The sequence below is a fragment of the Ornithorhynchus anatinus genome, chromosome 15, assembly GCF_004115215.2.
Source record: "Ornithorhynchus anatinus isolate Pmale09 chromosome 15, mOrnAna1.pri.v4, whole genome shotgun sequence".
Taxonomy (NCBI): Eukaryota; Metazoa; Chordata; class Mammalia; order Monotremata; family Ornithorhynchidae; genus Ornithorhynchus; species Ornithorhynchus anatinus.
In genome coordinates, this window is record NC_041742.1 from 23,934,084 (window position 1) to 24,508,531 (window position 574,448).

The 574,448-nt window shown below is 50.4% G+C and overlaps 6 protein-coding genes and 2 non-coding genes across 15 annotated transcripts; 4 read left to right on the top strand and 4 right to left on the bottom strand.

Annotated features, from left to right (window-relative positions):
* Positions 1-93,632: 93,632 nt before the first annotated feature.
* Positions 93,633-179,472, bottom strand: CTPS2 (CTP synthase 2). 5 transcript variants are annotated; one of them, XM_007670434.4, is made up of 20 exons: positions 179,418-179,472; positions 177,016-177,153; positions 170,238-170,441; positions 169,203-169,373; positions 168,234-168,334; positions 165,156-165,272; positions 163,869-163,952; positions 159,552-159,632; positions 157,196-157,347; positions 155,101-155,233; positions 153,340-153,428; positions 151,788-151,882; positions 149,706-149,768; positions 149,506-149,549; positions 124,087-124,183; positions 119,918-119,973; positions 117,314-117,410; positions 112,530-112,674; positions 95,793-95,903; positions 93,633-94,273 (listed from the first exon to the last, which is right to left on the bottom strand). In XM_007670434.4, the coding sequence occupies exons 3-19, from the start codon at positions 170,401-170,403 to the stop codon at positions 95,834-95,836; spliced, it is 1,761 nt and encodes a 586-aa protein (XP_007668624.1). In that variant the 5' UTR covers positions 170,404-170,441; positions 177,016-177,153; positions 179,418-179,472; the 3' UTR covers positions 93,633-94,273; positions 95,793-95,833. The 5 variants fall into 5 exon arrangements, with proteins under 5 accessions (XP_007668624.1, XP_007668623.1, XP_007668626.1 ...); XM_007670433.3 differs by lacking the exon at positions 179,418-179,472 and having other exon boundaries at positions 177,016-177,285; XM_007670436.4 differs by lacking the exons at positions 177,016-177,153; positions 179,418-179,472 and adding an exon at positions 171,413-171,478.
* On the top strand, positions 135,855-139,962 carry S100G (S100 calcium binding protein G). The gene is made up of 3 exons (XM_007670432.2): positions 135,855-135,957; positions 136,426-136,573; positions 139,658-139,962. The coding sequence occupies exons 2-3, from the start codon at positions 136,436-136,438 to the stop codon at positions 139,760-139,762; spliced, it is 243 nt and encodes an 80-aa protein (XP_007668622.2). The 5' UTR covers positions 135,855-135,957; positions 136,426-136,435; the 3' UTR covers positions 139,763-139,962.
* Positions 179,473-179,621: 149 nt separating the features above from the next.
* On the top strand, positions 179,622-201,541 carry SYAP1 (synapse associated protein 1). The gene is made up of 9 exons (XM_029079919.2): positions 179,622-179,857; positions 186,404-186,522; positions 187,888-187,954; positions 190,051-190,124; positions 192,302-192,441; positions 196,125-196,273; positions 197,279-197,337; positions 199,338-199,485; positions 201,070-201,541. Exons 1-9 carry the CDS (start codon positions 179,668-179,670, stop codon positions 201,195-201,197), a joined length of 1,074 nt encoding a protein of 357 aa, XP_028935752.1. The 5' UTR covers positions 179,622-179,667; the 3' UTR covers positions 201,198-201,541.
* Positions 201,542-220,133: 18,592 nt separating this feature from the next.
* Positions 220,134-263,087, top strand: TXLNG (taxilin gamma; the record flags this gene model as incomplete). Its single annotated transcript, XM_029079584.2, has 10 exons — positions 220,134-220,276; positions 248,620-248,923; positions 250,864-250,955; positions 253,119-253,289; positions 256,043-256,237; positions 257,575-257,694; positions 258,784-258,858; positions 260,500-260,592; positions 261,547-261,642; positions 262,893-263,087. Coding segments are annotated over exons 1-10 (1,455 nt in total), but the record flags the coding sequence as incomplete, so codon positions are not given.
* TRNAG-UCC lies at positions 226,518-226,590 on the bottom strand. Its single transcript has one exon. It is a non-coding gene; the product is annotated as a tRNA-Gly (tRNA).
* Positions 263,088-267,988: 4,901 nt separating the features above from the next.
* Positions 267,989-282,003, bottom strand: RBBP7 (RB binding protein 7, chromatin remodeling factor). The gene is made up of 12 exons (XM_029080067.1): positions 281,854-282,003; positions 278,746-278,890; positions 276,521-276,666; positions 274,030-274,203; positions 273,553-273,668; positions 272,582-272,742; positions 271,812-271,938; positions 271,545-271,622; positions 270,788-270,864; positions 269,386-269,443; positions 268,796-268,906; positions 267,989-268,508 (listed from the first exon to the last, which is right to left on the bottom strand). The coding sequence occupies exons 1-12, from the start codon at positions 281,867-281,869 to the stop codon at positions 268,440-268,442; spliced, it is 1,278 nt and encodes a 425-aa protein (XP_028935900.1). The 5' UTR covers positions 281,870-282,003; the 3' UTR covers positions 267,989-268,439.
* Positions 282,004-284,888: 2,885 nt separating this feature from the next.
* On the top strand, positions 284,889-392,010 carry REPS2 (RALBP1 associated Eps domain containing 2). Of its 4 annotated transcripts, XM_029080066.1 has the most exons (19): positions 284,889-284,918; positions 285,431-285,606; positions 321,404-321,527; positions 327,345-327,493; positions 330,351-330,471; positions 332,312-332,409; positions 340,943-341,081; positions 342,833-342,896; positions 349,462-349,604; positions 351,899-351,993; positions 356,629-356,695; positions 358,084-358,140; positions 358,670-358,715; positions 359,700-359,836; positions 369,886-369,947; positions 381,746-381,829; positions 384,214-384,362; positions 389,163-389,268; positions 391,574-391,725. In XM_029080066.1, exons 1-19 carry the CDS (start codon positions 284,909-284,911, stop codon positions 391,640-391,642), a joined length of 1,896 nt encoding a protein of 631 aa, XP_028935899.1. In that variant the 5' UTR covers positions 284,889-284,908; the 3' UTR covers positions 391,643-391,725. The 4 variants fall into 4 exon arrangements, with proteins under 4 accessions (XP_028935899.1, XP_028935897.1, XP_007668654.2 ...); XM_029080064.1 differs by lacking the exon at positions 384,214-384,362 and having other exon boundaries at positions 391,574-392,010; XM_007670464.4 differs by lacking the exons at positions 284,889-284,918; positions 285,431-285,606 and adding an exon at positions 290,866-291,084.
* Positions 366,572-366,643, bottom strand: LOC114817124. Its single transcript, XR_003764974.1, has one exon. It is a non-coding gene; the product is annotated as a small nucleolar SNORD12/SNORD106 (small nucleolar RNA).
* Positions 392,011-574,448: the final 182,438 nt, after the last annotated feature.

Genomic DNA, 574,448 nt, shown 5'->3' on the forward strand with positions numbered 1-574,448 from the left:
CCGTGAGAAGGTACAACCGCAGACAAAAAAAGTCCACGGATGCCAAAGGACCACTACGTTATTGTTACTCTTGTTATATTAGGCGCTTACTTTGTGCCAAGCCCTATGGTAGATACAAATGATCCTGCTCCTCCTCTCCACCCACTAGAACCCCTTCCCAAATCCCCCCCCACCAACCCAGTTTCTGAAATGCTCTTCTATCCCCCTAGTCAGGGGTACCTTTTTTAAGAAACGGTTAGGATGCCCACCCCCAGACGATTACCTGTGGCCTAGCCCCGTATGGCAATGCCGACAAGCACCCGGAAATAACACCCGTGCATTTCATTTCCCAAACTTAAGCTACCTTCAATCGCCAGGAGGATGTGGACAGAGCCAACGCAGAGGTTTTTTCCACCAAGTCCCACGACGGCAGGGTGACGGGGAATGGGCTTTATTGTACTTGGAATGTTAGGGCTACGGAAGGGCAGGCTTAAGATGGTTAGCTGGTCCAAACCCTAGGCATTACGCTGATGTCGACCCCTTTGGGGACGAACCTATTTGTGTCTCACAAAGGCAAGAGGGGAGAGAAATATAGGCTGCGTGGATCTGGCCCGATCTGAGGAACCCTCCAGGCCCACGGACCTGGAGATAAAGCGTGGCCTTGTGGATAAAGCCTGGTCCCGGAAGTCCGAAGAACCCGGGTTCTAATCCCGGCTCCACCACATGCCTGCTGTGTGACCTTGGGCAAGTCATTTCACTTCTCTGGGCCTCATTGACCTCATTTGCAAATATGGAGATTTAGAGTGGGAGCCCCATGTGGGACAGGGACCGTGTCCAACCTGACTGACTTGTATCTACTTTAGTGCTTAGAGCAGTGCTTGGCACAGAGCGAGAATTTGACAAGTACCATAATTATTATCGCTTTATTATGGACCACGTCTGTCTTCCTCCTGAACAAGTCCCTGCCTCTCCACCCAGACCAATATGAAGTGGCCCCGAATCTCGGGGGACTCGCTCCAAGAGGAAGGAACAGCCAGCTAGAAATAGCCTCCCCTTCCTCTGAGCTTGTCTTGTTTTATGCCGTCGAGTCGTCTCTGACTCATAACGACGCCAAGGACGCGTCTCTTCCAGAATGTCCCACCTGCCTCTGCAGTGGTTCTGGTTATGTCTCCATAGAGTTTTCTTGGTCAAAATGCGGAAGTGGTTTACCATCGCCTCCTTCGGTGCAGTAAACTCGAGCCTCCGTCGTCGACTCTCTCCCCTGCTGCTGCCCAGCACGGGGGAGTTTCGACTTGCGACAGCCGGCCTTCCACTCGCTAGCCACTGCCCAAGCTAGGAATGGAATGGATATGCCTCGGCTTGACTGTCCCTCCCGTAGTCGAGACTTGTAGAGTACTGGAAACTCTCCGGGTGTGACCCCGAGAGGGTCCTCTGAGCTAGTAGAGTTCAAGGGAGAAACACATTACCAGTGACGAGTTGCACCTCAGCAGTTTGGCTGTGAACTCTAGACGACGGTAAGCTCGTTGTGGGCAGCAACGTATCTACCACCTCGGCAGAGCACTGGACTACGCGCCTGGGAGAGTACGACAGAGTTGACCCACACCTTCCTCGTCCACGACAAGCGCGCAATCTAGGTGGGATTCCTCCTCTGGATTCAGTTCTCCGAAAAGCATTTAGATTGACCTGAAAAGGCACCTAGCGGAAGAGCACGCAGCCAAGCGTGGTTATTTCTTTGGCTTCCGAGCTGGCCGAGAAAATATCAACCAGTGTGCGATGAGTGTGAGAAAACGTGACCCGCTCTACGGTAGGCGAGAAGCCGCTCTCGGAACCTGCCTCATCCACGGTCTGAGCCTTGATGACCGGTGTCTGGAGCTTTCCTGTGCCAGGTAGAGAACCGAAGAGCCAGAGTCGACCGCCGCTCCGATCCAATCCCTTCCTTCCGGGGAGGGGAGGTGTGCTTGTTCGGCCTTCGCCCGAAATGGCTTTATTTGCCTTCTGCGTTTCACTGGAAATCACTAGACAGAAGCCTCGGTAAATTCTTTCCCCGGCTCCGCAGGGTTGTCTCTGAGGCGGGTTTCATAGATCGTCCCAACAGCGCTAACGTGAACAGGGTCACACGCTGTACTACACGCCGGGGTAGATACAAGCTAATCAGGTTGGACCCAGCCCTCATCCTCTTTGGGGCTCACAGTCTCAGTCCCCATTTGCAGATGAGGCAACTGAGGCACAGAGAAGCAAAGTAACTTATCCAAGGTCACGGAGCAGACAAGCGGTGGAGCCAGGATTAGAAGGCAAGTCCTTCTGACTCCCAGACCTGTGCCGTTTCCACTAGGTCACGCTACACCTCTATTCTAGTCTTTTCCGACGTGGTACTTAGAGGATGCTGACGAAATCAAGCCGAAGCCTACCGGCCTTCAGGAAAAAAGCAGAACATCACACGGATCCGGTTTTATTACTCCTCTGTCAACGGCATCTTTTTATTCATTCCAGTCATGCTCTTCTGCTCTTTCCTTCTATCCTTCTGGTGAATTCTGACCGCTTTATCTCCCTCTAATCACTGAATTATAGTCCTCCCCACAACAGTTACGTCCTTATCCTTATATTCCACTGCTTCCCCTACCCGTAATTTATCTTAATATCTGTCTCCCAGGCTAGACTGTACGTTCCTTGTGGACTAGGATGGTGGCCACCTCCTCTGATCTTTTGCCGGGCACAGCGATGGCAGCTCGCTGCCGGTGACCGTGCCCGGAACACGGCCTAGCCGATAAAGCACGGACCAGGGAGTCAGAAGGACCGGAGTTCCGATCCCGGCTCTGCCACTCGTCTGCCGTGTGACCTCGGGCAAGCCGCTTTACTTCCCTGAGCCTCGGTAACCTCATCTGTGAAATGGGGATTAAGTCTATGAGCCCCAAGGGGGACAGAGACTGCGTCCAACCTGATTAGCTTGTATCTACCCTAGCGCTTAGAACGGTACTCGACACACAGTAAGCGCCGAATGAATGCCGTCGTCGTCATCATCGTTATCACCTCGACATGTTGCCACTCCAGTCTTCGCCACCCCAGGCTGGCCAGCAGGTTTTCGAGATTCCTGACGGACCCGTCCCCCTCAACGCCACACCCGAGGTGACTCTCGGCACCGAAACCTCTCTCTCGGCACGAGCGTCCATCGTCGTTCCTGGCGGGAGACGCCAGCGCCAGAGCGGTTGTCTTTCCCTCTTGATAAACTTCAACTCGATCGTTCAAATGACCAGGGAACAACTTCGCCCCGCAAGACCGCTAACGCAGAGGCCCCGGATCGGAGCAGAACAGATTTCTAATTGGCCCTAAGACTGATTGCCTCCACACAGTAATTATTTCCTAACATATTTTTCTTCCCTTCCGACGCCTCTTAATGAGTGATTGGAATGCACTGGCACGCTCTCCTTCCTACGGAGCCTTACGTTAGTCATCTGAAAAGCGCTCAAAGAGAAGTGGCATTAAATACCGGCCCGCAGATTAAACCGTGTAGGTGGATTCCGAACTCCCTTGTCGACAGGAAGCTCTCTCCTCTGCTCAAGATGAGTGAACAAGTGGGACCAGATAGAAGCTCTATCTACCTACAATCTTGGTGACAGATAGGAACTGGTATTTCATTCTAGAATTTCCGTCTCTTTTCCATCTCAGGCAATCGATGGATCAGTGGTGTTTACTGAGCATTTGCTGCATGAGGAGCACAGCATTAAACCCTTGGGAGAGTACAATACAACGATAAAACAGACGCCTTCCCCGCCCACGACAAGCTCACAGTCTAGAGGGGGAGACAGAAATATAATAAATTACGGATGTGCACGTAGGCGCTGTGGAGCTGTTGGGAGGCGTGGGGGGGGGGGGTGAATAACGCCAGCGAGTCGGCTAAATCAACCTAACACCATCGGCTTTAATCTGTAACGTATCAGTTCCTATGGCTTTCGAACTAAGTAAACCCACTTGCTTTTATTAAGAATCGTAGTGAAGGAGCGCCAGGTCTGCAAACACATAACCAGGGAAATGCGGCACTGAAAGGATTTATGAGTCAATAAAGAGATGCAAATGGAATGTAGGATGTCTGGCAGAAGAAACTTTTGCAGTCTACTTAAGAACGTTGAAAAATTTGAATCAGAGGCACAGTTTCGGAATGGGAGTGGATTTCTTCATTAGGGTGATGAGAGTAAGAAACATGAATCTCTAGAAAATAATTGTTGGGAGAGGATGAATCGGAGGTACAGAGAGCCATTAAAATATCCCTAGCTACCGAAGGTCAACTGTAAGAGCCTCACGGGTGGGGAGGGTGTCTTTTATTTTCCAAACTTCTAGCACAGTGCTCTGCACACAGTTAGTGCTCAATAGATGCCGGGTTGGTAATGAAAAATCTAATTCATTTCAGATGCACATCTTTGCATTTGTGCAGGAGCGGATAAGAAGTGGGTTGGGGAAGAAATGAGAAAGTGCAGTAATGGGATGAGAATGCCTTAAATGGCAAAAATTGAGGCAGGAGTCTCCGAAAGACGAGTGAAAGGAGCAAAATGGTGGGGTGGGAAGGGTTTTTTATGTGCGGGACTCATTTATACTTAAAATATCCACAGCATAATGCCAACGTTGTGCCATAGCTCCTTGTGGTCAAGGAATGTGACTACCAACTCTGTCGTATTACGCTCTGCCATGCGCTTAGTACAGTGCTCTGCACACAGTAAGTGCTCAATAAATAACACTGATTGATTGATTGATTGATTGCTTGGCCCAGTGGGTAGTTGCCTCTGGTCTTTCCCTCCTACTTTAGCCACTTGTTCAGGATTCTAGCTGGGGCCTATCCACCTCTGCGCTCTTCCCATTGGACCCACAGCAGGGCTATGCACTCATTTATTATTATTAATCGTAATAATAGACGAGAGACAGCAAGCATCAGGCAGTCTTCCCCAAACCGGGAGGTCAGATATTAGCCACCGGCAGCCTGGGCTAGGGGATGGATCTAATGGTCACGGGGTCCCCATCTTCTAAATTCCGACGTTTCGGATCTGAAACGTCACCAAGTAGAAGCCCGGAATTTGGGCCTTTCGACTCCTAATTCGGAAAGGCGAAGGCAAGGTGAACTAGTGATCTCTGGCGGAAGTGCATCATTTCTAACCAGAAATGAAAAGCCTTGGAGAACAAACGAACCTAGAGAGACTTTGTTCTATGCAAGATAGAAAAAGAGGGATCTCTCTTTGAGGGATTCAAGGGCAGGCTGAATCATTTGTCTCCCATGGACCATTCCGTTGCCCGACCTGGTTTAGGTAGGTGACTCAACACAAAAGGGGTTGTTTTAAGGAAAAATCAATCAAAAATGTCACAAGAAGACTGTTATTTCAGACTCTTGCCTGGGAGAATGCAAAAGAACTGCTTCACTGATAAAGATTTTGAAATGCTGGGAAATGGATGACTATTTCACTCTTTTGGAAATTCCTTTCAAGTTGAATAATGCAACTGACAACTACTAAAACTTCTCAAAAGCCTGTTAAACAATGCTCTGAATAAAATGTTCCATCTGTTTATTCTCTATGTAGGCATAATGTTTGTCTGACAAACACTGAGATGACAGAAATAAATACAAGTAGATGTAGATCGTGTGGATGATTTTCCTAAGCAGATAAAATTTTTTCTACAGTCAAATCCTATCTGGTTTTCCATTCAACACGTGGTGAACGCTCATAAAGCTAAAAAGATAACCCTTTTTTCCCTAAAACCGTTTACCTTTTAAGAAAATGGTACTTGCTATACAGATTCAACTCTGCCGCTTGTCTGCTGTGTGACTTTGGGCAAGTCACTTCACTCCTCTGTGTCTCAGTTACCTCATCTGTAAAACGTCGGAATTTAGAAGATGGGGACCCCAAGACTATCAGATCCATCCCCTAGCCCAGGCTGCTGGTGGCTAATATCTGACCTCCCGGTTTGGGGAAGACTGCCTGATGCTCTATTATTATGATTAGTAATAATAAATGAGTGCATAGCCCTGCTGTGGGTCCAATGGGAAGAGCACAGAGGTGGATAGGCCCCAGTTAGAATCCAACCCAGTGTTTAGGACAGTGCCTGGCACATAGTAAGCGCGCAACCAATATCGTAAAAAAAATACCCAACTGTTAAGAAACCCTTCTAGACTCTGAGGACGATGAAGGAGTCTCCCTTCGGACGTGATGGACGAGTCACCGGATTTCAGGTCTGAGAATCCGTATGGAGGGGGAGAGTCCAGCACTAGGGGTTCACGGGGTGCCCCTCGCACTCGGTCGTCTCTGCCTGACGTGTTTCCGCCGGGGCCTGGAATGCAGGGGATGCACCGGTGCTTGACGGCTCTGCTTTTCACCCAGCAGCTGCTCAATGAATGCCACTGACTGATGTGTGGCTTAGAGGAAAAAGCCCGGGCTTGGGAGTCAGAGGTTGTGGGTTCTAATCGTGGGTCTGCCACTTGTCAGCTGCCTGACTTCAGGCAAATCACTTTCTCTGTGCCTCAGTTACCTTATTTGTAAAATGGGGAGTAAGAGTGTGAGCCCCGCGTGGGACAATCTGCTTACCTTGTATCTATCCAAGTGCTTAGAACCGTGCTGGGCACATAATAAGCATTTGACAAATACGATCGTTATTATTATTATTACTATCCCCTAAAAGAGGGGTGGCCACGTTGGGTTTATTTTCCCAACTGTAGGCCAGACATCCACGTGCATGGGGGCCATAGGAATCTTTCATCGATGACGGTGGCATTCAAGTCTGCCTGTTAGCTGACTTTAGCTGGTCGCACCACAGAGGGAGGCAGTCGGCTTCCGAACGGTGGCATCGGGGAGCCGGTTAGCCCCCGCTGACTGAACAGTTCACACGCGCTGGCTAATTGAGTAAAAAAAGACTGTGCTCCTCATCTCACTCCACAGTCAAGTGGGCCGAATCCTCCAGCCCACGGGCTAGATGTCGGATGCCCCTACATAGAGGATTGGACCATAAGATCCTGCACTCAAATAGGATCACTAGATAAAGACCACCCCAGGGGTTAGATACAAAAAAGGAGAGTTGTTGTGCATCTTCCCTTGCTGCCAATCAGTCAATGGTATTTACTAAGCACTTCCTGGGTGCAGAGTATGGTACTAAATGCTTGAGAGAGTACAATACAACAGAAATGGTAGATACATTCTCTGCCCACGAGGGGTTGAGGATCTAGAGGGGAGACAGACATTAATATACATAAATAAATCACAGACGTGTACGAAAGTGCTGTGAGGTGGAGAGTGGGGTGGATATCAAGTGCTTGGGCGACGCAGAAGGGAGAGGGAGTCGGGGAAAAGAGGGTTTAATCGGGGAAGGCCTCTTGGAGGAGATGTGATCTTAATAAGGCTTTGAAGGAGGAGGGAGCGGCGGTCTGGCGTACACGGCGTACAGCTCTGTTGTACAGTATTCTCCCAAGTACTTAGTACAGTGCTCTGCACATAGTAAGCGCTCAATAAATATCACAGATTGATTCTACGAAGGGGAAGCCAAACCCACCACTTCATGGTCTATTACACAACAAATGACTTTTTTCTCTATATGAGTCCCCTAAATACAGATGAACACTCCCCCGCCTTCTACTGGCTCCCTGAGGATTTCCTGCATTCTTACTATTTCATTTTCTGGTTCTAATACCCGCCCTGTAGCCTCCGGGCCATTGCCCCCTCACACTCAAAAGTTCCCAAGTTGCAACCTGCGGATCTGTGAATTCTACCGCTGCTCAAGTCACAGACACCTTGGAGGCATTTCATAGACTCCTTGTCTAACTCACTAAAGAGCCGCTGTAAATTAAACCTAGTGGCCTCCATTTAAGAACCCAGTTAAGAACAGCAGCCATCTGAAGGCTTGAGATTTGATCGCACCAGTTTTGCAGATGCTATAGATAATAATAATGTTGGTATTTGTTAAGCCCTTACTATGTGCAGAGCACTATTCTAAGCCCTGGGGGAGATACAGGGTAATCAGGTTGTCCCACGTGAGCCTCACAGTTAATCCCCATTTTACAGATGAGGTAACTGAGGCCCAGAGAAGTTAAGTGACTTGTCCACAGTCACAAGCCGGACAATAGGCAGAGCCGGGAGTCGAACCCATGACCTCTGACTCCGAAGCCCAGGCTCTTTCCACTGAGTCCCAGCCAAAAATTCCACATCTCTCCCCCCGCCCCGCCCCCCAAACTATCTGAGCCTGAGGCGGGACTCATTATTTTCAGGGCAATAAAATTAAAATATGCATCATTTATGTTGCAGTGATTATGATTATTACTACTACTACTAATATTAATAATAATCGGAATATTTGTTAAGCATTAACTCTGTGCCAAGTACTGTACTAAGTTCTGGGGTAGATACAAGTTAATCAGGTTAGACACAGTCCCTGACCCACATGGGGCTTACAGTCCAAGTAAAGAGGGAGAACAAGTTTCGAATTCTACAAAGCAGGTTAAATAGCTCGTTATGGAGTAAGGCTTAGAACGGCCTACCAGTTGCTTTCCAAGAGCCTCTAAACTTCTAAAACTAAATTTCTAAAACCAGTGGGAGAATGAGAAGAAAATCTCAAAAACAAAAAAAAATGCAAGCAGTGGAATGGGGCCCCTTAAATACTTGTTCATCAGAGTAATTTAGCAACAGGATTTTGAGATTTCCTAAATAGCCGAATTGAGATGTTTGAGGCGCCAGCCATTTGAAAGTGCAGACCCCTCTGAGACAGACTTTATCTTTTACATTCATATAGAGATGGTTTTCCCATTGGAGTTATTCTGTGGAGTTTTTTCTTCTTCATGGGCAACATGCATTCATCCCCAGATAGAAAATCAGCACTAAAAAAGATTGAGCCTCATTCTTCTTGGTACCTCCTCTCTGAGGACCCTAAAAGATCATTTATTAATACAACTGGTAGCTAGTCCTGAGCAAGCGAGAGAAGCTTTATCAAGAGAAAGCAGCATCTTACCGCAGGACCAGGGATACTAAGTGGGTTTTTCAGAATCCTTTTGAGGTTCAACAAAAACAAAAACGCAAAACTTTCCATTTCAACAATCATGACAGAGTTAGAACTGGGAACAAGTCATGAGGCCGAAAAAATGGAGCAGGTGCATTGAGATCACTTCCTTCATATCAATAAGGATCCCATCTTACTATTTTTTCTGGGATTTGATAAGCACTCACAGGCCCTATACTAAGCGATGGGTAGATACAAGCTAATTAGGTTGGACGCAGTCCATGTCCCACATGGGGCTCACAGTCTTAATCCCCATTTTTCTGAGGAACTGAGGCCCAGAGCAGTGAGGTGACTTCCCCGAGGTCACACAGCAGGGGAGTGGCAGAGCCAGGAATTAGAACCCATGTCCCTCTGCCTCCCAGGCCCGTGGCTCTATCTACGAGGCCACGCTGTTGTTCTCAGCTTTCCCTTGTAATCATAGACACCGATGACTGTAAGTTCATCCTATAAACCCTAAGCTGGTCGTGGGCAGGGAATTTGTCTATTTTTCTACTGTAACTCTCCCAGGTGCTTAGTGAAGTGCTGTGCACACAGTGAGCGCTCAATAAATATTACTGGACGAATGAATGAATGCAGGAATGATGGTTCAGAACTAACCCCAGCCATCCGAATGTAACCAATGCTGCTAGTTGAAAACACTTCATCTACGTGGGTCTACTCTCCGTTTGGAAGTCGGTTTCCTTCTTCCTTCTCTGTCAGCTCCAAGGAGACACCAAAGCCACAAACTAAGAAGGCATCTGCTCTGAAGAATCTTAATAATCAAGTATATTGACCTTCTTTCCGATCTACAGTTTCCTTTCTTTGGGCCTGAGACTTGATTCTCAAACTTCAAAAGGTTACCACCCAGCGGCTCTCTGGATCCTGCAAAATACCTACATTCTCTTTCAATGGGTAGGCGCTTACAACGTGGTACTGTTCTAAACGCTGGTGCGGATAGGAGATAATTGGGTTGGACGCAGTCCCCGCCCACATGGGGTTCACAATCTTAGGAGGAGGGAGAACAGGAGGACTGGAGCACCGAGAAGTTAAGCGATTCACCCAATGTCACACAGAAAGCATCTGACGGAGCCGGGATTAGAATTTAGGTCCTCTGCCTCCCAGGCCCGGGCTCTTTCCACTAGGTCACGCTGGTTCTCGACGTCAGCGGAGCAAAACAGATGCCTCAATTCTTTGGCTGAGGAACAGCATCCCCAAGGAGCAGCTGTCAAGTAGACAGACTTCTAATCTATTGATCAGCAGTACCGACTGAGAGCCGAACAGGCCAAGCAGGAGAGCAATTACCTAGGACACGATCCCCCTGGAATAAGAGGAGCCTGGATGGATTCAAACAACAGTTTCAGGAAGAAGCAGATAAACATAAAAATAATAATAATTGTCACATTTCTTAAGCGCTGCTTGACTCTAGAGAAGGAGCGTGGCTTAGTGGAAAGAGCCCGGGCTTGGGAGTCACAGGTCGTGGGTTCTCATCCCGGCTCCGCCACTTGTCTGCTGTGTGACCTTGGGCAAGTCACTTCACTTCTCTGTGCTTCAGTCACCTCATCTGTAAAATGGGGATTAAGACTGGGAGCCCCACGTGGGACAACCTGATGACCTTACAGCTACCCCAGCGCTTAGAACAGCGCTTTGCACATAGTAAGCACTTAACAAAAACCATTATTACTATTATCATTTAAGCACTGGGGAAGATCAATGATAATCAGGTCCGACACAGGCCCGGTCCCATATAGGGCTCCCAGTCTACATCAGGAGAACAAGTACTGAATCCCCATTTTACAGATGAGGTAATTGGAGAAGTGAAGTGACTCGCCCAGGGTCACTCAGCAGGTCTGTTGTGATGGAGCCGGAATTAGAACCAGGGTCCTCCCGGGCCCAGCTTCTTTCCACTAGGCCACACTGCTCTTCTGCTTAAACTGGGACCAAAAAGAACCGTAGTAAGGATTTGACAGAAGCAAGTCTGAAGAGATGGAGAAAGGGACTGCGATCTGAGGAAAGGAAGGTCCCAGGCAGTTGTGGGTCCTCAAGTGCCTCCGTGGGGGGAGGAGGGGTAAGCCACATTTTGCTGGCAACCGCAGACAGTGCCCTGGCTACAAACTTTGGGGGGAACCTGCCATCCCTCCGTCTCTAGCTGGGCTCTTGGAGTTTCTAAGAAAATGAAAAACGACTGTGGTGTCGAGTCCTGAGTCCCCGGAGACTTAACGGTACAAGCTAAAATCTCACTGAATTACATTTCTCAAAGCTCATGGCCTGCGTTAAATAAAAATTCATTTCCGGTTACTTCACTCAGACTTCCAGAACCCAAGGTAGACTGTTAGTGGGAAATTGGTGCTGAATCTTATTACCCAGATAATGTATGAAATACGATAGGGCAAAATGCCACCTGGGTTTTGATCCTTCTTGTAGAATAACATGAGATTCGGAAACCCAATTCTGACTCCGACCCTTATTTTGCAGATGGAACCATTTAAACTCTTTGAGGAAAAGCAGTGCCGCCTCATTATCTAACAGATTGGGAGGGAGACGAGTTAAGACGGGAGACATTTGAGGATTAAGGTTACTCAACATTGTTCTTTTCCTCATGGACTAATAATAATAATAATAATAACGTTGGTATTTGTTAAGCGCTTACTACGTGCAGAGCACTGTTCTAAGCGCTGGGGTAGGTCCAGGGTAATCAGGTTGTCCCACGTGAGGCTCACAGTTAATCCCCATTTTACAGATGAGGTAACCGAGGCACAGAGAAGTTGTGACTCACCCACAGTCACACAGCTGACAAGTGGCAGAGCCGGGAGTCGAACTCATGACCTCTGACTCCGAAGCCCAGGCTCCTTCCACTGAGCCACGCTGCTTCGCTATGCAGGGCCCGGGAAAAGCTAGGTCCTTGTAATGCAAAGAGATTGGAGAATCCCACTGTGACAGAATCTGAAATTCAAAGGAAGTCCTCTACAGGGCATAGTCATGGTAAAAAAAAATTAATTTTTAATTATGCTATCAATCAATCTATCAAATGTACCGAGCACCTACTGGGTATAGAAAGCACTCGGGAGAGTGCACTAGAAATAATGTACATGATTTCTGCCCTCAAGAAATTTGGATTCTTGCAGGAAAGACCCTAAAATGAATTTTGAGACAATAATAACAATAACAATAATAATTGTACTAAGAATCCCCATTTTGCATGAGGGACCTGAGGCACAGAGAAGTGAAGTGATTTGTCCGAGGTCATACAGCAGTAAGGGGCAGAGTCAGAATTAGAACCCAGGTGCGATGACTCCCAGGGCCATGCTCTTTCTGCTAAGCCGCGTTGCTCTCCTGGGTAGAAGGAAAAGGGTATATGTACGTGAAGTATAGGTGATGCAAGATATGTGAGAAAATTAAGTGACAGAAGGGCTGAGGATGAAGTAGGAAAGGACAGAAATGGGAAAAACTAGAAATTGATGGGGGGAGAAGATCTCCACTGGGAGGATGTGATTTCAGAAGGGTTTTGAGAATGAGAGACCTGGGGTCTGTCCAATTTAAAGGGGAAGGGAGTTCGAAGCAGGGGAGGGAATGTGAGCAAGAGAGGTGAATATGAGGCAAAGAAGGGTAGGTTAGCTTAAGAAGAATGAAGAATAGAAGAAGAGAGTGGGTATGCAGGGGACTTTCTGCTTGATACTGAGATGAATGGGTAATAATAATAATAACAATAATAACGTTGGTATTTGTTAAGCGCTTATAGGTGCACAGCACTGTTCTAAGCGCTGGGGTAGATACAGGGTCATCGGGTTGTCCCACGTGAGGCTCACAGTTAATCCCCATTTTACAGATGAGGTAACTGAGGCACAGAGAAGTTAAATGACTTGTCCACAGTCACACAGCTGACAAATGGCAGTGCCGGGATTCAAACCCATGACCTCTGACTCCCAAGCCTGGGCCCTTTCCGCTGAGCCACGAGCCACTGGAGACCTCAGAGGTGAAGAACGATGCAGCGGAATGAAGCGTGGCCTGGAAGGGGGGGGCGGTGGTGCGGGCCAAGAGCAAGGTGGAATAAGATAAGCACCCGGACAAGTAGGGAGTTCATCTGGGGCTGTTCCCGGACATGTTGTGGAGGGAAAAGAGAGAGGGTTTGGCCACAGACCTAACATGGGGGTTGAGATGGGGAAGTCAAGGATAAGGCCTAGATCGTGAGTCTCGGTGATGGAGGGGTGGGGCTGGAGATGAATTCAGCTACGATAAGACGTTAAGAAGCATCAGACACTGGGGAGGGACGGTGAGTAGTTGGGTTTGGGATGTACTGAGGTGCCGGCGGGACATCCCTGTAGAGGTGTCCTAGAGATAAGACAATATGCAAGACTGTGGAGAAGGAGAGAGGTCGGGTTTAAGGAGATAGAGGTGGCAGTTGAAGCCAAGGGAGTGTGTGTAAAGTAAGCAGAGAAGATGACCCAGAACCGAACCTCGAGGGACACCCATAGTTACGGGGTGGGAGGCAGGGGAAGAGTTGGAAAATGAAACTGAGAAGGCCGTCCAGAGAGACCGTCCAGCCTCTGCACTGTAAGCTCCTTGTGGGCAGGCATCGGGCTTACCAGCTCCTCGTGGATGCAGGCTGTCGTAAAAGCATTCTCCTGATTCCCCAACAGCATTTTAATCCAAAACACGCACTAGAACTCACCTGGAAGAACTGAATGTATGCAATGAATTGAGCTGAATCTGATTTATTCATTTATTACGGTATCGGTGAAGCGCTCACTCTGTGTCAAGCACTGTTCTAAATGCTGGGGTCCATATGAGTTCTTCAGGTTGGACACAGTCCCTGTCAAAAATGGGACTCATGGCCTAAGTAGGAGGGAAAACGAGCAGCGAATCCCCATTTTACAGTTGAGAAAACTGAGGCACAGAGAAGCTAGGTGACAGTACAACTCTGGTGTGGGTGACAATCATTTCCACTTAAGGCACTGGTACAGTGGCTCAAGGATTCCTTAACCTGGGATTCATAAGGAATCGCAAGAGGATGAACATGTACCGCTATCGCTACGTCTTGCGGTCTTCCCTCCTTCCAAGCTGACCTTCTAAATGTACCCTACTCATGACTCTCCCGTCTCTGGTACTAAGCTCCCAACCGCTTCCTATGTAGCACTCCCTCTCCCTTCAAATCCTCCAGCAATCTTTTCCCTTTTTAATGCCTAGTTGAATTCTACCGCACACGGAGGATAAAAGTCACATTTTGAAATGAAAGTAGATAGGATAATAGAGTGAAAATGTTTCCCCTCATAAACGTCAAAGCACAAAACCTCGGGTTCTGGCTATCCTATCTCATATCAACTCAGGGACCGGACCCTCTCGTCGGTGATTTCTGACAACCAACGGGCCATTCTCGTCCTGGATTTTTCGACGACCGCACCACACCTCCCACGGCACCGTTCGCCGGTACGGAAAAACTCAATACGGTCTCTCCCTTTACTTCTTAACTGAGAGAGCGTGACCCGATTTGAATCCCCATCCTCCCTTTCAGCTAGATGAAAGTCAGAAAATTTGGACCCAATTCAGCAGATCCTCCCTCTAGACCGAAAGCTTTTGGACGGGGAATGGGTCTGTTATATTGTTATATCTTGTACTCGCCGCACACAATAAGCGCTCGATAAATATGACTGACTGACCCAGGAGTAATAATTCGCTCTTGCCACTGTTAATTTGAACTGAATAAGGTCGGCAGAATTAGAGGTCTCATTTCATCTCTCGCTGAGATGGAGAGCAAGAAGACTGAGAAGAGCAAGAGCAAAATGAAGAGCAAGTTGAAGAACATGGCCTAGTGGAAGGAGCCTGGGTGTGAGAATCAGAAGGACCTGGATTCTAGTCCTGGCTCCAACATTTGGCTGCTGGGTGACCTTGGACAAGTCATTTTCTTTTTCTACATGGTATGTGTTAAGCACTATAAATGCTTGTACTAAGTGCTGGAGTACATACAACCTAATCACGTTGAACGCAGTCCATGTCCCACATGGGGCTCACGGTCTTAATCCTCATTTTACAGATGAGATAACCGAGGCACAGAAAAGCTAAGCGACTTGCACAGGGTCACACAGCAGACAAGTAATGGAGCCGGCATTAGAACCCAAATCCCCTGACTCCCTGGTCCAAGCTCTTTCCACTAGGCCGCTCTGCTTCTCTGGGCCTCAGTTACCTCATCTATAAAATGGAGATTAAGAATGTGAGCCTTATGTGGGACATGGACTGTGTCCAACCTGATTTGCTCGTACCTACCCCATGACATAATATGGTGCCGGGTACATAGTAGATGCTTAATAAATACAATATATTTTAAAGAAGGTAGTCAATCCCCAGACATAGGCCATACCCTCGGTGCTCTTCAAATGCAGGGTGTTTTTTTTTATATTTCCAGCCCTTAAATGATTCCCCCCCAGTTGAACTCCCAGTACTTTAGGAAATCAATTTTTCTAGAAAAAACAGTTACTTCCCTACTGTAGCCTGTTCCAAGACGCATCAATCACCTCGTGCAATTCATCTCTCAATTTCAAAGGTAAAGAAATCCACCCCTGCCCCGCTGGATCACAGTCTAGTGTAATTCCAGGTGTTCCCTAGTGAACTCCAAGGGGAGGCTCATCACCATTAACGAGCCATTTGCAGAATCTGCATTTTTATCATTGAAATTCAAAAAGAGATTGGCAGCTCAAGCTTCACATCTGTTCTCACAAAAACAGCCGACCCAGATAATGAACAGATGTGGCCGGAAGACAATGGAAGCGATAGCACAATAATGTGGCTCTTTAGGCCTCTCCCAGGCGAGCTGAGCGAATTCATTTGCCTGGTGGAACAGGGCGTTCCTTCTTCTTCTGGCAATAGAGTTACCCATTTGGGAGGAAACACACCCCTCAGTGCCTAGACTTTATGATCGGCAATAAAGACACAAATATTCGGTGGAGATGTCAGGTAATCCCTGAGCGCAGGCACCCATCACCCATTAGACTGCAATGGATGCATCAAGGTCACCCATGGTTGGTCTGCTGGGCAGCCATTAGACGAAGGCGCTTTTACTCTGTAAATGAAACGGCCTTACGCGACTCTCACCTTCTCCTCAACACTACCACTTGAACGGGGCCGATTAAACCCCAACACGGAGCAAATCGTGGGCTGTGCGAAACGTCACACGAGGAATGCAAAACTGAATCAGGATCCGTGGAAAAATTCACGTCTCCTTGATGAGAAGAGTGAGTTCTCCCAAACGTAAGGAGTCCACTTACGTGACGGGACTGGTCCGCCGGGAAGCGACAGGTGAATCTGGTCTGGCGCCCGGAGAGGCCCGATTGATTCCGGCATTCGAGAAGGACGCTCCTTCATGGCTCGGAAAGCTTCTCCAGAACTCTGCACTTGGCTCTGAAGTTCGGGCCTCTCCAAGTTGGAATCTGAAAGGGAATGGTCGCGTAGTTAAATGAGTGGGTCCGTTCCTCCATTTTTCAGTGATCCTGAGTGAGTTAATACTAATAATTATGGTACTTTTCATTCATTCATTCAATAGTATTTATTGAGCGCTTACTATGTGCAGAGCACTGTACTAAGCGCTTGGGATGAACAAGTCGGCAACAGATAGAGACAGTCCCTGCCGTTTGACGGGCTTATGGTCTAATCGGGGGAGACGGACAGACAAGAACGATGGCACTAAACAGCGTCAAGGGGAAGAACATCTCGTAAAAACCGATGGCAACTAAATAGAATCGAGGCGATGTACAATTCATTAACAAAATAAATAGGGTAACGAAAATATATACAGTCGAGCGGACGAGTACGGTGCTGTGGGGATGGGAAGGGAGAGGTGGAGGAGCAGAGGGAAAAGGGGAAAATGAGGCTTTAGCTGCGGAGAGGTAAAGGGGGGATGGCAGAGGGAGTAGAGGGGGAAGAGGAGCTCAGTCTGGGAAGGCCTCTTGGAGGAGGTGATTTTTAAGTAAGGTTTTGAAGAGGGAAAGAGAATCAGTTTGGCGGAGGTGAGGAGGGAGGGCGTTTCGGGACCGCGGGAGGACGCGACCCGGGGGTCGACGGCGGGATAGGCGAGACCGAGGGACGGCGAGGAGGTGGGCGGCAGAGGAGCGGAGCGTGCGGGGTGGGCGGTAGAAAGAGAGAAGGGAGGAGAGGTAGGAAGGGGCAAGGTGACGGAGAGCCTCGAAGCCTAGAGTGAGGAGTTTTTGTTTGGAGCGGAGGTCGATAGGCAACCACTGGAGTTGTTTAAGAAGGGGAGTGACAGGCGCAGATCGTTTCTGCGGGAAGATGAGCCAGGCAGCGGAGTGAAGAATAGACCGGAGCGGGGCGAGAGAGGAGGAAGGGAGGTCGGAGAGAAGGCCGACACAGTAGTCTAGCCGGGATATAACGAGAGCCCGTAATAGTAAGGTAGCCGTTTGGGTGGAGAGGAAAGGGCGGATCTTGGCGATATTGTAGAGGTGAAACCGGCAGGTCTCGGTAACGGATAGGATGTGTGGGGTGAACGAGAGGGACGAGTCAAGGATGACACCGAGATTGCGGGCCCGCGGGACGGGAAGGATGGTCGTGCCATCCACGGTGATGGAGAAGTCTGGGAGCGGACCGGGTTTGGGAGGGAAGATGAGGAGCTCAGTCTCGCTCATGTTGAGTTTTAGGTGGCGGGCCGACATCCAGGTGGAGACGTCCCGGAGGTGGGAGGAGATGCGAGCCCGAAGGGAGGGGGAGAGGACGGGGGCGGAGATGTAGATCTGCGTGTCATCTGCGTAGAGATGGTAGTCGAAGCCGTGAGAGCGGATGAGTTCACCGAGGGAGTGAGTGTAAATGGAGAACAGAAGAGGGCCAAGAACTGACCCTTGAGGAACTCCAACAGTTAAAGGATGGGAGGGGGAGGAGGCTCCAGCGTAGGAGACCGAGAATGATCGGCCAGAGAGGTAAGAGGAGAACCGGGAGAGGACAGAGTCCGTGAAGCCAAGGTGAGATAAGGTACGGAGGAGGAGGGGATGGTCGACAGTGTCAAAGGCAGCAGAGAGGTCAAGGAGGATCAGAATGGAGTAGAAGCCATTGGATTTGGCAAGAAGGAGGTCACGGGTGACCTTAGAGAGAGCAGTCTCGGTAGAGTGGAGGGGACGGAAGCCAGATTGGAGGGGGTCTAGGAGAGAATGGGAGTTAAGGAATTCTAGGCATCGATTGTAGACGACTCGTTCTAGGATTTTGGAAAGGAAGGGTAGTAGGGAGATAGGACGATAACTGGAGGGGGAAGTGGGGTCAAGAGCGGGTTTTTTTAGGATGGGGGAGACGTGGGCGTGTTTGAAGGCAGAGGGGAAGGAGCCCTTGGAGATTGAGTGGTTAAAAATAGAAGTTAAGGAAGGGAGGAGGGCAGGGGCGATGGTTTTAAGAAGGTGAGAGGGAATGGGGTCCGAGGCGCAGGTGGAGGGGGTGGCACTTGCGAGGAGGGAAGAGATCTCCTCTGAGGATACTGCAGGGAAGGTATACTTGTTAAGCACTTACCTTGTGCCAGTGTTCTAAGCACTGGGGTGGATGCAAGTTAATCACGTTGGACACAGTCCCTGTACCACATGGGGCTCACAGTCTTAGTCCCCATTTTACAGAGGAGGGAACCAAAGCCCAGAGAAGTTAAGTGATTTGCCCAAGGTCACACAGCAGGCATGTGGCGGAGCCAGGATTAGAACCCAGGCCCTTCTGGCTCCCAGGCCCGCGCTCTATCCACTAAACTACGCTGTTTCTGGGATTCTTGCCACGACTCTGCCATTACTTCATTATGTAGCAATTTGGATTTTCGATGGATGCAGATGTAGGTGGGGAAGGAAGATAAACATGCCAGATTTATAGCCACGCCACCAAAGAAACCAGTGGAATCTGACTGCTACCGGCCTGATTATTACCAAGGAAAGAGGTCTGATGAATAAATCAGCAGTTAGTGAACGCGGCATATGCATAATAAGGTACGGGTGTAATAACAGCGAGAGTGTTTTTATTTCCCATCATGCCAGGTGAGTCCCGCTGATGCCCCTTTTCCCACCTCAAAGTAATCAGAGTTTGCCATCCCACAAATCTCGCCATTAAAACACAATTATGACTTCTCCTCTCTCACGTTCATCTTCTGGGGAAAAGGGAAATGAAAATAAAACGAAAAACACCGAGAAGAAAATTTCATACTACTGCATATGCTACTGGGAGGTTTCAAGAGGTAATTTCGAGAAAGGAGACATTTAGAAAATCGGATAAGACCCAGAAGTAAACTTCGAGAAATCTCAAAGCTTGAAGGGGCTCTGTGTTTTGGGGTTTCTTCATCTCTAGTTATGTGGCATTATTCTTTGGAATGACTTCTCACTGAAACATCCGCTCTCTCAAGATTCCTCCAACTCTAGTGCGGTCCTGGGAGTGAGAGGACCTGGGTTCTAATCTCCGCTCCGCCTCTTGTCTGCTGTGTGACTTTGGGCCAGTCACTTAATTTTTAAGTGAACTAAACTAAATTAAAACTAAAACTAAACTTAAGTTTAAACTTTGATGTGCCTCAGTTTCCATAAAGATAAAATGGGGATTCAATAGCTGTTCTCTCTCCTACTTAGACTTTGAGCCTCAAGTGGGACAGGGATTGTGTCCTAGACGATTAACTTGTATCTACCCCTGTGTTTAGAACACGGCTTGACATATAGTCAGCACCTAACAAATACTCTAAAGAACAAAAACAAACCTCTTAAGAGCCCTCTCAGGGGCAAGGACCTAGTCTAGACCTTGTCTTCCGGGAAGCACCACGATAGGCCCCTGAATCGTGCTACCATGGAAATATCAGTCAATCAATCAATGGTATTTATTGAACACTTACTATGTTCAGAGCACTGTTCTAAGCACTTGGGAGCATACAATTTGTGCATCACTGACTGATTTACTTATCTGTTTACTGGATTTTTATAGAAATGCAGTAGAGCCAAAATGGGTTTTCTGCAATTCAGAGCTGAACTCCCCTGGTGATCTCGTTATAACACCACATCCCATGGTTTCAGAGCTTTCAAAGGAAAAAGGATTCTTACACATGCTTTTGATGCATTAAAGTAAATGTGTAAGTAAATAGGCTGTACGTCAAACTTTTCCAGAAGAGAAGTCGGGGCAGACATAGGGCAGGGCTTGCCAAACTCAAAACGATCAAGACGTTCTTCCGTATTCAGCTCAGGGACACGATCATCGTGCTAAGCATTTTCTACTTCTAATTTTGCTACTGAAACACTGTGATGGGGGAGAAATCTCCCTTCCTTTATTAACAAAAGTCCCGGTAGCTAATATCACAATTATTATTAGCTGTACTAAGGCGAGTAGAATGTCATCTAGAGCTGCATTTTCCATCAAAAGGACTTTGATGCTGTCACATAGGCAATGAGTTTTTATACCTCAGTGCTAGGCTGCTCAACTGAAAAAAATAATCTGAAAATGGCAGACGGGACCTTGGATTGCAACTAGCCAGTTTACCTAAGAGAAACAAGAGCAAAAAAGAAAATCTAAGAACAATTCTTGACCACAACCGGCATTAGGATACATTTAAAAACATACACTAGGGCCCATCCAATGAAACCCATTGCCCTGTACAAATCTGCTTTTGCTTTTCCCTTGTATGTTCTCATGTGTAGTATGGGGAAACGGTCTAGAAGTACGAAAAAGATAGGCTCAAACAAATGGTGATTTTATCTTCCCCATAGACTAGTGTAATCCATTCAAATGAATTGTCACTATAAGCCAAAGAAAGCTACACAGATCGTGTCTGAGCTCAACTCCATGTCTAGAAGACTTTAGCCAGAAACCAGATTTTTCAGGATGGCAGATCTTTACCAAATTTAAATAGTAGAAACTTTAAGCTGGAACGAGTATTCATTTTAGATGTATGATTCTGAGATTTCAGGACCAAAGTTCATATCATCGCTTCTGGCGGGACACTCCGCACCAAGGCATAATAACTGTGGAATCTGTTTAGCTCTTACTATGCGCCAAGCACTGTTTTAAGCACTGGGGTACATTCAACATAGGTGGGGCACAGTCCCCATACCCCATGGGGCGTCACGATCTAAGGCAGCGAGATAATGCCTTTTTTTGAAAAAGCACAGCAGCGCTGTGGTCATTATGGTTTCTTTTCCATAAGAAATAATAAAGGTGATATAATGTGAGACAAACTAACTGGTGAGTGGGCCAAACTAAAGGTTTTTTAGGAGGGATTTGAGAGTACAGACATTTTCCGGATTAAGCAATTTGCCTCTGAGGGAAAAGAAAAGGATCATATGGGATGGTTAAAGTAGTCTGTAAAGTTGACCTGGCTCTTAGTCTGTCATCTGAAGTTCAACACAGAATTCAATCAGCAAAATCAAAGAATTCTGGCACTGATGCCAAAATGAGTATGTGGAAAGGGTGTTGAGTGTGTGCTGCAGTGAGAAAGTGATGTCCATTCTGATCAGAGTCCCTTACCATCTCCCTAGGGGCTTGGTGGGAAGGGTGGGTGCTCATAAAGTTCTCTTTCCTTAAGAAAAGACTCTCAGTAAAAGGCAGACTAACAAACAGAAGAGGGGGGCTGCAGGCAAGATCCATGAATGTAAACCACGTTAGAAATATGAAATCCTCATGGAAAGTCATTCATTGTAGCTTTAACTTTGGACAGCTGAGGGGCGGCAGCAGGAATAGGCCAGCCCGGTGGACGGAAATCAGAAGTGGTAGTGTCTTTTCAAAAAGAGGCTTCTAGAGGAGTGCCACCCAAACACGGAGAAAGAGAATGGTGTCAGGCCTGAGGGTACAAGTTAGTTCCCTACTTCCCTACATCTCATTTCCACGAGAAGCAGCTTGGTGTAGTGGATAGAGCAAGGGCCTGGGACTCAGGAGGTCATAGGTTCTACTCTCAGCTCTTCCACTTCTCTCCTGTGTGACTTTGGGCAAGTCACTTCACTTCTCTGGGTCTCAGTCTCCTCATTTGTCAAATGGGGATGGAGACTATAAGTCCTAAAGGGACAGGGACCGTGTCCAACCGATTTGCTTGTATCCCCCCCCAGCGATTAGTACGGTGACTGGCACATAGTAAGTGCTTAACAAATGCCATCATTATTATTATTAGAAGGGGCAATAACAATCCCAATAACAGTAACAATCGGGGAAGCAGCGTGGCTCAGTGGAAAGAGCTTGGGCTTCGGAGTCAGAGGTCATGAGTTCGACTCCCGGCTCTGCCACTTGTGAGCTGTGTGACTGTGGGCAAGTCACTTCACTTCTCTGCGCCTCAGTTACCTCATCTGGAAAATGGGGATTAACTGTGAGCCTTACGTGGGACCACCTGATTACCCTGTATCTACCCCAGCGCTTAGAACAGGGCTCTGCACAGAGTAAGTGCTTAACAAATACCAACGTTATTATTATTATTAATCCCAGACTGAACTTCCCCTTTCCCTCTGCTCCCTTTGCTCCCTCTCTACTCCCCCTTCACCTCCCCTCAGCTAAGCCCCCTTTCCTCCCTTTCCCTCTGCTCCTCCCCTGCTCCCTTCCCCTCCCTTCAGCACTGTGCTCATTTGTATATATTTTTATTACCCTATTTATTTTGTTAATGAGGTGTACATCCCCTCGATTCTATTTATTGTGGTTATGTAGTCTTGTTTTTGTCCGTCTGTCTCCCCCGATTAGACTGTAAGCCCGTCGATGGGCAGGGATTGTCTCTGTTGCCAAATTGTTCATCCCAAGCACTTAGTACAGTGCTGTGCACATAGTAAGCGCTCAATAAATACCATTGAATGAATGACTGAATATTTACTTGAGGAGAGGTGGAGGGAAGGGAGTGTTAATTGCGTGTCAGTCTAATACACTGACACACTAACAGGATCCTGACACACATAGGTAGCTAGCGCATCATCTTCAAACCCAAAGACTCTTAACAATAGCCACTTCCCACAAGTAGAATGACTCAGGTAATCCCGTGCATCTTCGGTCACTGAAGGAAAATACTGTTTTTACTCTCCTCAAGCTTGGAAAAAACAAGCCTTAATGTTCCCCAAGCAGTAACTGGGCCCAGAGAAAAATAGATATTTGTTACAAATGATATTTGTTACCACTTACTACGTGCCAGGGGATGTACTGAGTACGGGGGTAGATGCTCGTGAATCAGGTTGGAGAGAGTCCACGTCCCACGTATGGGACTCACGGTCTTAATCCCCATTTAAAAACGAGGTAACTGCGGCACAACCAAGTGTCACTGACTGATTCTCTCAGATTTACATGCACTGATGACATAGGCCTTTCTCTCATCACCAAAAATACCCATCTGAATTAAGTGCTAAGAGGTGAACTCTTAAGCGGGTAAAAAGACCGTTGGAGGACAGAATCAGAAACCATCAAGCCGCACATCTGGCCTCTCCACAGGAAATCATGGGATTCAGTCTTTCGAGTGCTCCCTCTATTTCTCTATCGGTGCCCATATTTTCAGTATAATTAGCATTTATTATGCACTCAAATTGGGGTAAGAACAAAAAAAGGAATAACAATTTGGAAACGGTCCCTGTCTCCCATGGGGCTCCCATCTAATCTCTTATTTTTTAAGGCATTTTTCAAAACAGACCAGAATAAATCGCCCCTGAACCAAAGTCATACAAACAGAAATACTACACGTCTCCTAGGACTGGGCCAGATCTTTTTAATAGGGCTTCTAACGTTTACTCTGCTCCTCTCGGGGATTTGCAGAGGGACTCCTGAAGAACCTTGCCTCCTGATTTACCGATCGAGTTAATGCTTGCCGAAGCTTAGTAAAATAGATTAATAATATGGATTTTCAACTTATTACAGGGTTGGCTGAACAGAGACCACAGGAGCATCAGTGTTTAGTTGAGATTTAGGGTTAATGATTGCTCGCTGATCTATTAGCAGCTTTCTTTTCCCGTACGCGGGGTGGGAAGTCGGGGAGGGGGGGAGTTACCTATGAAGCTTTCCGGCCCCATGAACAAGCTCTAGCCGTAACCAGAATCATCTCTGAAAATTAGCCGTGTTGCGAAGGTGTTTATGTGGCTAAGTGGGTGTGTGCTGTGGTTGTGTGAGGGCTTGTGCTTGTCTGAACGAGAAGTTAAGTGCTTAGTACGGTAAACACTCAGTAAGTACTGAATGAATGACGTGTGTGCCTCTGTTTCCCTTGGTCTCTAACCCTGTCCCTCTAGACTGTAAGCTTGTTGTGGGCAGGGAACGTGTCTACCAACTCCATTGTACTGTACTCGCCCAAACACTCAGTACAGCGCTCTGTGCGTAGTAAGCGTTCAATAAATACCAGTGACGGTGATGATGACCCCAGGTTAAGTAGAGGTAATTCTGCTAATCGACTAGAAGCCAAAGATGATTACCAATAAGACAGAACCAAAGATAGATAAGAAAATGTAAGCTCACCGGACAGGATAGCGCCTAATTTGAATTAGGACCGGTTCCGGCAGCATGATCAATCAGTGTTTATTATTCACATTAAATTGCCTCAGGGCCATAAATACTCTCTGGCAACAAATTTTCCAGAGCATGAACTGTTTCAGACCGGAAGGGGACAGCTTGCTATCTGCAGTGATTTTCCACTACTGCATTTCACTAGCAGAGACCTTTTCCAACATGTGTACTGCAAAGTGGTCAGCTGAGATTTTGACATTTTTTGCTGCCAGAATGATCATAAAATGGATTTGAGCAACCCTGGGTGCTAACTCGGTCTCCTGGTCTAAAAGTCTATTCTTCCCTGTTCTCCAGGTTCTGGATAATTTAGGGAGCCTGTGGGTCAGAAGGAGCTGGGTGCTACTCCCGGCTCCGCCACTCGTCTGCCGTGTGACGTTGGGCCAGTCGCTTCACTTCTCTGTGCCTCAGTTACCTCATCTGTAAAATGGGGATTGAGACTGTGAACTCCATGTGGGAGAGGGACTGGGTCCAACCTGATTAACTGGTATCTACCCCAGTGCTTAGTTCAGTGCCTGGCCCGTAGCCCTTAATAGCACAATTATTATTATTAAGCCCACTTCTATTTATGGTTACTACAATATTTATTGGGTTTATTTATCATTGGAAGTTGTGCTGCCCTTTACTCTGCGTGGCATTTGTTAACGATGCTGTCCGGTCTATAAATAGCCCAACAAGAGGCATTTTTACCCAGTGTTTTTGGATCCTAGGAAGTCCTTTCCCTTGGTCATATTTAACAGGAACACTTCAGCTTCCAGGCCCAAGTTTTCCTTCTGCTCCCAACGTAACAATAAGATACCATAAGCTTCGTGTACAAGCACACAAGTACCACAAAGCTACGTCCACGTATGAGAATCTGTGGGAGTTAATACCACGGCATGATCACCTCCACAGGCCCTGGGAGTGAGAACATTCGCTTTCTTCAGCCCAATCCCTTTAGGGACAGTCACAGATTCCTGGAGCATTAAGGCACTGGCCTAATATTTCACCGCATTGTTGCACAGAGTTGTTTGGGAGTAGTAGCTCCTTCGTCCCATCCTGAATCGCCATTCCCCGACTCTTCACCTAGATCATCATTAATACACAGAACACTTGGGCCGTCAAGGTCCACCAGGAATGCTGGCATTATGGGAGTTTGCCTAGTCTGTTTGGCAGAGGTGTCGGGACCCTGTCCTGTACCTATCAGTTAATTGCATTCAGAGGTGAAGCTCCTGAGTAAAATGGATTTTATCTAAGTGCGGGAACATTAAAAAGCCAAAGAGTCAACTGCTAGGCTTAACACGAGCTAAGGATTTCCTTTGGTTTTAGGGTTGCCTCACACTCTCTGCCTGTTCTAAACCTCAGTTATAAAAGAGCCATTTCATTTCGGATTGCCTGAGGTCAAGCTCATCCCTCTGCTCCTGTTGGGTTCCAGCACTGCGAGACTCATTTGATGTTGTGCTTCACTGTGCATTGAATCGTTTCTTCTGGCAATTGTCTGGCTGTCCCTCAAAGGTAGCTGCTTGGATACTCAGTTGTCACCTATTTTGCCCAGCGACTTGTGTGATCAAAATCCTCACTTCAGTATTCATCGCCTAGGTGTCGACCATTCATTCAATCGCACTTACTGAGCGCTTACTGGGTAAAGAACACTGTACTAAACACTTGAGAGAATACAACGTAACAATAAACGGACACATTCCCTGCCCACAGTGAGCTTAGTCTAGAAATCCTGTGCTAGTTTGCAAGTTTTCAGATGAAAAACTCATTCCCCACAGTTAAAAGTACATTTCAGAGCCAGGAAGAGGTACTACGAGACGGCAACTGAGCACACGGTCATGCATTTCCGTTCTGCTGGCCGTGTGCTCCATCAGTACAGCAACCGTTTTGGGCATTGCGGTGTCTCCTTCTACGGTTAGTGCAGCCAGCAGGGGAATGGGCTTGCTGGATAATGTGAAAGGCCCCAAATATAGGGGTCTGGGCTGGTAGGGCCAGTGCTCCCCGCAAATAGTGACTTGGGGGGTCCCTAACCCCGTTCAACCTGGCCTACACTAAGCCCTGAACAACATCCTGTTGCTGAAGGCACTTGGTTTCTGAGTCTCCCCAGTATCTGAGGCGAGGAAATGATTTTCCAGGAGTATGTACTCCTCTCCATTTTGTATTCAAGTTGTAAATTTATCCATCGATCGTTAACGAAGATTTTTATTGACCAAGATCGCTCTAAGCACATCGCTGCGGGTCAAAGCCTCTCCTCACTTTCAGAGCTTTAATGGAATTGCACCCAAGAGGCCTACTCTAATTAAGCCATCTTATCCCTCCTCCCTCCCCTTCCTCTATCACCTATGCACTTGATATTCACCCCTCTCTCAGCCCCAGAGCACTTATGTACCTATCTGTAATTTATTGATATTAACGTCTGTTTTCCCCTCGAGACCCTAAGCTCCTTGTGAGCATGGAACGTGTCCCAACTCTGTTGTGATGTACTCTCCAGCCATTTAGTATGGGACTCGGCCCATAATCAGCACTCGATAAATACTGCACTGATAAATTCGACTGATTAAATAATTAGGTCAGCCTGGTGCCAACACCATGGTCACTTAGACACTATCAAAATTAAATACTGAGTGGTTATTCATCAATTCTGAAGTCTTTTCACTTTCGACAATCCTTAGAGGCAAATATATTTTATTGTTAACTCGTCGTATTTCCTGAGCACATTTTTGGTGCAGTGAACTATATAAAGCCTTGGGAAACACAAAATATGGAAGTGGCATATTAGAGCTCCATTATGATGGGGGAGGAAAGCTTAAAAGAATCAACAACTAGAGTCAAAACCAATTACTGAATATACAACTGAAATCGCATGCTTCTATCAGTGCCGGAGATGGGTACCAATACCTTCCTAAGCACTTGAGCTGGGTGATACGTTTAGGTGGCTTGGGGATTTCTGAAATTAATTAGAAAAAGCTTGTTGGAGCAGGTGGGATTTTAAGAGGGCGCCGAATGAGGGACGAGCTGTCGCCTGTCGGATACCGGGAGGAAAGGCGTTCAGAGATGGAGAACAGAACGAGTGAGGGGATGGAGACTGCAGAGTCAAGAAGGCGGGACAGCTAGGAGGCTGGCACGGGACTGGGTGGGGAATAATGAGTAAACAGAGCAGATGGTGAAGATGGAGTGAGTTGGTAGAGTGCCTTGAAGTCGAACTGTGAGCTGTTCTTATTTGATGCGGGAAGACGGGAGAGACAGCGGAGGGTTTTGAGGAGAGGGGAGCCGTGGGCCGAGAGAAACTTCCAAAAGATGATCATCTTTTGATGCTGCACATAGTATAAAGTGGGAAGAGGCTGGACGCGGGGAGACCAGAGAGGGGACTCATACAGTAGCCTAACCTTGTTATGCCCCAAACTCGTCCCGGGTTGGTAACTGTTTGGGTTTAGGGGAAAAAGATGAAGTGTTTCGTTTTAGACAACAAGTTTGAGGTACCGGCAGGACATCCCGTGGAGATGTCTGGATGTTAACTGAAATCTAGAACATGTTCTCTTGCCTGGACCTGACTCAGGCACAATTTCAAGCCATTTTTCCTTACTTCCCACTCTCCTCCCTCCCACACTTCCCGTTTTGCCCTAACTTACCCGTGTAGTCTGGAGGACGGTTATGAGAGACTTGTTTTTCAAGGGAGAGAGAGAGAAGATGAGAAAGACTCCACAGAATAGCTAAAACTTCCAAACTAAATAGTCATTTCTTTTCCAGACTCTTGGGGATTTCTCATTATGGGGGAAGGGGAGAGTGAAGAAATGAATGCTCACTTTTAAAACACTTGAAAAATCTTATCGGTGTAATAAATATGGTTTTGATGTGTGCTCTTTTCCCAACAGGAGCCATCTGTAGCAGGCAATTCCCTACCAATCCATAGTAATGATGAATTAACAGTGCTATATAAAACAGTGCCAAATGGAAATGGTAGCATGGGAACTTGGCTTGCACCGAAACAAGAAGAAAACAATTAAAAACACTTTCAATTCCCTTTTGCTCTTTTCCTCAGACTTTTCTGGATAGTTTATTTTCTTCTTTCTTGAATGGTTCCCATTTCACTGCAGAAGGAGAGTGGATAGAGGAAAATATACCGTGCAATGATTACTTCCACCCTGTCCTTGTGGATGACACACTGAGCTTTTCATTCAGGAATTACAAAGACTTGGAAGGCCACTGTATTTGTTAGAGTTTTCCTCCCTCTCTCAACTTAAATTGAACTACAGCTGGTGCCTGGGAGGATGTATCGAGAGTGAAGAGGAGAAGGAAAGAAGGGTGCAGAGACATACACAGTGAAAACAAGTAAACCGTGGTGAATTTGCTGGTGATCTTCCAGAATGGGGAGTTTCTTCATTTTCAACTGCAATTCACTGTGCAAGTTGTACAGGGCTAAGCGCTTAGTAGTGCCATGCTCTGCCCAATAGATACAGTTGATTGACTATCCAATTATTAACTCTAAAACCCTCACAGAAACTTGCAGTCTAACTTAAGACTTAAATATCATTATAATAAAGTTATGTTAATTACTAGTCTGGACCGTCTCCAAAAGAAGTCCCCAAACTGCCGGAAAGAAAAGGCTGGTTATCTTCAAAATAGAGCACTGAAGGCATTGTCTAATGTTTTCATTAGATTGCTTTCCTTTCAAATTCTAGAACGGGCCTAAGGGTGTGTCTGTAAAGCTGCGTTATAAATGGCCTATCCTCCTGACACAGATAGTTATCAATGTGAAGATCCAGGGGGTAGATAATGAGAACTGCAGTCAATTTGAAAATAAGCTATTTCACAGGCCCTGGAGATAGCAGAAGCCTTCCTCTTCTCTGAGGGGGGAAAAAAAAGAATGAATTTCTAATTTTTGACCTTCAAGCCATTTTCCATTTGATTATCCCAGTTTTCAACTAGTGGGCTTCGTTTTGGCTATTTGGATCCATCTGAATGGATTTCCAGGGGGACCATCCTGGATCATTTTTGTTGAGGTATCCAAGTTGTGCAGAAGGGACTTGTGTTAATAATAATAATAATTATGGTATTTATTAGGCGCTCACTAGGCACTATACTGAGCACTGGGATGGATACCAGCAAATCGGGTTGGATGCGGTCCCTGTCCCACATGGGGCTCGCAGTCTCAATCCCCATTTTACAGAGGAGGGAACTGAGGCCCAGAGAAGTAAAGTGACTTGCCCGAGGTCATAGAGCAGACAAGTGGCAAAATCTGGGATTAGCCCCCATGATCTCATGATTCCCAGGCCTTCGCTCTATCCACTAGCCCAGGCTGCTTCTCCCGTGGCCAGCTTCTGTGGGCACTAGCTGGTTTCCTACCTTCCGGCCGCCTACCCCCCAGTGAGCGCTAAGACGCTACTATTTTTCACACAGGACGCTCAGTAAGCGCTCAAAAAAACACGACCGAATGAATGCCTGAGTCATCGAACCACGTGGGGCCAATCAATGAACTTCGCTTTCCTCCCACGCTTACAAATAGTCCGTCCGCAAGCCCCGGCTCTCTGTCCGGACATTTCCTCTCAGAAACCAAAGGTTCCACTCGGGTCCATTTGGAATCTGACCGCACCATCTTTATGCAGACAAATAAAGTTTGGGGAGTTATCTCTGTGGGAGAACCGGGGAATTGGGCCGTACATAGGTTGAAGTACAATCCGCTTAATTTTAGACTTTTTCATAAATAACCCGTCGAGGGAGAAAGTCGGCACCTGTTCGAATATCCTAACCGTAAATTACACGGGAACTTTTGCAAGCGTACCTCTAGAAGTTAGCTAAAGAATCTAAAATTTTAAGATTCAATTTGCCAGGGTTAAAACGCGATCAATAAACAAGACCACGCCATAAACGAACCGTATTTCTAGAACAGATCTCTGAAGTCTATTCCGGCTGTGTGGGGTTTAACAACTTCTGACGGATATCTCCAATTCACAGTTCACATTTTCACAGTTCCCAGGCCTCTCCAGTAATTAGTATTCACTGATTGCTCTGAGGCTTCCCTGTAGAACAGAAAGGAGCTCACGTTGGTGGATTAATGGATGGCTGTGCCCATTAATCAACGTACTAGCCGATAACAGAGGCAAACACAAAAAATGTGCAGGAGCTCTGAATAAGCAACACACCAGCACAGCACAAAGCAGTCTTTGTGTATAAAGTGTTATAAAGACTGAATTCTGCATTGGCCTTTTAATCACCAACTACAAATTTCCAACTTCAAATGCATCATCATCATAATAATAATGGTGGTATTTGTTAAGCGCTTACTATGTGCCAAGCACTGTTCCAAGATACAAGGTAATCAGGTTGCCCCACACGGGGCTCACAGTCTTCATCCCCAATTTACAGATGAGGGAACTGAGGCACAGAGAAGTTAAGTGATTTGCCCAAGGTCACACAGCAGACCAGTGGTGGAGTCGGAATTAGAACCACGACCTCGGACTCCCAAGCCCACGTGCTCTTTCCACTAAACCACACTGCCTCTCTATACATTCTCTAAACAAATGCATCCATATGTAAAATCGACCAGTGGTTTTTTCAAGCACAAAGGACTAAGATATATATCTCCGAGGGGACAGTGTCTTAATATTGGTGCTTTTCCATCTCTTATTCATATAGGAATATGAGTTGGAAAATAAAAAAGATATTAGTTATATTTAATCTCTGCGTGTAAATCCTTTCATGTTAGGACATGACTTGTTGACTCTGAATTTTGTTTTTCATAATACCTAAGTGACAGAGGTTATTGGCTTTGTCTTATTGAAATACACTGAGTATCCTGCCACTTGAGAAGAGAGCTCTGTTCACCTGTTCTACAGCTAATGCCCCTTGATAATTTCCTCAGAAAATAATTTCTCTGGGATGCAGAAGAGTCCACTGAGGCCTTTCTCACTGTGGGACTCGAATTCTGGAACGTTTGTCCTTCCTTAATGTTTGTGTCAGTTTCCCAGGTGCAAAATATTTTCCTCAAGGTGGAAAAAGTCCTGTTGAACATAAATCAAGGAACCGTAACTCTGACTTTTTTGGGTTTCCTACACACGTGTCTTCTGGGTTGGAAGAGGAGATGATGAAACCATAGACGTAAAGAGCTGGAAAGGTCACCGAGGAGTCATCAAATCCAGCCCTCTGCCTCTGGGCGAGCAAATTGCTTGCAGGCAGCGGTAGTCATTCATTCTAATCGTATTTATTGAACGCTTACTTTGTGCAAAGCTCTGTACTAAACCCTTGGGAAAATAAAATACAACAATAAACAGACACATCCCCTGCCCACACTCAGTTTACAGTCGGGGGCGAGGGGAGGAAGACAGACTTTAAGAGAAATAAATTATAGATAAGTGCTGTGGGGCTGGGAGGGGGGAAGACCAAAGGGAGCAAGTCAGGGCGACGCAGATGGGAGTGGGAGAAGGAGAAAGGGGGTGTGCCTAATCTGGGAAGGCCTCTTGGAGGAGATGTGCCTTTAAATAAGGCTTTGAAGCGGGGGAGAGTATCCCATTCTTTTCTTGAAGACCTTCCAGAATGGAGACACCTCGTTCTTCGGTGGCCTGTTCGTGTGTTTTGTCACCTGACAGTCAAAAGGGTCATCCCTGGTTGGTTTCGGATGGATCCGCATTCAAACCTATTTTATGCTCAACAGGGTACAGTCTAAGAAAAGGAGTCACTGATACGTCTATGTACCTAACTGGAGACTCAGCTGACGACTGCAGTACTTCAAACATTTTATTAAAATTGGCTGGTTTTATTTCATTTTCATTTTCCTCTTAGAGGGTGCTACTCTACGGCACCAAGCTTTTGCTAACCGTCGTTTAAGAAGTCAAAGGAACGGGGACAGTTCTGCAAATTCTGTCCGAAGTGAAATGCTCTACAGAACAAGGTACAACATGTCTGTTTCTAGCCGAGGTAATCAGACTGCAAAATAATAATAATCATTGTGGTATTTGTTGAGTGCCTACCATGTGCCAGGCACAAGACTAAGCACAGGGGTGGACATAAGCACGTTGGGTGGATCACAGTCCCTGTCCCAGGTGGAGCTCCCAGTCTCAACCCCCATTTTACGGATGAGGTGACTGAGGCCCAGAGAAGTGAAGTGACTCGCCCACGGTCACACAGCAGACAAGTAGCGGAGCTGGGATGAGAATCGAGAACAGAGTATTACTGATGCCTTGCATCAAAGTGATATCTTTGCCGCCAAACGTAAACCCTCGCTCTTCGCCCACTGGGGTGCTCAGACAAAGTGAACTACGTTGCCTCCCGTCCCCGGACATCACGACAGGTAACGCGTTCACTTGCAAGCTCTGGGGCCCACCGGCGACAGCCGCCTACTCCACTCCTTCCCTCCTGATGCCTGAGTAGAGTCAGTGAGGGCTTCCGCCCATCACCACCTGGAGAAGCAAGGACGGGACAAGCCCCGCTAAGCTACTCGGTTGGAAATGGCCTTCGCGAGTCCTGAGCTTCTCCAGAAAACGCGCTCCTCCACCTATCCCGACTGCCAAGGTCAGGGCTGCAACTTTCCCGGCTTCTGCGACTCGGCTCTCTGCCGGTCTGAAGTTGCTCCTCGGAGTCTGGGCCCACCAGGCAGGGGCCAGACTCCAGGGCACCGATGTAGAAGACGGCTCCTCCGCCAGCAGGGCAGCGGAGGGTGCGGCCACTGGCTTCGCACCTCAAGGGCACCTCCCCCTGTGGATGTGGGGCCAGCAAAATGGCAGCTCATCTTCAGACTCGTTCCCCTCCACGATCCGCTGGCCGGGGCAGGTCTGGGCACCCCGTCCCACCAGCCACGGTAGGCATGGACAACCTCTCCTTCCCCATCCTACCCCGGCAGTGGGACGGCCCTCCGTCGTTGGACCCCCGCTCGGGGAGGCAGGGCATGGCTCTGAGGTGGCAGCAGGCCGCGACCTGGACCCAGCCCTGGGCCTTCGAGAGTAGGTCACTGGTTCACGCCACGGAGACCAATTCGCCCCAACTCTAGGCCTATGGCTGTGTCTGGCCAATCTTATCTCATCCCAGGAGGGTTGGGCTGGAGCCTTGCTGGAGGCGGGAGGCTAAAAGCCCTCCTACCACACCTAGCCTTCTGACGACAAGCAATCCTAAGCTCCTGCTGTCCCACGGCACCGGGCGTAAGGAAAGAGTCTGGCCCCGGGCCTCTCTGTTTCCCCTCCCGTCATTCCCACGATTCCTTTGTCTCTCTCTTTTCCATCACCCCTACCCTTAAAAGTCGTTACCTCTCCCGCCAGGAGAGAACCCAGGAAATTCTACCCTGAAACTTCATCTCTGTGTAGGGAAAGAAGATCCTAAATCCCCATTTTACACAGGAGGCAACTGAGGTACCGAGTAGTGAAATGACTTGCCCCAGGTCACGCACAGGCGGCAAGTGGAGGAGCGGGGATTAGAACCAAGTCCTCTGACCCAGAGGCCTGGGCACATCCTAGCAAGGAGGTCCTTTGCTTAAATAAACAAGAATTCTTCCATCGCTCTGAATTCTCCTTCGCTGCCTTCGAAACCTCATAAGACCAGTCATCCTTCACCATCACCAGCTAGACGGGCTCTCCGGGGGATTCAGCCCGCCTGCCGTCAGTCAATTATCTGCTGCTTCACTTGTTATTTGGGGGCCGTGGTTCACAGCAGGCTGATTCCTTAAAGGTCTTTGCTTCCGGAAAAAAGAACTTAGCTGGCTTCTCTCCCGTTGTTTTCAGTGAAAAATGTAGTTAATAAAAAGTTTTGAAAATGAAGGGAGTACGCGGGCACTGCCGAGGACGAGTCGGTGATCTTGTTACCGAAGGGGCAGAGCTGTTGATTCTCCATTCATTCGATCGTATTTATTGAGCGCTTACTGTGTGCCGAGCACTGTACTATGCGCTTGGGAGAGCACGGGATAAAAATAAACAGACTCATCCCCCAGCCACAATAAGTTTACAGTCTAGAGTCTTGTAGCTTCCTCCTAAACCTGTTCTCCACATTTCTGCCTCGGAAGCATCTGTAGTGTGAAAAGAACAGGCCTTTAATGCCGGGGAGGGCAGTCAGTATTGTATTGTTTCCACTGGCCCCAAACCACTTATTTGTCAATAATAATAACAATGATCACAGTAATGAAATACGTTACACGCTTACTCTGGGCCGAGCACCGCACTAAGCGACACGAGATGATTTGGTCAGGCACAATCCCCGTCGCACATGGGGCTCACTGTCTAACTAGGAGGGAGAACTGGCACTGAACCCCCGTTTTAAAGTTGAGGAAACTGAGGCCCAGAGAGGTGACTTACCCAAGGTCACCCAGCAGGCCCAGGGCAGAACCCAGGTCCCCTCACTCGCAAGCCCTTGCTCTTTCCAGTAGGCCGTGAGGTTTTTTCTCTGACACTGCCTCAAGGTGATGACCAAGGATGCCGGTCCTGTTCTCATCTCCGGATTCAGACACGTCCTCCCGGAAATTGGCCACGATGCCAGCCCCCAGTTTGGGCCGCAGCGGGGGCGGACATCGGGAAGAGTCATTCACAAAGGCCCTGGTGACGAAGATCCTCGTTGCGGGCAGGGCTGGGAAAGCGCTCCACGGAAACGAAGCAAGGAGTGATGGTGGGCTTCCTCAAGCCGGATCTCGTCTTTTGCTTTTCTTCTACTCACCCAAGTTCTTGGTATGACTCTCCATCTCCCCATTTAATGTACCTGCCTTTCTTTCTTTTATGGTATTTGCTAAGCCCTTACTATGTGCCAGGCGCTGCACTAAGCGCTGGGGTAATTACAAGGTTGGGCACAGTCCATGTCCCGCACGGGGCTCACGATCTTAAACTCCAGTTTACAGCCGAGGTAAAATGAGGCACAGAGAAGTGAAGGTCACACAGCAGACAAGTGGCAGAGCCAGGATTCGAACCCAGGTCCTTCTGACTCCCAGGCCCTTGATCTATCACTAGGCCAGGCTGCTTCTCCTGCGGCCAGCCTCTGGGGCCACTAACTGGTTTCATACCTCCTGGTCGCCTACTACAGTGCAACCAGTGGGCACTAGGACACTACTATTTTCCACACGGGACGCATTCCATAAACGCCGCTGACTGAATTTTCCCTGGGGTTTGATCTGGGCCTCTTTTTTTGGCTGAGAGGGAGAGGAGGGGGTGAGGAAAGGGACACGAGGATAGGTAAATATTGCAACGGCGGCTGTGGAGTTTAAAAAACACCACTCTTTCTAATCATTCCTCCTTATAGACCCGGGTCTTCCTGCAGGGTCTTACTGCAGGGAAGGATTGCTGGTTCTCCGTGCCATCCAAAATTTTCAGCAGATACAATCTGTAAAACCAGGTGCCCTACGGACAGGAGAGGTCATGGATTTTAATGAAGAGAAATGCAGACCTTGTTAAAATAGCATTAGTCAGACTAAAAGTCAAGCCTCGCTTCGATAACGTTTATGTTATACAATAATGAAAAATTTATACAAGCCGGTATGCCATCCGAGGGCTCGTAAGACCTGTTTTATTCAACGTAGTTTAGTCCGGATTTTTTATAGATGAGTTTACCGTCTGAGCTAGATCTCTAGTGGAAGACCTAGTACAAATGCCATCAACTGGCTATTTTCAAATGACATTTCTGAATACTTGTCAAAGGTAGGATATTGGTAACATATCTGTGGGGGCAGTAAAAATGTATATACAAATCCCATCTCTTTTCACTGCCACACTAGAAAGCTAACGGTCCAATTCATTCTTCCAGTTCCTATAAGTATTCTCCAGGAAAAGCTCAGAAGGAAAAATTTTTGATCATTCTGGCAGCTGAAATAAAAATACAGTCTTGCCAAACCTGTAAGTCAGTAGCTTCCCGAGAACATGAACTCTTAATTCAGTGATGGCGAAGGAAAAGAAAATGGACGGAAGGTCAAGGAGCTTTGCTTTACTGCCAATGTGAATTTAGGAAATGTTTTAAAGCCTTCAGCCCAGAGAAACAGAACTCTTTTTTTTCTTTCAACCTTGGGCTGGGCCTTACTTAAAGAGTTGAACCAACTTCTGTAATTTTGCATCAGAGAAGAGTGGCGGTGGGTATAACCTAACTGGAGAGGGATATACTGGGAATATCCATAATCCTCTACTTCCAACATCACAAAAATTCATCCTTTGCTCTCCACTCAAACGGCTACTATGCTGATCCAAGCCCTTGTCATACCCTGCCTCCTTGCTGACCTCCTTGCTTCCCGTCTCTCCCCACTCCAGTCCTTACTTCACTCTGCTGTACACGTCAGACAAAAAAATATTCAGGCCATGTTTCCCCAATCTTGGAGACCTTCCTATGGTTATCCACCCCCCTTTGCATCAGATGGAAATTCCTTGCCTCTAAGTACTCAATTTTTCTCTCCCGGGAGCGACAGGAGAGTATCGATAATCAATAATAAAGGAAATAGTAGCCAAGAAATACGCCGAAGATTAACGTTAGGAAGACAAGTTATGAAGAGCCTGGAAAAAGTCATGAAATGTGCTGATGTCACGATTGCCACAAAAATACGGATTGTCAACTCTGTGGTATTTCCAGTGACAACGGAAAATTGGACGGTGAAAGGACAGGATAGAAAGAACATCGATTCTTCTGAAATGTGGTGTTGATGAAGGCTTTTGCGAATACCATGGACTGCCCGAAAGACAAACAAATGGATTTTAGTGCAAAGTAAACCAAGGTGATCTTTGGAAGGCCAAATGACTCCACTTAGATTAGCATATTTTGGACACATAATCAGGAGGACTAATTCTCTGGAGAAGACACTAATGCTAGGAAAAGTCCAGGGAAAACGTGGAAGAGGCAGACCGGCAGCTACACGGATAGAGACCATAACGACGATAATGGAAGAACCATTAGAAAAGTTGCGGATAATGGCAGAGGGCAGGACGTTCTGGAGAAAGTATATTCATTCAATCATTCAATCGTATTTATTGAGCACTTACTATGTGCAACTCTACTAAGCACTTGGAACGTACAATTCGGTGTATCCATGGAGTCGCTATGAATCGGAAACGTCTCTACAGCACGTAATAAAAAAATTACTCAATCAGCTCATCTCCTCTTATCTTCCTTGGCTGATTTCCTTCTGCAACCCAGCCTGCGACGCTTCACTCCTCTAACACCCCTGAACCTTGATTTGGTCTGTCTCGCCACCGACCCCTCGCCCCACATTTTCCCTTTGACTTGGAACTCCCTCTCCCTTCCCATACGACAGATCACCATGCTCCCGCCTTTAAAGTCTTATTAAAGTCACACCTCCTCCAAGGGGTCTTCCGTGACTAAGCCCTAATTTTCTCCACTCCCTCTCCCTACTGGATTTGCCCCTGCACTTGATATCCACCCCACCCTCAGTCCCACAGCACTTAAGAACATAACCATAATTTATTTTAATGTCTGTCTCCTCCTCTACCCTGTCAGATTCTCCATTATGGAGTTTAATTTTGGCATTAATTAAGCTCCTACTTCATGCCAAGGACTATACTAAGAACCGGGATATATACAAGTTAACCCGATCAGACACACAGTCCCTGTCCCACATGGGGCTCACAACCTAAGTTTACATTACTGTACTCTTCCAATCAATCAATCATATTAATAATAATAATAATAATAATGTTGGTACTTGCTAAGTGTTTACTATGTGCAGAGCACTGTTCTAAGCGCTGGGGTAGATACAGGGTGATTAGGTTGTCCCACTTGGGGCTCACAGTCTTCATCCCCATTTTACAGACGAGGGAACTGAGGCACAGAGAAGTGAAGTGACTTGCCCACAGTCACACAGCTGACAGGTGGCAGAGCGGGGATTCGAACCCATGACCTCTGGCTCCTAAGCCCCTGCTCTTTCCACTGAGCCACTGAGCGCTTACTGTGCGCAGCGCACTGTACGATGCGCCTATCACCTTGGGTAAGTCAATTCACTTCTCTGGGCCGCAGTTTCCTCATCTGTAAAATGGGGATTGAGACTGTGCGTCCGGATTGGGCCCGCAGTCTGTTCTAAACATTGTCCTAAGACCTGGGGTAGATACAAGGTAATCATGTTGGACGCAGTCCCCGTGCCACATGGAGCTCACAATCTTAATCCCCATTTTCCAGATGAGGTAACTGAGGCCCAGAGAAGCGAAGTGACTTGCCCGACGTCACGCGGCAGACGAGTGGCGGAGCCAGGAGTAGAACCCGTGACCTTCTGATTCCCAGGCCTTGCTCCATTCACTCCGCCTTGCTGCTTCTCAGGTAAGCACTTCGAGCTACCGAAGCAAGCACTTAAATATCGCTACTCACATTATCATCACTATCGGGGGCCCCCCCAATGATACTGATGAAGGGGCCTAGCAATCCAATTATCCAGTAAATAATTTAGACAGACGGAGCCCCCCATTTTCCTTTCCATACGGATGGGCCATCTCCTCGGGCTTCTCTAGCTCCCACTGCGAAGACACAAAATGGAGGTCGAATGAAGAAAGGAAGATAAAATGTGTAGCGCCAATCATCTGCTGGAAAATGAAATATATTTCCCTTTGATGTTTCCCTCCCCACCTCTGCTGTAGGCTTGGAGGAGGCAGACTCTCCTTTACGTGACATTATGCGGAAAAAAACAAAGATGTTGAATAGGTAAGATGTCGAATAGGTCACTCACTCCATCTGATCTATAAAGATACAAAAATAAGGCTTAAATGTATGTTATGCTGGATAATTCATAAAGATCAAAGCACAATCAAATTACAGTAAGCACTCAAATTTATTCCCACATTGGAGAAAGCCATTCAAACTTAAAAAAAATGACGACAATTTCTACTCAGTAAATGCCCAGATGGGGAGAGAACATTATCCTTTGATTCTATGCTGTCATAATCTAAATGTTCCTTCCTCTAGGGAATATGGAACTGTAGGACATACCAAAATGTACAGTATGTTCTCCACTACTATGTTCTTCAGCCTTTTCTCAGGGGTTTGAATAACAGAATATTTTTCTTTTCCACAGAGATTGTAATTTCAAGGAATTTGCTACCTGAATTTTATCACTTCTGCTGCTCACCTTTGGACAAATTTAACCAACTCAAACAAGTCGGTCCCAAAGGAAAAATCTCAAGGATATATATGTTCAAAGTTTGTATCAAGTTAATTACTGGAGGTAAACCCCCTCCACGCCCCCCCCCCCCCAACATTCCCAACGCATCAAAAGCAGCATAGTCTACTTAGAAGACCTGGATTCTAATGCCAGCTCTGCCACTCGTCTGATCTGGGACCTCGGGCAAATCATTTAACGTCTCTATGCCTCAGTTCCCTCATCAGCTAAATGGGATTCAATACCTGTTATCCCTTCTACTCGGTGAACTAAATGTGGGACCTGATTATTTTGCATCTACCCCAGTGCTTAGTACATAGTAAGCTCTTTGAAAATACCACGGTTATTATTATTATGATTAGGGAAATATATACTGATAAATATTTTAATATCTCTGAAGATAGTCATTATAGGCATCTCATCTGATTGTGTGATTTTAGCACTTGGAATATCTTTAACTTTTGGACATTTGGTCCTCGACCAACAGGATCCCAATTCCCCAAGGGGCTTTTTCAAACCTCCCATTTTTCAACTGAACCCTTTCGCCGCAAATGTTGATTGGTTTGCGATTTCTTCAGAGGACGCCCGACAGTGAGGCCCAGGACAGCGAGTGACCCTTCCGAGATTTGGCCGGCAACAGCGGAGTCAAAGAGACGGGCCGAGCGAGCGAGCCGGACAGACCGACCGAGGGAGGCAGACACTTTCTCATCTGCCGATTCAGGGTAAGACGGAAACGGACGGCTCTGGTCCTCTGAATTAGTGGGAAGTCACCAGGTGTGCCAGATACGGGTGGTCAAACCGACCAGGTGCTCCTGCCCCGAATGAGGAATTACCCACACGCCTACATAGCCACGCATCCATCCCTGCCTCGATAATCTACCCAACAGCTGCTTGGGTGTCCTGACGTCATCTATTTTCGTCACGCCGGCTGAGCTTCCTCGCCACACTGCCGGTGTTCTGGCTGTGTTGAAGGACTCCACAGTTGGAAATACCGTCTAGCCAGGTCATACGGAGCCAAGGGGGCAGAAAACCCAACGAAAGGGAGGGTGAAGCTCGGTATGAAACATCATGATGTAGCAGTGGGTTCCCGGGGGACCCCTGCAGCAGATCGAACAGGCTGGCAGACGGTAATCGGCGAAGGAACAGCTCTCGTGGAGCTCTGACAGATATCAGGGTACCCCAGGGAGCTCAAAACCAGAGACGGGCCCGGTATGGGACAAACCCGCCAATGCAGTTAGAATCTAACTTGAAATGCGGAAAATGCAGCAACGCGAGATGACCCCCCAAATCTTTTTCAGCCACACTTTCAAACGAGAATGAACTCTTAACGTCATTCATTCCTTCATTCAGTCGTACTTACCGAGTGCAAAGCGCTGTACTAAGGGCTTGGGAGAGTACAATATGACAACAGACACGTTCCTGTCCACAACAAGCTCACAGACTATCAACAGTGATGGGATTTATTATGCACTTACTTTGTGCCAAGCTACATCTTTTATACGTGGTCGTTCCTGGTGTCTTTGTAGGATTACCACCCTCACCACTGGAATTCTGTGGAAAAATCTAGAGCTGGGGTCTCCAACTTCAAGGAAACCACATCCCTACTGGGTCGAGATTTCACCCAACGTATCCCCTCTCCCCACCTCCACTTCATTCAGTTGTATTTACTGAGCGCTTGCTGTGTACAGAGTACGATAAAACAGTCAACAGCCATATTCCCTGCCCACGATGAGCTTTCGGTCCAGAGGGGGAGACTGACATTAATAAAAATAGATTACAGGTAAGTACGGAAGCTCTATAAGGTCCTCGAGGGCTGGTCTTATGTCTTTCCCTTTATCATATTCCCCCGAACACCTCATACAGTGTCCCGTGCTCGCGGCCACTCTCTAGCAGCCATTAAATTGTATTTAAGGTAAGAAAGAGAGAATTGGAAACACGGGACAGTCAAGTGCTTCGCTTAGCTTAAGCGAATGAAAATAAAGAGCTGAGGGGCTTAGCCACTGCAAGCCAGAGAAGCTGGAGAGTAGACGGGAAGCTCGTTGTTCGCGGGGAATCTGTCTACCGACTCTGTTGTATTCTACCCTCCCAACTCTTAGTACAGCGCTCTATACACGGTAAGCACTTAATAAATGAAGTGAGAAGCAGAGTGGCTCAGCGGAAAGAGCCCGGGCTTGGGAGTCAGAGGTCATGGGTTCGAATCCCGGCTCTGCCACTTGTCGGCTGTGTGACTGTGGGCCAGTCACTTCACTTCTCTGGGCCTCAGTTCCCTCATCTGCAAAATGGGGATGAAGACTGTGAGCCCCACGGGGGACAACCTGATTACTCTTTATCTACCCCAGCGCTTAGAACAGTGCACTGCACATAGCGCTTAATACCAACATTATTATTATTAAATTGATGAATACTACCGATGAAAATACGGATTGGGCAAACAAGTAGACTTAATTTCGTTGTGTGTGTGTGTGTGTGTGTATGTTCTTGTATCTATATCATTATTATCTATATCTATTTATCTATCTATATAACACTAATAATAATGATGATGAGGGTATTTGTTAAGCACTTACTATGTGCCAAACACTGTTCTAAGCGCTGGGCTAATCGGGTTGTCCCATGTGGGGCTCACAGTCTTCATCCCCATTGTACAGACGAGGGAACTGAGGCACAGAGAAGCGATGTGACTTGCCCAAAGTCACCCAGCTGACAAGTGGCGGAGCCGGGATTGGAACCCAAACCTCTGACTCCCAAGCCGGCGCTCTTCCCGCTAAGCCGCGCTGCTTCTATCCTATATAACTAGGACATATATCCCAGATTGTAAGCTCGTTGTGGGCAGGGAATGTATCTCTGTTATACTGTACTCTCCCAAGTGCTTAGCAGAGCACCCAGTAGACGCTCAGGAAATACGATCGATTCCTAAACTGTGGGGCGGGGCTTATGCCAGACCTGCCTGACACATCAGATATATCACGTGCAACCAAACAAGCCTACTACCTTAGAAAAATCCTCCTCTCACCTAACCAAAGTTGAGGTCAAGCTCAAACTAGGGTTAGAACAGTGTGTTCCCCTAGTTTCCCTCCAATGATACCGCAAGCAGCCGTTTTCTCTTCCAAGAATGGCTGTCAAAGGAAGGGGAGGTGAACCGCTATTCTTCTTCCCATGTTCTAATTAAACAAACACGACACAGAACAAGAAAATCTGCATCAAGGAATTATTTCATAAAGATGCCAAGGCGGTGGCTGAAACGATGAAGGCAAAATAAATTTATTCAGAGTGAGACACACCCTAACACCTTTGCAGGTAATAAGTCTTCTATCCACACATCAGACTTCTTAGGTGAACTTTTATTACTTATTTTTTCCCGGGGATTGTGTGTTTTTTGCAAACTAAATTTTGCTCTGGAGTAACACTGATCTCAGGCTCACGGATTTTTTTTTTCCCCTTGTGGTATTCGAAAGTAAGAAATTCAAACTGTTTATTTCACCTTAAATTAGAAACCACAGCTTTTATTTTTTTTTTGTCAGCTGCCCTCTGAAAACCTTGAGACATGAAGAGAAAGAGAAATAGAAACACAGGTTCATAAACATAGTGAGAGGAGGAACCCTTCTGCCCTTGCTTGAAACTACCTTGCAGGTCAATACTAACTAGCTACCCAAGTGTTATCACCACCTACTCCGGATATAATGGCCCATTTCACGGGTGATAAAACTGATGTAGTGAGGGGAGATGCTGGGTCACCTCGGGCCATCGTCAAACTCAGCCGCTTCAACACCAGAATTGGCAAATACCTTAACCCAGTTTAAATCTAGATGGCTTCTCAGTCCCTTTATTCTGGGAACGAATGAACCTGTCTGAAGCAAGGGTGGAGGAAGGAGTTTATGAACTCAGAATAAGCGCTTCAGGACCTAAGCGTAAATTAGAATGACGGCACTCCTTAAGGTCTTCCTATGTACCGAGCACTGATGCTAAGCGTGCTAAGTGCGGGATGAAAACCAGATAATGGAGCACTGCCCCTCATGGGGCTCACGGTCTAAGAGGAAAGCAGAGCAGGGATCGGATCCCCATTTTACAGATGAGGGAACTGAGGGACGGATAAGTGACTCGCCCAAGATCACACAGCAGGCAAGTGGCGGAACCGGAACTAGAAACCCAGGCCTCGTGACTTCTGGTCTGGTGCCCTTTCTAGTAAGACTGGAGCTTGGTGGAGTTTTTATGACCCTAAATTGGCTGGGTAGGGGAAACTGATAAATTTGCCACCAAATCCTAATGTATCCGTAATGGCAATCGGGCTTAATGTGGCTTGGATGGCCTTGTGTGTCTAAAGATCCGTTCAGTGAGCGACTACAAAAAGGCACAGATCAAAATTGATATTCCATTAAAAGGCAATGAACTGGCTTTTCGTACCGTTAATTGGCTTTAGATTTGCTCTGATTTATGGGAAAAGCAATATTATCAGAAAGATTATTTTTAACGTGAACCTTCTGCATGTTCATTAATACACTCCACAAAAGCATCCAAGCACCTCCAAATACTCATAAATACCGCTTTGCCCTTGTATAGCCTTTTCACGATCAGCACCTCTTATTTACGTATGAGAAGATGAGGATCCAAGAATTGTGGCCTAGTGGAACGAGCCCAGGACTCAATCACTCATTTATTCATATTCATTTAGCACTTACTGTGCCCTCCTTCCTCTCAACTGCCAAACTAACTCTCTTTCCCTCTTCAAAGCTCTACTTGAGGGCTCGCCTTCTCTGGGAGGCCTTCCCAAATTGAAGCCTCCCTTTCCCTCTGCTCCTCTCCTCCCCTCTGCTCTATCCCTTTCCCTTCCCCACGGCACTTGTGTATATTTGTACATATTTATGACTCAATTTCTTTTATTAATGATAGATAAATATATATCTATCTATCTATGATTCTATTTATCTATTTCAATGGTATTAATGCCTGTCTACTGGTTTTGTTTTGTTGTCCATCTCCCCCCTTCTAGACTGTGGGTAGGGATTGTCTCTATCTGTGGCCGAATTGTGCTTTCCAAGCGCATAATGCACAGTAAGCGCTCAGTAAATACGACTGAATGAATAAACAAAGCACTGCAGCGTGGCTCAGGGGAAAGAGCCCGGGCTTGGAAGTCAGAGGTCATGAGTTCGAATCCCGGCTCTGCCACTTGGCAGCTGTGTGACTGTGGGGCAAGTCACTTCACTTCTCTGTGCCTCAGTTACCTCATCTGTAAAATGAGGAATGAGACTGTGAGCCTCACGTGGGACAATCCGATTACCCTGTATCTACCCCAGCGCTTAGAACGGTGCTCTGCACATAGTAAGCGCTTAACAAATACCAACATTATTATTAAGCGCTAGGGAGAGTACGATATAACAACAGACCCATTCCTGCCCACAGTGAGCTCACAGTCTAGAGGGGGAGACAGACATCAATATCACTAAATAAATCGAGAAATAAATTCATTACAGACAGATGCAGATATATACATATGTGTTGTGGAGATGGAAGGAAGGATGAATGAAGGAGCAAATAAAAGCGGCGCAGAAGGGTGTGGGAGAAGAGGAGAGGCAGGCTTAGGGAGGGAAGGCTTCTTGGAGGGGATAGCAGCAGACCTCGGTCCAATCGATGGTATTTATTGAGTGCTTACTGTGTGCACAACACTGCACACTAGCACAGTGCTCTGTGCCAACAACTCCTGACATCAGAAGTGAGGGTCATCACCCTTTTCCTCCTCCACCAGTTGAGAGGCAGGGAGACCAACTTAGAGTGCAAACGAGCTGAGCAAAATCCCTTCTCGAGAGAATGAAACAACCCCGATGAATCTGGGTCGTAAGGAAATGTCAAAAGTAATCCTGGGAAACAGAATTAGGCTGAGCCCAAACCATAAAAGAGCCAAATGGGATTCTCAAAAATATACCCTGAGAATAAACTTTTTACTGCTGCGACGAGGGAAGCCGGCACGTTCTCATATCGGTCTCTGATTCTATACTATATCACGATGATGTTTATTAAGTGCTTGCTGTGTGCTAGGCAATTAGATCGGACACAGTCCGTCCCCCGTAAGCCTAACGATCTGCAAGGGAGGGGGAACGGGTATTTTATATGCTATGCCCTTCCTAAAAATCCCTTGGGAAATACACTGGTCCAGGCAAGTCTGAGAGCACGCCGCAGATTCATCATTCGATCGTATTTATTGAGCGCTTACTGTGTGCAGAGCACTGTACTAAGCATATGGAAAGTACAATTCAGCAATAAGGAGAGACGAGCCCGGCCGGCCCGGGCTTACATTCTAGATTACTAGCAGCTGCCGCGGTGGAAATGAAGACAGAAGAGAAGGCCAAGCAGGGGCGTCATAAATGACCTATGTTCCTCCCAGTTCATTTGAATCCGAATCTGCAAAATTGCAAATACACAGTTGGCACACGGTGGTCATCTTAACCCACAAAAATGTTCGAGTAATTGCCGATCTCGGCCTCTCTCCACATGAGCCCATCATCTGGGGCTGTAAAGGAATCGGACCGTGCCGACTCCTGGAAGAAACGGGAAGGACAGTCGCCGCAGTCCTGGCCAAAAGAATAACGTTTACTGAGCACTCACTGAGTGCAGTAGGCGATACTAATAATGATGATGGTATTTGTTAAGCGCTTACTATGTGCAGAGCACTGTTCTAAGCGCTGGGGGAGACACAGGGGAATCAGGTTGTCCCACGTGGGGCTCACAGTCTTAATCCCCATTTTACAGATGGGGTAACTGAGGCCCAGAGAAGTGAAGTGACTTGCCCCACAGTCACACAGCTGACAAGTGGCAGAGCTGGGATTTGAACTCATGACCTCTGACTCCAAAGCCTCTTTCCACTGAACCACGCTTAACCAAAGGAGTGACGCCTTCCCTGCCCAGAAAAAGTTAACACTCTAATGGGGCATGGGGAGCTTCTCTCCAGAAATTACAAACCATTAGACTGTAAGCTCCTTACGGGCAGAGATCTCTACTTACTCTATTATGTATGGTACTCTCCCAAACGCCTAGAACAGTTAGGTCACGGCTTCTAATCCCGACTCTGCCACTTGTCGGCCGTGCGGCCTTGGACAAGTCACTTCACCTCTCTGGGCCTCAGTTACCTCATCTGTGAAATGGGGATTGAGACTGTGAGCCCCACGTGGGCTGTTCTGCTTGCATCTATCCCGGTGCTTAGTACAGGGCCCGGCACACGGTGAGTGCTTAACAAATACCATTATTATTATCTGCAAACGGCAAGCACTCAATCAACGTCACCGATCGAATGAAACCCTACAGCCCCCGATGATCGCGACCGGGCCACTGGAAGTACTTTGAACACTTACTGCTGTCATCACACTGAAGAATATCCACAGTGGGGGCCCGACAGGGTCTCACGAGTTGGATTCTCTGAGGTTTTAACCGGAATAACGGCCACAGGTGAGGTGAGTTACGCCCAAACCCAGAGCCGGGGCGGGACCCACGAGGCATGAGAACGGGTAGTCCAGGGAACACCCAAGACATCAGCCCTGTCCGGGTCAAGCAAAAGTACGGCTTCGCTCAGGGAGCTGAGGCCAACCGGGTTAGATCAGGCTGAGGAGCTCTGCCAGGAAGCTGCGCTCCTTTCGGGCAGGGATTGTATCAACCGACTTGGATATAATGCAATCGATCAATGGCGTTTACTGCGTGCCGACTACGGGCGGGGCCTCCGCTTCAGCAGAACTCTCCTTTCCCGTCTGAAATGCATCCTACCGGCTTGGCTCTACTCGAGCTAATGTAGTCATCGGGTCTCGTTCTCTTCTCTCCGGCCACTGATTCGTGCTCACGCCGCCGGGAACTCCTCCCGCCCCCGGCTCAAATCCACCAGATCGCAGCTGTTCCCGGCGTCAGAGCCCTTCCAAAATGGCACGTCCTCCGGGCCTTCCTCAATTAGTTTCTGTTCTCCCGCGGTTACACCTCCCAACTGCCACTTCAGCACCTCTAGGTCAACTGCCCAGTGCTGGACTAACAACCGGATACGGCATTTCTATATATCTTAGATCTCCGATTATTTCGGAGCATACGCACTGGTCCTTCTTCCACCCGTACCTAAACCGAACTCGCGTATCGGATTTCTCCTGATTCCCTGTCGACATTATAGCCGAACTGCATCGTGAAAACGCAGGCTACGACAGACCCTGGGGTACAAACGCAGGTAACTTCTTCCTACCTAGAACCAATTCGGAGACCGTTTCTCTCCAGGCACATTAATGTTAACCTTCAACACAAACGGAGCTCAGAAGGAATCACTGCTCATTAGCCTTTACCAGAAATAAGAGGCGCAACCTAAATGTCAGAGCCTGCCAGGTTTCAAACCTAGAAGAGGGATCATGCTCTGCGTTAAAAGAAAAATAACCGAGGTAACGGCTGCCAGGTTTCAAACCTAGAAGAGCGATCATGCTCCGCGTTAAAAGAAAAATAACCGAGGTAACGGCTGGAGTGTCCAATCTCCGCCGCGCTCACAGTTTCGGGAAAAAATTCCGGGGTCCGGACATTTCCGCAGCTCCCACCGTCTTTGACGAAACGGTAATGACAGTCGATTCCTTCTGAGCTCCGTTTGTGTTGAAGGTTAACATTAATGTGCCTGGAGAGAAACGCACTATCAAGGGGTGAGTCACTGCAACAAGAACTTACTGTTCCTAGACATTTGTGCACTTTTTCCCCAAAGCCTGAGTAAGCCATCTACCTCCGCCCCGCCAAACAAAAATCAACAACAAAAAACACACGGCATCTCAGACGCTGAAATCTTCAGTGGGATCCTCTAGACTCTAAGGTCGGTGTGGGCAGGGAATGTGTCTGTTTTATTGTTACTCTCCCAAGCAGTTAGTACAGTGGTCTGCAGGGAATAAGCGCTCAATAAATACAACTACAACTACTGCTAAATCATCAACGTAGCAAGGGAGCAGCGTAGCCTAGAGAGAAGAGCACGGGCCTGGAAGTCAGAGGACCTGGGTGATAATCCCGGCTCTGCCGCTTGCTTGCTGTGTGACCTTAACTTTCCCGGGCCTCGGTTTCCTCGACTAAAAAATGGGGATTCGCTACCCGTTCTCCCTCCTATTTGGACTGTGAGCCCCATGGGGGGCAGGAACTGTATCCAACCTGATGATCTAGTATCTGATCATCTAACGGCTCAATTACCTCTTCTGGAAAATGGGGATTAAGACTGCGAGCCCTGTGGCTCGCATCTCCCCCGATAATCTTGTATCTACCCCCGAGGTTAGTTCAGTGGCCAGAACATACTAAGAGGTTCCCCAATATTACAATTACTATCACCCCAGTTTTTAGAACAGAGCTTGAGCACATCATATGGGCATAAATACAATGATAACCGCCAGTAGGCCTGAGCGCCGCATGCCTACTTCTTGGGCAAGATCCTCAGGTCATGGCCCCTAGGTTAGGCAGACAGTGGTATTATTTTAGCTCTCTCGCCCTGGTCCTCAGAGACGGCCCCACACCCAATTTGCCAGAGTGGAACCTGCCATCTTGTATCAGGTCTATTCTGGCATCTTTTGGCTTGGACACACTTCGCTCCCCTAATGCAACCTAATCTCCGTTCCTCGATCTCGTCCACCTCGCCGCCAACCTCTCACGTCCTGCCTCTGGCTTGGAACACCCTCTCTGCTCAAATCCAACTGACAATTACTCTCCCCTCCTTCAATAACCTAGAAGAGCAACAACGCTTTGCGTTCTTTATGTTAATGTCTGTCTCCCCCTGTAGACTATAAGCTTCTCGTGGGCAGGGAACGTGTCTCCCAACTTTGTTACGCTGTACTCTCCCAAGCACTTAGCACGGTGCTCTGGACACACACACAGTAAGCACTCGATAAATACGATTGGTCATTTTCCCACATCCACAAAATTTAGAGGCTATAACTCCGCAAATGGGGTCATCCTCCCGCAGCCGTCCAAGGAAACCATTCTCCCCAGCTTCTCTTACTGCTGTTACCTCCATAAATAAACCCCAACTCTGACCTTTGCTTGTGTTCGCATATACCCACATACAATATCACACAATCCTTTTCGACCGTTGACAGTTTCTTTACCACTTGTATGCTGAACTTGCCTTTTTTTCTTCCGGGGACATTCGTTTAGTGCTTACCGGGTAGCAGGCGCTGTATTAAGTGCTCAGCAATACGAGCTAATCAAATGGGACCCAATCCACGTCCCCCACTGGGCCTCACGGAATGAATCCCTGTTTTACAGAGGAGGTAGAGGAGGCGCAGAGAAGTGAAGTGATTTGCCCAAGGTCGCACAGGAGAAAAACGGAGGAGGCAGGATTAGAACCCAGGTCCTTCCGACTCCCAGGCCGTGCTCTATCCACTAGGCCACGCTGTTTCTTATCTCATACAAACATGTCCTACTACTAGAACTAATTCAACCGCCAAGGAAATGGCAATAATAACCGGTATTTGTTAGGCACTTAATATCTGCCAAGCTCTGTGCTAATAATAGCCTATAGCTACTACTAACAATGTTGGTATTTGCTCAGCGCAGCACTGTTCTAAGCGCCGGGGTAGATACAGGGTAATCAGGTTGTCCCACGTGAGGCTCACAGTTAATCCCCATTTTACAGATGAGGGAACTGAGGCACAGAGAAGTCAAGCGACTCGCCCACAGTCACCCAGCTGACAAGTGGCGGAGCCGGGAGTCGAACCCATGACCTCTGACTCCGAAGCCCAGGCTCTTCCCACTGAGCCACGCTGCTTCGGGTAGCTACAGTACAATCAGATCAGTCTCTGTCCCCCAGACGGCCTAAGAGACTGATATTTCATTGGCGGGGCGTGTAAAATGTGCCGCACGGAACGGCAGTCGGAATACCGGAAGACGGCAAACGAAGACTGGGGGAGGAGGAAATCTTGGTAGAAATCTGTTTTTCTGCCTTAAATCCCATCAGGTGACAGGGCAGCGGGAGCCCTCGCCGGGGGGCTGATGTGTTATGGCTAAATTCCACTGGGAGCGGTACAAGCCGATATCTCTGTAAACCGCCTGAAGTTCCCAGTTCGGAAATCAAGAACAAAGTTCGGGCCAAACCCCCGTCGTTTCAATAGTCTGCCTGCTAATTTTTCAAAGAATATCGACTGTGTTCTCTGCAGAAATTGCCAAGGTACGGAGCAGACAACATGCCCTCTAAATGAGGAAGATTCAGTCACGAGGCGAATGGCTGATGCTACTTTAAAATCTATTATCCGACTCTGGTTTACCTCTTCTAAATGTGCAGTTGTCTTCTCCAGTCGTTACTTCTGAATTTCAACTGGGTTTGCGTCGCTTTGGTCCTAATCCATTCGATGCCTCTTGCCCAGGAGCGTGGAGAGCTTATTCGTTCCAAGGGCGCGATCTTGCAGTTCTTCTGTGTTTCGAAGATGAGGCTTAAGGCCGGACGATAACGGGAGCGCTCTTCCGCGGACCCGCCCTCCGGGGCAGAGTTTGGGGGGCAAAGAGCAGAGGGGCCAAGACAGCGAAGCCCACCACGTCCTGGGTCCACGGTGCCGGCCCCCCTGCCAGAACCTGGGACTCCAGGAGCAGCAGGATCCCCGAACGGGTCAACCTACCTACTAAACTCTCCCCAGCGCTTAATACGCTGCTCCACACAGAGTGAGCACTTGACTCAACTAGCGGGTAGCAGCGTGGCTCAGTGGAAAGAGCCTGGGCTCCCGAGTCGGGGGTCATGGGTTCGACTCCCGGCTCTGCCACTTGTCAGCTGTGTGACTGTGGGCGAGTCACGACTTCTCTGTGCCTCAGTTACCCCATCTGGAAAATGGGGATTAGCTGTGAGCCTCACGTGGGACAACCTGATGATCCTGTATCTACCCCAGCGCTTAGAACAGTGCTCTGCACATAGTAAGCACCAACATTTATTATTTTATTTTAACGAACCTGATTGATCACCCCTCCTTCAGCCAGCTGGCAAAATTGCCAGCGGACTGTAGGTGTGGTCTCTCTCTCTTCCCGATACAGGGGCGGGCTGCTCTTGTCTAGATTGTCGGAGGGGAAAATCATTCCAGTTGTGCATAATAACAATAGTGATATTAGTATAGTAATCGTAATAATAGTAATAGAGAAGCAGCGTGGCTCAGTGGAAAGAGCACAGGCTTGGGAGTCAGAGGTCATGGGTTCGATTCCCGGCTCGGCCACTTGTCAGCTGTGTCACTGTGGGCAAGTCACTTCACTTCTCGGTGCCTCAGTTACCTCAACTGTAAAATGGGGATTAAGAGTGTGAACCTCACGTGGGACAACGTGATCACCCTGTATCTCCCCCAGCGCTCAGAACAGTGCTCTGCACACAGTAGGCGCTTAACAAATACCGACACTATTAATAATTGTGGTATTTAAGTGCTTACTATATGCCAGACACTGTACTAAGCGCTGGGTTGATACAAGCTAAACAGTTGGTCACTGTCCCCGTCCCACACGGGCCTTCTAGTTTTAATCCCCATTTTACAGATGAGGTAACTGAGGCCCAGAGAAGGGACTTGCTCAAGGCCACACAGCAGACAAGCGGCGAAGCCAGGATTAGAACCCAGGTCCTTCTGACTCCCGGGGCCACGCTCCATAAGCGCTGAGTTGACACAAGCTCAACAGTCGGACACTGTCCCCGTCCCACGTGGGGCTTCTAGTTTTAATCCCCATTTTACAGACGAGGTAACTGAGGCCCAGGGAAGGGACTCGCTCAAGGCCACACAGCGGACAGGTGGCGAGGCCAGGATTAGAACCCAGGTCCTTCTGACTCCCAGGGCCACGCTCCGTCCATTAGACCACGCTGCTTCTTCGGTGTGGAGGTGACAGGGTGTGAAAGGACTTTTCCAAGAGCGCGCATGTCTGGGACAGAGAACGAGAGAGAGAAAGAGATACAACCACACGCAAGTGTGGACGCGCAAGCGGGAGCGAGCAGTGGGTGTCACTGATTGCGGCTACTTTGGTCCCTCTCCTCTCCCTGACTCCTTCCCCACGGGGAGCTGGGCGGCTGATCCAGACACCAAATTGCCCTTCCACCAAGAGCTGCTCAAGCCTCATTCCCTCAGCTCCTCCTCCTTTCGAATCAACTCCGTGGGGGCTACGGTGCTCCGAAATCCCACCTCATTTCGGCTCGCGCCGGCACTTCAACATCCCAAGACACATTTGCAAAGGACAACGCACGAGTCGCTGTTTTTAGTATAATAATAACGTTGGCGTTTGTTAAGCGCTTACTACGTGCCGAGCACTGTTCTGAGCGCTGGGGTAGACACAGGGGCATCAGGTTGTCCACGTGGGGCTCACGGTCTCCATCCCCATTTTACAGATGAGGGAACCGAGGCACCGAGAAGCGAAGCGACTTGCCCAAAGTCACCCGGCTGACGGGTGGCCGAGCCGGGATTTGAACCCGTGACCTCGGACTCCAAAGCCCGTGCTCTTTCCACTGAGCCACGCTGCTTCTCTAATATAAGTATTTTCAATTATAGTCGTCTAGTACTTATTTCACCTCCACTTATCATACTGTCTGAATTGGTTACCTCGTATCTAGGGAAGCAGCGTGGCTCAGTGGAAAGAGCCCGGGCTTCGGAGTCAGAGGTCATGGGTTCGACTCCCGGCTCTGCCACTTGTCAGCCGTGTGACTGTGGGCGAGTCGCTTGGCTTCTCTGTGCCTCAGTTCCCTCATCTGTAAAACGGGGATTAACCGCGAGCCTCATGTTCATTCATTCATTCAATAGTATTTATTCAGCGCTTACTATGTGCAGAGCACCGTACTAAGCGCTTGGAATGAACAAGTCGGCAACAGATATGTGGGACCGCCTGATTCCCCTGTATCTCCCCCAGCGCTTAGAACAGCGCTCTGCACATAGCAAGCGCTTAACAAACACCAATATTATTATTATTACCCCAGTGTTGTGGACAGTGATTGGAACACAGTAAGCACTTAAGATACAACTTGAGTTAAAATAACTGTAGAAAAAGCACTGTTTTGGTATAAAACCAAAACAAACAGATTGAAATGGAACGATTCAACTCAAAAGCAGCAGGGCTTGCACCGTAAACATGGGCTGGGAATCAGAAGTTTCTGACTCATGTCTGACTCCACCACCGTCCGGCTCTGAGGTCTTCAGTCATTTCCACAGGCAAGTCATTGAACTTCTCTGTGCCTCAGTTACCTCATCTGTAAAATGGGGTTTAAGACTGTGAGCCTCACGTGGGGCAACCTGATGACCCTCTATCTACCCCAGTGCTTAGGACAGTGCTCTGCACCGAGTAAGCGCTTAACGGATACCAACGTTATTATCATCTTGCACGGGAAACAGCATGGCCCGGGGGATAGAACGTGGGCCTCAGAGGCAGAAGGACCTGGGCTCATTCAGTCCCAGATTCACCACTCGTCTGCCGTGTGATCTTGGGCAAGTCACTTCACTCGTTTACCTCATCTGTAAGACCTATCTAAGGATCCCGATCTAAGGAGGAGGGAGCGCAGGTATTTAAACCCCATTTTACGGCCGACGAAACGGAGGCACAGAGAAGTGACTTGCCCGAGATTCCACCAGGCAAGGGGCAATAGAACCCAGTTTTCGACTACTAGAACCGTGCCCTTTTCGTGCATCTCCAGGGTCCCGGTTGGGCTAGTGATAGTGATCGGATTTAACACTCATTATGTGCCAAAACGCTTAATCCTCGTATTTATTAAATGCTTACGATTCCAGAACACCGGGATTGATTCGGGGTAATCACATTGGACAGAGACCCTGTGCCATAGTAGGGTCACAGTCCGAGAGGTAAGCAGAGCGGGAGGCTTATCCAATTTCACCAAGGTGAAGACACTGAGGACTGGAAAGGTTAAGTGACTTGCCCAAGGTCACCCAGCAGGCCAGAGGCGGAGCTGGGGGTAGAACCCAGGCCTCCTGAATCCCAGTCTCGTACTTTCCACGTAGAACATTCAGTAACTTTCCGGAGAGAATTTATTATTGATATCGTCCCAACTTCCTCCCTCATGAAGAATTCCACTCGTAGCTTGCTCCAATTTATTTAGGACATCGTGTCTTCTCAGGAAAGGTACTTAGGAATCGACAGACTAATGCGATACATTATTATTACATCCACACCCGTCCTTCTCATTACCTTCATGAGGCCTCGCGAGCTGTGAGATACTCCTACACGATACTTACAGCATTAATATCCCTCGGGTCCGATCGCCTCCTGAAAATCGGTTTTCCTTCAGTACCGCCAACGTGCAGCCTTTTGGGATTTGTTCAGAGAGCCGGTGTGGCCAGAGAAACTTGAGTCGCCCTCGATTCCCAACCCGGCATCCTGTCGAATACCCGGTGGGTTTCGCCCGGGGGGATCGGGCACCCCGGCCCACCTTCTGCCGTGCCCACGTAAACCATCCTGAGGCGCTGCACCAGTGTCCTCCGCCGCAACAGCCGTCCCTCCTCCGTGCCGCGGCACAAGTCCTGCCCTTTCTAAACTTTACTCAAAGTGCACCTCCATCTCGGGGCCAACGAAACGGCAGGGATTCTCAGGAAGCCCAAGGGGCAGCCCTACCACTGCATAAAAATGGGGTCTGTCCACGTCGGCTAGTAGTACTCGTCACGGCATTGATTACTATCACTGTGTAATACCATATATAACTATCACCGTGTACTCACCGAACGTAGTTTCCGGTGGCTTTGTCTTTGGAAAGGCACCGTGGAGGCGGACCAGGCCCGGGGAAGGGTAGACGAGGGTGGGGAGGCTTCCAACCTGAAAAGATGAGGACTCTTCAGTTTGGAAAGATAAAAGCACAACTCCTTCAAGAGGCCTTCCCAGACTAAGCTCTCTCCTCTTCTCCCACTCCCTTCTGCTTCACCCCGACTTGCTCCCTTTGTTCTTCCCCTTTACCGGTCCCCCAGCACTTATGTAGGTATCTGTACTTTATCTGTATCGACGTCTGTCTCTCCCCCGCCAGCCTGTAAGCTTATTGTGGGCGGGGAATGTGTCCGTTGACCGATGTATTCCCCTCTCCCAAGCGCTTAGTACAGTGCCCTGCACACAGTAAGGACTAAATAAATACAACGGAATGAACTGAATGAAGAAAAGGTGGACAAGGAGCATGACTGCATTTTAAACATTCATGAGGGGCTTGGGGAGGACAAACAAGGAATGACTCTTCCTCAATCCCCGCATTCCAGCCCAAGCGGGGCCCGCGGAAGCTCTGAATGGAATATAAAACCATTCTCCGGCTGCACTTCAGTCTTGTCTTATGAAGGAGAGTCATCTCCGACCTCGAGCAACGCCACGGACGCATCTCGCCCGGAACGCTCCACCTCCATCCGCAGTGGTTCTGGTTATGTCTCCATAGAGCTTTCTTGGTAAAAATCCGGAAGTGGTTTACCATGGCCTCCTTCCACACGGTCAACCTGAGTCTCCGCCCTCGACTCTCTCCCCTGCCGCTGCTGCCCAGCACTGGTGAGTTTTGACTTGTAGCGGATCGTCTTCCACTCACTGGCCGCTGCCCAAGCTAGGAATGGAATGGACGGGCCTCTGTCTGACCCTCCCTCCCGCGGCCGCGGCCGGCGGAGTGGTGGAAACTTTCCGGGTGTGACCCTGAGAGAGGGAACTTCTGTCTCGGAACATATGAAATACAGTTTTAACATTGAAAAATGGCCATTTTACCTTGGATCCCCTAATCACAGATCCAAGGTCCAGTTCAGATGGTCCAGTTTGCAGGCCCTTTCCTCGGCCAGCCGGGACCTCGTTGTGGGGAGGGAACGTGACTACAGACTCTGTAATATTTTACTCTCCCAAGTGTTTTAGTACAGTGCGCTGCACTCAGTAAGCCCTCGATAATTTTTTTAATGGTATTTGTTAAGCACTTACTATGTGCCAGGCACTGTCCTAAGCACGGGGATAACTTGTTAAGCACTTACTATGTGCCGGGCACTGTCCTAAGCACGGGGATAACTACTGATCAGGCTGGACACAGTTTCTGTCCCACATGGGGCTCACGGTCTTAATCCCCATTTTACAGATCACTGAGGCACACAGCAGTGAAGTGACTCGCCCAAGGTCATACGGCAGACAAATGGCGGACGGAATCACAACCCAGGACCTTCTGATTCCCCTTGCTCTAACCATTAGGACTGAAGCTGTAGGGGCTTTCCTCTCCATCAGAAAGTGGTGGAGCTGCCCCGAGAGTGAGAACCTCAGTCCAGTCATTTCCTCTCCTGTCTCCGCATCCCACCTCCAGCTGGGTTCTCGGAGGGCCAAGCGAGTAGCAGCACCCTCAGATGCGTCACATTCTCGGTATTTCCGGAGCGTTTAACGTAGTGCCCTGCACACATTTAGTGCTCGATCAATACCGCCGGCCTGTTGAGGTTGAGCCAGCAGTGTGACTCTGTGACTAAACTCCACCTGGCCCGAGCGGTGTCGGACTCCTCTCCGGCGGAGACCGGGATCCCGGAGTAGAGTGAGATGGGGGAGAACCGTGTCGGGAAGCAGCTTGTCGGGATTCGACGGGTGATGGGAAGACAGACAAACAAAGGAAAACTGCAGCCCGCTGTTGGCATTGTGAGTTAACTGATCCCAAGCCCAAGTCGTGCCGCTGCTTGTACCGACCGAGCTCTTTCTGTGTGCAGAGCACTGTACTGAGCACTTGGGAGAGTACAGTTCAGTGGAATACAACCTACCAAATGAATGTTCGATCCAGGTCAGGAGGGAAAGTAGACGGCAGGCTGGATGATAAGCATCCCTTGCTCCGGTGAGAGCTCCTTGAGGGCAGAGATAGGGTCTTTCAGCCCCACCGAACACTGCCAAGTATTTAGCCCAGTGCTCTAAGTAATAATAATAATAATGTTGGTATTTGTTAAGCGCTTACTATGTGCCAAGCACTGCTCTAAGTGCTGGGGGAGATACAAGGTAATCAGGTGGTCCCACTTGGGGCTCACAGTCTTCATCCCCATTGTACAGATGAGGGAACTGGGGCACAGAGAAGTGAAGCAATAATAATAATAGTGTTGGCATTTGTTAAGCACTTACTATGGGCCGAGCACTGTTCTAAACGCTGGGGTGGATAGAGGGTCATCAGGTTGTCCCACGTGAGGCTCACGGTCGTCACCCCCATTTTACAGCTGAGGGAACTGAGGCCCAGTGAAGCGACTTGCCCAAGGTCACACAGCTGACAAGCGGCGGAGTGGGGATTAGAACCCACAGCCTCTGACTCCCAAGCCCGGGCTCTTGCCACCGGGCCACGCAGCTCTCGATAAATACTTCTGATATAGGGGTTGGCACATGGAGACATCAACAATTCCTCCCTCTCGACGGATGTGATTTTTCTGTTGATCCCAGACAGATGAAAAGAACAAACCTTTGGAGGTGCTTTAGAAAAGAGATTTTCCTCTGAGCTCTTCTGCCTTCTCTGCCTGATGTTTTCCAGCCTGGGTAAGAGATCACCAAACCCTGCTGGCCAGGCACAGCCCGAGTCTCAACACGCCTGTCCTCCTTTGAGATGCTTTTTTGTGTTTCTGGAACGGAAGACGACAATTTGGTCCCCCCAAAGATACATTAGTTCATTCCTGTTAACCCCAAGCAGCGTGGCTCGGTGGAAAGAGCACGGGCTTGGGAGTCAGAGATCACGGGTTCGAATCCCGGCTCTGCCACCTGTCAGCTGTGTGACTGTAGGCAAGTCACTTACCTTCTCTGGGCCTCAGTTACCTCACCTGTAAAATGGGGATTAAGACCGTGAGCCCCACGTGGGGCAATCTGATTACCCCGTAGCTACCCCGGAGCTTAGAACAGTGCTCTGCACATAGTAAGCGCTTAACGAATACCAACATGATTATGATGAGTGAAGTCTGAATTTCTACAGCAGGCGGGTCCCGCGACTTCTAACGAAAGAGGTGCCACTGGTTGGAAAGGGAGCATCGAAAATCGAAAAAAGTGAATTCCAACCCAAAGCTCGGTCTATCAGATGCTGATTCCAGTAGCTGGGAAAAGAGGCAATTTTCTGGGCCCCCCCAACTCCGTCCTGTGCAACGGAAAAAAAGGGCGACGCTCTGCGGCTTCAGAAATGCAATGCGATCCTTGGTCCTACGGATTGCTGAAGAATATGCTCTTTAATTTCACTCCACGTATTGCTGAAGAGAGCGGGCACGATTCAAAACGCTCTCCAATTTCGAAGGCATTTTCTAAACATTTTTATGGCTTGCCTGTATTCTTCTCTGGAGGCGCGTTGAATGGTGGGTTAAGTACGGCGCTCGGTAAAATGCTAGTCATTCCCTAGATGACCTCTCTTAGTCTTTTTCACGGCCACGAAGAGTGATTTTTCTGTCGTTGGACCTATTTTTCCTCCCGAGAGGGGAAAGTTAAAGAGGGTTCCCCCCCCACTTGGAGGGGCAACGAGATATCAACTGGACAGAGCTCACGGACAAGGAGCAAAAGTATTCATTTCACGCTAGTGCGGCAGAGTTGCCCTTTTCATAAAATACAAACCTGTCGAACTGATGGAGTTAAAGAAAAAGTGTAAACCCGCTTTTTAATTTTTCCCTTCCTTCTCGCTCTCTGCCCCCGACCCTGATACTGACTGGGAGAAATGGCTGAACTACCCTTCTTGTCGGGGAAAATGAGTGGGGGAGGCTGCCTTTAGTAAAACATTTTAATCAGACTTTAGGGGTGTCAAAATGAAAAAGCAAACAGCAGTGAGGAAACTCAACTCTAGGCAACTAGTTTCCCTAGGACCTTTTCACAGTCTAATCTCCACACACTTTTTTTTTCCAGTGGTATTTAAGGGTTTACTAGAATAAGAATAATTCCCCCGATTAGACTAAGCCCGTCGAAGGACAGGGACTGTCTCTGTTACCGATTTGTACATTTCAAGCGCTTAGTACAGTGCTCTGCACCTAGTAGGCGTGGCTCAGTGGAAAGAGCACGGGCTTGGGAGTCAGAGGGCGTGGGTTCAAATCCTGACTCTGCCACTTTCCAGCTGTGTGACCTCGGGCAAGTCACTTCACTTCTCTGTATCTCAATTACCTCATCTGTAAAATGGAGATTAAGAATGTGAGCCTCACGTGGGACAACCTGATGACCCCCTAAATCTAGCCCAGCGCTTAGAACAGTGCCCTGCACATAGTAAGCGCTTAACAAATACCAATATTATTATTGAGAAGCAGCGTGGCTCAGTGGAAAGAGCCCGCGCTTGGGAGTCAGAGGTCGTGAGTTCTAATCCCGGCTCTGCCACTTGTCTGCTGTGTGACCTTGGGCAAGTCACTTCACTTCTCGGTGCCTCAGTTACCCCATCTGTAAAATGGGGATTGTAAGATGTCCGCGTGGGACAACCTGATTCCCCTGTGTCTACCCCAGCGCTTAGAACAGCGCTCGGCACATAGTAAGCACTTAACAAATGCCAACATTATTATTAAAAATGGGGATTTAAAAATGTGAGCCCCACGTGGGACAATCTGATTACCCTGTCTCTACCCCAGCGCTTAGAACAGCGCTCGACACATAGTAAGCGCTTAACAAATACCACCATTATAGTAAGCGCTCAATAAATACCACTGAATGAATGAATGCATAATGATAATAACAACAATAATGGTACTTGTTAAGTGCTTATAATAATAATGATGACATTTGTTAAGTGCTTACTAGGTGCCAAGCATTCTTCTAAGCACTGGGGTAGATACAAGGTAATCAGGTTATCCCCCTTGGGGCTCCCAGTCTTAATCCCTGTTTTATAGATGAGGTAACTGAGGCACAGAGAAGTCAAGTTTCAAACAAGATGGAGGGGCCCATGCAGGGCTGTACCATAGGCTCTTAGAACAGTGCTTGGCACATTGTAAGCGCCTGACAAATACCATCATTAAGTGCTTGGGAGATTACAACAATCAACAGACACATTCCCTGTCAAAGGGGCCTCCAAAGGACCACTAAAGCGGTAGCCCCAGGACCTGTGGACTGATTCCTTGTGTGACTGTGGGCAAATCACTTCACTTCTCTGTGCCTCAGTTCCTTCATCTGTAAAATGGGGATTTTCTGTGAGCCTCACGTGGGACGACCTGATGACCCTGTATCTACCCTAGCGCTTAGAACAATGCTCTGCACATAGTAAGCGCTTAACAAATCGTGGCGCAGCGGAAAGAGCACGGGCTTTGGAGTCAGGGCTCATGAGTTCCAATCCCGGCTCTGCCACTTGTCAGCTGTGTGACTGTGGGCAAGTCACTTCACTTCTCTGTGCCTCAGTTCCCTCATCTGTAAAATGGAGATTAAGACCGCGAGCCCCACGTGGGACAACCTGATTCCCGTGTCTACCCCAGCGCTTAGAACAGTGCTCTGCACATAGTAAGCGCTTAACAAATACCAAAAAAACCCCAAAACCCAGCATTATTATTATTCTTCACCTCAGGCCAGGAGGGCTGAGTTTTGGCTCCAGCTTGCTGTGAGGCCTGAGGGGTTTGGGGGACAAGACCCTGGCTTTGCTACATTTCCAAGTCACTTCCTCTCCTCAACGTTTAGCATTCATAGAAACCTGACCTGTGTCATCGACCCTCTTCTTAACCACCGAGCTCAGCTCTTGGGCGGCCTCGGGCCGGCAGCACGGTGCCTTCCTGGCCAGGCCTGGCCCCTGGAGCATCAAGGGAAATTCAGAGTTTTGGGGGACCCCCCCACCCAGCCCCATTTCCCTGGCTCTAATGCGTTGCCTGAGGGTCGACAAATAAACCCACCAGCCTCCCCTAAATGCCAAGCGGGGATTTCCCTCTATCCGCATATTCGTTTCATTCACTCCATGGTATTTATTGAGCGCTTCCTGCGTGCAGAGCACTGTACTAAGCGCTTGGGAAAGTACAGTATAACAGTCTCTGCCCACAGCCAGCTTCCAGGCTAGGAAGTGGAATGTATTTTATTCTATTCATGATGTGCATGTATCTATAATTCCATTTATTTATTTTGGTGCTATTGATGCCCGTCTACTTGTTCTGTTTTGTTGTCTGTCTCCCCCCTTCTAGGCTGTGAGCCCGTTGTTGGGTAGGGATTGTCTCTATCTGTTTTCGAATTGTATTTTCCAAGCGCTTAGTACGGTGCTCTGCCCACAGTAGGTGCTCGATAAATACGATCGAATGAATCAATCGATTTAATAGATCCAGTTGCCCTTCATGTTTAAATTGAGCGTATTGGCTTTGTGTCCAAAATAGGAGCACAGGTTGGACTTTTGATTTTTTTTCAGGTGTTTGATGATATTAATAATGATGATGATATTTGTTAAACAGTTACTGTGGGTCAAGCACTGTATTAAGCACTGGGACAGTTACAAGATAATAATGACAATAAAATTTGTTAAGCACTTACTGTGGGCCAATCACTGTACTAAGCAATAGGGCAGATTAAAGTTAATAATTAAAACAATAAGTATAATAATATGTTAAACACTTACCGTGTGCCAAGCACAATACTAAGCACTGGGGTAGACGCAAGATAATAATGATAACAGTAACCACAATAAAATCTGTTAAGCACTTAAGGTGGGCACTGGGGTAGATACGAGATAATACTGATAATCATAACAATAAAATTTGTTAAGCACTTAACGTGGGCCAATCACTGTACTAACCACTGGGATAGATACAAGATAACAACGATAAAAATAACCGACAATAAAATCTGTTAAGCACTTACCGCGGGCCAATCACTGTAGTAATCACTGGGGAAGATACAAGATGATAATGATAATTATAACCGCAATAAAATCTGTTAAGCACTTACCGTGGGCCAATCACTGTACTAAGCACTGGGGCAGGTGAAAGATAATTAACACTAATTATAATAATATGTTAAGCACTTACTGGGTGTCAAGCACTATACTAAGCACTGGGATAGATACAAGATAAAAATGACAATAAAATTTGTTAAGCACTTCCTTTGAGCCAAGCACTGTACTAACCACTGGGGTAGGTACAAGATTAATCATTCACATTTATTGAGCACTTACTGTTTGGAGAGCACTGTACTAAGTACTTGGGAGAGTACAATATAGCAGAGGCAGAAGACAGGTCCCCTGCCTCCAAGGAGCTTAGAGTCAAAAGGGGGAGACTGACATCAATAGAAATAAATTCCGGATATAATAATAATGTTGGTATTTGTTAAGCGCTTACTATGTGCCGAGCACTGTTCTAAGGTATGGGGTAGGCACAGGGGAATCAGGTTGTCCCACGTGGGGCTCACAGTCTTAATCCCCATTTTACAGATGAGGTGACTGAGGCCCAGAGAGGTTAAGTGACTTGCCCAAAGTCACACAGCTGACAAGTGGCCGAGCCGGGATTCGAACCCGTGAACTCTGACTCCAAAGCCCGTGCTCGTTCCACTGAGCCAGGCTGCTTCTCTATATGGGATATGGACATAAGTGCTGAGGCCGGAGGGAGGGCTGGATAAAGCTGCAAATAAAAGTGCAAGGTCGAAGCAGAAGGGAGAGGGAGAAAGTCCTATATGAGGCTCACAGTCTAAGCGGGAGGGAAAAACAGGCATGGAATTCCCATTTTGCAGATGAGGGAACTGAGGCTCAGAGAACTGGAGTAACTTTCATTCATTCAATAGTATTTACTGAGCGCTTACTATGTGCAGAGCACCGTACTAAGCGCTTGTACTGTACAATTCGGCAGCAGATAGAGACAGTCCCTGCCCATCGACGGGCTTACAGTCTAATCGGGGGATTCGAACCCATGACCTCTGACTCCCAAGCCCGGGCTCTTTCCACTGAGCCACGCTGCTTCCCTATCCATGCTTATTATCCATGTCACACAGTCTATGTCACACGAGAGAGTCAAAGTCTTAATTTCCATTTTACAAATGAGGTAACCGAGACCCGGAGAAGACAAGTGAGTTGCTTAAAGTCACACAGCAGATAAGTGGCGGAGTGGGGATTAGAACCCAGATCCCGGATTCCCGGGCCCTTGCTCTTTCCACTAGGCCACGCTGCTTCTCTGCTCCTTGTGAGCAGGGAACATGTCTACCCCCTCTGGCATACTGTACTCTCCCAAGTGCTCAGTACAGTGCTCCGCATCAAGTAAACGCTCAAAAAGCATGATCGTCAGCTGTGGAGAGCGGTGAAATCCCATGGCAGTTGACAATCAGTTCTCACTCCTTGCCTTTGAAAATGGTGATAATGGAGACACCTTTGAAATTCTGTGCCATTTCCTCAGCATCCCCCTGTGATGAAGAAGTGTTCTTGCGGTCGATTGAGCGACCATACCTTTCCTGCTTGTGGAGCTTGAATACCCCCAGTATCAATCAATCGACGGCTGGTATATTTATTCTGCTGCTTGTATATCACTAGTATACCACTAGTATCAATCAATACTATTTATTGAGTGTTTACTGTGTGCTTGGGAGAACACAACAGCATTAGTAGACACTTTCTCTGCCCACAAGGAGCTGATAGGATGGGGAGACGGATATGAACATCAATTAAAGAGCTTTGGCACTTCTCATGTTTCTAAATTTGGTGATGACTTCATGAAGTACCAAAATGCTTCTCCGAAACCAGGTCTGTCTCTCCTCTCACTACGTCTCGCAGTAATAGTAGGTGGAGACTGTCCCAGGGTAGGAGAGAAGGGAAAGCACATTAACTGACCTAGGTAGAGCTCATTACGGAGTTGGGGGGAGGAGTCCGCAGGATCTGAAAAGGGGGACCCTGAGCAGAAGACGTGGGATACAACCTGAACGTCGACAGGAAAGAGGAAGGGATCCAATGGGTGGATAAACAGGTCAGGAAATTCTGAGTTCCAGTTAGCTAAAACTAAAATTCCTATTTTAACACGTATCGCATCTCTAATCTGAGGATCTCAAAGCTCTTAGATCTAGTGGTATTCATTTTGACGTAACCTGATGGAGAAAGAAGGTAGATGACAGAAATTATTTCCATTTTCCAACCAGGAAAAATATGACAATTCTTTCTAGGCAAATGGGCCTGCAAAAATATTTTTTATGGTCTAATAGATCATTTATAAAATCAACATCACCTCCTACGCATCAAAGGAAATGCCTTTTCTTTCCTTATAGATGATGGACAGAAAAAAAATGGGTAACACTTCTCCAATGCATTTTTTTTTTAAAATCGGGCCATTTGGGCCCCAAGAGCGTCTTTTAAAATTAATCTCCCAAAGCTAAGGATCACTCCACCCATCTGGTGAACTGGCATCGAGTTTGCCAACCAGTTGCTTTTTTAACAGCAGTGTGAAATGTCAGATATTGTTTGAGCTAATCAGTCCTTATCTGTGCTGGATCTGGGCTTGGTAAAGACTGTGGGCTACTAGAGAATGCTCATTGCGAAGTAAGTTTTATGGGCTACGATTTGCACAGTTATTGGTTTTACCCTGCTTGAAGGAGACTGAGATCATTCATTCTGCTGAGGCAGTAATGCTGGCCGGCCATAGGGAAAGATATTCTCATGCGTTTCCAATACTGATATGCCTTTGACCTTTGTCTTCTTGAATTGGAGGCACACGACATCCCAGTCGTATTTTCCAACTCACCTGAGGTTGCTCTTGACAACTGCTCTCCCCTTTACTTCCAATTTCTCCGCTTTCTCACCGCTTTTGCCTCATCGGATTTCGTCATTTCCTTCTGACTCCGTCAGGGCCATGTTAACGGTTGACGGGCAGATGCCCTGGGCCCAGTGGCCTTATGGAATTCACTGGGACCGCCCCAGAAGCACCACCTTTCCTCTGCCCTGGCCCTTATCTGTGCCACAGCACGGGAGCACCCTGAAGATGAGTGGCAGGGGATAAAACTCTGACCTGAGGTTATGTGGCCCAGCCCTTAGTGCGGTGCCCGGCGCATCGTGAGCGCTTAACACATACCATCATTATGTGGCCGCTGTTGGTCTTCAGGCACATCCTACCCAGCGAAACAGTGCGGCCTAGCGGAAAGAGCGCGGGCCTGGGAGTCAGAGGACCTGGGTTCTAATCTCGGCTCTGCCACTTGGCTGCTGGGTGACCTTGGGCCGGTCACGTAACTTCTCTGTGCCTCATTCTTTCAACGGTATTTATCGAGCGCTTACCGTCTGCAGAGCACTGTACGAAGCACCTGGAAAGTACAATTCAGCGCTAAAGAGAGACAATCCCTGCCCACCCCGGGCCTCAGTTTCCTTATCTGTAAAATGGGGATGAGGAATGTGACTCTCACATGGGACAGGCACAGTGTCCAACCCGATTAACTTCTATCAACCCCAGCGCTCAGCACAGTGCCTGGCACATAGTAAGCATTCAACAAACTCTACTTAAATTTTCTGCGTCTCAGTTACTTCACCTGTAAAATGGAGATGAAATCCTCCTCCCTCCTACAGACGGGGGATTGTGTCCAAACTGATCTATTATCTACCCCACTGCTTAGAACAGTTCCTGACACATAGTAAGTACGTGGCTCAGCGGAAAGAGCACGGGCTTTGGAGTCAGAGGTCACGGGTTCAAATCCCGGCTCTGCCGCTTGTCAGCTGTGTGCCTGTGGGCAAGTCACTTCACTTCTCTGGGCCTCAGTTACCTCATCTGTAAAATGGGGATGAAGACCGGGAGCCCCACGTGGGACAACCTGATTCCCCTGTGTCTACCCCAGCGCTTAGAACAGTGCTCGGCACATAGTAAGCGTTTAACAAATACCAACATTATTATTACTTAACACCCACTATTTCAAAAAAAGCCCCAAAACATGGATCATTACCTGAGTGACGCCAGGCACGCACACGTGCGCTATTTTACTGAAGTCCATCCGAAGCTACCCGATCCTAGAGCGTTAGGGTGTTTCTCTGGAAGGGATCTCCGACTCCACCCCTTACTCCAGGGCCAGCAGTTCCGTTCCCGGGTCCCCGTGAACTTGGGCACCCCCTCCGAGCCTTGGGACTTGGAAGCAGCAGCCAAGGTGGAAGGAGGCTGTGAGCTGAAAAAAAGCCTCCTCAGAAACACCCAGCGCCGTATCTACCGGGACAGGGAACGTGTCCCCCAGCCCTACTGTACCCTACAGTGCACACTATTCTGTACTCTCAGCGCTTACTGCACACGTGCTCTGTACCCAGTAAGTGCTCATTAAATACCACCGATCGATTTAGTGATTCTCATTCATCCTCTACATAGGCTTCATTTCTTTCTTGAGTTTCTGGCCTTTAGGTTGAGACAACCGAAAGGCCTCGATATCAGAGACCCTGCTTGATATAATAATAATAATAATAATAATAATAACGTTGGTATCTGTTAAGCGCTTACTATGTGCCGAGCACTGTTCTAAGCGCTGGGGCAGCACACAAGGGAATCAGGGTGTCCCACGTGGGGCTCCCAGTCTTAATCCCCATTTTACAGATGAGGTAACTGAGGCACCGAGAAGATATCTGAACAGATCTGATGGGACGGATGCAAGCTGAACTCCTCTTCCATGACGAACATGGGTAGTTTGCGATCCACCCTGTTGGAATGCCTACAAAGAAGTGCAGGCAGTAAGTAAAACAGCCTGCTTGAAAGGAGGAGACCTACGTAATAATGATGATGGTATTTGTTAAGCGCTTACTATGGGCCAAGCACTGGTTCTGATGAATTTAAGATATTATCACTGTACAGAGTCCATAATTCATTTTATGCCGGTTGGAAAAAATTAGTCGTGGAGATAAAGAAAGCACGATAAAAGAAAATTGCCCAGGGCAACTGCATTTGGCTTCCTTTATTTATTTATTTATTTATTTATTTATTTATTTATTTATTTATTTATTTTAAGATACTACAAAGAAGGCAAATATCGACAATTCTAACCTGGTCACCCGAATGTGTCCGCAGCGTGCCACTGCCTGGATCTCAGGCTCACTTCTAATCTGAGAGTCGTGTCCACCTTTCCGACAGCTAACCGATCCTCCGAATGTTCCCGATTGTTTGGCCGCAGGCCAGGAACTAATGGAAAGATGAGTTTGGCCGTAGATCAGTACCTCCCCAAGGTTTTCTCCTTGGTCAAGGCAATCACCACCTTCCCCTCCAAATGACGGAAGAGTTAACCTATAAATCGAGTGGAAAATCCGGCCAAGATTCAGATTCCTCCCTTTATCGGGGGCCTGGCCTCTGAAGGGTTACCACCTCTTTTTTAATGGTACCCGTTAAGCATTTTCTATGTGCCAGACACTGCACTAAGAGCTGGGGTAGATGCAAGATAATCAAGTTGGACCCAATCCATGTCCCACATGGAGCTCCCAGTCTTAATCCCCATTTTGCAGATAAGGTAACTGGGCCACAGAGAAGTTAAGTGACTTGCCCAAGGTCACACAGTAGCCGAGTGGCAGACCCGGGATTAGAACCCAGTCCTTCTGACTTCGCGGCCCAGGCTCTATCCATTAAGCCACGCTGCTACAATGAGGATTTCTCGTGCGTGAGCTAAATCGGTCAATCGGTCAGTGATATTTATCGAACACTTTCGGTGCGCAGAGCATTGAGAGCACAATATAACAGAGTTGGTAGTCATGGTCCCTGCCCAGAATGAGCTTAGAGTCTACAGGGATTGTAAACAAACAGGAACTAGAGAGGTTGGTGGAAGTAAAAAAACCCCCAAAAATCCAAACTATCAATTTGTTTTGAGTGAAAACAGTGAGCCTGGAGCATGCCCTTGGCAACGGAACTCAATTTTACTCATCAATTTCTTGGCTTTTTTCAGGGTGAAATGTGTATGAGATCATTCATATCTACTGTTCATATTTTCACATGCTGGGTATCTGCTTTCTGTCCTTGGTCTATGACCCACAGGACTCATATTTGCTCTTCTAAAGGTTATTTAATCAGAGATGGGCCAGGCCATCCACTTTTTGATTTGTAATTTAATAAATTAAGGTATTTGTTAAGCGCTTACTATGTACTTAACAGTGAGGTCGATACAGGTTGATCAGGTAGGACACAGTCCTTGTCCCAGAAGGAACTCACAGTCTAAGTAAGAGGGAGAGCAGGAATTGAATCCCCATTTTGCAAATGAGGGAACAGAGGCACAGACAAGTTGAGTGACTTGCCCGAGAGCTCACTGCAGACAGGTGGTGGAGCAAGAATTAAAACCCAGACCCAGGCTCTTTCCACTAGGCCACGTTGCTTCCATAGATATAGATATAAATATATGACTATTGTAAGCACATTGTGGGCAAGGAATGTGTCTGTTTATTATTACACTGTACTCTCCCAAGAGCTTAGTACACTGCTCTGCACACATTAAGTGCTCAATAAATACGACTGAATGAACCGAATGAATACTGTCATTTCCATTAAATTATAAATTTCCTGAGAGCGGGGAATGCACCTTTTTCTTTTTCTGTTGGTTTCCCAAATGTCTAGAAGAATATTCTGCACCCTGAAGTCCAATAAATGCTGGTGCTGATACTTTCTATGCAAACTCAGATATGCCCATGGGGCGGTTTGTGAGGAAGAACCCAAGAGGAAAACATCGATCTGGTCCAGGAGGGTCCTTGGGGAATGAGTTTAAATTGCCTTAATGAGTAATGATCAGCACGTAAACAATTCACTTTGCAAGGTCAATAATGCTTTCTAATAAAGGTGCCAAGATAATGAGCGATATCTCCTCCTGGAAGCACGGCTAGGATGGGGGCACTTGTATCTACCTCAGTGCTAAGCACATAGTAAGCGCTTAAATAGCCTAATTTATTTATTTTCATTTCCAAACCCGGCTCTCCCCCCAAGTCTGGATTCCCTCTTTAATTATGGCCAGATAACAAGCAGTGTGGCCTAGTGGGAAAAGCCCAGCCCTGTGAGTCGTGAAACCTGGGGTCTAATGCCAGCTCTGCCATCTCTTTGCTCAGCGACCTTGTGAAAGTCACCACTTCGCTGGGCCTCAGTTTCCTCACCTCTAAAAATGGGGTCGAGATACCAGTTCTCCCTCCCTCTGTGACCAGTAGTGCCCTGTGGGAGAGGGCAATCCTGTATCTCGTGTCCGATCTTTTCACATTTCATCTACCCCAGCGCTTAGCACAGCCTTTGGAACATACTTGACATTCAACAAATACCAACCCCCCAAAACCCCCTACCATCACAGGTTTTTCTGAAGCCTCTGAAAGCTCTGGAAAGTCTGCTGACCCTTAGCACAATCTTGGAGCTTAACCAACACCACAAAAAATAACCTCCCAAATCCCAGATTTTTCCAAACTCTCCAAAAGCTCTGGAAAGTTGTTGCCTTGAGGTCGGAAAACTCCAAACTGATCCCGGTTTTTCAGGACCTGGGACCGATGTAATGGACCTTCAGGTGGGGAGGGAGGAGTTCAGGATGGCAGTTCCAAGCAGGGAATCCCCGATAGCTTCCTGACATTCCCCAAACCTGTGCTTTTTAAAACAGAAGGATCTGGCCAGAGCTCCGTTCCAAAAGAGTCCAGTAAGCACCACGGGTGACCTGGATTCGCTTGGGGAAGGGGCCGGGGGGTCAGCGTCGTCGAGAGAGGAGAATGACGGCTCCCAAAATGAGGGAAGCAGAGTCACCGAACCTGTTCCTTTTCAGAAGTGAATGTTTTGTCGAGCCGGAGTCATCCACGAGCTGGGAAAGTCTTCCAGGGGTGCAGCTTTGGGGAGCACTGAGAAAGTTTTAAGGAGCAGTGACGGTGGGGCTTGGGGGGTCTCTCAGACTCCTGCTAGGTCCTGGGGAAGCAGCCTGCTCGCTTTGCTAGGCTGTGTATTAAAATCCACGCTCTCGTTTCACTGGATTCCTGTTCACTCTCTCCCTAGAAGCACAGGGCAAAAGACACCTTCCAAGCATGCCAACTCTATCTCTAATTTATTTATTTATATTAATGTCGGTCTCCCTCTCTAGACTGCAAGCTCGTTGTGGCCAGGGAATGTATCTGTTTATTCTTATACCGTACTCTCCGAAGTGTTCAGTACAGTGCTCTGCACACAGTAAGAGCTCTGTAAATATGATTAAATGAATGAATAAATAAATAATAATAATAATGAATAAATGACTGAAGGGAGCATGAGCCATGTGAACAAAGTTTAAACCTGGAGTTATTTGATGCTCCATAAGGCAGGCAGTGCCCATTTCCATTATCAGGCAAGATGACGCCACAGTTCTTGAAATGCGCCATAATCAGAGTCCCTATTGGTAAGCAGGGAAATCGAGTTTTTTAGATACGAAATGGCGAAAAGCGCCAAGCAATTTAAACCCGACAGCAACTGCTCCTTATTACCTTCCACAATTTACACCCAAGAATTAGGCTTATTTCTCAAAGGGACCAAGGAAAGTCCAAAAGAAGATCCTCAGAAGTTACACCACCTCTATCTTTAGTTGAGTAAGAAGCGCGTCTTGCTTGCCATAAACTCCTTCTGGGCAGGGGAACTTTTTGTTAATTCTGTCGTATCGTATTCCCCCAAGTGCTTAGTAGAGTGCGGCGCACATAATGAGCACTCAATAAATACCCTTGATGGACTCATTTGGTATCTTAAACCTGTCACAGTACCTCAGACAGCATACGCTGGACTCATTCATTCATTCAATCATATTTGTTGAGCGCCTACTGTGTGCAGAGCGCTGTGCTAAGCGCTTACTAAAGGCTACAGAGTGCTGTGCTAAGCGCTTACTAAAGCCCACTGAAACAGTGAAAAGATTGAAACTGCATGTGAGTCCAAGCAGAATGGAGACCATGAGGATGAAGATGAAGGAATTCTGGAAGCCTTTTCAACGATACTGAAGAACAGTCTCTAGGCTGTGAGCTCGCTGTGGGCGGGGAATGTGTCTGTTTCATGTTATATCGTACTCGCCCAAGCGCTTGATAAAGTGTTTTGCACACGGCAAGCTCTCAATAAATACGAATGAATAAATTCAATGAAAGAACTTGAGTCAAAGTGGACAATTTGGAACTCTAGTATGGTACAAATATGACTGAATGAATGAATCTGGTTGAAATGTTTCTTCGAATTGAAATTCGGGGGGGGGGGGGGGGGTGGATATAGCCTCTTCGTTCTCTTCCCCTACTCACCTACGCATCTTAGGAAAAATGCTCCAGTAACTCGGCTCTTTAAATAGATGACACTTGCTTTCTCTTGTCCAAGAACAAAGTAAGAAGCGCCGTCATGCTTCCATCCACACGTATACTGTCATAGCAACGGCGAGGCGTGCAGTCGTACTGAATCTAACTGAAAGCAGAGAGAAACCACCTTCTACTATCTAGATATAAGAGGTTTTCTCCCTTTTTTTTTTAATTTAGTGATTTAATTCAAATCGCTGAATCCCAGTGGAAGTGGTTGACCTCTAATGATCCCTTCCTTCGTAGCTGACGTTGATCATGCACATCGAATTATAGTGAAGCTGATGATGGCCTATTTGCTTGCCTTCAATTTATTTGCTTCCATTTCTGGGAACGCCAATGGGAACAACCGCCTGAAAGGCGACTCTCGGCAGTTCTCCCCTCAAACGCTGCAAGGGGTCGTCGAAGCCTGAAATAAACTTCCGCATAAACATTATGACTACACAGTTGTCTTTTTATGGTCCCACAGCTTGGCAATTAACGGCCAGGTGAAATGAAATCGTTATTAAGAAAATCATCCCTATTCCCTCGATAACTATACCTCATTAGTTTCTGGCTTGCCTTGTTGATTTCATCCTTTTAAACACACTCTTTCTCTGTCTCTTTCTTTCTTTCCAGTCCCACAGCTAATTGGGATCATTCATTGAGAGACGGTCCGGTCCTTCCTTCCTCCACTCCCCCTCCCCATGACCTGGATAATGAAGTTAGAATAATATCAGTAATGCTATCATTAGGTCAGACCAATGATGCACCCGGCCTAGGATTCCAACTCCACCGGGGAGAACAGATACTTGGAGAAACCTTGCGACGGTTGCCCTTTTTGACATCCACATCCTAAAGGCTTTGGACAGGTCATTAAGCACTCCTACCTTTCCCTCTAGTGCCCGTTAGGAACTGCACAACCGTGAATTTACCCATCCATTCTTGAACTTGAGCAGCATTCCTGGCCTGCACAACTTCTTCAGGTGACAAATTCCATTGGCTTATCCCCTGCTGAGTTTCTTTTTATGCTGAATCTTGCCAGGCCCCTGACTTCACTACCAAAAACGGAGCAGGGAACCGCGCAGACGGATCAGCTCACCATAAGAGACCGATGCCATTTCCCCAAATGAAAGCTGGTGCTTTCTGCTGGGTTTTGGAGGAGCAGCCCGTTGGTTTACGTCAGGTCGGCCAGCAGACCGGCCCTTAGCAGGGTGTAGTCTAGCCCTGCTACAAGATTGACTGACCGACTGCCTGTTGTTATGGGAGTGCTCGTACTGAACTGGGCAACTGAGCGAGGGGATGGTGGTCAGGGGTCAGTCAGTCAGTCAATTTCATTTATTGTGCACTTACCAGGTGCAGAGCGCTCTACTAAGCACTTGGAAGAGTTCAGTAGAACACTACAACAGACACATTCCCTGCCCACAATGAGCTTACAGTCTAGAGGGGGAGACAGACACGAATATAAATAAATACTACAGATATGTACTTAGGTGCTGTGGGGCGGGGAGATGAATAAAAGGAGCAAGTCAGGGCAACGCAGAAGGGAGCTGAAGGAAAGGACAAGAGGGCTTAGTCGGGGAAGGCATGTGGGAGGTGATGTGCCTTCAATAAAGCTTTGAAGTGGGTGAGAATAATGATCTGTCAGTTAGGAGGAGGGAAGGCATCCCCGGCCAGAGGCAGGACGCGGGCGGGGAGAGATAGACGAGATCGAGGCACAGTGAGAAGGTTGGCATTAGAGGAGTGAAGTGTGAGGGCTGAATTGTAGTAGGAGAGTAGCGAGGTGAGGTAGGAGGGGGCAAGGTGATTGAGGGCTTTAAAGTCACTGGTGAGGAGTTTTTGTTTGATGGGTCATCGTAGGCATCCCTATGCCACCTACTGCCTCGGTCTGATGGCATTCTCCTCCCCAACACTCAGCTAACCAGAGAGAGGGGCGTGGCACGAGCAGGAACGAGAAACGGCGTCCCCTATTTTAACTCTTGCGGAAGACAACTCAGTATACTGAAGACAGTGTAGTCAAACACGAATCAAGCATTTGATGCCTCCATCATTCAGTGGCATTCGAAATATTCATTCCAACTACGTGCACCATGCTAAAATACCTGCAGGACTGTAAAATCCACCCAGGAAGAACGGTGAATGAGAGTCCCCAGAGTAGAACGAAGAGCAAAGGAATGAATTTGTACTAATACTTTCTGGGGAGACTTACTGAAGGAGGAATTTGCAGGTCTGTTCTGGAAGAGCCTGAGAAAAACAGTGCATCACTTAATATCACCCTGACAAGACCTACGTCAAGCTACTAAGACAGTCGCCTTCACTCTCCATATCTCATTTCTGGCCTCTGGGTTTTTTTGTGCAATGTTTTTCAGGACTTAATTGGAGTAGTAAAGCTCAGAGCTTATCAGAAAGATTTTCTGTTACTTGAGTCTAGGCAATTACCTTCCCGTCAGCATCAATCTATCATGCAGTTATCGCTGGACTTTTGCTAATTTTATGGGTAAAATTCACAGTCGAGGATCGCTGTTATGAGTTACCTAAGCTGGAGAACCCATTATATCCCATCTGCTTTAATGAATATACAACACAGGTTTATAACTCCCGAACACACATGTAAAGCACGTTAGGCTATCACCAAGAAATTCTTATGCTCAGTTATGTATCTAATCTCCCATGTCCGGCACCCTAGTATCAGTAGGGTTGGAAAAATACGCCCATTTCTCCTGTGAGGTGGATTGCGCTCTTGATAACCCTGCTCGACCTAAAATTCATGGCCCCATTCTCACTGTGTCTGATACTGAATCTGATAAGGACTCACGTTGTTCCCAAAACAGTCCCCGATCCTGCTGTAGTAATCTAATCAAAAGATTTAGTGGAAGAAAAAAACCATTTTGGTGAAAATGAGCATACTGCTAAAGATGTTTCTATATCAACTACTCCAGTACATGCATGGGGGAAGTCTTCCTTCTTTTCCCTAGGATCCACTGGCAATAAATAATCTGTGCCCTGGAGGGGGCAATTTGGTTATTGTTATAGGGAGAGGAGCTGTTAGCTCATCTGCAATTATAAAGTCATTTGTCATGAATAAATTCCCATTCTGCTTTACACAAGTCTAGGCTAGGAGCAGAAAATCTCAACTAGCTTCTTTTTGTTTTTGTTTCTTCTTTATGGCATTTGCTGAGCTCTTCCTAGGCGCCTCACACTGGATTAAGTGCCAAGTTAGATACAAGCTAATCTGGTTGGACACAGTCCACGTTCCACATGAGACTCACAGTCTTAATCCCCATTTTACAGATACGGTAACTGAGGCCCAGAGAAGTGAAGTGACTTGCCCAAAGTCACACAGCTGACAAATGGCAGAGCCGATATTAGAACCCAGATCCTCTGACTCCCAGGGCTGTGCTCTATCCACTAGACCATGCTGCTTCTCCCAAGTTAATGAGAGGATGGTCAGTGATCGATTTTGAATTTTCGAAACGGAGACGTGTTTAAGTCATCTCCAAATTGCAGCGCCAACTCTATTAGTAGCTCCTTTGAAATGGCCAGTGTTAGATGCCAGAGTAGGACCTGGATACATAAAAGATAAATAAAAGATGTGAAGGAAATGCTCCTCAAGTACCCACTAGAACATGGCCCTCAATTAAAATAAAACTTGTACACAAGAGACCTGAGAATTCCTTCTCAGAAACTGTTGGCGGGGACGGATGGACAGTGAGCCCACTTTGCATTCAAGACTGGACCGAAATAGACGCCGAGATGATTTCCCTCATCTTCTGTGTCACCGCTACACAAGCTTCCCTTCCAAGTGCCGTCTCCAATTCCACCCAAAACCTAGAAGTCGGAGCAGTGTCATTTCAATCAATCCATGATGCATTTATTGAGCGCTTACTGTGTGCACAGCACTGTATTCAACGCTTGGGAGAGTACAACGCAACAATAAACACACATTCCCTGCCCACAACGAGCTTCCTCTAAACTGGAATTACGACTGAAGTCCGGGACCGAGGCCAAAGGCTCTCTTTCCTTCTTTTTCCCATCTCGCCCTTCTCCCGTCCCTGTCCTCTCTCTTCTTCCCCACATTTTTGCACCCCCTCCAGCTCAGAAAATACTTTCTTTTTACTGCACAGTCCCCAAATCCTGATGCAGCTGCCCTCTGTCCAGCCGGCGATGCGGTGGTGAAGTTCCTGCCGGGTTTTTTTCTCCCTGTCACCGCATCGCCGGCTGGAGAGAGGGCAGCTGCATCAGGATTTGGGGACCGTGCAGGAAAAAGGAAGTATTTGTTGTTCTTTCAATCCGCCTCAAAGCGTCAGCTATCTGACACTTGGGTTTTCCCCACGTTTCCTCATCAACCTACTCTCTGTCCAGTGCTATAAGACCATTCAGATATTCGACATATATCTGCAACCCAGAAGACCATTCCACACCCACTGTCCTGGTTAGACTGATTCACTGGGTGACTTGCCCAAGGCCAAGTCACTTAACCAGCCTGGGCCTCAGATTTCCCATCCGTAAAATGGGAATAATCACCCCTCTCCATCTCACAGGGATGGCCTAAGGATAAAAAGAAATCACAGGTGTGAAAGTGCTTTGAGGGAAAGGTGCTATGGAAATTCAAGGAATTACTGTCCATCAAGGAGTGTATTTCAAGTGTGACTTGAAATTTCAGCTATAAACCTGTGGTTCTATTCATCTGAAAAATATTCCGAGACTCTGAAGGAGCCGGGTTCTCAGAAGAGAAGCAGAGAGTCTAGTGGTTAGAACGCGGGCCTAGGAGTCAGAAGGACCCGAGTTCTAATCCCGGCCCTGCCACTTCTCCGCTACGTGACCTTCTCTGGGCCCGAGTTCCCTCATCTGTAAAATGGGGATTAAGGCTGTGAGCCCCAGGTGGGACATGGACCGCGTCCAACCTGATTAACTTGTATCTACCCCAGCACTCCGTAAAGCGCCGGGCACATAGTAGATGCTTAACAAATACCATAAAAAAATGCAGATACGATTGAAGGAGGAAGTAAGACAGGGAGAAGCAGAGGGTGGAAATAGATTCAGTAGTGACCTGGCTGAAGCTGGCTTGAGGCTCCCCTAAACCGCTTTGATCTTCTCAACCTAAATGGTCTTGTTTGGCCTTTCTGCACAATAGGTGTTAAAATGAAACTCACTTTTAATAGCTCTCAATCAAATGAACACCGAGATCTTTAAAAGGGCTCGTACGGTCTGGGAATCCAAACCCAACAGCCACCGTGTTAGCGGGCAACCCCAAATAACTGACATCTTTGAAAGACAAATTCAATACAGAGAATTTCAAAATGCGTATTTGATCAGTGGGACATTCGCCACAGCAGCATGAACAAGATTCAATTTGTCCGAGGTGTTGAGGCTGCTGAATCTATTTCTTTGGACCAATGGGAAACTGCTCAGTCTCGCGTGAAATCAGGGCTGCACAAAGTGAGTCTCAAGTCAATTCGTCTCTTTCTTCCCCTTAATCACACAATGTGAACTGGGAAACTCAGGTTTGCTGAATGTCAACTATCAGAATTCTGTGACCCTTGAAATACAACCCATTTTCCGATGAGATTGTAAGCTCCCTGCGGGCACGAAACCTGTCTTGTGATTCTGCTGTACTTACCTAAGTGCTTAGAACAGTGCATTGCACTCTGGTACTCAGTAAATGCCCTGAGTATGACTTTGCTAAGCTACACCAGGCTCAGAAAGGGAATTTCTACCCCGAGGAAATGGAGTGAGCGACGGAAGATAAATCTCAGTCTCTTGAAAGAGCAAACTTTTCTGGTTTTACAATTCAAAATGAGATGATTAACAATGGTGATATCTGTTCAGTCCTTGCCATCTGCCAGGCACTGGGTTAGTTACAAGATAATTAGGTTGGACACAGCCCCTGCCCCACATGGGGCTCACAGTCTAAGTAGCAAGGAGAACTGGTATTGAATCCCCATTTTGAAAAAACACAGACACAGAGAACTAAGTGTCTTACCCAAGGTCACACAGCAGATAAGGAGCAGAATCGCAATTAGAACCCAGGTCCTCTGACCACATTTTATCTGCCTAGGTAAGAAAACCTAAATTTTCATCCTATTAAGGTTGCATTTCAATTTTCCTCCATAACTAATCTCCAATTAAAGTCTTTTTAAAAACTCTTTCCTCCTTAATAGCTTTGATTTGATCAGTTTATACATTTGAAGATTTCTACCACCACCATTCCTTTTATTGGGCGTCTTCTTATTACCTTTTCTCAGAGTAATATTCTTTTGAATATTTTTTTAATGTGAAATCCTGCCCAGTTCCTATAGTCTGTATAATGTAGCTCCACGGCCCGAAATGTAACCAGTGAGAACAGGATTCAGATTGAATCGCTACTTTACTTGGAATTAAGAATACTAGGGGATACTCCCTAGAGATATAAGCTAAAGCAATCTGTGCAACTTTCAAACCAGAACTTCTATCTACTCTGGAAATATTGCTGGGGGCAATAAAGCAAAAAGAAGACTATAGAGAAAGAGTTAAAAATCAGATATCTAGTCAAGAAGGAGGGTTTAAGATCATTTCCTTACACTTGTCAAAGAAACTGCTTGAATGGAAGTCCTGGCATTTGCTGAATGCCCCAGCGGATCGTGCCCTGAACTAAGCGCTTAAATTCTGTGCAGAGATAAACAATTGTATAGATAAACAGTAAACGTCTATATTTATGGTATTAACAAATACCACACAGAAAAAAAAATCGGGGTGAAATCCAGGTGACAGTAAACAACCCCAAAATGTTTACTTTTCCCGATTTTCCTCATGAGATAAGAAAGGAACCCATCCTGGAGTCTGGTTTTCAGTAGGACAATGAGCCTGATTGAGTATAGTAATGAAGGAAGACAAGACTCCATAATAATCGCGGTGTTTGTTAAGCCGTTATTATGTGACAAGCACTGTTCTAAGTGCTGGAAAAGATAGACGATAATCAGATCAGACAGCTCATTCATTTCTACAAGCAAGCTGATTTTTTTTTTTTTAAAAAAAGCATGGTTTTTGTCACAGGACTGTGGCACCCCAGTGGATCTTTAAGGCAGGGATTTGTTATTCAGCTAGCTCCTAGGGAGGGTTACATGAAGGATAAGGCTTCATTACTGCTGCATTTAAAATCTCTTATTTGGCTCTTCAGGGATTATAGACCAATCTTGAACCGAACTATTTGCGGTGAATCCTTAAAACAACTCTCCCGGGGCCACTCTTGAAGCCACACAGAACGTTTTCGGTCACAGACTGGTTTTTGAGGCAATAATAATTATAGTATTGGTTAAGCCCTTACTATATTCCAACTGCTGTATTCATTCATTCGATAGTATTTATTGAGCGCTTACTATGTGCAGAGCACTGTACTAAGCGCTTGGGATGAACAAGTCGGCAACAGATAGAGACAGTCCCTGCCGTTTGACGGGCTTACAGTCTAATCGGGGGAGACGGACAGACGAGAACAATGGCACTAAACAGCGTCAAGGGGAAGAACATCTCGTAAAAACAATGGCAACTAAATAGAATCAAGGCGATGTACTACTAAGCGCGGGGGTAGATACAAGCTAACTACGTCCCGCATGGGGCTCACAGTCCAAGCGGAAGGGTTAGTAGAAGGTGATGAACCCCTATTTTGAGGATGAGGGAACTGAGTTGTGAAAAGAAAGTGCTTAGTAAAGTGCTCCCCGCACAGTTATCACTCAATAAATGTCAACTGATGGTTTGTAAAATGCCATTTGATTCAGATTTTTCTCCTCCCAAACCTGTGTTAACTTTCAAGTGGTTCAGCCTGATTTTGATAATAATAATAATAATGTTGGTATTTGTTAAGCGCTTACTATGTGCGGAGCACTGTTCTAAGCGCTGCGGTAGACACAGGGGAATCAGGTTGTCCCACGTGGAGTCACAGTCTTCATCCCCATTTTACAGACGAGGTTACTGAGGCCCAGCAAAGTTAAATGACTTGCCCAAAGTCACACAGCTGACAGGTGGCGGAGCCGGGATTACAACCCATGACCTCCGACTCCTAAACCCGTGCTCTTTCCACTGAGCCGCGCTACTGATAGTAATGATGGTAGTTGTTAAGCGCTTACTACGTGCCAGGCACTCTACTAAGCGCTGGGGTGGATACAAGCAAATCGAGCTGGACGCAGTCCCCGACCCACGCGGGGCCCACGGTCTCAATCCCCATTTTACAGAGGAGGTAACTGAGGCAAGGAGAAGTGATTTGTCCCAGGTACAAGGCAGATAAGTGGTGGAGCCGGGATTGGAACCCACAACCTCCGACTCCCAAGTCTACGCTCTTGCCACTAGGCCATTAAAGGACCCCCTGCATCCAGGTGCCCGTTTCCCCCAGGCCGGCCTGACAGAGACCCCGCCCGGAACTTCCACCTCTGAACCTAGCTAACCCTCAAACCGAGGAACCGGTATTTCTTGAGCCCCACAAGGGGACGAGTGGTAAAACCAGACAGAGGTCTTGAGCCAGACGCGCTTTAGAGAAGAACGCGGGAGTTCCGCTCCTGACTTCTACAACCTTAAATGGCTTTCTTGGCTCAGTCACCGTAAATTTTAAAGAAGAGCCCCACTTACCTCGAGAGAATGATAGGAAAAGGAATTGACTCCTCGGGTGACGTCAACGAGGAAGGCGCCTTCCTCCCCGTCCTCTGTCGAACTGGCATTTCCACAAATTTTTCAAACCTGAAATTAAATCCATCATCTCTAATGCACGCCGCTGGCATATTGCTTCTGAAGCACGAGTTTTATGCCTTTATTTGGCTACGAAACCCAGTACAGACTAAGGACGTTGGAACAGATGGTGTACATTTTTCAGTTTAAACTAATTTAACTCCTCTGAGTTACAGAGAAGAGTAAAAATAGCCTCTTCTCACTCTGAAAATTCTAATGACATTGATTTGTAGTCGGAACCTAAAAACTCCTTCAATTTTAACTTTAAAACTGGAGAGAGTCTCACCCTCGTGATTTAGACTGGGAAGAGTTCTTTCTTGGAAACAAGGATCTGGATTTGGAGGAATCTAGTGGATGGTCTGGGGAGTCCCAGTGTGATTCATTTGTATTTTAGGAAGGAAAGTGGACTGAGAAAATGGTAATGATGAAGCATTAAATTTCCCTGGGTTTCTCATGATTTAACTTGCCTACTGTGCGACCTGGGGCAAGTGACTTCTCAGTTTTCTCATCCGTAAAATGGGGATTAGACACCTGTTCTTCCTCCCCAGTCTGACTGTGGGACAGGGTCTGTGCCTGACCTAACTTGCATCTCCCTCAAACCATAGTACAGGGTTGGGCAAATATACCACTATTTTTATTTTTCCTTACCGCCGTTGTAGAGAATATTGGCCAAACCTTCCGGCATCTCCCTTCCGAACTCTTAGGATCGTGTCTCCCCAGGCCACTAACCAGATTTCCCCCAGATTGTCCCTCAACAATAGTCTCACCCAATATACACCACCATGATCTCCGTTACTTTTTAGGTCCGCTGTGCAAATCACTGATAAAATGTCCAGCAGACAGGAAGAAATAGGTAGGTAGAGAAGGTGGGACTGGATGAATTCGATTTGAGAGTCAACTACACACCATATATTTGGGAATCGATCTACGGAAAGGTTGATAGCTGAAGCGATGGAGCAATAAAGAAAGAGGGGAAGGAGCTCAGAACGGAGCCGTGAAAGACTCCCACAGTCAGGAAGTGGGAGATGGAAGAGGAGTCAGCTACGAGACTGAGAAAGAGTAACCAGAGGGAAGGAGGAAAAACAGGACAAAACTGTGTACGTGAAACCAGGATTGGAGAGTGTTTCCAGGAGGAGGGAATGGGTCATAATGTCAGAGGCAATTCGGAAATCAAGGAACACTATTAGGACACAACAGAGACGATTAGATTTGGCACCTATCGGAGAGTGGGGTCTCAGTGGAGCGAAGGGGATGGAAACCAGATTAGGAGCTGGACAACGATACTCTTCAATAAGGACTGGACTGTACGATTAGATAAAAATACAATGCCTAATTTGATCCTCTAACCTCACGGGAGTCTTAGAGAAGCAAGGGCCCAAAAGTTAGAAGCCATAAACTTAGAAAATCAAATCTATTACCACTGAAATGAGCTTTCCTCCATAAGGCCTAGAGTTCTCAACTACCAAAATAATACACCCTCACCTCCAAAGAGAGAAAGAAGATAAGTTCTCTACATTGATATGGAGTTTTTATATTACTTTCAGTGCAGAATAACAGCACCTCCTGAGGCTCAAGAAAAACTAAGAAGGAGGAAAGAGCACGATCGAAGAAGTGAGAAGAGAGAAGCGGCAAAGGCAGCCCTTGAAGAAAGCAATAGAAGAGATTAAAAAAGGGGGAAAATATTAAGCTCCCTGAGGGCAGGGAATCTGTCTACCAACTCTGTTGTTTTGTACTCTCCCGAGTGCTCAGTACAGTGCTCTGCACCCAGAAAGTGCTCAATAAATACCAATGATGACGATGATGTCGACTGATTGATTCAATCATATTTATTGAGCGCTTACTGTGGGCAGAGGGCTGTGCTGAGCGCTTGGAAAGTACAATTTGGCAACAGATAGAGAAAATCCCTACCCAACAACGGGTTCACAGTCTAGAACGGGGGATGATGTTGATGATGATGAAGAAAAGGATAAGCCACACCACAGCACTCACGGAAGGAAAGGGAGGAATGGAGAGGCAGTTTGGGTGTGGGGAGAAACAGAGCAGGGAGTGTGTGCGTGTTGGGGGGGTGACGGGGAACGGGAAGAGGTGTCGAATCTGGGTCATGGAACTCTTTAAGGGAGAATTGATTAGTGTTCCTCTGTTCCCAAAGGCAGGTGTATGGCCCAGCGTGCCCAGTCCATCGTTCTCCCTGAACGGAACCTGCTCTTCCGATATTCCAACTGACGCTAGCTGGGGGAATTTTCAACTGAGCCAGTCTGATCACGTGAAACTCAACGGGTTGCACTAGGCGGCAAGCAGGACTTACAAATGATCGTTTCCTTCCGAAAGAACTTAAAGTTGACAGGATAATGGCCTATCGATCCAAAAAACCGGGCCAGAAAAAAAGGCCTGAAATGCCAGGTGAACCATTTGGTCTCCACATACCAAAACTGCAAGATGAGAGTGAGAAAGAGCTGAGCGGGAATTTTCTAATGCACTGTACACACACCTTGGTTCTTGACTGAGGAAATGAACCATGCTCCACAAAATGCTGTACCCACCTAGTGCAAGGGTGATAGGAATAAACTAGGTGGGGCAATCTCTGGGAGAGGGGCAATAACCTCTTCAGAACCCAAAACTATCCACCACTCACTCACAGGTACAGAAGAGTATCAGAAACTGAAAGGAAGCAGCATCATCTACTGGAAAGAGCAAAGACTTGGGAGTCAGAGGGCCTGGGTTCTAATCCTGTCTGTGCCGATTACTTGCCTTGGGCAGGTCGCTTAATTTTTCTGTGCCTCAGCTTCCTCTGCTGTAAAAAATAAGGATTCAATAAGTGTTGATTCAAGATGAGGAGCAGGATGGCCTAGTGGATAGAGCACGGGCCTGAGAGTCAGAAGGACTTGGATTCTGATCCCAGCGTTGTCACTTGCCTGCTGTGTGACCTTGAGCAAATCATTTCACTTTTCTCTGCCTCGGTATCTCATCAGTAAAATGGGGATTAAGACTGTGAAGCCCAGATGGGATGGGGACAGTGACTGACCTGATTAACTGAAATCTACCCCAGTGCTTAGAACAGAGCTTGACCCACAGCTAAGGCTTAATATGATGATAACCACAGCAACAAGAACAATAATAACAAGCATCTCAATATATTCTATCAAAAATTTAACATGAACTCTCATCTCACACAAGGTGCCTAATGGAACTCTCTTTTGACTCTCCCAAAGTTGGAGGCCGCTCTGTCTCACCAAGGACCAGGAAGAAAACAGACAAGAACACGACAAAGTACGGAAACAAATCACGTTTTAAAGTACCACATTCCACTCCATTTCGGTATTCAGTCATGAGGTGAAAATTCCCAGATATTCTTTGAACGGCATTCATTTATTCATTTAAATCGTATTTATTGAGGGCTTACTATGTGCAAAGCACGGTACTGAGTAGGAATTTTAATCTTTCCCAGTAGGAATGGGAATCCTCCGTGCTTAAAAAATGGCACTTGTATCACCAGCGTATTCCGAGCAGACACACACATTCGTATTCAGCAAAGACAAAACTGCTTTTTCCTAGAATCTTGATTTTTTGACTACAATAAATACAATATTGATACAGTTTGGATTCAAATGATGAACTGTTTTCCTGTTAGGTATAAACCTATTTGACACGGGTCACTGAACCAATTTATTCCTTAAGGGGCATTAGGAAATCCTTAGAATAAACTCATCAATCCACTAAATAACTTGGATGCTCTCCTTGCGTTCCCTGCTAACAAGGAAAAGTTGCTTCCAGGGGTTTAGTTTTCCTCTTACTACGGTGTGAATGAGAAGTAGGTAAAGAAGTCAGAGAGCTGCCAATAAGAGACCCTGGTGGCATTTTTCTTCATGTGTTCCTCTGATGATAGAATACACTGAAGAGTTGCCTTGCTGAATCACTGTGTTTGTTTTTCTTTTCTTAACTGTAAAGTCCTTGAGAACAGGACTGCAGCTAATTCATTTTGAGGGAGCTTCCCAAGTGCCTTCTTCAGTGACATTCACTAAGAGGACACTCAGTAAATAAATGCAATGCCAGAAGAAATAGCTCCCTCTCCCATGGACACTAGTAAGTGGATTTTTTAATCCTTAAAAACTTAAATCAACCACAAAACCTTCTTTTCGATTAAGCTAAAAGTCATTTAAAAAGGGAGCCTCACTTTCAGCTTGCATTTGAAAACTGAGACAATATCCTTTGGTTTGGTTATTAACCTTTAAAGCTGACGAGAGAACCATTATAGATTAGAGATGAACATTCGTTCATTCATATTTATTGAGCGCTTACCGTATGCAGAGCACTGTACAAACGGCTTAGTGAAATTTGGGACACGCTAATTAAGCTAAATTATTATCCAGTTAGTATGGTCAAAACCCAGGAGAGTGTTTTAAAGATTGTGAGATTGTGATATTACCTTTGTTTCATGGTTCTGTAGGTAGTTTTAATACCCCATTTTAATTACTCCTTGATTAATGGGATCTGCAATACTTAGAAAAAATACTGAATTCCCTGTACATTACCATAGCCTCACGTGGGACAACCTGATTACCCTGTATCTACCCCAGCGCTTAGAACAGTGCTCTGCACATAGGAAGCGCTTAACAAATACCAACATTATTATTGTTATTATTACCATACCAGGCACAAGTACTTTAAATGGTTCGCGAAAGAACGCGGTTGTCTCGCAGGCCTATTTTCTGCCGATAAAATAGACGTCTCAGTTTAATGTGCTAAGCACGAGAGAAAGTGTTCATCCTTACTTTTAATTATTTTCAACCATAATAAAAAATTCATCTGTGCAAGCTTCTCGAAAACTTGGGATATCACAGATTGTGTTTTGTTCAGCCTAAATGAACAAAACCAACAGCCTGGACAAACAACTGTCGTGTTGATTGGGGTGGGATGGCTATCAATTAGTGGCACTTATTGAGCGCTTACTGTGTGCGGAGCACCGTACTAAAGGGCATGCTACTATGGCATTTATCGGTTCAAATCCTGGGATCTGGATTAGTAAAAGTCCAAGGAAGTCAGATCGATCATATTTATCAAATCTAGTCTCCTCTCCCAAGTGCTTAATACAATGCTATGCACAAGGAAAGTGCTCAATCAATAACTGGGTTACTTGTTAAGCGCTTACAGTGCCAAGGACTGTACTAAGGTCTGGGGGTGGATATAAGCTAATCAGGTATAGCTTATATATATATATAGCTTAGATATAAGCTAATAATTCCCCCCTTCCCTCTCCTCCTCCCCCTCTCCCATCCCACCCCCTCAGCACTGTACTCGTCCGCTCGACTGTATATATCTTTACCACCCTATTTGTTTATTTTGTTTAATGAGATGTACATCACCCTGATTCTATTTAGTCGCCATCGTTTTTACGAGATGTTCTTCCCCTCGACTCTGTTTATCGCCACTGTTCTCGTCTGCCCGTCTCCCCCGATTAGACCGTGAGCCCGTCAGACGGCAGGGACCGTCTCTATCTGTTGCCGACTTGTTCATTCCAAGCGCTTAGTACAGTGCTCTGCGCATAGTAAGCGCTCGACAAATACTATTGAATGAATGAAAGGTTGGACACAGTCCCTGTCCCACATGGGGCTCATAGTCTCAATCCCCATTGTACAGATAAAGTAACTGAAGCACAGAGGAGTTCAGTGACTTGCCCAAGGTCACATCACAGGCAGGAAGCAGAGGCGGGATTCGAACCCAGGTCCTCTGGCTCCCAGGCCTGTGCTCATTCCAATAGGCCACTTTGCTCCACATTGAATGATTGGCTGATTGATCCATAACCAGGCTGGGTCCTTGGGTAGGCAGGCCTGGCTTCTCTCACAGGTAGGGTTGAGGCTGGGCATGAGCTGTTGTCAGTCTGTCAATCGTATTTAGTGAGCGCTTACTGTGCGCAGAGCATTGTACTAAGCACTGGGGAGAGTACAGTACAACAACAAAACAGACACATTCCCGGCCATGTCATTCGTCTAGTCATTCAATCGTAGAAGCAGCTTGGTGGATAGAGCACGGGCCCGGGAGTCAGAAGAACCTGGGTTCTAATTCCAACTCCATCATCGTCTGTTGTGAGGCCTTGGGTGAGTCACTTCACTCCTCTGTGCCTCAGTTACCTCCTCTGTAGAACGGGGAATAAGACTGTGAGCCTCAGGTGGAACGGGGACTGCGTCCAACCTGATTAACTCATAGCTACCCCCGTGCTCAGTACAGTGCCTGGTACATAGTGAGCTCTTGACAAATGGCACAATTATTTGCCGAGGGCTTACCGTGTGCCAGTCGCTGTACGAACAGCCTGGGAGAGTACAAGATAACAATAAACAGACATTCCCTGTCCTTGTGGCGTTCAGGATTTTCAGTCCCAGTGAAAAGCCAGAGACGGACAATCCCTTTGTCCATATTTTCCGGACCAGAGCCACCAAGGGACGCCAACCCGAGCCCAGGCCCCTCCATTCCATGACCCGGCCCAACCTCGTCCGTGGATCAAGCTCAGCTGGCTCGGACTGGCCTCTTGTGAGTCCCCGGAGAAAGACGCGAGGCAAGGACGATTCCTAATCCCTGGCCGGGAGAAGCTTCAAATCGAGAGCGGACAATACGAGCGATAATAACTGCACGGAAACTAAGCCCTTAGGTACTTATTTCCCCTCCTCCTCACCCACTTCAGCACTTAAAATTCCGTTGCTTATCCTTGTTATTCATTTCAGTGTCCCTTGAGAGATTACAAACTCCCTGAGGGCAGGGGTGACGCCTTTCACTCTATTATACTCCCCCAAGCGCTTAGTACAGTGGTCTGTACACAGTAGGAGCTCCATAAACCGACTGACTCTCTAGCAATCCATAAATACTAACTCAGGTGGATTCTCGGCGTGATTGGAGTTAATCAGAGAATATTTCGTCAAAGAGGTTGGTTTTTACTTGCCTTGGAGAAAAGGGAGAGAAGACAGAGGACTAAAAATAAGGAAAGCAGCATGGCTTAGTGGACAGAGCCCGGGCCCGGGAGTCAGAAGGTCGAGGGTTCTAATCCCGACTCCACCACTTGTCTGCTCTGTGACATGGGGCGAGTCACTTCACTTCTGTAGGCCTCGGTTCCCTCATCTGTAAAATGGGGAATGAGACTGTGAGCCCCACGTGAGATAGGGACTGTGTCCAACCCAATTTGCTTGGACCCAACCCAGTGCTTAGTACGGTGCCCAGCACATAGTAAGCGCTGAACAGATATTATTGTTACTATTATTATTATTAATTATTAACTGGCAATGCGGAGTCACTGTCTCAATGGCGATGAAAAGATAAACACATCTGGAAATGAAACTGAAGTTTTTGAACTTCAATGTCAGGAAACTGGACATCACCACAAACTGAAGGCGCAAACGGTCTCACTTCCTTTACTGTCACCTCTATAGTATAATTTCTGAAATATGGTTAAGCAATGTCATTGCTACCGATATTAAAAAACGGACACTTATGCGGCCGAACAGTTTTTTGGTTTGAAAATTTCCTCGGTGAAAAGGATTGAGGCAATACATGTTATCAACCTGCGAAGACAGTACAGTACCAAGATTTCAACACCTCTTCAGACCAGAGATAAAGTCGACTCACTTCACTTCCATATGTCAAGCCACTGAAGTTGCTTTTCCCACAGCCGAACTCTGTGAGAAGCAGAACTTTTTTTTTTTTTTTAACACGCAAAACCCTACTTAAAAATCACCTCCTCCAAGAGGCCTTCCCAGACTGAGCTCCTCTTCCCCCTCTACTCCCTCTGCCATCCCCCCTTTACCTCTCCGCAGCTAAAGCCTCATTTTCCCCTTTTCCCTCCGCTCCTCCACCTCTCCCTTCCCATCCCCACAGCACCGTACTCGTCCGCTCGACTGTATATATTTTCGTTACCCTATTTATTTTGTTAATGAATTGTACATCGCCTCGATTCTATTTAGTCGCCATTGTTTTTACGAGACGTTCTTCCCCTCGACGCTGTTTATTGCCATTGTTCTCGTCTGTCCGTCTCCCCCGATTAGACCGTAAGCCCGTCAAACGGCAGGGACCGTCTCTATCTGTTGCCGACTTGTTCATCCCAAGCGCTTAGTACAGTGCTCTGCACATAGTAAGCGCTGAATAAATACTATTGAATGAATGAACACGCTGGCCTTGATTGCCGCTTCCTTTCTGGATGAGTTACCATTTCCTACCACGACGCCAATAACAGCAAATATCAAATACACTAGGTTGCTGTCATGTCCTAATGGTGCCATAAAGTCCAATATGTTTCAAAAATTAGCTTCCTCAAGCAAACCCACTTACACACCGATAGCTGCTCTACAAATCTAGATGGGGTAAACTGTGACACTGCCTATTACTTGATAATATCACAATAATGAGCACGAGTCGGGTGAAGGTTATCTGTACAGATTCAGCTACATCAAGAGGGTAAGGATGAAATAAATCCTCCAGGTCAGACAGAGAGATAAGAAGTTTGATGGCCACTGGGGCAGAGGATTCGATTCATCGCTGTCGTCTCACGCCACCCAACTGGGGGTTGCCTACCAACCTCTGTATGAAGCAAAAACTCCTCACTCTTGACTTGAAAGCTGTCCATCCCCTTGCCCCCTCTTACCTCATCTCTCTTCTCTCCTTCTCCATCCCAGCCCGCACCCCCCGCTCCTCTGGTGCCGCTAACCTTCTCACTGGGCCTCGTTCTCGCCTGTCCCGCCGTCTACCCCCGGCCCACGTCCTACCTCTGGCCTGGAAGGCCCTCCCTCCTCACATCGGCCAAACTAGCACACTTTCCCCCTTCAAATCCCTACTGAAAGTTCACCTCCTCCAAGAGGCCTTCCCCGAATAAGCCCCCCTTTTCCTCAGCTCCCCCCGTCGCCCCAACTCACTCCCTTTCCTCTACTCCCTCACCCCACAGCACTTGTGTATATAGGTACGTATCTATAATTCTATTTATTGCCTGTTTACTTGCTCTGATGTGTACCTATCTATAATTCTATTTATATTAATGCCTCTTTACTTGTTTTGATGTCTGTCTCCCCCTTCTAATAATGCCGGTATTCGTTAAGCGCTTCCTATGTGCCGAGCACTGTTCTAAGCTCTGGGGTAGACACAGGGGAATCAGGTTGTCCCACGTGGGGCTCACAGTCTTCATCCCCATTTTACAGTTGAGGGAACTGAGGCACAGAGAAGTGAAGTGACTTGCCCACAGTCACACAGCTGACAAGTGGCGAGCCGGGCTTCGAACTCACGACCCCTGACTCCCAAGCCCGTCTCTTTCCACTGAGCCACGCTGCTTCTCTATCTAGACTGTCAGTCCGGCGTGGGCATGGATGGTCTCTCTTTATTGCTGAATTGTACTTTCCAAGCGCTTAATACAGTGCTTTGCACACAGTAAGCACTCAATGAATACGATTGAATGAATTGAACGAATGAACGATTACTCAGATCATGAATTTCTCCCAAAGAAAATGACCACTGGCTCAAGCCAAAACAAGTCTTTAGCTCTTACAGAGGGAAAGGTAAATGCTGAAAAGAGAAAAAAGCAGCCTGGTCTAATGGATAGAGCACGGGCCTGGGAGTCAGAAGGTCATGGGTTCTAATTCTGGCTCCTCCACTTGTCTGCTGTGTGAATTTAGGCAAGTCACTTAACTTCTCGGTGCCTCAGTGACCTCCTCTGTAAAATGGGGATGAAGACTGTGAGCCCCACGTGAGACAACCTGATTCCCCTGTGTCTACCCCAGCGCTTAGAACAGTGCTCGGCACATAGGAAGCGCTTAACAAATAGCAACATTATTACTCACCTTCTCTGTGCCTCAGTTCCTTCATCTCTAAAATGGGGATTAAGATTGTTAGCCCTGAATGGGACAGGAACTGTGTTCAACCCGATTATCTTGTATCTACCGCAGTGCTCAGAACGGTGCCTGGCACGTAGTAAGTGCTTAATACCATAATTATTATTATTATCTTTTATACAGACATTAATCAAAACATCCTCTTGGGATGCATTCTCTCCCTACACAGTGAGTACACTCAGTCTCGCCAGAACGTGGGATTTCACAACATGCTTTGGCTAGAACACAACAGCAGAATTGGACTGTGCTTCTGACACTATGGGAAACCCAATCCAAGATTATAGGTGTAGGTGATCGCGGACACCCGACTAACTGGGGCGGAAGGAGAACCTGCCCTCACGAAGACATCGGAAACCAGAGAGCGCCGCCGCCAGCGTATCAAAATTCCCATTTTGGAATCGACATCGACACGCTATTCTTTACTATGCATAGATCACGTCCTGGGGTCCTCTAGTGAGCGTTTTTTTTTTTTTTTCCGCAAGAATCCGTCTCGAAGAGGAGTTTCTAATTTCAGAACCGTATACGGCCGGCCCCACTGGGCTGAATATAAATAACTATGAAATGTTAGTTGTGAGCCAGGACCACAGGAATTGGAATGTTGCGGTGATTGAAAGGTTTTCCAACATAGTAATGACATTAATCGAGCTATTATGGTGTAGCGGTTGTTTTTTTTTTTAAATCCAAGAACTGACTGGCCTACTGGGACGTCAGAGGTAAAAACACTCAAATAAAAATCTATTTGAAGAAGCGGCAGCAGGGAGGGCACGACCCACGGATCGAAGCTTTCCCCGCCGGGCCAGAAACGACCCCCGGGGCAGGACGGAGCGACGGCGAGAGGCGGGCCCCGTTTGGGCAGAAACATGGGGCTCCAACTGGCCCACCCTGGCCACCCCCGTGAGGTGGGGGACGAGCCTATTACCATTTCAGGCTTCCTCCTTTGCCCTCCTAGCCTGGTCCCAGCCCTTGATCCCTGAGGAGGAGGCAGAAGCAGCTGATGCTGAACCCAAAAGAGGATACTAACAATAATAACAATAACAGTGATAATGGTATTGAGCATTTACTACATGCCGAGCCCCGGACTAAGCGCCGGGGTAGACACAAGATAGTCAGGATCCATACGGGGCTCACAGCCTAAATGGGACGGAGAACTGAATCCCCATTTTGCAGATGAGGCACAGAGAAGTGAAGTGAGTTGTCCAAGGTCATACCTGGGTTAGAACCCAGGTCCTCTGACTCTCAGGCCTCAGCTCATTTCACTAGGTTACGCTGCTTCCTTGATGAAGGAGAAAGAGTCAAACACGGGCTTTCCCTGGGCTTTCAGAACCCACCCTCTATCAGCTTCTGTTCTCCTTTGAGACTTCATATTTCCCTCTTCCCTGATACGCCTCATCCTGATACGTCCATCCATGTCTCTTTCTCTCTCTCTCTCTCATCCCCTCCTCTCTGTCCCGCAACAAGAGCGTGGGACTGTGAACTAAGAAACCCAGCTAATCTCAGCTCTGCCACCGGCCTGGGTCATTTGGGGCAAAATCGCCTAACCTCTCTGGACCTCAGTTTCCTCATCTCATGAGATGCTTCCTCTCCCTACATCTTTAATAATAATAATAATGTTGGTATTTGTTAAGCGCTTACTATGTGCAGAGCCCTGTTCTAAGCGCTGGGGTAGATACAGGGTCATCCGGTTGTCCACGTGAGGCTCACAGTCTTAATCCCCATTTTACAGATGAGGAACCGAGGCCCAGAGAAGTGAAGGGACTCGCCTACAGTCACACAGCTGACGGGTGGCACAGCCGGGATTCGAACCCATGACCTCTGACTCCCAAGCCCGGGCTCTTTCCACTCAGCCACGCTGCTTCTCTTTAGGGTGTCAGCCCCTGGTAGGTCAAGGGCAGAGTCTGATCAGGTTATTTTCTATCTCACTCAGCGCTTGGCCTGATGTGCAGCACACAGTCAGCACTTCATAAATACCATGAAAAAAGGCAAAACTACAGAAGAAAGTTTCTGGCTAGAACCTTCTAAAATTGGTGTGTTAGTAATCAGAGCGTGGTTCGGGGGGTCTGCCTTGTTTTTCTTTGGGCGCACATATTACCCAACACACTGTGAGCACAAATAGTCTGGTTATTACTTTTACTGTTACTATCACTGCCTTACCAAGGGCAGAACCAGCAGACGACAGCAATAAAAAGAATGAAGACAGAGCAGCAAGAGGATCCAGTTGCCAGGCCGCAAGATCGCAGCGCTCTGCCCTTCGCCCACCGGCTAAAGAACCAGGCGAAGCGGCACGGCGTAGCGGATAGAACACGGGCCCGCAAGTCAGAAGGTCGTGGGTTCTAATCCCGGCTAGGCCACTGATCTGCTGTGTGACCGGAGGCAAGTCACTTCACTTCTCAGCGCCTCAGTGGCCTCCTCTGCAAAATGGGGATTGAGACTGTGAGCCCCACGTGGGACAGGGACTGTGTCCAACCAGTTTTGCTTGGATCCACCCCAGCGCTTAGCAGAGCGTCCGGCACGTAGTAAGCGCTTAACAGACACCATCGGTATTATTAGGACGATGTCCGACTGGCCTGTAACAGTCTCCGAGACCTGGCTCGTGCCTTGCCCAGGCGACAGCATATGGAAGACGTGGGTCCGGCTTGGATCCGCATCAATGTCAAGCCCAACTATCTCATCCTCTCCCAAGAGCAGCTATCGCCCCTGATTCAGGGCCTTCTTAGCAACCCGCGTTTTCCAAAAAGGATTTGGGGAACGAGGGAAATGCTGGATGGAGGACTGGAAGAGAATCATCATCGTCAACGGCGTTTACGGAATGCTCACTGTGTGCAGAGCGCTCCTCAGAGCACTGAGAAGCAGCGTGGCTTAGGGGAAAGAGCGTGGGCTTAGGAGGCGGAGGAGGTGGGTCTAATCCCAGCCCCGTCACTTGTCTGCCATGTGACCGGTCACTTCACTTCTCTGGGCCTCAGTTACCTCAGCTGTAAAATGGGGTTAATCCCATGAGCTCCAGGTGGGATGGGGACTGTGTCCAACCTGATGAGCTTGTATATACCCCAGCCCTTAGCAAAATGCCTGGCACAGAGTAAGCGCTCAACAAATTCTACTATTATTATTACTATTAATAAGCTCTGGGATGAGCACCGAGGGCAGGAGGACCTGAGCTGGGCCTGGCAACAGACCTATCAAACCAGGCAGTGTGACGCCCGCGACGGGCCGGCTGACACGCTTAGTAGCCCACCCGTTAAGCCCAGAGTCACGCTGAGATGACTCCCATGTTTCCAGTTAGGTTGGGTTTTCCTGAAAGAGAACACGTCTGCCTTCCGTTTCAAATATCTCTCTGGGAGTAACCCTTAGTTTAACGGATCACTGTATAGCCCATCGCTAGCCCAACCGACAAATCTCATTTGTCCAACGAACCGGTTTTTGCCATTTCCAATTATCTCCCTTGTTTTTCTGCTCTCCTCCACTCCCTCATCTGATGTCTTTTTTACAGCTTTTAACTTACCTGCTATTTCTTCCAGGGGGAAGGCTCCGCTCTCCATGCTGTCATTTTTAGTGTTTTGTTCCTTCTTTGGGCTCTTTCTGCTCGAATGTGGTGGATGTATTTTCCGCAGTGCCTCCCAAACTGACACTAAATTTACCCTGTGCTGGTGCCTGACACTTCTCTAAAAATGTCTGCGCGGGAAACAGCAAACAAAACAGAGCGTTTGAATAATCCACTGATACTTTCCCAAGTAAAAGAACACATCTTTTCCGCAACATCCAGAGCAATTTTTACAAGTAGGAACCTTTATACATCGTTTAAAACATTTCCTATGCTAAAAACAAAGGTGGAAATGTAAGCAGCCAGCCCAGACAAACTTCTAAATGCATGTGTGGGGGGGGAATGTTCAACATACAGGAATAACCTCATTCGATTAGTCTCCTTTTAATGCGTTATTACCGGCAGTGAGGGCTCATCACGGATTGGTGTTTACATCAGAAAAGAAGGACATGTAGGAGTTTTCGCTCCCTCGGGAACGACTGGGAGAGAAAACGGATTGACGGACGAAGTCTCCGTCAAGGGTGATGGATGGACCTGGGTTCTGAGGCGTCAAGAATAACCACCTGTGTGAAGAAATGGAGAGAAAATACTCCACAGGTCAAGGGACATATGAAAACTGATGGCAAACTGAGGGGAAGAGGGAATAGGGCGTCGGGAAGGGAGTTCAGATTTTTAATTACGATGCCCAAGTGGCCTATATTCCCAATCCCTGTTTGTTTTGAGGAAGTAAAGATGAGAGATCCGTGTGCTGCAATCAGTCCATTTGAGCAGTTCCTCTGGTTTGACGTCATTAGATGGGTTCGCTGGAAAAAAGGAAGGGGGAAAGGTGAGCGTTACAGGTCTGAAATGTTTCTCGCTGATCTACGGTCATCAGTTTTACGGTTTGCCTGTCCTTCGGGATCTGTGATGGACCTTGAATAAAGAAGAACACCCCTTCCCATTCACTGTAGACTGGTGGTGATACTTAGGCTTTACTCAGAATAGACGGTGGATGTGTAGGATTGCAATTCCTCTATACTGCGGCGGCAGGGGCTCCTATGGAATTTCACATTCCAACAAGCGAAGAAAAAAAGTAAAGACTTCTTTTGTTTATTATTTTTTAATGGCTACTGTTAAGCCCTTATTGTGTGCCCATCACTGGGGTAGATATAAGTTTATCGGGTGGGACCCAGTCCCTGTCCCACATGGGGTTGGCAGTCTCAATCCCCATTTTATAGATGGGGTTACTGAAGCACAGAGCAGTTAAATGTTGGTATTTGTTAAGCCCGATCCGATCAGCTCGTAATAATAATAATGTTGGTATTTAAGCGCTTACTATGTGCAGAGCACCGTTCTAAGCGCTGGGGTAGATACAGGGTAATCAGGTCGTCCCACGTGAGGCTCACAGTTAATCCCCATTTTACAGATGAGGTAACTGAGGTACAGAGAAGTGAAGCGACTTGCCCACAGTCACCCAGCTGCCAAGTGGCAGAGCCGGGAGTCGAACCCATTCTCCCTGACTCTGAAGCCCAGGCTCTTTCCACTGTGCCACACTGCTCTGAGTTGCCCCAAATCACTCAGCAGACAAGTGGCAGAGCTGGGATTAGAACCCAGGGCCTTTTAACTCCCAGGCTTGTGTTCCATCCCCTAGATCACACTACTTTTCATCTTGGCATGTGATGAAACGCCTGGCTTAGTTAGTGCTGCGTCTACAGGAGACCCCAGCTAGTGCCCTATCGGTAGCTTAGATAAAGTAAACAATACACTCAACTTTCCCTCTCTGTGCCCGCCAAGTCCTCTGCGACAGAGACCGTAAGCTCGTCGCGGGCAAGGTACGTGTCTGTTTATTATTCTATTCTCTATTCTATTCTCTCGCACACAGGAAGCCCTCAATAAATACAATTGAATGGATGAATGAACGGATGAAGAAGAGGAGGAGAAGAGCCTCAAACGGCCCCCGTTCAGACTTTTCAGTGCCTCCTCTAGATCGTGAGTCCTCTGCGGGACAGGACACAGGCCCGAAGCGTTCAATTTGAATTCAACCTAATGTTTAGCCCAGTGTTCGGTACCTAATAAGCCCTTTAATGAGTAACTGGCTAACCTCAAGCCTGGTTTTATCAGAGGACGTCCTGGCTAGGCTGCCGGTAAGGAGCCGGGAGCGACTCCAGCCAGGCCCAGACCTTCTGGGCGTAAATATTCATTCATTCGATAGCATTTATTGAGCGCTATGTGCAGAGCACTGTACTAAGCACTGGGAACGTACAAATCGGTAAATAGCAGGGCGTGCGTGGGGGAGTGAGCCAGTGAGAATGACTTAAAGAATCCCATAAGGGCCTCGCTTACCTTCCAAGGCCCCTCCGGCTGCAGGACGTCACGGAGACGACTCAGCTCAGTTCCGCATGGGGACCCTTCCTCTCTGGAAAGCCGTCATCGCTGAGGTCGCTACAGCTGTCACTGGAGAGGAAGAGGAAACAACGCAGGACGGTTCCGATACGAATCCGGTTGAGCTTCGACTTCAAAGGCTCGGTCAGAGCCGATGAGCTATTTTGCGTCAACTGTTTTCATTAATACCACCCCAAGAAGACAACCCCAAATGGCTTGGGTTTTGCCAAAAGAAAATGGATTCTCCTTAGGTTCCAAGCTCCCAGTTCAGGACATTCACACAACATTTCTGTTGGATTCCACGGTAAATGGAATCAACGAACGGGGATCATTTCCACCCGACTACTTCCAGCTCGGAAAGCCGGGCCCGTTTTATCTATTTTAGTCCTCCGTCTGCTGTTCACTAGGTAGGCTGCTTCCCAGTGTACAACCAGTGAGATGTGTGGAGATCACTATTTGGGTCCGTAAAGTCACACAGATCCAGGAGCTCGAATGCCTACTTGTCAACCCAACCGAAAGGAAGTGGGGTTGGTATCTGGGGACGGGGATTTCATCTCTCGACTCGATAAAACCCACAGTCCGGTTCTTGCTGAGGTGGAGCAGTAACTCATCATTAAGTTCAAATCCCCGACCTACTCAAACGGGGAAACTCTACTGTAGTCTTCTCTCCCAAGTGCTTAGTGCAGCTCTCCGCCTACAGTACGCGCTCAACAAAGAGACTGATCGATAAGTCCCCTTCTTCACGCAACTTTCCCGCTCACGCGGACTTATTCGGTATTGAGATTCCTGAAACCAAAGCTGCTCAGCTTTCCCACTTTTCCTTACCCGAAGGACGAGGGATACGATAATAATAATGACGACGGTATTTATGAAGTGCTTCCTATGTGCCAAACGCTGTTCTAAGCCCTGGGGTAGATACAAAGTAATCAGGTCGTCCCACGTGGGGCTCACACACTTAATCCCCATTTTACAGATGAGGTAACTGAAGCACAGAGAGGTGAAGTGACTTGTCCAAAGTCATGCAGCTGATAAGTGGCGGAGCCGGGATTAGAACCCACGACCTCTGACTCCCCAGCCCGGGCTCTTTCCACCAAGCCACATTGCTTCTCAGCGATCATTCTCAGCAGACGCTATCTGAAGGTTTTATTAATGCGCTTCTTTGTCACACTGAGAGGACAAAAGCTGCTGTGGGCAGGGAACCTGTCTACCATCCCTACCGTACGGTACTTTCCTAAGCGCCGACGAGTACAGTGCTCTGAACACAGTCAGCATTCAGCAAGGTTTGATAAATGTGTATTCTTCTGATTTCTAAACACCTCTTCGTTAGAGCCACACCTCCCTACTCCTCCAAAACCTCCAGCTGTTGCCTGTCCACCTCCACATCCAACAGAAACGCCTTACCATCAGTTCTAAAACACCGGGTCGCCTTGACCTCTCTTATCTCACCTCACTAATTTCCTATTACAACCCCACCTGTCCACTTCACTCCTCCAATGCCAACCTCTCAGTGTACTTGGATCTCATCCGCCTCACGGCCGACCTCCCGCCCACGTCCTCCTTCTGGCCTGGAATTCCCTCCCTCTTCATAGACAGCAGTCCACAATCTCCCCACCTACAAGCCTTATTAAAATCACATCTCCCACAAGAGGCCTTCCCCGACTAAGCCCTCATTGGCCCTCTTCCCTCTCCCTTCCGTGTCGCACTTGATATTCACCCCAGATGCAGCCACAGCACGTACGTAGATATCCGTAATTTATCTTAACGTCTGTCTCCCCCTCTAGACCGTAAGGGCCCCGGGGGTACGGAACACGTCTACCAACTCCGTAGTATCATACTCAGCACGGGCCTGAGGGGCAGAAGGTCATGGATTCTAATCCCGGCTCCGCCACTTGTCTGCCGCGTGGCCTTGGGCAAGTAACTTCACTTCTCCGTGCCTCAGTTCCTTGATTCTATTTATTGCTATTGTTCTTGTCTGTCCGTCTCTCCCGATTAGACCGTGAGCCCGTCAAAGGGCAGGGACTGTCTCTGTTACCGATTTGTCCATTCCAAGCGCTTAGTACGGTGCTCTGCACGTAGTAAGCGCTCAATAAATACTATTGAATGAACGAGTGAATGACAATGGGGATTACGACTGTGAGCCACATGCGGGGCAGGGATTGTGTCTGAGCTGATTTGCCTGTATCCACCCCAGCGCTTAGTACAGTGCCTGGCACCTAGTAAGCCCTTAACATATACCACAGTTATTATCATTATTCTCCCAAGTGCTCAGTACAGTGCTCTGCACACGGTATGCACTCGATCGATTGATTGTTACCCTCCTTTTTCCCCCAAGTGTCACCGAGAAACCCTTCAAGCGAGCTGTTGATGGTACAGGGAGACCGGGATTTCACCTCCTTTCCAACCTGCTGTGTCCAGAAGGAGGTCAATAGCAACCGGGATATGTGACCAACCCCGGGATGTCCAAAGGTCTGAGGAAATATTTCTGCTGAGTTCAGCTGTCCCCCGACCTTTCCCCAATCCCATCCCCAGCTCCTGTCCCTGAACTGGAACTCCCCAGGGACGTGAGGGAGGGGGCCGAGAAGCGGGCCCGTGCCTTATACCGGGACCGTTAGGCTTTTCCTTCCTCCAGTGGCTTGGAGACTTGGCTCCATCTCTGCCCAGCCCAGGGAGATCGCAGCTCAGACACGTGTTCAGGGCCCAGCAGCTGTGGGAGAGTGACCAAGCCTCTACATCTTCCTTACTCTTTCCTTTTCATTAGGTTTCCCTGAGAATTGGCAAGAAAATTCTGCATGGGCCGGCTGCAGGCAGGTTCCTGCTAGACTCAAAGTACGCAAGCCAGCCTTGCGTAGAGCAGAAGACTAGAAATACACAAGAGAAGCCGCCCGGCCTAGTGGTAAAAGCCCGGCCCTGGAAGTCGGAGGACCTGGGGTATAATCCCGGCTCCGCCTGGTACCTGCTGTGTGATCTTGGGCAACTCGTGTAATTTCTCTGTGCCTCAGTTCCATCTGCAAGATGGGCATGAGACACCTCTTCTCCCTCCTACTTAAACTGTGAGCTCCGATTACGGAGCTTACACGTGGGGCCCGATTATCTCGTATCTACCCCAGGGCTCTGAAGAGTGCTGGGCATAGTAAGCGCTTTCCAAATATCACAATTATTATTATTACTGGTCGGGGGGGGACGGGGGGAGGTGGAAGGGTCAACAGGGAAAGGTGTCTGGATAAACCTGGCTGGAGTTACTGCAAATTCTGTGGGTTACTGAAGGTTCCCGGTGCCTATCTGCAAGGCTACCTTAGCCCTCCCAGTAGAATCATAGAAAAATAGGTCTAGAGGAGCCGGGGTTGCCCTTAAGTCACCCAGTGGGACTCAGAACGGGTCTCACCTAGGTTGACATCATTCCCGTACGCTGGTCCAATTGCGATGACTAAGCTTGGCTTGCATCTTTAAATAGCTGCCCGGGCGATGTACTGACTAGATGACTTGAAACGACTGTTTACTGTTATACTGTACTCTCCCCCAAGTGCTCTGCACACAGTAAGCGCTCCATAGATACGACTGAATGAATGAACGCAAATGAGTCTCGCCTACATCCGGCCTCTGGCCTGGAACGCCTTCCCTCCTCATATCCGACAGGCGATTACCGTCCCCTCCTTCGCAGCTACAGGGTAGCACGTGGGCTCATCTTTAAGAAGTCGTCATCAAAGCCCCATCCTCTCCCTTCAGTCAGTTTAAAAGAAACACAGGCAATCATTTCTCCTTCCTCTGATGGTCCATTAAAAACACACAAATCCGTGCCCTCTTCCCAGCAAAACACAAAGTCCAGAGCACGCGACCCCAGTCCGTGCACACGCTGGAAATATAATAGTGTCCACGGAAGTAACAGGCACCGCTTCTCAACGAGTGCCGTTTATTGAGCCCCTGCGGCGCGCAGAGCACTGTACTAAGCACTTGGGAGAGTAGACTACGATGGAGTCGACAGACACGGTTCTCCTTAGAAGGCCAAGTCCAAATCAGCTGCAACGACGAGTGACAAGTCCCAAGGTGGGTCCCAAGGTGGGACGTGCGATATTAACATCAGTTTCTGCGCGATTGCATTTATACAAATGAAGAAACAGATGCCGTTTAGGGACGCCAAACTGCTTACACGTAAAACGGCACGATGCTCCGGCAGTGTTACAGACGTTTTATCTGTAGGGTGAGGCGGGGGGAGAATGCACACGTTTCTAAAACGGGAGCCGGAACGTTTCCTCTGTGCTGCCTCGGCGAGGGGCCAAAAGACCACTACCCTCGGGTGCAGAAGTTGGATGGGCCTAAAGAGAGGTCCACGTCAGGGGCGATGGTTGATTTCCCAGCCCGCAGCGACCCTCTACCAAACCTAGCGCCGTTGGCAGTGACACCAAGCCGGGTTTGGGCTGGCTTCACGTGCACATCCGTAAGGCTTTATCAAAAACCACTATGGCCGCAATCCTTACTTCTTTCTGAACGTGTCCCTGGAAGCCATAAAATATAAAAGCAACGGGAACACTCAGTACGCTTAAAAGAGTCGGGCATTTATCTGAACGCTAAAGGGGACCGTCAAAAGCAAACCATTCCACAATGAACCCCTTTCAGCCGCTGGTAACCCGACGCAAACAACACCCGGTAATCTACTCCTCACCAAGGTGAGAAAAAAGTTTTTTCTTCTTTACACGACGGGCATTTAAACTAACCTTGCTATCATCTGATTACTTTTAGCTGTCCAGCGATATAAGCCAGGTCATACCATCCACGTCACATACGTAGTTGAATTATTTGGGTAAAAGACTTTTACATTCCTTACCCATAATAATATAAGGCCCAATAGCAAGGTATTAGGCTCCTCGTTTCTGATTCTGATGAATTTCAACACCTCGTCGGAACATATTGACCTCCGTGCGGGGTACTCAACTAGGCGCTTAGGGACACGGAATGCAAAGAAAAAGTAAAGCTTAAGCCCGAAGAGAGACTACATGCAGATGTAAATTGCCCAAAAGAGAATAGGTTAAAAAAGAGTAGGAGCATAGATATCATTGAGAAAGACAAAAGTAGGCAATAAATAATATACATACACACATATATACGTATCACAGATGCACACGGGTGTTAAGGGGACGGAAGGAATGGCACACCGTCGATTCTCACCCAAAAAAAGATCTCTCTTTCCCGGGCCTGAGTCCTACGTCAGGTAACGTCGGTTCCTCGACTCTAACAGGGAAGCTACTGGAAGTGCTCCGCTTTGACCAAGTCTCTGCCAAACTTCGTTAGGATTTGTTGGCATTTGAGAGTCGTTGGGGTTTTTTTGTTTTTTGGGTTTTTTCTGCATTTCGGACAGCGTTAACCGTAGAGCCAACTCTACCCACCGAACTGCCTGGAACATTCATCTGGCCCAACCCTACCTCCCAGACTGGCAGCCCCGTGAATGAGGAGAGGAAGTTTTGGGGGGTGAGGTGGGGGCTTCTGAAACCAGGGGCTGAAACTCTGGGAAGGAAAACCCCACCCCTTTATGTCTTTTGCCCAAGCCATCCCGAGAAAGGAAAGATTTATACCAATCTTCAGCTCTGGGTTCTGGGCCTCCACAGTCCCAATGAGAGAGACCGACAGGCCGATAGATAGACAGACACACAAATAATGTTGGTATTTGTTAAGCGCTTACTATGTGCACAGCACTGTTCTAAGCTCTGGGGGAGATACAGGGTCATCAGGTCGTCCCACGTGAGGCTCACAGTTAATTCCCATTTTCCAGATGAGGTAACTGAGGTACAGAGAAGTGAAGTGACTCGCCCACGGTCACACAGCTGACAAGCGGAAGAGCCGGGAGTCGAACCCGTGACCTCTGACTCCGAAGCCCAGGCTCTTTCCCACTGAGCCACGCTGCTTCATGCCCCGGGACTAAGTCACAGCAAAGCAAAAAAGTTGGTATTTGCTAAGCGCTTACTATGTGCCGAGCACTGTTCTAAGCGCTGGGGTAGACACGGGAATCAGGATGTCCCACGTGGGGCTCACGGTCTGAATCCCCATTTTACAGATGAGGTAACTGAGGCACGGAGAAGTGAAGTGACTGGCCCAAAGTCACACAGCTGACAAGTGGCAGAGCCGGGATTCGAACTCATGACCTCTGACTCCAAAGCCCGTGCTCTTTCAACCGAGCCACGCTGCTTCTCCGTGGGTGAAGCAGCGGGAAGCAACGTGGCCTGGTGGAGAGGGCACAGGCCTGGGAGTCAGAGGACCTGAGTTCTAAACCCACCTCTACCAAATGCTCGCTGTGTGACCGTGGGCAAGTCACTTCACTTCTACGTGCCTCAGTTCTCCTCTCCTCCTACTTTAACTGGGAGCCCCGTGCGGGACAGGGACTGTGTCCAACCTCATTAACTTGTATCTACCTCAGCGCTTAAAACAGTGTTTGACACATTATAAGCACTTTGGCATCATAAAGAGCGGGAGTCATGACCAGTCAAAAGGATTTAGTGAGTACCTACTCTGTACACTGAGTACAACGGTATTAATACACGTGATCTTTGTCCTCCCTCCACATCTGCTGCCTCAGCGCTTTGCCAACACCTATGTACTTGGGGCCCCCACAAAATATTTATCTTTACTAGATATTGCTTCCTCCTACCTGTAGTTCATTTTAGTGGCCATCTCCCCCGCTAGATGTTAAGTTTCTTGCAGGTAGGAATCATATCTATAAACTCTTCCGTCCTCTCCCTCTTGCTCTTGGTGGCAAGAGCCACCAAGCCCTTGCTCTTCTGTACTGAGCACTCATCACAGTGCTCTACACAGAGCAAGCACTCAGTAAATACTACTGACTGGGTCCAATCTAGGAAAGCTAAGAAATTAAGGGAAGCGGAGCCCGTGAGCACCCAAGGGCTTGAGAGTCGCAGAGAGACCAGTGGAATGAGCGTGGGCCCGGGAGTCCGAGGATCTGAATTCGAATCCCTGATCCGCCACTTGTCCGCTGTGTGACCTTGGACGAGTCACTTGACTTCTCCGTGCCTCATCTGTAAAATGGGGATTGAGACCGTGAGCTCCACATGGGACGGAAACTGCGACCAATCCAATTATCTCGCACCTACTCCAGTGCTTAGTACAGTTCCTGGCACGTAAAAGCACTTCACAAATATAACAACAGCAATAGTAACGACGATAATAATAATTATTATTATTTCTGTCATTATTATTATTACTAAGTGTTGAAGTGGCACTCTAGAAAGCCATTTGCTGGAAAGTTGCATCATCTCAGTAGTTACTGGCAATATCTGCACAGAGTAAAGTTTGGTTTTTTTTGACAGTAATAATGATAATACTTGTTAAGCACCGGGATGTGCCGTGTGAACCTAATTTACGATACGTAGCTATCCATAACAGGGATGGCCCGTGCGGACATCTCTAGAGTCATAAACCACCCAGCCTGCCCCCAAGTCTACCCAGGAACTCCGGCTTCGTCCCATCCGTCTCATCGAGCATTATTATTACGGTGTTTGTTAAACGCTCACTATAAGTCAAGCACTGTTCTAAGGACTGAGGTAGACAGAGTCCCTGACCCACAGGGGGCTCACGGTCTAAGTAGGAGGGAGAAGAAACACTGAATCCCCATTTTACAGTTGAGAACACCGAGGCCCAGAGAAGTGAAATGACACGTCCGAGGTCCAACAGCGGGCAAGTGGCAGAGCCAGGGTTAGAACCCGGGTCCTGTGACTCCCCGACCTGGGATCTTTCCGCTAGGCCTCGCTGCTTTCACTGACGAACTGGATCTTGAGCTTTCCCAAGCCCCATCCTTGTTCCACAACCTCCCGGCTTCCCCCGGGCCCGCTAAGCAGGCAGGCAAGCAGGCAGGCAGGCTGACAGGGGAGGCTGGAAGCCAAGAGCTGCCAGAACCCTGAGCGGCAGCTATCCAGAAGCAGTACGGTGTAGTGGGTAGAGCATGGGCTGCGTGACTCCGAACCTCAGTTATCTCATCTGTAAAATGGGGTTTAATACTGTGAGCCCCAGGTGGGACATGGGCTGTGTCCAATCTGATTAGTTTGTATAATAATAATAATAATGTTGGTATCTGTCAAGCGCTTACTACCTGCAGAGCACCGTTCTAAGCGCTGGGGGAGATACGGGGTCATCAGGTCGTCCCACGTGAGGCTCACAGTTGATCCCCATTTTACAGATGAGGGAACTGAGGCACGGAGAAGTGAAGTGACTTGCCCACAGTCACGCAGCTGGCAAGTGGCAGGGCGGGGAGTCGAACCCGTGACCTCTGACTCCGAAGCCCAGGCTCTTTCCACTGAGCCACGCTTGTATCTACCCCAGGGCTTAGTATGGTGCCTGGTGCATAGTAAAAGCTTAACAAATCCTTGCTTGTTTTTTTTTTTAAAAAAAGATTGATCTTCATGACAAACCAACAGACCAGGGCACCAAATCATCTTACAGTGGGGAATCCGGTCCACACAAGGTCACTACATTCGATCCTTCGATGCTGACGCCTGACAAAAAGCTCCAGTATCACAATCCTCCACTTTCAGCCGATTGGAGAGTCAGCGTTCCTTAAGAAATGGCTGGTTTGCAAAGTCCTTTTTTCAAGCTGATAAGATGGGCCCCACGCGGATGTGGCCACACCGAGCTACTATTAAGAAGATTATTACTAAGATAAGGCCAGAGGGGACAGCGATGAAGCTATTGCTCTGGTAATTCATTCATTCATTAAATAGAATTTACTGAGCGCTTACTATGGGCAGAGCACTGTACTAAGCGCTTGGAATGAACAAATCGGCAACAGATAGAGACAGTCCCTGCCCACTGACGGGCTTACAGTCTAATCGGGGGAGACAGACAGAAACAATAGCAATAAATAGAATCAAGGAGATGTACATCTCATTAAAACAATAGCAATAAATAGAATCAAGGTGATGGACATCTCATTAACAAAATAAATAGGGTAATAAAAAATATATACCTGTTCAGTGTTCTAATCCCACAAAGCTGTTCTTGCTAAAAGAACCATCGAACTCCCTCAATTCCCTTGGATTTTGCCAGACTAACGGTGTAACGCCCAAACCCCACATTAAGGAACACTTGCAGTCAAACGCTCATCCCTCCCGAAGCCGTGGGACTGCGCACGAGTCATTTTTTCCGATCACCGCGGTACGCTGTGACCGGTCACGTGGCTAGCACCGCTGGACAGAAGTTCCCGAATTCCTTAACATCCTTCTAGCTAAATCACGCTCTGCGCCGGGGTAGATAGAAGCTAATCAGGTTGGACGCAGTCCCCGTCGCACGTGGGGCTCACAGTCTTCATCCCCGTGTGACAGAGGAGGGAACTGAGGCACAGAGAAGCGAAGATCACACAGCAGACAGGTGGCGGAGCCGGGATTAGAACCCGGGTCCTCTGACTCTCAGGCCCGTGCTCTTTCCATTATGCCAAGCTACTTCCACACTTACCTATGTATTCATCTATTTCATCTTCCCTATCCATCTTTTTCCTCCTACTCCCACTATTTGTAAGGAATCTGTGTCTGCCTGTTGCCTCAGAGAGGGCAGGGACCATTCTTTCCCTTCTATTATACTGTCCCAAGAGTTTAGTACACAGGAGCCGCTCAATAAATATCACTGATTGATGATGGCCTTTAAGTTGCGACGCAGTTTTAGGGGCTAAGCTTCCCCAAGTGTTTTGGGTGTGTATCTGTGGTGTGTGGAGAGGAGAAAATGGAAAAGGCGAGCTGAAGGAAGTCACCTTTCCCTTCTTTAATAATAACGACGACGACGATATGTGTTAAGCGCTTACTGCGTGCCGGGCCTTGTTATAAATGCTGAGGTAGATATAAGATAATCAGTTTGGACGCAAATCTTGTCCCGTATGGGGCTCACGGTCTAAGTCCCCGTTTTACAGATGAGATAACTGAGGCCCAGAGGAGTGACTTGTCCAAGGTCGCGCAGCCGATAAGTGGCGGAGGCGCGATTAGAACCCACGACCTTCTGACACCCAGGCCTGTGCTCTATCCACTGTGCAATGCTTCTTGGGTGGATAATAATAATAATAACGTTGGTATTTGTTAAGCGCTTACTATGTGCAGAGCACTGTTCTAAGCGCTGGGGTAGATACAGGGTAATCGGGTTGTCCCACGTGAGGCTCACAGTTAGTCCTCATTTTACAGATGAGGTAACTGAGGCCCAGAGAAGTGAAGTGACTCGCCCACAGTCACCCAGCTGACAAGTGGCAGAGCCGCGATTCGAACCCATGATCTCTGACTCCCAAGCCCGGGCTCTTTTTGGGTTGGGGGGAAAAAAAAAGGCTCATCCCATTTCCAGGCCATGCCCGCAAAACTAAAATAATTGAAGTTTCTACAGAAACACGAGAGCTACTTGATGAGAAATTAAAATATCAGTCCAACGCCAGGCAGAAAACCCTGGAGCTCGCCCGCAGGGGAGGGATTTGCATTTCTCGAAGCCTACGATACTCAACATTTGCAGCTGGGGCAGAGGCAGATCCCAAACCTCATAAACCCAGGCAACTGACTCCAACCTCGTCAAACCTTCCTTTTTACACTGCCGGAGGGGGACTCCTAAATCACTACAACTCCCGCATTAACCGAAATCTGAGCCCAATTTGGGAAGAGACCGCAGCCGAGGGCTCCGTTTTACGATCTTATTCCAGATCTATCTGTGACGTGGGCTGAGAATTGGAAATTATGTGAGCAATATCACCGTAGAGTCACTAGTGATAATCAATTCCCGAGCTATCACACTGGGAGGACGGGGGTCATTCTCGATTTCACAAAGCTCCAGGGGTTGTTTTCCGGTTATTAGTACGGAAATGTGAAAAGCAAGGTAATGAAGTGGAAGAATAGAAGCAAGCCAATCTATGTCACGGTAATGGCATCTGAAAAGCTTTTCATTCTCCACTTAAAGTGCATTTAAAAAAATATAATTAGCCTCTGTTGCTGCTTTCTGCCATTTTCATGACATAGAAGTCTTTAAAAGAATGAAACTGGCGATTGGAAGGACTGCATTTATGAACAACAACAGGAAATGGAAGAGTTCATCAAGTTACTATTTTCATTCTAAAAAATCGCTGCTTCATTAAAAAGCAGCCTTCTCTAGACGCTGCTGATGGGGGAAACCGGCTTAAATGTCCTTTTTAAATAATTCTGCAGCTTTGGCGCTGCTTTGTGAAGCGCTTATTATGTAGCAAGCACTGTTCTAAGCCCTGGGCCTGATTCTCTCTTCCGCTGCCTTGGGCCACGTCCTCGTGGCAGGGATGTTTTACTCTCTTTAGGGCCTGTCCGTTTTCCGTCACCCGCCACCCGGATCGCAACCAGGCCTGGGCTCAAGGAGAGCAGCCTCTCCCTCGATTGCCGCCTGCTTGGTTCGTGACTTCTCTTCAGCATCCTCGGAGGGCTTCACCCTCCACGTGCACTTCACCCGAGAGGAGGAATACGTCTCTCTCGATTTACAGGAGGCCTGGGGGGCAGAGGGCCTGGGTTCCAATTCCAGCTTCATCACAGGCCCGCCGTGCGGCCTGGCAGCGCGGCTCAGTGGAAAGAGCCCGGGCTTGGGAGTCAGAGGTCGTGGGTTCTAATCCCGGCTCCGCCGCTTGTCAGCTGTGTGACTTTGGGCAAGTCACTTCACTTCTCTGCGCCTCAGTTCCCTCATCTGTAAAATGGGGATGAAGACCGTGAGCCTCGCGTGGGACAACCTGATTACCTTAGAACAGTGCTTGGCACATAGTGTGCGCTTAACAGATGCTATCATTATTATTCTTCTTAATTCCAGCTTCATCACATGTCTGCTGTGTGACCTTGGGCAAGCCACTTCTCTGGGACTCAGCTCCCTCATCTGTAAAATGGGGATTAAGACTAGCCCCATGTCTGCATCCGAACTGATTAACTTTTATCTCCCCCAGTGTTTAGAACAGTGCTTGGCACATAGCAAGAATTTAACAAGAACCATAATAATGATTATTATTCTCTAGGCTTCAGCTGCCTCATCTGTAAAACGGGGATTAAGACTGTGAGCTTTATTCATTCATTCAATAGTATTTATTGAGCGCTTACTATGTGCAGAGCACTGTACTAAGCGCTTGGAATGGACAAATCGGCAACAGATAGAGACAGTCCCTGCCCACTGACGGGCTTACAGTCTAATCGGGGAAGACGGACAGACAAAATCAATAGGGACTGAGTCCACCTATCTCAAATATCTAGTATTTATCCCAGTGCTAGTACAGTGCCTGGCACATAATAAGTGTTTACCAAATACCATTTAAAAAAATCGACACCGTGTGAAGCTGAGGAGACTTAAAAAGTCACAGTGGAGTAGAGGTGCTTGGGATGATATTATTTGTATCTGATTTTGTATCTGATTTGTATTTGATTTTATTTATAGGAAAGACTGTACTGAAACGCATTAATGCTTTATAAACCCAAGAGATATGAAAGCAACTTACCCGGGTGCTGACATTTTTTGCCTGGATTAAAACATGGGCCCTAAAAATGATTTCTCTGGTTAAAGCAAGATTATACATGTCCTTTGAAAACCTAAAAAAATATCATTGCGGAGACTGGACGCCATTTAATGTTCCGGCTCTGCACGATAAACCACTTCCCTTCAACGGGCAGGAATTAGATCTGGGGACCCTGGAGAAACAACGGGCAACCGTGAGAAGATCCAAAGAACTGGAGGCATTTCGATTCCTTGATGACTATTTCTCACCACCATCATTTTTGTGATTTAGTGTGGATTACCCATTCTTTTCCTTTTCGTAAAATATAGATGGTGGTCAAATGGTGAGAAAGGGATCGTAAAACCATCACCCTTATTTTATCGTGTCTCGGATACGGCCCGCGTGATGAAATAGTAAACAGCTGGAATCACTCTTCGCGAAGGAGTCGCGGGGAATTCCACATTCCAGCTTCCCGGCTCGCTAAAGCCCAGCTCCCTGCACGGGATTCCGCGGGCAGCCGGCTTCGGAAGCGCGGGCCCGGGGTACCCCGAAGCACACTGGTTTTCTCCGGGAAGAAATCCAGGGCCGCAAACTCCGACGTGCATTCTGTCAGGGTCGGGAATGCACATCCCCCTAGTCTGACATCTACTGCTGCTGCCACTTGTCAGCTGTGTGACTGTGGGCAAGTCACTTAACTTCTCTGTGCCTCAGTGACCTCATCTGTAAAATGGGGATTAACTGTGAGCCTCACGTGGGACAACCTGATTACCCTCAATGTCCCCCAGTGCTTAGAACAGTGCTCTGCACATAGTAAGTGCTCAACAAATACCAACATTATTATTATTTAGAGTCAGCACCGGCCCGACGCTCTCCTTCTCGAGTTTGAATCCTTTCATACCCCTTGGGCCCTCACTTTCCCCAAGGTGCGGAGCACTGAACGCTTCCTGTGATTCCCTCTGCCACTCATGGTGTTCTTGTTTTGCTTTGAATCCTGGCGACCCCCTGCATTTGCTCTACTGCAGCGGCGTGTGATGATAATAATAATAATAATAATAATAATAATGACGGTATTTGTTAAGAGCTTACTCTGTGCCAAGCACTGTTCTAAGCACTGGGGTGGATACAAGGTAATCCGGTTGTTCCACGTGGGGCTCACAGTCTTAATCCCTATTTTCCAGATGAAGTAACTGAGGCACAGAGAAGTAAAGTGACCTGCCCAAAGTCACACAGCTGATGAGTGGCGGAGGCGGGATTAGAACCCACGACCTCTGACGCCCAAGCCCGGGTTCTTTCCACGAAGCCACGCTGCTTCGCCGCCCTCCAGGCAGGAGCCGGATGGGGTCCGACAGCCCCGGGCCCCGAACACCAGACGGCTTCCACCGAACGTGAATTCTGGGGGGATCCGGGAGCGGGGATTCAACTCGGGGAGGGGGCAGAGAGGCAGTTGCCCAGAGCTCCCGAAGAGTGAGGGACACGGTGCGTGGGATCGGTCCCTGTGCTAAGTGATCTGGTGCAGAGCACTGTACTAAGCGCTTGGGAGAGTGCGATAGAACAACAAACAGGCACATTCCCTGCCCACAACGAGTTTGCAGTCTAGAGGGGGAGACGGACATTAATGTGAATAAATACAGATATGAATAAATTACAGATCGGTTGGGGGGGAGACTGACGGGGGAACAGGTAGCAAAGGGATGGAAGGAGGGCTTGGGGAGGCATGGTAGGACTCTGCCTTTCCTGACCCCACCCATCCTCAGGATAAAAGGGCCTCATTCCCACTTCGCCCATGGTCTGCCTTGAGGGTCACCCTGTCATCAAACCACGTGCACCAGGAACAAGCCCAAAGCAGGAAGGATCCAGCCACGTTTTAGGCCTAACCACCACCTGGCCCTCGTCCCCGAAATCCACGTTTCTCTCGGGCAGTGGTCCCCCCGCCTCGGCACCGAGATAGGGCACGGGAGGGAGACTCACACGCTGGCGAGGTGGGTGAATAGCGAGATCAGGCCCCAAGTGAACAGCTACTCATCCCTGACCTCAACCACGAGGAGAAAACTCGTGACCCCAGAAATCGGGACAGAGGAAGAGACCGGATGGCTGACAGAAGTCACCAGGAGGGATTTCCCAAGCTGCTGGTTGGCCCATAATTATTCCCGGTTGGGTCACGATCATTAATCTGGGATATAAAAGGAATCAGCCACCCTCTCGGACTTAGACTTCCTCCCCATCTTAAAATTGGATGAATTTATCTGGGATTGGACCCTGAAGCTTTTCACCGTGGAAACAATAAGCGATGCGATTCCTGATTGGAGAGACAACTGGCCACCGGGGAGAGGAGATTGCTTCGATGGGGGTTGATTCTAGCAGGCAGTGCAAATTAATACATTTTTACACTAAAACTCTGTTTGCTCTCCTACTAGTGTGTCTCCGGCCAACTGCTGTGTCCCATAGCCATATCTGAAAAGAGCCCAAGAACATCATATCCTCTGTCATGCAGGTGACGGTAGTAGTAAGAATACTTCTTAAGTGCTCACTTTGTGCACAGCACTGTATTGAGCACTGGGAGAAAACACCCAGGTGGGAATTAGAGCAGGCACCGGAGGCACGCAATGCCTCTGACTCCAAAGTCTGCCCACGTGGAAACTGCCGAATCACAGGGCCTGCTGTGAACTTTCGATCGCTCAGAAGTGAAGTGTGAATATTTCTCTTAAAACAATTCTAGTCCCCAAACACCCACCACCATTATCCAGAAAATCAACAACTGTTTTAAATTCCCTTACTTGCTCTTCCACACTGAGAATATGGTGGCAGAGAAGTGACCCAGACCAGCCAAATCTAACCATAATTGATTATAAATGATGCTGGTGAAAGTGTAAGTCAGGACCCTCTCTCTTTCCCTTACGCAAAATCAGTGCACAGTCAGACTATCTTTTGGGGGGCGTATCTATTAAGCGCTTACTACGTGCCAGGTACCGTACTAAGCAGTGGGGTAGATACAAGCTAATCAGGCTGGACACTGTCCCCTGTCCCACATGGGGCTCACAGTCTTAATCCCCATCTTACAGATGAGGACACTGAGGCCCAGAGAAGTGATTTCCCCAAGGTCACAAAGCAGGCAAGTGGAGGAGGTGGGATTAGAACCAGGTCCTCCTGACTCCCAGGCCTGTGCTCCATCCATTAGCTTCCCACTTTTTCTTCAAAGTGAACAAGTTGGCGGCCCAGAGAAATTTGGTTGGGTCACTCTTGTTAATGCTGTCCTGGAGCAACATCTCCACCCTCTTCAGAGTCTCCCTGCCTGGAAGGTTCTTCCCCTCCCCTTCTCGTTCCATCATGAAGCAGCGACACGGCACCGCCCGGAGCCCCGACCCCCTCGGCGACTCCACGCAGGATTAAGAGAAAACCTATAACACAGAGAGACCCCATTCCCTCCAGGCGGGACCAAACCACTCCGGACTTCTTTGTGTCTCCACTACGGAGAAGGTGACTATTCCGGGCGGTTTCCAAGAGTAAGAGGGAAGGCGGGGGAGGGAATGTGCCTGTTTGCTGTTGGACTCTTCCAAGAATTTAACACAGTCCTCTGCACACAGTACGCGCTCAATAAATATGATTGACTGAAGCGCTGCCATTTCCGAGCGACTGACGAAGCCTGTGTCACTCTGTGGCTGGGAAAGTCAGCGCTGCCAGATCAGCTGAGCCTGGAGCATCCTGAAAAATGACGAAACGCCCCTCCCAACTCCTCAGTGGACACGTCCCTCGATACCCAAAGTGCGAGCTGACCAGAAGGGAAGTCATTTCTATTTTCAGCCGAGGTGGCTGAAATTTAGCCTGGGACAAAAGAGCTTTGACGGGGGAGAGACCTATTTTGAAGTTTCAGTGTAGGAGGTGAACTTCCTCATTACTCCTCCCAGGGGCAAAGACTATACGGATTGCATTGAATCATTATAAATAATGAGAATAACTATCCAAGAGCCAGCTAAATCTACATCATCCATGCCAACGAGGGAGAGGAGCAGGATGGAATCAGAGATGATCCCTGCTGAAACGCACGTTTTCCCAGGGCTGCTAACTGGATAGCACGGCTGCTAACTGGATAGCACGGTTGGACTGTTTCAAATGCCCTTTCCCTTCCCCACCCACCTTTTCCGGGTGCTTGCGATCACCCAGATATTCCAACAAGGGCCAACGGCAGGCTGCTAAAAGGATTACTCTGGTTCAGAAGCTAAAAAAAAAAATAAAAAATCGGTGAACTGGTCGGTTACCTTGGTGACAGTTTACATCCCCTCTGCAGATAGGCATTGAGTGTTGCAGTTGCCGTAAGCAGGAGTCCAAGGTACGGAGGGGAGGGCTTCATTGGTCTAGAAGAAAACTCAGGGTGGAACTGGACACCCACAAAATAGGGATGGTCTGAAATGAGATCGTTTGGAACACGCAAGTCAGAATGAAGCACAATTCCTAGCAGGAATACTAAGGAAACAAATCAACTTACATCGTAGCAACCCAGTTACACAAAAGTTATCAAATCCATTTTTCTGGGCAGTGCTTTGTGAGTTTGTTTGTTTTTTTAATCCTAATGCCTTGGAGAATGAATGAAGAGGAACTAAATTCACAAACCTGAGGTCCGAGCCCTCTCTTCCTCAAACACCCCAGTTTCGCTCCAGCGTTTACCCTGACAGCTATTTAGAACTTCTCAATGTGTGAGGACACTCGTAAGCTTCCTAGCTGCCTGCGGGAGAATCTCTGGCTTTTTTTTGGCAAATGATATATATTAAGTGACTTTTAGATGCCAGGCACTGTACTAAGCATTGGGGTGGGCACAAAACGATCAGGTTGGACAGAGTCCCTGCCCCACATAAGGACCACAGTCAGTCCCCGTAGTACAGATGAGGTAACTGAGGCACAGAGAAGTCAAGTGTTTGCCCGGGTTCACGAAGCAGACAAGTGGAGCCGGGGTTCAAACTAGGTTCTCCGACTCCCAGGCCCGTGCTCTAACCACTAGACCGTGCTGCTTCTCTAAACTTACTTTAGCAACCAAAACTCAGGAAAATAGTTCTCTTAGGATGTCAAGTTTCTCCTGTGATTTTGGAAGCTAAGCAGTGGGGCACAGGGGCTGAAATCATTATGTCCCGTCCCGCTCTCTAGACTGTAAGCTCATTAGGGTCAGGGAACACGTCTGCTAATTCTGTGGTAGTGTCCTCTCCCAAGTGCTTACTGCAGTGCTCTGCACATAGTAAGCGCTCAATAAATATGATTTACTGACTAGATAGATGCTTGTGGGCAGGGATTTTGCCATCCTTCAGCTGTCCTTTCCCAAGTGCTTACTGCAGGGCCCGCCACTCAGCAACTGTGCAATAATTACTATTACTAATTAATTCATGTTAGTATTTGTTAAGCGCTTACTATGTGCCAAGCACTGTTCTAAGCGCTGGGGGAGATATAAGGTAATCAGGTCGTCCCACGAAAGGGCTCACATTCTTCATTCCCATTTTACAGATGAGCTGAGGCCCAGGGAAGTGAAGTGACTTGCCCAAGGTCACACAGCTGACAGGCAGGATCCGAACCCATGACCACCGACTCCCAAGCCCGTGCTCTTTCCACTACGCCACGCTGCTTCTCTCAAGTGACTACAACTATACTCTCTGCACACCTCCTGAGCTTAAATTTCCTCCGCACGTCAATCGCGGAACTTCTACTTTTTTCCAGGTTAGGAAGTAGCATGATTAAGTTAGTAGCATGATTAAGTTACACTTCTCTCTCTCCTGTCTCCACCTGCACTGCACAGGTAATCAATCCATGAATCAATCCATCATATTTATCGAGCGCTTACTGGTGCAGAACACTTGGGAGAGTACGACGTAACAGTCGGTAGACACATTCTCTGCCCACAGGGCGCTTACAAGGGTAAGGGTAATAACAGAAGGAGGATCTAGGAGATTGGCTGGGAGTAGATTTTAAGATCTCTTTTTTTTCTTCACTTTCTCCCTTTTATCCTTCCCTCCCACACCTCCGTTTCTCCACTGGAAAAACAAGGGTTCAACATTAAGCACTGACTGACTTTTCTTACTTGGGCGGTGGGTTTTTAAGAGATCTGGGGACACCCAAGTTCAAATCAAGCATGTAATCCAAAACCACAGATATTACCACCCTTTCCACCGAGCGGGGTTCCGGAACTACGGGGTGTCCCGCGTGAAATACAGAATGAGTGCAAGTGTCTGACTCTTGAAGTGTTAGGGGAATTGTTGAGGAAAATACACATGAAAAAGAATCACCTACCCCTAAGTCCACCGAGCGGGAAAATCCATCAGGGATCTGTGCAGTGAAGTGCACCAGAGACCAGCACTTTTTACAACTATCCAGGGTGACTCCCGGGATTCCTGATGTCTCAGAAAGCTAAGAAAATTTCCAAATCTCCACTTTGAACGGGGAAAGAAACTGCATGCCAGTAGATGGAGCAGCAGGTCAGCCCACAGAGGGCTAAATCAGCACCGATTGCCTTCTATTTCCTCAATCAAATTGGAGCCGGGGAAGGAGGAGAGAGCGAGAGGGCAAGACCGGGAGGTGCTGGAGAATGGACTCCATGGCATGACCGACCAACATTTTAACTTTTTCAAAATGCCACTGTTCACCCCCATAACAGCCATTTCCCAGAATTCCACCACAAATATGCCATTTGCTGACACAAATGAAAGGCCTTACTTCTTTTCTTCTGACTCAGTCGGTGGTATTTATTGAGCGCTTACGGTGAACCGAGCACCGCAGTGAGCGCTTGGGAGAGAACGACACCACCGAGTTGGGCGGACGCGTTCCCAGAGCCGAGCGCAGAACGAACACGGTTGCCGACCTTCCAAGGAAAACTGGTTCCTGACCCCAGAATGGTAATGCTGTCGGTGAGTCCCCGAGGCCAGACAAATATAACTTCGCCAGCTGGACCTCAGACGGGCCAGAACTCTTAGCAGAGGTCTCCAGCCGCTAATCTCATCTGGAAAAAGGCGCCGCTCTGCACTGCACTTGGGCATCTCCCTTGTGCCTCCGTAAGGCCAAGGCTAATCGTATCAGATTCTATGAGTCATTCTCCTTCTGCCCGAAAAACAGTCACCTCTATTTTTCTCCGGGAATTATCTGTATCCCGCCCAGATACCCTCTGATTGGCTAGAAAACGGATGGGCTCGCTAGGATTTTAGAACAAAGGACTGCACAGTGAGTGGAAAGAGCGGGCTCCCAATTACGACCCCCGGTACGAGAGAGGTCAGCAGACAGGTGGCTTCCTCGAGCTGGAATTAGAATCGAAAGCTCCGATGGAGGCAGGGTGAAGGGTGACTTTTTTGATACTCAAATGGTATCTCAGCATTGTGTTCCAGCAATTAAGAGCTGATCTCTAGCCAGACCGCCAACGGATATCTCAGGAGCTCTTGACTAAGCCGAGAAAATCCAAGGCCATTAGAGCCAATTTTTCATAGGAAACTTTTCTTGAATTCATTCCATAATTTTACAAGTAGAAACAGGGGTATGTGGCTGTTGGGGGATTATCTGGTGATTCTGTTCTTGTCCTAGGCAATGATTCTTACTACAAAACAGCTAGATTTTAGCTGAACAGAGGAAGAAGTTAGGTAAATTAGCAAAATTCTACAGGGACACGTAATCATCATTATTACTATTACAATTTTATTTGTTAAGCACTCTCTATGTGCCAAGTACCACTGTTCTAAGCCCCGGGGTAGCTACAAGTGAATCGGGTTGTACACGGTCCCCGTCCCAGCTGAGGCTCACAGTCTTCAAGCTCTTTCGCTCGGTACCTTTCCAGATTAGGGCCAGGGGAAGAATATCACAACCTCTCCCATTCAATTCTCTCCTTCCGGCTTCCCAGAAAATCCTTGGAAAGCAGATCCCCTTCTGGCTCTGAGATTGAAGTCCAAATGGGGCGCAGAGAGTTCCCATTTTATGACCCGCGGGCGGGGGGGGGGGGTGGGGCGGGAACGACAACGACGACTTAATCATGGATTTTTTTCCACACTGAAGGGAAATCTATTTAAGTGACTCGAGGCAATAGGGGCGATTATAGTATTTGTCAGAAATGCCACTCTGTGCTTAGCACTGGGGTAGATACAAGACAGTGAGATCAGGCAGAGTCCCTGTGTCACACGGGACTCGCCATCTGGGAGGGAGAGAGGGAGAGCAGGTATCTTATCCCCATTAGACAAAGGAAAAAACCGAGTCACAGAGAGATTAAATGAGTTGCCCCCAATCCCACAGCAGACCAGTGGCAGAGATGGGGCTGGAACCTAGATTTCTAGTCGCCTGTCTGTCCATTAGGCCGTGCTGACTCTTTAGAAGAAAAGCTTACAAAAGTAAAAGTTTCGGACACCACCGAAACTGGCTTCCCAGAAAATCCTTGGAAAGCAGATCCCCTTCTGGCTCTGAGACTGAAGTCCAAATGGGGCGCAGAGAGTTCCCATTTTATGACCCACTGTGTGAGTCTATTTTCACCATTACACTCTCAATTCCGTACGGGCGGGGGGACTTAATCATGGATTTTTTAATGATTGAAAAAGTAATCATTAATTATTTTTTAATCTTAATTAATTAAGAATATCACAACCTCTCCCTTTCAATTCTCTCCTTCTGGCTTCTGATTCTGTTGAAGTGTACTCTCCCAAGGGCTTAGAATAGTGCTCTGCACGTAGTAAGCGCTCAATAAATGCCACTGATTGATTGATTGAGGCCGGAGTTGATGACCGCCCTTGAATATTTTCTGTGTCTGAGAGAGAAGAGACCCTTGGTTTCTCCCGCAGGACAGAACTGGAGTATAAGCTATATTTTTTAGATGTCCCAGCAGGGAAAAACAGTACCAGTGAGTAGGCTAGCTGTTGTCCTCTCACCAAAGTGGAGGTCTCTGGGGCATTCTGGGGGGTCTATTGCTGCTCACGAGATACTCCGTACTAGGCATTGGGAGGATACAACAGAGTAAGCACACACGAACAGGAGTTCTAAGCCCCTAGAGAAAGAGAAGCCACTCACGTGGAATCGGTTACACCTTCACTTTACTCACTTGCCAGTTCAATGATCTCCATTCTCTCCCCTCCGACATCATGGCCGACGAACTTCAAGCCTTTCTCCTCGAAGTGATGAATCAACTTGGGGTTCACCTGGGAAAAATGAAACACGAAGATGGCTCGGGCCTCACGACAAGACTGGGGAGGCCAATGCCGGGAAACTCCGGTAGCCGGTTCTTCCCAGGACACCCGGGCCAGTCCCGGAATCTGGGCCTGTACCCACTCTAAATTTAGATCAATCCTGTCGTTAAAGAGCACGGAAGCCTTAGCTACTCTCCGCGATGACTAACGTCGTGATGAAAATGAGAACGTGAGATGAGGCGGAGGAAGGGGGCTCTACAGTAGAGCTCGGTGACATCCAGCCTTGGGGTCCATCAAATGATGAGGGAAGGGGAAATGGGGAGGAATCAGGGACAAATCTTGGCTGAGTAGTAATAATGATAATAATAATAATTATCATGGTATTTGTTAAGTGCCACTTGTCAGCTATGTGACTGTGGGCAAGTCACTTCACTTCTCTGTGCCTCAGTTCCCTCATCTGTAAAATGGGGATTAAATGTGAGCCTCACATGGGACGACCTGATTACCCTGAATCTACCCCAGCGCTTAGAAGAGTGCTCGGCACATAGTAAGCGCTTAACAAATACCAACATTATTATTATTATTATTAAGCTCTTACTGTGTGTCAAGCATTATTCTAAGTGCTGGGAAAGATACGAGATAATCGGGTCCCACACAGGACTGACCACCCAAGTAGGAGGGGGAACAGGTAATGAATCCCTGGTTTTACAAAGGAGATAACCAAGGCGCAGAAGAGTTAAGTGACATACCCAAGGTCAAACAGCAGGCAGATGGCGGAGATGGGATAAAAACTCGGGTTCTCTGACTCCCAGATCTGTGTTCTTTCCACTAGGCTAAGCTGCTCTTTCTTCAGAATGGACCTACTCTATTCTTATTATTTTTATAATGGTATTTGTTAAGCACTTGCTGGGTGCCAAGCACTGCTCTAAGCGCTGGGGAGATGCAAGACTATGAGGTTGTCCCAGGTGGGCCTCACGGCCTTAATCCCCATTTTACAGATAAGGCGACCGAGGCACAGAGAAGTTAAGTGACTGGCCCAAAGTCACCAGCTGCGCTCCATACTCAGTGAGAGCTCGATAAATACGGCTGATGATGATGAGAATGATGACAAGGGGAAGCACGGGGTGTGGGGAGAGGGATGGCAACTGAAGCCGTCAGAGATGGGCGACGTGGTGGGGTAAAATGTGGGGAGGGGAAAAGGAGGGAGAGAGGCGGGGGAGAAGATGACCACCTCATCAGTGGGGCTCAAAGAAGAGATATAAAATCTCTTCAGGACAGTGTGTACAACTCAACTTCCACACAGAGGAAATAGCAGTCGTAGTAATAAATAGTACTTCTTAAGTGTTTACTGTGTACACAGCACTGTCCAAAGTGCCGGGAGAGGATACACAGATGGGAATTAAACACACTGTCTGTTCTTTGTGGGGCTCTCAAGGAAGTGTGAAAGCAACCACAGAGCTCCCTGGCAGCTTCCAAGCCTTTGAATCTGAATTACATCTTCTTACTTACCAGGCTTAAAATGTGTCAAATCCTACTTTAATAAAAAATAGAAAAATGAAATAATAGATCACGTCCACGTAGCTCGATCGACCTCACTCCTGAGCATTTTGAATAACTTTTTCAACTACCGTTAACAAGTAAAATGATATAAAATAAACAGAAGCAGGGTGACATCGTAGACAGGGATAGGCCCGGGAGTCAGAGGACTTGGATTCGAATCCCGGCTCTGCCATTCACCTGCTATATGTCCTCGGGCAACACGGTCTAGTGGAAAGACCACGGGACTGGGAGCCAGAAGGACCCGGGTTTACCACTCGGCTGCCGTGTGACCTTGGGTAAGTCGCTTCACTTCTCTGGGCCTCTATTATCTCATCTATAAAGTGGGGATTGAGACTGTGAGCCCCATGTGGGACAGGGACTGCGTCTGACCTGATTAGCTTGTAGCTTAGAACAGCGCTCGACACACAATAAGCGCTTAACAGATACCATCATGATTATCATTATTATTATTGTTCTGGGGGCTTCAGTTTCCTTGTCAGTCAAATGAAGATTAAATACCCGTTCCTCCCTCTCTCTCAGATTGGGAGCCCCATGAGGGAAAGGGACTGTGTCTGACCTGATTATCCCGAATCTACGCCAGGGCTTAGTAGATTTCTTGCCACAGAGTAAGCATCTAAATATTACAACCCCTGACAACGTCATTCACCAGAGGAACTCAAATGCTAGCAACCCTGGCCATAAAACAGCCGGCATCTGCACATGCTGGAGTCTGCTCTTTCCCAATCTGACAGGAAACCTAAAATGTCACCCGACTCCCAGAAATGGCCAATCACAACAGACCCCTCCCGGGCCTCGGAGCAAAATCTTGAAGAAAATCTGTCTGGCTCCGAGAGTTTCCCGAAACGGGGAACATCGGTGCCCCGGCCCGTAGTCGCTTGAGGGGTCCCCTCTGGGAGATGCCCAGGCCACTCGGCACGGCGGAGGGTGCCCCCGTTTCCAGACTGTCGGCCACGCCTCACCTCATACCGATGTCTGTGTCGTTCCTCTACACCAGCAACGTCGCCGTACAGCTTCCCTAAACGGAAAGAGGGAAATCAATGTTGGAAGACTCACGGGACGGGGGAAACTTGGTTCTGATGGCCCGCCACCTCCGGGGACTGTTCAGAGGAAGTGGCGGGAGCATCAGTTGGCAACAACTTTGGCTGCGCCTCGGCACCGGAGCCCAGGGAATTTGGTACGTAGTAAATGAGAGCGAGCTTCAGCACGCTGTGAAACCATCACCTGTTGGAACCCCTTGAGATATCGTTTATAAATCTAGACACGCACACAAAAACACCGGTGGGGCCTGCGCTTCTGGAGTCTCAGGTTGCTAAAACTCTGTCTCTGGATACTCACTGGGGGGTTTTGCTGGGGCTACAGCAATCTAGATTCCAGAGACCAGGGGACTGCACAGGGTGGAAACTGGGGAGGTGATGGAAAGGGGAGAAGGGGGCCAGTCCTCTCGGGTCGGGGCCCAGAGCCTCCTGACGTCGCCGGAGGGTGCGGCTCGGTGTGAGAGCCTGTCGTAGCTGGGGTGGAAGGTGCCGGCCCATCCCTGGGTCGAGAATGAGAGGGGCCCGCGGAAGTGGGTGGCGAGTGAACCGAGAGGGGGGTGGGGAAGGGAGAGGGAACGGATGGGAGGGACGGGGAAGGGAGAGAGGAGATAACCAGAGGAAGAGGAGGGCAGGCAGAGGTAGGCAGAGGGGTCTTGAGACAAAGGACGGGTTTTGAAGGACAAAGGGAGTAAAGGAGGAACCTTCAAGGAAATGAATGAAGGGAAAATGAGAGGACTACGGGAAGGAGTGGCCTATTTTTCATTCATTCATTCAATCGATTACTGAGTGCTTACTGTGTGCAGAGTTCTGTACTACGCGCTTGGGAAAGCATAACACCACAATAAACAGTGATGTTCCCTGCCCACAACGAGCTTCCCGTCTAGAGGGTGACGAGGATAGCGACTTGGAAATCCTCCCGAGACACTCTCCTTTCCAAATTCTGGAGGGACCCCTCCGAATAAGATGCAGCATGGCCTGGGAGTCGGGGGATCTGGGTTCTAGTTCCTCCACTTGTCTGTTTGGTGACCTTGGGTAAGTCACTTCTATGGGCCTTAGTGAACTCTTCTGTGAAATGGGGATTAAATCCTCCTCCCTTTGACCTAGGCTGTAAGCCCCACGGGGGACAGGGTCTCTGTCCAACCTGGTGATCTTCTATCTACCTCAGCATTTAGCACCGTGGATGGTACATAGTAAGCGCTTAACAAACACCGTTTTAAAAAAAAGCAAAGAAGAACAGCTCACCCCTCAACCTTCTTGGTCCCCTCCCTGGTGGCCAGTACCACTAATCCACTTGGTCCCCTCCCCTCCCTTCACCTCTTCCCCTGTTCCTCTCACAGACTACTCTGGACTTTCCTACTCAGAAACCTACGCCGCCAATGCACATCAGGCCTTCCCCTCTCTCTGGGCGTTTCATCCCCCCCCGGCCCCACGGTGAGGTGTGGGTCACGTCTTGTGGGTGGACCGACTCGGCGAGAATCCTGAAAACGACTGACCGGTGGGGGTGACTACTACTAAAGCGGTTCCCTTGGCAAATGCCACTGGGTCTACGGCGCTACGGTACGTCGGCAAGAGTCCGTGGTCGCTTGGATTGTTTTGGGTATTTTAGTCCCGCTCTTTACAACGTGACGCATCCCTGCCTGCCTACTTGCTTGTTGCATCCAATACCTCGGTGGGGCTGTGACTGACACCATGCAAACCACCAGCACTATCATCGATTCCTCTGCGCGGATTCTCGGGCCTCAAGTCACTGGACCGAGGCGCACCTGACGTTCTAGATGAGAGACGCTATCAGACACGCTCTTATACCTGCCTCGTGTTCACTTTCTATCTGACGGTCACTCTCCGCCCCGTCGTGAGGTCTTGCCTGGACCGATCTCTGCTTCCTTTGGGCACACGAGAAAATCCTGAGCTTCCAGAAATGATCTTCAGCCAGTTTTGATTGCTCTGTCTGCCTCTGTCACCTGCCCTTTTCTGAAACAACTGCCCCAGCCCTTCGACGCCACGAATCCTCCGTAGCAGCCCCGTGTTAATCACGATTACTTCTACACATAAAACATGACCGGATTCTGATCTCATTCCGTGGTAATCAAGATTGGGGCGCTAACCAGTTCAAGAAGTAAACCTTTCCCGATTTATCGATGTTCATAGTTCAGAAAAAGACTTTTCACTGAATATAGCCAGAGCCAATAATAACTCGATGCGGAAAAAAGTGAGAACCTGGGTTAAATATTAATTAAACTGAATCCTTTGCTACCATCTTTCTAATCTTTTCACCTGTAATCGCAACGTCTACCACAGGTCTCTCCAACCAAGAGGTGTTTTGCCTTATTTTTAGGCAGCGTTCGCTCCGCAAAAACAATGTGAAGCTCAAGACTAAAATGCCCAATCATTAATGGGAATGGGACTCTTTCTCAAAGCCATTTTTTTCTCTTTGACTTTTCATACCAACTTGACTCATTCCCACCGTACCATATGAGCTCTGGGAGCTTTCTATTTGGCATTTCCAGAACGCCGCTGTTTCCTCCAAATTTTTCATATTTTTTATGGTATTTGTAAAAGTGCTTTACTCTGTGCCAGGCACTGCTCTGAGCGCTGGGGTAGCTACAAGCTAATCACCTTGGACACGGGCCGTGTCCCACGTGGGGCTCACAAACTTAATGCCCGTTTTACAAATGAGGCGACTGAGACACGGAGAAGCAAAATGACTCACCTAAGATCAGGCAGCAGACAAGTGGCTGAGCCAGGATTAGAACCCAGGTCCTTCTAACTTCCGGGCCTGTGCTCCATCCACTAGGCCAGGCTGCTTCTCTACAACGTAAGACTCGATGATCATCCCATGCTCTTCTCCCCTGCTCCTGTCTACTTCTTACAAAACTGCGGGTGATGTGCACACATGCAGGAGGACAGGTTTGACCTTTCAAGGGAACATTGGTTTTACTGACCCACTTGCCTAGTTAATGCATTTCATGAGTTTGCTGATTGCTTATTGCTTTTGAGTCAAACTCACCATAAAATGCCCTGCCCAGTTCCTTATATATCACTGTATTTGGAGCTCAGACCCGGGTCATAAATGGTTCCGCACAGACGAAATTCTGAAATATCACTCGGGAGGTCAGCAAGGACGCAAAGTGAAATAAATGGTTCGGGTACAAGCTGTGTCCCGAGAATATAAGCAGCATCTTATAAAATGATTTCAATATGGACAATTTACCTTGGAAATCTTCTTCCATGACGGTGTCTGGATGGCTTGAGGCCATTCCAGGTTTTTTGAAGCTTCTCCTCTTTCCCTCGCTGGTCCCCTGCTGAGACCACCAACCCCTACCACTTGATTCTCTCCCCCTCAACCTCTCCTCTGCCTAGATTACCCGGATTCTTCTTCTGAGAAGCTATTTCCACGCTCTCCTCTGCCTTCTTCCTTTTCTCTCCATTTCTGTTCCGGGTCAATATCTATTTTCAGCCACTTGAGGAGAAACTGAAGGCTTCCTCCGGTTGAAATGATAAAGGGCCCAAGGGGAGACGGGGAATCTGGATGGCCTAACGCAAAGAGCAAAAGACTGCCAATCAGGAGACATGGGTTCCCCCACTTGCCTGCTTTGTGACCTTGAGCAAGTCACTTCACCTTTCTGGGTCTCGGTTTTCTCGTCTGTAAACCGGGGGTTCAAAATCTGCTCTCTCTCTCTCCCCATTACATCGTGAGCCCCACGAGGAGCCGCTTCTGACCTGATTAACTTGTATCTACCCCACAGAGTACAATGCGAATAAGAATTTATAATTCTCTCTTTCAAACTCTCTCTCGCCTTCCATTATGCTCAGAAGTAAAACTTTCCTCACACGAACCTCGAAATCTATCAGGCCACTTTTCTACTACCATTCACTACACAGTCTTCCACTGAGTCGGCCCTGATCCTTCTCCAGCCGATCTATGACAGCTAGAAGAAAAGCATTTAAGAATTCTGTCGACTCAGAGAGGGAGATGAAAATATTTCAGCATTCCAGGATACAAAATTAAAACTCACATTTGTCCCTCACGTAAACAAAAGCGGGGCCTCATCAAGAATTATACACTGCTAAACACGCTTAGTAAAATCACTTACTTAAAATCGAATCTTCCGTTTTGAAAAGAGTTCTTCTTTTTCCCAGCCTCATTGTTCCTCCCATATCACCGGGATTGTGTTCGGGCATATCGATCACCTGACAAAAGAAAATATTTAATTATGGCATCATTATGAAACATAACCAAACTGCCATACAGCGTCCCCCTCATAAAGGGTGGTGGTTCTTATTTCAAAATCCCCTTCCCGACTCAACTTACGACCATCTTCTTCTACTTCTTCAGGGCACAGAATACAAGCTTCGTGCCTTCCTCCTGTTCCTATTTGTATCACTTTTATCGCATCTTCCCAGATCCACTCCAGACATTATACACATTTTTCTCTAAAGCTGAACATGCTGCTTAAATGCAAAGTCCCTAAGAAAAGACCAAATCCTTAGAAGGAAGACTCTGCACCCTCCAGCCGGAATGGAAAGATAACAGTAACTCTTTACCAAAAAAACAAAATCAACTGAGTTGTCTTCAGAGATGCAAACCCAAAGTGAGAAACCCTCCTGAAATAACGACACTGTATATTTAGGAGAGTTATAGGAGTTGGGATTTGCAGGAAAGTTATCGTTTATGCCGGAACTAACAACCCACTTAGATTTCTCCTTTCACTTGTCTACCTAAAGTTTGATTATAAAGGAATAAACAAAAAGCATATCAAGAAAGGGTTATTCAAAGGGTCTTTACCCAAGATATTTATGCTGCCTAAGTAGCCAACACCACAGATGTAATGAGGCTGCACTACCTGTTTTTCAGAGGATAACGCTCTAGCGGAAGAGCACTGGCCTGGGAGTCAGGAGATCCAGGCTCTTATCCCAGCTCTGCCGCTTGCTTGCTGTGTGATCACGGGCAGGGTCACTTTACCTCTCTGTGCCTCGGGTTCCTCATCTGGAAAATGAGGAGCTATTTTCCCTACCTCTTAGATTGTGAGTCCAGGATAGAACTGGGACTGTCATAGCTGGTTAAGTGTGTACGCGCCTCAGGGCTGAGAGCAGTGCATTCAACGCAGTAAGTTCTTAAAAAATGCCACGGCTGGTCTTAACGGTTAACAGTTGCCTCTGTTAAGAACAGTGTTCTGAGTCAATTCACAGGAGCAAAAGACAAATGCTTGTCTTGCGGGGTTTATGATTTAGTTAGAACAGGGATGGAATCGCTTAACTATTTTAATCGGGAGGCAGCGTGGCGCGGGGGAAGAGCCGCGGGCCTGAAGGCCGGCGATCCCGGCTCTGACACCCGTTTGCTGTGCGGCTTTGGGCAAGTCACTTAATCTTCCCAAGGCTCAGTCTCCCCCGCTTTAAGTGAGGGGTAATAATACCTGAACCCTACCTCACAGGGGTGAGGAGTAAATAGCTAAATAATGTAGGGCACTTTGGAAATAACAGCACTACTTAGAAACACAGGTATTATCATAAGCGGTTAGTACAGCGCTCTGCACACAGTAAGCACTCATAAATACCACTCGATGAATATAACAAGCACGGCACTAATTGCTGGGTTAGATACAAAAGTATCAGATCAAACGGGCCCCAGTCTAACAATCTAAGAGCTTGCCGTGGGCCGCGAAGGGACCTCCCAACTCTCCCAATACTGTACTCTCCCAAACGATTAGTACAGCACTCTGCAAACATTAAGCGCTCAATAAATACTATCGATTGAAGTAGGAAGAACAGGTATTTCACCCCCTTTTACAGAGTTGTTCAATCTAGCGTTCGAGGACTCCTTCCACCTTAGAATTTTGCTTCCCCTGCTTTTACGATCCTTCGTAACCTTGGGAAAAGCTTTGTCGCCGGTGTACACCTAGGGGAGCAGTTTGGAGAAGGTCCATTTTCCCAATTAATTGTTAACGCTCCTCTCTGCTCAAAACTCACGTTCCCTTCAACTTTCACTCAATCTTCCGGAGAGATCCTTGAACCCTATAATTCCCTGGGTCACAGAGTTCTCTCTCTGTCTCTAAGGCTCCCCTAACTGCTATTTTATGGCTTGGCAAAGGGTATACTTTATCCTTCCAAAGTGGGCACGCTTTAGGAGGATTTGAGAGAGTTCACGGAATACCATTATATCCACTTATTTCTCCACGGGCTCCTTCTTGAGTATTTATTCACCCCACCCTCAGCCCTATAGCACTTAGGTAGATATCTGTTACTTATTTCTATTAACGTCGGTCTCCCCCACTAGACTGCAATCTCTTTGTGGGCAGGGAACGTGTCTACCGACTCCCCTACACTTTACTCCGCCGGGGCACTTAGTACAGTGCTCTGCACAAAGTAAGCGCTCAATAAATACGACTGACGGATTAACTGAAACGGGGCCACCCAAGACCACGACAGCAGGGCCAAGTCCAGCGAGCGCCACCCGCCGAGAACTGGGGATGGATGGGATACGTGATCAGTCTTGCGCGTGAGATGAAGTGAGCGCTGCAGAAGGCCAGCACTATTATTCATATAAAGATAGGACACAAATTTTCCAGGATTAAATGTCTAAGATCAGAGGCCACCTGAGTTATTATTACCCATAATACAGATGTAGGCCGCCTCAGTTGATTGATATATGAGCCTCCTTTTTTTTTTTTTTTGGTCCCTATCCTTGGCCCTCTAGGATTTTCAAGGGTTTTGAACCCCGTGATCCCCAGTATACTGATTGAGACTTCAAATGAAGCCCTTTTATCTGAAAAGGAAGTCATTCAGTTTTTAATCCAGTTGATTCTTTTGGGGCTCTGAACCTTGACCTTTTCTACCGATCTTTTTCTTCCACACTTAAAAGGAAGCTCAATCTTGGCCCAGAGTAACCTCTCTCAGCCCAATAATTAGAGTCGAACTGGGATTTATTATAATCTAGACGTCTTTACGAGTTTCTCATAAAACCTATGAGTTGAGGTAACGTCGACCATTATTCTCATAAAGCAAGAAAATAAAAACCCCTCCTAAACTCCCAGAAAGTTCTCTTGCTTTCCCGAAGCCATTTTCAAAACCCAAAGACAAGCAAAGACAAACCTATATATGTTTCTTAAACTTTTTAAGGGCATTTATTAAGTGCTATGTTCCCAGACACTGTGCTAAGTGCCAGAGTCCAAGAGGGAGGGCGAGAACAGCAGGGATTTCATCCCCATTTTACAGATGGGGAAACGAAGGCGCAGGAAGGCTAGGTGACTTGCCCAAGGTCACACAACCCGGGGGAGAGCCTGAATTCGAATGCAAATCTGCTGTTTCCGCCAAGCCAAGCTCCTTGTGCTTCTTCTGGAACATGCTGCACCTTTCTCCGATTCAGTGCTCAGCCCATCAGCCGGTGGTATTTATCGAGCAGTGCAGAGCACGCAACTATGAGGTTGGGAGGGTATCACAGAGTTTGCAGGAAGCATGATCCCTGCCTTCACTAGGGGCTGCCAATCCAGAGGGGGAAAAGAGATAGGAAAATAAATTTCAGGGAGGAGGATGTGATGAGTTGGCTTGTCCATGCTCATCCGGAGGGGAAGCAGCCTTTGGAAAGAGCCTGGGCATCGGAGGAGCTGGGTTCTAATCCTGACTCGACCACTGGCCTGCCGTGTGGCCTTGGGGACCTCATTTCAACTTTTCTGGGCCTGAGCTTCCTCCTCTGCAAAATGGAGATTAAACACTTCCCACTTTATACTGTGAGCCCCACGCGGGACGGCGACTGTCTCAACTAATTATTTTGCACCTACAAATTTGTACAGGGCTTGGCAGAGAGTTAAGCCCTTAACAAATCCTACCACTCTTATTATGAGAAAGCATCTTTCTGTGGTTTGATCAGAACTTACAAGTCTGGTGGAATTCCAAAAGCATTCATTATGCTACAGTAAGGACAGCCTACGGACATTCCTTGCTCCTACTTTCTGTAACGGTCAGGGACGAGAGTGTGTGACGCTCTAAAGCCACTATCTCTAATTTCCCCTGCCCAGGTTCTCGTTCCTGACTCTCGGGATCAAAACGCACCCATCGTCGCTGAGGAGAGGCTCCCATCGATGCTGAGGAGGAAGAGGGAGAGTTCCGGCCAAACCCGGTCTTAAGGAAAAGTGTGCGGAGCGCTCTACCCGACCCTGAGATTGTGCTCAAGTCTGTTGTTAATTACGGTACATTTAATCGTATTTATTGAGCGCTTTACCGTGTGCAGAGCACTGTACTAAGCACTTGGAGAGTACAATTCAGCATGATAGAGACAATCCCTACCCAACCACGGGCTCACTGTCTGGAAGGGGGGAGACAGGCATCAATAACATACATCTCGTGGCAGCCAAACAGGGTCATGTGGTTTCCCTAACAACGTTCAAACCGGAGAGGGTACTGAGAACATTTGCTATGACAGGAGTATAAAAATAAATATAAACCAAAACGTCTCCGTCTGAGCAAGTGGAAAATCCCTGAGGATTGGGCTGGACCGAAGGGAGGAGGAGAAGAGAGAGTCAAGTGCCCCCTGAACTGAAAACACTTAAAGAGAGATGGTGAGTGCAAGGAATGGGCGGTGAGGGATGAAAGGGCAGAGGAGAAAAATCAATTTCTAAGCCTGTCTCGTACAAGACCGGGCCTTGTTTGTGGCACATTAAAAGTTAGGGGAAAAAAAATCCAAAAAGACCCACTTCCTCGTCTAGGCAAGACTGACTTTAGTAGGATCACCGGCGTATAGCGAGAGCCCTCTCGGCCCAGCGCACCGCACTATGTGCTGAGGAAGAACGGACTAACAGGGTGACGCAATCCCCGCTCACGAGAAGCACACGTTCTAATCGGGGAGGCGAACACAAATGTCTACAACGAGAGCGGTCACGTGTTACTACCTTGAATTAGGGGTGTCCAGGAGTCTGCTGAGCTCTGACGGTCAGCTCGCGACAGTTCGGCGCACATCTACCTAAGCAAGCACGTGGAAAGGTATTGGGCTTTTTCACCAGAAGATCAGTTTGCTTCCCGGCATCTTTTTTTTTCCCCACGGTATCCGTTAAGTGCTTACTATGTGCCAGGCACCGTACTAAGCGCTGGGGTGAGTGCAATATAACGGTATAACGGGCACACATTCCACGCCACAGTCTTAATCCCCACTTGATAGATGAGGTAACTGAGGCACAGACAAGTGAAATGACTTAGCCAAGGTCACGCGGCAGATAAGCGGCAGAGCCGGGAGTAGAACCCAGGTCCTTTAACCTTCAATGTCTCCCAGCATCAATGTGGCCTCGCTCCTGGGAGGGCGTAATTCACGAGGCCTCATCTTCCATTGGCAGTGAGGAGAGATAGCTCCGTTTTCCTTGGTCGTTATCCCCTAGGCTTCTGTGAAGGGAAGGATCCCTCCCTTCCCATGGGACCACGGTGGATTCCCGGAAAACGCACGGGCTTGGGAGTCAGAGGACCTGGGTTCTAATCCCGACTCTGCTACTTGTCTGCTGTGTGACCTTGGGCAGGCCATTTAACTTCTCCGGGCCTCAGCGACCTCATCTTTAAAATGGGGATTAAGACTGTAAGCCCCATGGGGGACGACCTGATTACCTTTTATCTACCCCAGCGCTTACAACAGTGTTTGGCACATAGTAAGCGCTTAAAAAAATACCGTAATTATTCTTATTATTCACTGCTCTGGGCTTCAGTTCCCTCATCTCAGAATGGGGATTCAATAGCTGGTCTCCCTCCTACTTAGACTGTGAGCTCCATGTGGAACCTGATTATCTTCTACCTTCCCCAGTGCCAAGAACGGTGCTCGACACATAGTAAAGCGCTTAAACACCACAATTATTCTAATTGTAGTAATTGTAATTATTAGTATTATTCCTTTTGGGGGGCAGCACTGACTCTGGGGCAGGTCCAGGGGTGTTGACCCCTGGGGGGGGCACCATTGTGGGCAGTGGACTGCATCCATCCCAGCCTCAAGGTCAAGTCCAGCGGTCTTGACCGAAACGGTCAAAAACAAACGAGACCAATGTCACAGGGAGGATTAGCAATCGCCTGAGGGGGAAGATCAAAGAGGAGCGTGGGAAAGGGGGAGAAGAAGGAGGCATTAAGGGCTGAGGGCCGGGGATGGAAGGAGGGGCGACTTAGATCTCAAAGGGCCCGAATCCTGGAAATCGCTAGGGTTGCTTACTTAACTTTTCTTCCTTTTTTTTTGTTTTTGCAAAACCTCCTTCAGTCTCACCCACTAGCCAGACTTCTTGAAATCCCCCGTCTGGCTAAATATTGACTTGGGTTTGCTCTCGATGGCAGTCTCGGCCTCCTTTGGAACCGAGCCACGTATCAGAGGGAAAAGAGCAAGGGTCGGTTCGTCACTAATATCTGCAAAGGTTAAACACGACTCATTAACCTTCTAGCCCTACTTTCCACAGGCGGCCTTATCTATCACCCGTGTTGAAAATTGAGCGGGGTCCAAGGTAGATACTGCTATCGTGCCTAAGGTTTTCAGCAAAGTAAGAAAAACAAAGGTCCCTTATCAAGACTTACCACACACTCTGAACAACTGTTTGGGAATGGGGTGAGGGGATTCAAGGGAGCGGTCCAGGGAAACTTTTTATATTGTCTTCAACTACTGTCATTTGTTGGCAGCCGACCTGGCTTCTTGCCCCTCCCTTGTCGGGCCGTCTCCCGGCCGGGCTGCCGATCCTCCGCTACGAGCTCGGGGGAGAAAAATGGAGTCGGCTATCGTTTGGCCCCTCGGCTTCTGCGACTTCTTCTCCTGCTCCCTAGCTTTCTGACGCAGCTCCCTCAGCTGTCCCCGCGGGCGCCGTTATTTCAACGCGGTCTTTCTCCAGACTCCCCCCTTGAACCTCTCCATCTCCCACCCTCGTTCCTTTTCAGATCGTTTCTTCGGCCGGTACCATCCCACAGAGGTGAGGCTACGCTCAGTGATCCTTCCCACCCGTCAGATTTGCACAAGCAGCAGGGTGGGATACGACGCTACGCCGAACGAACAAAAGCACCGAACAATCGTTGTATCTCCCAAAAAATGGACCGGGCACCGGATTGAGCGAGAGACTGGCTCTGCCACTGGGCGACTCTATGACGATGGAAAATGGCGACGAGGTTGAAGGAACCGTTTAGGGAAAAACAAATTTCAAAAATACACAGCGTGGCTCAGTGGAAAGAGCACGGGCTTTAGAGTCAGAGGTCTTGAGTTTGAATCCCAGCTCTGCCACTTGTCAGCTGTGTGACTGTGGGCAAGTCACTTCACTTCTCTGTGCCTCAGTTCCCTCATCTGTAAAATGGGGATTAAGACTGTGAGCCCCACGTGGGACATCCTGATTCCCCTATGTCTACCCCAGCGCTTAGAACAGTGCTCGGCACATAGTAAGCGCTTAACAAATACCAACATTATTATTATTATTACGATAATACTACCAGATCCGCATTTCTGATCCTGTTACTACTGTGGGTTTTTGGGGAAAAGGAACACTACTTACATTTACACGTCCAAAGTTTTTCTTCCATTCTACTATGTTCGACTCACTCATGTGGGTCAAATTTTACGCTGTTCCTTAAATTTTCATTGACAATAACAAATGCAGTCTCTTCTTTCGGGCTGCCATCATCACAGATGATATAATTGTGCAATTATTTTGTTCCCCGTCAGTATGCCTACACACATGCACTTGTGGTGATCCAAAAACGTGGGCCCACACAAATGCTCATACTCCCCTAGACATGTTCTGTCTCTCACACACACACACATAAATCAGTGGTGTTTACTAAGCGCTTACTACATACAGAGCCCTGTACTAATTGTCTGGGAGAGTTTCCACAATTAGTACATTCAAGCTCTGCCTTCAAAGAACTTATAGCCTCACAGATGTACACACAAGCGTACAAAGGCATATTAACCCGCAGAGGCTTCTATTCTTGCTGGGTTTGAGCTCTCTCCTCAGAGCAACTAAATGAGAAACTACCCTCTCTCCTCTCACAGGATCCTCCTGAACCTGACCCACCGAATCTAGGTTACAAGAGGTAAATTCGTCCTCTAGACTGTAAGCTTGTTGTGGGCAGGGTATGTGTCTGTTTAAAGTTATCTCGTTCTCTCCCAAGAGCTTAGTACAGTGCTCTTCACACAGTAAGCGCTCGATAAATACGAATGAATGAAAGAAGTGAAACCAGGTTGTCCCTGGAGCTTAGTTGCTCCGCAGGGACAGAAGAGAAGAGATAATTATTTAGATTAATGCCTGCCTCCCCCTCTATGAGCTCATTAAGGGCAGGGAACGTGTCTGCTTATTCTCTTGCACCGTACTCTCCCAAGCGCTTGTAAGCACACAATAAATACTTTTGATCCAAGAGGGGACTGGGCAACCTTCTCCTACTGCTGCTCTGCTTAAGCTCCCGCTCTCCCGGTCTCCCCGGGAACATGAGGGGCAAACAGGAGCCCGAGTCTGAAGCGGGAGGAAGGGGAAAGGAGGCGGATGAGAAGTTGCTGTTGCTCCCACCACAGGGAATGAAGGGTTGGAGAGGGAAAGGGGGGTTCGGGCCCGGGAACCATCGGGACACCTGGGGATGAGGAGAAGATCAGCAAGGGGAGAGGCTGGCTCTGGGGAGGAGCGGCGCTTAGTACTGTGCTCGGCACAAAGTGCTTAACAAATATCATTTAGAAAAACCCCAGACAAACCGGGGGCAGGGGCAGCTGCTGGAATGAAAGCACAGACGGGCATACCTCCCTCTCTCCCTCTGACACCTCTCTTTTCTCACTCACGCTGTGAGCTCGACTTGGAACTCCCTGCCTCATCCAATCCAACGGCCCACAGCCCTCCCCATAGTCTCGGCTCTCGCATAGTAAGCGCTTAACAAGTACCAACATTATTATTCTTATCATTTTCCCTAACATGGCTTCCCTGATTAATTCCAGTGTCTCCAGTTGGACAAACTCAGCAGCCATCTCCAGCGTTTACATTTATTGCCACCTGAATTCAAAGTTTCGGGTCATCTTTGCTGAAAAGCTGAGAAGAGGAGACACAGAGCACGAGGGAGAGGTGAAAAACAGAAGATGGAGACGGAAATTTCCTCTCTTCCCTACTTTCTCATGTTTGCCTTGCATCACTCTACATCTGCCTTTCTGAACTCCATGCCTGGCTCTTCCTTCTTGTCTTTGGCTCTAGCTGGCTCTGGCCACCCACCTCTCTTTTTCCAGTTTGTTTTTTTTTGCCCTCCTCCCATTCCCTGGAGTCACTGTCCCCTGCTCAAAATTAAAAAGTTGGTCCCCTGTCCCTTTAGATCCCTCGAGAGCAAGCATCATGTTTATTCACTCTATTGTACTCCCCCAAATTCTCAGTGTGGTGCCTCGCATGCATTTAGTGCTCAATAAATATTATCGTACCAGAGTTGTAGCACACTCAAAAAAAAAAAATCAGCTACCCATTTCTGCCTAAGTAATCTAACGACAGTTGCAAACTGAGATTTCTTGCACCTGTGAACAAACATTCAGCCCACTGTGTCTAGAGTTACTTGACAGTAACATTCCCAGTGGCCAGTAACTAATAAGGAAGTCACTGTTTTACGGTACTCTCGCAAGTGTTCAGTACAGTGCTCAGCATGCAGTAAGTGGTCAATAAATACGACCGACCGAATGTTGATTTTCTAACTGAATCGGTACGACCATAAACGATGCCCGCCGGCCGTCTCTTTCTAAATGCAGAAAAAAGAGAACACATATCAGAATTCGAAGGGAAGGTACGATACTCTTGCAGAGAGGGTTTTTTTTTTTTTATGGTACTTGTTAAGCGTCAGGCACGTAGTACAGGGCTGGGGTAGATACAAGCTAATCACGCTGGACACAGACCACATCCCACGTGGAGCTCACAGCCGTAATCCCCATTTTATACAGGAGGTAACTGAGGCCCAGAGAAGCAAAGTGACTTGCCCGAGGTCACCAATCAGACAAGTGGTGGAGCCGGAATTAGAACCTAGATCCTTCTGACTCCCAGGCCCACGCTCTATCTACTAGGCCGCGCCGAGTTAAATCCTTTCAGTAGATAAGCTGCTTCACGAAACGTTTGGGCAGACGCTCCGGAGTTTCCAGCAGAGAACCGCAGCCCGGCGCCAAGAGGGACCTGAACATTAGACGGTCGATTGACGGATGAAGGAAAGTGGCTAGTTACCATAGTAGAGCTACCGGCATCTCATAATTAAAACCGACAGGAATGGGGCAGAGGATTAGAAGAGATCAATACGGTGATCCGACTTGATCCTGAGAGCAGAGGGCGGTTTCTGTTTCTTATACCACCCCCCGCCCCGAATTGAGTTCAGGGGACCAGACATCTCCCCGATTGATCCAGGGAGAAGGTGTTCAAGGAGCAGAGCTATCAGAGGGGCAGATGGCTTCACGCTTTCACCTCGACTCCTACCACCAGCTCCCCCTTCCCACCTGCCTTGCCTGGAGCCAACCAACAGCCAACACCGGCCCCGTTTGCCACGAAATAACTACTCCTTCTAAAGAAATCGTTTGCTGTACACCTCCTCCTGGCTTTTCGGGGAAGACCCAAACCTCCCATCACAACGCCCACCTCGGTCACAATCGTATTTATTGTCCGCTCACGGGGTGCCGACCACCGTGCCGAGCGCTAAGCCACCTCGATGGCTCTGAGGCTGGCCTCCGTCCCCTGAGCGGGAATGGGAGGAAGACAGAACCGCCAAAATTTCCGTTTAGAGGCTGTGGGAGACAAGCTGCAGTGTCTCTTGCTCTCCTTTCCCGGCAAAAAGGTCCCTCCCCTACCAGGTCTTTCCAGGGAAACGGCCCCGGCGGTGGAACGATGATTCCTTAGCTACGGGACATCGGGCGCCGGTGCCCGGCCCGGGCCACCGGACACCCTGGAAGAGAAGACTGAATTCATCATTATAGCATTTATTACAAACTAGCTTACTGTGTGCTAAATGCAAGATTAGGAGATGGGGCAACCTCCCTGCCCCACCCTGATACTCACCATCTATCTTATCCTTATTTTACAGAGGAGGAAAAAGAGGCCCAGAGAGGTTAAGTGATTTACTCAAGGTCACACAGTAGGCCAGTGACAGAACTGGGATTTTAACCAGGGACTCCTGGTTTTCAGTCCCCTGCTCTTTTCCCTAAGGCCTTCTCACCAGAGAATCGGACATCAAATTCGCCCCTCCAAGACAGCACAGAAAAAGTTGCCCTTGACTTCTGGTCCCCGAAATCCAAGTGCTAGAACTTACAATGTTCTTCTACAGGCCCGATACCCTTCAAGGCTCAGATGATTCTTGATTCTATTTATTGCTATTGCTTCTGTCTGTCTCCCCCAATTAGACCGTAAACCCGGCGATGGGCAGGGACTCTTTCTATCTGTTGCCGATTTGTACATTCCAAGTGCTTAGTACAGTGCTCTGCACATAGTAAGCGCTCAATAAATACTATTGAATGAATGAATACTCTAGCCTAATTCCCTTCAGTCCCACTTCCCGGAGTTTTCCCCCCAACTTCATCCCTGCCCCTAAATCTGTGCACAATAAAACGTTTTGGTGTCTAATATCCCACGTCTTATCACTGCCTTGGCTCATTAAGTCATGGGAAAAGGATGGAACAGCCCCCATCGAATGCCTAATTTGGGTGAAATGCAAAGCCCAAATTTCCATACTATTGTTGTGTGAAAAGTGCCTGATTTCAGCAGAAAGAAAACGTAGTCTTAAGACTTTGAATCATTAAGCAATAAACTGGGGCCGGACCAGATTGTATATTGCCCTTGAATAGAAACTACCTCCTTAGGCTCACAGAGATCTTGGGTTTGTATTTCCAAAAAAATCATTAATTATTTACCTTTAAATGACAGGGAAAAGGAAAATTTCATAATCAGGGCGGTGCGTCTTTCTGTAAATACTATAAAAGTCACCTGATCCTCCTCGGGGCTCACCACTCCGTTGTCTCTCATCTAACATTTATTCCGCCGGACAACCAGGTAAGTCCGATTTCGGTCCGTTACTATCTAAAACTCTTCATTTCTCATAGCGGTGCCGGCTCTTCTCTTAACAGTGGAATCACCTGTGCTATCTAGTCAAGATTTGTTTGTCTTTCCTAAGCTTTGTGAGTAAGTATGACCGATTTCTTATTTTCACCACTGACCTGGAAATGCTGTCCTCAGGGACTCGATCCAACACACATCTTGGGCACTTTTAAAAGCGCTGTCCCAGAAGGTGAGTGATATTTTCCGCCGCTGGTCACGGCGGGTAACTCGTTTCCGACGGCGCCGTGACGGACACCGTCAAGCCGGCGGTCCGGAGCAAAAGCGATCACCGACTCCTCTTTCCCAGCTGCAGAATCCCCACTCCTCCGGGGCCGGGCATCGAAAAGGGAACTTCGGGAATGCCATCCCTGGGGGAGGGTTTAGGGTGCTTTTTAAAGTGATGACCCTGCCTTCGATTTTCAGGAGCCTAAACATGAGTGGAATAAAAAAATCCCCCGAGGAACTCAAGCAGATCTTTGAAAAATACGCGGCCAAGGAGGGGGATCCTGACCAGCTGTGCAAAGAGGAGTTGAAACTGTTGATACAGGCTGAATTTCCCCAATTATTAAAGGTGAGCTTCGCCTCCGCCCTCAACCCCATCCTGCCTTTCCCCGTGAGGGTCAGTAGGAGAGTCGGAGAGGCGGGATAGAGGGAAAAGGGGTGAGATGGAGGACCGTGTCCACGCCAGTTTAGCTCGAGTGCCCTTATTTTCAGGAGGTTTTGCTCCTCAGTGGGCAGGGACTTTTGATGAGACCAAGCACAGGAGCTCAGTGGTCGCCCAGTTGGCTGACTCTGTTAGCCGGCTCCGGCTCGCTAAACGCTACTCCGGGAGAGACGCGCCACTATTCGGGGCTGCTTTTCTCCCAGTGTGTTCTCCTGGAGGGAAACTGTTTGTGGTCGGGGCTAGGTGACCTTCTGGTTCTGACCGCTACACACCGGGCCGCTGACTTTTCAGAAGGGCCTGTTGTAAAGGAGACAGTTTCCGGCAATGGCTTGGAAATGGCTAATTTTCTCCTGCCTTAAAGTATCATTGTGGGAATCTGTACAGGTAATTGCCCGAAGTGCGTGAAAATGCGCAAGATGGGTTTTCCTATTTTCATTTTCCGTTTATTTTATTTTAAAATCTTCCCCTCGCAAAGGAATAGTCACCTCAGCCCCTCCCTTCCATGATATCTGCCAAAGAAGTTCCTATTATGTGGGGTTTGCTCTCCTTTTAATGATACTACTATTAAAAATAATATCTGTTAAGCGCTTGCTATGTGCCAAGCACTGTACTAAACTCTGGCGTAGATGAGAGATCCCACATCAGGTCCCACATGGGGCTCACAGTCTAAGTAGGAAGGAGAACAGGTATTGAATCCCCATTTTGCAGATGAGGGAACTGAGGGACAGAGAAGTGAATCGACTTGCCCAAGCAGGCAAGTGGCAGATCCGGGACTAGAACCCAGGTCCTCTGACTCCCGGGCCTATGCTCTTTCCACTGAGCCACACGGCTTCTCTTAACGTTTCATCCAGACGCCTTCCTGGATAGAATGGGGAGGAGGGGGCGAGGCGCTCGTCCTTTCTCCCATTAACTTCCCTCCCGTGAATTAGGCGGACTATGTTTTTTTTTCTTTAAACTCCCAGAACTATCTCTGCCACTGCCTCAGGGTTAAAGTGCTAGCCGGAGAGACCCAGTTTTCACAGACTGATTTGGCCAGGAAACAAGTTCTTGAAAGTAGACGGACAAAAGACACTTTTTTTTTTTTTAAGGGTAAAGAGTTCATTGCAAGCATTAATGCCGAAAGCAACCGGCACAGTCCACAGAGACATATTGCTAATTTTGCTCAGGAATGAAGGAAAGTCTCCGAGTACTAATGCAGTTAGTCTTTTGGAAACCTAATTTTCAAACGAGCCATCCCCACCTGCCCCACAGTACACCTGCCCAGAATGATGATGCTATCTGTTAAGTGCTTACTGCCTGCCAAGCGTCGTACTAAATGCTGGGGTAGGTACGGTATGACCAGGATGGACACAGCCCCTGGGCTCACAGTCTAAGCGGGAGGAAGAACGGGTATTGGATCTTCGTTGCGGAGTTGAGGAAACTGAGGCACAGGGAAATTACGTGACTTGTCCAAGATCTGCCCATTGCTTTTAACATCATCCAAATGGGTCGGAATCAGGGTGGAGACCATTCGGGCCTCTTTCAGTCTCCCCGCTCGTCCACTAACTCCTACGCCGCCGGGGGGCGGGGCCCTGGCTTCCGCCACGGCCTCAAACCCGTGGAGACGTGGGGAAATCTTCGCACGTCCTCGGGTGCGGAGGACCTGTCACCCGTCATTCCCTCTCCACTCCCAGCTCCCAATGACTCTGACCACACGCGGACGATGGGCCTAGTTCAGATTTCCATCTAAATCTGGGACTGAGCCGGTTCCACTTTCCACCACCTTCAGCCCGGGGGTAAGGGTTTTCTGCCGACATAGAACCATGATCCTAATAATATCAAGCACACGGCCCGGGACTAAATGTTCTCATACTGGAATCACGCCCGGTACTTGACATTTCTTTCTCCATTTCCCTAATCGAATTTGTATTTGACTTACAAGCTAATAGTCTTATTCCAAAGGAAAAGGCCATTAGGGCAGGGATTTCTCAATTTTTCTTGAATCCTAGGTGAGAGCAGTTACTCTCATACTCTCCTACCGGGTTGGTGTACACGACTTTCTCTTACACTGCTGACACTCACTCTTCGATTCTGAGGCTAGGCCTAAATCCACTCTAAATAGCCGTGGGATTCGGCTCCCGGTCTTTATCCCCATCATTATTATTATTATTATTACCCAAGACTCAGCAGGTACTCAATAAATACCATGGATCGATAAACCAGCACTGGACACTCTGACGATATCGGGACAATTCCAATTTTAGGAACACAACCACGCCGGCAATTGTTCCTCACCTACGTGTCGGTGAAAAGAGCACGGGCCTGGGAGTCGGAGGACCTGGGTTCCAATCTCGGCCCCACCCCTTGCCCGCTGTGTGACCTTGGGCCATCACTTATCTGTTCTGTGCTTCGGTTTCCTCATCTGTAAAATGAGGACTGAGTACCTGTTAGCCCTCCCTCTTAAAACGCGAGGCCCACGTTGGACAGAAACCGTGTCCGACTCGACTACCTTGTAACGACCCCAGTGTTTAGCATAGCGTTCGCCTCACAGTACGTGCTTAACAAATACCACGGTCATCACAGCCCATCAGCTCCCTATTGACTGTAAGCTCGCTGTGGGCAGGGAATGTGTCTGCTAAACTGTGCTCTCCCGAGCGCTCGGTACAGTGCTCTGCACACATTAAGCACTCAGTAAATATGACTGACTATCAAGCAGCACCTAAACCTGCACATTCAGGCCGAAAGACGCCCGCGACATCCCAGCTGTCGTGGGGCGTCACCCTGAGCAAAGTCTTGAGGTCAATGGGAGGACTCTCCCGCAGTTCTTAGTTTCCTACCAACTCGGATGGATTTTTGCATCTCAAAGTGATGAGGCAAACAGGGCTTTCTGGGAAAAGGGTGGGGAGGCCCTCCCTGGTGTGCTACCGGGAAGACAACGGAGCAGCAACTGACTTTCCTCCTCTATCTTGTTTTCCCTAAAAACGACAACAACCATAAAAAAAAAAATAACAGGGCTCGACCACTCTCGATGCCTTATTCCAAGAACTGGACAAAAACGGAGACGGAGAAGTCAGTTTTGAGGAATTCCAGGCGCTCGTCAAAAAGATAGCCCAGTGAGGTTGCCTCACCACCAAGAGAAGGAAGGGATTTCACATCGGCCCCAGAGAGGACTTTCGAGACCTTGACTCTCAGGGAAAAACGTAATGATACCCAACGCCACCGGATTCTATCGACGCGCGAGGCGACGTTCCGGCTGTGAGATCAATAAATGTTCTCTTCGTTAACAATAAAGCCTCTTCCTTCTCGTGGTAAAACAATCTACGGCCGTAACCCTCGTCTCCCTCCGGCCTCTCACCTCTCTCCAGATATTTCAGAGCTTTCTTTTCACGCCGTTCAGAAACATATCAAAAGCCAGGCTTTTCCTATAGAGTGCTTCTCCTCTCCAGACCCTTCAGAGTAACTTTTTCAGAAACCCGCAAGTTGTTGAGACACGGGCGGGGGTTCGTGTCACTAAAAGGGAAAGTCCCGAGGGCTAAGGACAGTATTGAATAGTACGGTCTGCTCAGCCCCCGGTCCGCCCCCATCAGAATATTTTCAGTTCTGCCCAAACGTGAGTTTTTACGAGTTTTGGTGGTGACCCGATGGCTGAGCAGCCTGATGTGGTGCTGGAGAAAACAGCTGCGTGCGTGGGAGCAACGACAAAACGTGTGGAGAATTAAGTGAGGTCTTCTGAACGGGGGATTCTGCAAAGATTCCGGGAGAACTGGGTGTACGCTTTGCTAGCAGAACGTACGGAGAGTCTGTCCGCACTCATCCAAACGACTTTCGGGGATCTTCAGGCAATGGGTGGGGAACGTTAAAGTCCGTTAAACTGTTCTCGCCCGGGTACTTAGTACAATACTGTGCACACAGTAAGTAGTCAACCAATCAGTAGTACTGATTGAGAGCTTCCCGTGCGCAAAGCGCTGTACTAAGTGCTTCGGAGAGCACCACAGAGTGGGTCAACGTGTTCCCTGCCCACAGGGAGGTTACGGTCTGGGGACTATAAAGCTCAATACTGATGGAAGGAAGAAAAGGGCTACTTTATGGGAGGGCTAACGTAGTACGATACGCTCAGCAGCGTCATAGGCTCGTTGTCGGTACTTAAGCGCATGATTAGAGTACAGGGTCGGGATGGGAGCCGGGGGGATAGAATAATAATCATGATGGCATTTGTTAAGCTCTTACTTATGTGCAAAGCACTGTTCTAAGCGCTGGAGAGTCCGTCACTGGGCCGGGATTGTCTCTATCCGTTGCCAAACTGTGCATTCCAAGCTCTTAGTACACTGCTCTGCACATAGTAAGCGCTCAATAAGTACCACTGAATGAATGAATGAGAGGATACAAGGTGATCAGGTTGTCCCACGTGTGGCTCCCAGTCTTTATCTCCATTTTACAGATGAGGGAACTGAGGCACAGAGAAGTGAAGTGACTTGCCCAGGGTCACACAGCTGACAAGCGGCTGAGCCGGGATTTGAAGCCATGACCTCTGACTCCCGAGCCCGTGCTCTTTCCACACTGAGCCACGCCGCTTCTCTATACAACCGGAGGAGAGAAAAATTAATTGGGCAAAGTCTCCTGGGGGCGGTAAGATATCAGAAGGGTTTCGAAGATGGTGTGGGACGCCTCATTTACAAGCCTGTGAAGGTGAGAGATCCGAGAGCAGAGCGGGTGCCAGCAACATGGTTTGAGAAGCAGCTGAGAAGCAGCATGACCTAGGGGATAATAATAATAATGATGCTATTTGTTAAGCGCTTACTATGTTCTAAGCACTGTTCTAAGCGCTGGGGTAGATACGGGGTAATCAGGTTGTCCCACATGAGGCTCACAGTCTTCATCCCCATTTTACAGATGAGGGAACTGAGGCCCAGAGAAGTGAAGTGACTTGCCCACAGTCACACAGCTGACAAGCGGCAGAGCCCGGATTCGAACCCATGACCTCTGACTCCCAAACCCATGCTCTTTCCACTGAGCCACGCTGCTTCTCAGATAGACAGAGCCCGGGCCTGGGAGTCAGAAGGAGCTGGGTTCTAATCCCCGCTCTTCCACATTTCTGCCGTGAGACCTTGGAGAAGTCACTTAACTTCTCTGGGCCTCTGTTACCTCACCCGTAAAATGGGGATTACGACTGGGAGCCCCTTGGAGGACAGGGACGATATCCAACACAGCTGGTACTGGTATCCTCCCCGGCGTTTAGTATAGTGCCCGGCCACATAATAAGCGCTTAATACTACTATGATTAGTAAGGTTTTCAGTTGGTTTTTCAAGGCCGGCACATAAACAATATGATAGTGCACTGTTTTGTGATTTTATGGTCTTCGCTTTGGAGCGCTCGACCGTTTTTCCATCAGCCTCTAGTGACAAGGTGCATCTTCCCCATATTTTAAGGGACGAGTGCAGGCACTAAAATGAAGTGCTTGCGGAGGCTCGTACGATGACACGGCAGAATGAAGGGCTCGTTGAAAATTAAGTCATAGAGTGAAGCAGAACGCCAACTGTACAAAGTGCCTCTCATTCCAGCTCCGTAGCTACAAGTTTACGAAGTTTTATAAAAGAGAATTGCTTCAGGTTATTGGAAACTTATTAGGGGAAAATAATGAGCCCTCAGAAATGAGAGCGGGAGACAGGAAACAGAGAATTTAGACAGATAATAGAAGTTGGCCAACAAGAGGGCCCGAAGAGATAAACTCTGATGGATTTTCCAATAAATGGCAAAACTATTTCTTCCAATTACAGGTAGAGCCATGCAAAGGGCTATTAAACACAGCTCACTGAGCATAAATGCCCAAATCAATAGATATCCAGTAGTCCCAAGATACTTCTAAAGCAGACCTCATTTTCCCCAACCACAACCAGAAAAACGCCTAAAACTCACTAAACCAACAGAGAGAAAACGGATGGCCGGAAACAAGGACCTTTCGTTCTGGAGAGGAAAAGAGAGGAGCAACTTCCCGGGAATGGGGAAAAAAGCTTCGAAAGCGAGGAAGAAAATACACGCTGTGGCACAACCGAGTGGGACAGGCATTTTACCCCAACCTAACGTCCAGCCCTCCCGGAGATTTGTAGTCTAACCTTGGACAGATCTACCGATCTCTGCTATTTAAAGTCTCCCCTTATTAAAATGGGGGTGTTTCAGGATGAGGCCCCAGAAGGCCGTATAGGGTCATGATGGCTAAGGGGCACTGATGTACCAGACGGATTGGCGTTTTGCATCGCCGGGGTAACACAAGTGCCAGGAGACTATTTCCCGGCAGCACTAGCTTGCCCGCCTCCTTCTGACCTGTGCAGACTCTAACACCAACACCCATTTCTCTCTTTCCCCTCAGCGTCAAGGCAGCCATTTCCCGCAGGGCAGAACTTCATCCCTGGGCCTGAGGCGGAACTTTTTCAAATCTAGCCTCTCCTTAACTCCTCGACGGAGAACTACAAAAGGGGGGCTTTTTATGGTGTTAATTCACCGCTATGTGCTAGGCACTGTACTGAGCACTGGGGTGGGTACCACTTCATCGGGTTGGTCACCATCCCTGTCCCGCACTGGGCTCACAGTCACCATTCCCATTTTACAGATGAGGCCACTGAGGCCCAGAGAAGTGACGGGACTTGCCCGAGGTCACACAGCAGACAAGTGGTAAACCCAGGTCCTTCTGACTTCTAGGCCCATGCTCTATCCACTAGGTCACGCTGACTGTTTTGAAGGCCTAATAAGAAACGAGCTCTATAAGGTCAGACATAAATATTCCACTCGTAAATCTGAAGATGATAAATTTGAAGATGAAGATGATAAAATTGAAATGTTCAATTTTAAAGCTCGTTTAAAGTTTTTACAGGTGACTTAGCTGAAAAAAACAAGGGGCACTTGCTGTTAAAATTTCTACATGTGCTTTAGGGGCCGTGGTACAGTAAAATTCTTTTTTTTAAAACCAAGAAGTTATGCTTTGACTTCTGGATGAGCCAACAGTCCTGTTTAGCGACGCTCCGCTTACCCAGATGGGTAAAAGCATCCAGGAAATGGGCCCCTAAAAGTTGACCCTCTCATTTCACGCTTGGATCTCTCCCATCCTCAGAGAATCTGAATGAGTGTCCCAGTTTCTCTACTGACGGAAAATGGCAACAATGATTACCTCTCCTGTAACCATCCTTTTAAAGATTCATAAGAGCAAGTGAAATAAGTCCAAAGAAGCCCTTATAATCAATCGATTGATGGTATTTATTAAGCGTTTATGATGTGTAGAGCACTACCCGGATGGAGGATGCTACGTAAGAGCCGGAGAATTTTGGCCTTCGGGCAAAATGAATTCTTCCTTCTTTCAGAAAAGGGCAAGACTGAGCTATTTGTTTGAAACTGCCTGAACATAAGCATAACAGACCACGTCATTATTATGTCGTCTTTCACACTATCGCTATGAAAGCACGCTACATGTCCCCCCGCTCCCTACAAAAAATTAATAGGCATATGCTCTTACGGACAGGAAACCATGCTTTAAAATACTTCAATGTCAATTAGTTGTCATTTACTCTCTCTCTGTAGGTGCAGGTTTTCACAAAAACAGTGTGTCGAAAGCAGGCTTACGGTCAGGTTAAACAGTAAAAGAATAAACACTAGCTCCGGTTATTTCACAGTGGCCTCTGCTGGTGGGATCTCTTTCTATACCAATAAGTTAAATGCTGCCCCGACCGAAACTGTACTTGGAAATGATCCGCAAATCCAAGAGGTACAAGTTGGCTCAGTTCTGCAATTTCAAAATCCACAGCCAAGAACCATTCCTCAATTCTAATGTGTCGCGGAGTTCAATCTTTTACTCAGGACCGATGACTTCCAAATCTACAGTGTGTTCCTTCAGAAAGCTGAGAGACCCCAGGAGACTGATAAAGGCAAGATAAGTAACTCCATCTTCTATCGCTTCGGGTTCCTAAGTCATTTATTGTTTTGTGCCGATAGGAATGTCTCCAACTGATGCAATCTGTACAATGACATTAAGGATTAAATATAATGGACCGTGTCAGTACTACCATCGCAGTAAGGCTAGTGGAAAGGACAGTAGAAGAGGGATTTCTCACGCTAAAAGGATTTTTCCCCACCCCCACCCCAAGGGACTTTATAAACTGATAGGCCGGACAATCCCCCCCCATAAACCATACCCACAGCAGTCCGAAGAAAGCAAAAAGCAAGGCTGCTTCTAATGTCTTTCCGCTTGCCCTTCACTTCCCCCACTCCTATTTTCACGTTTGCAGAACCGTGTCATTTTGATACCTTCTTCCCCGATCCCACAATTCAGTCCCTCCACCCAAGAGTGCAATAATGTTCTGAAAAATATTAAAAGTGGTTTAAAATGGGATTTTCTTTTTCCGTCGTGCGTTCAAACCTTCTTTAATCTGATGGCACCACTTGGGTGAGACACTAGTTATAAATCAGCGCGGTACTGGAGGAGGTAGCCGGGCGGAGGCTGGGAGAGCCAGCTTTGCCACAGACCTGCCCTGGGCCTCAGTCTCCTCATCTGGGCCTCAGTCTCCTCATCTGTAAAATGAGGATAAAATAGATGGGTGAGTCTCTTGGGACGGACACTCTCTGATCTGATGACTTGGAACCGCCCCCCAGCACGTGGCACATAATAATAATAATCATAATGGCATTTGTGAAGCGCTTACTATGTGCCAAGCACTGCTCTAAGCACTGGGGTAGATACAAGCTAATCGAGTTGTCCCCTGTGGGGCTCACAGTTATTAATCCCCATTTTACAGAGGAGGGACCTGAGGCCCAGAGAAGTGAAATGACTTGCCCAAACTCACACAGCTGACCAGGGCGGAGCTGGGATTAGCACCCACGACCTCTGACTCCCAAGCCCGGGCTCTTTCCGCTAAGCCACGCTGCTTCTCATACTCGGCACTCGGTAAATGCCGTATCTAATTTATACAGAACAAAAGCGGGTCCGTTTGAACATTACAGCTCACATTTCCCCCGTCTTCGTTTTCCCCACGCTAGATAACATTACTTTAGTATAACTCTACACTTAACCTCAGAAATTAAGTTAAGAAATGCTTCTTATCTGGAGCTCTGATCATGATGCATAAAATGTTTATATTTTCATTACAATCTGCTATTAATTCGATTTGCATTAAACTAGATTAACCACACTTCCTGAAGACTGTATAGATAGGTAGTGTGGACCAGTGATGCCTGAGAAATAAATTAAGCTCCGTAGAATCAGAGGCAGCATGGCTCAGTGGATAGAGAGTCTGGGAGTCTGAAGGATCTGGGTTCTAATCCCGGCTCCGCCACCTGTCTTCTGCGTGACCTGGAGCAAGTCACTTAACTGCTCTTTGCCTCCGTCATCTCATCTGTAAAATGGAGATTAAGACTTTGAGTCCCATGTGGGACACGGACTGTGTCCAATCTGAGTGGCTCGTATCTATCCCAGCGCTTACTACAGTTCCTGGCACATAGTAAGTGCTTAACAAATACCGACAAGTGCTTAAAAAGATGAATTCTTACTCTTTAAAAGATAACTCTTGCAAATAATATCATCTCTCCACTTTATATCTAAGTGCTGGAGTAGATGCAAGATAATAGGGTTGGACCCAATCCATGTTCCACGTAACTGAGGCCCAGAGAAGGTAAGTGACTTGCTCACTTGTTCAGAGAAGCAGCGCGGCTCAGTGGAAAGAGCACGGGCTTAGGAGTCGGAGGTCAAGGGTTTTCATCCTGGCTCCGCCGCTTGTCAGCTGTGTGACTTTGGGCAAGTTACTTAACTTCTCTGTGCCTCAGTTCTCTCATCTGGAAAATGGGGATTAAGACTGTGAGCCCCGCATGGGACCTGATTACCCTGTATCTACCCCAGTGCTTAGACAGTGCTCAGCACATAGTAAGCGCTTAACAAATACCAACATTATTATTATTATTGTTATTCAAGGTCACACAGCAGACAAGTAGCACTACTGGGATTAGAACCCTGGCCCTGTTGACGCCCAGGCCCATGCTCCATCTACTATTAAGTCCCGCTGCTTCCGACTCCACAGAGCTTAATTAATTTCTCGGGTATCAAAGTATTTACTGAGCACGTACGGAGGCCCCAGTACTAAACACTTAGGAAGAGTATAAGAGATGCAGAATTAATCATTTAACTAATAATATGTACCGAGTACTAACTGCGGAGGGCACGACACTAAGCATTTTGAAGAGAACAATGGAGTTAAAAGACACGATTCCTGCCACGAAAGATCTCACTAACTAGCAGGGGAGGCATTCTAGGTAGAGGGGGAGAAAGAGAATATAAAGAGAAAGGCCCAAGTCCTGCCCCACCAATGCCCTGTGCCTGGCTCGAGGACAAAGAGTTACCGCGCTAGGATCGGGGAAGGTTTGGTTGCCAGGACCCCTAGCCTCCCTCAAAAAATTCACCTCTTCGTGTCCCTCTTGTCCCAAGAGCTGTCCCTGCCTCCTGCTTGTTAAATTCTGAGAAAGAGGCTACAGTGAGCAGGATAGGACATGTCTCTAACTAAATAGATACTATGTATTATTATAAATGCAATAAGTAAATATCACTGATTGATATCACTGCAGATTCGTTTCTTTGGAAGCCAGCACCGGGTCCAGCAAATCATTATTTCTTTCCCCCCATTGAGGAGAAAACTTCAGTGTGAGAGACTTTGCCAAGTCTTCTCCTGCCCTTACATTGCTGCACTGGCTTCACTTTCTTTTCTTTCCCTCCTCTCCCTCCACGGATGCATGGCTGCTCCTTTCCTTTGGAGTTGATACGAATGAAATCAAAAGCCCCTGAAATGGTAATCTGCTTTTCTTCCTAAATAAAAAAGTTCACATTAACGTTCATATGTGTTTTCACTACTCTCTCCCCCTTCAAAGCCTTACTGAAGGCACATCTGCTCCAAGAGGCCTTCCCTAAACCCACTTTTCCTCTTCCCCCTCTCCCTTCTGTGTCGCCCTGACTCTTTCCCTATTTTCATCCCTCCCTCCCACCCTCCACAAAGCTCTTATGTACACAGTTGTAATTTATGTATTTATATGAACGTCTGTCTCCCTCTCTAGACTGTAAGCTCGTTGAGGGCAGGGAATGTGTCTCTCTACTGTCATACTGTACTCTCCCGAGCCTTTATTACAGTGCTCTGCGCATGGTAAGCGCTCAAAAAATATGATCAGATGGATGAGTGAATGAACACCTCGGGGACAGTCAACAGAAGAAAGGCTTTTTAACCGGGCACCGAATTCGAAGTCGATCCCGAGTTCCTTCTTTTTAATTTCCTGAGAAGCGCCTTATAATCTTCCATAAAATGCTGAGGCCGTTCCCTCTCGGGAAGGCGATGCGTCACAAATGTCAAAGAGCACCCTGAGCCTCACCTTTCATGAATTCAAATAATTCTATTTCTAGTCCCGTTTGTATTGTTGAATCCATTCATTAAATATTCCTCTCCTACCAAAGAAAGACTCCAAACCATCAGCTTTAAGGCGCCGAGCCTGCCGACTCCTCCTGTCCTCCTTTCTCTACAGCTCCGCAACGTGGGCTTTTCGCTCCACCCAGGCAAACCCCAGTCCCCCCCTCTGCCTCCCCACTGCACATACCCTCTTTGAAGCACAGCATCTGAGCGCCTACTGAGTGCCAAACACCGTGCTAGACGCCGGGGCAGATGCAAGATAATCAACGGTCTTTATTGAGTGCTTACGGTGCGCAGAGCACCGTATTAAGGACTTTGCAAAAAGTGGACCTACGGTAAAGACTTAATCACCAAACAATGGGAATGTAAAAATCAAGCGAAACGAGTTCCAGTGGATGTAAAAAATTACAAATATGATACTGAGTTGACCCGGGCAGGGGCTGCTTCGGGCAATAGGAGGTGTTAGGTCCGACCTGTGTTGGAGTGTCCGACCTATCTTCTATCTACCCCAGCGCTTAAAACGGTGCCTGGCACAAAGTAAGCACTTAACAAATACCACTGATATTATGATTAGCATTATTAGGAGCTCTCTGTGGGACAGGGACTGTATCTACCCCAACCCTCAGCAAAGTGCTTGGCTCAGAGTAAGCGCTTAGCCAATACCATTTTCAGGAGGGTGACGGGAATTGAAAATGTAAGGCCGCTCAGACCCTAACTGACCAGATTATTAGCAGCGCTCGGCCTAAACGGGCACGTGGGAGGGCAACACAACTATTCTTGAGCGAGAGGGGAGAGGAGAGTCAGGTGGCCCTTCTCAGAGACCTCGTGTAGGTCCAGGGTTCAAGCAGACTTCTTTGTGACATTAGAGGTTACACCCCTGGCCACAGGGCACAGTATGGTAAGGTGTGATGACGCCAAATGTAACTTTAAGTGCCAAGCAGCACGGCACAGTGGATAGAGCACGGGCCCGGGAGTCAGAAGGTCATAGGTTTTAATCCCAGCTCCGCCACTTGTCTGCTGGGTGACCTTGAGCAAGTCACTTCACTTCTCTGTGCCTCAGTTACCTCATCTGGAAAATGGGGAGTGAGACTGGGAGGCCAAAGTGGGACAGGGACTGTGTCCGACCCAACTTGCTTGTATCCACCGTATCCAACGCAGCGCGTCGTACAGGGCCGGCACAAAGTAAGTCCTTAAAAAAGACCGTGATTATTGTTACTATTTAATGGGAGGCCAATTTTTCCCTACCGGAGGATGGCCAAATACCCGGACAAGGACACAGACAAGGTGAGAGCACAGGTAAAGTCTGGAATTTGAGAAAAAACTGACAACTGAGAAATGGCCCTATTGCCGGAAGACAGGCGTGACTTTTGATGCGCGTGGCACCACGTCAAGGAGACGAACTGACGGCCAACAAGTAAAAGATAGAAATCATTACTCACAACAGGATGTTTAGTTTGGGGCTCAAATTCTGTCGAGTCTGCATCTGGAAGATTGAAAAGAAAAACGAAATTGCGTTCCGAGTTCTCCTAGGCTCATGAGAAACCAGTTCCGTCCATTTCTCCTAAAATTTCTACTTCAAAATTTGGGGGGCCCCTTGGTTTTTCTAATAACCTGGGTTCTCTCGGTGAGACCAACTTACCTTTCCAGCCTAGGCAATTCCTTGCAAACTCCACCACAGCCAGCTGCATCCCTAGGCAAATTCCTGCAGGAAAGAGCAAGCGCACACCAGTACAAAAGTCAGGCTCCCAACCAAAGACCTTACTAATGAACTTTTAACTCTGGCTACCGGTAGACTGCGAAGCAAACGAAATCAACATGAACATTAATGTGACATTAGAGAGTCAGCTCCTCTTGGGCAGAGAGCGTCCATGCCGTGGCGGGCTTCCGTTATTTTAGTGTGATTTCCCACACGTCTGTTACAGCGCGTTGCAATCGGGAGGCATTCATTACACGTCACTGCTATTACTACCTGCGGATTCATAAATTCATTCGATCGTATTTACTGAGCGCTTACTGGCTCACCGTACTAATAAACAGACACATTCCCTGCCCACAGACGAGGCAGGGGAGTGATTATCTGGAGAGAAGCAGCGTGGCTCGATGGAAAGAGCGCGGGCTGGGGACTCAGAGGTCTTGGATTCAAATCCCAGCTCCGCCGCTTGTCAGCTGTGTGACTTCAGGCCGGTCACTTCACTTCTCTTTGTCTCAGTTCCCTCAACTGTAAAATGGGGGTGAAGACTGTGAACCCCACGTGGGACCATCTGATGACCCTGGATCCTCCCCAGCGCTTCGAACAGTGCTTGCACATAGTAGGCACTTAACAAATGCCGTCGTTACTATTATTATAAAAGACGACAGCACGTCAGAAGAAACGACGTCAAACGCGTGGCGAGTATTACAAAAGTTTTCCTTTACTTGGGCTCTGCCAGAACACAATCCCTGCCCTATAGGACAATTTGGCCTACTTAATCAAATACTCCAATTACTATTAATTGCAAGTCTTTCCTCTAACAGTATGAGCATAATGACTTTCCAAACATTAACGGGGCCCCTTTTAAATAGCCATCCGCTAAGTGCTCATTGGTTGACAGTCGACTAAATGTTCCATCTCACAAGTTCTGCATTTCCCCCAAACCAACAACTGGTCCAGTTACCCCTTCGTTACAGGGGTTCTGGAGAAGGCCTGTGGTGGAAATATTGAGGTACAGAAAGCCTCATCTGTCATTAGTGAATTACCCTTTCGTTCCTACAGTGTCTAACTTGGTTCCGTAAGTGCGAGAATCCTTCCGTTATTCAGTCCCGTCTGGGAAGACGTGGATTCTGGCAGGTGGCGGCCCAGTTGGAGGGATGACGTGACAAGGACAGTAAGGATGAGAACTTTTTAAAAACCGGCAGAAACCAATTACTTCTTCCCACCCCTAAATTTTCACTCATTCTCTTTTTCTCCCTTTTTCATTTCCGTATTCTCTTTCCCCTCATATATCACTACCTTTAAATGAGTTTCGGTCAATGAAAACTGGCAATTACTACGTCTTTAGTGCAACTGGGGAGTTATTACTTTTGCAAAAGTAATTCGGGATTAGCAGCGAGAGGGCAACGGGAGGGCAACAGAAGTAACTTTGTTAACTAAAAAACGGTCAATTTCACCTCCGGGAGGAGCCGCTTCTTCCTTGGCATTTAATGATTTTGGGAAATTCACGTGTCTTAGAGAAAGAATCTACAGATGCCTTTATTAAAATGATTTCTAACGGTAACTGATTTTACTTTATAATGTAGGACAAAACCCAACTCTAATCATCTCAAGATTACAAAAACAGGCTTAAGGTATGGAATTTGATCTGTATAAATGTTTGATGCCACAGGCGGCGTGGCCTAGAGGAAGGAGTCCGGAACTGGGAAGTAGGAGATCCAGGTTCAAGCTCAGGCATCGGCCACCTGTGTGACCTCATGCAAGCTGCTTAACCTCTCTGGCCTCAGTTTCCTTCTCTGTAAAATGGGGAAGGGATGAACTGTGACCTCCACATGGGAGAGGGGCTGTTTCTGATCTTAAAACCTCGTGCCTTCCCGGGTGCTTTCATGATGTATTTGTTAAGGCTTTACTATGTGCCTGAGGTAGACAGAATGCCATCAGATCGGACAGACTCGGCTCATACTGAGCTCTTAATACCGTAATTATTCTTAAGAAGAGAGGGTTCATAACACTTGAGTTTCTGAGTCTTACCTAAGAAAGGCTTCTTCTTTGTCCGGGCCCAAGAGATGGCTTGGAGTTTTCCCTCTGTTCCCCTGAATCCAAACCCTCCTGGTACCAGAATGCCACTGAAACAACCAAAACAAGAAGTCCATTTTTTGAAGTCACACATCCATCCTCGCTTGTTTCTTTTCACTTTTTGGGCAGAAACTACAGCTCCAAAGAACTACTGCTAGAGTTTGCTTCTCTCATCAGTCAATCAGTGGTATTTATTGAGCGTCTACTACGTGCCGAGCACCCTACGAAGCACTGTTCTTTTGACAGCCGTGTTCGGTACTGACAAATTCCAGTTCAAGACAATTCATCACAATACAGGCGTATCTACAGTCCTCTGTAGCAGTCAACTTCCGGGATGTGACGTAAGGTCTTTTGCCGTGCTCTTTGATTCGGGAATTGTTTTTACATTTTGCCAAGCAATATATATTTATTTTCCCCTTCCTGAAATTCCTCCAGAGTTACGGGTATGGGCATATAACTGAGCTCTATAAAAAAGCTTCTGTGTAAAATAATAATAAAACTAATAATAACTGTGGTATTTTTTAAGCGCTTACTAATTGCCAGGCACTGTACTGAGCGCTAGGGTAGATACCAGCAAATGGGGTTGGACACCGTCCCTCTTCCACATGGGGCTCATAGTCTTAAATCCCATTCTACAGATGAGGTAACTGAGGGACAGAGAAGTGACTTGCCTGTGGCCTCACAGCAGACAAGTGGTGGAGCCGAGATTAGAACTCAGGGCCTTCTGACTCCCGGACCGTACTTAAGGTTGTTGTGGGCAGGGAACGTGTCTGTTTATTGTTGAACTCTCCCAAGCACACTGCTCTGCACACAGTAAGTGCTCAATAAATACGACTGAATGGATGAATGAATGAATATGGTGCTGGAATATAATGCAGAGAGACTGAGGAATTCAATCTGAGAAAGGTTAAGAAATCTGGGAGGGACGATGAAAAAGCTCTATTTGAACAAGGTGGCAGAGTCCTCTTAAAAATTAAAAATGTCCTATCACCACCTATCTATTAATAGGCACCATCGGGGCTCTTGAAATTGCCTACAGCACCTAATGAAAAGAATGACGATCAAAGACCTGAAGTACTTAGAGAGTGCCGAGGGCTAGCCAACGAAAGTCATATTTCGGTGCTTACATTTAGATTTCATACTGTCAGGATTACGGCCAGAGGATAAGCGAGGCTCTTACGAGACGAGCCGGTAATAACAGGATACCTGCAGCTCCGTGGGTCTTATATTCTAACTATTACCACACAAAATGGAATTGTTTCACCAAAAAGCCAACCGTCACTCAAGCAGAGAAGGTCAAACGTTCCGTTTCTTTCGATACGACCTGGGTTTTACATCAGCTCATTTCTCTCCCTCAGCCCAATTTCGGTAGTCTAACAGACAACACACCCTCAGTGCTCCTAAACTACTGAAATAAATGGAAACCTGAAAGAATAAGTCGGACAGTCGGACAGCAGACGCTAGTAAATCCTCCCCTCCCCGGCTGAAGACCGCCCTCCTCACTCACTCGGCTTTACATAATTTTTGCCAGGCCTCGTGGAATTTCACAGGGTTCTGAATTTCCGTCGACTGCTCCAGATCGATTGAGTCGATGTACTAAGAGGGAAATGGAAAGCAGGCAAGGGTCACTTCTGGTACAGAAAGGAACACTGACGTATTTCGGACACTCCAGAGACGTTTTGCTCTCCTGTAATGTGGTGGGACACTCCTGACCCACCCCTCATGTGAAGGAAGACCCACGTTACAATACCCACATCTTGCCCGATGCCAAGTGCACACACGCAACCGTTTCTTCTGCCATCATGTTGGATTCTGCCCACACGGAGGCACCTTGTTGGAATGAACATTCCCCGATTATCTAAAAGTTCTCTCCAAAATGCGGAGTGAAAGCCCCCGCTGTCAGAGAACTGAGCCAGGTCACGAGTCTAGCTGGGAAAAATAAAAAGGCACGGAGAAAATGAAATCTAGGTCTTTGGATGCCTCTGCTGGCAAAATACCACATGATCACCCGTCACTCCAAGCCCACAGATGAAAGGGATCTTCTATTTTTCTGGAATGCAAGGAGTTGGTGTCTGAAAAATTCTATGACGTCGTACACTTCTAATAATAATGATAATTATGGTGTTCGTTAATCGCTTACTACGTGCGGAGCACTGTTTTCTAAGTACTGGGGTAGATACGAGGTGATCGGGTTGTCCCACGTGGGGCTTAGAGTCTTAATCCCCAATTTACAGATGAGGGAACTGAGGCCCAGAGAACTGAAGTGGCTTGCCCAAGGTCACACGGCAGACAAGTGGCGGAGCCAGGATTAGAACCCACCTCCTCTGACTCTCAAGCCCGTGCTCTTTCCACTAAGCCATGTTGCTCTTTTAAAAAAAAAAAATGCTCTGCTAACTTTCTCCACCAATGTCCAATGTAAAACACTGAATTTCTCCTGAAAGAAGAGATGTAAAGAATGCATCCAGATTTCTGATTATGCTATGAAGATGATTCAAATCACCTAAACTGTTGGAAATGATTTAGTTGAAGTTACTCTTATCTGTAATTTACTGATTTATTTATGTAAGTATGCATGTATATTAACGTCTGTCTCCCCCTCTGGACTGTGAAGTCATTGTGCGTAGGTAATGTGTCGGTTTGTTGTTATACTGTCCTCTCCCAAGAGCTTAGTACAGTGCTTTGCACACAGTGAGCACTCGATAAATACAAATGAATGAATATTGAAAACTCCACTTCCTTGTCCTTGAAATAACTATGCGTGCAATACTTCATCTTTTCTTCTGGCGATGTTCTCAAATATTCAGCCCTGATATTTTACCAATGGGCAGAGAAACTAAAATAGTTAATAACTTCATGTACAACTGGAAATTTTAACTTCCATGACACTTATTTGCTCTTAGGTAATCAGTACTCGATAATGATCCATTTTAAACGATGGAACAGAAGGTTCATCACGATCCTTCATTACAACGCCCAATATTTACATAAATTAAACCAACACATATTATTCCCAGGGTTCAACTATTAAAAATTTATGTTAATGCCGCAATCCTGAAAATTTCAGTGGACGTTTTTCCCCAGATACTCACCCACATCCCCCCCATACACAAACACACACACTCTCTCTCTCATACCTTTCTACAGAACGTTCAAACGACCCACTGTCTAAACTCACGTGCACAAGCAAAGCCTGGATGTAGACATTACGTGCTTTAAAGAACACCAGAACATTAAATAACGGAATTTTCACCAACGAGTTAGAGCTCACCATTAATTCTAGTTTGTGATTAATCGCCAAAGCAGAGTGTTCTAAGGCCTTGAACACTGACGCGTAGCAATCGCTGAGTTTGGTGTATTTGCCCACCAGTGCAATGGAGCATGACTTCTGTAACCTTTCATATCTGGAAAGAAAAATTTACTCAAATTACTGACAGCTCATCCAGTTTGGAAGGGATCCAAATAAAAATGCACATTAAAGGTTCCTGAAGCCCCGAAGAAACTAACTCGAGACACAATCTAGTCGCAAAATCGGGTGGGTCATCAATGACTGCAGATGACTCTATTGCTTACAACGCTAAAATTGCGCATCTCAGCCTATCATGTCTCCCAAATCTGATATAATCTACTCTCATAAGCATCTGGTAAGGTGCTCGGCAACTCCCACTACGTGCTCAAGCAATATAACTCATCAGTCAAATCAATCAGACGGCTTTCAAAATGATTTGGCGGCTGGTTCGGAAGCGTTCAAACCCATAAACAAATTCACTAGCCGAGTTAGTGTATATTAGCTCAATTAAATTCAGGAGGCGATGAGATGGAAGGGCTTACAAAAGATAAAGGGGTAGGAATATGCGAAGAGAAAATCAGATACTTATTTCTGCTTTCTAAGTTTTCCGGAAAAAAGAGAGCCAGGTTTGCCAAGCTTCGGATTGTGTTTTCATAGGACTTGAAACTCGGGGTGCAACTGCTTCCCCCAAAACCTAGCATTTAATTAGGAAACTCTGAAGCGGCTTGGGTCCTTGTGGGCAGGGAATGCTGGTAATCTCCCGTGCGCTTAGTACAGTGTTCATTCATTCATTCATTCAGCAGTACTTATTGAGCACTTACTATGTGCAGAGCACTGTACCAAGTGCTTGGAATGGACAAATCGGTAACAGATAGAGACGGTCCCTGCCCTTCGACGGGCTCACGGTCTAATCGGGGGAGACGGACAGACGAGAACAGCAGCAACAAATAGAATCAAGGGGATGAACATCTCATTAAAACAACAGCACATAGATAGAATCGAGGTGATGTACCTCTCATTAACAAAATAAATAGGGTAATGAAAATATATACAGTTGCGCGGACGGGTACAAGCCCTCGGTAAATACGATTAATGCTTGACTGGTAAAAAGTCAAAAAGCTCAAACACAAGGTGCACAGCAACCGTGCTGACTTAACCAAAGGTCTTTTCCCATCTTCGGGGTGGGATTATTTAGAGATCGCTTAATCAACCGATCGTACTTGTTGAGCAGTTACTACTGTACTAAGTGTTTGGGAGAGTACAGTATAACAGAGTTGGCGGACACATTCCCTGCCCACAATTAGCAAATATTCTCCTCCAAGAGGCCCTCTCCGATTACGCCCGAATTTTCCCGGCTCCCTCTCTTTTCTGCGTTATCTATAGCCTTGGACTGTGACCTCTGGACATCTGCCGTTCGCCCCGACTCCACGGCACTTACGGACGTATCTCGAAGTTACATATCTTAAACGATTTATTTCTATTAATCTCCGTCTTCCCGTCTAAACTCTAAGTTCACTGTGGGCAGGGCACATTCCCCCCAACTCCGTGGTACCGTACTCTCCCAAGTGCTCAGTACAGAGCCCCGCACCTAGTGAGCGCTCTCAAATACGATCCACTGAGACCCGAACCCGTTTTGAAAATAGCATTCGTCGTGGAGGGGAAAGCAGTACCTTTAAAACACCTCCGAGTGGACTGCTTTCCACGACATCCGTCCAATCCGAAGTAGGGTATCGCCCAATGTCCTCGTCGCGATGAGCGTTTTAGTATTTATTAATCGTATTTATTGAGCGCTTATTGTGTGCAAAGCACTATTTTAAGCGCGTGGGAGAGAACCGTATAATATCAAACACAGTCCCCGCCCACAGTAGCTCGGAGGGGGAGGCAGACGTTGAGAGAAATAAGTAGCTAAATAAATTAGAGATATATACATCTGGGAGAGAGAACGAATGCAGGAGCAAATCAGAGCGGCGCAGAAGGGAGTGGAAGAAGGGGAGAGGAGGGCTCAGTCAGGGAAGGCTTCCTGGAAGAGATGTGCCTTACTGGGGGGAGAGCAATTATCCGTCTGAGTTGACTGTACCTGTCGGCCATAGCCTTCCACTGGAAAAGAAGATCGCTGGCGTGGTCGTCGATAGGTAGGTCCAACCTCTCTTTAAAATACTTCACGATGCCTTGCTCCTCCAGGAGGACAGGCACCCGATAGGTGCAAGAAACGTCGTGGATAAATATCACCTGGCCAACGTGAGAAGAAGGGGTCACCGACTGAACCTGGGCGCGCACAGAGCCCGGCCCGGCCGTGCACCGGCGTGGCTCAGTGGAGAGAGCCCGGGTTTGGGAGTCAGGGGTCATGGGTTCGAATCCCCGCTCTGCCACTTGTCAGCTGTGTGACGGTGGGCGAGTCACTTCACTTCTCTGTGCCTCAGTTACCTCATCTGTAAAATGGGGATTAACTGTGAGCCTCACGTGGGACAATGGGATCACCCTGTGTCTACCCCAGCGCTTAGAACAGTGCTCGGCACACAGTAAGCGCTTAACAGATACCAACATTAAGTCACTTCACTTCTCTGGGCCTCAGTGACCTCATCTGTAAAATGGAGATGAACAGTAATAATAATGTTGGTATCTGTTAAGCGCTTACTCTGTGCAGTGCACTGTTCTAAGCGCTAGGGTAGATACAGGGACATCAGGTTGCCCCACGTGAGGCTCGCAGTTAATCCCCATTTTCCAGATGAGGGAACTGAGGCACAGAGAAGTGAAGTGACTCGCCCACAGTCACAAAGCTGACAGGTGGCAGAGCGGGGAGTCGAACCCAAGACCTCTGACTCCCAAGCCCGGGCTCTTTCCACCGAGCCACGCTGCTTCTCAAATGTGGTACTTGTTAAGCGCTTACTATGTGCCAGGCACTGACCTAAGCGCTGGGGTGGATACAGGCGAATCTGGTTGGACACAGTCCCTGTCCCATGTGGGGTTCACAGACTCAATCCCATTTTACAGATGAGGTAACTGAGGCATGGAGAATAATAATGTTGGTATTTGTTAAGCGCTTACTATGTGCACAGCACTGTTCTAAGCGCTGGGGTAGACACAGGGGAATCAGGTTGTCCCACGTGGGGCTCACAGTCTTAATCCCCATTTTACAGATGAGGTGCCTGAGGCACAGAGAAGTTAAGTGACTTGCCCACAGTCACACAGCTGACAAGCGGCAAGTGAAGTGACTTGCCCAAGCTCACACAGCAGACAAGTGGCGGAGCCGGGATGAAGACAGTGAGCCTCAGGTGGGACAACCGGATGACCCTGTATCTCCCCCAGCGCTTAGAACAGTGCTCTGCACGTAGTAAGCGCTTAACAAATACCAACATTATTATTATTATTACCAAGCGGCGCGGAGTGACACACGGAAGCCGGCAACTCATCCGAATAAACAACACGGGTGAGACTGAAACCTGAAGACCTCTTGGTTTTTCAACAACAACCCGAAGGCCTAACGTCATGATCCCAGAGAAAGGGCACTTTTAACAGTAACTGTGGTATTTCTCAAGCGCTCACTACATACCAAGCACTGAACTAAACGCTGAGGTAGGCTCAAGTTAATGAGGTTCCCCATGGGGCTCACGGTGGCAGCGCTCGATCGATACGACGGAAACCGAGAAGGTAGAGAACGTGTACGGAGAAGCAACGTGGCCTAGTGGATAGAGCACGGGCCTGGGAGTCAGAAGGACCTGAGTTCCAATCTTGGCTCTGCCACTGTGTGACCTAGGGCGAGTCACTTCACTTCTCTGTGCCTTGGTTACTTCAATCGCAAAACGGGGATTAACAGTGGGACAGGGACCGAGTCCAACCTGATTATTTTATATCTACTCCTCTGCTTAGTAGGGTGTTCAGTGCTTAATAACAATAATAATAATAATGTTGGTATTTGTTAAGCGCTTACCATGTGCAGAGCACTGTTCTAAGCGCTGGGGGTAGACACAGGGGAATCAGGTTGTCCCACGTGGGGCTCACGGTCTCAATCCCCATTTTACAGATGAGTAACTGAGGCACAGAGAAGTTAAGTGACTTGCCCACCGTCACACAGCTGACAAGTGGCAGAGCCGGGATTCGAACCTTAACAGATACCAGCTTAAAAAAACAAAACCCTGCTCAGAATTCGGTGGTTTAAAACCCCCACACGCCATCAGAATCACTCCCTTCACATCATAATGCTGCTCTCACTTTCTCACGGTGCTTGTTCTTAATGAAAACCCATCTGATAACTCTGGGTGGGCAGGGATGGCGTCCTATCTACTCTGGTGTACTGTACTCCCACGGGTGCTTAATACAGTGCTCTGTATCCGATAAGCACTCAATAAATAGCATTGATGGATTGAGTAAAACAGATTATGAGCATTAAAGAGTTCAAGACAAAGGGGGCATTAACTCAAGATGGTAGAACCAACCTGTTCGGGCTCCACGTGGCAAAACATAGAAATCTTTTCCTTGACCGCCATTTCTATGGGCTTGGAGCTCCTGCAGACGATCTGTCAGAGCCAAATATGCACAAATCAGCAACCACGAAACCCGCTCCCGCAACCAGAGCTGCTCTCGAGCTCTTGAAGAACATTCTCGCACAGTTCTTCCGGCACCCACCGTGCGCTTCCCTGACTCCCCTGCCTGTCTACTTGTTTTGTTTCGTTGTCTGTCTCCCCCTTCTAGACTGTGAGCCTGTTGTTGGGTAGGGATTGTCTCCATCTGTTGCCGAACTGTACTTTCCAAGTGTGTGGTACAGTGTTCTGCACACCGTGAGCGCTCAATAAATACGATCGAACGAATGAATGAATGACTCTAGACCAAATCTAGTCCTCCTGCTGGTCTGGTGGAAAGAACATGACTTTGGGAATCGGGAGGCCAGGTTTCTTGTCTCAGGCCAACCTGCTGAGCCTACGCTATCGGTGGTGAAGATTTCTGACGGAAAATAATAATTACTGTGATAGTCATGGTGTTGGCTAAGCGCTCACTGAGTACCGAGCGATGGGTAGACGCAAGATAATCGGGTCCCACAAGAAGCTTGCGGCCTAAACAGGAGGGAGAACGGGTATTGAATCCCCATTTCTGCAGATGAGGGAACTGAGGCACAGAGAGGTGAAGTGACTCGCCTAAGGTCACACGGTAGGCTCACGGCAGGGACAGGATTAGAACCCAGGTCCTCCGCCTCCTGGGCCCATACTCTTCCCACTGGGTCACGCTGCTGCTTCTCAGCCACCCAGGGCATTACACAAGGTGAACGAACCCAGCAGGAATCCTGAAAAGTAGCTGAGATACGTGGGCGGCGAGGACCCGATCGGCTAGCTAGATATCTTGAATCCTATTTATCTATTTGGATGCTGTCGATGCCTGTCTACTTGTTCTGTTTTGTTGACTGCCTCCCCCCCTTCTAATAATAATAATAATAATAATGTTGGTATTTGTGAAGTGCCTACTATGTGCAGAGCACCGTTCTAAGCGCTGGGGGAGATACAGGGTCATCAGGTCGTCCCACGTGAGGCTCACAGTTAATCCCCAGTTTACAGATGAGGTAACTGAGCCGCAGAGAAGTGAAGCGACTCGCCCACAGTCACACAGCTGACAGGTGGCAGAGCCGGGAGTCGAACCCATGACCTCTGATTCCGAAGCCCAGGCTCTTTCCACTGAGCCACGCTGCTTCTAGACTGAGCCCGCTGTGGGGTAGGGATGGTCTCTATCTGGGGCCGAACTGTACTTCCCAAGCGCTTAGTACAGCGCTCTGCACACGCTAAGCGCTCAATAGATACGACCGAATGAATGAATAAACGAATAGCAAGGCAAACGCCCGCTGGCTCACGGCACCGTAGGGGAGGATCGGCAATTTGCCGAGGTCACTCCGGCCACAGATGGTCTGACACAAGAAAAACCTCCAAAATACCCTCTGCACGCATTTCGTATTGTACGGCCACGCCCGCCTCCTCGTCGGACGCACGGAGCGTCCGTTACCGCTTCACAAACCTCTACCCTGAAAATCAATTCCTTCTCACGGGTTCTCGGGCCCGAGGTTTCAGGCCCGAGCCTTTTCCGTCGCCCTCGACGGGAAACTCCGACGACACTCCAGATCTGAAAGGAGACATCTGGAGGTCCGAACCTGAGCTCCGCCGCTGGAAAGCCAGCTCCGCGGTTGGGATTCTCACCCGGACCACGGCCGTCCGAATTCATCTCCAACGGGATGGGGATTCCTGCGTGCGGAAGCGGAGACCCTAAGGCTTCGGCACCGCTTCGGCCGCTGGGCGGGGAGCGATCGCGGAGAGCTTCAGGCGAGCTTCAGAGCCAGTTGGAACTCTATCTGCGACCCCGACAGAGGTGTCGGACCCCTCGCTGGCCTCCCCGCTTCCCGTCCCTCCCCGATCCGGGCCGTCCTTTACTCTGCTGCCCGGATCGTTTTCCTACGGCCGCGTTCGGTCCATATTTCCCCACTCCGCGAGAACCTCCAGCGGTCGGCGATCCAGTCAATCGCCTCGCCCCCGCCCACCTCACCTCACCGCTCTCCTTCTGCAGCCCAGCTCACACGACTCATTCCTCTGGTGCCAACCGGCTCTCGGTACCCCTCATCTCACCTATCCTGCCGCCGACCTCTCGCCCCCATCCTGCCTCTGGCCTGGGACGCCTTCCCTCTTCGTATCCGACAGACGACTACTCTCTCCACCTTCAAAGCCTCATCGAAGGCACATCTCCCACCCGCTTCTGCGTCACCCTTGCGCTCGGAGTTGCTTTTTTATTCACCCCCTCCCTCCTCCCCACAGTACTTACGTACATAGCCCCAATTTATTTTTCCTTATATTAATGTCTATCTCCCCTAGACTGCAAGCTCACTGTGGGCAGGGAGTGTATTTACCAATCCCGTTCCATTGCAATTCAAGTTCAATAGTATTTATTGAGCGCTTACTTTGTGCAGAGCACTGTACTAAGCGCTTGGGATGAACAAGTCGGCAACAGATAGAGACGGTCCCTGCCGTTTGACGGGCTTACGGTCTAATGGGGGGAGACGGACGGACGAGAACAGTGGCGATAAATAGAGTCATGGGAAAGAGCATCTCGTAAAAACAATGGCAACTAAATAGAATCGAGGCGATGTACAATTCATTAACAAAATAAATAGGGTATCGAAAATATATACAGTCGAGCGGACGAGTACGGTGCTGTGGGGATGGGAAGGGAGAGGTGGAGGAGCGGAGGGAAAAGGGGAAAATGAGGCTTTAGCTGCGGAGAGGTAAAGGGGGGATGGCAGAGGGAGTAGAGGGGGAAGAGGAGCTCAGTCTGGGAAGGCCTCTTGGAGGAGGTGATTTTTAAGTAGGGTTTTGAAGAGGGAAAGAGAATCAGTTTGGCGGAGGTGAGGAGGGAGGGCGTTCCGGGACCGCGGGAGGACGCGACCCGGGGGTCGACGGTGGGACGGGCGAGACCGAGGGACGGTGAGGAGGTGGGCGGCGGAGGAGCGGAGCGTGCGGGGTGGGCGGTAGAGAGAGAGAAGGGAGGAGAGGTAGGAAGGGGCAAGGTGATGGAGAGCCTCGAAGCCTAGAGTGAGGAGTTTTTGTTTGGAGCGGAGGTCGATAGGCAACCACTGGAGTTGTTTAAGAAGGGGAGAGACATGCCCAGATCGTTTCTGCGGGAAGATGAGCCGGGCGGCGGAGTGAAGAATAGACCAGAGCGGGGCGAGAGAGGAGGAAGGGAGGTCGGAGAGAAGGCCGACACGGTAGTCTAGCCGGGATATAACGAGAGCCCGTAATAGTAAGGTAGCCATCTGGGTGGAGAGGAAAGGGCGGATCTTGGCGATATTGTAGAGGTGAAACCGGCAGGTCTCGGTAACGGATAGGATGTGTGGGGTGAACGAGAGGGACGCGTCAAGGATGACACCGAGATCGCGGGCCCGAGAGACGGGAAGGACGGTCGTGCCATCCACGGTGATAGAGAAGTCTGGGAGAGGACCGGGTTTGGGAGGGAAGATGAGGAGCTCAGTCTCGCTCATGTTGAGTTTTAGGTGGCGGGCCGACATCCAGGTGGAGACGTCCCGGAGGCGGGAGGAGATGCGAGCCCGAAGGGAGGGGGAGAGGACAGGGGCGGAGATGTAGATCTGCGTGTCATCTGCGTAGAGATGGTAGTCAAAGCCGTGAGAGCGGATGAGTTCACCGAGGGAGTGAGTGTAAATGGAGAACAGAAGAGGGCCAAGAACTGACCCTCGAGGAACTCCAACAGTTAAAGGATGGGAGGGGGAGGAGGCTCCGGCGAAGGAGACCGAGAATGATCGGCCAGAGAGGTAAGAGGAGAACCGGGAGAGGACAGAGTCCGTGAAGCCAAGGTGAGATAAGGTATGGAGGAGGAGGGGATGGTCGACAGTGCTCGGTAGAGTGCTCTGCACACAGTAAGCGCTCCATGAACACTACTGATTGATCGACAAGGGTGAAGTTCTCCAGCAGCCTGGAGTTTCTGGCTCCCCTCCCGACCCAAGGGCTGACTGACACAGGGAGGGGAGATAGCGTAGGTGCCTCAGGACACGATATCCCTGCTCGGGGAGCAGGGTCCTGCCCGCTCAGACCTCGAGGGGGAAAACGCTAGGCCTCTATTTAAGGGGGCAATTTTTTCCTCTCCTCAATGACATTCGGTGACCCTTTAGGGCTTAGAACGGACCTCGTCCGTCACCTTGAGCCTTTTGGAAAGAAAACCCATCGGAAAGCAGACAAGCAGAGGCCTCCCCCTCTACGTGCTCAAAGACTTACCAGATCTGGAGACAACCCCAAGCCTCTCAAAGCCCGGACGCTGTTCTGCGTCGGCTTTGTTTTCTGTTCTCCGGTGGCACTGGGCTGGACAGAGAGAAGACGGTACAAGAGGAGAAGATGAAGAAGGGACAGTAAAAACACTACTGATGCTGAGAAAAAGAATCGAGGTGCAGATCCGGAATCCACGCCCACCCCAGTGATAACCGCCTGGCAGGTGAAGTGTACCGTGACCGTACGATTTGACGAATATGGACAGCCAACCTGAATTAAATCACCCCCCAAAGTCTCCATATTCTCTTCTCATCTGTAACCTTGAGGGTCCAGATGATAATCTTGCCTCTCTCGACTCGGCAAACCGCGTCACTGACTTCTGCAGTTGCAAGCTCGTTGCGGGCAGGGAATGTGTCTGGTTTATTATTATATTGGACTCTCCCAGGACAGCGCTCTGCACACAGGAAGTGCTCCAGAGATATGAGTAAGTGAATGAATTGCAACACGTTTGGCTCGTTTTGCACCGCAGACTTTCCTACAGAGGAGGGCTGCTTGTCAGCCTTCTAAAACTGCGCTCGGTGAAATCAAAACAAGAAAAATGTACACACGCAATGAAAAACTGAACTGCTTTGTGCGTCCTGCAGGTCCCTTTATATTGCCGATACGCACACGATGACCCTTATCTTTTTTTTAATGGAATTTGTTAAGCGCTTCTATGTGCCAGACAGTGTTCTAAGCACTGGGGTACGTACCAGACAGTGAAGTTGGACCCCATCCATGTCCTAACAAGGAGCTCACAGTCTTAATCCCCATTTTACAGATGAGGTAACCGGGGCACGGAGAACTTAAGTGGTTGCCCACGATCACAGAGCAAACAGGTGGCAGAGGTGGGATTAGAACCCAGATCCTTCTGACTCCCCGGCCCATCCTCTTTTCACTAGGCCACGCTGCTTCTCAGGGACAGTGAGCAGATCTTCCCACTCCGCTGGACTGTACCCTCCCAAGCGCTAAGCACTCAAAAAACTTTATTAGTTTTGTTCGGTTTTAATTTTTGATAACACTAACGGGGTTAATATATGTAACTCTTCACCTGAAACCGGTGGTGGCTTTAGGATCTCAAATGATGGAAAATATCCGAATAATAACACTAACTGCGATATCTGCTCGGTACTTTTACGTGCCGAGGTAATCACGTCGGACACGGTCCGGGTCACATTTAGGACTCCCGGTATAAGGGAGTCGTTGAAGTTGTTTCTGTTGTTGAGATTTGTTTTCAGCCAAAGTCAACCTGCTTACCTGAGGCACCAGGCTGACGTGGATGTTACAGAAGTTTTCTCTTTTCGCTTTAAACTGGAACTGTCGGAACGCTTCAACAAATGGCATTCCTTCGATATCGCCAATCGTGCCCCCCAGCTGGAAAATAAAAGAAAGACGGTCTAGAACCGGCCACCTCTGGGAGGAGGCGCAGCGTGGCACGCCTCGTCCGTTCGGTCGGATTTACTGGGCGCTTACCAAAGCCTTGTGCTAAGCGCTTGGGAGAAGACAGTATACCAATAAACAGACATTCCCTGCCCACGACGAGCTCACAGTCAAGAGAGAGACGAGCTAACCGTCTCGGCTCCGGTGAGGGGGATACTGGTCTCCGATCGCAGTCGGAGTCCTGAAGTTCTGGATCTTATTGGCAGCAATCACTTATTTGTGATAAATGGGGAAAATTATTCATCCGTTCTGCCCTTTTCAGGGATCCCTGGAAGTAAATAAGGATATTAACTACATAAATAGCAACTGCATTACCAGTTAAAGAGTGGTTGCTGTTTTTCCTCTCTCACACAAGTAACCCTGTCCGCATCCCAGATCCCAGGATCGGCTTTTTAATTATAATATCCTTTATTAGATCCACGGTGGCTTATCAAACTATTATCTCTATTATATCCCAGTTAACATTTTAAACCGGGTGCCTGCTATTTTTATTCTCTTTCAAATGTTAACTCGTTTCTAATGAGTTTATGTCTGTCTCCCCCGGCAGACCGGAAGAGCACTGTGGCGAGGGAACGTGCCTACCGACTCGGCTCTACCGTACTCTCCCAAGTGCTTAGGACAGTGCTCTGCACACAATAAGCGCTCAATAAATATCACTGATGGATTGACTTCTAAAGAAGCAGAATGGCCTATTGGAAAGAGAATGGGACTGGGAATTAGAGGACCTGGATTCTAACCCCAGCTCCACCACCTGCTCACTATGTGCCCTTGGACAAGCCACTTCTATTCTCTGTGCCTCAGTTTCCTCATCTGTAACACGGAGATTCGACACCTCTTCTCCCTCTCCCTTATACCGGGAGTCCTAAATGTGACACGGACCGTGCCCGACGTGATTACCTTGGCACGTAACAAGTACTGAACAGATATCACAATTAGTGTTATTATTCAGATATTTTTCCATCAGTTGAGATCCTAAAGCCACCAACGGTTTCGAGTGAAGAGTTACATACATTAACCCCATTAGTGGTATCGAAAATTAAAACCGAACCGAAACTAATAAAGCCCGGGAATAGCCCGATACGAAAGCGGAAGTTCTGATTAACTTTAACGTACGGGATAAAATTTAATGAACGACGGAGACATTCTGGCTCTTCGATTCATCACAGCCAAATGAAAAGTTGACTGTACCTTCCAACTCTAGCAAGAAAACTCTGGTCTCCGGAAGAATTTAAAACCAGTTAAGGGCAAAATCCATAAGTCACATCCCTAGTGAAAACCTGAAGCGATGATTGTGAAAAACAGACCTAGATTTAAATGTGCTCAGATAGGACAGAATTCTGACAGCAATGTTTTGACCTAGTCAACTTTAGGTTCCTGGCCCGGAACGGCCGATATTTTTAAACCTTAGCTGCCTCTGCGCTCACGTGGCATCTGAAAGTGCTGCACCTTCGATCTCTCTGAGTTTTCAACAGAGTAACCGGTTTTAAGTATTCTAAATATTTACTGAGCACTGCACTAAACAATGTCAAATGCAGCCACGTGGTCCATCCCCTGCCCAAAGGAACTAATGGAGGAAAGAGAAAATAATTTGGACGCTAATCAGAGTAGTTGACGGTACAATGAAGAAGCACATTAATAATAAAGATGGTTTTTGTTAAGTGCTTATTACGTGCCAAGCACTCCCCTAAGCGCTGGGGTAGATATAAGGTCATCAGCTTGTCCCACGTGGGGCTAATAGTATTAATCCCCATTTTCCCGATGAGGACACCGAGGCCCAGAGAAGTGAAGTGACTTGCCCACAGTCACACAGCTGACACGTGGCGGAGCCGGGATTAGAACCCACGACCTCTGACTCCCAAGCCCGGCCTCTTTCCCCTGAGCCGGGCTGCTTCTCTTTATCGCTATATTTGTACTCTCCCGAGCGTTTAGTACAGTGCACGCAGCAAATCACACAGCAAGCACTCAACAAATGAGACTGGATGAATGAAACTGCCCCATCACCTGGGGGACGCCGGATCTGAGGAAGAAGTGACAGCCAAAAGGGAGACCCATCCTGGAACACGTTATCTCAGTACCACCGTCCGGGCGGCGGGGCCCGCAGGTCCACCATCGCCGCCGGGACCCTGTCGGTTTCAGGGCAACGTCCGAGGGCCACGCTGTCGAACGTGCTGGCCCGTCACTTGGACTCTCCGGGCCTCAGTCCCCTCATCTGAAAAATGGGTATGAGGACTGGGAGCCCCCACGGGGGACAGGGACTGTGTCCAACCTGATTAGCGTCCACCTCCCTCTGCGCTCGGTACAATCTTGAAACCCATTTGACAGATGAGGGACAGAGAAATGACGCCATTGCCCGAGGTCACGCAGCAGACGAGTGGCGGAGCCCACGATTAGAACCCGCGTCCTCTGATTCCCGGGCCCGGGCTCTCTCCACGAGGCCGTGCCGCTTTTCTGTCCACACCTCCCTAATACGTACACACACAAGAACCCAGCTTTCAAACAGGCCCACGCATCCAGGGACACTGAGGCGGCAGCTGGCACGAGCAGAGGCACAGGAGGGAGCGAGGTGGGCCAGAACGGGCTCAGGTTTCCTAGACTACGGAATAATAATAATGTTGCTATTTGTTGAGCGCTTACAGTACGTCAGGCGCCGTACTAAGCACCGACGTGGATACAGGCAAATCGAGCCCCGTCCCACGTGGGGCTCGGTCTCACGGTCTCCATCTCCATTTGACAGAGGGGACAACTGAGGCGCAGAGAAGCCAAGCGACTCGCCCAAGGCGACACAGGAGACAGGTGGCGGGGTCGGGATCAGAACCCATGACCCTTCTGACCGCCAGGCCCTCGTTCCATCCACTACACCGTGCCGGGGGGATCAGCGGACTGCTCGGCCCTTACCTCGATGACGCAGATCTGCGGCTCCTCCTTGTTTCCATCCACAGGAACCGTGGCTTGATTCATCACCCATTCCTGCACCGCATCCGTAATGTGAGGGACAACTGGGGGAAACAAATTCCAATAAGTGAAGGACGCAAACTGGAGGGATTCTCCGGAGCAAAACCAACCTCGGGGAGCTCTTCGAGGAGAAGAAAAAGAAAAATGGTCTTGCAGGCCCAGTTGACCTTTTGACAGCTCCCTCACTAAACGGAGACCACTTGGGAATATTCTTCTTGGGCAATGGTACTTTCTTAAAGTAGGTAGGAATCGTCCTCCTCTCCGCAACGCCAAGGCAATTAGAGCCGTACCCCTTCAGCACTTGATATTCACCCCACCTGAGCACCGAGGGACCCATCCTTCCATTCTCCCATTTCTCCGACCTGTAAATTATTTCAAGGTCCGTCTCCCCTTGTGGGCAGCGATCGTGTGCCCCGACCCGACCGTACCGTCTTCTCCCCAGAGCCTGGTACGGGGCTCTGCCCCACGGCAAAAGCTCAGTAACTACCACCGACGGATCGACTTAATCCAAAGAGGGAAAAAGACACTCGGAATAAATTACTTGAAAATCGCTCTCTTGCCTAAGCGTGCAGATGAACTGTACCGACCGCCGTCTATCTCTTTAGGCCAGGCTCTTCCACGGATGTGATCAGGGCGGCCCGGCCATGCTTTTTTGGGCATCCGAATAATCGCCGAGGCGTTTCGAGATCAGGGACATTTACCATCGGTCCCCTCTAGTCTCTCAGTGCGGGGAAACCTCCGGAGGAGAGTCGGGGGGTGAGTTTCCCAAGAGAAAGAGGATCCCATTCTCTTTATGGAACGGGTCTAGTATTCGACACCAAATAGCGACCTAAATTCAACGGGCTAACGAAAGGCACTCAGATCATTCACGTCATTTTCAATTAAATAGACCCAGAAGACACAGTGACATACCTTGCACTGTTTTCCCCAAGTAATCACCGTGTCTCTCTTTATTGATTACATGCTGGTATATCTTCCCTGTGGTGATATTATTATCTTTATACAGGTTAATATCCAAGAACCTTTCATAGTTCCCCAGGTCCAAGTCCACTTCTCCGCCATCATTTAATACAAACACTTCACCTGAAGAAAGACGAAGGAAATGTTCTCTGGGGTTTGAACGATTTTCCTGCTTAACGGAATTAGAACGCAACAAACCCCATTTTCCCGTTTTAGCTCTGTTAAGGGGTTAACGCCCCTTTCGGGATCGCGCCCGGAGAGTTTGCGGCTCTCTGCCAGGCTCGGCTCCGGGAGGGAGGGTCAAGCAGCGGCCTACCCATTTCCATTCCTAACTTGGCCGGTGGCTAGCGAGTAGAAGGCCATCTCCAAGTCAAAACTCCCCCGTGCTGGCCAGCAGCGGCAGGGGAGAGAGTCGAGGGCGGAAATTCGAGTTTACCGCGTGGAAGACGGCGGTGGCAAACCACTTTTCTGACTTTCACGAAGAAAACTCTACGGATCCACTCTCGGAACCATCGCGGATGGAGAGCGGGGCGTTCTGCGAGAGAGGCGTCCGTGGCGTCGCTATGGGTTGGAAGCCACTCGGCGGCACGGGACAAGTGGAAAGGGCCCGGGCCTGGGAGTCAGAGGTCATGAGTTCGACTCCCGGCTCTGCCACTTGGCAGCTGGGTGACTGTGGGCAAGTCGCTTCACTTCTCTGTGCCTCAGTTACCTCACTTGTAAAATGGGGATTAACTGTGAGCCTCACGTGGGGCGACCTGATTCCCCTGTATCTACCCCAGCGCTTACAGCAGTGCTCTGCATATAGTAAGCGCTTAACAAATACCAACATTATTAATATTATTAAGTAGTTAACGGACACGATTATCAACTGCGTCTGCCTCTGAGGATGGAAGGCAAGAGGACTGTTGGCGGGGACACTGGCAACTTCTGGACACCCGACCGGCCCTCCCGGCTGTGAACGGCTTCGTTTTTCCACTCGCCACTCACCATGCTCATAAGGGGAGAAGGTCCCGGCATCGATGTTAATGTAGGGATCTATTTTGATGGCGGTGACTCTGAGGCCGCATGATTTTAAGATGGTCCCGATGCTGCTTGCGATGATTCCCTTGCCAATGCCCGAGATGACGCCCCCGGTGACTAGGATGTACTTCATCGGCCTCTGAAGGACTCGGCCACCCGCGGGCCGGAAATCTGAAAGAGGCAAGAGGAGGTCACGTAAAGGAGAAAACCTCTTTTTATTTTAAAAGAAAGCTGATCGAACCGGAGAGTTCAACGGAAGAGCCCAGATCGCTTAGGAATCCTACGTATCGAATGGGTTTTCCGTGGCCGTAGATGACTTTTCACCTCTGAAAACTCTAAAAAATGGCGGTGTGGTTTGAATTCCTAAATCCTCTATGTTCACCTCCCTGCTGAGGGGAATTCAAGAAACTCCTGCTAGCTCTGCAACTGGGGGCTCCCTTTTCTCCCCAGAGTCTTCCTTGACTTTCCGGCCACCTCTCGTCTCTCTCCTTCTGAAAGAAGACCGACGGCAGCCCGGCTCCGTGGGAAGAGCCCGGGCTTGGGAGTCAGAGGTCATGGGTTCGAATCCCTGCTCCGCCGCTTGTCAGCTGTGTGACTGTGGGCGAGTCACTTCACTTCTCTGCGCCTAGGTTCCCTCATCTGTAAAATGGGGATGACGACTGGGAGCCCCACGTGAGACAACCGATGACCCCGTATCTCCCCCAGCGCTTAGAACAGTGCTCTGCACATAGTAAGCGCTTAACAAATACCGACATTATTATCACTTCCTCATTTCTGAGTCAGGCTTCAGTTGGGCAACAAGCGCTTGAAACTTTTCCCGTAATGTTCGTGACCCGACGCCAGGTGAATGAGCACGTAGAAAGGGAAGTTGCATTCAAATGTGGCGCCTTCAGATTTCATCCTCCGGTACTCTCTGAGCCCACACAACACTGAAACATTTAATTATTTCTAAAAGGAGAGAAACAATCCGCCAAATGCTAAAAGAGCCCCAGCTTCCTTTTCTTCTAAAGTCTTCTCCTCACTCACCGCACAAGACTTCTTAATTGCCAATTTCTCACAAGAGTCCGTCCTGGCTGAGCAGAGGGGGAGGCTTGTGATCTTTAGAATATGTCCACAGAAAAGCAGCGAGAAAATCTACTTACCTTATCGTTTCTACGGTGTTCCGGCAACCCCTGGGTGAAACCAACAAAACTCTTTTTCCTCCAGCCCTGACCTCCACACCGAGTACATGTTTTCCAGCCCTGGCATGTTTACTTTTCTTGCCTCTCCTTTCAAATTAAGGTCACGGACAGCAAACACCGCACCTTCCCCTCCCAAAGTGCTTTCCGTAGTCCCCGACACAGAGCCACTCTCGAGAGAAGCAGCGTGGCTCGGGGGAAAGAGCCCGGGCGGGAGCCAGGGGTCACGGGTTCGAATCCCAGCTCTGCCACTTATCAGCTGTGTGACTGTGGGCAAGTCACTTCAATTCTCCGGGCCTCAGTGACCTCATCTGGAAAATGGGGATTAAGACTGTGAGCCCCACGTGGGACAACCTGATTCCCTTGCGTCTACCCCGGCGCTTAGAACGGTGCTCGGCACATAGTAAGCGCTTAACAGATACCAACATTATAATTATTCCAGCTCTGCCACTTGTCAGCTTTGTGACTGTGGGCAAGTCACTTCCCTTCTCTGGGCCTCAGTTCCCTCTTCTGTAAAATGCGGATGAAGACTGTGTGAGCCTCACGTGGGACAACCTGATTACCCTGTATTTACCCCAACGCTTAGAACAGTGCTCGGCACATAGTAAGCGCTTAACAAATGCCAACATCATTATTATTTATTAGTGAGGAGAATCAAATCGGAGTTCAGGATTTCCCCCTTGGTCCCAAGTGCCCCAGCAGTTTACAAATCTGTAATTTACAGAGGAGCAGCGTGGCTCAGTGGAAAGAGCCCGGGCTCGGGACCCAGAGGCCATGGGTTCGAATCCCAGCTCTGCCACCTGTCAGCTGTGTGACTGTGGGCAAGTCACTTCCCTTCTCTGGGCCTCAGTTCCCTCATCTGGAAAATGAGGATGAAGACTGTGTGAGCCTCACGTGGGACAACCTGATTACCTTGTACTTACCCCAGCGCTTAGAACAGTGCTCTGCAGATAGCGCTTAACAAATACCAACGTTATTATTATTTATTAGTGAGGAGAATCAAATTGGAGTTCAGGATCTCCCCCCCCGGTCCCAAGCGGCCCCCCAGCCGTTTACAAATCTAATTTACAGAGGGAGCGAGGCATCGTAATAAATTACGGAGAGCAGAAACGGAAGAGTGAAAGGGTACGTAGACAACCGCTGTCGGGCAGGGGATGGGGTAAATAGATAATAATAATGTTGGTATTTGTTAAGCGCTTACTAGGTGCCAAGCACTGTTCTAAGCGCTGCGGTAGACGCAGGGGAATCAGGTTGTCCCACGTGGGGCTCACAGTCTTAATCCCCATTTTACAGCTGAGGGAACTGAGGCACCGAGAAGTGAAGTGACTTGCCCAAAGTCACACAGATTTAGCCGGGATTCGAACCCATGACCTCGGACTCCAGAGCCCGTGCTCTTTCCACTGAGCCACGCCGCTTCTCTAGATGCTCGAGGGACACGCAGCCAAGCGCCCAGAAGAAGCGGAGGGGAGGGCAGGGAGGAAATGAGGACTTAATCGGGGAAGATCTCCTGGAAGAGGGGTGATTTCAGTGGGTTTTGAAGGTGGGGAGAATGATGAACTCTTTATCTACGAAAGGGACAGGAGTTCCAGGCCAGAAGAAGGACCAGGGCAAGTGGCCGGTGGGAGGAGAGAGGAGATCATCATACAAAGAGTCGGTTGGTATTAGTGGAGCGTGTAGGCTGGGTTGTGGCAGGAGATCGGTGCCGTAAGGTAGAAGGGGAGAACTGTGGTTTTTTAAAAATATTTATTAAGCACCGCGACGTGCCAGTCACATAAATGCGAGCTAGATTTAAGATTATCGGGATGGACGCCGTCCACGCATCACACGGGGCTCACTCTTAATCCCCTCTTTTCTCCCATTTCCCTCTGCTCCTCCTCCTCGCCCTTCCCCTCCCCTCAGCACCGTACTCGTCCGCTCGACTGTATATATTTTCATCACCCTATTTATTTCGTCAATGAGATGTACATCGCCTCGATTCTATTTAGTCGCCACTGTTTTTACGAGATGTTCTTCCCCTCGACTCTATTTATCGCCATCGTTCCCGTCCGTCCGTCTCCCCCGATTAGACCGTAAGCCCGTCAGAGGGCAGGGGCCGTCTCTATCTGTTGCCGACTTGTTCATTCCTAGCGCTTAGTACAGTGCTCTTGCACGTAGTAACCGCTCGATAAATACTATTGAATGAATGTTTTACAGATGAGGCCCAGAGAAGCCGAGTGACGTCTCCAGCGTCACGCGGCAGACGAGTATCAGAGACAGGATTATAACCCAGGCCCCCCGACGACCGGGCCCGTGGTTCTTCCACGCGGCCGCACGGCTTCTAATTTCTCACGGCAAATAATGGTAAAGGCTGTATCGCTTGAAGAGGCCTAGATAAATGAGAACGATGGTATTAAGCGCTTACTATGTGCCAAGCACTGTTCTAAACTGAGATAAATGTGAATTTAATACAATGCAGCTCCTGGAAGAGAGGGATCAAGTTTAATAGTTTTCCTGTACTCTGACAGGAGTTTAGTAAAGTGCTCTGCGCACTGTAGGAGCTCAATAAGTGCTTTCATTCATTCCCTCGTATTTAATAATAATAATATTGTTAAGCGCTTACCATGTGCCGAGCGCTGTTCTAAGCGGTGGGGGAGATACAGGGTCATCAGGTCGTCGCACGTGAGGCTCACAGTTAATCCCCATTTTACAGATGAGGTCACTGAGGCACAGAGAAGGTAAGTGACTTGCCCACAGTCACACAGCCGACAGGTGGCAGAGCCGGGAGTCATTCATTCAACAGTATTTACTGAGCGCTTACTATGTGCAGAGCACTGTACTAAGCACTTGGAAGGGACAAATCGGCAACAGATTTGAGTCGAACCCAAGACCTCTGACTCCAAAGCCCAAGCTCCTTCCACTGAGCCACGCTGTATTTATTGGGCGATTACTGTGTGTCGAGCACTGTACTAAGCGCTTGGGAAGTACCAGCCGGGAACAACTGCCGATGACATACCCCAACGCCACTCCATGTACCCTTTGGACAGCACTAAGGTACACATCTAGAAATTATTTTTTTATATTAATATCTGTCTCCCCTTCTAGACTGTAAACTCACTGCGGGCATTCATTCATTCATTCAATAGTATTTATTAATAATAATAATAATAATAATGTTGGTATTTGTTAAGCGCTTACTATGTGCAGAGCACTGTTCTAAGCGCCGGGGTAGACACAGGGGAATCAGGTTGTCCCACCTGGGGCTCACAGTCTTAATCCCCGTTTTCCAGATGAGGTCACTGAGGCACAGTGAAGTGACTTGCCCAAAGAGCGCTTACTATGTGCAGAGCACTGTACTGAGCGCTGGGAGTGTACAAATCGGCAACAGACGAGACAGTCCCTGCTCTTTGACGGGCTTACGGTCTAACCGGGGGAGACGGACGGACAAGAACAATAGCAACAAGTTGTCTACCGGTGATACTGTACGGCACTCCCCCAGACGCTTAGTACGGGCTGCGCGCGCCGGGAGCGCTCAATCAATACCAGCGATCGAGCGATCTGCGTCCCAGAGGAAAGAAATCCAAATGCCAAGTCCAATTAACTCCTAACTCCCCTTTAATCTGGGCTACCTTGCTACAAGGCCAGATAACCCGGGGCGATTTGTATTCAAGGAAGGGAGTAATCTGGCTCAGTGGAAAGGGCCCGGGCTTGGGAGTCAGAGGTCATGAGTTCGAATCCCGGCTCTGCCACTTGTCAGCTGTGTGACCGTGGGCAAGTCACTTCACTTCTCAGTTCCCTCATCTGTAAAATGGGGATGAAGACCGGGAGCCCCACGTGGGACAACCTGATTCCCCTGTGACTACCCCAGCGCTTAGAACAGTGCTCGGCACATAGGAAGCACTTAACAAATACCAACATTATTATTACTTGTCAGCTGTGTGACTGTGGGCAAGTCACTTAACTTTTCCATGCCTCAGTTACCTCATCTGTAAAATGGGGATTCGCTGGGAGCCTCACGTGGGACGACCTGATTCCCCTGTATCTCCCCCAGCGCTTAGAACAGTGCCCGGCACATAGTAAGCGCTTCACAAATACCAACATTATTATTACTTGTCAGCTGTGTGACTGTGGGCAAGTCACTTAACTTTTCTCTGCCTCAGTTACCTCATCTGTAAAATGGGGATTCAATGTGAGCCTCACGTGCGACGACCTGATTCCCCTGTATCTCCCCCAGCGCTTAGAACGGTGCTCGGCACATAGTAAGCGTTTCACAGATACCAACATTATTATTGTTATCTGTGAGCAGAAAACGAGCGGTTCATGGCACGGATGATAATAATGTTGGTATCTGTGAAGCGCTTACTATGTGCCGAGCACCTTTGTAAGCGCTGGGGTAGACACAGGGGAATCAGGTTGTCCCCCGTGGGGCTCACAGTCTTCATCCCCATTTTCCAGATGGGGTCACTGAGGCACAGAGAAGTGACTTGCCCACAGTCACACAGCTGACAAGGGGCGGAGCTGGGATTTGAACTCATGACCTCCGACTCCAAAGCCCGTGCTCTTCCCACTGAGCCACGCTGCTTATCCCCCACCGAGACGGGGCACTTCCCGGGCCGAGCTGGCCGGGACCGCCGCCCAAGGTGTTGTTGACGATTATTTGCCCCCTCATTTCTCGGGCCCTGGTCCTGGGACAACAGGTCGGAGGGAGGGAAGAGGGAAGCCAACTTGGAAGGTCCGCGTGGGGGTGGAAGAGGCAGGGGGTTAGGAAGGTGGGCGAGGGGTGCGAGGCTGGGCCTTCCTTCCTCCTTACGCCCCGTGCACCGTGCGAGGAGGCCGCAGGGCCAGACCGGCGACCAGTCTGGGGCCCGGTGACCTGTCCCTGGGGGCCAGGGCACTCGCCTCATTCATTCGGAAGCAGCGTGGCCCAGTGGAAAGAGCCCTGGGCTCGGGAGGCAGAGGTCAGGGGTTCGAATCCCAGCTCTGCCACTTGTCAGCTGTGTGCCCGTGGGCAGGTCACTTCACTTCGCTGGGCCTCGGCGACCTCATCTGGAAAATGGGGATGAAGACTGGGAGCCTCACGTGGGACAACCCGATCACCTCGTCTACCCCGGCGCTCAGAACGGTGCTCGGCCCATAGTAAGCGCCTGACAGATACCGACGTTATCATTATCGTCTATTAAGCGCCTACTACGTGCAGAGCCCCGTACTGGGCGCTTGGAACGGACAACCGGGCGGCGGACGCCTCCCTGCCCGGTGAGCCGGGGGGGGGGGGGACGGACGGCAGGGCCCGAGAGGATAAACCAAAAACAAGACATGAGTGAGAGAAACGGAATCCAGGGGCCGAACACCTCGGTGACAAAATAAATAGGGTGATATAAATGATATGTGGAAATGAGCCCAGGGCAGAGGAGCAGAGGGGAAGGGGGGGGGGCTCAGTCGAGGAAGGCCTCCTGGAGGAGGCCCCAGGAGGGTTTTGAAGGGGGGAAGAGTTAGTTGGGTGGATGGGAGGCTGCAAGAGGGGCACGCAAAGGTGGGCAGCGGGGGAGAGGAGGCTGCGGGAGGCTGGGAGGGGAGGAGAGGGGCAGGTTTACCTGGGCGGTGCGAGGTGCGGTGCAGGGGGTGGAGGCCCCAGCTGCAAAGGGGGCAAGGCTCAGCCTCCTTTTCTTCCTCTTTCTCCCCTTCTTCTTCCTCCTCCAGGCCCAAGGCGGCCTTGGAGCAGCAGCTGTTCACTGTTTACAGGAGGAAAACGGCTGCAACCCCCCACCTCGGGCACGAGAGGGAGCCCGCCTCCAGCCTCTCCCTGCCTTCCTAATAATAGCAATAATACTACTAATAACAGCGTTAATAATGTCGCTTTCGTCAAGCGCTTCCTCTCTGCTAAGCGTTGGGGGGGGATGCCAGGTCATCCGGTTGTCCCACGTGGGGCTCCCAGCCTCCCCAGAGGGGGTCACTGAGGCCCAGAGAAGAAGAATTGGCATTTAAGCGCTTACTACTACTAATAATAATGATGTTGGTATTTGTGAAGCGTTTACTCTGTGCAGAGCGCTGTTCTGAGCGCTGGGGGAGAGACAGGGTCATCAGGTGGTCCCACGTGAGGCTCCCGGTCCTCATCCCCATTTTACAGATGAGGGAACTGAGGCCCAGAGAACAATAATAATGGCATTTGTTAAGCGCTTACTACTACTACTAATAATGTTGGTATTTGTGAAGCGCTTACTATGTGCAGAGCGTTGTTCTAAGGGCTGGGGGAGAGACAGGGTCATCAGGTGGTCCCACGTGAGGCTCCCGGTCCTCATCCCCATTTTACAGATGAGGGAACTGAGGCCCAGAGAACAATAATAATAATACTGGCATTTGTTAAGCGCTTACTAATAATAATGTCAGCGCTTAACAAATACCAACTTTATTATTATTATTATTATTATTGCACTTAGAACAGTGCTCTGCACCTAGGAAGCGCTTAACAAATACCAACATTATTATTATTATTATTATTATTGCACTTAGAACAGTGCTCTGCACCTAGGAAGCGCTTAACAAATACCAACATTATTATTATTATTATTGCACTTAGAACAATGCTCTGCACCTAGGAAGCGCTTAACAAAAACCATTATTATTATTATTATTGCGCTTAGAACAGCGCTCTGCACATAGGAAGCACTTAACAAATACCATTATTATTATTATTATTGCACTTAGAACAGCGCTCTGAACATAGGAAGCGCTTAACAAATACCATTATTATTATTATTGCGCTTAAAACAGTGCTGTGCACATAGTAAACGCTTAAATACCAACATTACTATTATTATTATTATTGCACTTAGAACAGTGCTCTGCACATAGTAAACGCTTAAATACCAACATTACTATTATTATTATTGCACTTAGAACAGTGCTCTGCACATAGGAAGCACTTAACAAATACCATTATTAGTATTATTATTATTGCGCTTAGAACAGTGCTCTGCACCTAGTAAACGCTTAACAAATACCAACATTACTATTATTATTATTATTGCGCTTAGAACAGTGCTCTGCACCTAGTAAACGCTTAACAAATACCAACATAATTATTATTATTATTGCACTTAGAACAGTGCTCTGCACCTAGTAAACGCTTAACAAATACCAACATAATAATAATAATTATTATTATTGCACTTAGAACAGTGCTCTGCACCTAGTAAACGCTTAACAAAGACCAACATAATAATAATAATTATTATTATTATTATTGCACTTAGTGCTCTGCACATAGGAAGCGCTTAACAAATACCATTATTAGTATTATTATTGCGCTTAGAACAGTGCTCTGCACATAGTAAACGCTTAACAAAAACCAACATCATTATTATTATTATTGCCCTTAGAACAGTGCTGTGCACATAGTAAACGCTTAACAAAAACCATTATTATTATTATTATTATTATTATTATTACTGCCCTTAGAACAGTGCTGTGCACATAGTAAACGCTTAACAAAAAACATTATTATTATGATTGCCCTTAGAACAGTGCTCTGCACATAGGAAGCGCTTAACAAATACCATTATTATTATTATTACGCTTAGAACAGTGCTCTGCACATAGGAAGCGCTTAACAAATACCATTATTATTATTATTATTGCCCTTAGAACAGTGCTGTGCACATAGTAAACGCTTAACAAAAACCATTATTATTATTATTACTGCCCTTAGAACAGTGCTGTGCACATAGTAAACGCTTAACAAAAAGCATTATTATTATTATTACGCTTAGAACAGTGCTCTGCACATGGGAAGCGCTTAACAAATACCATTATTATTATTATTATTGCCCTTAGAACAGTGCTGTGCACATAGTAAACGCTTAACAAATACCATTATTATTATGATTGCCCTTAGAACAGTGCTCTGCACATAGGAAGCGCTTAACAAATACCATTATTATTATTATTACGCTTAGAACAGTGCTCTGCACATAGTGAGCGCTTGACAAATACCAACATTATTATTAGCTGCCTCGACGGAGAGCGGCCTCTAGGGGGCAGGCGGGAGCCCCCCCCTCCCTTGTCCACCCGCGCCGACCAATAAAGTTATTCAAACGTCGGCGGCAGAAGCGGCGCCGGGGGGGGGGCCGGAAGTGACGCAAAAGGATCATAGAGAGGGGGGCCAGAGCGGCCGCCGCGGAAGCGGCCGGCTTCCGGTGCGGGAGAGGGAGGACTTCCGGTGCGGCCCGGCCCGGAGGCCCGGCGGGATGTTCCGGGGCTTGGGCAGCTGGTTCGGGCTGGAACAGCCGCCGGCGGGCGGGGAACCCTGGAGGGAGCCTCCCCCGCAGCAAGGCGAGGAAGACGAGCGGGAGGAGGAGGAGGAGGAGGAGGAGGAGCGGGAGCGCCAGAGCCACGGGGACCAGGAGCCGCTCCTCCACCAGGCCAGGGGCCTCGGCAGTGAGTCCTCTGGCAGGCGGGAGCCTCAAAAACACCATAATGATAAGCATCCTAATGGGATCCGTTAAGCCCTCGCTGTGGGCCAAGCACTGGCCTAAGCGCTGGGGTGGATCCAGGGAGGTCGGGTTGGCCAAAGTGGCACTTCCGGTTGACGTCCCCATTTTACAGATGGGGTAGCTGAGGCCCAGACACTGATAATCACCATAATAATGGTATTGGTTAAGCCTTTGCTATGGGCCAAGCACTGGCCTAAGCGCTGGGGTGGATTCAGGGGGGGTCGGGTTGGCCAAAGTGGCACTTCCGGTTGACGTCCCCGTTTTACAGATGGGGTAGCTGAGGCCCAGACACTGGTAATCACCATAATAATGGTATTGGTTAAGGCTTTGCTATGGGCCAAGCACTGGCCTAAGCACTGGGGTGGATCCAGGGAGGTCAGGTTGGCCAAAGTGGCACTTCCGGTTGACGTCCCCGTTTTACAGATGGGGTAGCTGAGGCCCAGACACTGATAATCACCATAATAATGGTATTGGTTAAGCCTTTGCTATGGGCCAAGCACTGGCCTAAGCACTGGGGTGGATCCAGGGAGGTCAGGTTGGCCAAAGTGGCACTTCCGGTTGACGTCCCCGTTTTACAGATGGGGTAGCTGAGGCCCAGACACTGATAATCACCATAATAAGGGTATTGGTTAAGCCTTTGCTATGGGCCAAGCACTGGCCTAAGCGCTGGGGTGGATCCAGGGGGGTCAGGTTGGCCAAAGTGGCACTTCCGGTTGACATCCCCATTTTACAGATGGGGTAGCTGAGGCCCAGACACTGATAATAAGCATAATAAGGGGATCGGTTAAGTCCTTGCTATGGGCCAAGCACTGGCCTAAGCGCTGGGGTGGATCCAGGGGGGGTCGCGTTGGCCAAAGTGGCACTTCCGGTTGACGTCCCCGTTTTACAGATGGGGTAGCTGAGGCCCAGACACTGATAATCACCATAATAATGGTATTGGTTAAGCCTTTGCTATGGGCCAAGCACTGGCCTAAGCGCTGGGGTGGATCCGGGGAGGTCAGGTTGGCCAAAGTGGCACTTCCGGTTGACGTCCCCATTTTACAGATGGGGTAGTTGAGGCCCAGACACTAATAATAAGCGTAATAAGGGGATTGGTTAAGTCCTCGCTATGGGCCAAGCACTGGCCTAAGCGCTGGGGTGGATCCGGGGGGGGTCGCGTTGGCCAAAGTGGCACTTCCGGTTGACGTCCCCATTTTACAGATGGGGTAGCTGAGGCCCAGACACTAATAATAGGCATAATAACGGTATTGGTTAAGCCTTTGCTATGGGCCAAGCACTGGCCTAAGCGCTGGGGTGGATCCAGGGGGGTCAGGTTGGCCAAAGTGGCACTTCCGGTTGACATCCCCATTTTACAGATGGGGTAGCTGAGGCCCAGACACTGATAATAAGCATAATAAGGGGATCGGTTAAGTCCTTGCTATGGGCCAAGCACTGGCCTAAGCGCTGGGGTGGATCCAGGGGGGGTCGCGTTGGCCAAAGTGGCACTTCCGGTTGACGTCCCCGTTTTACAGATGGGGTAGCTGAGGCCCAGACACTGGTAATCACCATAATAATGGTATTGGTTAAGGCTTTGCTATGGGCCAAGCACTGGCCTAAGCACTGGGGTGGATCCAGGGAGGTCAGGTTGGCCAAAGTGGCACTTCCGGTTGACGTCCCCATTTTACAGATGGGGTAGCTGAGGCCCAGACACTGATAATCACCATAATAATGGTATTGGTTAAGCCTTTGCTATGGGCCAAGCACTCTCCTAAGCGCTGGGGTGGATCCATGGTGGTCAGGTTGGCCAAACTGGGACTTTCATTCATTCATTCAGTAGTATTTATTGAGCGCTTACTGTGTGCAGAGCACTGTACTGAGCGCTTGGAATGAACAAGTCGGCAACAGATAGACACAGTCCCTGCCCTTCGACGGGCTCACGGTCTAATCGGGGGAGACGGACAGACGAGAACGATGGCGATAAATAGAGTCGAGGGGAAGAACATCTCGTAGAAACAATGGCAACTAAATAGAATCAAGGGCAACTAAATAGGGACTTCCGGTTGTCATCCCCGTTTTACAGATGCGGTAACTGAGGCACAGAGCATAATAAGAACCATAATGATGGGATTGGTTAAGCCCTCGCTATGGGCCAAGCACTGGCCTAAGCACTGGGGTGGATCCAGGGAGGTCAGGTTGGCCAAAGTGGCACTTCCGGTTGACGTCCCCATTTTACAGATGGGGTAGTTGAGGCCCAGACACTAATAATAAGCGTAATAAGGGGATTGGTTAAGTCCTCGCTATGGGCCAAGCACTGGCCTAAGCGCTGGGGTGGATACGAGGTGGTCAGGTTGGCCAAAGTGGAACTTCTGATCATCCTCCCTGTTTTATAGATGGGGTAGCTGAGGCCCAGAGAATAATAATAATCATGATAACGCGATTGGTTAAACCCCTGCTCTGTGCCAAGCACTGTCCTAAGCGCTGGGGTGGCTTCGAAGTGGTCAGGTTGGCCAAAGTGGGCCTTCCGGTCGTCCTCCCCATTTTATAGATGAGGTAACTGAGGCCCAGAGAATAGTCATCACCATAATAATGGGATTGGTTAAGCCCTTACTACGTGCCAAGCACCGTGCACAGTGCTGGGGTAGATACAAGGTGTTCAGGTTGTCCCATGTGGGGCTCTCGGTCTTCATCCCCATTTTACATAGGTGGTAACTGAGGCTCAGAGAAGTGACTTGCCCAGAGTTACACAGCTGGCAAGTGGCCGAGCCGGGATTAGAACCCACGTCCTGTGACTCCCAAGCCCGTGCTCTTGCCACCAGGCCGTAATAATAATAATAATGGTATTTAAGTGCTTACTAGGAGCCAAGCGCTGGGGGAGGTACAAGGTCATCGGGTTGTCCCACGTGAGGCTCACAGTCTTCATCCCCATTTTACAGATGAAGGAACCAAGGACCAGTGAACTGACTTGCCCAAAGTCACCCAGTTGACGAGCGGCAGGGGGGGATTCGAACCCCTGACCTCCGACTCCCAGGCCCGGGCTCTTTCCGCGGAGCCACGCTGCTGCCCCAAAATATTGGTATTTGTTAAGCGCGTACGACGCGCAGAGCACTGTCCTAAGCGCTGGGGTAGCCACAGGGGACTGCGGTTGTCCCACAGGGGGTTCACAGTCTTCATCCCCATTTTACAGATGAGGGAACTGAGGCACAGAAAAGTGAAGTGACTGGCCCCCAGTCACCCAGCTGACGAGTGGCGGAGCGGGGATTCGAACCCATGACCTCTGACTCCCAAGCCCGGGCTCTTTCCACGGAGCCACGCCGCTTCTCTGGAGAGTACCGCACTCAGCGCTTGGGAGACGACGAAGAGAAGAATCAGTTGACGGGTTCCCGGCCTGCGTCGGGCTTCCGGTCCGGAGGGGGAGGCGGAAATCGCCGTATATCATTTATGGCGTGTGATTTAAAGATAAGTAGCCGGAGGCGTGGTGGCGTCGAGCAAATATCAACTGTCCGAAGGTCACAGGTGGACGTGCGCCGACGAGGGAGCGTGAGCCGGGGAAGGAAGGACCGGATCGGGGAAGGCCTCTTGGTTCATTCGCCCGTATTTATGGAGCGCCTCCTCTGCGCAGAGCGATGTACTAAGCGCTTGGAATGGAGCGGAGAAGCAGCGCGGCCCAGTGGAAAGAGCACGGGCTTGGGAGTCGGAGGTCATGGGTTCGAATCCCGGCCCCGGGCCCCCCCCCCCCGTCAGCTGGGTGACTGTGGTTGAGTCACTTCACCGTGCCTCGGTTCCCTCATCTGTAAAAACGGGGATGAAAACTGTGAGCCTCACGCGGGCCAACCGGATTCCCCCGTGTCTCCCCCAGCGATTAGAACAGTGCTCTGCACAGAGTAAGCGCTTAACAAATACCATTATTAAAACTGGGCCAGGGGGACACTCCCTGCACGACGACGGGCCCCCGTCTGACCGGGGGAGACGGACGGACAAAAACAAGTCACGTCTTGGAGGAGACGTGACCCCGGCGAGGCTTCGAAGGTGACGTGTGCGGAGGGGGAGGGAGTTCGAGGCCAAGGGGAGGGCGGGGGAGAGGGGTCCATGTCGAGGCAAATGAGACCGGGCCACCCTGAGGAAACGGCCGCTAGAAGAGCCGAGTATGTGGGCCGGGCTCTAGTAGGAAATCGTTAATAATAATAATAATAATATTACTTATTAAGCGCTTACCGTGTGCCAAGCACTTTTTCAAGCACTGGGGTAGCTACAAGTTAATCGGGTCGGACACGCTCCCCGTCCCCCCTGGGGGTCACCAGAGCCCGGGCTTGGGAGTCGGCGGTCGGGGGTTCGAATTCCAGCCCTGCCCCCTTGTCGGCCGTGTGACCGGGGGCCAGTCACTTCACTTCTCTGGGCCTCAGTGACCTCATCTGGAAAATGGGGGTGAAGACCGGGAGCCTCACGTGGGACGATCTGATGACCCTGTATCTTTAGAACAGTGCGCGGCACATAGTATGCGCTTCGCAAATACCAACGTTATTATTATCTATCTGTTACCGAATTGTCCATTCCAAGCGCTTAGTACAGTGCTCTGCACTTAGTAAGCGCTCAATAAATACTACTGAATGAATGATCCCCCCGCTTTAGAGATGAGGCACAGGGAAGCGACTTGCCGGGGGTCACGCCAGCAAGGGTGCGGCCGAGCTGGGATTAGAACTCGGGTCCTCACGGCTCCCAGGCCCCTGCTCGATCCACTAGGCCACCCTGCCTGGGGATGAGCGAGGTAGGATGGGGCAAGCCGAAGGAACGTTTTCAAGCCAGTGGAAAAGAGTTTGTTGAGGAGAGGGGAGTCGTGGACCGTCTCCCTGGCACTTGGATTTGAACCCTCTCCTCATCTCACCCTCAGCTCCGCAGCACTTGTGTTCCCCGCCTACGGGGAACTCACAGTCTAGGTAGGGAGGCACGTTAAAAATAAATTACGGACACGGACGTGTCCGCCAGATCCGCTGTCGTATTCTCCCCGGTCCGGTGCTCTGCGCACCGTAGACACTCAATAAACACGATTGATTGCTTGCGCTTAAATACCGTCCCTTCAATAGCGATCTCACCCGTTCAGGATGAGGCGGGGGACGACGACATCTTATTGTGGCTCATCACATTAAAAATGATAGAAAATGCACTCAGTTGCACAGCGGAGTGTGGAAACGACTCCCAAAGCTTTGGCAAATATGGGTAGCGCTAACTAACGTCTGTGCCCGGGAGAACTTAGTGATTTCTTTGCAACGATCGACGTAGCATTATCCAGGGTATCGTGTAGATCGTTTTATTTCTCCCGTCATTTTTTCATCCTTCGTCTTTTGCCATTCGGATTTTCCGAAGCCAAGGGAGAATAAAGATACAGTGCCTTATCTATAAGCCTCACTGACTTAGCAGAGGATTGACTCCCGGCAATCCTGTGACAGTTTTTGACCGGTGGACTTGGATGGTATTCATTGAACCTTGCTTATTAGTTCCACTGACGTGAACATAATGGTATTCGTTAAGCACTGACTATGTGTCAGTCGTTGTACTAAGTGCCAGGATGTTTCAGTCGGATCAAAATAGAAAATGAAGAGTTGAAATATTCAGTATAGTACTTTGTACCCCAAGTGGACTTGAGGAACTGCTACGGAATTAACCGAAACAATCATTTCCGGCCTTGAAGGCCATTTTTTACTAATGGTTTTGTGTAATTGGTTCACTGTCATCAAGGTTCAGATTGATACCAGAAATGCATTTGCTGGTGGGTCTAAAAGATCCCGAGGCCTGCTGGAAATTTTTCATTCTGAATACTAAAATTTCCGTTGGCCTTTCTCGAATGCAGCAGTGCCATCCTCCTTCCCTTCCTGCTGTTATCCGGGTCACTTCGTCGTATTTATTGAGTGCTTACGGTGTGCAGAGCACTCAACTAAGCACTTAGGAGCGTATCCTATAACAGAGTTGGTAGACAGAGCCCACAACTAGCTTCTATCCCAGATCACTGAATTTCAGAGAACACCTTCCTGCGAGATTATTGGGGTTTTCCCTAAATATAGTGTTTTCCCTCAAATACAGTTTCCCTCTTAAAAAACCTGATAGAAAGTAATAGACACTTATTAAATTTCTTCTTCCTCCTGGGATATAGGGGTACACCAAAATTTGCATGGTGGAGTACAGTGAGGTGAATTATGCGCCCTTGTCCGAGGCCCCTGATAGAGTTGCTCCTAAAGCCCGGTTATTTGTGCTCCCCCCTAAAGTGAAACCCCTCACAATTTTAGGGCCTCCCAGCGAGAAGACAGAGGATCGGATAAAAAATCCGGCGTCGGTCGATCAGTGGTATCGATCGGGGGCTTACTGTGAGCAGAACCCTGTACTAGGCGCTTGGGAGAGTACGTTATAAGGGAGTCGGTAGACACGTTCCCTGCCCACCACAAAATCCCTGGCGCGGAAGAGAGCTTGTCTTTAAAAAAAAATGCCTTAAAAATGTCTTTAAAACGCTCCACTTGCCTTGCAGATTACCTGTTTAACTTCGCCTCCGCTGCCACCAAGAAGATATCTGAATCCGTAGCCGAAACAGCCCAGACCATAAAGAAGACGGTAGAAGAAGGGAAAATAGACGGCATCATCGACAAGGTGCGCCTCGTTGCCCGGACCGCCCTTCTCGCCTCTGTTGCGCCTGGAACCGGGCCGCGGGTCGGACGGTTCTCGACTCGGCGGCTCAGGCCGGCCGGGAAACCGGAATCGGAAGCCCCGCGGAGCCCGACCGGCTGGGACGGCGGCCTCGCGGCCCCCGTTGGTCTGCGAGAGGCGTGGTGGGGAAGTTGGAGGAGTATTGGTGAGGCGCTCACTGTGCGCAGAGCACTGTACGAAGCGCTAGGCGAGAGCGTGCGGGTGGGACTCGGAGTCTTCAAGCAGGCCCGGACAACTCCAGCCCCGCTCACCGCCCCTCCCAGCAAAAATGTAGACTGTAAGCTCGCTGCGGGCGGGGAGCGTGTCTGTCCGTCGTCGTGCCGAGCTCTCCCCGGCACTCGCTCCAGTGCTCGGCGCGCGGTAAGCCCTCGGCGAACCCAACCGAGCGAACGGACGAAGGGAACGTCGGAAACTGAGCGCCTTAGAGCCGACGGGGAGGAGTTTCTGTTGGATGCGGAGGCGGGTGGGCGACCGCCGGAGGCTTCTGACGAGCGGGGGAAGACCGGACCGAAGCTACCCTTCTCCACAAAAGGCAGAGCCCCGATAATCTGCAATCGGCGAATTAGGATTTAACCATCCATAGCAAAGTTTAATACTCTGCACGTGTTCATTTTGAAGTACTTTAATTTTAATTTAACTTAAAACTTAAAAATGCTCTAAGTAGAGCATTTAACTTTAGAGTAGGAGAGCATTTAACTTAATTTAATTAAGTACTTTGAAGTATTTTAATGCGGACCATCTTAGTTTCTCGTCCCATGTTGCGCGGCTAGGCCAGATAGGGAATTTCTCTCCGTGTATAATCTGCATGCCCGCGATACTATATCTACATTGACTTCGGTTGGTTTTAATACGTGGTGCCCTTGGTTTCTTTCGGCCTCCCAAACCACCCTCTGGAATCCTTCCTCTAGATTTATGTTTTTATGCCCAAAAATGACCGTCGCCTTACTTGTCATAGGTGGGAGGGGGTAGGCAGAAAGAATATCCGGTGACGTTGGAATTCAGTTTCAATTTTATATTGATAGATTTTACAAGAGCGGCGAAATTTAAAGCTATTTTAATTGGGGAATTTTTGTGTGTGGAGGGGGAAATAAGGTTGTCATTCCCACCCTCATGTTCTGATAAAATAACTTAGGCATTCTTAGGAAGAAGGAAGCCGTATAAATACGAAGCGGTCTGTGTTTTATGAAAATGATCATTTGGTAGTTTTAAAGTTTGTGTTAGAGCTACACTGCACTTTTCAATGTAGACTAATTTATAAAGGTCCTCAGTTGAATTCTTTAAAACATGACTTTTTTTTTTTTTTTACAGACAATTATCGGAGACTTTCAGAAGGAACAAAAAAAATTTGTCCAAGAGCAACATACCAAAAAATCAGGTATAGCATATTTTTAATTATTCTCAGGTCACAAAATAAGCATTTCCTGTCTATAATAACGGGCAGATTGTCCAACCTCTCAGCCCCGCCTAGTTTAATTCCGTCCTGAACGGAGAAGCAGCGCGGCCTCGTGGATGGAGCACGGGCCCGGGAGTCGGAAGGACCTGGGTTCTAATCATGACTCTACCACGTGTCTGCTGTGTGACCTTGGGCGAGTCACTTCACTTCTATGTGTCCCAGTGACCTCATCTGTAATATGGGGATTAAGACTTGGAGCCCCACGTGGGACAGGGACTGTGTCCAACCCGATTTGCTTGTATCCATCCCAGCGCTTAGTTTAGTGCCTGGCACATAGTGAGCGCTTAACAAATGCCACAATTACTATTATTATGCTTTCCAGAAACGCACCTGGGCCAGGTATAGCCAACGGTTTATTTGGAACCAGGCATGTCAAACTGTCATTTTGAACATGGAATCAAATCTGGGAGGAGGGAGGTAAAGAAGGGGAGTTGGGAGGAAAGAAGGAAGGGGAAAGAGGAGAGAGGGAGAAAAAGAAGGCAAGTGGGGAAGAGGCCAAAAGAAAGCGGGTAGTTGGCATCCGTCCCCGCTGTTCATTCATTCATTCAGTAGTATTTACTGAGCGCTTACTATGTGCAGAGCACTGTACTAAGCGCTTAGAATGTTCAAATCGGTAACAGATAGAGACAGTCCCTGCCCTTTGACGAGCTCACAGTGTAATCGGGGGAGACGGCCAGACAAGAACAGTGGCAATAAATAGAATCAAGGGGAAGAACATCTCATTAAAACAATAGCAAATAAATAGAATCAGGGTGATGTACCTCTCATTCACAAAATCAATAGGGTAATGAAGATATGTACAGTTGAGTGAAGATATAGACATATATACGCTGTTGCCCGGGTAGAAGCAGAGGTGCAGACACGGAAAAGTAGCAGGAGAGATGAACCCTGCCTGCGGGGTCCACACGGCCGCAGCAGGGGCTCCCGAGCCCCGAAGCCCATCGAGTCCTCAGATCCCCCCGGGGCTGTCTGGGGGGCCGGCCTGGGGCTTCTTAGGAGCGGGCCGAGGGCAGGAGGAACGACCGGCCCGGGCCCAGAGCCCTGCGAGGTTGAGGGGAATCTGCAGGTGTGAGAGTCCCGGCCCACCGGCCAGGGGCAGAGGGGGCCCGTTGTGGGCAGGGATTGGCTCTCTCTATTGCTGAATTGTACTTTCCAAGGACGTAGTACAGTGCTCTGCGCACAGTAAGCGCTCAGTAGATACGATTTTTGGAATGGATGGATGAGCGCCCCGCTTCTTAGCTCCACTGGTGGCCGTTTTCAGGCTTTAAGGAGTGGGGCTACTGCCTGCCTTGCCGGAAATCCAGAGGCCCCCGCTGATCGCCGGACCTCCGCGGTGCGCATCCCGCGGGGTTCATGGCTTCCTCCGTCCCATGGAGCTGGTACCCCCGATGCTGCCGGCGGACAACCTCACCTTCCCTTTTAGGTTCTAGTTCCTAGCCTGTGAAAAGCGGTTTAAAGAACACAATTTTACCACTCCGTGGCGCTGAAACACAAAACGCACTGCAACGTTGTGGGAAAAGTCACTTTTTGTCAATACTGTACTGTATCAATACTGTGCTGAGTACTTACTGTGTACTGGGCACTGTACATTTGGGAGAGTACAAACAACGATATAACACACACGTTCCCCGTCCACAACGAGCTTACAGTCTGTCGTAAAAAAATAAGAGTGTAAACCCCGTAGTCTTTAAAGAGCATGGGTGAAAGTTTACCGGTACGTTAGAAGATTGAGGGCAATCTGTCTCCCCCGATTAGACCGTAAGCCCGTCAGAGGGCAGGGACTGTCTCTATCTGTTACCGATCTGTACATTCCAAGCGCTTAGTACAGTGCTCTGCACATAGTAAGCGCTCAATAAATACTACTGAATGAAGGAATGAACATTTGTACCGGAGAGGTGGCTAAAATACTAAGAATCTGGTGTCTTAGCTATTAATGCCCCACACTTTGCTCATCTCCCTACATAATCAGTGTCGCCCACTTCTCTCTTGCTTTTGCCTTTTCTGTTCTTCCAATTTAGAAGCAGCAGTGCCTCCTTGGGTCGACAGTAATGAAGAAGAAACGATCCAGCAGCAGATCCTGGCTCTATCCGCGGTAAGTTTCCTTTACTGGACCGTACCCAACGTGACACGCCGGGCCCGTGATGATAGGCAAGAGATTTTCTTTTGGCCGACATTTGCCTCCAGATCGAATGCCAGCTTACCAGTTCCAAAAATGTCCACATCAGAGTTCTCCGACTTCACTTAAAATATAGTTTCCGCTAAGTTGTTTTTTAAATGGCGCAACCCGTGTTTTCTTTAAATCCTTGAACGAAATTCGTGATTACGTACATTAAAGCAACAGACAATATACAGAATATAGTTAACGTGCATCACAGAGGGAGTGGTTGTGTATATTAAGCACTTGAGTGCCGAGCTCCGTTCTGAGAGGTGGAAAAGGGTACCCGGGTGGGGCTGAGACACGGTCCTTGGCCCTCAAGGGGCTCGCAATTTATAAATCTAAAGGAGGGGAAAGACTGGCGACATCCAAGGATTGTAGAAACGAAATATTAAGGACAACCCAGAGACGAAAAACAGATCTCTAGGTTACCACTGCATAGAGGAGCCAAATTTCTGGCTCCTGGAGGCTCAGAGTTGAGTCACGACCGTGGCCACAGTGTCTGCTATCGCAGCAGTTACTAATATGAAAGAACCAGAGTGTCTATTAACCCATCCGAATAGAGATGAAAGATGGAATTATCCCTCAAGCCGCAAAGGTGTTTGAAATAAATTTGTACTACAAGTTGTAAAAAGTGCAGGACCGTGCCCTGTTTTTTTAATTCCTAATCAATTCGGAGTTCACTTACACTAGGATTGTGTTTAGATTGAGCCCGTCGTTGGATAAGGATTTGTCTCTATCTGTTGCCGAATTGTAGTTTCCAAGCGCGCTGCTCACAGTGAGCGCTCAATAAATACGATCCAATGACCCAAATTCATTCAGTCATTTATTGAGCACGTACTGTGTGCAGAGCACTGTACTAAGCGCTTGGGAGAATACATAACAAGAATAAACAGGTTCCCTGCCCACAACGAGCTTCCAAATCCAAGGTATTTAGTAAATCTAGGCATAGATAGGAAAACTAAAATATTTCATTGTGTATTTTGAACTTATCATTTTGAGCCATGTTCATCAGAAACTTTGGAGAGATGGACCTCAACAACCAGATCACATTAGTCCATAGAACCTTTTTACCAGCCTTCTCTCTTCCTCAGGACCTTTGTAAATATGTTTTCAAAAACGCTTAAATTTCCCCGTATCTTCCAGGAATAGTGTAAATTATTATTTTCACGGAGGAAACGGGTATTTGCAAACTGCTTCAGATTCCTAAGCCAGGGACTCCCTGGTTGATTTGGTAGGCACTCACCTTAAGTCTTTTATACCTGGTCTTGAAGTGATCATAGTCAGGACCAAATCAGGGGAAGGTGAGCGGACCCCCTTCACGCCGAAGCTGATTTCCTCGCTCCTGAATGGTCCCAGAGTTTATCATCCCACAGCAACCACGTTGGAGATGAAGAGTGTAGAAAGGAGGGGATTCAGTAGGGGAGCCCACTGTGCAGGAAAGAATGATGGAGATGGCCACGGAGAGCTCCTCAACGGCCCCTCTCACCAACGTGAACCTCCTGAGGGAGATAAGTCTGGGACAAGTGCTTTGTTTTCCTAATGTTAAAAGCAGCTGGGGCCGAAGTCTGGACACTTTAGGGTTGGAGTCTTTGTAGGCGGTTAGGGAGTGGCTTGGTTTCCCTTGCTTTTCTGTGGACGAGAGGAATTTTGGAAGCCTTTCTCAGAGGGGAAGCAGCGGAAGAAGACTATTGTCTAGGAGGAGTAAGAGGTTTTTGTTGTTGTTTTTTTAAAAAAGGTGTGTGGAGGGAAGGTTTAATTTTCTTTTTGAGGGGAAATTCTCCCCCGGAACTTCTTGGACCATTATTCCAAATTATTACAGAGACTCCATTCAATACCTGCAGTCGGAAACGTAAAGGTCGGCCATGTGCATAGCTCGGCCGTAGACTCCACAGAGCGCAGTCGACCCCTCATCCTGTAACTGATCCTCGGTTAAAGAGTTAAGGCTATTTTACAAGTGCCGGACCGGTACTTTGTCCTCCCTTAAGCACTGGTTTGGTCATCAGGACACGTTGGAGAAATTCTCCTCTCCGTCCTGTCCAGCTGACTGTGTCCACTGAAAGTCGCGCTCTGCCTCTCCGGGTGCTTCATCGTGCGGTGTTTTCTTTTGAAAGGACAAGAGAAACTTCCTCCGCGACCCTCCTGCCGGCGTTCAGTTTCATTTCGACTTCGATCAGATGTATCCCGTCGCCATGGTAATGCTCCAAGAAGACGAGCTGCTGAACAGAATGAGATTCGATCTTGTCCCCAAACAGTAAGCCGTGTGTACTTCAACTAAAGTTGCCTCATCTACCTGTCCCTCCGCTTGGTTTGCCAGCTAGGGAAATGAAAAATAACTCAGTGATCCACGCCCACGAAACAGGGAAAAGGCTCAAACTGGCACTTATCAACCAGAAAGACCTAGAATAATGGCATTTCCGATGGTCGGTTGTATTTACTGTGCACTTAGCGTGTGCGGAGCACGGTACTAAGCGCTTGGGTGCGAGTCCCTCTCCTCATTCAAAAGAGAATGAATCTGAATCCTCACTGGAAATAGGGAGGAGGCCGATGAAGTCAAAAACTGAATGTTGCTCTCCTAGAGGGTTCTCTTGGGCCGTATGGAATAGACAAGCAGAAAAGGTTCTGCCCATCTGATTAGCAAAGAGTCGCTCCCTGGCCGTCTGGGGGTGGTTTGACGTTCAGTCCTGACATTTAGTTAAGTTGATTTTTAATTTTTTTTAACCCCAATTATTTCTACCTTGTCGTCTGCATTTCTCCATGGAAAAGCTATGCTACTGCAAACTGAATCCTCAGATTGCACGTAGATAAGCTGCTGGTATTTAACACTGTCTCATTTATGGAACTTTTGAAGTGGCTTTTGACCATTTTAGAGCATATAGAATTCAAGTACCTAAATAGCCTTGTATTAGTTACCCACTGGACAGCACGACAGCCTGAGAGATCCTCCACTTTTCTCTCTTGACACTTTCTCAGAGAAGCTCATCTGCTCACGCGGTTTCACTAGCCACCCCTATCCGAGATCTACAGTTCCATCTCCACAGGCTCCCGCGTCCTCCTGTCTGTAATTCAGATGGAGAGGTGCCAATCAATCGATCATTAATATATACTGTCTCTATCTGTTATCGATTTGTCCATTCCAAGTGCTTAGTACACTGCTCTGCAGATAGTAAGCGCTCAATAAAGACTATTGAATGAATGAATTTATTGAGCATCTACCGTCAGCAGAGTAGAGGACTTACTTGAGGCCTGCACGCATTTAAATAGACTTTTCTCTTACAGAAGAGGAAACTTTGGACCTGTCTGAAAAGTCATTTTAATGGTGATCTCAGAGCAGGGGGCATCCGCAGTGGAACTTAGATCTCCCGGCGGTATTGTTCTTGTCCAAACTCCCTCACGCCGTTGCTCTCTCTTGCCCTGTGCGTTAAGTTACAGCTAGTCTACCGTAGTAGGACGTCAGGAGTAAGCCGTTCCTGAATAAGTTAAGTATTTCCGTAAGCTTATTCGGGGCAAGAAACGTCTGCCAACCCTGTTGGACTGTGCTCTCCTAAGCGCTCAGTACAGTACTCTGCCCATAGCAAACACTCAGTAAATGCCATAGATTGATTTCACTTGGCCCTGCAGAATAAAAGATATTTTTAGAGCCAGATGGATAAGCCAGAAGAGGTAAGCTTACAGAAGGAGCATCGAAAATGGGAGGCCTGAGAACAATAATCACTGCAAAGAATTATAGGCTGGGCCGGGGGGCGTGGAGAATCTCGGAGCCTAGTGTTTGGCACTGATGGGCTGCAGAGACTTGGGGGAAACTGGAAAGGGCCAAGGTGACCCTCTCTTCCTCCCTACACACCCCCCCCCCCCGCCGCCGCACTGGAGGGGGACGGAGGAGATGTAGGGACCACGGGACGGGGTGAAGAGGAAACCTGGCTCCAGCTGCCGTGACCCGGTCCGGTTGAGATAGGAAGAGGGCCCGGGGATAACTGACGGTGATAAGATGATGGCCCAAGTGAAATGTCTTTAGAAAGGGAGATTTGGTGTAACCTCCTTGTGGGCTGGGAATGTGTCTGCCAATTCTGCTGTAACATACTCTCCCAAACACTGAATATAATGCTCTGCACACACTGATTGATTAATAATAATAATGTTGGTATTTGTTAAGCGCTTCGTATGCGCGGAGCACTATTCTCAACGCTGGGGGAGATACAGGGTCATGAGGTTGTCCCACGCGAGACGCGCAGTCTTCATCCCCATTTTACAGATGAGGGAACTGGGGCACAGAGGAGTGAAGTGACTAGCCCACAGTCACACAACTGGGATTCGAACCCACGCCCTCTGACTCTCAAGCCCGGGCTCTTTCCACTGAGCCACGCTGCAAGCTCCATTCGATAATAAATTCCTAATAAGTGGATCTCGTCCAGGCAAGCTCTGGAACCCCAGTCCAGATAGTTGGTACATTGAGATGTTCGTTTGGGGGAAATGATTTGAAAGCGTCCTACGTAGTTTTTTCATCGCGATTTTGACTTTTCCCTCTGAGAACAATAATCTGGGGTGACGGACGGATAGGCAGAGTTAACTAGGAAAGGAACGCTATACACCTGCTTTAGTTTTCAAGTGGGAAATCAAGAAGCTTTTCATCAGCCAAAGAAAGAATTCAGTTCTACTCTTGCCAATGTAATAACTGATGCTGACGCTAAAACACGACTGCCAAAAGTTACTGTTCTCATTTAGATGTTAGTGATGTTGTTTCGGCATTTTCCAAAAGGAATGCTCAGCCTGGAACTTTGATCTTCAGACATGCTCTTGTACAACTGTTAGCCCTGTTAAAAAAAAAACAAAATATAATTAAGCTGACCTCAAGGGGCTAAGGTTTTTCTGCTGACACGACAAGCGTCACACCCAACCTGGAAGAGTTAATTAGAAAATCCTGAACCCACATAGTGCCTTGTTAGAATATCAAAGATATCCTTATCCCCTGAGGTGTCATTCGTCCTGAATTCACCTTGTAAATGAGAAGAGAAGTAGAGCCCGGGCATGGGAGTTGGAAGGACCTGGGTTCAAATCCCGGCTCCGCCGCTTGTCTGCTCTGTCACCCCGGGCAAGTCGCTTCACTTCTCGGGGCCTCAGTTCCCTCATCTGTAAAATGGGGTTTAAGACCGTGGGACAGGGCCTGGGTGCACCCTGATCAGCTTGTGTCTACCCCAACGCTCAGTACAGTGCCTGGCACATAGTAAGCGCTTAACAGATACTGTTTAAAAGAAAAAAGTACCTCGTTCTCGGCTCTCCCACCTCCTTCCCCTCGTGTACCGTGTACTTCCAGGTTGGAACTCCCTCCCCGCAACTAAATCGAACAGACCGCAGCCCTCCCCAAAGCCCACCTCAAACATGCTTTCTCCATTTAATTCCCAGTATCCCAAGTCATAAACCCGTCACCCATCTCCCTAAAAGTGATCTATCCTCATAGGAATATAGCACTTAGGTGTATTCGAGTGCACGTTCAGTAATTTATTTTGTTTATTCTGCAACCCCTTTTATGCCTGTCTTATTAAAGAAGGGAGCAGAGCACGGGTCACTTGTTTTGTACTCCCTCAGCGTTGAGTATGATGGGCGCACAATAAATACCAAACTAGTATCTGGGAAGCAGGAAAGGCATTTTACAGACCAGGAAACCGAAGCATAGTGGATTTTTCCCCGGACACAGTTAGGAAATGACGGAGCCTCGTAGTGATTCGGATCTCCTGACTTTGAGTCGACACCCCGTCCGCCGTAGAGCCTCGCAATGCCTCCGTGCCAGAGGAAAGTAATAAAAACTATTCCGACGCTCGGGAGGCTAGGGGGCATTTGCGTTTTGCCTCGCCAAAAGATCGCTCTCCTTTTATCCTCCTTACCGTCTGAATCCTTACATGAGAGGACGTCCCTAATACCGGTATTGGATTTTGTCTTCAGCGTAAAGGAGGAGGTGTTCTGGAGGAATTACTTTTATCGAGTTTCCCTGATAAAACAATCCGCGCAGCTTACCGCACTGGCAGCTCAACAGCAGGCGGTAGGAAAAGAGGAGAAGAACAGTGGTAGAGAAGGTGATTTACAGTTGACAGGTAGGCAACGCACTTCCTTGTGTTTCACTGTGCTTTTCATTCTAAAACTTCAAGTCTTAGGCGTGGATTGAGGAGCTTGACCATTCCTCAAATAATAGGTAGCGTGGTTTCCCACAAACTGCATTTAGTTGTTCCCTGAGACCGTGTCTTTCTTCTTGCATCACTCTGCGTCCGCCTGACTCCTTCGTTCAGTAGTATTCACTGAGCGCTGACTGCGTGCAGAGCACTGTACTGAGCGCTTGGAAAGGAGAGTACAGCGATCAAGAGGGACAATCACCCGCCCAACCCATCTTAATTTTTCTTCTCTTTCATTCCCCCAAATGCTTCACACCCTCATTGTTCCTTCTTGCTTCCCCATTCCTCCTCCGCCAAGTCGTTCCCTTTCTAGGGGTCTCCTGTTAATTTTGAATGATTTTTCTCGTTTCTCCCCCTCCACTTGAGTCGTCCCATCTCCTCCCTTTTACTTTCCCTTTCTCACCCCCTGTTCCTCTCCACGGCCTGTTAATTGGAGGACTCGGGCCAAGCTTTCTGTCTGGGGGGAGCGGGAGGTGACTGGGTGATGAAAGGATGGCACCTTTGAATTCTTCCACGATAAATGGTTTGGAAAAGTGTAGTGGGCTGACTTTTTTGAATCGCTGCCCCAAGTCGGTATGTTTTGCTTTCAGAGTAATGTTTTAAGACCTAAGAGAACTTTTAATAGCTAAATATCATTTAATATTCTTATTCCAGATAAAAAGATCAGTGGGTTGAAAGAGGCAAGAGGCAAGGCCTTGATAGAGAGTTTGCATTTTTTGAATGAATTTTGCAGAGACATGTTATTGTGAATTTAGTGAATTTTTATGATTTTACTATTCACTCCTTACTCTTAGAAAGGTAAGCTCAGACTATTCACATCCTTGGCTATTTACCCCTTATGCTCTTTGATACTCCCTCCGGCCCCCCGTACTCATGTCAATATTCCTAAATCCAATTCATGTCTTCTTTGTTGTTGTTGTCCCTTCCTAGAGACAGTACGGCCCAAAACACCTCCTGTTGCAATCAAATCTCAGCTGAAACCCCAAGAGGTAAAAAAATGACTCTTTACCCGATCGTTCCAGCCGGAATTCAGATGCCCTGTGATACCCAATTCATAGCTCGGACAGTTACTTCTGAATTTTGGTGTCTCTGCTTGACGTGCCAGAATTTCATGTAGGAGAAATCCCGACTACCACCGAGCATGAGATCGTTTTCTTCCCTGACTAATTCTAGATTTCGTAGTTGTGAATTGCATGTGAATGTGTGGTGATGCGTGGAAGGGAGCTAAAGTTGAAGGGGGTAAGGAAGCGATGGGGGGCGGGGGAAGCTGTAGAAAGACAACAGAGAGTGGGTAGTCCCTTCTGTCAGTTTGTCACCTACCAACAAGGAAGTGGGAGGGCTAGAGGATCGGCCCAGACAGGCTTATAACAGTTATGAAGAATAAAGGAGGGTGCCAGTGTGCTAAAGGGTGAATTGATTACTAAAGAAGACCCAGAGAATATTTGCTGTCTCCTTTATTTTTCTTACAAAAGCATATTTTTTTTTTAATGGCATTGGTTATGCTCTTACTGTGTGTCAAACGCTATTCTAAGTGCTGGGGTAGGTACAAGTTCATTCAATCGTATCTATTGAGCGCTTACTGTGTGCAGAGCCCTGTACTGAGCGTTTGGGAGGTACAGTTCGGCAATAGAGAGAGAAAATCCCTGCCCACACCGGGCTTACAGTCCAGAAGTGGGGAAACAGACATCGAAACGAGTAGACAGACGTCAATATAAATTGTAAAGATGTACAAATATACATAAGCGCTTTGGGGCGGGGAGAAGGGGGTAGAGCGAGTCGGGGCGACGGGGAGGGGGAGCTGAGGAATAGCGGGGCTTAGTCTGGAAAGGCGTCTTGGAGGAGGTGACCCTTCGTTAGGGCTTTTAAAGGGGGGATTGGGATTGTTTGGCAGATTGGAGGAGGGAGGGCGTTCCAGGCCAGAGGTAGGACGTGGGCCGGGGGTCGACGGCGGGACAGGCGAGAACGAGGCCCAGTGAGAAGGTTAGCGGCACCAGAGGAGCAGAGTGTGCGGGCTGGGATGGAGAAGGAGAGAAAAGAGGTGAGGGGGCAAGGCGATGGAGAGCTTTGAAGCCAATAGTGAGGAGTTTTTGCTTGATATGGAGGTAGGTAGGCGACGACTGGAGATTTTTGAGGAGTCCAGACCTTTTCTCTAGAAAGGTAATCCGGGCAGCAGAGCGAAGTATAGACCGAAGTGGGGAGAGACAGATGGTTGGGAGATCAGGAGGGAGGCTGCTGCCGTCGTCCGGTCGGGATAGGATGAGGGATTGTATTTGGATGGAGAGCGAAGGGCAGATCCTGGCGACGTTGTGAAGGTGAAACCGGGCCGGCTTTAGTGATCCATTGGCCACTTGGGGTGAATGAGAGAGCGGAGTCAAGGATGACACCGAGGTTGCGGGCCTGTGAGACGGGAAGGGGAGGTGGCGGCGTCCACAGTGACGGGAAAGTCAGGGAAAGGACAGGGTCTGGGAGGGAAGATAAGGAGCTCGGTCTCGGACATGTTGAGTTTTAGGTGGCGGGAGGATATCCAAGTAGAGATGTCCTGAAGGCAGGAGGAGATGCGGGCCTGCAGAGAGGGAGAGAGAACAAGGGAGGAGGTGTAGATTTGGCTGACATCCGCATAGAGGTGATAGTTGAAGCCGTGGGAGGGAAGCGAGTGTAGGTGGAGAACAGAAGGGGACCAAGAACTGACCCTTGAGGGACCCCCACAGTGAGGGGACGGGAGGGGGGAGGAGCAGCCCGCGAAGGGGACTTGGAGTGAACGGCCAGAGAGATGAGAGGAGAACCAAGGAGAGGACGGACAGCGAAGCCGAGGTTGGAGAACGTGTCGAGGAGAAGGGGTTGGTCCATAGCGTCAGAGGCAGCCGAGAGGTGGAGGAGGATCAGGATGGAGTAGGAGCCGTTGGATTTGGCAGACAGGTTAATTAGGTGGGACACAGTCCCCGTCCCGCGAGGGGCTCCCAGTCTGATATACAGTTATTACGTATTTCAGGATGAGGAGGAGATATCTACGAGTCCAGGTGTATCTGAATTTGTGAGCGATGCTTTCGACGCGTGCGACTTGAACCGGGAAGATTTGAGGAAGGAAATGGAGCAACTGGTGCTTGACAAAAAGGAGGAGGAAATAACCGTATTGGAAGGTAAAAGAAAAATTCACCATTTATATGATACATTGCTGTTGCAACAGTTCTTGGCATTTTTACCCCACAGACTAAGTTATTATTAAAGAGGAACGTGATTCTGAAACCCCCCCCAAAAGAAGGGGGGCCCAGAAGGATTTGGGAGCTACTATACTAAACCTTCACGAAGTAACACTAACTAAAATCCGAATTAACACGTGCACTAATTGAAGCAGCCTTTAGTGTGACTCGACCTTTACAGATGACGGAATAGCAAAAGAAAACGAAGTTAAAGCCGTCAGGTGCCCTGGCCACACTTCAGACTGGACAGATGTTTTAGATTAAAAACTTCACCCTCCTGTTTGCAAAACCCAGTTTCAGTTTGCATTTTAAATTCTTCCAAAAGGCTGCTTCCTTTATGCCGAGGGAACCAAACCCAATTTATGCAACTAAAACGAGTGGAGCGTTTCAGGTAGGCGATTGGCACTACGAGATAGCAAGCCCTTCATCCTGATTGCCATTGATATATAATTACCAGAACCTTATCTCCGTGGCAGCTTTCTTGAACTGTGCCATGATTCATTCATTCAGTAGTACTTATTGAGCGCTTACTCTGTGCAGAGCACTGTACTGGAATATACAATTCGGCAACAGATCAGCTATGCCCTTGCACTTTGATACTCCCCTGCAGCCCCACGGTACATCTGTCAGTTGTCTTGTACTCTTCTCTTTCCCCTGTCCCTAGTCTATTTTAATGTCTGCCTCGCCCCGTAAGCCCCCTGTGGGCCGGGATCGGGGCTCCCAACTCTGCTGTAGTGCATTTCCCAAGTCCTTAGTAATAATAATAGTAATTATGGCATGGGCCAGGCACTGTACTAAGCAGTGGGGTGGATAGAAGCAAATCAGGTTGAACAGAGTCCATGTCCCAGGTGGGGCTCACAGACTTCATCCCCATTTTACAGATGGGGAAATGGAGGCCCAGGGAAGTTAAGTGACTTGCCCAAGGCCACGCAACAGACAGGTAACAGAGCCAGAATTAGAACCCTTGACCTGCTGACTCCCAGGCCTGGGCTCTGTGGTCTGCACTCAGCACTCAAACACCACCGATCGCTTGATTCTGAAGTGTGAAGTTTATTAACCTCATTGTTTATATTCAAGGGATTAAAAAAATTCCCCTCCGTACGGTCATCTGCATTGAGCGCTTACTGTGTGCAGGGCCCCCTGTACTAAGCGCTTGGGAGAGTACGGTACAGTCGATTCGGTAGAGACGTTCCCTGGCCACAGCGAGATGAAAGGGTTCCCCGGGCTTTGTCGCCGATTAGCCCCTTTTGTCACTGAGGGATTACGGTCGTTCACTGCTCCCTTGAATCACTCTGAGAGAGTTGTGTCGTGGGAGGATCGGACGAATTCTGAATTCTCCGGCCTGAGATTAAAACTCCTTATAAGTCGTAGAACGCCGTAGTCTAAAGGTGGAACGGTTGAGCCGAAGCGTTCCCTTCGCGGAGAAGTCATCTCAGCGAAAACTCCCATGAGGTACCGTACACTTCACCAGTGTCGCCTGTAGAACGTGTTCCCTCTCGTTTGTGTCCCCCCCCCCCCCCATAGAAGAACCGGCAGATTGGGAGAAGGAATTACAGCAGGAGCTTCAAGAATACGAAGTGGTGACGGAGTCAGAGAAACGAGACGAAAAGTGGGATAAGGAAATCGAGGAGATGCTTCAAGAAGGAAACTAATTGTTTCCTCGAAAAGCACCGTAATCCATAAACATTCTTAGCTAACTGACATGAAATTCTGCTTGGTCTCTCCACTCATCACCTCAGAAGGCACAGAAGATGATAACCCTCATTGAAATTCCACACGGGGATACAACCGGCGTCTAACGGACCAGCTCAGACTGGGTGGGAAAATCTTAAAGACTATAGATTATTTCTAATAATCAAAATGGGTATGTTTTCAAGTAATCCTTTATTTTGAAATAAGCTTGAGGGGGGATATTCTATTCAAATGTCGTATGGCTTACCTGTAAATGTAGCTGAAATGGAAGTAAAATTGCCGTCTTTTGAGGCTAAAAGCTGGATTTACTGTATCCTTGGTGCAGAATATTATCAGATTTCTCCCCGTCGGTACCGCCGTCCCCGCAAGCGTTCTTGTAAATACACAGTTATGGATTCAGAGCTCATTCACTTTTGTCACCGTGAAAGACCAAATTCTGCCAAAGAACACACGGAAAGCATTGTCAGAACTACTCTCTTCACGTCTCCTTTTGATAAATGCTTTCTTCAGACCCGTCCGGGAGCCAGAAACTTCCATAACTCACGTCCGTTGGAAATAGCGATAGAAAATCTTTGTTAGGGAGTCGACCTTCTTCATTTCGATTTAACTGTTTTAAATCTTTTAGATTTCATTGGTAGCTCTGTCATCACCACTACAAAGCGTTTTTACCTCGATGCTGCCGAGTGGCATTCAGAAAACTCAGCAGTGCAATCGAAATTCCGCCTCCTCGTTTTTAAATGAGAGCTGACGTAGAAAGACTTTGGCATTAATTGGATATCCTTATTACACGTGTCTGTATATATTTAAAAAAAAAATTTTTCACATCTTTTCGGGGGGCGGGGATGATTAATGAATGCCGGCTCTCCCACCTGTGCTTTTCATAAGCGAACGTGTCTTCATAAATTGTGAACATTTACTCGATCTAATTACGTGAAAGGGACACCGTCGGCTTGCACGGACGAGAGGTCCGTCAGTTCCCTAACCTGCCGAGAAGCCGTTAGACGTAGCTCCTCGAGGTTGGGTGGTTTCTTTTTCCTCTTAAGGGAAGCACAGGGCCGCACTGCTCCCTCAGACCATTGAGACGGAGGCTGCACCCCGCCTTTGTTGAAAGGGCAGGGGTCGGCGCGGGCGGGCGCCCACTCCGCCACCCGCCGCCCGCGGCCGCTCACACCACGCTCAGCGTCCTGCGGAACCACTGACGTCAGCCCGACGAGCCTGCGGCCTTGGAGGAAACTCTGGCTCGCTCGCTCTCCGCGAAGATGATTTTCCTTCGGAGAGGGGAGCCCTGATGGCTCAAGCCGAAGCAATTCCAAAGGATCAGAGCGGTAAAGACATTTTTCCTCAAAAAATGGCATTGGTTAAGCATTTACTTACAGCCAGGCACTGAATAAGGGTTGGGGTATTCAGTCAGTCAGTCGATAAGTATTATTGAGCGCTCACTGTGTGCAGAGCACTGTAATAATGATGATAATGTTGGTATTGGTTAAGCGCTTACTATGTGCAGAGAGAGCACTGTTCTAAGCGCTGGGGGAGATACAAGGGTAATGAGGTTGACCCATGTGAGGCTCACAGTCTTCATCCCCATTTTACAGATGAGGGAACCGAGGCCCAGAGAAGTGACTTGCCCTCGGTCACACAGCAGACGAGTGGCAGAGCCGGGATTAGAACCCATGACCTCTGACTCCCAAAGCCCAGGCTCTTTCCACTGAGCCACGCTGCTTCTCTGTACTAAGCGCTTGGGAGAATACAACACAACAGTAAAGAGTGACATTCCCTGCCGCCAAGGCTGAAGATCATCAGGCTGTAAAAGACTCGTAGACTGTGAGCCCGTCGTGGGCAGGGATTGTATCTATTAGTTGCTGAATTAATAATAATAATGTTGGTATTCGCTAAGCGCTTACCATGTGCCGAGCACTGTTCTAAGCGCTGGGGTACATATAGGGTAATCAGGTTGTCCCGCTTGGGGCTCACAGTCCTAATCCCCATTTTACAGACGAGGTCACTGAGGCACCGAGAAGCCAAGGGACTTGCCCAAAAGTCACACAGCTGACAGGCGGCGGAGCCGGGATTAGAACCCACGACCTCTGACTCCTAAGCCCGGGCTCCTTCCACTGAGCCACGCTGCTTCTCAAGCTCTTAGTCCAGTGTTGCGCACACAGTAAGAGCTCGATAAATATGAGCGAATGACTCTAAGCTCCCTGAAGGCAGGGCTCGTTGTCTTCTAAGTCTCGTTCTACCTGCCGTAGATCTACTTTCGATCTACTGGTTTGCGGGGAGCGGGCTGGATTTGAACGACGGACCAGAAGTCGGATTGGCCCCGGCATGGGCGAATTAGATCTGGGCGGCGGGGAAGAATCGTCAGGGGATGGCAGTGATCATTTTACGTGGCGATCGTATCGTTTCCTATCGTGACCTGATCAGCTTGTAGAAATCCGAAGAGCCGCTAGGGTATAAAAGAAATATATTCTCACTCTTTCAGGCAAGCTACAGATAACGGATGAGTCGGTGCTTGAGCTGTGGTTATTGGCGTCATCACTCCAAAACGAATTTTCACGCCGAGAAGCTGTGTGCCTGACAGAGTGAGTGGTTGAGGTGACATTTTACTGTAATTTAGAAAAGGGTTTTCCCCCCGAAAAGGGATGACGAGATCCTCAGGGTAGCGGTCAACACGTTTGCCACTGGTTTCCTGGATTTGAACAAAAAAACTGTTTTCCTTTCCCCCCAAGCCCCTTAAGCAGCACTAAGTCACCCGAGACCTCTCACTACGTGTTCTCTGCCTCTGCTGGATGTGTGTTTGAGCAGGGGAAAGCTACTTACCCTTTCTCAGGAGGTGAAACTGTTTCTGCTTTACCTTTACCTCCTCAAGCTGCCGCTCTGCTACTTAACCTGTCAGTAGTAGGGAGGAGTACAAGGGTCGTAAAAGGCGGACTGCTTTAGAAAAGCTACCACGGCATCAAAATAGTGGGTAGATGGTAGATACAAAAGGACTTTTTCCTGCTCTTCTTCAGTATTTGAAATCAGAACTTTTTAAGCGAATGTCTTTATTCTTTCCAAATTCCTGTCTCCGCAAACTCCTACGGTGATGGATTGTTTTGATGCTGGAATGAGTCGGGCAGGAGGACAAAAATGGAGAAAAGAGCCAGGGAAAGGCGGGTCTGCTTACTCTCTATCAACGGGAGGAACGGTACAGAGCAGAGAGCTTCTAAGAATGTGCAGTTGTGTGTGAGGATCTTTTGAATTAAAAAAAACATTCATTGGCTCAGGCCTTTTTTTGAAAAAGCAAACCATTTGCTACTTCTCTAAAAATGGTGCTAAATGTTTAATCGAAGGCAGCTCTTCCAAGGTCAACTCACACGTCGTTTAGACGCGGGATTCGGAGGACGAAGCCGTGAGAGTGCGTGCGCGTATGAAATGAAACATATTTCTTTCGGCAAGAGGCAGAGAGTTGCGGCAGGCGAACGTCCTGGCCGCCTGGACACAGCCCAGAATCTCCCCTGGAGCTGACCAGAAGCCAGTGTCATGGAGATGAGGAGTCTGAGAGATTTTGAAGTTCAAGGGAAAGAAAGGACAAAAACGCGTCAAGAAATGACATCGCTCACGGTACGCCGATCGGGCTCTCTCAGTTCGGGGCTTCTGAGATGGTCTGTTCGGACGAAAAAGGCCACATCCTTTGTAAACTGAATTTCATACGGGTGCTTCATTGCAAGAGTCAACAAGTTCAATTCGCCGCTTTACGGGATTAGCTTGCTTTTCATGCGGGAGCTTAATCACCTGCCTAGAAGGTGGGATTGTCCCGCCGTGGCCCGAACGGAGCTAGTATCGTATAGTACGTTTATTTGAGATATTTGGAAGAAGGCTCTGCTGTGGCAGAGCTTCCTTAGAAGACAGTTTAACAGTTTATTTACTTAATCGAAATCCCATGGAAACTGATGGGAAATCTTCCATGTAATGCTACCTTTTTAAGCTGGGAAGAGTGATTTACCTAAGCATTGTGAGGTTGTCAACTGGGGGTTAAACACAGTCATTCAAAGATGAATACCAGACGTTTCCCGAATGAAGAAATTTTGGATACAGGCAATTCATCAACGGTATTTATTGTGTTTTCCACTTGCGGGCACCCTTTGCTATTTAAACCGGATCTGTTTCTATTGGAAGCGAAGATCCCATCCCTAGCTGGAGAACCCTCCGTCCTGCAACGGCAGAGACCTCGAAAGGGGCCGAAGTGTGGGGTTAAAATCAATCGGCGGTGTCTGTTGAGCACCTACTTCATTCAATTGTATTTATTGAGTGCTCACTGTGTGTAGAGCACCGCATTACGCGCTTAACCTACTGTGTGTAGACCACCGAATCTAACCCTTTAAGCGCAAAAAAATGCAAAGACCTTGCAGTCCGGCTGGGGAGGCAGTCACGTGATGGTATTTGTTAAGCGTTTACTCTGTGCCAGGCACTGTTTTGTAAGCGCTGGGGTGGATACAAGCAAATGGGGTTGGACCCAGTCCCTGTCCCGCCTAGGACTCACAGTCTTAATCCCCATTTCACAGGCGAGGTGACTGAGGCGCAGAGATGTGAAGTGACTTGCCCAAGGCCGCGTGGCAGACAAGTGGCGGAGCCGGGATTAGAACCCATGACCTTCTGACGCCCAGGCCCGGGCTCTGTCCGCCACGCCATCGTATGAGTTACCTCACCTGCGAAATGGGGATTAAGATGGAGATCCACACAGGACGTGGACTGCGCACAAGCTGATTAGCTTGGATCTACCTCAGCGCTCAGTACAGTGCCTGGCACGTCGTAAGCGCTTAACAAATACCATTTAAAAATACCCTAAAAAGGCATGTCTTTTTTTATTATCATTATTTTATGGGTCTTAAGCACTTAACGCGTGCCAAGCACTGTACTGAGCACTGGAGTAGAAACAAGATAATCAGGTTGGACACAGTCCCTGTCTCACATGGGGCTTAAAGTCTAAGCAGGAGAGAGAACAGCTCTTAAATCCTTATTTTATTCGTTCATTCAGTCATATTTATCGTACTGTACTGAGCGCTGTACCGAGCGCTGGGAAGGTGCAGTTCGGCAGCAGGTAGAGACAATCTCTACCGAACAACGGGCTCACGGTCTAGAAGGGGGAGACAGACAACGAAACAAGTAGACGGCCATCGCTACCATCAAAACAGATAAATGGAATTATAGATGTATACACATCATTAATCAAATAAATAGAATAATCAATATGTGCAGATATACACAAGTGCTGTGGGGTGGGAAAGGGGGTAGAGCAGAGGGAGAGAATAGGGGCAATGGGAGGGAGAAGGGGGGGGCGCTCAGGCTGGGAAGGCCTCCTGGAGGAGGTGAGCTCTGGGTAGGATTTTGAAGAGGGGAAGAGAGTCAGTTTGGCGGAGGTGAGGAGGGAGGGCGTTCCGGGACCGCGGGAGGACGCGGGCCGGGAGTCGACGGCGGGACGGGCGAGAACGGGGGACGGTGAGGAGGTGGGCGGCGGAGGAGCGGAGCGTGCGGGGTGGGCGGCGGAAAGAGAGAAGGGAGGAGAGGTAGGAGGGGACTGTGTGCCGATCACTGTTCTAAGCGCTGGGGTAGATGGAGGGTCATTAGGTTGTCCCACGTGAGGCTCACACTCTTCATCCCCATTTTACAGAGGAGCGAACTGAGGCACCGAGAAGTGAAGGGACTTGCCCAGACTCTCCCAGCTGACAGGTGGCGGAGCCGGGATTAGAACCCATGACCTCTGACTCCTAAGCCCGGGCTCTTTCCACTGAGCCGCGCCGCTTCGAGCTCCCAGGCCCGTGTTGTTTCTACTAGGCAGGGCGCTGAGCTAAGGGGAAGGAATTTGCAGTCGATCGATCGGATTTATGGAGCGTTGACTGTGTGTTTGCCCCACCTTTTATTACCTGTATCTGCCCCTCACGGTCTCACCGACACCCAACCCCGTCAGCCAGATAGGGGGAAATGTCGGCCCCTCCCTCACCTGCCTGAGAAAATAAAACTCTCCAGCTGAGAGTCTCCTTGGTGACTCTCAGAACTGCCTGGAACTGCCAACGGTTGTGAGTAGCGCTCTGTGCTGGGAGCCCAATCCAAGCTTTTATTCTTCAGGGAACTCCTCGGGGTGAAAATAAAAGCAATGAGGGTTGTTCCTTAAAGCCGCGATATAAAAGGGAGCGATAAAATATGCGGACCTTTACCCTCCGGCCCCTCGGGGGAGAGTTTACTTGAAGCTCCGAGTACCTGGAGGCTTCTGCGACGAGCACATTGTCGCTTATTTAGAAATATATTTAATTTTAGTCACGCGTGTTAATCCGTCTGCATTTGGCAGGGACGGGAAATACGGTACTGAATGTGTCCTCTATCTCTGATGTCTATATTCTCCTGTTCCTCTTTCCTTTTTTTAAATTATCTGCTAAGCACGTACTGTGTGCGAGGCAGGGCACTAATCGCTGGGGTAGATGCAAGTTAATCACGTTGGACCCGATCCCGGTCCCATATGGAGCTCACCGTCTTAATCCTTATTTTACAGATGAGGTGACTGAGGCACAAAGAGGTTAAGTGACTTGCCCACCGTCACGCAGCCGAAAACTGGCGGAGCCGGGATCAGAACCCGGGTCCTCTGACTCCCAGGCCCCCTTTCATTCATTCATTCACTCAGTCGTATTTATTGAGTGCTTATTGTGTGCAGAGCACTGTACTAAGTGCCTGGGCTGGGGGGAGTCCAGTACAACTTAAACGGACACAGTCCCTGCCCACAAGGAGCTTCCAGTCTAGAGGGAGTTTAGCCGTGCTGCTTTTCCATTCCAGTCGGGCCCGGGCTAGCTTCCGGTCCTATTCGCGTCCAGACCGGACTCGATCGAGGAATTTTCCCCCGGCGCGGCCCTCTCACGCCTGCTAGTGGAAAGACCCCGGGCTTGGGAGTCAGAGGTCGTGGGTTCTAATCCCGACTCCGCCACTTGTCAGCTGGGTGACCTGGGGGAAGTCACTTGACTTCTCTGGGCCTCGGTGACCTCACCTGTAAAACGGGGATGGAGACTGGGAGCCCGACGTGGGACAACCTGATTATCTTGTATCTACCGCGGCGCTTAGAACAGCGCTTGGCACGTAGTAAGCGCTTAACAAATCCCAACATTATTATCATCAACCCCCGGTACAGCTTCAGAAAGCAGTGCCAACTCGTTCTCAGAGACACTTCGAAATTACGTATTGTCAAAGCTGCCGGAAGAGAGTGTTCGTGGCCCCTAAAACAAAGGATATTTTTAACAGAGCAATTCACTGGGTCGGTCCCGTGTCTCTTAATTCTCTTTTACTCTCCCGAGGGGTTGGGATAACACTCTGCGTTCAGTGGGCCTCTGAAGATCACGTCTCTTCCAAGAGGCTTTCCCCGATTCAACCTTCTTTTCCCCGGCTCCCTCTCCCTTCGGCGGCGCCTTCGCACTTGGATCTGTGACCTTCGGGCATTTGCTATTGACCCCACCCTCAACCGCACCGCGCTTAATGTACATAACCATAAATTATTGATTTATTTTAATGCCCGGCTCAGACTCTAAGCTCACGGTGGGCAGGGAAATACGTTATCCTCCCCCAAGCGCCTGGCCAAGTACCCAATAAGCCCTCAAATAGGGAAGCGGCGTGACTCAGTGGAAAGAGCCCGGGCTTGGGAGCCAGAGGTCAGGGGTTCGAATCCCGGCTCCGCCCCTTGTCAGCCGTGTGACCGGGGGGCAAGTCACTTCACTTCTCCGAGCCTCAGTGACCTCGTCTGTAAAATGGGGATGAAGACTGCGAGCCTCACGTGGGACAACCCGATCATCCTGTATCTCCCCCGGCGCTTAGAACCGTGCTGTGCACATAGTAAGCGCTTAACAAATACCCACGTTATTAAATACCATTGTTGACGATGATGATGATAGGTAGATAGTCAATAAATACTGATAATAGACTGATTAAAACCGCCCAGCCTAGCAGCGAGTTGGGGGATCGGGACGGCAGAGAGAAAAAGATTTAAAATGCGGTCTCTCTACGTGGCAGGTGTGCTGAGCCCGTGTTTCCCGCGATGGGCAGGAGGAGATATTTGTGACCGGGTTACTTTGGGTTTTGTCTGCGTTGCTCGATCAGCGACTGACGTTAGGTAAGCGCTTAGTGTGAGGTTTGCCCTGTACGTCCGTGCGACAGAACCAACTTCCTTCTGAAGAAAGATCTAAGAAAAGAAAACAACCACCCAAAAAACACTTGCCCCTTTCCCATTTAAAATCCTACTCCCAACCTATCCACGGAGCAGGATGGGGAAGCGGCGTGGCCCAGCGGAAACGACACGGGCGTGGGAGTCAGAGGTTCTGGGTTCTAATCCCGTGAGGTCGCGGGCAAGTCATTTGGCTTCTCTGTGCCTCCGTTACCTCATCTGCAAAGTGGGTATTAAGCCCCGTGTGGGACGTGGACTGTGTCCCACCTGATGATAATAATAAATTGTGGTGTTTAAGTGCTTACTCCGCGACAGGCACTATACTGAGCGCTGGGTGGATACAACCAAATGGGGTAAGATACAGTCCCTGCCCCCACTTTACAGATGAGGTAACTGAGGCCCAGAGAAGTGAAGTGACTTGCCCCAGGTCACCTAGACGAGTGGGGGAAAGGGGATTAGAGCCCATGACCTGGCTCTACCCACTGCCCCCTTCCTTGTAGCTGCCCCAGCGCTTAGCACGGTGCCCGGCACATCATAAGCGCTTAACGAATACCGTTAAAAAGAATCCGAAGCTGCCGCCGCGGAAGGGAAGGCGGCGGCGACCGAAAATTTCATCGCACGGTGTCAGGAGAAGGAAGCAGCAGGAACGGCAGCGTTCACCAAGCTGCCTCTGCTCGGTGGAGCGGACTCTTCCAGGGTCGCACGGAACAGAGGAGCCCCCGAGGAGCTTACGCGCCCGCGGGGGGAAGACAGACGTAAAGATGCGGCTGAAGGTGTGATTCTAGCCGCCAGGAAATAGTCTTCCCAATGTTGCATCCTGAGGTTCCCATCGCCAACTTGTCCTTCTCTAAACCACAGGCCTTCCTGGGCTGGAAATAATAATGATAATTGTGATATCTGCGAAGCGCTTACTACGTGCCGAGGATTTACCGAACGCTAGGAAAGACTCGAGATAATCAGGTCCCACGTTGGGCTCACCTTCCCTAGACTTTAGGGTGCTTGTGGCGGGGAATGTGTCTTTATTAATAATAATTGCGGTATTTGCTAAGCGCTTACTATGTGCCGAGGATTTACTGAGCGCTAGGATAGACACGAGATAATCAGGTCCCACATTGGGCGCACGTTCTTTAGACTTTAGGGTGGTCGTGGGTGGGGAATATGTCTATTAATAATAATAATTGCGGTATTTAAGCGCATACTATGTGCCGAGGATTTACTAAGCGCTAGGATAGACACGAGATAATCAGGTCCCACACCGGGCTCACGTTCTCTGACTTTAAGCTGGTTGTGGGCGGGGAACGTGTCTCGCCCAAGTGCTCAGTACAGTGCAGACGGTAGGTGCTCGATAAATAGGAGTGAATGGGTGAAGTAGGAGAACAGTTATCGAATCCTCATCTTGCCTTTGAGGGAACTGTGGCGCCGAGAAGTGCACTGACTTGCCCAAGTTCCCACAGAGCAGGTAAGTGGCGGAGCCGGGATTAGAACCCAGGTCCTCTGACGGCCGGGCGTCCTCCGACGTCTAGATCGTGCTGCTTCTCGGAGACGACTCGTAGATTTGACATTAGTTAGTCTCGAAGCTGAAGCCAAAGAAGAAAGTCACTGTTGAGGAAAATTGCGCTTTCTGCCAGGGAATATATTTAACATAATAGAATTCATTAATTTTCTAGCCTTGGACGTTACAATATATGGAAGAGATGGGCAGAACGGAGGAGCGACGGGGTTGAAGTGGTAACAGGCACGATAAATGCAAGCAGAAAAAAAATATAGATTTCCAGGAGACGGAAGTGTAAACCAAACGACTTTCTAGGAGTTGGTTTGTACCGGGCAACGGCCCCTCAAAGCACGGGGTTGTTGGAATAATCATAATTAATATAAACTGTGGTATTCGTCACGCATTTACTGTGTGCCGAGCCCTATACTAAGCACTAGGGCTGTCACAGGGTAATCGGGTCGGAAACATTCCCCGCCTCACACGATGCTCCCTAAGGGGAAAGGAAAACAGGCATTGAATCCCCATTTTCCAGATGAGGAGGTTGAGGCACGGTTAAGTTCATCCGGTCGTATTTATTGAGCGCTTGCTGTGTGCAGAGCACTGTCTCCCTCTCGATAGGTGTGGATCCCGGATCTGCCACTTGTCAGCTGTGTGACTTTGGGCGAGTCACTTCACTTCTCTGGGCCTCAGTGACGTCATCCGTAAAATGGGGATGAAGACTGCGAGCCCCACGTGGGACAACCTGATTCCCTTGTGTCTACCCCAGCGCTTAGAACAGTGCTCTGCACATAGTAAGCGCTTAACAAATACCAACATCATTATTATTATTACAGGAACAGATCCTTTCTCCTTTCCCGAAACGGTAATTCCAAAAAGGGCCCCACTCCCCAAGTCTTAAAACACGTGAACGTTGATGTCAATATAAATCGCTCTTCAGTGGCTTGAAAAGCTTCTCCACTCGGGACCAGAGCCGCCGATAAGTCTCGTTGCATCCTTTTTGGATGTTGACCACCCCCCTTCCTTCCTCATTCATTCAGTAGTATTTATTGAGGCGCTTACTATGTGCAGAGCACTGTACTAAGCGCTTGGAACGGACAAATCGGTAACAGAGACGGTCCCTGCCCTCTGACGGGCTTACGGTCTTATCGGGGGAGACGGACGAGAACGATGGCAATAAATAGAATCGAGGACTCAGGGACTGCAGATGTCTTCTTCCTCCAGTGCAAAGTGGGAGAGGAGGCCTTGGGGAAAGCCCAGGCGTTGGGAAGCGAGGGGAAATTCGATCTGTTGCCGACTTGTTCATTCCAAGCGCTTAGTACAGTGCTCTGCACATAGTAAGCGCTCAATAAATACTATTGAATGAATGAATGATCCCCCCGGGAGGACAGACCGTCTCCCCCACCGCCTTGGATCTCCCTTCCCCGCTTCAACCCGTCACCAGTCCCACTCCACGCTGCTTTTTCTTCTCCCCCGGATACCAAGGAAGGACCCCGGCAGCAACGGAGGGAGGGCGAGAGGAGGTAGGGAGTTCCGGTCCAGCGGAGAGCAAGAGGAGGAGACCGACAGAGGTGAGGTGGGTCCTTCATTAAGTCGCGGCGGGGGGGAAGGAAAGATGAGCTCCGAGCCCTTCCTGTTAGTGGGAGCCTGGGGTAGCTGCCTTGTGCTTCCATTATTTCTGGCACCGATCACGTCATCGGGCTCCTTAGGCGTGCAGAGGATAAATCCCTGCGGATGAACACAAGAAACGCTCCATGAGAACCAAAGTCCAGCCGCTGCAGGGTCCCGTCTCTGCCCAGGAGGACGGGCTGCTCGGAGAAACGATACGTGGTCGCGCTCCTTAACGTCCTGGGACGTACCGTTGGCGTTATTAATTGATCACCCACCGAGACATCACTGTTCCTTGCCCTCCCCCGCCCAGGAAAGGGGCCGGGGCGTCACCCGAGCCCACGAGCGAGGTTTATAACGAAATCCTAGCGGGCTCCCGCGTAAAATGATTCAGCTTCCTCCTTCGACATTCAAATTCAGACCTGGTCTCTTCTCCCCCGAGACGAGAAATAGAATTTGGAGGAACAAATCATGTCATCGATGGACTGCGGTTTGTTTAATCAGGAAATGAGTCAGAACATTCTTGAATAAAAAGGCCTGCAATAAATCGATAGCCAGTGTGCCGGTTTTCTTCTGCAGATACAGAACTTGATGCTTGGTGAACTGTCGATGCCGGTCAAGGCTATCGGAAGTATTTACTGAGTGCTTTAGTGGATTTGGAACACTGTCCTCAACACTTGGGAAAGTACAGTAAAATCATCAGACACGATCCCTTCCCTCGAGGAGCTTACACCTCTAGGGAGGGGAGAGACACTCGAAAATTAATTACAGGTAGAAGCAAGCAATAGAACGCGTAAGATGTGAACATTTAAGTGTAACGGTCAGCTCCTTGAGAGCGAAGCTCATGCCTACTAACTGTATTGTCCGCATCCAAGCGTGTAGTACAGTGTCCTGCACAAAGCGGTCGGGAAATAGCATCAATTGGGACTGCCCAAGAGATCGTGGGATATTTCAGCCCATCAAAGGGCAGGGACCGCCTCTATCCGTTGCCGATCTGTCCATTCCAAGCGCTTAGTACGGTGCTCTGCACACAGTAAGCGCTCGATAAATACTGTCGAACGAACGAATGAATTGAAGCGCCGAGGTGGAAGTCGGGGGAGGGAAGGGAGACGTCACTGGGGGGAAGGCCGTCAGGAAGAGATGTATCTTCACATCTTGAGGGTGGGGAGAGCAGAGGTCTGCAGGACCTGAAGGCGGAGAGGTTTCCAGGCAGACGAGAGGGTTTGCGCAAGAACGCGGGGCGAGGGAGGTGACGTCGAGGCACAGCGAGTAGGTTGGCCTGAGGTGAAAGAACAAGGGTGAGATGGGAGACGGGTGAGGACAACCAGAGTGGGTGGGGAATCCACGTTTATTATCAAAAGAAGAATTGTCCTAGATAGAAACCTAAGATGGGGTAAATTTTCTTCCCGCTAAGCCATTCGATAGTATTCATTGAGCGCTTACTATGTGCACAGCGTTGTACTAAGCGCTTGGAATGGACAAAGCGGCAACGGATAGAGACGGTCCCTGCCCTCCGACGGGCTCACGGTCTAACCGGGGGAGACGGACAAGAACATTAGCAATAAATAGAATCAAGGGGATGAACAGCTCGTTAAAACAATAGCAAATGCCGCGAGACTCGTGAGTTGAACGGCCGAAAATGTCAATTCTCACCAATCGCTTATTTCCGGGTTGGAGCTAAATAGATGAAACCGCGCGTATAAAATAATTGTCCGCGAGTATGTAGGCTTTGAGTCATCGGTTTCCCAGAAGCTTTAGTGGCGAATGACCACCAAACGTGGCTCAGTGGAAAGAGCCTGCATTTGGGAGTCGGCGGTCATGGGTTCGAATCCCCAGTCTGCCACTGGTCAGCTGGGTGACTGTGGGCAAGTCACTTCCCTTCTCTGTGCCTCAGTTCCCTCACCTGTCAAATGGGGATTAACTGTGAGCCTCACGTGGGACGACCCGATGACCCTGTATCTAGCCCGGCGCTTAGAACGGTGCTCTGCACAGAGTAAGCGCTTAACAGATACCAACGTCATTATTATTACACACGAAGGATTTATCGCCGGCACGCGTAGGTTCGCGCTCCCCGTCGGCCCCCCCGGCGACTCTGCCGGCCGGAAACCAGGGCCGTTGGCTCGACGCCGAAGAAGATGAAGGAGCCCGTAAGCCCGACCGCAGCGTGGCCGAAGGGCGCGGGGAGCTCCACCTTCATCCGAGACGAGGAGGACTCCTTCCCGGACGGCGGGACCCCTGCAGCGACCTCGGCGTGCCCAACTTCTTGAGCGCTTTGGTTGGCGGCACCCGTGAGTCTCATTTAATAATAATGTTGGTATTTGTTAAGCGCTCCCTACGTGCCGAGCACTGTTCTAAGCGCTGGAAGACACGGGGGAATCAGGTCGTCCCACGTGGGGCTCACAGTCTTCACCCCCATTTTACAGATGAGGGAACTGAGGCCCAGAGAAGGGAAGTGACTCGCCCGCAGTCACCCAGCTGACAAGTGACAGAGCTGGGATTCGAACTCATGAGCCGAGAGACCGGCCTGGTGGTGGTGGTGGTGGCGTTCGCACCCGAGAGCCTGCTGGATACAGTACACTGTACTAAACGCTTGCTAACTGGGGTGCCTGTTAAGTGCTTACCATGGGCCAAGCTCTGTATTAAGCTAGTATTTATTATTATTATTATTATTATTATCGTATTAAGCTAGCGTGGCTCAGTGGAAAGAGCCCGGGCTTGGGAGTCAGAGGTCATGGGTTCGAATCCCGGCTGTGCCACTTGTCAGCTGTGGGACTGTGGGCAAGTTCTCCGTGCCTCAGTGACCTCATCCGTAAAACGGGGATGAAGACTGTGAGCCTCCCGTGGGACAACCTGATTCCCCTGTATACCCCAGTGCTCGGCACATAATAAGCGCTTAACAAATACCAACGTGATTAAGCGCCAGCGTAGATAATCAGGTCCCACACGGGGCTCACAGTCTAAGTAGGGGGGGAGAGCGGGTATCTTCTCTCCATTTTGCAGATGAGGGAACTGAGGCCCGGTGAGGTTAAGCGTCTCGCCCGGGGCGGGAAGCAGAACCCGGCTCCTCCGACTCCCAGGCCTTTCCCCAAGACCGTGCTGCTACTCACGTGTCCTAAACAATAATAATAATAATAATGGTGGTATTTGTGAAGCGCTTACTATGTGCAAAGCACCGTTCTAAGCGCTGGGGGGGATACAAGGTGATCAGGTCGTCCCACGTGGGGCTCACGGTTTTAATCCCCATTTTACAGATGAGGTAACTGAGGCACAGAGAAGTGAAGTGACTTGCCCAAAGTCACCCAGCTGGCAAGCGGTGGAGCTGGGATTCGAACTCATGACCTCTGACTCCCAAGCCCGGGCTCTTTCCACTGAGCCACGCTGCTTCTCCGATGCCCCGGTGGGGAAATGAGGATGACGATGCTGGCATTTGTTAAGCGCTTACTCTGTGCAAAGCACCGTTCTAAGCGCCGGGGAGGATACAAGGTGATCAGGTTGGCCCCCGTGGGCTCACCGTCTTCATCCCCATTTTCCAGATGGGGTAACTGAGGCCCAGAGAAGGGAAGTGACTTCTAATGGTCTTTGAGAACGAGTTGGCACTGCTTTTTAAAGTGGGACCGGGTGTGAATATTAATAATAATAATAATGTCGGTACACTTAATCTCTCACACGTCCACCCCGCCTCCCACCCCACTATTTCAGCACGTGGGAGTTCCCCGAACACTCTGGAACTCAGCGCCCCCCCATCCAAAATTGCATTTTTGTGCGTTTCTTCGCCTCTCTCCCTTCCCCTACCCGGACGCATTTTAGCGTCTGCATCCCACCCCAGATTTTAAGCTCCCCGAGGAGAGGGATCACGTCTACCGACTCCGCCTCGCTTCGCGTGCTTAGCACAGCATCCTGCGCCGAGTGAGGGGCTCCGGAAATATCCCGGACCCATCCTCCCATTTGGCCGCAAATACCGAGCACCTCACGGGCAGAGCTGTCCTCTGTTTTTCAACATCACGGTGAGATCTGTTCATATTTTGGGGGGTGACTGTGCGATTTACAGTTCATCCCACACCAAATATATAGAGATCGTCACTGCCGTGTCTTTTGGGATCTACCTCACGTGGCCCCATCTTCCTCAAGCCTAGGGAGAGCAGCTGCTTAGAAGCAGCGTGGCTCCGTGGAAAGAGCCCGGGCCTGCGAGTCCGAGGTCATGGGTTCAAATCCCGGCTCAGCCGCCCGTCAGCTGTGTGACCGCGGGCAAGTCACTTCGCTTCTCGGTTGCCTCGGTTCCCTCCTCCGTAAAAGGGGGGTGAAGACTGCGAGCCTCACGGGGGACAACCCGATGACCCCCGTATCTACCCCGGCGCTGGCTCGGGGGAAGGAGCCCGAGCTCGGGAGTCAGAGGTCGTGGGTTCGAATCCCCGCCACTTGGCCGCTGGGTGACTGTGGGCAAGTCACTTCTCTGGGCCTCAGTTCCCTCATCTGTAAAAGGGGGATTGACCGTGAGCCTCACGCGGGACAACCTGATTACCCTGTATCTACCTCGGCGCTTAGAACGGTGCCCTGCACGGAGTGAGCGCTTACCGAATACCAGCACAGAACGGTGCCCTGCACATAGGAAGCGCTTAACCCGGACCGACATTATGATTATTAAATACGACCGGATGAATAAAACCCCAAAGGAGGCGTGAGTTCTCCTGCAGACGCTGGACTAGATTCCTCTACCCGCTGTGATGTTTGCCTGATTCAGTTGATCGGCGGGTACCGATAAGGCCGCAACCGACGCCGAGGGCTGTCGTTCGGACGCCCCGCCGGCCGCGCCCGGCCTGGACGCGGTACCTCTCCACGTCCGGGACGTCGAAATCCTCCCTCAGCGCCAACTGAGTCTCCGCATCCCGCCGGAGAGTTCCCGCTGGTAGGTCACCGGGGAGTTGAGCTACTTGTCGAGACAGGATGACTCCGTGAGCCAGCAGCAGATTGGGGCCAGAACGGGCGTCACCCGGGTCAAACCGGGTCGTCACCCGGCCCTTCAAGCGCTTACTACGGTGCCCTGCACCTAGTAAGCGCTCACCAGTCTTAATCCCCATTTTACAGATGAGGGGACTGAGGCCCCGAGAATAATAATAATAATGTTGGTATTGGTTAAGCGCTCACTGTGTGCCGGGCACTGTTCTGAGCGCTGGGGGAGATACAGGGTCATCAGCTCGTCCCACGTGAGGCTCACAGTTCATCCCCATCTGACAGATGAGGGAACTGAGGCCCAGTGAAGTGACTTGCCCACAGTCACACAGCTAAGTGGCGGAGCCGGGATTCGAACTCGTGACCTCTGACGCCCAGGCCCCGGGTTCTCTCCACAAAGCCACGCCGCGGAGGGGGCAAAGGAAGGGTAAATCACGTGGCTGTGCCTCAGTTCCCGCATCTGCAAAATGGAGATTCAATCGCCGTCTTCCCTCCTAGTTAGACCGCGAGTCCCACGTGGGACCTGCTGATCGTGTATCCACCCCAGTGCTTAGCAGAGTGCTCACCTCCTCCAAGAGGCCTTCCCAGATTGAGCCTCCCCTTTTCCCTTTACTCCCTCTGCTCCCGCCCCCCTTCCCCTCCACTCATTTCTGCTCATTTCTATATATTTTTATTACCCCATTTATTTTATCAACGAGGTGTCCATCCCCTTGATTCTTTTTATCGTGATTACGTTGTTTCTGTCCGTCTGCCTCCCCCGATTCGCCTGGGAGCCCGTCACTGGGCAGGGACGGTCTCTCCCTGTTGCCGACCTGTATATCCCACGGGCTTGGTACAGTGCTCTGCACATAGTAAGCGCTCAATAAATACGACTGAACGAATCAATACCGTGGAACGAAATAGCCTAGGGAGAGAGCTCGGCGTCGGGGGGAGGCCGCGGCCCTCGTGGACGTGTGTCCCGGCAGAGCGGACAGGACGCGGGCCTGGGACTCGGGAGGGCATGGCTTCATATATTCGGTCGTATCTATTGAGCGCTCCCTGGGTGCGGAGCACTGAACTGAGCGCCACTTATTTCTGCCAGCACTGGCTACAGTCGGATCGCGGGCACGTGCTCGGCCGCATTTCCCCTCCACGACTGGTTTGCCCCCAGACTTCCCCCGCCAAGGTGGAAGATATCAGCGCTTCGGACAGCGCTTGGCACCTGGTAAGTGCTAGCAGCGTGGCTCCGTGGAAAGGGCACGGGCTTGGGAGTCAGAGGTCCTGGGTTCGAATTCCCGGCTCTGCCACTTGTCAGCTGGGTGACTGTGGGCCAGTCACTTCGCTTCTCTGGGCCCCAGTTCCCTCATCTGTAAAATGGGGAGGAAGACCGTGAGCCCCCACGTGGGACAACCTCATGACCTTGTATTGATCCCAGCGCTTAGAACAGTGCTTGGCCCCTAGTAAGCGCTTAACAAACACCAACATTATTATTATTAACTTCTCTGGGCCTCAGTGACCTCATCTGTCTAATGGGGAGGAAGACTGGGAGCCTCACGTGGGACAACCCGATGACCTTGCATCGCCCCCAGCGCTTAGCACAGTGCTCGGCCCCTAATAAGCGCTTAACAGATACCCACATCATCATTATTATTATCATTCACTTGTGTGGGCCTCAGTGACCTCATCTGTCAAATGGGGAGGAAGACTGTGAACCTCACGTGGGACAACCCGATGACCTTGCATCGCCCCCAGCGCTTAGCACAGGGCTCGGCCCCTAATAAGCGCTTAACAGATACGCACATCATCATTATTATTATCATTCACTTCTGTGGGCCTCAGTGACCTCATCTGTCAAATGGGGAGGAAGACTGTGAACCTCACGTGGGACAACCCGATGACCTTGCATCGCCCCCAGCGCTTAGCACAGTGCTCGGCCCCTAATAAGCGCTTAAAAAATACCCACAACATTATTATTATTCACTTCTGTGGGCCTCAGTGACCTCATCTGTCAAATGGGGAGGAAGACTGGGAGCCTCAAGGAGGACAACCCGATGACCTTGCATCGCCCCCAGCGCTTAGCACAGTGCTCGGCCCCTAATAAGCACTTAAATACCCACATCGTTATCATTATTATTTACTTCTCTGGGCCTCAGTGACCTCATCTGTCAAATGGGGAGGAAGACTGGGAGCCTCACGTGGGACAACCCGATGACCTTGCATCGCCCCCAGCGCTTAGCACAGTGCTCGGCCCCTAATAAGCGCTTAAAAAATACCCACATCATCATTATTATTATCATTCACTTGTGTGGGCCTCAGTGACCTCATCTGTCAAATGGGGAGGAAGACTGTGACCCTCACATGGGACAACCCGATGACCTTGCATCTCCCCCAGCGCTTAGCACAGTGCTTAACTAATAAGCGCTTAACAAATAGCAAGATGCTGCTGCTGCTGCTGATTCAATGCGGCAGAGCAGCCTCCCCCCCCCAGGACTACAATTCCCAGCATGCCGTTGGGCGGCAGCCCGAGCGCGCCCCTTCCCCGCCCGGGCGCCGCGCTGCCTTCTGGGAGATGTAGTCCGGCGGGGGTGGGTCACGTGACGGGCCGCCGGGCCGCCCCATTGGCTGAAGGCGGGCGAGGGGGGCGGGGCCGGCGCGCGCGCGCGCGGGAGGGGGGAGGAGGGAGGGAGCCGGGCGCGCGGCCCCGCCGGTCTGGCCGCTGCCGTCACCTCATGGCGACGCGGGTGGAGGAGGCAGCGCGGGGGAGAGGACGGGGAGGCGGCGAGGCGGCGGAGCCCGGCCGGGCCGGACGCAGGCGCAGCCCCCGGCCGGGGGCCAACCCTGAGGTAAGCGCTGCGGCGGCGGCGGCGGCGGCGCGCGGGCGCCCATCCCCCTCCGCGCGCCTGAGGGGGGGGGCAGCGCGCGCGCCGGGGACCGCACATCCGGTTGGGGGGCGCGCACGCGCAGAAGGAGACCTTCCCCCCCCCCCCCCTCCGGCGCGCAGGTGCTGCTGGGAGCAGGTGGAGGCCGCCGCCTCCAGGGAGCCGCCCGGATGCCGCCCCGCCGAGGGTAACGGTCCCCTCCCGCCGAGCGGGTCGCGCAGGGACAGCAGCCCCCTCCCCCCGTTTCCTCCTCCCCCTCCCCCCCCTCGCACGCGGGCCGAGCGGCCTGCGCTAGCGTCGTCGATTCGATCGATCGGATCGATTCGATCGATCCGCAGCCGGAAGGCGGGGAGGATTCCGAGCCCCGAGGGGGGGACCCCCCCTCCTCTTGCTCCCCCCCGGAGACCGGTCGGGGGGGGGGGGGGAGATCGGTGATCTCCCCCGGTTTCGATGGTGATCGATCGGGGGGCCTAATCGATCCGTGATCACCGCGATCTCGATGGGCCTGCCTCGGGGGTCTCGCTGGGATTCTCGTTCTTTCGATGGCATCGATCATGACGTAGGTCAATCAGGGGTTCTCGTTCCTTTGATGGGATTGATCATGAGGGATACCCATCCAGGATTCTAGTCTGATGGGATTGATCGTGATGGGGGGGCCATCTGTGATTCTCTTTCTTTTGATGGTATTGATCATGATGTCCATCTGTGATTCTCTTGAATTTAAAGGCATTGATCACGATGGATGTCCATCTGTGATTCTCTTTCTTTTGATGGCATTGATCACGATGGATACCTCCCTGTGATTCTCTTTCTTTTGATGGTATTGATCATGATGTGTGGCCATCTATGATTCTCTTGAATTTAAAGGCATTGATCATGATGGATGTCCATCTATGATTCTCTTGAATTTAAAGGCATTGATCACGATGGATGTCCTTCTATGATTCTCCTGAATTTAAAGGCATTGATCATGATGGATGTCCATCTATGATTCTCTTGAATTTAAAGGCATTGATCACGATGGATGTCCTTCTATGATTCTCCTGAATTTAAAGGCATTGATCATGATGTGTGTCCATCTATGATTCTCTTTAATTTAAAGGCATTGATCATGATGGATATCTACCTATGATTCTCTTTATTTTGATGGCATTGATCATGATGTGTGTCCATCTATGATTCTCTTGAATTTAAAGGCATTGATCATGATGTGTGTCCATCTATGATTCTCTTTAATTTAAAGGCATTGATCACGATGGATATCTACCTATGATTCTCTTTATTTTGATGGCATTGATCATGATGTGTGTCCATCTATGATTCTCTTTAATTTAAAGGCATTGATCATGATGGATCTCTACCTATGATTCTCTTTATTTTGATGGCATTGATCATGATGTGTGTCCATCTGTGATTCTCTTTCTTTTGATGGCATTGATCATGATGGATATCTACCTATGATGCTCTTTATTTTGATGGCATTGATCATGATGTATATCTACCTATGATGCTCTTTCTTTTGATGGTATTGATCATGATGGATGTCCATCTATGATTCTCTTTATTTTGATGGTATTGATCATGAGGGATGTCCATCTGTGATTCTATGATTCTCTTTCTTTTGATGGCATTGATCATGATGGATATCTACCCATGATTCTCTTTCTTTTGATGGTATTGATCATGATGGATGTCCATCTATGATTCTCTTTATTTTGATGGTATTGATCATGAGGGATGTCCATCTGTGATTCTCTTTATTTTGATGGCATTGATCATGATGAATATCTACCTATGATTCTCTTTCTTTTGATGGTATTGATCATGATGGATGTCCATCTATGATTCTCTTTATTTTGATGGCATTGATCATGATGGATACCTGTGATTCTATTTTGATGGCATTGATCACGATATATATCTCTCTATGATTCTCTTTATTTTGATGGTATTTATCATGATGGATACCTATCGATGATTCTATTTTGATGGCATTGATCGTGACGTATATCTATGACTCTCTTTCTTTTGATGGTATCATGATGGATAGCTATCCATGATTCCATTTTGATGGCATTGATCATGATGTGTGTCTGTGATTCTCTTTCTTTTGATGGCACTGATCATGATGGATACCCATCTATGATTCTATTTTGATGGCAATGATCATGATGTATTTCTACCTATGATTCTCTTTCTTTTGATGGCATTTATCATGATGTATATCCATCTAAGATTCTCTTTCTTGTGATGGCAGTGATCATGATGTGTATCTCTTTATGATTCTCTTTATTTTGATGCCGTTGATCGTGGTGTGTATATCCATCTATGATTCTCTTTATTTTGATGGCCTTGATCGTGATGCGTATCTATGATTCTCTTTGTTTTGATGGCCTTGATCATGGTGTATATCTATGATTCTCTGTATTTTGATGGTATTTATCATGATGTATATCCATCTATGATTCTCTTTATTTTGATGGCATTGATCATGACGTCTTTCTGTCTGTTCTCTTTATTTTGATGGCATTGTTCGTGATGTATATCTCTCTATGATTCTCTTTATTTTGATGGCATTGATCATGGTGGATATGTGGCTCAGTGGAAAGAGCACGGGCTTTGGAGTCAGGGCTCATGAGTTCGAATCCCAGCTCTGCCACTTGTCGGCTGTGTGACCGTGGGCAAGTCACTTCACTTCCTCTGTGCCTCAGTTCCCTCATCTGTAAAATGGGGATGAAGACTGCGAGCCCCACGTGGGACAACCCGATTCCCCTATGTCTACCCCAGCGCTTAGAACAGTGCTCGGCACATAGTAAGCGCTTCACAAATACCAACATTATTATTATGATGATGATGATGATTCTCTGTATTTTGATGGTATTTATCATGATGCATATCCATCTATGATTCTCTTTATTTTGATGACCGTTGATCATGCTGGATATATACCTGTGATTCTCTTTATTTTGATGGTATCTATCATGATGTATATCTATCTAGGATTGTCTTTCTTTCGATGGCATTGATCGTGATGTGTGTCTATCTAGGATTCTCTTTCTTTGGATGGGGTTGGTCATGATGTGCGTCTCTCTAGGATTCTCTCTCTCTTGATGGTATTGACGCCTGACTCCTGGTTTGGCGGTCTGTCTCCCCCCTTTCCAGACTGTGAGCCCCTTGTCGGGCAGGGATGGTCTCGGTCTGTGGCCCAACTGCCCATTCCCAGCGCTTAGTCCAGTGCTCTGCACTTAGTAAGCGCTCCAGAAACACGATTGAGTGAATGAATGAATGTCCTTCCCCTTCCCCCCGCCATGGGTCCCGCGCAGGTGCAGTGGAAGGAGTGGGCGAGGGGGTGGGGAAATCGAGGCAGGGCTGGGGCGGGGGCAGTGCGACCCCCGCACCCCCGCCTTGCTCCCCTCCCCCCCCAAACGGTGGTAGCTCGGATGGTCATCCGCAAGCGCCCACTACGCGCCCGACACTGTACTGAGCGCCCCGGGGTCGAGGCGGGCCAAGCGGGGGAGACGCCGTCCCTGCCCCACCTGGGGCGCAAGGTCTTAACCGCCCCCCACGTGTTACAGAGGAGGGAACCGAGGCACGGAGAAGCCAGGCGACTTGGCCAGGGTCACCCGGCAGACCAGGGGCCGAGCTGGGATAATGATAATAGTCACGTTGGTGTTTGTTAAGCGCCTACTCCGTGCCAAGCGCTGGGCTAAGAATAATAATGATGGTATTTGGTAAGCGCTTACTATGTGCCAAGCACCGTTCTGAGCGCTGGGCTAATAATAATAATGATGGTATTTATTAAGCGCTTACTATGTGCCGAGCACCGTGCTCACCATTGGAGTAATCATAATAATAATAATGATATTGATGGTATTTGTTAAGCGCTTGCTATGTGCCAAGCACCGTTCTCACCGATGGGATAATAATAATGATGGCTCTTGTTGAGCGCTGACTGTGTGCCAAGCACCGTTGTCACCGCCGGGATAATAATAATAATAGCGATGGCGTTTGTTAAGCGCTTACTATGTGCCGAGCACCGTTCCAAGCGCTGGGGGAGATACAAGGTCATCGGGTTGTCCCACTTGGGGCTCACAGTCCTCAGCCCCGTTTTGCAGATGCGGTAACCGAGGCACAGAGAAGTGACGCGCCCAGAGTCTAGGCTGTCCCGCGTGGGGCTCACGGTCTTGATCCCCATTTTACAGAGGAGGGAACTGAGGCCCAGGGAAGCCAAGTGACCTGCCCGGGGTGGCACGGCAGACAAGTGTCGGAGCCGGGATTGGAACCCGTGACCTTCCGACTCCCAGGCCCGGGCTCCGTCCACCGCACCGTGAAGCTTACTGTGTGCCGAGCACTGTACCGAGCGCAGGAGAGAGTACGGCGCAAAAGACCAGCCGCCTAACCCAAGCAGCGTGGCCTAGAAGATAGGGCAGCGCTCAGTACGCTGCTCCGCGCCCAGGAAGCGCTCAATAAACACCCTTGAATGAATGGGAGTAGAGCACGGGCCCGGGAGTCGGTCACGGGTTCTAATTCCGGCTCGGCCGTCTGTCCGGGTGACCCCGGGCAGGTCACGGCACTCGTCGGTGCCTCGGCGACCTCAGCTGGAAAATGGGGATGGGGACCGCGAGCCCCACCTGGAACGGGGACTGTGTCCGGCGGGATTCGCCTGCGTCGACCCCGGCGCTTAGGACGGTGCCTGGCACAGTGTAAGCGCTGAACGCGTCCGGTAACGATCGCTCCGGTGTTCCAGACGTCCAAATAAATTAGAGATGGATGTGCACGCACGGGCCGGGGGTGGGGGCGAAGTGATTAAGGGGAACAGACCCAAGCGCCAAAGTCTTCCGAGACCGCGAGCCCGGTGTCGGGTGGGGATCGTCCCAGTATGTCGCCAGACGGTGACTTTTCAAGCGCTTAGGACAGTGCTCTGCGCGTAGTAAGCGCTCAATAAGTACCACTGAATGAATGGACGAAGGCTTAGATGAGGACTTGGGCAGGGGAGGCCTCTTGCGGGAGATGTGATGATAACGTCGGTATTTGTTAAGCGCCTACTATGTGCCGAGCACTTTTCTAAGCGCCGGGGTAGACACGGGGGAACCGGGTTGTCCCACGTGGGGCTCGCGGTCTTCATCCCCATTTTACAGCTGAGGGAACCGAGGCCCCGAGCAGTGAAGTGACTTGCCCAAAGCCCCACAGCTGACAAGAGGCAGGGGCGGGGTGCGAACCCACGACCTCCGACTCCACAGCCCGCGCTCCCTCCAGTGATTTGAGGAGGGCGGCGGAGGGGCGGAGAGCGATGGTAGGAAGGGGCGGGGAAGGTCGCGCTTCGCACAGAGCGAGCGCTTCACAGAGGCCGTCGTCATTCCGTGGAGGTTGGCGTGAGGGGAGGACGGCGTCTGTGGATTGTAGTAGGCGACCGAGGTGAGGTAGGAGGGCGGGAGCGGAGTGCGCGCTTTAAAGCCGACGGTAGGGAGTTCATAATAATGTTGATGTTTGCGAAGCGCTTACTGTGTGCAGAGCGCTGTTCTAAGCGCGGGGGAATCGGGTCGTCCCACGTGGGGCTCCCAGTCCTTCCTCCCCATTTTACAGATGAGGGAACCGAGGCCCAGAGAAGTGAAGTGACCTGCCCACGGTCACCCGGCTGACAAGTGGAGAGGGATGCCGAACCTTGGGAGGCTTTTGAGGAGAGACGGGGGCTCAGTATTTCATTTTCTTCTGTTGTTTTAAGTTGTGGTATTTGTCAAGCGCTTACTCTGTGCCAGGCACTGTTCCGAGCGCGGGGAGATACCGGGTGATCAGGTGGTCCCACGTGGGGCTCACAGTCTCAATCCCCCTTTGACGGATGAGGTAACCGAGGCACGGAGAAGTTAAGCGACTTGCCCAAGGTCACACGGCTGACCAGCGGCGGAGCCGGGATTAATAATAATAATAATAATAATAATGTTGGTATGTATTTGTTAAGCGCTTACTATGTGCCGAGCACTGTTCTAAGCGCTGGGGTAGACACAGGGGAATCGGGATGTCCCACGTGGGGCTCACAGTCTTAATCCCCATTTTACAGATGAGGGAACTGAGGCACAGAGAAGTGAAGTGACTCGCCCACAGTCACCCAGCCGACAAGTGGCGGAGCTGGGATTCGAACTCATGACCTCTGACTCCAAAGCCCGTGCTCTTTCCACTGAGCTACGCTGCTTCTCAAACGTTGGGTCGCTGCGTTGGCCGGGAATCGAACCCGGGTCAACTGCTTGGAAGGCAGCTATGCTCACCACTGTACCCACCAACGCTGCGGTGCGATCAGAACCCGGGACCTGCGACTCCCAAGCCCGCGCTCTTTCCACCGAGCCACGCCGCTTCTCTTTCTTAGCCAGACGACTGAGCGTGGACCGGAGAGGGGAGAGACAGGAGGCGGGGAGGTCAGGGAGAAGGTCAGTGGAGTCATCAAGAAGGGAAATCAGGGCTTGGATCAGCACAGTAGCGGTTGGGGTGGAAATGTTTAAGAAATGTTGAGAAGGTGGGATTGGGTACCAGGCCGAAGGAGAGAGACGGGGGGGGAGGATGACGCCCCGGTGACCGGCCAACTCCGCTTACCCCGGAGCCGTCGCCCAGGCGTCGCTACGGGACCGTGGAGCCGGCGCGGCGAACCGACGGGCCCCGTTTCATCTTCAGAGCCGGGAATAACCCCGATAAGACAGTGCTCACCAGGTGCCGAGCACCGCGCCAGACCCTGGGCCCGATCCAAGGCAGGGGCGGTCGCGGGAGCGGGGAGACGGACGAGGTATCCCATCCGCGTTTTCCAGAGGATCAGAGAGGCACGGAGAAATGGCGCCGGTGACCGGCACCACCTTCACGTGAATCTTCACGACCCCGGCCCTCCGGGACCCTCACCTTCCTGAAGCGCCTCGTGGTCGGCGCTGAACGCTTTGCCGGTGAACGGGCGGAGACGATCAATCTCCCGGTGATGAAAGCTGTCGCGTCGGCCAAGTGCTTCCTTTGCGCTAGACACTGCTGAGCGCCGGGGTGGGTCCGGGATAATCCGACCTGAACGCGGCGCTCGTATACTACGTATCCGTGCACGCTGGTATTTCGGTCAAGAGTATCTATTGAGCGCTTACTAGGTGCAGAGCACTGTACGAAGCGCTTGGAATGTACACATGGGCAACGGATAGAGACGGTCCCTGCCCTCTGACGGGCTTACGGTCTACTCGGGGGGGGGGGGGGGGACGGGCAGACGAGAACAGTGGCAATAAAGAAGCATTTCTTCTCTCTGTAGCTCGTTTTAAATGCCCGACTCCCCCCGGAGACCGTAAGCCCCCCGCGCCGACCGACGCTCAGTCTGATGCTCCGCCCGCGGTCGGGCGCCGGGTAAAGACCGTCGGTTCATCGGCACGGTCCCCGTTCCTCCGCGGAGTCGGAGGATGTGGGGAGGTGACGTAGTTCGTTTTACAGAACAGGAAATTGAGGCACAGAGAAGTTCAGTGGCTTGCTCAAGATCACACAGCAGTCAAGCGGCAGAGCCGGAATTGGAATCCCCGCCCCGTCGACTAGACCTGGCCGATTTGGGGTGGATTAAACTGATTTTTCTATTCGTTTCACTTAGGCGCTTGCGTAACCCATCCTCTTCGCAACCTCAGTTTAACGGTCTTTTTCCGCTCTACCGATTCTTAATAATAATAATGTTGGTATTTGTTAAGCGCTTACTATGTGCAGGGCACTGTCCTAAGCGCTGGGGAAGATACAGGGTAATCAGGTTGTCCCCCGTGAGGCTCACGGTGAATCCCCATTTTACAGAAGAGGGAACCGAGGCCCAGAGACGTGAAGTGACTGGCCCACAGTCACCCAGCTGACAAGGGGCAGAGCTGGGATTCGAACTCACGACCTCGGACTCCCAAGCCCGGGCTCTTTCCACTGTGCACACGCTAAGCGCTCAGTGAATAAAACCGGCCGTGGCTTCCCCCCTTCCCTCCCGAGAAGGAGCGTGGCCTAATGGAAAGAGCGGGAGTCAGAGGACCCGGGTTCTAGTCCTGACTCCGTCACCCGCCGGCTGTGCGACCTGGGGCGAGTGACGTCATTCATTCATTCATTCATTCATTCATTCAATAGTATTTATTGAGCGCTTACTATGTGCAGAGCACTGTACTAAGCGCTTGGGATGAACAAGTCGGCAACCGATAGAGACCGTCATTTCCCCGTCCCTCGGTTTTCTGTAAAATGGGGATTCGGGACCTGTCCTTCCTCCCCCTTGGACTCCGAGTCCCAGGTGGGACCCGATTGGCATCCACCCCCGCGCTCAGCCGAGGGCTGGGCACGTAGCGCTCGATAAATACCCCAGCTGTTGTTATTATGAGCAGAATTGCCATTAAAATTGGCCTTCGGGGCATAGGTTGAAAGGCGTCCGCTTACCTCCCGCTTCCTTAATGCCCGGTATAACTTGGTTTCGTTCGCCGTCGTGTGTCTTTTTGCACCTCCCCGCCCGTGATGTTTGAGCGCTTGCAGGGTTACTCAGTGGACGCGAGGACACGGCTCTACCAAGAAGTCCATCCTACCTTTATTTGCCGGGCCACCCGAGTGAATCACCTCCCATCTTGGCCTCCCTTCCTCACCGACGACGGAGTACTGACCTTGAACTCGGTCGGGTGTGGTCCGGAGAACTTTGATCTTGGCTGAAAGATGCTAAGGAAGCGACACTTGGTCTTGTGGGGGGTTTTCCCCTTGGGTCGGGTAACCGTGTTCAGTAGGAAAGAACGCGCCTGGCTGTGATGACTGAGGGTTCTGGGCCCCTGCGAGTCAGTAAAACCCTTCTAGGTGATGTCGTCGGCTCTCCGGCTGCGCGACTCCAGGGAAGTAGTAATAATAATGTTGGTATTTGTTAAGCGCTTACTAGGTGCCGAGCACCGTTCTAAGCGGCGGGGGAGACGCGGGGGAATCAGGTTGTCCCACGTGGGGCTCACAGTCTTCATCCCCCTTTTACGGAGGAGGTCACTGAGGCCACCGAGAAGTGACTTGCCCAGAGTCACACGGCTGACCGGTGGCCGCGTCGGGATTCGAACCCGTGACCTCTGACTCCAGAGCCCGTGACCTTTCCACTGAGCCACGCCGCTTCTGTGTGGCTGGCGTCTCTGCCGCCCGCCCGTTGACGTTGAAGAGGAAAATGCTACACTTTGGAAATGGGTGGAAGTTGTTTTTGACTCGGCCCGAGGGAGTGGGTCTGTATTTTCAATCAATCGACGGGTCGTATTTACTGAGCACTTACTGGGTGCAGGGTGCTTGGGAGAGTACTACTAGTAATAGTGTTGGTATTTCTTAAGCGCTTACTATGTGCAGAGCACCGTTCTAAGCGCCGGGGTAGACACAGGGGAATCAGGTGGTCCCACGTGGGGCTCACGGTCTTAATCCCCATTTTACAGAGGAGGTCACTGAGGCCCAGAGAAGTGAAGTGACTCGTCCACAGTCGCACAGCCGACAAGTGGCAGAGCCGGGATTCGAACTCATGACCTCTGGCTCCAAAGCCCGGGCTCTTTCCACTGAGCCACGGAGATGGTGGACATATATTTTCTTCCTTAAAACACAGCAGGCGGCCTCCGGTGTACTCTCGTCATTCTTATTTAGCCTTACGTGCTCAGCCCGGCAATTCAGAAAGAGGTGAAGAATAATAATAATAATAATAATACTAATGTTGGTATTTGTTAAGCGCTTACTATGTGCAGAGCACTGTTCTAAGCGCTGGGGTAGACACAGGGGAATCAAGTTGTCCCAAGCGGGGCTCACAGTCTTCATCCCCATTTTACAGATGAGGTAACTGAGGCGCAGAGAAGTGAAGCGACTTGCCCACAGTCCCACAGCCGGATGCTCCGCAAGGTTGGCTCTCTCTTTGGGAAGCAATCCACAACTGCAGTTGCCTCTGAGACGTTTCAAGAGAGCATAAAACCTGCTTTTTGTCGTGGTGATTTTTGGATAGTAAGAAAGAAATCCTCGAAGGTTGCCATGGGCTGCTTATCAGAGGAAGTGTGAGGCCACGTCATTCATTCGATCATTTAATAGTATCTGTTGAGCGCTTGCTATGTGCGGAGCACCGTACTGAGTGCTTGGATCGTATTGATAGGGGAGATAACCGACGGAGGTCGAGTTTATTTTAAAATGAGATCTATTCAGCCTTTGCGGAGCGTCTCTCTGACGGAGATCATGGAGAGGGAAGCGTGCCACGGGTGCGTGCGGCGAAGGGATGCCTCACGTCTAGACGGAGCAGGCCGTGGTACGTTGGGATATGTTCTCCGTCCCCCCTCCAGATCCCTATTTTATTCCCTGCCGGGCTTCCCGGAGTGACGGCACGAGAAGTGAATTTCAGTCTGCCGGAAGATTCTGTAACGAGATATCCGGGGCCGTCCACCAAGTGGGGCGGTCTCCAGCCTCCGCGGCGAGCGGCCCAACGCTGAGCGGGACTCACCGTCGGGGAGGGGGACGGTGCCCGGTGTGATTTTTCCGAGCCGGGCGGTTCTCGAAGCCGTCCTGGGAGGTCTTCGACTTCCCCGTCCCGACTCGAGTCTTCACAGCAAGGGGTGGTTGTCGTTCCTCCATCTGAGTCGTATTTATTGGGCACCCGCTGGTGTTAAAAGGCCTTCCGGTTGGCTCAAGAGGGACTGATAATCGTGGGAGTGGCGCCGTGTGCCAAGCACTTGGCTACACGCTGGGAAGAGTCGAAGATAATCGGGTGGGACACAGTCCCTGCCCTGCACGGGGATCACGGTCTCAAGCAGGAGGGGGAATGGGTGTTTAATCCCCATTTTACAGACGAGCGCTTGATATAATAGTTTTGATACTTATCGTCGAAGTCATTTGGGGTAAAGAGGACGGGGCCCACAAGCTAAGAAGCAGATCTGTTACTTCAAGGCTGTCCCATCACCTCGCCCCTTCCTACCTCTCCTCCCTTCTCTCTCTCCACCGCCCACCCCGCACGCCCCGCTCCTCCGCCGCCCGCCTCCTCGCCGTCCCCCGGTCTCGCCCGTCCCGCCGTCGACCCCCGGGGCCACGTCCTCCCGCGGTCCCGGAACGCCCTCCCTCCTCACCTCCGCCAAACTGATTCTCTTCCCCTCTTCAAAACCCTACTCAAAACTCACCTCCTCCGAGAGGCCTTCCCAGACTGAGCTCCCCTTCTCCCTCTACTCCCTCTGCCACCCCCCCTTTACCTCTCCGCAGCTAAAAACCCTCATTTTCCCCTTTTCCCTCCGCTCCTCCACCTCTCCCTTCCCATCCCCACGGCGCCGTACTCGTCCGCTCGACTGTATATATTTCCGTTACCCTATTTATTTTGTTAATGAATCGTACATCGCCTCGATTCTATTTAGTCGCCATCGGTTTTTACGAGACGTTCTTCCCCTCGGCTCTATCTATCGCCGTCGTTCCCGTCCGTCCGTCTCCCCCGATCAGACCGTGAGCCCGTCAAACGGCAGGGACCGTCTCTATCTGTTGCCGACTTGTTCATCCCAAGGGCTTAGTACAGTGCTCTGCACATAGTAAGCGCTCAATAAATACTATTGAATGAATGAATCTATTAGGCCCGTTTGAAAGACGTGGAAGCCGAGAAGCAGAGAGTTTAAGGGACCCGCCTGAAGTCAGCCCTGTGGGATTGGAGAGAACCCAGGTCGCCCGACTTCCAGTTACGCGCTCTTCCGACTAGGCCTCGCTGTTTCCGTACCTGTATTTAAGAGCTGCTTTGCCTTTCACACCGGCCACAGGGGAAAATGCTTGAACTGAAACCCGAAGAAACGAGGTCATTTAGAAGCGCGGTCCTTTCAGAAACCGGTAAAACGCTTCACGTTAAGGCGCCCTTTATTTTCCTCCTTCCGCGTTGCATTCATACCTTCCCCGTGCCCTTTTGAATTCGTCTCCGAAGAGTCGAAAGCACTCTCCGCGCTCACGGGATGGCCAACTCACAGTTAATAATAATAATGTGGATATTTGTTAAGGGCTTACCATGTGCAGAGCACTGTTCTAAGCGCTGGGGTAGATACTGGGGAATCAGGTTGTCGCACGTGAGGCTCACAGTCCGAATCCCCATTTTCCAGATGAAGTAACTGAGGCACCGAGAAGTGAAGTGACTCGCCCACGGTCACCCAGCGGACAAGTGGCAGAGCTGGGATTCGAACCCATGACCTCTGACTCCAAAGCCCGGGCTCTTTCCACTGAGCCACGCTGGGACAGGGGCCGCTCTTTTCATTCATTCATTCAGTAGTATTTATTGAGTGCTTACTATAATAATAGTAGTAACGTTGGTATTTGTTAAGTGCTTACTATGTGCCGAGCACTGTTCTAAGCGCTGGGGGAGATACAGGGTCATCAGGTTGTCCAGTTTACAGATGAGGTAACTGAGGCCCAGAGAAGTGAAGGACTTGCCCACAGTCACACAGCTGACAAGAGGCAGAGGCGGGATTCGAACCCGTGATCTCTGACTCCCAAGCCCGGGCTCTTTCCACTGAGCCGCTTTGCTTCTCTATGTGCAGAACACTGTACTAAGCGCTTGGAATGTACAGTTCGGCAACAGATAGGGACAATCCCTGCCCATCGACGGGCTTACAGGCTAATCGACGCTTAAGAGCAGCGTGGCTCAGTGGAAAGAGCCCGGGCTGGGGAGTCGGAGGTCGCGGGTTCTAATCCCGGCTCCGCCACTTGTCAGCCGTGTGACCTTGGGCGAGTCACTTAACTTCTCTGTGCCTCGGTTGCCTCACCTGTAAAATGGGGATAAAGACTGTGAGCCCCACGTGGGACAACCTGATTGCCTTGTGTCTACCCAGCGCTTAGAACAGTGCTTGGCACATAGTAAGCGCTTAACAAATACCAACATTATTAATCGGAGGGAGACAGATGGAAAAACCAGACCACTTAATCGCAATAAATAGAATCAAGGGGATGGATGCCTTATTAACAAAATAAACAGGGTAATAAGAATATATACAAATGAGCACAGTGCTGAGGGGAGGGGAAGGGAGAGGAGGAGGAGCAGAGGGACCCTAACCCTCTGCCCCACGGCGCTTATCAACCTATCAATTATCGCTCATCACTCACTAAGCCCTATTTATTTTCTTAATGAGATGTACATCCCCACGATTCTATTTATTGCTAATGTTTTTGTCCTTCGCCCCCGATTAGACTGTAAACCCGTCAGTGGGCGGGGATCGTTTCTATCTGTTGCGGAATTGCCCCTTCCAAGCGCTTAGTACAGCGCTCTGCACGGAGCGCTCAGTAAACACTATTGAATGAATAAGCTCGTCCTGACCCGGGAACGCGTGGACCAACCCCGAGTGCCCTGCACACGGTGAACGCTCAGTAGATACCGCTGGTGAGGAGGATGATGATGGGTAGCGCGGAGGGAGGCCCACCCTTCCGAAGACAGACGGGCGAGCTCGGGCCGGATTTGGCGGCCCCCGTTTGGACTCTGTCGCCGACCGTGAGCCCACCGTTTTGAGGGACATTGCTAGAGGTTAGGGTGTAGACCGAAAGTGACAGAAGTTTTGCCCCTGGTTAGGAGATTTCATCAATCTTGGGTGTTTGGGTGTTGACTGTGTACTGCTAGAGGGTAGGGTGTAGACCAAAAGTGACATAGTTTTGCTCCTGGTTAGGAGATTTCATCAATCTTGGGTGTTTGGGTGTTGACTGTGTGCGAGGCATCGCGCTAAACGCCTGGAAGAATCCAGCTCAGCGGAGCCGGTAGCCCGTTACGGGCAGGGGAGGTGTCGGTTATATCGTTGTACTCTCCCGAGCGCTTAGACGGTGCTCCTCACACAGCGTTCAGCGGATGCTCTCGACTGACCGACGCGGTCCCCGCCGTCAAAGAGATTTCAGATTCGAGTTGGGATTGAAGATGGGAGCCGGTTGGCACTATCCATTAGCCTGGAACTTGGGCGTTATTCAGCTATTCCTGGACTCCCTATAATCGATTAATTCCCCTCCCGAGGTACGTAGCGACTTACCTTACGTAATGGGTCATTCATCTACCTATCCGCTTCTTTTTCTTCTTCTTGACGGGTGAATTATTTAAGCTGCGAGTCTTAAGATCCTTGAGCGTGGAGATTTGGTCAACCAAGTCAGGTTAACTCCGAAGGGCACAGCGCAACGCGCCGTACGCGGAGGTGCTCGGTAAATCCAGTAGATGGTTGTAGTCGACGGAGCGCAGGCTTTGAATTCATTCATTCACTCAGTAGTATTTATTAAGCGCTGACTTTGTGCAGAGCACTGTACTAAGCGCTTGGAATGGACAGATGGGTAACAGATAGAGACGGTCCCTGCCCTCCGACGGGCTTACGGTCTAATCGGGGGAGACGGACGGACGAGAACGATGGCGATAAATAGAATCGAGGAGGCAGAAGGACCTGGGTTCTAATCCCAGCTCTGCCACCTGTCTGCTGTGTGACCTTGGACAGGTCACTGCTCCGTGCCGCGTCTGTAAAACGGGGATGAAGACTGATCGACGTGTGGGTCAGGGACTGTGTTCACTGATTATCTTCTATCAACCCCAGCGCATAGTAGAGTGCCTGGCCCATAGTAAGCGCTCAACAACTATCACCGTTATTATTATCACCGTTACTAGAGAAGCCGCGTGGCTCAGTGGAAAGAGCCCGGGCTTGGGAGTCAGAGGTCATGAGTTCGAATCCCAGCTCTGCCGCTTGTCAGCTGTGTGACTGTGGGCAAGTCACCTCACTTCTCTGAGCCTCAGTTCCCTCATCTGTCAAATGGGGACTAACTGTGAGCCTCACGTGGGGCAACCTGATGACCCTGTATCTCCCCCAGCGCTTGGAACAGTGCTCTGCACATAGTAAGCGCTTAACAAATACCAACGTGATTATTATTGGCAGATTTATCCATTATTTATCTAGACTCAACTCCTCGTGGGTGGGGAGTGTGTCTTCCAAATTGCGTTACATTGTACTCTCTCAACCTTTAGCCCAGTACTCCGCACAAAGTAAGTGCTCAATAAATAGGATCGGTAATTAAGAGTGGGAAGCAGATGCCATAATCTCTATTTGGGATAATGGAGCTCCACCCCCCACCTCCCGCTCCTTCCACCCCCACCCAGTGACTTGTTTTTATGACTTGTGGTTTGGGACTCACAAATATTGACTCAGTTCACTAGTCAAAGAAAAAATTACACCGATCAGGTGCCCTCTGCCTTGAGCTTTCTTTGGCTTAATTGTTTTGTTGTTTGGGGTTTTCCCCTAACCTCCTCCCTCTCTGCCTTCCTTGTCCTGTCCCTCAATTGCTCTTGCCAACTTGGATATTTTTTATTTTAACTTGCCTCTGGTGATGAGAGAAATACATTTATGGGGTTTAAACGTGGGTGGCTTTTGGGGTTTCCTCTTTGAAGCTTCCATCGGGAGTTTATCCAGCGCCACCTCGACCGGTCTCGTAGCTGTCACCTCACACGGATTCGGCCGTAGAACCCCAATTCTTCTGATAGCCCTTTGTACTTCACGAGTAATTAAAGCAACTTTCAGCCTGCGTGTGCTCAGTTTGATTTCATTTCCAGCCGTGTGGTAAGACTTGTTATTTACCCGGTTACCTTTGATATAAAGTGCCTTCGGGGAGGGTCGCAAAAGTCTAGCAGTGGTAGGTTTTGCTACTGTGGGGTCGCATCAGTCACTCTAAAACTTCATATTTGGGGAGAATGAGGGAAATCTATGCTAAATTGGAGGAAAATTTAACATTTTCAAGTTATGGAAAAAGAATCGCAGGTAAAACCTAGTGGGCCGAAGGAGGATAGACTTGGATAGTATATTTTGCTTTCTTTTTGGTTTCTGGTTTTGAGTGAATGGAGTACCCAGCTTTGCAGTCGTGGGGTTATGTTTTTGGACAGGGAACGTGTCTGCCAATTCTGTTGTATAGTACTCTCCCAGGTGCTTTGTACGATGCTCTGCACATAGTTAGCACTCAATAAATACGATGGGTGAGCTACAGAAAACTCAGCCTCCATATATGTGCCGAATGACCTGGGAAAAGGCACTTAACCTCTCTCTGCCTCAGTTTCTTGTCCGTCAAATAAGTTTAAAATACCTTCTCTTAGACTCCTAACCCTGTGGAGATGGACTTTGTCACCTCTAATTATTTTGCCCGTATCTCAGCGCTTGACAGGAGATGAGCACTTAATAGATACTACCCTTATTTATTAAGGGTCGTTAGCGGTCGGGGCTTCGCCGACATCACACCAATGCGCACAGACATTTCTTCCAATGCGGCATTGCTGTTCTATCCGTGTAGAAGTGTGTTGTTGGAAGAACATTCCCTAATTCCCGAAGAGCGCTCGGTCCGAAGCACGTGAGAACGCACGTCCTGAAAGAGCAGGCCGGAGCACGAGTAGGCTGGTGGTAGCTCTCCTAACTCCCAAACTTGCGTGCAGTTTAAATGGGACATGATTCCCAAATTTAAAAGTGACCCGATCCCCTATGTTAGATGCACAGAGAAAAATGGAGGTGGTGTTTTATCACCCGATTTTTTTGTTGGTTGGTTTATGGCATTTGCGAAACACATATAAAGCGCCAGGCGCTGTACTACGCTCTGGGGGTAGATTAGCTAATTAGCTTGGAACCAGTCCATGCTCCACATGGAGTTCACAGTCCAGATGCCCATTTTGCGGATGAGGTGACCGAGGCCCAGAGAAGTGAGGTGACTTGCCACAAGTGATGGAGCTGGGATTAGAAACCATGTTCTTCTGACTCCCAGGCCCGTGCTCTATTCACGAGGCCGGGCTGCTAATGAAAATAATCCCCGGCACCCTAAAATGTTGTTAGAAGGTACACCTCCGCTTGCCCTGCAGCCGTTTATTAGTAATAAGGTACGGAATTGGTACCAGTTGATTCTTGTTCCCAACAATGTTTAACAAATTGGCTTTTTTTTTTTTTCCCCCCTTGTAACTAAAATCGCTGGTCCTGATTTTGGCGCAGAAATCTTTGTATTATCTTCGGGGCAAGGCTACAGTTGCGTGAGAATATCTTAAGCAGTCAGATTTTCAACTCTCCTTTGTCCCTTTTCCCTTCAGCCGGGGCTGTGCGGGAAGAGACGAGAGAAAGAGAAAAACACGAGGCTGATGAGAGCCAAGTAAGAGTATCCTGAGTAGTTGTATGTGTGGTTTTGATGTAACCTGCTTTCTTGGAGGATAGTAAGAGTCAAACCGAGTAGGTTTCACTATTGGCTCAGCCAGTCACTATTTTTCAGATTTGGGTGCAATTAGGCGGGTTTTTCCTCAATGGAAAGAAGACAGAGATCTTTCCAAATTGTTGAAAGAGCATTAGAGATAGATCCTTGTGGGCTGAGTAGGATGGACTTATGAGAGTTTAAAACACAAGTTTTGTTTTTTTGGGTGTCAAGTGTAGAATTTAGTGGTGGGTAAATGCTATTTAGAATAAAAGATTCAGGAGGCTATATCTTGAAAAATGGTAGTCATGCCTGAGAAAAGTAAATCTGTACTTCAGTCGTGGAGCATCATCACTGAAAGCAATTTACCTTGCTTTCTCTAGCGGGGATTTTGGAAGTGGCACTTTTTTTGTCACTTGACCTGGCCCAGCCTCCTCCTCATCTTAACTGTGGAAAAGGCTTTTTGCCCCCTCTCTTCGTGTGATAATGCTGAGCTCTCTTATGATTGAGTTGGGATCCCAGTAGATGTCAAAGAACCGAGGTATTCATTAAGCTCTGGTTCATTTCTGGAGCTCAAGAAATGTCTCCCGTTAACATGGGACCCAGAGAAATCTTTGCTCCATCCCCCTGATGTTCTTGACGGGCCTCTCTGGATCTTCTCCAGCTCTCCATCCCCCTTCCATACCATGGCACCAGGATGGCACCCAGTAGTTCTTGGATTTGTATAGCGGCCTTTCCGGATGATGCCCAAAATTTGGCCCGTTTATTTCGGTGCCAGACCGAGGCTGCTTCCCCAAATCTCTTTCGAGAGTCCCGACGAACTGCTTAAGAGCCCGTGATCGTGAAATTGTAGTTTGTATTATTTTTTTTTTTAACCCAGTACTTTACCTTGCACTTATTTGGGTAGAAAGAGGTTCGTCCGTCACTGTTCTGCGTACTCAGGTTTATAAGGCCTATCCGCGGTATACGATTATCCGCTGGTTCCTCTCTACCGGGTCCACCTGCTTAACGGCCCCTCGACAAGTTCGCGGTAGATAGAGGGACAAGATTTCCCTACAGGGAAAGGGAAATCCCTCTTTCAAGCGTTTGGCAGTTAGAGTAGTGAGACTCCCCAATTTATCATTCCCAGGATCCCTTCCTCGAGCCTTTGCGAGGTTACGGGGCACCGATCGGTAACACACTAGGTTCCATGCTCTTCACATAATTTCCACAACTCTTAATCCAGTGATTTGTTTATGTCTCTGATAAATTCGGGTCTAAAAACATCTGCTTTGGTCAACGAAGTTGAATCCGCGTCCCCAGATCAATCAGCTCCATAGCATGTGGGTGAAGCAGCGTGGCTCAGTGGAAAGAGCATGGGCTTTGGAGTCAGGGCTCATGAGTTCGAATCCCAGCTCTGCCACTTGTCGGCTGTGTGACTGTGTGACTGTGGGCAAGTCACTTCACTTCTCTGTGCCTCAGGTCCCTCATCTGTAAAATGGGGATTAAGACTGTGAGCCCCACGTGGGACAACCTAATTCCCCTATGTCTACCCCAGCGCTTAGAACAGTGCTCGGCACATAGTAAGCGCTTAACAAATACCAACATTATTATTATTATTATTATTATGTGGGTGCGGTGATCACTTGAACATCTGTCTTCCTGAGAAAAGACCAAACTAAAGAATCCATCCGTCCTCTCTGGCTTCTTGGTCCTCGGTGCCCCTTTCATACCATTATCAACAAGCGGCCCTTCTTTCTCCCTGGCCAAAGTCCTGCCGTTGATATAGTTAAAGAGTCTTTTGTTTAAACCTCGGCCTCTGTGCCAAGGTGATCATCAAACTCCTTTTTGGCCTGCCACTCCTTTTGGGCTTTTCTGTTCTCGTTCAAGATGTTTTTCATTTTTTGAAAGATGACTTCCCCCTCTCTCCCTCCCCCACCGGTGACCTTTTACTCCGCTCGTTAGCGGTGTGGGTCTTGGTTTGGTCTACTGGTTTTTATTTTGATCTGTGGCACACTTACTTAGACCTTTAATATGGCGATTTCTTTAAAACACTCTCCAGCCTTTTAACTATCGTTTTTTAAACCATTCTTTTCAACCTTTTTCTGATGAAGGTGCACGTTCGATCTCATGTCCCATTTTCTGAAATTGAAAATCACTGTTTGTTTTTTTAACCTCCCTTCCGAGAAAGAATGTTAAATTTAATAAGTTGTGTGCAGGAAACAGTTCTGCCGATTCTGTTGAATTATACTCTTCCAGATGCTAAGTACAGTATTCTGCACACAATAAGTGCATAATAAATAGGATTGATTACTGCAGAATGGTTCTTTCATATACTTCCTACAGCGGTCTAGTCCACTGTACTTAATTAAATATGAAGGTCAAATAGATTTTTCTCTCCTCCGCCCAATTTATACGAAATGTTTGGGGGATGTTTACCCGTACCCGTCGTGTGATTTGGTCTTAGAAGCAACGCCCCGACAAACCAGGAAGGAAATAGAAGTCATTTACTGCCAAACATCGCTATACATTCTTACCCAATTTTGGCGGGGAGAGCTTGGGTTGAATAATTTGTAACACCTGGTTTGACATTCAGATTTTGATAGACGCTCTAGTTCGTGGAAACGGTGACCAAGAGATTTTTGCTCTTTCACATTTGATCACTTTGACTTCATACAGAATGGTCGTTCCTTTGATTCTTTCATCTTCCCTCTCTAAGAGATCCAGTTAGCCTGGGATCACCTGTGCTGTCGGAGTTAGTTGTCAACGAATGGGTCAATCCAAGCTATTTATTGAGCGCTTCTTGTGTGCGGGGCACTGTACTAAATGCTACGGAGAGTTGGCAGAGGCGATCCTTGCCCACAGAGAGCTTACAGTCTACGTGGTTTCCCTATGCTTTGTGGGAGAGTTGTGTTTCAGCACATCAGAAGTGATTTTAGCGGAGTATATTTTTATCCAGGCTTATGAGATCTACACGGAAAGGACTGCTTTGGATGGCTGTCCAATTTCTCTAAATTCTCCTCCCTTCCCCATCCCCGTGGCTGCCTCGGTCCTCCCCGTCGCTTCTTTTCCCGCCCGGCGCTTCCATCTCATTCTTGCCTTCCCTGAAGCCCATGTGGAGAAGGTAGTCGTCGCTGAGACCCCGTGAAGAGAGGAGCGAAGCGTGGTGAGGGAGCCTGCTGTTTGGACAGGGGAGGGAGAAGCTGGACTCTGCTCGTGGCAGTCGGTCAGTGGTATTGATTTGAGTGCTTACTTTGTGCAGAGCACTGTACTGAATGCCTGGGCGAGGATGATACAGTTAGTGAACACGATGGCCGGGAAAATAAATTCCAGGTAAAGGAGCATCTGGGTATAAGGATGTGTGTGTAAGAACTGTGGGGGTTGGAGATGGGAGGAAGCACCTAAGTGCTTGTGGAGGTTCGTTCATTTATTCAATTGTATTTATTGAGCGCTTACTGTGTGCAGAGCGCTGTACTAAGCCTTGGAGTGTACAATTCGGCAACAGATGGAGACAGTCGCTGCCCGGCAACGGGCTCACAGTCTAAAAAGGGAGAGACAGAAAAATAAAACAAGTAGTCAATGGGAGGTGGGAGGGAGGGAAAGTAGGATGAGAGCTCGGGCCGGGAGGGCTTCCTGGAGGAAGCGTAATCTTAGTAATAATTAACTGTGGTGTTTAAGCACGGACTCTGTGTGTGGTATCGGGTATTTGGTATTTATATGTTAAGTGCTTACTATGTGCCGAGCACCGTTGTAAGCGCTGCGAAAGATACAAGGTGATCAGGTTGAAGGCAGTCCCTGTCCCACGGAGGGCTCCCGGTCTTAATCCCCGGTTGACAGATGAGGTGACCGAGGCACCGGGACGTGCAGGGACTTGCCCAAGGTCACCCAGCCGTCGAGTGGCCGAGGTGGGATCAGAACCCAGGTCCCGATTGAATTCAAGCGTCATCCATTCGATGCTGAGGGGGTCAACGTCAAAAACCGAGCTGATCGAGGACGTGGAAGATGGCAAGGGTGCCGGGCCCCCCGGCTCTGTGGGGGAAGGAGTTTCAGGGAGGAGAGTGGGAGGGAGCAAGAGGTCAGAGGGGGGTGAGGCGAAGATCAGAGACAGGGAGTGAGCTGTATTAGCCGGGCCAAGTGTGGGGGCCGGATTGAAGTGGGGGAGGAGAGAGGATGAGTAAGAGGGAGAGAGCTGACTGAGCGCCGTGAGTCCGACGGGGAGACTGCTTGGGACAGCCCTGTCCTTGGAGGGAGAAGCATCCTCATGGGGAAAAGCAAGGAATCGCGGGTCAAAAGAGCAGGTGGGATAAGCTCCCCTTTTGCTCTTAATCCTTATTCTTTGGGGGAGCCGGTGAAAGTGGCCGTACATCCTCACCCATTTGGTACTTAACGTGATTCTTTTTCCTCCCTACCTCTCCCCCCTCCGCCCCCCCCGCAAAAAAAAAAGTGGTAGTTATTACGCGATCTCGTTGAATAAACCTTGGGCCGGCCGTCTGTGGGGTAAACTGCCTTCTGCGATTAAGTGAAGGACACGTAGAAGCGTTTTAGTGAGATGAAGGAGTTCGTGCATCCTCCAAGGTTCTCTGCTTAATCCCGGGAAGGAGCGGAAGCCAGGCTCGACATGGAGACTAAACCCTCAATTTACCCCTTTGGTATGTCAAAGAAAACCCCCTGAAGAAAATGTAGGGCGCTTGGAAGTGGCGTTAGGATTTCAAGAGCCCCTGCTGGAAGGTGGAGATGCGAGTGACGGATCGTGCGCTCTTCTGAGTGGGCTGTAAAATCCGTAGCCGCGACACGTGCTCCTCCGAACTCGGGACGGGTCGTTTAATCTCGTCCTACAGGTGACTCGGATTTTAAAGAAGTCCGACGGGTAGCGTTCACCGTGCAGTGAGGGTGCCGGAAGGAGCGTCGGGTGAATGTTTTTCAGAGGCTTTGTAAGTTGTCCCAAGAATAAAAGTCTCAGCAGCGCCAGCCGACATCTAGAACACCGAAGGGTATCTTTGGCTTCTGAGGGAGGGAGAAACGAGGCAATGCCGTTGTAAATGTTAAAGCTTTTTAAACGTAAATATTTCATTAGGAGCCGGTTTTAAAACGGTCAGAGTTAGTAGTATTAAATCAAGAACAAAATCCTCTTCTTCATCCCCTTCTCCACAAGCACCCTATTGTGTGCCCCATCCCGCCCCCGGTTAACCCCTTCCCCATCTAACCCCTTCCCCCTCGTTGGCTCCCCTCTGAAAACCACTTGGATTCAGGTGAGGTCTCGGAGGCCCGGCAGTAATTATGATTATCGTATTCCGTGTGCCCTCATAGATCACTGGTAAGTGCCGGGGCGGATGCCGGGTCATCGGGTCAGATCCGGTCCCCGCCCCACATAGGGCTGTCAGCGTAAGAGGTAGGAAGAGCGAGAATCCTCCTCATTTTACAGATGAAGAAACCGAGGTAAGTGCCGTCCCCACAGTTAGACAGCAGGCTAACGTCAGAGCTGGGATCGGAACCCGGGTCGCCTGATTCCAGGTCCCGTGCTCCTTCCGCCCAGCCGGCGCCGCCATCTGAAATTCCCTCCTGAGCTCCCGTGGGTAGAGGGTACCCTTTTGGTGCCTCAGTGGTTCCCCTCCGCCCCAGACAGGGAGCAGAGCATGGCCGGGGGCATTTCGTAGGGGTCCCACAGAGAGACTTGGGGCTGCAGCCAAGGTTTTGAATTTTCGGGCATGTTGGAACTCGAGATGGAGTCCCATATTGTTCTCTGTTCACTTACGCAACCTGTCCACCTGTTACGTCAACATCTCTTGGGTGAACCAAGTAGAAGCGAGCAGTCCGTCAGTACCCAGCGAGCAGTCGGTCAGTGCCCACCTTTCCGGTCAAGAGTAAATTGTGTAAAATTTTTATCTTTATGTTCTCGGTACCTCAGGAAGTCAGGCAGCTAGATTTGAGTTGGGCTTTTAGTGGGGAAAAGGGAGAAGGTTGTGGTCAAATATACCGTGAGCGAATGTCTTGCCCACCCGAATCTGGCTGGAGATCGAATGCGTTAGGTTTCTTTATACCGTGGAGAACTTTGAATGGGCATTTACTGTAAACGCTGCCCGGTGCAAAACGTTCACCATCATTCCGCTTCCTCGGAGAACTGGCTCTGGGGGTCTTCTGTCGATTAGCAGTTGAGCATTTGTCCTCCTGTAAAACACACACGATGCTTACCTTCAGCAAGTGAGAGGGGAGATCATGAGAATAGGGTGTTGGTATTATTAAAACTTATCAGCGCTCCAGGATTTCGGGCCTGATTTTGAAGCCCGGGCGCAGGTTCAATTCCACCTGCTGTTGGGTTGTGGTTACTCAGTTGTCGAGCCCTTCCTGGTGGTTTATAGAAATTGGCGAGCCCTTCCTTTTCCTGGTGGTTTATAGAAATAATTGGCCCCGGTGCCTTTTAATCTCAGGAATTCAAAACGCTGTAATGAAATGCCCCAGACCGATCTCGCGAGGGAGGCGAACGCGCGGTGTGGCCGAGGGAGTCGAGGTAGAGAAGCGAGGGCGAGCAGAGCGGTCCGCCTCGGAGCCGGAGAACCGAAACGCTGGACTCCCGGGCCTCTGCCCCACGTGATATCCCCCTGCCGTCGGGAGGAGTCGGAGACCGTCCCGGGTGAGAAGCCGGGTCGACTGGTGGGGTTTTATTTTCTTTAGCCACTGTTCCCGCCCCTTCGCGTGTTTTCAGCACCCCGGAGGGGTCAGCTATGGTCGGGGCTTTTGGGGAATTCTCTTCTAGCTCCGGTTTTAAGTTTTTACGGAGACTCATATCGAAATAGAGAAGTAGAAGTCTTCCAAACTGGATCGCCTTAACTCGTCTTGGTCGCGTCTGATGTGTCTGCCTTTGTTTTTGATCCCGCTGCTTGTGGAAAGTTGAAGGGCAGTGCAGGAGAGAGCTCTCCTTGTGTCTGAAGTTTTCGAGATTTCCCTTCTTCCTGTCGTTTTTCACAGTGTCTTTTTTTTTTAATGGTACTTATCAAGCGCTTACTGTGTGCCAGGCGCCGTTCTAAGCACTGGGGTCGATAGAAGCCAATCAGGTTGGAACACGGTCCCTGTCCCACGTAGGGTTCTCACGGTCTTAGTCCGCATTTTACAGATGAGGTAACTGAGGCTCAGAGAAGTGAGGTGACTTGTCCGGGGTCACACAGCAGATTAGTGGCAGAGCTGGGATAAGAACCCAGGTTCCTCTGACTCTCAGGCCTCTGCTCTAACTACGGGTCCGTGCTGCTTCCCCAGGTTCACTAGCTTGATTCAGTCGTATTTATTGAGCGTTTACTATGTGCAGTGCACTGTAGTAAGCGCTTGGAATGGACAATTCGGTTGACTCGAGGGTGGGGGGAAAGAGTTCTCAGGGTTCAAATGTCTCTTTTCCTTCCTACGGCCGATTCTTAAAAGGAAACAGGTTTTGTTGGCGAGAGGTCTATATGCCCTCCAAGCGTTGTTGTGCCCGCTTACTCTATTCAGAAGAGATCAAACCCACAATGAAGCCCCTGAATATTGGCTGAATGTTGGTATTTGTTAAGCGCTTGCTCTGTGCCGAGCACCGTTCTAAGCGCTGGGGTAGATACAAGGTAATTAGGTTGTCCCACATGAGGCTCACAGTCTTCATCCCCAGTTGACAGATGAGGAAACTGAGGCACCGAGGGGTGAAGCGACTTGCCCAGAGTCACCCAGCTGACGAGTGGCGGAGGCGGGATTAGAACCCATGACCTCCGACTCCTAAGCCTGGGCTCTTTCCACTGAGCCACGCTGCTTCTCACTATTGAAACAAGCAGTATTAGAGATGTAGCCTCCTTTCGCACAGTTAGCTGTGGTGAAGAGCAGCGGCCTTGCGTGTCGTAAGGCTGCATTTTTCCCCGACTCGTGACCCCAGCGGAATTGTCGAGCGCTGAAGTCTTCATTCGAAAGTTCAGTTTTCTCTATTGATTTCGGGTAGCCTCTAGTACGTCGCTTCCGCTCGGTCTCGTTCAACTGCCGCGTAGTTGTTGGAAGTCTGAAATGATGGCCAAAGTGCAGATTTTTTCCAACTAGAACTGCCTACACAATATTCTGATTTGTGCTTGATTTATGCAAGCCAATTTATTTTCCTTCCAAAGAGTCCCCGCTCTGTTATTTTACTAGTTAGATATTCTTCAGTTAGTGGTGAACGTGCTGAACCTGATGATTAGAGGGTACTGTAAATTTTTTTAAAAATACCCTCTAATCTCATTTTCTAGGTTAATTCCAGTGTTTGGAGAACTTTCAGGAGTGCGCCAAAGAACTTTTGACAAATATGAGAACTCTGTGAGGTTTTGGTATCCAAATTTTGTCATTTAGCCTCCTAAAGTTGGAAGTTAGGTTACTCGGTCTCAGATTTTTCAAGTCTACCATATTGTTTCGACGAGTGTCTAAAAATAATTGTAATCCAGCTTTTTAAAGAGTATGAAAATGAGAAGTCTGTTGCTTACCTCATGAACGCCGTCTGAACGGGATACCTGAACGCCAGTTGGAGATGGATGGCACCGCCTCGCCCTGACCCTTGGCAGGAGATCTGGGCAGCCCTCTTCCTCCTCCTCCTCCTCCTCGCTCCTCCCGCGTCAGCCGTTGAACGGTGCCGGGACCCCGTGCCCTGGAAATAGGCAACTGGTCACCGGAGGGTGGGCACGGGAAATGCGTGCCTCTGCCGTTCCCCCGCAAATTCCCACCCGCTGCCCAAGACCACCAGACAGACTCCCGCCCCTTGGTCCTGGGGCAAGTCAGGGAGGGTTGAGCGGAGCCTCTCTGCCCCTCCCTGCCCGTAGCCACGCTCCCCATCCCACTGCGCCGAGTAGGGGAGGTAGAGCAGGACCGAGGGGCTGCTGGAGTTATAGTGGCCACCCGGAGAAGGCAGCGTGTTTCGACCCCTTTTCGGGGGGAGTTAAGAGGTCCCGAGCAGGGCAGGGGCAGGGCCTCCGCCTCCAGTTAGTCCGGGTAGGAGACCTGGGTCGTTTCAGCCTCGAGCCGGTTGCGGAGGGCCCGATACTTTATCGATAAGGCCTGTCTGCCTTTCTCCCCCGTTAGATTGCGAGTCAGTGCTCAGTTCAATAAGTATGATGGATTGATCGATTGGGACGTCTTGGATCATAGGAAGTCACCCTTGTTACTTGGAGCCAGTCGTGGCTTGGGAGCCAGCTGTGAATCAGTCAGAGCACTTTCAGGTTGCGGGGGCGGGGGGCGGGGAGAGAGAGAAGGAATGGAAAGAAAGAGAGATTCTGACTCCGCCGGCCGTCTAATTCCCGCATTTTCAACCCACAGGAGTTTGACTCCTTTGCACCTCTGATTTGTTGATTTTGGTTCGGCGCTCTACTGACTCACGCCGTCTAGAAATGAAAAAGATCAGCATGTGATGGACACAATTCTTAGGCCGAAAGCCATCGCCACTTCTGGGTTTCCTCAGGTTTGGGGGTAGCAGAGACTGGGCTACACCACTGGGTCATCCTAATAATAATTTTGGTATTTGTTAAGCGCTTACTATGTGCAGAGCACTGTTCTGAGCGCTGGGGTAGATACAGGGTCACCAGGTTGCCCCACGTGAGGCTCACAGTTGATCCCCATTTGACAGGTGAGGTAACTGAGGCACAGAGAAGCGAAGTGACTCGCCCACAGTCACCCAGCTGACAAGCGGCAGAGCCGGGATTCGAACTCATGACCTCTGACTCCCAAGCCCGGGCTCTTTCCACTGAGCCACGCCGCTGCTGCCCAGAAATGGGTGCAGTTTGGCCACATCCAGTTAGAACAGTGTGACGCGTTCCGTGGTTTACGGGGTCGTTCTGCGTTTTGCGTAGCAGTACAAAAATAAGATGTGTGTCATGCCGGACCTTGGCTCTTCTTCATACCTCTCTCTGTGTGCTGTTCTAACGATGCTTATTAAAATGAAGAGGTGAGTCTCCCAACTCATTATGGTAAATACGGAAGTGAAACAGTCATCCACATATTTTTCTGCCTTCCCTGAATTTTGAAGGTCTTAGCTGCATTTATTTCTGTTAAAGGGAAGTGGCTTAAAAACCCTGTTTGGGCTTGGATGGGGCCGCAGAGAGGCGGAGCGGAGATCGGGGTCAGACACCATTCCTCATGAAGATTCCCACTAGCGGCTTACGCCGTGCGAAGCAACCGGGACCGATTCCACAGGGTGCTCTCAGCGACCCCCGAGGATCCGTTCCCGGCATGCGGATCGAAGGGATTTTGCAAAACAGATTGAGCGATCTCAGACCTCGGATACATTTGGAACGATAGCAGAGGTGCTGTGGGACGGTAAGAGGAGTGCTAGGAAATACTGGAGAGCGTCGAATGCTGAAAGCGTTGGTGAGGCATCATATGATCTTGTAGTGCAGGAACCGCCCAGTCCGAAGAAGACGGGACGGCTGGTCGAAAGGGGCAACCGGTGCGTAGCCGTGCAGATGACAGTTCCGGGACGCCTCCGGCACAGAGCAATGGCCGTCGAAGGCGGTGATGGGGTCGGTTTGGGGGAAATCCGGCAGCGTGGTGTCGGAGAGATTTAGAGAAAAGAGGCCGAGAAAATGAGCAGTAGGCAGAGTGCCACGATTAAAGGGAGGAGCACCTCCTTCAGTGGCAGACCTAGAAAGCCACAGTCTGATTGGGTGGGTACGTGTCTTTGGAGAGCCGTACCGGGTTGGTTTTTATTTTTAAGCACACAAGGATGTGTGTATGGGTGGAAGTGTGTGGGGGGGTGTTTGACAGATTACTAAAGAATAGCCATGTGATGAGAATAACATATGTTAGAAGGGGTGAGGGTGACACTGAGGGATTCGAGGATTTAAAAAAAAAAAAACCAACAACAAAAAACAGTGGAAGAAAACCGGCATCCCATCTGACAAGCCCCTCTTCCTTTCCTCGGTGGTCCCCCACGGCGGCTCGACCGGGGACGTGGCAGAGGAGTTCCCAGGAGGGAGCCACCGCGTTTCTCTCTCTGTCTCCGGGCATGGCCTGGCCAAACCGAACGTGGCCTTCCCAATCCCAGGGTATTTTGCGGTCATCCGTGCCCGGAGCCCTCCCCTTAGTGTGGGTCCTGGTTGTCAGCGGTTTTTGACATCTAACGGTTCAGTTCAACTGGGGGAAAATCGGTGGCGCAAGCAGAAACGATTAATATTGTTAATTTTTTTTATTTTGGCACAAAGAGCTCTTTACCAAGGACCAAAATGCACTTAAACCTCTCTCCCCCTCCCCTCCAGTTGATAATCGGCACAATGGAAGAAGCTGGCATCTGTGGGATCGGCGTAAAAGAAGGTGATCTGTTGAATCCTCAACCAGCTGACATCTTACAACGCCAAGGACCAGATTATATCGGGACGAGCAACAAGAGTTCTCTGGAGGAAGGTGAAGAGACTGACTATATTACCAAGAATAGGAATTTAGTCCGCACGGCGTACTGCGCGCAAGAATCAAGAGATAAAATTCCCGTGAGAGGAGCCCGAACGGATCCCCCGGACGGTCAGCAGGACTTGGAGCGGGACAAGAGCAAAGAGAAAACCTTAGGTATGCGTTTGGCTGAAAGGGAGCCCTCCGTCTCTCGCTTTATTTAGTGCTTACCGCGTGTTGGGAACTGGACTAAACCCCGGAGTGGATAGAAGGTAATCGGGTTGGACAGGGTCTCTGTCCCATGTGGATCTCCCAGGCAGAAGGAGGAGGATTCAGTCCTCACCTAACAGAATCTAGGCCCAGAGAAGGGAAGTGAGTTGCCCGGAGTCACACAGTAGACACGTGGTGGAGCCGGGATGGGAACCCAAGTCCTCTGGCTGCCAGGCCCGGCTTCTTTCCATTAGGTCCCGTTGCTTCCCGCAGGAACGGAGATCCAAGCCGGCTGGCGGTTTCGGGCTGTACAGATTGGGATTTCTCTCCCGCTCCCGCCCCTGCCCCTTCTAGCTCTTCCTCCCCGAAGGGTTCGGCTTCACCTCCGGGTTACGTTAACGTCAGTCGATCGATCGACGGAATTTACGGAGCGCCTGCGGAGCCCTGCGCCGAGCGCTTGGGAGAGTCGAACGAAAGGGAGGTGGAAGACGCGTTCCTTCCCCCCCGGGAGCCTACGCGTATTGCACTGTATTAGATGTAATGTTTCTCTTACTGGTGTCAGTTGACTCTCCCCGGGTGCCCCTCGCCCGGCCTCCTGCAGCGCCCGCTCATTTTGTGACAGTGGGAGCCAAGTGGCCTCGGTCCGTGATCTCTGCTCCTCGGGCTCCCGCGGAAATCCCAGCCGGGCGGCAGTAGGTTCGTGCGGGGTCTCTGCCTCCTCCAGCCAGAGTCCCCGCTACCCCTCAGGACAGGCGCGGACCCGCGATTTCACTCACGAGGCCCCTGGGGAGTCTACAGAGCTGCGACCTTGGGTTCGCCCTTGGCAAGTTGAGGCGGTCAGCCACTTGGGCTCAGTGCCTCAGCGACGGTCTCTCTCCCCGCCATCCCCCTCCTCAACCGTTTACCGGCATTTTCAAGGCCTAGTCACCTCATCCACGTTGGCTTCCCTCCCAGGGTTCCTCCGGATTTCCCCATCAATCAGGAATTACTCTTCTCATCATTCCCTCACCCTCAGAAGCTAGCGCGAGAGCTGTCCGATAACTATTTCGGTCCTCCTGAAGGCCTCGGGAGAGCAAACGATTTCTTGCCTCGTAGGACCGAGCGCTTGGGAGGGTACAACGGGCGGGGACGGGTGTCCAACCCAATTTGTGTGTATCCACCCCAGCGCCTAGTACGGTGCCTGGCTAAACAAATAGCACAGTCGTTGTTATTACTATTACCATATGATAGATTTGGTAGTCACATTCCGTGCCCACAGCGAGCTCACCGCCTGCCAGAAAATAGCAGCTGGCTGTCACTCGGCTCACCCACGAAGAAATAGCGGGTGACCTACAGTACTTCAGGGTTCTCCAAAGGTTTGTATGCCAGGGCCTTGGACCGACTCCCTCCCGCTGCAGTCCACGATCTCTCCCTCTTTCAAAAGGCCTTGAGCTCTGGGGAAAATATTGAGGAGGACCCTGATCTCTCTAGCTCCTGGGAGGAGGAAGGGAACGGGAGCCTGAATGGGGGCCCTAGAACGTGGCCCTCTAAGTTCGGGAGAGGTGATCCCTCAGGGTATCCCCCGGAGTCCCCTAGCCTGGAAGCTCGCCATGGGCAGGGAACATTCCTGTACATGATTTGACCATTCCAAGCGCTTAGTACAGTGCTCTGCCCATAGTAAGCGCTCAGTAAATACCATTGAGTGAACGAATGAACGTGTCTGCCAACTCTGTGGTATTATATGAAGCGCTCTGTACACAGTACGCGCTCGATAAGTTCCGTCGACGACGGCGATGAAGGTCGCCTCACCTATCCCCACGTCCTCAGGGAATTCAGACTAAGGAGGTTTTGATGGTAGCCCCCGGTTATCTCCGCAGTGCCGTGTTCCAGACTCGAAGCCCTCTCTCTTTCGTTTCGTTACTCCACAGGAAAGGAAGTTCTGTTGTTAATGCAGGCCTTAAATACCCTTTCGACTCCTGAAGAGAAACTGGCCGCACTGTGCAAGAAGTATGCCGATCTTGTGAGTATTTAGAAAAACACAGGTACCCACAGCGCAGAGGGCTGAACTTTGGGTTCCCTGATGGGAGACTGTTCCATAACTCAATATAGGTACATTGTTTTTAGTTTTAATTTGGAACCATTGTTTCCAAACCTGTTTCGCCGGTGCGTGAAAACTTTGAGATCCGAAGAGGGAAAATCCGTAGCACTCTTCCAGTTTATTTGAGCATCTTCACCGGTTGACTCTTGTCGACGAGAACCTTCACATACCGTAAGGTAACCGGTAGCTCGTTTGTCTCCTTGTCCCGAGAGCAGTTGCAGGAATCGGCCATTGCTCTGAGATTCAGCGGATTGAAAATAAATCAGATGAACCAGAGGACGGTCTAATAGGTCAACTACTTTCTGTCAGTAAATGCGATTACATAAGGCGGTATTCCAAGTCGGCCTTTTGTATGCTGTCGTTTGTCAAATGGCCCCTTTCCGGTTTTCACGTCATTTATTAGTCCTCAGAGAAGATGTTCCTTAAAATCAAGTTAGTGAGAAATTAGTTAAAAGCGCCTGGAATTGATAGGCGGGTGGAAAAGGAATGTCAGAAGGGACAACTGAAATATAAGACTTTGAGGCAGAGAGGGTTTTGGGGCTTTGGGAGGCAGGAGATGAGAAGAAGCCAGAAGGTACAGGAGAATTAAGTTGTTTTGCTTCCACAGGTCTCCACCAAAGAGCATAATAAGAGAGTATTAAAGAATTACTCATTCAATACCCTAAGCCTTAGCGTCACGGATATTTTTCAACACCGCATTCCAATGAATCATTTCAAATGATATTAGCTTGGATGAAGCCCATTGGGATGGAAAATCAGGTTCCCGCCTCTGGTGAGCCAGGGAGATGGGTCTGTGCAAATGTGTAACGTTTGCATTCCGCGGTGTTCCGTGATGGGGGAAGGGTAGACCACCCCAGCCTTCGTTGGTTTTTGCCCTTTCCCCCCGGGTTTCACGGATCTAGGCCACTCCTTGACGTATTTGATTCCATTCAAAATAAAAATATTGGCAGCTCTAAAGATGGAAGCCTTCTTCCCGGCCAGACCTCTTAAAATTAAGTTAGCTTGCTTCCAACAGGAAGGATGGAATTTCAAGCGGTAAAGAGAACACCACCGTGTAGGCCTTTAACTTGAGAGCCGTTTTCTGAAATAATTGAATATTTAGACTGCGATGGGGATGTCGATGATGAGAAGAAACTGGATGTGCAGTGGTAGGCAGAACAAAATGGGATGCAGGGTAGTGAGTGCGTGTTCTTGGAAGAATCAACTTGGTGGGAAGTTTCCGCAGATTGTCGGCGTCGCTCTTGATGAGCCTGTTTCACAGTTCCCCTTGAGTTCCGAAATTGAAGTCTCCACGAAGAGCTTTAAATCTCTTTTAACTGAATGTCTCCCGTACAGTCTAGCCGACTTGTCCCGTCAATTCGTAAGTGTAATCATTCCTCCCACACATCCCCGGAAGTCGTGACCATTCGCCGGTTCCGTGGATGACTAGGGAGCTGCGTCTGCCTTCCGAAAAGGGCAGCGGCTTCAGCCTTGCAAAGGGTTAGACCCCGAAGATGTGAGAGTCATAGGGGAAAATGGAAAGGAGAAAGGCCGCTGCGTCAGAGCGGAGAATTTCATTCTCTCCTGTCTCCTCAGGAAGGATGGGAAGGCTTAATTCTGCCCTCGTATGGGCTTTTGCCCTATATTTTGCCCAGGACCCCGTGGGGCCATCAGCGGTTGTCCCACAACGCAAGCCTGTTTGGATACCACGAGCAGTGGTGTACCGGGAAGCGGGGGGTCCTCCGGGGAGGAGTTCAGCCCCCCGGGTTTTCCGTAAAGGCCTGGGATCATTCTGTGAGAACCCAACCTTGCTCTCTGGTAGGAGAACTGGAGGTGGTAAGCGGTGGGAAAGAAAGGAGGACACCAGGAGCGTGATCTAGGACTCTGTCGAGCCGTTTAGAAAGCCAGCCACCGCATCGGCTCGAGGAAGACACATGCTTGTACGCCAAAGAGGAAACGGTTGTTTGAAGAAACTAAAATGTAACTGCATTTAGCTGCGTCGAAGATAGCGTATTGCCTTCCTACTCTGACTTTTTGTGCCTCGGTAAGCCGGGGCTCCCGTAAGGGCACTTTTATATATATACTTAAGGCGCTTGTGAATTTCAGCTAGAAGAGAGCAGAAACGTTCAGAAGCAGATGAAGATTCTCCAGAAGAAGCAAGCCCAGATCGTGAAAGAGAAGGTCCACCTGCAGAGTGAGCACAGCAAAGCTATCCTGGCCCGCAGCAAACTGGAATCTCTCTGCAGAGAGCTTCAGCGTCACAACAAGACCTTGAAGGTCGGTTGGTCTCTCACCCCGGGGGGTGGGGTCGAGGGGGCGGGAGCAGGAGATGGAAAGGTGGACTGGACCGCCGTGCTCTGGTCCACACCAGCTCAACCGTTACAACCACACAGGATTTCTCCCGTCTCCCGTCTGCAAGCGTTCAGTCCATGAAAGGGAAAAGAAGGGAGCGGGGAGCCGGGGACATCAATCAGCGAATCCTATTTGTTGACTGCTTTCCGCGTGCAAAGCGCTGCATTAAGCACTTGGGATTGTACATTATCACAGCACTGGAAGATCCGTTCCCCGCCCACAACGTGCTGACAAGCTAGAGAAAGCATTGCGGTCATTTAGTCGTAGTTATCTAGTGCTTGCTGCGTGGAGAGCGCTGTGCTGAGCGCCCGGGGGAGTTCACTAGAGTGTGTCGGTCCCTATCCCTGGCCTCGGGGAGCTTACGGTTTAGTGGCGGGGGGTTGGGATTTGAGCCCGAGTGGGTCAAGAAGGTTCTGGAGAAAGTCTCACTCGTATAGCTTGGGTTTTATATAGCTGTCTATGACTTGTATAGCTCGAGAAGCAGCGTGGCTCAGTGGAAGGAGCATGAGCTTGGGAGTCAGAGGTCGTGGGTCCTAATCCCGGCTCGGCCACTCATCAGCCGTGTGACTGTGGGCAAGTCACTTCTCTGTGCCTCAGTGACCTCATCTGTAAAGTGGGGATTAAGCCTGTGAGCCCCACGTGGGACAACCTGATGACCTTGGGTCTACCCCAGCACATAGAATAGTGCTTGCCATACAGTAAGCGCTTAACAAATGCCATTATTATCATCATTATTATTATTCTTATTATTTTGATTAACCCGGCCCAGATTTCTGCATTCCTTAAGCGTTGGCCAGCCTGGGGAATGTCGTCGTAGCAGTTTGGGGATGCAGCCGAGCTCTGGTTTCTGAAGCTTTGGTTTGCGAAGCCTCCCCAGTTACGTTGGTATTCTTGGCTGTCCCCCGTGGACAGTGGGATCTGGCCTCTGGCCTGCTGTGAGAATCAAGGCAGCGGTGCCAAACTAGGTTTATGGTCAACCTCAGTATAGTCATGAACCCCAGCGCTTAGAACAGTGCTCGGCACATAGTAAGCGCTTAACAAATACCAACATTATTATTATTATGAGCTGACCGGATGATAAACAGGCCTGAAAATGACACGGGCATCCTTTTTATAAGCTGCTTTATGCTCCTTAAGAAATCCCTGGCCAAACGTATCTCCCAGCCATCTCCACAGTAACTCCGAGTGAATCGTCGGCTGTAGCGCTTTACTTGTCGGTAATCCTGGCCCACCTGGATTTAGATCACGCGTTGTTCCCGCAGACACCGTATGAAGATGAAATGTTGTCCGACAGAATCAATGTTCCCAAAGGGATGGTGCGATCAATGAGGGGAGGGGGATCCTGAACCGTTCTCAGATTTTTTTTTATTAAAATGGCCCGGTATCTGTAGTCCAGCGATACGGTGGAGTGGACCTGTCATCCCTCTGAGGGGATTCCGTCTTGTTCTCGGGTCTGTCAGTCTTTCTCTTCCTCCCTCCTCCCACCTACCCACCATAACAGGCGAGTCTTCTCCGCTCTTCCCCCACAGTGCGGTTTGCTCACAGCAAACGAAACTGTTTTCTCACAGCTGTGGCGGTCACTGGAAACGGGGGACCGGTAGGAAAAAGAATAGACTTTTTAAAAAAAATTTCCCTCCCATTTCCCCCCTCTTCCGGGCAAGGAAGACTGTACGGGGAAAAGAGCTGCGCCTTGAGGGAGCACTGCTGTCGTTAAGTGGAAACGGTGCGGATGTAGGAACGTCCTAAATCTAAAATCAGAAACCTCGTACGCCGAGCAGCGCCCGGGTGAAAGACTCGGGCGAGGCTGAATTCCAGCCCATTAACCCGAAATAATCGATCTCGTTTAGGGTTGAGGCAAAAAAGTCTTTCTGGTAGATTACAGAGCCCTCCGCTAGCGTCGAAAATCCTGAACGCCTCCCCCTGCCAAAATTGAAATCCAGGATCCTCAAAACTGGAATGATTTTGGCAGCTGTTGAGTGGAAGCTAGTGTACCATCTCTTTAGGCGTCTAGTTTCGCCTGCGCGGTGCTTCGCGTTTAACCCCCCTTTTCCTCAGCTCCCCGCCTCCTCCGCATCGCCCCGACTCGCTCCATTCGCTCTACCCACCCCCCGCCCCACAGCACTTGTGAATATATGTACGTATCGATAATTCTATTTATAATAATGCCTGTATAATTGTTTTGACGTGTATAAATTTATAATTCTATTTATTTTGACGCCAGTTTACTTGTTTGAAGTCTGTCGCCCCCCTTCTAGACTCTGAGCCCGTTGTAGGCAGGGATGTTCTCTCTATTGCTGAATTGTAATGTTGGTATTTTGTTAAGCGCTTACTACGTGCAGAGCACTGTTCTAAGCGCTGGGGTAGATACAGGGGAATCAGGTTGTCCCACATGAGGCTCACCATTTTACAGATGAGGTAACTGAGGCCCAGAGAAGTGAAGTGACTGGCCCACGGTCACACTGCTGACAAGTGGCAGAGCTGGGGTTCGAACTCATGACCGCTGACTCCAAAGCCCGTGCTCTTTCCACTGAGCCCCGCCGCTTCTCTGATTTTCTTTGAATTGTACTTTGCCAGCGCTCAGTACAGCACCCGGTAAGCGCTCAGTAAATGCGACCGAATGAACGAATGAATCTTTTGTGAGGATGTCACTTTTAACAGACATTGTCTTGGGTTCAAAGGAAGAAAATACGCAGCAGGCACGGGAGGAAGAGGAGAGACGTAAAGAAGCGACCGCACATTTCCAGATAACTTTAAACGAAATTCAAGCTCAGCTGGAGCAGCACGACATACACAACGCCAAACTCCGCCAAGAGAACATCGAGCTGGGGGAAAAGTTGAAGAAACTCATCGAGCAGTATGCGTTACGGGAAGAGGTAGGGCGATTATTGAAAACTTCTACCGCCACGCTTAATTAGTCAAGAATGTTCCCTGCTAGGTGTTGAGACACGAGGCTGTGAATCAGCACCCTTCCCAAACGCGACTGCACGGCCGTGCACGTCACACAGCCCGGGTGCTTTCAGATTCTAGCCCGCCCCGTCAGACGCACACCGATATGCCGATGTTTAGATTTTTCTCGTGGGCCAGGAGGTTCGGGTGGATCCGAGTTCTCCTTCTACGGGCTCCCCGATCCCCCAGCCCGACTCGGATGGGGTTCCCTGCCGTCTCGGGGCCCCCCGGTGCAGCGGGCGGACGGCACCTTTTTATCAGGGAGGCCTTTTGGGCCGGCGGGGTGGGCCGGGGGTAGGCCGGTTTCCATTTTCCAGCGCGCTCGCAACCACGGCATCCACATCGCCGCGAACGACCGGCGTTCTCTGTGGCCTCGAGTTGCCGTTTCTGTTTCTCTTCCGCGTCGTTAAATAGTCTGATGCGATTTGAGCCCTGAAGGACCAGAGGAGATAGTGACCCACGTCAGAAGGGTTGAGGCTGTATTAAATACCCACGGCCGGTCCTTTGAAGTTGCCCGTCGGGGCCCTCCCAGACCCGCGTCTTCTCTTGCAGTAGTTTGTTCACCGGAGGGGATTTGCTTATAAAATCGACTCGGGTCTTCGGACCGAAAGGAACCCGCCTTCGGTCCGCTTTATGCCAGAGGTTGCCCCGGGGGTTCCTTCACAGAGCCCCCCACCGAGGTGGCGACCGACAGACCGGGTGGCGGGCAAGCAGCCTCAGCCGGAGATGAGGGGGCTCTGCCCGCTGACTCCTGCTTTGGGGTGACCTTCTGTCCCCCGCTGCTGAGTATTCCCGGGTCGGAAGGGGAAAGGAGGAACTTCAGGGCACCACAGCCTTCTGGGCCTGTACCAACCTCTCCTAACCTAACCCTGCCTCTGCCAACTCTTTTAAGACACGTAGTTGAGTTCATTTGAATTTATTCTGCCTGTCTCTCACGGGCTTTCCTGTCAATCCACCCGTCAATCGGTAGTATTTATTGAGCACTTCCCGTGGGCAGAAGTCTGCGCTCGGCCGAGTACAGCAGAGCGGGTAGACGTATTAATGTCCGTCCCCCCCCTCTAGACCGCAGGGTCTCTGTGGGCAGGGAATGTGTCTGTTACGGTAGAGTCTCCTAAGCACTTAACACAGCGCTCAGCACGCAGCAAGTGCTCGATCAGTACGATAAACTGACACTGGAATCCAGATAGCGGGGGCGCCACTCTAACCGGGTGGTTTCCGGTTTTAATGTCGGCAAAAACTGAAGCGGATGCCATTTTCCCCTCAGCACATCGACAAAGTGTTCAAACACAAAGAGCTGCAGCAACAGCTGGTGGACGCCAAACTTCAGCAGACGACGCAGCTCATAAAAGAAGCCGAAGAAAAACATCAGAGGGAAAGGGAGTTTGTAAGTCGAGTTCGTGCTTTAATCCGGATAAGACGGGAACCCGGGTACTTGGCTGAAGGAATTCCACCCAGGGTAGCACCAGGATGCGAAGAGCTAGATTTAACAGCGGTCAAGTCGGCCACCTCGGGGACGTTCCACCGGAGCGAGTCGCCCGAAACCGTCCTTACCTGTCGGTGACGACAGTCGGTCATAAAAACCCGTCACCCGTTCCCCATGACGTAAATGAGTATTCCGGACCTCCGTAGCCGGAGGCTCGGTTGGGGCCGGGCTTCGTGACGAAGCAGGCGGTGACGTCCCGAAGGACGTGCGCAGCTCAGAAAAATTCAAGAATGGAAAAAAAGTTTTCCATTCTCGTTACGTAGCGGCCCGTCCGACGAGATGGAGCGAAAAGCGGTTCCTAAGGCCGCGGCCTCGGCCACCCCCAATGACGGGCTGACTTTCCGAGGGAGAGGGAGGAGGGGAAAATAGCAGCCCAGCCACCGAAGAAGAGACTGGACGTTCATGGGATAAAATGGGAGGGGTGAGGCCATCTCCCCTTCCCGACCGACCCTCGGCCACTCGTTCTTGGGCCGGAGCCCACTGAGGCCGGTTCCGGCCGTCTCCGCTTGCTCCACTGACGTCCGTGGATCAAGCTCTAGATTCGGGTAGCCGCATTTGGCCCCGCGTGGACACGCGACCTAAATTTCAGTGACTTGTTCCAGTTGCCTCCATGTGATCGGCCTAATGGAAAGAGCACGGCCCGGGAGTCAGAGGACTGGGGTTCAAATTCCGGCTCTGCCGATCGCCTCCTGTGTAACCTTGGGCATGTCGCTTCTGTACGCCTCAGTTTCGTCATCTCTCTAACACGGGGGATAACACGCTGTCTGTTCTCCCCGGCCCTTTGATGGTCAGGGACTGTCTGACCTGCTCTTCTCGCATCTGCCCGAGCGCTCGGAACAGTGTTGGGCACAGAGTAAGCGCTTCACGGACACCACCCTTATTATTACCCGAGACCGTTGGTTACTTGGCGTTCCGCTCACCTTTCCGGTCATCAGCATCAGTTAAATTGCTAGTTCCTTATTTTTTTTTTTTTCCCTTTCTTCCCCCCAGTTGCTGAAAGAGGCAACAGAGTCGAGACACAAATGTGAGCAGATGAAGCAGCAGGAAGCACAACTAAAGCAGCAGGTGAATTGGCGTGGAATCGGCTGGCGCGGCTGAATGAAGGGATTCGGTGGCGGCCTCACGGGGAAGAGGAGACCAGAGAAATAGCATTGTAACCCGTCAGCCGGGGACGCGAACCCTAATCAAGTCGTTTAAAAATGGCCAACCCATCTGAATCTCCGGGGGATCGGTGCGAACCTGCCCCCAGCGACCCCCGGGTCGGAGGGCCGAGAGTCCCGGCCGTTCCAGCGACCGAAGCGATTTATAAAGTCTGTAACGAAGGAAATGGAAAAAGCCAACCGGGAGTTAGAAAGGCCAGGGGGTTTGAGTTAGCATGTCTGCCCCGGGACCGTACGGCAAATGAACCGTCACGATCTGTCACTTGGCAGTTTGGTTCCCGTCACCTGAATCTATTCTCTCTCCTGTGGCGGAGAAGCATCGGTATTTATTGATTGACCCCCCCCCCCCCCCCAAAAAAAATCCTATGGGAAAAGGTTCATCGGGCGAGACTTTCTAGTCCCACCACACTCCCTCCTTCTGTATTATGGTATCGTGCTGCTGAATACCGTCCCGCTCTCCCAAGCGGTCAGTACAGTGTCCTGCCCCCCAGTGAGCGTGCAGTAAATACGATTGAATGAATAAGTACCTCATCGGTAAAATGAGGTACACAGAAGCAGCGCGGCTCAGAGGAAGGAGCCCGGGCTTAGGAGTCGGAGGTCATGGGTTCTAATCCCGGCTCCGCCACCTGTCAGCTGTGTGACTTTGGGCAAGTCACTTCTGCGTGCCTCAGTGACCTCATCTGGAAAATGGGGATGAAGACTGTGAGCCCCACGGGGGACAACCTGATTCCCCTGTGTCTACCCCAGCGCGTAGAACGCGCATAGTAAGCGCCTAACAAGTACCAACGTTATCATTTCAGTGCTGATACTGTCTCTGCTTCCTCATAGATAGTAATGGTTAAAAGCAGCTAGGGCCTCTGTGATTAGGCCCTTCTCATTTATTAAGACTGCCTCCTTCAAACACTCTGGCTAGAGGTGAAAAGGGAAAAGTTCAGTAAAAGATTGCCGGTTTCTCCCTCCTCGTCACGCTCTCCCAAGCTCTCACTGCAAGGCTTTGCCCGCAGCGGGCGTTCAGTCATTTATGCGGGTCGGGGACCTCCAAGAGCAAAGGCGAAGTGCGTGGAGCTGCCCGGACTCTTCTAGTTGATGTTCTGAAGGGTTTCAACCGACTACTGACATTCGTGGGTTTAATTACGCATCGGCGGCGTCATTTTCCACACTGGGGTAGCTGAAAATTCATCATCTGTATTCATTCATTCATTCAATGGTATTTATCGAGCGCTTACTATGTGCAGAGCACTGGACTAAGCGCTCGGAATGGACAGATCGGTAACAGAGAGAGACGGTCCCCGCCCTTGGACGGGCTCACGGTCTAATCGGGGGAGACGGACGGACAAGAACAATGGCAATAAATAGAATCGAGCGGCCGAACATCTCATTAAAACTGTAGCAAATAAATGGAATCAAGGCGATGAATAAATAGAACCAAGGCGATGTAATAGTGTTTTACCTAAACCTGGTTAGGTGAATTACTCCGAAAGCATTTGCGTGTCGGAGGCCAGGGCCTCGGCCGCGAATCTCACTGTCGGCTATTTCTGTTTTGCAGCTTTCTCTTTATATGGACAAGTTCGAAGAATTCCAGACAACCATGGCGAAAAGCAACGAGCTTTTTACCACCTTCAGGCAGGAAATGGAAAAGGTACTTGTAAGGGTGGTCGGAGCATTGAGAGTCGCCCCCACCCCCCCAAAAAAAAGCCTCTTTGTGCGTAAAGTCCGCGGATCTGATTATTTCCAGATAGAGGTGGAAGTGGAGTGGGTCCTGAGTCTTCAGGTTATCTGCAAACCTGGCGTTTCTCTAAAGAGAAGCTCAGGGACCTCCCAGAAAAATCGAATCCTTCCAATATTGAGCATTTAGAGTCGTTCTTCGTATCTGGAGACGACTCGCTGTCTGTGACCTTCACCCATGAGTGCGTGCGGGACTGAAAAGACTAAGGTGGGACCCCACCGTCCCCGCAGGATGGAGTAGCCGGGAAGGCCGTCCCTTGCTGTTACCTGCTTCCTATCTGCCGTGCCTGGTGCTCCTTTCACTTTGGCCTTGTCATCTTGTTCCTCGAGGAACTTTTGCTCAAAAAGTGCCCCCTTCCAGTGGCGGTCCACCACACCGGCCTGCCCTTGACCGCCGACTTGAGATTTTCAGCCGGGATGCAGGCACCGCTTGAGGTTCTGTCTTCCGCCTTGTCCTTGGAATCAAAGTTTCCCCCGTCCTTGCTTTTGGTTCCCGAGTTGAGCTCTTCAGCCAGCGATTAAGTGACCGGAATTATTTCCCAAGTGCACGTGATAGAAAATCTCTCACATCCGTGAGCAGGCGGAGTTCTCGATTTTGAAAATCAGTTAAACTATTAAATGGCCCATTTCCCCTACGCTCCCTCGAATCAACCCTTTCTACCCGTACGTGCGAGCTGCTCCCAAAACTGTCGCTTGCTTTTCACAGAGTAAATTTCCCCGCTCGTTTTCTAAGGGTACCTGAAAACAATGGGGGCTCGTACGTACGTACGTCGGTTCGAAACGTAAGAGCGTGTAGCACAGTGCCGTGCACGCGGTCAGCATTCGAGGAATCAGTTGACGGATTAATAATGCCTCCTACCTCCTTCAGATGACCAAGAAAATCAAAAAACTGGAAAAGGAAACGATCGTTTGGCGCACGAAGTGGGAAAACAACAATAAAGCTCTTCTGCAAATGGCCGAAGAGGTGGGTGTGACCGGTGTGATTGTTCACAGTTATCTACTCCCGGCTATCCACGGTGAAAAATCACGTGCTTATTATTTAGTTAGCTTCTCTCCGCCCGGCTAAAATACAAGAGGCGGATCCCCGCACCGAGCCAGGTTGCCGGTTTCCTCGGGGTGGCCGTGAGAAAAGTCCGAAATGTGAGGGGGAGCGGCTCGGCTCCCACCCGGCCCGGGTCGGAGGGCTGAGGCTCCTGGCCCTTCCCCGTTTTCGATAGCCGGCTCCGGCCGTGGCGCCGTTCTGCCGGCGCCCCGGGAGTCGGCGAGGCCGCTCCCCTGGGGCAAGCCGTCTGGCCCGAAGCGGCCCCGAGGCCCTCGCCGTCTGCGGGCCGTCCCCGCTGTCGGCCGGGAATCGCCCAGTTTGCCGGCCGGGACCCAGGACCCCGGGAAAGTCGGCCCGAGAGACCGTGCCCGCGGCGGGCCGGCTCCTGGCCCCTGGGATTAGAGCTGCCCCCTGCCACGGGGGAAATCCACATCCTAGCTGTGGAGAAGCCGCCTGGCCTAGTAGAGGAAAGAGCCCGGGAGTCAGAAGGACTGGGTTCTGATCCCGGCCTTGCCACTCATCCGCTGCGCGTCCTCGGACGAGTCACTCGGCTTCTCTGAGCCCCGGTCACCTCATCTACAAAGTGAGGATTAAGACTATGAGCCGTAAATGGGGCAGGGACGGCGTCCGGCCTGATTATCCCGTGTCTACCCCAGCGCTTAGTTCATTCATTCGTTCAATGGTATTTATTGAGCGCTTACTACGTGCAGAGCCCTGTACCGAGCGCTTGGAACGTACAGTGCGGCAACAGATAGAGACAGTCCCTGCCCAGTGACGGGCTCACGGTCTAATCGGGGGAGACAGGCGGACGAAACAAGAGAACGTAATCACGATAAATAGAATGAAGGGGATGGACACCTCATTAACAAAATAAAGAGGGTAATAAAAATATATACAAACGAGCACAGTGCTGAGGGAAGGGGGAGGAGCAGGGGGAAAGGGGGCTTAGCTGAGGGGAGGTGAAGGGGGAGCAGAGGGGAAAGGGGGAAGCTCAGGGTGGGAAGGCCCCGCGGAGGAGGTGAGCTGAGTACAGCGTCCGGCACAGGGTAAGCGCTTAACAAATGCCCGAAGGGAAAAGACCCCGGGCTCCCCCCGCCGCTCGGGACAGCCGCCGCGAGCGGAGCCCCCGGGCCCGCGGACCCACGGGACCCGCGTGTGTCTTCTCTCGGCAGAAAACCATTCGGGATAAAGAGTACAACGCCTTTCAGATCAAACTGGAGCGTTTGGAGAAACTGTGCAGGGCCCTTCAGACGGAGAGGAACGAGCTGAACGAGAAGGTGGAGACCCTCCAGGAGCAGGTGTCGGTCCGGGAGGCGGCGGCCGCCCGGTCGGCCGAGCCGGGGCCGCCGCCGGGCCCCGGCCCGGAGCCCCACCGGGGGCGGCCGCCGCCCCCTCCGGGGGAGCCGCGGGGGCCGGGGGAGGCCCGGGGGAACGCGGCCGGCGAGACTCTGGCCCGGGGCCCCCTCCCGGGCCCCGACTCGGTCGACTGAAGCCGGGCGCGAACGCCGCGTCGAGAGATCTATTTTGTGTATACCTTTCTCTGTCGGTGGTAACTATTGGTTTTTGTGGTGAAAAATTTCTTACTTTTTCTACCATATCTGTATTTTCTTAGAACTACTGGACTTCTGTGGTACAGGAAGCCGCTCGGCGGCTTGGAATAGTTTTAATCGATAAATTTTCCACAACTGTGTTGCACATCTGCCTCATTTTTTTTTTTCTCCCTCCCCAAGGGCCCGTGCGTGCGTGCGCGTGTGTGTGTACGTGTGCGGTGTCTTGCCTCTCCCCGTCCACACCTCTTTCGCTGTCTTTCCCCCCAGACACCCCCACGCGCGCCCCCCCGATACCGCCCCGGGGGTCGAGATCCCCGCTACCGAGCGACCCGCCACCGTAACGGAGAAATCCCGTCCCTGCGGAAAGGGCCTTCTCCTCCCCGGTTTCCTTAACGGTATCGAAACAAGAGAGCGCTTGGATTTACGGCCGGGAAAGGTATCCGATCGTCCCTGCCGCTAGCCGGTGACGGGGCGGTCGACCTTTCTGGAAGGACGTGGCGCGTGGGCGTGACGTGAAAAAGCTCGGCGACCTACCGGGCTCGGTTTTCCGATGAGGAAACGGGGCATTTCCAGGGGCGGCCTAAGGGCTCCGCGGGCAGGATTACTTGACGGCGAGCGATGTAATATTTAACGTAGCGTCCCCAGACGAGTGACGGAGAGAGGGGTGTTGGGGGGGGGGACGGCAGACGGGTTGAGATTAGGGAAACGGCAGATATCGTTAACCGTGGGCCGAACGGAATTGGGGCGTCGGGGTGTCGGTTGGTTACCGTCCATACGGAGTTGGGTTCCGCTCACGATCGTACACGCGTAGGGCGTCGAGAGAAAATCCTTTTGATTCTTTCCAAGATGCAAACGTGGAAAAACGGAGTCTCTAAGCAGAGAGGCAGCACGGCCTGGCGAATAGGACTCGGGCCTGGGAGACGGGAGGCCCTGAGTTCTGATCCCGGCTCCGTCTCCTGCCTGACCTCGGGCGGGGGTCACCTCTCTGGGACCCGGCCACCTCATCCGGAAAACGGGGTTTGAGTCGGTGGGACCTGTGGGGGCCCAGAGGGACCGTGTCCCACCCGATCGGCTTCTCTCCACCCCGGGGCCCAGTACGGTGCTTGGCCCATAATGAGCCCGTGACGAACGCCGCCGTTAGACGACGGAGGAGGCGGAACCGTTCGGAAGGTTAATGCTCTCCAACCCGTCGGTGGGCGCCGGCACCCCCCCGTCGACGGCCGTTTATTTACCGCGAGGATATTGCGGGACCGCGCTTGGAAGTCTCGTGCCCGACGTGATCCATTTGGAAAGGGCGGCTTCCCAGGAGGCGGAGAGGCCCGGGGACCGTTGCTTGGCCGGTACGGGCCCGACGGTGCGCTGGGTCGCCCCCAGGCATTGGCATCCGTGCCCAAGTGGCTCGCTTTTTATTTTCTGTCCCGAGCGTAGTCTTTTTTGGAAATACGGTATAGATGCTTTCCGGTACTCTAAGGTGTTTTTGCACCTGACCGGGGGAAATCTTCGAAGGAAGCACCTAACCTCGAATGTGCCCCCGTTCGGACTCGGCGACTTGATGACCCGTTGGGGCCGCGCCGAGGGTTCTTGGCCCGTTTCCTGACGTCGCGCGTATCGCTGCTCTGTCCGGCGCCGGAGAACGGTGTTCTCGGAGACCCGGGGAAGCACCGCCGGCCGTCGGGCGGAGCCGAGGCGGCGAGCCGAGGGCCGGACGGTTCTTAGACTGGGTCTCCTCCCGGATTGGCAACGGTTCCGTGAGCGGTGGCGGCGGCTTACGCCCGGGGAAGGCGCGACGGGAAGGTAGATGGGGACCGGGGTGGGCTTCGCGTTGGAAAGCTAATGGTCGTCAGCGAGGGGAGCCCAGGGAAGTCTCCTGTTGAAAGACCCTTGAGGAGATGGGTTATTTAGCCCCCGCCTGTGGTCTCGGAGGCCAGAGCCTTGACCTGAGTCGCACCCGGGACCGATGGAACCCGGGCTCGCCGAGCCGGGGGTGAGTAGAAGCAGCTCAGTAGAAAGAGCCCGGGCTTTGGAGTCAGACGTCACGGGTTCGAATCCCAGCTCTGCCACCGGTCAGCTGTGTGACTGTGGGCAAGTCACTTAACTTCTCTGTGCCTCCGTTACCTCATCTGTATAATGGGGGTGAAGACCGTGAGCCCCACGTGGGACCACCCGATTCCCCTGTGTCTCCCCCAGCGCTCAGAACAGTGCTCCGCGCATAGTAAGCGCTTAACAAAATACCGACATTGTTATTAAGTGAAGATTTGAGATGTGCCGACGGGTCATCAAACCAGGGAGGAACCTCCCGGCCGTTGGGCTCACGCTGCACCTGTAGCGGCGACGCTACGCAAGGCGGAACGGCGGATTCTCTCGCTCGCGCCGGGCGGCCCCGGCTCTCGGCGGGTCACGGCGTTCTCCTCTGCGGGAGGGGATTCTGCCCCGTCTAAGTAGAGCACATCCAAAGGCTAAAGCCCCGGCATCTTGGCGTGAGTCCCTCCAACTCTCCCCAGGCTGCCAAGTAGGGGCCAGCTGGGACCGGAGAGTCGCCCGCTTGATTTTGAAGGTGCGTTTCGCACGCTCTCATTGAATCCTCCCGGGCAGGTGGTAGGTTTAGAGCGGTGTGACCTGCGGGGGGGAAGTGAATCCGGGCCCCCGTTGGGAGCGTACGGCTTCCCCGCCTGAAGCCGCCGCGGCATGAACTCCCAGTTTTGAGAGGACCGTCCTTTCCTTCGTTACTCACACCTGGCCGTTAAGGGTTCGAGTCTCAGGTGTCGCAGAAAAATCTACCTCTTGACTGTAGATGGAAAAAACTGTGAAAAGAAAAATGACGCAGAAACCTGGTTCGTGCCGAACACGCTGCTTTATTTTTCCAACCCATGTCTGCTTTCACGAGGGAATTGGTAAACGAACAGGCAGTCTTGTTTTGCTTTTCAAAAAACGTTTTGTAGAAGTTTTTCACTAATGTGAATCTGAAATTTTATCTACTCGATCGTGTATATACCTAGTAAATACGTATGCTTAATAGAACGGGCTCTGCGTTTTCTTTGGACCCCCTGCGCCCCGGCAGCGGCGAAAGGATGCTCGAAACGCGGGTCTTGCGGCCTCTCCCGAGACAGGGCGGGCCAGTCCGGGATCTCGTGTTGGTCGGGAGAGGCGGCGCTAGGAAAATGGGTGGAAATGTCGCGGAGGAAAGGAATGTAACAGCAGAGATGTGAGCCTTTTGGGGGGCGGGGAAGAAAACAGCCCTAAGGGGAGATTTTCCCGGACGGTCGGGTGCTTTTTCTCCTAGTTATCTTTGACCCAGAACCAGGGAAATGGCAGTTAAAAGGCTTGAGCCCGCGCGCTCTTGATAAGAGGCCCCTCCAAGGACCACAACACGCGGGTTGTGTCACTGAGCATCGGGTAAGTCCGAAGGTCAGACCACCCCCAGCTGTGGAATGGCCTTTCGGATCACGCTTGAGTACTAATAAGGTTGGTATTCATTTGTAAAGCGCTTCCTACGGGCCAAGCACTGTTCTAAGCGCCGGGGTAGATACAGGGTAATCAGGTTGTCCCACTTGAGGCTCACAGTTAATCCCCATTTTCCCAATGAGGTAACTGAGGCCCAGAGAAGTGAAGTGACTCGCCCACAGTCACCCAGCTGACAAGTGGCGGGGCGGGGATTCGAACGCATGACCTCGGACTCCCAAGCCCGGGCTCTTTCCACTGAGCCACGCTGCTTCTCTGTTTGCTTCTCTAGTAAGGTGTTTGAAAACTCAACTAGCACTTGAGGGGGGAAACCGACCCAACACGGGGAGTAGTGTTTTGCCTAGGTGATTTTACTCCCGTCATACGGGCAGAGGGCAAGCCCGGCCCCGCCGGCCACCGTCTTCCCCTGACGGCCGTGATATTTAAGTGCTTCACCGTGCGCCCAGCGCCGGGCCACGTGGAAGATCGTCGGGTCTGGCGCTAGGAAGAACGGGTATCTAATCCCCATGGGGCAGCTGAGGAAACTGAGGCCCAGGGATGCGAGGTGGCTTCCTCGAGGTCCCAAGGGTAGGCGGGGGGGCGGGGAGAGCAAGCCGGGGCCCGGCCCCCGGGCCCGTGCTCTCCTCCGGCCCGCACTGCTTCTTCTGCGGCCTCGGTTAAAGCAAGATAACCGAAGTGCCGAAACGAAGTCCTAGAAAAGAGCCAGTGGACCTAAAGGAGGATCGTTTCCAGGCGCGACGCCGCTACGTCGACGACCGATGGATGGCAACCCTCCTCGACCCAGCGGAACCTGAGGTTAAAAATCGAGTTCTGTCCATCCCCGCCTAGTCAACGCGTCCACCGGAGCTTAGGGGTCAGGAAACTCATGCAAGAGCAAGGAGGATTTTTTTCCTCCCGCCTCTCCCCGTGCGACGGGGCCGAGTTTCCGAGGAGGACGTCGTTAACGCCTACGAGTCGGCGGCCGTCACTCAAAACCCGCCCCGCGTCTGGGTTTTCTGGCCACGCCACTCGTCCATCGATGGGCGAATGGTATTTACCGAGCACCCGCTGTACTAAACGCCCGGGAGGAGGACGGCACGGAGCGGGTGGACGCGTTCCCTGCCCGCGCCGAGCTTAGCGTCGGTCCTAATCACTGGTAGGTATTTCCCGAGCGCCTCGTGTGCGCGGGGCACAGCGCCGGCCATTTGGGAGAGGACACCCCGACAGGGTTGGCGGCCCAGAGGGAAGGCGTGCGGGAGCTCGATCCACAGAAACCACCCTTTCTTCGAAAAGTTTATTTATGCAAAGCCAATCGGGAAGTGTCGTGAAAAAAGTCAAAGCGGTTCTCGCCTATCGATAAAAACATTTAGAAGCACTTAAGAGTCGGGGGGGATGAGAACTTCCGCGATCGTCGAGTCGTACGCGGTAACCTGCGATCCATGCTTAGAGCGAGCGGACGGGAGGCCCCTACCGTGACATTCCGGTTTTCCCTAGCTAGCTGAATGTCGGAGTATGCGATAGCTCACTTCAAAGTGCTGAGATAATCGGGGGGTAAGGAAGGCTAGGTGCTATCCCATTATAATTCAACTATACGAGCTTCTTTCGCCGCTTGATCCCTCAGGCGTCCGGGTAGCATCACGTTCGATAAGAAGGTACTCTGAATGTATAGTAGTCAAAAAACCCCAAAGATAATTTAAACGCTCCTTGGCCGCTTCCCGCACGCACGGAGTTTTAGGATCCTTGCCCCTCCAGTTCTGACGCCGCTATGTCGGGCTCTTCGTCGTTGTAGATGTTTTCGGCCTAGAGGCGAGGGCGGAATTAACGCGAGTGAGAGAACCGGTCTCCGGCAAGAACCGACGGGAGGGGAAGCCGGCCTCCTAATGCCTTGCGTTTCCCCGGCCCCGACGCCCAGCGGACTCCTCTCTTCGGCTACTCGGGGAACCGCATTTCCTCAGTCTACCTCTGGGCCCGTTTCGGCGGATTCAATTTCCCGTGGGGTACACCGATCCCCCCTCGGTGTATTCGGCAACCGCCCTCCCCCGCCCCCCCCCCCCGCGTGACAAGACCACGTCTTCATTAGTACTCACCATCTGCCATATCTGCATGATGTTGTCCTCGGACACGGAGCAGATGACCCACGGTTCGTTGGGATTCCAGCTGAAGTCGGATATTTTGGCCGTGTGTCCTCCGTGGATGAACTGCCGGAGACAACGGATCGACCTGAACCTTTCCTGGCTCTTGAAGGTGCTGGCTTCAAGGTACTTGCCTGGCAGGCCGAAAGGAACCTGCCGCCCGTTTCTAAAACCGGCGTCTAGTGCCTTGTTAAATTTTGACTGGAATGTCTCGGAGCCTCGGCCAACGCAGCGAAGCGAGAAAACCACAGGGCCCGTGAGAACATTTTCTTCTTTGCTTACGAGGGAAAAGCCACCTGCGGCGTGCCAGAACGGAGCAAGGGCAAGGTGGAGAAGTTTGTTCTCTCCAGACGGACCGCGGCTCGGGGCGGAAGCTGCACGTACGGGAACGCAGCCTAGGCAAGCGGCCCGATTGCGAGTTTGCGGGACGAGGAGAGCCAGGGATCTCCTCTTCTACGGGAAGGTGAGGGTTCTGCCCCAGAGACAGAAGGCCGGCCGGCCGTAGCCCCGCCAGGCCTTCCGTGCGCCCGCTCGGGTTTACGTACCAGCAGCTCGGGGGGGCCGTCCTCGGCATCCTCCGCTGACTGTTCCTCCCCGATTTTGCTGTAGGAAAAAGAACGGAGGCAATCCGTACGGGGATAATAATAATGTTGGTATTTGTTAAGCGCTTACTACGGGCCGAGCACTGTTCTAAGCGCTGGGGTAGACATAGGGGAATCAGCTTGCCCCATGTGAGGCTCACAGTCTTAATCCCCATTTTACAGACGAGGGAACTGAGGCCCAGAGAAGTTAAGTGACTTGCCCACAGTCACACAGCCGACAAGTGGCAGAGCTGGGATTCGAACTCATGAGCCCTGACTCCAAAGCCCGTGCTCTTTCCACTGAGCCACGCCGCTTCTCCAATCATTAGCGTTAGCGGGAACGCGGGATACCATCTGGAGATGGCACTCCCTGCGGCTTTTTAAAAAATTTTTCCTAGCCCCAAACGTCTTTCGGCACCCTTGTTGACCAGCGGGTAGCACGTAGTAAGCGCTTAACCAATGCCAGAATTACTATTATTATGATTCATTAGATTAGATGGATGAGACGTGAACTGTTTCGTCTCAGCCGCCCGTCGCCTCCTTCTGCCCAAGCCCTTCACCGATTCCCTGGTGTAGCAGTGGCACCGCTGTATCTTTAAACACCAGAGTTGAATTTACAAATTTTTTTGTTTTAAAAATGGTCCTTAAGCACTTACTCTGTGTCGTGCCCTGATCAAGCACTGCGGCAGACAGAAGTTAAATTAGGCTCGATACAGTGTCCCTGTCCCGCTCGTAATTGTGGTACTGAAGCACTTAATTTGTGTCAGACACTGAGCTGAATGCTGGGGTGGGCACAAGCAAATCGGGTTGGACGCAGTCCCCGTCCCATACGGGGCTCAGTCTTCACCCCCATTTGACAGAAGAGATAACGGACCCAGAGAGGTTGTGACCTGTCCAGGGTCACACAAGCGGCGGAGCCGGGATCAGAACCCCGCTCTTTCCCACTGAGTCCCAGCCCCCTGCTCTAACCACCAGACCACGCTGCTTCTGGGGCTCGCAGTCAAAAAAGGAGACCGGGGACTGAGTTATTTTGCGGCTGAGGAGACTGAGGCACAGAGAAGTTAAGTGACTTGCCCCGGGTCCCACGGCAGACCCGAGGCGGAGTTGGGACCGGAAGCCAAGTCCTCAGGCTTCCAGGTCCGTGCTCTCAGTGGCTAAGTTACCCTCGCTGGCCCCGTTAACGAGTAATTTCCAGGCCCACGACCAAGACGGCCAGCGGGGCGGGCAACCTTCTCGTTTTCGTTGCCAAATGCTCCACGGGGACAGGGCCTGAAAACTGGGCTGGATAAGCCACCGGTCTGAAAGGCGGTCAGTGGAAGGTCCGCCTCGGGTTACAAGCCCGCTTGGATTTACGAGACGTCGTCACCTTAGGTCCCACACGTTCAGACGGCGATCTGTGCCGCTCGAAGCCAGGATGGTTTCATTATGGGGTGACCAATGAACCTATCGGATGGAAAAAGGCACTTAAGACAGACTGGGGGGGGGGGGGGGAGCAGAGGCCCCCCGACCCGGACGATCCCCCGATTCCACTTTAGATGCACTTGCTGTCCAAACGCTCACATCTGTGACGCCTGCGAGGTGAAGCAAGCAGCGTTATTCTCCCGCCGCAAGCTGAGGAAGCCGAGGCCCACGGAGGTTTGGAAGTGACTTGCCCAGGGCCGCAGGGCAGGTCACGGTGCTGACAGGTCGTCACCTTGGGTCGTCACGGCCCTTCGACCCTCCTCCCGCCTCCTCAGCGAATCCCTTTACAAAACCTCATTCCCTGGCAGATGGGGGAAAAGAGGCGTTTAATGAGCTTTGGGCGGTGCAAGGCGCGGTGCCCTCGTCCTGGCTGACGTTTGCTCTCCGCCGTCCTCCGGGACCCCCTCAGGACAGATTCCCCAACCCGCTCAAACACTGCCAGAGCTAAACCGGTGTCCATCCAGGCACGCCAAGGCCCCCGGGGGTTATTTTGGCAGGGAGGGCGGCCGGGAGGGGGGTTGAAATCCCTTCGGGATCTATCCCCCAGCTCAATCACTGGTATTCAGTTGGGCGCTCCCTGCATGCAGAGCGCTCTGCCGAGCGCTTGGGAGGGGACAACCTGACGAGGTCGGCCGACACGTTCCCCGCCTCGCCGTACGTACCTGGAAGATTTCATCTTTGTGAGACTCGAAGGAGTGGAGCTTTAACTTTAGATTGCGCAGATCCCACAGAGCAACGGTCTGAGGAAGAAAGTACAAAAGGGCCCCCATTTGAGTTCAACCGTTCCCCGGCGAGAATTTCCACCGGCAAGTAACTCACTTCGTGCCCCCACTGAATGTCTTGCCGACGGCCACATCCAGGGAATCGACCAGATTCACCCCCTCGCCTCCCTCCCCCAGGGAAAAAAAGGGCAACGGGAGCTGAGAAACCTTGTCGGCAGAGCCAGTTGCTAGAATAAATTCACTGTAGGGGTTGAAGGACAGGCAGTTGACCTCAGCTGTGTGAGCGTCGACAGAGTGGCTTGGCTTGGAGGTTGTATTGGACCTAGTATCCCATCTGGGACGGAGAGACAAAAGGAGAGTTAGACGACGAGAGACAAGCCTCCTGCCCCCTTCACACAGTCCACATCCTCCAGTCCTAATCCCCATTTTACGGACCAGCGAACTGAGGCCCAGAAAAGGGACTTCTCCTTTGCCTGCGGTGGGAATTTGGGCGGAACCAGGGTGAGGACCAGCCCGGGCTTTTTGCGCTAGGTCACGCTGCTTCCTAAAATTAAGTCACGTAAAAAGGTTTCACCCCTGACCAATCATTTTCAAAAATTCCTTGTCCGTCGAGACAAACACAGGGGACGGGATGGAATCTCACAGCTAAAGTTAAGAAAAAAGCCAGGGAGAGGTGGGAGTTTGTGGGGGTTTTTGTTTCTTTGCCAGATAGCCACGTTCTTGCCACTGCTGAACATCTGGCCCGAGGCTACTTGATGTAGTTTCTGGGTCAAACAGAGGAATCTTCTCCTCTTCTCCCTCCTCCTAATTCTTTCTGGCAGAAAGGTTCTGGGACAGTTTGGTGCAGGGACCTGACCCGGAGCGCAGCCCGCTCCACGGGCTCCCCCAGCCCCCTTCCCGGCCACGGCTCAACCGAGGAGCCAGAGGCGTGCCCGGGTGGTCCCGGGGCAGATGTTTCCTTTGCCCTTGCAGCTTACATCATAAGCTTCTGATCATCGGCAACGGATCCGAACAGGGACTCGTGCAGCAGATGCCAGGCCACATCTTCTACGACGGCGGAATGGCCGGTGAAGATCGCTTTGGCGTCGACGATTTTGCCTTCCTTTGGTCCCGCGCTTATATCCCACAAACAGACGGTCTGCAGAGACGCAGGAAAAAAAAAAGTTAGAGCACCTGAGGTGCATAACATGCCTAAAGGGTGACGCGGTCCCCGTCACCCTCTAAGCTCCAGGTGAACAGGTCTGGAGTTAACAGACTTTTCCACTTTTACTACCTCTCCTTAAGCAGAAACCTAATTTATGAGGCGCTATTCTTGACCGACTGCTGAAAGGGGTCCCCTAAACCACCTCTGAAAATTCGTTTGGCTTTTACGATGAAGGGAGATCTTGGCTCTCTTCCAACCGACTGCACCATCAATTCCAGGGCGGCAGAATTCGATTTTAAGACCAAACCAAGTGGGTGGTTGTCCACCCGTACGGTCGGTGACCACAACGGCTGGAAACAGGTGGCAGAAAGCAAGGAAGAGAGGACTCAGAGGGAAGGCTCATCATTCCCCCAGGGAACAGGTACCTAAAACCTAAGATGGGTCCGAGACCAAGCCCGATGGAATCACTCCCATCTTCCCCACCCCCCGCCTCGGTTTCTTCCTTGCGCAGGTGAGCAGCGGAGAGGGACGGTGGTTCGCTGGAGGTACCAAGGGGTTTCAGTCAGGGGAAACCTGTAAGCTATTACAAATTTTATGGCAAACTTTTTAAAACTGGATTACGACTTAAATCCACTGGCCCACTAAGAAACTGAAATGGGTCCCTGTGGACGACTTTGGGGGGGAAAACTACAACCTGGGGACCGAAAACTGGCTTCATCTCGCTTAGGCCAAGGTGGACCTCTCCACCCACTGTAATTGGGGGAACTGCTTCGGGGTGGCCACCAGGAAGAACGTGCGTCTTACGTGATCGTCAGATGCGCTCAGAAGGTGTCCGCTCAGGTTGGAGTTCCAAGAGAGACCGTAACCCTCCTTCTGGTGACCCCTTAACCTAAGGTCGGGATTACACTCGCCGCTTGGGTCTGGAAGAAAACGGGAAATACGCCTTTCAGATGATTTTCGGGTAACGATCCGTTCAACCGCCGTTGCGAAAAGCTGCATTACCCAAGACGGTAAGCGTACACCCACGGACAAACTGCCACTGGCAAGGTGAACGCATTTTGAACTGTGAGCCTTAAGTTTTCAGACAACTGGCAGCTGCACATCCAGCTCAACAAACAGTTTCTAACCAAGGAACGGAGGAAACTTGGGCCCTTTAAAAACTTAAGTCGGTTTTTACTTCATTTAAAGATCTTTTCGCCTTATTTTGCCATTTCTAGTCATCCATTAGCTTGAACCTCCTTAGACAGTTCACTCAAGGTTACCATCTCCATTATCACCTACCTGGCTTAGAGGGGTGTTTGGTATAATCGAAAACCAGCACGTCAGAAGACGGTGTCTTCGTAGCAATGATACAGGGGTTCTGAGGCATGTAGCGAGCCCGATTTACTTCTCCTTCGTGGTTGATTTTAATTTCCGTTTCGATTTTTCCAGTTACCGATCCAAAGCCCCCAAATTCTATTTTTAAGAGTGGGGAAAAAAAATTTTAAGTTCAAAAGCAGAAATATATATTGAGCACGTATTGTGTGTAAAACATTCATATCCGCAATAGTACCAGAGAACTGAAACACGACCTCCGCCCACAGAGACATGACGATCTGGCAAGGTAGACGCTCTAAAATACCCTTCGGACAGGAAGAGAAAAGACCGATGTGTTGAATGTTACGGGGAGCGAGTTGAAGTAGGGGCGGGATAGAGCGAAGGGATTGGAGATTAATTGAAGAAGGCCTCCCCAAGAGGTGTCAGAAGAGCTTTGAAGACGAGTTGAGTGGCGGTCTGTCAGACGGGAAGCCGAAGCAAGTTGTGGGCCGGAGGGAGGGCGTGAACCCAAGAGGCTGGTGAAAAGAGAGATGAGAGCAGGGCATGTTGAGTGCGTTCATGTGACTTCCGGAGGGGTTGTGGAGGAAACACTTCTGAAACACTCTCCTGAGCAAAATTTCCCTTCTGACTTATGAGAGATTCCAGTGGTCAAAAAAGGCTTTTTTCCACAAGGAAAGTCAGGGCCAGGAATAGCACACTCGGGTGTGCTCGGACTGAAGCGCCATCATCTCTACGGTACGCAGTGGTCTGCCGGCCCCGTGGAGGAGAGTTTATACATTTCCGCCCCCCAACTGGCTGCCCAACTAACTCCTCAGTTTACTTCACTGGGATCACGTTAACGGTGCGAAAAAATCCCTTGGGTGAGAAGGCACTTAGAGCACAGATAGCCTTTAAGGTCCAGCAGCATCTCCCTAACCTTGCCGACTTGCCTCTTCCTTCTTTTGGTGGCCACCTCCTCCCCCATTAGTGCCCTCCCTGCCTCTTTCAATCGATCCTTCAAGCCCAGGGTCAGCCTTCAGAGGTCTCAGGTAGGGTTCTGGAGACGGTGGTATTTTTATTTCGAATTAGAGACAGACTGCGACATGAGAGAGTGAAGAGAAGGCAAGTAGTTGGGGACTGAGAGATGCGCTGCGTGCCCAGAGTGAAGGAGTAAAGGGAAGGGAAAAGGAGGAAGATGAGGAGGTCCTTGAAAGCAACAATGAATATTTTATTTGTTAGAAGCAGCACGGTGCAGGGGATAGAGCGCGGGCCTGGGAGTCAGAAGGTCGTCCGTTCAGTCGTATCGACTGTGTGCTGTGCACTGTACTAGCGCTTGGAAAGTACAATTTGGCAACAGGGAGTGGCAATCCCTATCCACGAATAGGGTTCTGGTCATGAGTTCTAATCCCAGCTCCGCCACCAGTCTGCCGTGTGACCCTGGCCAAGTCACTTCACTTCTCTGGGCCTCGGTTACCTCATCAAATGGGGACTGAGACCGGGAGCCCCATGTGGGACTGGGACCGTGTCCAACCCGATCTCCTTGCTTCCAACCCAGTGCTTAGTACAGTGCCTGGCACCCAGTAAGGGCTTAATATCACAATTATTGTGATTTTTACAGCTGGACATGGGGAACCAATGAAGGGCTCAGAAAAGGAAGGCCAAAGTGGACAGTACAGCAGCTCTGCCCACTGGCCTGCCGGGACCCTGGGTAAGTCATGGAACCTCAGTTTCCTCATCTGTAAAATGAGGATAAGATACCTGCTCTCCCTGGTTTTTAACAGTCCTGCCCGCGGAGGGTGGGGCAGGGACTCTGTCCGACAGGACTATCCTGGACTGACCCCAGGGTTTAGCAGTGCTTGGCACTCAATGAATGCCAGAAGATGTAAAAATAACACCGTCACGGTCAGAGGTTGCGAACTAAGCTGAACGGATCGTAGGTCTCACACGGGGTGGCACTATTTATACGAAGGAGAGAGCACCCAAACTTCATTACATTGTTTCGGTGGCAGGGACTGAACTCACTTCTTCCTGTCTTATACGGGGAATTAATCAGTTCCTCTATTACTAAAATCAGTTCCTCTCGGATCTTACATTGGGAGAGGAGAAGCGAGAGGAAGGAAGAGATTTTAAGCAGCCCAGACATCGGATTATATTGATGGTCTCTAACCTAGAGTTGTTTTAGAAAGGGAGAAGAGGTGATGAATAGAGGCATTTGCCCAACAAGGTTTTTCCTCAAGTGACCGCTTCCCCAGATCAATACGAACTGTAAAATCTGCATCGACGTCGCAGCGTACGCTTCCATCTGTAGGTTCCGCTACGGTTTTCCCCCGCGGTAGTCGCTACGGCGAGGGCACCCAAATTAAAACCGCGGGCACCGTCTCGAAAAGGTCCACGGGCATTCATAAATGCGGAGCTTCAGCCCGGCCGACGCAAGCCAGGATGTGAATTCTTGGCCCCGGGGAGTTCTGGAACCTACCTCCTTTCTCACTGTCGTAGTGAGAAGCGTCGAACTGGGCATCGTCGTTGGGGATCTGAACGCGGGCCACCACCAAATGGTTCTGCTCATCCGAGGTGTGAGTCCCCAGCACCAGCCAGTGAAGAGCGTAATCCTTTCCTTCGGGCCTGTTCAGGGGAAAAAGAGGACACCCGCTGCCTGCTCAGTCCCCGGTGGACCAATTTCTCCATGACCCGCGATGGATTTAACAGCACCTGTGAGGTCGTTCTTCTCTAACTAGTTTTACGTTAGCCTGCATCCTTACACCTCTTGTCCCAACCCAAGGCTGCAGGCGGGGTGTGAGTATATGGGCGAGGGGGAGAGAAGAGGGAGCCTTTGGTCCCCCACCCGGAATTTCTCAAATGTGCTGCCGTCTCTCCCCTTCCCTCATCACCAATGAGGTGACAGGGAATGATCGGACCTTGAAGCATCCATGCTCAAGGCCCCGTTTTCATCAGTCCCGTCGATATCCTCTGGACTTGAAGATTCCACTGGCGGGGAAATTCACTCACGGATGTCGTGGGTGAATGAGAAGGTCGGCACGGGGCCTCGTGGTCCCCACTGCCCTGCGTCCCCTCCCCGCCAAGATGCTGTCCCCAGTTGTGCTGGCAGCTCTGTCCTCTGCAGCACAGATACTCGATTTAATTCTCATCAAGGGCGACACCTGGCCTCCCTTCTAGATGGAACGGCCTGACCGGGGACAGAAACGATCAGAAAAAGGAACCCTGGCAGAGCTACCGACTCCTACTCGCTCTCGCCCCGGGGGGCCCCCGGTAGGCCTGGAGTTCCCAAACTTCTTGCCCAGGGATAGAGGAGAGCTTCCCGAGAGGCAGGGCGAAAGAACCGCCTCTTAAAAAGCCGACCCGCATTCGACGTGCCCTTTGAATTATGACCGGCTGAATCGTATCCGCTTTCAAGCTCTCCTTTGGCCACCAGACTTCTGGGGGCCAGCTCTTGAGCTTCGGGGGCAAAATTCAGCTGAGCACCCATCTTCCGTGGCTCAAGGCCCGATCGCCGACCCATCTGGTTAAATTCCTGGTCAGAGACCACCTCCCTCCTTACCCTCCTTTACAAGAGGGGTGGCCTAGGGTCAATCAATCAGTGGTATTTACTGAGCGCTTGACTTGGTCCTTCATGTCTGAGGATAAGTCTCTAAGTGTCTTGTGGACAGGAAATGTATCAGTTCGTTGCTTTGTACCCCCCACCCACTAAGAACAGGGGATTGCACCACCTGGGCACTCGACAAAGACGAGTATTACTTACTGACGCAAAGCCCGTTTTCTTGAAAATTAAAAAAAGTAAAAATTCAAATGATTAAAAGGCACTCGCACTCTCCATAAGCATATCCCGAGGGATCAAATACTCAGTACATGGATCTGCATCCAGTAAGCACTCAAATACCAATGACTGATTGACAGTGAGGCCTGGGACGAAGGAATGCTTTCACCTCCTCCGAGCAGGCGGCCTATCTTTTAAGTCATCGCGCCAAAACAAAATACGAGATCCACGCAGAGGCAGCGGTGTCACTGACACTGGATTTTTACAGTAAACAAGATCAATAATCCCGGAGGCCAAGCAATGTGCAGATTTTAGATACACAGACTTCGCGTGTGGCCAGAACCGCAGGATGTTCTGAATAATAAATGCAGGTCCCACATGCCGCCCATTGGCGATATAGGGAGATACATTTTCCCACCTCAAATGCAGGCTGGCGAAACTTGCCTTGGGTTCGAAAAAAGCGACCTGGGCCGCAGATTTTGGACATCTGCATATTAACCTCTGTACGGAACATTTCTCAGTGGGGTTTTCCCAAGGAGATTAAGGTCGTCACATTCCACTCCACAATGATCAAGATTTAAAGCCAAAAAAAGAGAAATCCGAGGTCTCTCCCCGAGAGTCTCCGCGACCCTTTTGTGAAAATCCTGTCCGGTGCCGCTCAGAAGCGCCTTCCGAGCAAATTTAAACTGAAATGCAATGTTTGACCCCCCACAATAATTCTGACAAATTATGAGTTTCCATCTACCCCTCTCCATCCGTACCTCATCCACTTTATAGACGAGCGGAAGGGATCCCGAAGGAGAATCTAGTTTCCTCCACACAGCGTCAAATAACCTTTTCTGAGAAATCAAACTGGGGCACTTCTTGTCTCCGAGCCCGCGACCCTCATCCCATCCGCCCAAGAAACGTTTGTTATCTAGATCCTTTACCTAGTTACGTCGGGAAGCCACTGTACAGTAAGACTGGGCCACTCGAGAGCATGTGTCATTACCAAGTCGTACAGAAACGGGGTATTCTTTTTCCATATTTTATATTCTTCATTGATGACGCGTTCCTCCACCGTATCTTCGAACACTGGAAACAAGACAGATTGCTCTATGAATATAACGATGGTATTCGTTAAGCGCTTTCTACGTGCCAAGCACTGATCTAAGGGCTGGGAGGGGATCAGGTTGTCCCAGGTGGGGCTCACAGCCTTAATCCCCGTTTTCCAGATGAGGTCACGGAGGCACAGAGAAGCCACGTGGCTTGGCCAGAGTCACCCAGCTGACAAGTGGCGGAGCCGGGATTAGAACCCATGACTTCTGACCCCCAAGCCGGCGCTCTTTCCACTGAGCCACGCCGCTTCTCCAACACAGCTAAAGGAGACTAAAATCTGCCAAGGTCGACTTTTCCCGCATTATATTGTTTTGCAAATGAGGAGAGCTTGGCCCACCTTAATTGTGTCCCTCATTTCCCAAAACTCAACAACCCTCTGCTTACTTTCGACAGCGGAAAAATCCGATTCTTGGCCCCTTAAGCCATCTGGGCTGTGTGCACGGCCGTGACTCTTAACACAATAATTCCCACTGACGGGGCAATGAGCTAACAAGGTGCAGGTGCTATCAAATCACCCTTTGAGGTAAAGCGTCGGCCTTTTGCATCACGCAAAAGGGCAATAAGTGGCGCAAAAGGGGAATAAATGGCCGGGTCCATTCCAAGCACTCTTGGCTTCCGGGTAATAATAATGACGGTAATTGTTAAACCCTCCCAATGTGCCCGGGGTAGATCCGTTTGTCAGCTGTGTGACGGTGGGCAAGTCACTTCACTTCTCTGGGCTTCAGTTCCCTCATCTGGAAAATGGGCATTCACTGTAAGCCTCACTTGAGACCACCTGATAATAACAATAATAATGATGTTGGTATTTGTTAAGTGCTTACTATGTTGCCGAGCACTGTTCTAAGCCCTGGGGTAGACACGGGGGAATGAGGCTGTCCCACGTGGGGCTCACAGTTTTCATCCCCATTTTACAGATGAGGGAACTGAGGCACCGAGGAGTGAAGTGACTTGCCCACAGTCGCACAGCTGACAAGTGGCCGAGCGGGGATTCGAACCCATGACCTCCGACTCCAAAGCCCGTGCTCTTTCCCCTGAGCCACGCTGCTTCTCTAATGACCCTGTATCTCCCCCAGCGCTTAGAACAGTGCTCTGCACATAGTAAGCGCTTCACAAATAACATTATTATTATTATTATTATTACAAGGTCATCAGGTTGTCCCACGTGGGGCTCCCGCTCTTCACCCCCATTGGACAGATGAGGTCACCGAGGCCCAGGGAAGGGGTTTGCCCAAGGTCAGGCAGCAGAGGGGGATCAGAACCCACATCCTCCCACTTGCAAGCCCGGGCTCTTGCCACTGGCCCACCTTGCTTCTCATTGTCCATTCATTCAATAGCATTTACTGAGCGCTTACTATGTGCGGGGCACTGTACTAAGTGCTTGGAATGGACAAATCGCTAACAGATAGAGACGGTCCCTGCCCTCTGACGGGCTTACGGTCTGATCGGGGGAGACGGACGGACGAGAACGATGGCAATAAATGCCAGGCGCTTAGTACAGTGCTCTGCACAGAGTAAGCGCTCAGTAAATACTACTGAATGAATGCCTCCCCTCCCCAGGGAAGGGTCACTCGCCAATGACCACAGCACTGCCCTCTCCCCCGTCCTTTTGCGGGCAGTCGCCCCAAAGCAAGCATCCGGCATTCAATCATACTGATTGAGCACTTACTGTGTGCACAACACTGTGCTAAGCCCTCGGATAGTACAAAAGAGCAATAAAAAGGGACGGTCCCTGCCCACGGGGGGGCGTAAGGGTCTAGACGGCTCAAGCACCGTGGCCTAGTGGAAAGAGCTCGGGCCCCTGGGTCCAAGGACCCGGGTTCTAAACCGGACCTTGCCACTCGTCTGCTGTGGGACCTTGGCCGAGTCCCTTCACTACTCTGGGCCTCCTCTGGAAATAAAAATAATATGATTATTATAGGCATTATACAGAATTATATCATAATTATATTATCATCGTGGCTCCGTGGCAAGAGCCCGGGCTTGGGGGGGGGTCAGAGGTCATGAGTTCGAATCCCCCCCTCCGCCGCTTGCCGGCTGGGTGACTGCGGGCCAGTCACTTCACTGGGCCTCAGTGACCTCATCTGTCAAATGGGGATGAAAACGGTGCGCCCCACGTGGGACAACCTGATCACCTTGTATCCCCCCAGCGCTCAGAGCAGTGCTTTGCGCATAGTAAGCGCTTCACAAATACCACCATTATTATTATTTTGAAGACTGGGAGCCCCAAGTGGGATGTAGATTGGATCCCCCCTGCTTTAGCTTCCATCTCCCCCCAGCGCTTAGTACAGTGCCAGGCACAGCCAAGTGGCGCGGCCTGGTGCAAAGAGCCTGGGCTGGGGAGTGGGTTCGAATCCTGCCTCCGCCATGTGCCTGCTGTGTGACTTGAGGCGAGCCCCTTGACTTCTCTGGGCCTCAGTGTCCTCACCCGCCAAATGGGGATGAAGCCTGGGAGCCCCCCCCAGGGTGCTCCTTTTGACCTTGGATCCACCCCAGCGCTTAGGACAGTGCTGGGCACGTAGCTCGCGCTTAATAAATACCATTATTATTATTATTATTAAGGTATTAATAAAAACCACTGCAATTCCCAGCAGGTGGAGGCGGGTGGGGGTGCTGCTTTGCTGCCCGTCTCCCCCGTTTGGGCCGCTCTCGGTGGCCCAGCTGTCCCTTCCAAGGGCTCACTCCAGTGCTGCGCGCAGAGGGGGCGCTCGATCCAGACGGTTGAATGAATGAATGAATCAATGAATGAATGAATGAAGAGTGCAGTGCCGCCCCCCGCCGCGCGGGGGCGGTGTCGGGCAGCGGGGGCGGGGCCGAGCTGGCAGAGGGCGGCGCGCATGCGCCGCCCCCCGCCTCCTCCCCTCCCCCCCCGGAAGTGCCCGGCCTCGCGCCCCCCCGCCGCCCCACGCGCCGCTGCCGGCGCGCGCCCCCGCCTCGCTTACTCTCTTTATTCGCCATCTTGCGTCGGGCAGCGCGCTCCTCGCCGACGAGGGCCTCTTCCTCCTCCTCCTCCTCCTCTCCCTGCGGGCTCCCGCCGCCCTCTCCCCTCCCAACTTGGAGGCCGACTTCCAAGCCGCGCAGGCGCACAAGGCCGCGGGGAAGGAGGGTCAGAGAGCAAACGGCGCCGCCGCCGCAGCCAATGACGGCGGGGAGCCGACGGCGCAGGCGCGGTGGGGCGGGGGGGGGAGCCTCCCTCTCCCGGCCGGGGCCGCCGCCGCGCAGGCGCAGTGGGGCGCGCGCGCTTCCCGGAAGTGGCCGCGAGCGGGACCGGAAGTGGCTCGGGGAAGGGGGATGAGACAGCAAAATGGCCATGGCCTCCTGGAGGCCATCATGGGTCCTCAGCCTCTGAGGGAAAGAAAGGCCCGGGTCTTGGTGGAAATGATCCTGTTAGGGCTCAGAATGATCATTCATTTCAACAAATACCATCTCCCCCCGTGTCACCTGTCTGCTGTGACACCTTGGGCCAGTCACTGCCCCTCTCTGGGCCTCAGTTCCCTTGTCTGTAAAATGGGGGCGAAGAGGGGAAAGTACAAGAGGCAGATCAAAATAAAATAAATGGTGGCATTGGTTAGGCCATTAATAATGATAATGTAGGTGCCAAGCACTGTACTAAGCGCTGGGGAGATGCACGGGGATGAGGTCCCACTGGGCCAGTCACTGCACCTCTCTGGGCCTCAGTTCCCCTGTCTGTAAAATGGGGGAGAAGAGGGGAAAGTACAAGAGGCAGATCAAAATCAAAATAAATGGTGGAATTGGTTAGGCCATTAATAATGATAATGTAGGTGCCAAGCACTGTACTAAGCGCTGGGGAGATGCACGGGGATGAGGTCCCACTGGGCCAGTCACTGCACCTCTCTGGGCCTCAGTTCTCCTGTCTGTAAAATGGGGGCGAAGAAGGGAAAGTACAAGAGGCAGATCAAAATCAAAATAAATGGTGGAATTGGTTAGGCCCTTACTAGGTGCCCAGCACTGTTCTAAGCGCTGGGGAGATGCAAGGTTCCACGTGGGGCTCACAGTCTTCATCCCCATTTTCCAGACTGAAGAATAATGAATAATTATTATAGTATTTATTAGATGGTGACCCTTTGCCAAGTACTGTTCTAAGCACTTATTCAATAGTATTTATTGAGCGCTTACTATGTGCAGAGCACTGTACTAAGCGCTTGGAACGGACAAATCGGTAACAGATACAGTCCCTGCCCTTTGATGGGCTTACAGTCTAATCGATATCCAATCCATATAATCGATCTCCAATCCATAACCTCTTAGACGGAGAATTTCACCATTTAATCCCAACATTCGTTCCTCCGTTTGGGTCAAACAGCATGGCGGAGTGGTAATAATAATGTTGGTATTTGTTAAGCGCTTACTATTTACAGAGCACTGTTCTAAGCGCTGGGGTAAACACAGGGGAATCAGATTGTCCCACATGCACAGTCTTAATCCCCATTTTACAGATGAGGGAACTGAGGCACAGAGAAGTGAAGTGCCTTGCCCACAGTCCCACAGCTGACAAGTGGCCGAGCCGGGATTCGAACCCATGACCTCTGACTCCAAAGCCCGGGCTCTTTTCCCTGAGCCACGCCATCCTGAGGTCTTAAAAATTGCCTCCCTTCTTGTAGTACTATCTCTCCGGAGAAGCGGCGTGGTCCAGCGGAAAGAGCACGGGCCTGGAAGTCAGAGAACCCGGGTTCAAATCTTGCCTCCTCCACTGACGTGCTGTGTGGTCTTGGGAAAGCCGCTTGACTTCTCTGTGCCTCCGCTCCCTCCTTCGCAGCCCGTGGTGCTGAATTTCCCTTTGCGTTTTCCCTCTGTCGAGAAGCCGGGTGACCTAGTGGATAGAGCACCGGCCCGGGAGTCGGAAGGACCTGGGTTCTAATCCTGCCCCGGTTAGAGAGTTAACTTCTCTACGCTGGGCAGTGGAAAGAGCTTGGGCTTTGGAGTCAGAGGTCATGGGTTCGACTCCCGGCTCTGCCACTTGTCAGCTGGGTGACTGTGGGCAAGTCACTTCACTTCTCTGGGCCTCAGTGACCTCCTCTGGAAAATGGGGATTAACTGTGAGCCTCACGGGGGAGAAGCTGATGACCCTGTATCTACCCCAGCTCCCAGTCTTCCTCCCCATTTTACAGAGGAGGTCACTGAGGCCCGGAGAAGTGACTTGCCCACGGTCACACAGCTGACCAGCTCTTCATCGTTACAGTCTCAAGGTGACCTTGGAGGTTGCCATGGCCATCGTCTACTTTTTCACCTGAAAGAGCGTTTTGGTTTTCTCTCTAAAGGTCTCTCACAGACCGTGAGCCTCACGTGGGACAACCTCATTCCTCTGTATCTCCCCCAGCGCTTAGAACAGTGCTCTGCATATAGTAGGCGCTTAACAAATACCAACATTATTATTATTATCTCCCCCAGTGCTTAGAACAGTGCTCTGCACCTTGTAAGCGCTTAACCAATACCAACATTAATTATTATTATTATTACTCTCGGAGGCTGAGGCTTCTGTTCCTGAATATCCAGCTTTCTTTCCACCCTGAGAGCCCGGGCCTGTGCGTCATTAGGATCTGGGTTCTAATCCCTGCCCCGCCACATGTTGGCTGTGTGACCTCGGGCAAATCACTTCACTTCTCTGGCCCTCAGTTACCTCGTCTGTGAAATGGGGATTAAGAGTGCGAGCCCCACGTGGGACAACCCGATTACCTCAGTGACCTCATCCGTAAAATGGGGATTAAGACCGCGCCTCATGTGGGACAACCTAATTACCCCAGCGCTTAGAACAGTGCTCTGCACATAGTAAGCGTTTAATAAATACCAACATTATTATTACCTTGTATCTACCCAGGGTTTAGAAAAGTTCTTGGCACCTAGTAAGTGCTTAACGAGTACCGTCATGATTATCATTTTATCATTATTATTATTTTCCGATCCACAGATGACACCAAGTGCTTAACGAGTACCGTCATGATTATCATTTTATCATCATTATTATTTTCCGATCCACAGATGACACCGAGTAAGTGCTTAACGAGTACCGTCATGATTATCATTTTATCATTAATATTATTTTCCGATCCACAGATGACACCGAGTAAGTGCTTAACGAGTACCGTCATGATTATCATTATATCACTATTATTATTTTCCGATCCACAGAGGACACCGAGTAAGTGCTTAACTAGTACCGTCATGATGATCATTTTATCACTGTTATTATTTTCCGATCCACAGAGGACACCGAGTAAGTGCTTAACTAGTACCGTCATGATGATCATTTTATCATTGTTATTATTTTCCGATCCACAGAGGACACCGAGTAAGTGCTTAACTAGTACCGTCATGATGATCATTTTATCACTGTTATTATTTTCCGATCCACAGAGGACACCGAGTAAGTGCTTAACGGGTACCGTCATGATGATCATTTTATCATTATTATTTTCCGATCCACAGAGGACACCGATTAAGTGCTTAACGGGCACCGGCGTGATTATCATTTTATGATTATTATTATTTTCCGATCCACAGATGACTCTCTGGGTCAATCAAGGACACCGGTAGGGCTGACCAGTCTTCGAACAAGCAACGCTTCCTTTCCTCACGGTGAATTCACCTTCTCCTGGTGGTCTCCCATCCCGATGGGTTCATCACTTGGGACGCCCTGGTGTTTTCGAGTCACCGTCCAGGAGCCCTGCTGCTATTTGGTAAGCGCTTACTATGCGCCGAGCACTGTGCCGAATCTCCGCTGGAGGATTCTGTTGGCAGCAGGTGGGGCTTGTCCAACGTGGTGCCCAAGGGTTTGGTTGGACCCTCTGCCTCGTCGCCCCCCGAAAACGTTTGTTCCACCCTCTCTGCTGGCGGGATCAAAGCAAATTGAATTGGGCACAGTCCTTGTCCCACCTGGGGCTCACAGTCCTAATCCCCATTTGACAGATGAGGTGACTGAGGCCCAGAGAAGTGAAGTGACTTGCCCAAGGTCACACAGCCACCTGATTCCCATCCTAGGGGAGGGAGAGGGAAAACAACGGCGTCTTTCTCCCTTTACGGCCTGAAGGGCCGCGAATTGGCATGGCCTAGTGGTAGGAGACCGGGCTTGGGAGTCGGAGGACGTGGGTTCGAATCCCACCTCCGCCACTTGTCTGCTGGGTGACTTGGGGCAAGTCACTTCTCGGGGCCTCAGTTCCCTCATCTGTCAAATGGGGTTGAAGACTGTGAGCCCCACGGGGAGGGGGCAGCCTGCTTTCCTGTGCCCACCCCAGCGCTTAGAACAGTGCATGGCACATCGCGAGGGCTTAACGAATGCCATCATCATTATTATTATTATGTCTGTATTCATTCAGTAGTATTTATTGAGCGCTTATGATGTGCAGAGTACTGTACTAAGCGCTTGGAATGGACAATATAAAATGTATAATTTTATTTATTCATCCATTCAATAGTATTTATTGAGCGCTTACTATCGGCAGAGCACTGTACTAAGCGCTTGGAATGGACAGTGTAAAATGTATAATTTTATTCATTCATTCAATCATATTTATTGAGCGCTTACTATGTGCAGAGCGCTTTACTAAGCGCTTGGAATGGACAATGTAAAACGTATATTATTTAGTCATTCATTCATTCAGTAGTATTTATTGAGCACTTACTATGTGCAGAGCACTGTACTAAGCCCTTGGAATGGACAATGTAAAATATATATTTTATTCATTCATTCATTAAATAGTATTTATTGAGCGCTTACTATGTGCAGAGCACTGAACTAAGCGCTTGGAATGGACAATGTAAAATGTACAATTTTATTCATTCATTCATTCATTCAATAGTATTTATTGAACGCTTACTATCTGCAGAGCCCTGTATTAAGTGCTTGGAAAGTACAATATAAAATGTATAATTTTATTCATTCATTCATTCAATAATATTTATTGAGCGCTTACTATGTGCAGAGCATTCATTCATTCATTCAATAGTATTTATTGAGCGCTCACTATGTGCAGAGCGCTGTACTAAGCCCTTAGAATGGACAACGTAAAATATATATTTTATTCATTCATTCATTCAATAGTATTTATTGAGTGCTTACTATGTGCAGAGCACTGAACTAAGCGCTTGGAATGGACAATGTAAAATGTATATTTTATTTATTCATTCATTCAAAAGTATTTATTGAGCGCTTACTATGTGCAGAGCCCTGTACTAAGCGCTCGGAAAGTACAATATAAAATGTACAATTTTATTCATTCATTCATTCAGTAGTATTTATTGAACGCTTACTATGTGCAGAACATTCATTCATTCAATAGTATTTACTGAGCGCTTACTATGTGCAGAACATTCATTCATTCATCCAATAGTATTTACTGAGCGTTTACTATGTGCAGAGCACTGTACTAAGCCCTTGGAATGGACAATGTAAAATATATATTTTATTCAATCATTCATTCAATAGCATTTATTGAGCGCTTACTAGGTGCAGAGGACTGTACTAAACCCTTGGAATGGACAATGTAAAATATATATTTTATTAATTAATTCATTCAATAGTATTTATTGAGCATTTACTAGGTGCAGAGCCCTGTACTAAGCGCTTGGAATGGACAATTCGGCAACAGATAGAGACAGTCCCTGCCCACTGAGGTGCTCACAACCTAATGGGGGAAGAGAGATGGACAAAAACAAGACAACTTAATCGCAATAAATAGAATCAAGGGGATGGATGCCTTATTAACAAAGTAAATAGGGTAATGAAAATATAGCCCGGGCTTTGGAGTCAGAGGTCATGAGTTCGAATCCCGGCTCTGCCACTTAATAATAATGATAATGTTGGTATTTGTTAAGCGCTTACTATGTGCAGGGCACTGTTCTAAGCGCTGGGGTAGGCACAGGGGAATCAGGTTGTCCCACGTGGGGCTCCCAGTCTTCATCCCCATTGGACAGATGAGGTAACTGAGGCCCAGAGAAGTGAAGTGACTTGCCCACCGTCACCCAGCTGCCAAGTGGCAGAGTTGGGATTTGAACTCATGACCCCTGACTCCAAAGCCCATGCTCTTTCCACTGAGCCACGCACTTGTCAGCTGCCAAGTGGCAGAGTTGGGATTTGAACTCATGACCCTGACTCCAAAGCCCATGCTCTTTCCACTGAGCCACGCACTTGTCAGCTGGGTGACTGCGGGCCAGTCACTTCACTTCTCTGGGCCTCAGTTCCCTCATCTGTCCAATGGGGATGAAGACTGGGAGCCCCACGTGGGACAACCTGGTTCCCCTGTGCCTACCCCAGCGCTTAGAACAGTGCTCGGCACATAGTAAGCGCTTAACAAATACCAACATGATTATATACAAAGGAGCAAATCTATACAAATGAGCATGTATTTATATTGATGCCTGTTTACTTGTTTTGATGGGTCACCCCCCCTCCCGCGGGGGTTGTATTCCTGTATTTTACTTTCGAAGCGTTTAGTACGGTGCTCTGCACACAGTAAGCGCTCAATACTTGGGGATGAATGAATGAAGGAATGAAGGAATGAAGGAATGAATGAATGAATGAGGCAGAGGCAGCGCCTGGAAGGGAGGGGCGGGGCCGGGCGCGCGCGCGCGCGGGTCTGTGATTGGCGGGCGAGGCGGGGCCGGCGGGCGCTGATTGGCTGAGGCCGGGTCGGTGCTCCGTTTCCGAGGGGCGGGGCCGGACGCGCGCGCGGGTCTGTGATTGGCGGGCGAGCTGCGAGCTCCGAGCGCTGATTGGCTGTAGCGGGCGCGGCGCTCCGTTTTCAAGGGGCGGGGGCGCGGGCCTGGAGCAGAGGAGTGGGGCCGGGCGCGCGCGCGCGGTGGGTGGGGGACTGTGATTGGCGGACGAGGCGGGACCGGCGGGCGCTGATTGGCTGTAGCCGGCGCGGCGCTCCGTCTCCAAGGGGCGGGGCCGGGCGCTCGCGCGGGGCTGTGATTGGCGGGCGAGCCGGGAGCTCCGAGCGCCGATTGGCTGGAGCCGGCGCGGCGCTCCGTTTCCATGGGGGCGGGGGCGGGTCCTGAAGCGGAGGGGCGGGGCTGGACGCGGGGGCTGCGAAGTGACAACTTCTCTGTGCCTCAGTAACCTTATCTGTAAAATGGGGATTAACTGTGAGCCCCACGTGGGACAACCTGATGACCCTGTATTCATTCATTCATTCAATAGTATTTATTGAGCGCTTACTATGTGCAGAGCACTGTATTAAGCGCTTGGGATGAACAAGTCGGCAACAGATAGAGACGGTCCCTGCCGTTTGACGGGCTCACGGTCTGATCGGGGGAGACGGACGGACGGGAACGACGGCGATAAAGCCGAGGGGAAGAACGTCTCGTAAAAACCGATGGCGACTAAATAGAATCGAGGCGATGTACGATTCATTAACAAAATAAATAGGGTAACGGAAATATATACAGTCGAGCGGACGAGTACGGCGCCGTGGGGATGGGAAGGGAGAGGTGGAGGAGCGGAGGGAAAAGGGGAAAATGAGGGTTTTTAGCTGCGGAGAGGTAAAGGGGGGGTGGCAGAGGAAGTAGAGGGGGAAGAGGAGCTCAGTCTGGGAAGGCCTCTCGGAGGAGGTGAGTTTTGAGTAGGGTTTTGAAGAGGGGAAGAGAATCAGTTTGGCGGAGGTGAGGAGGGAGGGCGTTCCGGGACCGCGGGAGGACGTGGCCCCGGGGGTCGACGGCGGGACGGGCGAGACCGGGGGACGGCGAGGAGGCGGGCGGCGGAGGAGCGGGGCGTGCGGGGTGGGCGGTGGAGAGAGAGAAGGGAGGAGAGGTAGGAAGGGGCAAGGTGATGGAGATCCCTTGAAGCCTAGAGTGAGGAGTTTTTGTTTGGAGCGGAGGTCGATAGGCAACCACTGGAGTTGTTTAAGAAGGGGAGTGACAGGCCCAGATCGTTTCTGCGGGAAGATGAGCCGGGCGGCGGAGTGAAGAATAGACCGGAGCGGGGCGAGAGAGGAGGAAGGGAGGTCGGAGAGAAGGCCGACACAGTATCTCCTCCAGCGCTTCGAACAGTGCCCTCCACATAGTAAGCGCTTAACAAATACCAACATTATTATTATTATTATTATTGATAGGCGAGGCGGGGCCGGCGGGCGCTGATTGGCTGTGGCCGGCGCGGCGCTCCGTTTCCATGGGGCGGGGGCGGGAGCAGAGGGGCGGGGTCGGGCGCTCGCGCGGAGGGGTGGGGGACTGTGATTGGTGGAGACGGCGGGGCCGGCGGGCGCTGATTGGCTGGGGCCGGCGCGGCGCTCCGTTTCCAAGGGGCGGGGCCGGCCGCGCCCGCGCGTAGCTCTGATTGGCGGGCGAGCCGGGAGTTCCGAGCGCCGATTGGCTGGAGCAGGCGCGGCGCTCCGTTTTCATGGAGCGGGGCCCGGAGCAGAGGGGCGGGGTCGGGCGCGCGCGCAGGGATGGGGGACTGTGATTGGCGGAGGCGGCGGGGCCGGCGGGCGCTGATTGGCTGGGAGGGTGCGGCGCTACGCTTTCAAGGGGCGGGGGGGTTCGGGCGAGCGCGCTGGGCTCTGATTGGCGGGCGAGCCGGGAGCTCCGAGCGCCGATTGGCTGGAGCCGGCGCGGCGCTCCGTTTTCATGGAGCGGGGGCGGGTTCGGGCGCGCGCGCAGGGATGGGGGTCTGTGATTGGCGGAGGCGGCGGGGCCGGCGGGCGCTGATTGGCTGGGAGGGTGCGGCGCTACGCTTTCAAGGGGCGGGGGGGGTCGGGCGCGCGCGCTGGGCTCTGATTGGCGGGCGAGCCGGGAGCTCCGAGCGCCGATTGGCTGGAGCCGGCGCGGCGCTCCGTTTCCATGGGGCGGGGGCGGGGCCCGGGGCAGGGGGGCGGGGCCGGGCGCGCGCGCAGGGGTGGGGGCCTGTGATTGGCGGAGGCGGCGGGGCCGGCGGGCGCTGATTGGCCGGGAGGGCGGGGCGCGGGCCGGAAAGGCGGGCGCAGGCGCGGGGAGCGCTCAGTGGCCCGGGGGCGGGCGGTGGGTGAGGACGTCCCCGCCGTCGCTCCGTCCGGCCGATGGAGCCCGGCCCGCCCCCGCCGCTGCTGCTCAACGACGGCGAGCAGCGACGCTACTCCCAGCTGTTCGCGCAGTGTTGCGGGGCCCCGGACGCCGCCGCCGCCGCCCCCGGGCCCGTGCGGGACCTGCTCCGCGCCGCGCAGCTCCCCGCAGACACCCTCCACCAGGTGCGTCATCCCAGCGCGGGAATCCACGCCTTCAGCCCGGCACTGTGCTGAGCGCCGCGCTGCATCGCGCAACATCAGCTGACCTTCCTGCAGCGTTGGGCGCCGTGCACTGTGCTAAGCGCTGCGCTTGATAACGCCCACCTGATTATTATACTGATGCCGACATGCCTGCAGCGTTGGGCGCCGTGCACTGTGCTAAGCGCTGCGCTTCACAACGCGACCATCATTCATAATAATGTGGGCATTTGGGGAGCGCTTACTATGTGCCGAGCACTGTTCTAAGCGCTGGGGGAGACACAGGGGCAGCAGGTGGTCCCACGTGGGGCTCCCGGGCTTCATCCCCATTTTACAGATGAGGGAACCGAGGCCCAGAGAAGTGAAGTGACTCGCCCACCGTCACACAGCCGACAGGGGGCTGAGCCGGGATTCGAACTCATGAGCCCCGACTCCAAAGCCCGGGCTCTTTGCACTGATGCTGACATAGCTGCAGCGTTAGGCGCCCGGCACTGTGCTAAGCGCTGCGCTTCATAACGCCACCATCATTATTATACTGATGCTGACATTCCTGCAGCGCTAGGCGCTGTGCTAAACGCTGCGATTCACAATGCCAACATCATTATTATACTGATGCCGAAATTCCTGCAGCGCTAGGCGCTGTGCTAAACGCTGCGATTCACAATGCCAACATTATTATTCCATTGATGCTGGCATTGCTTCAGCGCTAGGCGCCCGGCACTGTGCTAAGCGCTGCGCTTCATAACGCCAACATCATTATTATACTGATGCTGACATTCCTGCAGCGCTAGGCGCTGTGCTAAACGCTGCGATTCACAATGCCAACATTATTATTATACTGATGCCGAAATTTCTGCAGCGCTAGGCGCTGTGCTAAACGCTGCGATTCACAATGCCAACATTATTATTCCATTGATGCTGGCATTGCTTCAGCGCTAGGCGCCCGGCACTGTGCTAAGCGCTGCGCTTCACAATGCCAACATTATTATATTGACACTGGCATTGCTTCAGCACTCGCTAGGTGCCCTGCGCTGTGCTGAGCGCTGCGCTTCATAATGCCAACGTGATTATTATACTGCCGCTGGCATTCCTTAATAATGTTGATATTAAGCGCTTACTACGTGCCGAGCACCGTTCTAAGCGCTGGGGTAGACATAGGGGAATCAGGTTGTCCCACGTGGGGCTCACAGTCCTAATCCCCATTTTACAGATGAGGGAACTGAGGCACGGAGAAGTGAAGTGACTCGCCCACAGTCACACAGCCGACAAGTGGCAGAGCTGGGATTCGAACTCATGAGCCCTGACTCCAAAGCCCGTGCTCTTTCCAATCCTTCAGCGTTGGCTGGGCGCCCGGCACTGTGCTAAGCGCTGCGATTCACAATGCCGACATTATTATACTGATGGTGGCATTCCTTCAGCGTCGGGCCGCCTTTGACCGTGCTGAGCGCTGCGCTTCATAACGCCAACATGGTTATTATATTGACGCTGGCGTTCCCTCAGCGCTCGCTGGGCGCCCGGCACTGTGCTAAGCGCTGCGATTCACAATGCCGACATTATTATTATATTGACGGTGGCTTTCCTTCAGCACTCAAGTTGGTATTGGTTAAGCGCTTACGGTGTGCAGAGCACCGTTCTAAGCGCCGGGGTAGACACAGGGGAATCAGGTCGTCCCACGTGGGGCTCCCGGTCTTCATCCCCATTTTACAGATGAGGGAACTGAGGCCCAGAGAAGCCAAGCGACTTGCCCCCCAGTCACACAGCTGACGAGTGGCCGAGCCCGGATTCGAACCCATGACCTCTGACTCCCACTGAGCCACGCTGCTTCTGCTACGGCCGGGACTGTGCTAAGCGCTGCGATTAATAATAATAATAATAATGATGATGAGGACAGTGCTGGGCGCCTAGCGAGCGCTGAAGGAATGGCCGCGTCAGTATAATAATAATAATGTTGGCATTTTTTTAAGCGCCTACTCTGTGCAGAGCACTGTTCTAAGCGCTGCGACAGGGTCATCAGGTGGTCCCCCGCGAGGCTCCCAGTCTTCACCCCCATTGTCCAGATGAGGGAACTGAGGCCCCGAGAAGTGAAGTGACTGGCCCACAGCCACACAGCTGCTAAGGGGCCGAGCTGGGATTCGAACCCACGACCTCTGGCTCCCAAGCCCGGGCTCTTGCCACTGAGCCACGCTGCTCACCAACATTATAATTATTATACTGCCGCTGGCATTCCTTCAGCCCTGGCTGGGCGCCCGGCACTGTGCTAAGCGCTGTGATTATTAATAACGATAATATTGGTATTAAGCGCTGGCTCTGTGCAGAGCACTGTTCTAAGCGCTGGGGGAGATACGGGGGAATCGGGTGGTCCCACGTGAGGCGCACAGTCTCCATCCCCATTTTCCAGATGAGGGAACTGAGGCCCGGAGAAGTGACTTGCCCACAGTCACACAAGGGACAAGTGGCAGAGCTGGGATTCGAACCCACGACCTCTGACTCCTCAAGCCCGGGCTCTTTCCACACGAGGCTCCCGTTCCTAAACGCCGTTTTACAGATGAAGTAACTGAGGGCACAGAAGAATAATAATAACGTTGGCATTTGTGAAGCGCTTACTACGTACAAAGCGCTGTTCTAAGCCCCGGGGGAGGATAAAGGTGATGGAGTTGTCCCACGTGGCGCTCACAGTCTCCATCCCCATTTGACAGATGAGGGAACTGAGGCCCAGAGAAGTGAAGTGACTTGCCCACGGTCACACAGCTGACAAGGGGCAGAGCCGGGATAATAACAGCGGCATTTGTTAAGCGCTTATTATTATTATTAATAATAATAATGGAATTCATTAAGCGCCCACTGTATGCCGAGGCCCCGTGCTAAGCGCCGGGCTGGAGGCAAGCAAAATCGGGTGGGCCACCGTCAATTCAGGGTTGGAATAATAATGATGATGGTATCGGAAGTGTTTACCATATGGCAGGGCGCCGTGCTAAGCGCTGGGGTTGGTTACGAGCAAATCGCGTTGGACCCAGCCGAGGGTTTGGGTAATAATGACGGTATTTAAGCGCTTACTGTGGGTCCAGGCAGTGTACTGAGCGCTGGGATGGGCACAGACACATCGGGAGGGACACGTCCGTTCAGGGTTGGATTGATAATCACGGCGGCATGGGTTAAGCGCTTACTATGGGCCAGGCACTGGAGTAAGCGCTGGAGTTAGTGGCTAAAAGGCAACTGCTGGCGAAAGCCTAATTTTTCTGAATCCTTTAAGTGTCTACGCACACTTGGCCCCTTAACGACCTGAAGTGGGTTCAGAGGGGGTCATAATGTTGGTATTTGTTAAGCGCTTACTATGTGCAGAGCACTGTTTTGAGCGCTGGGGTAGATACGGAGTAATCAGGGTGTCCCACGTGAGGCTCACGGTTCATCCCCATTTTCCAGATGAGGTAACTGAGGCACAGAGAAGCGAAGCGACTCGCCCTGAGTCACACAGCTGACAAGTGGCAGAGCCGGGAGTCGAACCCATGACCTCATGGGCCATGCCTTGGGCTCCTCCTCCCCCCCCCCCCGCAGCGTGGCTCGGTGGAAGGAGTCCCAGGTCATGGGTTCGAATCCCAGCCACGCCGCTTGTCAGCCGGGTGACTTGGGGCCGGTCACCCGGCCTCTCCGGGCCTCGGCGACCTCATCTGTAAAAGGGGGATGAAGACGGGGAGCTCCACGTGGGACAACCTCATCACCCGCTATCCTCCGCGGCGCTCAGAACAGCGCTTGGCACGTAGTAAGCGCGTCACCAATGCCAGCCTTACTATTATTAACCTGCTCGAGGAAGATGAAAAGGATCGAGGAGCAGCCGGGAAGTTCGTCGGCTCTTGGAGACGGCGTGTGTCGGAGCGCGCGCGCTCGGATGCGACGTCGTTTTTCCTTTTTACCGTCCTGTTGGGGAAGGGGAACGGGGTCTCCGCCCTCATTTTGAACGTCGGGGGCTTTAAAAAGTAATTGTTTTTGTGGAGAGTCCAGGCGATAAGGGTCACGAAGAGCCGGGTACCTTAATGGAAAGGCCGCAGTTGGATCTCGAACCCCCTCGAAACGAAAAGGGCAGGGTGAGGCCGCGCAGATGGAGCGAATGAATTTTGCGGGAGATGAGTTGTTGCGCCTTAATGTAACGATCACGTGAGATGCAGGTCAGGCGAAAGAGCACTTGTCCTCTAGCCTGTGGGCAGGGAAGGCGGAGCAGCAGGGCCCCGTGGCTCCAGCGGGGGCTTGGAAGTCGGAAGGTCATGGGTTCTAATCCCGGCTCTGCCGCCTGTCAGCCGTGGGACCTTGGCGAGTCACTTAACTGCTCCGTGCCTCAGTTCCCTCGCCTGTAAAGTGGGGGGATTGAGGCCGTGAGCCCCGTGTGGGACAGGGACTCGCATCTGATTTGCTTGTACCCACCGGTAATACCGTGCCTGCCTCGGACGAACACCCCCGTTATTAATATCAGCGATAAGGTCGGGATCCGTGAAGCGCTTACCGTGTGCCGAGCACTGTTGTAAGCGCTGGGGTGGATACGGGGTCCTCGGTTGGTCCCACGTGAGGCTCACGGTGAATCCCCATTTCCCAGATGAGGGGACTGAGGCCCAGAGAAGGGAGGTGACTGGCCCACAGTGGCCGAGCCGGGATTCGAACCCCTGCCCTCCGACTCCCAAGCCCGGGCTCTTTCCACTGAGCCACGCTGCTTCTCGTATTGGGCTTCGCTAAGCGCCCGGTACGGTGCTCTGCACCCACTGAGGGCTCAGTAAATACGACGGCCCGGTCGGATCCTCTTTTTTTTTAAAAGCCTCACCTCGGCCGTTCCTTAAGTGGAGAAGCTGTGATTCTCTGTGACGCGATTAATGGCTTCTCGCCCGACTGCTTCGAAGGACCCGGGAGACTGAGCGAATGTCCGTAAAACACTTGGGGCCGGCGAGAAGAAAGCGATAGGTTGGACGCAACCTTTCATCTCCTCCCCCTTTTATGGTAGGAGACGCCTCACCAACCCAGCGTGGCTCAGTGGCAAGGGCCCGGGCTTGGGAGTCAGAGGTCACGGGTTCGAAAACCGGCCGGGCCACTCGGCAGCCGGGTGACGGCGGGCCAGTCACTTCACTCCTCTGGGCCTCAGTTCCCTCATCTGGAAAATGGGGGTGAAGGCCGTGAGCCCCACGGGGGACGACCTGATTCCCCTGTGTCTACCCCGGCGCTCAGAAGGGTGCTCCGCACGTAGTAAGCGCCGAACAAATAGCAACATGGAAGCGGCGTGGCTCGGTGGAACGAGCACAGGCTTGGGAGTCAGAGGTCACGGGTTCGAATTCCGGCTCTGCCACTTGTCGGCTGTGTGACTGCGGGCGAGTCACGTCACTTCTCTGGGCCTCAGTTCCCTCGTCTGTAAAATGGCGATGAAGACTGTGAGCCCCATGTGGGACCATCTGCTGACCTTGTATTCAGTACTATTTATTGAGCGCTTACTATGTGCAGAGCACTGTCCTGAACGCTTGGAATGGACAATTTGGCAACAGATAAACAACTGCAGTCGGTGAGATGAATCACAAATGCAAATCTACCCCAGGGCTTAGAACAGTGCTCTGCACACAGTAAGCGCTTAACAAGTACCAGCATAGAAGCAGCCGTGGCTCAGTGGAACGAGCCCGGGCTTGGGAGTCAGAGGTCACGGGTTCGACTCCCGGCTCTGCCACTTGTCGGCTGTGTGACTGTGGGCCAGTCCCTTCACTCCTCTGTGCCTCAGTTCCCTCCTCTGTAAAATGGGGACGAAGACTGTGAGCCTCACGTGGGACCACCTGAGCACCCTGTATCTACCCCAGCGCTTAGAACAGTGCTCGGCACATAGTAAGCGCCTAACAGATGCCGACATAATTATTATCCGAAGGATGTTGGGCATCAGCTTCACCTGAAAACTGACTTTCCACCCTCAGTCGTCTTGTCCTGTCGAACAGAAACCCGAGAGGTGGGAAAGAAGTTGAGGAACAGGTAGAACTGCTCGTCGCCGGAAGGCTCTCAACTTTTTGGCAGGCAGCTTGTGTTAGACTTCTTATTAATCAGCATGCGTCGTAATATTCACGTGCGCCGAGGTTTCCAAGATCGGTGGGAATGTCCCTGCTTATTGTGGGGCTTAACACAGTGCTCTGCACACCCTCAGTGCTCACTAAATGCGACCGAATATATTCGGGGACTACTCTGAGTTGCAGCTTTTTTCCAACAGAATTTGTTCACTGTATTTCATTCGGAACGAATGAAAAGGTAGGGTGTTTTTTTTTTTTTTTTGGATATTGGGTTAAAAATGAATTTCTAAAATGAACAGAAGGAAGCGATTAAAATGGGAGAAAAACGTCTGACAGTCTTCCTCACTAGAGGAGTCAAATGGCTGTATCTGGAACTGAGAGCTAAAGAATTTAATTGACAGCACGTTGTTGGGTAGGGATTATCTCTATTTGTTGCTGAATGGTACTTTGCAAGCGCTTAGTACAGCGCTCTGCGCACAGTTAGCGCTGAATAAATATGATTGAATGAATGAACAAGTGAAGACAGGTGTTTTTGCACAAGAATCACTTGTCTACATATAAAGAAATGTACAAGAGGCACCCAGTAAGCGCTCAAATACCAACCTTATTATTTTACCAATCATTGGGTGGGTCCAAGGGTAGAAACCCTTTTTGCTTTTTTAGAAAGCGTAGACCTGAAAACCGTAAGGATTTTTGTGCCCGCAAGTATCAGTTCAATAGGAATGCTGAGACGTATGGATGGTCACTTAGGTTTTCAGAGCAGCATCCACCAATTCGTCTTCAAAAAGACGACGTCACCTCTCTATTTCTCTGTCTCTATTTTTTCCTCTCTTCAACTGGAGACAGACGCAGTCACGATCTGAGCGTGTTCCGGAGGGATGAATGTTCTTTGAGCTGAGAGAAGCTGAATCTGGCGACTTAAACATGAGGAGCTTGTGGGAAGGGAAGCAACTGCCGAGCATAAAGGGAATTACCTTATTTCAGCTGAACCAGGGAACTGAAAGAATGAACAAAATACTATATGGAATTTAAAATTTACCGGCTCACAGAGGGAAGGGATTCCTTGTTTTGTTGCCTGTTGTTTTAATATCTATCTCCCCCCTTCTAGACTCTAAGCCCCATGTGGGCAGGGATTCTCTCCCTTGCTGAATTTTACTTTCCAAGCATTTAGTACAGTGCTCTGCGCACAGTAAGAGCTCAATAAATGCGGTTGAATGAATGAATGAAAATGCCTTCTCAATTTCTTATCGTCAGTCGTTTGCTGTATCTTTTTTTTTGGTTTGTTTTTTCAAGCCTATCGTTTCCCATACCTAGTGTGAATGTTGGGGAGCCCTTCAGGTTCTCTCTCCCTCCCCATTTAACTTTTGGAGCATCTCTTAGCCGTGTCAACTACTGATATCAAAAATGGCAAAGGGAAGCTGTGAAATATTCATCAAAAAATTAAAAGCATCGGCTGACTTGGCCCTGTCACCTGAGCTTTAGCTGAAGCTTAGCTTTAGCTTTACCCAAGTAGGAAGTGAAGCAAATGTGTGGTCACTCCCCGCTTCTTTGGAACATCGAATAATCTCGTCCCGAGATGGTTATTGGCAGACGATTTGCTCGGCTAGCTTTATTTGGAAGCAAACACGGCTTCACAAAAAGTGATCACCGTAATTAGCAGTGTGTGGAGGGTTTTTTTGTTGTTTTTTTTTGAAGCAGTGAGTCTCGTATGTTTTGTTATGAAACAGCTATCTGTCCAGCAGAAGGAAGTAGGTGGTTGAAGAGAGAGAGGCTTTTTTTTTTAAAAAAAAAACCATGGCTCATCCGCTTGCTTTTTACTCAGCTCATTTCAGCGGAACGGCTAACTGCCTTGTCTCTCTGCATGGTGTCCTTTAAATAGCATCATTTGTAGGCTAGAACGAGGCTTGATTCTGCGAGGACTATAAGGAATGCTTAGATAGTAGGAGCTGAGGACGGTTTCAAGTAGTGATGGTTACTGGGAGAAGGCTTCGTGAAACAGTGGTGGTATTTTGGGTTTTTGGGTACTATCTCCTGTAGAATTCATTCGAGGGTGTTTACTGAGCGCTTACCGTGTGCAGAGCACCGTATGAAGCACCGGGGAAGGTACAGCGCAACAATAAACAGTGATTCCCTGCCGGCCGCAAGCTCACGGTCTCAGAGTGGGGGAGAATGAAATAATGATGAATATCCTTTCAATAATGAAAAGATAGTCGAATGCGTCTGAAGTGGAAGGTGCCCAGGATACCTAGTAGTGATGATGATAATAATAATGGTGATTAAGTGCTTACTAGGTGCCAAGCACTGTTGTAAGCACCGGTAGTAATGGTAATTTTTGTCAAGCACAGTACAAAGTGCTAGGGTAAATAGAAAACTCTTGACATCATCATCAGTAGTAATGAATACTTACTGTGTGCAGAGCACTGTACTAAGCACTGGGAGAATACCCCCCACCCTTGACCTCTCTGCAGCTAAACCCTCTTCCCCTCCCTTTCCCTCTCCTCCTCCCCCTCTCCCGTCCCACCCCCTCAGCACTATACTCGTCCGCTCGACTGTATATGTCTTCATCACCCGATTTATTTTGTTTAATGAGATGTACATCACCCTGATTCTATTTAGTCGCCATTGTTTTTATGAGATGTTCTTCCCCTCGACTCTATTTATTGCCACTGTTCTCGTCCGCCCGTCTCCCCCGATTAGACCGTGAGCCCGTCAGAGGGCAGGGACTGTCTCTGTCTGTTACCGATTTGTCCATTCCAAGCGCTTAGTACAGTGCTCTGCACATAGTAAGCGCTCAATAACTACTGTTGGATGAATGAATGAGAATATAATACCACAGAGATGGCAGACGTGTTTCTTGCCCTCAAGGACTTTAACTCCCGCAACCTCGGTGGAGAGGACAGACACTTAGGAAATAGCATTGGCAACAAGGTAGGCCGAATTGTACTTCGCAAGCGCTTAGTACAGTGCTCTGCACGCGGTAAGCGATCAATAAATACGATTGCATGAACCATAGGGCCGTGTGCAAGACTCCAAAGGAAGGGGAAGGTAAATGGGTCCCGAACTGACGGCGGAAGGGGCGGGGCCGCTGAGCTCACACAGTCCTCGGCTCCAGACCTCCGCCACCTCCTCGTGGCCGCCGGCTGACCGGCCGATCGCGTGTCGATCAGTCAGTCGTCTGTATTGAGCGCTGACCGTGCGAAGGACCTTGGACGAAGCGCTGGGGAGAGTACACGGAGGAAGAGAACGGACACGTTCCCTGCCCACGAGGAGCTCACGGATTAGCGTTCCCCTCTGGATCCCGACCTGGGCTCCCGGTGGAGCCGGAGGCCTTGTCCGGCATTCCTGCCCGGAGACGCTCCCCCCCCCCCCCCCCCCCGCCCCACCTCCGCACGTGGATCCCATCCCCTCCGGACACAAACCAGAGGATGATGGTGTTGGTTAAGCGCTTCCTATGGGCCGAATTGTACAGTCCAAGCGCTTAGCACAGTGCTCCGCGCACAGTAAGCGCTCAATAAAGACGATTGAATGAACGTCAAGCACTGTTCTCCGGGCTGGAGTAGAGACAGGGTCATCAGGTTGTCCCACGTGGGGCTCGCAGTCTTCGTCCCCATTTTGCAGATGTCTCTGAGGCCCAGAGAAGTCCAGTGTCTTGCCCAAGGTCGCACAGCTGACAAGTGGCGGAGCAGGGATTAGAACCCACGACTTCTGACTCCCAAGCTCGGGTTCTTTCCCCTAAGCCACGCCACTGTGGGACCCACCCCTGCTGGAGACCCTGAGAGTGGGTATCTTCTCCGGCCTTGCGTTTCCAGGGACCTGCTGGGATGGAAAATTCCGGGGAAGAATCTGGCCGTGTTTTTCCTCGGCTGCACTCTTCCTCGCCTTTCCTTCTGCTCCTTCTCTGTATTCCCCCACCACCTTTCCGTCTTCAGGTAATTGCACTTGCGCCGTTCCGTGGTCATTGATGATTTTTATCTTCTTCTACGCGTGTGCTCAGCGTTCCCAATGGAAGATCCGAGCATCCTTATCGCCACAGAAAATATGCCGGTAGCACTCGGCATCTTTTCCCCCCCAAAATATTGGCTGTCGGCATCTCCATCTATGCAGTGGGTATCTCTTTGGAAAAATTAGTTCTCCTTAGATACCTCATGCAAACAGAAAATTCGGATAACCTCATTTTCCCTTTTTTGCGTCCTCTGAGGCTGGAGAATAAACCGTAAGGATATTTACTGAAGTGTCGTGGGACCCTGGCCCCACGACACTTCAGTAAATATCCTTACGGTTTATTCTTTCCCCGGCTGTCGTTTAATTCATTGTCGTATTTATGGAGCGCTTACTGTGGGCAGAGAACTGTATTAAGCGCTTAATGTCTGTCTCCTCTGTGGACTGCAGGTTTGTCGTGGGCAGGGATCTCATCTACCAACTCTCTGGTACCGTACTTTTCCAAGCGCTTAATGCGGTGCTTGGCACACGGTGAGCACTCGAATCCGGCCGACTGGACGGGAGGATAAAAGATGAAGAGGCTTTGGAGCTTACTGGGCACTTCGCGTCGCCTCAGCGGGGCCCGTCGTAGGGAATGTTCTCCGAAGGGCTCGGACGAGTGGTCCTGCCTTATTACCTTGCGGAGCAACGATTGGTGGTCAGGTGGAACGTGTTTTTTGCAAAAATAGAACAGCCAGTTCCCCGTTCTCAGGGCCAAGTCCTCTCCCTGATTTTTAGTGCTCACTGTACATCTGGAGCCGGGGAGACGGACCGTAACATCCCTTCCCCTTTGCCCAGTGGTATTGATTTAAGCGCTTACTGTGTGCGGAGCACTGTACTAAGCGCTCGGGAGAGTACAGCAGAAGGGGATTCCCTGCCCTCGAAGAGTTGGCGGTCTAGAGGCCGTACTTCTGCTTGGGTGATGACCGTCTGTGCCCGCTCCCGGAGAGGAAGGAGAATTCTGAATATTCACACCTGCAAGCTTGTCGAGCAGAGATTAGATTGCAGGTCATCGATCATCCAGTCTTCGCTTTATTTTGTTGTGGCCGTTGTGATTTCCGCGCGGATCCCTCTGCCCAGTTTGCCCTGATCCTTCTGAAGTCTCTGAAATACCCGGTGCTGTTTTCCAAAGCTTTTTCACCTGCTACGAGTAGAAGAGAACAGTGCCTGCCTAGGGATAGCCCAGCCCGATGAGAAGTACAAAACAGAGGAGCGATAGATCCCCTGCTGCCAAGGAGCTCACACTTCATATTTATTGAGTGCTTGCGGTGTGCAAAGCACTGTATTAAGTGCTTCCTTCGGAGGGAGAGAGACCTAAAAATATTTAGAGAGCAATCAAAGGAAAAATAACTGAATGTAAACAAGTATTTTGGTGTCGGTGGCCCTGTTAGACTATAAGGTCACGTTGAGCAGGTACGGAATCATTTATTTCGTTCCACCTGAAGCGTACTGTGAACTTCACCGGTGGCTTCGGGAGTGCTACCGATATTACAGCGGCATTAATATATATATACATACGTGCTAAGGAGAGATATGAGTATCTAGGTGAGTGCTACGGTTTATCTGCTGCCTCCGAGTTCCTTCTAAATGGCTCTCTTCTGAGTCGCAACCTTCCACTCCTTTTTTCTGTGGTTTCCGTTTTATGACTTGGTTCTAGAATTCTGTTTTCCTTCCAGATTAAACCCCGTGGGCCCTTTTCTTGTGTCTTTGGGTCTTCTGCTATTGCTGGATTCTGTTAAGCGGCAACTGGGTCCAGCTGGAGCTTGGCAGCGGTAGGTCATGAATTTTTCGTTTTTTGCTAGCCATCTGATTCATCCCGGCAGGTCAGTAATTGTGCTGAGAGCAGTCTTAATGATCACCCCCACCGCTCGGCTCATTTCCGACGTTACGCTGCGGGCCGACCGACATTCACAGCATCGGACTGTATTGTCCTCGGATCTCAACCGCCCAGATTTATCGCCGCGTTTAAATTCCATGATATGAAACTTAGGATTCAGGGGCACTCAAATGATGCAAAATAGTAGTGAATGAATGAAGGGTTTCCTCTTTTTCCCCCTTGTAGATGGTCGGAACGTGGTGATTCTTCCCCAGACCCAATCAGGTGCTGATATGGTGCCTTTCTCTTGGGAGCCCAGAATCAATCGATCCTATCTATTGAGCGCTAGCTGTGTGCGGGGAACTGTGCTGAGCGCTTGAGCTATTCCAACAGTCGGGAGACAAAACTACTGCGTCTCTGAAATATGAAGGGATTTTGCAGTTTGACCCACCAGTTTTTTTTTTTAATCCCTCAAGACTTGCTTTTCTAAAAAAAAAAAAAAAAATGCCTAGGGACTTATTTCGCGAGCATCTCTTTTACACATTTGGTTTCAGCGTCTATGTCCTTATCCATCATTTCTTTCTATTACTGTTTGTCTCCCACTCCAGACGGTAAGTTTCATCCTGGGCAAGGGATGTGTAGCGCTTACTACAGTGCCGGGCACGCGCTAAGTGCCCAGTAAATACGACCGGAGTGGTGGAAGTAACCGAAGTGAGTTTAGGAGCCCAGTTCATATAATAAGACTGATTGTAGTATTTCAGCACTGACTCTGTTAAGCGCTGTACTAAGCACTGGAGTAGATGGAAGATAATCACGTCCCCTGTGGGGCTCGCGGTTTTGAGAAGGAGGGAGACCAGGCACTGAATCCCCATTTTCCAGATGAGGTCACTGAGCCACGGAGAAGTGAAGTGACTTTTCCGAAGTCCCGCAGCCGACCGGTGGCGGAGCTGGCAGGAGAACCCATGACCCCCGACTCCCAAGCCCGTCCCCTTTCCACTGAGCCACGCTCCTTCTCTGTGTGACTTTGGGCAAGTCGCTTAACTCCTCTGGGCCTCAGTGACCTCATCTGGAAAATGGGGGCGAAGACCGCGAGCCCCTCGTGGGACAACCTGATGACCTTGTATCCTCCCCAGCGCTTAGAGAAGTGCTTGGCACTTAGTAAGTTCTTAACAAATGTCATCATTATTATACCTATCTATCTATCTTTATAGATACGTATCTAGATATCCATATATAGATATACATCTAGATATCCATATATATCTACATCAATATATATGGATATCTAGATGTATATCTATAGATATATCTATCTATATCCATATACAGATATACATCTAGATATCCATATATACAGACCCACGGGAGCGAAGACCGCGAGCCCCTCGTGAGACAACCTGATGACCTTGTATCCTCCCCAGCGCTTAGAGCAGTGCTTGGCACTTAGTAAGTTCTTAACGAACGTCATCATTATTATATCTATATTTATCTATATATCTATATATTTCTCTATCTAGATATATCTCTCTCTATATGGATATCTATATATTTCTCTCTCTGTATCTAGATAGATCTCTATATATGGATATCTATATATTTCTCTCTCTACATCTATATATTTCTCTCTCTCTATCTAGATATATATCTCTATATATGTATATCTATTTCTATGTATATCTAAATATGTTTATCTATATAAAATCTAGATATATATAGATCTATATATATATATATCTGCGCCAGTCTGCCCAGCCGCTGGGCGGTCACGAGCCCGCCAACCCCAATGCCCTGCCCCGGCCAGCTTCGGAGCGGCTTCCCCCCGAACCCACCCCACCGCTGCTCCCGTCCTTCCCCGCCCCACCCGGCAGCGGCCGCTCTTATCCGAAGGGCCAGGCATTTCCAGAGGAGGAGGTTCCTTGAAATAACCCGGCGCCCCCCCCTCCCACATCCCGGCGTGAGTCGACGCCTTCTACTCTCACCCCTGCCCGGGGGCACGTTCGGCCCCCCCCCCCGGACATCCCAAGTCACCCTTGTGCTTGGATCGGCCCCCTTCCTTCGCCCTTTTACGTCCGTATCCGTATTTGATTTCCGTTAACGTCTCCCTCCCGACTGTAAATTTGGTGGGTGGGAAACGTCGCGCCTGTCGACTCTACTGTCCCCTCCCGAGTGCTCAGCACAGGGCCCGGCACACAGTAGATGCCCAACGCGTACGATCGATCGAGGGGTGGAAAGGATCGAAATGAGTTTAGGATGGCACCGGTCAAAAATAAGTTTTGCTCTGCTGTCCATCAGTTCCGTTTCCTTCCCCGTTCTGTATCTTTTTAACGTACGGGTGATGGAGGTGTCAACACAAAGAGAGGTGAGCCCGTCACCGGGCGGGGATCGTCTCTCTCGGTTACCGAATTATAGGTTCCAAGCGCTTAGTATGGTGTTCTGCGTGTAGAAAGCGCTCAGTAAATACTATTGAATGAATTGAAAGGCCGGTTTTGAGGCTGAGGTAAGAAAGATACCTCCACCCTTGATCTCAAGATGTGAATAAAAATGGTAATATGAAAATGGTTTGAAGTAGTTAGCGAAAAGCACCCTTTTAAGCGCTGGGGTAGATAGAGGCTCATCAGGTCCGACACGGCACCCGTCCCGCCGAGGGATCGCAGTCTTAATCCCCATTTTTACCGATGAGGTAACTGAGGAGCAGTGAAATGACTTGCCCAAGGTCATACCGCGGACGAGTGGCGGAAGGGGGATCGGAACCCAAGTTCTTCGGACTCCCGGGCCCGTACACTGGCCGCTAGGCCGTGGAGGTCCACGCTGGTGGCTATAAAGTGTGGGGGGTTGTTAGGGGGGTACTTAATAAGTGCTTACTATGTGCCAAGCACTGTACTAAGCGCTAGGGGAGATTGAAGGTAATCAGCTTGGACACAGTCAGAGTCCTATACGGGGCTCACACTCTAAGTAGGAGTAGGATTTAATCCCCATTTTACAGAAGAGGGAACTGAGGCACCGAGAAGTCAAGTGACTCGACCAAGGTCACGGAGCAGGTGAGTGGCAGAGCTGGGATCGGAACCCAGGTCCTCCAACCCTTAGGCCTGTGCTTTTTTCCAGAAGGCCCCCGTTGTTGAATTTGTGTAAAACTACGTGGATGGAGCTTTGCTCCGCCCCTTGTCTGCTGTGTCACCTAGGGCGAGTCACTTCACTTCTCTGGGCCTCAGTTACCTCACCCGCAACCTGGGGGTGAAGCCTGGGAGCCCTACGTGGGACAGGCATTGGGTCCAACCCAATTTGCTTACATCTACTCCAGCGCTTAGTACAGTGACTGGCACCGAGTGAGGACTTAAGAGACCGATCAATAGACAGGACATAAAGTTGAAAAGTTGAGGGAGGCGAAATGGCGAGCGCGTGGGGGAGCGTATACTGATCGATCGGCGGCCTTCTAGACGGAAAGTCATTTTGGTCAGGGGGCGTTTACACTAACGCTGTTTTATTGGACTCTCCCAGGAGCTAGTACAGTGCTCGGCACATAGTAGGTGCTCCATCAGTACCACCGTACCGAGCACTTGGGAGCCTGCGGTACAACCAAGTTGCGCTCTTTCTAATTCCGGGAAGGTAAGTGCGAAAGTGGTTCAAAGAGGGTGATGCCAACGTGGAGACTAAATCCAAGAGTGAGGGTGAGTGTTGAAACTGGCGTAAAAACACAGAATGGCATCTCTTCTCACCCTCTTGCCGTTTCTGTGAGCGTCACGCGTGTGGCCGAGGTGGGGAGGGCCTTCGATCTGTCGGGATGACGGGTCTTTCATCCGCCGGTCGATCAGTAGCGTTTAAGCGGTTAGGGTGGGCAGAGCGCTCTCCTGAGCGCTTGGGGGAGTGCAGTATAGTCGGCAGACAGGATCCCTGCCCTCCGAGGAGCTTAGGGTCTGTTGGCGTAGACTGACGTTCAAGTAGAGAACGGGTAAGGGAAGCGACAGGGTAGAAGCATGTGTACTTGAGTGCCCAAGTGCTCTAGGGGGACTTTTTCTGTTACACCCTGTTAAGAAACCGTGCTTTACCTCACCAGCCTTCCTTCCTTAAAATATTTATTGCGATCTGTTTACGAGCGACCGTGTGTTCCTCGGTGCCGTCGTTTTTTTTCCATGCACAACGTGTAAACCCCCCCTCCCCCGCCCAAAAAAAAAACCCCTAAAGCTCCCGTTCCATGTGTTATTTTTGGTGTGAGTATTCAAGCTAAAGTGACCATTTGTCCAGTTTTGTACTGAAAAGTCCGGTTTTTCAGTCCGTCAGCTTCCTCCCTGTCCATTTCTGCCACAGCCCTGGTATTTTCCTTTTCTAGATCCTCCCTCCCTCTGCCTTGGCTCTTGCCTCTGAGGCTTGCAACACGGAAGCGGCACCCCCTCTTTCATTTCTGTTTTCCGAAAAGATGTTCACCAAGCGGTTACCGTGCGCCGGCGCAGTCCTAAATGGTGGGGTAGATACGCGGGTGGAAACAGTCCGTGTTCCAAGTATGTTCTTAATCCCCATTTTTACAGGTGAGGGAGCCGAGGCCCAGAGAAGTGAGGCCATTTGCCCCAGGTCACACAGGAGGCAGGCGGCAGAGTGGGAATTAGAACCCAGGTTCTCTGACTCCCAGGCTCTTTCCACTAGCGCGTGCTGCTTCGCTGTTTTAAATTTAAAATATTGAAGAAAATGCTAAGGTTTGCTGACATCTCCATATAGATGGCGGTAATAAAGAGGGAGGGTTCTAAACAGCATTAATAGGGTGTAAAATCGAGTGCTCTGATGACTGCCTTGGTGACATACCCGGCAGTACCTTTGTACCTATGAAATATAGAGCCCACCTCCCGCATCTTAAGTTCAAATTAAGCGATGAACCAAACGTGAGATGAGAGGAACTCTTCCGATAGCCCGTGTTGGATATCCTCCACGTTATTCAAGTCTTTAAGCGTTTGTCAAAATGGCAGAGCACTTGAAAGGAAGCAGCATGACCTTGGAATGACCACGACCGTGGAGAGAACACGGGCCTGGGAGTGAGAGGACCTGGGTTCTAATCCCGTCTCCATCACTTGCCTGCTGGTAGACCTAAGGTAAGAGAGATCTAATCTCTGCGATTTTTATATTCTTCCCTCTCAGCCGATCAGTCAACTGTATTTACTGAGCGCTTACTGTGTGTGTACAGAGCACCGTACTAAGCTCTTGGGAGAGTCCAGTACACCAGGGGTGTTTGACGGATTCCCTGACTACAGTGAGCCTCCGGTCCAGAGGACTAAACGGATTTGCAGGAAACTTATGTGGGGTCAGATGAAGGCAGATGAAATAAACGGCCTCTTCCTAAGTGATAGGCACAGTTAGATGGCGATAGGAATCACGTATTTCCACCCGGGTAACTCATACGGTCCATTCAACCGTTCTGAGCGCTTACCGTGTGCAGAGCGCCGTATTAAGCGCTTGGGAGAGTTGGGTACAACAGTAAAAAGACACATTCCCTGTCCACAGTGAGCAGTCCACCTTCCTGTGGAGAGCCAGAACTCATAAATAGGGGACTTTGATTTATACAAGTCTCGCTGAGGAGATCTGGAAGCAAACCTAAAATAGGGTGAGATGGGAACACGTGTTTTAAGAGTTCAAGTTTTGCCTTCTCACGTAATTTGTTGACAAGCCTGTCCCGATGAGGGATTGTCCTGGAATGCCTCGTCATCAGGCCTGATTGACTTGATTGTAGTTAATGAGCACTTATGTGCAGAGCACTGTACTAACCATTTAGGAGAGTACAGTGCAGCAGAGTGGATATAGGCGACGGTGACCACAAAACGGACTAGTGGGGGAGCCGGATGTTAAAGTGAATTTATTATTAGTATTATGGTTCTTGTCAAGGGCTCACCATGTCCCTTTTTCTGTACTGTGCCAAGGTAATAAGTTTATCCCACATGGGACTCTCGGTCGAAGAAGGAGGGATTAGGATTTAATTCCCATTCGACAGATGAGGAAACTGAGGCACGGTGAAGGTCACATACAGCAGACAAGGGGTGGACCTGGGATTAGAACCCAGGTCTTGTGACTCTTGGGCCCGGGCTCTTTCCGTTAAGCCGTGCAACTTCTCAAATGACAGGTGGATACAAAAGTCCCGTGGGGCTGGGGCAGATGATCAGAGAAGCAGCGTGGCTCAGTGGAAAGAGCCCGGGCTTGGGAGTCAGAGGTCATGGGTTCTAATCCCGGCTCCGCCGCTTGTCAGCTGTGTGACTGTGGGCAAGTCACTTCTCTGTGCCTCAGATACCTCATCTGTAAAATGGGGATTAACTGTGAGCCTCACGTGGGACAACCTGATTACTCTGTATCTACTCCAGCGCTTAGAACAGTGCTCTGCACATAGTAAGCGCTTAACAAATACCAACATTATTATTATTATTATTAAGGGGATGGACCCACGTGCTTTAAAGGGAGAAGCTAAGACAGGAAAGAGACGGCTTGTCCTCAATTGCGTGTCCATGTAGATGGACACGGGGAGATTTCAGATGTCTTTGCCAGCACGAGATAGCACGTCTGCCCTTCGAATCCAGCGACTGTTCACTTCCTCGGTCGATCCGAGACCTTCCACCATCTGTCTGGAATTTCTTTCCCTTTCCTTACACACCTTGGTCTTCCCCCCAGGTTGTCCTATCCGGAACGGGGACCAAGTATGGACCGTAGCTTGTATTTACCCCAGCACTTGGCATGGTGGCCGACACACAGTAAGCCCCGAATAAATGCCTGGACTTAAGACTGTAAGCTTGTTGTGGACAGGGAACGTTTCTGCCAACTCTTAGGTCATACTCTGCGCTTAGTTGGCTGCACACAGAAAGCGCTCAGTAAATGCCACTGATGTAAATGGGCACTCTAATGCCCATTTCGAAGCCAGCTCTATGTAAAAAGATGCTCAGAAAATATCACTGAATACCCACGGGCGATTTTAGAAAAGCTAGTCTTGTGGAATTAGTCGCGAAGCAAAACTGGAAGAGCCTCCCATTCGGGACATCGCAGCTGTGAGTTCCCAAGAGAAAGGTACCGAATTAGTGCGAGGCATTAGGTCAGGCAGATTGGGTTTAGGGGAAAAAAGTGATTTCCCCTGTTTTTCTTACTAGGGGCACCCTAAATTCACTTGAAACATTTTCACCCAACTCCTTACTCAATATCGTGAGCAAGGTCGGTTTATGGTATTTGTCAAACTTTTTTTTTCATGGTACTAAGGATTTGCGTAACGGGTACCAAGTGCTGATGTAGAAAGAAAATAATCAGGTCCTACATGGGGCTTATGGTTCAAGTAGAGGGGAGAAGGGGAATTGATTCCCCATTTTGCAGATGAGGAAACCGAGACCCAGAGAAGTGAGGTGACCTGCCCGAGGTCACGGAGCAGGTACGCGGCGGAGCCCGGGTTAGAAACCGGGTCCTCCGCCTCCGGGCCCTTGCCCTTACCCCGAGGCCACGCCACTTCTCAGCGTGAACGGATCGAAAGCCGCTCTCTGGTCTAAAACGGGATGAGAGGCCTTGTCCTGCTAGGACCCGCTGGTGCCAGAAAGGAGGTGTTCCCTCAAGACACTTTAGAAGTGGCTTAATGGAGTCAGTGGAGGGTTAAGTGTGTGCCAGTCGGTCATTTGACCACTTAACGGGTACAGAGCACTGTACTGAGCGCTTGGGAGAGTACAATATAGGAGACAACAGACACGTTCCTTGCCCGCAGTGAGCTTAGAGTCTAAAGAGTGTGTCTGTGTGTGTGGAGGCGGTGGTGGGGGAAGGCCGTGTCTCTGTGCAGGGCGGAAAACCAGTGCTGTGGCCACTTCCCCCCTTAGGCCATTCAGCTCGGTGCCTTGCTGCTGTTCCTCTGCATCTGTGGAGAGAGAAAAGTTTCCCCTTTCTGCTTGAGTCCATCCTGCCTGGCTAACTTTCACCTCGGGCGGAGGAGGCGGAAGGCGGGGGGAGAGAATCCGCGGGACGATTTTTACGGTAATGGGGAGAGGGGCTCCCGCATTTCTTCCTCGCGTCAGTGGTGTTGATTGAGCACTGGACTAAGCACCTGGGAAAGTACAACAGAGTTTGTAGACCCGTTCCCTGCCCTCAGCAAGCTTACGCGAAGTCTGCTTGGTTATCCTGGACTCGGTTCTGCCCGCGTACGGCCCCGTTTCTCTCGTCGGGCCTTCCATTTTGACAGACTGTTTGAAGGTGTCCCACCAGAGGAGTAGGGGAGGAGAGTGGATTGGAGAGAACAAGGTTTGGAGGAAAGACGTGTGGAGCGGGGCACCCTTCATGACGGAACGGAGGAGAGGTAGTTTTAATAACGAGCAGCCGACGAGGGTGGGCGTCATTGCAGTTGATTTTGTCCTTTAGAAGATGTCAGGCTGTTTCTTCCTTTGTGCTTCATAAAAACAGCCAAGTTTGGGAGGTGAGCTCCGTCTACAAATATTAGCAATGAGAGAGAGATGGTAAGAGTGGCATTGAGTGCCACGGTGCCTGGCACGTAGTAAGCGCTTAACAGATTCTTTTTATTATTATTTACCAACACGAAGACGGGAACTCAGTGTCGAAATGATTTATAGGGTCAACAGAGTGGACTGGATCACTGTCCCACACAAGGGCTCACGGCCTATACGCGGTGAATGTCAGTCGACAGTATTCATTGATCACCTACCCTTTGAAGAGTCTTAAGCCCTCGAGAGAGTGCAATATAAGACGCCCCGACTGCCGGCCAGGAGCTTACACTCGGTGAGAGCATCAACGGCAAGCGATTTAAAATGTAGAAAACGAGCCTTCCGAGACTGTGGAAAACTCACTCTCGGAGGGAATAATCCTCACTGGGTCCTGGAAAACCAATTCCTTAGGTCCCCAGCCGGCTACCTGGAAACCACCCTTTTTTTTCAAATGGCAGTTTATCGAATCGCCAGGCTGAAGGCGTTTTTATGGAAGGATAAAATCCCCTTCTTGCAGTTTGAACGCAAGCAATGAACGCTTCCAATCCTGCAGGGACCAAGAGTTTTCCGTATGTCCTCTCTAGTTCTCAGGTACTTGGTAGACGCTCTAGAAGCTTGGATGTGAATCTGAATGTTTCGTCCACGGAGATAACGTCTCCGATTTGCAGTTGTCCCCACGGCACTTGGGTATTCACCACCTCCTGTTGTGCCCATCTGTACAGAGGAATTTACATGCTGTATGAAGCCCTTCTTCCTCCTCATTTTAGTGATTCAAATTTTGGTTTTTAAGGGCTTCCTCTGTGCCAAACGCTGCTAAGTGCTGGGGTAGATGTTAATACAGCTAGACTAGACGCAGTCCCTGTGGGGCTCACAGTCGAAAGGGAACACAGAGCAGGTGTTCTCCATTTTGCAGACCAGGAGACTGAAGCATAGAGAATCTGTGACTTGCCCGAGGTCGCATAGGGAGCAAGTGGCGGAACGGGGATCAGAAACCAGGTCCGTCTGGCTCCCAGGCCTGTGCTCTATCCACGGAGCCACGCTGCTTCCCCCTGGTAATCGTATCCGGTCGCTGCCGTCGTGCGCCACGAGCTGTTCCTTCCGACTCCCCGGCGCGGCGTATCCCAGCAGGCTCGTGCCGTGAGACGAAGGTTCGCCGAGCCGGAGTCCCTCCGACGCCCACTGAGAGCTCAGATCCGGCAGAGCTGAGGATCGTTAGCCTTCTTGCGCTCTCTCTTTTGCCAGATGGGGGATTTGGGGCTTTTCTCCTCACTCTGGAAAGTTCAGAGCGGAAAATGAGAAGGATTTCTTGATGATGTGCTCTAGTTTTTTTAAATGATCCTTAGTTCAAAGATATTCTGAGATCGCTCAGTTGCCTCATCTGTAAAATGGGGATTAAGACTGTGAGCCCCACGTGGGACAACCTGATTCCCCTGTGTCTACCCCAGCGCTTAGAACAGTGCTCTGCACATAGTAAGCGCTTAACAAATGCCAACGTTATTATAACACCTTCTCCTTTTGTGTAGCCCACAAAGCATGGGGGCGGTTATAATGATGCGCCAATTTGTAATCTCCAAAAATAGCGAGGCAGCCCCTCAACTGGCAGAAAATGAGGCTCTTGGATTGCTAGTCCTGACTCGCCTTGGACTGTTCTGCGCCGCAGTTTCCCCACCGGTAAAATGGGAATTAACGGCATCCACCCAATGGCAGTGACCTGAGAAGCTCTCAGTACAGTGCTTTGCAAATAGTAAGCACTCAGTAAATAGGATCGCATGAACCTGATTATTTCTCATCTCCGTGCCACCGTTTCGGTTACAGTTGGGCAAACTGCATCTGTTTTATTCTTTTTCGCCTCTCCTGATCTTTAGTAGCATTGGGTTGTGTGCTTCCATTGTGCAGAGCACTGTACTGAATACTTGGGAGAGCAAAATGTTAGAAGACACGTTCCCTGCCTTTCAAGAGCTTCGTCCAACGGTGGAGATGAGCAGTTAATCGTATTAATTGGTCACGCACTGTGTGCACAGCGCTGTACTCAACTATTGGGAGAGTAAAATATAAGTAAATCCACCCCTCCCCCAACCCCTTGTAATAAGGATACTTTTTCCCAGCTTCCTTACAAGAGAACAGTTCCCTAGCGTCAATGCTAGAGTTCCAGGAAAGGTGCCCTTGAAAGGCAATTACGGAGCTCTTATTATTGAAGGAAGTCATTCGGTCAATTTACCGTGACTTCTGGATGAGTTTGAGGAGGATCTTTTCCAAGATTCCTTTAAAAAAAAATAGAAAGTATTTGCTTGATGATTATTGGAGGAAGAAAACTGTGTTTTCATTGTCACCGCTAAAATTATTTTTGCCAGAACACATTTGTTTGCGGTTCTAATAACAACTGCAAGTAGTGGATTTTCTTAACCGTTGTCGGACAGGCCACAAGAAGGGGTCATCTGGAGTGAAGCCAGGCGCAGAGCCTTGAGAAGGAAGGGCCTAGGGCAGAACAGCTAATTAAGTGAAGGAAAAGCTCACCCCACGTGAAAGCATTTTCGTTAAGATACTGAGCCACTGCGAGCGCTTTTAGTACAAAAAACAACTGCGAAACAGGATCCGCTGTTTTTCCCCCAAGGCACAGACGTCAACCGTATCGCATCACGCTGTTTTTAATGCATCAAGGCTTCCCCTGTCTTCCATATTCATAAACTGCAGCCTTTTGCACAGATGGCAGAAGGGATTATTTCCATATTCTGAACACTCCCTTTAATTATGTTCTCCCTCCGTTTAAGACTAAATCACACGGGATTCAAGGCATTAACGGAAAACCCTAAACAAACACGGATCACTCCGTGCCGTATGAACATGGGGCTAGCAATCTTAATCCTCGTGCAGGAAACCCTCTCCTGTGAGGATCGATCTCTCAGTCGTATTTATTGAGCCCTTAGTGTGCGGAGCACTGTACTAAGCGCTCGGGAGACTATAATACAAGAACGTACGTTCCCTGCCTACGATGAGTTGGGGGTCTAGAGATGATCACATCTGCCTTTGACAGTTGTGGCCTTGGCGTTTTAAAAATGTATTTATTTTTTTAAATTGTCCACTTGGTATCATTTTTTTTGGTCAGAGGATAAATGTCAGTGCAACGGAAACTCATCTGTCTGGGTCCATACAGAACCTGCTTGGTGTTTTGCCAAGGAATTGATGATCTAAGGTGGAACGTCAGGATTAGCTCAGCTAAGAAGCCATGCGGAAAGATGGGGGAAATCGAGGACCCCCACTCCTCTTGCCGCTTTCAACGCCGCGCGGCGAGCAGGTCTCCTTCAGGAGGTTTTCCCGAATAATAATAATGACAATAATAGCAGTAAGTGCTTATTATGTGCTAGGCACTACTGTATCCAGATCGGTTTGGGCACAGTCCCTGTCCCATGTGGAGCCCCTAGTCTCAACCTCCATTTTACAGTTGAGGTAACTGGATCCAGAAAAGTGAAATGACTTGCCCGAGGTCACACAGCAGACAAGGGCCCGTGGCCTCTCCTCGCCTTGTATCCCTCAGCTGCCGCTTCGGCCCTTCTGGTCACCTAAGCACTCCCCTCCTGACCCCAGAGCACCTCTGTCAAATCTTTATAGTTTATTACTTCCTCTATTTAGAGCTTTAGTGTTTGTCTCCCCTGCTAGACTGTAAACGCTTTGAAGGCGGGAATCGTGACTTTTACATCTTCAGTACGCTCCCAAGCACTTGCTGAAGCGCGGGGCACGTAAGTTTTCAAAAAATGGCACAGATATAAATAAAAATAGGGAACTGTGAGGGTGGGAAGGGGATGTGTCTACCGATTCCGATAGACTGAACTCACCTAAGTTCTCAGTACAGTGCTCTCTGGACACAGTAAGCGCTCAATTAATAGGACCGGTTGACTGATAATGGTTGGCCTACCCTTCTTCTGAAGCCAGAAACCAGAGCTGATCCAAGGCGAAGGATGGGCTGCTGCAGTCCTCTTTCAGGGCTTGGTTTGGAAGCTGTTTACTTTTTTTTTCTTCATGTGAAAAAAGTGCAAGGGTTTAGCAGTTATCCTGAGGGGTTCATTCTGAACTTGCTAAAAAAGGTAGACGAGTGCACCACTCCAAGTGAGTGCTCAATAAATGATGATGTTGGTGCGGCTGTTACTGTAACCGGTTCCCGTCTCCCAAGGGGGCCGAGAACCTCACTCCCCGTGGGCAGGGAACACGACTACCAACTCTGTTAGATTGTCGGCTCCCAAGTGCTCAGTACGGTGCTCTACACGAACAGTAAGCGTTCAACAGATGGCACTGACTCGAGGTGGAGGGAAACGGGTATCTTATCCTCATTGTGCAGGTGAGGGAACCGAGGCCCGGATGAGTCGCGCGACTCATCCGGGGTCCCACGGCAGGCCGGTGGCGGAGCTCGGTTTAGAACCCAGGTCACTTGACGGCCGGTCTCCCGCTTCTCCCGTTAAGCCCGGTCGCCGGAGGTTAGAAGCAGTGCTATTAGGATGATCTTAAAATGCCCAGGAAGTTTGTGTATATTGAAATAGTGGGGAATTTAATTTATAAGCAAGATGTCCATGGTCTGATATCGATCTGGCAAGTAAGGGCCAGGCTGCTTAAGCAGCTCCGTTTCCAGGGTGTAAGGGAGTCTTGAGGATCCCGTTTCACCCCGTGTTCCGGGGCTGCCTTAGCTGGGTCCCACACGCTCTCTTAAACAAGTAATTGCCACGCACGTATGCTTGCAGGACCGAAGATTTTGGGGAGCCAGGAAAGGGCATTTAGGATTTAAAACTTTGCAGACTTTTTAAGTGGTATTTGTTAAGCGCTTACTAGGTAAGCACCGTACTAAGCCCTGGGGTAGAGACAAGATAATCAGGTTGGACACAGTCCATGTCTCAAATGGGGCTCAGGCACTCCATTCCCATTTTATAGATGAGGGAACTGAGGCACAGAGAAGCCGGGACTTGCCTAAGGTCACACACAGCCGATAAATGGCGGAGCTGGGATTAGAAGCCGGTTTCTCCGACTCCGAGCGGCTTTTGAAATGAGTATTTCCTTTGGGATGGCTCAGCGCTCTATTGGATAGGGCTCTAGATCTGCCTGCACAAAATCCAAAGTTCAAAATGCATTATTTCTTAATAATTTAATTGGAAGATGAGCTTGCCCTCTCCCCCCCCCCCCCCATGTTCTCCCAATCCTTTAAACAGATCTCGTTGGTGTCTCTAAAGACGTATGCCAACTTCCTCGTGGACAGATTCCTGTCCCTCAGCAGGAGAGCTGGACCTAGAGAAGCCTGGTAATAATAATGTTGGTATTTTTTAAGCGCTTACTATGTGCAGAGCACTGTTCTAAGCGCTGGGGTAGATACAGGGTACAGAGAAGCAGCGTGGCGCAGTGGAAAGAGCACGGGCTTTGGAGTCAGGGCTCATGAGTTCGAATCCCGGCCCTGCCACTTGTCGGCTGTGTGACTGTGGGTGAGTCACTTAACTTCTCTGCGCCTCAGTTCCCTCATCTGTAAAATGGGGATTAAGACCGTGAGCCCCACGTGGGACAACCTGATTCCCCTGTGTCTCCCCCAGCGCTTAGAACGGTGCTCGGCACATAGTAAGCGCTTAACAAATACCAACATTATTATTACAGGGTAATCAGCTTGTCCTACGTGAGGCTCACGTTTAATCCCCATTTTACAGATGAGGTAACCAAGAAGTGAAGTGACTTGCCCACAGTCGCCCAGCTGTCAAGTGGCAGAGCTGGGATTCGAACCCATGACCCCCGACTCCCCAGCCCGGGCTCTTTCCACTGGTAGAAAGAGTGTGGGAGTCAGAAGGCCTGGGTTCGAATCCCCGCTCGGCCGCCTGCTTCCTGTGTGACCCTGGGCAAGTGACTTCACTTCTCTGGGCCGTAGTCCCTTCATCTACGCAGTGGGGACTCAATCAGTCATTCGTACTTCGAAATGTGTGCAGAGCACTGTCCTAAGCGCTTGGGAGAGTACAGTGTAAAAGACACATTCCCCGCCCATAAGGAGTTGATGGTTTTGAAGGGGAGACATTAATTTGAGTAAATTACAGGTGTGCCCGTAAGTGCCGTGGGGCTTGGAGGAGGGATGAATAAAGGGAGCAAGTCAGGGAGACGCGGAAGGGAGTTGAAGAAAAGCAAAAGAGGATTTAAGGAAGACCTATTGGAGATGTGCCTTCAGTAGACCTTCTCCCTCACGCTTAGTGTGAGCCCCATGTGGGACCCGATTATCTTGTATCTACTCCGGCGGTTAGTGCAGCGCTTGCTACGTAGTAAGCGCTTAACCGATACCACGGTCATTATTTAGCGCTTAACAAATACCACAGTCATTATTAGTAGCTAAACCCTGTGGAGCCCAGGTTCTTTTCTGGCCGGAGGAAGCCGCGATGATCTTATCTGTTGCTGAACGTCTGCCGCTCGCTGCCTTCTGAGAAACTCAAATGTACCTCTGGAGAAACGGTCCCCAGTTCTTTTCGAAGAATCGTGGAAGCATTTTGTAGGTGGTCATCCTCATACCGGTGATGGTGGCATTTTTTAAGCACTTAGTATGCGCCAAATAATGCAGTAAGCATTGGGATACGTGGAAGAGAATCTGGTTGGACCCGGCTCGTGTCCTTCCCGGGGCTCGCAGTCTAAATTCAGGAAGTAAAAACGGTGAACAGTGTACTCTTTGAAATGAAAAAACCCATACTTTGCTTTTTGTGGGGGCCATTTTGAGCTCTTTTATTCTTTCTGGGCTTTTTCTAGCTCGTGTTAAAGGAGTCAGGACAGAACAATGATTCCATTTGGATCCCAGTGGAATGTAAATCGCTTTCTGGTCCAAATCTCAGTCTGATCCGTTTCGTAGCTTTTGGAGTACATCAGTTCCCTTGGCTGTATCCAGATTTTTCAGGTCAGCGCTAGCTGGAAGCAAGCCCACTTTTTTTTTCCCCCCCCCAGGTTAAAATGAATTCCACAGTGCTTGTATGCGGCAGACCTTCTCAGCCCATCTAATTTGAGGCTCTAAAACACACGGATATTATTTTCCCTGGTGGGAAAATGGAGATAAATAATATCTGTACGAATTGTTTGCATGTAACATCCACCGGCACGGAAACGGAAATTAATCGGTCAGTTGTCGTGAGTGCCTGTTGTTTGCAGAGCGCTGTACTAAGCGCTTGAAAGCATACCTTACGACAGAATCAGCAGACATATTCCCTGCCTGCAACGAGCTTACGGTCTAGAGGGGGAGACTGATATTAATAGAAACAAATAATTTATAGAAAGAATTTAGATATGTACCAGCGTGGCTCAGTGGAAAGAGCCCGGGCTTGGGAGTCAGAGGTCGTGGGTTCTAATCCCGGTTCCGCTGCTTGCCGGTTGTGACTTTGGGCAAGTCCCTTAACTTCTCTGTGCCTCGGATACCTCATCTGTAAAATGAAGATTAAAACAGTGAGCCCCACGTGGGACAGTCTGATCACCTTTTGTCCCCCAGGGCTTAGAACAGTACTTCGCGCGTAGTAAACGCTTAATAAATACCACCATTTATTATTATGTACACAAGAGCTCAGGGGTTGAGGGAAATCGCAGAGATCAGGTTTTTCTGCTGTTTTTCGAAGCGTTGTTAAGAGGGCGGTCCTGACGATTAATTTTCACCATCACTCCGTTCTGTTGGAAACACTGGTTTCCATCACCACGAGCCCGTCTAGATGACGATCATCGAAACAGTCGCCAAGGATCCCTGCCCCGGACCCTTTCCGTTAGGCAACGCTGCCGTCTACTCAGCAAACTCAGTAGGGAAAGCAGCCTGGCCTAGTGGAAAGAGCCGGGGTTTGGAAATCAGGGGACCCGCTTTCTAATCCCAGCTCTGTCACTTGTCTCATGTGACCTCGGGCAAGTCACGTCACTTGTTCGGGCCTCGGATACCTCATCTGTAAAATGGGGATTAAAGCTGTGAGCCCCGTGTGGGTCATGGACTGTGCCCAACCTGATTATCTTCTATCCACCTTGGCACACAGTAAGCCCTTCGGTGCCATTTTTTTAAAAAAAAACCCCACCACCATTGATTGGCATAATGAAAGTGAACTAATTCCACCCATATATCTCTAACAAGAATTGGTGCAGTTCAGCGTCACCTTGAAAAGTCCTGTCTGTGCAGCTCTGTAAACCTTTCTGATTCTCACGGGGAAACCTGGTTGTTTGGCAGAAGTTGAAAAGTAGGTAGGGGTGAGGCCATTCCATCACATCTTGCATTCCAGTGGCTTCGTTAATTTTACAAAGCGCTCTGCTAGATTTCATCTGTGAACGGCGAAGTGGAATCATAAATAATGAAAGCCTCCTGTTATGGAGTAGAATAAAGGAACGCGGTAGACTTTGGAGAGAGCTACCTGGGCTATCGGACGCAGTCCTCCACTGTGGCGCGCTCGTCGACCCCAACTTAATCGCTCCTCTGCCGCCTTGGATTATTTGCGGTATTTCTAGATGTAAATCAGATCTGCGAGGTCGGAGGGCTCTTGTTTTGAAACCGGTCTCGAGCGTCGGCTATCCTCCAGTTGGTTTCATGGAATAATTTGCAGTCTCCTGTGGGCCCGGGGAACAAAATAATAAGCCCGAAGTGGGACCGGTCGACTGAGTGATACCGTGCGTCGTACCGCTTTGGCAGGAAATCTTTCTACCAAATTGTAAACTCCTTGAGAACGGGGATCCTTTATAATTCTGTTGTTCCCTCCCAAGCGCTTAGTACGATGCTCTGCACTTAACTTAGTTGAAATGCTTCGATTGGCTGGTTCAGATGGCGCAGTTCTGAAGTTGAAGAAATAAGAGCTGAAGCAGAAATAGCTGCCTAATGCTAACAGTCCCTCTCTTGAGCTGTTGAGGGAGGAATTTCGGAAAACTATCCTCCCGTTCATTCTACCCGCAGAACGTGCCCTTTTTTTCCTTTTTTTTTTTTTTCCCGTCTCTCCTTCGGTACCGAAATGCAGGACGGGAGTTGGTGAAATTGACTCGTTTTCCCGGAGCCAACGTAGCAAGTCAAAAAGTCATTTTATCTGCTAAGCGGTAAACGGCCTCCCGGACCTACTCTGTGCAGAACACCGGACTGGGCAGTTGGGAGGGGGCAAGGGAGGTAAAGGATGCTATCCCCGCCCTCAAGGGGCTTACAGTCTCGCAGGATACGTTGCAAAGAGTCAGTCTTTCGCCGTATGCCGTCCTCCTCAAGGGCCTCTCCGAGCTCCCTTGTTAGTATTTTAAGGGTCCTTAAGGAATCTCATGTTTTCCAACGCTCTTCCAAGCCACTTTTATTTTAGAGAATTTTTGCCGTCTGGGGTACGTGGGCATCGGTCCCGGGACGAACAATAGCGTTCCAGTTGTGAACCTGCCGACTTGTGAGTGGGCGTTTCGTGGGGGCGTCCTAAGAATACTGTCGACTCCGCTTCCTGGGGGCAACTCAGAAGGGCAGGCCAAATTGCGCGAGCAGAGGGTGTGACGGGTGTTGGTGGGTCTTCCCTGAGGCCCCGAAGTTCTGAACACGACCTGTCACGATAATCCCGATGATCTGTCACGATCCCGGGCACCATCTTGTCTCAGCGGCGATTGGAGGCAGTCGGCCGTTCAGTCACCTCCGCCCTCCCTTCTGACCCGTGATGGGAAGGTTGAATTCTCCCCAGTGCTCGGGACACGGTGAGCCCTGACTCACCGTTCTTATCGATGGACCGGAATCAGCCGTACCATAAGATCCCATTTGGAGATTTTTTTCCTAGGATACACGGCGGGGAGTGCGGTCTTGGGAGATGGCGGCAGAGCCTAGTGGCTAGAGCGTGGACCCGGGAGTCCAGAGGACCTAGGTTCACTTGTCTGATGCTGGTCCTTGAGTAAGTCGCTTGATTTCTCTGGTCCTCAGTTACCTCGCCTGTAAAATGAGGATTCAGACCGTGAGCCGTTTGGTGGACAGGGAAGGTGTCCAAGTCTAATACCTTGTGTCTACCCCAGCGCTCAGGACGGTGCCCGGCACATAATAAGCTCTTGACACATGCCGTTTATTGTTATTACTACTATTATTAAATGGGCTTCTTCACGCCGGCCTTTCTTTCTCTCAGATCACCGAGCTGTGCGGTGCCAAACACGTGGGCTATTTCGGGCCGACCCAGTTTTACGTCGCGCTGAAGTTGATCGCGGCGGCTCAGTCCGGCCTCCCCGTACGAATCGAGAGCATCAAGCGCGGTAAGTAGCTCATCTGCGGGAGGCTCGCTCTCCAGAGGCGGCTCCGCCTCGTCTGACGGGGAACGAATCCTCAGCCGTCGTCCGTTCTCCTGGGGGGGGCCCGGGAGCGGATCCCCAAGGAAAACGGGCGTGGCTGGAGACCGTTCTGCTCTCTGGTTCGCGGCTACCCGTCTCCACACGGGCGGATACCTCATAATAAGAGAGAGATTTGAGTACTTTCATTCCATGCGTCTTATGACTAATGATGGTATCTGTTAATAATAATTATGGCACTTGTTAGGTACTTCCTAGGTGCCCTACGCAGTTCTGAGCGCTGGGGTACTTACGGGTTAATCAGTTTCAACACAACCCCTGTCCCACACTACGTTCATTCAGTAGTATCGAGCGCTTACTATGTGCAGAGCACTGCACTAAGCGCTTGGAATGGACAGTTCGGCAACAGATAGAGACGATCCCTGCCCAGTGACGGGCTCACGGTCTAATCGGGGGAGGCAGACGGGCAAAGACAAGACAACATAATCACGATAAATCGAATCAAGCACTGTGCGTCAAGCACCGTTCTAAGCGCCGGTGTAGATGCAAGCTAATCAGGTTGGACACGGTCCACCTCAGAGAAGCAGCGTGGCTCAGCGGGAAGAGCCCGGGCTTTGGGAGTCGGAGGTCGTGGGTTCTAGTCCCGGCCCCGCCGCCTGTCAGCTGTGAGACTTTGGGCAAGTCACGCCGCTTCTCTGAGCCTCAGTTCAGCGGGGCTCAGGGGAAAGAGCGCGGGCTTGGGAGTCAGAGGTCACGGGTTCTAATCCCGGATCTGCCACTGGTCAGCTGCGTGACCTCGGGCAGGTCACTTACCTTCTCTGTGCCTCCGTTACCTCATCTGTCAGATAGGGATTAAAAAACCGTGAGCCCCCCGGGGGACAGCCTGATCACCTTGTATCCCCCAGTGCTTAGAACGGTGCTTTGCACATAGTAAGCACTTAACGAATACCACGATTTAAAATAGGGATGGAGATGAGCCCTCCGTGGGACAACCTGATCACTTTGTATCCTCCCCAGCGCTTAGAACAGTGCCTGGCACATAGCGCTTAACAGATGCCAACGTAATTATCCCACATGGGGCTCACATTCTTCATCCCCATTTTACAGACGGGGGAACTGAGACCCAGACAAGGGAAGCGACTGGCCCGAGGTCACACAGCAGACGAGGGCCGGAGGGGGGATTAGAACCCCGGTCCTTCTGACTCCCAGGCCCGGGCTCTGTCCTCGAGTAGGCCGTGCTGCTTCCCTGGCCAGGCTGTTAGATCTGTTCAGAGGGGTTTACTACTTGCGGGCAGAGAGCGTTGAACTTGTTGGGTCGTCTTCTCCCCGAGCACTGAGTACAAGCACCGCATCCAGGGGACGGTCAGCGAATACGCCCCCCCTTTCAACTTACCGGTTTTCGAGGGCCGCAGGGATGGAGGCTTTGGGGGTGGGCCTGTTTGCCCTCTTGCTCACTGGGGTGGAGGGGGGAGTGTCTCAGGTCGGTGCCGGGCTTCGCCTAGGTTTGCTGGGAAGGTGGCAAGCGTCGCTGAACTCCAAGAACTGGGAGACTCAGCCCCTTAACGTTTCCCCCCCCCCCCCCCCAAACCCGTGTGAGTCACAACTTAGAAATATCCTCAACAGGCCGGGAGTGGTCACGAGCGTGTGTCCTTGTGAGGGGAAAAGGATTTGGGGGATGAAATGGGCTGCTGTAATCAGTAGAGTGTTCTGCACACGGAAGCTCAGTCGATACCATCGATGACCTCAGTGAAACCTTATCAATTGGGACCTTCCCTGGATCTCCGTAAAGAAGCCTAAACCGGGAACCCCTCGTGGAGCCGGGGCTGCGTCTGGTCGGATTGTCTTGTAGCTACCCCAGTGCTTAGCGCAGAGCACTTCACAGATAGTACTGTCACCCTAAACTGTGCTACTTCAACTGTGAGCCTCAAGTGGGACAGCCTGGTGACCCTGTATCGCGCCCAGCGCTTAGAACAGTGCTCGGCACACGGTAAGCGCTTAACAGATACCAACATTATCATTACTTGTTTGGGACATTTTAACCTGGCCTTTGTTTAAACTCTCCCTCTCTAACTCCTGTTCCCCACAGAGCTACGTTTCGGGGGGTGGCAGGGGGAGGGTACCGGAGAATCAGATTTTGTCGACTTTCAGTTGCAAAGTTAGCGTGTCGGTCCATCTGTGGGCACGTACAGTGGAGAGGGTTCTAGCACCGAAGATTCCCGCTCTCGCCACGAAGCCATTCTTTCTGCCTTTACCAGTCTGTAAAGTGGCAGTGAGATGAACTTGAGACGACCCTATGGGATGAGAAACTCTGCAAATCAAAAGGCCTTGCAGGGAGGAAAAAAAAAAACCACCGCAAAACCCTCCAAGAACCAAAAAGAAAAAACCCCAATATTGACTCCGCTCCATAGGAACTCATTTTCTCGGGCTGCCCGTCAGAAAACTGGGGAGGAATTAAAGGGCGTGGGGGGGTCTTGGGGCTTCTGTGGGCAGCCTTGCTCCTTCTCTGCCATTTCAGAAGAGCTGGGGCCGCCAGCGTTGGGAGAGTTAGAGGTAGGTCTTGTGGAAAAAGCCAGCAGTTGTCCCCTCGGGGCGTGACCGGTGCCAAATAAGTCACCCCTTCGACTCATAGTATGCTGGATGCTGACAGGGGTTGTGTGAATCGTAAAGGTGCCGAGTCCCCCGGACCTGGGAGAAGGCTGCAGTAGATACGGGGCCCGGCCTGGGCGCGTCGAGATGTGCTGATGGGCCGCAAAGATGAGAAATCACCATCTCCGTTAATCAGTGGTATTTATTGAGCACATACTCTGTGCAGAGCACTGAACTAGACGCTGGGGACAGTACGGTATCGCAGAGTCGCTAGGCACTTTCCCTCCCCTCGAGGAGCTTTCAGTATAGAGTTGCCTCGTCGGTGATTTATGCCACAGCTGCTTTGCTTCCGGCACCGAAGGAGGTGCTGAATTCGAGAGAGAATATAGAATCCGGTCCTTGACTCCAGGCCAACTTGTAAGGGGGAAGACCTAAAGAATGATTTCACAAGCAGTCAATCCTAAGATTAATTTTAGTGGGATGATGAGGGTTTTTGTTTCTGGTTTGTTTTTTTGCGAGTTTTTTTTCTTTCTTTTTTAAAGCCCCGACCTCTCTGTAAAGGGGGTACTGAGCTTCAGGGTGAGGTTTCTCCAATAACTTTCCGTTAGAGGGGTCATGTGGGAAGGACGAAAAAGAGTGCTTAGCTTTGGATGGTTTTCTGAAACGGTGCTTGCTTGGGGCGAAAATGGCTTGTGGTTTTTATTCCATTGGACGTGTGCGTATGGCTCAATCGCTTAGAGATGCGAGATGGAGCTTTCTTTATATAAAGAATTGGCATTTTCCATAAATATAACATTTCCCGGCAAAACCGCTATATCTGATCTCAGGGTTTAGACTCGTCAAGACGTAACGGTGCAGTGCAGACTGTAATTTCAGAATATCTTTCAACAAGAAAGCCAAGCTTCCCAACCCTTTATGCCCTCAGTGAACCAACCAGCTAAGAAGCGTGTGCGTTTGTGGCGGGGGAGGTCGGGGGCAGCTAGAGTGGCCACACCTAGTCCAGACATCCTTTGGCCAACGCCTCCCACTTAGATTTATTTATGAAAATACTATTGAAAATGATCAAAAATAGAAACCAGTGTATATCTGCCTTGGGAAGTGACTAGTATCCCCTTACTTTTTTTATCCCTCTCCTTTTCCCGTCCCATCCCTGGTGATTATTCATTCATTCAGTCGTATATATTGAGTGCTTACTGTGTGCAGAGCACTCGACTAAGCGTGTAAGGTCACTGTTGGCAGGATTACATCTCGTGCTTCGGTTACCCTTTCCCAAAAGCATAATACAGCGGGTCCTCAATTGATAGCCTCCCCCTAACTCCACCACCCCTGGAGAGGGCTGCTGAGAGAGAGCATCTTGGTGTATTCTACTTTCCAAGTGCTTCGTACAGCGCTCAGTATGTACGATGGAATGAATCCCGGTGCGGAAACTGAGCCCTTTTACCTGCAGCCTCTCTGACCGTCCGTCAACAGGACTTAGCGAGCGCTTAACTATGCTCGCAGCACCGAACCGAGAGCTTAGAAGAGTGCCGTTCAACAGACTTAGCAGATACGTTCCCCGATCGTGAGACAGTCTGGAGGGGAAGATGGACGTTATTATAAATAGTTTATAATTTAAAGAGATGCCGAAACCAGAGACTATGGATTTTAAATTGTTCATCCATTTCAAAAGAGCTGGACTGGAAACGCTGAAAAGTTGCCCCAGGATTTCTCTCCATCCAAACCTGGGAAGGAGAGGAGGGCAGCCGCAAAGGACGCAGCAGGGAGAAGCGGCAAGGCCGAGTGGATAGAGCACAGGCCTGGGAGTCGGAAGGACCTGGGTTCTAATCGCGGCTTCGCCACTTGTCTGCTGTGTGACCTTGGATAAATCACTTCTGGGCTTCACTTACCTCATCCGTGCCATGGGGATGGAGACTAGAAGCCCTATGTAGGACGGGGACGGTCTCCGAACAGGTATCTCGTGTCTACCCCAGGGCTTCGCACGGTGCCTGGCACGTAGTAAGCCCTTAGGAAATACCATTATTTTATTATTATTATTACTAGGCAGTTTGGGTGGCCTCATTTCTTCGGGGCGTAACTTCAGGTGCATTCACCTTGTCTGTGTCCCGTTGAAGAGACGAGAGACTCTTTGGGCGCGTTGAGCCCACATGTCCTTCTGTTGATTGCCACCCCACATCTCGTGAGGTGAAAATGTCCACCGTCTCTGGGCAGAGCAACTAAGGATGAATTTGATGGGGATTTGAGAGGAAAACAGCTCTCCGTCCTCTCAGATTGAGAGCTCAGTTCCTTGCTGCGGCTAAGATGTTCTCTGGCTCAGGATAGCATTAATCATCGGCAATGCATTTTTGGAAGGGAGATTAAAGAGGAATGAAGGCTCATTGATTTCTCTTGCACTTAACAACGGCTGCCATACGAATGGTTACAGGTGATAAGTAGCAGAAGACTCATTTTAGATTTCTTTTGGCCGGGTGATCGTGTTACGATGACTTATTTTCTCGTTCGAGCTTTTGCGGGGAACCGGACGTTGGCCAGAGCAGCGTAAGCTGTATCAGAATTGCCATGTGTTTCTGAAAGATGTGTGGTTTTAGCCAACGGTACTGTTCCGTTGAACAAAAAAAATGGCAGCGATGGCTGTCGATTTTGACAAGGGACTAGATGAGGTCTGGGCCAACTTGTGCAGCTCAGAATTGTTTTCTCCTTTTCTGTGGAGAGGCGACGGGACGGTCAGCCTGAAAATTCCCCACAGACGGGACTATTTGGCCACGGTGACTCCGGCTCACGCGTTTTAACATTTGAGGTGATGTTGTCCCCAATCGCGGTGTCGGATTAGGAAATGTTAGATTATAAACTCCCTGAGTGCCTAGCACTCAATCCTTCAATTATTCAATGGTATTTATTGAGCGCTTCCTGTTTGCCGAGCACTGTACTAAGCGCTTACGATCAATGGCATTGATTCAAGCGGGAAGGTAATCTTAAACCCCACTTGATTCTACAGAGAAATGAATCATTTTCAGTTAGAGAATAATTTAAGAGGATTTTTCCATTGCTCTTGTTACTTTGAGGTTCCTCCTTTTCTTTCCAGTCACAAGACTATTTTCAGAGCTTTTGGGTTTGCCCCATATGATCGGTGCCGTAATCATAGTATTCCTTCAGATAATGGAAATCTTGTCTTGCCGCCCATCTCTGATTGTGTTCACGTAGAGCTGCCTCTTCCTCGCTTTGTGGGCCTGAAGAATGACAGTGAAATGAGATACGGAAATCCCGCGGAATTACACGGAGCTAAATTTCAGGTTCCCTATGCAGCCATGGAAAAGAATACCTTTAAAAGAACGGATGACGGGGAGAAACAGGTAAAAACAGAGCTGCTTTTCGGCACACTCTGTCCTTACTCTATAAAAAGCTAATCCGCTTGAATAGTTATCGTAAAATAATTTCTAGTATCATACGAGGGCACAGAATTCATTCTTCCCTTAATCCACGTTGACAGATGGGCTTTCCGTACGAATGTGAAAACATTATTGAGGAGGGGAGCGGGTGTTATCGTAGTGGAAAGGGTATGGGACTGGGAGTCGGGGACCTGGAATCGAATCCCAGCTTTGCCACTGACCTGCCGAACGTCTTTGGGCAAGTGACAACCTCTCTGACCCGCAGTTGCATCATCTGTAAAATGACGACACACGTCCGCTGTCCTGATTCCTTCACCTGGGAGTCCGGAGTGAGCGTAGCGCACGGGAAGTGCCTTTAATAATGATACTTACGGACTTTCTATATGACAGGCACTGGGGTAGATATAAAATACTGAAACTGGAGACAGTCCCTGTCCCACAGGAGCTAACTCTTCCAGTGTAAGAGATGTGGACAGCAGACATCTCGTCTCATAGCCCATTAGAGGTCTGTGGTTTATCTGGGATGAAAATGATTTAGCACACAGTAAGTGCGTGTCCAGACCGTAGTTATTGTAATGACCATTACCCAGGCCCCGACCCTTCTGACATCTGATTCCTCACCTGCAAGAAACATGCATTGCCTAAGGTGAAATACAGCAGTCCAGCTGGAGATCTTTGATTCAAGTCCTTGGGATACTTTTTTTTATTGTATTTAACCGCTTAATCTATGCTAGGCACTGTACTGATAGTAATAATTACTAATAATTACGGTATCTGTCAAGCGCTCACTCTGTGCCAGGCACCGTTCTAAGCTCTGGGGTAGATACAAGATGATCGGATTGGACACAGTCCCTGTCCCACGTGGGGCTCACGGTCTCAATCCCCATTTTACAGATGAGGGTACCGAGGCGCAGGAAAGTGAAGTGACTTGCCCAGGGTCACACAGCAGACAAGCAGTAGAGTTGGGATTAGAACCCATGACCCGCCGACTCCCAAACCTTTGGTCTGTCGGCTCCGCCGTACTAAGCGCTGGGAGAGACATCAAGGAACCAGATTGGACAGAGTCCATGTCCCAAATGGGGCAAGTCACTTCACTTCTCTGTGCCTCAGTTCTCTCATCTGTAAAATGGGGTCCGAGACCGTGAGCCCCAAGTCGGACAGGGACTGTGTCCAACCCGATTTACTGTATCCCCGCTAGCGCTTAGTGCAGAGCCCGGCACACTGTAAGTGCTTAACAGATACCACCATCACTATTATTATTATTATTATTATTCCTCGTTTTACAGACGAGGTAACCGAGGCCCAGAGAAGTGAAGTGACTGCCCGTGGTCACACAGCAGCCAAACGGCGGAGCCGGGGTTAGAACCCAAGTCCTTCCGACTCCCAGGCCCGGGCTGTATCCACTAGGTGCACTCCTTCTCCGAGAGTAAGAATTGGCATTGGATAATCCAAAATAAGTCTCATTACATAAACCAGGTTTTACGTAAGCCATAAGGACACCTAAGAGAGGTGAACGGTTTTTATTGTCCAAGGATTTAATACTTTAAGGATTTTCCCATTTCCCTATTTTTAAAGCTAAAATACCATCCAAATGTGCAAAAGGGGACCTTTAATCAGGAGGGAAAGACTTGGTGGAAACCTTGGAAAGGGAACAAAAATTAGATTTGTTCAGAAGGACGTTGAATTGGGGGTGGTGTAAATGTAGTTTTGCATGCTGAAAGACTATTCATGGTCTAAAGAAAAGGTCTTGAAGTATTTGCAATGGGTTGGTTTTTGATATTTTTGGAGGCTTTGCTTTCTAGAAGGAGATTTCGTGCACATACACACAGACATTTCCCTTTCCTTTTTTTTTTTAATGGTATTTAAGTGCTTACTACGTGCCAGGCACCGTACTGAGGCCTGGAGTAAATGCAAACTGATCAGTTTGGACCCAGTCCCCATCCCCTAAGGGGCTCTCAGTTTTTTAGTTCCCATTTTACAGATGAGGTAACTGAACCCAGAGAAGTCCAGTGACTTGCTCAGGGTCACACAGCAGACGATTGGTGGAGCTGGGATTAGAACACAGGGCCTTCTGATTTCCAGGCCTGTGCTCTATCCACGAGGCCACCCTGCTTTCTAACACTCAGTTTGTATTTGAGCACTTACTGTGTGCAGAGCACTGTACCAAGCACTTCGGAGAGTACAGTACAACTGTAAACACATTCCCCTCGCACAGTGAGTTTGCAGTCTAGATGAGGGGAGGCAGACATCAAGACAAATAAATAAAATTACAGATAAGTACATAACCGCTGTGGGGATGGGAGGGGGGGGATGAGCCGAGGGAGCAAGTCAGGGCGACCTGGAAGGGAGTGGGAGATGAGGAAAGGTGGAACTGAGTCTGGGAAGGCCTCTTGGAGGAGGCGGGCCTTCAATAAGAAGCAGCATGGCGAGTCAGAGGTCACGGGTTTGAATCCGAGCTCTGCCACTCGTCAGCTGTGTGACTGTGGGCAAGTCACTTCACTTCTCTGGGCCTCAGTTCCCTCATCTGGAAAATGGGGATTAAGACTGTGAGCCTCACGTGGGACAACCCGATGACCCTGTATCTACCCCAGGGCTCAGAACAGTGCTCTGCACGTAGTAAGCGCTTAACAAATACCAACATTAATAAGGCTCTGAAGAGGGCCACGTTGCATCTGTAAGGCAGTTTTTCCATGGGCCGAAGTAGCCGTCAGGCCACCTTTCATCTGCTCTGCCAGGTACGTCGTCCCTTGCGGATCCGACAGGAGGCGCTCCCTCGTCTAGTCGCTTCAAAACTAATGCGCTTTGATTCTCTCGAAACCAGGAACCGAAGTCTCCCGTGTCCCCACTGGGCTCCCCTCCTGCCTCTCCCTCGGATTACCAGAGGACCCCCTTGGGTTACGGTTACGGCAGACGGAGAAGTGGCGTGGAACAGCAGCGTGGAGGTCAGGATTTGGGCGTGCTACCCCAGGGGCGGGATGGGAGGGGGACCTTCTCTAGCTGGCAGTCCTTAAACGAAAATGCAGTTGAAAGATGGAGTTAATGGCCGGGTTTAATCACATCTGTCTGGAAACCTACCTCAGTCGTTTAGTTGTAAAGAAAAGTTCAGTATTGCTGCTAGACCGCAAGCGCTTTGAGGGCAGAGGGTGTCCCTCTACTTATTCTGTGGTCCTATTCCCAACTGCTCAATCAGGGGAGGGAAGCAATTAGGGATCTCACTGATGCCAGGGTTAGAGTCCCTCCGGGTTGGAGTGGGAGCTTTTGGGAGCCCCTGGTAGCATGTCGGGGGCGATGGGGGCGGCAGTTTCTCTTCCCAGCAAACGGTAAGGGGCCTCCACAGAACGGGCAGACCAGGCGTCCGGTCTGGGGAGGCCGGACATCTCACTGTGGACTTCCGCAGGCACGCCCATTTCTTACCCGCCGATTCCAGCTGGGTCCCGGTTTCCGGATGGCGGTCGGAGGAACGCATTTCGATCCCGGAATACACGAGGTCTAAAATCTACCCCTGTGCCTGGTTTATCTGCTTAAAGCCCATTTGATCTTTTCACTGGTAATTCAGAGCCCAAATGTAGTTGGGAATCCACGGGTGACTGCAGCGGGGGCCGATGTATAGTTTCTTTCACACGGGGCTAGGGAGCGCGAGAACTGGGGCGTGCCCCAGCGAGTTGGCTCTCTCCTCAGCCCCCGCCAGGAGCTGTTGAGGAGAAGTAGGACGGATATTAATGGCTCAGAAACCTCTGGGACGGGTTTGAGTTGGAGATCAGCAGCCGGTGTCCTGACGGCTTTCTAACATCGTCGAACGTGGTGGAGCGAGGCTGCCTCGCCTGTGTCGTCTCCCCGAAACCGTGAAGTCGCAGCTGGGAGAATGTAACGCTCTCCTTTCCGGAGTCAGTTTCCTCATTGTTTGTGAATGGAGGGGAACTTTACCTGATTCTTTGTCTTCACACTTCCCGAACTCCCAATACTATACCGTGAACAACCAACCGTTGGCTTTTGTAGAAGCAGAAGGAACACAGAGTAATGCATATGAATTGGGTGTGGAGCACTGTACTAAATGCTTTGGAAAGTACAGTATGATGGAGTTCTTAGATATGAACCCTGCCCACAAGTGATGTGATTGGTTACAATCCAGTGGCTTTAAATTAATTTCCTTAAATACCTTGGGTAGCGCAACTGAACAGCTTTAAGGCACGTCCAAATTAGGACGCCACATTTTCTCCTCTTTTGATTTTGTGATATTTTTATTTCGCTTAATATTTTAGGAGAGACAGGTGGGAGGATCCATGGTTTCAAATATACCCATCAGGATATCGCTTAGTGTAAAAAGCGCTGCCCAAAAAAATTCCTACAAAGTTTAAAGAACGCCGATGAGTCTGAGGGAACACGAATGGTTTAGGCTCTTGTCCTCAGTAAAGGATTAAAAAAAATGCTTCTGAGGTGAGAATAGGGACAGCATTTTTGTTCAAAAGGAGACTGTACTGGCAGCGTGGAGTCGTGTAGACGATCAGCAGTGTAACCTAATGGAAAAGGCACGGGACTCGAAATCAGAGAACCTGGATTCTAATACCGGCTCTGCCTCTTGCCTGTCGAGTGACCTCGTTCAAGTCCCTTCTCTGCCTCAGGATTAAATACCCGTTCTCGTTCCCCACTGGACTGGGAGTCCACGTGGGCAAGAGATGGAGTTGGATTTAACTGTATACCCCCCAGTGCTTAGCACGGGGTCATGGGTGACCAAATACGACAGTCATCGTTAATGCCGCGCGTCCTTTCCGTTCCCTTTTTCAGCTCCTTGTGAAGCGAGACAGCCTGGGCTCCCCCAAGACGCACCCCCAGCGGGCCACCAGGGAACCAAGCAAACCCGTCGGCATGCTTCGCTCACCCGGGTAATGATCGCGGTGTCCGCGGCAGGAGGCCGGGAGAGGAACGAAGAAATGCCGTCCCCTCTTGTAACGCCTCGACTGGCTCTCGACTGAGGAGGAGTCGGTCACTCTGGTATTTCTTGAGCGCGTACTCTGCGCTCTGCTGTACTACACGCTTGGGAGGGTACAATACCACCGAGTTGGTGGACACGCTCCGTGCCCGGGAGCTTCCCGTCTAGTCAGACGCAAACCCCAGTGAAGATGGCATGCCCTTTCCTTGGATCTAGAGCTACGGCAGATGTGTTGTCGTTACCTGACTCCACTGTAGAAATGGGCAACTTCCTCGTAAGGGTCAGCAGCAGTGGCAATGGGCCACGGGCCTGTTTTTTCCCCTTCTTAAAATGTCAGGAGTCCTGGGCAGTCGCTCTAAATAAATATAAATGAGCTTCTCCATTAAAAAAATGGTGGTCGTTCAGTTGCGACATGAGCCACCCTCTCAAATGTGTGGGAAGCGTTGGTAAAATAGTTGCATCGTGGCAGTTGGGCGTGTTCCTCTGCAGAACTTGAGCATTCTGGAACGGTAACCCGTTCCTCCACTGTAAGGACGCCTCTCCCAACTCTCTCCTGTTTGCTGAGGAGCCTGTTTCTCTTACCCTGTCCTTCATAGAAGCCAGCTCCCACTCTCGATCCAAGAGTCTGCGCCTTATGCTTTAAAAGCGGCCCGGTGAGCCCTCTCCCTCCTGCGTTGTCTACGCGTTTAGATCTGTGACCTTCGGACAATAGACATTCGCCCCGCCCTCAACCAGACAGCGCTTCCGTGCGTATCTCTGAATTATCTATCAGAAATCATCTTCAGCAATTTCGCTCTCCCCCTGTAGACTGTAAGCTCATCGTGGGCAGGAAAGGTGTCTGCCGACTGGGTCCTCTCCCAAGTGCTTAGTGCGGTATTGTGCACGTAGTAAGTGCTCAAAAAATGCCATTGGTAGCCGGATCACTGGCCTCGTGATTTCCTTGTAGAACTGCCTAGGTGGTGTTTTCACCCTATTCTCCTCTTCCTCCTCCTGCTTCCTTTCTCCCCTTCCCTTCATCCCTCTCCATCTCTGGAGTTGAGAATAATAATAATTATGGTGTTGGTAAGGCGCTTACTACGTGCCAGGGGGTTTCCTGACCGCTGGGGTAAATACAGAGTAATCGGGTTGTCCCTCATGGGGCTCTCGGCGTTAATCCCCATTTTACAGATGAGGTAACTAAGACCCTGCTTGCCTACGGTCCCACAGCAGACAAGTGGTGGAGCTGGGATTAGAACCCATATCCTCTGAGTCCCAAGCCCGCGCTCTTTCCGCGCAGCCACGTCGCTTCTCCTACCTGGAGTCTTGTTTCCTCCAGGAGGCTTTCACCAATTAAATCATCTTCCCCTTGTTAACTTCTACTCTTAGGCTCGGGCACCAACCACCCCAAAGCTTTGGTGTTTGCCATCACCTGTAGCCCTTCAGTCAGTGGTGTTTCTTGCGTACTCTGTGCAAAGTACTGTACTAAACACTTGGGGAGAGTTCAGTGCGGAAGAGTTGGTAGATGGGATCCCCGCCTACAAGGGGCTTAGCGTCTACTGGGGGTGTCAGACACTGAAGAGCTGTGGGGCTGGTGTGACGATCGGAGTACGTAAGGGGTACGCAGCCAAATTCATAGTTGATGTAGGGGAGAGTGGATAAGGGAAATAAAGGGCTTAGCCTGGAAAGGCCTCTTGGTACATGTAAATCTTCATACCCTGCTATTTAAGCTTGAACTCATCCACGTAGCCATCTCTCCGTTGACTCTTTCTTCCTTTTTGGCAATTGTTTTGTGTCTGTCTTCTTCTAGATTGTCAGTTTACATTCAGTCATATTTATAATAATAATAATGTTGGTATTTGTTAAGCGCTTACTACGCGCAGAGCACCGTTGTAAGCGCTGGGGGAGATACAGGGGAATCAGGTCGTCCCACGTGAAGCTCACGGTTAATCCCCATTTTACAGATGAGGTCACGGAGGCACAGAGAAGTGAAGTGACTTGCCCACAGTCACCCAGCTGACAAGTGGCAGAGCTGAGAGTCGAACTCATGACCTCTGACTCGGAAGCCCGGGCTCTTTCCACTGAGCCACGCTGAGCGCTGGCTTTACTGAGCGCTTGAAGTGTGGGGACTGTGCCCTGATACTCCGAGTGCCTAACGTACCGTGCTGCACACAGTAAGTGCTCAGAAAATGCCGTTGGATCGGCCGGGAGCGATTCAGGCGAGAGTAGAGCATAAGCATCTCGTTTCTGTCCAGGGAGACGCACGCCGTCGGAAGAAAAATCGGGGATTCACTGAATAGCGTTATGGAAGAAATGGGTCTAGTAGGTAACGTCGTAGAATACTGCTGATGTCTTGCTCTAGATGGAAAGGCTATCTTGCGTACACTTGAAATGTAACGACGTTTTCTGACCTGTGGTTAGTGAGATGAAAGCATCTTTGTATTCCAATTGCGTAGAAGAGCTGGAAGAACTGGGTCTTGTAGGTAGCGCAGTAGAACACTGCCTACGTTTTGCTCTAGATGGAAAGGCTGTCTTCCAAACATTTGGACTTTAACGATGTTTTCCAGTGATGTTAGTGAGATGCCAAACTTTCAAACCCTCCTCTGCTGATGATGGAGTGAATAATAATAATGTTGGTATTTGTTAAGCGCTTACTATGTGCGGAGCACTGTTCTAAGCGCTGGGGTAGATACAGCGTCGTCAGGTTGTCCCACGTGAGGCTCACAGTTAATCCCCGTTTTTTTACAGATGAGGGAACTGAGGCACAGAGAAGTGAAGTGACCTGCCCACAGTCACACAGCTGAGAAGTGGCGGAGTCGGGATGCTCTGCGGCTGTGGGCTCCGGGCTTGCCCGGCTCCTCACGTGCATGTCCCCTGCTTGAAAGAGATGCTGCGTTTCAGTCGGAAAATACCGTCTAAAGGGCCTCGGGAAACGATTACCGGAAGCAGCTCCAAAAAAGGTGTCATCTGGAGATGTGATGTCTCTAGAAGAGAAAGACCGAAAGAATCCCAGTTCCATTATAGAATGGGAACCCCAGGTTGCTGTAGCAGATCAGAACTTCTGGTCCCTCCTGCGTAGTTGAGAATATCCACCAGGTTGCCCGGGTTGGTGGGTTGGAAAAGCTGAATGAAGAACACGTTGAAGGAAAGCAGCGGTGTGGTCTCATGGATGGAGCACGGGCCCGGAAGTCAGAAGGACCTGGGTTCTAATCCCGGCTCCGCCACTTGTCTGCCGGTGACCTCGGACAAGTCATTCCTTCTGGGCTTCATTCAGCTCTTCCGCATAGTGGGGATTAAGATAGTAAGCCCCATGTGGGACAGGCACTGTGTCAACCCGATTTAGTTATATCTAACCCAGCGCTTAGTACAGTGCCCGGCGCATAGTACGTGCTTAACAAATGCCATCATTAATATTATTATTATGATTGAAACCCCAGTTGTAGGTGGAAACCATTAGCCCCGTGGAGTGGGGAAGGCTTCTAAAGAACTGTTCTGGCCGCTGAAGTTGTCTTCCTCTTGCTGAAATAGGAGGGGACATGAATGGTAAGAACAGGAAGAACCAGTCTGATAGACTCTACGGGCCTCGGCCTGGTTTCCTGAATCTCGACATCTTGTTTTACTGCCACTTCCTTGTTTTTCTTGATTCCCAAGCCAGCATTTAGTCAGGGTCCCGAGGGTGAAAGGTTGAGGGAGAAGCCGGCATTGTGCCCCAATCCTCACCATTTCCCCATGCCAAAAGTGGCTCCAGAAAAATAAAATCAGCTTTTTATTGCTTGACTCATTCCCGTGTGCCCATGTGCACCCAGTCTCCTGCTCTTTTTTTTTTTTTCCCTTCCAACAGAGTAGGAGTGGTGAAGTGTTGGACTTAATTGGCTACTGTAACCTGTCTTCCCACTCTTCAGTCAAAAAACATACTTGATGTGGGTTTTTCAGTGGGGGAGGAAAAGAGCACCTTATATACCATAAGGCTATAATTGGCATTTATTACAGCCTTAGGTACTTACTGTGTGCCGGGCAGTGAGGCAGATAAAAAGCCCCGAGATGAGACACAGGCCCATAAGTGGTTCACGATCTCTTTTATTCCCATTTGACAGATGAGGTAACGCCAGCCCAGATAATTAAGGACTTCCTGGATACAAAAGATGTCAAATTCAGGAAAAGGCTAAGCAGCGGAGTAGGTATAAGATTCAGATGAAGCAGTCCCCGCCTCAAAGGGAGAAAGAATGGTCAGATCAAGCAGTCCCCGCCTCAGAGGGAGGAAGAGCAGGCATTTCAACCCCATTTATAGAGGAGGAAACCGAGGCCCAGACCACTCAAGTGGCTCGCACATGGTCACAGAGCAAGTCAGTGGCGGATCTGGGATTAGAATCTGGATCCCCTGGCTACCAGGCCCATTTGCATTCCGTGGGACTGCAGCTCTGCTCACGTGTAGACAAAGTCTGGACTCAAGTAAAACTTGCTTCTTGGAAATCCCTTCCTCTCAGGAAGGAAACAAGGAGACTTGGTAAATCATGAGGGAATGTGAAGATGAGGAGCAGAATTAGGTCGGCGGGAGGGAGGGCGAGGATTTTTATTACGTGTTGGGTCCCTATGGATGCGGATCGGAGAAATGGCTACCTCGGATGCAGTTGTCAGATTTACTGAGGCTTGGGGACCGAAGTGGGGTGTGGACGCCTCCGGACGTAGCACGTACCTTAGCTGGGTTAGCCCTAGAGTCGGACGTGTAGGGGACGTACGCCGTCCTGGTCGTCGTCGCCATCGACCTTGGAGTGAGTCTCCACAGCGGGCAGAGCGCCGTGTAGGGTTCGTGATGATATGAGGTGAGAGACACGGTCCCCGCCATTGCCAGTCTCAGTCTGTGAAGTCTCTCACGACACACTCTGCCAGGACTGATGTTAGGTCACATGGCGATCTGGATTTTCGTGCAATAGTATTTACTGAGCGCTTACTATGGGCAGAGCGCTGTACTAAGCGCTTGGAATGTACAAATTGCTAACAGATAGAGTCAGTCCCTGCCCTTTGACCGGCTTACAGTCTGATCGGGGGAGACAGACAAGAACAGTAGCAATAAAGAGAATCAAGGGGATGACCATCTCATTAAAACAATAGCAACAAATAGAAGCAAGGCGATGGACATCTCATTAACAAAATAGGGTAATGAAAATATATACAAGTGAGCGAACGAGCACAGTGCTGAGGGGAGGGGAAGGGAGAGGGGGAGGAGCAGAGGGAAACGGGGGGAAAACGGAGGGCTTTTGTGAGAGAGAATCCAAGCCCTGGTCGTCCTGCCTCGTATTCTTGGGAAAGGTGCGCCTCCTCCCTGCCTCCTCCCCACCCTACCCGACGAAACAAACACATCCGAAAAAAAAAAACAAACCGCCAAAAACCCGAGAGCAGCCTGAAGACCCGGCCCTTTTGTAAGACTTGCGTAACCTATTATACGCCCCGACCTTTGGGATTGAGCTCTTCTGGGGAACACAGCGTCGTCGGTTCCTAGGGGTTGGTTGTAAGATCTTAGGGCGGGGATCATATATACTAATTCTCTTGTCCTTAGTCAAGTTCTTATTCTAGTGCTCCGTACCACTTGAAACCAGGTTGGGGTTCTCAGTTAGGTTTTCATCTAAGTTTTGTCCCTTATTGTCCGTCACCTGCTGACTAATGAGTACTCTGCAGGTTCAGATGGTTGGATTTTTTTTTTTTTTTCTAACAGCTTTTCTAACTCCCCGTCCTAGCCCTCTATTCAGTGATAACTGCTGCCCCATATTGTTGGAGTAGGCTTAAAAAGAAATACCGCTGAAGGTGAACAGAGAGCTGGTGGTGTGGGTGGAAGAGTGGAATGGGGAGGATGACGTTGTTAGAAGATCCTATCCAGAAAGGGTGGAAGTGCTGCTCCGTCAGGTTTTGGCCCGTGAAACAGCCAGGTCCCCTCGAAAGAAAACACCCACGTGGAATAAATCACTTGGGAATTAGACCGAGAGCTAAAGAGCAGTGTTTGGTAGTCAAAATGCGATATAATAACTTGCCCTCCCCACAGTAATATTACTGTTTAATAGCTTGTATAATCCAGGCCTGCTTGCCTCTTCAGCACCATTTGGGAACAAATTTTTACACTTTGAAAGCTTTACCCTCATCTTTCCCAAATAATAATAATGATGGCATTTGGTAAGCGCTCACTATGTGCAAAGCACTGTTCTAAGCGCTGGGGTAGATAAAAGGTGATCCGGTTGCCCCACGTGGGCCTCACAGTATTAATCCCCATTTTACAGATGTGGTAACTGGGGCACAGAGAAGTGAAGTGACTCGCCCAGAGTCACACAGCCGACGGGGCGGAGCTGGGATTAGAACCCATGACCTCGGACTTTCAAGCCCGGGCTCTTTCCGCTGAGCCACGCTGCTTCTCTAAATGTCTTGGGAAGACTCCCTCAAACAAAAAGAAATCCCCAGGCCCCTCCCAGGATTTATCTCGAAGCGTAATAGGTTGGAGTTGGCTCAAAACGGAACCATAAGGTTGGAACATCTTCGTGATTTAAATGTAGATAAGTCTAATTTCTGCAGGATCCAGAGAAAACAGCGCAACTGTCTAGAGGGCTCTAATGGATGGCTGTGGTACTTTCTGTCCCAGTGTCTAAAACGCTCGATTAAAATTACTTTTTTTTTTTAAAAAAAAAAACCCTCCATCAGTTGATGGTATTTATTGAGCGCATACTGTGTGGAGAGCCCTGTGCTGAGTGCTTGGCAACGCCATTACTGAGGCATAAGTGTTGCTGGCTACCCTGTTTTTCTGCCCGCTGAGAGACTAGGCCCAGCTGAATCCGAGGGCGATACCAGGCTTCCACCCAAGTGACTCCACTTGACACCGGTGCGAGGTGGTGGTTTAGGACTGCGTGGAGCCAGCGCCTTTTGAGGTTGGTATTCGTTAAGCGCTTACTATGTGCCGAGCACTGTTCTAAGCGCTGGGGTAGACACAGGGTAATCAGGTTGTCCCACGTGGGGCTCACAGTCTCCATCCCCATTTTACAGATGAGGTCACTGAGGCACGGAGAAGTGAAGGGACTTGCCCACAGTCACACAGCTGACAAGTGGCAGAGCTGGGATTCGAACTCATGACCTCTGACGCCCAAGCCCGGGCTCTTTCCACTGAGCCACGCTGCTTCTCACCTTTTCGCCTTTTGAACCCATTCCAGCCTCCTCCGACAGCAGGTCTGCCCAGCAGAGACCCACTAGAGCTGGTGTGGCTCTCGAATCCTTCCTGACGTCGGGATCTCTCCCCTGTTAATGCTCGAACCTCCTGCTTCTCTGTGTGAGAAAAACAATTTGAGTCGTGGAGAGGGGCAAATGCTGAGAGTTTGAGAGAACCCGAATTTCACTTCCATCTCGAGGCACACGTAGACGTGACTCTGTGGTCCTCCAATGCCACCTGTCTTGTCGGTTTATGCGTGAAACGCCCGAGATGGGAGTTGTTATAGATCGCGGCACGGAGGCTTTGACCAAATTATCGAGTAACTGGGTGTTTCGGCAGTGCTTGGTGCTCAATAAATGCCGCTGTTATTGTTCGGCCAAAACTCCTGGGGCGTCTTATAGAATAACCGTCTTTCCTTCTTCTCCCTTGATCCCTCCCTTTCAAAACTCAGTGCCGTATTGCCGTTTTTCCGCCACTGATATCAGAAGCTTTAAGCCGTGGTCGTCTGTTGTTGTTCTTGTACTCTCCCAAGAGCTCAGTGCAGTGCTTTGCACCCAGTAAGCGCTCAATAAATGCGAAAAACTGACTGACTCTATTTTACACAAGGTAGCTCGGCTTATCTCCCATTCTTGTGAGTGTCTCTAGACGGCGGAGTGTTTTTGGGTTTTCCCCAAATGGATTCTTGGTTCCTCATTGGGTCTTTTTGGTTGAATGGTTTCTGAACTTTTATTGGGGGGATGTGAGAATTTGTTCGGTGCACCAAGTGGAGTGGAAGAGGGGGGAAGACTAGAATTCTCATTCTAGTTCTGACAGTTCCAAAAGAGATTTCTAGCCCTGCCTTTCCCCAGTTGACTAATGTATTTTTTGGTCCCTTCTCCTCTTTTCTTCCTCAAGAGAATACAGTGGGTGGGTGAATAAACTACGCGATATATTGAACGCTTTCAGCTCTTCAGAGATTTTGCCATATGAATTGAAGGTGGTGGTACTTGATGGGTATTTAATGAGTGCCTACCTTGTGCAGAGCACTGTACTGAGCTCTTGGGTGAGCACGACAGAAGGTGTGATCCCAGCCCCCAGAGAACTTACTCTCTAGCCATTTTTCCATTCCGTATCTTCTTAACAACCCCTTTCCCTCCCTGAAGTACACGTGGAAGAACGAAAAGACGTTGAGTGTGTAGTTGAATCCATCGTACTCAAAGGGTTGTGTCTTTTTTGGAAGGAGTCAGTAAAGTGCAAGACGGTTTCTGGTCCTTGGCATGTTTGGCCTTCACCCACCGGCACTTTCTCTTTGACACTGACACTAATTCTGCTTCCTTTTCGTCTCTCCAAGTCCCTTTCAGTCGACAGAGAAGCACGAGAAAGCAGCAGTGATTACCCAGATGATCCCTGGAGGATAACTGAGGAACAAAGAGAATACTATGTCAATCAGTTCAAATCCCTCGAGCCTGATCTCAACGCCTTCATTTCAGGTAACCGTTGTTCACGCGGCGGGGAAAAAAGCCAGCCCCGTCCTTTGGCTCCATCCTGCTTGCCCCCAAGACCGGTAGAGTTCCAGAAGACTCCGCCCAGTACCTCCAAAACGACAACCAGCTTTTGTGACGTTAATGAGGACACCTTTAAGTAAGAAAGTCGGTGGAAATGCTCTAAAGGGCATTCCTGATATTGGCCCTTGAAGCGCCGAGTTAGTTCGGATGAAACTCGAGAGGTGCGAAGGTGGATGGGAGTCTGCTTCGAAGGGCGTGGTCCGGCCTTGTAGAAGTGAAGTGGAAACTCGGTTAAAGCCGCTGGAAGATACTATGACCCAAGGTTTGCAAGCAATTCTAGAAAAATCTTACTCTTGGACCCAGGTCAGAGCCATTTATGAAGGACTTCCCCGCTCCGGCCCCCAGGAATCGGGCTGCCGTTGGAGATTTTCAAATGAATGTATAACTCGGGGTCCAAGAGAGCATCTTGGTTCCTCTTAAAAATCTTTCAACTGGAATCCCAGTCTTAAACCTGCAGAGAGGTGAATATTACGTGCCTGATTATCCAAATAACATGGTTTTTAAATTCTTCATCCTCCTGGGAACAGGCAAGTGTCTTCAGAGGAGCAGCGTGGCTCAGTGGAAAGAGCCCGGGCTTTGGAGTCAGAGGCCATGAGTTCGAATCCCAGCTCTGCCACTTAGCTGTGTGACTTTGGGCAAGTCACTTGACTTCTCTGGGCCTCAGTTCCCTCATCTGTAAAATGGGGATGAAGGCTGTGAGCCCCACGTGGGACAACCTGATTCCCCTGTCTCTACCCCGGCGCTTAGAACAGTGTTCTGTACGTAGTAAGCGCTTAACAAATACCAACATCATCATTCGGATGAGGAAAAAAAAATATATATTTTTAAAAAGCTAATATTGTAATTCATTCAAATTCACTCGCCCGATTATCTTTTGTCTTCCCTAGTACTTAGTTTAGTCCTTGTCATCCGGTAAGCATTTAACAAGCCCCACAGCGCAGTGCGTTTTCATCTGTTATTTGAGCCTTGGAGAAACTTGGTTATGGGAAATGTGCCAGAGAAACAGCTTCTCCCGGGAAAAGAAAAAGGAGTCTGGAAGTCAGGGGACCTGGACTTTAATATTCATTCTTCCAGTTGCATGTCATGTGAGTTGGGCAAGTCACCTCCCTTCTCTGGGCTTCCATTTCCTCATCTGTAAAATGGGGATTTGAAACGCTTATCTCTCTCCTGTTCAGACTGCGAGCTCCATGTGAGACAGGACCTGTCCTACTTGATTAACTTGTATCTGCACCAACACACAGAACAGTGTTCGAGTCCTAGTTAGGACTTAAAAATGCCCTAATAATTACTATAATAATAGTAATCTACCAGTCCAGATTGATAGTCTTGGGGGTCAGGAATGGGTACTATCAAATCTGGCTTCGTGGGCCTCAAAACTGTTTCTGTCTAGCAGTAACACCCACCTTAACCTAGGCGATCTGCTGTACTCTGATACGTGGCCATGCTCTCTGGTCTCAGAGGAGGAAACGGCACATTAACGTAGCTAGAATAGCATAACTGATAGCAGCAGCCCAGAGAAGAAAGCGAGGAGAGCCAGATGAATCTACTAAAATGGGAGTCTGTTGCCGTGCGAAGTAAAAAAAAGTGCTATGGTTGTAGCCTAAACCCAAACAGAACTCACTCCATCGCTTATTAAAAAAAAAAAAAACAAACCCAAAAAACTCACTTTTTGACAGGTTCTGTGGCAAAGAACTTCTTCACAAAATCGAAACTCTCCATCCCAGAACTTTCCTACATATGGTGAGTACTTGAGTGTTGTCTGAAATGTGTTCTGGCCTTGTTTCCCCCATTTTTTTTTTTTTTTTTTAAGAAAATGATAAATTCTCAGTAGCTTCATTTTAAATGATCTCCTTCAGCCAGGATCACTTTGGAATTCAAGCAGTAGGGGTGTATCAGTGTTTCTTTTTGAGCGTGCGTCACCTGCGCAGTGAGACAGGAGTAGCTGGAAGAGCTGAAGAAACCTGTGCTTAAAAAGATTTTTAGGACGAGCCGTTGGACGAGCTGACGGATGTGCGGGAGGAGCTCGGAGATGAGTCCTGATCGTTCTAGCTGTCTCCGAGCTTTATATTTTCGACTAGTGTTTTGTCAGATAAGCCCTAATTAATATCTAATGTTTAATAAGGCAGCTGCGGGATTCATCAGCATCTCTCGAACGAGCCAGCTGCTTTTGCATTCAGTGAGTTTGGGGGATGTTGCAGATGGTCCGATTTGCATTTGTAAGAACGATTTTAGCTTCTGAAAGTGTCCCCCGGCTTCGTGCACCGGTATCCTATTCAGATCTGGGAAGAACACCAAAATTGCTCTAAATGGCAAAGACTTGCTGATGAATCGCTTTCAAGTAACTCGAACATGACTCTGAGACTGTTGGAAATTCTGCAGGGCAAATTTTCTTGGCATCTTCTGAGGTGCTAGACCTTGTGGGCCCTCTCAGGATGGCACCTGGAGACTTTCCAGTACCCTACCAGTCTCAGCTACGGGAGGGAGAGTCAAGCAGAGACCTACCCATCCCATTCCTAGCTTGACCAGTGGCTAGAGAATGAGACAATCTACGACGAGCGAAAACTCACCCATTTTAGGCAGCGGCGGCACGGGAGGGAGTCGAGGGTGGAATCTCAAGTTGAGTGCCTGGAAGAAGGCAGCGGTTAACCACTTCCATCTCTTTACCTAAAAAACTCTGTGGATACCCTACCGGAACAGTGGCAGATGGAGGTGGGGCATTCGCGGAAAGATGCGTCCGTGGAGTCGCTGTGGGTCGGAAGTGACTCGACGTCACGAGACAGGCCTTTGGAGGGCTTCATCTTCATCTTGCCTCCGCACGGCTGGGTTCTAGGGACGAGAGCCTAAAGGTTGTCACGCCTGTGAATGCCCTGCCCTCTCGCGTGAGCGATCCCGAGTCCTCTTCTGGCTTGGGCCAATAAGCACTTCAGTTTTCTCATCTGTAAAGTGGGCATTCATTACCTGTTAGCTGCCAGGCACTGTAGTAAGCATAGGGGTAGATAAAAAAGCGCATCGGGTTGGACACGGTCCACGTCGCACGAGGCTCTCCCAGTTTTTTAAACCCCATTTGACAGATGAGGTAACTGAAGCACAGATAAGTGAGGTGACTTGGCCTAGATCACACAGCAGACAAGTGGCAGGGTGCAATTAGAACTCAGGTCCGTCTGATTGCCGGGCCCTTGCTCTAGGCCATGCCACTTTCCAGAGCTTAACGACTATTATTAAGCGCGAACAGTACCAGAGTATTATCATCATCACGGGTCAAGGCAAATGAGCATTTCGCAGCCCCTGAGGCCATATGAAGAAAGGAACTCTGCCCTAACCGCCAGTCCAGTTCTCAGCTTTTAAATCAATAGTATTTATAGAGCGCCCATTAGGTTGAGAGTACCGTACTGAACGTTCGGGAGAGTTGAGTTAGTAGACGCGATCCCCGCCCTCGGGGAGCTTGCACTTGATAGCAGTGGTGTCAGACGCGAACATGAGTAGTAAAGTAGAACGAAATGGGCGTAAGTATCGAGGGAGGTGGGGGTAGGGTTAATATTTAAAACGCTTAGGTGGTTTGGAGGTGCCGCAGTGGCAGTTAGGTGAGGGGGCATGGAGGGTAGAGAGGGAGAGCAGTCGGGGAAGTCTTCCCGGAGGAGATGTAATTTCCCAAGGGCTCTGAAGATGGAGAGAGCCCTCGGCCCCCGACTGGCCTGAGCCCAGGATGGCGTCGGAGCCGAGTCTTGGGATCTCAAGCCGCAGGGGGTGGTGGGCTGAGGCGGAGGGGGGCGCGGCGCAGAAATCGACGCCGTTTTGAAGTGCTTAATAATAATAATGTTGGGATCTGTTAAGCGCTTACTACATGCAGAGCACTGTTCTAAGCGCTGGGATAATACAGGGTGATCAGGTTGTCCCACGTGAGGCTCACAGTCTTCATCCCCATTTTCCAGATGAGGGCACTGAGGCCCAGAGAAGTGAAGTGACTTGCCCACAGTCACACAGCTGCCAAGTGGCAGAGCTTATGCTCCTTCGGCTCTGCCCCACCTTCCCTGTGGCTGCCAAAATGCTGGCGATGACCTTGCGTAGCTGAATTTGGGATCCTATTTTAACTGTTGACGTTTGTCTATGTGCCTGTATTGGGCGTCTCTCCCCGCGCCCCCCCACTTTATTTTGTAAGAGCCAGGGGACTGCCTTGGATTTCCTCCCCGCACTGCGAGCACTTCAAACGGTGGTGATGGGCAACGTGCCCTTTTGCCTGTTGAAGCCGATGCCGTCTGTTCTTCATCTCGATGTATATATTACTCTCTTCTTTTCCCAAGGCACGCAAGTTTCCACAGGGGAGGGCCTCTTTCCTTTTTCCTTTTGAGAGTGGGTGGAACAGGAATGAATCCCAGGGAGGATTTTGGATAAATACTCGATGAAGGTCAAGGAAGATCTAGGATGAAAAAGATGTCGGAAGGTTTCCTCAGATCTCCCTGGAACAGAAGCCACCTTGGCAGAGGGCTTCATGGGCACAGCTTTCTCTTCTTCAAGATACTTGTTTTGACGCCTTCTCTTCGAGCTCTGAAAATCCAGGGATCTGACTGCTCTGTAGGGTGTGGGCGAGGACTCGAGATGGCCGAGGGGAGAGGGAAAATGGGGAGAGAGAGGAAAGAAGGGGATTTAAAAAAAAAAAAAAGAGAGAAGGGGGAGGAGGGAGTGAAGTGCGAAGAAAGGGCTTTTCTTCTCCATCTTCCCACTCTCACTCCCCAGTGTTAGAAGTGAGATTGGTGCTGATGAGAAAACCAGCACTGCTGAGCCGCATCTACTTCCCTGCCAATCTTTTTTTTTTGACCTTTAGCTTCTTTTCAAGATACAAATGCGTGCTTTAAGTAGCATGGCCTGGTGGAAAGGACACAGACCTGGGTTCTAGTCCTACCTTTTTAAAAATAGTATTCATTAAGCACTTACTAGGTGCCAGGGACTGTACAAAACACTGGGGTAGATGCAAGCAAATCAGGTGGGACACAGCCCAGTGGCCCCTTCGGGGCTCACAGTCTTCCCATTTTACAGTGGAGGGAATTGAGGCACAGAGAAGTGAAGTGATTTGCCCAAAGACACAGAGACAAATGGCAGAGCTGGGATTAGAACCCAGATTTTCTGAGTCAGAGGCCTGTGCTCTCTGTCCTAGGCCACGCTGCTTCACTGACTCCGCCACTTGTCTGCCCTGTGACCTTGGGCAAGTCACTTCACTTCTCCGTGCCGCAGTTTCATCATCTGTGAAATGGGGATTAAATCCTACTCTGTCTTAGGCTATGAGCCCCATGGAGGACAGCGACTTTGTCCAACCTGATTATCTTACATCAACTTCAGAGCTTAGTACAGTGTATAGCACATGGTAAGTGCTTAACAAGTACCAGAAAAGAGTGGAAGTGGTGGGGCAGATCCCGAAAATTGGGCATTGTCTCCCTGAAATCTCCCAAAACACATCTTGTCACTTGTTCTGAATAGAATGGACGAGTCTGGGAGCTACTTATTCTGGCAAAAAGGCTTCTTTTTGTTTACCATCGGTGTGGGTTGTAACGAGAAGCACCGTGGCAGGGTGGATAGCACAGCAGACCCGGGAGACTGAAGGATCTGGGTTCTGCTCCCAGCACCGCCACTTGTCTGCTGTGTGACCTTGGCCAAGTCACGTGACTTCTCTGTGCCTCAGTTCCCTCCTCTGTAAAACGGGGGTTGAGACGGTGAGCTCCACGTGCGGCGTGGATTGGGTCCAACCTGATGAGCTGGTTATCTGCCCTAGTGCTGAGTGCAGTTCTGGGCTCATAATAAGTGCTTAACAAAATACCCTTTGAAAGAAAAAAAAGTAGTTGAAGATGAATTCTTGACAGGACTCTCGTCTCTGTCCCGTTTATCGCCCTCCACTCCTCCCCTATTGTTCTGAAAGTGCTTATTGTCTCACAAGAGGGGAATCTGCAGCCGGAAACCGTGTGACAGCAGAATCTTCAGTGACGGAGGGAGTCCACTTGCCAAATCTTCGAGGGAGAGTAGGAGGAATAGAGAATGCTCCAGTGAGTGCAGGTGCTGTGGCCAAAATCATGTTGCTGTAGAAACGATGACTTTGGAATTTACTGACCTAATTTTTTCCAGTCATAATCCATTCCATTTCTAAAATTTATGGACTGCTTATCATCCTAGCTGCTAAACACTTAATAAAGGAAGAGAAATAATAATGTTAATGATAAGGTTGGTATTTGTTAAGCGCTTACTATGTGCAGAGCACTGTTCTAAGCGCTGGGGTATACAAGGTAATCAGGTTGTCCCACGTGAGGCTCACAATCTTCATCCCCATTTTCCAGCCGAGGTAACTGAGGCACAGAGAAGTGAAGTGACTTGCCCACAGCCACACAGCTGACAAGTGGCAGAGCTGGGATTCGAACCCATGACCTCTGGCTCGCAGGCCCATGCTCTTTCCACCGAGCCACCTCAAGGAAATAGGACAAACGTACGATTTGCTTCCTCTCCCCGGCTTTCACCCTCTTAGAAGGTGAAGGTTTTTCTCTTGCTACATTTCCAATTTTTTTTTTTCCCCCCCACTTAAAGGGATATAGCCTGATAGAGTTTCTAACTGGGGAAAAGAATTCTACTCGCAGATCTTTCATTTCGTAGTTTTGTTCAGTTTCAAAAACCGACTTTAAATTTTTAAATTTCAGCCGTGTTTCCTCTCATCACTCAAGTTCTCCACTGTGCCCCTCTAAACCTTCTCACCTAGGATGTCTAATCTAACAGGTGTGTCCCATCAGGGTGTTGAAGCAGTGTGGCTCAGTGGAAAGAGCACGGGCTGTGGAGTCAGAGGTCATGAGTTCGCATCCCAGCTCTGCCACCTGTCAGCTGTGTGACCGTGGGGCAAGTCACTTCACTTCTCTGGGCCTCAGTTACCTCATCTGTGAAATTTTTATTTTTATTGCCATTGTTCTCGTCCGTCCGTCTCCCCCGATTAGCCTGTAAGCCCGTCAGACGGCAGGGACCGTCTCTATCTGTTGCCGACCTGTTCATTCCAAGCGCTTAGTGCAGTGCTCTGCACACAGTAAGCGCTCAATGAATACTATTGAATGAATGAATAAAATGGGGATTAAGACTGTGATCCCCACGTGGGACAACCTGATTCCCCTGTGTCTACCCCAGGGCTTAGAACAGTGCTCGGCACGTAGTAAACGCGTAACAAATACCAACATTATTATTATTATTATTATTATATTTTTCAATCACTTGTGCTAAACGCTGGGTTAAACGGCAGCCTAGCCTAGTGGAGAGAACACAGGCCTGAGAGTCAGAAGGACCTGCGTTTTAATCCCAGCTCTGCCCCTTATCTGCTCTGTGATGTTGGACGAGTCGCTTCACGGCGCCTCAGGTCCCTCATCGGTAAAATGGGGATTAAGACTACGTGCCCCCTGTGGGACAAGGACTGGGTTCAACCCATTTATCCTGTACCTACCTCGGCGCTTAGTACGTTGCTTAGCACACAATAAGCACTGAACAAATACCATAAAACAAGAAGAGCATTTGTAGCGTCCTTTTTTCCCTCAAGTAGATGAGGGGAATGTTCCTCTCTAAAAGACTCTTCCCGTCATTCCAGGCCTTCTCAACCCAGGCCAGCCAAGGGGGAAAGTGAGCGGGAAAGATCCTCCACAAGCCCGGAGGGGCAAATCCATGCCAAGTACGGTGTCCCCGTTGGGTCAGGAGCGGGAAGAAAATAATCCATGGTGGGCAGTAATCTGCCAGTGTGCTTGTGGCCACTTCACTTCTCTGTGCCTCAGTTACCTCGTCTGTAAAATGGGGATTAGCTGTGAGCCTCACGTGGGACAACCCGATTACCCTCTCTCTACCCCAGCGCTTGGAACGGCGCTCTGCACATAGTAAGCGCTTAAATACCAACGTTATTATTATTATTATTGTGTTGGGGAAGACTCTGTCGGTCATATTTATTGACCACTTACTCTGTGCGGAGCGCTCTACTGAGCATCTAGGAGAGTACGAAACAATCTAACGGACCTGTTCCCTGCCAACCGAGAGCTTACGGTCTCGAGGGGTAGCCAGACGAGAATATAAATGAATTACAGAAAGGTACAGGGCTGCCGTGGGGCTGGTGGTGAGTAATGGGTCAGGATGACGCAGAGGGGAGTGGGCGAAGAGGAGAATTTCATCAGGGAAGGCCTCTGGGAGGAAGATGTGCCCTCAATAGGGCTTTGAAGGTTGGGAGAAGAATGGTCTGTCGGATATAGAAAGGGAAGGCGTTGTAGGCCCGAACCAAGACTGTTGTCTAAGTTGTTGATTCCGTTGCGCTTAGGGAGCTGAGCGATGCGGACTGTGATGGAGCACTGACCCTGCCTGAGTTTTGTGCTGCCTTTCACCTCATCGTGGCCCGGAAGAATGGCTACCCCCTGCCAGAGACCCTGCCTCAGACCCTGCAGCCGGATTACCTTCAAGCGGGTGAGGCGGCCGTGAAACCTCTGCCCAGACCTCTTTCCGAACTGGTTTTGACTGGGGATTGGTTTCTAAAAGTCCCACGCACTCTCTGTTGTTGGAGTTGTTCCCTGTCGTCGTCGTTTGTAGCGTTGCGGTATTTGTCGAGCGGTGTCCCGAGTGCCGGGGTTAGATTGGAGTCAAGTCGGATGTGGTCCCTGGCCTTCGTGGGGCTCACAGTCTAAGTAGGGAGGGAGTGGGGCCTGCTTACAATTAAGGAAACTGAGGCACAGAGAGTTCAGTGACCCGCTCCGTCGCCCTGCAGGCAGCAGTTGGCGGAGTTGGGATCGGGACCCGGGTCCTCCGCCTCCCAGGCCCGGGCTCTTTCATTTTTCACCGATATTTCTTAAGGACTTACTGTGTTCAAGCATTTAGTACAGTGCTCTGCACACAGTCAACGCTCAATAAATACGATTGATTGAATGCGAAGCACTGTACTAAGCGCTTAGAGCGCAAAATAACAGAACTCAGTCTAGCGGAGGAGACAGACATTAATATAGATACGTTAAAGGTATATACACGTGTGCTGTGGAGATGGGAGGAAGGATGAATGAAGGAGCTAATGAGAGCAGCAGAGAAGAGAGTGGGAGAAGAGGAGAGGAAGGCTTAATCAGGGAAGGCTCCGGGAGGAGGTGTGCCTTCAATGAGGTTTTGAAGTCGAGAGCAGTTATCTGTCTGTGAGGAAGCCAATAGGCAGTGTGGTTTCTCCCTTACCTGCCCGTACTTTTGGTGAGCCCCCTGGGAACCAAGAAAGATTTAGACTCCCATGTATGAATTTTGGATCCAGCGCGTGGTGGGATGCTTTGCACACAGTTAGTGCTCAATAAATAGTGGTATTTGTCACATGTACCGCACGCCCATTCAAGAATTCTCAATCTGTAGCCTGGTGCATTTTTGAAGTTTCAGAAGATGGTGATGAGACTCTAATAGGTTATGTGGAAGGATCTGTCTGTAACGGCAAGTTAGTAAATGTAAAACGGCCTGGATTTTTGCTTCCTAATCTCATATTGCCTGTATTCTAAAATGAGATTCTAGGCAGGACAGAGCGCCAGAGAAGGCACCTCCCTCCGGCAATGAAGCGGTATTTTTTAAGGAGAACTCTTCTTGTTTCTTTCCTGCCCTTGGTGAATCCCGTCGCCGCGTATCATTTCAAAACACCGAAGGATTCCTTTTCTGTTCTTCATTTACGCCGGAGTTTCCCCCGGCTTTCCAGGGTGAATTGGATGATCCCGAATAATAGTTATGATGCTAATAGAAAACCCTTAATTTCATAAAATCCTCATAAAAACCTGGTGGTGTTATGTTTGAAAGCTGGAAGAAAACCCCACGAAATGATTGTATTTAGCAGTGGTAAATGTCACGTACGTGAACGGGAAGAGCCAGAACCTGGGTCGTCGTTTCCACTCTGCACTTGCCTGCTGGGAGACCTTGGGCAAGTCACTTGTTTGTGCCTCAGTTTCCTCATCTATCAGATGGGAGATTCGCTACTTATTTTCCCTTCCACTTAGACTGTGAGCCCCACGTGGGACGGGGATTGTGTCCCACCTGATTATCTTGCATCTACTCCAGCACCAAGTACGGACCTTGGCACATTATCAGCATCAAGCCAGAGACTCCTCAAGTCTCTCCACTGTGTGGAGAGAATTGTACTAAGCGTTTGGGAAAGTACAGAACAATTTGGACACGATCCCTACGTACCGGGAGCTTGGAGACGAGAGGGAGAGACAGATATTGAGAGAAATTACTCATTCAGTCGTATTTACTGAGCCCGTACTATGCGCAGAGCACTGGACTAAGCCCTTGGGAAAGTACAGTACAAAAACAGTGCAGTCTCCTGCCCACAATGAGAAATTAGGTAAGTACGTAAGTGCTGTCGGGCTGGAGGAAGTGTGACGACCCAAGGGCTTAAGGACTAACGGTCCAAAAGCGTAGGGTCTCTTAGCAACCTTAGTGCAGTGCTCTGCACCCAGTAAACTCCTACTCGTTACCATCCCTCGTTCAGCGAAGGTAGAGAACAAAACAACTGTCTTTGTTTGAATGGCCTGGCAGTTTTAACTCACCCAACCCGGAGGTTCCAGGCTTGTTTGACCACACGCAGTCATTACATTCAGCCCTTCCTCCTGATGTGCTTGCAACGGGAGTTCTGAAAGTCAATATTTTAGTTGTACTTCAAGCAGTAAGATGCGCCGACGGGGGAAGGTTGCCAAGTGGTGACCGGTGTGGATACAGCTGTTAGATTTTCTGTTTGTGTCTCCTCCCAGCTTTCCATATGCTCCAGCGGGATGGCGCATCATATGATCCGTATGCCGAGTCGACTGCGGGAAGCCAGCTTCCTCGGGACGTGAGTCGGATAGAGGTGAGGGAGTCGTTCGAGGTCTGCCGTTGCGTCAGTCGGCCCCGGCTGTGGAATGCTCTCCGCGGGCTCCTTTCTTAAAAGTCTGTGGTTTAATTCTTTCAGAATTGATACGACCGCTTCATCTCGGCCCTTTCCCCAAACTAAGGAGTTAATTACCCTGGGGTTCAAAGCCATCAAGCTCCAGACTTAGAAATGCAATTTATTTTCCCGTTTAAACCTTTGATCTGGGTATCTGAGCCGAGGCTTTCGGAATCCAACAACTGTTGGGATTTGCGGAGACATGAACGAAACTGGGTTGGTGCATGTTAAGTTTTCGGTTTTGTTGTTTTTTCAGATAATTAGGGTGGGAAGCAGCGTGGCCTAATGGATAGAGCACAGGCCTGGAAACTAGCCAGTCTGGTTCTATTCCCAGCTTCTCCACTCATCTGCTGTGTGATTTTGGTCAAGTCAGTTAACTTCTCTGTGCCTCAGTTAACTCATCTTTATCTTATCTGTAAAAAGAGAAGTAAGGCTGGGATCCCCATGCGGGGGGGGGGGGGGCATGGACTGTATTCAATCTGATTACCTTGTATCTACCCCAGTGCTTAGTACAGTGCTTGGCACCTAGTAAGAGCTTAACAAATGCCATTTGAAAACAAACCAACCCGAATTTATTATCTACGTTGTGCAGAGCACTGTACTAAGTGGTTGGAGAGTATAATGGGGGTCAGAGACATCCCTGCATACGAGGAGGCAGATTTCACGTAATTAACAAATAAAAGGAAGAACTGGAGGCATGAGAGCTCAGAGTTAGCAAGCTGCTTGGGAGCTCAAAGATGTTGGGTAAAAGCAGCGTGGCCTAGTGGAAAGAGCATGGGCCTGTGAGTCAGGGGACCTGGGTTCCAATCTCAGGGCTGCCACTTGCCCGTTGGCTGAATCTGAGCAAGCCATTTAACATCTCTGTGCCTCAGTTTCCTCATGGGTAAGGTAGGGATTAAGTTCCATCGCCTCTCGGTTACGGTCACCGCCGCACACGGTGCTCGCAACGTATTATCTCGCCTAATGGTATGATATCTGCCTCGGGGTTTAGAACAGTGCTGGACACGCAAGTACCTAACCGACACCCAAGTGATGATGATGATTAGATGGGTTTGCCCTGCAACCTGACGACGAGGGGTGTAAATTTATACAGTGTCTGGGATCCAGACGACGAATCCCGCTTCATTTGGGTGACGTCGCTCATCTTGGCTTACGGTGGCCTTGCTCCGCTAGACTTGAGTAGATAATTGGGCCCGGGAAGTCAAACAAAACGGGTCAGGCAGATTGCGAGGAAGACATTTTGCAGGATCTGAAAAAGACATCAATCGATCGATTGTATTTATTTAGTGCTTATGGTGTGCAGAACACTGACCTAAATGTTTGGGAGAGAACAATATAGCAATAAAAGACACATTCCCGGCCCACGACGAGCTTGCCATCTAGAGGGGAAGACCAACATTAATATAATAAAGAAAATACCGATATGTACATAAGAGCCGTGGGGCCAGGATGGGGTGTGTGTGAATCAAGGGAGAAAATCAGGCGATGCGGAAGGGAGTGGGAGAAAAGAGCTTAATCAGGAAGGGTCTCTTGGAGGAGAAACACCTTCAGGAAAAATTTGAAGGTGGGGAGAGTAATTGTCTGTCGGACATCATCAAAATTATCCCAAAAGTTCTTCAGGGTGAACAGCCGTACCGGGGGAGGGGGCGGGGGGTGGACTCGTGACGGATTTGGCTAGGGTTTTTTCCTCCTGGGTGGTCATCTGAGATCACTGGTGGTTTTTTAAAAGGAAATTTTCTGCATATGTTCCATTTTGAATTGTTCAAAGCGCCTGGTTTGGGAAACGAGCCCAAACTTACAACTGAATTCTGTCCGTCGCCTCTCTTTTGTGGACTTTCATAATCTTTCATTCACTCTAAATATTTTTTCCAGGTTCTTGTTTTTTTGCGAATGGTTTTTCTGCTGGCAGATGCGCTGAATGAGTAGAGTTGGGAAAGGGGAATTCATCTCTCATTTCAGAAAGGCAGTAATTCACTTTCATAACTTAATTTGTGGTTTGGCCACTCGCGAAATATAGGTCAGATGTGATCACTGAAAACTAAAATATTTTATTGCCTCTGCCATCCATTAGGCATTATCTCCCCTGCCTATTAATCTTTTAATCAACCATGAATTCCAGTCGTTTAAGTAAATTTCAGAAAGCGGCCTTATTAGTAATGGCTCACGCGCGGTTATATTTATGTTCTGAATAAGGATGTGGTTAATGTAGACCATGGGACTCATTATCGGCTTCTCCAAAAGTAGATTTTTCTAAAGGCATCCTGGTTGTAAGTGCGTACTCATTTCCTTAAAGGATTATAGTCTTTAGAGCTCACCGTTATTAACGGTATCGTTTGCACTATACCTCTTTTCCTGTTCGAATTTCACCTTCTATTTGCGACTCATTTATTTTTTCCTCCTGAAGTCCTAACTCCTGGCGTTGGTCAGGGCGAAACAGAAAGACAGCGGTTTGCATGGCAGGTGTCTTTCTTGACAGTAGATGTGTATCGGAAGGCACCGAGCTGGTGGTAACTGAATTTCCCGACTGGAAGGTTTGTTGAACTCTGCGGAGGGTGGTGGAATCTTCTCCTCCAGAGACCTGGAAAAGTACCTGTCTCGGATTTAGATTTAGCCCTGGGTGAAGTTTCCGATGACCTCACTTTCGTGGGGTCGGTTCCTTGTTTTATTGTAGTTGTAACAGAGCTCTTAAAGAGCTCACTTGGGAGTTTTTTAAAGAAAGATTTTGGTAGCGTATGGATCTGATTCCCCTCCCATCCAAGTGTTTAAGACTTCTCCCAGTTACTGGTATGCAAGTTGTTTTTTTTTTTTAAATCGGATTTAGAACAGAGAACTTTCAGCTCCAGTGCATGGGATGTCATTCCCTTCATTCATTCAGTCGTATTAATTGATTGCCTACTGTGTGCGAAGCACTGTACTCAAGGCTTGGGAGAATACAGTGTAACGATAAACAGACGCGTTCCCTGCCCACAGTGAGTTTACAGGCTTTTATTAAAGTGTTTAAGGCTTCTTTCAGTTACTGTTCTTTTGTGGGTTTTTTGTGTGTGTGTTTTGTTTGTTTCCTTTTTGTTTTTTATCAATTTAAAACAGACAACTTGCAGCTCCAAGCCTAGCTGTGAAGATGGGGTGGGAGAAAAGAGTGGGGTGGGAGGGTGAAAGAGGGATAAACTTCATCAAAAATGTATGTTTTGAGTCCAGATTTGGGGACTCTGAATAGCTGTTGGCTAAGGGCAGGGAGGGGAAAAATCTTCCCGCCTCTCCCGAGCTCAAGTGTCAGCTACATTGCACCTACTGGGGTTTTTTCCTCAATCCCTTGTTAGCCCAGGCACCCAGGAAGTGGGATCTCTGAGCTAGAAAGAGTCCATAGAGGGAGAATTAACCTATAGGAGAAAAAATGCCCGGCCTCCAATGCTGTGAGTCAAAATGACAATATAATAATATGAATAATGATAATTGTGGTTATTTGTTAAGCATTTACCGGGTACGTGCCAAGCACTGTACTAAGCATTAGGTCCCACGTGGGGCTCACAGTCTAAGTAGGAAGGACAGCAGGTATTGAATCCCCATTTGCCGATGAGGGAACTGAGGCACAGAGAAGTGAAGTGACTCGCCCAGGGGCACCCAGCAGGCACGGGGCAGAGCTGTGATTAGAACCCAGGTCCTCGGACTCCAGGGCCAATGCCCTGTCCACTAGGTCACGGTGCTCTGTGAATAGTCCCCGTTAATAGCATATTATGTGGTTTTAACGAGTCTCCCTTGAGGGTAGGGAACTGTGTCTACCGTCTCTGATATACTGTGCTTCGTACAGTGCTCTGCACACAGTAAGTGTTCATTAAATACCACTGATTGTGATAGATTCTTTGTCAGGTACATGCCCTCTGCACAATCTGTGAAACTTAGAAAAAGAATCAGGTTGAAGTTCTTTGAAAGCTTTTAAGAATAAAATCAAAGTGGTTTTTTTAAAAATAGAAGTCTGAATATTAAGAGCAGTCTTGGCTCCTCCATTTGCCTGTTGTGTAACCTTGGGCGAGTCACTTAATTTCTGTACCCCTCAGTTTCCTCATCTGGAAAATGGGGTTTAAACGCCTATTCTCCCTCTCCCTCCACCTTGTCCCCAAGGGGGACAAGAACTGTCTGATGTGACGACCTTTATGTAGTGCAGCCCAGAGTCTGTCTGTTACATAAGCGTACTTAACCGATATCATTGTTACTATTCTTGTTACTATTATTATTAGTTAAATGCCTCTAAAGCAGAGAACATATCTCTTACGTACTTTGTCCTTTCCAAATGCCAAGGGAAGTGTATTTACCCAGGGGGTGTTCAGTAAATATCACAGCCGCTTCAACTGGAGCCCAATTCTCCCTTACTTCGAAGGTGGGGTTAGTTCAGCCTCATGGAGAAGCACGGAGCGAGGGCATTGGGACACCCTTAAATCACCACCTCTGGTTCCCGACCTCTTCTCCTTAACCAAAACCGAGTCAAGCGCAAAGCCTCAAGCAGGTGAATCCATTTTACCAATTCTGATGATCTCGTTCCATTCGCTCTTTTCCTGCGAGAAGCCACCCGTGGAGAAGATGCCCGAGAAAACTACCCAGTTGCGAGACGTGAAAACTGAAGAGAAGCAAGGTACGAGAGGACATTTTCGTCATTTAACTAATGAATGACATAGAACTCGCCTGCGGATTTTCAACACCGTAATTTTTTTTTTTTTCCAGGATGCTCTCGGATCTGTAGTAGCTAAGGCTTTGAAACCAAGATTTTCAGTTTCCATTTTTAGTCCATGGGTGGTATTAATCGAACCCTGACTGTGTGCACAGCGCCAAACTAAGTTCTTGATAGAGTTTAACAGGACAGAATTGATATAGATGATCTCTGCCCACAAGGAGCTTACAAACCGGGGCATTAATATAGTTGGAGATTTGTAGAAATAAGCACGCAAAAGAATTAATGCAGACCTGACAGATTGATCGTGGTTGTCCCGAACTGCCGTAGAAGAAACCTGAAAGAATACATTCTTTAAAACTCCATTACTTTGTGGGTTTTACTCCTGGTTGGGAGGGAGGGAGACGGAAGATGGATCCGTTGCAGTTATTTTCCTTTAGGTGCTTGGGTTGTAATCCCCTTCCCCTGGAGGCTGTGAATCATGGTTGCGTGAGGGGTGGAATCAGAGGGACTGTCAGGTTTGGAAGGGCTGCGGAGAAATGCCTTCCTTGGGAATCACCGGGGCTCTTTTGGGATAATTAATCCATCGGGCAGAGCACTGTCCTAAGTGCTTGAGAAGCCTACGTTATAACTGAGTTGATAGACATGTTCATCCAAAATTAGACTAGAGACCCGGGGATTAGAACTGCACTCTCCCAAGCGCTTAGTGCAGTGCTCTGCACACAGTAAGCGCTCAATAAATATGAGGGGAATGGTTCGAATCCCGACTCTGCCACTTGTCCGCTGTGTGACTGTGGGCAAGTTACTTAACTTCTCCGGGCCTCAGTTACCTCATCTGTGAGCCTCACGTGGGGCCGCCTGATTACCCTGTGTCTACCCCAGCGCTTCGAACGGTGCTCTGCACATAGTAAGTGCTTAACAAACACCAATATTATTACTAAATATGATGACCGACCAAAAACGGGTTGTCGCTTAAAGGGTTTGTTCCTGGCCATTCTCGCTCCATCCTGGCCAGTTGTATTCCTTCAGGGGCAAAGGCCACGAGGAGCTGGGGTGAAGCACACTGCAAAGCACGTGCAGTGATTTTGCACCCGAAGCCCACTTAGAGCCACAATAGAGCAGTGGGCAGTTGGTAAGGTTGCCACTTGGGTAGTCCCGAAGGTCTTGGCCACCCACGATTAGTCGGTTCTGCGGTTCGTGATGGATGACATGTAGCGTGGCTATGCGTTGGAAGCGCCCGGCAGACGGAAACGTATTATTGGGGTTTCGTCTGTCCCAAAATAACACACCTAAAAGTTGTTCATTTTTTGCCCCCCCCGCCCCCCCCGACCCTTTACTTTTGAAAAATTGAGCTTCGAGAGTAAGCGTCGTGGACCAGACACTGCGACAGGACTTATTTCCTGGCCCAGGTAGGAGAAGGCATTATCGTTGGTTACTGCTCGCGTAAATGCAAATCCCATCTTTCATCTCCTCCGTTTTTATAAGGCCACAGGACGTTTAATAATTAGTCCTGGTAGGTGTTTGGGGGGACATGGAAAAGTTAAATTTTGTAGTGGTTTCTGCATTTCTCCTGCATTTACAATGGAGCAAATGTAATGTTTCCCCTCCCCACACTAACCTTGGCATTCAGCGCTCACCGTATATCAAGAACTGCGCTAACTGCCGACATAGAACCTAAGCAGATCAGATACCGTTCCCGTCCCACGCGGGATCCGTAGTCTCAAGAGTTAGAACTGAGGCTCGGAAAAGTGAATTGCCGTCCAAAATCCCCCAGCGGGCTGAGGCGGAGGTGGGATTAGAACCCAGCTCTTCTGACTTCCAACCCCACACCTTATCTACGGGCTCCGCCGCCTCCTCCCTCCCCTAGCCAGGATGCTGCACATCAGTGTGACGACACCTGCGTAAATCAAAGCGAACATCTCGTGCTCTTTGTTTCAGCTGCACAGAAGGAAGCGAACTCTCTCAAAGCAAGACCACGGTCCAGGTAGTGTTGTTTTAATTTCTCTTTTTGATATTCCGATGGAGACCGGAGACCCACCTTCTTAAAGCGTGACCCCCACGTGGGACTGATTGCGTCCGACTCCTTGACTTGTACTTAGCCCGGCGCTTAGAATAGTTTTTGACACATAATAAACGCTTAAAAAAAATACCGTAAAAAAGATCAGTTTATTTCTGATGAGCTCTCTCAGCGGGCTCGTTTGAAAATGCTCCAGAGGTTGAGTCAGTGTCGCCGGCCCATTGGTTTGGGGAGCCGACCTCAGTGACGACTTGGGAGATGTACGCTGTGATGTTCACTCTGCTCTGGTTAGCTACATCCTGGCACCCCAGATATTATCTTCTATCTACCCCTGCGCTTAGTCCAGTCCCTGTAACACAGTAAGCGCTTAACAAATACCAGTATTATTAAGTAGAATAATAGGGATTGCAAGTGGGACTAGGCATAGAGAGAAACCCCAGAATTTTCACTGGGGAGGAGTTAATCCCAGCGGGCAGGTTTGTTGGGTTTTTTCATTTGTTTGTTGGCTCTAATAGTATCAAGCAGTTATTAGCCATCCGTCAGTGGTATTTATTGAGCGGTTACCGCCTGCAGAGCACATGAAGCGCTTGGGACAGTACAGCACAATGAGTTTACTATGTTCCAGGCACTATCTCAAGCCCCGGGGTAGATAGGAGATGACGGAGTTGGACGAGCCCCTGTCCCACATGGGGATCACGGTCTTAATCCCCATTTTACAGAGGACTCACCGAGGCCCAGAGAAGCGGGGCGACTTGCCTGAGGTCACGAGGCAGAGCCAGGATTAGGACCCAAGCCCACTGGCTGTTAGGCCCTACTGATTCTCAGGTTTTGGCGGGACCGAGCGGAGGCCTCTGCTACTCTGGGGTTTCCCGTGTTCAGCCGGGCTGTTGACTCATTCCTTCCCCACTGCAGAGCATTTGAATCGGGTGCCTTTCCTTTGTTTGCCTTCAGGTCTTACTCGAGCACGTCAATCGAAGAGGCCGTGAAGAGGGGCGAGGAGCCGCCAACCCCGCCTCCGCGCCCTCAGAAATCGCATTCCAGAGCCTCCTCCTTGGATTTGAACAAGGTCTTCCAGCCAGGCACCCCAGGTGAGGGCAGCCCCACCGTGCCTTCTGGCCATCCTAGTGAGAGCCGGGATACTCGAAATCGTTAACGGTCGGGGATGAAAATAAGGTAGAACTTATAGATGACGATGACAAGTAACTTTTAAAAAATACGTCTTTGCATTGTCAGCCCTTGGGCGTATTCGCCTACTGCCGCTCGCCGCAGGTCCATAAAAAGAGCTGAAGGATCCAATTTCCCAGTCTGTCGGCAGCTGAATGTCTTCTGAGTCACGGTCGGGCTGAAGCGAAGGTCCGCCAGATATGAGGAGAGGGAGGGCAAAACCTTTTCATAGCAGCATTCTGAAGAGGCTGGAGAGGGAAGTGAATCTGCTGCTAATGACTTCTAGCAAGAGAATGGAAGCAGGGGAGTGTCTCTTAGCCAAAGGTTCTGGGACTAGGATGCTTCGGGCCAGTGCTGACGCCAGAGGTTCAGGAGGCAAATCTTCAGCGAGTGGCCCGCAACTCATGCACGTCCTAGCTTCCCCTCTTTTACCTCAGCATTCCTCCCTTGGCTTTCAGCCAGGTTTCCGGGATCGATTGTTAACGGCGAAGAGCCCAGCTGTCACAGTCAAAAGTTCCCATTTAACTCCCTACCTTTGGGCATCCCGTCAGAATGGATACTAGGAATCCTTCGATATGAGACGGAGGTGGTGGTGTCGGTGCTCAGTGTTAAGAGGTCAGTGCTCCATCTAGACAGGAGGAATCTGAGGTGAATATTGAGGAGGACGGCATATCTGCTCTCTCTTCTTTGCACTCCAAATTGACCTGGACGCAATTTGGATCATAGAGGGAGGTTTAGAAATTACCTTGTATTTCACCCCCATAGTCTTTTGGAATTCCTCGTTCTGTATTTTAGTTGGATTTCGGTATTGGAAAAGGAACCACCAGCTCACCAACAAGGGCCTGGAAGATTAGTGTGGCAGGACTTCGGGTGTTTGCTTTTTGGCTAATGGAATGGCAGGGTGAAAGGGTGTGTCTTTCTGAATTTCGTGGCCGCTGCAGACCCACGTAGTCTCCCACTGGGCTGACTTCCTCCCCGATCTGAACTCCGTCTGAAAGCAAATTCATTCGTGTGCCTGTTGACCGGAGCTAGAGGAAATGAACTTGGCTTCTCCTTTCGTTTCCGTTTGCCTCTGTTCCTTGTGGTACTTGGGGTTTGAGAGGGAAGATAGTGTGTATTTGCAGCAGAAAGACTTCTGTATCTGAAGCTAAGGCCGTGGCTCTCAAACGCTTTCATCTTGAGACGCTTCGTCCCCTCTCCCCAAAACAGTAGAGTGTTCATGTTGGTGAGAATAAATAAGATTGGTAATGGATAATTGTCGTGTGCTGAGCACTGCAGTAAATGTACTACGCTCGCATGGGCCGCAGTTTGTCGCAGAGGGGCTGATGATCACTAGAATTTGAGCACTTACCATGTATAGAGCACTGTAAAAAGCATTTAGGAGAATACAATATATCCGAATTGGTTGACACGTCCCATGCCCACAGCGGGCTTACAGTCTAGAGAGAGTGTGTCTTACCCTCGTTTTACAGATGAAGAAACGGAGGCCCAGGGAAGTTAAGGAATCTGCCCGAGGTTAGAAGCAAAGCCAGCACTAGAATCCATGTCACCTGAGTCCCATCCGCATGCTCTCTCCAGTGGACCGCACGATCCCCTTTCTAAAACCGTCACACTCCCATGTGAGCTACATCTCCCCATCTGGGCTTGGGTCCACTTCGGTTGATCTGTTAAGTATCAGGGAGGAGAGGTAAGGCCGGGAGGAACCGGCGGGGCAGACAGGATGATGATGATAGGGACAAAGAAATGGATTATAAGGGGGATGCCAAGAGAATTTCTACGTCTAAATTCCAGCGACACCAGTCTCGTGGTATGGGGCGATGTCGGAGAGGAAGCGTGAACGGAGGAGGCTGCTGTGACCCGCTTGCTCCTGAGGGCAGGGATTTTCTGAGGACCGAGGAAACCCTCGGCACTTAGAGCACTGCTGGGGACCCAGTAAGCGCTAAACAAGTACCGCAGAAATAGAGAAATACAAATTGTGTGGGCGGGTTCGTAGTCTGGCTGCATTTCGGGATCTTGTGAGAGGATGGGCTTAGGCAACCAGTATTTATACTGAGTGTTGATTGGGAGCACAGTGCTATGCGGAGTGCTTGGGAGAGGACGAGAAAATTCATGGGCATGATCCCTGACTTGAGGAAGCTTAGAAGCGAGCAGGGGAGGAAGTGATAACAGTAATGTCAATATTAACGAAGGTGTTGGTTTTGTGCTTACTGTGTGCCAAGCACTGTTCTAAGTACTGCAGTAGGTTGGCCGATCGCTGGCCCACAGGGTACAGTCTTAGTAGGGAGAACGGGTATTGAATCCTCATTTTACAAATGAGGAAACTGAGGCCCAGAGAAGTTAAGGGAGCTGCCCAAGGTCACCTAACAGACAAGTCATGCACTTGAAATGAGAACCGGGGCCAGTGCTCTTTCCATTAGGCCGGGGGGGTGTGAGCACCCTAGTGCTTAGGGTGATTGGAAATTCCGAAGTCAATTCAGGGTGTATAAGAAGGGCAGAGGAGAAGTAAACTAGGAGTCCTGGAGGGTATGTAATTTCATTCATTCATTCAATAGTATTTACTGAGCGCTTACTATGCGCAGAGCACTGTACTAAGCGCTTGGAAGGTACAGTTCGGCAACAGCAGATCTTTGAAGATGCGGAGAACAGAGGTGTGTTCACTCTCTTCCTGCATCCTCCCGTGCTGAAGGGGAGAATGGAAATGTTTCCTTCTTGACTTTTGTATTGACATAGCGGCGTCACATATGGGATTATTTCTAAGACTTCTGCAGAGACTCCTTTCATTCATTAGTACTAACTGAGCCCTTACTGTGGGCAAAGCACTGCGTTAAGCACTTGGGCGAGCGCAGTATAGCAACAGACGCGTGTCCTGCCCACAACAAGCTTTACAGTCCAGAGGGACGTGCTTACGGGCTAGTCATGAAGTGGAGAGGGGCACCTCGAGCCGTACCTTCCGGTGAGCAGTCAACACGATGAGGAAATTCCCATGGATACTATGTTTTCCGGAAGCTCTTCCCGACCACATGCACAATCCGGGATTGATTGTCCCGGCAGCACGGTGCTCCTGCTAACGTTGATGGTATATGTTAAGCGCTACTGGGTGTCTACTACTGTTCTAAGCTCTGGGGCAGATACAAGCTGTTAAGGTCGGACACGGTCCCTGTCCCACACGGGGCTCGTGATCTTAAGTAGGAGGGAGAAAGGGTATGAATCTCCATTTTTACAATTGAAGCGAGGCACAGAGAAGGCAAGCGACGGCCCAGGGTCACACAGCAGGCAGTTGGCAGAGCCGGTTGGTATTTGTTAAGCGCTTACTATGTGCAGAGTACTGTTCTAAGTGCTGGGGTAGACGAGGTAATCAGGTTGTCCCACATGAGGCTCACAGTCTTCATCCCCATTTTACAGATGAGGTGACTGAGGCCCAGAGAAGTGAAGGGACTTGCCCACAGCCGCACAGCTGACAAGTGGCCGAGCTGGGATTCCAACCCGTGACCTCTGGCTGCCAAGCCCATGCTCTTTCCACTGAGCCACGAGATCCCAAGTTCTCTGACTTCCAGGTCCATGCTGTTTCCACTAGGCCACCCTGCTGCCCCCAAATCACGTTTCTTCTAAGAGCTAAGCCCTCATTTACCCCGCCCAACCTCCCCTTTGTGTTGTCTATTCAGTTCTGTACCCCTTGAGCACTTGATATTCATCCCTCCCTCATCCCCACGGCGCTGAAGCACATAATCTCTGCCATTTTCTCAATTTGTAGTTTATTTTGTCTGTCTCCACCTGTAGACTACTTGTATTGCTCTCCCAGACGCTTAGTACTGTGATCCGCAAGCGGCGAGCGCTCAATAAATACCATTCGTTGGATTGATGGATCCAGGTTCGGTCAGATCCGGGAGATTTCCCGGTCTGTCGGAATGGAAAAAGAGGGTCTCACGAGCGGCATAATTCAAACAGATCTCTGACGTTAGGATCCGGTCCGGTCTGTTGTGTTTTATTCCATAAAATTCAGGCTTTCCAGTAGAGACGCCCGAACGCTTTTTTAGACTGTTACTTAGGAATTATTTTCTGTGATAGAAATTTGGCTGTACAGTGTATGAATTAGAGGAAAAGATGGTCTTGATAGTGTGACTGTTTGTTTTAGAAAAACAGGCTTTGACCATTGCTTTCAAACATGCTCGTGTCTCCCCTACCCTAAAAAAAATAAAATCCTTCGACCCCAGGCCCCCCCCCCCCCCCCCCCCCCCCGGTATCACCACATCTCACTTCTTCCATTCCTCTCCAGACTCCTTGAGCGAGCTTTCTGTACTGACCGTCTCAAGTTCCTCTCCTCCAATTCTGTCTTTGACGCCTTTGGATCTGGTTTCCATTCCGCTCCACAGAAATGGCCCTCAGAAAGGACACAAATGGTCTCATTCTCGCCAGATCCAATGACCTCTACTCGATCCCGATCCTCCTCAACCTCTCGGCTGCTTTCGACACTGTTGACCGGACCACCGGAAACACTATCTAACCTCGGCTTCATTGACACTGTCCTCCTGTTTCTCCTCCTTTCTCTCTGGCCCCTCATTCTCCGTCTCATTCTTGGGCTCCTCCTCTGCCTCGCACCCCGTAACAGTGGGAGTCCATCAAGGTTCCGCTCTGGGTCCCCTTCTATTCTCCATTTACACCCACTGCATTGGAGAACTCACTGGCTTCCATGGCTTCAGCTACCTCCACAATGCTTATAATTCCCAGATCTACATCTCGAGCCCTGATCTCTCTTCCTCTCTGCAGTCACGCCTTTCCTCCTGCCTACAAGACATCTCTACCTGGATGTCCCACCGACACCTCCAGCGTAACCTGTCCAAAAGAGAAGTCCTTATCTTCACACCCAAATCCTGTCCTCCTAATTTTCTCGTTACCACCATCCTTCCTGTCTCACCAGCCCGTTCGACCCCCATATTCACCCTGTCACTAGATCCCGTCGGGTCAGCCTTCACAAAGTAGCTGAAATCCACCCTCTCCTCTATCCGATCCGCTGCTACGTTAATCTAAGCACTTCTATTAACCCGCCTTGCTTACCGTATGCGCCTCCTGGCTGACCTCCCTGCCTCCTTTTTCTCTTCATTCCAGTCTATACTTTGCTGCCCAGATGATTTTTCTTTAAAACGGTTCAGTCCATGTGTTCCCACTCTTCAGGAACTCCCAGTGGTTGCCTATCCACCTCTGCATCCAACAGAAACTCTTTTCCATCAGCTTTAAGACATTCGATCCCCTTGCCCCCTCGTTCCTTACCTTGCTGCTCTGCTTCGACCACCCAGTCCACACACTTCACTCCTCTAGTGCCAACCTACTCTCTCTCCCTTGATCCCATCTCTCTTACCGCCGACCTCTCACCCGCGTCCTGCCTCTGGCCTGGAATGCCCCCTCTCTCCATATCCACCAGAAAACCACCCTCCCCTGCTTCAAAACCGTACTGAAGGCACATCTCCAAGAGGCCTTCCCTGACTAAGCTCTCCTTTCCTCTTCTCGCTTTCGCCTTCTGCGTCACCCTGAATTGCTCTCTTTATTCATCCCCCTCCCCCAGCGCTTAGACATTAATATAAATAAATTGTCAATAGGTACCTGTCTTCTTCTCTAGCCTGTAAACTCAAGTCACTTAACTTCTCTGTGCCTCAGTTCCCTCATCTGTAAAATGGGGATTAAGACTGTGAGCCCCACGTGGGACAACCTGCTTCCCCTATGTCTACCCCAGCGCTTAGAACAGTGCTCGGCCCTTAGTAAGCGTTTAACAAATACCAACATTATTATTATTAAACTCGTTATGGGCAGGGAACATGAATACCAACTCTGCTTAATCAAGTGCCCTGCCCACAGTAAGTGCTCAGTAAATACAGTTGAAGGTGAGGGTGTAATCCACCTAGGCATCAAATGAAAACTGTCCTTAGGTCTTGAAATATACCTCCGACTGGAGTCAGAAATATCTGAGCTGAAAGCTGAGGACAGACCTGCTAGATGCCCTGCCGTGAAGAAGAGAGAGGCTCTCTTAAAACCAAAGTTTCTTGTGGAAAGAGAGACAAGGTGACAAGAGGGGCAACTTCGCCAGGGTCTAAAGAAATGAAGCACAAAATCCCAAGGGACAACTTTTTTGTGTGCTCACTGTGGCTGCGACTGCAGAAACCATATTGGCGTTTTCGGACACCCAAAAATGAACTGCACTGTAAGAGCTGCCTTTTTTTTTCTTGGTATTTAAGTCTGTAGTCTGGGCTTACTCTGTACTAAGTGCTGGGGTAGATAAAAGCTAATCAAGTTGGACACAGTCCAGTCCCACGTGGGGCTCACAGTCTTAATCCCCATTTTACAGATGATGTAAGTGAGGCCTAGAGAAACTAAGTAACTGGCCCAAGATCACACAGTAATAATAATAATAATAATAATGTTGGTATTTGTTAAGCGCTTACTATGTGCAGAGCACCGTTTTAAGCGCTGGGGTAGACACAGGGGAATCAGGTTGTCCCACGTGGGGCTCACAGTCTTCATCCCCATTTTACAGATGAGGGAACTGAGGCACCGAGAAGTTAAGTGACTCGCCCACAGTCACACAGCTGACAAGTGGCAGAGCTGGGATTCGAACTCATGACCTCTGACTCCAAAGCCCATGCTCTTTCCACTGAGCCACGCTGCTTCTCTGTAGTGTAGTGTAGTGAGATCAACACGGTCGATCTGATGGGGAAAAAAGTGCAGTCATCATATACAAGACAAGTGGTGTAGCAGGATTAGAATCCAGGTCCTTCTGACTTCCAGGTCTGTGCCATATCCACTCGGTCAGGGTGCCTTTTTTGAGTATGATGCCATATATCTACATATCTATTTTATCTATATATCTATATATATATATATATATCAGGAATTAATAAGGAAATTTGATAAACAGTTGATACTTTCTACAGCATATGGACAGAAAGTACTATTGAGTCAGGAGTTACTTCTTAGGGTGATTTTTTTTTTAAACCTCTGTAGTTTCGAGATATAGAACGGGGGGAGAAACCCCCAGTGTATGAAAAGTATGACTGAAGTTCTTGATTTGGCCAGCTAGACTGATAATAACTTCTGTGATTGTGTATTTTAAATCTCTGGAACTCTCCCAATTGCTCAGTACAGTGTTCCGCACATATTAGGTGCTAGGAAATCACCATTGATTGATTTGCATCACAAAGAGGAATAGTCCTCCAAGTGGAAACGAGGCTAGGCTTCTAAAATAAAGTGTAAGTAATAGAGCCTGAATTTTGTAGAAATAAAAGCAGGAAAACGAAGATGATAAATCTTAGTTTGCAAGGAGCATAAATGAAATGGCAAAAGTAGAGTTTAAATGCATTAGCTAAGGAGACTTTGTACTCTTTCTTTTTCATCTAAAAAAGGTAAAACAGATGTTCCTTAAAAATCCTGTACTTTTTTTTTTTTTTAACCTTTTTAAAGCACAGACTACAAAAAGACCAATTGTTCTGAGACAATGAGAATAAAAGAGGAAGGAATTGGTCAGAGATTACTTAAAAAGCAGGATGTTTTCAAATCAGTAAACTCTGTTAATGTGTACTGTATTGAAGGATCTGTAAGGGATCGCCTGAAGTCATTAAGATCATTAGCTATAAGTCTTAGATTAATGGAGAAGAAGAAACCAAAAGCTGACCCATCTCACCACGGCCTAATGCAGGAGTCAGGGTAAGCCTCCCTGTCCGAGAACCTGGGTCTTTTAAATTTATTTTTTCAGTGGTCTTTGTTAAGCACTTACTACATGTTAGGCTCTGTACTAAGCACTGGGGTAGTTACAGACTCATCAGGTAAACCGGAGTCCCCCATTGGCCTCACAGTCTAAATCCCCATTTGACAGATGAGGAAAGCGAGGCACGGAGAAGTGAAGTGACTTGCCCAAGGCCTCGCAGGAGGCCAGTAGCCAACCCAGGATTAGAACCCAGGTCCTCTGACTCCCAGGCCTGTCCTCTTGGCGGTAGGCCTCACTGCTGCTGAGGAAGTGGTTGAGGTGGAATGCCTTAATGAATGACTGTGTTAATTCTGAAAGATTTGCAGGTTCTGGAGAAATAAAATCTGTCACAGACATTCAAGTTGGTTGAGGGTGGTTCTCAGCGTAGAGTTTGGCTTATTCTAGTGCTAGGGTTGGGCCTTTTTCACAGAAATCATGACAAAGCTGGAAGGATGACCTTTCGAAGACAAGGCTAAACTCACTTAGGGGCCCCTGGAAGGGTAACGACAGAGGCTCCCGTCGATCCCTCTTGAAACAGGCTTTTAAACCTGAGTTGCTTTATCGCGGACGCACGTTCAGAGCCTAACCTTCCCCGCGGTTTGACCCGTGGTTGTGTTTCATGGGTTTAACTAGAGACAGATTGGGGGAAATAATGGAAGGGCCTTTACGGTGGTTAGCATCGAGACTCCCGAGCTCAGGATGAAAGATTGGTCTCCGTTACGCTGCGTTAGAATCCCCGGGGGCCATGGAGATCCCCTCTGGATCTTCCCACCCACACTAGGTGAAGGTTATTATTTGCAGAACTCTTGACTGATGGCAAAAGTTCTAGGTGGGCACGGTGGATTATTTGCAAACGTTTGGGGGGAAAGCGTGTTAAGGAAATTCCTTTTTTTCCCCCCCTGAGTCACGCTTCACTTTGTCGGTATATAAAGGGGGCCTCTGTGTGCAGAGAGTGTGTGTGTGTGTGTGTGTGTGTGTATTGAAGGTAAGTGCTTCTGAGTGATTATTTATAGGAGCGTTAATGTTCTCTGATTAAACTGGAAACGTTTCCTCCCGTGACTATGCAGTCACACATCAAGGGCTTTTAATTTTAGCTTCAACCGGGTAGGCTGTTTTAGTAAAATTTGTAACTTTTAAGAAAATATTTTCTAAAGGTAGGATCTCTGTGTCTCGTCTGTCGTCCTCTTGTCTCATCTGTCTCCTCTCTGTCTCTCTTTCTTTCTCTCTCCCTCCCTTTCTCGTTCTTGCAAAGCAGTGCATCCAATTCAAGTTAACCCCTAGGAATGGAGAAACAATTGGCATGGATAATCAAAATCCGTACATAATCCAAACACTTTTTTTAATCACCAATTTCAACCTCCTCTCTAGGGGTCTTTCACCAGAGTTGATTAATAGCAAAATGGCGTTGTTTGAATTGGATCACTTTCAGTCAAGCCAGGGACCCCTCACCCTAACCCGCCCTTGATCCGTCCCCTTCTCCTTCCTCTCCCCGTCCCCAGCTCTCCTCGCTCCATTTCCTCTCTCGGCAGCTCCGGGCCTCCGGGTTCCAATTCGGGCTCCCCTACGTGTGTCTGCTCGGTGACCTTGAGCAAATGGCTTCACCTCTCTGGGCCTCGGTTACCTCATCTGTAAAATGGGGATTCAGAGTGTGAGCCCTCGGCGGGACAGGGACCGTGCCCAACCTGATGAACTTGGATCTACCCCAGCACTTAGAACAGTGCTTGGCACATAGTCAATGCTTAACAAGTACCATTATTATTATTATGAGTTACAAGTAAGCGTTTTCACGTGGTCAAAGGTCAGAGAAACAGAGGGAGGAGGATCAAAGGACGTAAATAAGCAGCCCTTATGAATAGTTGGAAATGGGTTGCACCCTCTCATGTGGTGTTAATCTATTATTATTATTATTATTATTATTATCATAGTATGTGCTAAGTGCCTACTATGTATAAAGCATTGTTCTAAGCACCGGGGTAGATACAGGCTACTCAAGTTGGCTCACATGAGGCTCACAGTCTAAGTAGGAATCTTGCTTCAATCTCCTGGCACACATTGAGACAATCATTGACTCTTTGCTTTATGTCCTGCCTTAAAGATAATGACTGAAGCATTTGGCATTCGAAGGGGAGTAGGTTGGGTGAGATTGGTAGTAAAAGTAATTTTTTTTTAAAAAGAAAGATAGTAAATGTCAGAGCAATTTCTCAGAGAAAAGTTGGTCATTCATTTTGTATTTTTCCTTTTCAGTTGCTAAATCAGGATGGTTACCTCGGCCACCTGCACTCCCCCCTAGGCCTCATATGTCACAGGTAGGAATAACATGGCTCTGGGCAGATTGGGCCTGGGTGCTTCATTTACATTGGCGTTTTTACAGTTGTGGGCATGAGAGCTTGCTGGCACGTAAGCTCCACGAGGGCAGGGATCGTGACTGCTAATTCTCTCAAGCTCGGAGTACAGTGCGTTGCGCAGTGTAGGTGCTTAAGAAATGCTCTGGTTAATTGACTGAATGATGGCAGGTCAGTAATAATGGCGATGATGTTTGTTAAGCCCTTACTCTGTCAAGCACTGTTCTAAGCACTGGGGTAGATACAAGATAATCGGGTTGGACACAGTCTTGGTCCCCATTTAAAGATGAGGTACCTGAGGCGCCGAGAAGTGAAATGACTTGCCCGAGGTCACACAGCAGACGGGTGGAGGAATCAGAATTAAAACCCAGGTCCCTCGGCCTCCCAGGCCCGTGCTCCGCTCGCGGGCCGTGCTGCTCAAAATAGGAAAGATGCATATTTGTAAAAAGGGAGCAGCTTTAATGGACCCGTGGTGAGCCCCCAAGTGGAAAGCGTGTTCTAGCTGATGGTTACTATTTATTGAGTGCCTATGGGACCAAGCACTGAACCGTGCATTGAGAGTACAGCTCCATTAGTAGGCATAATCCTTGCCTCCAAGTACTTTACAAACTAGCAGGGAAGATCTACGCGAAGGTTCAGGTGAATCGATAGTATATACTGAGTGCTTACCGTGTGCACATTAGTATATATTTAGTGCGTACTAAGTGCTCGGGGAAGTACCGTATCAAAAAACAAAAAAATACCGTGTTTAAGCACACACTATGCACCAAGCACTAGACTAAATCTAGGGTGGATACAAGCAAATCAAGTTGGACACAGTCCTTGTCCCACACAGGGCTCACAGTCTCAATCTCCATTTTACTGATGAGGGAACTGAGGCCCAGAGAAGTGACTTGCCCAAGGTCACACAGCAGACAAGTGGCGGAGCTGGAGTTATGATCAGACCTTCTGACTCCCAGGCCCGGGCTCTAGCCACTACACCGTGCCACTTCCACAGCTTTGGTGGATGTAGTCCCTGCCCACAAGGACCTTAATCTACAGTCTACTACAGGAAAGGAATGTTTTTCGGTTTTGGTTTTTACTGTGTGCAGAACATCATACCGAATGCTTGGGGAATGTACAGTACAGCAGTAGAGACGGTCCCCGCCCGCAGCGAGGCTGTCCGTCCACTGATGATGCTTACGGACACGAGTGCCGCAGGGTATAAATACGTCCGTGTTCAGGGTGGCTCGTTGGGCCGAAATGACTCGGGGCGAACGGAATGGGGGTGGAGGTGGGACTTGCTTGTTTAAGATACTCAAGAAGGCGTTGGGTGAGGAATGTCTATGTTGATCTACCAAAATGCCAACGTTGAGCCAGGCCCTCAGCTCGAGCCTCCTCTTCAGTTGCCCAGCGTGGTAGATTTCAGACTCGGGGAGCGCGGAGGTCATCAAAGGAAGCCGGGTCTTCCCTTTCAGGGCTCTGATTCTCCCCTTCCCATTCTCACCTCAAAGTTGGCTGGTTTGCCAGAGCTGCGGCCGGAGGTCTGGTTATCATCATTTACATTTAAGATTTCATCATATTGTAGAATGAGAGATTTAGGGGTCATTTTGTCCATCCTCCTGCCTGCAGCCATGACGGCCCCGAAATCTTCCCTCTCCAGTCTGATGACTTAAAGATCTTCGGGAGGCTGCATCTGTTTTAGTCACCTGTTTTTTGTATGTTTGTCGTCGTCGTTAGAGAGTTGTCTTGGGCCCCAGATATTTATTCATTCAGTCATAAAGGTAGAAAGATGAAGAAAATGCAAGTTGCACCACGGTTTTGATTGCAAAAGAGCTGTCAAACCTTATCCCGCTCTCGATCCGATCAGGGACCGGACAGAAATGGCATGTTAACGATGCATATTTCTTCTCTTCCATTAGTGAGCTTCGCTGTGTTACTCTGTTGGCATCTATTTGAAGAGGTGGAAGGGATGATTTCTACATTTTTTCCTCACGATCACTGTGGATTGCTCTGGGTCGTGGCTCGGTGGAAAGAGCCCGGGCTTGGGAGTCAGAGGTCATGGGTTCGAATGCCGGCTCTGCCACCCGTCAGCTGTGTGACTGTGGGCAAGTCACTTGACTTCTCTGGGCCTCAGTTACCTCATGTGCAAAATGGGGACTAACTATGAGCCTCACGTGGGGCAACCTGATTACCCTATATCTACCGCAGCGCTTAGAACAGTGCTCTGCACATAGTAAGTGCTTAACAAATCCCAACATGATTATTATTGGACAGATGAATTCAGAGCCTAAAGACCAATCATTTTAGCTGTTGAAATGCGCAAATCAAAAATTCAGATGGTTTATACACGCATCTGAATCTGTACATCCAGTGCACGCACTTTAAAATTTGTCAACTTGTATCTTTTTTTCATATACCACCCACTGTTTTTTCTGTAGAAAGAGAATGCGTTTATTTTGCTGTGCAAGTGAGGAAGATGGATAGACTTTCAGAGTTTGCAGCCCAAAGAAAAGAACGTAGCTGGCCCTTCGTTGCCAAAGGCCAACAAGAATAAACGTATGGATTAGGTTACCCCAGTGGGGGGAAGATGAGGAATAAATTCAAGAAGAAGGGGTCTGTTTTCAGATGAGCCTTCCGACCATCGAAGAGCCTAATGGAGAGCAAGCAGCGGCCCGCCCGATGGATTGGCAATTTCTCCTGTGCTTTTTACAGGATCAGCTTACATTTCCCTCTCAGTTAATTTGGTCAGAGTTTTGCAAGGCTCTACAGTTCCCAGATCTCCACAGGTAGGGAGGACGAGGAAAGAGACGCTCTGATTTTTAGAAGTGTGGAGGGGCCTGACGTGCAGACAGAACTAGGGTGGGTTGGCTTATCCGGGGGAACTTGAGGCGAGTCACTTCACTTCTCTGTCCCTGTTACCTCATCTGTAAAAAGAGGACGGAGACCGTCAGCCGCGTGTGGGACTCGGACTGTGTCCGACCTGATTAAATGGGATCTACCCCAGCGCTCAGTGCAGTGTCTGGCGCGTAGTAAGCGCTTAACAAATATCATTTAAAAAAAAAAAGAGGGGACTCGGAGCAGAGGACTCTGCCACTTCTATCCTATGTGGTCTTGATCCAGTTACTTCTCAGTGTCTCAGTTTCCTCTTCTATAAAATGGGGTTTGAGACTGAGCCCCACGTGGGACAGGGACCGTGTCCAACCCGCCTTGCTCGTATCCGCCCCAGAGCTTAGTACGGTACCTGGCACGTAGTAAGCGCTTAACGAATACCGTATTTTTCGGTAGGTTAGGGGTCGGGGTAGTAGCAGAGATTTCCCGGGAATATTTCCGTACCTGTTAGGGAGAACTCAGAGTGCGACACGGTCTCCCTAAACCGTCGAGAACGACGGGAGGCAAAACACGCTTTCACTGTCTACAAGCAGTTCCCGATGCACTGGGGGAGACAGATGTATAAATTGATTTGTGGGTAGTGGGAGCGGTGGATAGAATAAGGATCCCAAAGGGAGTGGAGGCCTTAGTTCTGCTCCTGCATTGACTGGATGGAAGGGGAAAGCAAACTGGAACAGCTTGGTCCATAATTTAGATTAGCCCCCCCCCCCCCCCTTTCATCCCCCCTATTCGCCTTTCATTCTCTAACCCCCAACCCCCTCCCCGAGGCTGGATTTGACTTCCCCACAGTTCAGAATAACAAAAGAAATGCTGCAGACTCACACCCAGTGCTCCTTAAACCTATCCCTCTGTGAAACGTCAGCATCCCGATTTAACCGGAAGAAGGAAAGGAAATGTGGACAAGTGATTTTTTTGTCTTAAGGCTAAGTTCAGTGAGCGGTTCTGGCAGGATTAGTAATGTAAATTTCCCGGCCCCGTGCCGTACCCCGAACGGAGTGGTTCTCCCGCGTCTGTTGATGAGCTCCAAAGACCAAAAACCTCTTCAAGGAAAGGCGAAAGGTCAGCCTTCTTTTTTGTCTTGTATGTAGAAAAATGACGACTTGAACTTATAAGACCTCCTGGAATGTTTACTCCTGCCCGTTCAAGGTAGCGAATTCACTTCTGCCTTTCACGTTAGAAAACCGTTACGGCTAATTGCCGCCCGTCGGAGAAGTCATTTTATGTGCGGTTCAAACTGTCCTGAAATCGAGGGCTCTCAAAATGTGAGGCGGCCACTTCAATAGCCGGCCCATCGTCCGATCGGAAAACAGAAACAAGCGGCGAGTAGAGCGTAGTAGCGGTTGGGCCTAGCGGAAGGAGCCCGGGCCCGGGAAGCAGAGGACCTAGGTTCTGATTTTGCCTCGGCCAGTTGCCTGCTGGGTGACCTTGGGCAAGTCAGGGCGGGAGGGGTCGGAGGGGTCCGGAGCAGAGTCTGGAGAAGCCAGTCCCCGGGACGGGCAGAGAGATGGGACTGGAGGGAGAGAAAGGGCAGAGGGACAGGAAGGGATCCACTGGATTCTAAGGATCTAGAATGGCTGTGGAAGACGGAGGAGGAGTACCCCAGCTCCATCACTCGTCTGCTGGGTCACCTTGGGCAAATCACTTCACTTCTCTGTGCCCCGGTCTAGCTCGTCTGTCAAATGGGGACTGAGGCCGTGAGAGCCCTACACGGGACAGGGACTTTGTCGGACCCGATTTGCTCGTATCCACCCCAGCGCTTACTGCAGCGTTTGGCACACAAGTGCTTAACAAACACAGTGATTATTATTAAACCCCCTCCCACCCCCAGTCCAGTTAATGATATTTTGATGAAATACCATTGAATCAACGGTAGGGGGAAGCAGGAGGGCTCGGTGGAAAGAGCCTGGGCTTCGCAGTCAGAGGTCATGGGTTCGACTCCCGGCTCTGCCACCTGTCAGCTGGGTGACTGTGGGCGAGTCACTTGCCTTCTCTGTGCCTCAGTGACCTCATCTGTAAAATGGGGATTAACTGTGAGGCTCACGTGGGACGACCTGATGACCCTGTATCTCCCCCAGCGCTTAGAACGGCGCTCTGCACAAAGTAAGCGCTTAACAAATACCAACATTATTATTATGATTTTTTGAGCAAGTACTTTGTGCGTATCACCGTACTCAGCGCTTGGGAGGCTACAACGAAACCGAGTTAGCGGAAATGTTCCCCGCCTACGACAACCTTATAATCTAAAGGGGGAGACAGGCGTCAATATGAATGTCAGCCTCTCTGGGCTTCGGTTTCCTCCTCACTGGCAGTTAATATTGCCCGCGTCTACGTACCACAGGATGACGTGAGAAGAAAATGAGAGAAATAACATCCAAGAGCTCTATAAATACGGGGTATTCTGCAGCGGGGCCTCTAGAGAGGGCTGTGAAGTAGAGGTTGAAACCGAGGGCTTCGGTTTCCTCGTCGCTGGCGGTTAATAGTGCCTGCCTCTACCTATCACGGGATGATGGGAGGATAAAATGAGAGAAGTAACGTAAAAGCGCTCCATAAATACTGGGTGTTCTGCAGCGGGGCCTCTAGAGAGGGCCGTGAAGCAGAGGAGCGACCAGAGTGGGAGCAGGAAAGGGATTCGGGGAAAGAAGGCAGAAATCGGGCCGTTCCCCCAGAGTCTCAAGATTAGAGGGGCGCGGAAATTAACTTGTACTGAGGGCGTGAGATCACTTACTTAAAAGCAATATACGTTTTTGGGGGGACCTGGCCGAGGGGCAGCATTTTTCAAAGCCCGAGTGTATTTAAACGAAAAAATGCGAGTGGGAGCATTTTCCATCTGCGACGGACTCCTGCGAAGCACGCAAGCCACAGGGACTAATTTCTCGTAGAGTAGTCAGAGAAATAACGCTTACTGAGTGTCCACTGGTTGCAGTCCCTTGTTCTGAATACTTGGGAGGTTCAGAGCATAAGAAGAAGTTTCTACTCAGTCTGTGTGAGGCCCTTTCTCGGGAACATTTCCCGCTGCCATCCATCCGTCGCCACGGCCTGCTGGGGGACTGAGAGGACCTGGGTTCTAACCCTGACTCCATCACGTGTCTACCGTGTGACCTCGGGCTAGTCGCTTCACCTCTCTGTGCCCGTTACCACACTGGTACGATGGGGACGGACTGGGAACGCCACCCGGGACGCGGACTTGTTCGGGAAGTGGCTTGGCCTAGCGGATGGAACCCGGGCCTGAGGGTCAGAAGGGCCTGGGTTCTAATCCCACCTCCACCACTTGTCTGCTGGGGGACCTTGGGCAAGTCACTTCACTTCTCTGGGCCTCAGTGACCTCATCTGGAAAACGGGGATTAATAATAATGGCATTTGTTAAGCGCTTACTGTGTGCAGAGCACTGTTCTAAGCGCCGGGGGGGATACAAGGTGATCAGGTTGTCCCACGCGGGGCTCACGGTCTTCATCCCCGTTTTACGGATGAGGTCGCTGAGGCACAGAAAAATGAGGCGACCTGGCCAAAGTCACACAGCTGACAAGCGGAGCTGGGATTTGAACCCGTGACCTCTGACTCCCTAGCCCATGCTCTTTCCACCGAGCCACCCTGCTTCTCCGATTAAGACTGTGCGTCCCACGTCGGCCAGGAAGTTTGTCCGACCTGGTCAGCTTACGTCTACCCCAGCGCTCGGTACGGTTGCCTGGTACACAGTAAGCGCTTAGCAGATACCATCCAAGAAAGCAAACAAACCCGAGCAGCTTGTATCTACCCTGGCGCTTAGTACGGTGCCTGGCACTTGATAAGTGCTTAACAAATACCGTATTAAAAAAGACGCCTACTACAGTCTAGTTTTGATAACCTCAGAGACGACCCTTCCTTTCAGGGAGCTCCTGAGCGTCGGAGCAAGCCCTCCCTCCGGGAACTTCCTTTCCTCCTCTCTTGCCCCGTTCCGGAATATCCCGTGCCGCCTTCCGAGGCAGGTTTACGGAAACCGCAGTCGGAGACCCGCTGGCCTCGGTGGTCCTCTCATCCCACCCCCGGCCACCCAGGTCCTCCTGGAACTCCTTCAATCCGTTCCAGAGCCTCGAGGGGAATGGGAAGAATGTGAAAGAGGACGTTCTGTTCTCGGGCGGGCGGCCCTCCCGCCTGGCCGCCGGCCCACCCTTCCTTCTCTCCCTCCTCCCCGAAAACCCGTCTCTGAACCCTGACCCCTCTCCGTACCGTTCGGGCCGAGCGTCCGGAAGGCCGGCCCGGGCGCCGGGCCGTGCGGCCGACGCCCCGTCCCCGGAACGCCGGGGGTTTGGAAGAGCAGCGGCGCCTCGGGCAGCCGGTCCCGTGGCCGACCGGCAGCCACGGGGGGGCTCTCGGCGGGTGGCCCTCCGTCGCCGCTCGCCTCCAGCGGAATCGGGAGAGGGCCGGGGGCGGCCCGGCCGATTCCGAGAAAGATCCCGCCGCCTCCCCGCCCGGAGGTGAGGAGGCCGCCGGACGCGGGGAGGGGCGGCCTCTCTCCCGGTCTCTCGACCGCTTCGACCCGCACCCCGCTGACTGCGGGTTCGCGTCCGCCTCCCCTCGTCCCCGAGCCCGGCGATCCTCCGGAATCACCTCCCGGGGCCGACCGCCCACCCGGGCCCCGGTGCCGGCGGAAGAGAGGGCCGGGCCCGAGCCCGCGGGAAGGGACCGGAGAGAGGAGTTCAGCCGGTGCCAGTAGGTGGCACTTGAAGGACGTCGCATTGAGGGGACGCTGCTGACTTATCGCGCGGCCCCTGAACCTGCGCAGGACTCACTTGGTCGCTGGGTAGTCGCGCCGGGCCGTCTCCGGGTGGGTTGTTCAGACCCCGTGCTTTCGCCGGACGGGTCTGCCGACGGTCCCCGCCAGAATGGAATCGATCGTAACGACTGTATTTATGAAGCGCCCGCCCCGGGAGGGATACGAGACACGTCGGACACGTGGGGCTCCGTGCGACGGGCGGGGACAAAGGGCATTTGATCCCTGTTCTGTGTAGGAGGAGCTGATGGGAGTAAGCGCTTAGTACGTGTTGTAAGCGCTGGGGTAGGTACAGGCCAATCAGGTTGGATCCGGTCCCTTTCTCACACGGGGCTGACTGTCTTAATCACCGAGATTCAGCCTCTCCTGTCAAACGCGGACACTTGGGTGGAAACCCACGGTCTGGCGGCCTCTAGATGAGCCCACCCCCTGTGAAGCCAGAGCTTTCTGGGGCTGCTTCCCGTTGCCCCTCTGGACGGTAAGCTCGCGGGCAGGGCAGGTGCCCGCCGACTCTGTGGTGCGGTGCTCTCCCAGTCGCTCAGTTCGGGGCTTCGCTCTGTTAGTGCTCCGTTAATACCTTTGGTGGAGAGCCAGGAGGCTCGCTGAGGGCAGGGATCCCTCCCTGGCCTCGGAGGTCCACGACGACGCACTCCGTCCGGAGACCGGCCCTCCGTCCCAGCTCCTTCCTTTGCTCCACCCAGACTGGCTGCCTGGAATTGACCCTTCAACCTCTAAGTAGACAGGGAGTGCTCAATAAATACCCCGGGATCACTCCCCGGGGCTGCCGTCAAAGACCGCGGAGGAGGCGCTTTAGCCCACGCGGGACAGATCTGACCTTCTCCCCGCTTGGAACACTCTGCTCACCTCACTGCCACCTTGAAGTATTCCCGGGTTAGTTGAGCTGGTTCCTGCCGGGCCCGATACTCCGGAAAACCCCTTTCGCTTCGTAAAAGACCAATTGAGAAGGTTAGATCACATCTCTCCTATTTTGTGTCCCTCGGCAGTGCTTCTGTTTGTATTTCTTGGGCGAGTCTTGGCTGTAGACTGAAAGCTCCCGGAGGGACGGGTTTTCGGCTTTCTTTCTCGGCCCTCCCTGTGCCCCGTAATGTTGTAGATGGTGGTTCTCCCTCCCGCCTCTCACCCCGGGCTCTAAAATCCTTGTGGGCAGGGATCGTGTCTGTCAACTCTGTTGTACTATCCCCTTTGAAGTGCTCTCCGGTACAGTGCCCTACCCGGGAAGCAGCATGGCACAGTGAACCAGGCCTGCGAGTCAGAAGGTCGTGGGTTCTAATCCTGGCCCCCGCCACTGGCCCAAGGTCACCCAGCGGACAAGTCGCCTCACTGGGCCTCAGTGACCTCATCTGTAAAATGCTCTGCGCCCCGTGTGGGACGGGGACTGCGTCCGACCTGATTTGCTTATATCCACCCAACGCTTAGTACGGCGCCTGGCACGTAGTAAGCGCTTAAATGTGATTATTATTTTCACTACGCTCGGGAAGCGGGCCAGAAATGCCATCGACCGTCTCGCTTCGCATATCAGTCTGGGTGTGAGATGGCAGCCGTCCACACCTGTCAACCTGCAGACCACTGATAGATCCAGACTTTCTGTTGTGGGTTTGGAAAGGGCGATGGCTCTTGGCAGAGGGTTCCCGTTAATATTCGTTTCCTTGTAAAATCCTCTGAGCTCAAATTACATTTCCCTGGCCTTCTTCACTCTGGCAAGCCCATTGTGGTGCGGGCCGGAGGGGCGGGATTGCAGCATTGAAATATTAATAGTAATCCAAATATTTTGCTCTCCCACACATATTCAGCTTCGTATTGCAGCAGACGAAACACCCTCTCAGAGGGGGGAGATCCAGGCCGGGATGGCTCTGTCTTTCCACCCTTTCCTGTCCGGCTGTCGAGGAGAAGCCACATGTAGCTTCCCCTCCTTTGCAAGCATTTAACCTTTCAGCGCTCCGTGTCTTTCTCCAGTTATCAGATGCCGTTCTGAGAGGCTTCTCCCCCCCCCCCCCCCGATACTCTGTCCATGCTGGGAGGAAAGGGAGAGGCTGGGAAGCGGCGTGGCCGAATGGAAAGAGTATGGGCCTGGGAGTCAGAGGCCCTGGGTCCTAATGCTGTGTCTGGTGGGTGATCTTGGGCAAGTCTCCGCCTGTTACCTCATCTGTAAAAATGGGGATTGGGTGGGAGGCCGACGTGGGCCATCACTGCATCTGACCTATCTACTCCAGCGCTTAATACAGTGCCTGGCGTGCAAGCACGTAAATAGCCTAAAACCGACAAACTGAGAGTCAGAGAACGTGCGTTGTCGTTCTGGCGCCGCTGCTCGTTGGCTCTGTCACCTTGGGCATAGCATTTCTCTATGCCTCGGTTTCCTTAGCGGTAAAACGGGGACTGAATACCTCTTCTCCCTCTCTCTTGATCTGTGAGCCACACGTGAGACGGGGACCGTCGGACCTTATCATCTTGGGTCCGTGCCAGTGCTTAGTACGGCGAGCCGCACGTACTAAGCACTTAACAAATACCGCTGCTGTTAATATTTTTTATTATTATCATTATTGCTCTATATCTGGACCTCATTTTTAGCCTGGAGTGTTTTCTCTCTCTCTCTCCTCCTCTCCACCACCCTCCGCCATCTCTTGCCATCCTTTCTAGGCTCCGTTTGATTTTTCGAATAGAGCCGTAGGATCGCAGTAAGTCGGGGGGGGGGGGGAGAGCCCGCACCCCAACCTGCGGGGAGAGAAGCAGCGGGGGAGGATCACCCCATCATCAACCCTCCCCTTCCTCCGTCCTAAAAACCCCGGATCGTGAGAGGGCCCATCTAGGTGACGCGGCGTCTTCCGCGGCCCAAGAAAACGCCCGCCGAAGGGCGCTCGCTGCCGGAAGACGAGCAGTTGTCGATGGAGCGACGCCGGCAACTCTGAGCCGAGTGCCGTGGCGGAAGGGCTCCTCACCGAGCACGAATCAGGGGAGTCGGGAGACGGTGATAATAATCGTTACGGTATTTGAGCGCTTCCTGTGGGCCGGGCACCGTTCTAAGCGCTGGGCGAGAGACCAGTTAATCGGATTGGACCCGATCCCTGTCCCACATAGGGCTCACCGTCTGAATCCCCATTTTACAGATGAGAAAACCGAAGCGCAGAGTGACTTGCCCGAGGTCACACAGCGGACAAGTGGCGGAGCCGGGATTAGAACCAAATGTCCCGTGCCCGGGCTCTCTCCACCCGGCCACACGGCTTCCAGTGTCCTCTTGTTGGCCGGAGCCCCTCGGCCCCCTGCGTCCCCGGGCCCATGGCAAGAGGCTGCAGAGGGAGTGAGGGACGGGGATAAGAGCAGGCGGGGCGAGGAAGGTCGGGACGGTGGGGTTGGAGAAAAGGCGGAGAGACCTCTAGCGTGTCGTGACAAAAATAAGAGGTCTCAAGGTATCACACACCTCTCCACTTCGTCACTAATTCGCAGTGTGCGCATCTTAGGGTTGCTCTGAGCTCAAGGGCAACGCTCAGCAATCTTCTCCAGCTAGCACGTGTGATTTCCATGACCTTTTGTAATCTCTGCTGAGTCTGAGGGTTTTTATCTTCCATGTAATTTAAAGGAATTAAAGTGCGATAGTGGAAAAGTCTTCCCGAAGTTAGGAATGAGTATCTCGGTATGTGGGTGTAGCAGTTTATATGAAGCCATGTCCAGGTTTTCAAAGAAAATTGGCTGGTCTGGAGGATTTCTTTGATGGTGAAAGAACAGCCGGAAAAAAAAGGTATTTAAGTGCTTAGACTGTTCTAAGCACTGGGGTGGATACCAACCCAACCCCTTGAATGGGACTTGGAGTTTAAGCAGAAGGGAGAACAGATATTTAATCCTCATTTTACAGTTGAGGAAACTGAGTCACGGAGAAGCGAAATGACTTGCCCGAGGTCATTCAGTAAGCAGTTGGCCGAGTCGGGCTCAGAACCCAGCTCCTCTGACTCCCGGCCCTGTGCTCTTCCCATTTGCTTCAGTGACGTAAATGCTGATTTACGTAAAATTTACACAGATGCAAGCGAGTCACTCAAGGTACAGTCGTCCCGGTGTGAATGTTCCGAGCGCAGTCGCGAAAAGTGCCCGGCCTCTTTGAAGCCGCCAGAAATAACCCATCTGTGGTCGATTTCAGGCTGAACAAGTTTTGAAGATGGAGCTTCAGCCTCAGTTGAGCAGAACCCCATCCCAGACCGAAGAAAATAGCCCAGTAAAGAAGGTGAGTCGAAAGTCTCTCTGGAGTCGGTCGGTCCCTCGCGTTTACCGAGCATCTCCGGAATACCGGGCACTGTACTGAGCGTTTGGGAGGAGACAGCAGAACGAGGTAGGTTTTCCCCTTCCTCCAGGGGCTTACAACTTAATGACAGGGAGAGAAAAAAGTGCTGACAGAGGATGAAACGGTATAGAGCGGGACGCGGGATAAGAACCGGACGATAGATACCGGCAGCTTTAATTTTCAATCGCCGAAACCGATGTTGGGGACGACACTGCTAAAAGACGTCGTTTGATTTCCCGAGGTCGAGGGTGTGTAGCGAACCGGGGTCGGGGGTTCGAAATGCAGACAGTCTGTCATCCCGGAGCACTTAAAAAAAATAAACAACAACGGGAGGAGGGGGATTTGGAGGAGATTGCTTTACCGGAAAATGCGGTCATGGTGTTTGTCGATCGGTGGTATATCTTGAGCATTTACTGTGCGCAGAACAGCGGACTTAAACGTCTGGGCAAGTACAGTACAGCCGAGTTGGTAGGTACAATCCCTCAAGGAGTGTTGGCGGTCTTACAGGGGGAGATGGACGTTGAAATTGATTCCAAGAGCCTGGGCTTGGGAGTCCGAGGTCATGGGTTCGAATCCCAGCTCTGCCACTTGTCAGCTGTGTGACTGTGGGCAAGTCACTTCACTTCTCCATGCCTCAGTTCCCTTATCTGTAAAATGGGGATGAAGACTGTGAGCCTCACAGTGGGACAACCTGATGACCTTGTATCTCCCCCAGCGCTTAGAACAGTGTAAGTGTAAGTGTACGTAGTAAGCGCTTAACAAATAGCAACATTATTATTACAGATAGAGGAAATGGCAGTGTGAGAAGAATCTGTGCCTAAGTGCTTTGGGACTGAGGGTGGAGTGAATATCAAGTGTTTGAGGGGTAGAGATCCTAGGGGATAGGCGACACGGGGCTCTCTTAAACTCCTTTTGGGCAGGGAGCCACCCGTTGTAGTTCCCAAGAGCAAGTGGAATGAATCGCCCTCCTCAAGTGCTCGGTCGATTCCACGACTGCTGCGGCCGCGACCGAGATGGCAGTGAGGTGTCCACAAAGAACCCTGTAGGATGAGAGCGTTTTTCTGCCCCTAGAGCGCCCAGATAATCTTTTCCCTCACCCGCCCCCCCGAAGTCATCCAGTGTCGGCCAGGGGCCTCGAGCATCATGGCTCCCTCTCCCCCCCCCCCCCCCCCCCAAAACGGGCAGCTGGCTGAGCGTCGTGGGGCAATCGCCCCCCTCTGCCAGAAAACACTGGGGCTCCGGACTTGACGCCGGCTAAGGGTTGAGTGGATGGGGGAGGTGAAATAGGTCGATTCCCACGTTGGGAAACGAGCGGGGTTGACGTACTGCATTTACTGGGCGCGGAGCACCGTACTAAGCGGTCGGGTGAGTACGGAGTAGCAGATTCGGTGGCCGTGTTCCCTGCCCGCGACGAGATCAAAGCAGGGAAGCCGGAAGGATGTCCTTCCCCGTGATCACAACCCAAGTGGGGTCCAGACCAACTTGGTGTGTTCAGTTTTAGGCCAGTGCTGTGCGTGTAGTCAGCACACGATTAATACCGTCGACTGATCCGTTTAGAAGTCAGCGGCTGCTCACGAGATCCCAGGAACTTCAGCTCCTGACAACTCTGGACGGGGTTCCTCACGTGGGGGCTCACCGTCTAAGCAGAAGGGAGGACAGGTTTTGAACCTTTATTTAGAGATGAGGAAATGGAGGCCCACAGAAGCGAAGGGACTTAGCCAAGGGTCACGCAGCAGGCAAGCGGCAGAGCCAGGATTAGAGCCCAGGTCCTGTGACTGGCAAACCACGCTGCTGCTTTTTAAGTTTCTAAGTGCTGGGGGATCTTCACAGTCCATGACGGCGCTTCCCTTTATACCCTATTACTTCCTCCTGCCTGAAATTTATTGTAGTGTCTTGCCTCCCCTGCTAATAATCACGCCACTTAAGTGCTTTTTATGTGCCCGGCACTCTTCCGAACGCTGGGGCGGATAGGAGGTGGTTCGGTTAGACGGAGTCCCTCTCCCACTAGGGCTCGCTCTCTTGATCCCCATTTTACAGATGAGGTAACTGAGGCCCAGAGAAGTGAAGCGACTTGCCCAGGTACACGTGGCGGAGCTGAGATCAGAGCCCGTGATCTGCCGACTTGTGGGCCCGTGATCCATCTGCTAAGCCCCGCTGCTTCTCCCTGCTAGAGACTGTAGGCCGTTTGAAGGCAGCCATCGTGTCTACTAACTCCGTGGTACTCTCCCACTCTCCGGCGAGCACCCGATAAATCCCACCCACAGCTTGAATGACTGACTGATTTTTGTCCCGGGGGAGCCGACACCGTTACCGCTGTATCCCCACAGGACCCGCCGCACGCTCCGCCCCCGTCGAAGCCCATCCGGCGGAAATTCCGGCCCGAGCACCAGGCGGCAGACAGAGCGGAGCATCCTCCCGCCACGGGAAGCGCCGGCCCTCCGCCCCCGCCGGCGAAGCCGCAGCCGACCGTCCCAAAGTAAATGCCAATGCTAAGCCACAGGAGCGTCTAGAAAGTGCCTTTCTCCCCTCTTAAAGGGGCACACGGGTGGACCAGCTGCAAGAGAGGAGGTTTTAAAAACGTGTGCTTTCCCTTCAGTCCCCCCCCGTAGACTCTGCTCTGGCCTCCCTTCTTCCCTATCTCTGTGGAAGGATTCACCGTCCGGTCTGTTACGAGGAGACCCTGTAAGCTAAAGGTGACGGTCGCGGTTTGCACGTATCGTTTACAATATCCGCTAACCCAACGGTAATGATGATGATTGCGGTGTTTGCTGAGCACCCACTGTGTGCCAAGCGCTGTCCTGGGGTAGATCTAAGATAATCAAGTTGAACAGTAGCCCCGTATCCAGGATCATCGGGTTCATCTAGGACTCTTGGAGGAAGCAGAGTGGCCTGGGTTCTAATCCTGCCTCCCCCACTTGCTTGCCGCCCGACCGTGGGCGGGGCACTTAACTTCCCCGTGCCTCGGTCTCCTCAACCGTAAAATGGGGATTCACTACCTATTCTCTGTCCTCCTCGGACTGTGAACCTCATGAGGGACGGGGACTGGGTCCGATCTGATGAACCTGTATCTTCTCCAGCGCCTAGAGCGGTGGTTGTCACAAAGTAAGCGCTCAACAAATACCATAAAAAAAAAAAAACCACCCGTAAGCACGGCTCTCTGGGGACAGACCAGGAGTAACCGGCGTCGTCCGTGCGCACGGGCGTGATGGACTGTACTGAACACTTGAGAAAATACACAAAGAACTTAAATGCTAACGGGGGAGGGGACGTAAAAATATTTATAAATCGAATAACCGTGAGCAGACACCGAATGAGTTCAGTGCCTGTTCTTCCTCGAGGATAGACTGTGAACCCCGAATGACAGAGGGATTGTGTCTGACCTGATTAACTTATATCCACTCCAGAGCTCAGAACGGTGCTCGACACGTAATCAGCACTTAATAAGTACATTACTAATGTCGAGCCCAACGTTCGTGTCTTCCCAAGCGAGGAGGACGGGTATCAGGAGATGGATAAATACCAGAGGTGGCCGATCAGTTGCGAGATCAACTTGGAAGTTAGGAAGCGGGAGCCAGAAAGAAGCAGGGCGGCCTCGTGGATTAAGCACGGGCCTGGGAGGCCGAAGACCTGGGTTCCGATCCCAGCTCCGGCACGTGTCCGCCGTGTGAACCCGGGCAGGTCACCACCCTGTGCCTCGGTCCCCTCGTCGGTCCAACCTGGTTCGTCGATATCTATCCCCACGCCTTGTAGGGTGCCGGTGTATCCAGTGAGCACTTAACGAGCACCACAGAAAAAGAAACGCCAAGGTCCTTTCCACACTTCAGTTCCGGTCCTCTTCCGTCCCGCTCTTCACGAGACGCTGCGGCTTCCAAACGATCCGTCCTCAGGTGGCGAGGTGGTGGAAAGGGGGTGTCAGGATTTCCCAACTCCTCTGGGGCTTTGAAGACCATTTCCTTTCATGCCCCCTGAGCCCGTGTGAGCGGAAATCCCGTCAGGGGCCGGGCCCGTTCAAACGTCCCTCTTGCTTCTCACCGCTCTTCGGCTTGAGCCTCTGCTGCGCTCTGACGCAGGTTTATGACCGATAGGAAGAGTACCTCCAAACGGGAGGCAGCGGGAGTGGGAATCCGGCGGGTTCGGCGAGAGACTTTTGTCTGTAATCTGCCCGCCCGATCAAAGCTTTGCATCCTGGTTCCTTCCTGGGATTGATGTCACCGACTCTTTGACTAGTTTAGTGAGGCTCTTCGGAGTGGCATCTCCTTTCCCCTTGGCTCTGACCTGCAAGCGCCGCCCCAACCCAGTCTAATGTCGACCGTCTCTGAGCTCTGCTAAATCCTCGACTCCCTCTGCGCGCACACATCTCTGAGTTTGGACCAGTCAGGTCCCCGTGGTTCAGGAAAAATAAATCTCCGCGGTCTGTAGGTTCTGGCGGGCCTCCAGGGCTCTGCGGCGTGGGCGGGTGGGCGGAATCCCCGGCGAGGACGACGGACAGAGTCGATTCCCGAGGCTTCGGGGACAAGAACTGGCATGCGGCGATTGCTAACCGGTGCCACTCTCCATTCACTCAGTCGTATTTAGTGAGCGCTTACTCTGTGCAGAGCATTGAACTGAGCGCTTGGGAGAGTAAAATAGGACAGTAAACGGACACAGTCCTTCCGTTGGCCCCGCGTGTGGAGAGCAGGGTGGTTTCTGGAGTCACTTGAACCGTTGGATAAAGTGAGCCCTCCCTGTCTGCCCTCAGGATGGAACTGGATCGGTGGCGCTTCGCTTCTCGGCCTCAATTCGTAGCACCCCGCTCCCCACCTTGAGGCGGGGTGGGTGGGTGGGGCAGCCCGAACCCCACGTGAAGCGTTGTGAGGCAGCGTGGCTTAGCAGAAAGAGCACGGGCCGGGGTGTCAAGACAGCCGATTCTGATCCAGCCGCTCGGCCTGCTGTGGGACCTGGGGCCCGTCGTTTAGCCTCCCTCGGCCTCCGTTTTCTCATCTGTAAAATGGGGGAAATAGGCCTGCCTCTCCCTGACTCTCTGATGATGAGCCTTTTGCGGGACTGGGATTGAATCTGAGCTCATCCTCCTCTTTCTACCCCGGCGGTTAGCACAGTGAGCTAAGGCTCATAGTAAACATTTAATAAATACCATCATGATAATTTTGGTGCACCATAATAATTATTACCGTGGGCCTGCTTGCACATGCCTGGGATGACATCTTCTGTGGGAATTACAAGTCTTATGAATATTTAAGAGAATCAACTTTCCCCCTCTCTCTTGGTCACCAAAACCTCAGAGACCCCGGGGGGGAGGGGGGGGAGGCACGTTAGGAGCTAGTCTACACTGCCCAGGACCCACCAGTACCTTAAGGGGCCCTGGAAGTCGTCACAGCTCTAGGGGTCGTGTCCACCTGGCTTCTCGGAGAGACCCCGGGGCAGGCTTGCAACTTGTCACTTCCAGCTGCAGGTTTCCAGCGACGGTCGGGGCAGGTTCCCATTGATTTGCCGGGGCCTGACGTTCCACCAGAGCGAGCATCTCAGAAAGCGGCGACTGCCTCAGAGCTCAGTAAACACGATGGATTGATGGCATGCCTTTTGGAAAAAACCAATCACTTGCACGGGAAGGAAGAGCTCAGGAACAGGCCTCGAGAGATGTCGATCAGATGCCCGGTTGTGGGATTCGGTGGCCGGGGAGGGCTACGGAGACTCTTTAGTAAAGCAGATCCTGGACCCGTTTGGCATCTCCGTTGGCAGCCCCGTAGAGCGATTCCGCATATGGGCCCTCTGTGAAACCGAATCCGGCAAGATACGGAACTTTTTCTGTTGTACTTTACCTCTTCTTTCTCCTTTTCCCCTTCCATCTCCCCCTCTTTCTTCTCCCTCTTTCTTTTCCCTCTTCCTCTTCATCCTCCTCTTGCTTCTCCTCTTCCTCCTCCCCTCCCCTGCCCAACTCCAGAAAGTCACTCTGGTACCAGCGCAGCCCAAGAAATGGGAACTCGAAGGTGGACGTGGAGAGGGGAGGAGAGGAGTCGACCGGTCGGGTCCGAGGCCGTTCGAGGCTGGAGACCTCAGGCAGACTGACCGGATCAGTTGGGAGCCCAAACCGAAGGGCCGAGATCTCTGCTCTGGCAGAAAGGATGCTTCCCTCCCACCCCACCGTCCTTGGTCTGCTGGAGGGGACTTGAACGTCTGGCTCATCCTGGGGCAGACCCAGTCTCTCCAGAGTCCCTGCAGCCCGCACCGCCAAGGGACCCACCCCTCCACTTCCGGGAACCCACGTCTTACTAGACGTCGTACGCTAGCGGGCGAAGCCCCGCTGGACACGAGTCCCGACGTCAGCCGGTCGGAGCGGCGTCGAGGCATCTCTCGAGCGGACCCCGAATCCCTTTCCTTGGGATTCACCCCGTCTGTCGTTGAGATCGCAAGCCAGCCAGCGGGTCCTTTAGCCCCCTGCCTGGCGAGCGAGGCAGTCAGCGCAGCGCTTGTTGTAGCACCCTGCGTATCCTCTACGGACCCTCTGAGATCCCTGGGGGATCTTGAGAGAAATGAGCTTGGACTCAGCAGTGCCGGTTTCGACCAGAGCAGGGTATAAAGCCCAGAAACCCCCCCGAGGACTCCCGTTTGGGAAACCAAACTAAGCATCCGCTTCCGAGGGGATCGGTCTTGCTCTTTCAGGGGAGCAGCGGGGTCGGAGCAAGCAGCCCCGCGACTGCCTGGGCGAAAGCTGGCCCGGGCATCAACCAACGATGGAAACTCCCTGGCTGTCATGAGAGTGCTGCCCGTGAACTCTCAGATGACACGCACGTAAAGTTTGCGGGCGGTTATCCCTCCCGAAGAATGAAGAGAAAGAAATGCAGCTTAGGTACCGCAGGCAACTTTGCTTTGAACAGGATCTCCCGTTCTCCTTCAGTCTCGCCCATGGGGTATCGCTGGGTCCGTGGATTCTCTTGCGTATTCAAAGGGGCATTCCAGGTAATGGGATTTGACGAGGAGAAGCTCTTGTTAAAATGCCTTGCAATACATCAAAGACCAGATATTTGAAAAGGCCCAAATTGTGGCTATTCTTCAGGGTATGAAGTGAGAACTCTTTTTTTCTTTTCTGAACGACCCGTCTGTCCCGTTGGCTTCTCTCAGGATATTAGATTTTCCCTTTATAAACCTGCGGGGTTTGGGGGTTTGTTTTTTTCATACGGCGCTCGGGATGGAAAGCGAGGAGGGGCGGTGCCGGGAGGTGCGCGGGCCGTTGACTCCGAAGTTTGGATCGAAGGGTTCTTTGTGTTTGCCTCGCTGGCAGGCAGTCATCCAAACAGAAGAAGGCGATTCAGACGGCTATTCGCAAAAACAAAGAAGCCAACGCTGTGCTCGTCAGGTTGAACAGCGAACTCCAGCAGCAGCTAAAGGTGAGGAATGCGTCGCCAGTTGGCATTGACGCAAGCGGTCAGCGTGCCCAGCTGGCGGAGGATCTAGTTGCTCGCTCAGGGCTAAGACCCGGATCTTTGTCGTCGGCCTCTGGGAGAGGTGGGCGAGGGAGCAGAGGTGGCCTAGTGGATAGGGCCCAGGCGGGGGAGTCAGAAGGACCTGGCTTCTCCTCCCGCCTCAGCCGCGTCCCCGCCGTGTGACCTTGGGCGAGTCACTCCGCTTCTCTGGGCCTCCGTCGTAAAATGGGGATTAAGACTGTGAGCCCCCCCGTGGGACGTGGACGGCGTCCGACCTGACGAACTTGTGCTTAGAACGGCGCCTGGCACACGGCGGGTGCTTAACCAATGCCCCCGTTTCGGAAAGAAACTTTACGGGAGGTCGCGTCACTTAATGGTAAGCGCCCGGAGAATTGACAGCTCAAGCCCAGTGAGTAGAAGGTAAGCCGTCTTGAAGTTTCAAGGCCGTCTGTGGCGTGGGGAATTCTTTGGGGTGGTGACCCTCGCACTGTGGTGTGAATGTTGGTGGAATGTAGGGGTCCCGTGACTTTGCCCCCATCCCTCTGCCGAGCTTTGGGAGGTAGGAATGGGTGGTTTCACACCTCCACGGTTAATAGAGAAGCAGCGTGGCTCAGTGGAAAGAGCCTGGGCTGGGGAGTCACGGGTCATGAGTTCGAATCCCGGCCCTGCCACTCGTCAGCTGGGTGGCTGTGGGCAGGTCCCTTCACTTCTCTGTGCCTCAGTTCCCTCATCCGTAAAACGGGGGCGAAGATTGTGAGCCTCACGTGGGACAAACTGATTCCCCTGCATCTCCCCCAGCGCTTAGAACAGTGCTCTGCGCATAGTAAGTGCTGAACAAATACCAACATTATTATAATGATACTTACCGAGCGCCTGCCCTGTGCTGTAACAACTGTAAAGGCATTGTGGCCGGGGAGTGTGTCTGTTGGTATACTGTACTCTCCTAAGCGCTCAGTACGCTGTCCCGCAAACTGTAAGCGCTCAATAAATACGATGGACTGGCTGAACTGCTAAATACTGAGGAGAGGTGCAGACACGACTGAGGTATCACAGTCCTGCTGAGACCCTAGCCTGTGGGCTAGATAGATACCGGAATGGGGGCGATAATGGCTTGCAAACAGCAGGAGCAGCGGGCCAACGGTGTCAAGACAGGGAAGTGGTCAACTCCTGGCAATCTGAGACGATATCTGGGCGCCGTTCGAAAGCATTCGACCATTTTGGACCGCAGAGCAGTGTGACTCAGTGGACAGAGCGCGGGCCCGGGAGGCGAGAGGACCCTGGGTTCCAGTCTTGGTTCTGTCGCTTCACTTCTCTGCCCCTCAGTTACCTCGTCTGTAAAAATGAGGATTAAAAGGCCTACCCCCCTCCCTCACACATTTAAACTGCGAGCCCTGTGGGGGACAGAGATGGTGTCCAACCCGACTGTCGTGTCTCGGCCCGGCACTCGGTACGGTGTTTGGCACATAATAAGCACTTAAAGAGTATCGTTAAAAAAAAGAGAAGTTTCAGAATGGACCTGCCTGATTGGTCAGGTAGGAAAATAATGGACTTTCTGGGCATTTTATCTGATTTTTTTCCCCATCGTTGTGCTCCCGGTAAGTCATAAATGTGTCTAAGCGTTAAGCACTATGCAAAGTGCTAGGGAACAGATGATGATGACGGTATTTAAGCGCTTCCTGTGTGCCGAGCACTGTTCTAAGCGCCGGAAGGAAGATGATCAGAATGGACACCGTCGCTTTCCCACCGAGGGATCGCCGTTGCGAAGAAAGGAGGGCAAGTATCTCATCCCCGTCTTGCTGATGGTGCAGCGAAGGCCCAGACTAGTTAACTGATTTGCCCGCCGTCACCCGTCAGTCCCGGTATTAGAAGGAGCACGGCCCCGTGCTCTTTTTATCCCCGGTGCGAGGTTCTTTTACGCAGAGAAATTGGAGAGGGTGGAATGGTGCCCTGAATCGGCGAGAGGGGCCGCCTTCGAAAGGGACATCAGGCGGCCCTCTTCCCCTCCCGATGTCACCCGTCTTGGAATATTTTGGTTTCTTCTAGATCTCCTCCATCAGCCTCTCTGTCCTCGCCCCGCTCTCCGTCCCTGTTTAATCTGATCGGGTCCTCGCTAGTCTGCCTTTCAGTTCAACAGAAACCTGGTCCGTCCATCGCGTTGCCTTGAGGTGACCTATTGACCGACCTTTGACGGGGGGGGCTGAGGGGAACTGGTGGAAACGATCTCTTCCCCGCCCCGTTCCCCCTTTTCCCTCTCTCCCTTCTGCCGCAGGAAGCGCACCAGGAACGGACGGCCCTGGAATCGCAGTTGGAACAGCTCCGCCCCGTCACCGTCTTGTGACCCGCGGGGTTCGCCGAGATCACCTGAGCCCTCGTGTCGTCGCCCCGTCCGCTCGGAGCCGGCGCGCTGCCTTGGCACGTCAGAGGAAGCGAGCGGCGGAATGTGATATCCCCTTTTGTAAAAATTTCCACCCCCGGTCCTGCCGTGGAGGACTCGGGCAGATTTTCGGCCTGCAGCTTTAGGCGAGACGGGAGATTCCCGGTCATCAGGCCGCTCCCAGCTCTGCTCCGGGCTAGTGAGACCTGCCGCTCGCTCGCCCGTCACCCTGAATCGGTCCTAAATCCCAAATCGATCAAGTTAATCGCGGCTCGGCCGTTTGTCCCCCGTGTGTGTCCCTGGGCAAGTCGCTTCACTTCTCTGCGCCTCAGTTCCCTCATCTGTAAAGTGGGGATTCAGACTGCGAGGCCCAGGTGGGACGGAGATGGGGTCCAATCTGATGAGCTTGCGTCTACCCCAGTGCTTAGTTACAGTGCCTGCCCCGTAGTGAGCGCTTAACAAATACCATAAAAAAAGTCCTTGAAGCCCATCAAAAAGTCGATTGCACTATTTCTTTAGGAGTTGCCTGATATATACCGTATGTCCCCATTAATTATGTGTTACCTGCTTTCAAGATGCTCCCTTTATATATGTATCTGCCTCTCAAACATGTGGGGCTCCTGGATTTGTTTTTCTTTTAATAGGATTATCTTGAGGCCTAATTTTTATTGGGAGCAAACAGAAGAGTGGAAGTGAATTTAGACTGAGGCTCTCTCCAGTGCTCCCACATGCCAAATAATTGTCTTGATGGTGCCACTGAATGACGGTTCGCTTAGAACCGATAATCATTTTCGCTTTATATTAAGCCTCCAAGACTGTGAAAGCACAAGTTCGGAAACCAGCAAAACCAAAATGAGAGCCTGTTGAGACTAGTTGAATTGTTGAAACATTTTTCTTCCATTTTTTTTCCTCCTTCATCTCGCCGTCATACCCCAAACAGGAAGAGGTTAGACGTGGTTAACAGGAGCAAGCCGTGCCTACGGAAAGACCGACGGTTCTTTTCCTTCTACTGATTGCCTTTCATTTAGATTTCACTTGTAGAAATTATGGACCGTGGTTCACTGCACGGGTTGGGTGCCCAGGTGAGAAAACGGGGTGTTTCCGTGGGGGATGCGGAAGGCGTCCGGTGAGGAACGGCCCGGTTGCGTCAGGGATCGGAGGGCCTGACCTGTCTCGCGCAGGCCTGGGTTAAAGCAGGCCCGTAAGGCTGGTCCGCGGAGCCCTCGGACGAAAAACGTTGAGATGCCCCTTCTCCTCGGCGGCGGCGGGAGAGGCTGCGGTTTCTGCCGAGCATCTCCACTCCCCGTCTCCTCCGGGCTGGGAAATCCGATCCTCAAATGATCGACGAAGGCTCGGGAGGTCTGTCGTGGGGGAGCGAATCGTCCCTGCCTGGAGAGCGGGGAGGGTTTTGATCTAATGGACCTGTTGCTTGGCTTCTTCCTCTCTCTGGGGACCAGTGGCGGCCCTGAGGGGCGGGGGGGCGGGGGGCTGTTGCCTAGTGACGGACCCACCCCGAGGGAGGCAAGTGGAATCCAGAGAGAGCTCGGTGCTTTGGAGCTTGGAGCCCCAGCTCTGCCTCTCGCCTGCTGGGTGACCCGGAGAGAGTCACCTAACCTCTCTGGGCCACTGGCGCCTCGTCCGTACGGTGAAGCATTTTACGTGAGGCTTTTTAAATGAGGCGTTAAGATTACCTGCTCTCTCCTTTACTGTGACCCATCCGATGATGGTGTACCTACCCCAGTGCTTGGCACACAGTAAGCACGTAATGAATCCCCTCATAATAACGGTTACCGACCAAGGCTCGAGGCCTGCACCGACTCAGGGTTCGCTGGAGATTGTTTTGAACACGTGGGTAGTGTCTGGAATTGGAACTCAAACACAGACCTTGACTGGTTGGGAGAAGAGCGGTCCTTAAAATCGGGATTGTACATTTCCCTCAGTCAGGACTTAAACCCGTGTTTTTCAACAAGATATAAAGTCCTTTTCTAAGTTTTATCCCTCGTTGGAAGCGATTCATCCACCTTGTCGTCTTTTAACAGATCAATCAGTGGTAACTACTGAGCGCTTACTATGTGCAGAGCACTCTACTAAGCACATGCCAGAGTACAATATAACAGAATTGGCAGACACATCCCCTGCCCCTGAAGAGCTAACAGTTCCTATAACCCAACCGGACTCCGTTCCTGCGTTCTTTCCGGAAGTTAACTTCTCCCGTAGGAGGTCAGCGATTTATAGTTCTCTTCGGTAGATGGGAAGCAAACGGGAACGGTCTTAAAACTCTGGCTTCCTTCACCGGCTCCTTCCCGCCATCTGCCAACACCAGAAATTTGCTCTAATCAAATGCGTTGGGCCCTGTGGTTAATTTCCAGAGGGAGTCCGCTTTTCCCTCCGCTGAACCTGGCCCGGTCTTTACCTGGAATGGCGGTAGGGTCGGGAAGTAGGCGTTCGGAGTGAGGATATCTGCGTGGTCATCTCCATTCAACCAACAGCAGCCCTTCTTTATCATCCCTAATTTCCGGAGCGTCCCAGCTCACGTCCCCAATAATGTGGAGAGCCTGCTTTGGTTTACCGAGCGCCGAGCACTATGCCGAGCGCTGGGGGATGCCCAACAGTTGTAGGTGGTCGACCACAGAAAATAGATGACTGCCCGTGCTCCCCTTTGGACACACACGTCACTTAACACCGTGGCCAGCGGATCTTGTCCCAACACCATTCATTCATTCAATAGCATTTATTGAGCGCTTACTATGTCCAGAGCACTGTACTAAGCGCTTGGAATGTACAATTCGGCAACAGATAGAGACGATCCCTGCCCAGTGACGGGCTCACAGTCCGATCGGTCGATCGACCCTATTTATTGAGCACTTGAGACGTGCAGAGCACTGTATCGAGCGCTTGGGAGAGGACAGTACACCAGAATTAGCAGTCACGTTCCCTTCCCGTTACGTTCTCTGGACTCTAAGCTCGTTGTGGGCGGGGAACGTACCTGCTTATTATCCGCTGATTCTCCCACGCACGAAATGCAGTGCTTTGGAGGAGTAAGCGCTCGGTAAATACGATCGAGTGAATCGGGTGGCCAAGAAGCGATCCGTTGGTGTGAGCGGAGGGGCTTCCTAAATCTCCTCTGCAGCTAGAAAGGCGCTTTATAACTGCAAGATGCACGGGATGAAAGATATTTCTAGAGAGTCCTGAGAATTGGCCCGAGGTTTTGGGCCTGTTGTTGGGGCTTTGAGGAGCTTGGCTGCTATGGTGATGAATGAAGAGGTGTTTTTGCCTCTTGTGGGCAACTTCTTGGCAAAATCATGATCCCGGCTCTGTCACTTCTCTGCTGTGTGACCTTGGGCACATCACTTCTCTTCTCTGGGCCTCAGTTAACTCCTCTGTAAAATGGGGATGGAGACTGTGAGACCCAGGTGGGTCAGGGACCGTAGCCAACCCGATTTGCTTGTACCCAACCCAGTGCTTAGCACGTAGTAAGTGCTTAACAGATAATACAGTGATCATTTTTACTGTTATCCTCCCTCCCAGACAGAAGGGCAGTGCCATTTAGAGAAGCAGCGTGGCCAGTGGATAGAGCACGGGCCTGGGAGGCAGAAGGATCTGGGTTCTGATCCCGACTCGGCCACTGAGCTGCCGGATGACCTTGGGTAAGTCACTTGGCTTTTCCGCGCCTCAGTTACCTCATCTGTAAAAAGGGAATAAGCGGGTGAGCCCCACGTGAGACAGGAACCGTGTCCAACCTGATTGACTTCTGTCTACCACAGTGCGTAGAACAGTGCTGGGCATAATGACGTTGGTATTTGTTAAGCACTTACCGTGTGCCAAGCACTGCTCTAAGCGCTGGGGGTAGATACAAGGTCATCGGGTTGTCCTCCGTGGGATTCACAGTCCTAAGCTCCGTTTTAATGATTAACGATAGCATTTGTTGAGCGCTTACTATGCGCCAAGCACGGTTCTAAGCGCTGAGGTAGAACAAGGTAATCAGGTTGCCCCACGTGGGGCTCACGGGCTTCGTCCCCATTTTACAGATGAGGTCACTGAGGCACAGGGAAGGCAAGTGACTTGCCCGAAGTCACACCTCTGGCAAGTGGCGGAGCCGGGATTACGGCCAGCGACCTCTGAGTCCCCAGCCCTTGCTCTTTCCACCGAGTGCTTAACGAGTACCGTGTTTATTTTTATTATTATTATTCTTAAAGGCAGTTGGGACCGGGAAAGCCCAAGACCCAGGCTGGGGGACAAGAATACCCAACTGGGAGAGCTCCTCCAGGCGGGGGGGGGGGGGGGGGGAACTCTGCTCTGACTTTTTCCAATGAATTTCCTTGCCCCGGGGGGCCCCGCCAGCCCCTCACACGGGAGACCTCATCAAACCTGAATGGAGAGGGGCCGTGAAAAGGGTCTCGGGACCCCAGGTCACCCCCAGATCACTCCGAGTCCCTTTCACAAAGACACTTTAATAGGGTTGAGGGGGGCGGGGAGTGGGAGAAAGCGCCAACCGCCCCCCTCCTTTTTCCCCAAACCACCCCCCCGGGAGAGACTGGATGAACAGATCTCCCCCCTTGAAGGGGCTTGAGAGGTTTTCTCCTGGCCCACCTTGAGAAAATCCCTTCCGCCTTCCCTTAGCACTGCCATCCCTTCACCCCTCGGCACAAAAAGATGGCGCGTCGCTAAAGGCGGGAGAGGAGGCTCTCCGCCTACCGCTCTAGGGCAAGGGGACAACGAAGCCGACCGTCTGTTTTAATCTCTCAAACCAAAGCGTATATTTTTCCACGATAGGTGTCCTGTGTAAGTCCATAGTTTTAAGAGAAGAGTATATATTTGATGAGTTTTCTTCATGTCGATATGTGAAAAAGGCCGGGGTTCCCTTGACCTTGTCGTTGCCTCAATCAGCGAATGATATTGAGAACGTGAGCGACCGGCGATATTTATGGAGCGCTTACAGGGTGCAGAGCACCGAGCGCTTGGCTACCCCGCTCGCGCGGGGAGGTTGTCGATGGGCCGTCGAGAGGCCCCAACGTGCGTCCAGAGTTTCCGGCCGGTTGGCGTTCTCGACACCCTTTCCGCCGGAGTGAGCGGTGCGGGGGCTGGAGAGGAAGGGTTGGGGGGGCTTGGTGTCACCGTGAACCCCCCCGGTTCTCCCCTCCCACCCGAACTCCTCTGGGCCCGGTGCTCTCTCTGGCCTCCTCCCTCCCCACAGCTTCTGCCTACCTTACAGCCATCCTTCCCTAATTGATGAGGTTCACAGACTAGTTATTGATCTCAAATATATATATATATATATATATATATATATAACCCCGAGGTTTCTGTATATTTGTATTTTGACTTGTACATAGGACCCACAAGAAAACCGCGCTGCCTCTTTTCTCCCTCGTTGCGGTGTTGGCATAGTACACGTCCACTGCTATGCGCAAACACTTTTGGAAAATGTACATTATATGAAACTGGGGTGCCACGGGACAATAAAAATGCACATTAACTTGAGGCGTCTTTCATTCGGCACACGTGCGGTTCCGACCGATGTCGGGCGGTGGGGTTGGAGTCGGTGGTTTAGAGCGAAACGCACTCGGGTCCGGCCGCCTGAACTTGCCGGAATAATTTCGCGTCGGAACGGGTCCCGCCCGGGGTCCCGGGAGAGCTCGTCACCTGAGCTCCCGACGCCGAGGCCGGACCCGGGTCAGGTTGAACCGGGAGTCGTCCAGCGCCGATGGATCCGTCAGTCGCTTTTTTTAATCGAGCGCTCACCGTGTGCAGGGCACCGTACTGAGCGCCTGGAAGACGACGATAGAAGGGAGTTGGTAGACGCGTTCCCTGCCCACGGTGAGGTTACGGTCTAAGATCCCGCCGCTTCCCGTGCAGCGCGGGGATGGAAAGCCAGAGAGGGATCGGCGGTCCTTCCCACCGGGGCGAACGCTGGGCTCTGCTTCGGTTCATCTCCCGTGGGCCCTCAGTAGACGGCGGCTACACCGCGGTGCTCCAGGTTGTGCCCCGAGCCGCCTTTAGAGCCGTTACTCTGCCCGTCTTGCCCCCGGGTGTCCCACTTGATTTCTTCCCGAGAGGGGTTCCTGTCGCTTCCGTCCTCGGTACGAAGAGAGGCAGCCTCGCGGCCCTGAGTTGCGACAAGGAACGCGTCAGAGCTGGGGGGGATCGAGTGACTGTCGGGGTCGCGTTGGCGGGGGGCGGGGGTCAGTTTTTGCCAGGGTTGCCGGGAAGGATGGGTGGGAGATTCTGTGGGAGGCTCCGGAGACGTGGGGTGCAGGAGGGGATGGACTGGGGGGATTGAAGGCGGCAGGAAGACGGAGGCCGACCCCTCACCCACGTCGTCCCCCTGGCCTGGAACTCCCTCCGCGTGCGTATGTAGCAGACTGCCACGCTCCCCATCTTCAAAGCAGTATTAAAATCACACCTCCTCCAAGAGGCCTTCCCTGACTAAGCCCTCATTTCCCTTCCTCTCCCCTCTGGGTCCCCAGTGCACTTGAATCTGTACCCTTTAAACGCTCGAGAGTCACCGCAGCCCCACGTCATTTATCCATAATTTAACGCCTGTCTCCTCTGGACCGAAATCTCATCCGTGGGCAGGAATCGTGTCTTCCAACTCTGTCATCTTCTCCCAAGCGCTTAGTACAGTGTTCCTTCTGCGGTAAGCGCTCAATATGGACCGTCGGTAGAATGATTCCCCTCTTCAAAGCCCTACTGAGAGCTCACCTCCTCCAAGAGGCCTTCCCAGACCGAGCTTCCTCTTTTCCCTCTGCTTCCTCTGCTGCCTCTCTGGGCCCCCCTTCACCTCCCCTCAGCTAATCTCCCTTTCCCCCCTTTCCCTCTGCTCCTCCCCCTCTCCCTTCCGCTCCACGCTGTGCTCATTTGTATATATTTTTATTACCCTATTTATTTTGTTAAGGAGGTATACATCCCCTTGATTCTATTTATTGCTATTGTTTTTGTCCGTCTGTCTCCCCGCACCAGACTAAGCCCGTCAATGGGCAGGGATTGTCTCTCTCTGTTGCCGAATTGTCCATTCCAAGCGCTTAGTACAGTGCTCTGCACATAGTAAGTGCTCCATAAGTACTAGGGAATGAATGGAGGATGGACGCAGGGACGAGAACTGGTAGATTGCGACGTGCAGGCGAGCACCAGGGCCATGGAAGGAGCCGCCTCAAGGGAAGATTCCGGATGCCCAAAGCCAGTTCCGGTTCAATATCTGGATGGGACTCCATTTTGGACGCGAAGTGTGAAGACCGTGCGAGTCCCACCGGGCTAACGGCTCGGAAATCGGTCTGCCCACCTGGGCTCTTCTTGCCCGGGTAGAAGCTGACTCGGGGATTGCCCGAACGTGAACGTGAATTTCAAACAGTTGGAAACAGCCCCGTTTTCCTCCACGGAAAATAACTCTTGGTGAAATGAGGCGGATAGGAAAGGTGGCCCCACTTCCCTCCTCTGTTCACAACACGTTTTATCCCCTTCCCGCCGACACCCCTCCTCCCGTCCGACACCTGGGCAGTCTCCGCTCCGAGCATCTTGACGGGTGCCGTCAAGCCCTGTTCTAAGAAGGAGCGCGGCGTAGCGGATAGAGGACGGACCTGGCAGTCGGGTCATGGGTTCTAATCCTACTCCACCCCTCTCCGTTGTGTGACCTAGGGCTAGTCATTTCACTTCTCTGGGCCTCAGTTACCTCCTCTAAAAATTGGGGAGTGAGACCGCGAGCCCCATGGGGGACAGGGACTCTGTCCAACCCGATTGGTTTGTTTCCACCCCAGCGCTTAGCACGGTGTCTGGCACATAGTAAGCGCCTTAACGAATACCAGAATTGTTATTATTATTCGTCTGTGGAGTCCCTCCTCCAGCTTGGTTTCCTTCTAATTTCCCTGGTGATGCTTCACCTCTTCTCCTTCTCCGTCTCTCATCTCATGGCCATCCACCTCTTCCCTTGCGGTAACACTTTTTCACCTGGTGTCTCGGCGGCCCTGGACCCGTGGGTGCATGAGGCCGAGAAGCAGCTGCAGAAATCTATCAACCGTTAGTATTTATTGAGCGCCTCCCATGCCCAGAGCACCGTGCTAAACACCCGGGGGGGGGGGGGAGGCCGATGAATTTATAACGTGCCATCCTTGCCCTCGAGGAACCCCAAGTCTGATTGCCTAAATTCTCCCGGAGGAAATAACGTCAGCCGCTCTTGTGCGTTTCCAAGATTCAAAGGAATTGGTCAGGATCGATGCAAATAATATCGAGAAAGCGATAATGGCCTCTGGAGGCCCTGCCTTCGTTCCGCTTTGAGCAGCTTTGGAAAATAAGAGCTCTAAATGCTAAAATGGGGCGGCTGGGGGGGAGCGCGTGCCCAGGACCCTGTAACGTCAGTCAGTGCTACTCGTGAGCACCTCCTCTTTTCAGAGCACTGCACTGATCACTTGAGAGCGTACAATGGAGTTTTTGGCAGTTATCCCTCCCCTGGAGGAGTTTGTAATCTAGTGGGTGTCTCCAATAGCACCATTTCCTTCCGCCACGACAGGAAGATCTTCCCAGCCACCCCGACTTCCGCTACATCGTCCGGATCTGTGTCATGTGACCATTTCAATGCTTAAATTAGTTCTCTGGGGAAATTGTCCCCCACCAGCCAAGGAGACTCAAGGAGTGGGCCAGCAGTACCTCCGCCAAACTCATTCTCTTCCCCTCTTCGAAACCCTACTTAAAACTCACCTCCTCCAAGAGGCCTTCCCGGACCGAGCTCCCCTTTTCCCTCTGCTCCCTCTACCCCCCCCTTCCCCTCTCCGCAGCGAAACCCTCTTCTCCCCCCTTTCCCTCTGCTCCTCCTCCTCTCCCCCTCCCCTCGGCACCGTACTCGTCCGCTCGACTGTATATATTTTCATCACCCTATTTATTTTGTTAATGAGATGTACATCGCCTTGATTCTATTTATTTGCTATTGTTCTATCGAGCTGTTCATCCCCTTGATTCTATTTACTGCTATGGTTCTCGTCTGTCCGTCTCCCCCGATTAATAATAATAATGTTGGTATTTGTTGAGCGCTTACTATGTGCAGAGCACTGTTCTAAGCGCCGGGGTAGACACAGGGGAATCAGGTGGTCCCACGGGAGGCTCACGGTTAATCCCCATTTTCCAGATGAGGGAACTGAGGCACAGAGAAGCGAAGTGACTCGCCCACAGTCACACAGCTGACGAGTGGCAGAGCCGGCATTCGAACCCATGACCTCTGACTCCCAAGCCCGGGCTCTTTCCACTGAGCCACGATTAGACCGTAAGCCCGTCAAAGGGCAGGGACCGTCTCTGTTACCGATTTGTCCATTCCAAGCGCTTAGTACAGTGCTCTGCACATAGTAAGCGCTCAATAAATACTATTGAACGAATGAATGAATGAAGAGAGATGTGATTCAGAATGGTTGTAACTTTGAACCGAGAGCTCCTGTCCTCTGGGGTTTTTTCAATCAATAATAATAATTATGGTATCTGTTAAGCGCTTACAATGTGCCGAGCCCTGTTCCTAAACTCTGGGGTAAATACAGGGTAATGAGGTTGTCCCCCGTGGGGCTCCCGGTCGCAATCCCCATTTCACAAATGAGGTAACTGAGGCACAGAGAAGTTAAGTGAGTTGCCCGAGGTCACGCAGCAGACAGGCGGCAGAACCGGGATTAGAAACCACTACCTCTGACTCCCAAGCCCGGGCTCTTGCCACTTGGCCACGCTGCTCCTCTTCATCACTGGTACTTGTCGAGCGCTTACTACGTGCAGAGCACCTTACTAAGCGCTTGGGATCGTACAGTGCGACAGAATCGGCCAACATGTTCCCCGCACATAAAGTCTAAAGGGGACCGGGACCTATTCGCGGACAATCCCGGCTACAGTTACCGAAAAGAAGTTAGGGTCGGGCAGGTCTCCGAGAAGCAGCGTGGCTCAGCGGAAAGAGCCCGGGCTTGGAAGTCAGGGGTCATGAGTTCGATCCCCGGCTCTGCCACTTGTCAGCTGTGTGACTGCGCGCGAGTCACTTCACTTCTCAGTGCCTCAGTGGCCTCATCTGTTAAATGGGGATTAAGCGGGAGCCTCACGTGGGACGACCTGATGACCCTGTATCTACCCCGGCGCTTAGAACCGTGCTCGGCACATAGTAAGCGCTTCACAAATACCAACGTTATCATCTTTGGCTAAGGTCATATTTTCTCCCGAAAAACGAGTTGTATGTCTACGGTAGCGTAATGAACCGGTTTCCGTGTCACAAAAGCTAGTTTCAAAAATAAAACCTTACAGGAAGCTTTTTTTTTTTCCCTTAGGCACATATCCATGCTTAAGAAGCTCACGTCTTGTAGACCACTGAAGGCCAATGTCCTCAGTGGTCTTGGAGAGCTGCCCAATAGGGTACGAATTAGCCCTTTTCCCCAACAATGTAGACTGGATTAACCTTCATTCATTTATACAGTGCAGAGCATTGTGCCGAGCACTCGGGAGAGTACAATACAGCAATAAACAGACATATTCCCTGCCCGCAACGAACCGGTCTGAATCTCGTGAACAGGACAGAAATTTCAGGTTCTATTTTGAGGCTGAAGAGGACCAGCTCTCTGTGAGCCCATTGTTGAGTATGGATTGTCTCTATCTGTTGCCGAACTGTACTTTTCAAGCGCTTAGTACAGTGCTCTGCACACAGCAAATCCGACTGAGTGAACGAAAAAATCGGCTCTCCTGTCCGGAGATTATCATCATGGCATTTGTGAAGTGCTTACTATGTGCCAGGCGCTGCACAAAGCCCTGGAGTGGATTCAGGCAAATCCAGCTGGACACAATCTCTGTCACATGGGGCTCAAGGTCTCGATCCCCATTTTACAGATGAGGTAACTGAGGCACAGAGAAGCTAAGTACCTATTCCGGCACTTAGCATCTAGCGATACCTTAATCAGCACCAGAATTTGCCTTAGGAGCTTTAAACTGGCCACTGGTGGGGACCGATTTGTACATTCCAAGCGCTTAGTACAGTGCTCTGCACATAGTAAGCGCTCAATAGATACTATTGAATGGACGAATGAATCCTGATAATCTAGGAAAACAAAGAAATGAAGATTTCAAAGTCAAAACCCAAGGGGCAAAGACCTGCACAACAGCTGAATGAACAGACGCCCGATTCGGCCTCGTATTTTGACTGAGCCGTTAACGCGGCGGCAAAATCGTCGTAAGCACGATCCCGATTGAGTTAAGATGGATATCAGATTTAAGACAATTAGATGATGCTGGAGACCCGCAAGCACTGGGATTTAATGAAGTGCAATTCCGGGCGGTGCCCCGTTGCCGACGATTTCTGTGAGATAATAACGGGGGACAGAACAACCCGCAGTTAGGCCACTGGGACGGATGATGCTTCTAAAGCAGAGTTCTCTGAAAAAGAGATTAATACTAATAATAATGTCGGTATTTGTTAAGCGCTTACTACGTGCCGAGCACTGTCCTAAGCGCTGGGGTAGACACGGGGGAATCAGGTCGTCCCACATGGGGCTTCGGAAACTCCTCGGGGTCGGGGGACCACCCTCCGTCTATTGGTTCTATTACGTTCTCCCCGGCGTTCACCCTGCATACAGGAGGTAGCTCAGTAAATAGTATTTATCGACGGGATGAACGCCGTCGGGGAATCGGGGACTGTTAATTTAGAAGAACAACGCGGGCCGGTTACAGCCCGGCCTGCTGGAGAAGCAGCACGGCCTGGTGGAAAGTGCAGAGGCCTCGGCGCCAGAGGACCTGGGGTTTAATCCCAGTTCTTCCCCACGTCTAGCTATGTGACCCCGGGTAAATAAATCATTTAACTTGGCTGTGCCTCAGTTACCTCATCTGTAAAATGGGGATTAAAACCGTGAGCCCCCCGTGGGACACGGATCGTGTCTAACCTCATCTACCCCAGTGCCCGCTACGTAGTAAGCGCTCAATGAATACCATTTTAAAAAAAATACTCCTATGCCGTAGCATCGGAAGACCCGGTTGTGCACTTGACGTGGCATTGTGAGTATAGAGTTGACACAGTCCCTGTCCCACTTGGGGTTTTCAGTCGGATGGGAAGGAAGGACAGTTGATTCAATCCCTATTTTACTGCTAAGGAAACCGAGGCGCAGAAAGGTTAAGTAGCCGACAAATTAAGCCGAAATGATTTTTTTTTCCCTAGCCCTCTCCCAGGTAGAGAACTCGGCAGAGAGTTAGGAATTCAATACTACTAATAATAACGTTGGTATTTGTTAAGCGCTTACTATGTGCAGAGCGCCGTTCTAAACGCCGGGGTAGACACAGGGGAATCAGGTTGTCCCACGTGGGGCTCACGGTCTTAATCCCCATTTTACAGATGAGGTAACTGAGGGACAGAGAAGTGAAGTGACTCGCCCGCAGTCACCCAGCTGACAAGTGGCAGAGCTGGGATTCGAACTCACGACCTCTGACTCCAAAGCCCGGGCTCTTTCCACTGAGCCACGCTGCTTCTCTATTCCATAAATACTATTCAATGAATACTATGGTTAGATTGAGACTAACTGAAGGATGTTTTAGGTTAAATTTGGAGTGAGGTTCCCCCCACGGGCTTTGTGATATTGAAGTAAGGCTTTCTTTCAAATGCATCCCTAAGGACTTGTATTTGATGCCTGAAAAAATTGGGTGAAAAAACATTCCCCACAAGCTACAGTGTATTAGCACACCGTCTAATCAATCAATTGTATTTATCGGGCACTGTACTTGGGAGAGTAATGTTGGTATTTGTTAAGCGCTTACTGTGTGCAGAGCAGCGTTCTAAGCGCCGGGGGAGATACAGGGTCATCGGGTTGTCCCGCGTGAGGCTCACAGTTAATCCCCATTTTCCAGATGAGGGAACTGAGGCCCAGAGAAGTGAGGTGACTCGCCCACAGTCACACGGCCGACAAGGGGCAGAGCCGGGGGTCGAACCCATGACCTCTGACTCCGAAGCCTCTTTCCACTGAGCCACGCTGCTTCCCCGTAGAACGTAACGGAGTTGGTAGACAGTTCCCTGCCCACAGTGAGCTTCCAGTCTAGTGGGGACATTAATATAAATCAATCAGCTGAGGATCTTTCCCTAAGTGCTGTGGGGCTGAGGGAAGGGTGAATAAAGGGTACAAATCCAAATGTATATAGATCTGGAGCTACAACCTTAAACAGTAAATTAACTGAAGGTAATTATGAAATCTGTTCAATCCCTTCTGTGTGTCAGGCACGGTTTTGAGCGCCGGGGTAGACATTCATTGATCGGGTTGGATGCAGTTCCTGTCCCGCATGGGAGCTACTTAGTCTGAGGGCGTTAAGAAATAAATAACAGAGAAACCAAGGAAAATAACCCAGACTTCTTGTGGGGAAAAGCGGGAGGAGAACATCAACCTCTTCCCCTTCCCTCTTTCTCCCCTCCACCTCTCCCCATGCTCCTTTCCGCCATACCAATTCTTCCCCTCATTCACTCTCCCCCTTCAGCCCTTCCTTTTCCTTCCCTTCCCCGCTCTCCTTTCCCTTCTCTCGCCCCACTCACACCTAAGAATGCAGCCGAAGGCAGCGGGAGTTAATAAAATGAGCAGGGTTATATTTATGGAGCACCCACAATGTGCTAGATATCGTGGGGCCAAAAAGAAGGCAGCCTGTGAAAATTGCCATGTGGGTGGTGTTTTAGTTGCTTGCCTTTCAGGGAACAGATGACTCTTCCCACCAGCCTGGATGTGTATTTGTTTGGCATCGAAAGGCTTGGTTTTTTTAGCCTCAAAAGCAGGCTCTCCGGGTTGTGTTTGCCCAATTCCTGACTTGTCTTCTGTTTGTCTGTGAACTGTTTCCCAGATTCCACGTCTGCTCCTTATTTTTCTTTTGCCCTTGTTCTCTAACAGCTGTAGCCCTTTGGAACTAATTACAGAGCTGACAGATTCTAAAATGGCTGCCCCATCCCGGGGCCAGCCGGAGGCCGCCGCGCGGAAGTCGGCGTCGGGGGCACGGGGGGACTTCAGCCGGCGCGGCTTTCCGACGTTTGGCATCTTGAGGAAGCGGAATCAACCCTGCCCGAGAATCAGAGGACGGAGGCAAGGATGCCTGAAATTTAGTCCGGAGAGATAAAATCTCGGTTTCCTCCCGGTGCTGATGACGGGGTAGCAACGAGCCTTTACCTCAGCGTTGGTGGGCCTGGTCGTCCTGGGGCAGACACATTGGGCAGCACCTTGGATGAAATCCAGAAATTCACTGGCGGGGGTCAGCCGGCTGTGCCAAGTCCGGCCGTCTCAGAACACCGGTGCGAGTCGTAAACTATTCCTGCTACACCTGGCCCTCGGGGGCTCCGGACGGAGCCACTGCCACCCGGTCTTCCGAAGAGACACACGGGGAGCTCCTAGATGGAGTTTGCCGCCCAGCCCTCTGAGGAGACCCAAAGGAAAGCTTTAGGACGGACTTTTCTCCGTCGCCAAGGTCACCGAGGAGACGCGGGAAGCCTCTAGTCGTCACCCGGGCTTCCGTGGATGCGCAGCCAGGTGGAGCGTCACCATCGCCCAGGTTTCCGTGGAGACCCTCAGGGTGCAACCGATGGAGCGTCGCCGTCACCCAGGCTTCTGAAGAGATCCCCGGAGAGCTTCTCTTTCACCCAGGCCTCTGAGGAGACCCACAGTAAGCATCCGGATGGAGCGTCACCATCCCCTAGGCCTTCGAGAGGACCCACGGGAATCTCCCAGTCACCCAGGCTTTCGTGGGGACTCGCAGGAAGCTTCCTTTCGGATCACCTCGGTCACTCCGGCTGCTTTGAAGACCTGCAGGGAGATTTCCGGACAGACCTTCTCTGTCACCCGGTTTTCGGAGGAGACCCCCGGTGACCATCGAGGTCGCCATCGGCCAGACCTCTGCGGAGGCTCTCAGGAAGCTTCCTGTCAGAGCAGCTCTGTCACCCAGGCCTCTGCGGAGACCCACGAGACCTAAAAAAATCCGAGTGAATCAGGTAGGTGAGCTGAGCTGGCTGGTTAAAAAAAACCCCGAAACTGCAGCTTTGGGGTAATAATTACTAATTTGTATAGATGATCTGTCGGGAGTGCAGATTTTTTCCCTCCGTTTGGAAAACGATGTTGGAGATGTTTCGGGGAGTTAGTGGCTTTCCTGGGGCTTGAAGAGGTGTGAAGAAAGTCGAAACCCGATAAAATGAAACCCAGTTTAGTGGAAAGGGCAAGGTATTAGGAGATAAAAGTTCCAAGTTCTGATTCCGACTCCGCCACAGTCCTTCTGTGTGAATTTAGGTGAGTCTTTTAAGCACATTCTCTTCCGTTTCCTTAGAGGAAAAATGGAAATATCTGCTCTCCTCTACCCCGTAAGATCGAGACCCCCACGGGACAGGGACAGTGCCAAATCTGTTACCTTGTATCTATCCCAGCACTTAGCACGGTGCTTAGCATCTAGTAAATTCTCGATAAATAATAATAACGATGGTATTTGTTAAGCGCTTCCTATGTGCCAGGCACTGGGGTAGTTACAAGGTCATCAGGTTGTCCCACGTGGGGCTCACCGTCTTCATCCCCATTTTACAGAGGAGGTCACTGAGGCGCAGAGAAGTTAAGTGACTGGCCCAAGGTCCGCAGCCGACAAGTGGCGGAGCCGAGATTAGAACCCGCGACCTCCGACTTGCAAGCCCGTACTCTTTCCACTAAGCCACGCTGCTGCGATTATTCTTCTCATCTGCTCTCTGAGAGTTGAGATGAAAGTTGTATCCCGTGAGCCCTTGAGCCCTTCCGGCTGAGCTTTAGTTGTAACTCGATCCCCGTCTCGCTTTGCTTTCCTGATTTGATCCCTCTAGACGGTGAGCTCGTTATGGGAAGGAAATGTGTCCGTCGATTGTTGTATGTTCCCGGGCGCTCAGCACAGTGCTTTGTACTCAGTAAGCATTCAGTAAATATGAATAATTGAATGAGAGGATATGACGGGATCGTTGTCATACACACTGCAGAAGGTTGCTCAGGTCCTACCTAGGCCCTTCTGAAGTAGATGAGGAAACCGAGGCACAGCAAACTCACTTGTCCGAGGTCGTGCAACAAGCAGACGATAATAATGATGTTGGTATTTGTTAAGCGCTTACTACGTGCAGAGCACTGTTCTAAGCGCTGGGGGAGATACAGGGCAATGAGGTTGTCCCACGTGAGGCTCACAGATGAGGGAACCGAGGCACAGAGAAGCCGAGTGACTTGCCCACAGTCGCACAGCTGACAAGGGGCAGAGATGGCCGCGCCAGCGTGAGAACCCAGGCCCTCCATGCCTCCCACTCCTGAATTTCCCAATGTTTATCCCTTTTCAGTTCGGGTTTAACCAAGACCCCTGAGGCAGCAAGTGGGGCTGACCGAATAATAGCCTAAAGCTGCATTCACAAACTCTAATCCTCGAGGCTGAAAAGCGCTTTCAGATCTCCAAATCCATCACCCTGAGCCCCCTGGAAGTTAGCCCAGAATAACACGGGCCGGGCCCGGGGAACTGTTGCTGCTTCCCGCAGGATCGGGGATGGGAGCGCAGGTGGCTGGAGCCGAACTTTGGCCCCGGGAGGATACGGGTTTTATAGAGCCGTCCCGCCCGGATGCGGGCGACCGAAGCCTCCGACGGGGAGGGGGCCGGCTCTCCCAGGCCCCGACGCCCGGCGGGTCTCGAGCCGATAATCCGGTTTCATCCGTCCCGATGCTAAGGCCCGAATGCTTCCAGGGCCTGGAAGACGATAAACGTGTCGAGGTCCCAGCCGGGCCCCAGGCCTAGCCTGACCCCGCGGGTCTGGCTCGCGGCTTCCCCCCGATCCCCTTCGGTGTCGTAAATGCCCGCGGTCGGAACGGGCCACATCCGCGAAGGACCGTGATGTTCCTGGAAAAATAAAGCCACCCAAGCACAGGTTAGGCCGAGAAAATGACACCCGCTGGCTGGAAATTTTGTGACTTTGCATTCTGGGAAAGAGATGAGCCCCGGGACGGTCTGGTGCCCAAAGGAAAATGCCCCTTTAAAATCCCGTACGTATAAAGATGATTGAAATGCACTCTTGAGCTCCAGACGTAGATGTCTGAACTGAGATGTGGGTTTTAAATCCGGCTCCGTTCCTCTGCTGCGTGACCCTGGTCAAGTCGCTTCATAATGATAATGATAACGTTGGTATTTGGTAAGCGCTTACTGTGCGCGGAGCACTGTTCTAAGCGCTGGGGTAGATACGGGGTCATCAGGTCGTCCCACGGGAGGCTCACAGTGAATCCCCATTTGACAGATGAGGTCACTGAGGCCCAGAGAAGTGAAGTGACTCGCCCACAGTCACACGGCTGACAAGTGGCAGGTGCGGAATTGGAACCCATGACCTCTGACTCCCAAGCCCAGGCTCATTCCACTGCGCCACAAGTGGGGCAGGGATCGGGTCCCAACTGATTAGCTGCTACTCCAGCCTTTAATACAGTGCCCGGTGCGCTTAACTTCACTGTTCGGGTACCTCACCTTTAAAATGGGGATTATATTCTCCTCCCTCTGTGAGCCCCGTGTGCGACAAGGACCGCGTCCCATCTGACGATCTTGTATCTAGCCCAGTGCTTAGTACAGTGCTTGGCACGCGGTATTCATTCATTCGAGCGTACTGTTTGAATGCTTCCTGCGTGCAGAGCACTGTACTAAGTGCTTGGGAGAGTACAGTACCATAGTAGGCAGACATATTCCATGCCCACAGCGAGCTTACGGTACACGCTGAGCGCTCAATAAATAGGATTGAATGAATGCATGAGTGAGCTTACAGTCTGGGGGCGTGGGGGGGGGGGGGGACAGGCATTAATATCAAGAATACAGATAGGTGCTTAAGAAATAGAATAACAGTAATAACCGTGAATTCAGGACGATACAAGGGACGACTTTCTCACAACTCCAATCGGGCTGTGGCCTGGCTTTCGGGCAATGTGGTAATCCGGCACTTAGAACAGTGCTTGGCACGTAGTAAGCACCTGACATAAACCATCATCGTTATTATTCTCATTACTTCCACCCCCCCCCCCCCAGATGTGTTTCTAAGAAACACTTCTTAGGAAAGAGATACCCAACTTCCTTGGGGAACGCAAGCGGAAGCAGCGTGGCTCAGTGGAAAGAGCGCGGGCTTGGGAGTCAGAGGTCACGGGTTCTAATCCCGGCTCTGCCGCTAGTGACCTTGGGCAAGTCACTTAACTTCTCTGTGCCTCAGTCACCTCATCTGTCAAATGGGGATTAAAAAACTGTGAGCCCCACGTGGGACAACCTGATCACCTTGTATCCCCCAGCGCTTAGAACAGCGCTTTGTACATAGTAAGCGCTTAACAGATAGCACAAAAAAAACCCCCACATTCATTCTTCCTTTATGACTGTTGGATATTTGTCAACGATTAACTGTATCCAATATGGCCCTCGCTATGTAATTCAGTAGGGCTCCTGGCCGTCGGGCTTACGCTCTTTGGAATGGTTGTATTGGTATTAAGCGTTTACTATGTACTAAGTGAAGTAAGAACCTCTCCAGGAGAGGAGCCCAAGCGGCGAACGGCACTGAGTGGGGAGGAGGAAACTGAGTATATGGGAGGATATTTGAATTTCCTGCTTTTAAAAGGAGGAGGGAGGCAGCGTCTTTCTCAGTCACGAACCAGTCATGAAGGTTTTTGCGGGGAGGAGGCAGAGAAGAGACGGGTTCGTCTTTCTTCTTTATTGAAAAAAAGCGAGTCACATCCTGAGGCTGCTTCCTGTTCAGGCTGAGGACTAAAGGCCCTGCAGAAACGCACGGGAAGACCCCCGGGGCCGGATGCGTAAACTTTGGAGGACGTTGGTCCTGGGGAAGATGGGGCTCTCCTTTTGTGTCCTCTCTGGGTTTCTGTAAGCAGATTAGACCGTAAGCCCGTCACAGGGCAGGGACCGTCTCTATCTGTTATCGATCTGTCCATTCCAAGCGCTTAGTACAGTGCTCCGCCCACAGTAAGTGCTCAATAAATACTACTGAATGAATGAACGCCGCAGACCGGATGCCACTGGTCTAACGTGAAGGGGGGACCGTCCGCCTTTATCTCCTGCTTTCTCTCTCCGTGCATCAGATCCGTCCGTCTCTCCCTTCGGATCGTAAGGTCCTCGAGGACGGGGGCCGTGGTTCTTCATTCTGTTCTACTTACTCGTGCGCCTCCGCCTCCTCTTGGTAGATTATTTGATGTCCGTTCCCCCGGTTAGGCGGTGAGCTCCTTGAGGACAGGGGTCACGGCTCTTAATTCCATTTTACTCTCCCCGGCACTTGTACGGTGACCGGTACAGAGGCGCTCAGTGGATGCTATCGACTGATTATCGATGGATCGCCTCTTTGGAACAGCGTTGACACCGGGTAGGTGATCAGTCAATCCCGTTGATAAATGGATCGTACGTGGCCAATCTCGGGGCAGTTTTCCCCTCAGAGCGCGACCGGCGGTCGACTCCACCGAGCTGAATTCTCACCCGCTGCTCAGGATCCGGGGACGCCCCTCTCCGAGCGGCAAGCGGCCGAGTCGGGATCAGAACCGAGGTCCTCTGACGCTCACGATCCGGGACGGGGGGCGAGGGGGAGCTCCCCTGCCTCTTGAAAAGCCTAAGGTGGGACCCCACTGGAGCTGGGCTGGACGAAACAGTCAACACTTGGTAGCAAGGTGGTCTGAGACACTGGCCCCTTGGGCAGCTACGGGGCAGAGGGAGAGTCTCCTCTCGATTGGGAGAGATGAGAGCGCGGCGGGACCCGGCTGCTGGAGATTGATCTTGGCCCCCGTCCTCGTTTGAAACCGGAGTCAGCGAGGCCGTGACACACTCGGGGCGGCTCTGGGTCGAAGCCAGTTGGCATCGAAGCGCCGAGACCCCCCCCCCCCAAACCCCCCTCCCCTGCTCCGACAGGAAGTGGGATCCAAGGGCACGCTGTCGTCTGGAGAGCCCGTGAGATGCCAGACAGGTGGGAGGCGAAGAGTTGGAGGAGGGTATCATTTTCGAGCGACGGAAAGCGAACGGGAATGAGAGAGAAGGGGCTTCGGCTTCGGCGGATTCAGAGACTCCTTGAACTTCACCCGGCACGGTCTCCTCTGCCACCGACCGAGATGCCAAGGCGAGCTATTTAGTCTCTCTGGGGTTTAGTCTCTACAGCTATAGATTGGGTCGAAAGCTAATAATAGTAACCATTGTTTCTGTCAAGCGCTTACTACGTACCGAGCACTGTTCTAAGCGCTGGGCGGAGACGGGGTAATCAGGTCGACCCACGTGGGGCTCACGCTTTTTATCGCCGTTTTCCAGGTGAGGTGACTGAGGCGCAGAGAGAGGTTAAGTGACTTGCCCGAGGTCACACGGCAGACCCGAAGCGGCGGAGGCCGGATTAGAACCCACACCCTCTGACTCCCAAGGCCGTGCTCTTTCCGCCAAGCCGCGCCGCTCCTCTGAGGGAGGTGGGACGGCCACTGGGGATGTAAGTGATTTGCCCGAGACGACCCACCCGATGAATGGCAGAGCCGGGATCGGAACTCTCACCGGCTTTTGTTAATCACTGCGAACGGCGGCGTCCTCGTAATCAGCTCAGTGAGACTCTCCAGGTGATGTCTCTTTTCTTCTCTCGTCCGGATCGGACTATCCGGACTCAGACTCCGGAGGGGGATGGGGAAGCAGCGTGGCTCGGTGGAAAGAGCCTGGGCTCCGGAGTCCGAGGTCATGGGTTCGACTCCCGGCTCTGCCACCTGTCGGCCGTGTGACTGTGGGCGAGTCGCTTCGCTTCTCCGTGCCTCAGTGACCTCCTCTGTAAAATGGGGATTAACCGTGAGCCTCACGTGGGACAACCTGATCCCCCTGTGTCTACCCCAGCGCTTAGAACAGTGCTCGGCACACAGTAAGCGCTTAACAAATGCCAGCGTTGTTATACAAGCAAATCGGATCGGTCAAAGTCCCTGCCCCACCTGGGGCTCACAGTCCCAATCCCCGTTTTACAGATGAGGTAACTGAGGCACAGAGGAAGGGCAGTGACTTGCCCGAGGTCACACAGCGCAACAGAATCAACTGGTTTCCCGCCTTGCCGAGGGTCTCCGTGGCTTGACGTCGGCATTTTGGCAGCGGCTCCTGAATCATTTCACTTATTTGTGTGAATGTCTGCCTCCCCCTCAGACTGTAAATCCGTTACGGGCAGGGAGCGTCTCCACTGATTCAGTTGCGTTGGACTGTCCTGGGTGCTTAGTACAGCGATCTGCACACGGTAAATGCTCCATAAATGCATATAATATAATAACACGTATAATAAGCTTTATATATTTACACTGCGCTCCTCCCACCCTCCCTTGTGGAGCCGATACGCAGTGCTGCGGTGCTGGAAAAACCAGAATGTGACGCTATTTGAGAATTGCCGCCGTGGAGGCTTGCTCCACATTTCCTTTGCAATCTTCTCTTATGCCGGGAGGTTCTGACTTTTTGATAATTTCCCTCAGATCGAAAGTCACTGAAGGAAACCTCCGACCGAGAGAGGTTTCCTTTCTCTTTCAGGGCGAAACCTACGGCGCGTGAAAAACTCTCAGTCGAGATGTTGCTGAAATAGAGGAAAGCGAAACCCCGAAGACCCTTCTGGAGTACAGTATGTACTTTTCACTCCAGGAGTCGAGGTTAGATTGACACTTCACAGTCAATTAAATCATAATCCAGGCTAGGGTCTCTAGGTTTAATCACACCGCCCCCCTCCACGCACCCCACCCGTTTTTTTTTTTTTAAAAAACATCGCAAAAAAGCGGCGGTGGAAAAAAAGAGAAAAGATCTTGGCTCCCCTCCATCCCCCAAGCCCTCTCGGAGATGCTTCGTTTTCCTGGCTCTCGGCCCCGCGGATCTTAAGAGGCCCAAGGAGTGGTGAGGAATGCAAACTGGGAGGAGGTGGGAGAAGAGAAGGGGCGAAGACCGGCGTAAAGGGAGAAACCCGAACTAGGATAAATATATGATTTAGAGGAGCCGGGCGGCCCCTCCCCAGATAACGTGGGGCCTCGCTGCTTTCCTGAGAAAGGGCTACTCTGGGCTAGAACCACCCGCTGGCTATTCGCTGCGAACCCCTTTCTCTCAATCCATCAGATCTACCGAGCGCTTCCCGTGCGCTGAGCGCTCTGCTAAACACCTGGGAGAGTACGACCTAATCGGTCGGCGGGACCTAGCGAGCCCTTACTAGGCGCGGAGAACGGTAATGAGCGCTTGGGAGAGTATGATAAAATGAATGGCGGTATCCGTTAAGCGCTTACTAGGTGCAAAGCATTGTTCTAAGCCCAGTTTTAATCCCCATTTTCCAGATGAGGTAACCGAGGCACCGAGAAGTGAAGTGACTTGCCCACAGCCACACGGCTGGCCAGCGGCAGAGCCGGGATTCAAACCCATGACCTCTGACTCCCAAGCCCGGGCTCTTTCCACCGAGCCACGCTGCATAATCAGTCAGTGGTATTCATTCAGTGGGTTGTATTTATTGAGCGCTTACCGTGTGCAGAGCGCTGAGAGTATGGCACGATAATAAGCTGATAGATTCCCTGCCCACAAGGAGGTGGAGCACGTACTCACTTCTCGGTGCCTCGGTTCCCTCATCTGTAAAATGGGGATTAAGACGGTGAGCCTCACGTGGGACGACCCGATTACCCCGTATCCGCCCCAGCGCTTAGAACAGCGCTCGGCACGTAGTAAGCGCTTAACGAGTACCGACATTATTGCCCTGTGCGCCGAGCACCGTACTGAGAGCGTGGGAGAGTTCAACACGACGGAGCCGGTCGACGTGGTCCCTGCCCACGACGGGTTTACAGTCTAGAGGGGTGGTGGAAGCCCAAATCCCAGCACAGTTCAGGCCAATAAAAGGCGATATTTGTGCAGCGGATTCATAGATCTCCCTGGCACTTTCTCCCTCGATCAATCGATGGAGGATATTTATCGCGCGCTTACTGCGTGCGGAACGGTGAACTAAGCGCTTGAATTAAAAAGCCTCTTGAAGGTGGAATCCGCCAGAGTGAAGATCTCGGAGGGCAGGGGTCATTCATTCATTCATTCATTCATTCAGTAGCATTTATCGAGCGCTTACTACGTGCGGGGCACCGTACCAAGCGCTTGGAACGGACAAATCGGCAACGGATCGAGACGGTCCCTGCCCTTTGACGGGCTCACGGTCTAATCGGGGGAGACGGACAGACGAGAACAATAGCGTTGAATAGAATCGAGGGGAATAAATAGAAACAAGGGGTTATGTCTACCCTCTCTGGTATCGTCTTCTCCTAAATGCTTAATGCAGTGCTTTGCGCAGAGGAAGCGCTCAATAAATACCACTGATGGGTTGCTTGGAAAATGGGATTCCCCTGAGCCTGTATGCCCGCCACTTCTTGGTCAAGGTGGTAATAATAATAGTCGTAGTTTTTTCATTCATTCGTGCAATAGTATTCATTGAGCGCTTACCGTGTGCAGAGCACTGTACTAAGCGCTTGGGACGGACAACTGGGCAACAGAGAGAGACGATCCCCGCCCAGGGACGGGCTCACCGTCTAAACGGGGGAGACGGACAGCGAAGCAGAACGGAACGAAACGAGTAGTCCGGCGTAGATATCACCAAGATAAATAGAATCGGATATATGTGTACACATCGTTAACAAAATAAACAAAGTAATAAATAATATATACAAATATGCACAGAGCTGAGGGGAGGGGGAAGAGCAGAGGGCGGGAAAAGGGGGAATGGGGAGAGGAGGAGCAGAGGGAAAGGGGGGGGGACTCAGCCTGGGAAAGTCTCCTGGAGGACTGAGCTCCCCCCCTTTTTCATTCGTTCAATAGTATTTATCGAGCGCTTACTACGTGCGGAGCACCGTGCTAAGCGCTTGGAATGGACAAGTCGGCACCGGATGGAGACGGTCCCCGCCGTCCGACGGGCCCACGGTCCGATCGGGGGAGACGGGCGGACGAGAACGATGGCGACAGATAGAGTCGAGGGGGAGTTTTCCCTCTGCCCCCTCTGCCTCCCCTTCACCTCTCCGCAGCGAAACCCTCTCCTCCCCCCTTTCCCTCTCCCGTCCCACCCCCTCGGCACCGTACTCGTCCGCTCGACCGTATGTATCTTCGTCACCCTATTCATTTCGTTCAATGAGATGTACGTCACCCTGATTCTATTTAGTCGCCATCGCCCTCACGGGACGTCCTTCCCCTCGACTCTCTTTATCGCCGTCCTTCTCGGCCGCCCGTCTCCCCCGATCGGACCGTGAGCCCGTCGGACGGCGGGGACCGTCTCCGTCCGTTGCCGACTTGTTCATTCCCAGCGCTTAGTACGGTGCTCTGCACGTAGTAAGCGCTCGGTAAATACTATCGAATGAACGAATGAATGAGGTGAGCTGTCAGTAGGGCTTTGAAGAGAGTCGGGTTGGTGGATGTGAGGAGGAAATTCCAGGACAGAGGCAGATTGGGGGCCAGGGGTCGACGGCAGGACGGGCGCCAACGTGGGTGTTCTGAAGCACACCCTGTGTGCTAAGCGCTGTAGATGCAAGTTAATCAGGTTCCGCGGGGACCCCCAGTTGACCTAGGAGAAGAGAGGCCCCTATTTTTCGGACGAGAGAACTACTGACTGGTGATTATTCTCGTGGATCCGTTTATTTAGAGAAGCAGCGGAGAGAGCCCGGGCTTGGGAGTCAGAGGTCATGGGTTCGGATCCCGACTCTGCCCCCTGTCAGCTGCGTGACTGTGGGCAAGTCGCTTCGCTTCTCTGTGCCTCGGTTCCCTCATCTGTAAAATGGGGATGAAGACTGGGAGCCTCACGCGGGGCAACCTCATTCCCCCGTATCTACCCCAGCGCTCAGAATAGTGCTCTGCACGTAGTAAGCGCTTAACCAATACCAACATTATTATTATTATTATTATCCCAGGGGCGACACCCATTATCCATTAGGGAAGCAGCATGGCCTAGTGGAAGGGGCGTACCCTGGGGGGCAGAAGACCTGGGTTCTAATCCCGACTCTGCCACATGCCGCCGTGTGACCTCGGGCAACTCATTTAACTTCTCAGTCACCTCACCTGTAAAATGGGGGTTCAGTACTGGTTTTTTTAATGGTTTCTGCTGAGCGCTTACCGTGTGCCGGACACCGTACTAAGCGCCGGCGTAGATGTAAGTCGATCAGGTCGGAGAGAGTCGCCGTCCCACGTGGGGCTCACGGTCTTAATCCCCATTTTACAGTTGAGGTAACCGAGGCCCAGAGAAGTGAAGTGACTTGCCCAAGGTCACGCAGCAGACGAGCGGCAGAGCCGGGATTAGGACCCAGGTCGTCGGGACTCCCGGGCCCGTGCTCCTATCCGCCGAGACATGCTGCTTCCCTAGTGGATAGGAGCACAGGTCGAGCTCCAGTTCTGCAACCTCCCTGCCGTTCGACCTTGGGCAAGATGCTTAACCTCTCTGGACGTCAGTTCTTACTTGGAAAACGGGTACGACACGTCCCCCCCCCCCCCCCCCCCCCCGCCTTCGGCCGTGGGGCGACGATGGCGTCCGACGAGATTCTCGCGTTTACTCCGACGCTCGGCCCGGAGTAGATGTTTAATAAATACTGTCATCCCTGTTATTTTTTAAGCTGTCTTCAGCGAATGTTAAATGTCCTTAAATTGTTAGATCAAGGATCGTTGAAGGTGACTCTAGATGCGGGTCTTGGGGAGAAGGGTAAGCTCGTAGTGGGCAGGGAACTGGCCCGTCTGTTGTCGTACTCTCCCAGTTGTACAGCGCTTTTCACACGGTAAGCGCTCAATAAACACGATCGACTAAATGACCCCCAGGTCCTTCCGACTTCCAGGCCTCTGCGCTATCCACCAGGCCACACTGCTTCTCCCGCCTACTCCTTCTTCCTACTCTCTACAACTTCTTCCTCCTACTGTTCTCCTTCCTAATTAGATAATAATAATAATAATAATATTGGTATTGGTTAAGCGCTTACTATGTGCAGAGCACTGTTCTAAGCGCTGGGGGAGACGCAGGGGAATCAGGTTGTCCCACACGGGGCTCCCAGCCTTAACCCCCATTTTACAGATGAGGTGACTGAGGCCCCGAGACGTGAAGTGACTTGCCCGCGGTCACCCGGCTGACAAGTGGCAGGGCCGGGATTCAAACCCGTGACCTCTGACTCCAAAGCCCGTGCTCTTTCCACTGAGCCACGCTGCTTATTATTATTAATAACGATAACGTTGGCATTGGTTAAGCCCTTACTACGAGAAGCAGCGTGGCTCAGTACAGTGCTCTGCGCGTAGTAAGCGCTCGATAAATACTACTGAATGAAGGAATGAATAATGTCCCCTTCGATGGGGACCCCCGTCTTCTTTTCGCTTTCGCCCCTTAAGTGTGTCATAGTGTTGGGGTGGGCGAAGAGACCCTGCTTTTTCTTTGTGACATTTCTCTAGACTGAGAGCCCATTGTGTGCCGGGGATCAAGTCTACCCACTCTGCTTTACCGCGCTCTCCCAAGCGCTTAATACAGTGCTCTGCCCACGGTAAGCGTTCACCGAATACCACCGCTGACGGTTCCGTGATGGATGGGAGGCCGAGGACCGTGTGCAATCGACGACTACCGTTTGACTGTGGAGACCGTGTGGCCTAGTGGAAAAGGCACAAGGCTGACAAGGATTTTAGTCTCAACTCTGCTGTGTGACCCCGAGCAAGTTGCTTGAACCCTCTGTGCCTGTAAACTGGGAAGAAAACGCACGTCCTCCCTCCCTTTTAGACTGCGTCCTTTTGGATTATCTCGTACCTTCCCCGGTGCTTAGCAGAGAGCTTGGCACACGGAAAGTGATTAATTATCCGTCACCTGTGGCGATATCAGTGTCAGTATTCGTCGATGGCGTCTGGGATGCGCCTCCTCGGCGGGAGGACGCAGCTCTGGCCTAAAACAGAGAAGCGGCGTGGCCTAGTGGAAAGAGCGTGGTCCTGGGAGTCCGGGGGCCCAGGCTCTAATCCCGACTCTCCCACCTGTCTGTTGAGGGTCCTGGGGCAAGTCACTTGGCTTCTCTGCGCCTCAGTTACCTCATCTGTAAAATGGGAAATGAAGACCGTGAGCCCCGTCTCTGTCCGACCCGATTAGCTTGTATCTGCCCCAGTAATTAGTACGGTTACCCCCGTAACAAGCGCTTAACAAATATCGCGAACAAGGAAAACCGAGAGACGGGCCCGGTTTGGGTCACGGAGGTTTGGGGACCAAGGATCTTTGCGTTGGAAAGGATTCTAGGGCTAGGGATTGGCGAAAGACTTGATTGCAGGGCCGGTGGTTTGTACGGGGCCGTTTCCGCTCCCCCGTGCCGGGCGCGTTCCCACTGGGGAAGGGGCTGCATCGCTGGGGAAACCCCAGACTGTGGGGTGGGGAGGGGGAATGCTTTTCTGGATGTTATTCGTTAAGCGCTTACTATTTATCGAGCGCCGTTCTAAGTGCTGGTGTAGAGACAAATCAGTCGGGTTGCGCACAGTCCCTGCCCCACATGGGGTCACAGTCTGACTAGGAGGGAGAAGAGGAATTGAATCCCCCTTCTCCAGTTGAGGAAACTGAGGCCCAGAGAAGTTGTGACTTCAGCTTCTGTCAAATATTCGACCTAGTGGATAGAGCACAGGCCTGGGAGTTACTTAACTTCCCCGTTCTCCAGTTGAGGAAACTGAGGCCCAGAGCAGTTAAGTGACTTGCCCAAGGTCACACGGCAGGCAGGTGGCAGAACCGGGATTAGAAGCCGGGTCCTCCAACTCCCAGGCCTGGTCTTGTCACTAGGCCATGCCGCAAGCAGCGGGGCTCGGTGGCAAGAGCCCGGGCTTGGGAGTCAGAGGTCATGGGTTCGAGTCCCGGCTCAGCCACTCGTCAGCTGGGTGACTGTGGGCGAGCCACTTCGCTTCTCTGTGCCTCAGTTCCCTCATCTGTAAAAAGGGGATGAAGATTGTGAGCCTCACGTGGGACGACCCGATGACCCTGTATCTACCCCAGCGCTCAGAACGGCGCTCTGCACGGAGTAAGTGCTTAACAAATACCAACGTTATTATTATCATTCTCTAGATTGTTAAGGGCTTCAACCTAAACGGAGGAAATCAAAAGCCGAGGGCCTCCGTTCTCCGTGAACAGAATGTGTCTTCTGTGTTCCTTCTCTTCTTCGAACCGTTCTCCGGGTTAGCTTCCTGCCCCCCCCTTTAGAGTCATACTGAAAGATGCTTGTAGGGCCCGCTGTCTTCTGGCTAGCGTGGAAGCCACCGAAAAAGATCTGCTTCCTTCCCAGATGGCCGCCCTTTATTCTTTTATTGCTCGCTGAGAGATCCCGTCCATCAGTGAGAAACAACACAGAATGGTTTCTCTCTCTTCTGGAGTCACCGAGCCCGCAGGAATCGAGGAGCGGGGGTCGCGGGTGCCTTTATCTGACTCGAGTGCCAGCTCAGGTAGCCGGGTGTCCGGTACCTACAGTTAAATCTTGGGAACCAGGCCGAGGACGGAACTTTCTGGAAATGAACTTTAAGGCCAGTGATCTCCGTGTCGCTGCCTCTGTCTTTCGGCGTCTATTTCCGTCTCTCCTCCTCTCCTTTCTTTTCCCTCCACTTTCTTCCACCCACCCTCAGCCCCGGTCGACGCTCCAGGAACTGGGATCGTTCACATAAAGCCGATCCTTGGGGTTACAGCATCCCGCCCCTCTCTTCCCGGATCTTCGGAGCCCCACGACACCATCTCTGGCTTCTGGAGTGTGTCCACCCACGTGGGGTGCCCGCGGTCCGACACCCCAGCTCCCCCAGCAGCCTGCGGCTCCACCTTACTGTCTGAGAGATGTTCGGGGGCCTACCCATTGGAGACTTCATTTCAGAGTGAGAAGACTCGTGGGCTTCCAGTTATAAGAAACAGCATGGCAGAGTAGCCTCGGAGTCAGACGGTCGTGGGTTCTAATCCCAACTCCGCCACTTGTCTGCTGGGTGACCTTGGGCCAGTCACTTCACTTCCTCTGTGCCTCCGTTCCCTCATCTGGAACAGGGACTGCGTCCAGCCCGATTTCCTCTCATCCATCCCAGTGCTTAGTACAGTGCCTGGCACGTAGTAAGCGCTTAACAAATGCCGTGATTATTATTGTTATTATTATTGGGATCTTGACCCCCCCCCCCCCCAACCCGTGCCCATTGCTCTTCTCCTTGTCCGCCTTCCTCTTCTCCGTGAACAAGCCTTTTGCGGGCAGGGAACATTATCAATTCTGTTGTATTTTTCTCTCCAAAGGGCTTAGTGCAGGGCTCTACAGACAGTAAGCACTCGATAAATGCGATTGATTAGTGATGGATTGTTTGATCGTTCTCATTTCCCTCCTCACCTGTGGGAACACTTGACCTATCAGACTACCGTTAAGTTGCTACGTCACGTTCCCTTCAGGTTCTCCTCTAGACCGTAAGCTCATTACGGGCAGGGGATGTGTCCGTTTATTGTCACGTGGTACTTTTCCAAGCGCTTAGGACAGTGCTCTGCAGACAGTAAGCGCTCAATAGATATGGCTAACTGACTGACTTCAAATATCGTCATTTCCGTAGTTTGATATTCCTGTTCCATAGAACAGCCGCGCTCGGGGATTCCGAGGGGAAAAACGGCTACGATGCTCAGGGCGCTTTGATTCCAGCGACAGGACGAGGGCGGGAATACCCGGCTGGGCCTGGCCCCGGAGCGACCGCCGTGGCTGCCAAGTGGCGTCGGGAGAATTCCCGGAGCTCCGTGGCTGAGTGGGCTGAGGGACGGGCTGAGGGCTGAGCCCCTCCTGCGGAGGGGGTTGTCCGAGGGGGAGAGACCAGAGATACGTCCTAAGGGACTGACACAGTCGCGAAGCTCAAAGCACTGCCGTCGAATGGATATTGATCCATTAGATCCACTGGCCCAATGTTCTGTGCTTTTGTGTGCCCTGCGTCAGCCTGACTTGCTCCCTTCTCTCATCCATTCGGTCGTATTTACTGTACTAAGCGCTTGGGAGAGTACAGTGCAACAATAAACAGACACACTCCCTCTCCCAGCCGCTTAGTACAGTGCTCTGCGCACAGAAAGTGCTCAATAAATACGGTTGACTGACCGATGTGTTCCTTTAAAGGTCACAAGCCAGTAAGCCCGTCAATGGGCAGGGATCGTCTCTATCCGTGGCTGAATCATAATGATAACAATAATGTTGGTATTTGTTTAGCGCTTACTATGTGCAGGGCACTGCTCTAAGCGCTGGGGTAGACACAGGGGAATCGGGTTGTCCCACGTGGGGCTCACGGTCTCCATCCCCATTTTACAGATGAGGGAACCGAGGCCCAGAGAAGTGAAATGACTTGCCCACAGGAGCTGACAAGTGGCAGAGCCGGAATTCGAACCCATGACCCCCGACTCCAAAGCCCGGGCTCTTTCCACTGCGCCCCGCTGCTTCACAAATTATACATTCCAAGCGCTTAGTACAGTGTTCTGCACATAGTAAGCGCTCGATAAATACTATTGAACGAATGAATGAATAAGCCACAGCCGCAGGGCCTGGTCTCCCCGCTCTCCCTCCATCTCTTCCTTAGAACTGCTGCGTCGATGCTCCTACGGGTTAAAAACTAGAAAGGCGTAGTTTAGGATTCAGCGGCTCCCATCTCCTGAATTGTGAGAACCTCTCTGGTGTGATTCAAGAATCTTTAACAACCATGGCAGGGAAGGCAAGAGCGTGTTGGTTTTAGTTAACGGTGTTTGTTAATGTTGTGTGCCAGGCACTACGCTAAGTAAGCAGTGGGGTACATACAAAGTAGTCGCGTTGGACACATTCCCTAGCTCACGTAGGGCTTACAACGCGAATCCCCATTTTACAGATGAGGTCACTGAGGCAAAAGAAGTCAAGTGACTGGCCCAAAGGCCACACAGCAGACAAGCGGCAGAGCTGGGATTAGAACTCACATCCTCCGACTTCCTCTGTCTTTCCATTAGGCGACACTATTTTCTGCTAGAGCACCACTCCCTTCTGTAACGCCCCGACAAGCTCCCTTTAATCACCCCCCCCCCCCGCAGCCCCACAGCACTTATTCACTCTTTCAGTCGTATTTATTGAGCGCTTACTGTGTGCAGAGCACTGTAATAAGCGCTCGGGAGAGTACAGTACGACAAGGAACAGACACATTCACTTACGGCCGTGTAGGTGATCTACTTATATTAATGTCGGTCTCCCCCTCAAGACCGTAAGCTCATTGTGAGCGGGGAATGTGCCTGGTTATTGTTAGATGGTACCCTCCCAAGCGCTTAGTACAGCGTTGGGCACACAGTAAGCGCTCCGTCGATACGATTGACCGACCGACTGATGCTCCTGGGTGTGTTGGGGAAAATCAAAGATGGCAGTCCAACCGAACTGTCTGCGTACCCCGTCTCCCTCTCTCCCTCGGACTTTGCCTGGGCACGGGATGGTATTCTCACGGGCTTGAGATGATAGGCTGCGTCCAACTTCAGTCGATGGAGCAAGAGTTAAGAAACGAGGGACCTTGGAAACCTCCGATCGACTGAAGCCCCCGAGGCAGTAAAACTCCGAGGGTGGGATTGAATCTACCACGTCTTGCATTTTGCTCTCCACAGTGCTTAACTCAGGGCCCTGCACAGAGTAAGCGCTCAGTTACCACTGACCGATGGACGTCTCCGAATTTCCCGCCAACCAACTGGGGGCCGAGGCCGGGAGAGTGACGGTTTTAAAACATCGCAGGCAGGAGCGGAGGGGAGAGGGAAATCTGAGAGATTTCAGATTAAAGAGTGAGACCGAAAACCCGTCAAGATCTGTAAGATAAAAATCCTCTCCGAAGGGCACCGCTGCCAGATCTAAATTTTCACCCGCGGGCCTTGCTGGAAACCAGGTCAGGGTGAAGGAAATACATTCTCCATCAGCCAGTCCTGGGGGAGAGCGGGAAGGATTTTGACAAGGACTCCGTTTGAGTAAAAAAACCTGGGGCTAGGTCCCTTTCCGAAGCAATTAGAAATCCTGAAGGTGGCAAGGACGTCGGGTCGACGCTGCTCCGACAATCCATCAGAATCGGCCTCGCGGGTTTTCCTCCGTCCCCCAGTATAAAGCCGTGAGGTCGACTCGCAGATATCGATCTGGACATTTGAAGAGCAAGTCCCGGCTTTCTTATTTTCTCTCCGGCCGTCTCCTTCCCTTGCCCGCCGTGCCCGTCCGTTCCGTGATTGGGATTGGGCGGTAGATGGCTGTTCGCGGAATCGGGACCTGCAGGAGCGAGGCGATGCCCTCATTTTTGAGGCCACTTTCCTCCGGGCGGGGAGAGAGGGCACGGGGCGGGTGGAGGAGAGTGTTAGTCGTGCCAACTTACTGGTATCCTCGTTTTTGACCCACTGCTCTCGCGGGGACCGATTAACTTCAAGAACCTTCCAAAATGCTGCCCAGTGGTTAGAAACAGTCATTCCAATAGCGGATTACCAGCCCCCTGCCCAGCTGATTTGGGATTTAGAATAAGACGTCGGGAATTTCGATATCCGCCCCTTCAGGAAACGACTTCAAAAGGCTCTCCCGCTTCGCCGAATCCGTTTGAGGGGAAATGGGGGACCTCAAGATGGAAAGGGGAAAACTTCAGCCCTCCGATGATCAGCCCCCGAACGATCGTCATGATGACCTCATATTAATGATGATGATGACGATTGTGTTCTTTGTTCAGTGCTGACTCGGTGCCAGACTCTGAACTGGAGCAGAATCAAGAAAATCTGGTGGTGTTTACAGTGGGTAGTGAAAAGGAATAGGTCAGATCTATTAAGAGAGTGAAAGAAGCGACCCATGGCAGAGGTATGCATAGAAGAAGCAGCGTGGCTCAGTGGAAAGAGCACGGGCTTTGGAGTCAGGGCTCATGAGTTCGAATCCCAGCTCTGCCACTTGTCGGCTGTGTGACTGTGGGCAAGTCACTTAACTTCTCTGTGCCTCAGTTCCCTCATCTGTAAAATGGGGATTAAGACTGTGAGCCCCACGTGGGACAACCTGATTCCCCTGTGTCTACCCCAGCGCTTAGAACAGTGCTCGGCACATAGTAAGCGCTTAATAAATACCAACATTAACATTAACATTAGAGGGAGAAAGGATGTAGAGAGATGTAGGAAATTGCTCTGCTTGTGGGTGGGGAAGAGCGATTTAGGCCTGGACTGTCCATTTTTTCTTAATGGTATTTGTTAAGCACTTACTGTGTGCTAGGTGCTGTACTGAATGCTGGGATACATACAAGGTTAGACCCAGTCCATGTCCCTGATGGGGCGCATAGTCTCAGTCCCCATTTTACAGATGAGGGAACTGAGGCACGGAGAAGTGAAGTGATTTGCCCAAGGTCACACGGTAGACTACTAGGCCATTCAGCACGATGCCCGGTCTCCTGAATTACCTTGACCTCTAGGGGACTCTTGAGGGGGAACTTAGTGACAACTCAGAGAAGGGATTATTAAGAAATGAATTTGATCCGAATTACCGTTCCTACCATTTTATTCTTGCATTCAGTCCCTCCCATGTCCATAAATCCAGTCCCAGCTAGACTGTTCTCTCTGGTCTTCCCGTACTCATTCACTGGCCGGGAAACATTCTTCAGTGTCTGCAAAAATCCCCCCTTCCTCCCTTCTGCCCAGGCGCTCTCCACCTGCCAGGAATGGTGGTTGCCTGGGGACAAACCAGTGGCTGGCTTCCAATTCAGGTGACTTTTACCTTATTGCTGCAAAAAGGGGTCTAGGAAGTCCATTCCCTTCTGCCCTCCAGGGCAAAATGCCCGGTGGTTGTTCAAAACCAAAGCGTTTTTTGGTCCCCCCACATGTGGGAACTCCTCTTTTGCCCATCTTCCCAGGAGACGGTAGGTTTCCCTTCTCTGTGCCTCAGTCACCTCATCTGTAAAACGCGGATCAAGACTTTGAGCTCCGTGTGGGACGTGGACGGTGTCCAACCTGATAAACTCGTATCTACCCCTGCGCTTAGTACAGTGCCTGGCACATAGTAAGTGCTTAACAAATAACATTATTGCTACCGGTCAGTTGTACAACCTTGACTTTGGTCCGGGGCTGGTATTGGCCCCATGGAAAGTCTCAGATTCCCGCTTTCGAGCAGAAGTTTGGGAAATGAATTGTGCTACCCTTTGGAAAAACAAAAACCCATGTTCAAACTGGCTGGCTTGATATTTAATAATAATAATAATATTTGTTAAGCGCTTCCTATGTGCGAAGCACTGTTCCAAGCGCAATTTAATTGCATTTACTATTACCTATATATTCTATCTCACAAAGCCCTCCTTCTCATTTTTGGCTTCACACTCTTCTGGAGTTCCTTGCATGCCAGAGGAATTTTGGGGGTCTCTGAGGCTTCTCCCAAGGAATCTGAAATCACAAATGCTCTGTGTTCAAAGATTCCCCCGAGCCATGCTTAGGAGTGAGTCATCTCTTTGTTAAAACGCTAGCCCTGTCTGCAAGCGTGTTAACAGAAAGCGGTTTATGCTGCAGTCTGGAATGGCAAGCGCGTCCTCTGATTTTCTACTAATTGCTCCTAGGGCTTTTCTGCCGAGGCTGCCCAAATAATCCGTCTAAAGCAGCTCAGCGAACGCGCCCTGTAACCTGTAGCCGCGACCAGGCCGAGCAGGGTGTCCTGCAGGGGAAAAGTATGTGGGCTCCGTTTGCCATCACCTGGGAAATCACAAAGCAACAAAGTAACGGGAGGGATGTCGGTCTGTTCTCTTGGACTGCCTCGGTTTAGATTCGCCAAGTCCCGGTCCTGGGGAGAACCCGGCTTGGCGTTGGAAGAGGTGCCTTGGACCACGAGATGGTTCCTTTCACTCAGCCCTGATTTCAATAATAATCATAATAACGTTGGTATTTTTTAAGCGCGTACTATGTGCAGAGCACTGTTCTAAGCGCTGGGGGAGATACAGGGTCATCAGGGTGTCCCTCGTGAGCCTCGTGAGCCTCACAGTCTTCATCCCCATTTTACAGAGGAGGGAACCGCACAGTCACACAGCTGACAAGTGGCGGAGCTGGGATTCGAACTCATGACCTCTGACTCCCAAGCCCGTCCTCTTTCCACTGAGCCATGCAGTCACAGAGCTGTTCTATCGTGTTTATTGAGTGCTTCCTGCGTGCAAAGCACTGTACTAAACGCTCGGGAGAGTATAATATAATGAAAATATACTCCCCACAAAATATGGGCGTCACACTGTGGGAACGTCTGCGTTTGGAAAGTAATTCAAGATGGTGGAGAGGTGGACTTTGATGTCCCGTGCACGCTATTTTGCATGGTCCTGAAAGTCATGGGGTCTTTTGGCTGATTTTTTTTCTTTAATTGTTTTCTAACTCTCTGCCTATTCAGGCATCACTGGATAGCGTGCTGCCTACGTGAGGGAATCTGAGAGCAGCGAGCCGCCTACATAACAAAATTCAGTAGCTGAGCGTTGCCTAGGTAGCAGAATTCAGGGATATCTTTAAATTTTCAAGATAAATCCTTGCTTTCTTAAGGGGTTTCCTAGATAGGGCTAGTATATAACGTCCATCGTATTCAGACTTACTGTCAGCCTCTACCATGGCTGCATCGACAGAGTGATTCCCAATCGTTTGCTCAATGCTTAGGTTGTTTCTTTACGGTGCTTAAGCGCTTACTATGTGCCAGACACTGTACTGAGTGCTAGGGTTGATTAGAGTTAATCAGGTTGGACACAGTCCCTTTCCCGCCTGTGGGGTTCCCAATCTTAATCCCCATTTTGCAGAACTGAGGCACCGAGGGGTGAAGTGACTTGCCCAAGGTCACACAGCACATAAATGGGATTAGAACCCAGGTCTTTCTATTTCTAAGTGCTCCTAGAGCTTTTCTGATGAGGCTACCCAAATAACCTGTCCGAGGCAGCTCAGCAAACGCGCCTCGGAACCTGTAGCCCCGACCAGGCCCGTGTTCTGAGCACGAGGCCACACTGCTTCCCTAGTGAATATGCTAGCAGAGAATATTCTTCTGCGGAAAGCAGTCCTGGGCCACCGCCTCCATAACCGTGGAGGAAGTTAGTGCTCCGCTGTATTATCCCACTCTTCAGAGCCCGTGTATTTCAAAAAAGCAAGAGATCGGGGTGGTGCTCTCGATTATATGTGATAAATTTTATGCTGTAAATTGTTTACACCGATGTCTCTCTCCCCCTCTAGACTGTAAGCTTATCGTGGGCGGGGAACACGTCTGTCGACTCAGTTGTTTTGTACTCTCTCAAGTGCTTAGTACGGTGCTCTGCACATGGCAGTACAGAGTTTTGGCCTAGTCGATAGACCACTGGTCCAGGAGTCAGAAGGACTTGGGTTCTAATCCCACTCCACCCCTTGTCGGACGTGTGACCTCGGGGAAGCCCCTGCACCTCTCAGTGCCTCGTTTACCTCATCTGTAAAATGGAGACGGAGACTATGAGCTCCATGGGGACTGTCTCCAAACTGAGCACCCGCGGGGGACAACCCGATTACCTTGTATCTACCCCGGCGATTATCACAGTGCTTGGACCCACGAGGCCACAGTGCTTTTCTTCTCCCATCGTGCGTTCCATTGGCCACTGAAACTGAATGACTCTAGTTCTCACTCTGTTCTCATTGCATTTTAGACGGTCACAGACGAAACCCTCAAATCTGCGACCTGTAATTTGCTTCTCTCATTACTTAGGGCTTAGTACAGTGCTCTGCATAAGCACTCGATAAATACGATTGATCGATGCTCTACGCCACTGCGCCCACGTTGGTTTTGCCAAGTTTTTTCCGAAGGCCTGAGCCACGGGCAGTCCCAGCTTTTTTTTGTTCTTGTTCCTGAAGGAAGCGACTTTGAGGTATTGTTCTGGGAAAAATAAATCCCTTGTAAACACGGAGAGGTTTCCGTAGATATGCAGAGGCAACGGCCTGTAAATCGGGCAGGTTGAGAGCTGGAGGAGACCACCTCAAATCGAACCCCCCCAAAGATGTTTGGGGAATAGATCCCATATGATGAATTGAAAGCGCATGCTGACTCATTTTATAGCCATTTTACTTTTCCCACGAACCTACCTTGAGCTTCAGATGCTCTCGTTAACGTGCGTTCTAGCTTCTTGCAGTCTGTATTGCAGCACTTCTGCTGGAGCGGTCTGGGTTCACAGAACCGCGTCAATATATCACGGCAGCCGAAGAGCTCCGGGTGTGGGGTCATGTCCATCCGGGCTTTAGGGGGAAGGAGAAGTGGGAGGGACAGGCATCATGGAGCCTGCGGGCCTGAAAGCCGCCATGTGGGGTCTTTTTAACCCCGTCCAGAGACCCTCGGGTCCTGTCATCTATGGGATGAGCATATCTGGGAGTCTAGCTAAGAAAACCTGGGGGGGGGGTTTTCCCTGTGGAAAGAGCACCTGTACCTCCTGCCCCCTCTCCTCAATCCCCAACCCGGACCCATAAGTACTCAGGGATCTAATGAGCCGAGATTTGCTAGAGAAACCATATAGCAAATGTTAGAATTTCCATGACATTGCTGATGCTGGAAAGTATTCCGATGCTTCAGGAAATCTCCGTTCTTCTTGCCCTTAGGATTAAGAACAAGCTGTATTCTGAACCCAAGCGGGGCATTCCTAGTTCCTTTTCCTTACTGCGCAAGCACTTTGTAATCTATTTATTCGATTTTCCTTTTGTTTCCTCTCTCCGTAAATTATCTTATGATTCCCCCATCACTATACTGGAAGCATTTTGAGGGGCAGGGATCATGTCTTCTCACTCTATTGTACTTTCCTAAAGCGCTTCCTCTATAAGAAGCAGCGTGGCTCAGTGGAAAGAGCACGGGCTTTGGAGTCAGGGGTCGTGGGTTCGAATCCCGGCTCGGCCACTTGTCCGCTGTGTGACTTTGGGCGAGTCACTTCACTTCTCGGTGCCTCAGTTCCCTCATCTGTAAAATGGGGATTAACTGTGAGCCTCGCGTGGGACGACCTGATTACCCTGTATCTCCCCCAGCGCTTAGATCGGTGCTCTGCACATAGTAAGTGCTTAACCAATGCCAACATTATTATTATTATATACACAGGAGACACAACAAATACCACTGATTGCTGGATTGATTTTCCTGAAACGAAGGCAGGAATGAAGAAGGGGGGGTCTGGGACACCATGGGTGGCCTTCCTAAAGATGTGCGTGAGACACGGGCTTTCATTTCCTCTTCTTCTTCTCCCTCCTGTTCGCCTCTAGCCCTGATCCCCAAGGCTGGTTGTAGGGTTGGGCGAAACAGGCAAGTTAAAGGGGGTCCTCTAGGGACATAACCCCACCTGGATGGCTCCTGTTTGGAAGAAAATCTGGATGGAGTGTATGTTTCCCAGAGGCAAAGCCTGTAGTTACAGTTCTGTCTGGGCGGCGACTGGAGTCATGTACTAAAAGTTATATCCCGACACGCTCTGCTAGGGCAACATTTTCTTCTAAGGTATGTGGCTACCGCAGGACTACAGGACTGGTCGGCCGTGTCCAGCATGACTGTGAATTTGCCCACCTCTGGGGCAACCTTCAGAGTGTGTGTGTGTGTGTGTGTCTGTGTCTGAGAGAGACAGTGGAGAGGGCACATAGCATTTTGGACTTTTCCGATCCAAGGTGACCTACGAAAGTCTCTTTCGGCTCGACGGCCCCATACGACTATAAATTCTAGGCATTGTTATTCATAATCTCGAATTTCATTGGCAAGGCTCCCCCATTCCTTGGCCGTGAGTACGGATGGAATAAAAAGAGGGAGCAATCTGATCCGAGTACAAAGGATCCCCTATCCACCCCGCTCCCTACCCTCAATCCTCTGCTTTAAAATCTAGTAGCGATCATGCCGACGGATACCAGTTGTGAAAACATTCATTCGGTACTGGGAAAGAGCAGCCAAAGTTTGCCTTTCACTCAGCCAAAGGCAACTCTAAGTGGGAATCTTCTCCATTAAAAAAAAAAAAAATCTTACCACGGCCACTGTGGTGGCTTCACCGCCTCTTTTAGAACAGGTGGTCTTGGGCCACCAACTCTGAGACCACCACGGCAGCGAGGCAAGATGGAGGTTCAGGAGCCGAGATGGAAGGCAAGAGCAGGGAGCTGGGCCGGGGGCTGCGGATGGTGACTGAGACCATGATGATGGGTAAAAGAGAATTCAGGGTTTGCTTGTGCCAAATCCAAATAGAAAGTGGCATCTGTTGGACGCTTCCTACACCGTACTAAACCCGTAAGAGGAGGACAGTAGAGTAAGTAGGCATAATGTCTGAGCAGCCCGAGTTCTTATCCAGTCCTCTTGAACCCTGGATCTGAGGCTAGCAGACCAGGAGAGAAGTTGCCCGGCTCCATGCCTTCAGCACTCCCCATCGGACCTTGTTCCGTTTTGGGCGGGGAATGTGCCTGTTTATTGTTCTATTGTACTCTCCCAAGAGCTTAATACAGAGCTCTGCACCCAGTAAGCACTCAATAAATTCGACTGACTGCAGAATCTGCAGTCCATAGGAATGCCGGGCTACGCAGTTCAGCTGCCCGGCTTGGGTGTCGATTCAGGTGAGTCAACACCACTGGTCGGTCCTCTGCTCATTCTTTTTGGGGTGTAGACTATCATCTGCAGGTCTATCATCTGCCCGGCTCGGGTGCGGATTTAGGTGAGTCGACACCACTGGTCAGTCCTCTGCTTTTCGCCTCTTCGTTGGGTCCCCTCTATCGGCCAACTGCCTTCTCCCCGTCCACCGGCTCCGCTTTCGAGCGTCCTTTTGAAGTCCGTGGGATTGCTGGCTTTGGGAGAGATGTGACACTGCCCTGAAGACCGGGGAACGGTTTCCATGGCTACAGCCTCTGAAAATCCTCCTTTTGGAAACCCTGTGTTTCTCTTTAACTTTTAACTTCGGTCTCTGAAATCGAACGTTCGAATGTGTGTGCGCACAGTCTACCATCAGCCACCCCAATTCACGGCAGCGTCAAACCCCTTCCCGCTCAGAAGAGAGAAACGAAAGACCGGCTCTCTTCGAACGTCACTTTTCTCTCGTGACCCTGCAGGGGAGTGGATGGTTTGGCGGTTGAAACCTCACAAAGAGCAGAGCTCAGGTCGGGCCAGGACCCGCATGAAAAACCCCAACGACCCCCAACTTCTTCAAGACCCCTCCATTTCCCGCCTCCCCGTCGGTCCGGCTGGAGGGGGACCGGGCCAGAGGTAAGTCCAGCGGGAACATCGGTTAGGAACGTCGGCTTCGGGCGGTGCGGTGTGGGAGTTTGGGCCGAGGAGCTGCGTTCTCCCGTGGCTTTCTCGGTTGGACTCGGAGAGGGATGACGGGCATCTGCTCTTCGGGAATATGAGACTGGTCACCCCGGCCACCGCCTTGGACTTCCTCACTGTGCCTGCTTTGGAGAGAGGTGTAGAGGAGGAGGCCGTCCAACTGGAATACCATTTATCGGGGTTTTGATGGGCTCCGGGGGCAGGGACTGGCTCTCTTCTTTGTTTTCTACCTCCCAAGCATTTGACACAGTACCTTGCGCACCCTGGGGCTCTCGATAATAATAATAATATTTGTTAAGCGCTTACTATGTGCCAAGCGCTGTTCTAAGCGCGGGGGTAGATGCAGGGTAATCAGGTTGTCCCACGTGGGGCTATCTGGCTTCATCCCCATTTTACAGATGAGAGATGTGTGTCACTTGCCCAAAGTCACACAGCTGACAAGAGGGAGAAGAGGAATTAGAACCCACAACCTCCGCCTTCCTAAGCCCGTGCTCTTTCCCCTAAGCCACGCCGGTTGGGTACAGCGTTCTGCTGCTTAGTACGGCGCTCGCCACTCAATAGGTGCTTACCAAATACCACAAATACGGATTCTAGAGGCGTACGACTGGCTGGTCGCGTGGCCCCTGGACTGGTTTTATACTGGACAGTCTGGTTTTCAGCAAATCTGCCGGTATAGATTTGACACCGGATGACTTGGTGATATTTTTTTCTTTTAGTTGTTCTAAGCATCCAGGCTTCTTCTGCCTTGACTCTCGCCCTTGAGTCCAGAGACTCAGGAGTGACACCCGGCTTCTCGGGGATCAGACAGGTCAACGCAACAGCTGTGGAACAAACAGGGACGAGGCAGGATCACCCCAGAAAAAAAAAACCCCTCTAGGCGGAACCCACGTGGATAGACTTCCGCAACACGGGGCATCTGTGGCATTAGGATAGGCTGTGTGTCAGCTCATGGGATGTCACATGTCTGTGTGTCCATTTTCGGAGAAAGGCGTCAGAGAACTGCCCCGGCCCAGTGGATAGGGCAGAGTCCCGGGAATCAGAAGGACCTGGGTTTCGATCCCGGCTGTGCCACTTGTCTGCTGTGTGACCTCAGGCAATCCGCTTCATTTCTCCATGCCTCAGTTCCCTCACCTGTAAAATGGGGATTAAGACTGTGAGTCCCAAGGGAAACGGGGACCGTGTCCTACCTGATTTTGTGTATCCGCCCCAGGACTTCAGCACTTAGTTCGGTAGTAAGTGCTAAACAATATCACGATATTCCGCCTCTCCCCCGCCCCTGAGTTTCTCAACTAGTTCGTGGCTCCGTGTGTAAAATGTGGATTAGATACCTGTTCTCCCTCCTACTTAGACTGTGAATCCCAGGTAAGACAGTGACTGTGTCTGGCCTGATTACCTTGCGTCTGCCCCAGCGTTTGTGGTACGTGGTAAGTGCTTAACAAATACCACTGTTGTTATCATCATCATTTTCCCGAGTGACTCACATCTTCCAAGGTGAGACCTCCACCAGCTCACATTTCTGAGGTGAAAAGATGCCCGTGACCTCTTTCCTGGCCTTTTGGGCCACTCCTCAGCTTAGTACAATGTTTGGCTCACAACGAGTACTTAAATATCCCAATTATAACGACAGGTGGTATTATTAGATGTGGACCATTCACTCTATTTCTCCCCACTCCTCAGGAAACTCCAGTGGTTGCCCACCGACCCCCCACATGGAACAGCGACCCCGCACCATCGAGCGTTCCATCGGCTCGTCCCCTCCTACCTTACCTCGCCGGCTTCCTAACGCAACTCGGACCCCGGGTTTCACTCCGCTAACGCCAACCTACTCGCTCTACCTGCATTTCATCTGCCTCGCCACGCTTTCCCCTCTGTCCTTCCTCTGGCCCGGCACTCCCTTTCCCTTTCCACCCGACGGACCACCGCGTTTCCCACCGTCAAGGCCTTATTAAAATCCCAACTCTTCCAAGAGGCCCTCCGGCCCCAAACCCTCCCCTCCCCTGCTTCCTCTCCTTTCTGCTTGACCCGCGCACTTGGATCCGAACCCTTTAAGCCTTCGATGCTCACCTACCGTCGGCCTCGGTGGAAAGAGCACGGGCTTGGGAGTCCGAGGTTTTGGGTTCGAATGCCGGCTCCGCCACTTGTCAGCTGTGTGACTGTGGGCGAGTCACTTCACTAGCTGTGTGACTTTGGGCAAGTCACTTAACTTCTCGGTGCCTCAGTTCCCTCATCTGTAAAATGGGGATGAAGACTGGGAGCCCCACGTGGGACAACCTGATTCCCCCGTGTCTACCCCAGCGCTTAGAACAGTGCTCGGCACATAGTAAGCGCTTAACAAAGACCAACATTATTATTATTACTGTTCTCTGTGCCTCCGTTCCCTCATCCGTAAAATGGGGAATAAAACTGTGAGCCGCACGTGGGGCAACCTGATCACCCTGTATCTACCCCTGCGCTTAGAACAGTGCTCTGCACATAGTAAGCACTTAACAAATACCAAGATGACCATTATTATTTAGTGCGTATTCTTCATTCAGTTTAACGGCCGTCTCCCCCTCTGGACTGTCGTGGGCAGGGAACGCATCTACCGAGGTGTTGTAATGTACTCTCCTTAACGCTTAGTACAGTGTTCTGCACACAGTAAGAGCTCAATAAAGGCCTTGGATGGTTAATATTTCTTCAGTCGCCGTTGCTGCAGGTCCACTGTCACCACCAGGGGGCAGTAGACGAGCAAACATCTCAGGTGGAACCATTCATTCATTCATTCATTCATTCAATAGTATTTATCGAGCGCCTACTATGTGCAGAGCACTGTACTAAGCGCTTGGAATGGACAATTCGGCAACAGAGACAATCGCCGCCCATCGACGGGCTCACAGTCTAATCGGGGGAGACAGAGGGACAAAAACAAGACAACTTAATCACAATAAATCCCATCCCAGATGAAACCTCCAGATTAGGAGGTCACAGAATTGAAAAAGTATTCATCGCAGATTCTGGCTCTACCCAGAGGGAATCTCCAGACCTCGGATTACAATAGGGCTCTTGTTGGTTTTTTTTCTCCCCCTAATGAGATGCTCCCTACAGGCCTCATCCGTTCAGAAAATTCTGCCCGGATCATCCGGTGTCTCGGTCGAGAGACGTTCGGATTCTCCGTCTTCGGCTCACCCCCACAGACAGCGAGATCCGAGAAAGGCATGTCTCGGATTAAAAAGAAACCAAAATAAATAACGCGGCTCTGCCCAGAAATGCCTCTCCCGGCCAGATCGCGGCATCTGATTAAAGGCTTCGAAAGGTGCAGATTTATTGGACCGCATCCTAAAGCAACGCAGGGCGATATGCGTGAGAGGAGCCGGTGAAGCAGGCTTGCCGTGAAGCTTTGGGGTGCGGCTTTCTCATGGCCGAGGTTTTTCTCCCGAGCCGTGGGAGGAGGTTAGGGGGTGGAGGATCGAGAGACCGCCGGTTTGGAACGGAGCAGTCGATTGGCAAGGGGTGGCCGTTTGTGAGGTGCAGCGGCCTACGCGGAGAGTGACCGTTTGTGCAGTTTTATGGCGGATGGTCTTACCGTCGGCCGTGGCGTCCACCGTAGGGTTCGGCGTCAGTCTTCGTTCTGTCCGGTTTTCGTATTTTCAGCGACGGGGCTCCGGCCGCCTCGGCTCTGGGTGTCGAGTCCCGAGACGAGGAAGCGATGCCGGTGTTCACGGGGCCGGGGGGACGGGAGGGAGGGAGGGGGAGAATCCGTCGCTTTCGGGGTGGCGGATGGGCGATGGATATCCTCTAAGGCTATCAGCTGCTGCCCTTCCTACGTACGGTGGCGTGTCAGCCAGCCTGGTGTGGATTCTTCCAGATTGGCTTATGTCCAGCCAGGACTTGGCATCGTTGGATGCCAAACTGGGGCCGGCGGGCAGCAGGCTGGGATTCCCAGGTCCTCGACTTGTTTTGGGGGGCACCCAAGTACACATACGATGGACCCCTCTACCTGAGCACCAGCTCCTGTAACTGTGCTCCTTTCCCAGAAGGGGACTGTGGCCAAGTGGATAGAGCCTGGGCTTGGGAGTCAGAGGAACTGGGTCCCGAACCTGGCTCTGCCCCTTGTCTGCTGTGTGATCTTGGACAAATCACTTCACTTCTCCTGGGCCTCAGTTTCCTGTTCTGCAAAATGGACATCCAATACCCGATCTCCCTCCTACTCAGATTGTGAGCCCCCGTGGGACAAGGACTGCGTCTGGCCTGATGAGCTTTGTATCTACCCCGGCGGTAGAACGGTGCTTGTTAAGCCCTTTAAAAATATTGTTATTATTGGAACCCAAAAGCCATATCTTTGGAGAAAGTTCAGACTCTCTAAATGTGAAGGACGACGCACAGTGTTCCCAGGGAGAATTTGCGTAATTAGACGAAATCTCAATCCCGCACACCCCTTCTCCTGGCAAACCAGTCTCAGTAAAGCTAAGTCGAGATATTACGTTAGTTAACCAGTCCCGAATCGAGCACCGACACAGTGAGAGAGGCAGCCCGGATCCCAACATTTCAAACTCCGACCTCTTTCGGGACAGGGTTTGCGAGGACGAACTCTACTGAGTCCTCCCAAGCCCTTAAAACAGTAGGCTCCACACAACGGGGGCTCAATAAATACTACCGATTGTCGATTACAAAACAACTGTGGTATTTGTTGAGCGCTTACTATGTGTCAGAAACTGTATGAAGGTCCGAGGGAGGTACAAGCTAATCAGATCGGACACAGCCCATGTCCCCACGTGCGGCTCAGAGTCTTTATCCTCATTTTACAGATAAGGGAACCGAGGCACAGAGAAGCGAAGCGACTTGCTGAAAGTCACACGGCAGACAAGTGGCGGAGCCAGGATTTAGAACCCAGGTCCTCTGTCTCCCAGGCCTGCGCTCTTTCCACTAGGCCACTCTGCTTTTCTGAAGAGAGGGAGAACCTGCCTGTGGCCTAGCGCTCTACTTTCAACTCTGCCTACAACCAATAGTCCGCCCGAGAAGCCTCTAATATTTTCCCTCACGCAACTCTTCCATCCTCCACCCTGCGATGGTTTTTGTTGTGGCCGATTAAGTCTCTTCTCTCCTCCAAAAATAACTCACTTTCCATGAACCCTCCCCAGATCAGTCCTACATCCTATAAACTGTTAACTCCACCCCTAGGCTTTAAGCTCCTTGTGGGGCCAGAGCGCGTCTGTTAAGTCTACTTAGACTGAAAGCCCCATGAGGGACGTGATTATCTCGTGTCTACCCCAGCGTTCGGCACATAATAGGTGCTTACCGAATACCACAGTCATTATTAGTGAAGCAGCGCGGCTCAGTGGAAAGAGCCTGGGCTTCGGAGTCCGAGGTCATGAGTTCGACTCCCGGCTCCGCCACTTGGCAGCTGTGTGACTGTGGGCGAGTCGCTTCACTTCTCTGTGCCTCAGTTCCCTCATCTGTCAAATGGGGATTAACTGTGAGCCTCACGTGGGACGACCTGATGAGCCCGTATCTACCCCAGCGCTTAGAACAGTGCCCTGCACATAGTAAGCGCTTAACAAACACCAACATTATTGCAGTGCTCTGCAAAAAGTAAGCGCTCGATAAACGTCACCGACTGATCCGAAGAGCCTCGTGCCTCTTAGGAGTTTTGCCTTCCTGTTTCTGTCTCTCGTTCTTGTCTGTTTTTTTAATATGTTTTTCTGTTTCTGACATTAATAGGGTATTTTAATATTTGCGCGTTTGGAAGAGTCTTTCCTCCGCTTTATGATGTACCCATTTTGAGGGGAAGAGGCTGGGTCTTATTTTCCTTTTGTAACTTTCCTCAGGACATAGTGCAGCTCTCTGCAAAGTGGTAGGCTCAATCTGCAGAAGCTGCAGTCTGATAAGGTGAAGAACTGCGAGAAGCAGCGTGGCCTAGTGGATGGAGCAAAGGCCTGGGTGTCAGAAGGACTGGGTTCGAATCCCGGTTCTGCCACTCGTCTGCTGGGTGACTTGTCCAAGGTCCCTTCATTTCTCTGTACCTCACTTCCCTCATCTGTAAAATGGGGATTGAGACTGTGGGACATGGGCTGCGTCCAACCTGATTAGCTTGTATCTACCCCCGTGCTTTGTACAGTGTCTGGCACATAGTAAGCGCTTTCTAAATACCATTAAAAAGTAACCAAAAATAGGCAGAAAATGGTATAAGATTGTAGGCTCGTTAAGGGCAGGGAACATGTCTGCTACTTCTGTTGTGCTCTGCACAGAGGAAGCGCTCAAGAAATAATACTGATTAACTGATAAGAAAAAGAGGGTCAGAGTTAATAGCGTGCACTCGGAGATGTCCGGCAGCAAGCTGCCAAATAACTTCCCGAGGCAAGTTAACATCCTGATTAGAAACTTCATGTATGCCAATCACCGCTTATTTTCCCTTCAACACAGTTAGCTTCCCTCTCAGAAGCCCCCCGTGCTCAGAAAAGTAAGCCCCCTAGTAGATGGCAGAATGTGGCTCACTCTTGGCAGGAACCAAGTAACCGACTAGCTGATTGCACAGGTGTTTGGGAATATATAATTTCACACAAAAAAATGTGCAGCCCAATCTCCCAGGCTTCATCACTTAAGCTCTTCAAAATTTCAAATTTATTTTGGAATTCAACTCTGCCACGGTATCTTGGATACCTGATCCAAGAACGGTTATAGTTGGCACCTCTCGATTTGCCTCTTGTTTTAGCTGGCTGGGAAATCAAAGCACTTTGTCCTCTCATTTTAATTTGGTTCTTCTCTCCCGGCTTCTGAATGGGTAATTGTTGATCTTCCCCAGTGATTTTCTTCCCTTCTCTTATGTACCTATGAGCCATTTTTATTCACTAGCTAGTTCCAAGATAAGTTACAGAGCTCTGGCCCCACTTTTTTCCAAGTTTCTTTCCATCGGCTTTCCGTGCTGAATTCTCCAGTGTCAGCGGTCGTGTACTCATTCATTCGATAGCATTCATTGAGCGCTTACTATGTGCAGAGCACTGTACTAAGCGCTTGGAATGGACAATTCGGCAACAGATAGAGACAGTCCCTGCCCAGCGACGGGCTCGCAGTCGGGTATCACTCCCCTAATTTTGCACGACCTCTCTGGGTGGGACACGATGCCTAGATAGGTCAGACTCACTTTCTCAAACCAACTCTGGTTTGGAAAAAACCCCATCCAAACCCAAATGTTTCCCAGTGATGCAAACATTAACTACGCTTTTCCGGCAAACGAAAAAATCGGTTGTATTTGAGTGATACGTACTACTAAATATAGTACTTTATGCAGAGCGCTATCGTAAGGACTTGGGAGAGAACAGTATAAAAGAGTATGTAGACATGTTCCTTGCCCACAAAAGCTTACAGTCTAGAGGGGGCTTACCATACGGAGGGGTTTACAATTAGTTCTTTCTTTTGGAATTGGCTTGAAATTGTTGATCAGTGGGCATAAAAACCTCACCCCTGTCTTCTGAGGGTTTGTCAGAACTAGCCCCGATTGACCAGAGAAATGCAAAAATCTAAATATAAGCTTTTATTTTGATAACCACATTAAATCTAGGGACATTGCGCAATGCTAGGTTCCCAGAAATGTAATTCCACATTTCTCGGCATTTGGGAAACTCACTTAAAACCCCCTTCATCCTCTGCAAAGTGTGTCTTGATGTTGGGCTTCCTCTCCCTGAGATAGTCTGTTCCCACTCTCTTCATTCAGCACGAAAACCCCACTACATCTGGTTGTTAGTGAAAGGTCACTTGGCCCTTAAAATACTTTTTCCAGGTCCCAGCTAAAATGCCTTCTAATTTTCAGGCTCATTGTAAGCACTGCCTGACATTAAAATGTTTGGGGCGATGGAAAGCCAACAAATGTTTGCTGGAAAGATGATCCCTGATAGACCCCATCAAATTTCCACATTAGATCAACTCCACTTTCCTCTAAACCAAAGTTGTGGGGTCCCTGCCAGTTCATTTTCTCTCTAGTACGTGTGTTTCTCAAGTTCTTCGGAAGGTCCAAATTCTGTTTCTCAACAGAACAAAACAAGTGATAAACGCACACATTCTTCTTGAGCTCGGAAGGGAACATTAAAACAAAACATTGAAATATGAGGTATGTTCCCGCAAGGACCTGTCCAAGAAAATACACTACTATAGGGAAAGAAAAAATCTCCCCGGACGCTTAAAAGCACAGTTTTCTTTGGAAAAAAATAGCCACCGTTTGGGCTTCCTCCAAAATCTGCTGCTATGATGAAACACCAAAAGTACATTTGATCATATCCTGATGTGAGTTTAAATAATGTTGAGTTTATTAAATGGAAAGAGCAAATCGGTCCTGCCAAGAAAAAGGTTGAGAATGGGAACACCAGAGTTTATTGAAACAAGTCTTTTTCTCGGGGAAAAGATCCTCGGAATATTATCTGCCTTTCCAACCACGAAAGTTGAAATCTTTGGAGGGACGGCATGAGGTTCCCTCATCCGCCATCACCTGCGCCCTTAGTTGATGGAGTGCAGGCCTGGGAGTCAGAGGGACCTGAGTTCTGATCCTGTCTCTGCCATGTGTCTGCTGTGTGGCCTTGGGCGAGTCACCTCCTGCGTCTGTGTCTTCTCTGTGTCCGTTACCACATCTGTAAAACGGAGATTAAGGCGGTGAGTCCCACGAGGGACATGGAATCGTGTCTAACCTGATTAGTTTATATCCACCCCAGCGCCCGGCACCATAGTAAGTACTTAAGAGATACCATTTTTTGAAAGAATGTCCTGTACACTGGGATAGAGAGAAGGTTCCCCCTGGGGGTCTCCTTGAGGGCTCTTCCGGGGCTTCAGTCCTGTTAAAATACTTGCCAGAGGGGTTGACTCAAATGTAAAGGATCCTGATTTGCACGGTGATTCATTTCAGGGTCAAATGGCACAGGAATGCCCTTTGTCCTCGGCCCACTTTAACCACTGGGTGCAAGGAGCAGCTGCTCTGGGTCCGTCATCTTCTGGGAGACCCACAGATATCGGCGGGAGCCAGGGTGATCATCTGGGATCACTTAGAGATTAAAAATAACCTTGGAGGCCTCCAGAAGGCTAGCCTACGACCAGAGGCCACAGCAAGTTGGGAGAGAAAAGCGGGGAGTGAAAGCAGAAGGAAGAGGGAGATTGGACTTTTTTAATGGTATTTATTAAGTGCTTACCACGTGCCAGACCCTGTACTGAGCACTGGGGTAGATACAAGCTAATCAGGTTGGACACAGTCCCTTTCCCACGTGGGGCTCACCGTCTTAATTCCCATTTTACAGAGGAGGGGACTGAGGCACAGAGAAGTGCAAGTCATTCCTCAGACGAGAGGTGGAGCTGGATTAGAACCCAGATCCTTCTGACTCCCAGGACCGCGCTGTATCCAGTAGGCTTCTTTTGTATTGGTTGAGTCGGTCTTTTCTGCAGCATCGCACCCCTATGGTGCAGCCGAAAGAAGAGCCCCTGTCATTGATTTATTTTCATTCCTGTCTGTCTCCCCCTCTAGAGGGTAAACTCGTTGAGGGCGGGGAACGTGTCTGTTCATCGTTATGTCGTACACTCCCCCGTGCTTAGTACAGCGTTCCGCACACGTTAAAGACGCGATCAGTACGACTGATTGATCGACTGACCCTCTCACCTGCAGGGTCCACTCATGAGAGCCGCATCTGGTGAGAGAGAAAAGGACAACTGAGGCAAGGCAGCCCCCTCCGGCTCCCGGCTGCGGGCCTCTAACTCCTCCGCGAAAGGGGAAGCCTCCCAGCGGCTAATTCTGGTCTGTGTGGCAGCCGGGGGATCGGGGCCTTGAATGTGTGATGAGTTAATTGCAGGCCACTCCCCGAAGAGCCCTTCAACCGGCTACTTCCTGAAGGGGATCGGGTTTCCAGGGAACTGCGTTGAGTCACCCTGGACTCAAAGAGGGGAATTTTGGTCGGTTTTGACCGTAACTGGATCTCTGACCGAGGACACGGCTGCTCCCAGCGATCCCTAAGAAATACAGTGGCCCTTTGTGAATGAGACGGCGGCTCCGGCCACCTCCCCCGGAGCCCCCTTTCTCCCGTAGCTCAGTTCCGAAGCCTTTCGTGCCTCTGACAGGTGTTTTGTGCTTTTTGACTCGGGAGAACGCCGATGATACGAGATGTGCCTCATCTAACTCACTGTCTACGGTGGCGCTTCTACCTGGACGGACACAAAACACCAAAACCGTAGGAGCTTAAAAAGGGGCCAGAGACGTCCTCTTTACCCGGGCTCGAGGCCGTACATGATGTTCTAATTGGCGCTTTACTGCGGTGGTCTCTGACTGCCCTCTTTGGTTTGGGATTTTCTGGGGATGAACACCGTGTCGATGTCGATGGGGGTTGCCCGGTGTGGTCGAGGCCCGTAGTTGGGAGCTCCCCCGCTCTCCCCAGCCCCTAGTTTTCTTAGAGAAGCAGCGTCGCCTAGTGGATAGAGCACGGGCCTGGGAAACAGAAGGACCTGGGTTCTAATCCCGGCCCTGCCACTTGTCTGCTGTGTTACCTTTGGTAAATTACTTCACTTCTCTGTGCCTCAGTTCCCTCATAGATAAAATGGGGATTGAGACCGTAAGCCCTAGGTGTCCAACCGGATCATCTCGCATCTACCCCGGCGCCTACAGGGGAACGCTTACAACAGAAAGCGCTTAACCAATACCGTTTTTTTATATTCATGTTTTTTAATCCTGGCTCCACCCCTCGCCCGCGGGGTGACCCTGGGCAGATCATTTTACATCTCTGTGACTCTATTGCCTCACCCATAACGTAGGGATAAGACACCTACTCTTTCTCTCAGGCCGAGAGCCCCGTGTGGGTCAGGGACCGTGTCTGATCGGATCGGATCGTTTCCTCCCCGGTGCTTAGCGCAGTGCTTGGCCCGTGGTGAGGACTTAAAGACCGCTTTATTATTATTAAGGCTTCTGAAAGTGATTGACAAGTGGGTTTTTCATCCCTCCGGTCCACGTCCCTTGCCTTGCAGCCCACGGGTGACCTGAGAACAGTGTCCGATGTCCAGACAGATGGCAGCGGGGGGAGCGTCAGTGATCCCGGGGAGGCGGCAGGGCGGTCTGGTGGAGGAGGACGCAGAGGAGCGTTGATTTGGGTGGGGGGTGAGGGTGGCAGGGGTCCAGAAGATTCGTACGCAACCATCTAGAGGAGAGGGGAGCTCGGCAAGTGATGGATCACCTGTCTCTGCTGGATCCGGGCCAACCGACCCGGACCAGTCCAGCTTGGCCCAGCCAAATCAAAAGTGATCAGACCCCAGTCTTGTGCCTCGCAGAGACTGTAAGCTCCTCGAGGGCAGGGATCCCGTCTACCAACTCATACTGTACGCTTCCAAGGGCTCACTAGAGCGTTCTGCGTACGGCGAGAGCTCGATAAATGCCATCGATTGATTTACGGGACCAGAGCCCTGGGAGCTGTGATGAAGGGGTAGCAAGATCCCAGAGTCACGAAGAGATGATAATGGTTATGATGGTATCTGTTGAGTGCTTACTGCGTGTCAAGCCCCGTTCTAAGCGCTGGGGTAGATACAAGCTAATCAGGTTGGACGCAGTCCCTGTCCAGCGTGGGGCTCATGCTCCTAATCCCCATTTTACAGATGAGGTAACTGAGGCCCAGAGAAGTTAAGTGACTTGTGCAAGGTCTTACAGCAGACAAGTGGTGGAGCTGGAATTAGAACGCAGGTCCTTCTGACTCCTAGTCCCGCACTCTACCCCCTGGATCAATCTCCACCCCTAGTGAGGTTTCTAGCTGCTCTCACATTTCCCTTGGGAAAAATCCGTGAGGAGAAAATTTCCCTTGGACATCTCCCTGTTACAGATTCCTGCCCCTCCTTTCTAATTCAGGACCTCCGCGGGTCAGGGAATCCGACCAAAACGGTTGACGACATTCTCTGTAGGTGTCCGTGGCTACTGGGCTGCAGAAAACCTATCTGTAGCTCTCAGCCAGATAATTCTCTCCTCTGGAGAGAGAACAAACCCAACGCGGTGACTATCTCTTCTGTTTGGGGAAGCAGAGGTATCGGTGTAAATGGAAATTATGTCCACAATGGCTGCTGGAACACCTGTCGAACAAGACCACTTCTCAGATAAAGAGCTCAAACAACGAAGGATGGTGGTCTTTGGATCTTAAAAGAGGGGAAGATGCAGTGACTCTGTGGGTGTGTGGCTTGGGGGGCGGGAGGGGAGGGCGTGCGTGTATCTTATCGGCACAGGGACAGAGGTTTTCAGCGTGCTGACATCCTGAAGAAACGGCTAGGTCACCAAAATCGAAACATTACCCGAAGAAGTGGTCTGCTCCCTGCTTCCCTTCCCTTTCTCCTAGCCAGGTTCATATCCGTAGTCAAGGAATGATCTGACCGCCCTCGAGGAACCATCCCCAAACACGGGGCACAGAGCGTCTCTCAGTCACCCGAGGACCGGCGATCCAGCCAACTGGAACCGAGGCCTAGCAGGCGTCCATTCCTGCTGTTTTTTCTCCTCAGGGCTCTAGGAAGACGCCTCTTCCTCTCCTTTCTCTTCCTCCGTATTTTCCCCCGATACGGACGCTTCCAGAAGGCTTTCCTTCTGTCGTGAGGGTAGCACACCTAGAAAGAGTCTAGAACGAGATGTAGGGTTTCCTACAAATTTCGCTGGAAAGTCAAAACCTTCATTTGGAAAGTCAAAACTCCCTATGAGCTTCTGACGGGCCCTTCGGCTCAATCTGGCAATGGATGACGTTTATCGAATGCCTACTGAATGCTAGTTCTAGTCACTTGGGAAAGTTCAACAGTAGTAAGATGCATTTTCCCTGAGGACTGTGAGCCCTACGTGGGACAGCGACTATGTCCAGCCTGATTTTCTTGTATCCATTCCAGCACTTAGTACAGTGCCTGGTACGTAGTAAGTGCTTAACAAATATCATTTAAAAAAAAGTCAGAAACGATTTATTTTTCTGCATCGAGAGACGGGTCAATAGGCTTACTGTATATAGATCACATAATGACCGTGTTTCTCTTTCAGGCAATATACACTGCATCTCTAGCATTTCTAAATTGACTGCAATTAAGCCTGTTTTTTCCCCCTGGTCATCCATTATCCATTCTTCTCCCTCCCCCCATCTCTCTCTCTCTCTCTCTCTCCTCAATACACACACACCTTCTCTCACTTCGCACTGACCTATGCTTGTGCGTGTGGGTGTGTATATGTATCTGTAACTACGGACACCATGTATCACAGGCGTTCTATTTTAGAGGAAGGAACAAACCGAGAATGCCTCTCCCTTATTGAGACACCCCGGGATCTGCAATAATATGCCTCGAGGCCGTCATTTAAAGTTAAAAGAAACTCTCCTTGGGTCCAAACTTGATAATGAGCAGGGCGGTCTTTGGGAGCTCCCTGCTCCAGGTGGGAAACTTAACGAGAGGAAACAGGTAAGCCGCGTACCTCTTCAGAGAGGGAAGCCAGGAAGGTGATGACGTAACGGGGCTTTGTTCTGTTGGAAACAAATCAGCTCCGAGGGAAAGAGATCTAAGGCTGGCAATGCCAACCTGAATCTCTCTGATGAAGGGTGTAGGATTACGTCCATTCTTGCTGTTCTTTCTCCTCAGAGCCGTGGGAGGGTGCCTCTCCTTTTCCTCTCTCTTCCCCCCCCCCCCCCCCCCCATCTCACGCGTCCCGGTACGATTACAGATGAGGCACAGTAAATCCCGGGACCTGGAACGGAGGTTGGCTTGGAGATTAAGTGCACAGGGGGCCTCTCCAAGTTGAGGAGGTATCATCGTGGGCCTTCTCTTTCTGGAAAATCTGCCACCACCAGATTTGAGCGCTTACTATATACCGGGCCCTGTTCGAAGCGCTGGGGTAGATACAGCAAATCAGGTTGGGCGGGGACCCTGCCCTGCCTAGATGCATAGTCTTAATCCCCATTTTACAGAGGAGGGAGCTGAGACAGAGAGAAGTGAAGTGACTAACCCAAAGTGACCCAGCAGACAAAAGACGGAGCCCAGGTCTGAACCCAGGTCCTTGTGACTGTATCTCTATCCACTAGGCCACGCTGCTTCCCCAAGGCAACGCACCATTGACAGTACTGACTGAGCATTGTCTTAAGAATTTGGGAGAATATGATAAGATTAGGAGATGTGATCTCCGCTCTCAGGGAGCTTAACATCTAGTGGGTAAAACAAACACTAAAATTAGTTGCCGGGAGGAGGAAATACCTGAACCTGAGCAGTGTGGCTACTGGAAAAATTACACGCCCGGGAGCCAGAGGACCTGGATTTTAATTCTGTCTCCGCCATTTGCCCGCTGTGTGAACTTGAGCAGGTCACTTAACTGCTCTGGGCCTCAGTTTCCTCAGCTGTAAAATGGGGATTCGATACCTAGTCTCCGTCCAACTCAAGCCAATAACCCCATGAAGCCTGGAACTCCCTCCCCCTCTGTATAGATCAGACCACCATTCTCATCACCTTGGTCACATCTCCTCCAAGAAGCCTTCCCCAGTTAAGCCCTCTTTTCCCCGGCTCCCTCTCCCTTCTGCGTCATCTATGAACTTGGATCTGTGACTCTCGGGCATTTGATATTCTCCCCACCCTCAGCCGCACAGCATTCATGTACGTATTTTAAATTATATGTAATAAATTATTTATATATTAGCATCTGTCTCCCTCACTGGGCTGTAATTTCATTGCCGGCATGGAACGTATCTGCCTACTCCGTGGCGTTGTAGTCTCCCAAGAACTTAGTACAGTGCTCTGCACATACTATTCATTCATTCATTCAATAGTATTTATTGAGCGCTTACTATGTGCAGAGCACTGTACTAAGCGCTTGGGATGAACAAGTCGGCAACAGATAGAGACGGTCCCTGCCGACTAAATGCTCAATAAATGCCACGAGTGATGATGAGGTATGGGGACCGGGTCCGACCTATGTCCATCCCAGCGCTCGCAACAGTGTTTGACACATACTAGGAACTTAGATGCTGCAATAACAGTAAAAGTAATGAAGCACGCTTGTAGTATTTATTGAGCACCCAATGGGTGCACTGTACTGTACTAAGCACTTAAGAAAGTTCAACGGAATGAAGCAGCATATTACCTGTCCTCAAGGAACTTATGCTTTGTAAGGGTTACCTAGGATAAGCCCTTTGCTTTTGTACTAGATGAATGGCCTAATTGGTCACCTGAGACAGAGAAAGCGAAGAGGGTCCGGGAAGCCAAAAATATGGTAATGTCTCCTGGAAAAAGACATTCAGAATTAGCTCCAAATGGGCCTCAAAATCAGGGGGTCAGGGACAAGGCCATGTGTGGCTTTCATCTCGGAAACAACCTTCCTGGGGCAGATGGTGCTGGTTCCCAAACAGCTGATAAGAGAGTTGTTTGAAGCTCCAAATGAAAGCCAGGAATCTTCATCTGAAACCCATCAGGTCTCATATGAATCACACTTGTTACGGGCAGCTTAAAAGTCAAGAAACTGCTTTATCATTGGTGCCGCTACCTGCATTCCCTTTTCTGGGTGAGAAACCAAAGTATCTCTCGCTCGAAACGATGACGTTTTGTAGGAGACGCCGCTTCCCAAGGCTGATGTGACCCCATGAACTCAAGGATTTCGTTTAATATAGACCGGGCATCGGAGAAACGGGAAAACAGAGAAGAAAAGGCAAAGGCAGTGGAAACTTCAACTTCCGTTGTTAGCTGGTTGAAATCCCAAACCTTAATATATTCAGGCAGGAATCCTCTTTCCTATCTTGCTCTGTTGTTAGAGGCAAAAATACCTCTTTGCATTCAGCACCTTCTATGGAAAGGTCCAAAATCCTTCCCACGCACTCATTTTTAATGTTTTCAGGTGAAGGAACGTGAGAGGACATCACCTAAAGGCAAGGCCAGTTTACCAAAACTCCTCATCTTCCCACTCAAACGCTGTCCTCCCCCCGTCTTCCCCAGCACTGTAGACAAAACCACTGTCCTCCATGTCTCAAAAGCTCGTCACCTTGACGTTATCCTTGATTCAGCTCTCTCACTCATCCCAAATATCCAATGTCACCCAATCCTGGCGATTCTACTTACAAATCCTCATCAGTCACATCTTCCCTTTCCTCTCCATTCCAACTGCTACAGTGCTGATCCAAGCATTTATGTCTCACCTTGACTACTTTATCAGCCTTCTTGCTACCCTCTCTGCTTCTTGTCTTTCCCCACTCTAGTCCGCACTTCACTCTGCTGCCCGGATCATTTTCCTCAAAAAAGTTCAGTTTACATCTATCCCACTCCTCTGAAACCTCTGGTGGCTCCCCCCGGCCTCCGCTTCAAACAGAAAGAAACTCCTTACTGTCGGCTTCAAAGCGCTCAATCGGCTTTCCCGCTCCTACCTTACCTCGATGATTTCCTACTAAAATCCAGCCCTCACACTCCGCTCCTCCAAAGCCAACCTACTAACTGTACCTCCATCTCGCCTGTCTCGCCTCTGATCTCTCGTCCGTGTCCTACCTCGGCGCTGGGACTCCCTCCCCCTTCATATCCGACAGACCCCCACCCTCTCCACCTTCAAAGTCTTATTAAAATCACATCTTCTCCAAGAGGTCTTCTATGACTAAACCCTCATTTCTCCTACCCCCTCTCTCTTCTGCATCATCACCGGACCTGTACCTTTTCAGCCTCGGATAATCACCCCCGCGCCTCGGGTCTCGAGGGAATTTACAGTCTAGAGAGGGAGACAGACATTAATATGAATAAATAAATTAAGGATACCCACGTTAGTGCTGTGGGCCTGAGGGAGGGGTGAATAAAGGGAGGCAATCCAAAGGTAAGGGTGGCCAGAAGGGAGTGAGAGAAGAGGAAATGGAGGCTTAAGTCAGGGAAAGACAAAGGACGCGTATCTCCTTGGTTACATTTCTTTTCTTTTCTCGTCTCTTCTTTCCTCTCTAACAGTCTCTCTACTCCTCTGACTGATCTCTCATGTAACACACCGTATGTCACGCAATCAATATATGGCATATTTTGCAAACAGATACACATCACACATATGCAACGATGTATCTGTGGCACGCAGGCGTTTTAGCTTCTACTTGTCAACCTGCCAACCGCCAGCAGTGTGAAAACCCCGCGGAAATCTCAGAGCGCATGTTCGGTTTGGGCTTCTTTTGCCCAACGAAAGTGACCCGCTTCTTCTCCGTCCCCTTTCTTTCGCTCTGCAGGCCAGATTTCTCACCCGATCTGTGGCCTTTCCCCAAGCCCTTGGGATGGCGCGGGAAGAACGTAGCCCCACACGAGAGGCAGCGTGGCCTAGTGGAGAGACGCTGGGCCTGGGAGTCAGGAGTCCAGGGTTTAATCCCGGCTTGGCCGCCTGTTGACTGAGTGACCTCGGACAAGTCACTTAACTTCTCTGGACCTCAGTTTCCTCAGCCATAAAATGAGGATAAAATACCTGTTCACCTTCCCTCTTAGTCTCTGAGCTCTGTGTGGGATAGGGACTGTGTATAATCCCATTTTCTTATACCTACCCCAGGCTTTAGCACTGAACTTGGCTTAAAGTAAGTGCGTTGCCTTGGACTCTCCTAAGTGCTTAAGACAGTGCTCTGCACAGAGTAAGCACTCAATAATACCATTGATTGTCTGATTGATTACCAAGAAAGCTGCCTGCAGGTCATGATGTCGGGACACTGTGCTGCGGTCACTTTGGCCGTCAACGGGTCCTGCACATAAAAACCCTCCTGGGGCAGTTGGTTTTGTGCTGCATCCCTACCCACCTACTCACTCACTGCCCTCCGTGCCCTAGCGGGAACCCAGTCAGCACAGGGGAGAGAGCGCGAGTGACGCCGGGGCAAACCAATAGCACTAAAATCAATTCCTCCCCGCAGGCTCGTCCGGCATTCGCCGGGATCAATCGACAGAGAGAGGGAGTGATGTCAACCGTTCTCTGCCCGTCAGAGTGGGATCTGGCCACTGGAGATGGTAGAGCTGGAGGTGATTGGGCATAGAGGTGTTCTTCCCGACGGTAGCGACAGGCCCCAAGTGCTCGAGGGTGGTCTGAAAACCTCCTCCCTGCACACACACACAGACTTTCTTAATTGGTTGCATTCGTTTTGCCTGGATTTCATTTTCTAAAATTAAAACTTGGAAGCCGACGGGACTCTCATTTCTCTTTCTCTGGCTCTTCGGTAAGAACCAGCTTAAGTCTGAGATGCTCTATAGTTGACATCCCCGCTGCCACTTTCTGCCACATTATTTGACCCTTCTTTTGTTGTTTTAATGGTATTTGTTAAGCGCTAGCTACGCGTCAGGTACTGTTCGAAGTGCTGGGGTAGATACAAGTTTATCAGGCTGGTTACAGTCCCTGTCCTACGTGGGGCTCGCAGTGTAAACAGGAGGGAGGACAGGAATTGAATCCCCCTTTTACAGGTGAGCAAAAGAGCACAGAAAAATTAAGTGATTTGATAATAGTAACTGGGGTATTTGTTAAGCGCTTACTCTATGTTGAGCACTGTAATAAGCACTGGGGTGGATACAAGCAAATCGGGTTGGACACAGTCCCCGTCCCACATGGGGTTTGCAGTCTCTATCCCCATTTTACAGATGAGGTAACTGAGGCCCAGGGCAGTGAAGTCACCCTCCACTCTCTGTGATTGTTGGTCATTCATTCAATTGTATTTATTGAGCACTTACTGTGTACAGAACACTGTACTAAGCCCTTGGGAAGTTCAGTTCCACGGCTTTGAGGATGTTCTTGATTGCGGGAACAGCTTAGATTTCCAGACGCTCCTGGGATGAATGTGCTTTCCGGGTAGGTTTGGATTCAGATCTGGATTTTTTCGTAGTGTAGTGCAGTTATAATAAGCCCAGAAACTCCAGAGGCTATGCGTGAATAATGGCAAGTTGGTGTAAATGAACAAGAACCCAAGTGGGATCATGATATACAGACTTACAAATTACTTCAGCATTCAAGAGTGGGAGAAATGGACCATTCAAAAAGCTCTTCACCTCCCCAAACAGGAAATAGGCAAGGAATGAAATAATATCTGAAGAACTTTCAGTCTGATATGACTGGAATGCAAATAACCATATTTTAATAAGAGAAGTGTTCAGTTAGACGGTCTGTTTCTGTGTCAACTGCATAATGATTTTACCGGGCAAGTCGCTCTAGAAAACTTCCTGAAATCCCACCTCCTCTGGGAAGCATTCCATGACTTCGTCTCTCAATTCCATGGCCTCTAAATTACCACCTCGGCGCCCGTGTTTTCGTGGCCGTGTAAAGCTGTATATCTACACTGATTTAAGAGCTCTTTTATCTACCCATTTGTTTGTTCACAAATCTACCTGACCAGTCTATTGCTACAAGCAGTTATATCTTTTTCTCCTCCAAGTAGTTCGTGATTTTCTGCCTGCCCCCGCATTAGACTGAAAGCTCCTTGAGGGCCGGGATCACTTCTTTTAATTGTCCTGTACTCTGCCAAATAAACTGTCCAGTGCTCGGCACCTAATAGTTGCTCAGTAACTATTTTTGAGGGATGGATTGGATTGTACTCTCCCCAGTGCTTAGTACAGGGCTCTGCACACAACAGGTGCTCGGAAAACACCACTGACCGACTGATTGATCGACTGATAGTAGAGGAGCTTGCGGTGTAGCGGAACTCATTGTCCAATCTCAGCCAGGGATGGTCTTAAAAATGTCTTCCAAGGGAGGCAAGTCACAGCCAAGGTTCTGAGGTATTTTTCTTGGTGGGATAATGATTGTTATTATTATAGCATTCATAGTAATGATAATAATTATTATAGCATTTGTTAAGCGCTCACTGTGTGCCAAGCACTAGTCTAAGCACCGGGGTAGATACGAGATAATCGGGTTGTCCCACCTAGGGCCCACAGTCTTCATCCCCATTTTCCGGATGAGGGAACTGGTAAGTACTTAGTGCGTGACAAGCACTGTCCTAAGCACTGGAGTAGATACCAGATAATCGGGTCAGAACGCATCCATGTGGGGTTCACAGTCGAAGAGGGAGACTAGGCATTGAAGCCCCATTTTACAGATGAGGAAACTGGGCTGAGAGAAGGTCAGCGATTTGAGCGAGGTCGCTCGGCAGGCGAGTGGCGGGAGCCGGGAGGAGAACGCAGGTCCTCTGACTCCCTGGCCACCATGCTTCGCGGGCCCGGCACCGTACCGTGGTGTGAAGGGTGTGAAGAACAGGGAGGGCAACTTCAACTCCGACTCCCCAGCCCTCGCGAGCCTTTCCAGCCTTCAAAGTGGAGGGCGATAAACTCTTCTCCCGCCAGCGCTTGGACTCGCAAACCGATTCCCTTTCAGACGCAGTGTGACCACAACCACGGGCTAGCTGTCGACGCCTCAGGACAACAGAAAACAGGCCCCGGCCTGTTCCGCCTCTTCGTTATTGCCTCCTTAAGCTGTAATTACATAACACGATAGGGTTCTTCTCCCGCCAACAGGCAGAGTTAACGTACAAAGTCTTAGGTAGTAATTTGAAGTCTACTGCGGTCAAAGTGTAAACAGGATGCAGTCAACTCCTCCCTCCCTGCCGGTTTTTTGTGCCGGTCACAGATTTCATCAAGCAAAAATCAAATGTGATTTCAATCATTAGCCTTCTCGTCCTTCTAAAATATGCTGGGCGATGACAATTCCGTTATTTGACCCTAACGGTGATAATAATAATTGAGTCACTGGCTAAGCGCCTATCGTGTGTCAAGGGCTATACTAAGCTCCAGGGTAGAGACAAAATCATCAGGTCAGACCCAGTCCCTGTCCCATACAGCATTCACAGTCTATGAGGGAGGGAGAGCAGGTATTTTATCCCCATTTTACAAACGAGGAAACTGAGGTACAGAAAAGCTGAGTGACTCGCCCAAGGTCACAGAGCAGTTAAATAAATGGTGGAGCCGGCATAATACGCCAGGTCCCTCGACTCTCAGGCCCGAGCGCCCTCCGCGCTGCTTCTCTCTGAACAAGTTTCCTTTCTTTGTGAAAGAAACATTTGAACTTGCAAGGGGGATCTGCAGGGCTGTTTAAAACTCCCTCCCTCACCTTGTAAACTCAATTTCCCACTGCCGTAGAGTTGCCGAAGGCAGCGTGGCTCAGTGGAAAGAGCCTGGGCTTGAGAGTCAGAGGTCATGCGTTCGAATCCCGGCTCTGCCGCTTGTCAGCTGTGTGACTGTGGGCCAGTCACTTCACTTCTCTGGGCCTCAGTTACCTCATGGGTAAAATGGGGATTAACTGTGAACCTCACGGGGGACAACCTGATGACCCTGAATCTACCCCAGCGCTGAGAACGGTGCTCTGCACATAGTAAGCGCTTAACAAATACCAACATTATCATTATCATCGCTTGCCGAGACTCAACCGGGAGGCTTATGGGGACAGTGCTAAAGAGGTGACCCGCCGGCTTAATGTACAGTGATTTTTAGGCAACGGTTGCTGGGTGACACCACCCTCCTCCTCCTCATCAATGGTATTCACTGAGCGCTTGCTAAGTGCAGAGCGCTGTACTAAATGCTTGGGAGAATACAATGCCACAGAGTTGGCAGACACGTTCCCTGCCCACGCCGAGCTTGCAATCTGGAGACGGAGGCAAATGATTTATCCTATATAACTTAGAGATCTCTTTCCCAGCGTCAGGTTCCAGAGGAGCCCCATGGCATAGTGGGTAGAGCACAGGCCTGGGAGTCGGGTGGTCACAGGTTCTAATCCCGGCTCCGCCACGTGTCTGCCGCGGGACCTTGGGCACGTCACTTCACTTCTCTGGGCCCCAGTTCCCTCGTCTGTAAAATGGGGAAGGAGACTGTGAGCCCCGCGTGGGACAAGGACTGTGTCCAATCCGATTTACTTGTATCACCCCAGTGTTCAGTACAGTGCTCGGGACCTAATAAGTGCTTAACAGATATCACAGTCCAGTGCTTAGAACAGTGCTTGGCACATAGGAAGTGCTTAAAGAATACCATCATTATTATCCACCCCAGGAACCACCCGTACCCATATGTGTTTTTTTTTAATGGTATTTGTTAAGTGCTTACTATGTACCAAGCACTGAACTAAACACTGGAGTACGATATTGGAGAGGATGAACACCTTCTGCTGTCCCTGCTCTCCTCTCCCTTTCTCCGTTCCCCGGGCGGGATGCCCCCGGAGACGGGCAGCCACCCAAGCCGATCCCCGAGCTAAACTCCCGTGACTTCGGGAGAGGAGGAAAAGAGGACAGCGTGGCTCAGTGGAAAGAGCCCGGGCTTCAGAGTCAGAGGTCATGGGTTCGACTCCCGGCTCTGCCACTTGTCAGCTGGTTGACTGGGGGCAAGTCACTTCGCTTCTCTGTGCCTCAGTTCCCTCATCTGTAAAATGGGGATCAACTGTGAGCCTCACGTGGGACAACCTGATGACCCTGTATCAACCCCAGCGCTCAGGACAGTGCTCTGCACCTAGTAAGCGCTTAATAAATACCAACGTTATTATTATTATTAGAGGAAACCATCTCCCCACCCCTCAGTTCAGCCCTGGGCAGCCTCCACGTCTTTGGTTTCTTGGGGTGTCGCCATCGGCACCCCGTTAGGGAAGCACCCTGACATCCCGGGTCCCGGGGCACCAGTCACTGAGAGCCGGAGACCCTCTCGGTGGCTACGTTTATGCGTAGGCCTCTGTGCCAACAAAGCCTCCACCTTCTCAGGGTCTCCTCACTTTTCTCTCTCATAAACCAACTTCCTGCTGGTCCCCGCTTCTTTCCTCGTCCACTGTCTCTACCAGCCGCTGCCCCTTACTCTCTTTTCCCTGTTCCTTTCCGTGCTCCGCTCCGCCGCCCGAACCCCCTCCTCAACAGCGATGCCCAGAGCCCCACGGAAGGCGAAGAGTGGAAGGCAGGGCGTCGAAGGGCACACGGAAGGGCACCCCGTGGGTCTCCTCCTCCCATCCCCGTCCCAGATTCCTAAATCGAGTTCCATAGATCACGGCCGAAGCAACTGAGCCAGGAAAAGGCCATGAATTACAAGCCACTTCATCAAAGCTTCCTAAGGAGCACAGGTGAATAATTAACTAGTGAATTGTATTAGCTCACTCTCCCATCTCTTTAAAACTCTTTTGAAAATAATCAGATGAAAGTGAATCGCTGCGAAAGTGGTGTAAAGGTTGGCACAGAGGGCCAATCTACAACTGAGGCCTGTCAGAGATGTGCCCGGTTTCAGCCTGTGCTATTATGGTCTTGTTCTAGAAGAGGAAAAGCCGTGCGCCCGCTCTAGAAAAGGAGCTGCCCTTTCACCTGTTCTAGAATAAGGCTGGTCTTTGCCCCTGCCCTAGAGAAAGAGGGATCGCACCTTTGCCTTGAGGCAGAACAGGTAAGGAGGGTAGGAGAATCAGCTTGGCCCAGTGGATAGAGGCCGGGCCTGGGAGTTGGACTGGGCTTCTAATCCTGGCTCTGCCACTTGCCTCCTAGGGCGAGTCATTTTACTTCTCTGTGCCTCAGTTCCCTCATCTGTAAAACGAGGATTAAGGTGAAACATGAACTGTGTCTGACCTGATTTGTCTGTATCTACCCCTGCGCTCAGTATAGTGCCTGGCACATAGTAAGCACTTAAAAACCCCCAAAACAAAAGCCCCTTCCTTAGTCCTTGTATCCCAGATGCCTGACTTTTCCTGTTTCTCCTATGCCTTTCTCTCCCATTTCTTCTTCCCTTGCCAAAGTTTTGGGGGAGTCATCCTCTTGAGGAGAACTCTGGGATGAGAGTCTGTTTAGATGGCATCTAAACAGGAAAGACCTCACTGCTCGATCTCTGACATGTCGACTTAAGTGACTTGCCCAAAGTCACACTAGAGCTTCGTGGAAGAGCCGGGATCAGAATCCAGGTCCTCGGACTCCCAGGACCGTGCTCTTTCCACTAGGCCACCCCAGTGCTTAGTACGGTGCTTGGCACATATGAACTTATCACGTACAATTTATAAAAATAATAGTAAAAGGCAGTCGGAGAATGGACTGATGATCCAGATGAACTTCAAACTCCCATCATTAAGTGCTGATGTCGGGCTCTTAAGCTCCTCCCATTATACTATAAACCCCTTGAGGCCAGGGAAACTGTATCTTCTTTTGTTTCGCACTCTCCCGAACACTTAGTGACACATTCTGCCCTCCGTGGGGGTCGACTAAAGACCACTGATTGGCTTCAGATTGGAGCTGGAGAGGGGAAGGATGGATGGCTTGGGATGGAAGAATCGGGAGAAATGAAATACGGGAGAACGGAGGCCGAGTCTCAGGAAGAAAATGGCTTAAATTCTTTGGATCGCTGGGAAAATTTCCCCGAGGACGGAGAGGAAAAGCTTCTTTATCTGGAGCACTGATACTGGACACACCCCTAGAGTGCTCACAAAGGGAGGACCTTCATTGGACTCTGGTCAAAAGGCCAAACACCAAGGTTTTTTCATCTCTAAATCCTGTGACTAAACAACCGTGATGTGCGTTAAGAGGTCCTTTCATCCAGAGATCTCAAAGCCCTTGTGCAGACAATGATTTTCCCAATTGCCACCTGGGAGGCAGGTAATTATTACCTTATAGATGGGTGAAGAGAGGTATGGTGTCTTGTGTCCTGGGCGGGGAGAGTGAATGGAGCCAGTGAAAGATCTGGGAAGGGACATGGAGGAGACCAGGTTTTAATGCTGGTTAATGTTTCCTTCAGAAAAGCTCTCAGGGCGCGAAGAAGTAGCATGACCTAGTGAAAAGACCATGGACCTGGGAGTCAGAGGACCTGGGTTCTAATCCCAGCTCTGCCTCTTGTCTGCTGTGTGACCTCAGGCATATCACTTCACTTCTCATCTATAAAAATTAATAATAGTGGTATTTGTTAAGTACTTGCTATGTGCTAGGTGCTGTACTGAGTACAAGAATATCGGGGTGGATATAGTCCCCGTCCCACATGGGGCTCCCAATCCCCATTTTTCATGTGAGGTAACTAGACTATAAGCTAGTTGTGGGCAGGGAGTTTGTTATATTGTTATATTCTACTCTCCCAAGTGCATAGTACAGTGCTCTGCACACAGTAAGCACTCCAATTCGATAGACTGCCTGCCTGCCGGACATAAACCTTGTCCGATATGATTAGCTTGTATCCACCCCAGTGCCTGGTACGTAGGAAGGGCTTAATCCCATTAAAAAAAAAAGACATGAAAAAAAGGAAGCTTCCTCCGTAGAGCTATGGTTTGGATGCTCAGCCTTCAGGAAGTCTGAAATGTGGAAAGCAGAACACATATTTGCAAGTGCCCGGAAGTCTGGGTGCCATTCTCAGGAACACGGTCCTTAGTGCTTAGGAGAATTATCAGGAAATGAAGCGTCACAAACCAAAAACATCATCAACCTTCTTCGTCACCATCATCATCATCTTCTTCTCCTTCTCTTTCTCTCCTCTTTCTCCTCCTCCTTCTTTTTCTCCTCCTCCTCCTTCTTTTTCTCCTTCTCCTTCTCCTTCTTCCCCAATCCACAAGGGGCTCACAGTCTGAGTAGGAGGGAGGACAGGCCATGAACCCCCCTTTTATAGGTGAGGAAACTGAGGCCTGGAGAGGTTAAGTGACTTGCCCAAGGTCGCACACCAAACATCTGGCAGGGTCAGATTAGAACTCTGACTTCCAGGTCCGGGTTCTTTCCACTAAGCCGTGCTACGGCCGAGAGCCACAGATCCACCCCCCCCCCCCCCCCCCCCCGCGTCCCCCCCAAAAAACGGAGAGCAGACGTTTCTGGGACCGGGTTGGGTAACTCTAACTTCTGTTTGTCCACCCCATTAGGCTGTAAGCGCCTAGAGGGCAGGAAATGTGTGTTTTGCTTCTAGTATTCTCCCCCAAGTGCTTGAGAAGCGGCGTGGCTCAGTGGAAGAGCCTGGGCTTGGGAGTCAGAGATCATGGGTTCGAATCCCGGCTCTGCCACCTGTCAGCTGTGTGACCGTGGGCAAGTCACTTAGCTTCTCTGGGCCTCAGTGACCTCATCTGTAAAATGGGGATTAAGACTGTGAGCCTCACGGGGGACAACCTGATTCCCCTGTGTCTCCCCCAGCGCTTAGAACAGTGCTCTGCACAGAGTAAGCGCTTAACAAATACCAAGCATTTTTTAGTACAGTGTCTCACTGTAGACACTCAGTGGATATCGCTGCTGGATTGTCAACCGGTCAGTCACACTGAGAAGCAGCACGGCGGCGTGGATAAAGCACGGGCCTGGGAGTCAGAAGGTCATGAGTTCTAATCCCGTCTCCGGCACATGTCTGTGTGTGACCTTGGGCACGGCATTCTCTGAGCCTCAGTTATCTCGTCGGTTAAATGGGGCTTGAGACTGTGAGCTCCACGTGAGACAGGGACTGAGTTCAACCCGATTTGCTTGCATCCACCCCAGATCTTAGTACAGTACCTGGCACACAGTGAGCGCTTAACCAATACCATTATTATTATTGATCGAGTGCTTACCGTGTGCAGAGCACTGTACTAAGTGCTCAGGGGAGTACGATATGACAATGTGACAGACGCATTCCCGGCCTACAGTGAGAGTACTCTTGATGACGAGGAGAAGGAGGAGGTGGGGAAGAGGGAGAAAGAATGAGAGTAGGCGACGACGATATTTTTGATGCCTGCAGCATGCCTCGGCATGACCTAACTGATAACTCGCCGCGCTTTCCTGAGCAGCGACTCCAACCGCAGTTGGTAAACAGGCTCTCCCCCGAGTACGGATTTAGCCGAGGGTCTTGGTGAAGGCCTTGAGTCAGTCAGCCGACGAACGGGCTGCCATTTCAAGGATCATCACACCGTTCTCCAGCCCTAGTTGTCAGTTTGGTTTAGCTTCTGGGCTTTTGGCTGTTCGATGCCAAGATCCCCCAGGATTATTACATTCAAGCATCCGAAGGCAACGTTAACGAATCATGAAACTAATCCGTAAACTTTTCAACCGAGTTCCATACACACCCCGTGAGTACTAGTTGAAGTAGAATTTCCATTCAACATAGAAAGAGAGGGACGGATTTCTTCAACCCGTGAAAACGGGGCCCGTGAGATAAAAGTCAAGAGCTTTAATATCTCAGTATTTATGGGTTTCATTTCTGGCCGCAACGAGCTCGGAATGTGTCTACCGACTGTACTCTCCCAAAGGCTTCGTACGGCGCTCCTTAGCTCACCGCGACAAGGCAACGTGTCTGCTTATTATTATATTGCACTCTCCCAAGCGCTTAGTACAGTGTTCTGCACACAGACAGCGCTCAATAAATGCCATGGATTGATTGGCCTCTCATCAACACGATTTTTGGAATTGATGGGATTTTTTAAAAGGAAATCAAAGAGCAAAGGAGACCCAAAGTGAAAGAAGGGAGAGAAAAGTTGGGGACTTGGAGAAGACCGACCCCCCCGGTTCCTAATTCATCAGACTAACGAGGCGCTCCATCTCAGGGCTCTGCTGCCTTCCAGCCTCCAAGGCAGGCAAATCACTCTTTCTGCGGCTGCCATCAAACCCAAAGGAAACAGGCTCGGCTCTGCGTGCTTCGACACATCACTTTGAGATCTTCATAACTCTATAATTGCCACACTGTTTCCCCTCCGAATCTGGCTTGATTGGACTTCCTTAATGAGGACTCCAATCTTGATCATCTTGAAGTTTGCATCCCCTTTTGTTCACGAGGGACTGGAAGCCGTTTAAAACCGTCCATCGCGATTTTTACTTCCCAGGGGATGTCTCAAAAAAGAACAACATGGATTTCCCCCTCTCGCACGGGCCAAGCCTTCCGCCTCTGAGCTCTGCCAACTCGAGATGGTTTCGGTCGCTCAGTCAGACAATCGTGTTTATCGAGCATTTACTGTGTGCAGAGCACTGTACTAAGCGCTTGGGAGACTACCATACGAGATGGGGGCTCACGGTCTACGGAGGGAGTAGGATTTAATGGGGATTTAATTCCTATTTTACAGATGAGGCAGCTGAAGCACAGAGAAGTTCAATGGCCCGTCCAAGGTCACAGAGCAGGCAAATGATGGAACTGGGCCTCGGACCCAGATCCTCTGACTCCGTTAGGATTATTTTGCTCTATCTTATTTGTGAGGTTCATTTGGCAGATTATCCTTGTTGTAAATGTAAGTAAAGTGACGGAGACCATTTTAGTTACTTTTTACTTCTTGTTTGTGGACACTTGGGGTCCGGCTCCCTTTAATGGGCATCTTGGCTCCCAGAGTCTGGTTTTTTTTTGTCTGTTAGAGTTGTGAGTTGTTTTCGGGGAGGATCTTGTAATTCTCATTTTTGCATTTTTCATTAGGGCCAACTTTGGAAGATTTCCAGTCGAGGTTTCCGCGGGTGAAATGGGCTAGAACCTTTGAGCCGTTAAGAAGGAGGCTGAGTCTGTGCGAGACGCGCAACTTTGCTCCCGTTGAAGAAGAAACCTGGTGCTTCTCGCTGGGTGCAACATTTGCAGCTTGAACTGGAGAGGACGTTTGTCCAGGGGTCTCCATGAACACGTACGAAATCCGTTAATGTCAGTTTTATTTCATGCATAGGGACATGGCTCTTGATGGACCTCTTTGGGCTTGTTTTCTTATTGGCTTGGAGGCTGCCTGCCTGACAGCTGCCGTCCAGATATGCTGGGCCTGGTTGCCCGGCTTGTTGCCCTCAGCCTGCCGCCCACCTGAACTCTTTTGGGAGCAGCCATGAGGCTCCCCAGGATGACAGAGGCCCTGAGGGACCAGGGCAGTCCCCAGATTCTCCCTGTCGATCGGGAGTTAGGAGAATGTCATTTTTTCGGGTGAGAATCCGGGATAAATGGGTCCACAAAAATTCCCTCCGTCTGAGACTGCAGAGAACTTTTTTGTGTTCCTTGGTAGTGGACGGCTAAGAGAAGTACAGAGTCATGCTAAAATTAACATCGGCATACTGCAGATTAAAGTAAACATCTCGTCGTGGTGAGCCAAACCCTCGGAAGGGCCGGTCTCAATCCTGGAACGGTTCCACTTCCCTCACGCTGGCAGTTAACGGCGATAGTTTCGGGAGTCCATTCGGCTTCAAAGATCCCAGCTGCCCTGGGCCAGTAGGAACAGTGTTCATACGTGGGCTCGTGATGGGCGGTAAACTTCATTCATTCATTCATTCATTCAATAGTATTTATTGAGCGCTTACTCTGTGCAGAGCACTGTACTAAGCGCTTGGAATGTACAAGTCGGCCACAGAACTTGCCTGTGCTCCCGTGAGTGCTTAATACAGTTCTCTGCACACAGTAAGTGCTCAGTAAATATCATTGCTTGATACCACGGTATGGTAGGCGAGATGGAAATGATGGAGGTAGGAGAAGAGGCAGGAGGGGTCTCCCCTTTTTTTATTTTACAGTGACTTAAAGTTCACATCGACTGAAGAGCTTACTCTGTTTTTCTGTGTAAATGGATGGGAAAAAGAGGAGCTTGAAAGTTTTAATTTTGAGTCCAGGAGCAAAATGGGGGTCAGGGTTTTAAGGAGGGGAAGATGCGGGACGGGGTTCGGGAGACACAGCTGAGGTTCCAAGACCTAGCAAGCCAGAGAGACCTGAATTTGAATCTTCTCTGCTTTGCTTAGAGGTTTTCAGGATGGGAGACCAAGATTGAACAGACCCGGTCGTCCATCCCAATAAATCGGGCGGAAACCCTGGTGTCATTCCCATAGCGGGACACCATTCGTTCATTCAGTCGTATTTACTGAGCACTTACTGTGTGCAAAGTACCGTAGTAAGCGCTTGAGATCATGGAGATTAGGGTCTCCCCATCACCTCCATGGACTTACTTGGTACTTATGACCAAAGATTTGCACGGGTGTCAGTGGGGTATGTGTGGATCACGGGGGGATTTGTAAGAAGCGGTGTGGGCTGGTGGAAAGAGCACAGGCCTGGGAGCCAGAAGACTCGGGTTCTAATTCTGACATTGCCACTTGCCTGATGTGTGGCCGCGTGCCAGATACTTACCTTCTCTGTGCCTCCGTTTCCTCATCCGTAAAATGGGGGATTCACTATCTGGTCTCCCTCCTACTTAGACCGTGAGCCCCTTGTGGGACAGGGACAAGTAGTACCTTGTGTCTACTCCAGCGTCTGACGCGTAGAAAAGACCTTAACGGATGCCATTAGCGTTATCATTGTTATCATCCTTATTGTTGCGTGAGTGGTTTATGAAGATGAATGCATGGGGCCTACTGGAAAAACGTGTGAAGGAGTAGCTGAGCATTGGGGGTGGGGGGTGATGGGGAAGTTGGCTGATGTGGGAGACCCCCGTAAGGGAGAGTCGTCGGCCATTGGTGGGTGAGTGGTCACTGAGTATCCCTCAAAATGTTGGGCTTGAGAGCTCTCATTCAATCAGTGGTATTTACTGAGCGCTTACGGAGGTGTGCAGAGCACTTGGGAGAGTACGATACGGTGTGCAGAACACTGTGCCGGCCTCTTGGGAGAGTCCGATCGAATGGGTAGACTCGATCCCTGCCCTCGTGATATTTGTCGGTAAAGTAATTAGCTGACCCGGAAAAGAACTCTAGAAAAACCTTTGTCGAATCAATCTTTAGTATCTACTGAGCGCCCGCTGGGTACAGACTACTGTGCTAAGCACTTGTGAGTGGATCATTGAGGAGGTTACTTAGGATATGTGTGTGGGAAAGAGAGAGAGAAAAAGAGAAAGGGAGGAAGGGAGGAAGGAAGGAAGGAGGGAAGGAGGGAAAGAAGGAAGGAAGGAAGGAAGGAAGGAAGGAAGGAAGGAAGGAAGGAAGGAAGGAAGGAAGGAAGGAAGGAAGGAAGGAAGGAAGGAAGGAAGGAAGGAAGGAAGGAGGGAAGGAAGGAGGGAAGGAAGGAGGGAAGGAGGGAAGGAGGGAAGGAGGGAAGGAGGGAAGAAAGAAAGAAAGAAAGAAAGAAAGAAAGAAAGAAAGAAAGAAAGAAAGAAAGAAAGAAAGAAAGAAAGAAAGAAAGAAAGAAAGAAAGAAAGAAAGAAAGAAAGAAAGAAAGAAAGAGAACAAGAGAGCGTGTGGGTGTGTTGGGGATGAGGAGGCTGCCTTTGTTCCCAGCTTGACTCCGACTTAGCAGTCATGACCACTAGTACTATACAATATCTAAATATATTTTGAGAACGAGAGAGTGTTTGATAGGCAGCCTCCTGTATCAAAATGATGCCCGCAGACATTCATCCTGCTTTCAAAAGAATCTTTGTTGGTAAAATTTCAACACGTATGGCTCGGCATGCATTTTTCTCACCCTCCTCGAGCGCAGCGTACACAGTGGTGCATCATGTTGTCTGTTGATCAAGTTGGCAAAACCTAGAGCAGGTATTTTCCGCCAACACTTTCTATTGTCTAGTGTGGTCACCAAAGAGTGAGAAAAACCCTAAGGAGATATGATCCCCGGACTCTGGGAGTGCCTAGAATAATGTTGGTATTTGTTAAGCGCTTACTATGTGCCGAGCACTGTGCTCAGCGCTGGGGGAGATACGGGGTCATCAGGTTGTCCCACGTGAGGCTCCCAGTCTTCATCCCCATTTTACAGATGAGGGAACCGAGGCCCAGAGAAGTGAAGTGACATGCCCACGGTCACACCGCTGCCAAGTGGCGGAGCCGGGATTCGAACCCATGACCGGGCTCTTTCCACTGAGCCACGCTGCTTCTCTGGAATGACCAGAGGGTGTATGAACTCTCATCGGTGGAGCAGTTCCTGCGGTTTTATTTCCTGGTGTACCTCCTTCCTACATATCCTGGGGAAGGGGGTGTGGAAAGAGTGGGGGCCAAGGCCAAGGCCGAGAACAAGTGCTTAGCACAGTATTCTGGACCCAGCGGGCGCTCAGTAGATACTAAAGATCGATTTGACAAAGGTTTTTCTAAAGAGTTCTTTCCCGGGTCAGCTAATTACTTTATAGACAAACAACACGAGGGCGGGGATCGAGTCTACCCATTCGATCGCACTCTCCCAAGAGGCCGGCACAGTGCTCCGCGCACCGGATGGTACTCTCGCAAGCGCCCCGCACACCTCCGTAAGCGCTCGATAAATACCGCCGACGGAACGAGAGGCTTTAAGCCCAACATTTTGAGGGATCCGGTTTAAATGGTCAAAGTGATTTTTGAAAGACGCCCTCTGCAGCGGGCGTTCTTTCTTCCAACTGGCCCGCCCACTCCGGAGACCGAGAAACGACGGGCCCCGCAAAGCTGAAATGGGATCCTTGAATCCGTCGCTCTTGGGCCGGACGATCCGATGCCGAAGCCACTTCCTCATCTCTTTTCTCCTTCCAGATCACCTCCTGGGTGAAATGCAGAATAACGAAGACCTCGCCAAGACCATGAAACACCTCTTCGCCGCAGGCGGGATTAGCTCGTTCAAGGGTTCAAGCCAGGGCTCCCAAAAGGTTCGCTCGTGCGACTTACCACGCCGACGACTGGGCTTTGGAGTCAGAGGTCGTGGGTTCGAATGCCACCTGGCAGCCGGGTGACCTTGGGCAAGTCACTTCACTTCTCGGTGCCTCGGTGACCTCGTCTGTAAAAGGGGGATGAAGACCGTGGGCCCCACGTGGGACGACCCGATTGCCCCGTGTCTACCCCAGCGCTTAGAACGGTGCTCGGCACATGGTCAGCGCTTAACAGATACCAACATTATTGCCACGATTAATAGTAAAATACTTTCAAGTATGACGAGGCCGATCACCTAGGCTGAGCGGCGGGCGGATTCCGTTACCTTGGTCCACCGATTGCCAAGAGCCTTTGTTAATTCAGTCCTGTTAATACGTCGATCATTCCTTGGGTTGGATTTCAACAACGGTCGCGCGGCGTCCCGGGCTTAGACTTTCGACTCCGGAAAGAGAGTGGATCGACCCCTCTTCTCTGGATCGGACTCTCTCGAACGCGGCTCCCGCGGAAGGGTTCTGACCGAACGGCTTTTATGTTTTTGGAGCTTTTTGTTATCGGCCCCATCTCATCTGTCCGAGGTTCCCAGTGAGGTGGGGCCCGGGGGGAGGGAAGGGAGACACAACCACAGGTTTAATCGACGTGTGAAATAAAAGTCAGATCAAAGTGCCCCGAATCGTGAAGAATCCAGCTAGTGAAAACCTAAACGGGCTTGTTTAATAATAATAATAATAATAATAATAATGATGATGTTGGTATTTGTTAAGCGCTTACTATGTGCCGAGCACCGTTCTAAGCGCTGGGGTAGACACAGGGGAATCGGGTTGTCCCACGTGGGGCTCACAGTTTTAATCCCCATTTTCCAGATGAGGTAACTGAGGCACCGAGAAGCCAAGTGACTTGCCCAAAGTCACACAGCTGACGAGTGGCCGAGCCGGGATTCGAACCCATGACCTCGGACTCCAAAGCCCGGGCTCCTTCCACTGAGCCACGTTGTTTGTGTTGAACCGTTAATACTTTACCCATTAAGTACGCGTTTATACACCTGAGACCAGTGATAAATAATGATCTCACTAGGGCCTCCTCTACCCCTTACCCGAGAAGCGGCGTGGCTCAGTGGAAAGAGCCCGGGCTTTGGAGTCAGGGGTCACGGGTTCGAATCCCGGCGCGGCCCCTCGGCAGCCGTGTGACTGCGGGCGAGTCCCTTCACTTCCCGGCGCTTCGGTTCCCTCCTCTGTAAAATGGGGATAAAGACCGTGAGCCCCACGCGGGACAACCTGATTCCCCTGTGTCTCCCCCAGCGCTTAGAACGGCGCTCGGCACGTAGTGAGCGCTTAACGAACACCGACGCTATTAATGGCACCAGAAGCAGCGCGGCCAGTGGACAGAGCGCGGCCCCCGGGGTCGCAGGACCTGGGTCCTGATCCCCGCCCGGCCGCTTGTCTGCTGCGTGACCTCGGACGAGTCCCTTAACTTGTCTGGGCCTCACTTACCTCATCTGGAAAATGGGGATTAAGGCTGTGAGTCCTGGGTAGAATGGGGACCGTGTCCAACCTGACGATCCCGTACCTACCTTGCAAGCGCTTCAAGAACACCGTTAAAAATGGGTATGTGGTAAGCACTTCTTTGGGGCCGAGCCCCGTACTGGTCGTCAGATGGGACACAGTCCCCGTCCCACACGGCGCTCCAAGTCCGAGGCGGGAGAACGGGCGTTTTAATCCTCATTTTCCAGATGAGTAAACTGAGGCACGGAGAAGTGACTCGACCGGTCGACCAAGAGGCGAGCGACGGAGCCAAGATTAGAAGGCCCACGGAGCGCTCACCTCCTCCGGGAGGCCTTCCCAGACTGAGCCCCCCTTTCCCTCCGCTCCTCCTCCCCTCCCCATCGCCCCGACTCCCTCCCTCCGCTCTACCCCTCCCCCCGCCCCGCAGCATTCGTTCACGCGTTCGATAGTATTTACTGAGCGCTCGCTACGTGCAGAGCACTGTACTGAGCGCTTGGAACGGACAAATCGCTCACAGATAGAGACGCTCCCTGCCCTCTGACGGGCTCACGGTCTGATCGGGGGAGACGGAGGGACGAGAACGAGGGCGATGAATAGAATCGAGGGGATGAACGTCTCATTAAAACAATAGCACTTGTGTATATTGGTACGCATTTATCTATCCTTCTACTGATTTTTATTAACGATGCGTCTAAACCTAGAATTCGATTCTGAAGTTATCGTCGCCCGTCTACTCGTTTTGCTCTGTGGTCCGTCTCCCGCCTTCTAGACCGTGAGTCCGTTGTTGGGCGGGGACCGTCCCTATCCGGTGGCGAATTGTACTTTCCAAGCGCTTAGTACGGTGCTCTGCACACGGTAGGCGCTCAATAAACACGATTAATTGAATGAATGAATGAAAGCCAGCTCTTTCGCCTCAGCGTCCGGTGCTCAACGTCCTGGACCGCCCCATTCCTTGGTTCATTCGATCGTATTTACCGAGCGCTCACGCCGAGTCCGCGCCAGTCCTCGGTGAAGCACTGTTCTAGTGTTTTGTGTGTGTGTGTGTGTGTGGTTTTTTTTTAAATGAAGGTTTAATGTGAATTTTTCCATCCTAGGCAGATTTTATGCTGACAGCTTTCTTTCACGTGGCTGGTCGCGCTGTAAAAGAAGTCGTTGGGTCCGTAGGATCGAACCTTTCCGTGGTACCGAGCACTGTATTAATAACGTTGGTATCTGGGAAGCGCTTACTACGTGCAGGGCAGCGTTCTAAGCGCTGGGGGGAGAGACAGGGTCATCGGCTCGTCCCACGTGAGGCTCCCAGTGAATCCCCATTTGACAGATGAGGTCACTGAGGCCCAGAGAAGTGACGTGGCTCGCCCCCGGTCACACAGCCGACAGGTGGCGGAGCTGGGATTAGGCAGTTGCCAGCAGAGAAGAGAGGAAGGAGAGGAGATTCCCGTCCCCGAGGAGTTTCCGGTCTCGCGATTCCTCGGGGTGTCCTGAAAAATAGCCGTTTCAGGGCCGGCTCCGGACCGCCTCCCCCACCACCCCTCCGAAGGGGCTACGTCGGCGCTCCCCGAGTCCCACCAGCCCGAGAGCCGAGTTCCAATCCTGGCTCCGCCACTCGTCTGCTGCGTGACCTCGGGTAGGTCGCCTCACTGCTCCGTACCTCAAGAACCTCATCTGTAAAATGGGGATGAAGACCGCGAGCCCCACGAGGGACAACCTGATGGCCTCGGTCATTCATTCGACCGTATTTACAGAGCGCTGACCGGGCGCCGAGCACTGTGCCGAGCACTCGGAGAGTACCGACCCAAGCCCTTACTTGGCACAGAGTAAGGGCTTAACCAACACCATCGTCATCCTCCTCCTCCTCCTCATCGTTATTATTTCACGGGGGCAGGGACCGAGGCCCGGTGAAGCCAAGCGACTGGCCCGGGGTCACCCGGCGGATAATGATAACGACGGTATTTGTTAGACCAGAGAAGCAGCGTGGCTCAGTGGAAAGAGCCCGGGCTTGGGAGTCAGAGGTCACGGGTTCGAATCCCGGCTCTGCCACTTTGGGCAAGTCACTTCCCTCCTCTGGGCCTCAGTCACCTCATCTGTCAAATGGGGATGAAAACCGTGAGCCCCACGTGGGACGACCTCATCACCTCGTATCCCCCCAGCGCTTAGAACGGTGCTTTGTACGTAGTAAGCGCTTCACAAGTACCACCATTATCATTATTATTATTGTTATTAAACCCTTACTATGTGGCAAGCACTGCTCTAAGCGCTAAGGCCATCGCGTTGTCCCACGTGGGGCTCCCCGTCTTCATCCCCATTTGACAGATGAGGCGACCGAGGCGCAGAGAAGCTAGATAGATGCTCAGTACGGAGCCAAGCGCTTAGCACGGTGCCCCTGCACACAGTAGGCGCTCAGTAAATACGATCGAAGCGGCGGAGCTGGGAGAAGCGGCGTCTCCTCCTCCCTCCCCCGGCGTCTCCCCCGCTCCCTGCTCCCACTCTGCGGCCGGGGCAGAGTCTGAAGTCCGGGTTTCCCTCCGTCCCCTCGGGCGCAGGCCGGGGCAGAAGCCGGAGTCCGGGTTTTCCTCCGTCCCCTTGAGATCAGGGCCGGGGCAGTAGGGTCCAGAGTCCGGGTTTTCCTCCGTCCCCTTGGAATCAGGAGCGGGGCAATAGCGTCCAGAATCCGGGTTTTCCTCCACCCCCCGGGATCAGGAGCGGGGCAGTAGAGTCCAGAATCCGTGTTTTTCCCCGTCCCCCTGGGATGAGAGCCCGGTGCGGAGTCCGGAGTCTGGGTTTTCCTCCACCCCCCCCCCGGGATGAGGAGCGGGGCAGTAGAATCCGGAGTCCGGGTTTTCCTCCACCCCCCCGGGATCAAGAGCGGGGCAATAGAGTCCAGAATCCGTGTTTTTCCCCGTCCCCCTGGGATGAGAGCCCGGTGCAGAATCCAGAATCCGGGCTTTCCTCCACCCCCCGGGATCAGGAGCGGGGCAGTAAAGTCCAGAATCCGTGTTTTTCCCCGTCCCCCTGGGATGAGAGCCCGTTGCAGAGTCTGGAGTCCGGGTTTTCCTCCACCCCCCGGGATGAGGAGCGGGGCAGTAGAATCCGGAGTCCGGGTTTTCCTCCACCCCCCGGGATCAAGAGCGGGGCAATAGAGTCCAGAATCCGTGTTTTTCCCCGTCCCCCTGGGATGAGAGCCCGGTGCAGAATCCAGAATCCGGGCTTTCCTCCACCCCCGGGATGAGGAGCTGGGCAGCGAAGTCCAGAATCCGTGTTTTCCTCCATCCCCCCGGGATCAGGAGCGGGGCAGTAAAGTCCAGAATCCGTGTTTTTCCCCATCCCCCTGGGATGAGAGCCCGTTGCAGAGTCCGGAGTCCAGGTTTTCCTCCACCCCCCGGGATGAGGAGCGGGGCAGTACTGTCTGGAGTCCAGGTTTTCCTCCAACCCCCGGGATCAGGAGCGGGGCAGTAGAGTCCAGTATCCGTGTTTTTCTCCGTCCCTCTGGGATGAGAGCCCGGTGTAGAGTCCAGAGTCCGGGTTTTCCTCGGTCCCCCCGGGATGAGGAGCGGGGCAGTAAGATCCAGAATCCGGGTTTTCCTCCGTCCCCGGGATGAGGAGCGGGGCAGTAGACTCCGGAGTCCGGGTTTTCCTCCATCCCCCCGGGATGAGGAGCGGGGCAGTAGAGTCCGGAGTCCGGGTTTTCCTCCGTCCCCCCGGGATCAGGAGCGGGGCAGTAGAGTCCGGAGTCCGGGTTTTCCTCCGTCCCCCCGGGATCCGGAGCGGGGCAGTAGAATCCGGAGTCCGGGTTTTCCTCCACCCCCGGGATGAAGAGCGGGGCAGCGAAGTTCAGAATCCGGGTTTTCCCCCATCCCCCCGGGATCCGGAGCGGGGCAGCAAAATCCGGAGTCCGGGTTTTCCTCCGTCCCTCCGGGATCAGGAGCGGGGCAATACAATCCAGAATCCTTGTTTTCCTCTATCCCCCCCCCCGGGATCCGGAGCGGGGCAGTAGAGTCCGGAGTCCGGGTTTTCCTCCACCCCCCGGGATGAGGAGCGGGGCAGCGAAGTCCAGAATCCGGGTTTTTCCCCCATCCCCCCGGGATCCGGAGCGGGGCAGTAGAGTCCGGAGTCCGGGTTTTCCTCCGTCCCTCCGGGATCCGGAGCGGGGCAATAGGGTCCGGAGTCCGGGTTTTCCTCCACCCCCCGGGCGGAGAGGGCGGGGCGGGGCGGGGCAGGAGGAGGAGGAGGAGCAGGAGGAGGAGCCGCAGGAGCCCCAGGAGCCCCAGGAGCCCCAGGAGGGTCCGAGCTCCAGCATCCCTCATCCCGCATCCCCGGCGGGAGCGCACGGAGGCCGGCCGTTAGTGGGCGGGGAGCGGCGGGGGCCCCGGGGCGGCGATGCCCTTCGCCAAGCGGACGGTGGAGCCGCGGCGGCTGTGGCGGGGGGCGGGGGCGGGGGCGGGCGCGGCCCCCGAGCCCCGGGAGCTGGGCCGGCTGAGCCACCTGGCCCTGAGCCGGCTGCTGGGCCAGCTGGCCGACGTGGCCCGCCAGGCCTGCAGCCTCTTCCAGGAGCTGGAGGGCGAGCTGCGCCGCACCCACCGCCGCCTGCGGGACCTGCGGGCCCGGATCGGGGGCGTCCAGCGCGCCCTGGACGCCGGGGACCCCAAGCGGGAGCCAGTGCGTGAGTGTCCTCCTCCTCCTCCTCCTCCTCGTCCTCCTCGTCGTCGTCCCCGACCCGTCCACCCCCCGCCGGCCGGGGGGACCCCCCTCCATCTCCCCCGGGGCCGTCGGCTCCCCTGGATCACAGCTGGGCTTTGGGGGACCCCCCTCCGTCTCCCCCGAGGGGGTCGGCTCCCCTGCAGCCAGCTGGATCACCCTGGGTTTTGGGGGGACCCCCCTCCATCTCCCCCCGGGGCCGTCGGCTCCCCTGGATCACAGCTGGGCTTTGGGGGACCCCCCTCCGTCTCCCCCGGGGCGGTCGGCCCCCCTGGATCGAGCTGGTCACCCTGGGTTTTGGGAGGGACTCTCTTCTCTCCCCCCGGGGCCGTCGGCTCCCCTAGATCAGAGCTGGGCTTTGGGGGACCCCCCCTCCGTCTCCCCCGAGGGGGTCGGCTCCCCTGGATCGAGCTGGATCACCCTGGGCTTTAGGGGACCCCCCTCCATCTCCCCCGAGGCGGTCGGCCCCCCTGCAGCCAGCTGGATCATCCTGGGTTTTGGGGGGACCCCCCTCCTCTCCCCCGGGGCTTTCGGGTCCCCTGGATCGAGCCGGATCACAGCCGGGTTTTAGGGGGACCCCCTCCAGCTCCCCCGAGGGGGCCGGCTCCCCTGGATCGGGCCGGATCACAGATGCCTTTTGGGGGATCCCCTCTTCTCCCCCGGGGCCGTCGGGCTCCCCTGGATCGAGCTGGGTCAGCCTGTTTTTTGGGGGGGACCCCCCTCCTCTCCCTCGGGACTGTCAACTCCCCCTGGATGGAGCTGGACCACCCTGGGTTTCTGGGGGGACCCCCTCCGTCTCCCCCGGGACGGTCGGGTCCCGTGAATCGAGGTGGGTGGGTCATCCTGGGTTTTGGGGAGGGACCCCCTCCCTTCCCCCGGAGCCGTCGGCTCCCCTGGATCGAGCTGGGTCACCCCGGGTTTTGGGGGGAACCCCTTCCCCTCCCCCAGGGCCCTTGGGTCCCCTGGATCGAGCTGGATCACGGATAGGTTATTTGGGGGACCCCCCTCCCTTCCCCGGGGGCTGTCGGCTCCCCTGGATCGAGCTGGGTCCCTCTAGGTTATCTGGGGGACCCCCCTCCCTTCCCCGGGGGTGTCGGGTCCCCTGGATCGAGCTGGGTCCCTCTAGGTTATCTGGGGGACCCCCCTCCCTTCCCCGGGGGTGTCGGGTCCCCTGGATCGAGCTGGGTCCCTCTAGGTTATCTGGGGGACCCCCCCCTCCCTTCCCCGGGGGCTGTCGGCTCCCCTGGATCGAGCTGGGTCCCTCTAGGTTATCTGGGGGACCCCCCCCCCCTTCCCCGGGGGCTGTCGGCTCCCCCGGATCGGGCTGGATCGCGGATGGGGAGGGGACGATTTTGTTTTTTGGGGGGGGGCCCTCCCTCCCCGGGAGCTGTCCGGGCCCCTGGATCAGCCTGGATCACGGATGGGGAGGGAAAGTTTGTCTTTTCGGGGGGAACCCCCCACCCCCCCGACCCGGGGGGCGTCTGTCGGATCCCCTGGATGGGGCCGAATTGCAGATGGGGAGGGAAGGTTTGGTTGTTTGGGGGGCACCCTCGTCCCCCCCGATCATCTGTGCGTCTCTGGGGAGGGGGCTGGGCGGGCCCTGAGCTCGGCCACCCCGTTTTGCGCCTTTGATGAGGATGGTGTTTGTGGAGCGCTTACCCTCTGCTAAGCACCGGGGTGGATTCGAGCCCACGGGGTCGGACACCGTCCCCGTCCACCGTCTTGGACCGTCGCCTGGGGTCAGGGCGTGATGATGATGGGGGTGGGGGCCTTCTCCCAGGCGCAGAGAAGTGACTCGCCCAAGGTCGCCCAGCAGACCAGCGGCAGAGCCGGGATTAGAACCCGCGTCTCCCGACCCCCTGCCCTTCGCCCCTGGGCCGTGCCGCTTCTCCGAGTGCCCCGCGCTCCTCCTAGGGGAGCGGGATGGAGGGAGAGGAGCTCGTCGAGGGAGGGGATCCTCACCCTTTGAGGCCGGGTGGTACTTTCCCGAGCGCTCAGCACAGTGCTCCGCGCACAGTAAGCGCTCCATCGGTACGCCGGAACGAGAGGGTTACTGGGGCACCGAAGTCCGATGCCGGTGTTTACTGGGGAGGGGGGCGGGTGGGGACAGAAACCACACCGTGGGTCCAAATGCGCGTCTCTCACTCTCTCCGTTTCTCTCTTTTCCGTTTTCTCCCCCCCCCCCCCCCGCACCCCCTCTCTCGTCGGCCCCCAGCCCCGTCCACGCGGACCCACGGGCGATCGTGACCCGCGTGGTTTTATCCGGGGTTCGGAGGCCGGGAGACGCGAGAGATGATGTCAGTGGTTTCCGACTCACATAAGAAGCTTCCTCTGGTCTAGGATTTCTCATTTTGCGGCATACGCGCCCGCCGGCGAGAGGGCCGGCGCCGGCGGCCAGGGGTGTTTCACTCGGGAGACTCCTCCGGGGGGTTTTCCGCAGGTCTCCGATATTCCTCCGATCCCAGCCGCTCGGCCCCGCGCGTTCGCCTCGCCTTCCGCCCCCTCCTCAACTTCCCGACGGGAACGGCGGAGCCCCTTCGGCAGATCCTCTCGGCGACGCCGGCGACGGTGGCGTTCGGCTGAGCGTCGACCCTGTGCCGTCCCGACCGCTGGCGTGGATTCCGGGCTGATCGGGTCGGCCCACGTGGGGCTTCATCCCCATTTTACGGATGAGGTCGCCGAGGCCCAGAGACGTGAAGTAGCCTGCCCGGGGCCCCGTCGCGAACACGTGGTGGAACGTGATACTGATAGCGTTGGTATTTGTTAAGCGCTTACTACGTGCAGAGCGCTGTTCGAAGCGCTGGGGTAGACGCGAGGGAGTCGGGCGGTCCCGCGTGGGGCTCCCGGTCGTCATCCCCGTTCGACAGACGAGGGAACCGAGGCCCAGAGAAGTGAAGTGACTCGCCCGCGGTCACCCGGCTGCCGAGTGGCCGAGCCGGGATTCGAACCCAGGATCTCCGACTCCAAAGCCCGGGCCCTTAGAACCCGCGACCTCGGACTCGCAAACCCGTGCGCTTGCCGCTAAGCCTCTCTGGCCCGGAGAGCTGGGCGCTAGACGCTCGCCGGATCCGTTTTCGGCCCCGAGAGACCCAAGTTGGGTGAGAGGCCGTGGTCTAAAAAGCACCCCTGGTAATAATAATGATAATAATAATAATAATAATGATAATGATGTTGGTCTTTGTTAAGCGCTCACTATGTGCCGAGCACCGTTCCAAGCGCCGGGGTAGACACGGGGGAATCGGGTCGTCCCACGTGGGGCTCACGGTCTTCATCCCCGTTTTACAGATGAGGGAACCGAGGCACCGAGAAGTGAAGTGACTCGCCCAAAGTCACACAGCTGACGAGTGGCCCGCGCCGGGATTCGAACCCGTGACCTCCGACTCCAAAGCCCGGGCTCTTTCCACTGAGCCACGCTGCTTCTCTGGTGCGGTCACCTGGAGAGAATCGTGTCTGGGGAGGGCGAAGGGTGTATTTTGCCCCGGTTACTTGCAGCGAGGACTTTAATCCCGCTTCCCGTCCACCCTGAGCTCCGTCTTAATAATGATAATAATAATAATGTTGGTATTTGTTAAGCGCTTACTATGCGCAGAGCACTGTTCTAAGCGCCGGGGTAGATGCAGGGTCATCGGCTCACAGTTGATCCCCGTTTTAATAATAATGATAATAATAATGATGTTGGTATTTGTTAAGCGCTTACTCTGTGCCGAGCACCGTTCTAAGCGCCGGGGGAGACACGGGGGAATCGGGTCGTCCCACGTGGGGCCTCCCGGTCTTCATCCCCATTTTCCGGATGAGGGAACTGAGGCCCAGAGCGGTGAAGTGACTCGCCCACGGTCACCCAGCTGCCGAGCGGCCGAGCCGGGATTCGAACCCGTGACCTCTGACCCCCAAGCCCGGGCTCTTGCCACCGAGCCGGGCGGCTTCTCACAGATGAGGGAACTGAGGCCCAGAGAGGTGAAGTGACTCGCCCACCGTCACCCAGCTGCCGAGCGGCCGAGCCGGGATTCGAACCCGTGACCTCTGACTCCCAAGCCCGGGCTCTTGCCACTGGGTCTTGATAAGTAGACCCGGCTGTCCTGCTGTCCGAAGGTGACGTTCCGGATGTTAGATCCTACCCATGTGGTCGGGGCCCCCGGGGAGCCAGGCGGCGGCTCGGCAGGCCTGGCGACGTTCGAGCCGTCCTCTCCACGTCCGGGACTCCGAGGCGGGAGACGCGCTAATTTCCGCGGACTCTGGGCCTTCCATAAATGATAGTCGGAACTATTCGTATTTCCCAACGTGGATGTCTTTTTTTGGGAAAAAAAAAAAAAGATGGATTTCACACGTGGGAAACCCAGTCCCAGAGGAACGCGTGCCATCCCGTCTCTCTCTGCATCTGGAGAGGGCGAGACAAGTCTGTGTGACCGTGGGCAAGTCACTTAACTTCTCTGTGCCTCGGTTCCCTCATCTGTAAAATGGGGATGAAGACCGGGAGGCCCCACGTGGGACGACCCGATTCCCCCGTGTCTCCCCCGGCGCTTAGAACGGTGCTCGGCACATAGTAAAGCGCTTAACAAATACCAACATTATTATTATTATTAAGTCGAGGGAGGCAGGGAGTGTTTAGGGAGGGGAAATCAAGCCCAACTTAATGATAATAATAATAATAATAATGTTGGTATTTGTTAGAGCACTGTTTTAAGCGCCGGGGTAGACACAGGGGAATCGGGTCGTCCCACGTGGGGCTCACGGTCTTCATCCCCATTTTCCAGATGAGGGAACTGAGGCCCAGAGAAGTGAAGTGACTTGCCCCCAGTCACAAGAAACAGCGTGGCTCAGTGGAAAGAGCACGGGCTTTGGAGTCAGAGGTCATGGGTTCGAATCCCGGCTCGGCCACTCGTCAGCTGTGTGACTGTGGGCGGGTCACTTCACTTCTCTCTGCCTCAGTGACCTCATCCGTAAAAGGGGGATGAAGACCGTGAGCCTCACGTGGGACGACCCGATTCCCCCGCGTCTACCCCGGCGCTTAGAACAGTGCTCGGCACATAGTAAGCGCTTAACGAATACCAACATTACGATTATGATTAAGTGGCGGAGCTGGCATTCGAACTCATGACCTCTGACTCCAGAGCCCGGGCTCTTTCCACTGAGCCACGCCGAAACCGCGTCGCGGGGGGGGGTTTTTTGGCATTCTTTTTCCTTCGTGGGCGGAGGCGGTTCGGGCTTTGGGTAGAAGCCGTTGGGAGCCAAGATCGGAACCGGGGGGGGCGGATCTGGATACGGGAAGCAGCGTGGCCAGCGGAGACAGCGTGGACCTGGGAATCAGAGGACCTGGATTCTGATCCCAGATGAGCCACCCGCTGGCTGGGTGACCGTAGACAAGTCAATAATAATAATAATAATAATAATAACGTTGGTATTTGTTAAGCGCTTACTATGTGCCGAGCACCGTTCCAAGCGCTGGGGTAGACACGGGGGGGATCAGGTTGTCCCACTTGGGGCTCGCGGTCTTCATCCCCATTTTACAGATGAGGGAACGGAGGCAACCGAGATGTTAAGTGACTCGCCCCAAGTCACACTTAATCCCGGCTCCGCCGCCAGCTGTGGGACCTTGGGCAAGTCACTTAATAATAATAATAATAATTATGTTGGTATTTGTTAAGCGCTCACTATGTGCCGAGCACCGTTCTAAGCGCTGGGGTAGACGCGGGGGGAATCGGGTTGTCCCACGTGGGGCTCACGGTCTTCATCCCCCTTTTACGGATGAGGTCGCTGAGGCCCAGAGAAGTGAAGCGACCCGCCCACAGTCACACAGCCGACAGGTGGCAGAGCCGGGAGTCGAACCCGTGACCCCTGACTCTCGAGCCCAGGCTCTTTCCACTGAGCCACGCTGCTTCTCTTCACTTCTCTTCATAATGATGTCGGTGTTTGTTAAGCGCTTACTATGTGCAGAACACTGTTCTAAGCGCCGGGGTAGATACAGGGTCATCGGGTCGCCCCACGTGAGGCTCCCAGTGAATCCCCATTTGACAGATGAGGTAACTGAGGCCCAGAGAAGTTAGGGCAAGTCACTTAACTTCTCTGGGCCTCAGTTACCTCATCTGTCAAATGGGGATTAAAAAGCCGTGAGCCCCACGTGGGACAACCTGAACACCTTGTATCCCCCAGCGCTTAGAACAGTGCTTGGCACATAGTAAGCGCTTAACAGATGCCACAGTTTATTTTAACTCGTCTGTGCCGCAGTTCCCTCATCCCCATCTCCCTCTTACTTAGCCTGTGAGCCCCATGAGGGGCCTGACTGTCTCGTATCCACCCCAACAGTTAGCACGGTGCTTGGCACATGAGAAGCGCTTAACAGATACCACAGTTAATTAAGGGGATGGAGAGAGCGGAAAGAGCCCGGGCTTGGGAGTCAGAGGTCATGGGTTCGGATCCCGGCTCTGCCACTCGTCAGCGGGGTGACTGTGGGCCAGTCACTTCACTTCTCGGTGCCTCAGTTCCCTCATCTGCAAAATGGGGATTAACCGTGAGCCTCACGTGGGACAGCCCGATGACCCCGGATCTCCCCCGGCGCTTAGAACGGTGCTCGGCCACATAGGAAGCGCTTAACGAATACCAACATTATTATTATTATTATTATTAAATTGGCACGTGAGAAGCGCTTAACAGATACCACAGTTAATTAAGGGGATGGAGAGAGCGGAAAGAGCCCGGGCTTGGGAGTCAGAGGTCATGGGTTCGGATCCCGGCTCTGCCACTCGTCAGCGGGGTGACTGTGGGCCAGTCACTTCACTTCTCGGTGCCTCAGTTCCCTCATCTGCAAAATGGGGATTAACCGTGAGCCTCACGTGGGACAGCCCGATGACCCCGGATCTCCCCCGGCGCTTAGAACGGTGCTCGGCCACATAGTCAGCGCTTAACGAATACCAACGTGAAGTCCTGCTTCTCGCGGCTTTATTCTTCCCCGAGGATCACGCTGCCTGTCTGCCAGCCTCTCTCGTTCGCCTCTATTTTGGCCCCGATGGTTGCCAGAGGAGTCGAGCTTCCTGCCGTTTTCTGGGGGGGGGGGACCTCTGGCTCCAGGAGACCCCCCGACCCAATTGAACGTGTGACCATTTCTCCGTGGGAGGGGCCGAAAAGTAGCCCTCCTCCCCCACCCCTCCCTTCCGTCTCCTCCTTGCAAGTCCTCCCTCCCTCCCCTCCTATGTCCTCCATCCCCCCTCACCATTTAAACCCTCTAAACTACAAGCCCGTCGTGGGCAGGGAATTTGACTCTTTATTGTTGTTTTGTACTCTCCCAAGCGGTTAGTACAGTGCTCTGCACAGTAAGCGCTCGAGAATGTTGCTATTTGTTAAGCGCTTACTAGGTGCCAAGCCCCGTTCTCAGCGCTGGGGTAGATACAAGGTGATCGGGTTGTCCCACGTCGGGCTCCCAGTCTTCCTCCCCATTTTACAGATGAGGTAAGTGAGGCACAGAGAAGTTGAGTGACTTGCCCAAGGTCACACAGCCGACAGGCGGCGGAGCCGGGATTAGAACCCACGACCTCCGACTCCCAAGCCCGGGCTCTCTCCACTGAGCCACGCTGCTTCTCGCGGTATGATCGAATGAACGAATGAATAAACATCTAGGGAAACGGCGTGGCCTAGCGGAAAGGCCCGGGGCCCGGGTTTAATTCCTGCTGCGTGACCTTGGGCGAGTCACTTCTCTGTGCCCCACTTTCCCCATCTGCAAAATGGGGGCTCGATACCTGTTCTACCTCCTACTTAAACCGGGAGCCCCGCGTGGGACCCGATTATCTTGTCTCTTCTCCGGTGCCTAGTACGGTGCTTGGCGCGAAGATTAATAAATACCACTCGTGATCTAAGTGTTTATTTCACTTCCTTCCCTTCTAGGCTACGTGATCTCCTCTCACGTGTTCCGCTCTCCAAAGGCAGCGCGGGGTCTGTCCTCTTCAGGGCCGGACACGTTGTTTTGGGGGCCAAAAAATCCTTGGGTCGGGGCTCATCCCCCTCCCCCCGTGCCGTCCCGCTGTCCGGGCGTCGGGACAGATGTGGGGGCAAATGGAAAGAGGGAGGGAAGGAGATGTGCTCAGTCCTTGAAGTTTTTGAGCTGCAGCACGTGCGTGGATCGCTATTATCCCAGTGCCCGTGCGCCGGGCCCCGAGCGAGAACTTCAGGCGGCTCCTTATTCCGAGAAGTTGGGGGCTGGATGATGCTCAGAACACGTGTGGACCTCTTTGAGCGGAAGGGTTGTGTGACCACGGGACGAGCCTCCTGACCCAGCAGCTGGGACCGTGCTAGAGCTTGGTTGATTTCTCCCATTGGCCATTCAGTAGTATTTATTTTCATTCAGTAGTATATATCGAGCGCTTACTATGTGCAGAGCACTGTACTAAGCGCTTGGAGTGAACAAGCCGGCAGCGGATGGAGACGGTCCCCGCCGTCTGACGGGCTCACGGTCTGATCGGGGGAGACGGGCGGACGAGAACAGTGGCAATAAATAGAGTCGAGGGGAAGAACGTCTCGTAAAAACAGTGGCGACTAAATAGAATCAGGACCCCCGAGTCACCTTCCGCTTCCCCTTCACGACTGGCCTGTTGGGTTTCAGTTCCGAGGAACTGGGGACGCCAAGCTCCCTGCGGGCAGGAAACGCGCCTAGCGATTGTGATAATCGCACCCTCCCGAGCCCCGGGCACGGTGCTCTGGGCCCGGAAAGAACTCAATAAATCGCCCCCGATCGACTGATCGACGCTGCTTCATCGACGCATCCGTTAAGCGCTCAATAAACGCGAATGAACGCGCGAACAACGTGAAAGGAGGTCTTTAGCAATGAGAGGCATTCACGGGCGAAGGAGAGGCAGCGTGGTAGAGTTAATTGCTGTGTCAGCCTGGGTGGTTGAGACAGATGATCAGTTCCCAGGGCCACAAGCGAGCCTCTTGGAGAGCTGGAGGCTGCCCTATTGATTGATTGATTGGTCGATTTGGCGATATTATCGGTCTTGCCCTCTAGACTGTGAGCTCGCTGTGGGCAGAGGATGTGTCTGTTTAGTCCCACGCGCTTAGTACAGTGCTTTGCACACAGAAAGCACTCGATAAATATGACTGAATAAATGAATCTACCCCAGCCCGTGGCACGGTGACCGGCACATTGTGAACACCGGACTTATTATTATTATGTGCCGCCGAGTCGTGTCCGACTCAGAGCGACTCCGTGGATATACCTTCTCCGGAACGTCCTGTCCTCTGCCGTAATCCGCAACCTTTCTAACGGTTCTTCCGTTATCGTTGTTGCGGTCTCGATCCGTCTAGCTGCCCATCTGCCTCTTCCACGATTTCCCCGGACTTTTCCTAGCATTAGTGCCTTCCCCAGAGAATCAGTCCTCCTGATTCTGTGTCCAAAATATGCTAATCCAAGTCGAGGCATTTGGCCTTCCGAAGACCACTGAGGATAAGCCTCAGTCGTTATTCCTTAACGACTTCCCACCACCCCCCTATCCGTCCGTCACAGCTTGGATTTTGGCGTAAAAGTGACATGCAACTAAAGGCTAACACGTTGGCACCCGATCCCGAGCGCTGACCGGACCCTTTTACACCTTCTCCCAACCCCTTTCTCGTCAGAGATGGCCCAGAAGTCCCACAGTGTATAATTTCACGAACTGAAATGATTTTCCCGGGCATTATAGCGGTCCTAACCCCAGATCTTCCAGTCTGATGAGGCATCGCTGCTTTTCTCCCTCTGGCCTTTTTGTGCCAAGACTGTGGAGCCTGGTTCACCTGTGCCGGAAGGTTTCTGAGCTGCGGATACGGTTTTCCTCAGGCCTCAGCGCCGAGGCTTTCTGCGAGCTTAACGACGCCGCTGAAGTCTGTTCCCAAACCTGTCCCTGCACAATTGGGAATGAAGCAATCTTTCAAAGGCTAATAATTCATGGTTGTAATTTCCCCATAACCGGTAACGGCACCACATTTCTCTCTGGGCTTTTCTGGTTGTCTCAAATGGAATCCCATAAAAGTGCCTCGACTACTTTATGTAACAGCACCTTGATACCCCGTGGCTCGTTTTCCCAGGATGGCAACAAAGAATATTTTTCTTCCTGCCGAAGAAGGCGTTAACTGCAAAATGCCGTCCTCCTGAAGTTGAAGGCCTTTCTGAAATGCTCGGCAGCGCTGGAATTCTGAATTAGCGGCACCCGGAGGCTTGGCAGTCCAGGGTGGATCCAGGTGGCTTGAAGGGGAAGAATTCCTTCTGGCTGTTTTCTTTTTGGAATCCTAGGTAGCACATTCCTTAGGGGTAAGGGATATTGATCCCTTATTGCATTTTGCACTGGACTCCCCTTTCCAGTCATCACAGGTATCCAGTCAGGGCCGAAAGGATCCCACGTGACCTTTTTGAGTGAAGCCCACCCCTTCTCGGTCCCCACTCCTCCCCCTAAGATCCCTCCCCGTTTTCGTCCCCTCCGATCAAAGTGAAAAGTTGGCCCTTAAACTTCGAATGTCTTCATGGGGGTGAAACTGATTTTTAAATATCGCTGGGACCTGGTTGGGGCGGTTGGATTAAGACCGTTGGAAATCATCTGAGGCCGTCCAGATCAAGCATCCTTGAGTTTAGGGTCTCTGATGTAGCCTGTTGCCTACAGAACCTTGTAGATGTTCTGTTTATTTATGGGAGAGGGTGTGAAGTCTAGTGGAAAGGAGCGCTGAGAGTCAGAGTCACAGGACCTGGGTTCTAATCCCAGCTCTGTCGCTGGCCTGCTGTTACCTTAGGCCAACCACATGACTTCTCTGTGCCGTGTTCCCCCTCATCTGTAAAATGGAGATCAGACCACATACCTTCTCTACTTTGCAAAGGTGTTGTGAGAACAGAAGTCAGATAAAGCAATGTGTAAGTGCTTTGGGGAAAAAAAAAAGCTATCTAATTCAAGATAGCGTTTAAGATATTCTCTGTGAATTCAGTAGAGCCGTAACTGATTCTTACCGATGTAAGTTGGGAACTGATCAGCAATGCTTCCAAATCTATTTAGCCCACCAAATGTGGAAGCAAAGTTTCACTGAAATTTGTACTACTGGATTTCTTCAGGATGAACAAAGTACAGATGAATGATACGGTTTGGGATAGGATTGAAAATATGCCCCTGAAGAATCATTCTCCCAATCGCTAAAACAGTGTATTTGGATGTGAGGGCACCAGAAAGTAAAACTAACTGGGGACAAAAGGAAATTGACTAAGAACAAAGTAGGCAAGACTAGTGTCCCAAGGGACAGAATGCCACATAAATTAGGTTGCCCCACATTCCCCCTAAAGTTTGAATTGGGATACCGGGGCCGGAAAATGGGATTTTTTTTTTTTCCTCGCAAGCTCCTAGAAGCATAGTGCTGAGGAAACGAGGAAGGGGGTAAAAAGCGTGGAAGAGGGAGAGTGAGAGAAGAAAGAAAAAGAAAAGAAAAAAGCGGTCGCGAGAAGGGAAGGAAGAGAAAAAAGGAAGGGCGAGGGAGAGAGAGAAAGCAAAGAGGGAGGTAGGGAAAAAGTGTGAAAGAGAAGAGGGAGAAAAGCATCGTGGCCTAGAGGATAGAGCACAGGCCTGGAAGCCAGAAGAACATGGGTTCTGATCCCAGTTCTGCCTCTTGTCTGCTGTGTGACCTTGGGCTAGTCATTTAACTTCTCTGTGCCTCAGTTACCACATGGGTAAAATGGGGATTAAGACTCTAAGCTCCCGGGGGAGCGGCACAGACTGTGTCCAATCTGATCAACTTGTATCTACCCCAGCGCTTAGTACAGCGCCTGGCACAGAGTAAGGACTTAACACATACCATTTAGAAAGAGAGAAATAGGGAGAAAAAGAAAGAGAGGAAGGGAGGGAAAGAGAGGGAGATAGAGAGAGATTTCTGGTCTGGGCCTTGGGGTGCCCTTTACTCTGAAGTTTCTTAGGGTTCGTACTTTTCCTGTGTCCTTTTTCTCTTTCGATTACCGTATGTGAATTGACGATCTCATTAGAAGAGAGGATGGACTCCCTCGTTAACTTGGGCATCCTGAAGGGCCGGTTATTTTGCTGGTGGGTGATTTCTGTTGAGGCTGGGAAGGGGCCTTGGATTTTCCCACCCAGGAGAAAACCAGTCGATGCCGGTAGTAAGGGAATAGTTTGGTCCCTGAGGAGTAATTTCCTGAATAAACAACCTTGCCCCTGTGGCACTGACAATTAGTGTTGTCAACTGGAAATAAATCCTGTGAGGAACAAAATCCATACCTGAGTCCTTCTGAGTACAAACATCATTTCTGCTGCCTCCTTTGCCGGTCCCATTTATTTTGCCGTTCGTTCACCTTCTCCGGCTGGGTCAGTGCGGACCAGGCAAGAGGTTTCTGAAAAGAGGGGCCTGTAGACGCTCGAGGTCTTAGCCGGGGGTTGGCTGAACGGAGACAAAGTCCAGTCGGTCTCATGGAATTTGAAGATTCAGCTTTCGTTTATTGGTTTGAGAGTCCTCTGCAGCCAGAATGGACTTTTAAAATGAAGCAAAGCTGTTTGCAGTCGAGCGGTGAGGGCTTTCCTGGCCCCTGGCATAAGAGGAATGCTTGTAGAGGATTTCCGGGGTAGGGGACTAGTGAGTTCTAGAGTGATGTTTTACCGTTCAGAAACTGGAGCCGCCCCAAGAGCGCTCTGAAATGGCATTTTAAAGACACCTAAGTTTTGAGCTGGGAGAACTCGTCCGAGAAGCAGAGATTTGCAGCTACGTTTTCGGCTTCGGTTCTCCAATTTGGAGCCGTGGGAATGAAGAGGACCGATTTGCATTTTCCCGTAATGGGAAATTCGGTATTAGTGTAACAAGAATTCACGCTACAAGTTTCAGCTCCTTTTGATTTGGGTTCTGAGTTGTTTAAGGAAAAAAAAAAAACACCCAACCCACACATGGTAGTGAAGAGGGATGGTATCCAAAAAGCCATAATGTTCATTAGAAGTAAAATATCAATATTTATGTTTCCTTCCAGTATGCATCTGGCCCCCGTTCCAAGCGCCTTTATTTATATGGGAATAATGGGCAGAAAGCTGCATTTTCCTTTTTTGGTTAGCACCGGCATGCTGCTGCCTTTTTTTACTCCACAGAAGCTATCCACTCGTGAGATTTCACATGTCCGTATGGAGGTGGAGTCTGTCGATGAAGTCAGAAAAAGTAGAGGGGCTGAAACTCGAAGAGATGTTGGAAAGAACTGGAAGTATTAAATGTCAGCCCGATGCTCTTCCGGCACTGTTTTGGCTTTGCCTAATTAAAATTAATCTGATTATCTAGAGAAAAGAAATCCATTGGCTTTTTGGACGGTTTTAACTCCTTGCCCCCGTGACCGGGGCCACCCCTGACCCTTTGAGGAGGAGAATGGAAAATGGGGCTGGAAGAGCTTAGTCTTTTGGGCTGATTGCTGTTTGCAGGGCGGGAGGAGGGTAAGGGGAGGGTAGCGGGGTGTGGAGCGGAGACGGGCAAGTCCAAATCACGGCTCGTCTCTTCGGGGACAAGCTGAAACTGGGTCTCTCTCTGGTCTGTTCCCTCGAGGCTGTTGATTCCAAGTTTCCAGCACACTTGTCAGATTTCCCAATTTGTACTTTGGGCTTGGTTCTCATTTTTTCCCTCCGTGCCCTGCAGCTGTACTGAATGTTGTGATGCTTGGCCGAGCTCTCTCCTCTCCCGCTCAGAGCCGCTGCTGCTCAGCTGTAGAAACACTTTCCCTGCCTCAACCTCCTCCCAAAGTAGGACTTTGATCGGCTCTGGGGCTCTCGGGCTGTGAGTCCAAACTCTGAACAATCTCAGCCCTGCTGTCCCCGGGACCGCTGCCGATCGGTCCGTCGATCAGTCGTCCTTATTGAGCATCTGCTGTGGGCAGAGCACTGTGCTGAGGGCCTGGTGGAGTCCGTTAGAGGTGGTAGATACGATCCCCGCCTCCGGGGAATATTACAGGTAGGGGGGAGCTGGGGAGGTTACAGGTAGGAGGACGAAGGAAAAGGAGATATGGATTTGAGGGACGGCGTGGGGAAGATGTGTACATTCGTTCAATCGACTGCATCGATTGAGTCCTTGCTGTGTGCAGAACACTGTACCGAGTGCTTGGGAGAGGACAGTACAACAGTAAGCGGACACATTCCCTCCCCACGAGGAGCTTACGCGCCTTTTGAGAGGTTGCGCATACTTAGTGTTTAGGGAGCCGCAGAGGTGCTGACATGCGCGTGGGGGGATAGAAGGTGGGGAGAGTACAAATGAATCAAGGAAGGCCTCCTGGAGGAGATGTGAGGGGCTTTGAAGATGGGGAGGACTGTGTTCTGAAGGATTTGAATGGGGCGGGACTGAGCGAGTCGTCTGCGACGATTGAGATGAGAATAGGCAAGTTGAGGACTGGAAAATTCCCCAGCCAACCTGCTCTCCGTACCTCTATCTCACCACCCACCCCTCACCTGTGTCCTCTCTCTGGCCCGGAACTTCCCTCCCGTTTGACATCCGACAGACGTCACTCTCCCCACCTTCAAAACCCTCCTAAAATCACATCTCCTCCAAGAGGCCTTCCCCGACTACGCCCTTATTTCCCCTACTCCCTCTCTCTTCCGTGTCACCTATGCATTTGGATCTCTACCCTTTAAGCACTTGATATTCACCCCACCCTCATCACCACAGCACTACGTCCGTATCCGTAATTTAGTGTCCGTCTCCCCCTCCAGACTGTAAGCTCACTGCGGACAGGTCTTTCAACTCTTCTATTGTTCTCTCCCAAACGCATAGCACAGTGCTCTGCCCAGAGTAAGTGTTCAATAAATGATTGGTCGACTGAGTAGTGACAGTGCATCACCCGGCCCCTGGCACTGGCGGGTGCGGGAGCTCTGAATGGGAGTCGTTCGGTTGGCGTCCACGTAGGAAAACGTCAGGGTTTGCTTGGGAGACCTGTCACGATGCTGAAAGTGCCGTAATATAAAAGCAATTTAGTTTCAGTGTAGGCCCAGACAGCCGGGAAATCTCTAAGCACAGGAAGCATCATCTCACCTTCTCGATGAAACCAGGTTGCCCGCGTGCTAAGCGTTTTGGAGTCTGCCGAAGAATGAGCTCTTCTCCTCTCTCCTTCCCCTTCTCCGTCCCACCTTCCCCCCCCAACTCCGACTCCCCCATTGCTGAGGAGAGGGTCCAGCTGAACCTCCGCGGGGACAGCTGGTCCTCCGCTATGATCCAGTACTGCTGCTGCTCTTCCTGGTGGGCGAGAAAGGGGAAGACCTGAAAGTTGACAACTCATTTGTCCGCTATAGAGACAGAGTAGGGACTTAGTGGCAAGAGCGCGGGCTCGGGAGTCAGAAGTCGTGAGTTCTAATCCAGGCCCTGCCACTTATCAGCTGTGTGACTTTGGGCAATTCACTTCCCTTCTCTGTGCCTCAGTTACCTCATCTGTAAAATGGGGATGAAGACTGTGAGCCCCACGTGGGACAACCTTGCATCTACCCCAGCGCTTAGAACAGTGCTTGGCACACAGTAAGTGCTTAACAAATACCATCATTATTAGTAGTATTATAAAGGAGGAGCTGTGAACCTTGCTTAGAACCTCCAAGGTGGCAGCTATGGATGAATGGAGCTTTTCGTGAGTACAGCAGGGAGAGTGTCCAGCTGGGAGGAGGATTCCAGTTTCCACTCGGTCAACATATCATAATTATTAAATGTCTACTGGGCGTAGAGTACAATGGAATTAGAAGTCAGAATCCCCACCAGCAGGGAGCTTACACTCCATCTGGGGAAAGCAGAAAGCGGATGGATCCCTCTGCTTAAGTTCTCAAACTGAAACTTAGACTCAGTGGAAAAACAGTTTCATGCCATCTGGAAAAAAAAAATCCCCTGGAGGTAACAATCATCAAATCATCTATTTTATTTTATTTATGTATATATATATATGTATATATTTTTTTCCTTTCATGAGGAGATTGAATGATTACCCATTGGGAAGAAGGGAGCCCATTTTCCTCCTTGCTTCTCCCTTTCTGGATTCTGGTGTAAATCTTGCAGATGACTAGATCTGCCCTATCGCCCATATGTAATTTATTTCAACGTCTGTCTCCCCTACTAGAATGTAAGCCCCTCGAGGTCAGGGGTCGGTCTGATTACCTTGTATCTACCCTGGTGCTTAAAACAGTGCTTGGCACGTAATAGGCACTCAACAAATAACACAATTACTATTATTATGATTAGGAGTAATTCTATGGTGCCTCCCCAAAGCCCAGGCATCTGGTACAGTGCTCTGCACACAGTAGGTGCTCAACAAGAACTCTTGATTGATTGTTTAATCTTTGGCATAGTGCTAGAGATCCCTCATTCATGGGAATGTGTCTGTTTGTGGTTGTATTATACTCTCCCGAGCACTTAGTACAGTGCTTTGCACTCAGTCAGTGCTCAATAAATACGACTGAATGAAGAAATGACGGTGCCTGCTTATCTTTAATGGGATTGCCCTGGGAGCATCGTGTCTTGCTGGATAGAAGTTTTGTTTTGTGGCCTTTTGATTCGGTGAGCCGGGGCCCTTGCTAAAGCCCGTGTCTCAAATCCCTCCCAATCTCCATGTAATCGGCGTTTGACATGGGAATCTTTATTGGAGCTGCCCCAGCTCTGCCCCAGCTGGAGAGGAACAGGAGCCTTCAGGAGTCAAATGTATCGTTTAGCGTGGGTGACGGATGAGTTCTCCAATTCCTCCGGCAGATTACAATCAAGAGCAGAGCCGTGCAGCATTCTTAATTACTGCTGGGATGGAATTTATATGCAGAAAGTCCGACCGCCCGAGCCAGGGAAATTTCCCAAACGTGCGGGCCAGCAGGAAAAGAAAGGCCCCGGGACCATTGGAAGTCGTCGCAACCGACGGGTCTTGGCGTGGTGTGGAGGCTTCAGCTGCAAATGGATCAGTAGTAATAATAACAATAATGGTATTTAGCGCTTACCATGTGTCAAGCACTGTTCTAAGCGCTGGGGTAGATGCAAGGTAATCAGATGGGACACAGTGTCCCACTCAGTCGTAATCCCCATTTTACAAATGAGGAAACTGGGGCGCACAGAAGTTGAGTGACTTGCCCAAGAATGAGCGACCGTTCCGGCTCTGGAAGAGCTGGCCAGAGTCCAACACCACCTGACGTCCTCTCCAGATGACCCAGTGGGGTTCCGCGACGACGGGCCGATCGCTTTCTCCCACCTCCCCCTCAGGACTTTGTCCCGCCCTTTTGCTGGCTTTGATGCCCCTAGGGCCCCGGGCAGTTTTCCCGTCCACCTGTCGAGACTTCTTGGATCATCGAGGAACTCTTGGCTAGAGCCCCGAGCCGGAGCACTGGCAGTGGCCACCCCATGGGGTATCCAAGCCTTTGACCCACCGGAGACTGCCATCTGATATCCCTGGAGGAGGGGGCCGGGGCGAGGACCCAGATGTTGAGCTGCACTGCCTCACTCCACTCCCACGATGGTCTCCTCCCCGCCGGGGAGAGGTGTCTGCCAAGCTTTAAGCGTCTGTCAGTCAGCAAGCACTCCTGAGCACCTACTAAATGCCTGGCACCGGGCAAGGTGATAATGCATTCCTGTGTGTCAGAGCCATTTGGCCAGGAAGCTGATGGAAGACATGCGCTAGGGGTGCCGGGGAGAAACCCGCAGGAGGAGGAAGATTTAGAGTGCGAGGCCGGAGCATCCTGGGGTTGACGTTTGATGTTTAGCCGCAGTTCGAGATCAGAGCCGCCCTTCACAGACCTGGAAGTTCCTGAAGCCGCTCGGCCCACGAGAGCGCAAACTTAAAACCTAATCCTCTCAGGTTCGTGTATTCATTCAATCATATTTATTGAGCGATTACTGTGTGTGGAACCCGGTACTAAACGCTTGGGAGAGTACAATACAACAATAAACAGACACATTCCGCGCTCACAACGAGCGAACAGTCGTTGTGAAAGGCCCCAGGGCCTGGCTGGATCCACCTCGGTTCAGCCCGCTGTGGATGGATGTCTACATAATAAACGACCACAATAATAGTAATAATAATAACAATATTAATAATAATAATAATGACATTTTCAGCATATACTAGATGCTAAGCACTTTGCTATGTGCTGGGGTAGATATAAGGTAATCAGATCAGACACAGTCCCTGTCCCACACGGGGCTCATTCAGAGAGAGAGAAAAGGTGTTTAATCCTCATTTAAAAGATGAAGGAACTGAGGCACAGAGATGTTAGGTGACATGCTCATGGTCACACTGCAGGCAAGAGGTGGAGCCAGGATTTGAACCCTCCTCTCCTGACGCCCAGGCCTGACTTTCCATTTGGCCTTGCTAGCGTTCACCATAGAGGAAGCAGGCTGGTTCATTCATTCAATCATATTTATTGAACGCTTACTGTGTGCAGAGCACTGTACTAAGCGTTTGGAAAGTGCAATTCGGCAGCAGATAGAGACCATCCCTACCCAACAACGGGCTCACAGTCTAGAGACTCCTCCAGCCCAGAACCTCATCCTTGAGGTCCAGCCACTCTGAATCTGTAATTTATTTATTTCTATTACTCTCTGTCTTCCCCTCTAAACTGTAAGCTCATTGTGGGTGGGGCATGCATTTGTTTATTATCGTATTATCCTCTCCCAAGCGCTTAGTACAGTGCTCTGCACATAATAAGCGCTCAATAAATACGATCGACTGGCTGACTGACTCGATAGGGTAGGCAGAGCAGGCCTCTCAGAGTAGGCAGGCTTCAGCGTGGCCTCTGGCCTTTTATCTCCGGGAGATGATAGTCCCAGCCGACGAGCCTGAGGAGAAAGTCGGCCAGCTCCGGCTTGAGGCGTCGGAGCTGGGCGTTCCGGGCTGATTGGAGTAGCAGAAGAATAAAGCGAGGAGCGGGCAGATGTGTCTGGGGCACAGCACCGCCCCCCCAAAACATGCATGTAGTTGCGTGACCAAAAAACGTGCATGTAGTTGCGTGACCCTCCATTCCCCACTGAGACCATTGCTGCCGACTCCCAGAGCAAGCCCCGACTTCGGGTTTTACGCCTTTCCTCCTTTCTCTCAGGCAGTACTGAGCCACGGACACTGTCCCAACATTATTCTCTCAGCCTGCCAAAAGGGTCCTCCAGGGATTGTCCACTCTCCTCTTCCCACGTGCCTCTCCCATCGTGCCCCTCCACACTTTCCTTTTCTTTTTTTTTTAATGGTATTAAGCACTTACTATCTGCCAGGCACTGGAGTAGGTACCAGCTAATCAGATTGTTCGCAGTCCATGACTCACAAGGGGCTCCCAGTCTTAATCCCAGTTTTGCAGATGAGGGAACTGAGGCAGAGATCAATTAAGTGACTTGCCCAAAGTTACACAGCAGGCTACAGATGGAGCCGAGATTAGAACCCAGGACCTCCGACTCGCTGGTCCGGGTTTTTTCCGCTAGGCCACGATGCTTCTCCTTCCACCTTCTTTTACCCGATGCTGGTGCGGGCATTGTTCTGTTGAACACTGCTGCTTTCTTCCCTTAGCCCTGCTCCCAGAGTTGATTGGGTTCTTGTTGTTTACCTGGTGTTAATATCACAGTACAGTTCCTTCAGCTACCTAAGGAGAAATGGGAACCAAACAAAATCTGGAAAGGACCCGGTCTCCGCCACCCAGTAGATTCCAACTCTAGGCTTGATACTAAAGAAAGATGCCTAATGTCTCTCAGCTCTAAGTGAAAAAATAATAACCGTGGTATTTAAGCACTTACTAGGTGCCAGGTACTGTACTAAGCGTCAGGGTAGGTACAAGATAATCAGGTTGGACACAGTCCCTTTCCCAATTGGGGCTCCCAGCCTTAATCTCCATTTTACAGATGAGGCAACTGAGGCACAGAGAAGTGAAACCTACCTTCCTAGGTAGCCTTCCCAGTTGCTTAAATGCAAACACAAAAGGCCGACTGTGGTCTCTAATATTTTGCACAAATAATAGAGCACAAATTTCCTGGTCTCATTTCTCTGTCAGCGCATTTCCATACTCTTCCCCCTTTCTTAAGAAACTGGCTTTTACATTCATTCAGGCTTCTTTCCTGTAGATCCTTTTGGCCTGCCGAAAAATATCTCGATGGCTCCAAGGCTGAAAGACAATTTGGTATCGCAGCTAGTTATTAAGAACTTAGATCGGGGAAGCTAAAGCTTAAAGGAGAACGGGAGGAATCCGAGGATTGAGCGGCTGCATTTCCCAGGAGGCTGTCTCTTCCCACACCCCTGTGGCCACAGGTCGGATTCTGCAGGCTGGTTTTCGTCCCAGATCTCTGGCGTCAAGAAAAACTCGCACGGGAAGTATTTGCCGGACGCAGGTGTCCACCTGCTTCTGCTGACACTGTGGCGTCTTCCGTCTGGACAGTGTCGGAGGAACGTTCTTTCATTCTGCCACCGTGGTGAAAAGCGCATCCATAATAATGATGGTATTTAGTATGCACTTACTGTGTTTATGTTTGTTTACGGTATTTGTTCGGCGCTGACTATGAGCCAGGCACTGCTCTAAGTGCTGGGATACATACAAGCTAATCAGGTTGGCCACAGTCCCTGCCCCACACGGGGCTCACAGTCTTAATCCCCCTTTTACAGAGGCGGTAACTGAGGCGTAGAGAAGTGAAGCGACCTGCCCGAGGTCACCCAGCAGACAGGTGGCGGAGCCGGATTGAGAACCCAGGCGTGCGCTCGATCCACTACGCTACGCTGCTTCTTCTCCATACTGTGTACTACGTACCAAACGCGGTGTTAAGCCTTCCGAGGTCCATGCAAGATAATCAAATCAAACTCTGTCCTTGGTCCAGGAGGAAGGGAGAACAGGCCTTGCATCCCTGTTTGACAGACAAGGAAACCGAGGCACAGAGACATAAAGGAATTGGTCCAAGGTCACGCAGCAGGGCAGCGGCAGATCTGGGAGAAGAACAAGGCTCTGCTATCCCCCCGGTCCGACGCCCTCTCCACCGGGCCTCACAGGCTAGCTCCCACTTGGTTCCCCTCTGCCGTTTTCCCCGTCAGCCGGTCTGGTACGCATGGGTCCGACTCGCAGGATCCTTAGTTCCTTCGCTCCGGGTTTAACAGGCGATGGTAGGATTTCTCCAGGAGGAAACGGCGACCGTGCCTCCGCTGAACTGCCGTGAGACCCTGGGGAGGGGCACGAGCGTAACCTTGAACATTCGAACACATCACGTGTGGCATGTCAGTTTTCACTGTTATTAAGTCATCTCATGGAACGTGAAAGAAAAATGAAAGAGAAAGTTTTCATTTGGAGAGTCATCGGAGGCCCAGTTGATTGTCAGACAAATGTCAAAAATGTGGGAAACGATGAAGGGACGGCCCGTCTAATTTTCTACTTTAAACCGGCCCCGGTCTTTCTCGTGTCACCTGCTCTTCCTCCCTCCTGTTGGTCTAGATCCTTCCGTTGCTTGCCGTTGCTGTCTCTCCTTACATCCCTCTCTCCCAGTGGCATTTGGCTTACTGGGCATACTGGGCTTGACGATCACTGTGGCTTAAACAAGACAGGCTCAACCTTCCGGGCTGAGGCCTGCGTTTACCTCATCACGTGGAGGACTGAAGGCTGAGGCTCTTTGATTCTGGGCAGGATTCTGTGTGAGGCCTGCTCCCTGACCCCAGTTCTATTATTATTATTTATTGTTTATTTTTGTTACGGTATTTGTTAATCACTTACTACGTATTCTAAGCACAAGGACAGATACAAATTAATCAGGTCAGACGCAGGACCTGTCCCACATGGGGCTCACAGTCTAAATAGGAGGGAGAACAGGTTTTGAATCCCCATTTTACAATTGAAGAAACGGAGGCGTAGAGAAGCGAGGTGGTTTGCCCAAGGTCACAGAGCAGGCAAAGGGCAGAGCTGGGATTAGAACCCGGGTTCTCTGGCTCCCAGGCCCGTGCTCGTTCCGCGAGACCGAACTGCTTCCCAGAGGAGATGAGCAGCTCAGGGGAACCCAACCGCTCCCTGGATTTTGACCAGGTGGGGTGTTACTCTGGGGGGGATACTCGTGTTCCCTTTACCAGTGCCGAAAGGAGGGTGGGCTTCCGAGCCTTTCCCCTCGAGCCGATCGGGTCAGGGGCCTAGCTCAAAACCCATAAAGAGCCTTGATCTTTCTTCCCTGCTTTCCACCCTCCACTCTGTGCTTCCGGTGTCTCACCAAGTGCCGGTGATAAGGTTAAAATTCACCCCTCCCCTCTCTCGCAGTTGCTCTCCACACTGAAGTGAGAAGTTATTCCATTTCTTCAGTGAATGGGCATTTTTCTCGGGGCCGGGGGCGCCGAGAGTCAATGTGTCCACAGGTTGTGTAGGACTCCTCCTCTGTCAGCTGACTCCATTTTGGCATGTCCTGTGGTTGGCCGAGATGGCGCCCACTGGCATGATGGAACTAGTCCTAGCGAGTGTTGCTCACCCGCGCTAAACTTTGCCTCCACCCCCAGGTTTCTGAGGAGATTTCGGAAAGCTTCTTTCAGGCGGAGGTTGGCGGGGAGGCTTCGGGAACGAGGTCCATACTACCAAGTTTTTAAGAGAGGCTAGATTTGGGGAGCCAGATACAAGATCACATTTCCTAAAAACACCAACACAGCACCATCGGAGACTCCTTTGGTGTTTCTCTCTTCCTTATTTTCCTTAAAGTCCGAAATGCTGTTTTAACTTGCCGACTGTGAGGATCGGCAAGTTTGTTTAGCGATGGAGCAGTGCAGTGTGGTCTAGTGGAAAGAGCACGGGCCCGGGGGCCAGAGCACCCGGGTTCTAATCCTGGCTCCGCCTGAGGCCCGCTGTGTCACCTTGGACAAGTCACTCAACCTCTCTATACCACAGTTTCCTCCTCTGTAAAATGGGAATTCAATACCTGCTCTCTCCTGCTTAGACTGTGAGTCCCCTTTGGGACAGGGACTGTGTCTACCCTGATTATCTTGTACCCACCCCAGTGCTTGTACGATGCTTGGCACCTAGTAAGTGCTTAACAAATAAATACCACAACGAATGCATCAATTAAACAGTGGACTAGCTTTGGTCCAGTTACAGAGATTTCAGAGAAATTCGTTATAGCATTAGTGGAGTGTGCAGTGGCATTCACAACGCTCTTCCCTGCCAGGCTTGTTCCCACCGGGGAAAAAAGATGCCAACGCTTAGGTTTTTGGGGATTTGGGAGGTTCTCTGACCAGAAAGAGGAAGAATGGCGCTCTTGATCGATGGATTCCAAAGGAGCGGATTTGAATCGGAGGTTTCCAGGGAAAGAGATCCTTGGCACTGTCCCAGCTACAGCACTCTAATTTGTGTCGTTCTCTGTTTTCTGCTGTGTTTGATGATGTTAGCTTCCTAAAATTATGCTTCCGAATACCCTGAAGACACAGGCTGCATAGGCAGATTCCTGCTAGAATAATGCCTGCAGGCGCCGATACCGGGCTTATCTTGCTAGGAAAGAATGGTTTTTCCTTTGCTCCTGGTCATCTTCCATCACCATACTTCTGAAATGTTTTTGATGATGGGCCTGCATACCCACTGCATGCCAGATGCGTGCCAGGTATATGCCAAATGCATGCCAGATGCCAAGGGACTCTGTTTAATTAAAAAACAGTGCTGGGGAATTTAATAGATGTCCGTGCATATTCTGGCTGCTGAGCGCCAGTGAGGCAATTTTGGGAAGCCTTAAATACCCTCTCCCAAATTCACTCAGGCAGAAAGCTTACATCTCCATGACATCCTAACTAATTAAAAACGAAAGCTGTGTTTTCCTTAGTTCAGCAAACAAGGGGAGCCCGGTTTCCACAGTTTTGTTTATTTTTATGGTATTTAACCTCTTACTATGTGCCAAGCTCTGTGGTAGATACAGTCAAATCAGGTTGGGCCCGCTCCCCGTTTCCCACTGGGCTCACAAAGGTAGTCCCCATTTTACAGGTGAGGTAACTGAGTCACAGAGAAGTTAAGCAACTTGCCCAAGGGCACACAGCGGACAAGCGTCGAAATCAGGATTAGAACCCAGGTCCTAAGAAGCAGCGAACCTTGGCTTAGAACATGGGCCTGGGAGTGAGAAGGACTCCAAATCCTCCATTGGCCTGCTGTGTGACCTTGGGCAAGTCGCTTCGCTTCTCTGTGCCTCAGTTGCCTCATCTGTAAAATGGGGATTAAGCCTGTGAGTTCTCTGTGGGACAGGGACGGTGACCAACCTGATTAACTTGTATCTATCCCAGAGGACAGTGCGTGGCAAATAGTAAGCGCCTACCAAGTACCATTTCTGTGACTCCAAGGTCTGTGCTCTAGCCACGCTGCTTCTCATTCCTATCCCACCACTGAGGCAGAGAAAGGTTGAGGGGGATGGGGAGGCCGGGGGCCGCTGGATAGGGTGTTGGGGCTAGGGCATAATGGGTGGTTCTGACCCCAAAGAATCCGTACCCCGCTGCCTGATATATAAACCCTGGAGGCACAGGGGAAGAGGTGTGCATCTAAGGATTTAAAGGAGAAGGTGTGAGGTCAGTTCCCAGCCGGAGCCTCCGCTCAGTTTCGGCCAGGAAAAGCCCATCTTTTGGCAACATCCCTAAACCCGTGATTTATCCGGGAGACGGGGACGGGGCCGCCTTACCTCAGTGGGCACATCTGTCTGCACAGATCCCTTGCCACATTAAAGGATTAATGTGGTATATCCAGAGTTTGGGAGAGATTGTAATTCTTCCTGCCCTGCCATCATAGAGGTGTTGATTAAAAAAAAGCCTGGCTGCTTGGCCTCTGTTAGTCACCCCTAGAATCTATGTCAAGTGGAGGCAGTGGGGTTTGTTGTCTTTCTCTGAGCGTCGGTTGAGGCGGAGATGACTTGGATAGCATAGTTCTGAGATGGTGGGGGTCCCTGCGTGTGTATGGGGGAAATTCCCTCCCTCCCCTATCCAAAATTCTAGAAGGAACATAGAAAAGCCAGCTATTTCTGAGGCCTTCTTAAAAATCACATCCCCTCCAAGAGGTCTTCTTGGATTAAACCCTCCTTTCCCATCTCCTGTTCCCTTCTGCATCACCTCTGCCCTTGGATTTGCGCCCTTTACTCACCCCATCCTGAGAACTTTTGTACGTCTCCATAATGTATTTATTTATATTCAAGTCTGTCTCTCTCTCTAGACTTTAAGCTCCTTGTGGGCAGGGACCATGTCTACCAACTCTGTTATATTGAGCTCTCCCAAGCGCCTAGTACAGTGCTCTGCGCACAGTAAGCACTCAATAAATACCATTGACTGATTTTTTTGATTTAGCATTTCTGACAGTGTAGTTAGCAGTGGCCTCATCTACACCCGTCAGCGCTCATTTACGTGTCCATTTTTCCCTTCTACCTGTAATTTACTTTGCATGATTCTCCCCTCCTAGATTTTAAGGTCTCCAAGAGCAGGGATTATTCCTTCTGCCTCTGTTGTAGTCTCCCAAGCACCTAGTACAGTGCTCAGTAGGTGCTATTAATGGGTCGACTGATAACCTTACATTGGGTTTAGGGTCAGTGCTCTCTTCTGCGATCCGAATTTACTTTCAGGGGGAGATTAGATGACCCATCTTGAAGCCTTTATTTGGGGCCAAAGTTGCCGTGGGCACGTGCAAAACATTGCTTTCATTTAATATTGACAGAGCCACCTTAATCTTCAAGGATCCTGCCCGCGTCCCACCCTGAACAAGACCCCCTCGAATTCCAAATTTCGGGAAGAGGATAAAGCTATTAGCCCCTCCAGGGCTAATAAATAATAAAGCCAACCACTCCTCCCTCATGACTTCTCCTACTTACTCCCTCACTCACCTTATTCCCCCCGCCTGAAACTCCCTCCCCTTCTCCCTCCAAATCCTCCTGGCCGCAGCTCTCGCCATCTTCAAGGCCCTCCTCAAAAAGCCACCTCCTCCAGGAAGCTTTCCCAGATGAGTGCTCGACACCCCAGAAATGTGTTCAGCTGTTTCACCTGGATGTGTTTGTTCCATTTCCTGTTTTATCCTTGTTCTTCCTCCCGCTTTACTCTGAGGTTAACTATCTGCAAATAATTTTTGTTGGTCACCCCCATTAGATCGTAAGCTCCTTGAGGTGAGGAAGCATGTCTTGCTTTAGTCGTTCTCTCCCAAGCACTCACTAAATACCCTTGAATGATGGATGGAGTTTATTTAATGTCCCGCAGGGTCGATTCCTGGCATAGCCAGATGGTGTTTCCCCTAAACTATTCACAGAGGAAATGAGCGTTGAGAGGGGTTAGTTGGAAGGTACAAAGGTGACTGCTTTGTGGTGTGTCGCTGCCTTCCTATGGGGCTTGGTTATTTTGGCAAGAGAAATATGGAAGAATGAGTGGTCATTAAGCACTAGATATCACAAGTTTATTTTTCCCTCCTGGACATTTCCATCTTCTAAAGGAGCGGATTTAATTGTATGCATGTCTTTCCACAGGACCTGGTTATCTACCCCAGTGTCCTGGACAGTGCTTGACACATAGCAAGCGCTTAACAGATACCGTTAAAAAAAAAAAAAGTTGATCAGGTAGCCTAGCGGTGACTTAGAGGTGGCTTAGAGCTAGATCTCTGCTTTGCCTGAAGACTTTTCACATGTTTTCCCGAACCCAAACTATCCATTTACACTCTTCATTTAGAGAAGCAGCATAGCCTCTTGGAAAGAAAACTGGGAGCAGGTCCAGTGAGACTCTGATCGAGGCCTCAATCCAAAAATCTCTCCCCCGTTTAGACTGTTCTCCCCCCATTAGACTGTAAGCCCATTAAAGGGTGGGGACTGTCTCTATCTGTTCCCGATTTGTACATTCCAAGCGCTTAGTACAGTGCTCTGCACATAGTCAGCGCTCAAGAAATACTACTGAATGAATGAATGAATGAAAAATCCTGCCTCTCCTCTGTGTTCCTACTTGGTTCTGTTTCCAAAGGGATGTGTTTCAGGGGATGGATCTCCTGGAGGCAGATGCTGGTGGTCTGCTGATGTGGGGAGCGGGAGAAGGAAGTGTGGATAGGAGTGAGGAAGTGGGGTCGATGTGTGGAAATATCGGCAGAGCCAGAGCAGATCACGTAGCAGGAGATCATTTTGGTGGGCCAGTTGGCTTTGGAAAACAGTGTGCAAATGTGCACTGAGTGACCGGGATTTCTTGCCGCGCTGAGTATATATATTTATATATTTATGTATATACATATGCGTATATGTATATATCTATGCTTTTGCCTTGTCTAGAATGAGGCTTAGATAATGAAGCTGTTTCCTACTGAGATCATCAGAGTGGTATTGTTGCCTTTTAAGTAGCCCTACGATGTAAGTAATAGCCCAGAAGAAACAATTAAAAGCTCTGTAGATGGTTTAGCCCCAAGAGCAGCGAGGACCGAAAACCTGTTTGCTTTTATGAAAGAGTCTTGTGTGAGGGTGGTCTTTCCCGGAGATGATAGAGAGTTCTTCTTACTCCTTCCTGAAAGCAATACCTCTTTGAGAGCGCGGAGACCTCGTCGCTGTTTGGGATAGAGATGGATGAGCTCTCTGGGATTACGTTGGAGTTCCGTAAACATAGACTGAATAAAGTGCTGGAATCTGATGATGGGGAATACAAAAAAAAACTAGGCTGTCAGCAAAGGGAACCTCCGGTTTGTTATCCATCCAGAGAAGGTTGTGTATTTTTTTGCCACTGCATCAAATGGACAATAATAATTATGGTATTTGTTAAGCGCTTACTAAGTGCCAAGCACTTTACTAATCGCTCAGGGACAACAGAGCCATGACATTAGACATCAGAAGCGGTGTTGCTTAGCGGACAGAGCGTGGGCCTAGGAGTTAGGAGGACTTGGGTTCTAATCCTCGCTCCTCTGCCTGTCTTTGGGGTGACCTTGGGCCAGCCACTTTGCTCCTCTGTGCCTCAATTACCTCATCTGTAAAATGGGGTAAATCTGTAATCTGTAAAATGTAGAAAGGACTGTGAGCCCCAAGTGGGATGTGGACCGTGTCCATCCTGATTAGCCTGTACCTATCCCAGGGCTCAGTACAGTGCTTGGCACATGGTAAGTGCTTAACAAATACCATAAAAAAAGAGGATGTTTCATATGAACATTCTGCCGTCTTCCTAACGACTGCACCCATTGTGTTCACTGAGTTCCTCTTCTGCTGACTTTTCCAGGAAGCCTGCGAGGTAGTTTTTTGGTTATGGGACCTCCAGCAGTCTACTAATAATCATAATAATTGTGGTATTTGTTAAGTGCTTACTGTGTGCCAAGCACTACAGTAAGCACTCGGGTAGATATAAGATCACCGGGTTAGACACATTCCCTGTCCCTCCTAGGACTTACATTCTAAGTAAGAAGGAGAAAAGATATTGAATCTCCATTTTACGGATGAGAAAACCGGGGCACAGAGAAGTTGTGATTTGCCTTAAGTCACACAGCAAGCAAGTGGCAGAGCCGGGATTAGGACCCAGGTCCACTGACTCCCAGGCCCATGCTCTTTCCACTAGGCTAAGTGGATCTTTCAGTCTGTCACTCAGTAGTATGCATCAAGCATCTGCTGCAAGCTGAGCACTGTACTAGATGCTTGGCAAAGTACAGTGGCGTTAATAGGCAAGGTCTCTGCCCTCGAGGAGTTTACATTCTAGCTGGGGAGACAATCCATGGCACATTTTCAGCCTTTCAGCTCTTCAGCGGTGCCATCCCACTTAATAATAATAATGATAATGTGTGGCATTTGTTAAGCACTTACTACATGCCAGACGCTGTACTAAGCGCTGGGCTGGATAAAGCAAATCGGGTTGGACACAGCCCCGTCCCACGCAGGGCCCGCAGTCTTAATCCCCATTTTACAGACGAGGGAACTGAGGCCCAGAGAAGTGAAGTGACTTGGCCAAGGTCACACAACAGACAAGACAAGTGCTGGAGCTGGGATTGGAAATCATCTACATCACCTTGCCCCTTCCTAACGTTGGTATTTGTGAAGCGCTTACTATGTGCAGAGCACTGTTCTAAGCGCTGGGGTAGACACAGGGGAATCAGGTTGTCCCACGTGGGGCTCACAGTCTTAATCCCCATTTTACAGATGAGGTCACTGAGGCTCAGAGAAGTTAAGTGACTTGCCCACAGTCACACAGCTACAAGTGGCCGAGCTGGGATTCGAACCCATGACCTCTGACTCCAAAGCCCGCGCTCTTTCCACTGAGCCACGCTGCTTCTCCATCCTCTCCTCCCTTCTCTCTTTCCACCGCCCACCCCGCACACTCCGCTCCTCCGCCGCCCACCTCCTCGCCGTCCCTCGGTCTCGCCCGTCCCGCCGTCGACCCCCGGGCCACGTCCTCCCACGGTCCCGGAACGCCCTCCCTCCTCACCTCCGCCAAACTCATTCTCTTCCCCTCTTCAAAACCCTACTTAAAACTCACCTCCTCCAAGAGGCCTTCCCAGACTGAACTCCCCTTCTCCCTCTACTGCCCCCCCTTCACCTCTCCGCACCTTAACCCTCTTCTCCCCCCATTTCCCTCTCCTCCTCCCCCTCTCCCTTCCCATCCCCTCAGCACTGTACTCGTCTGCTCGACTGTATATATTTTCATTACCCTATTAATTTTGTTAATGAAATGTACGTCGCCTCGATTCTATTCGGTTGCCATTGTTTTTATGAGATGTTCTTCCCCTTGACTCTATTTATTGCCATCGTTCTCGTCTGTCCGTCTCCCCCGATTAGACCGTAAGCCCGTCAAGCGGCAGGGACTGCCTCTATCTGTTGCCGACCTGTTCATTCCAAGCGCTTAGTACAGTGCTTTGCACATAGTAAGTGCTCAATAAATACTAATGAATGAATGAATGAATGAATGAAATCATGACCCTCTGTCTCCCAGGCCCGTGCTCTATCCACTACGTCGGGCTGTTCTCACTTGGAGCTGTCCTGCTCTTATCAGAAGGTTTACATTCACCCCTGAGAAGTTCAGCCCGTATGGAGTGAGCCTTCTGGTTCTCAGGCCTCATCCTCACTGCTCTAAACTACGCAAGACGTAAGACGCAAGACTCACAGTCAGAAATCTCAACCTCTGCAGTTAGTAGCCAACCACAGAGACCCATCATCTAATCATTTAATATTTCTCTCTGAGGTACAAAATCTTAAAGGATCTTCAAATGATCCTGGCTCAGAAAAATACCCCTCTCGAAAGGAGGCCGATCGTAATCATATTGGTGGCGTTTGTTGAGGGCCGAACGAGCGCAGTGCACCGTGCTAAGCTCTTAGAGCACGACAGACGTGAAACGTGTTGCTTGCTCCTAAGAAGCTTACAATCCCATACAATCTACAGTGGGGAGAATAGAAATTTCTAATAGAAAATGAGCTGGATGGATGAGGGTCGATGTTGCTTTAAGGCGTACAGCCTATAAAGTAAGACTAGGTTTGAGACCAGGCTCTCAGGTGCCTTTGGATAGCAAACGGCTCCCAAGATAAAACAAAATGAATATCTGTAGGCTTAGTCATTTTAAACAAGCATTTTATGTAATCAAGAGAAAACATTACAACACATGTGGAGGTGTATGCGTATTTATTTCATATACGTATTTGTATACATAAACACACACACACATTTGTTTAGTGTTTATGCATCAAGAATGCATTCTTGGAACCCGAAAATGTTTGGAAAGTAAACAGCGTATGAAATAACACGCAGATTGTACCCAATCACCGAGCTTTTCTTTTTCTTTCTTCAGTATCCTCTGAAGGAGTTTGAGTTTAACACTGTGGCGCTTGCTTACAAAAACAGGGATTGCTGCGCAAAACCTGAACTACAGCGAGCCTCATTATCCCTGAATTATACGGCATATATGTTGTCCTCACCGTTAAGCCTCTTAACCACAGACTAATTAAAAAGCAATTGAGAACTACATCTGGTTGGGTATGGCCAGACTGGTATCGACAGAGCATGGGACAAGGAATAAAATATGCTGTGTGGAAATTTTCAGATTGGTCCTATTCACCCTTTGCGGAGCCTCCTCCTTGTGTGGTTTGGTTGTCTGAAACTTCTACATATTCATCAGGCACTTCTGTTCAGTAGCATGGAAACAGCGTGGTCTAGAGGAAAAACCACAGGCCTGGGAGTCAGAGAAATCCCGGCCCCGCCAGTTCCCTGCTGTGTGGCCTTGGGAGAGACATTTAACTTCTCCGCGCCTCAGTTCCCTCAGCTGCAAAATGGGGATTCAGTACCTGTTCTCCCTCCTACTTAGTCTGTGAGTTTGGGAACTGATTATTTTGTATCTACTCCGGTGCTTAGTACAATGTTCGGCACATAGTAACCACTCAGCAGATAGCACAGTTATTATTACTGACCATCCCGCAGCGCTCCTAGGGAGCGGGAGAAAGAATCCCATGGTGTAGTGGATAGAACTTGGGCCTATGAGTCTGAAGGTCGTGGATTCTAATCCCGACTCCGCCGCTTGTCTGCTGTGTGACCCTGGGTAAGTCACCTCACTTCTCTGTGTCTCAGTTCCCTCATCTGGAAAGTGGGGATTGAGACTGTGAGCCCCACGTGGGACGGGGACTGAGTCCAACCCAATTTGTTTATACCTACCCCAGTGCTTAGTACAGTGCCTGGCACATAATAAGCTTTTAACAAATACCATTATCATTATTATTATTATTACTCCCCGATCATGATGATGATGTTCAGGTGGACCTTTCATGTGGTATGCATAAACCACTCCTGATATGACTCTGCATGGAAGCCATTAGACAATTTAAAACCAAGAACTTAAAATAATTAATTGAAATGAACCTGCAGGCTTGAACGGAGAGAATTCTACTTCTGCAGTGAATGATTTTGCATAGACTTTCCTTTATTCACAAACAAGTTCCATAAAGGGCGGCAACAGCGACACACCTACATAGTCTACACAACCTGTGCGTAGGTATGTATTATTTTCACAAATATGCACCTTGCCCAAAGGAAAGCTGTGATTGTTTTGAAAAGAAAGATTTACTGGGATGACCTAATCTAATTTGTATTATCAGCTCACCTGTTTATCCTCAGGGAAGCTATCACTCTCAATTCCCTCCTCTCTGAATGAGAAGGTACAAGTGATAGACGAGTCAAAAATGGACCAGCGGAATAAGCTGGGAAGCCCAGAAAGATCAATCATCTCCGTTTCATACCTGTTGGATGCAGAGAGACTAGAGACAGTTCTGTTCACGTTTGGATGGATTTCGGGTCTTTGGCGGGGGAATCTCCGCACTGTTTGAAAGGCACTGTAGGGCAGTGGTTTCATCTGGAAGGGATTCATCTTCTAACGTCCCAGCCTTTTAGTTTTTTTACTAATCGACACAGGCTAAATGGGAAGCGTTTAAAGATCCTGTTTAACAGGCAGGATCATTTTATTTTTGCTATATCCTGGCAGACCACATAATCTTCTAAATGAAACATGGAATTAAATTTGAAAAAATTGTATTTTTTTGATGGGGTGGGGTCATTTTAACACTTCTCTGCAGATGCAGAAAGAGACAAACATTGTTAGTTTGCTTTTGGGGTGCGATTTTTTTTTTTTAATTGGCTGACAAATTTTCTGCCTTCTCTTCCCGCATTTACTGATGGCAGATGGTATTGACCAGATGTTCGTGGCCATCAGGAGCATGAAAAAGGAGTCGGTTTCATTTTTATTAAATTCTCCCTCTCCAGGGATTTTTTGTTTTAGGATCAATCTGTTTGCCCTCTGGTTTTCAGCTAGTGGGCCAGTGCCCAATATCTGAGAGAACTTTGGTCCACAGACTCTACCCTCTTCTTTTTATTCCCATCTCCACTCCTAGTTTGTAAGGTGAGAACAACTCTAACTCCAGTTTGCCAATCTGTAAGTGGGTTTTACAGTATTGACTACTTCAAAGAAGTCTGTAAAATAGCCCTCAGTTATCTGGATGATTTCTGCTCAGATAGAGCCCTGTAAATAGAAGTGTGTTCACTTTCGTTTGTGCTACCTTTTTTCCTAAAGGTAACTTTATAACATACTTGCTTCCTCACTGCCGAGGCCAGGTGTGTACATTTGTGTCAGACACGTGAGCAGGCTGACACGGGATTTCATTTTCCTCGGAATTTTTCTCCTGAACTTGTTTGGTGAGACTACCAAAATCCATTTCAAATCAACACTCATTTCTTTCTTTTTTTCCTCCCTTTTCCCCTCCACTTTTGCCTATTCTTTGCTGTTGAGAGAATCTGTGAGCTGTTTGTAAAGAATTACAATAAAGTGGTTTCTGAGAAGCCCAAGGGTTTTTGTGAAAGGCATGTTTTTCATGGGCTAGAGTGCTGATGTGTATTCACAGTTTTGGTAGCAGTAGGAGAAAGAATAGGATCTTTTTCAATTCCAGAAGAATTTTTTTCTCTATTCTTTCAAGCTTGTATTCCTTGTAAATAGTCTCCTGGGAAATGTTTTTTAAAAGCCTCCCAGCACCTTTAAAGGAAGAAAAGAAATGGGAGTGTGTGCCTATGTTTGAGAGTTTTCTGGAAAGTAGACATGGCTTGAGAAGGAGAAACTGAGGAGGAATTACCACCTTCTTGCTTTGCGATAGAGCTATCATCTGAGTTCTTACCGTCAGACTGCTTTCAGTTCAATGGGACCCCATCACACGTTCTAGAGATGGTCATAGAATTTTTACTTTTCAACTCTGTGGATCAAAATCTGGGTGCCGAGCTTCGAAACCACGCTGAATTACCCACCTCCCTCCCCCTTTCTGTGTCCCGAAATGTTCTCCTCTTTCAAATGGCTGGGTGTGAAAAGTGACTTCTCCTGAATGAGCGCCTGAATTTCACATACAGAACAGGGTTACGGTTGCAAAGTTACCTGATTTCATCCCCTCCTTCCTTCAACTCTTCCGTCCTCTTTCATTGGCCACCCCCCGCCCCCCCCACAGCCTCTCCTTCCCGCCTCATTCCCCAGTGAGGAAAGACTCTCCTTGAATTCGAGCATAATTACTCAGGAAGAAGGGAGGGGGCATGAGCCCTGTTTGAAAACCTACATTTCTAGGCCTTAAACAGTGAAAATCTGTCTTGAACCCTTGAACTTCCTTTGTCGTTGAAATGACCACCTACTGAAACATGCCTGGGGAGAGCTGAAGTAATACAGTAGTCCCTTTTATAGGAAAAACAGTAGCTGGAATTATGGTTCCGTTCAAGAATTCTATAATGAGAAAGCATTTCTGCCGGGACAGAGTGGAGGAAGCATTCCAGAAGCTGGAGCTGTCTGGGCTTTCCAGCAGTCGGGGATGGGTATATATTGTAATAATCGATGTCTCCTCGCTGGGGAACAGTAAGTCCTTTCTGTGGAGTCCACAGTATATAATGGGTTCCTGGGGCATCGCTGTGCATTTGTGTTGCTACTGTGATGAGCTCTTTCAAGGCACTCGAAGAGTTCAGGCCCCCAGGAACTGAATCCGGGCTCTGCCGCTTATCTGCTGTGTGACCAAGTCACTTCACGTCTCTGGGCCTCGGTGTCTTCATCTGTAAAATGGGGATTAAGACCGTGAGCCCCACTTGGGTCAGAGAATGTGTCCGGCCTGATGACCTTGTACCTACTCCGGCGCTTCGAAAAATGCCTGGACTTATTAAGCGCTTAATAAATGCCACAAAAAAAAATGTATGTCATTAGGACACTGGGATGCGGCAGGTGGGGTAGATGAGGAGGAGGGATCAAATGCCTTCGGACATGGCTGTTCACTCATATTCAATAGTATTTATTGAGTGCTTACTGTGTGCAGAGCACTGTACTAAACGCTTGGGAGAATACAGTGTAACAGTACAACAGAGTTGGTAGACATAATCCCTGCCCACATCGAGCTTACAGTCTAGAGGGGGAGACAGCGTTAAAGCTTACACCAGCTTACCCCCGGGTGTGCTTACGTCCCCTTCTCTCTGAAAGTATGGCTTGAATTCAAGAGCGTCAAGGGAGAGATTTGAGGAGGCATTAGAGCCAGTTTATAGTCAGTCATGGGTGAAATTTGGGTTGCTGTCGGCCACTGAGACCTATGTTTATTTCTTGAACCTCTCCGATAGAGTTGACTAAGTTGTTTCAGTTCAAGCCTCGCGTGATGTCCTAAAGAAAGAGAATCTTTGTCCCAGAGGAAAGTTCAGTGGTGGACCTTAGCCCGCAGGTCAAGCTCACTGAAAAATCCCTAATGGACCTGATATTTATTGAGCTTCTAATAATAATAATGATAATAACTGTAGTATTTGTTAAGCGTTTACTATGTGCCAGGCACTATACTAAGCACTGGGGTAGATACAAGGTAATTGGGTTGGACACGGTCCTCATCCCACATAGGACTCACGGTCTTTATCCCCATTTTACAGATAAGGTAACTGAGGCCCAGATAAGTGAAGTGACTTGACCAAAGTTACCCAGCATACAAGTGGCAGAGCCAGGATTAGAACCCAGATCCTTCTGACTCTCAGATCCGGGCCGTGTCCCAAGTGCCAGGGAGTTTATAATAAAGTTACTCGACATGATGACTGCCCTCAAGGAGTTTAAAATCTAACAGAGGTGATTGATTAATAAGAAGTTACCGCTGGAGCACTTAAAACTATCACAGATCAAAGGGGCGGGGGCCAAAGTGGAGGCAGACGCTATCGTCGTTTGTGAACGGTGGGAAAAGTCCGGGCTCACCTCACCGTTGTCCTAGCTTTGTGTTTAACTGAGCATAGTTTTGACTTGGTTATTTTTATCAGAGGCAATAGTTTGGGGCAGGAAATGCAGCTACCAACTCTGTCGTATCGTATTTGTCCAAGCACTTAGTAGAGTCCTCTGCCCACTGGAAGTGCTCATTATTGATTGATGGCTGGGGGACTCTTATGAATTTCATTTTTGGATAACCGTGCTACAGAAATGTAAATTTGAAATGTCACTGCTTCCTTCTGAGTTTAGGAAGTGCCCTGGCAGTTATTTTTGCTACTGGTCTGTTGAGGACCGGAGCTGTTAGCGGACTTACCCGAAGCTATGAGTGGGAGAAAGAGAGCCCTAAATTCTTGTCCGTTCATTTCAATGGTCCCATCTTTCGATCTTCTCTCAAATGCCAACCACCCACACTCTGGAGCCAGAATATGAGACCTAATTCTTTCTCAATATCTAAACAGAGATTGGAATCATCCTCTTACTTGAGGATATTTTTTTAATAATGATATTTGTTAAGTGCTTGTACTGTACTCAGCTCTGAGGTAGAGACAAGCTAATCAGGTTGGACACAGTCCATTTCTCAAGTGGGGCTCACGGTCTCGATCCCCATTTTACAGATGAGGTAACTGAGGCACAGCGAAGTTAAGTGGCTGGCCCAAAGTAACAGAGCAGACAAGTGACAGATATGTTTCCCAGATTTACATTCTGGAAGACCTAATCCATTATGGTATTTATTAAGTGTTTACTTCTATCGATCTTCTGATGAAGGTGCTTAACTGCTGGATACCCCTTTAGCCATCAGTATATTAAAACAAGTGTCTTTTGGGTATTAAAGTGTCCCATGTATTTTTTTTTCCTTTATGGTATTTGTTAAGCCCTTACTATGTGCTAGGCACTGTACTAGGCGCTGGGGTAGATACAGGTTAATGAGGTTGGACACAGTCCTATTCCACGTAGGGCTCAGAGTCTTAATCCCCAATTTACGGATGGGGTAATAGAGGCACAGAGAAAAGAAGGGACTTGCCCAAGATCACTCAGCAAACTTGTGGTGGAGCCGGGACTAGAACCCAGGTCCTTTTGACTCCCAGGCCTGTGTTCTATCCACTAGACCAAGCTGCTTCGCTAAAGTATTGTTTCACAGCCTTCTTGATTGTCTCATGCCTCACTGGGTATCATCAGTAGGTGGTCAACAGGCGTGTTGGCGATAATCCATCGAGCGGGCACATTTGAAAGCTGGTGTGTGCATTATAGAGAAATAGTATTTATTGAGCACCCGCTGGGTGCAGGGAAGGTGTAATATTGTCCCTGCCAACAAGGAGCTTAGTAGTGTGGAGTGAGTACACTCTGTTTTCATTTCTTAGATTCTCCCCTGTCACCTAGTAATGCCAGGCAACAGTGAAAACCTGATAAATTTTAGTTGATGCTGATAAAGCATCTACTTAGACTGTGAGCCCCAGAACGGGGACTGTATCCAAACGATAAACTTGTATTTACCCCGGTACTTAGAACAGTGTTGATATATAGTAAGCACTTAATAAATACCATAATATTGAGGCAAAATGCAAACATCTTCCGTCGCACAACTCCAGCACCACAGAGGTGGTCTTCTAGGAGGGGGTGATTCCACGGGAAGAGTTCTTCCTTAAAAAGAGGGGTTTATTGTGTTCCTCTCCCCATACCCCCCCCCCCCACCATATACCCATTTGGGATCCCCCTCCCCTGACTCCTACGTACGTACCCACTCCCTCATATCCAGGCCTGTTGGGAGCATAAAGGAAGCATTAAGTTTAGAGGAAGGGAGAATAGGAGCTGCTTCTGGAGAAAAGTACCTTGTAACATCAGGGGGGAACCGGGTCACTGAGAATATGAAGTTTCACAGCCAAGGGTCTTGAAGAAGAGATCTTGACCTCCATTTTGCCTATTTATTTGTGCCTCTGCTGCCCAAATAAATGGGTTTAGTCTTTTGTAAATATGCTTTGTTTCACTTTCTATCTTTATGTCTGTCTGGTTTGGTACCTATCCCTCCTTTGATCGAATACATTTAAAACTCCCCAGGATGCTGCAAACTTTTATAATCAAACACTTTTTAGTACAGTCATTGGTAATGACTCAAAAAGGGTGATGGTGCGAAAGAGTGGGATCTTTCTTGTCCGGCCCTCAGTCGCACAGGGATGTAAATTTTTCCTTTCTCAACTGTCTTGGGTAATTTCAGTTCTGGAAGTTTCTGGTAGTTTGTAACCTGGCATGCCTGGTCTTGGATTCTCGTTCTCAAACTTCCAGGTGGTTTCTCGGGATCACAGAAACTTGTGTTTTCTGGGGGTTATCTTGCTCATCTTTTGGAAGGAAGCATGAAAGACATGAAAGGAGAAGGGGAACTGAAAATAAAAATTTTCCTGGTTATTTTAGGATTTTTGCCAGGTTTGGATGCCAGACCCTATTTAGGATGCCTCGGTTTCGGGTAGTGGTAAATCAAGTGCACTCTTCCGTATTTCATTTCAATGCACCTTTTAGCAGAGAGGTCATTTGGAGAACTCACACCCAAGTGCAGATGGGGAAATGTGGCTTTGGTTCTCAATCAAACAGTATTACTTACTGATCATCTACTGTGAGCAGAGCTCTGTACTAAGCACTTTTTTAATGGTAACAGTTAAGCCCTTACTGTATGCCAGGCACTATACTGAGCAGTATTCTAAGCACTTAGAAGAGTGCACTAGAGTTAAAAGACACTATCTTTAAGAAGCTTATAATATAATGAAGGTTACAGGCGTTGAAGTGACTTGCAGATCGGAGATGGGGAGGAAAAAGGGAAAAAGTTTATGAGATTGCGCTTTAAGTGTAGGGCGTGTAAATTGATGGCTATACAAGTAGTGCAGGTAGTTGTGAGTTCACAGGGTGACAGTTGATGCTGAAGATCATGGGACCCCAACTGACCCTTCCATCCTCCCCCAAATAGTCTGTTCCTCAGTGTCCCAGCTCCTCTGTCTCCCTGCAGAGTGAAGCAGTTGAAGGCAGGAGAGCATATCAAAACTTTACTGTTTTGAAGAAAAAGTTGTATATGTTTGGACACTGATTGTTTTCTTATTTCCTCAATTATAGGGCTTAGGATAGCCTGTTTCAGAAACTCCATTGACAGAAGTGGAGGAGTCCAGCGAAAGCTAAGTTTCAGGAGACACTTCTGGAAAACCTGGGGTTGGCTGAGATGATCACTTTCCATTCAGGGGTCTTGAATGAGATTTGCTGAGTGCTTTAAAGACTGAGTTCCACTGGGGGATCTGTTTGTTTCTCTTTTTTTGTTTTTTGGTGTGGTTTTTTTTTGTTCCTTTGGTCCTTAGCAGCAATTGTTCAGATATTTTAAACATTATTACTCTAGTTAGGGGCTGCCTCAGGGTAACCACATCAAAGCCAAAGAAGAGAAGTGTGGTGCCAGGTTGGATAATAGTGAAAAACCATGGTCTTTGTAACATTGGTTTGATTTCATTGTTTGAAAAGGGAACTTGTCAGATAATTCTCTCTCTGTGTGGCTTTCATTTCCCGATCTTCCTTTTTACCTGGCATTCATATCTTTATTTTCATTTAATGAGGAATGAAGGAAATAGTTGGAGCCAGTCTTTAATGAAAGACCATGGCTATTTATCACTTTTAAAGAGTTTTCTTTTCTTTCAACTCCAGCCCACCTGTCTGCTTCCCGCCCCCACTCAGTATTTTGTCTTTGCCGTGGAAGATTTCAATCTCAACTTCTTTGCTAACCCTTTCCCCTGGTATTTGGGGCCAGGTGCCAAAACTGAAGTCTGAGTAGACGTGGTTGCATATACCTGATGCATATCCTCTCACTGGATTCAGTAAGCGTCCCTAACTCCCGAGGCTTCATACTGTCAGTAAGTCAATTGTATTTATTGGGTGCTTACCATGTGCAGAGCACTACTAAGCGCTTGGGAGAGTATAGTATGACAGCATTGGTAGACATGGTCCCTGCCCACGGGGAGCATACAACCTAGAGGGGAAAGGCAAAGGCCCTGCAGCTCGTAGGGACAAGAGTATTCATCTATAATAATAACTATAATGAATAATTGAGGTATTTTGTTAAGCGCTTATTGCGTCAAGCACTGGGGTAGATACGAGATCATGAGGTCGCACACAGTCTCTGTCCCGAGTTAGGGTTCACAGTCTAAAGGGTGAGAGGGAACAGGTATCGAATCCCTATTTTACAGATGAGGAAACAGAAGTTGTGACTTATCCAAGGCCTCACAGCAGGCAAGCGGCAGAGCTGGGATTAGAACACAAGATCTTCTGACTCCCAGGCCCGGTCCCCTTCCACTCCTGGGTCCTGCTAATGTAGACATGTGAACTTGTTAGCAAAGGATGGCCCGGGGCAAGAGGGAAAGTCTACAAGGGACATAAGAATGGCCACCGTCTCTCAGAAAGTCATCCCAGGCAGGGGAGATCCCACACCCGATCGAGATCAGCTGAGAAGCCTGGGGTTCTGACGTGCCGTATCGTAACATCTTAGGAGAGAGCATTCTGTCTGGCCGCCGGACCTGTGTCTAGTCAAACCCGCCCACAATTAATGGGACCTGGCAGCCGCTCGTCTGAAAGGCTGGTAACTCAGGTTAGGGATGAAGCCCAGCGGTTGGCTGCGTTGGGCATCAAAGAAACAAAGTCACCCTGCTCCAAGCCTAGTTTCTGGCAATTATGTCAGACCGTCTGGAGTTTTTAATATATGTGCTCAGAATACATTGAGTTTCCCCAGCTGTAAAATGGAGATAAACCTTCTTTACCTTGCAGGGTGGTTGGGAGGATTAATTAGCTAATGTTCGTCAAGTGCTTTGAAGATGAAAAGCGCTGTGCGAGGGCTAAGTGTTATTAAGATGATGCCGTAAGTGTTTGTGAAGGACTCTGTTTGCCCTTTTTTTCATTTTGAGCAATTTTTTTTTAATATACACTTCCCACAACAAAGTTGAGCGGCATGGCCTGATGACCGTAGGCTGCTGCGGGTTTGGCAGAGGGCACTGCCATTCTCGTTTTTCAACCGATACGTTTGAATACGCTCCAGAGCACTTCTCTTGGTTTTTGGAATCCCACTGAGCCATAAGGGCAGATCCAAGGGAGAAGGAGGAGGCTTGGGCCTTCGGGCTTTTGACAAGTTTTTCCCTTTTACCCTTTTTTTTTTCCGTTTTGCTGGGGCGGAGGTAAGGGGGCTCCTCTGGTTTTACTCCCCAGCTTTGAAGCTGCCGTAAGGAGCACATCAGCCGGAATTTGAAAGGGCCCGTGTCCGCCAAAGCCTCCTTCCTGCTTTGAGCCTCTGCTTACCGAGCAATTCTAGAGTTCGCCTAGAGTTGTAACCTCCCAGTGTGGCTGGGCCACGATCGGTGCAAACTGCCAAGCGGGTAGAAAATACACATAACGTGTTCCAGCTGTTCTCTAACCCGACTCCTTCAGTGTCCTTTTTGTTCCTTGAAGGTTGGTGTGATAGACCTGCCCAGAATGCCTCTATTCAGAGAAACTTTCTTTATAAATCGGCTTTCTAGATAAGAAGATTGCTTTCTACCGTAGGTACATGGCCTTACCCGCTCCTGGAGGCGTGAAAACCTTAAAGCTTCTTGAGTAATCTGGAGCGGAATTGATTCCTGACGATTCCAGAAGGAGCTTCCGGAAGATAATGGGAGAGCAACGGGAGGCAGCCGAGAACGAGGCTGGCCGTCAGGAGACCTGGGTTCTAGCTACGGCTCTGGCCCGGCCCGCAAGTCACTTAACCTCCCAGAACCTCAGTTTCCTTCTCTGTTAAGATAGATAGGTGCCTCCTCACCCTCCCTCATAGATTTGAGCCCCTCAGAGAACAGGGAATGTATCCAATTTGATTATCTGCGTTTACTTAAACACTTCTCACTGAGCTTTGACACAGAGGAAGCAAGGGCTTAAAAGTATAGCCATCAAAATGGTGGCCAAAGCTCATTTGTTACCTTGGATCCTTTTTTGTTTGTTTTTTTTTTCTTCAGTTTGCTAAATGCTTACTATATGCCACAGACTATTCTATGCACTGGGGTAGCTACAAGGTAATCAGGTCGAACACAGTCCCTGTCCCACAATGGGGCTCACCCACAGTCTCAATCCCCATGTTGCTGATGAGGTAACTGAGGCCCAGAGAAGTGAATTGACTTGTCCAAGGTTACACAGCAGAAAGTGGCGGAGTGGAGATTAGAACTCAGGTCCTCTGACTCCCAGGCCTGTGCTCTAACCGAGACCTTGTTGCTTCTTCTGTTCACGAGAGGGGTCTGGTTACTTGAAGTATTAAAATTGACTAATGGCAGACTTAAGCTTACCCTCAAGGGCTCATGTGAAAACTCCCACTAGCTCCATGACACCCCTCAGGGCAATTTAGCTGGGAGCAGGATCTGAAAAAGTCATTCACTATGGATGGATGATGAATGTGTCTATTCATTGTTCTATTGTATTCTCGCAAGCACTTAGTACAGTGCTTTGCTCACAGTAAGTGTTCACTAAATACCACTGAATGAATGGTTCCATTCAGGCTCTGCCAGCTAGATGTTAGTCTTAATCTCCATTTTAGAGATGAGGGAACTGAGGCCCAGAGCAGTTAGGTGATGACTTACCCTAGATCACGCAGCAGTCAAGTGGTGGAACCAGGATTAGAACCCAGATCCCTCTGACTTCCAGGCCCATGTTCTATCCACTAGGTCACGCTGCTTCTCAAGGAGAGCAGGGCTCTTATGCCCATTTTACCCTTTTCACCCTTACAGGGTTAACCATGTCCTCTCCCAAGTTTCTCGTGACAGGATCTTCCACCTTCGGCTTCCCCGTGCCTTTTCTGGAGAGCGGGAAGCCACAGCCACATCTTGCTCATTCCAGGGACGTGCTCGGTTTGCCTTTTGATCTTAGAGTGTAGGAATATTTTTAAAGTTTTGAGCTGCCTGACAGGAGGAATTTATATACGAGTCGGGGTGAAGACTTGCCAAGTGTGTGGGCATAATAAGAAAAGCAACGTGGCCTAGTGGATGGAGCTCGGGCCTGGGAGTCAGAAGAGCCTGGATTCTAATCCCAGCTCTGCCACTTATCTGCTGTAGGACCTTGAGGAAGTCACTTCACTTTCCTGGGGCTCAGTTACCTCAGCTGTAAAATGGGGATTAAAACTGTGAGCCCTACGTGAGACAGGGACTGTGTCCAAACCAATTTGCTTGTAACTATGCCAGTGCTTAGTACAGTGCGTGGCACATAATAAGCATTTAAGAAATCCCTCAATTACTATTATTATTATTATTTAATCCAGGTCGTCTGAGCCCATGAGTTCTCACTGAACATTTTATGAGCGCCAACTAATTTTCCATCCGTAGGGGCTCACCTTTGCATATTTGCCCAGTGAAGCATGTCTGTTTTGGAATGTGTGCGGTGTACTCAACCTGAATGAGTGTGACAGTTCCGATACACTCCTCCTGGTGGGAAGAATTTAACATCTTTCTTCTGAAGAGCTCAAAAAGCTTTCACATGAGTCACGCATTTTCATCGGATCGTCCGAGAGACATCCCTCCCTTGCCCTAATTTTACAGCGGGAGGAACCGAAAGAGAGAGTGGTTGAGGTCAAGGTCATGCAATGAATCAAAGGCGTTGCCGGGGACACGATCCAGGAATCCCGACTTTTCTCCCAGGGAGAATAGCCCCGGCCCAGACCGGGACACTTTCTCGGACGGAGAGACGATCCCGCCGGCTGATGAATCAACTTCTCATAAACACCAGAGCGCAATCCTCCCGTCTTGCTGTCAGATGAATTATGTGCGGGCTTGTATTTTTTCTGCCTGTCGAGTGGGGAAAATCCAAGCAGGTGTTTGTTATTCATGCAGGCCTCGGGCGTGTTTTCAGGGTTTGGAATGTCTTTGCCAAGAGAGAGTTGTGGGCCCAAGGCAGTCTTAGAGGTGCTTCCTCCATCCTCTAGACAGTAAGTTGCTTGTGGGCAGGGAATGTGTCGACCAACTGTTATATTGGATTCTCCCAATTGCTCTGCACACAGAAAGCGCTTAATAAATATGATTGATTGATTGAGGGTTCAGATAGGTGGCTGCTGGTAGCCCTTCAAGACAGTGAGACCCCTGTGAAGTCACACGTGTTGCCTCGGGCATATGGTATAACCTGATGATGTCACGCGTCCTATTTTGCGGAAGTGCGACACTTTCACGCCCAGAGCGTTTCTCCCGGGGGTGGGGACGCCCCAGAATCCCCCATTTGCTCCTGTTGCCTTCCTTTCCACCGATCAGCTGGTCCTCTCTGCAATAAACTGCAATGGTAAACTCTGCTCGGGCCTACCGCCCCCCGGCCCCCCTCGACACCTAATGCTGCTTGTGTCAAGGGGCGACGTGGCCTAGTGGAGAGAGCGTGGGTCTGAGAGGCAAGGGCCAGGGAGGCCTGGATTCTCGTCCCAACCCTTCCACTGGCCTGTTCCCCGTGACCTTTGGCAAGTCTCTTAACCTCTCTCTTGCCTCGGTTCCCTCATCTGTAAAATGGATATAAGATCTCTGCTCTCCTTGAGCAGCAGCATGAACTACTGAATAGAACACAGGCCTAGAAGTCAGAAGGACCTGGTTTCTAATCCCGCTCTGCCACTTGTCTGGCTGCGTGACCTAGGGCGTCACTTAACTGCTCTGTGCCTCAGTTCCCTTATCTCTAAATGTGAGCTGCATGTGGGACACGGACTGTGTCCAACCCGATTTGCTCGTGTCCACCCCAGTGCTTAGGACAGTGCCTGGCACATAGTAGGCACCTAACAAATAGCACAATTAATATTATTATTAATTATTATTGCCTCTTGGACTGTGAGTCCTGTGGAGGACAGAGACAGTCTGACCTGATTATCCTGTATCTACCCCAGCACTGTGCACATAGTAAGTGCTTAATAGATGCCACCGTCATTATTATTATCATTATGTGGTCGGATCCATTAAGCCCCCAAGCTCTCTTTCTTCTCCTCCGGGTCCTGGGTGCTAATCAGCTTTCCCTCCTCAAGAGACACCCCCCCCACCCCCCCACTGTCCAGTGATGTGATGTGTTCATTACCCCCCCACCAATCTGAAGGTTAGGCCTTGGAGCCAGGTATAAAAAGTATCCACTGGGTGAAGGCTGGGGAAAAAACACAAAACTTTATTTGGGATTTAACTATCCAGCATAAAGTACAGTTCTCTCCTGGCACAGAGAACAGAGGCTGGGCACCTCACCGCCTCCACCAACCCCTTGGCCTTTCTGTCTCTTCAACCATCCCTCCCAATCTGTGGCTTAGGGAATTCAGCAATGCTCTGCAGGAGCTCCCACGAGCTCTCCAGATCCGTGGTTTTTATCTCCCGTCTGAGCTCGAACCCTTTTATATAAAATAAAAGTTTTGGTTCTCTTGCATGCCAGTCAGCAGTAAAAAGAGACCACCGTTTTGTTCTGTGAACTCTGGGTCTGCTGCTGAAAGGCAATCCGTTGTTCTGCAGAGTTTGCACTTGCACCACGCTGGCTCCCAATCCCCTCTCCGAGCCTGGAGTGTGGGAAAGAGAAGGGACGTGTCCTGAGGGGCAGCTGGGGGGACTCCGCGGATGGAGACGTGCCCTCTGTCCGCTGAGATTGACGGGAGGATGGCGCAGTGTCTAGCAGAACCCCAAATTTAATCCACCCCGTTCTTCGATAACAATGAAGCTGGGTTCTTCTGCCACACTTTCCTGACCACTGATTGAATGGATGGATCGTAGTTCTCGCCTTGACTAAGATTTTTTGCTGCCAATTCCCGAATTATGATGACCACCTTAAGTAGAATTCTTTACTTCCCTGCCACTCCTTGTTGTTTGCTGCATGGAACACTGGAAAGTAGCAAAGGCACAAAGAGAATCAAGCAGCGTGACCTAGTGGGATCCCGACTTCACCACTTCTCTACTGTGTGTCCTTGAGCACTTAACTTCTCTGTGCCTCATTTACCTCATCTGTAAAATGAGGATTAAGACTGAGCCCCATGTGGGTTGCAAACTCTGTCCGACCTGATTATCATCTATTAGCGTGGCTCAGTGGAAAGAGCCCAAGCTTGGGAGTCAGAGGTCATCGTCATCCCTGCTCCGCCACTTGTCAGCTGTGTGACTTTGGGCAAGCCACTTCACTTCTCTGTGCCTCAGTGACCTCATCTGTAAAATGGGGATGAAGACTGTGAACCCCACGTGGGACAACCTGATCACCTTGTATCCCCCCAACGCTTAGAACAGTATTTTGCACATAGTAAGTGCTTAACACAAAAATCAGCATCATAATAATAATAACACCCCAGCGCTTAGTACAGTTCTCGGCACAAAGTAAGCTCTTGACAAATACCATTTTAAAAAAACACCCCCAAAGAAGCAGTGATATTGGAATTTGGAACAAATCACGGTGATGTCTTAGTCATCTACAACCATAACTCTACAACTACAACATAACCGTACAACCATAACCATAACCCCCCGATTAGACTGTGAGCCCGTCACTGGGCAGGGATTGTCTCTGTTGCCGAATTGTACATTCCAAGCGCTTAGTACAGTGCTCTGCACATAGTAAGCGCTCAATAAATACTATTGAATGAATGAATAACTCATGAATTCCCGTTGAATCAACGGACACCATACGCAGTTTTCCCATCCGACAAAGGCCTTTGAGAAAACAGCCCTCATGTTCTACGAGAACTCTCTGGAGAACTAGAAGAACTAATAGCAAACTTGTCGAGGGCTTCAATGTTTAATAAATAATGATAGCATTTACTAAGAATTTTCTGTGCGCTAAGCACTGGGGTAGATTTAAGATCATCAGAGCAGAAGCAGTCCCTGTCCCACATGGGGTCACAGCCTAAAAACAAGGGAGAACAGGTATTTTATTCCCATTTTACAGATGGAGAAACAGGCACAAAGAGGTTAAGTCACTTGCCCAAGTTCATACAGCAGGCAAGGGGCAGAGCGGGGATTAAGACCCACATCTCCTGATTTATTTTGAATTGATCTCTGGCTGCTTTCAGTGTTTTTACAGTCTAATCCAGAGCCTCTCTCTCAGAAGCTTGGGTGGGAATATAACTCCAGGACAAACTTCAGAGAAATTTGAGAGGGGACACTATATTGTTTGTATAGGGATTTTTTTTTTTTTAAATTCATGCCAGATTTTCATTTCACTGTTTTCCTACTGGGATGAGGAGCCTGCAGGAGTGATTTATTTTAGGATCACGTCCACTTTTCGTCACCCGTTAGGACTGTGACTTGTTAATCAGAAGATCTAAGATTAGAAGAAGCAGTTGCTTAAGGCAAAGTGGAAGAGACTAAATCGCAGCCCCCATCTGAGGTCTAGAAATCACACTGTCCAATGGGCAAGTTAGGACGTTCCCATTTGAAGGCAAAAAGTGCTGGGAGATTAGAATTCTTTCCCGAGAAACAGAGAAAGAGCGTGAACCTGGGAGTCAGAGGATCTGGTTTCTAATCCTAATTCTGCCACTTGTGTGCTATATGACCCTGGACAAGTCGCTTCACTTCTCTGTGCCTCAGTTCCCTCATCTGAAAATGGAGATCCAATACCTGTTCTCCCTCCTATTTAGACTGTGAGCCCCATGTAGGACATGATGAACTTGTACCTACCCCCTCGCTTAGTACTGTGCTTGAAATATAATAAGAGCTTAAGAATTTATATTTTATATTAATGTCTGGCTCCCCCTCAAGACTGTAAACCCGTTGTGGACGGGGGACGTGTCTACCAACTCCGTGTATTATACTTTCCCGAGCACTTAAGACACGTGCCCTGAGCAGAGTAAGCGCTCAGTAAATACCACCCATTGATTAATTTATGAACGTCCCTCCCGTTCGTCGTCTTGAACAATGGCCAGGCTTCTTGCTCAGTGAGGGTGCCTTGTGTGGAAGGTGCCACTGGGGCATCCTTTGCCAACATACTGGGGCATTTGCCCTCATTTCTAGGCCTCTGCCGTGCTTCTCTTGAGCGACAGGCACTTGTACCCCCTCACTGAAATCAGTGGGCATTCACATCCTCATTGAACAGGGGAGTTGGGTATTTACAGATCTGTTTGCCAGGGCTCTTCTCAGTTTTCGCTTTCACCGTTCATGCCAAGATAGTTTGGGAGACATGTAAGAGCCCAGAGAGAGTATAGGATCAAGGCTGTTGAATGCTGAATTGACTAACCACAGGAATTAGCGCGGGAGAGTAACATCAGAATCCAAGCATTGGCATTGAGATGAATCTGAAACTGGTACAAAAGGGAGAAACTGAGGCTCAGAGCACAGAGGAGGCAGTACGGTTGGCTGGTGGCCATTTTGTGGGGAGTGCCATTGGCTGGGCTGATGGCTTGGCTCTCTCTCTCTCTCTCTGTTCACCCACACCTCAGGGCCTTTTTTATGGATTTTTTTTTAAGTGCTTGCTATTTGCCTACTAAGCACTGGGGTAGATACAAGCAAATTATATTGTCCCACATGGGGCTCACAGTCTTGGTCCCCAGTTTGCGGATTGGGTACCTGATGCCCAGAGAAGTTAAATGACTTGCCCAAGGTCACGCAGCAAACAAGCGGCAGAGCCAGTATTATAACCCAGGTCCTTTTGACTCCCAGACCCATGCTCTATCCACTAGGCCTCATTGATTGTTCCTTGCTTGTTAGAGGTCAATTTACGTCAATGGCTAAGGTATTGGCGGACACAACTTTTTCACTTGTTTTATTTTTCTTCACCCGGGGGCCAAAAATGAAACTCCAACTCGCTAAGGGTTCTCAGCCCTATGTCTGAGTGGAAGGCAAACCAGCTTTTGGGGCCAATCAGATGCCACTTCTTCTGGGGGGTGGCACCCCTCGAGAAGCAGCGTGGCTCAGTGGAAAGAGCACGGGCTTGGGAGTCAGAGGTCATGAGTTCGATTCCCGGCTCTGCCACTTGTCAGCTGTGTGACTTTGGGCAAGTCACTTCACTTCTCTGTGCCTCAGTTCCCTCATCTGTAAAATGGGGATTAAGACTGTGAACCTCACGTGGGGCAACCCGATGACCCTGTATCTCTCCCAGCGCTTAGAACAGTGCTCTGCACATAGTAAGCGCTTAACAAATACCAACATTAGATTTCCTCCGCACTGGGGCCTCCTTTGGCCTTTCCCAGTTGCCTGTCTCCTGTAATTAGTCCCTCGGCTTTTCAACCTGTTATTTCCTCAGAAGATGGTCAAAAGTCCGTTGTTTTTCACCTGAGCCAAGCGGGTCCAAAAGCCATTTTGCTAAATCTATGTGATTCATCTTCTCCACAGAGTGTATCTTGGGGAAGACATCTCGAAAACGGTCACCTCATTGTCTTAGAAGCTCAACACTGAAGAGAAACTGGCGTAAGGGGTTGACGGAATGAGGGGTTTTCTTCTTAATCCTCTGCTCTAGAGAAGCAGTGGTGAAAATGAACGGAAAACTCGGTGTTTCCTCTCCCCTCTCTTTCACTCTCACACCTTGCTGGCTGGCACCTGACCAACTGAGCAGGTTTATCTGAGCGGCAAATTCAAGTAAGCCATAATTCCTAATCGCCATCCCCGGCCGTAAAACCTGCGGACGCCCGGAAGAGTGATTCAGCTCCCGTGGCCCGGTGACTCCCCCTTTCATTTTCGAAGGCTCACTTTCCTTCCATCTTGCCCAAGTCTCTTATTCTCTCCAAGTCTGCTTCATTTGAGTGTTTGGCATTTTAATCCTTCAAGCACTTCCTCTCCCTTCCTGGGGCGGCGAGAGACCTCCCGACAGACGGCCACGGAGAGCCTGGGTTTCTGGGAGAAGGAATTTTCAGGTCGCCGAGGTTTGACATTAGTCCTAATTTCATTCCGGACCGCTCTGGCTGCTGGTGATTAATTTTTCTGTCCCATCCGCTAAGTGTGTTAATAGGTGACTTATGTGTGGGAGTAAAGAGGTGTAGCTTGAGGTAAGATTAAAACTGTTCAAGACACACATTCGGGAGGAAGAGTCTTTCTTCTGTGATGGAGTGTGTGTGTTTGTGTGTATATGCACGTGTGTGTGTGAGCCTGGGAGCACTGTTACCTTCCTAAACCTCGTGGAAAATTGTCGTGTACTTTATAAGAATGAAAAAGGGTTGGAATGGCTAGGCTGCGCCATCTGAGTTTTCAGTTTCAATCAATCCGTCGATCAGTGGTATTTATTGAGTGCTTACTTCGTAATAATGATAATAATTAAGTTATTTATTAAGCACTTACCATGTGCCAGGCACTGTACTAAGCGCTGGGGTGTATACAAGCAAATCGGATTGGATGCACTCCCTGTCCCATGTGGGGCTCACAGTCTCAATCCCCATTTTACAGATGAGGTAACTGAGGTGCAGAGAAGTGAAGTGAAGGGCCCAAAGTCACACAGCAGGCGAGTGGCAGAGGCGAGATTAGAACCCATGACCTTCTGACTCCCAGGCCAGGGCTCCGTCCACGACACCATGCTGCTTCTCACTCGGTGCTACTTCTCAGAGGACTGTGGAGAACCCTGTACTAAGCACTTGAAAGCGTGCAGAGCAGCAGAATTAGCGGTCACATTCCCTGCCCGTAACGAGCTTCCAGCTTGCCCGCGAAGGGGCCCCACAACAGGCACAGCGAGCCGTGGGAAGCCTCAGAGACCAGAAACCTCTGGCCACGTGGCACACGAACCCATTTCCGGCCCCTGCCTAGCTGGTCACTGCTTTGAGGGTCTCTTGTCAGGAAGGGTTCAAGAGGCCACCCTAAATAGATAGGGTTCCTGCTCGGGCTATGTGTTAAAACCGGCTTTACACACACACAAACACAAACACACAGACATAAACTTGACGGGCATTTCTGGGAGGGGTCGGCGCCTTGTAAATTGAGACCATTAGCTCCGTCCTCCGTGAAATACATCATTTCTAAAGCCAGCAGACCCCTGGCTGAGGCCGTGGATCTGGGAACGATGGTTGCATCTGCCTACTACAGCGACCCCTCCTTTAGCAAAGCTATTTATTGAGCACCCACTGAATCCTTGGTGAGGTACTAAGCTCTTGGGAGAGTGCAACAATAGCACGTTTCCTGATTCCCTGCCCTCAGGGAGCTTCCAATCTAACGGAGGAGCTTACAGAGTCCACGAAGTTGGATTTTATAAGTTGCGTGGTCTAGTGGAAAGCGCACAGACCTGTGAGTCAGAGGACCTGGGTTGTAATCCGGACTCTTCCACTTGTCTGCTAGGTGACTTGGGACAAGTCACTTAACTTCTTGAGTCCTCAGTTTCCTCATCCGTAAAATGGGGGTTTAATTCCTGTCCTCCCTCTTATTTAGACTGTGAGTCCCATGTAGGACAGGGACTGTTTCTGCCTTAAATATCTTGTATCTACCTCAGTGCTTAGTACCGAGCTTGGCACACAACGCTAACAGATACTGCTTTATTATTATTAATATTATTATTCAGTGATCCATTTCCTGGGAGGCCGATAGAGAGGAAGGAGTCTAGGGGAGGAGAGGAATTCCCCTGTTTCTTTTTCTCAAGAGTGAGCCTGGCGGTGCATGTTTTATTGGGGTCCCGGGCAGAGGGAACAGACCGAGATGAAAGTCTGCTGGAATTCCTTGATGCTCTTAATGATTCCGAGGGCCTTTTCCTTTCCCGACTCTACACCAGCATGCGTTCCCTTTAATTTACCACACTGTTTGGATCCCTCAGGTCTGTGCTCTTTCTAAGGGGTTTGTAGTTTTTTTTTCTTATGCTGCCTTTCAGGATGATTGGAACCACATTTTTATATGTGACAAAATCTCTTCTGCCCTTAGAAAGAAATCATGATAGAAATTGGATCACATTTCCTAAGTGGATGTCACCAACTAATTCCTTTGTTATACCTTTGACTGCCCTGGAGTGAGTGCTTACTATTAAGTGATTACATATGGGCCCCATTAATTCACACACTCTGGATTGACTTATGATGACTCTCTTGTCAAAAAAGTCAGCCCTGAAAAGCTCCTCTGAAACGCAGGCTCCCCGGCCGATTTGGAGAGAGAGTGGATTTCTTAGACGAGTCTCTTGCCTGCCTGTTTTGAGACTTTGGGCAAGTTGCTTAGTTTTTCTGTGGCTCAGTCGCCACATCTGTATATTGACAACGAGATGCCTGCTCTAGACTGCAGGCTCACTGTGGGCAGGGAATGTGTCTGCTTACTGTTGCATTGCACTCTCCTAAGCGCTTCAGTGCTCTGCACACTGTAAGTATTCAATAAATATGCTTAAATGAGTGAACGCTCTCATTTCCTCTTAGACTGCTAACCTATCCGACCTCTGTAAACCCTATCTTTCTATACCCCTACCCTAAGTGCTTAACACATGCCATCATTAACAATAAATACCATTAATTGATTGATTGATCTGTGATGGGAATAGAGGAGCTTACAAGCTCTCTTCATCACCGCCAGAGAGGAAGAAGGCAGCAGATGATGCTTACAGTTGTGCTTTTCTGGAAGTGAAAGTCTGTATTTACAAGCACGCGCTCTGCACGGTTCATTCATTCAATCGTATTTGTTGAGCCCTTATTGTGTGCAGAGCACTGTACTGAGTACTTGGGAAAATGGAGTATAAGAATAAACAGACACATTCCCTGCCCACCATGAGCTTACAGTCTAGAGACGAGTTTACAGTCTAGTTGTTTCATTCCCACCGGTCAGGTTGGAGAAGCTCCAAGATTGCTGGATGGGGATTTTAACCAATAATTTTAGTGAGTGGGGGCCAGAGCAGGAGGGCTCATCTCAACTCTGCAAGATGGCCCTGCCTCACAGTGTCAGAGTGTCTGTCCATCCTTGGAATTGTAGAATTCAACTTTAATTCTCTCCCCTTCTCGGGAGTTCATTTTCCCTACCACCAAAATGTACCTGTGTCATTTCAGTGTGACTCTTTCCCACCTCCCTGGATCTCCTCCTAATAATGGTGGTATTTGTTACGCATTCAATCGTATTTATTGAATGCTCCCTGTGTGCAGAACACTATACTGAGTGCTTGAGCGAGTACAGTAGAATGATAAAGAGACATATTCCCCGGCCACAACGAGCTTAAAGACTAGAGGACAAGCTTGCAGCCTAGAGGACAATCTGGAAGACGAGCTTAAACGCTTACCGTGTGCTAAGCACCGTGCTGAGCTCTGGGGTAGCTACGGTATAATCAGGTTGGACACAGGTTGGAGAAGCAGCGTGGCTCAGTGGAAGGAGCACGGGCGTCGGAGTCAGAGGTCATGGGTTCGAACCCCAGCTCGGCCACTTGTCAGCTGTGTGACTGTGGGCAAGTCACTTAACTTCTCTGCGCCTCAGTTACCTCATCTGTAAAATGGGGATTAAGACTGTGAGCCCCACGTGGGACAACGTGATTCCCCTGTGTCTACCCCAGCGCTTAGAACGGTGCTCTGCACATAGTAAGCGCTTAACAAATACCGACCCTGTTATTATTATTATTACAGTCCCTGTAATACCTGGGGCTCAAAGTCTAAGTAGGAGGGAGAACAGGTACTGAATCCCCACTTTACAGATGAGGTAACGGAGGCCCAGAGAAGTGAAGTGAATTCTCCCCGCCAAACCGCAGCCGGTGGGGATCGGTCAGTCAGTCGATTTATTGAGCGCTTTATGTATGCAGAGCACTGTACTAAGCACTTAGGAGAGCCCAATAAAACAATAACAGGCACGTTCCCTGCCCACAACGAGCTTACGGTCTAGAGTCCAGTCCGCTCGGCTCTCCTGATTAGAACCGGAGCTTTCCAGGTGGCCCCAGGAGTGCGATCTCTTGGAATTCACTCTACATTGCTTCTCCAGCCTGCCACTCTCCGGGGGAAATTTTGACTGGGGGATGCTGTGGGATTAAGCTCCCTTCCCAGAGCTGGGCTCTGGGAGGGAATCGGAGTCCTACCTTCTGAACCGGTTTGTTCCAGTTCGCGTCTGCCGAGGCATCTGCTGGCTGTGGGTGTTGGATGGGGGCTAGGGGCCAGGAGAGAATTGGGGAACATGGAGTGGAGGGGCCTGGCCCTGGCTTGTCCATAATAATAATAATAATATAAACTGTGGTATTTGTTAAACTTTTACACTGTGCCAGACGCTGCACTAAGAACTGGAGTGGATGCAAACTGCGGGCAGGTCACCTAACTTCTCTGGGCCTCAGCTACCTCATCTGTAAAATGGGGATTAAGACAGTGAGCCTCATGTGGGGCAACCTGATTACCCTGTATACCCCAGTGCTTAGAACAGTGCTCTGCACATAGTAAGCGCTTAACAAATACCAACATTATTATTATACAAACAAATAAGATTTGACACAGTCCCCAACCCACAGCCAGCTCACGGTTGAATCCCCATTTTACAGATGAGGGAGCTGAGGCCCAGAGGAGTGAAGTGACTTGTCCAAGGTCACACAGCAGACAAGTGGCAGAGCCGGAATTGGAACTCATGACCTTCTGACTCCCGGACCTGCGCTCTGTCCACTACACCGTGATGCTTCGGTCTCCTGGGGATGCAATATGGAGCTGGACGTACCTCACGGGGGCTGAGGTTTATTTACAAATAGAGAAGTGGCGTGGCCTAGTGGATAGGGTCCGGGCCTGGAAGATAGAAGATCCGGGTTCTACCCCCAGCGCTGCCACTGACGTGCTGGGTGACTTTGGTCAAGTCTCTTAACCTCTCTGGACCTCAGTTTCCTCATCAGGAAAATGGGGATAAGATGGATCATGGGCCCAATGTCCAGTGGGAGCTGTGTCCGGTCTCATAACCTTGCCTTTACCCGATAGAGCGTTTAATAAATGCTGCGATTATCACCATTAAATCTCTGTGCCTCACCGGTCTTCCTCTTTTGGCTTCATGCTTCCCGCCCTTCCTTGGCTTTCCTGGTAACTCTTGCCAGAGTTCAAGGGTCTGGGGCCGGACTCCATCTACTTTGACCTGGGTGGCCATCAGGAGAACCAAATTACGTCACTTCTCTTCAGCTAGAGGGTAAAGCCGCACCTTGGCCCAGTTGATAGTGCACAGGCCTGGGACTAATCCCGACCCCGCCACTTGTCTGTTGTGTGACCTTGGGCAAGTCACTTGATTTCTCTGTGTCTCAGTCACCTCGCCTGTAAAATGGGGGTGAAGACTGTGAGCCCCATGTGGGACAAGGACTTTGTCCAACCTGATTAACTTGTATCTACCCCAGCACTTAAAAGAGTGTTTGACGCAGAGTAAGCCCTTAACAGATGCCATCGTTAATATTATTCCAGGTCTCCATGGTTGGCCTCTGGAATGAGTCCTTCCTGAGCTGGGAGAACCTCCTCTCCTCCAGCTTGGAGGCCAGAATATCACTGAACGTTTAAAGTTTTTACTTCCTGAACAAATAACATGTTTAAATAGGCATTAATTTGCAGCTGACATCTCCCCTCCGAGCCTCCTACGGCCCATGCATTTCCCTTTCAAAATGTCATGCTGCGTCTCTTTAGAAACTAATAATGTCATTTTCATACTTATTATAGAGGCCACCGCTTGCTCTGAGGTTTCCTAATTGAGCTAAGCAGTGTCGGCGTTTGCCGGTTTAAACGGCGGGACGCATACAGCGAAAGCTTCGGGTGTAATGGCGAGGCACGGGAGTACTTGATGCGTATCAGGGTAGAGGGTGAAACATGGAGGTGACTGTGATTCCTCGGGGGAGAAATCCCATTAAGTGAAATCCTCCAAATCTGCCCTTTCAATCAAGAATCTCTAAGTGGTCTTAATGGACTACGGGCCCCTTTATCTGGTTTTAATATGACCCAAATGTTTTGCATTCGTAGTAGCGTGGAGCTTAATGACTTTCCACATTACTCTTCTCCTCTCTCCCGCTCGCTCCCTTTTTCTCTTGATACGGCATTTAGTAAGTGCTGACTCTCTGCTAAATGCTGAGGAGGTTACAAGATCATCAAAGCGGATCCAGTCCCTCGGCCCCACAATGGGCTCACAGCCCAAAGGCGGAGGAGAGAGAGATGTCAATTGGCCAGATATCTTTGGAACCGGCAGCCATAAAGCACTTATTGGGGTTTAGCAAACTGCGAGAAAGAGAAAAATCACCATTTTAGTGATGAAGAAACTGGGTCTTATAGATTGTAAATTCCTGGAGGGTAGAGGTTGCATCTTCCAACTCTGTATTACACTCTCTCAAGCACGTAGCATAGTACTCTGAACACAGCAAGCGCTCAATAAATATCATTGATCGACTGAGCTCCAGGGAGGTGAGGTGATTGCCCAAAGTCACACAGCAGAGCCAGGACTAAAATCCAGGTCTCCTGACTTTCTTTTAATGTCTTTTGTTAAGTGTGCCAGGCACTGCACTAAGCACGGGGATAGACGCAAGCTAATCAGGTTGGACGCAGCCCAAGTCCCACATGGGACTCGCCCAATCTTAATCGCCGTTTTACAGATGAGGTAACTGAGGCACAGAGAAGTTTTTTCACGGTATTTGTCAAGTGCTTACCATGTTCCAGGAAGCACTGGGTTGGATACAAGGTAATCAGGTTGGACATAGTCCCTGTCCCAAGGGGCTCACGGTCTTAATCACTATTTTACAGATGAGGGAACTGAGGCAAAGAAAAGCGAAATGACTTGGCCAAGATCACACGGCGGACAAGCGGTGGAGCCGAATTAGACCCCAGGCCCTTCTGACTCCCAGGGCCGTGTTCTATCCACTAGACCCCGCTGCTTCTCGGAAAGGAAGTTGGGCTGGTTGAGGTGGATCTGAACACAGGTCTGAAATTTTGAGCCTCTGTTTGCTCTGGGTTCGATGTGGACTGTAAGCTCCTTGAGGATGACGTCCTACAGAATATCGAGTGCCCACGCGGGTTGACGTGGTGCTGGTGGGACGGACGGGAGGGATCGTGGGGGCCAGGCTGGTTCCGACCCTTTTTCCCGGCTTTGGGAGGACAAATACCCAAAGTCACCCAAGTTAGTACCCCGTCTCTGCTGCAGTGAACTGCAAAGTCCAGTTCATTAGTTAAACAGAAAGGTTTTGTTGGTTCCTCCCAGCCCCACAGCGGTTATGTACCTATCTGTAATTTATTTCTATCGATGTCTATCTCCCCTTCCAGATTGTGAACTCTCAGTGATCAGGGATCGTGTTATATTGTTCTACTGTACTCGCCCAAGCACTTAGTACAGTATTCTGCACACAGTAAGCGCTCAGTTAAATACAACCGACTGACTGCAGGGAGGGTGCCCTTTTGTCTCCGTGGGTTCTGTGACCCTCTGAGAAAGTGCTTCGTGGCCTACGGCCTGGATTTCACGCCCGGAACACTCCAAAGGCGGAGGAGAGAGAAATGTGAATTGACCAGGTATCTTTGGAACAGGCAGCCGCACAGCTATTGTTGGGGATTAGTAATCTGTGAGAAAGAGAAAATCCCCCCGGGGGGGAGAACCGTCTGTGGCGGGCTGAGGCAGAGCCGGGAGCGAGGGCTCCTTCCAGACCTCCCCCGCTGATCGCCGTGCCGCTCAGAGTGGACGTTGGCCACCGCTGGTCCCCTCTGTTCTGGGCCAGCCCAGCCAGCTGCCAGCCGGCGGCCCCGTTAGCTTCGAGTCACTGCTTCCCAAAGGGGCCCGCGAGCGAGTCGCCGGCGAGCTGAATGGGCTGCGGGGATGAGGGCCCCTGTGGCGTCGGCCTGGATTTCCCGTGGTGGGTCACGGGAGATGGGGGAGGGGTTGGCCCGGGGGGTGGGGGCCGAACGGACAGGTGGCCTCAGAGGGATGGTCCAGGGCCGGGGGTGGGAGTCTCGAAATCCAGCTATTCCCCCACTCGCGGAGGCTAAACTGGTTCCCCGTGCGGCGGATAGAGGCGGAGACCTCCTTGATCTGGCCTTCCCCGGGATCTAGGATTCTCGATTGTCCCCAGAGGATCCTGCCCCAAGCGCACCTCTAGAACGTAAGCTCCCTGTGGGCTGGGAACACTGCTCCTACAACTCTGCCGTGGTGTGCTCTCCCAAGCACCTAGTGCAGTGCCCTGCGCACGGTAAGAGCTCGTTAAATACCACCGGTTGACTGGAGAGCCGAGGCCAAAGAGGAGTCTCCACTTGGAGAGTCTGCGGCCCCTGCTTCCTCCCTAGAGGATTTGCACAAGCGCATCGCCTAGCCTTCGGTTCGGCCAGCGGGGCGCCCGGCGGGAATGTCAGCGCCGTTATAGACTTCCCATGCACCGGCTTCCCTGTTCAAGGGCTCCCTTCTCTGTTCCCACCGCGTCACATCCAACAGAAGGGGACTGGGCTCCCGGCCAAAGCTTCGGGGGCCGAGAGGATATTATGTTTAGAAGCTGTGACCCCAGTTCATGATACAATGTAGTTTGAATTTCTAAAAGTGGAGGAGTTTCTGGGCTTGGGTGAGCCGTCTGCAGCTGTGTTCTAGAGTCACAGCTTTAAGAACTGCCTTTCGAGTTCTCTCTCGCGTTCTCTCTTTCGCTGTCTTAATAATGTTGGTATTTGTTCAGCGCTTACTATGAGCAGAGCACTGTTCTGAGCGCTGGGGTGGATACAGGGTAATCAAGTTGCCCCACCTGAGGCTCACGGTCTTAATCCCCATTTTACAGATGAGGGAACTGAGGCCCAGAGAAGTGACGTGACTTGCCCACGGTCGCACAGCCGACAAGTGGCAGAGCGGGGGATTCGAACCCATGGCCTCCGACTCCCAAGCCCGGGCTCTTTCCACTGAGCCACGCTGCTTCTGCATTTCTTCCTCTGCCCCTCCTTCGTTCTCTCCCTCCCTTTCTCCCTCCCTCTCCTTCCTCTGCTTCTCTCTTCCTCTTATCCCTCTTTCCCGAACAACTCAGTCACATTTACTGAGTGCTTATTGTGTGCAGAGCGCCGTACTGTTAGAAATCAGAATAGACCGGGTCCTTGCACTCCCAAAGTTTCCAACCTCCCTTCCCGTTCCCCTCTTTTCTCTAACCCTCTCCTCCTCTCCCTTTCCTTCTATTACATTTTCTCGTTGGCCTGGCTCTGTTGATAATAGAACGCAGCTCAGTTTGTCATGGACGGGGGCTTCGGGGTGAGCGATCTGAAAACGCTTTCACAAACAGGGCACCTGTGGATATAGGTGGCTATTTGAACTTTTTAAGCCATTCACTCCTTTGATCGATGGGATTTACTGAGCGCTCAATGTAGGCCGCCGCAGCGTCTGTTCAGTAATCGACCTGGCAGCCGTTATCTCGCCGGGTCGGTTTCAAAACAAAAGGAGCTGGGGATGGAGCAGCGTGGGAGCCACTGGCTGAGGAGACCCCCCTCCCCCAGCGACTCCAGAGACCCCTCCCCTTCAGAAGCAGAGTGGCTCAGTGGCAAGAGCCCGGGCTTGGGAGTCAGAGCTCATGGGTTCGAATTCCGGCTCTGTCACTTGTCAGCTGTGTGACTGTGGGCAAGTCACTTCTCGGTGCCTCAGTTTCCTCGTCTGTAAAATGGGGATTAACTGTGAGCCTCATAGGGGACAACCCGATGACCCTGTATCTCCCCCAGCGCTTAGAACAGTGCTCTGCACATAGTAAGCGCTTAACAAATTCCAACATTATTATCATTATCTGGGGGCTTAAAGGGGGTAAAGGGGTGGGAACCACCTCCAAGAGGTCTACCCTGACTAAGCTCTCTCTCTTCCTCTAATCACCCTTCCTTCTGCATCACCTGTGAACTTGGGCCTGTACTTCTTAAGCATCGTGGCTTAGTGGACAGAGTCAGAAGGACTTGAGTTCTTATCCCGGCTCCGCCACATGTCTGCTTTGGGACCCTGGGTAGATCATTTCCCTGGGCCTCAGTTACCTCATCTGTAAAATGGATTAAGTCTGGGAGCCCCAGATGGGACAGGGACTGTGTCCGACTTGATTAACTTATATCTATTCCGTCACTTAGAACAGTGCTAGGCGCATAGTAAGTACCTAACACGTACCATGGTTACCGTTATTAATTGAGCACTTTGATTTTCACCCATCCCTAAAGCACTTATGTACGTATCCATCTGTAATTCACTTTAATGTCTGCCTCTCACCCTAGTTTGTATGCTCTTTGTGGGCAAGGATCGTGCCTACCAACGCTATTGTTTTGTACTTTCCCACATGCTTAGAACAGTGTTCTGCACACATTAAATGGCCCAATAAATACCATCGACTGACTGCGAAAACTTACAGTTATGGCCAGCAGTGGACGGAGGCCCGAATGCTAGTCCTCCCCACGAGGTGAGCACGCGCTGATTTCATTTGTGAGATTTTGAATAGTTTTATCGTCGGTCTCTATCCGAATGAGCAGGGCTCAGAAAAGAGGCATCCAGATCACCCGTTGGGTAAAACAGAAGTTGTTGTTGTTGTTGATGGTGTTTTTTAAGCGCTTACTCTGTGCCAGGCACCATACCAAGTGCTCGGTTAGATACGAGCTAATCAGATTGGATGCAGTTCCTGTCCCACATGGGGCTCACAGTCTTAATATCCATTTCACAGATGAGGAAACTGAGGCACAGAGAAAAGTGACTTGCCAAGGTCACATAAGAGACAAGTGGCGGAGCTGGGATTAGAACCCAGGTCCTTCTGACATCCAGGACTGTGCTCTATCCACTGGCCCACGCTTATGACAAGGGGACGGGACTGCTAATTCTGTTGTATTGTACTTTCCCAAGTGCTTAGTCCAGTGCTCTGCACATAGTAAGCGATCAATAAATACCTTTGATTTTTAGGAACTTATTTTTGGATTTTTAGGAGCCTCATTTTGGGGGCTCCGTGTCGCTGGAAGGTCAGGAGACAGTTGGTGGGAAGTGGACATTCTCCCAAACCCCTCGCCCCCCAGCTGATGTCAACCAGAGTTGATGTCTTTGAGGGGTCACAGGTGCACCTAAATGCCACCTTGAATTGGGGAAAGGTCGTTGTGTAAACAGGAAGGGCTTTTGAAAAGGAAAGCCGGGATCTGCTGGACTGCGTTTGTGTTCCTCGGAGGGAGAGAGGGAGGTGGGAATTCCCGGCCAGGAGAACAGCGTGAGCCAAAGAGCGGGGGTGTATGGTGCATGAAGAGCGAGGTGCATTTAGGTGAGCTGGGGCAGAGAAAAGGGTGGGAGCTGAGGAGCAGTGGGAGAAGAGAGCCGGCGCGTAAGATGGGAAAAGCTGGCGAAGAGAGCTTCGCTTGATGCTTTTCGCTTGTATTTTGTATCGTGTCCACTGCCCCACAGAGAATTTATAAATCTTTACCCATCAGTTTGACTTTACTCTGTCAGTTTGCACGGTGCATTGATGAAGTGGCGTTCTCTTCATTCTCTCCGCTATGCCTGGGTGCAGCGTGGCTCAGTGGAAAGAGCACGGGCTTTGGAGTCAGAGATCATGGGTTCGAATCCCGGCTCTGCCACTTGTCAGCTGGGTGACTTTGGGCGAGTCGCTTCACTTCTCTGTGCCTCAGTTACCTCATCTGTAAAATGGGGATTAAGACTGGGACAACCACGTGGGACAACCTGATTCCCTTGTGTCCACCCCAGCCCTTAGAACAGTGCTCTGCACATAGTAAGCGCTTAACAAATACCAACATTATCATTATTGCTCCTGTGTGACAGTTGAGTGTTCATTTACTTCTGTTCTTTATTGGATTGTGTTCATTCATTCTGTCGTGTTTATTGTGCTCTTACTGTGTGCAGAACACTGTACTTAGCGCTTGGAAGAGTACATCATAATAATAAACAGACACATTCCCTGCCCGCAAAAAGTGTGTGTTGTATGTGCGTGTGTGTGTGTAAACACCAAAAGGTACACACATATAGGGACACACGCACACACCCCTACACACACACCCACACACACACCCACCCCCACAGACACACAGAGTGAGGGCATAGGCATTTAAAGGGATAATTTTACACTTAGTTTTAAACCAAGCAAGGTTTTCTTTCCTGCTCTGGCGGTCATCATATTCACCTCATTTACCGAAAGAATCACCACAATGGCGGGGGATAGAGCCGCCATCTGGAAATGGTCGAGAAACAGATGAGGGGAGTCTGGAAAATCCCATTTGTTGCTGTCAGGTGTTTGGAGAACGGGGTCGATATTGGCGCTTTAGAAGGCCCTTCTGCGCTCCGGCCGACGCCGGTGGAATGATGTAAAGCAGCCCCGCGGGTAGTTTTGGCACAGCCTCTAAACCTAGAGCCCAGGGGTCAGATTTCAAGCTGATCGATGCCCAGAAATGAGGGCGGTGTGGGCGGAGGGGCTTGGATCGGTCGCGTTGGATGGAGATTTTAACCGACGGGGCTCCTTGGCTGAAGGACTGGAGTTTAAAAGTCGTCTTGGTGGACCATTTAAGCAACCACACACCACTGTCAGGAGAATGAGTGATTTGCCGGGAGGGTCGATGACAGGCTTGCTCCTTGGGGAAGAGACTGTCCTATCAAAGCACACTGCTGCTCAGCGTCAAACTATGTTGGACCACCCCTTTGGGACCCTCCCGCCTCCTCCAGGACACGTAAACGCTCATTTCTAGGGCCGGGCCCTTTATCCGTAGCTCGTGTGCTCCTGCTAACGCCCTGCCCACGACGGGTTTACAGTCTCCGTCGCGTGCATGCATGGAATGTTAACGGAATGAGTCCAAGGGAACATGGCGCACAGGCTGTGGACAGAAGCCAGAGATTTTTATGCCGTGGTCCCGGTCAGCTTCAGTCAAGGCATTGAAGCGCTTACTGCGTGCTGAACCCTGAGATCGGACACGGCCCAGTGCGGTCTAAGAGCAAGCTGCTTGTCAGAGAGTGTCACTCTCCCATTCTGAAGACGTAAAAGGAGAGCTGTGTACGTAGATCTCGTCAGAGGAAGTGGAATTTGAATACCATCCCAAGTGTGTTTCAGTTAAAAGGGGTTTTTCTAAATGAGGGAGGTGATCTGTGACAATCTGTCATTTGGTGTTCCTTAAAAATTACTATTCTATTATTTATGGTATTTATAAAGGGCATGCAAGGTTGCAACAGCTGTTTGAGGTTTTGGGGCAGATACAAGTTAATCGGCCAGACACGGTCCCTGTCCCACACGGGGCTCATATTCTAAGTAGGAGGGAGAACACGTTTTGAATCCCCATTTTACAGTTGAGGAAACTGAGGCACAGAGAAGAGAAATGGCTTGCCAAGGTCACACAGCAGGCATGTGGCAGAGGCCGGATCAGAACCCACGTCCTCTGATTCCCAGGCCCGTGCTCTTTCTACTAGGCCTCGCTGCTTCCCCGTGGATTATCTTCTGTTGTTGAGGGACGGCAATTGCTTTGGTCCTCGGCTGTAACTATCGATGCCTTTGATGCCTTTCTACTTGGTTTGTTTCGTTTTGTTGTCTCTCTCCCCCCTTCTAGACTGTGAGCCTGTTGTTGGGTAGGGATTGTCCCTCTTTGTTGCCGAATTGTACTTTCCGAACGCTTAGTGCAGTGCTCTGCACCCGGTAAGCGCTCAGTACATACGATCGAATGGAGGAATGAATCCCTGGGGTGTGGCTTTTCCATCGACTCTCCCAACATCGGCCCTCCGAAGCAGAACGAAGACTAATGAGACACCATGTTAAAATAAGACCAGACAGAAAGTCCATACCCATGATGGGAAGGTTACCACAGTTAAAAGGATCAGATTGGGCGGAGACCGCTGAACTAGGAATATCAACTACGGGGGCGAGGGGGAGAAATATCTGGGTCTGTCTTCTGAGCTCAGGTCGGCCCTAAGGATGGGTTACGATGGGCACGGAGGAGTGTGAGATCTGCGGAATTTCCGATGAGCCCCGGCCTCGCACGCCCCGCTCCGCCTCTATTCCCTGTAGCCCCTCTCCACACCCCGGCTCCGCTTCCTCCCGTTTCTTCTCCCCCACCGCCCCCGCCCGTCGCTCTGAGCGGGTGTGAGCCGAAAAGCCGGCGAGGGCCGTACCTTGGGCTGGCAGCTCTTCCAGGCCAGAGCGGAAGGGGGGAGGGAGCTCCCGGAAAGAGCTGGCCCTCCTGCCTCCCGTCGGCACCACCGGCTCGGCCGAATTCGGGACCACCTCTACCCGGCTGGCAGGATCTCGCCGTCGAGGGCTGCCCGCGGTAGGGCGTGTGGCGGTTTCCTGTTCCTGTTCTATGGGGAAAACTGGGAAAAACTGCTGGCAAGCTGAGGAAAACCTGAGGATTTGAGGGCTCCCGGCCTGTCTGCCACCCATCTGTAACCAACGACGGGAACAACTGCTCTGCCGACTGCTTGCTGTGTGACCTTGGGCATGTCACGTGACTTCCCGGTGCCTCGGTTTCCTCGGCTGTAAAATGGGGATTCAATACTGCTAGACTGTGAGCAGGAAGCGAGAAGCTGTGAGAAGCAGCGTGGCTCAGTGGAAAGGGCCCGGGCTTAGGAGTCAGAGTTCATGGGTTCGAATCCCGGCTCTGCCTCTTGTCAGCTGTGTGACTGTGGGCGAGTCACTTGACTTCTCTGTGCCTCAGTTCCCTCATCTGTAAAATGGGGATTAACTGTGAGCCTCACGTGGGACAACCTGATTCCCCTGTATCTACCCCAGCGCTTAGAACAGCGCTCTGCACATAGTACGCGCTTAACAAATACCGACATTATTATTAGGGAGGTGTTTGTTTGTTGTTATACCGGATTCTCCCAAGCACTTAGTACAGTGCTTTGCACCTAGCAAGTGCTCAATAAATACGATTGAATGAATGAATGAAGAGCGGATCTACCTCCTACTTAAGACTGTGAGCCCTCGTGCGGGACGGGGCCCGTGTCCCTAGCTCGTAGCTACCCCAGAGCTTAGAACGCTGTTCGACACATAGTAAGCGCTAAACAAGCACCATACAAAAAACAACATTGAAAAAGCTTTTGGAAAGGCGGAGGCGTGTTATTTATATCTGGCCAGGGGCACGCTGGGACTTAAACAGGAACGTTATCTGACTCTCCACATCAGGGGTCAGCCTCCTAGGCTCCTCCTCTGACTTTTGCTCGGACTTCGGGGATTATCGGAGTCAGCAAAGGGCGAGAATGAGCAAGTACCCTTTCCTGACCTCCCTTAGGGCCCCCGGGTAACATTCTCCGTGGGTCTTTGGGCGTGAGCAGTTCACAGAACTGAGGAAGAGCAGAATTCTGTGGTGCAGTTTTCCCTGGCACGTTCCGCTTCTCGCTATGCCAAAACCACATTTTTTCCTTCAGAGGAGCAAATCTTACTAAATACGCAGACCGAAGTAGCGGCGAAAGGAACTTCCTCTACGTGACGGCCCAGAGGTGCCGTGCCCTTCGATCCAGGGAGGGGCTATGTCTTTGCTTCGGGTCCCGTCCGTGGAAGTCCCAACCTGACCAGAGGGAGAAGCATTTGCCGATGTTCCTCAGAGAAGGCAAGAGGCTTTGAAAATGGGATTGGAAATGAAGGCGGTTTACGGTAGTGAATCGGGAATTTCAAGCCAAGTCGGGAAGCTAGGAAGGATCCATCAAGTCTCAGACGCCGGAAGAGTAATGAGAACGTGACTTATTAACTAGTGGGAAGGGACCTCCTGTCTGAAGGTGGAAATGTTAACAGCCCAGCCCAATATGGGAAACGCTGTTTTCCAGCGTCGGTTTATTTCCCCCAAGGAAATGGATATATTCTTATTCTGTTCCCGCCTCTGGAAAGCTCGGAGAAAAAGCCGAGAGCCGCGGGGAACCCTCCCAAGTTGGGATATTTTTTAAACAACCTCGATGATGGCTCTTGAGGTTTCTGAGGTTTGCATTCATCTTCTGGTTGCAGCAGAAACTCAAGCGAAACTTGGCAATTGACAGTCTGGACAAAAGACCCCAGTTTGGTGGTTTGGGCTGGGTTTACCGTTGCAAATTCGATTGAGCTGGAATTCCAAGCAAACCCTAGCAGTGTGAGCCCCAGACTTGCACATACTCAATCTCTCTCTCAGGTATAAACTCGTCGTGGGCAGGGAATGTGTCTGTTTACTCTTATGGTGTACTCTCCCAAGCACTCAGTACAGTGCTCTGCACACAGTAAGCACTCAAGAAATACAACTGAATGAATGAATGAAGGACTAAACAATGAGGACCTCTTTCATCCTGTCTTCCCTCCCTTCCGGCCCCTTAGTGCTCCTCCTCCCTTCCTCCCTCCCCCCCTAGCACCGACACACCCGTCCCAATCCCAGTTTGAGTTTTGGTGCGTCAACTCCCGACGCTCAGATGGTCAGATTTATTTATATTTTTAAATTACTGAACTTTTTCCCAAGGACTGGCTTTTTTGAAACCTCTCCTCGGGGAAGTCCGGTAAAATCGAAACTGGTATTTTATAGGGGGTGGCTTAGCGAGAAACACCCATGTCCTCGGTTCCGTTAGCCTGTCAACTCCCCCGGTAGATTGTAAACTCTCGGTGGGCAGGAAACTTGTCATTTTCTTCTGTTCTGTTGCACTGTGGCACAGTGCATCACACTCTAAGTCTGGGATTGATTGATGGGCCAGCAAGCCGGCGAGTCTTTCCACTGAGTAACAGCTATTTCTCTGAAAACTTTTCGGCTTCCCCCCTTACCCTGCCACAGATGGCAGCGAGTGAGGATTCGAACTCGGCTGGTACCTTAGGTGACAGTGATAATGATAATAATATGGATGATGATGGTATCTGTTAAGAGCTTACTGTGTGCAAAGCACTTTTCCAAGCTCCGGGTTATCGGGGAATAGAGGCGCACTTCACGCAATGCTCTGTACTAAGCACGTGGGACGTACGAAACAAAAAATAATAATAATTATGGTATTTGTTAAGCGCTTATTATGTGCCCAGCACTGTTCTAAGTGCTGGAAAAGAAACAAGATAATCAGGTGGGACACAGTCCCTGTCTCATACAGGGGTCACAGTCCCTCCCGGAGCAGACTGGCCAACAAGGATGGCCATTATCTTTAAACGGAAGCAGACCTGGGGCAAATTGACCCTACTTGCCCCACCCTACTTCTCTTTCTCTTTCCTACGTTCACTCTATCTTTCGCTCGTCCCCAGAAGCCCTGATCCCCGAGGGCAGAGCGAATCCGGCACTGCGAGTCCTCATACTCTCCAAAACCCCGAGCTTCCTCTTCTTCGCATGCTGAGCTCCTGTGCTAACCCACCGTCCACTAATAGTAATTGTCTTTATGAAGTGCCGTCTTGTGCAGAGCTTTGTCCTAAACATTGGGAAAAAATACACAGGTGAGATTGACCCGTGGTCAAGCAGCTCCCCCAGAACCATCTTGCCTGGAACCCCCGAATCTGCTTCTCCTGCCAGTTCTGTGGACATATATGTGCGGGTGGAAGTGGAAAGAGCACGGGCTTAGCAGTCAGAGGTCGTGGGTTCTAATCCCGGCTCCGCCACCTGTCAGCTGGGTGACTTTGGGCAAGTCACTTGACTCTCAGTGCCTCAGTGACCTCATCTGTAAAATGGGGGTTAAGACTGTGAGCCCCAGGTGGGACAACCTGATTCCCCTGTATCTCCCCTGGCGCTTAGAACGGTGCTCGGCACATAGTAAGCGCTTAACAAATACCAACATTATTATTATTATCATTAAGTGGCTGTGTATAGTCTCCCCCCACCCACATGGTCATTGGGAAGCAACCTCCTTCCTCCCTCATCACCACCCCTAGCTACATCTTCATCTTGGAGAAGCACCGTGGCTTAGTGGATAGAGTACAGATCTGGAAGTCATCTTGGGCTAGATCCTTCACTTTTCTGGGCCTCAGTGACCTCGTCTGTAAAATGGGGATTGAGACTGGGAGCCCCATGTGGGACAGGGACTGTGTCCAACCCAATTTGCTTGTATCCACCAGGGTCTGACACATAGTAAGCGCTTAACACATACCGCAGTCATTATTATCTTCAGGACCCTGGGCCGTGCGTGTTTTATGCCCATCGTTTCCGATTTCTCTCCTCATGCCCCCTCCCTTGCTACGTGCGATGGCAGCCTCCCGCTTCTTACAACATCACGAGGAAAATTCAAAGCCTCGATCTATCTGCAGCTGGTAATGACTTTGGGGCAAGCGGAGGCGGGAGAGGAAAGGAGGCAACAGAGAGAAGTTCTACAGTTTTTGAGCCTCGGAATCGAGCGGGCTCGCTTCTCTGGAGCTCTTCTGCCGACCGGGTATGCTGGATGATAAACGCAGCCCGTTTATCGGAAGGTAGGAATGAAAAGGAAGAGGAACCCACTTTCTTTGGAGTGAGAAAAGGGACTGCAGTGCTAGGGCTCAGTGGCGGCTGCGGATTAGGCTTTGCTTGGGATTTTTTAAATCCCCTTTCTTTCTCTGCCTCCCGGCTCGTAGTGAATGACGTTCGTGATTCAACTCCTTATGAAATCCTTCCTCTCCATAACTGACAGCTCTAAATTCCCTTATCTTGGATTGGGGTGGGAGGACTTTAGAGGCGTCTCGCTCTCTACAAGGGCCCCGAGGTGCTGTGAGATCCGATTATCTGGTCCCGGCCCCAGTGTTTAGGGCAGCGCCGGGCACTTAGTGAACACTTTTTTATGAATTTGTTAAGCCCTTACTATGTGCCAAGCACAGTTCTGAGTGGTAGGGCAGACACAAGTTGATCTGGTCGGAAACATTCCCTGTCCCCCGTAGGGATCACAGTCTAAGTAGGAAGGGGGATAGGTATTGGATCTTCATTTTATAGATGAGGAAACTGAGGAAGAGGGACGTTGTGACTTGCCCAAGTTGACTCAATGTGGTCTAGTAGAAAGAGCATGGGTTTGGGTGTCAGCGGACCTGGGTTCATATCCCAGCTCTGCCTCTTGTCCGCTGTGTGACCTTGGTCAAGTCGCTTCACTTGTCTGTGCCTCACTTCCCTCCTCTGTAAAATGGGGATTAAGACTGTGAGCTCCATGAGGACAGGGAATGTGTTTGTTTATTAATGATAATAATAATAATAATAATAATAATGTTGGTATTTGTTAAGCGCTTACTATGTGCAGAGCACCGTTCTAAGCTCTGGGGGAGCTCTGGGGGAGACTGAGGCTCACAGTCTTAATCCCCACTTTACAGATGAGGTAAATGAGGCACAGAGAAGTAAAGTGACTTGCCCACAGTCACACAGCTGACAATTCTCCCCCGATTAGACTGTAAGCTCATCAATGGGGAGGGACTGTCTCTGTCTGTTGCCAATTTGCACATTCCAAGCACTTAGTACAGTGCTCTGCACATAGTAAGCGCTCAATAAATACTATTGAACGAAAGTGGCAGAGCCGGGATTCGAACCCATGGCCTCTGACTCCCAAGCCCGTGCTCTTGCCACTGAGCCACGCTACTTCCCATAACCATGCTACTTCCCATAATTATTATTATATTATTATATAATTTTTTATTATTATTATTGTTTGCACCCTCCCAAATGCTTAGTAAAGTGCCCCACGCACAGTAAGCGCTCAATAAATACAGTCGAATGAACTGTGTCCAACCTGATCCCCTTGTATCTACCCCAGGGTTTAGAACAGTCCCTGGCACATAGTAAGAGCTTAATAAATACCATTTAAAGACAAATACCATTTAATAGCAGAATTAGTAGTGTCGGGAACACTGATTGAGGACCCACCGGATTTGATGCTCAGTTCCAAGGTGGCCCTAAAAGGGATTCCTGGAATCCTGTGGTCCTTCTGAGGCACGATGGATAAGAAGCGATGGGCCAGACCCCAACACAAGGGATTGGTGGCTTTATCATGATGATGGTATTTGTTAAGCGCTTACTCTGTGCCAAGCCCTGTTCTGAGCTTTACGTCTCCTCCCTGGGAGGGGAGCAGGAGCAAGGAACAGGAATAAAAGACTCCTTCTCCACAGCCCAGCGTAAGCCTTTAAAGATTTTGAGAACGGGCTATAAATATGAATTCCTGTCGGATGCATGTTCGGTGGCACACACGGGCTGCCTGGGGTCGTTTACAATCCTCCACTTCAATATCAAGTACATGTTTCATTTAAAGAGAAATCTGCCCTCTGAAAGTCAACGTCTTAAGTCTATTTACCGTGCTGGGGGACAGCTGGTAATTCTCAGTGACATTTACTTAATAAACTGTGGGAGTGATTTAGTGATCAATGGACACTGACATTTGAGAAGAGAAAGACAAACTTTGCCACTGTTTATTACCTTCCTCCCCGCCCAACCCTCTTGATTCCGGACTGCCAGCCACATGGAAACTCGATTTCTTGAAAGAAACATGCCTTCCTCCTCGGGATTTGGGCGACCATATACGGCGAGACGGCCTTCCAGGAGGCCTTCCCCAACTAAGCCCTCATTTCCTCTTCTCCCACTCCCTTCTGCGCCACCCATGCACTAGGATTTGCATCCCTCCCTCAGCCCCCCAGTACTCAGGTATATATCTGTAATTTATTTAAATTAATATCTGTCTCCCCTTTTAGACCATAAGCTCATTGTGAACAAGGAACCTGTCTGCCAAGACTGTTATATTATACTATCCCAAGTGCTCAGCTCAGTGCTCAGTAAATACGATAGACCGATTGGCACACTGTACTGAACGCCGGGGTGCAAATCGAGCTGGACGTAGCCCCTGTCCCGCATGGGGCTCCGAGTCTTAATCCCCGTTTTCCGGACGAGGTAACTGAGGCACAGAGAAGTGAAGTGATTTGCCCAAACTCTCACAGCTGATAAGTGGCGGAGCGGGGATTGGAACCCGCGACCGCTGATTCCCAAGCCCGGCCTCTTTCCACTGAACCACGCTGCTTCTCTGAACACAGTAAGCGCTCAGTAAATACCATTAACGGTGGGGATCCTTCATTCCTCTCTGTCCTCTGTTTCTCTCCGTCTCCCCCTCTTCCCTCCTGTCATGCCTTGGAACTCTGTCCTTGTCCCGAGGGTTGCTTTGAAACATCTGCTTGCCGGGGAACCTGCCTTCTCCCTCGGCTCCTGTCATTCAGTCAGTTAATCATATTTATTGAGTGCTTACTCTGTGCAGAGCACTGTACTAAGTGCTTAGGAGGGTACAACAGACACATTCCCTGCCCACAACGAGCTTACGGTCTAGAGGGGGGAGACAGACTTTAATATAAATAAATAAAATTACAGATATGTGCATTGTGCCGTGGGGCTGGGAGGGAGGAATGAATTACCCCGTGTTTCCTCGACTTGAGGCTGATGGGACTGCGTGATAACAGGGCTGCTATTCTGGTTCTCGCGGCGAGGCTCATCCTCGGTGCCTCATTTCCTCCCCCTTATCCTCCCTCTTCGCCCCCCGCCTCGCCCTACGAAGGCTCCTTGCCGATGCCCACGTCTCTGGGACTCCTATTTCAGGGCCGGACGGAGCGGGCGAGGGGAGGGCCGGGATTCTCGTGCCCGCTGAAAGGCGAAGAGAAACGGCCGGGGTTTGCCGGACCGCATTAACAGGTGTGCGCGGTTGCCCCGGAGACCCGAGGTGGCTTTGGTGGTGCCAGGAAAAGCGAAGACTTGGAGGCGCAAGGGAGACTTTTAAAGATTTTTTTGCTTGTCGTTTTGATTGGAAGTCACAGCTCTTAGAGCAAAACTGGCATGCAGACCACGGCGAAATCAGTACCGAGTTCTAGGCGGTCGAAAGTTGGTGACCGCAAACCCCTGAGCCCAGCTCCAGAGGGAAGGAGGCTGACGGAGGACCCCAAAAAATTAACCCCATAGTAGCCGGCACCAAAGTGGAGAGCTGCAGGAGTGGCTGCCGGAATAATAATAATAATAATAATGCTTTTTGTTAAGCACTTATTCTGTGCCAGGCACTATACTATACTGTGGATACAATCAAATTAGGCACAGAGTCCCTGCCCCATGTGGAGCTCACGGCCTCGATCCCCATTTTACAGATGAGGTAATTGAGGCACAGAGAATCGAAGTGACTTCGCCCAAGGTCACACAACGGACAAGTGGCAGATGCGGATTTCGAACCCATGCCCTTCTGACTCCCAGGCCCGTGCTCTATCTGCTATGCATGCTGCAGGAAGAGACTTGACCCTCTCTTACCCAGGGATGATAAAGGGTAATAATAATAATTGCAGTATTTGTTAAATACTTACTACGTGCCAAACACTGTTCTAAGCGTTAGGGTAGATAGAGGATCATCGGGTCCCAAATGGGACTCACAGTCCAAGCAGGAAGGAGGACAGGTAGAAAATCCCCGTTTTTGCAGATGAGGGAACTGAGGCACAGAGAAGTGAAGTGACTTGTCCAATGTCATAGAGCAGACAAACGGCAGAGCTGGGATTAGAACCCAGGTCCTCTGACCCCCGGGCTTGTGCTTTTTATTTCCTTGGTTTTTTTAATGGTATTTTTAAGCGCTTACTATGTGTCAAGCACTGTATTAAGAGCTGAGGTAGATACAAGCTAATCACTTTGGACACGGTCTCTGTCCCTCACAGTTCCCACAGTCTCAATCCCCATCTTACGGATGAAGTAAACTGAGACCCAGAGAAGTTAATTGACTCGGCCAAGGTCAGCAGACAAGCGACATAGGCGAGATTAGAACCCAGGTCCTTTTGAATCCCAGGCCCGTGCCCTTTCCACTAGGACACGAAGGTGAAGACCGTGCCCACATGGTCATGGCTGTTGAGTTTGGGGCCTCTGGGAGAGACCAAGAAGAGGTAAAAAGGAAAACCATTTGGAGGCACGTGAGGGGTGTTGTGCTGGTTTATTTTAGGTTGTTTCAGGGAATTTGGTCGGGTTTTCCTTGCACTGGACAGGAAGTTCAGCATTGAGAGTCAATGTCCCAAAACCCAGAAGAGCACACTAGAAGTGCTGCTAAAGGGAAGCTGGTCTGTCACGTGCATTTTCCGAAAACTTGAGATTTTTCAAATTATTGAGCTTAAAATGGATCTGGGGCGTTGTTCGGATTTTTCTCCTAGAGAAAATCTACTTAAAGATGTGGAGCTCTGTAAACTCTAGAATGAGTAGCATATCAGGAATCCTTCCCCACTCTTCCCACAGATTATGGCCGACTCCTCCTGCTCTTCCTCATCTCACCCCCGATCTTTGTTTGAGGTTGACTGGGTGGAGGGGTGGGGGAGGCTCCCATGAGCTAGACTGACTCTACCTAGAGCTATTTTCCTCCCACTCGTGCCCCCTCAGCTGTTTCTCGTGGAGCAAAAGCTTGCCTCATCCCAAGATTGCAGACGAGATGGGGGAGGCTCTCATTAACGTCAGCTCAGAGGTGGAGACACAAGGCCCCCATCTCTCATGGCTCTTGGTGGGAAGCCCAGGTCACACGAGGCCAGAATGGAGGTTTTGCAGAGAATATTTGAGCACTGCTTTAGCTAATACTCTGAACTGGCCCGTGAGGACCGACACTCGTATTTTGGTGTCAAGTTGCCAGCACCGGCCAAAAGACGGGGGTGAATTTGCAAGTTCTCCCTTTGACATCGGGTCCCCAGACGGTCCCCTTGGAGCAGCTTAGAATCAAATTCCCATCTCTCTCCCGCTTAGAGGGGCCGAAGGGAAATCCCAAGGAAGCAGCATGGCCTAGTGGATGGAGCACGGGCCTGGGAGTCGGATGGACCTGGGTTTTAATCCCGGCTCCGCCGCTTGTCAGTCAGTCGTATTTATTGAGCGCTTCGACACCGTCGACCACCCCCTTTTATTTTAATCGTCAAATCTCTCCTCCGTTCAGAATTCCCTCCGGTCTTCCCCAAGGAGGCGAGGCCACTGCCCACTGTCTTGGGAATTGGTCTGCTTTGTGACCTCGGGCAAGTCGCTTAACTTCTCTGGGCCTCAGTTCCCTCATCCGAAAAGTGGGCATTAGGGCTGCGTCGAACCTGTCGATCTTGTATCTACCCTAATGCCTGTCACATAGTGCTTAACGGTTATCATTTTAAAAAAAAAGGGCTCGATGGAACCGGAGATTATTCACCCTGCAGATGAGAGAGGAAAGCAGTTTCCTCTTTCCCCAGTCCGGTGAGAACTGAGACACACATTCAGGCTATGAGGCGGAGAGAGCAAGACGTGTACTTAGAAGCTTTGGGGAAATTGCTATCTTAAGGCAAAGGGAAAAAACAGCTGATGGAAGTGAAATGTTGGCTCGGCCGAGGTGGTGTTTTAGTTTACTAGTGGCCTTCCGGTCTGACTGTATCTGATCAGTTGGTAAGTCAGGCTGTAATTATGCTGGGGATGATTGGCTGAGCAATGTCTGGTCATTTTTCTAGCTGGGATGTCTGGCTGGGAAATTCCAGTCTTAAAGTCCTGATGCAGAAATTAAGGTTTGCCTAGGAAGAGCTTCCCACGAAGGGGCTTTTGGACCAGGAGTTCAGGGGCAACACAGGAGGTAGCCAGGAAGATCTCTGATGATGATCAGTGAGCTCCTTCTCCGGGATAGCGGTTGTTTCATTCAATAGGATCTGGGCTGATGCCCACAGGACTTCATGATTTCATCCGAGAATTCCAGATCACCCACGTGACGTTTCCCTTTCATCATCAGTGGTATTTATTAAACGCCTCCTGTATGCAGCTCGCTGGCCTTAGCGCTTAGGAGAGTATGGTAGTCAGCAGGAACCCTTTGGAGTCTCTTCTTTTGGTTCTAGTACTAATGGGACTTTTCCAGAGTTTAGAAAAGCACCTAGTAAGCGCTTAACAAATGCCATAAAAAAAAATCGGCCTGTCTACTCAGTGCAACCCACTGAACTCAATGCTTGGGAAAATACGGTAGAAACAAAATCCGCCTCCCTGCCTATAAAGAGTTTACATTTGAATGAAGAGCTTAACTTCTCCATCCTCTCACTTTCTGCTTTCCTTCCCTCTGCCTTCTTATATTCTTGCTTTTTGGTGGTTCTCCTTTTCTCTAGGGACCCCGCCTCCCCCCCATCCCGCTTCCTTCGCTGAACTTCCCACCGTGACTTGACTTCATTTCTTCGTCAGGCCCGATTCTTGAGGTCCCTTCGTTCTGGATATTGAACGTCAAGGAGTCAAGGATCAAGTTTTTATGTATTTTATCGGTCTGGCATTCTCAGCTGGAAGCATCCTGTCAGCGGAGGCAGGGGAGATGCAGACATTCCTTTACTTCAGTCGATAATATTTATTGAGCTCCTACTGTGCAGTACTAAGCACTTAGGACAGTGCTTTGCACACAGCAGGCACTCAATAAATATGATTGAATGGAACGAAACCACTGTGGCCCAACAAGGCACTGAGCTCTTGGGAGAGGACAGCAGACTTGGTAAAAGCAGCGCGGCATAGTGGAAAGAGCGCCGTCTTGGGAATCACAGGACGGGGGTTCTACTCCCGGCCCCGCCGCTTGTCTGCTGTGTGTCCTCGGGCAAGCCACTTCACTTCTCTGTGCCTCAGTGACCTCATCTGTAAAATGGGGATTAAGACTGTGAGCCCCACGTGGGACAACCTGATTACCTTGTATCTACCCCAGCTCTTAAAACAGTGCTTGGCACAGAGTAAGTGATTAACAAATATCATCATTATTATTAGAAGTGACCCTTGCCCTCAAGGAGTTTTCGAGGGGAATGATTAGAGGAGAGGTACATGATATGTGTGTACCTAAGTGATACAGGGAGTTAAGGGGGCTTAATGCTTAGATGGCACTTGAGTACTTAAGTGGCAGTGGGGGGATATCGTGTAGCCAGAATGGAGGGACTGTAATGAAGGACTAAGAAGGAAACGGGGAAGGTTACTAAGCTGAAATCCCCTCCCCCCGTTTTCTGCTCTCTCTTTTTTCCCCTCCCCCCCCCCCCCCCCACTCCCTTCTTCAATCTTTCTATGCTCCAGTTAGCAAATGTGAGTTATGGAATTCAGACTGGAGCCGGATAGCCGGCAGCAAAACAAATGCCACTTGACTTAAGAGCAGCCTGGATTTAAGGAGCCCCCAAATCCCATCCCTCCAAATCTGGATTCTCCTCTCACTCTCTACTCCCTTGCCCAAGCCTGGCCATCCCCCAACCCCTCAAACACACACACACACACAAAAAATTCCTAGTTCCCCCTCCCTCCCTCCTCTCTTTCAAACTCCAATTGTTTCCTGTTTCTCCCACTCATCTCTACCAACTCTGTGAACCTTATGTAAATTGCTTCTCTCTTGGAAACCACCTACCCCCCTCATAAATCTTGAATTTCCTTGTTTTTCAACTTGCATCTCCCTTTGTAGAACCTGGCACCGCTGAGGGAAATGGTTTTATGCTTAACTTCTAAAACTAATCTCCTGGCAGGGCGGGAGGGGGGAGTTTGAGAAGAAATGAACTTGGGTGGGGAAGGAAGAGCCATTGAGATTCTTGAGCTTTGGCCCGGGGCTAGGATGGGCTTCGCTTAAAACCGATCCCGTATTTCCAGGGGAGAGTCACCTGTGAGGGTCTTGACCTTATTTTGTGGAACGGTGCGGAACGTGGATGGCAGTGGCTTTGGGTGCTCGTCAACGAGCAGATAGGTTTTTCAGCTCTGGATTTAAGAAGCCCCCAAGTCCCATCCCTCCAGACCTGGATTCTCCTCTCCCTCCTCACCTCCTTGCCCAAGCCTGGCCATCTTCCCCTTGCGCCCCCAAATCCCATTTCCCCCCTCCCTCCCTCCCTCCTCTCGTTCAAACTCCAGTTGTTTCCTGTTTTTCCCACTCACCTTTACCAACTCTGGGAATTGTATGAGCAAGCGGGCAAAAACGATATTTGTGCCCCCAGTTTTCCCGGGCAGGGTGTAACCATATCCTTCCCTCATGGGCTGAGCCCAGCTGTCCTGGGAGACCTGTGGCTTCGATCAGTGGTATTTATTGAGCGTTTACTCTGTGCAGAGCACTGTACTAAGCACTTGGGAGCAAATGAGATTCCATATTGAGCTCCCCTTAGGGAGCCAACCTACACAATAGGCTTAGCTCTCGTCTCTTCCATCATTGAACTCTTACCCCTGTCAATCAGTCAGTCGGCCAATTGTATTTATTGAGTGCTCGCTGTGTGCAGAACACTGTACTAAGCGCTTGGGGGAGTACAATCTAACGATAGAAGAGATACATCCGCCGCCCACAGTGAGCTTACAGCCTAGGGGAGGAGACGGACATTAGTATAAATAAGTGACAGATATAGACATAAGCGCTGTGCCACTGGGAAGGGGGACGAATAAAGGGAGCAAGTCAGGACGATGCAGAAGGGAGGGAGAAGAGGAAAGGAGGGCTTAATCAGGGAAGGCCTCTTGGAGGAGATGTGTCTTCAGGAAAGCTCTGGATGGGAGGAAAGTAATTGTCTGTCGGATATGAGGAGGGAGGGCATTCCAGGATTGATCACTTACTGTGTGCGGTGTACCGTATTAAGTGCTTGGGAGAATACAATATAGCAGAGCTGGTAAACACGGTCCCCGCAATCAATCCTATTTTTTGAGCACTCATTGTGTGCAGAGGGCTGTACTATGCGCTTGGGAGAGTGTAGTACAGAGTTGGTAGTCACGTTCCCTGCCCACAACCAGCTTACTGTCAGTTGCCCTGCATGGAGTTCCCTCCCGCTTCCAACCTGCCAGCCTCAGCTCGCCCCATATTGAAAGGCCTTCTGAAAATCACATCTCCTTCAGGAGGGCATCCGTTTAATTTCTCCTCTCCCCAGGCGTTATTTTCGGACTTGGGTGCCATCTCACCACTTGTGTACTCACAACCACCCTCTAGCAGTTGGAAGAAAGTCATTATTGAAGAAGATTTAATGAGGGAGAAAAGGTTTCAGACTTTCCGTCGCCTGCCACAGCTTGATGCAGTGTCCCGAGACGGTGACCTTGGTGAGGCCTCTCCCCGTCCCCCCGGATTACTGCATGCCAAGCTGACCCGTGTTACGTGGCCTTCTCCCAACAGTCCTCTGCTCTGTCACATGGTAGGGGGTTTAGCTTCACTGCATCTTGAGAGCGTTTTTTCTGTCCACCCGCTCTCCCGTTACCCCATTTCAGCCCGCCACAGAGTCGTTGTTTGGGTGTCCTGCTCGCGCCATTCTCCTCGCACCTCCTGGCCACCATTGCCTCGATGCTGGTGGCCTGAAGGAGTTTCAGGATATCATTGTTTGGGGTAATAATAATGATGGTATTGGTTCAGCACTTACTATATGTCAAGCACTGTTCTGAGCACCGGGGTAAATACGAACTAATCAGGTTGGACACGGTCCCTGTCCCACGTGGGGCTCATGGTCTTAATCCCCATTTTACACACGAGATAACTGAGGCACAGAGAAATGAAGTGACTTGTCCAAGGTCACACAGCAGACAAGTGGTGGAGCTGGAATTGGAAATCAGGAAGTGTGTCCACGTTATCTTCTACCTACCTCAATAGTACAGTGCTTGGCACATAACACTGAACTGATACTATTTTTATTCTTATCATCATGATCATCATCATGGAAAGAGAGAAATGTTGCACAGCGTTGGTTTTAGTAGGGCCAAACATCTTGAATGAGCAACGGAGAAGAAGTTGCTTTTTTCGAACAACCAATGCAAGCAGACGCACACGTGCGGATAGCTCGTTTCTATAGCAGCGGCCATCACTGAGACAGTACTTAAAGCCGCACAGTGATAAAATAAATTGAGTGAAGCTGTTTATTTTGTCCAACGGGATCCTGGAAGACTTGTCTGTCCGTTCCCCCTTAACTACTGGGTGATGATCTGGTAGTCCTGATTAGATAGTGTAACATCTAAAAATAAACCCCAGTCCCATCTTGCTGACGTTTTCACTTTAGAATCTATTTTATGCGGCCATAAGACGGCGACGGTCAATTTAACCGAAGCTGGTTTAGAGTTAATTCATCCTGGAGCTACCGGGAAACGTCCTCCGTTGAGTTATTTCTTTCTGGTTGGAAGTAATAGCGATAGTCTTTGTTGAGCACCCACTAGGTACAATGCTAGGGTATACCAAACTGAGAAAAGACTGGCTTCCTGCCCACAGGGGGCTTGCACCCGAAAGGAGGATTTAATTCAGTGGCTAGGAATTAGTTTCAGCCAATCGATCGCATTTACTGAGCGCTTACTGAGTGCTTGGGAGAATACGCTGTAACAATATAACAGAAGGGGAAGACACATTCCCTGCCTACAGTGAGTTTACAGTCTAGTTATGTATAAGAAGGATAAAGGATGTTGGGAGTAATCGAGAGCTTACGTGGCCCGGAGTGCGGAAATGGCGGAGATTTAAGCTGGGAAGATCAGAAATTAATCGGGGAAGACCTCCTGGAGGAGATCTGATTTCAGAAAGGTTTTGAAGACGGGGAGAGCCGTGGTCTGCCGGATGTGAAAGAGGAGGGACTTCCAAGCAGAGTGGAAGACGTGAGCAAGAGGCGAGTCGTGGGAGAGACGAGAATGAGGCACAGGGAGTCTCTTGGCTTGAACCATAAAGCAGGAAGTTTTGAGCTCTAAACCAACATTACCTCGTCCCTCCATCATGAGGAAACAAGCCAGCCCCGAGACGACTCTCATCTTGCTCTTCAGAAGAACCAGAGATGCCCGTTTGCAGCTTCTTGGATCTGATTTAAATTCAAATGAAATATCGGGTTATCAAGGGCTGAAAGAGTGCTCTCTAAAGGTTTACGTCACCCCTTTATTAAACAGGTTAGCTCAGAGTCTTAACATCCGTATTTTCCACCTGCATGCTGGCCTTCCAATTAGCTAAAATTTCCACATGATCTCCTTCTTGATTTCCCATGGGAAGATTACAGACGGCTAATTATCCATCTTACTTCTCTTTAATCCAAATCCCTGTTTTCTCCATTTGTAATAGTAGAGACCTAAGGTAGACTTAGACATCTGATCCACAAGCAATTACTGTCCCCACCTTCAAAGCCTTACCGAAGGCTCATCTCCTCCAAGAGGCCTTCCCCGACTAAGTCCTTCTTTCCTCTTCTGCCACTCCCTTCTGCATCACCCTGGCACTTGGATCGGCTCCCTTTGTTCACCCCTCTCTCAGCCCCACAGCACGTATGTACATATCCGTAATTTATTTATTTATATAAATGCCAGTCTATATAAACTCTGTCTCGCATTTCCTCTCTACTTGGACGTCCCACCGACGCGTCCAAGTAAGCCCGTCTGAAACAGAGCTCCTCCTCTTCCCCCCTAAACTTTGTCCTCCTGCTGAGTTTCCCATCTCTGTAGACAACACCGCTATCTCCCTCTCACAAGTCGTAACCTAGGCATTGTCCTCCACTCATCTTTCTCGTTCAACCCACATATTCAATCTGTTCCCAAATCCTGTCAGTTCTACCTTCCATCCAAACTGCTACTATGTTGATTCAAGCACCTGTTTTAGCCCCTTTGCCGACCTCCCTGCCTCCTGTCTCTCCCCACTCCAGTTCATACTTCCCTCTGCTGCCTAGGTCATTTTCTAGAAGAAGTTGAGTTGACATCTTCCCCACTCCACAAGAACCTCCAGTGGTTGCCCACCCGCCTCCACATCGAAAGAAACTCCTTGCTTTAAGGCTCACCCTCTGCTACCTTAGCTCTCCGATCTGCTGCTACAACCCAGGCCGCACACTTTGCTCCTCTAATGGCAACCTGCTCACTGTACCCCGATCTCATCGATCCTGCCGCCGATCCCTCGTCCAATTCCTATCTCTCCATCCATGATAGATCACCTTTCTCTCCACTTCCAAAGACTTATGAAAATCACACCTCCTCCAAGAGGCCTTCCCCAATTAAGCCCTCGTTTCCCGGATTCCCTCTCCCTTCTCCGTCACCTGTGCATTTAAATCTGTTGTCTTTAAGCACTTGATATTCACCTTGCTCAGCCCCACAGCACTTATTTACCTATCCAGTTATTTCTTTTTATTAATGTTTGGCTCCCTCTCTAGACTGTAAGCTCTCTGTGGGTAGGGAACCTGTCTACTGATTCTGTTGTATTGCACTCTTGCAATCACTTAGTACAGTGCTCTGCACCCATTAAGTACTCAATAAACACCATTGATAGATTGACTTGGAACTGGAGTGATGTCAGAAAATACTGCTAAAATGTACTTTTTTAGACACACCTGTAGTTCTTTGGCCATAAATTCATACCTAGACTATCCCCATCATCTCTTGTAAGCTCGTCGTTGGCCTGGACTACGTCCGTTTATTGTTGTATTGTACTCTGCCAAGGGCTTAGTAGACTGCTCTGCACACAGTAAGCGCTCGATAAATTCATTCAGTCGTATTTATTGAGCGCTTACTACGTACAGAGCACTGTACCGAGCACTTGGAATGCACAATTGGGCAACAGATAGAGACGATCCCTGCCCGACGTCGGGCTCACAGTCTAAAGATACGATTGAATGATTTAGCTCATGTGCTAAACCTGCTAATGAGAGCAGCATCTCATAATGGTATTTCAAAATGACAATTAGGGTATTAACGTATGTTAAATATTGAATTTGCACAAAGTGTTTTTACTCGGTCAACAGAAGAAATATTCGCTACCTCCTGCAAAATGTGTAAATGATTCAATCTGGACTTTTAAATGGCTTTCTCTCAGGCAACTAGCAGTCCATTGTGTGCGGATGTGTGATTTAACCCAAACCTGAATGACTCCATCCTGCAGATTTACAACGTTGTTAAGGTAGATTTTAGGCTCAGGAACTCTATGCCAGTGAGGTCATTAATACCAAATTATTCTTCACATATAGAGCACACACCCGGTCGGAATCTTTTAGGACAGAGAGACCGCCAGAGATAGGTCAGCCTGACTCTCTTGGCGGTGACATGTCCGTATCCTTAATTTATCTATTTCTATTAATGTCTGCCTCCCCTTTTAAACGATAAGCTCGTTGTGGTCCGAGAAAGTGTCTACCAAGTTTCCCAAGCACTTAGTAGAGTGCTGTATACACAGTTTGCGCTCAATAAATGGGATTGATTGAAATGAAACAAGGAGTGATATTCTCCTGCAAACAGTGTAGAAGGGATGGCTGAGTGGAAAGAGCCCGGGCTTGGGAGTCAGAGGTCATGGGTTTGAATCCCACCCCTGCCACTTGTCAGCTGTGTGACTGTGGGCAAGTCACTTACCTTCTCTGTGCCTCAGTGACCTCATCTGTAAAATGGGGATTAAGACTGTGAGCCTCATGTGGGACAACCTGACTACCCTGTATATCCCAGCACTTACAACAGTGCTCTGCACATAGTAAGCGCTTCACAAATACCAACATCCGATTAGACTGTAAGCCCGTCAGTGGGCAGGGACTGTCTCTATCTGTTGCCGACTTGTACATTCCAAGCGCTTAGTACAGTGCTCTGCACATAGTAAGCACTCAGTAAATAGTACTGAATGAATATGTCAGTGCAGGCCTGTACCGAGCACCTGGGAGAGCGCGAGGAAACCGTAGAAGAATTCCCGCCGTTGGAGAGCTTACCATCTCCAGTGTGCGGAGCGTGGTACTACGCACCTGGGAGACTACGGTGAAGTTAGACTGTAACTGCTGGGGAAGCAGCGTGGCTCAGTGGAAACAGCACTTGCCTGGGAGTCAGAAGGACCTGGATTCTAATCCTGACTCAGTCACATGTCTGCTGTGTGGCCTGGGCTTCGGAGTCAGAGGTCGTGGGTTCGACTCCCGGCTCTGCCTCTTGTCAGCTGTGTGACTGTGGGCGAGTCACTTCACTTCTCTGGGCCTCAGTTACCTCATCTGTAAAGTGGGGATTAACCGTGAGCCTCATGTGGGACAACCTGATTCCCCTGTATCTACCCCAGCGCTTAGAACAGTGCCCTGCACATAGTAAGCGCTTAACAAATACCAACCTTATTATTATTAGTATTACTTCACTTCTCTGGGCTCCAGTTACCTCATCTGTAAAATGGGGATTAAGACCGTGAGACCCATCTGGGACAAGGGACTGTGTCCAACCTGATTAACTGCATCTTTCCCAACACTCAGAACAGTGCTTGGCCCACTGTAAGCGCTTAACAAGTACCACATGTGTTTGGGTTTTTTTTAAAAACTCTGTCCCTGCCCTCAGGGAGCTTACCATCCCCAGTGGGCAGAGAACGGTATTGGGCACTTGGGAGAGTACAGTGGAGTTAGCACTGTATTCAAGGAGCTTACCGCCACTCTTTGGCCAGATCAGGGCTTCCCCCACCCTGTTTCTCCTCGCCTTTTCGTGGCTCTGTCAGAAAATGGCCAGGACCGAGGTCCACCGGGCCACCTCACCGAGGAATAGGGGAGTCGGGTAATAAATTGGCAATAGCAGGGTTTAGCCTGAATTTCCCCAAGTGGGAGCCATCCCCCTCTGCCCAAACTCCAAGAGTAATCTCCCTCCCCAATCCAACACAATCCTTCCCGCAGTTAAAGCCCTCTTAAAAATCTCCCTCCTCCAAAAAGCCCTCCCCGATTCATTCCTTCTACCTCGGTTCTTACAAACCAATCCACCTTCTCTCGCGCTGAAGAACTTCTCAATACTTATCTCCAGGACTTTGGCATTCATGCCGATGAGACTGTACGTTCGGAGTTTATCGTGCTTATTCCATCTGTAAATATTTTCGTGGCGGTCTCTCTGGTTAGAGCGAAAGCTCCTCGAGGCCAGGGAATGCATCATTTCTCTGTTAGGTACTTTCCCAAGCGTTTAGTGCAGAGTATTGCTTCCAGTGTCCTTCTATAAATATAATTCTTCGTGCTGTCACGCTGATGATTTAGAACTGGTATTTCCTGCACCCTGGCTGAAGCCTTACACCCGGGGCGGACTAGCGATGGGAATGAAACGCTGAATCTCAGGCTTCTGGCAGAAGAGCGATTTCAGTTACTGCCGTAGGTTTCACTTTCACACTCTTATGTCTGCAAGAGGGAGAACAGAGACTTTCTCTCTGCAGAGCTGTAGCTGAAAGAAAGAACCCCAGTGATTTCACCCAACTGTATTTAAGTGTGTACCTGCTGAGGAGAGGGGTAATTCCATTCCTCAATTGTAAAGTCTGTAGTTGGGTTGCTTTGGGTTTTATTGCTTTGTGACTACAGCACAACGTTGTTGCCATGGGGCAGAAGCAGTGTGGCCTAGCGGAAAGAGCAATGGGCCCGGGAGTCAGAGGACCTGGATTCTAATCCCAGCTCCGCCACGTGTCTGCTGTGTGAACTCGCTCGTTGTGAGCAGGGAATGTGTCTGTTTCTTGTTGTATTGTCCTCTCCCAAGCGCTTAGTACAGTGCTGTGCACACCGTAAATGCTCAAGAAATACGATTGAATGAATGAATGAACTTGCACAAGTCACCTCACCTCACTTCTCTGTGCCTCCATTCCCTCATCTGTAAAATGGGGATTAAGACCGTAAGCCCTTTATGGGATGTGGACCCATTCATTCAATAGTATAGTATTTACTGAGCGCTTACTATGTGCAGAGCACTGTACTAGGCGCCTGGAATGTACAAATCGGTAACAGATAGAGACAGCCCCTGCCCTTTGACGGTCTAATCGGGGGAGACGGACAGACGAGAACAATAGCAATAAATAGAATCAAGGGGATGAGCATCTCATGAAAACAATAGCAAATAAATAGAATCGAGGCGATGTACATTTCATTAACAAAATAAATAGGGTAATGTAAATATGTACGGTTGAGCGGACGAGTACAGTGCTGAGGGGATGGAAAGGGAGAGGGGGAGGAGCAGAGGGAAATAGGGGGAAAAGAGAGTTTAGCTGCGGAGAGGTGAAGGTGGGGCGTAGAGGGAGAGGAGGGAAAAGGGGAGCTCAGTCTGGGAAGGCCTTTTGGAGGAGGTGAGCTTTAAGTAGGGTTTTGAAGAGGGGAAGAGAATTAGTTTATCTTGTGTCTATGCCAGCACTTAAAATATAAATTATTTACTCACGTTTATGTCTGTCTCCCTCCCCAGACTGTAAGCTCGTATTGGGCAGGGAATGAGACTACACCTTCTGTTGTATGGTACTCTTCCAAATGCTCAGTACAGTGCCCCGCACACGGTAAGTGCTTAATTGATACCACTGATTGTTTGCTCCATTGATTAGTACAGAGCCTGGCAGCTAGTAAGCACTTAACAAATGCCATTAAAAAAAAAATCTGCAGCAAGGAAAGCAATGGCAGCCATAGTGAGTCCTCCATCTTTGAGAGCTCAAAATTGCCCCGGCACACGAACCAAGTGCAATTTTACTTTTATAAATATAGCCCTGAATGGTATCGACCTGGTTTTGAATTTCTCAAATGGCCATGTGGATGTGGCAGTGCCGTTTTGGTCTTTGTCTCCCCCGTCTCTACCAAGTGAAATCCGAAATTGCAAGCTGCGTGTTAGAACTCAAAAAGAGGATGAGTAATCCCCTCGGAATGCCTTCCACAAACGGCAGCGGAAAGCGGCTGCTCTCTAGATGGTCCGCTGGGCCAGCGGAGTTGTTTCGCGATCTCCGTGTCCGCCGGTGAGGAGGGAGTCCTGTGCGATTCGCGGCCACATAACATCATCCTGCCCTTTCGGCGGGAAAATGAAAGCCGCCTCGATCCCCAGCTGAGATTTAATGGAGCGTGCCGGACCCTTTGACGGCGATGCAGCCGTGGAGCTATGCGAGGGAACCGACCTGTTGAATGGTTCAATTTTGATCCGGTAAAAACACTTCCGTGCCTGGCTACTCACGCCGCTCATTAAGCTGCATGGAACCATCTACACTTTATCACCTTTGAAACAGTCTGGGGCTGTTAGAGAGGCCGAGGAGGAGGGGGCCTGTGAGAGAGAGGAAGGGAGAAGCAGTGTGGCCTAGAGAAGCAGCAAAGCGCAGTGGACAGACCCGGGCCTGGGAGTCAGAAGGTCATGGGTTCTAATCTGGCCAGGATGAGACCGGCGCACTGTATCTCCTTAGGTGGCATCCTCTCCGATTACGGGATTTGTAATGATGGCTCTTACCTTGTGTCGAGTCCTGGGGTAGATGAAAAATCATCTCAGTCCCTGACCCCCACCTTCTAAAGTGGGAAGAACAAGTTTCACATCCCCATTTGGCAGAGGAGAAGACAAAGGCACAGAGAGGTGAAGCGACCCGCCCGATGTCACACAGCAGGCCAGGGCTTGGGCGTAGAACTCAGGATTCTTGACTCTTGTCCCGCACTCCTTCCGCCGTGCCCCACTGACATCTGATTTCAGTGGCGTATGCGTACAAGGGCAGCCTTGTTGAAGAGCGAGACCTCCATGCCTCTCGGTATCGACATTACTGCAACCGGTCCGGGGACGGTGCTCAGAGCAGCAGAGGGCAAAGCCGGAGTTTATTCTCTTTTGTCTTTCCCGAGAAGTGAAATCACTGGGAGTTTAAGGCAGTGAGAGCCAGGCTTTGAATTGGAGTGGAAAGAAATACAATGGGCATCATCGAGGTGGTTTTGAAGCCCCGTGGCTTTGATGCTTTCAGTAATAATGGAGAAAATTGTGATATTGGTTGAGGACTGGTAAGCGCTGTAGTAGATACAGTCAGATCAGTCACAGTGTCTGCCCCACAGGGAGAACAGGTATTAAATCCCCATTGTACGGATGAGGAAACTGAGGCCCAGAGGTGTGTCTGTGCTACAGTCCCGGCCCCGTACGGTCCCGCCTGATGCTCTCCTTGCAGCTGGAATCAGCCGGTAGTATTTATTGAGCACTTACTGGGTGCGGAGCGCTGGCAGCGTGGCTCAGTGGAGAGAGCCCGGGCTTGGGAGTCGGAGGTCACGAGTTCGAATCCCAGCTCTGCCACTTGTCAGCCGTGTGACTGTGGGCAAGTCACTTAACTTCTCTGTGCCTCAGTTACCTCCTCTATAAAACGGGGATGAAGACTGTGAGCCCCACGTGGGACGACCTGATTACCCTGTGTCTACCCAGCGCTTAGAACAGTGCTCTGCACATAGTAAGCGCTTGACAAATACCAACATTATTATTACTATACGACAAGAATTAGCAGACACGTTCCCTGCCCATAACGAGCCCTATCTCGAGCTTTATCCATGAAGCCGTGATGCTTCTCTAGGTTAAGTGACTTGCCCAAAGTCACCTGAACCCCGGTCTCCTGACTCTCAGAATTGGGCTTTTCCACAAAGCCTTGCTCCCTCTCTAGATGCACCGATCTGCTTTTCACCGTCTGAGAAATGGGGAAGGAATTTAAACTGGGAAGTTTCGATTAAAGGGTCACTGGCTGGGATGAAAGATAGCAAGTGGGCTGAAGTAGAAGGAAGAAGATATTGTCTTTTCAAGTTTATCTCACTGTATTCCTATCCTTTTCCATTTCGGAGGGAAATGATAAGCACTTTCTCATGCCACCCGTTCTCCTTCATTATATCTGCCTCCCTCTTCCGTTTGCCTTTCGGTATGGGATTAAATGCAGTTTACTTCTACAGTCGTGCAAATTATTCACAATTACACTAAGCAAGTCCCAGATTGGCGGCGGTGCTTTTGAATGTTCTCTGTCTGAGAATTCATGGCAGACGCACTAAAGGGAGCGATCCACTCTGCTTTAATCCCGTTAGGCCTGTACATGTTGACAGGAAGTTTTGACAGTCTTAAGTTTAAGGAAGAGAGCGCTCAGAATTTGTACTTAGCCTTTTCCTCTTTGATTTCATAACGGGGGGTGCAGCATGATGTTATTTAGTAGTAGGAAAAGTATTTTCTGTGTGTCCACGGGGAACGATGCAATAGGAAGGTATTAAATGAATTTAACAATGTAAATGAATCCTCTAGACTGTAAGCTCCTTTCATTCAATTCAATAGCATGTATCGAGCGCTTACTATGTGCAGAGCACTGTACTAAGCGCTTGGAATGGACAAATCGGTTACAGATAGAGACAGTCCCCGCCCTTTAACGGGCTTACAGTCTAATCGGGGAGAACAGTAATAATAATAATAATGTTGATATTTGTTAAGCGCTTACTATGTGCAGAGCTCTGTTCTAAGCGCTGGGGGAGATACAGGATCATCAGGTCGTCCCACGTGAGGCTCACAGTTAAACCCCATTTTACAGATGAGGTAACTGAGGCCCAGAGAAGTGAAGTGACTCGCCCACAGTCACACAGCCGACAAGTGGCAGAGCGGGGAGTCGAACCCGTGACCTCTGACTCCGAAGCCCAAGCTCTTTCCACTGAGCCGCGCTGCTTCCCAGTCAGTCTAATCGGGGGAGAGATTTTTGGATTGAGGCCTCGATCAGAGTCTCACTGGACCTGCTCCCAGTTTTCTTTCCACGAGGCTATGCTGCTTCTCTAAATGAAGAGCGTAAATGGATAGCTCTGGTTCGGGAAAACATGTGAAAAGTCTCCAACGCAAAGCAGAGATCTAGCTCTAAGCCACCTCTAAGTCACCGCTAGGCTACCTGATCAACTATTTTTTGTTTTAACGGTATCTGTTAAGCGCTTGCTATGTGTCAAGCACTGTCCTGGACACTGGGGTAGATAATCAGGTCCTGTGGAAAGACATGCATACAATTAAATCTGCTCCTTTAGAAGATGGAAATGTCCCTGTGGGCAGGGAACGTGTCTACCAAATCTGTTGTGTTGTTCTCTCCCAACACTCAGTGCTCTGCACACAGTAAGCGCTTAATAAATGTGATTGACGGGGGTCTGTTGTACCTGAGAACAAAGCTTCTGTGCGATTCTGAACTTTTATCTCATCCCCCAAAAGCCATTTTCGGCTTCATCAATTCATTGTATATACCGGGCACTTACCGTGTGCAGAGCACTGTACTAAGCGGTTGAGAGAGAGTGTACTGTAACAGAGTTGGTAGACAGGTCTCTATCTGTTGCCGGATTGTACATTCCAAGCGCTTAGTACAGTGCTCTGCACATAGTAAGCGCTCAATCGATACTATTGAATGAATGAATGTTTCCTGCCCGCAGTGGGCAGTAAATAGTAGTTGTAGAGGAGTAGAGAAGCAGCATGGTGTAGTGTATAGAGCACGGGCCGGCGAGTCAGAAGGTCATGGGTTTGAATCCCGGCTCTGCCACTTGTCAGCTGGGTGACTGTGGGCGAGTCACTTCGCTTCTCTGTGCCTCAGTTACCTCATCTGTAAAATGGGGATTAAGACTGTGAGCCCCCATGTGGGACAACCTGATCCCCCTGTGTCTACCCCAGCGCTTAGAACAGTGCTCGGCACATAGTAAGCGCTTAACAAATACGAACATTTATTTTACAGTACCCGGCGCATAGTAAACGCTTAACAAATACCGTAATAATAATAATTATCATGGTAGTGATTAATCGGGGAACCGAGTTACGTACACTGCATTAAGATCTCTCTGCCACCTCTCCACTCTTTCCTTCACCCTCCTGTCTCCTCTCAACACTCCGCCTCCGCTGACTAGAGGTTTTATTTCATCAAACCGGACAGAGGAATGGGGTTATTTTCCAAGCACCCTGGAGGTATGGTAGCACAGTTTGATGTCACCTACTTCGGGCGGCTTGTCAAGATGGGTGCTATGTAAGCTGAAATGCAGTTCCAATTTTTGCAAGATTCCTCCGAGTGCAAGCCGAGTTATTTAATTAGGCTCCACAGTGGTTTCCAGGGAAAACACTGTGAACAGAAGGCTTGGCATTGCCTGGGAGATGACGCCTCTCTGATTCCTTCCGCCGGAAAGATTCCAGCAGTGAGCAATAAAATGCTTAGGGGTTGAAGCATGGAGTGACCCAAACAGAGTGAATCTGGCTTAATATTTCAATTCCCCTGTGTTGGTTCATTCGATAGTATTTATTGAGCGCTCACGACGTGCAGAGCACTGCACTAAGCGCTTGGAATGTACATTTTTACTGAGCATCTACTAGAGAAGCGGTGCGGCCTAGGGAATGGAGCTCGAGCCTGGGAGTCAGAGGACCTGGGCTCCAATCCCAGCTCTGCCGTCCGCCTGCCGTGGGACCTAGGGAAAGTCACTTAACTTCTCTGGGCCTCAGTTTCCTCGTTGGTAAAGTGGGGATTCGGTTTCTGTTCTCCCTCCTCCATACACTGTGAGCACTGTAGACTGTGCCCGACCTGATGAGTTTGTATCTAATCCGGAGCTTAGTACAGTGTCTGGCACGCGGCAATAATAATAATGGTATTTGTTAAGCGCTTACTATGTGCCGGGCACTGTCCTAAGCACCGGTAAGCACCTAACAAGCACCGCAACAACAACAACAAAAAATCCTCCCCGCAAACTGGGAGGTAGGATGCACAGCCTCGGCGTGGAAGGTAAAACTCGAAAATGGAAGGAGGTATCGGACAGAACTGCGGAATGATTTTTCCCCGAAAGGAATCAGATGGTCAAAAGGTCTAGGTTTTTGCTGTGTGTGCAAAGGGCAGATGAAAATGTAGAGCAAGCAGTATGTCAGCGAATCGAAAAAGCGGGGTAATACCTGTGCTTCGCGGGGATTTAGCAGACACTCTGTCCGATAAGAGACGGGATTAACGGTGGGATTGTCCCTTGAGAGGGGCTTCTCGCGCGGCCCTCGGTAAGACTCTCCAGATCCACAGCGGAGCAGAAACTGAGCAAGAGGCGGGCCGAGGCGTCGAATACACCTGGAAGGCCTTTCTGTGCCCTGAGCAGAGGAGAATGAGGGCAGAAAGAGCCACGGGGATAGGAGCGCCGGGGCCACGAAAGCAGGTGCCAAAAAGAGGAGAGGAAAGTGATAGCGTGACACCTCGCGGAAACAAAACCCCTAAGGCGGGAGACCCAGGTTCTAATGCCGGTACTGTGGCACACCGGGCAAGTCGCTTAACCTCTCGGCGCCTCAGTGTTCTCATCGGGGAAATGGGGATTCCCCGCTGTCCGTCCTTCTAAGGCGGTGAGTCCCATGGAGGACGAGACTGGGTCGGATCTGATTATCCTGGGTCTATCTCGGTGCGTGGCACTTGGTAAGCGCTTAATAAATACCGTAATGATGATAGGCACGGATCAGGTGTGGAAGGGAACCTACACCGTTACGGTGACCTGCATATAAGAAACCATCCTTCGGGACAGAAGAATCATCAGGTGGACTGAGAGAGCCCAACCCTCACAAAAAGAAGCGGCCCGGCCTCGCAGAAAAAGCATGGGCTTGGGTGTTAGAGGATCTGGCTTCTAATCCCACCTCCACCACTTGTGTGCTGGTGGACCTCGGGTACATAAATTGTCTGTGCCTCAGTTACCTCATCTGCAAAATGGGGATAGAGACTGCGAACACGGTGTCGGACGGGGACCGTGGCCAAGCTGATTAGCTTGTGTATATGCCAGTGGTTAGTACAGTGCCTGGCACCGAGTAAGTGCTTAACGAACGCCGAAACGAACCGCCTCTCGTTGAATAAATTCCGGAGAATGGCCACAAGGTTAGGTGGCTACGGGGAAATCTGTGTGATACTGGTTCCTGTCAGTTCAGGGAACTCTGCCTGTCAGATTGTCGGCTGGATTGTCAGACTGTGCTCTCTCGGGCCTTTAGTACGGGATTCTTTGGCATAATGGATAGAGCGCAGGCTTGCGAGTCAGAAGGTCTTGGGTTCTAATCCTGGCTCTGCCACTTGTCTGCTGTGTGACCTTAGGCAAGTCACTTTTCTTCTCCGGGGCTCGGTTACCTCATCTGTAAAACGGAGATTGAGACTGCGAGGCCCCCGTGGGACGGGGACCGTGTCCAATCCAATTTGCTTGTATCCACCCCAGCTCTTAATAAAGCGCTTAATCACTACCACAATTATTATTATTTTAATTCTTAATACAGAACCACTCAGTGCACAGCACTGACTGACTGACCCAGGAGCGCGGGTTAATATTTGACAGGTGCGAGTTCATAAAAGGCAACCCCGGGAAACCGAAAATGGAACGAACCAGCTTTGAACTAGCAGCTTCTCCAAGACAAAGATAACGGGGAGCAGATCCAAACCAGCACCAGCTTCAAAGACAAGGGTGCAAATCACAGGTCCAACTGGCCCCCAAAGCAGGGATTGCGATTCTGGTTCTGGTAACTAGGGAAGAGCCGACTTTGGTTCGGCAAGTCCCCGGTCGATCCGTGATACTTACCGAGCGCCTATTGGACCGAGCACCGTACTAAGCGGCGTGGCCTAGAGGACAGAGCCTGGGCCCGGGAGTCGGACGGACCTGAGTTCTAATCCCAGCCCCGCCACTTGTCTTTTATGTGACCTTGGGCAAGTCAATTCACTTTTCTGGGCCTCAGTTTCCTCATCTGAAAAATGAGGATTGAGACTGTGAGCCCCAAGTGGAACAGGGACTGTGTCCAACCTGATTAGCTTGTATCTACCCCAGGGCTTAGAACAGTGCTTGACACGTAGCACTTGACAAATACCATTATTATTATTGTTATTATTATTATTATTATTATTATTAAGCGTTTGGAAGAGTACAACACAACAGTGTCGGTAGACATATTCCCTGCCCGCGACAAACTTACAGCCCAGAAGAATGACATTAAAATAAATTATGGGTATGTATTCAAGTGCTGTGGAGCTGGAGGTGGGGTGAATATAATAATGATAATAATAATGTTGGTATTTGTTAAGCGCTTACTGTGTGCCGAGCACCGTTCTAAGCGCTGGGGGGGACACAGGGGAATCAGGTTGTCCTACGTGGGGCTCACAGTCTTAATCCCCATTTTGCAGATGAGGTCACTGAGGCACCGAGAAGTTAAATGACTTGCCCAGAGTCACCCAGCTGACAGGTGGCCGAGGCGGGATTCGAACCCATGACCTCCGACTCCAAAGCCCGGGCTCTTTCCACTGAGCCACGCTGCTTCTCATATCAGTCGTAGTGATACTAACTGGGGCATCTGTTAAGCGCTTACTATGTGCCAGGCAGCGTCTTAAGTGCTGGGGTGGATACAAGCAAATTGGGTTGGACACAGTCCCTGTCCTACATGGGGCTCAGAGCCTTAATCCCCATTTTACAGAGGAGGGAACCGAGGCACAGAGAATTGAAGTGACTTGCCCAAGGTCACTCAGCAAATAAGTGGCGGAGAGGGGATTAGAACCCATGACTTTCGGACTCCCAGGCCCGTGTTCTCTCCACTATCCCATGCTGCTTTCCCAGTGCTAACAGGTACAGATCCAAGTGCGTATAAGTGACCGAGAAGGGAGAGGGAGGGAAGGAAATGAGGGCCGTTGGGTAGGTTGGGGATTCGGAGGCTTGTTTTCGGTCTTGCTTCCGTTCCAGATGTGACTGATGACATCATCCTCCTGGCCTTAGTGACCCTCCCTGAGACTCTGTCAAAGAGGGGCAAGATCCAAGACTTTGAAAAGCGCTGGAGTCACTGAATATAGTAGGCGGGAAGTGAAACCAAGAGCTCTGTGCATCCACACTCACACAGTTGACCTTTGTGGGAGGTTGTGGGTTTTTTGTTGTCCTTTTTTCTGTTTTTTCAGTGCCCCGCAGGGAGGCGGGGGGGGGGGGGCTCTGTCTTCATCCCCATTTTACCACTGAGAAAACTGAGGCACAGAGAAGTCAAGTGACTTGCCCAAGATCACTCAGCGGACAAGTGGAAAGATTACAACCAAAGTCCTCCGACCCCCAGGCCCGCCTCCCATCCGTCAGCCCGCGCTCCTTCTAATGAAGCCCGTAGCCTGATAAGAAGGGGGTTTCAGCTGGGGCCTGGTGCCCAGCTCGTGAGAAAAAAGAGATGTTGGTTTCTGTGGAGGTTGCAAGTGATCTGGGGAGCGAGACCTATTGCCAGCTGAGCAGCAGTATTTATTAAGTGCTAACACTGTGCAGAGTACTGTCCTAGCGCTTGAGGGAGTCCTCCGATCTAGCATCCGCTCCAAATCATCTAGGCTCAGCGGTTGTCCGGTCCTAGCGGTCGTCTGTCTGTTTCCCATCATTTTAGATGTCGGCAGGGCTCCCGTCTCCTCCGAGATTCAGATTTTCCGTTCCATTCTGTTGAGGAAGGCCATACTTGGCGAGAGAGCTGAGATGGAGGAGGAAGAGGAGGTGGACAACCTCCCTCTCCCCCACATGCCATCTTGCTCCTCTTGATTGTCTGTCTCCCCCGCTTGATGGTAAGCTCCCGGTGGAAAGGGATCACGTCAACTGACGGATTTCGTTTGATTTCAGGCTCTCGGGACCTGGAAGTTGTAATAATAATCGTGGTACCTATTAAGCCTCTGCGGTGTGCCAGGCACTGTACTAATCGCCGGGGCGGATGCAGGCAGATCAGGTCGGACGCGGGGACTCATGGGGCTCACAGTCTCGAGCCCCATTTTCCAGACGAGCTGACCGAGGCCCGATAACAGAGAGGTGAAGCGACTTGCCCGTGGTCACGCAGCAGGCAAGAGGTAGATTATCCCGGTAGAGCCGGGATTAGAACCCAGGTCTCTCACACTCCGAGGCCCGTGCGCTATCCACGAGGCCACACTGCTTCTGCTTCAGGGTAATGTCGGCTCCCGGGCCCGGCAGCCAGGGCTGCGATCACCCGCACTCCCCCCTGCTTCATTCTTCGCTGCCCCAAGGCCACAGGGCCAAAAAACCCCTAAGCGGGATCCAAAGCCAAGAGTGCTGTGGTGTTTTTCAACCAGTGAATAACTTTAAAAATAAATTGAGCGGCACTTTAAAGGCCCGCCTCAGCAGCAAAACCCTCTGCTTTATGGACTCCCCGTTTTTCCCTTTCCTGCCATTTCATTGTTTGGGGCTGTAATTTATTTTTACGGGATTTAATAGGTTTCTCGGCTCTAATGAGCAGCAGGTTATGCTGGGCTGTAACGCGAAAGGAAATCTGGTGAGGGAGAGCAAGCTAAGCTGTTAATTCTGGTCTCCAGCTCCTGGAGACAGATGAGTTGATTTTAATTTTTTGTTGTTATTTTATTATTGTTATTAACGATAATAATCATGGTATTTGTTAAGCTCTTACTAGATGCCAGGCACTGAACTAAGGGCTGGGGAAGATAGAAGCTAATCAGGTTTGACCCGATCCCTATCCCACATGGAGTTCACAGTCTTAATCCCAATTTACAGATGAGGGAACTGAGGCACAGAGAAGTGAAGTGACTTGCCTAAGGTCACACAGCGCATGAATGGTGGTGCAGGAATCAGAACTCAAGTCCTTCTGACTTCCAGGCCCGTTATCTATCCACTAGGCCAGCGTAGCACATAGACACGCCTTGAACTAGTGACAAGTGACTTGGGGAAGTTTCGTCAACTCGGAACCACGAGTCTTCTGGGAGGCTTGACATGATCATAAATCGCCCATCTGCCGCTAATTCTTTTTCATTGAATTTTCTGTTTCCTGACGAAACTTTGGGCAGATCAAGAACGGTCCGTAGGCGAGCGCCGCCGGGGATAATCCTGGAAGAAATCAGGAAAATCTTCCAGAAGCCAGTTCTGTTTGAAGGTGTGAGACCACGTCCTCGTTTGAGGCCTTTTGAGGCCTTGAGGGATCGGCTCCGATTGCTTTGAACGCTTTGGGCTTTTAGGAGACTCCGTTTCCCAGAACGTGGGAGGAATCCGAGGATTGCGGGCGGTAGGGTAGAGGGGAAGAGGGACTCTCAATTTTTATTCTCATAGATCATCTCCAGATGATCAAATTATCAAGACGGATCAAAATATTAATCCTGAGCCGTCCTTACTGAAATGGCAGTTAACAGTTGCCACGTAAAGGGAAAAGTAAAGCCTCTTGTCATCTCTCTGCCGGCCAGAGATAAATGAAAGCAAAACAATAAAAGGAATGCTGGATTTGATCATATTTCTCCAAGTCCCTGGGACCAGATATGACCCGCAATCTGATGGCAGGCTTCTATCACTTTGAGTTTTGTTTTGCTTTTTTAAGTTCCAATCCCAGTCGTGTTCAGGAGCCCAAGGTTTGCAGAAAGCACCAGGCTGCAATATGGGATTGCCTTGCCGATTCAGGAACAAGCATAATGGACAACTGTGGTTTTGCGGCTGTGGGCTTCGATTCCGGCTGTATCTGGGGGGAGGAGGAGGAGATAAAAAGATAACTATCAGGCCTATAAGAATACCCTGTAAATGTGCTTCACGTTTATCCTGGAGAATAAGTGCATTGACATCATTATGGTCACTGCAGAAAGATCAGGTAAATTATTTTTAAGCACTTGGAATACGCCGAACTGTCGGTATAACGAAAGTGAAAGGAATAACATTCTCTAGACTGTAAACTCGTTACGGGCGGGGGGCGTGTCTGCTTCTTCTGTTGCATTGTACTTAGTACAGTGCTCTGCACATGATAAGTGCTCAATAAATATGATTTATTGATTGATTCTTCATCCCGACTGGATGTGAAGGCGGCTAAATCTCCTGGGGAATGGGGCCGGTATATTCGAGAAGCAGCGTGGCCTCGTGGCAGGAGCGCAGGGGTGGGAGTCAGAGGTCGTGGGTTCTAATCCCCTTGTCTGCAGTGTGAACTTGGGCAAGTCACTTAATTTCTCTGTGCCTGTCACCTCATCTGTAAAATGGGGATTGAGGCTGTGAGCCCCATGGGGGACAGGGACCGTGTCCCACCTGATTGCCTTGTATCTACCCCGGTGCTTACAACATTGCTTGGCACCTACTAAGCGCTTAACAAATGCCATAATTATTTTTATTATTATTCCCATCCAAGGGGGTGAGAGATGGGTTGCGCCCATTGGCGTGAGACAGTTTAGTCGTTCACTATATTTATTGAGTCTCACTGTGTGCAGAGCATTGTCCTAAGCACTTGGGAGAGGACAGTACAACAGAATTAGTCAATCGCATTTATTGAGTGCTTACTTTGTGCAGAGCACTGTACTAAGCGCTTGGGAGAATTCAATTCAACAATATAATAGACACATTCCCTGCTTATAATGATCTTACATTCTAGAGGAGGAGATAGACATTAATAGAAATAAATAAATGAAAGATATGGACATAAGTGTGTAGGGCTGAGAGAGGGAATGAAGAAAGAGAGCAAGTCAGGGTGATGAAGAAAAGGAAAAGACACCTTCCCTTCCCATAACGAGCTTGCAGTCTAGAGGGGGAGACAGATGTTGATATGAATAAATAATTTCTAATATATATTTTAAAGATATGTAAGTAAGTGCCGTGGGGTTGGGGCGACTATCCATTGCCCAGGCCACAGGCCCAAGTACACGGATGATGCAGAAGACGGAGCTGGAGGAAAGAGGACTTAGTTTTTCAGAGTGGGACGAGGCGGCATGTGAATCCGGGAATGGTGGCCGGAGGTCAGCGGAGACAACCAGTTGGGGAGGGGGCAGAGAAAGGGGGCAGAGATCTCCGTTGGAACTTCCTTTCCCCGTCGGGATGATGTCAGAGAGATTTCCCAGGCTTTGGGGGCTTTTGTCGGGGGATGTGACCGGCTCAGGGTGAGACAATGGCTGGTCGGAGACGCGGGACAGGGACAGGCCCGGTGGACGCCGGCCGAGTTGGGCCGGGGCTGGGCGGATGGGCGCATTAGCTGGAAAAACAAAAGCAGACGCTGGTCCGGCACGTCTATTGAAAGGGGAACAGTGATGGGGGTGAGTCCCTGGCCCGGTGGAGAGACGGAGTTAGAAAGAGAGAGAGGGAACGGCGCCCTCCGCTCATTGAGGCTGCAGGATCAGCCGGGCTTATAGGGACTTAGTTTTCCTGGAACAGTCAGTTTTTTGTGTGTGGCATTCGTTAAGCATTGACTATGTGCCAAGCACTATTCTAAGCACTAGGGTAGATAATCATGCTGCGGTAGGGAAGCAGCGTGGTGTAGGGGACAGAGCCCGGGCCTGGGAGGTCAGAATGTCATGTGTTCTAATACTTGCTCCACCACTTGTCTGCTGTGTGACCTTGGGCAAATCGCTTAACTTTTCTGTGCTTCACTTGGCTCGTCTCTGAATAACGGGGATTAAGAGTGTGAGCCCAGTTGTGGGACAGGGACCGAGTCCGACCTAAATAACTGGTATCTACCCCAGCATGTAGAACAGAGCTTGGTACATACTAAGCATTTAACAAGTACCTTAATAATCATCATTATTATAATCAGGTTGAACGCAGTCCACGTCCCACTCGTCCCCATGTCCCACACAACCAACGAGTGGCGGAGCCGGGATGAGAACCCAGGTCCTTCTGATTCCCAGGCCCATGCTCTATCCACTGGACCACACTGCATCTCAATCAATGAGGCTTTCATGGCCAGTTGAGACTGTGAGCCCGTCATCGGGCAGGGATTGTCTCTATCTGTTGCCGAATTGTACATTCCAAGTGCTTAGTACGGGGCTCTGCACATAGTAAACGCTCAATAAATGCTACTGAATGAATGAAAGGGAGTGTGGGATAGGAGGGCAAGGTACTTTCTGGAAAGTGGAAGCCGGACGGAGGGTCCTGTTATTGTCTTTCCCTGTGGCGGGATACGCTCTGGAAATTTGGGGGCTGGGCCCCGCACATTTCTTACTGGGTGAGAATCTCCGGGAGGGAATGAATCCGTTCTTCCCAGTGGGATTACCTGGGGAAACTCCTCCAGATTCCTTCTCAAGCAAGAATAGCCAGCCTCTCCTCCGAGCGGGCCCGTTTTATCCAGGTCCCCCCAGAGTTGCGGGAGTGGTCGCAGACGGGGTATTTAGTGAGCACTCCCTGATAAAAACAGTAATAATGATCATCGTTGCGGGATTTGTAAAGCACTTACTATGTGTCAAGCACTATTCCAACTGCTGGGATAGATACAAGTTCAGCAGGTTGGACACAGGTCCTGTCCCACATGGGGTTCACACTCTTAATCCCCATTTTACAGGTGAGGTAACTGAGTCCCAAACAAGTGAAGTGACTTGCCCAAGATAAAGCAGCAGACAAGTGGTGGAGCTGGGATTAGAACTCAGGTCCTTCTGACCCACAGGCCCGTGCTTTATGGGCTATGAAACCTCCACCATTGATTTCCCAGCACTCCAAGACATAGAAATACACAGGCACGTTTCCGGCACTTGTGAACTATCTTCCACCCACGTTCAGCGCTCTCGTGTCCACATTTATTCACTTGAGCATTCAGTCACTTGTTTTGACTGCTCAAGATGTTAATATTTTTTACGTCTACCTTTATTTACATATGAATTGATTCATATCAACGTCTGTCTCCCCCTCTAGAGTGTAAGATTACTGCGGGCAGGGAACGTGTCCGTTATGTTGTACTCTCCCAGAACGCTTGCGCATACGTTGGAGTCGTGAATTTATCATTTCTTTATACGTTTTTCCTTAAGGCTCAGTATGGCACCCAGTGGGAAGCAGGAGTCGAGGTAGCACGGACCAGGTCCTGGGATCTGGGTTCTGTTCCCGGCTCCGCCACTCGTCTGCTATTTGACTATGAGGAAATCATTTCACTTCTCCCCGTTGCCTCGGTTATCTCATCTGTAAAATGGGGATTAAGACCGAGAGCTCTTCGTGAGGCCGGGACGGCGCCTGACTCGATTATCTCGTAACCACCTCAGCCCCCAGTACAGTAGCTGGCACAGAGGAGGGCTCGTCGCGGGCCGGGAATCTGTCTACCAACTCTGTTACGTTGTGCTCTTCCAGGTGCTCAGTAAAGTGTTCCGCCCTCAGGAAGTGCTCACTAAATACGATTGATCGATTCACAAATACCATAGAAGAGTGGGTGCTCAGTAAGTAACAAAACCAGTAGGAACCAATGGGGGAAAAGGAGGGAGAGTGTGTGTGGCGGATGGGGCGGGCATCGTTTCCCACAGTGCAGTCTGTCAGGGCCCGTGGGTTGCCTGTTGTCCATGAATGAGCTGAGAGCAGGCTGCAAGACTCACTTGGGAGCTGGCACGAAGACTGGGACCGATTTCCAAGGCGGTTCCCTGCCAGAGCCGCTGGCCAGGCCGCCTGTGCAGTCGGAAGCAGACGGCGGAGGGAGGGAGGGACGGCCAGATTTCACCGAGCACGGGCCCTGAAGTCGCGTGGAGCCGTCGGTCCATCCGTGCCGCTCTCCCGACCCGCCGTGCCAACGGGCTTGCTCGTTGCGTTGAATCAGTCAGTTGTGTTTATTGAGTGTTTACTGTGTGCGGGGCACTGTAGAAGCGCTTGGGAGAGTACGGCAGGACAGTAGAACAGACACGTTCCCCGCCCACTGCGAGCTTACAATCTAGAAGGGGAGACAGACATTAATAGAAATAAATGACAGATATGGACAAAAGTGCTGTGGGGCGGTGAGGGGGGAATGAATAAAGGGAGCAAGTCAGGGTGATGCAGAAGGGAGTGGCGGAAGAGGAAAGGCGGCCTTAGTCAGGGAAGACCTCTTGGAGGAGACGGGCCTTCAATAGATCTCAGAAGGAGGGGAGGGGAGAGTAATTTTCTGTGGGATATGAGGAGGGAGGGTGTTCCAGGCCAGAGGCAGGACGAGGGTGAGAGGTCGGAGGTGAGATAGACCGGGGACCTGACCGAGTCCCACAGGCCAGCGTTCTCCCTCGAGATCCAGAGGCACATTCCTGGCCCTCGCGGCACAGAGAGGACCCACGGAGAGTCGGGTCTGGAGATGGAGGAGGGGGGGATGGCGTAGTCAGTGGTTGGGAGAAGATGAGGCTTGATCCCAAGGGGAAAATCGGATTTTGGAGGAGTCAGTTGCTTGGAATTAGGGCAGGCCCTCACTGCTTCCTTTTCTTACTCCCCATTAAAGGAGACGAGCCTCTCATTTCCTCTTCTCCCACTCCCTTCTGTGTCACCCTGCACTTCCATTTGCTCCTTTTATTCACCCCTCCCTCGGCCCCAAGCACTTATGTCCAAATCCGGAATTTATTCATTTCTGTTCATGTCCGCCTCCCCCTCCAGCCCGTAAGCTCATCGTGGGCAGGGAACGTGTCTACCGACTCCATTAGCGCTTAGCGCAGTGTTCTGCACACAGTAAGCGGTCAAATACGATAGATGGATGGATCGATCGATCGACACGCTCTTCTCTAGGGAAGCTGGGGTTGGATTTCAGCCACGTGACCGGATCTAAGGTGCGGAAACTGCGTGGGCTCTGTTTTTCTACTGGGGGTTTGGTGAGGGGCTGGGGGCGGTGATAAAGTCCTTTGGGGTGGGGGCAAACGGCGGGAACTGGTGGAGGGGAGGAGGGAGGTCAAGGGGGTGGAAATCCAGAGCCCCTGAGGTGGAGGAGGAAGAACCCACAGCCCACCAGATCCACGGGAAAGGATTTGAATACAGAGCTACCGAGGCTCTGGGAGCAGAGGAAGCAGACCCCCACCCCGCCCGCTCCCCCGCCCCGCCCGCTAATGGCTCCATGGGGCCATCCTTGGGGTGGTTTCTGGCTGTGGAAACCGAGGCAGAGGAGTGTCTCTGAAATGGCTGATGCTTTTCCAGCAAGCGGCTCTTACTTTCAGGGCGCCAACCCGACACGAGCCAAGCATGGCTAGATATAAAAGAGAGCGAGAGAAGGGGGAGAAATTTGAAAGAAAACTCATCCGAACAAGTGTCCCTGTTCATTTCAGCTCCTCTCTTCTGTGCTCTGCATTGAGTTGTCCGCTCCTCCCATTTGGCACTGGAGCACCAGCTATACAGGGTGCCAAGTGAAACTTTTTGTTTCTGACAACTTGGGAGACAGTGGGGGGGGGGGGGGTTTGTTGTTCTTTTTCTGTGCTTGCTTCAGGGAATGAAAAATGCAGGAAGGTGCTTAATTACGAACCCTGCTCTGGTGTGGCCGAAAAGGTGGTTGCCAGTTGTGGAGAGCAGTCAACCTTCCCTGGGAGCAGGAAACAGGGTCTTGGTGATTCTCTTGTCCTCCCGAGTGCGTAGTACAGTGCGTTTCACTCACTAGGTGCTCAGTAAATATCACTGCAGGTATTGCATTCCGCACGTACTATATATGAGTGGCCTGGAGTAAGCACTTAGCAAATACCGTAATAATTATCGTGTTATTATTATTATACAAGCTGATCAGGTTGGACAAGCGCTATGTGCCAGGCACTGCACTTAACACTGCAATAGGTACAAGGTGATCAGGTTGGACACAGTCCTGTCCCATCCTCATTTTACAGATGGGACGCGGAGAAGTGAAGTGACTCGCTCAAGGTCACAGAGCAGACAAGCGGCGGAGCCGGGATTACAACCAAGGTCCTTCGGACTCCCCGGCCTGTGCTCTCTCCACCGGGCCGGGCCGCTTCTCTGCGTCATCTCAGATGACGGCGACGATGGTGGTGAGATGGTGGCTGTCAGCCCCTCACTTGCGGAAGACACTCCACTGGCTCCGGGGCCCCGGGCGACGGAGGGGAAGGGATAACCTCGGTCCAAGGCCCCCGCTGTCTTCGTGCCTGGTCCTTCCCGATAATGGCACATCCAGAATTCCCGGAGAGCTCCCCGATTTGCAAGGGAAGCGTTTCCCTGAGGACGTGCAGCTCCTCTCTGCCGGATTAATGCCGGGTTGGGTCAGTTCCCCCTCGGCCACCCACCCGTCCACCCTCAGTTTCCCACGCCTCGTCTGGGAGAGGCAGAGGGGCCGGTCGGTGGGAGGAGGTGGGGGGGGGCTACCTGGGTTTTGGCTCAGGAGAAGCAATTCCTCTCGCGATGCAGGGAGGCAGGGGCGAGGGGCCGGGGCCCCGGGCCTGGCTCCAGACCACGATGAGGTCATGGGTTCGAATCCCGGCTCTGCCAGCTGTCAGCCGTGTGACTGTGGGCAAGTCACTTAGCTTCTCTGTGCCTCAGTTACCTCATCTGTAAAATGGGGATTAACCGTGAGCCTCACGTGGGACGACCTGAGTACCCCGTATCTCCCCCAGCGCTTAGAACAGTGCTCTGCACGTAGCTTAACAAATACCAACATTATTAACATTATCATTACAGTGGCCGCCTCAGAAAAGGGGCGGAGGTGGTGGAGGGAGCCGCTGCCTTCTCCCAGAGGGTGGATCCCGGTGGGAGCTCCCAGCCCGGGCTTCCCGAGTCGCGTGGGGAGGATGTGAATCTGCCTTCTGTTCCTGCGGACCCGGCCGCGGGCTCTGCCCTCGCCATCCCGGGGGCCGCTGGGAAGAAGCCTGTGACCTCTTGTCGCCGTTTCTGAGGAGCAGCGTGGCCTAGGGGAAAAACAGGGGCCTGGAAGTCAGAGGGACTGGGTTCTAATCCCGACCCAGCCACACGTCTGCCTTGAGACCTTGGGCTTCCCTTCTCTGGACCCGTTACCTCATCTGTAAAATGGGGATGAAGAGCGCGAGGCCCATGTGGGACGGGGACTGTGTCCAACCCGATTCACCCGTATCTACTCCAGCGCTTAGAAAAGAGCTTGGCACATAGTAAGTGCTTAGTAAATACCGTAATTATTATCGTATCTAGCCCGGCGCTGAGAACAGTGTTTGACACATAGAGGGCCCTTCACGGATACCACACACACACACAAAAAAAGAGTCCCGGTCTCCCGCTTCCCAAAGGGGGGCATCCAGGACTTACCCAGCAGGCAGCCACAAGCCCGGAGCCTCCGTCTGGGAAGCGGAGCTCCCATTCGTGTTAACACATGTCAAACACGCGAGCCCGGATGATAAAATGGAGCAGGGCGACCCCTGGGAGTGCCTCTTCTTCGTGCTGACATGTAAGCTTCCCTTCCCCACCTTCGCCCCCCTCCGCAGGCCCTCAGCAGATGTCTGCGGGGGCGACGCGGGCAGGGCATGATATCGTGCAGCTGCTGCCGCCGTAGGAGCCCGGGGAACGACCCCAGTCATTCGACTGGAGTGGTACGAAGGGAGACCGGACCACGATTCTTTGCTTCTCCATCCAGACCGGGGGGAAAAGGGAAGGGGAAGGTGATCTCGTGGGCGGGGGGGGGTCGATTTTCTCACTTCAAGATGGTGGGTCACGTGGGGAAGTGGCCAGGCTGGCCGGGCGCAGTGGTCTGCGCTGGCCACGGGCAGCGAGGATTCCTCGGGGAGCCGCGTTACCTGCTCGGAATCCGTGGCATCTGTCGAGCGCTTGCTATCCCGGATCTGCCGCTTGTCAGCTGTGTGACTGGGTGGGCAAGTCACTTCACTTCTCCGTGCCTCGGTTACCTTATCTGTAAAGTGGGCATTAAGATTTGTGAGCCTCGCGTGGGACAACCTGATTACCCTGTATCCACCTCAGCGCTTAGAACAGTGCTCTGCACACAGTAAGCGCTTAACGGATGCCAACGTCATCATCACCGTGTGCCGACCACTGCACTGAGTGCTCGGAGAGTACAGTCCAACAGCGTGGCTCGGTGGAAAGAGCCTGGGCTTCGGAGTCAGGGGTCATGGGTTCGACTCCCGGCTCTGCCGCCTGTCAGCTGGGTGACTGTGGGCGAGTCACTTCACTTCTCTGTGCCTCAGTGACCTCATCTGTAGAATGGGGATTAACTGCGAGCCTCACGTGGGACGACCTGATTACCCCGTATCTACCCCAGCGCTTAGAACGGTGCCCTGCACATAGTAAGCGCTTAACAAATACCAACAATATTAACAGAGTTGGTAGCCATTTTCCCTGCCCCAGATGAGCCTACAGTCTAAATGGGGGTGGGGAGAGTGGCAAGAATCCTTTGGGATTGGCATATTGGAGAAAAGTTGAACATCCTGGAGCGAAGATAATACGGAATCCTCACGGTGAGGAGCAGCAGAGCCTAAAGGAAAGAGCACAGGATCAGGAGTCAGTAGGGGTGGATTCCAATTATAATAATAATGATGATATTTGTTGAGTGCTTACTAGGTGCCAAGCACTGTTCTGAGCACTGGGGGAGATACAAGGCAATTAGGTGGGGCTCCCAGTCTTCATCCCCATTTTACACATGAGGTAACCGAGGCACAGAGAAGTGAAGCGACTTGCGCAAAGCCACCCAGCTGACAAGTGGCGGCGCCGGCTCCGCGACTTGCTGGCTCTGTGCCCGGCGTGGCTCAGTGGAAAGAGCCCGGGCTTGGGAGTCAGAGATCACGGGTTCGAATCCCAGCTGTGCCACTTATCAGCTGTGTGACTGTGGGCGAGTCACTTCACTTCTCTGCGGCCTCACTTACCTCATCTGTCAAATGGGGATTAACTGTGAGCCTCACGTGGGACAACCTGATTACCCCGTATCTACCCCAGCGCTTAGAACAGTGCTGTGCACATCGTAAGCGCTTAACAAA

Excerpts from the sequence above, each read along its gene's own strand:
- S100G (XM_007670432.2), top strand. The coding sequence starts at position 136,436 with ATGAGTGGAATAAAAAAATCCCCCGAGGAACTCAAGCAGATCTTTGAA. Across the intron at positions 136,574-139,657 it reads AATTTCCCCAATTATTAAAG|GGCTCGACCACTCTCGATGC; the intron begins GTGAGCTTCGCC and ends AAAAAATAACAG.
- CTPS2 (XM_007670434.4), bottom strand. The coding sequence starts at position 170,403 with ATGAAGTACATCCTAGTCACCGGGGGCGTCATCTCGGGCATTGGCAAG. Across the intron at positions 151,883-153,339 it reads CAAAAATTATGTAAAGCCGA|TGGCATTCTGGTACCAGGAG; the intron begins GTGAGTGAGGAG and ends TGGTTGTTTCAG. Across the intron at positions 119,974-124,086 it reads AACGGAAGATTCGATTTTAA|GGAAGCTGTACGGCGACGTT; the intron begins GTAAGTGATTTT and ends CTTTCCGTTTAG.
- SYAP1 (XM_029079919.2), top strand. The coding sequence starts at position 179,668 with ATGTTCCGGGGCTTGGGCAGCTGGTTCGGGCTGGAACAGCCGCCGGCG. Across the intron at positions 196,274-197,278 it reads AGGTGATTTACAGTTGACAG|AGACAGTACGGCCCAAAACA; the intron begins GTAGGCAACGCA and ends GTCCCTTCCTAG. Across the intron at positions 197,338-199,337 it reads CTCAGCTGAAACCCCAAGAG|GATGAGGAGGAGATATCTAC; the intron begins GTAAAAAAATGA and ends TACGTATTTCAG.
- RBBP7 (XM_029080067.1), bottom strand. Across the intron at positions 274,204-276,520 it reads CTACGACAGTGAGAAAGGAG|AATTTGGGGGCTTTGGATCG; the intron begins GTAGGTTCCAGA and ends TCTTAAAAATAG. Across the intron at positions 269,444-270,787 it reads CTGAACGTGTGGGACCTAAG|CAAAATCGGGGAGGAACAGT; the intron begins GTGACGACGTCT and ends TTTTTCCTACAG.
- REPS2 (XM_029080064.1), top strand. Across the intron at positions 332,410-340,942 it reads GGCATGCTTCGCTCACCCGG|TCCCTTTCAGTCGACAGAGA; the intron begins GTAATGATCGCG and ends CGTCTCTCCAAG. Across the intron at positions 351,994-356,628 it reads GGGACGTGAGTCGGATAGAG|CCACCCGTGGAGAAGATGCC; the intron begins GTGAGGGAGTCG and ends TCCTGCGAGAAG.